General features: G+C 37.6%; 4 protein-coding genes and 3 long non-coding RNA genes across 13 annotated transcripts; 2 read left to right on the forward strand and 5 right to left on the reverse strand.

Annotated features, from left to right (window-relative positions):
- Positions 1-172,683: 172,683 nt before the first annotated feature.
- Positions 172,684-486,918, reverse strand: LOC129758373 (protein rhomboid). Of its 2 annotated transcripts, XM_055755871.1 has the most exons (10): positions 486,443-486,918; positions 463,869-464,379; positions 463,762-463,785; positions 463,500-463,673; positions 176,862-176,974; positions 176,546-176,663; positions 176,131-176,273; positions 175,911-176,032; positions 175,668-175,814; positions 172,684-175,271 (listed from the first exon to the last, which is right to left on the reverse strand). In XM_055755871.1, the coding sequence occupies exons 2-10, from the start codon at positions 464,094-464,096 to the stop codon at positions 174,961-174,963; spliced, it is 1,380 nt and encodes a 459-aa protein (XP_055611846.1). In that variant the 5' UTR covers positions 464,097-464,379; positions 486,443-486,918; the 3' UTR covers positions 172,684-174,960. The 2 variants fall into 2 exon arrangements, with proteins under 2 accessions (XP_055611846.1, XP_055611847.1); XM_055755872.1 differs by lacking the exons at positions 463,500-463,673; positions 463,762-463,785; positions 463,869-464,379; positions 486,443-486,918 and adding an exon at positions 211,842-212,657.
- On the reverse strand, positions 304,017-304,858 carry LOC129758374 (uncharacterized). Its single transcript, XR_008739967.1, has 3 exons — positions 304,721-304,858; positions 304,387-304,652; positions 304,017-304,314 (listed from the first exon to the last, which is right to left on the reverse strand). It is a non-coding gene; the product is annotated as an uncharacterized LOC129758374 (long non-coding RNA).
- A 46,222-nt stretch (positions 486,919-533,140) lies between the features above and the next one.
- On the reverse strand, positions 533,141-535,601 carry LOC129754018 (transmembrane 7 superfamily member 3-like). Of its 2 annotated transcripts, none has more exons than XM_055749873.1 (3): positions 535,336-535,595; positions 533,829-534,920; positions 533,141-533,730 (listed from the first exon to the last, which is right to left on the reverse strand). In XM_055749873.1, exons 1-3 carry the CDS (start codon positions 535,493-535,495, stop codon positions 533,225-533,227), a joined length of 1,758 nt encoding a protein of 585 aa, XP_055605848.1. In that variant the 5' UTR covers positions 535,496-535,595; the 3' UTR covers positions 533,141-533,224. The 2 variants fall into 2 exon arrangements, with proteins under 2 accessions (XP_055605848.1, XP_055605849.1); XM_055749874.1 differs by having other exon boundaries at positions 533,533-533,730; positions 534,229-534,920; positions 535,336-535,601.
- Positions 535,602-536,123: 522 nt separating this feature from the next.
- LOC129758166 (uncharacterized) lies at positions 536,124-536,857 on the forward strand. Its single transcript, XR_008739913.1, has 2 exons — positions 536,124-536,371; positions 536,460-536,857. It is a non-coding gene; the product is annotated as an uncharacterized LOC129758166 (long non-coding RNA).
- A 3,616-nt stretch (positions 536,858-540,473) lies between these two features.
- On the reverse strand, positions 540,474-543,866 carry LOC129755254 (uncharacterized). Of its 2 annotated transcripts, none has more exons than XR_008739219.1 (6): positions 543,519-543,866; positions 543,150-543,441; positions 542,138-543,089; positions 541,669-542,068; positions 541,233-541,580; positions 540,474-541,093 (listed from the first exon to the last, which is right to left on the reverse strand). It is a non-coding gene; the product is annotated as an uncharacterized LOC129755254 (long non-coding RNA). The 2 variants fall into 2 exon arrangements; XR_008739220.1 differs by having other exon boundaries at positions 541,665-542,068.
- An 18,569-nt stretch (positions 543,867-562,435) lies between these two features.
- On the reverse strand, positions 562,436-565,699 carry LOC129751636 (40S ribosomal protein S9). Of its 3 annotated transcripts, XM_055747251.1 has the most exons (4): positions 565,570-565,699; positions 565,161-565,403; positions 564,783-564,969; positions 562,436-562,757 (listed from the first exon to the last, which is right to left on the reverse strand). In XM_055747251.1, the coding sequence occupies exons 2-4, from the start codon at positions 565,381-565,383 to the stop codon at positions 562,580-562,582; spliced, it is 588 nt and encodes a 195-aa protein (XP_055603226.1). In that variant the 5' UTR covers positions 565,384-565,403; positions 565,570-565,699; the 3' UTR covers positions 562,436-562,579. The 3 variants fall into 3 exon arrangements, with proteins under 3 accessions (XP_055603226.1, XP_055603227.1, XP_055603228.1); XM_055747252.1 differs by lacking the exon at positions 565,570-565,699 and having other exon boundaries at positions 565,161-565,419; XM_055747253.1 differs by lacking the exon at positions 562,436-562,757 and having other exon boundaries at positions 564,779-564,969; positions 565,161-565,414; positions 565,570-565,659.
- Positions 565,700-571,368: 5,669 nt separating this feature from the next.
- On the forward strand, positions 571,369-573,287 carry LOC129754914 (cleavage and polyadenylation specificity factor subunit 6). 2 transcript variants are annotated; one of them, XM_055751179.1, is made up of 4 exons: positions 571,369-571,679; positions 571,736-572,461; positions 572,530-572,727; positions 572,841-573,287. In XM_055751179.1, the coding sequence occupies exons 1-4, from the start codon at positions 571,614-571,616 to the stop codon at positions 573,285-573,287; spliced, it is 1,437 nt and encodes a 478-aa protein (XP_055607154.1). In that variant the 5' UTR covers positions 571,369-571,613. The 2 variants fall into 2 exon arrangements, with proteins under 2 accessions (XP_055607154.1, XP_055607155.1); XM_055751180.1 differs by having other exon boundaries at positions 572,530-572,679.
- The last annotated feature ends 859 nt before the right edge of the window (positions 573,288-574,146 follow it).

Here is a 574,146-nt window from a genome sequence, read left to right on the forward strand (position 1 = left end):
ACATAATAGGCCTGAGAGATAGAAGCCCCATCTAAGCATTATTTGATGTTTAATTCTCACTGAATACAGTGATTACCACATCTTACCGATCTCTCTAACTCCTAGCAGCTTTTTTGAATAAGCCCGTCATTACGCCGAATGTCGAAGCGAGCAAATACTCCATATAGGCTGTGGGTTGATTAGAAGCAGTGTGTAAGCAAGTGTACAGGTTTCTAACTTTCACTACCAACGTGATTCAATTCGAACCGCTTGCTTATAGCCCGTCGTGCACTTTATTCTCTATGTAACTTTTAACAAACTTTTAGATATAAATTTATTTCAGCTGAAAGTAAGACAGCTTAGGTTCGGGTAGCTAATAGTCTCCTTAATGTTGAACCTTCAACTGGTGATGCTTTGCATGATGACCATTGGTTTTGTTAAGTTAGTCATCTTCAACGTTGGATGCTGTGTTAGTGAGATTAGATCAGCTATCGTGAGTGCCTAGACCAGGGATGGATTTTTTCGGTGTCATAGGTGCTTGTTTATCCCTTCTGTAGAACAGATTGTATCGTGCTTCAGTGATGGAAGTAGGATGGATGGTTTGCATGGGTCTGAATTACTGAGCTTGGACCGCAAGCTCCTGTCCAATTGACTCTTGACTACAATTGGTGTCGTTGTTCATGTTCTGTTGTATCTGTTGTTTAGTATTGTGTAGTACAATAAACCTAGCTTATCTTACTTTAACATTTTATCCAGTTTTGGGAAATAATACCATTTCTAAGGCTGCGTGACAAAACTTTTGCAGGTGACAAACTTTTGGGTTCGAATCCCATAAGCGGCCGCTGGTAAGATGTGTTTCATTCTTCAACTCGCTATATAAGAGGAATGTTCAATCAGTTGCCAGCTGGTCATGTATATACACGGATTTGTTTATTTGTGTAAAAACATCAACGGATCACCTGTTGATCCAAATGATAAATTAATAAAATAATGAGTTACAAACAAGTTAAAAACTACCTTAGTCTACACAGTCCTCGATACCATTAAAATTTTTCTTCGAAAAGTGGCTCTTGAAACGTCGAAATCGAAGTACTCGGCGAAGCGGTTAAAAGTTCTGAAAATTCCTACAAGAGCGCTGTTGGCTCCGTAGTTGTTCAGCCGGATTGGAACATAAAGCTGCAGATTTTGGTTCCTTAGTCCTCGGGGACGCACACTGAGGGGAATAGCTTCCAGAAACACGGGAGAGTCAATTCTCGACGCAAGGAGATCCGCTACGACTAAAACACGTGCAGCGTTTCGGCGGACATGAAGTGTGTCCAAATCAATTAGGCGGCAACGGCTTTCGTAACTGGGTAAACGAAACGGATCTAGCCAGTTCAAGTGTCTCAGGGCATACCGCATGAAGCGCCGCTGGATAGCCTCAATTCGTTCGGCTCCATTCTGGTAAAATGGGCAACAAACTGTTGATGCATATTCGAGAGTTGAGCGAACGATGCTGCAAAACAAGCTTTTTAGGCAGTACACATCTTTGAACTCCTTGGTTACGCGAAATAAGAAGCCAAGACTTCTAGATGCTTTATCAACGACATAATTCGTATGAGTTTTGAACTCCAGCCGATGGTCTAGGATCACGCCCAGATCGTTGATGTGGTTCACTTGGGCGATTGTTTCGTTACCAAGTGTGTACTCCGCGTGTATAGAGTTCCGCTTGCGAGAAAATGAAATGACAGCACATTTACTCCGGTTCAGAGGCAGGCAGTTGGTGTCACAACAGTGAGCGAAGGTATTGAACTGCCTTTGCAAGAAATCGATGTCCTCATGGCTGTTGATGGTGTGGAAAAGTTTGAGGTCATCAGCATACGCAAGTTTAGGTTTATCAAGGACAGTGAGTACATCGTTAAAATAGATGACAAAAATTATCGGTCCTAAGTGACTTCCCTGAGGCACGCCTGAACAAACGAAGAATTGTCTGGAGAAAAAATTTCCTGTTTGAACTGATAATTTTCGTCCCGTTAAGTAGCTTCGAAACCAGTCCAGTAAAGATCCACAGAATCCTAAGCGTTCGAGTTTAACGATTGCAATATCGTGATTTACTTTATCGAAAGCAACAGACAAATCAGTATTGATGGCGTCAGTTTGAGACTTCATGGCAAAGCTATCTTGCACGAACGATGTGAATGTCAGCAAATTTGTAGTCGTGGATCGTTTTGGCAAAAATCCGTGTTGATCGTAAGAAAAGTATTGCTTCGTGACGAAAAAATTGGATCCAGAACAACCAATTCAAACAGTTTTGCTATCAAACAGAGAGCTGAAATTCCGCGGTAGTTGTTTATATCTTTCTTATCTCCTTTTTTGTGAACAGGGAACATGTAAGCTTCTTTCCAAAGCGAGGGAAAGATTGCGAAGTCCAGCGAAGCTCGAAAAATATGCCTAATGGGAGTCAGCAGGTGTGGCATGAAACTTTTCAAAAAGATAGCTGGTATCCCGTCCGGACCCGTAGATGATGAATTTTTAAGCTTGGCTGTCGCCTTCAAAATGGCTGCGTCATCGAATGTAATACCGTTTAAGGAAGAATCTAGAGGTGAAATATTTCTTACAGCCATATCCAGTTGCTCTGAGGAAATGGACCCCGTTGTGAAAACGCTTGAAAACTTCTCAGCAAAAAGATTACATATTTCAGGATCGGTGTTTGCTGAATTGCCGTTCAAGAACATTTGAGACGGAAGTCCGGATTCTTTCCGCTGATTTTTGACGTACTTCCAGAAAGATTTCGGATTGGTTTTAAAATTGCGTTGTAGCCGGTGAAGATAGTTCTGGTAGCAACGCCTGCTGCTTTTTTGTACGCTGTGTTTAGTTTGCGGTATTCTTCTTTTGTGCCGAGGGACTTGTGCTTGCTGTAGTTTCAAAGAGCACGGTTTTTAGCCGTCTTCAATTGTCGCAGCTGGTTAGTGACCCAGGGAGCTCGAGGGTCGGAAGGTAAGCTACGTTTCGGAACATGACGATCGATTATGTAGTTCAGTATGTTTGAAAAAGTCGCAGCGGCAGCATTGGGGTTAGAGAGATCGAGCTCGAAGATGTTGATCTGGCGAAGAGTCGCGGTGCTCAAAGAGTCCAGGAAGATGTTGGAAGGAGCCGAAAAATAGGAGGGCATAGGATCTGGGAACAAAAAGGCACCGTGGGATGGGCACCATTTCAAGCCAGGCATGTTGAAATCACCGATATCAAGAATATCATCTACGGGAGAGCATATTGAGCTCACTTTGGAGAGGCAGCGCGAGAAAGACTCAGCTACAACCAGATCACTTGAGCGACCAGGAGGCACATACATTACGCATAAGTACAGTTTCCGGTCACCGAGATCAATGCGGGCCCAAAGAAGTTCCAAATCGTTCCAGGAACTGTCTTCGATCAGCTGAGCCGTGGCCTGGACTTTACGGCAAGCAAAACTCCGCCATCAGTTGATTTTTTGCTGTTCAAGGGGCTTCGATCGCAGCGGAATACTACATAGTCTGGACCGATAATTTGACTGAATAAGGTGCGGTCGTGTAAACGTTGATATGCTCAGATGTGTCGGGTACAGAATAAGAACGAAGATCCCTAGAAATGCAAATGCGGATGCCGGAATACCTGTAAGTAAACTAGCCCACCTGATTGATTCGTCCTTCCAAAATATACCTACATCAACACACCCAACAGTAGAAATTTTTACATTTTGAAAATTTTACCATGCTAAAATATTTTCAAGATCTTGGGGCGTTGTATTTTCTTACAACACAGTTTCTATTTCAGCCGTATGTGATAGAAATATTGCTATTTTTGTATCACAGCATGCGAAAATACAACACGTGTTGTAAAAAAACTAGAAGGCTACAGATCTTGAAAATGTTTTTACATGGCAAAATTTTCAAAATGTGCCGTAAGTGTCAAAATATTTACAACTTTTTCCCAACACCAGTGAATTTGCTCTAACAGTTCATATTGAAGCCATGGGGTCCGGGTATGGTGGCGCGCTGCCTCAGAGATTTGTCGAACTTAATAACCTAAAAGAATGCATGTGAGCAAACACTTAGGCAGAAACTGCGGTGAATCCGTGCACCCATGGTGGATAACCAACATACAACAGTACATACATTATATTCTTTTATGAACTGACGCCATATGAAAATCTTTGAAATTCATAGGCTTATCTTATGAAGCGAATTAATTTTATAGATGGACACTTTCATATGAGGATCTTATGGAAACAGAAAAAGTCACGTTTGATGAGAATAATTCAAGACAATCGATGTAAAAACATTATATCTCTGAATAATTTGTTTAAAATAAAATCATGATCACCATCAGCAGTACATCAACACCAAAGTCTCAAATAATTTGAACGTTCACAAAACATAAAATCATTATTAAAAATAACAAAAAAAAATAGTCATTTAATTTTTTTGAAAACTAATGGCTCAATAATTGGTAAGTGCTTCGTATGACGATGAAACGAATGGCTAATGGAATGAATGTCACCATTATTTTTTCACATTGCCTTTTTCTTTTTTATTTTTCATAAAAAACTTTTTATGGAAATTGAAAATAATTCATAAGAAGACTCGGTAGGCTGTGCTCGAAAGTGATGAGAGTGTTTGTTTTCGCGCATGAAAATTTCATTTTTCACAAATCAAATTGGATCTTAAAATTTGATTTAAATACGGGTCTCGAAAATTTTTCACAAGGAGTGGTCTCGAGGAAAAGCTCCAAATCTACTTTTCGGATAATCCTGAGTGCAGCTCGTAGCAATATCTAAGGGTTGAAAAGGAATTTCGCCTTAGAAGCCATCAATCTTATTTGAGAAATTGGTTTTCCTTTTTATTTTATCGCGGGTATTGAAAGTATTGTAATGTTTATTTTTTATTTTTGTTAAAACATTGAAACCAGGTTCACAACGTTAATTTTTATTTGAAAGCAATAGCTGGATCTGGTTTAAATCTTTTACAGCGTTAAGTTAAAAAAATATATCAGCACCAACATGTGAAAAGGGTATAAAAGACAAAGTAAACAAAACCGGTTTTCAGTGGATTCAAATAGCCCAATACAAGCTCTACTTAACACAAAAACCGTTTTTAGTTTTTCAGTTTTCGTAAGATTTATAATGCAGTTTGAATAAAGGATCTAAAAAATTTAGAGCCATAAAATGACATTATCCTCACACAGATTGCTTTATACACCCTTTACTCCACAACAAAGCAAACGGTCTAGTCTAGATGCAAAACATTAAAAGGGGAAGAATGCGGAAAGCTTTTCACTCACTCCTATAGCGAGAACCATAAGCCTTTGTCAAAAAATTGGGGAAATTTCATCTCCATCTCACTCACACATATGAGACATACAGTACAAAGCGAAGGGTGTATAAAACATTTAGACGAATTTCATACTCCAGCTAGGGTCTATAAACAATTGGGAGCTATTTTTACATGATAAAACCGTCGTATCGATAAAAACATATTTAGAATGATCCTACGCACCGTTTTGACCATAAAGACTTGGGAGATTCCTCGTGAATTTTAATTAGCGATTTAAAAAAGATTGCAAAATTTTCAAACGCGTTTTTCTCGAAACGTCATAAATGAACATAGACCCTTTTCACGTGTTGGTGCTGATATAACTTATTTTCAGTCGGTCATCATTGAACTCATTTGAAAGGATCAGTTTTGAAATTTTTAAAGCAATTACATTGGATCTATGATTATGTCATAACGCGTTTATTCAGGCATGCTTTTTTTCTTAGTTAATTTTTTTCTAATTTTTTACGCTCTATAGTCGCGTTTAAACTTTTCATTTATCATTTATTCATTACCCGTGCGCTTACAAAAGGTTTATCGTTTGTTTTAGAGAATATAGCCCATTTTCTTAAGCTTAATCAAATGTTTACATTTTTAAATAACAAAAAAAATCAAAATCTATCAGATAATGGCACTTGCGGACTCTTGGACACCGGGAGGCAACTGACTTGCCAACTGAGCTATCTACAAGCCACGGCATGGTACAAGATGATAAATGGTACAGATGGTAAATTAATGTGTATCAAGCTGCTTCTGGAAAGAAGAACCATTTGAAAACACTTCGCTCCAGAAAAGATGTGCATTACTTGATGTAAAAGAAAACCGCATGAGTCATGGGGTCCAATCTGACGGAATTATCGCCGAAATCCAAACAGCAGCGTCTGCTTCCTGTGCTTCCTCCGCAGGATTCAGCGTTCGTTCTAGATCAACCAGCAGGTCCTCGCCAAGAACAGCAGCCAATATGAATGCAACCTTATTGATTAACGAGGGGGTGGTTTTTAACGGGATCCGTATCGAGATGCAACAAACGAGCTGTCGAAATTGGAACTTCTGGAACCCAGGAAGCTCGAAATGCCACATGTTCCAATTAGGTTGAACTTTTTGGCACACGTCATGCTCTGCTCGTGTTGTGCGCCGGCTGTGTTTTGTACGAAGAAAGCGAGCGAAGGTTAAAAAAAATCGGCTGTGCTACCTTCCTGGCTAAATAGTCCTGGCAGCGAGCGAACGAAGGAAGAAAAAAACTAGAGCAGAAAAGTCATCCGAAAGATGTACGAATAAGGAGATAATCAAAATATGAATGCCATAAGGCGGCTGACTGGGGCCATGGAATTTGCCGACCGCCGAAAGAACCTAAATCAGACCATAAGGCCTCCTGACTTCTAAGGCCGCACGAAAGACCCTATTGATCAATCATGCTGTGCTAGATTGTAGTGGCTGCTTGCTGGTTCCTCCTGGGCCCAGAACCTTTTCCGGCAGCAAAACGACGCTTTGGGTAAACATGTTTAGCTAATAAATCATGCATCATGTGCTTCCGACTGCCACATTTCTACTGCTCTGTGTTTGGTCATGGTCGAAAATTTGACTCGCAATAAATCCTACCGCACTTAGTCAATTGCAATTGTCAGCTCTTGAAGGCCATTTATTAAGAGCCGTTATTAAGAGCTCACATGGATGGGCGGCTCGGGCTCGAGGGTCTAACCTAACCTAACCAGAAGGCGAAAAATTTGTTTTCCCTCTAGTGTTAATGGCTTTGACACAGAGCTCCATTAGGTATTCGTCGGCTCTTCCGGGAGCAGGAGAAAAAAAAAGAGTGCGACTCATTTTACTATTCATTCAGGTCCATAGAAGAGTAGTAAGAGACACAATTACGGGACATGTTTTGTCACGCGTTTCTTTTTCCGGCTGCGGAAAAGTCGTTTCGGAATTTTCACTGCTCAGTTAGAGGAACGAAAAATGATTTATTTTCTTTTCAAAGTGGTTTATGTTGTGGATTGTCTTAGAAGAGTTTCTTTTCACAACATTTCGGTTGTGAGTTTGAAAGTTTTTTTTTCAATCCAAATAAACTGAAATATCAAAGAAAAACTCAAGTGTTAAGCAAACAAACAAACCATTTAGTTTCAAAACATTTTTTCCGTGAGTTAATTTAGACAATAACTGAACAAAATGATCCACTGGTTTACAGTTTACACCAGTTCGTCATCGGATTTATTTCATTAATTAGTGATCTAAAAATTCATTTAATTTTTTTTTCTTTAGTACCTATATATTCAAATTTATCAAAAGAAGTGAACTAAATATTAAGTTCGACACGTTTCTTACCCAAATAGTCACACATTTTAACAAAACGTCCTTCGATACACTTATCATTGAGTCAACAGGAAAAATTTCTTAAAAGTGTCCCGGATGTTCTGTTAGTAACAGGCTGTTACCAAAGTTTATTATGTTGAATAAAGAAAATTGTACCTTTAAACTTGACTCATAATAATCAAATTCAGGGCCGAATAAAACAAAACTTAAACAGATGTTTTGGTCAAATTCGACAGCACAATTGAATTCCTTAAAGAATATCACGTAAAATAAATATTACTTCAGGCACTTACACGGCATCGATTTTTTTAAAGAGATTTTCGGGCACATATACGCTAATCTGCTAATCACTTACTTACTTACTTACTTACTTACTTACTTACTTACTTACTTACTTACTTACTTACTTACTTACTTACTTACTTACTTACTTACTTACTTACTTACTTACTTACTTACTTACTTACTTACTTACTTACTTACTTACTTACTTACTTACTTACTTACTTACTTACTTACTTACTTACTTACTTACTTACTTACTTACTTACTTACTTACTTACTTACTTACTTACTTACTTACTTACTTACTTACTTACTTACTTACTTACTTACTTACTTACTTACTTACTTACTTACTTACTTACTTACTTACTTACTTACTTACTTACTTACTTACTTACTTACTTACTTACTTACTTACTTACTTACTTACTTACTTACTTACTTACTTACTTACTTACTTACTTACTTACTTACTTACTTACTTACTTACTTACTTACTTACTTACTTACTTACTTACTTACTTACTTACTTACTTACTTACTTACTTACTTACTTACTTACTTACTTACTTACTTACTTACTTACTTACTTACTTACTTACTTACTTACTTACTTACTTACTTACTTACTTACTTACTTACTTACTTACTTACTTACTTACTTACTTACTTACTTACTTACTTACTTACTTACTTACTTACTTACTTACTTACTTACTTACTTACTTACTTACTTACTTACTTACTTACTTACTTACTTACTTACTTACTTACTTACTTACTTACTTACTTACTTACTTACTTACTTACTTACTTACTTACTTACTTACTTACTTACTTACTTACTTACTTACTTACTTACTTACTTACTTACTTACTTACTTACTTACTTACTTACTTACTTACTTACTTACTTACTTACTTACTTACTTACTTACTTACTTACTTACTTACTTACTTACTTACTTACTTACTTACTTACTTACTTACTTACTTACTTACTTACTTACTTACTTACTTACTTACTTACTTACTTACTTACTTACTTACTTACTTACTTACTTACTTACTTACTTACTTACTTACTTACTTACTTACTTAAATACTTACTTACTTACTTACTTACTTACTTACTTACTTAATTACTTACTTACCTACTTACTTACTTAATGATCCCGCGCCGATCCTTCGGTGCATAGGGCCGTGGTAAAAGACCTCCACTGTTGACGATCCGGAGCCAGCGTCTTCATTTGGTCCCAGTCAAGATTCTCGTCGACAGTTCGAATTTCAGCGGCTAGGCTTCGCCGCCACAAGTTTCTGGGCCCGCCTCTTCTTCGATGACCTTCTGGATTCCAATCTAGCGCCTCTCTGCAAATCTCGTTTTCATCTCTTCGCAGCGTGTGCCCAATCCATCTCCACTTACGTTCCCGAATCTCGATTTCTAGCGCCCTTTGATGACACCGGCGATGTAATACCTCATTCGAGATCCATTTGCCAAGCCACCAAGCGCGGATGATATTCCGCAGGCAGCGGTTTACAAATACTTGCAGTCGCGTCGTCACCGCATATGTGCACAAAGTTTCGCACCCGTACAGCAATACGGATTTGACGTTTGAGTTGAAGATTCGGATTTTTGTTCGTAGAGAGATCTGGCGTGACCGCCAGATGTTTCGGAGACTCGCAAACGCAAATCGGGCCTTTCTGATCCGGGTTTCGATGTCTATTCTGGTACCACCATCAGGCGTTATCTGGCTACCAAGATACTGGAAGCACTCCACTTTCTCAACATGTTGCCCAGCTACCATGAAACTGGAGGGATTTCCTGTGTTGATCTCCATCGACTTGGTCTTTCCGACATTGACTTTGAGACCTGCTGCCTTGGAACTTTCGGTGAGGTCGTCGAGTTTGCTCTGCATATCCGGTTGCGTTTGGGCGAGCAAAACAATATCGTCAGCCAAGTCAAGGTCGTTCAGATGCTCCATTGTTGAAGGATTCCACGGCAATCCTCGGTTCGGTGCACAGTCGATCGATCCAGTCAGAATCTCATCCATTACGATAAGAAAAAGTAGCGGTGATAGAATACATCCTTGTCTCACTCCAGCAGTTACCGGGATTGGTTCGGACAAGACACCGTCGTGCAAGACGGTGCAACACCGGCAGAAGAGAGTCCTGGAATTCGTTGATTTGTTCCAGTATGATTCGTAGCGTTGTGATGTGGTCCACACATGTTCGTCCGGATCGGAATCCAGCTTGTTGCCGTCGGAGTGTAGCGTCGATTTTCTCCTGGATCCTGTTCAGGATCACTTTACAGAGTACTTGATGGTTGTACAGATCAACGTTATGCCTTATTAGTCGAATAAATGTTTTAAAGATTGATTCCTGAAAATATAGGAACTCAAGTTTAATTGGAATCAATAAAGATGTTGGTTATTACAAGTTTAAAGAGAGTCTGTCATAAAGAGAGGGAATATCTGAAGAAAAACTAACTTTAAGATGAAAAATAATGGTTTGTAGCTTGTTTTGATACAAATCTCTGATGAAATAAAGAATGTACAAAAAAAAAAAAAAAACAAAAAGTTATAAAAATATGTTCTGAGTTCTGATACTTAATCCCGAATTCTATTAACTATATCCCGAATAATTTTATGTTAAAGCGATATGATAGCTATTTATACTGAAATCAAGTTTTATTACGAAATGTTGGTTTAAATTTACAACGCTCGATAATTTTTTCGATTTTGAATATTTTTCAAATGATAAAAAAACCTCAAAATCTCATGTTTCCTTAAAATTAAAATTTTTATTATTTTCATTATCATGTAACGAATGAATCTGTTCAACACTCCGCAACTTAAGCGCCACCCTCAGTATAGAAGGGCTGCGGGTGCGTGTTTTCAGGGTGCCCGGCTTAAGCCTCCCTCTCAGGGCGGTTGAAATTTGTTCTAACACACTCAATACACGTTCAGCTCTTACAACAAAACTTCAAAGGGTCCTAAAACTTCACCCGGGAATAAATCAAGATGCAATCTCCACAGCGGTGCAATTTTTGAAATAATCAAAGCAAAAACCCTCCTTGAAAGATTCGTCAACCGTCTTTCTAGTAGACCAAACAGGCAGATAGTTTTACAAAAGTTATATTGGTCTGACCAAATAGCATCCTGCCTAATCGTGACGTCACGTAATGTCTCATGTACATAGGTTCAACTTACATGCTAGCACACCTTATCCGTCTGCTTCCTTTTGAGAAATCTGGTAACCACGTGGTTTAATTCTCGGTGAGGTCGAGAACGGTTAAGTTTGATGGCGATGTTTTTCCACAGCTGCGACGCGAACCGGCCGTTCGAGCAAAATTCGGCGAGAAGCTCGAGTGACTTGACGATGCCAATAATTCCGACACCGCCCATGCGGTAGCGGTAGTAGCAATGGCCGATCGAGCTCACGAGGAGCGCCTGCTGAGACCGGAAATAACGCGGAAAATTCGTTCACTTTAGGCTGAGTCTCACGTTAATTCGTCTGCGAGAACCAATGAGTTCCGAGGATTTCCCTTTGAACGGGTAGGGTAACCAGTTGCAGAACGTCGAAGGCAATTGTGTAGTTTTCATCCAACAAAAGAGGGTGTATTGTGCCTCCACGTGCACACTCACGTTGAACAGTGGGAACTTCCTGTTCAACACCAGAATTAATAATTAAATTCTTGAATTTCGCCAAATCATCGCCAAATAATCTTACCAGTGACTTGTATTCCACAATATTGCTAGCTTAAAATGGTGCGTCTAGCTATCCTTTTCTGAGCTGTATCTAGTTATTTAAGCGAAACATTAATTTACATTTTATTAGATGTACAACTTTTAACTCACAATACTCTATTTAGCTGACTTCCAGAGTTTTATACACTTGTGGTTAACTGACTAATTTCGGAAACCTAGAAAATTGCTTTAAGGTTTTAAGTTTCGCTTTATAAAAAAGTCACGTGTATGACTTACAAAGGATAAACTAGTTCACTCTCACAGCACCACTAATTTGGAACTACCAGTTGTCTGGTTGACGGTCTTCCAAAAATTGAAAAAGGAAACCCAATTGCGTCGAACAATACCAGTATCGCCTGCTATGGAAAATACATCTCTCTTTACTCATGATCCCTACTCTAAATAGGGGCTATTCTCTTCTCCCTTACAAAATTTGGGAGGCTTCATGACCTTGAAAAACCATTTCCCACTAACATGCCCATCTTTTGCTTTCTTAGTTAACGTCAGAAAAACTGAATGAGACCTTGAGCAGAACTCAGAAATAACTTTCAACGACCAGTAGTACTTCTAGGGACCAATAGGTGGCGCATTAAAAAGCAGATAATAAGACGGCCAATTGGGGTCAAATGGCCAACCTAGTTGAAGACAAACCATCAAGCAGACGGATAAGAACAGGTGTGCTAGCATGTAAGTTGAACCTATGTACATGAGACATTACGTGACGTCACGATTAGGCAGGATGCTATTTGGTCAGACCAATATAACTTTTGTAAAACTATGTGCCTGTTTGGTCTACTAGAAAGACGGTTGACGAATCTTTCAAGGGGGGTTCTTGCTTTGATTAAAAATTGCACCGCTGTGGAGATTGCATCTTGATTTATTCCCGGGTGAAGTTTTAGGACCCTTTGAAGTTTTGTTGGAAGAGCTGAACGTGTATTGAGTGTGTTAGAACAAATTTCAACCGCCCTGAGAGGGAGGCTTAAGCCGGGCACCCTGAAAACACGCACCCGCAGCCCTTCTATACTGAGGGTGGCGCTTAAGTTGCGGAGTGTTGAACAGATTCATTCGTTACAATCATTAGATAAAATTAAATTTCAATCCAACTTTACATTTGTTGTAAAAAACGGTTGTCAAATTTATGATGAAGTCTCCTTAAAAAAATAGTTGTCTTCATTTTTTCTGGTAAATTAGTCTAAAAAAAGGGTCTCATGCTGTAATTTTAGAAACGTCTTCAGAATTTGTATTTTGCTTATCTAAAGCATTGAATTGTAGGTAGCATATTTCTAAACACAATATTCAGCAGTTTCGAAGTTTGAACAAATTAAGGAGCGATTTCGAACACTGGTACAAATTCCGCTCTATTTTTACACGAATCAATTTCTGAAAATTTAAAATTGGGACATCTGCATGTCAAAGATTGACGAAAAATGACGATAATGATAATAAAATTGTATATTTTCAGGAAAAAGTTGAGGAAAAACCTGTTCGGTTTAAGCACGTTAGATTCTGCCAACAGGATGCTTAAATGTCTCGCGCACGAAAGGTGTTGAAATTTTAGGATAGAGGGCATGTTGATGAAAAGCTCCCATGAATTGCTCCCGCCTTTGCTCTACACTAGCTAACTATACATGAGAAACTCAGAAAGAGAATTCCCATGTATAGCGATCCCAGTGGTTTGAGAGCGTGTTTTTACGCACACTTCAACGAGCTCGTTTGAAGTGTGCGTAAAAACACGCTCTCAAACTACCCTAACTACAGGCATCTTCCAAGTATCGGTACCGGACAACAGCCACAACAGCAAGGGCTGTCGACTGCTAAAGTGTTTGTTGAATTGATATACAGACCCCGTTCGTTTTTGGCAATTGTCCTATTGCCAAGTAAGTTTCTTCTCGCCGGATAGATTTATAAATTACTAAATTTATTATTGTAAACAGGCGCTAGGCATTTTGCTACCGTAACCTGGCACTCGAGTAGAGCGGAAGTTAGTAGGGGAACTATTTGTAAGTGACAAATTTATTATTGTATTTCCTTAAATTTAATTAAAATGCCTTTGCAGTTGAGTCCTGTCGAGGACAGTTTCCCGCCATTAAACGGCATTAAGTCTATCCGAGACAGACTACAAAAAACCCAAACAGCTTTCAGAGCACATTTTCATATAAAATTTAACGACAAATCAAATTTTGTGACGTGAATTCACTCATTCGCGCTGTTGTAACTCAGCTAGATTCCAACCGATTTCTATAAATTTTAGTGTTTCAGAATCGTCTTATCATTTTTAAAGAAAATCTCATTTTTATATTTAAAAAAAAGTCAAAGTTTTCTCGTAAAATTAAAAACTTCCCTTTTTTTGTGACGTGAATTCACTCATTTGCGACTGTTTTTGTTCGCTTTTCAAACCAACTATATTGGATATAAACAAATTCTTTTTTCTACAAAATGAAGCCGTGTTTTTTGGCTTCTGAACATACTAAAAATATTTCCGAAAAAAAATCATCCATATATTGAAATTGATGATTTTGTAAAAGTTGTCAAAAACACCACTTTTTTCAACAAAAAAACTTATTTTCAAAATCATCTAACACATGTGTAAAAAAACTTTTTTCTCTTTTTTCCGTTGGTTTTGTGTGATTTGAATTATCAAAATTATAGACAATTTTGAGGTTTTTTGATACGCGAACGGATAAAAATCATTTTTGAGCGGTACAAGCGCGTGGAATGTGTCACTAGAAATTTCAAACTATTTGTTCAGGCTGTTTTCTAGACTTTCTCATTGTTTCTATTATCTCAAGCTGTCTCCTCAATCAACTTGATTATCAATTTAATGAGATACCGAAACCGTCCTCTCAACATACTTTTCGTTTCCAGGAGCAGTTATTAAAGCTTAGTTCTTTTAGAAATGGGACAATTTCTTTTGCTAATAGCTCGTTTACTAGTAATCGGACATTCAAAATTTTGTGACACCAATTCTGGGATAAAATTGGCTCAAAATTCTCAAAAATTATTGGATAACAAAATACAAATTTGGAAAAACAAGTTGACAAGTGGTTCTTTAAAAAGTAAAAATGGTATCCATATTTACTTTTTAAAGAGCACATGTACTCTTTCTCGATAGAGAAATGAACGCCTTCTTTTTGTGAAATTTTACGAAAAGTACTCTTTTTTGGTGATAGGAATTTCATAAAATTTCTCATATAAACTAACTTATTTCTTCCGATACATGAAGATTGTATTCTTATGAATACAAGAGATACAACTTTTTATGCATTCGTTGCACAACACTTCAGTTTTGCTTCTTTGGTGGAATGTTGCAAAGGATGGCTACCAAAAGAAGGAATCACGAATACATTCACGATTTCAAACGGGATTTTTCGTTCAAAATAAACGCTTTTGAGTACGCAATGAACTCCCGGACAGTAGACAATATGCATAACTACAATTTGCTTAAAAGTACGTCTCGGTGGTCGAGTGATTAGCGTGGTAAGACGGTAATCGCTGGTCCACTAATGGCATGGGTTCGATTCCCGGTACTGGGTGTTAAATGTTAATCTTAAGTTGTCCACGTCATTTATTCAGTCTGTAAAGCCTAAATCGGCTAAGACGGTGTATGTCTTTTCTTAAAAGCATAGTGCACAAATCAAAAGCGCACGAATCAGCAATACTGTTTTAAAGAATAAAATTAAAAACTCTTTTAAAAATGCAGTTTTTTTTTTTATCAAACATTGAGTAATCCATCTTAAAATACTGTCATGTAAATCACATATATTGCAACAAATTGCCGATATTTGAATAACCTAAAACATCATGGTTTTTGGATAAATGGTGTTAGTCTTTATAATTTTGATTTTTTTTCCAATGTACTCTTTTTGGCGTTGCAGGACATGGTAACCCTATTTTATACCACAACGACACGGTCAGGGTAGAGATCCAGGTAGCGCTTCCTCACAAATTCTACATCGTCAAAGTATATTTGGAAAGGCCGTTTTGGTTAAAAAAAAAATGAAATTAGACAATGTAGAGGCAATAACACAAAACCAACAAGAACTTCGACGTGAGAAATCGAGAATTTAAAAAATCAATCAGATTTATTTGATTTTTTAGTTTTTCAAAAGTATACTTTTAGGCGCTTTTAATTAACTTTTTCTTAAAACACCTCAAATTAATTAAATAAAGTTACTTAAACCGTTTGCAGTGTTTACGTTTACATTAAGTTCAAAACCTCTTATCGACAAGATTCACGAGATTTCCCCTTATGGCAATAGTCGTAATTACGACCAGCGTGAAAATCACTGTTAAAAACAGTGTTTCGGAGAAAATCTTATTGAACATAAGCACGTGCTTTCAAACAATTATACGGCTGTAAGTAGTTGCGGCCATTAATAGGTTAAGTGCATTATGATCAAATTAGTAATTGCCTTGTATTCATTCCCCCTTAACGCTTTTCGGATGTTGACTATTAAATTACGATCAAGATTTCACTGATCAACAATATTTGATAATCTTAGTAAAAAAAAATCTGAGGATATGGTCTGGCACATTAGGACGGACGAAAAAAGTCCTAAAATTCCTACCTACCTACCACAACTATGCGTTCAACTGTAGCTGCCGATTTTTATTTTTATTCGGCTCTCTCAAAACCCTGCAGCACGAGGCACGATTTGGAACGCCACCACGCCGCAACCGACGAAAACGGAAGACATCCAACAAAATGTACTCTCGCTTTCGGAAATCCATATCCTTCGGAAAACAATATGAATATTAAATTTCCTTACCTACCAGGTTGTTTCCTTCCTTTTTATTAAACTCTCCTCGTTCATTCTCTCTCTCTGTGGCTCACTCGCCAGTCTATCTACAAAGTATGGGGCGCATTCGGAAGCGGCAAACGTAGGTATAGGACATGTGTGGGGTGTACTTACTCACTTTGTAGTAGGAAGGTACGTTCGGATTCAAACAATAGATGCATTTTTAGCATATGTGCAAGAGCTCCGAGTGGAAGGAACAACGCGAAAGGTGTACAAACAGGAAAAATAACACAATAAAAACTGTATACGGCGTGGCACGTTCCATTAGAGGCAGGATTTACCTTGAAATTCTAGATCATCCTCGGCTTGAATTGGCTCAGAGAAGAAAAAAAAAATGAAGGGGAAAGAAATATGCGGTACCGGGTAAGGAACAGTTGACTGAAACCATACCCGCTGTATTTCGGTTCCTTGCTGGGTTCTGGCAGCAGGTGCAGCAATGGAACATCTATAAAACGGTAACGTGATCTGTGGCCATAACGTAAATATTCCTTATTCTTAGACGCTTTATTAGCATGACTTAGACCATATATGTATGGACTTTCTTCTCTTTCGGGGCTAGGATGGATTAACGTCCGATGGAATGATGAAACATGACACTTGCCCTCTACCGTGTCAGCAGTTAATCTGCTCATAATGAGGAATAATGCAACATAAAATTCAACCCCCGATTGATACTCTATATGAGTACAAGAGGACTGGGGATAATTCTGTCATTATTGAAAAGCGTGTTAAAGCTGACATGCTTAAAACGCTTGGCTCATATCTGTGAGGCGTTATGTTGTATTTCGATGGTTCATTTTGGAAAGAACTTTGTGGTAATTCATTCGAATGAAAATCTAAGACTCCTTCATTGATATTTTTTAAATAATGTTTTTGATTTAATATTTTATCTCTCAATTGTTTGTAAACCGTTTGTATTTGAAAAGGATGTGAGAAACAGAATGGGAGTATGGAAAAGTGGGAAACCGTGGGTGAGAATTGAGTAGAGAAAAGTGACAAGTTGAAGTGAAAATCAAGAACGAAGATATGAGGAAAGGATAGTGGGGATTGAGACGTGAGGAATGAAAAAATATAAAAGTAAACAGCAATGAGAACAGAAGAATTATAAGCTATGAATGATTCACGAAAATTCATCTTCACAATATTAAATAATCTTGTACTTTTAAATGTTTAAACCTGTTTCAAGTTGTTTCAATATATACATATTAATATAACCACAAGCTAACCCGGTGTGCTTTGCTACGCCTCCCAAAAATAAATATATATATATATATATATATATATATATATATATATATATATATATATATATATATATATATATATATATATATATATATATATATATATATATATATATATATATATATATATATATATATATATATATATATATATATATATATATATATATATATATATATATATATATATATATATATTTTTTTTTTTTTTTTTTTTTAATTTATTTAATTATGATTACATTTTGAAACAAACATTATTTTAAATCAAACCTCAACATAATTCAGAAGCAACAACTTTAAAATAAGAGCTGCAGCTTGAGTTTCGAATAGCAATAAAAAGATAATTTCATATTATTTACTGAAACGTGATCTCTTAATTGGTTTTTCAAGATCTGAAAGTTCAACTCTGTCGAACTGCCAAAATATTTATGTTCTACCCGTATGGATTCTCCATTTTTTCCAACCCTTTTTACCATAAACACTATTTTCACATTTATTTCATAAGTTTTCGAGTTATGCCAAATATTCGTAAGCAAAAAAAATCTCTTATAAAATAGGATATTCCCTATGTTTGATAAGTTCTATATTTATTCAAAAAAAACTTACATGGGAGCATCCCCCATCTTTTCCCATTCCGCCCCCCATTGCTTGAAGGAGGTAGACTAAGTTTGCCAGTTTGCCCGGATATTTGGTACAGAGACAGTTCGACTCGGCCCTGTTGCCCGAATTTCAGTCAAAAATGTTCTGAATTTTTTAACTGTTTTTTTTTGGCAAATAAACCAATTAAAAAGTTATTTTACACATTCATGCCTCCAAAACGAAATTTTGAGCTAGTTTTATAAAAATATTCATGAAAAGTTCCTAAAATAAGGAAACCTAAAATAAGATTTTAAATCTGTCGATGAATTTTGATTACAAACAAGTTGTTTTCAGTTTTCAATTCAAAAACATACATGAAAGAAAGAAAAGTGAAGTAAGCAGCAATCGTATCTAAAGATTAAACAAACATTTATGTTCATTTTAAATTTTTTCCTAAATCTTAAAATTTTCAAAAAAAAAATTAGTTTTTTAGTCGATTTAGCAAATAATTTGAAGTAACCCGGGCAAAGTCTAGGAAGTTTTGAATAATATTTGGGCATCCCTGCCAGATTTGACTGATATCGAATTCTTTATTGGAATTATAAGCAAGCACGGATATATCAAGAAAATCTGGAATAAACGATAATCAAAGTAAAACGATATTTACAGCGAAAGATACATGGTTACACCTAAAATGTTTTACTGAAACCTTAAGTATTTGATGATTTTGTAGTTTTTTCAACATTACTGTTGGATATTTTTTTTATAAATTATCCAAAATCATTCAAAAAAAAATTGATATATATAAAAATATATAAATATTTATAAAAATGTGTGTCTGTCTGTCTGTTCCCTATAGACACGGAAACTACTGAACCGATCATCGTGAAACATGGCATGTGAGGGTTTTGGGGCCGGAGATGGTTTCTATAATAGTTAAAACCCCATCCGACTTAAGGAACGGGGGGTCCCATACAAAATTTGTAGTTTTTTCGAAACAAATTAAAGTCATGACATCCATTTTCTCTAGATATTTTTTTCCTTTGGGCGGTTTGTTTTTCGTCTCCATGGTCGAGGCGTCGCGAACATACGTCGCGAGAGGATAGTAACCATGACAAAGCATCTGATCAGTGGGAATATTTTGGCGCGTTTTTTTTCAACCAAGCATATTTTCAATGCAAGGGGTGGCGATATGAAGCCTTGATGTGATTTTTTTTCTACTTGATTCCCAGCTCATTTGTACAGCACATGGTTATGAATGACGCCTAGATGTGATCCAGATTGACATTTTGCCGATCGAATAAAACATATACATTATTTATGCCAAAATCTGAAATTGAAAAGTCATGGCATCCATTGTTAAAGATTTTCATTTCTTTGAGGGGTTTGTTTTTCGTCTCTATGGTCAAGCAAACATCGTCGCAAGTGGACAGTAACCAAAACATACTGTTCATTGATCGCTGGAAAATTTAACAATTGACGCCTGTTTCTCAACCAACTACCTATATTTCTTATGCACGTGGGGCGATATGCAACCTAGATATGTTTTTTCTTGCTTAATTGTACACAGCACGTGGAAATAAACAACGACGCCTAGATGTGGCACGGATTGGTATTTTATCAATTGAATCAAAAGCAATTGAAAGATTTGCAAAAATACTTCCATATTTTTTGTCCAAAAATATAAATTTAGTTCTGATGCTAATTTTGTTGTCTAAAAATATAAATTTAGTTCTGATGCTAATGAAATAACGATATGACACTTTGCAGACAATTGAAAAAAAAATACTGAAAGTAAAGAACTTATATACAATTTTTCAACCTATTTTGTCTACAAGGTTATTTTTGAATCATATTAATAACAGAAATATGAATAAGATGTTAGCTACAGAGGTAGATCGGAAACATTTGGTTGAATATGTAAAAATGTACTGTACTGAAAAAGAAGATAAAAAATCTGACCCGACACATGAACTGATCAAGAGCCTTTTCTTTAAATAAGATAAGATAGGACTAACGTGTTCATAAGTGAAAGGTATCAGTTAAATGAACCGACTTTTATTGACCAAAAGTGAGGGAATTCATTTTCCGAAAGAATTTTCATTCAAGGAACACTAGAGCATGTTCAAACGTTCCCAAATAGACAACTGAAACAAGTTTAGAAATGAAAATGGGACCCTTTTATTTTAAATAATTCTGAAAAAAAACATCGTACTTTTTGCGTACATACCAATTTAAGTACGTACTTAACATGAAAAGTGTTTTTGTGTTACATGGCTGCATAAAAGAGACTTTTGATCCGCTTCTTTTTTGAAAAGTGAGACTTTAGAAGTGATATTCAACTGGAAGCAAAACTTTTATGGGAAATTTTTAGTATATTTTTAAATTGTTCAAAACAATATTCCCTCCTATCAACTTACACGGTGGGGCAAGGGCAAACGTCGAACTTTTAAGAAATTCAAAACAAAATTTATTAGGTTTTTTTGCGTACGGATGCGTACGGCATAACTCAAAAATAGATGTAGTAACTTCCCACTTTGGGAAAAAAGGTGGAAAATCCATAAATATTGACATTATTTGAGTCATTATGAAGCTATGAAATAGAGTGCAAATTTCAGATCTTGAAAAACAACTATTTCTCTCAACACAACCGGCTGTATTTAGTATTAAATTTGTAATTCAATTCAAAATTAAATGTTGAATAATGGCTGTTCATATAATAAGCAATCAAAACCATTATTTTTAGTATTTTTCAATAAGGGATATATTTATTTCCAGAAACATTTTTTTTTTTCAATATTCTATAACACCGGCTCTAGGGTGGCAGGTTTGAGCCAAAGTGATGATCATCCGCCGCCTGTAAAAATAGATCAGTGTTTTATGAAATATCTACCTATCCAATAAAAACTCACCCTTGACTTGATATCTGGTTGCTAGAATATAGAGGAAAATAAAAATAATAATATTAATCTAACCAAAATTCGTAAAATACAGTTAACCTTGCATTAGCGTACGAAAACAAACAGACTCTAATTTGACAACACGATTGCTGATTTTCCAAAAAATGCAAATAAAATTACACGGAAAATAATAAGAAGGTTAAATTTACCGGGTAGCGAGGTAGTTTTTTGCTACCCCTCTTTCGAGGTGAATTTTGTGGCTTCATAAATTCATAAAAAAACTATAAATTTTCGTTCGTTTTCTTTCGATTTTTCATTGCGAACGAAGTTTGTTGCAAAATTACTCTTTTTCTGAGTAGGGTGAAAATGCATGTTTTTAGAAAACTTTTCTGACTTCGTCAATGTGATGTCCCATCAACCTTAGCACTTTTAATGCATCAGCAGTATGACTATCTGTGGATATAATTGCTCTACAAGCCATTGAAGTTGAAAGTAATATTACCCCAGTTGAAAGTACTTGACAATTACCTACTAATCACTAATTCACTAATCATACTTCCATAGCCAGAACTTATGTCTGAGTCCCAAAGAATAATAAAATGTGTTATTATTCTTCTTTTCTTAGTTCATGTTTTTGATCATTTTAACATAAAAATATTAAAATAATTAAAAACACAAAGTGGTTGGGCCTACCATGGAGCAGAGAACGCAGAGACATCCGGAACACAGGAACAGGAAGAAACGTGGACCACCAGTACCATACGTTTCAAATGGGCAGTATCGTTGGAAGCATGCTAAGAAAAATGCTCCTTGATGAAGAAACCAAGCTTAATGTACCTATAGTGATTTCGCCAATCGCAGGGACTATTCTTCAGTGGTTGGAAATGATTTATTTTGTACACAGAAATCGCAAAACTTTAGAATAGAAGATTTTGAAGAATTGGTGTAGTAAATAAAAGGATTGGAAATTGCTAAGCTATAATTTCTGTTTTGGATTTCTGTGTTCAATCATTTCTGGTCATCGACCAAGGATAAAGCGCCTTTGCTCGCTCTTGAAAAGAAAAAAGAACAAAGAGAAAATAAGTACAAAATAAACCTTTCGAGATCTGTTTAGAACTCGAAAGGTTTTCTAAGCAATCAATATAGCAATCTTTCTTTAAGAAAATAAAGTGAGCTTTCATATAGAAGATAAATATTGATCAACGGGTCACCATTTATGTTCTATAATCAAAATAATAACTTTTCATTTAGAAAGAATTTGTTGTATCTAATTGTACATTTCCTTCAGTCCCCAGATTTAGCTCAGTCTTTTATCAGTTCCACGTTGATGTACACTTTTAGCTCATATGCAATAGAACAAAATTGAAATAAAACTTGAGTTAACTTAAAACAAAACTAATCTTTAAAGTTTTTATAGATACCTTAAATACTACTAAATATTAAACTAATATAAAAATATTTAAATCACTCAAATTTGAACTATTATGAAAAGATACTTATCATTTAGCCATTAATTGGCTTCAGCAATTTTCAGCGGCCCACCAGCAGAAACGACAAATTGTTTTTGTCATAGCACGCCTTGAACTATTAGTTAAGGACTTCCCGGAAAACTAACCTTCCCACAACATTTCCAAACATAACCACTGCCCCAAGCTTTTTAACCGAATCATCACGACTACCTTTCTTCACTTAATAAAAGCATTTCATTTGTTGGACGTACAAAACACAATCACTAAAAGTGCAAATCCTAAAATTAATAGGAAACCAATTCTAGGCTCAACTGGCTTTAAGATCCACTCTTCAATTTTTCTTGCCCAGCAGCATAAACAGGCTTCAACACATTCGGTCCAAGCAAATTTAATGCAGCATAAAAAAACAACACCACAAGCTTTCAGGAGCAACTTTCGATTTTTAATCATTGTACACACATCCGTCTGCGCGTTAAAAACATTTTGAAATAGATTTTCACAAAATTTCTTTTTAAATAAAGAAATAATTAATAATTTTCACTGGAACGAAAAACAAACACCTGAAAGTACTTGACAATTACCTACTCTCTCAATCTACTATGTACATTAGGATGGCAATGAATGAATGGGAAAAGTTTCAGGATCAAATTTTGAAAACTGACAAAATATTCTACAGAGCTCATAGTTTTGGTTTTTGATCCTCAAAAATCACTTAAAGGGGAACCAAAGGAAACCCGGAAAATCGAAATTGTAATTTTGATTTAAAATGATTTAGAAATATATGAAACGTCGAGATCTGGCGTTATATCATTAAAAATTATTGACCAAAAATCAACTTTTTGGGACTTAGTCGGTTTTCCGAAAAACGTAAGTCAATAATTCCCAAAAAGGCGGTTTTTGGACCAATTTTTTTTTCGAGATAACACTAGATCTCGACGTTTCATGCATTTCTAAGTCATTACGTATCAAAATTACAATTTCTATTCTTCGGTTTTCCTTTGGTCCCCCTTGAGGCGCTTTTTGAGGGTCAAAAACCGAAACTTTATTAAAACTTCGATTTTTGGGCCAATCTACAAAATGTATATGGTCGGTTTGCAAAATTCTATATGACTCATTTGGCTGCTCCCCCTATTGCAAATATAATAAATCCATCCCATAGATAAATGTTGTGAACGTTTCAACTCAGTGTACCATCTTTTTAATTTCGATATGTGTAAACGTAGATTTAAATTAGGATTAAGTAGTATTTCTTAGTTGTAAGTTAGCCTGTATGGTATTCCAACCAAAGATGAACTAAATAAAAAAAAATCCACCTCCTGCTGTAATTATTAAAAATTCTACTCTGTAAGCTGACAGGCTTATAGTGTAAGAAAGAGCCGTCCTTAATTCGCAATTCATCATCTTTAAGGAATAGGTAACAATTTTCCTGAATTCGAAATACCTCATCCATGGGATTCACTCCATCTGCTTCTAATAATCTTATTTCTCGAGAACTGTGTTTTTTTGTCAATTTGTTTCCATTACGCACACGGTTAGTTGAGTTCAGATCATATTACGTGTCAGCCAGCGTCAACACTTTTCAACCTTCTGGGCTGGTCCTGGGTTAAAGGCTCCGGAACAAACGCAGAGGCCATGGAGGAAACCAATGAAAGAAAAGGCCAAGGAAATTCGACCCCATGTCAGACGGCGTGCGCTCACAAAATCCTTCAGACGTTCAGGGGCCATCTACGGAAAGAAACCGATGGTCATCGACGGCCGAAAGCAACACCAAACGCCCAGCCGGGCGCTCTGCGATGACAATTGGCCAGCTCATCATCGAATCGGCTTTTGGGTGCTTCCAGTTGCCATCCGATTGTCCTGCGATTACATCGAAAACAGCTGCGAAATTGGCAATGATTCGTTTGGTTTTAAATTCGATACTTTTGCTTTGATCGGGATTAGCACTATAGTTGTCGCAAAGGATCATCGGATCAGAAAAAAAGGAAGCTTTTTGAAAGCAGATATTATCACTTCAGAAAACTTTTGTCACCTTCGTCGTTACTGTTCGGACCGATTTTGAAAACCACTTTCTGTAGCAGATTTTTATAACGCTTCTCAAAACTTAAAATTTTATTATTTATTATAAGGTACATTAGTTTTGACAAATTAAACTTACATTAGTAGTTCAGGTGGAACATGATCCTGAACAATTCACTTTATCTGCTCTTCGCATAAAATTTTGATCGCACTTAAATTCTCTGTGTGTGAACAAATATTTCAACCGCTTCAATATACAATATACAAAATTAACTCCTTACGTCTCCCAATAAGGCTGGAACAAATATCAATTTCTTCTTTTGTCACCCCCCCCCCTTCGAAATTTCCAAAAACCCGAAGGGGGAAATAAATAAAGTTTGAAGTATCTAATGTAAATTTCGAAGAAAAAAAATTCAAGAATCCAAAAGATTACAAGGCGAAAAAACAAATTTTGGAAGATGGAAGTTAGTTCACCTTTGTATTCTTGATTTTATTGAATTTTTCGATGAAAAATTACTTGTTTTTTAGGTTTTGTGTAATGATATTGTATACAACTTTGTTTGCATACAAGCTTTCGTGAAATTTATTCCAATTTATTTGTTTTTCACATTACTTTTTATTGTCCCCCCCCTCGCGATGTTCCAACTCCAAGTGACAAAAGAAGGATTTGAAATTTGTTCCGGCCTAAGGGTGATTTGCCAATCGTTGTCCCCTAACCCATCGTTGCCCAGACTGACTTAAATTGTCAATATTTGAGTTGTTTTCCAACTTATCCTCAAAAATAATACTAAATCATGTAATTCGGAATGTTTTCTGATGAAATGAGGCTTTTGAGATGTTTCCTGCTGTTTAATGGGTATCTTAAGACTGTTTTAATTTTTCTTGTTTTTTGTGCTAATTGTTATCAAAAACCTTAACATTCCTTCTACGGCAAATAAGGTTTTGCGTCAGAACAAAATATTTTTCGTATCAGTTCTCTTTACGAAACGTTTGTTGGACAATTTTAACACTATGATTTTGAAAAAAAAAAAATTATGATCCATACTTAACCAGAAAAACTGTCGGATCGTGCAACAATTGGTCCGCTCAATCTCCTCCTGCCCCAACTATTGTACATATGCCAACTGCAAAATTTGTTTGGAAAATTTCAAATTTCAAAATTCGTATACATCCAATAACAGCTTACAGCCAAAAAAGCAATATAAATTTTGGAAGCGATTGATTAAGTCCTGAATTATATACTTTGCTTCTTCTCATGTTGAAAAAAAAATGAAGCTTAAGAATAGGCAAAATCAATAATTAAAGGCTCATTTCAAACTTATTTGAATTTCTTGGATATGCAAAAAATTCTTCTCCCATACAAATTGTCATACAAAAATGAACACGTTCATTGACTAGATGCAACTTAAAAAACTTGGATTGTCTATTGATATGACATTTTTTTTCTGAATTTTAGTAATTTCTGTGCTCTAGTTAATTATTTTCCACTCAGAGTTTTCATATTTTCATATGTTGATTTTCAATAATTAATTCAATTATTCAAAGACACTTCATATTTCCATAATTTTATTTTTTCTACCGTCAAATCTTAAAATTGAAGTTTTGAAATTATTAATCTCTTTGAAAAAACATATGAATGTATGAAACTCGGGCAACTGCTTAGGCTTTGAGAGACTACTTTTTTATCAGATTTATTTTGAAATCCATCATCTTGAGCATTTACTCAACATTTTATGCAAAGAATCTAAAATTTTTTCTGAAAAAATCTGTTTCTCAAATTTCGAGACAACAAATCTTAAAGAATTGTATTCAATGTCTACAGCGATTCCCTTGATTTTGTTAATAATGTTGTCAAAATACTGTACAGTAGGAAAACAACGACCCTTAATTCCAAAAAAATCAAAGTCAAAGGTTGGAAGATCCGAAATGTTACTTATCAAACTTTTTGGAAACATTTCTATGTGATGTGATTGTTTCCTGAAGATTGATGAAATGCTACAGAGGTTACATTCATTACAATTAAACCTACTTACATGAAAAAAAATATTTAAATCAATTAACTTTTTGAAAAGATAAATTCTTATACAAAATTGTATATCATGAGCATAAATCAGCCAAACGATTTGAAACTTTGGGTGTGGTTGTGTCAATTTTCAAGTTTTAAATTGATATTAATTATGTAAAAATTGATCGACTTCCAAGTGAGTCCTAAAGCAATTTTTTTATAAAAGCACATCTTCTTCATAGGAGTAAAGTGGGGCAAAATAGGTCACGTTCTTTAATCTTTTCACTTGTAAATAAGCACTTTAAAATTAAGCATTAAATACCCTTTAGTTCATTCTATTGGATTTCAAAGATATAAAATTTCATGTTGGTAGGACATATAAAGAAAAAAGCTGAACACTGAGCAAATAAGGTCAAATATCACTTTACTCAGATGACTTCGGATAAATTCAGAGGTAGATTTGAGTTTCTGAGAAAACTTCACGTGTGATAAATGCTATTCTAGACACTCAAACCGGCGGCTTTGTTTTTTTTAGATTTTGGGTCCGAACTTTGCAATTGTGCATTGGACGGTTAATATGGAAGACTCCCCCCCCCCCCCCCCCCTCCTCAAAAGGAGCTGTCACCAAATTAGATTACATTTGAACTAGAAGTTTTCTTAAAAAGCTTCCGTAACAAATAAGTATAACCCTCCTCAACCACATGGTGGCTAAGCCTTAAGAAGATTTTTAAAATGTGCACGACATTATGCACGACATAAAATTTGCCTGGGCAACTATTGGGCACAGATAAGCTGTTTTAAATGATTATTTAAATTTTTATGTCACTTTTTTCAAACACTTGAACTTTTGGATCATGTTAACCAATCCTGTATGAGAGCAATCAACAAAAAATATCGAGTGAATTTGGTTGAAATGACAAAAATACAGCATAAAAATCAAAATCATGTGCTTAGCTATGCAACAATTGGCAAATCACCCAAGTAGTTTTGAATTTTAACTTCAAATTTTATCGTTGGACTCTTAATTTACTAATTTAGGTGTAGTTTTATAAACCGGTAATCACGTTATTTTTGTTCCCGTTTTTTGTTGATCTTGAGTATTAACAGCCAAAAAAATGAAATAGAAAGATGATCGTATGTGTGGTGCGAGCGGAGTGCAAAAATGTCATTCAATATTGACATTGCTGCCTGACCGACATTGTAGCTTGGTCATTCAGCTCGTAGATGACCTTGATATTCTTTCGATAACATTACTACTAGACGTAGGTCGAGTCAAACGAAATTGACTGAATTTTTTCAGCCTTACCCAAGGGTCTTAAAGTTTCGGCAAATAAAGTTTTCAATTGTTCTCAGCTTTAAGCAGTGGCGTCCCCAATTACATTTCAGTTTTTCAAATGATTTTGAATTTTGTACATTCTGTAAGCTCGTTACTGTTTTATTCTGGAAATATAAATGAAAACGAAGGGTTTTTCACTAGACAGCTTTCATTAATCTTTAATTTTTTTTAATTATTTCAAGACCTATTTAGATGTGAATCAAGCAGACAAAACAGGTACCTATCTATTTATTTCTTATCCAATTGATGTTTTTTTGGATTACGAGTTTTTGGAAAAAATAGGTCGGATAGTACTTTTTATAGGCAAAAAATGCTGTCAAAGTATTGAGTGCCCGAGCTATTAGCAAAAGAAAGTGTCCCACTTCTAAAAGAACTAAGCTTTAGATGCGTTTCTGGGTTAAAGCGAGCTTATTTGAGCAATCAGCTAGGGGAACTGGGTACAAAATGCGCAGAGCAAGAAAGATGCGCCACCATCAGTATTTCACGAAACATTTCTGAAAATGCCAGTCTGTTCAATTTACACTTTTATTCTTTTAACGAATAGTCACCGTTGATTATAATTTTTATGCTAGTTTTAATGGCATTGCGGTGAATGTTACGACGAAAATTCTTTTATAGAAGAATTACAGACTGAAAATTAAATGACGGATAGATAAAGCAGATGCTTAGTAGGAGAAAATTTACAGATGTTGAAAATGAGCCAAGAGCATATTTTATGGAAAGCTTCAAAGGTGCGTTCTAGACCCTTTGTCCCACATCAGTTGAATGGCTGAGAGAAGTAATAGCGAGAGGCGCAATTACGTTCACCCATACATCCAACCCGATAGATTGGTAAAGCACGTGCTTCCCAATTGGACAAAAAAGTCTAGACCAGTCTGTAATTCTTCTATAAAAGAATTTTCGTCGTAACGTTCACCGCAATGCCATTAAAACTAGCATAAAAATTATAATCAACGGTGACTATTCGTTAAAAGAATAAAAATCATTTGGCTTTGGGGGGTTTAAATAAGGGGTAAATATTTCAAAAAATACAGTTCATAAAACAAAAAAGTTGTCAAAAGTAGGGACGCTTACGGTACTTGCGTGAAAACTATAAGTAACGCTGCCGATAAAAACGGAATCCGAAAAACAACACATCGCTTGAACTGGTTCAGCAATAGGAAAGCTTCACCAGAGCCATGCGGTCTAGACTTTTTTGTCCGATTGGGAAGCACGTGCTTTACCAATCCATCGGGTTGGATGTATGGGTGAACGTAATTGCGCCTCTCGCTATTACTTCTCTCAGCCATTCAACTGATGTGGGACAAAGGGTCTAGAACGCACCTTTGAAGCTTTCCATAAAATATGCTCTTGGCTCATTTTAAACATCTGTAAATTTTCTCCTACTAAGCATCTGCTTTACCTATCCGTCATTTAATTTTCAGTCTGTAATTCTTCTATAAAAGAATTTTCGTCGTAACGTTCACCGCAATGCCATCAAAACTAGCATAAAAATTTACATTTTTATGCGTTTATAAACATTTTTTTTAGTAGCTTTTCTTGCATTTTTTTACTTTTTTCGTAATGAATTACGGCATCTATCCGCAAAAAAAAAACCTGGCATCTATTCTAATGATCGAAATTGGTCTCGGCAATCATCACACAACGAAAAATTTCCATATTAATTTTTTTTTCTGTTATTTAGAACGGTTTTTAATGTGATGAAGTTTTCATCACAACAATTTCAAGAATATTCATATGTTGGATTGGAAAAAATAACATCAATATAAACGAATGTTTTTAAAATTTCTAAATTTAATATAGATTTAATTAATTATTTACAAGAATGTCAGTATATCTGGGAGCACTGCACGTAGCAATCAATTTTTTCATCTGTGGAGTTTAATAAAAGTGTTTTTACCTATCAATCACTTTTGGAGGCTCTTCAATTATTTAGTAAATGGAAATCATAATTTAGAAAGCCTTTCAAAATTCAACGATTTAGACGTATATAATTGGTATAAGTGTTTCTGTTAATATATTTCTGGTTAAGAACAGTCCTCTTTTCAAAACTTCTGTCGAATAATTAAAGATTCTTCTTAACGTGGTTAAGAATTTCGTGGTAGCTGGACAACAGGTTGAGACAGTGGAGTGCTTCCAGTATCTTGGTAGCCAGATTACGCCCGGATCAGAAAAGTCCGATTTGCGTTTGCGAGTCTCCGAAACATCTGGCGGTCACGCCAGATCTCTCTACGTACTAAGATCCGAATCTTCAACTCAAACGTCAAATCCTTATTGCTGTACGGGTGTGAAACTAGGTGCAAATATGCGGTGACGACGCGAAAACTGCAAGTTTTTGTGAATCGCTGCCTGCGGAACATCATCCACGCTTGGTGGCCTGGCAACTGGATCTCAAACGTTGAACTTCATCGCCGGTGTCATCAAAAGGCGCTAGAAATCGAGATTCGGGAACGTAAGTGGAGATGGATTGGGCACACGCTGCGAAGAGATGAAAACGAGATTTGCAGAGAGGCGCTTGACTGGAATCCAGATGGGCATCGAAGAAGAGGCAGGCCCAAAAGCTCGTGGCGGCGAAGTCTAGCCGCTGAAATCCGCACAGTTGACGAGAACCTTGGCTGGCAGCAAGTGAAGACGCTGGCTCCGGATCGCCAGCAGTGGAGATCTTTTATCTCAGCCCTATGCGCCGGTCAATCGGCGCTGGACCCTTAGGTTAGGTAGGTTAACGTGGGCGTCTTACCCCCAGTTCCCCTATCATCTTCTTGTCCGTTCGCACTGCAAGTTTTCCACTTATGGGGCAAACTACGCTTGGTCTACTAATGTGGGTGCAATTCTATCTATTATCTCTTTCATTGAAAATTGGATTTCGTGCAATGTTTTGCAGTCGCAGTTATCCGTACAAAGGTTGACTGAAAAGAGGTTAGCGTGTAGAACTCCGACAGATTTTACACTGATCTGACAGGTCGCACGAATGTACAAGTTCGCACAAATCTCGCAGTCATGAGTGCGCAGTCTAATTTAGTGCGCTGCGATTAATATATCTACCACTTCATAGTACTTGGCCCGTGCTAAACCAAAATTTGATTTGTGATGGTTAGAATGTCCTACCCGGGATTTCCCGACCAGGACTTCCCGGGAATATAAAAAAATCAGGAATTTCCGAATCCCGGGAAACGCTTACAAATCTCGGGAATTTCCGAAGCCAATTAAAAATGCTAAATTACTAAAAAATTACACGATCTAAATTGTAAAAATCAAACAGATTGAGCAAAGAAAACGCTTAGGGGAGATGAGGGCATAACGAGCACCCGAGGCATAATGAGAACTACGCTTTTCTACGAAAGTGCGTATTTTCTTAAATAAATTTTCATGAGGATTTGTTTCGTACTTCCTATAGTATTAATTTTTCGCAAAAAAAGGAATCTCCTTATCATCTTCACAGAGATATTTAAAAAAAACTAGCTTGGATCTCAAGTTACGAAAATATTATAATTTTTGAGCACCACGAAATAAGCTCTTATGATCTTAAAATAACCTTGATCTATAATGTACGCACTGCAACATGATGTGCACATTGTTTCTCAATTTTTACCATCAAAAAATTTTTGATTTTTCACTTTTATCAATTTTAAAACACGTTTTTACTTAAATTTGTTGACTAGGGGCATATAGAGCACCATATTATCGAGGCATAATGAGCATTTTCTGCCGTAGAATCTAGCAGCGAATTAAAATTGATTTATAGCGCCACACCTTGACTAGTTTTCATCCGACAATTTAGCCTATTGGTAAGGTGTCGGAGAGGTAATCAAAAGACTAGAGTTAGATTTCTGTTCGAGGTGATTTTTTTCCATTCACAATTCATGATCGATTTTTTTATTGTTACATTATACGGCTAGTAGCATCATCCTCCGAACAAAGCACTTAATGTATGAGCGTGCGTGAATTGTTTGTATTCTACAAACAGACCTAGATTATTTTGTTATTGCTTTGTTTGATGAATCTACGACTCACCTGACTTCATCGAATTGAATTCGCTGCTAGATTCCCCGGCAAAAACGCACATCTTGCTCTGATTAATGGTGCTCATACTGCCTCAGGGGGGGTTCTCATTATGCCTCCACAGTGGCTGGTTTTCAGCTTTTGGCAAAATTTTTTAAAATGCATTTTTTAACGTTTTCATCTAGTTTTTCACGTTTCAGCCCGTTAGGGAATAGGCTTTTCAAGTGTCTGAACACGAAACAATAATGTAACCTCCATATTATAGCTATTTTCTATGGTTAAATAACCGTTTTCCTTAAGGTGGCCATTATGCCCCCATCTCCCCTACTTCGATATATGACAACATTTTTATTTTTTTCTAAAAGTTGTTTAATAGTTTGAATTTGATAAAAAATGTATTTCATTCGAAAACTTAGTATAATGGTGAAAAACGACAAAGAACCTAAAAAACAATCCTATTTCAATAAAGAAGCGATACGAAAAGAATCTGAGTATTCTATTAAGCAACACTTATCATTTGGAACTTCCGTTTCGCAAACTTTTGACAGTAGCAAAATTATCGGCAAAGAAATGACATATTTTGAAACTAAAGGATAGTTAGCAGAAGTCTAGCTTACCCACTTCTATCGGAAGTGATAAATCTTTCTTAATTATTTGAAATTTTTGCAGCAAGAATCAGTCAAGTTTGTCGGTTAAAGTACTTAGTTTTTGGGTGTTGGGTTTTATAATTTTTTTTTTTTTGTTTCGATTATAGTCGTTTTACCATCTTTATGGCATTCGCGACTTTATCAACGTTGCAGTTGGCGGAACGTTATTGAAAAACTTATCCGGTACAACTGTGTTCGATATTTGCTCTTGGCTCGAACTCGCGGACATCGGCTCAGGAGGGTTTTATAATTGCTTATTGCATTTTTTAAGACATTGAAAAAGTATGAAATGTTTTGCAATATTACGACCAACAAATTTAAAAAAATACCATATAAGTAAAGGTTTTGTATACAGTAGAGTGGTGAAATTTCCATTTTAAATATTCCCGGGATCCCGAAAATTCCCGGAAAATGGATCATCAGATTTGCCGATTCCCGGGAACGCTATAATGGCCGGGAAATAGATTCTCTAGTGATGATAATGCTTCTAAATAAATTCTACCCGCTCATTTTCACCATCTTTCATTTCTTCTATCCATCTATAAAATTTTATAATCTTAAGATGTCCCTACTAAAAAAGACATCACTTTTCACCGATAAGGCCGATAAATAAGTAACAAAAATACATTGCGGTGATTTCTCTTCATTGGATTTTACAATACAGTGAGCGAAATAAGAATAGCACACTATGTGTTTTGCTTGTTAAAATATGAATGATTGAAAATTATGAAAATTTTCTTCCACAGTTTATTCCGAATTGCTTAACAGATAAATCAAGCATAAGTTTACTTTTTTGGACGTAGCAATTGGCGTTGAAGACCAAAAATATGAAAAAAGGGGTGAGCAAGGGGTCTGCAAACATGGCGGACTTTTTATCATATCCGATTTAAACCATTCAATCCGACTTCGAGTAACGATTGTTACGACTTTTTACTTGCGTTAGTTGGAATTACGATTCGCAGTAACGTTTATAATGACTTGAGTTATCACTTCAATGCGATTTTTTGTTTGCTGGGACTTTGCAATGGAGCTTGATAGACCAGACGGTTAGCAGTATTATTGGTATGACTTGCAAGTTGAGATGAGCAGGAATTTTGGCGGTTATACATTTTTGTGCTGGTGATTCTTTTGCAAATCCGGAAAAGCTTTCTGCAGCGTGAATTTCCACAAAACTGTGATGGGAAAAATACCTTAAAATGATGAATATGGGCCTAAATAAACCTGGAAAATCAATATTGAGACTAAATTTGGTTTTAACTGCAAGATAGTGCTGCCATCTACGACTTGAAACTGGAAAAAGTGTGGTTTACTGAACAAAATCAAAGTTTTTGATTTCCAACCTATTTTTTCTGATTCAAAATTAATCCTGAATGTTTGTTTCATCATTTCACGTCATTTTAAGGAAGAAAGTAAGAAGTTTGAAAAAGAATTACAGCTCAAATATCAAATTTCTTAACGCAAGAGGAGCATCTCTTAAAACCCCTCTTTTAAAACCTTTGGAATTCTGGGAAACTCCTTAAAATGCAGTTATCTATTCAAATAATTCGTAGAAGCATTATTATTGACTTTTACACAGTAAATTTTTAGAAATAATCTTGTTTTTGTTGAAAAACTCAAGTGGTGCTATTCTTATTTCGCACCCTTTTTTTCACATTTTTTTATCCTCAACGCCAATTGCTACGTCCAAACTTATGCTTGATTTATCCGTGAAGCAATTCAGAACAAACTGTGGAAGAAAATTTTCGTGATTTTCAATCATTCATATTTTAACAAGCAAAACACATAGTGGTGCTATTCTTATTTCGCTCACTGTATTTGCTTTTTACCCTGGGTTGAATAAAATGTGAAATAGTAATCTAATATGAAGAATTTTAATTAAAAAAAAACATGAAATAAAAATATCGTGAAAATACAAAAATGACGTAAAAATACTTAACAATGAATCATTCTAAAGCTCCAGAAATTTCTTAGCAAACCACAAATGGAACTGAAACCATCTAATCAGACCGTAGCATGCAAAGACTCCTACTATTGAAACCTCCTGAACACAGCAAAATTTTGCATTCTCACAAGTTATGGGCCATATCCACAAGCTCGTTCACAAACAGGTTTTAAAGACTTCCACCGATTAGGTAGCATTTCTACGAAATTCCGAACACTTATTTTATATATGTTCGAACATCTAATCACAAAAATTATACGACAAAAAAACAATCAGTCAAGACAACGCCTACTCCTTCCTATGCTCTTGTAACTGTTTGAATGGTCGATTAACTTATTTTAATTAAAAATTGAGAAAGTTGAACGCTCTCACTGCTCTCAGGATACTGTAAGTAATATTGGAATATCATTGAAATCGAAAACTTTTTGCCAAATCGATCGACCTGGCCGAGTTCTAAAATGTGATCAAAAGATATTCCTTACCGTTAGGATACCTTTGCGGCGTATCTGCATTGTTTTATTGGTTCAATTTTTTTTTCTGCTCGTTGCTCCCATCATTGAAGATGCATATTTTGAGCAGAGATTTGCCTTTTTAGGGAATGTGTAGATTGCACGAATTTTCCCTTCCCCGTGAGTGAAGCCGAAGGTGAACTCAAAGTTGCGTATTGTATTGTTTCCCGTTGGAATTCGAACAGAAGGATTGCAGCGCGCTATATTGAAGCTTAAGCTGCCGGCAAGATCCAACAGAATTTTAAATTTCACGATCGGATTTTGTCTTTCACTTTTACTGGTGGCTGTAAGCTTTGACGTTCTGAGGGAAATATGGTTGCAAAAAATTGGTCATTTTATAACAAATCACAATTTGAAAATTAAATAAATAATATATAATTTAAAGCAAGTTCACTTGCCTAAAAAAATGGAACACTTGACACTTGACTTGACACTTGCAAATAGCTTGTAGCACATTTTGAAAATTTTACAATGCAAATTTAATTCTAGGATCTTTGGCCGTAATCATTTTTATAACACTGTATTTATTTTCTTATGCTGTTTTGCTAAAATAGTTGGATTTATGTCACGTAAGGCTGAAATAGAAACAGTGTTGTAAAAAAAATTGACGGCCGCCGAAGTTGAAATAAAATTTGAATTGATTTTTTTTTCAAAAATGTGCTTCAGTTGTCAAAATTTCTATCACTTTTTTCCAACACGCGTGAATGTGCTTTAATACGACGGAATAAAGTCTCAAACTATAACCTCAGACATAGCAGCATTTGATTCAGATGCAGCTTCAAATTTCGATCCTGAATTACTGCAAAATTATTCGATATCTTTCTATACAAAGTCCTTAGATTAATAGAAGATAAATGCATCCTGTAAATTGTACGATCTCACTTCTAGTCATAAGTGTTTTTATTGGCTGCACAAAAAGGCGTCATGTTGTAAGCTTGATTCTTGGGTTATTGTTATAGATAGAAAAACAACCATTAAAATCGGTTGTCCCATCCTGGGTGGAATCATTAGAAGTCGTCGTGACACTTGAAGAACTTTTCCTTTCGTCCTGGTTGAGCTGATTGCAATCATATGGCTCGTGTCGTGTCGTTTTTTTTTTTGTTGGAAATAGGTAGCTTAAGTTCTAACACTGACTTGTCATAAACAATAATTTTTATTGCATACAGCTTCAATCGCATAGAGGTAGATACACAAACAAAACACGACGACAGCAGTTGAGCCACAAGTCAGGCGTACGTCGATTTTCGATTTTTACCACTATTTTATCACCGGACATGAAGATAATTTCGATTGCGGGCGGATGGTCGACTCGAGAGCCTTCGCAGGAAGAACCTCATTCGTCCAAAATCGTTATTAGGAAGGTATGGGTTTTTCGATTCGAGACAGAAGGATGGCAAACAGCACGACGAAAATGTTGATGACAAGTCTTGTTGTAGGATCGACGACATATGGTAGATAGTTTTACTTTCATCCTTTTGTTGATTGATACTTTGTAGCCATTTTTTTTTTCAACAGCTTATAAAAAACCGCCAAAATGTTGTGCGGGCACGTGCTTAAATACGTTCTACTTCAGCAAGAGTCTTGAGAACTTTAAGTTAAGCGAAAGGAACATTCTGGGCTTGCTCAGGTAATACTCAGTCAATCAATCCGTTGCTTCAAATTTGTTGCTATTTCTCACTCGGTGAATTTATTTGAAAAAAATTTTCATACAAACTATTCCAATTTATCAACTAATGTTCATCCTATTTTGAATATTGTGCATGCTCTAGAAAGAGATAAACATCCTCTCCCACAACTCCTGTGGGCCAGAATAGGCTTTGTGCTAAAAAAAAACTTCGTCACTTTTAAAACGAACACACACATATAGGATCTCAGTGAAACTTCATGTTTCTTTGAAGAGATCTAAACTCTACTTAAGACTAAGCGTACATCATTCAAGGATATAATGGCTAGCATTTTATTAATGCTAATACCACCAACCCACAGAAAGAGTACTATGTTTGCCGTGACCAAGACTTGATCTCATGACCTTTGGCTTAGAAGAATTGAACGCTATCCTTTAGGCCACGGTCGGCGGCATAGGCCACGGTCGGCGGCAACACTTCTTTCAATCTGCTCGTCTTCGGATGAAATGTTCGCTATAATTAAGCACAAATAATTCAAGTTAAAAAAATCTCATAATTTTGATATCTATTTCATTGCATTTTAATTGCCTTAAGTAGCAATTTACAGCAGGCCCATTATTTATTTAGAATTTTCTCACAAATATTTGTGGTAAACTTGAAAGCGCATGTTGATTAATGGTTGGAATCGTAAATTCTGATTGATAAAATCATGTTGAATTCCCTAACAGAATGATGACAAAAAATTTCAGCTTTGTGCTTTCGATTTTATATTTTATTTGAGTGAGATTAATTTGTTTTAAAAATTATTATTGAGAACCAAATGCCGGAACTTTCAATCTCAAGTAACTTCCTTTTTTTTTCTTGGATGTTTTAGAATAATGCCTAGTTTTTTTTAAAGATTTGGGCTTTGTTTTTACAATTTTTCCAAAAATCGTCCTAAATTGTCCGACCATGTGAATACGTGTGGTAGAAAGTATGGTATGCTATTAAGAATCATCGTTCTTTTCAACAACGATTTTGAAGATATCTTGCTCAAATTCGACCTTCATCTTATTCAATATCAAATAAGCAATTTCAAATCTCTTTGGTGATAAACGCCCTAGAAGCCACAAGTCATGTCTTTCCAGTTATTGGTGTCATTTTGAAAATCAGAGATACTTTCACTTGCAAACGACCTTTGAATACATCATCTGGTTGAAAAAAATCGACTCAAAAACATTATGGGAATTAAAATGGAAGAAATAGAAGGAGAATGAAATAATCGCATTTGGTTTTATCATCAAAAACTCAATAGAATATTCGAACGAACATTCGGCCGAATATTCGTTTGACCGAATAGTTGAAAAGGTCAGTATTCGGTATTCGGCCGTTGGCCACTATTCGGTACATCTCTAATTTTTACGAAGCTTTTTGGGTGATCATTTTTTCTGTCGCCTGCAACAAAATTTAATCAAAAATCAATTATCCGTCATTAAAAACCCCCCACTTAAAAATACTGAAATTTCTCCTCGATTTAATGCATAACTAAGCAATCAATGCAAAAATGTTAAACAAATAACATGAACGAGCCCTATTATGTCGCTTAATATAAATTTTGAAATTATGAATTATGGTTAATAAGGATGACCTCTTTGGCTGACCTATTATATAAAATTTTATAACTGGAAATGATTAATGAATTTTAACGTCAATAAAGAGTGATACGGTCAAAATTTGGTCAATATCAACTTGACGTATTTCTTTCAATTTTGCATTTAAAAACCTGAACACCCCTCATTTTGAAGGTGTGTGTAAAATGTTGCTCCTATTTTGATTTTGGAATTCACTCTTCAGGGCTGTCCCAACGGTAGATGCAAAACACGGTTTTCGACCACGCTAAAACATTTCGGCTGGCACCGGTGTTGTAAATTGCTGTTTTAGCACAGTTATCGATTTCAAAATTCCCAACAGTTATACGCCTTTGTTCCAAATTCATGCAAATTTGGAACAGGATTTCAAAATATACGACAGACCGATTTAGTTCACGGTGAGAAAATTTTGGCCAACAATGATTTCTTTCACACATGTTTGGGTAACATTGGGTGTGATAATAATTTCTTTTTGAGATATTATTTGAATTTTTTTTCGCTTCAACCACCCTATACGTAACATAAATTGAGAATAGATGTTAATAAAAACCATATCAAGTAGAAATAATAGATGGCACATTATTCTCGATTTAATATCATTAAATAAAAAGCTTTTCATTTGGGCTCAACGAATTAGTGAATCCAGTCAGCGTTCTAAAATTTGAAAAAAATAAACGAAAAGAAAATTTTAATACTTTTTCGATGAGGTAAAATAAATGTTTATTGTTTGTTCTATAATTTTTGTTTTATTTGAGATATTGAGAGATTTTTAGTTTCATATGGATTGCTCGGAGTATTCGTCAATATTTTTATTTATTTATTTTTCTGTATCCATACATAAATTTACAAATAGTGAAGCAAGTTTTTGTCAAACAAAAATGTCGACAAATCAAAGGGAAATTTCCTTTGACTTTGGGATAAACATTTCTCGTTTCCTTTATCAATGTCAGCAATAACTTGAAAAAAAAATTGCTTTTTCATTTCATTTTAACAAAACTTTATTCCATTGATTCAAAGCAATTTGATTGAATTAATTGAAGAATTGTTTCAATTGACCTTTTTTCCTCGTTGTGTAGTCATTTTAAATTAGTGAAATCCTGATAGAATAGTTGAAATAATTATTCTGTCGAAAAGAATATTCGTAGAATTAATTTTAAGACAATCAACGTGAAACTCAAAACTTATGCAATTTTTCCAATAAAATGGGTTTTTTCTTCTCAATTATTGAGTGTCTGCAATGGAAGTGTTTCCGTTTTAAATTTGCTCCTACACCGGTGGGGAGTGGGTGTTTTAGCCGATTCTAAAATTTTAAATTGTGCTAAAACTGGTATACTTAAAACCAATATTTACACCTGAACCGTTGCAGGTGCTCTCAGTTGTCAAAATGCCGTCTAAGGAAGAAGAGCAGCGTACCAAAATTTTGCCCGCGCATCGCGAAAATCCGAGCTATTCGCATGCAAAGCTGGTAAAATCGCTAAAAGTTGCCAAATCAACCATTACAAATGTAATTAAAGTGTTTGGGAACGTTTGTCGACAGCCAGGAAGTCTGGATCGGGGGGAAATCGAAAACCGGAAGCCGCTGAGACGACAAAGAGAGTTGCCGGTAGTTTCAAGCGAAACCCTAACCTCTCTCTCCGAGATGCCGCAAATAAGCTGGGTGTATCGTCTACAACCATGCATCGAGCCAAAAAACGAGCCGGACTATCGACTTACAGGAAGGTAGTGACTCCAAATCGCGATGACAAACCAAATACGACGGCCAAAGCGCGATCCCGGAGGCTGTACACGACGATGCTGACGAAGTTTGACTGCGTGGTAATGGACGACGAAACCTACGTCAAAGCCGACTACAAGCAGCTTCCGGGACAGGAGTTTTATACTGCAAAAGGAAGGGGAAAGGTAGCAGATATTTTCAAGCACATGAAATTGTCAAAGTTCGCGAAGAAATATCTGGTTTGGCAAGCCATCTGTACCTGTGGCTTGAAAAGCAGCATTTTCATAGCTTCCGGGACTGTCAACCAAGAAATTTACGTGAAAGAGTGTTTGAATAAACGTCTGCTGCCTTTCCTGAAGAAACACGGTTGTTCCGTACTGTTTTGCCCGGATTTGGCATCTTGCCATTACGGTAAAATGGCCATGGAGTGGTACGCCCCGCCAACAACGTGCAGGTGGTTCCCAAGGACAAGAACCCTCCCAACACGCCAGAGCTCCACCCAATTGAGAAATACTGGGCTATTATCAAGCGAAACCTAAAGAAGACCAAAAAACTGTTAGGACGAGCAGCAGTTCAAGGCAAACTGGCTTTCTGCGGCGAAAAAGGTGGACTGTACAAAATCTGATGGCAGGGGTTAATCGTAAGGAAGCGGAAGCCTAACTGAATATTTTTCTTGAATTTTATACTAATTAAACTTGAAAAAGAAATTTAATTAGATTTTTTAAATTAACGGTTCCACTGATTTACACCCTTGACCAAATTTTGACCGTATCACCCTTTATAGTGAACAGTTCATATGGACGACCCGTTTTGCCGACCTCTGACCCAAAATTCAATACCTGAAATCAATTGCCCATCATAGAAAACCCTCATGTGCAAGTTTTCATCACAATCCGAAGAAAAATAACAAAAATAACGTCGATATCTCTAAAACAATATTTGTCTTGTAAGAACTACCTCCTTCAGAAGGTGCCATCCGAAAATCTGGAACCATTTTTTTTCATTCCTGGTCCTAAGAGCAAGTTCACTCGTGTTCGGGGGAAGTGGTAGAAATTTTGGCACTTGTAGCGCATTTTGAAAATATCACAATGCATAAATGTTTTCAAGATCTTTGGGCGTTGTGTTTTTTTTACAGCACTGTTTCTATTCCAGCCGTTTGTGATGGAAATATTGCTATTTTTGCATCACAGCATGCGAGAATACAACACGTGTTGTAAAAAGTGGTACACGTGTTAGTAAAGTTTTCAAAATATGCTAAAAGTGTCAACATTTCTACCACTTTTTCCCAACACCAGCAAACTTGCTCTAATGAGCACCAAATTTTAGCCCTCTAGCTCTTAAGACAGCTGAGTCTATAGAGGACAAATAAACAAACCCACTGAAATTGCTTTTTACGTAAGAAACAGAAGATAGATTTATTAGGAAAAAAAAATACTTACTATTTTTCCCGCAAAGTTTCAATGCAGAGCGCAATTTTGGTTTCCATCTTGTCCATATGTTTAAATTTTCTGAAAAACCATACAAATTAGCTTTATTATTTTGACGACAATATATACCACACTTTTTTTCCTTGTAGTTCGTTCCCCAGACTTGCAACAAAACGGTTGAAATTATGACAATTTTTTATTCTATCCGCCTTGGACCGTACTCATGATATTTTTTAAAATGGGCGTCATATTAACCCGACCAACTGACCAATTACGGCCCAATTTTACAAATTTTCAGGGGTTCCGTAAAAAGAGTGACCCCAGGGTTTGAGAAATTCAAAAATTACCCCAAATCGACTCAGTCTAAATTATCCTTTGTCACTGTAGCAGTTGTATTGACAGAAAAGGTGTAAAACTTACGGACAAAAGATACTCCAAGTTTCCCCAAAAGATGGCAATTAGTAATTGTCTTGATTCGCCAACTTGCTCCCCATCAAATTTGTTTCATTCTTGCGAATTCTTGTTTAAGATTTCGAATAACGTTTTTTTTCTGTTTGGAAGCTCTGCTGTTTTGCTTTGTTTAGATTGGATTGTTGCCAAAAACCAAAATCGTTCCCAGACTAAAACGGAACTCAACATGCTTTATTGCCGCTGGACAGCAATAACTCAAGTACTTCCAAAATACTCAACGAAATACGATTGTTGCTGGAAATTGGATACCCAAAAGCGCCATCCCATAATTGATGATCAAACTTTGTGTGCCTGGGTTTGAATTTAACATGTTTCACATCATTAGTTTATTATAATCAGATTTATACGGTTCCGATGTCTTTCTTCACTCAATAACAGTTCTCGATGAGGAATACATTTCCATCTCAGGCAGGACCTCCGCCGAGCGAGGATACCTCCGGGAGAACCTGTACCGATACCTGTCTGCCTCGTATCACAACAACACCGGCTAGCAGTAAAAAAGAGTTTGAAGCAAAAAACATCCAAAGCGAACAAACGAAATAAAGTCACAATCCCTCTTAATTGTGGGAGCAACGTCGCGTCCGTCGTCAGTTAGGAAACCCCCAAACAGACAGGCAGAGCCATGCCAATCGATTGGGGAATCTTTTTATGCCAACCGCCCAAACCGGCCGTCCATTATCCATCATTGCACTTCGGTGGCTGGAAGAAGTTGTTCTGGGTTCGGGCTTCTAGACTCTGCTGTGCTGTGTGTTGTTGACCACATGTTTCCCACACAAACCGTGACGATTCCCGCGACGCTTATCAAATGTACAAGATTTATTCGAAAAAAATTGTGACGGCATATAAAGGAGACATCATTGCATATTATACTTATTGGATTACTCCAGTTTTTTTTTCTTCCCCGTAGGTAGCGTTCGTTAAAGGTGGAACCATTCAAGTTTTTTTTTGTTTGTGGGTGCTGTTAAGGGTTAGTAAATTTGTTTTTGTTTTGAAAAACATCTAAATAATGCGGTAAAAATCAGTATACCTATCAGTATCAGTATAAATTAGTGCAATTTTTTTAAAGCATAAGCAATATTGATTTTAAAGCATTTTTTAAGAAAATCGTATAAAAAATTTACGTTTCATTGTGAACAAAACAATCGTTAAGTTTTTATTATAAAACTGGTTTGAATAAATATGATCTCCACTTCGATATTCTGTTCCGTATGTTGCATTTCTTAAAGTCCAAAACAGGGAGTAGGTGGTCGCCCTGAATGGGTCTTTCTTTATAGATTTAATCGTCCAAAGCTGTTCGCACATTCACGCACATACAGATCATCCTAATCTTCATTCCAACATACTGAAAATTCTTAGAGACCAAGTATGTTCTATGAAAATGATAATAAAATTAACGAGCGTGTATCCCAAAAATCATTCCTTTAATCAAAATACTTTTTATGAAAGAATGAAATTAATTTATGATAATTCATAAAAAATTTGAGAAAATATATTTATCGTTTATTGTAAGAAAAATGTCTACTTTATTCTTGGTACCTCCCATCGGTCTGCGCACACTTTTTTCAGTTATGAAATTGATAAATTTTACAAACTCTAATTTGTTGCTAGATGGCTATATCCTTCTCCTTCAATTTCTGCTACTTTTCGGTCCAATACTTTTCTTTTAAAAGAAACTGAGGCCTGAGACTGAGTTGATACAGTTGTTTCGAAATTGACAAAACTTGATTATTTTTGAGCCACTTTAAGACGTTTTTGATGGAATTTCTGCTAGCAAAATCTAACAATAACGAAGTAAAACCATCATGAGATTTAACATAATCTATAATTGGTTGGTATAGATCGTAGGTTGCGAAGGGTACACACAAGGTTGCTCTTTTTAGGCTTTCAAAACCAACGAAAACCAAAATTTTACTTTTGAAAATTGTTTTTTTTTTCACAGGAGTAGAATTTTGGCGAATCATTTTATTTTATTCAAAACAACCAGCAAATACATACTTTCATAAGCTCGAGACCTTTCCACGAGCAGACATGGTATAGAATTCAAACGCTGGAATTTGTTAGAAATAGGGTATTCCATCAGTTTTGTCGTTCATTAGAAATCATCTGTCCCATTGCCTCGGTATCAGCTTGTCGTGATTTTAAGAATCTCAATTCAGAGATTCACTTAAACACGTCTGTCGCTCACAAGCAGTGATGCCAACTGTTTTCCAGAAATGTCTGGAGGATTTTGCAAATATGTCTGGATAAGTCTGGTTGGGCTAACTTTATAGGGGACGACCTTTTTTTTTGGTCGCCAGGTCGCAATATTGTAGTCTAGGAATTAATACTCATTACTTGAAAATAATAATAATCAATGTCTGAGTCTATGTGAACGAAAGCTTGAACAACCGAAAGCTTATGACCTTTTCAGCTGTCAAAATAACTTCTGTATTCTGCTTAACAGTTAATTCAGTGTTGCCGTTCTGAGCAATTGGATTTCAATAGTTTTTTTTTATTAAAACGTTGAGCTTATAGAAATTTCTGGACAAATCTGGATAATTTATGAAAAGTTTGGACCAGACAACATGAGGTCTGTATTTCTGGATGATACATAAAAATCTGATGATTCCAGAAAAATCTGGAAGGTTGGCAACGCTGCTCACAAGAATAGATCAATGAGTGAATTTGTTTTGTTTGTTTGCCTAGTGTTGCCAGAATAGCAAACGTTGTCATAGAAATTTATATTGTTTTATTTATCTTCACTGCTGTTGGACGCATAATTGTCACATGTGACATTTAGATGTTTTTGAGTTTTTGATGCCAATCGTCATAATTTGATACGTTTTAATGAAATTAATTGTCCAAACAAAAAGTTTATTCTACACGGAAAATAATAAAAAGGTAAAATTTACCGAGTTAGCAAAGGTGAACGCTCGTGAAAGCCAAAAAGGTAACTTCTACCTCTTCGAGGTGAAACTCACCTCACAGTGAGGTAAAATTTACCTGAATCGAGGTTGGAAAAAAGGTACAATTCACCGAGAAAAAAGGTGAATCCCAAAAAGGTAAATCTTACCTCGTAGCGAGGTGAAGTTCACCTGAATTGAGCTCGATAAAAAAGTATAATTCACCTAGAAAAAAAGGTAAATCCATTTAAGGTAAAACTTACCTCGTAGCGAGGTGTAATTGACCTGGATTGAGCTAAACAAAACGGTACAATTCTTCTAAAAAAAGTAACTATTCGCCGAACCCGTTCATTGAGGTTAAGCTGTTTTGTCATTCTAGGAACAAGTTTTGCTTTGTGCCTAATATGTGAAAATCGGAATAGAATGGTAAGTGTTCTTAAATATCATTTAGTTGTGCTGGTTCTCGTCATAATACTATTGATTTTGTTTCAGATCGGCTCATAGAGCTTTGAGGTGTATTCTACGTCATCCTCCAGCCGGAAAAGCCGAACCTGACCGGATTAGTCGAACGGAGGAGGCCATGAATGTACGCAACGCATGTAGATTCAACGGCCATAGCGGTTCAGAAGAACGCGAAGCCGAATTATCAGTCCCTATTTATCTCCAATAAATATCATTTTTGAAAGAATTTTGTATTTTTTTAATTCTTATTAAAGAAAACAATCAAACCAACCAGCATTTACCTTTTAAATCAGTAAATGGAAAAACGGTATTATTTACTATTTTGCTAGGTGAATGCGAAAAAGGTAAAATTTACCTTTTTGCTAGGTAAATTGAAAAAAGGTAAAATTTTCCTTTTTGCTAGGTGAATGAAAAAAAGGTAAAATTTACCTCGAAAGAGGGGTGGAAAAAATTCACCTCGCAAAAAGGTAAATTTTACCTTTTTTTTATTTTCCGTGTAGAAATTTCAAGAAAAATTCAAAGTCCAATTGTCACACTGGGACAAATGGACGCATAACTGTCGAACTGAGACGATTGGACGCATATTTGTCACACTCAAGAAATGAACGTATTATAATTTTGGAACGTCTAAATAGATTTTCACCAAACTTGGCGTGTCCTAGGTAGTCGGGAGGGGATCACGGAGATATAAAAAGGGAGAGGGGTCACTGTTTTCGCGAAAACCATATGCAATGTGCAAGAAAAACTCTGCAAACTGCTTCCGGTTCGTTGCTGGCACTTAGAAGAGTATGTCGTGTCGCTTTTGTAAACTTAACCCGCTTCACAACATTAGTCAAATTGTTACTCTTCCGGCGTCGTGTGACAGGTGGAACTGTAACTGTCCAGGATGGCCATATGTGATTGACCGTAGTCACACCTGGTAAAATACCGGAGATATCTGTTTCCTAATGTTTACGAACTATTCCGCTAGAGTTACTTCATCCGGAACTTGTCCCAGGACCGTATTCACTGCAAACGGATTGAATATCCTCTTCTGGTAACGTTTCTCTCGCGGTTGCGACTTTTTCAGCACGGCAGCTGACAATTAGTTGAAGAAATGTTGCTTCCTGTAAATTGATTTAGCTGCCGCAAATTGCTCCCCCGTGCCGTTTTATTGATCAAACCCGTTAAAGACTTCATGTTTGACACCAGATAGTGTAAACATTCAAATAATCCGATTCAGACCAGATTTTTTTCAATTTAAGCTTTTATTTAGGAATAAAACACAAGAGCCACACACGAAATGCCAAACCAAACAACTACTGGGAAAATGTTCGTGACAAATATGCGTCCATTTTTAGGCTTTTCATAGAAATTCGCGGCATAAATGTCACAAAACGATTTTCATTGAAAAAACAGTTCGTTTTCGAAAAAAAATGATCAAGGAGTATACTTTTTAGAGATCCACGGCATTGAAGTCAACAAAAATTGCGAAACTGTGCGATAACAGCGAAGTGTTTTTGTGATACTTCGATCGCGTTTTTATCGCTTTGCCTTATTGTAACATGTGACAATTATGCTTCCACGGGCACTTCAGTGTTGCTTTATTTTATTTTTAATTAAATTTGATTTATTTTCTGCATATCCTTCATCTCATCCCTACACGGCTTTACAGCTAACGAGCTCTTAAACTAGCAAATATTTGGTTATAATGGCTCATACCTAGGCAACACTTTCAGCTTATCGGAGAAAAAATTGTTGGAAATTTCAGCGATCTTCACTTAGTTTTTCGCTCATTAAGAATTAAAAATTCTGGTATGAGCCTACACTTTACTGATGACTCTTAACCGTAGTTGCTGATCATGTGCTGCACTCCAATGCTTGATTCGAAAGTTGTGAACATTTTTGACATTGTTTGCACACTTTTCACCCCTCACACACAGTAATTCTTTGAATAATCAACGATTTTGTAAGCTATCAATTTGATAATGATGGATTTTGAAGAAAACTGTGCCAATTTTTTTTTCTTTTTCTCTTGCATCCCAAATATCTCAAAAACGCTCAAATTTTAAATCTATATATATAAAAATGAATGTTTGTCTGTCTGTCTGTTCCCTATAGACTCGAAAACTACTGAACCGATCATCGTCAAAACTGGCATCTGAGGGTTTTTGAGGCCGGGGATGGTTTCTGTAATAGTGAAAACTCCATCCGACTTAAGGGAGGGGGGGCTTCCATACAAAATTTGTAGTTTTTCGAAACAAATTAAAGTCATGACATCCATTTTCTTGAGATTTTTTTTTCCTTTGGGCGGTTTGTTTTTCGTCTCTATGGATGAGGCGTCGCGAGCCGACGACGCAAAAGGAAAGTAACCCAGGCATAGCATACTGATCAGTAGGAATATTTTGGCGCGTATTTCTCAACTAAGCATATTTTCTTTGAGGGGTTTGTTTTTCGTCTCCATGGGCGACCAAAAGTCGTCGCAAGAGGATAGTAACCAAAGCACACTGTTCATTGATTGCTAGAAAATTTAACAATAAGGCGCCTGTTTCTCAAACACGTGGGGGCGATATGCAACCTAGATGTGTTTTTTTTTCTTGCTTATTTGATTTGTACACAGCACGTGGTAATAGATGACGCCTAGATGTTACACGGATTGGTATTTTATCAATCGAATCAAAACCAATTGAAAGATTTGCAAAAATACTTCCATATTTTGTTCGTGTTAATGAAGGTACCATTCGACTTTTCATTCAAGGAACATTAGAACATGTTCAAACGTTCAACTTTTTCTGTTAAAAAAAATTAAAAATAATGTTTTCTTCTAGAATTGTTACTTCGGCCCAAATACACAACTGAAACGAATTTAGATATGAAAATGGGAGCTTTTTATTTTAAATAATTCTGAAAAAACCATCGTACTTTTTGCTTACATACCAATTTAAGTACGTACTTAACATGAAAAGTGTTTTTGTGTTACATGGCTGCATAAAAGAGACTTTTGATCAGCTTCGATTTTGAAAAGCGAGACTTTAGAACTGATATTCAACTGGACGCAAAAATTTTAAGAGAAATTTTTAGTATACCCTTAAAGTGTTAAAAAGAATATTCCCTTCTGTCAACTTACACGGTGGGGCAAGGGCAAACGTCGAACTTTTAAGAAATTCATCTTCAAAATGATTCAATATGTTGGAAAGACCAGAAGGGGTATTCCGAATGTTGAAACTGAAGCGGATATTGAAAATTCTTAAATGTCTTTGTAAATGAAGGTCATTCCCTTTGAACAGCATTCGTTAAAAGTGGAGTAACTAATATAAATTTATGTTGCAGGAATACTGCAAATATATCAGTGAAACTTGATAGAACAAAAAGCAGGAATTCGTATTAAATTCATTTTAAAGCCATTACTCTGACGCATCTGAAAATAAGCTTTGTATTGACACTTGCCCCAATATACGGGACAAATGTAAACTTAGAAATTTGTTTTTGCCAAAATTTTTGAATATTTGACTTTCAAAGAGAAAATAAAAAAGAACGCTAAGAACTTATTTAGTGGTGCAACTATTATTATTTTTTTTTTTTACCGTAGTAAATTTATTAAAAAAAAAGAAATTTGCACTAACTTATTTAATATTTTTTTCATTACCATGATAAGTGCTGTTTGGGTATCGAGCCGGTTTAATTTGCCTACCTTCTTCAAGCAGTGGGGGACAAAATTGAAAAAGATGGGAGAGCTCTCATGTAAATTTAAGATAAAGAGCTTTTCAAAGAAGGGACATATTTAAAAAGGTTTTTTTGGGTACAGAGTACAAATTTCAGATCTTGAAAAACGAGTTTAGAGATCAAGTTTTAGTAAATAATATATACCATCTTTGAATTGCAATTCAGAACTGCAGCTGCTCTCATTTCAAAGTTGTTGGTTCTGAAGTATGATGAGGTTTGATTTAAAAAAATGCTCTCTAAAATTTAAATTTGAATAAATTTTTACAAATTACATTTATTTCCGGAAGGTGTAGCAAAGCACAACGGGTCAGCTAGTTTCAAATAAAAAAATTGGGCGGATAGTATTTTTCACAGGCAGGTGTCAAAGTTTTTAATATATTTATAGAACTAAGCTTTAATTGGTATTTCAATTTATTTGCACGTTCAAATCAAATCTTTGACCTGAATCTAGAAGGAAAAAAAATACAAACAACCATTCCCACTTAGAAGGGCGCGTCGTCGTCACACTCCAGAGCATCCCGACGACGATGACGGCAACGCACGGCAGATGTTATTCGTTTCCGCACTTCTTCCTGTGCTGTGTTTGACGACTTCCTGTGTGTGCATTGTTGATGATGCTGCACGAGATCAGGTCGCAGTTTCAGCAGCAGCAGCAGCAGCAGTAGTTTTTTTCTGCTCTACCATACCTATTCCTTTGTAGGGCGCAGACTAATTCGGTTCAGGATAAAACTAAACAAACAAAGCCACACACCTTTCGTGAAGGAATTTTAATCGAAGAGATCGGAACAACCAAGTGTCTAGAAATTCCGGCTGCAAGAACCGGGGGACGGCCTTTGAGGATGCCGTCTGTTTTAACACATCCTTTTGATATAGGTACTCAGTGCTGACAAATCCTTCTGACGTTCCTACCTTGTTGATTTGCCAAATCAGTACCAAAAAACGTCAGATTTCTAAGCAAGTCCACTTAACGAGCGCTTGACTCAAACTCAAAGAAAAATTTAAGTTAAATTAATCAAAACTGTGTCACGTGAATGTGATTTCCTACGTAATAATTATATAGAAGAATCCATAATCTACAGGTCTTGTGTGTAATACCAACCACTGGTAATACTACTACAAAGTATCGGATTTTGTTTTTTCTAAAAATAAACATGTTAAACTTCTTTTTTCTCGGGAATTTAACACCTAGGGTCATTCTTCCTTACATACATTTGAAAATCTGGTGACGGACAATCTGCGGAAAAGGCTTTAACCTAACATTACTATCTAAACGGTTTGTAGAACTACAGTTTCATAAACAGCGATAGTTTATTCTCTAAATGAAGACTGAAAAGAGATAACACCTTCAACAAACACCAAGTACTGGATAAATTTGTCGATGTATGTATGTAAACCAAATCTTATTATGTGACTATGGTGAAAATGACTTCTGATTAACATATTTATATAAGCAACAAGTTGCAAAAAGAGGATTGGACGCATTTGGATGATCTAAAAATGGCTGATCAAGTAGGTCGTGGACAGTACTTTCGCAAGGATTGTAAAGAAGAACTTTTCGATGCTGTTTTCATGTGTAGAAAAGTCCACTTTTCAGCACTAAAACACATTTAAAAAAAAATGTTGCATAAAACGTAGTGATAAGTAAACTGGAATACGCACTGTAGCGAAAGAAAAGCACAACTAAAACATGAATATTGGAAGCATGCAGAAAACAATGCATCATTTGATCAACGATTGCCATCTGTTAACAAGACAAGCGAAATTCTCGAGAAAACGCATTACAACCAATACGAATCCGCACACTTCTTCCAATTCAGCCCACCGGAATTCCAAACAAACGGTTCCAAACCATCACCAAGAATACATAATTCATCATCGCAAGAAGTGGACCGGTATCGAAATGACGCAAAAAATCGCACTCTTTTGATAAACGGTGGTGCACCAATTATTTATGCAATCTACAAAGCGGTAGAATAATTTCTAGCGATGAAATCTACCGCGCACGAGAATTGTTGATCCTTTTGATCTGGTTTTCTGAATCTTGTTCGGTCCACTCAACGCACAGAACAGAACACACATCTCAGGACAGGACGACCAGTACTGGGAGTGAGCAAAACTAAGCAGAATCCCATATCATGTGCAAGAAGCACGTGTCCGGCAGATCATTACAATTGTGCTTAATGTCGCTCGCTGCAATTGCCCAGGTATCGCTACCGGTAGATCTACCTACTTGACTTTGTCGATCGGTTACTGAATTATGCATCATCATCATCATCGCCGTTGTCAAGGAGCGTTCACAGGGGGGAAAAGATGCGGGGAGGAAACGGTACGGAAACATCGGAACCATCCCCCGTTCTCCCGAAGATCGATTTTGAAAGATGTCATCTTCAATGTTCGATAATGGCAGTTGCATTTCGCAGCACGGTGGAACCGTAGCAGATTTTTACTTACGGATTTATCTTTACAAACACACTGACCTTTTTTTTTAAAAAAAAAATAGATATATCATATTGACATCCAATTTATGTATGTCCCCGCAAAAATTAACCGATACAGTACTCTAATACTTGTTGTGAGCCTACTTGGTTGAATAATTCTGAACTTTTTATACACCGTGGTTGAATTAAAGGGAATCTCTCGATTGCTTTGATTCAGCCAATACAGTAGTTTTACATTGCAAAACTGTTCATTCTAAATATCTTATTAGACATTTATGGGTACATACAGATAAAAACCAAAATATGAGCACTAATAACCATGGCAGCTTTACCTACAGGCGACACGTCGCATTAATACGTCAAGACGTTGAAAATCAGAACGACACATTGCGAGTTTCGTAGGAGTCCTGATGCATGCGATTGATGACCTAAGAAAAATGAACAGTAAATAACGTAAACAAAGTTTTTGTACTACATCAAAATCGCTTACTGGACTGGAAAAAATAACCATTCGCATGTTGGTTATTTTTTCCACACAGGAAGCTCGCTAGTTAACCCTTCGTTTCATGAAGTAACAAATTTGCAATAATTAATGTATAGAAAAATGAAAAAATCGTATTTTAAATTATTTTTTTTTCGTGATGTACACATAATTTTAAACTGTTTAAAATGATTTTTGAGGAAATAATAAAAAATCATGAAACGAAGGGTTAAAAGTGTCGCCATTTGGGAATTTTTTTTTAATTTAGGGAATTTAGGGTTTGCGCCGGGAATCTTAAGATTTTCCACAAAATAGAAAATTTGTTTCATTTTTACGACTTAAAAACACATCGATTTTTTCAGATTTCTAACATTTTTATTTTTCGAGTTAGATATGTTTAAAGAAAAAAAAAATATACCGTCAATTGGGGCAACATGCAACACTTTTCAAAATCAATAGCTTCTAAAATCTTAATGCTTACAGATAATCATACCTCTTGCACATCAAAAGTTTTAAGGTTGATGGGACACCAAATTGACGTAGTCAGAGAAATTATTGATTTTACCAGTTATTTTTAAATTTACAAAAACATGCGATTTTCACCCTACTAAGAAAAAGGGGTAAGATGCAACAAACTCTGTAAATAATGAAAAATCGAATGAAAACGATTGAAAATTTAAAATTTTTGATAGATTTGTGATGTCATAACGCATAAAGCACGAATTACAGTAATTTTTGGTTTTGTTCGAATTAAATTTTAAATTTTTTCTGTCATAAATGTTTTTAAGAAAAAAGTGTTAATATGCTGCAAACATTTAGGGGTAAAAAAAACTTCAAAATATTCTATTATCTTAAATCATGTAAAAAAATCTTAGGATGGATGAAATTTTAATGTTAGAAGGCGAGAGTAGGCGTCGGTTGAAAATGCAACACGCGTTTTTCCGTAGCTGCGAAATTTCGACTTAAAAAATCTATCAATTTGAGTGAAAATAGAACTGTTTTCTTTGGTGATTTATGGTGCTATAGGGGAAAGGTTTCCTAAATGGGCCTATCGGGTTAAATGACCCTACGGCTGTTTGATGAAATGGCTGACTAGACAGCTTATCTGACCAATGCATTTTGAGGGTGATACTCTTAGAACATTAGGCATGAAAGAATTTTATGAATTTACAAACTCAAAAAAATTTAAAAAATCATACAAGGTTTTGATACATTTTGATGTAATATTTCGACTTTTAAAAATTATACGTAAAGAAGCTTAAAACAAAAACTAGGATGGTTTTTGTTTCTTACTCAAATGAACTTAAGAAATTAAACATATTTCAGCTTTTGTAGAGGTTTAATAATGATTATATAGTGGAATAATAGTGTGTTTTTGTATGCCCCCATCATGTATGTAAAATGCCTCCATCCTAAAATAACAGGTTAAATAGAATAAATAAATGATTTTTATCATTGAACCTTCAAATCTATGCTCTGAATAACATCTTTAGAGAGAATTGAAGATCTTAAATCAGATTTGATAAAGTTTTAACATGGATGAACTGCCTCCATAGTATGGCAACCCTAACTTATGTTTTATTCCACAAAATTTTAATACACATAGATTTTTATAAATCTTCAGCTTTGTCGTACGGAAATTATTACTTTCTAGCACTTTCAATGAAATTATACGGAAATATTGCCCAAAAACAGAAATTTTGTTCATAATATAAATAGGCGCATTTAGCCCGCACGGTTTGAGGTTCGGCATTTTAGACAACACTTATAATAAAATCGTTTTCTTGGAAACAGAAGAAAATTTTAACATAAAAATTACTCCAATATATAGAAAACAGATGCCTTCACACGTGTATATAGTTTTTGTACACATATTCGATGTGATATTTGATTAAATCAATGTTCTGCTTAATAGGCGCATATAGCCCGCTCCTCCCCTCCTCCCCTTTCAAGTGTAACAGGAAGAATCTAACTTTCTCCTCGGCAGATGTTTAAACGGAGAAAACTGCGAAGAAATGGGTTTCCTAATAAAGACCCGTCGTTTGGGAAAGTTAATTTTTTTGTTTATTGGGGACTCTTCAGTTTAACCAAATTTGTGATTGAAAAATGTGGCTCTTCAAATGCATGTTCATTCATACCCGTAAACAAAAGAAAAAATGCGGTGAGGCAACTAGCGGACCTCAGTAGAGTGCGAGGAAGGAACTTTAACCTCATGAAAAATCTTAATTTTTGGGCCGTTGTTGGATTATCTTGTGAGGGTTTTCTTATGGCGATATTGAAGTGTGATTGTTTCGGGCAACGGAAGAATTGTTGTTAATTGCTAGTGAAGTTTTTCTTAAGGCAACGATGTTGTTTTGTTTATGTTTTCGTGGCGCTCGGCTACTTTGATAAAAAAAAAGTAACAAAAATTAAAGCATCGAAATCGTATTGATATGTTTGAAATAATAATACTTGGAACAGAGAAATAAAGAGCAAAGCCTGAATAGAAAGAAAACAGAATAAGTACCGATTCGTAACGTGATGCATGTGAACGGCCGAATTAAGAGCGTGTAAAGGCGCTTTATCCTTGGTCGACGACCCGAAATGAAAGAACACAGAAATCTAAAATACTATGAAATAAAATGACTTAAATATGAAATTACTCAGTTCTGGCTGTGGAAGTATGATTAGTGATTAATGATAAGTGTATGTCTGTTCCCTGTGGATTTGAAGACTGTTGGATCGGATTTTGTGGGGCTATGCGGGTGGAGATCTGGTAGAAGTTTAAGCACCCGTCCTAGGTGGAGGGGGGGACGGGCTCCACCGAACGGAAGAGGCATTAGTGTTTCTCGGGAGTTGATCGGATAAATGAAGTCAGGGTTGGCGAGGGTGGATGTTCGGGTGCAGGTAGTACGTAGATGGTGGATGGGGTTCTCCCCCCCTTCCAGCACAGCGGGATGACAGGGAAAAGGGTATATTGAGCTCCGGTTGAGAACGGGTATGGCAGGGGGGTTAATTTGAATACGGTTTGTGTTTTAGTGATGGTTTGGGACCCGTGCCTGCTTCCAATGAAAAGTTGACAGGAGTCGGTGTTTGTGCTGGACAAACGGGTGGAGCTTGGTTCGATAATATGAGTTGGTATGGACGCATGCAGTTCTGGGATTGATTGGGATATCTTCCAGTCTCTAGTTTTGTTTAACGAAGTCCCAGGTTGTACCAAGCTACACAACTCAAAAGAGTGCATTGCAGGATACAAAGCCAATGGAAATTTATAATAAATTGCTTTGTGTTTCAATCGTTTACCAATTTTTTTCTGATCATTAACCCCTCATACTATCCACAGAGTGAACGGAAAGATACGAAGGCAAAATAGCTGATCTACAGAAACCCAAAGGTAATATTTTACATTCTAATTATTATTGCGGTGAGTATAATGTTGGTAAGTTTCGTAATTTTCTAATTCCTTAACAGCATTTTATTGATCAATCTTCCATAAACACTTTGCCAAATGACATTAATTCATATTTAGGTATTTCCATATTCAAAATATTATATGAAGCGTTTGGTAGGGATCTCCACGCTTCATTCCTCCCCTGTATCCTGTATCTTTCGCGGTTTTCATCACATGGTTGGCCTGGCCGTAGTAATATCTGCAATGCATAGGAATATGTAACAGATAATACGCTGAAAAGAAAAATGAAAGACGCAAGTCTTCCATTTTCCAGGATGCCTACATGTTTTGGCCATGTTGATGTAAGAAGAAGAAGAAGAAGAAGAAGAAGAAGGATGGATGAAATTTTAATGTTAACAAAAGAATAATGCAAAACAATCATATCCCAGCATATGGAAACACGATTTATGAGATTTGGTTCTTATATGCATGTTGTTGCATTTTGCCCCAGTCAGCTAACTGAATTATAAAAATATTTATTTAAAAAATAAATTGGTGATTGTCCGAAAAATATTTATACACCAACAGTGTTGATGTTGGATAATGAAAGCAATATAAAGTTTATAGGTGATACTATTAAGCAAATCGAGGTTAAGTTTTTTGTACATCTAGGGGAACATGCCCTATTATGCGCTACCTAAGCGAATCGCTGATTTTCTACATATTCCACGTACAAATTGTATTGAAAATGGGTGCAATCGTTGAAGAAAAGTGTTTTCTACAAATGCCTATGATATTTTATTACTCAAATAGCTATAGTTGCTTCAAAAACTTGATTTTTAAAAACCATATTCAAAGCCACAGATCAAAACTGTGTTGCAAATACGCACCGCTGTGTATTCAATACGCGCCTAGCAGCCGAACACACCCGAAAGCAGCCGAAGACCAAAAACACACCAATACTTACAGAAACTTTGACTGAAAAGAAAATCAAAATGGACTAATCAAAATTTTGAAAAAAATGAAAAGTAGATTTTTTGGGCTGAATTAACGCTCAAAATATGATTTTAGACTTTTTGTTCATTTTCAATGAAAATTGGCCTTTTTGAAAAATTAATGCTATTTTCAGCCTACTACGATTGGCGCGTTATAACGAGCGCATGGGCCGTGATAGAACATACCCATAATAAAAGCATACCTTTGCGAGTTCAGTATGATTTTTTAGCATTAAATCATATTTTAGATACAGTAAGGTTTTTTTTTACACTGATATACGTACCGCGTAAAAAAAACCGTGTAAAAAAAAACCGTGTTAATTCCCGAAAACTGTGTAAAAAAAAACCGTGCTAATTCCCGAAAACCGTGTAAAAAAACCGTGTTAATTCCCGAAAACCGTGTAAAAAAAGACCATTCGAATTCTGCAGCTTTGAAGTTCTGACACTTAAGACCTGAGACCTGAGACCTGAGACTTGAGACATGAGACCAGGACTTGAAAATGTAGACTAGAGACATGAAACCTGTGACTTTAGACATGACACCTGAGACCTAAGTCCACGGACCTGAGATCAGAGACATGAGACTTGAAGAATGAGACCAAAGACATGGGACATTAGACCTGAGACCTGAGACTAGAAACCTAAGACATAAAACACGAGACCTGAGACCTGAGACATTAGACCTGAGACATGAGACTTGAGACTTAAGACATGACACCTGAGACCTGAGACCTGAGACATGAGACAATGGGCATGAGACATGAGATATGAGACTTGAAGTATGAGACAAGAGCCATGAAAGCTTAGACCTGAGACATGAGACTTTAGACCTGAGGCAAGCTACTAGTGTTATTACCGCGAAAAATTATATAAGCTTCGATTACAACTTGCGACCCCTCTAGTGAAAGGGTTTGACTTGTAGGTGACGAAAAACAGTGTCGCGAAATCGCTAGTACAAGCTACTAGTGTTAGTACCGCGAGAAATTAGTTAAGCTCCGATTTAGACTTGCGACCCCTCTAGTGAAAGTGTTTGACTTGTAGATGATGAAAAATAGTGTTGCGATTTCGCTAGTACAAGCTACTAGTGTTAGTACAGCGAGAAATTAGTTAAGCTCCAATTTCAACTTTCGACCAGTCAAGTGAAAGGGTTTGACTTGTAGATGACGAAAAATAGTGTCGCGATTTCGCTAGTACAAGCTACTAGGATTAGTACCGCGAGAAATGAGTTAAGCTCCGATTTCAACTTGCGACCCCTCCAGTGACAGGGTTTGACTTGTAGGTGGCGAAAAACAGTGTCGCGGAATCGCTAGTCCAAGCTACTAGTGTTAGTACCGCGAAAAATTAGTTTAGCTTCGATTTCAACTTTCGACCGGTCAAGTGAAAGCGTTTGACTTGTAGATGATGAAAAATAGTGTCGCGACTTCGCTAGTACAAGCTACTAGTGTTAGTACCGCGAGAAATTAGTTAAGCTCCGATTTAGACTTGCGACCCCTCTAGTGAAAGTGTTTGACTTGTAGATGATGAAAAATAGTGTTGCGATTTCGCTAGTACAAGCTATTAGTGTTAGTACCGCGAGAAATTAGTTATGCTCCGATTTCAACTTTCGACCCGTCAAGTGAAAGGGATTGACTTCTTGGTGATATTGGTTACAGGGGGTAATCTTGAGAATCCGGGGAATTGAATAGTATTTAAAGTGTATTTTTTATATTTTGTATCACGTTTTGCTTTAATAACTGGCAAAATAAATCAAAACGCACAAGCAGAAACTGCAGCACCCAGCTGAAAATTGAGTAAAATCATCATTCTAAATAGCTCTGAGAGCTGTGAGCCCGTGCGTTTTTTGATTGTTTGAAAACTTGAACAAGATGCTACAAATTTTCGAAAATTTTTATCAAACATCGCATTCTTTGGAATTTGTAGGTAATGAAAATATAACTTTTTATCCATACAATCATGAATTTTTTTGATTTCAGCTAGTAGAATTTGTTACAGTATTTTTCACCCCTAAATGTTTGTTGAACCCTCATGCTTTTTCTATAAAAACATTTATGGTTTAAAAAATATAAAGTTTAATTCGAACAAAGCCAAAAACTACTGCAATTGGTGCTTCATGCATTACGACATCACAAATACATCACAACCAATAATTTTTCTGACTACCTCAATTTTATGTGCAATCAACTTTAAAACTTTTTTGTACAAACGGTATGGTTATCTACGGAAATAATGTTTTTAAAATCCATTGAAGTTGAAAACTGTTGCATGATGCACCAGATGCAGTAGTTTTTGGCTTTGTTCGAATTAAACTTTATATTTAATCTTTGTTTAAAAGACATACGTAGTCTATGCCGATTTAGGCTTTGTAGACTGAATTAATAGCGTTGAAAATTTAAGGTTAACATTTAACTCCAGTACCGAGATGGGAATCGAACCCATGCCATCAGTGGACCAGCGATTACCGTCTTACCACGCTAACCACTCGACCAGCGAGACGTATCTCACAACTAACATTGAGTTCTGTTTGCTTCAAACACTTTAACTTGATTGGTGATTGGTTTCTACCGGTAATAACACTAGTAGCTTGTACTAGCGAACTCGCGACACTATTTTTCATCACCTTAAAGTCAAACCCTTTCATTTGACCGGTCGAAAGTTGAAATCGGAGTTAAACTAATTTCTCGCTGTACTAACACTAGTAGCTTGTACTAGTGAAGTCGCGACACTATTTTTCATCACCTACAAGTCAAACCCTTTCACTAGAGGGGTCGCAAGTTGAAATCAGAGCTTAACTAATTTCTCGCTGTACTAACACTAGTAGCTTGTACTAGAGAAGTCGCGACACTATTTTTCGTCATCTACAAGTCAAACCCTTTCACTAGAGGGGTCGCAAGTTGAAATCGAAGCTTAACTAATTTCTCGCGGTACTAATCCTAGTAGCTTGTACTAGCGAAGTCGCGACACTATTTTTCATCACCTACAAGTCAAACTCTTTCACTAGAGGGGTCGCAAGTTGAAATCGGAGCTAAACTAATTTCTCGCGGTACTAATCCTAGTAGCTTGTACTAGCGAAGTCGCGACACTATTTTTCGTCACCTACAAGTCAAACCCTTTCATTTGACCGGTCGAAAGTTGAAATCGGAGCTAAACTAATTTCTCGCGGTACTAACACTAGTAGCTTGTACTAGCGAAGTCGCGACACTATTTTTCGTCATCTACAAGTCAAACCCTTTCACTAGAGGGGTCGCAAGTTGAAATCGGAGCTTAGCTAATTTCTCGCGGTATTTATACTAGTAGCTTATCTCCGGTCTCAGGTCCAAAGTCTCATGTCTCAGGTCTCAGGTCTCATGTTTCATGGCTCTTGTCTCATGCCTCAGGTCTCATGTCCCATGTCTCATGCCTCAGGTCTCATGTCCCATGTCTCAGGTCTAAAGTCTCATGTTTCATGGCTCTTGTCTCATGCCTCAGGTCTCAGGTCTCATGTCTCATGCTGAGGTCTCAAGTCTAATATCCCTTGTCTCAGCTTCCAGGTCTCAGGTCTCATGTCTAATTTCTATTGTTTCATGTCTCAGGTCTCATGTCTCATGTCTCAGGTCTCATGTCTCATGTCTCATGTCTCATGTCTCAGGTCTCAGGTCTCAGGTCTCAGGTCTCAGGTCTCAGGTCTCAGGTCTCAGGTCTCAAGTCTCAGGTCTCAGGTCTCAGGTCCCAGGTCTTAGGTCTCATGTATCATGTTCTTAGTCTAAGAGATAAGATTTTCCCAACTTCAAAAAGATTCAAAGTGTTTTCCTTTGAACCGTGTTAATTCGCGAAAACCGTGTATAAAAAAACCGTGTTAATTCCCGAAAACCGTGTAAAAAAAAACCGCGTAAAAAAAAACCGTGTAAAAAAAAACCTAGGTGTACTCTTCTATCGATGTGTCAGAAAATATTGTCTTATTCGTTTTTCTCTGCTTGGTGACACCTTATTGAAAGTGATTTAAAATTTAGATCAAAATTATGAAAAACCTAAATTGTGAAATTATCACGACACAGGGGCATTTTAAGGAAAAATTCATACTTGCCATGACCAATCACAGCATTCAAAACAAATTGGTAATGTTTTGCAGGCTTAAAATGTATCAGATTCTCCAAAACAAAGGTGGCGCGTATTAGCCACATGGGGCGTTATATGAACTTTTCCCCTATAGCTGGATTTTTTAAATTTTTTAATGAGAATCACAAAATTTTAAAAAATTCTTTCACGATGTTAAAAACTATGTCATCATCAATTTGTTATGATTCAGTGTTAACTTTATAACAATATGATGCCCGTTTGACAGCATTACCCTCAATCTACTATATGTTTAAATGATTTTTAAATAGACATATTACAATTAAGACGTTGAAATGAAAATGTGGCTGTTTATACTGCCAATTCCTCTACGTTTTTTAATCACTGCAAAAAAGGCATGTAAGGATGTATACAAACTTAACAAAATAATTACAATCTGATGTGATCTTCACTAAACAAAATAAAGGCTACACACTTAGAAAAATCAACGTAGATTTACATGAAACTACATGGGTAGAAAGGAATCGGCCATTTGCATGCGATAATACTAGTTGTTTCATGTAAATTTTCGTCAGCATTCAATGCTGTTATTGAATGTAGATTTACATGATCTATCTCATCCCATTAATCTTATTAGACAGGGGATGGTTACTGAATCAAAACAAAAAACACTTTTTGTGCAGAGAATAAATTTTATTCCACTTGAAATACACTTACACTTGGAATTGAAAAATAAACAACACTTGGTCCGAACACTGTTTAGTTTTGGCTGATTCCCCCGACGAAAACGACGGCTGGTGCGAAATGACAGCAGAAAATATGCTGTTGCACAATTGGAGCTCCAATGGTTCAATTTCTAGGCATCTAATTTTTCAGCTATGGTTTCCTGCAAATGACATAAACCAGTGTTAATATGTTATGAGTCACACTTATTTTCAAAATTGTTTACCTCTAGTTAGCAAACACAATTCTATTGAATAAAAATCTGCAAACTGTTGCCGACGCAGAACGGGACGAGAATCTACACTCAGAAATTTAAAAAATATTAAAAATATTATGTTTTAATTACTCTGACATTTGACTGACATTAATATCCAGAAATATTAAAAAATAACAATTCCAGTTATTTAAATTTATGCACCCGAATAATTTCTTGGCGTGTAATGATCCAATGCATAAAATTTAATAACCGAAATATTATTTTGTTCAAACAAACGCTTTGTGATTTGTGCGTTTGAGTCCCAACTAAACGGGTATGAGCACGTGCTAGATTCTTCAGTTGCAAAAAGCCACTCAACTTGACTGCATGCAGATTCCATTCTTTTCGAATTTCTGAATCATCTTTGAAAAGGATGGAATCTATAGCAGAAAAGAATTATTAAAGGGAAAGTGCATTTGTTTTGTATGCTATGGTCAATAATGCACATTGACCATAGAACTTATACGAAAATCAAACGATTTTCGTTTGCTTTTTCTGACTATTTCTGCTTTAAGCGTTTGCCTTTACGTTCCGGCTCAAACTTTTTTTCTGACCACCAGATGTCGCTTCCATAACAATCATCCCATTTCTCAATGCATAAATTTTAATCGCAGAAATATTTCTCAGTGAGAAATATCCCAGTAATTACACCATGAGAAATATCCGTGTGCGTAAAGAGGGAGAAACGTGAAAATACCTAAATATTAATTGTTTGATATTTTATTTATTTCTGAGTGTAACAGGAGTAAATACAAAACAGAACTGCCAAACTGACGCTGGCGCTGGATTTGGCGTGCATTTACATGTAATTTCCCTTGAAAAGGTCAAAATGCTATACTCTTTTTCAGTATTCTTCCGGCGCTGGTGTTAAAATGTAAAATCACTTGTAGAGTAAAGTGGGGCAAGAGTACGCAGGCGGAAAGAGTACGCACTAGGCTTTTACAGTAAACGACAACACTGAAACTAGCAACACTGTACCGGTTTGACAGGTCATCGAGTCAGCTGATCATATGTGTTTTTGTTTGTGGTTTGGTTCGCGCACGTCGAAGAAATGAGATAAGTTTTAGTTTTTCCAATTTTTATGTAATTTTATGCGTATTTGGAAACATTATTATGCTTCGTGGAAATCCGCTAATCAAATCTGCATACGTGACAAAGGACACATAATTTATCTTGATTAAATCTGTGGAACACTCATGCCAGGATATGACCGGAATATTTAGCACTTTTAGTTTTTTTCACAAATGGTCCTAGGGGGCAAGAGTACGCACGTTTGGTGGGGCAAGAGTAGTAGTTGGTTTCCTTCGTCTTTTTGATAGCATTTGGAAAGCTAACCCAAAGAATATTCATGTTTTCAATAGTCAGGACGTACAAAGGGAAAACCAGCCGGAAGATTTGCTCTCCAGAGATGCTGGAAAACGCCAGGCAGTGGTTGAAGGACGGAGAATCGAAGCGCCGGATTGCTGAAAGCCTCGGGACTTCGGAATCAACCTTGCGTAAACGCCTTAAGAAGGTAAACAACAGATGATATTTTTGTATTGAATTGTGAATAACAATCATTTTTCTCGACCAGGGATTCGGTGCTGAAAGCCATGGACAATTCACTTCAGTTTTTACCCCTCAGCAGTCAGAGGATCTCGTAAATCACTGCAGAGCGCTGCACAGTGCTTTTTACGGTCTGACTTTCAGTGATTTGCGTCACTTCGCCTTTGCCTTCGCTGAAGCGAACAGCGTTACCCATAAAATCTCTGTTTTATTTTAACTATTGTTTATGAAATAAAGGTTTTGGTTTGTTTAAAAAACGATTATAATGATTCAAAACCTCAATTACACCGGACCAGAATGGAATACAATGAGCTTATTATATGCGTACTCTTGCCCCACCTCATGCGTACTCTTGCCCCACTGGTGGGGTAAGTGTACGCTTTGGTAATTTTTGAAAAATATGATTTCTTATCAGTGTTTACAAACATTATCAAAACTTTTTGCGTCATACAATCAAGGTCAAGAGCCTTACTTTCATTTGGTTTAATTACTATAATCGATACTTTGTTCTTTGAAGAGATACAATAAGTACACAACTAAGTGCGTACTCTTGCCCCACTTTACTCTAATGTAAGGTTACTTTTTTTTATCTGTGTAGAGATATAGTTGTTTTACTATATATTCGCTGCTTTTTTTCAAATAGCTTCAAAATAAGCATTTTGTAAAATTTATTTGTGCTTGTTTGTTTTTTTTTTTTTTTTGTTTCGATTATAGTCGTTTTACCATCTTTATGGCATTCGCGACTCTATCAACGTTGCAGTTGGCGGATCGTTATTGAAAAACTCATCCGGTACAACTGTGTTCGATGTTTACTCTTGGGCTCGAACTCACGGACATCGGCTCTGGAAGCAACAGACTTGCCAACTGAGCTATATCACAAGCCCCGAGTGTGCTTGTTTGTGAATAACTTAGTTAGTAGAAGAATGGAATATGAGGTAAAATAGTTATATCTCTCAATCAATTTCCAATGCGAGTGGTGAAGCCTATCATATCTTCATTTTCAAATGCGTGAGGTGATTCCAAATTTCAACAACTTCCATTCGATTCCTCGAAATAAAATAAACACTCGCTTATTTAACCTTATAGAAAATTTGCGCCACGAAATATGCTTCTAAGTAATCCATCTTGTATGCTTGTATGAACTATATATGCCGTGACCAAGACTCGATCTCATGACCTCTGGCTTAGAAAACTTAAACACTATCCTCTATCCACTATCCTCACGTTTGAAAATTTTACCGATGAACTTTGAATCAATAAATTGTACGACTTCATACTGCATTGTATGCAGATCAACATATTTATATATAACTAGCTGACCCGGTAAACTTCGTTTTACCTTTAAATAAATAAATCGTTTAGAGGATTGACTTTTATCTAAACGTTCTTAAGAAAATCGAAAAAGTGAGATTCTCGAAACTTTTATACAAACCATCTCTGACCCGAAAAACCCTCGGATACCAAATTTCACTTTATTCCGACCGTCCGTTTATACGTGATGGTGTTAAAAAGAAAACGCCTCCATTTTTATATATAAGATTTTATTTTGCCTTTAAATAGTTCAACAATAACCCACCGCGTTCGGCCAGGCACGATCCAGTTCGGTTCTAAAACCTCCGAACGATAAGGACAAGATAATGACTGAGGCAACTTGTCGCAAGGTGCATCTTTCGGTCAGCCGCGGCCGAACTGATAAGAAAAGCGCAATGCGCGGGCCACTTTTTTTTAGCAAGGCTCCTACATGCGTATTCCGCGAGGCGGATGATGGGCTCTTGAGCAAAGTAAAAAAAAAGTTGGTGCGCGCGACGATTGCTTGACGAATGGGCTTTCCACACTCGGTGGACACACGCATGTCACATCATCGATTTGCTGCCTCAGCTCAGCACCGACGAAAAACTCGCATCGCACTTTGGACGGCAGGTGCATGGCCTGGCCAAGATGCTGCTGGACGCAACGTGTTTCTGTTATTTTTGCTCAGCGCATAATTATGGCTCCGCACCGCGCCGGTCGAACTTTAAATTGGAACAAAAGTGAATCTTGTACGCGCAACCTAGTGGGTTGTGTTTTAGTTTCGATAATTCAAGGGCAGCGAAGTCACATCAAGTGCTTATCATGTTTGATACCTGCTGTCGCATGGCTCCGGAAATTACAGGTTAAAATATCGTGTTAAAGGTGCATTACTCTATAACAACCTGCAAATAGCTGGATCCGTTACAAATACTAATAAGCAACTGAAGCTTAAACATATCAATCCGGTTTTGAAAGATTAGATCCTCCCAAATGCAGGGCACCTAAATTTGAATAGTTTTTAAAATAAACCTGGATATGATAATCAGATGTGGTTCAGCGCCTCTCCTTAACGCACCTCAGCAGACAATAAGTAAATATTGATTCAATCATTCAACAGTGGATCCTCGGCTGAGTGCGGTCATTCAATGTTGAGATCTTATTTAATAACTTAAGCCATGCAATCATCCTAATCCAGACCGTGGGAATTCCTCCTCCTCTGTTATGATTAACACCGAAAATCTATGCGCCACTGGAAAAGCGTGTTTCACCAATTTATGCTAAGAACTATCTGGAGGATTTTCTCCCGATTCAGCTTTCCATTGGATAAGGTAGGTGCGCTTCAAGCTGGGAAAGAATTCTCCTACCTGCCCAATTCCAATGGACCACCCGCAACCGTAGATGACTCAATATTTTTTTAATAGATCACAAGCGCTTAAGTCATGATATAAGTAAAATGCGAACCGGATCAGTAGATGACTCGCTTCGAATAAGGCTTACAACAGGGTAAAAGTAATTCTTAATTCTAGGTTCAGTTTTTAAAGATTAAAGACGAAATAAATTTAGCAATGGAAGTAAGTCAATGAAAATATATACCGTAAAACAGGGTAAATCAGGACTTCAAGTGAGAAAATTGTTATGAATCCAGTTTCAAGCATCTGCAGAAAAAATCTCCTTCTATAAGTTACTAGCTGATCCCATACGAACTCCGTTTCGCTTGCAACTTTTAATACGTGAAGATGAGTTTCCGTTTGAATAGTGAATGTATACCTAGCTAACATGAAATCGTAGTAGAAATGATAACATCAGTCGTTTATATTGAGATTTTTCGAGCAAAGACAACTTTGTTCGTAAATATGTAGTCACAAGCCACCAAGATGTTGATTAATTTCAGGATGTATAAAGGTTCTGATTTACGAGGAATGGGCGGTACCTCAATTGACACTCGATCAGGTCTCTTCCTCTGTTTCTGGATCGATATAAAAATGTGCGTGATGGGGCTTACATCTTGATGCTTCTTGCTGATAGCAGTATGGAGTGTAGCGGAGTAGCTTATCAGATTTAAAACCGTGCGTTAATTAGTTTAGCGGCGTTGTAAAGTCTCTCGTAGATTATTTACTCAAAAACCTTAGACAAGCAACAGACAGAGGATCGAGATACGTCAGTAGTTCTCCACGCTATGACTGTTCCTCCGAAACTCCAAAGCTGTTCGCAAAATATCCTTTTCGGGAAAATTTGACCTGTAACTTGTTGCCGTTCAACTCGTTGCCGTTCCCCTGGCTGCAAATATTTACCTATTTTGATTCATTGTGTAGGTAACCCAGAAAACCATTTGGTGGATAATTCGTGGATATAGGTACATTAGCACACATATTCTTGATTTGGATTGTATATTGTCGTAATAAAATCATGCTTTGAATTTAATTACGATAAAGAATCATGCTTTGTATTTAATTACGATAAAGAATATGCATGGGCCGCACATTGTAGGTGCAGATATACAAAAATGAGTTTAAATAACATTCTATACGATATCATCTGTAAAATAAAATACTACTTCTAGTTGTCTGGGTAATTTACTCTAGTTTTTTAATTGTTCAAAATTAAGTAGATATATTCTACCAAGTTATCTGTAGCTGGTTCCGAATGAAAAAAGTTTCGAAAAACAATTTTATTTTTAAATTATTTCTAAGACCTTTATTTATAAAGACATTTAATAATTTTGAATATCCACTTCAGATTCAACATACGGGATACCCTTTCTGACATTTTTCATGGCTAAAAGGCGCGTTTGAACTTTTTCCACCGGGCGAAATGACAGGAGTTAATATTATTTTCAACATTTTCAGGTCATTGAAAAATTAATCAAAAAAAAATCTGCTCCGCTGGAATATCAATCACAAATAAAACTTTTTAACAAAAAATCGGATCAAATGTCTCTTCTATGTTACCAAAATATGTTAAACAAAACCACACTTCTCATGTAAAATAAGTACTTGAATTGTGTGTAAACAAACAGTACAGTGCCAGTTGACTTTATTATTTTGTTTTAAAAGTGGTTTATTTTATTGATAACTTTCACCATTGGCTGGCGAATGGTGGATAATGTGCAACACGATACCCCATGGTGGTCACATCACCTCTTATTCACAACTCCTATGTCTACCTCCCTGTGGTATCGACTGGGATGCGAGTAACCTAAGCAGAGATCGGGTACCCAACCCCGGTGGATGCTTTGGTCGCATGCAGACTGAGAAGGTGGCCGCACGCGTCTGTTCCCCAGGTCAGGGGCAGCGTGCAACAACAACCGAGCGTCTGTTCTCCAGGTCAGGGGCGGCTCAAACAGCGTCTGTCTCGCAGCAATCGGCTGAATTTATGAAATGCGGCTCCCGCCAGCTAAGTCCAAGATGGCAGCCCCATCGCGGGATAGGGACTTTAGGCTAACAACCTACTGCTCCCGACCTATTAAATTGTTACAGATACTGAGAGAAGAAATAACCGAATTGGAACTTTGGCAACGACTTTAAGCATGAAAACACGGACTAGAATTGGAATTTAGAATGTTTTGACCCTTGCCCAGCCAGGCAAGCTGGCTCAACTTGCTATGTAGAGAAGCTTGCCGCCTCAAGCTAGAGATAATGGGACTGAGCGAAGTCCGTTGGCCTAACACTGAAGAACACAAGACACAGTCTGGGTAAGTACTGCTTTACTCTGGCATACGAGGAGAACATGCTACTCGGGAACGAGGAGTTGGTTTCCTGTTAAGCCCGCAGGCCCATGCGGCCCTCATAAGATGGGAACCGATAAACGAAAGAATAATCGTAGCCAGATTTAGAACACGGGTTAGAAACCTTACAATGGTCCAGTGAAATGCGCCAACTGACGTTGCCGATTTGCAGGAGAAAGAACAGTTTTACAGTCAATTGAACAGCGTGGTTGAGAAAATTCCGAAGGTTGACTTTCAAATCCACTTAGGCGACTTCGACGCAAAGATTGGCTCCGATAATCAGGACCTTGAGCACATCATGGGTCGCCATGGTCTTGGACAGATGAGCGAAAACGGAGAGCTGCTTGTAGAGTTTTGTGGCAACAACAACATGGTGATCGCTGGATTGCTCTTCCCACAACGACCAGCACATAAGGTCACTTGGGTATCCCGAGATGGCCGAACAGAAAATCAAATTGACCACATCCGCATCAGCCGAAAGTGGAGAAGGAGCCTTCTTGATGTCAACAAACGAAGCGCAGACATTGCATCTGACCATCACCTCGTCCTTTGTGAGATACGACTGAGAGTCGCGCGTGTCCAGCGGCGAGAGGAGAAAGTCGGATGTCGATACGACATCCGCCGGTTGGAGAATCCAGAGGTGAAAAGGGCATACGTTGAACAGCTTGAATCCCGAGCTTCGGAACTGCCGACAGACGGTTCAGTCGGAGAACAGTGGTGTAGAATCAAGAATGCCTTTATCACGACGAGCCATGGTACTCTCGGTAAAGTTTGTGGAAGTGAATGGATGTCGGATGAAACCTGGAGGATGATCGATGATCGGAGAAAGGCGAAAGTCGGAATTGAGCAGGCATGTACCGGGTCAGCCAAAGCAGCCGCCCGCTTACGATATGCGGAGCTAGAAAAGGTAGTTAAACGAGCTTGTAGACGAGACAAGAGAGCCTGGACAAACTCCCTAGCCGAAGAGGGAGAAAGAGCCGCTGTCATTGGAGATATCCGATTATTATATGATTTTTCTCGCCGCCTCAGTGGTGCAAGGATTAATGCAAGAATGTCGCTGAAGGACCGAGCAGGTCAGCTGCTGACAGATCGAACAAATCAGCTCAAGCGTTGGACTGAGCATTTTGAACAACTTTTCCGAGTCACGAATAGCGATGGCAAACAGAAACCGCAGCTCGAGGCGCCAACAGTTAGTCGCATTAATGGCGTCAACTTGGAAGCGCCCTCGCTGGCTCAAAAAGAAGCGGCAATCAAGGACATGAAATCCAACAAAGCGCCAGAGATGTTAAAATCGCGAGTCTACATACTCGCACTTTGCCCTTCTTTGCAGAACGATTTTATTTCGTAAAACTTAAACTGCAATGATGCTATCGAAAGTTCAACTCGGAAAGCATCAGGAAGTAAGCTTCGGGTAAACTCGGCAGGAGTAAACAGCAATCGGGGGAAACATCAGTGAAACGAACGTACAGTCCTGCGAATTCAAAATTCAAATCGTTTTCGTTCGGCAGCCGAACACATCAATCGGACAACGAATGGGGGCATGGCCAGGGTTGCCAACTATTTTTCAGAAAAGTCTGGAAGATATGTCTGGAAATTTCTGCAAATGTCTGGACACCTAAGTTTTGAAGGTTGCGACCTTTTTTTTTTTGGTCCCCAGATCTCAATGTTACAATAGTATTTTTCTGTCACTATATCAGTCACGTGCTCTGTCTGAGTCTCAATTTAACATACATCCTCAAAGCATTTGCCAAGGGAACCCTTATTGAATTCATAGTTCATAGGTTCTACTTATCATTTCCTCAGGGTGGCCACTCGAAATCCATTTTGGATTTCCCGCATTTTTCCCGCATGTTAACATGAAATTCCCGATTTTGTAAAACAGGAAACAAAACCAAAATCCGAATACATATTTATTTTTGAAACCACCTACCTAGACCTAGCTTTCTAAGATTTGCCTTTGTATTTATATTTTTTTCAAAAATCGTCCAGAATTGCCCGACCATGTAGAAACGTGTGATGGAAAGTATGGTATTTTTAAGTTAAAATCATCGTTCTTTGAAACTACTATTTTGCAGATATTTTGCTCAAATTCGACCTTCATGCTTAGCACCTGCTTTGACATTTTTTGTTCCAGATTTCACAGGATCCAAATATCTTTGGTAACCAACGCCCTAGCAGCGAGAAGTCATCTGATGTCCTTTCAATTCTTTGAGACATTTTGAATATCAGAGAAACCCCTACCTGAAAAAGACCTCGTAATACATCATATGGTAATATCATCTGATCGGAAATGATCGATTCAAAACATGAGGGGTATCACAATGGAACAAATATAAGGAAAATGAAATAATCGCTCTTGATTTTATAATTAAAAACTCTCTGGAGTATTCCACCGAATATTCGTTTAGCCGAATAGTTTAAAAGGTCAATATTTGGTATTTGGACGTTGGCCGAGTACAAATTTTTTCGTCCATCATGCTTCCTCTCTATGAGCGTCGGATAGAAGCTTCAATTGTTTCGCCTCTCGCTTCCGGCCGCCTCTCGCTTCCGATTTGCAATAGTTTCTATAACAGATTGTTTTCCTTTTTTTGTTTTAATAGGACTCGACATCTCTCGAGTGAGTATAACGAGCATACTGGATTAACGATTCCGTTACGGTTATTCCCGTTGTTCAATGAAGCAAGTTAAAACTAGTCAAAACCGATCCAACACGGTAGGAGGATCCATTTCGACCTGGTAGAAATCGGTCGAAGCCAATCGGAAAGAGATTGATGATCAACTGTGAATCAATTTTTACTTGTTTCGCCTTTTTCGTTCAAACTTCATTGAACAGACTTTCACCGAGCCAAAAATTCCTGACTTTTCGGGAGAAATTCCCGGCTTTTTCCTGCATTTTTCCTGGTGGATTCCAAATCCCGTCTTTTTCCCGCATTTCCCGAATGGGTGGCCACCCTGTTTCCTACCATATTACACCATGACAAAATTGAATTTTCATAGAAGCTTAGAACAATTTATGTCCAAATACAAAAGTCTGGAATTGTCTGGAAGAAATGCCAAAAGTCTGGAAGTCTGGAAACCTAAAAAAATGTCTGGCAAAAGTCCAAAAAGTCTGGAAGATCCAGACAAAATCTGGAAGGTTGACATCACGCATGGCTAAAAGTGATAGATACAAGGGAACGAGAAACGAGCGAGAGAAGGGTGCGAGGCAATGTTCATTCGGTCCGTCGGGCAAAGATCGCTCGTGTGCATTCGTGTGCGGTAAGCTTCGTTCTGTTGTTTCGTTGGTGTGATTTTATTCCTGCGAGGCATGGAAAACATCAATGCAGAACTGTTCTCTTCGTTTTGTGTTCAATCATGTAATGATTGGAACGAAGATAAAATCAATCTGCACACAACAAGTTAAACTCGGAAGAAATCAGCCGAATGATTCTTTCCGAAGTGAGTTCACGCACCCCTGCAAAGCGCCTGGAATTGATTGCATTCCTTCTGAAATGCTCAAAGCCGACCCTGCCTTGTCAGCACAAATGCTGCACCGTCTTTTCACTGACATTTGGGATACTGCAACATTCCCGGCCGACTGGATGCAGGGTATCCTCGTAAAGGTCCCGAAGAAAGGAGACCTGACCGAGTGTGGTAACTGGCGTGACATAACTTTGATCTGTACAACTCTCAAAGAACTCTGCAAAGTGATCCTAAACAGGATCCAGGAGAAAATCGACGTTACACTCCGACGGCAACAAGCTGGATTCCGATCCGGACGATCATGTGTGGACCACATCACAACGCTACGAATCATACTGGAACAAATCAACGAATTCCAGGACTCTCTTCTGCTGGTGTTCGTTGATTTCGAAAAAACATTTACCAACTGAACCACGAAAACATCTGGGCTGCTCTAAGACAACGAGGGGTTCCAGAGAAACTAGTCCATCTCATCGAAGCACAGTACGAGGCATTTTCCTGCAAGAGTCTCTGAAACATCTGGCGCTCACGCCAGATCTCTCTACGGACTAAGATCCAAATCTTCAATCCAAACGTCAAATCCGTATTGTTGAACGCATGTGAAACTTTGTGCACATATGCGATGACGACGCGAAAACTGCAAATATTTGTGAATCGCTGCCTGCGGAACATCATCCGCACTTGGTGGCCTGCCAATTGGATCTCAATTGAGGAACTACTTCGCCGGTGTCATTAAAGGGCGCTAGAAATCGAGATTCGGGAGCGTAAGTGGAGATGGATTGGGCAGACGCTGCGAAAAGATGAAAACGAGATTTGCAGAGAGGCACTTGAATGGAATCCAGAGGGACATCGAAGGAGAGGCAGGCCCAGAAACTCGTGGCGGCGAAGCCTAGCCGCCGAAGTACGAACTGTCGACGAGAGTCTTGACTGGGACCAAGTGAAAACGCTGGCTCCGGATCGTCAACAGTGTAGGTCTTTTACCACGGCCCTATGCACCGGAGGATCGGCGCGGGAACATTAAGTACGTAAGTTAAAATACCAACATCTTGTTGAATTTAATCATCTGGAAACATAATTTATTATTCCTGAACTCATTTCCAGAATTTTTGTACTGAATGTTGAAATTAAACATACATTTCACTGCAATTTTTTGATTTTTTTTTTATTTTTCCCAAAATAAGTCAAGTATATCATTTCTACTTGCTGGTGGCTTAAAGCGTAAATACATACTTTTAGGTTGTTGCGCTTCAAGTCACTAGTGGATTCCTGCACTAAATTGGCGATTGACATAAAAAATATTCAAAAGTGGGTAGTTTTTGGTGTCTGTGAAAACTCGTTTTCATTAAGAAAAACTTTAACAAGTCTGTGTTTAGATCTTCAATTTTCTCTTAAGATGTTGAATAGAGCTTAAGTTCAAAGTTATAATGATTAAAATCATAAATATATTCAATTTTAGCTGCTTTTTAGGATATGGGGAATTAAACAAACATATGGGGGGCATTGAGGCATACAAAAACATTCTACTAATCCTCTTTATTCATTATCAAACCTTCATGAAAGCGAGTTTGTAAATTCATAAAATTCTTACATGCCTTATATATTACCTTTAACAATGCATCTATTAGATGTGTTGTTTTGTCAGCCATTTCGTCAAACGTAAAGCGAATTTACCCCCTAGGCGTATATAGAAACACTTTCCCCTAAATATGCCAAAAAGAAGGTTTCATTTCCTTCCGGAATATTTTACACATTGGACGGTTTGCTTCTGGCAATCTTGTAGTGTTGCTACATTCTTGTTATAAAAAAAAGACTGCTCCATTGGCAACTTTATTACTTTTTATCTCTATTCCATTCAATGCCAATACATATACAAAGTTGTAAATAATCTTATTAAACATCAACTAGATTTAACCCTAACATCTGACTCTCATAGCCACAATACTCGAGGCTCAGCTCACATTAATCTTTTAACTAGAAGATTACGCACTTCTTTTGCTCAAAAAAGTGTTGTGAACAAAGCAATTCGTATATTCAACTCACTACCAAGTGAACTAAAAAGTATTAACAGATTCTCCATATTTAAAAAACAATTAAAACTATTCCTAGACTTCAATAAAACCAACTACACCTTAAACGAAACTCAGCACAGTAGGGTCCTCTCACTCTTACGACACCATACTGTACATAGATAGTATGGCTAGTGGAGGAGTGTGATCTTACTGTGCTTCTTGAATCTAAACACAAAATTAAATTGCACGGACCTCCTAAGAAACAGTTCGCCACCAAAGTAACGCGTGGCAAGCGCGGTAAACCTTGTCAACACTATGGACTCTTGGGAGGAGAAGACAGGAAATGGTCTTCATAACCGTGTGCAACCTGGCGTGGGAAATTAAAGCATTACCCTTAAATCCATCCTTTACCCTTCCTTCTACATACTCAATCCCGAATCCTTCCTTTTCCTTTAACCTTAAGGCAGCAAACAGTGAATAGTTTTAAGTAGTAGATAAGCAAAAAGCAAACACACACTACACTTAAAATGTATCACCGTCGGGGGTCCGTCAACAGTTTTTTCAAACTTCTTCGGTCTCAATAAATTGAATTGAAGTAAAAAAAATTTGTAATTTCATTTGTATTTTTGTTCACATAAACTTATGCTTACTGTTCCTCAACACGTGATAAAATAATCCGTACGGACGGCTACATTTACAAATGAGAGCATATTTCATTTCCCCAAATGGAAAGTTGAAATCCTTGGAGACTGCTCGGCGCTACTCGCACTCGTCCGCCGTCAGCAGTGTTGACTTCGCAGAGGGTCTCATGTAGGACAAGTTCCCGACTGGACCTCACACAATCTGCGCCTTTTGAGCGGCGGCATCGGCACCGGCAATGTTTAATTCTTCAACCACCACCGACTGTCTGGTAGAGGGCGTATGCGATCGTTTCCAAATAAAAATATAAACGTGTGAGTCCTGTCTCGCGATCGGAGTGAAGTGGAGTGATCTTGTTGTGTTTACCCGTGCGTCCGTCAGTCGGCCAACACCGGGAGATGCAAAGAAATTCTTTCCAATCAAGAAAATAAAGCTACCAAACTCCTTCATCAATCATTGTACACACTCAGCTCAACTCGGAGGTCCGATGGCTACCGATGATCAACGACGAAAAAAAAACAAGTCAACAATCTTGTACAGTAAAATTAACTCATTAACGAACTTGCATCACACTGGCGAACAGTGGTTGAAATTCGACAGAAAATTTTGAAGCCCAGCGTAATAAAAACCACGGCATAATTTTTTAGACTTCCATCGGATTTCCTTCACAAGTTTATATCTTCAAATTTACAAAAAAAAATTAAATATCTAAACCATTGCCCATTGTTGTAATATTGCTTCATAATCATCTACACTTTACCATACCGGGCGCAGGCCGAGGCAATGTTTGGTATTCAAAAAACCGCCTACGGTAAATCAGAACCCAGGAGAGATCAGCTGGACCTCAGGCGATGCTCCCAAGGCAGACGTATGTATACCTCTATCCATACGGGAAGATAGTTTGGTGGAAAAGAATTCTCGGTAGACCTCATCCCAAATCATCAACAGTCGTCAACATTCCTGGTGACGAAAACGACAGCGATCGGAATCCTTTCGCTCCCGAAAAGTGCCACACAGACTCTTGCAACAATCTCTTGGACGCGATCTCGGTAGTAAAAGTAATCGAAACTGTGTTTAATTTCATTAATCTTCGGGGAATACATTCCGGTGATCGATTAATCATTATTCTGTCTCCGATTGTTTTCGAGCCGACCGCTATCAAAGAGGTGGCCAGTGGGGTTTTGTTGGCTTCATTGTGCTCGATTGAGTGATTTCAGGGTTCCAATTTAAGATTTAAAACGAGTTTATAGGTACGTCCTTTGAGGGTTCAATCGCTTTCTTCAAAATTATCTGTGGAAATGTTGAAATTGGAAGCATTTTAATTGACGACAATCTTATTCCATCGATTTGCGTGCATTTGAATCATGGTGACATCACATTTATATTTGTCACAATATTGGGTTTTGCGGATTTGATTCCGCAACCAGTTAGCGCTCAACTTTCGAGCTGGGCGGCTGATATTTTTCGATTGTTCTCTCTTGAAAGACTGTGCACGGTCTAGTTATTTGAAGACAACTTAACTCTGTGTCGGAAACCCAGATTCGCGGAAAGATTCGCTCCGCGTTTCAAGTTTTCGAGATGGGTCGACGCGAAAAAACGTTTCGAATCGACTTCGCACACTTACCGCCGAAATTGTTGAATTTTGAAGAAATTCACAATTTCATCGACCAAAAACTTGGTTTGACGCTAGAAAACGTTTGCCAAATCCAACCAAATAGACTACGTCGTTGTGTTTACGTGCAGGTTAATGACCCTGCACTAGCGCAGCAGGTTGTTGAAGATCACGACAACAAACATAACTTTACCGTCGACGGTAAACCGTACAAGCTACGGATTCAAATCGAGGATGGGGCAGTTGATGTCAAAGTATTTGACCTCACTAACAACGTAACCAACGAACAAGTTGCTAAATATCTAAGTGCCTACGGAGAAGTTCTAAGTATCCGTGACCTGCTGTGGGATGAAAAATCTAAGTTCGGAGGTATCTCAACTGGTATTCGTGCGGCCAGGGTGATAGTGAAGAAGAATATTCCGTCGGTTGTTATAATCAATGGAGAAGAAACCACTCTGAGCTACAAAGGTCAGAAACAAACATGTATGCATTGCCATGAGTTTGTACATATTGGCATTCCATGCATCCAAAACAAGAAGCTTCTTGTCCAAAAACTGCATGCTGATGAAATGAAAGTGTCGTATGCAAGCGTAGTAAGCAACAATCCAAAACCAAAAAACGCAGGGCTAACCCTCAGCGTAACCAAACAAACCTTGTTCTGAATCCTCTGGATGGCTTTCTTCCTCGTCGCGCAGCAGCTAGACCAAATCGGAACTGCATACATTATCGCTGGTCGGAAAACTTGCTTATAAATAAGCATCTTATTCTTCAGGCACAGCCGGGATTTCCTGTTGATGAGAGAATAAAGAGATTTAGTATGTTTATTACACTTAGATTGAATATCTTCAATGTGATTTTTAAAAGTAAGATTCCGATCAAGTTTAAGTCCCAAGTACTTCACGTGATCAGACCATTCAAATGAAACCCCATGAAAAGTTATGGAATGATTTTCATTAGGTTTTAAAAATTGAGCTCTTGGCTTATGGGGAAGTAAAATAAGTTGAGTTTTGGAAGCGTTAGGAGAAATTTTCCACATTTTCAAGTAATTCAAAAAGGAATTTAAATTTTGTTGCAATCTACTGCGTACCACCCGTAAATTTCGACCTTTGGCTGAAAGCAAAGTATCATCAGCAAATAATCTTCTACCTTTTCCTTCTGGTACATCAGGAAGATCAGAAGTAAAAATATTGTATAAGATTGGCCCAAGTATACTACCCTGTGGGACCCCAGCTCTAATGGGTGTCCTTTCAGAGCATGAATTTTGATAGCTTACTTGTAAGGTTCGGCTAGTCAAATAATTTTGTATAATTTTGGTGAGATATACAGGAAAATTAAATCGAGCTAATTTAGCTACTAAACCTTTGTGCCAAACACTGTCAAAAGCTTTTTCAATATCAAGAAGAGCAACACCAGTTGAATAACCTTCAGATTTGCTAGCGTTAATCATATTAGTTACACTCAAAAGTTGATGTGTAGTAGAATGTCCATGACGAAAACCAAATTGTTCATCAGGGAAAATAGAATTCTGATTAATGTGAATCATCATTCTATTCAATTACTCTTGCCGGATATAATGTGTTATGCAATGTTGATCACGCTAGAAGGGGCACTGCTATAGCACTTAAACCCCACATCAACTATTCGCACTTGGAAAAAAGCCTGGACGACCTGGATTATTTACGACATCGTACCGAACACGTCATACTTGGTGGCGATTTCAATTCCGTGATACGACAATGCGACGCAATAGGAACAAATCCCAGCGCCGGTCTTCTGGCCGCAGTGCAACAAATGCAGCTTCTCGATGTCTGGATCCAGCTAGAACCAAACAATCCAGCCCATACCTACATCACACAACAATCTTCAGTACGTCTTGATCGTATATACGTTAGCAAAGGACTACGTGAACAGCTGAGAGCAACAGCTACGCATGTATGCTGTTTTAGTGACCATAAAGCAGTTACCCTTCGGATATGCCTCCCTCGACTTGGATATTCTCCTGGTCGTGGATACTGGATGCTCCGACCTCACCTTCTCACTGCAGAGGTGATAGAGGAGTTTCAATCACAGCGGACATACTGGACTCGTCAACGTCGTTTTTTCCATCATGGATAGCCTGGTGGCTATCGTATGCGAAAAAAAAAATCTCCTCGTTCTTTCGTTGGAAATCGAAAATAAAATTCGAAGATTTCCGCCTACAGCAACAAAGACTCTATGTCCAACTTAGTCAAGCGTACGATAACTACTTTCAGAATCCCACTGCATTGACCGAGATCAACCGCATCAAGGCAGAAATGCTCGTGCATCAGCGAAAATTCTCAGATATTTTCATGCGAAAAAATGAGACACAAGTTGCTGGGGAGCCTATTTCGCTCTTCCAACTGGGTGAAAGAAAACGCAAGCAAACAACAATAACACAGCTATCACTTGGGCCTGACCAGTCTTCCGAAAATCACTCGGAAGAAACGCTCATGATAGGTTTCTAGTTGGAAACATTCAAAGCCGATTGCTGCTGCCTGTTGTTCCCTAGAGAATCGGCAGAGCGACAATGCGAAGTCAATGTAAACAAGATTCAAAAGCGAGAGCAGACTCGCATCTAAGTCGATCTCTCAAGCTCACTACCTGGTGTATCAGAAGTGATTGAGACACTGACTGATACAAGATCCAATTCGAAAATCCACTCACTCACTCACTCAAACTCAATCAATGCGGCCTTGCATCGGTTCATACTGCCTGCGTACTTTCTGGCAAAGCGGCAGAAACATATGTTCATACGTACTGCCTGCGTGTTTGAATGACTATTTTAATCCTCCCCAACAACAGCAACAACAAAGCAAGATGTATCAGGCAGACAGCATTCGATCATCGATCAGTAAACGAGTGAGTGAGTGAGTGATTGAGCAAGAAAAGTTATTGACTGAAAGAAGAAACTGAAATCAGGTAGCTCCTCACTCAGTTGAGAATTCCAACTGGAGAAGACACGTCTCTCTTTCAAATTTTATTTCTTTGATTCTCGGAGCAGCGCTGTCGAACACAATCTTTGCCCCACTGGGAGATAAACCAACCGACAATTTAGGTTTTGCTTTCGCTGTTGAAAACGTTTCAGTGTCTCTCATGAGAATTGAGTGATATTCGGAACACTGGGCCTGACGAAATAGTGGATCATCCAGAGGAAATCCAGGAGCATCTTTATCAACACTATCGTGACCTGTATACAGCCGGCACAAACGAACAAGCGAGAGATTCTTTCATCAGTGAGAGAGTCATTCCCGAACACGACGAAACCAATGCAGCATGTATGGAAACTATTACTACCCAGGAGATCTATATGGCAATACGTAAAAGTGCGGCCAGAAAATCCCCCGGTCCAGATGGGATACCTCGTGAGTTCTATCTCCACATCTTCGACATTATACACAGAGAACTAAATCTCTGTTTGAACGAGGCTCTCTCCGGGAATATCCCTCCCGAGTTCGTGAACGGTGTAATAGTATTGATCAAAAAGAAGGGCAGTGATAACACAATACGAAGCTACAGGCCAATCTCTCTCTTAAATGTCGAAAACAAAATCTTGTCACGTATACTAAAGGCTCGTTTGGATCGAGTTATGCGAGCACATGGAGTTTTGACGGGCAGTCAAAAGTGCTCCAATGGTGAAAGAACAATCTTCGAAGCAATACTCTCTCTGAAAGACCGCGTGGCTCAGCTCATCGATCGTAAACAGAGAGGCAAACTTATTTCGTTCGATCTGGAGAATGCCTTTGATCGGGTGACACGACCGTACCTACTTGAAACCATGTGCTCACTCGGGATCAATTCGGATTTGGTCTATCTTCTTCAGCAAATTATGGATGCTTCAACCTCACGATTACACTAGTTTACAGCATTTTTGAACTCAGTAAACTGAAGGTCATTTCCAATGTGAAATCGGGCGCTGAATCCGAAAACGAAATTCAAAAAAATCTCAGTAGAACCGTTTTTGAGTTATGCTCCAAATATGAAATTTTGAAAAAATTAAAAAAGTTCTTGTACTTAGATTAAAATATCTCGGACGGCATAATAGTAATTTGAAATCCCTCTTTTGCAAATTGAAGATGAATAAGTTTTCTATCGATCATCTGAACTCTGTTTTTGCGTTTGACCAACAGTATTGTTGATATTAGTGACTTTATGAGAAAAAAAATTATAAAAAACGCATTTTTTTAGAGAAAATTTTGTTTCAACGGAAGTTTTAGACTCAATGGTAGCATTTAAAAAATCTGATTTTCTTTTGCGCTTGAGTTTCAGTTTAAAACAAAGATTTCAAGTGGTTATTTACCAAAATCGGTTGAAAATTTAAGAAGTTATGGCTACTTTACCATAACTGAAATTTTTGGAGTTTTTAATAATTTAACGAACCGCAGTACACTTATCATAGTATAGGAAGGATGAAACATGATAAATCTCACTCGCTCCAAGTCAAAATTATTTATTAGGCTTCCAGAAGGTCACATGCCAAGTTTCAGGAAGATCTGACCATAGGGAGGGGTTGCTTAAGTCTCAAACGTAAATTAACTTTTGAGGTATTTTGCCCGGAAGGAACGAAAAATACTGGTTTTTCATCAATAACTTTTTTCATCACTAGCTGATTGTTTTTTATGGTTGATTTTATTAAAGTCTAAGTTAAGACAAATATTTCACCTGAAGACTGTAACTCGATTGGATTTGAATTAGAAAAGTTATTGCGGTTCAAAGATTGTATTTTGGTCGAAAATTGTCGTATAAAACGCAATGCATAAAAAGTACTCATTGCGTGTTGGACTAAATTTGCGGCCTTTGAACCGCAATAACTTTTCTAATTCAAATCCCATCGAGCTACAGTCTTGGGGTGAAATATTTGTCTCAACTTAGGCTTTAAGAAAATCAACCATAAAAAACAATCAGCTAGTGATGAAAAAAGTTATTGATGAAAAACCAGTATTTTTCGTTCCTTCCGGGCAAAATACCTCAAAATTTTATTCACGTTTGAGACTTAAGCAACTCTTCCCTATGGTCAGATCTTCCTGAAACTTGGCATGTGACCTTCTGGCGAGCTAATAAATAATTTTGACTTGGAGCGAGTGAGATTTATCATGTTTCATTCTTCCTATACTATGATAAGTGTACTGCGGTTCGTTAAATTATTAAAAACTCCAAAAATTTCAGTTATAGTAAAGTAGCCATAACTTCTTCAATTTTCGACCGATTTTGATAAATAACCACTTGAAATCTTTGTTTTAAACTGAAACTAAAGCGCAAAAGAAAATAAGATATTTTAAATGCTACTATTGAGTCTAAAACTTTCGTTGAAACAATTTTTTTTCTAAAAAAATGCGTTTTTTATAATTTTTTTTCTCATAAAGTCACTAATATCAACAATACTTTTGGTCAAGCGCAAAAACAGTGTTCAGATGATCGAAAGAAAACTTATTCACCTTCAATATGCAAAAGAGGGATTTCAAATTACTGTTATGCCGTCCGAGATATTTTAATCTAAGTACAAGAACTTTTTTAATTTTTTCGAAATTTCATATTTGGAGCATAACTAAAAAACGGTTCTACTGAGATTTTTTTGAATTTCATTTTCGGATTCAGCGCCCGATTTTACATTAAAAATGTTGGTCAGTTAATCAAGTTCACGATTTTTTCAAAATTTTGTAAACTAGTGTTATTAGTAAACGGAAATTTGTCGCGAGCTTTCCCAATCGACAGAAGTGTTAGACAGGGAGACCCTCTGTCGATGCATTTGTTTGTATTGTACCTTCACCCTCTCCTAAAACGATTAGAACAGCTGTGCGGCAACGATCTTGTGGTTGCTTATGCTGATGACATCACAATAGTGGTTACGTGCGAAAACAAAATTGATCAGATATACCAGCTTTTCCTGCGTTTCGGTGATGTATCTGGAGCCAAACTCAATCAAAACAAAACCACAGCGATAGATGTAGGCCTCAGTCCCAATCCCTGGCAAGTACCCTGGCTTGAAACTAATTTTACAGTAAAAGTTCTAGGCATTACTTTTATCAATTCAATCCGTGCAATGGGAAGACTGAACTGGAATGCGTTGGTAGCAAAATTCTCACAAAACATATGGTTGCACTCGCTTAGAATACTGCATCTACACCAAAAAGTTGCCCTTCTTAATACGATCCTGACCAGCAAACTGTGGTACGTTGCATCAATATTGACTCCTGATACACGTCATATTGCGAAAATAACTTCTACCATGGGAGGTTTTCTATTCAGAGGGGTCGTAGCTCGTCCACCGATACAACAACTAGCCAGACCAGTAAAGTCTGGCGGTCTCCAATTACATCTGCCTGTATTCAAATGCAAATAGCTGTTGGTGAATCGACATGTAGCTGAAAGCGAATCCATGCCCTTCTATCGAAGTATTCTCCAATCAAACATCATGCCACCCACATCGCTACCAGATATAAAGGTAATAAAAGACACCTTCCCGCATCTCCCCATGGATATCCAGCAAAATGGCAGTGCTTCTGCAATTCATCATCACATCGTTGATCAAACCGTACCCCCAAAGGTTGAAACTGAAAATCCTAAGACAGATTGGCCCAAAGTATGGAAGAACATAGCCTCTCGGAGTCTGAATGCTCAACAGCGTTCAATTCTTTTCCTTTTCGTGAATATGAAAGCCGTTTGCCGGAAGCTCCTTTATACTATCCACCGAAGTGACGGCGTGGACTGCATCCATTGCGGAGCTGTGACTGAAACATTGACACACAAGTATAGTGAATGTAACTCTCTTAACGGCGCTTTTGGTGTGTTGCAAAATAGAATAGCACAGATCATCAATGGTAGAACGCTCGATTTCAATGAAATGTTAGGACCATCACTTTGTAGTATAACAAGTTCCAACCGCACAAAAATTTTAAAATTACTAAGTTCATATTTAATTTATGTCGATGGGAATTGTGGAACAATTGACAGCAATGAATTAGATTTTGAATTATCGCTCGAAATATGATTTGTATATAGTACTTATAAGCTAATTGACAAATAAACACTCAATACAAAACAAAAATTCCTGTTTATTTTGTCTGGCATTTGTGATTAATACATGAGTGAAGCATACTGGATATTGATTCTGATGGATAACTTAACGTTAATTTTAAAGAATTGCGAATTCATGTTCTTAACACTTACCATCAAAAACAAAAAAAAACACATAGGGGAGATAAGGGCATAAAGAGCACTCGAGGGGCATAATAAGCACTCATCTTTTCTACAAAAGTAAGGGAGAGTGGGGTATCGTGGGCCATGGGGAAACGTGGGCCACTTTTAATATCTCAGATGTGTGTTGAGATAAAAATCTCAAACCAACTTTCATCGTCGTCGCTTTGCGTGAGCATATATTCCTATATGTTGTTGACTGAAATACGCATCATATGCTTCTTTTATTTATCAAGCTAAAAAAAGTTAGAAAAATTTACTTAAATAATTAAAAAAACACCCGCTAATTTCATCGATGTGGAACCTAAAGTGCATTACAAAAATATGCTCATACGCTTATGATCTTAGTTTTGTCATGATCTTTCACATGGAAAAGGAATTTTTGATGAAACATCAATAAGTCACACAAACGCAACCAATTTGCAAATCATAGCTTGTGGGGAATCGTGGGTCACACATCTTAAACCACCTATATTTTTATGTTTTCATACACATTCAGAGCTTAAATTACGTTTTCATTATCTGTAAAGTTTTCTTATTTATGAAAAATATTTTGTCCATCCTATATAAGGAATTTTGCCAAAACTTTCCCGAGCCAGGTTTTGGAATCTATTCGATCATACACAGCTCTCTTTTTTATTTCATCATCTGAAATTGCTTTAAAACAACGAAATGAATTATGAAATCACAGTTTTGGGTCAACTCATGAACTTTGCATGTTATTTGGTCAATTTGGATTTTGTGGCCCACGATTCCCCACCATTTTTCAAAATCCAAAAAATATTGCTTTTTTTAAATCAGTCAGAATTTGGGGTAAATAACTTATTAAAAATTTAAAGAAAATACCTTATGATACCTTGAAAATGTAGAAAACCGTTATCTTTTATAATAAAGAAGTTATGGAACAACGAAAAAAAGTGGCCCATAATTCTCAACTCTCCCATACGTATTTTCTTGAATAAATTTTTATGAGGATTTGTTCCGTACTTTCTAAAGTATTAATTTATCAGAAAAAAAAGAAATCTCCTTATCATTTCAACAGAAATATTTTAGAAAAACCAATTCGGTTCTCAAGTGACTCAAAAATTAAAATTTTTGAGCACTGGAAAATAAGCTTTTATGATCGTTAAATCATCTAAATCTATAATGTACGTAATGCAACATGATGAACACATTGTTCCTCAATTTTCACCATCATTAAATTTTTGGTTTTTCACAATAATCAATTTTAAAACACGTTTTTACTTTAACTAGTTGACTCGGGGCGAACAGAGCACAATTATTCGGGGCACGATGAGCGTTTTCTGCCGTAGCATCTATCAGCGAATTCAACTCGATGTAGTCAACTGAATGATAGAGCTACAGCTTCACCAGTTTACATCTGACGATTTAGCCTATTGGTTAGATGTCGGAGAGGTAATCATTAGGCTCGAGTTCAATTCCTGTTCGAGGAGATTATTTTTTCATTTAGTACTCATGATCGATTATTTTGATTGTTGCATTTCATGACTAGTAGCATCTTGGCGGGTGAGCACCAACGCACCAAAAATATAATGTATGAGTGTGTGTGAATTGCTTGTATTCTACAAAAATGTTTGATGGATCTACGCCTCACCGTTTAGTGTAAAATGCATCGATCATGAATGGTAAATAAAAATAAAACCACCTCTAAAAGGTATCGAACTTGAGCCTACTTATTACCTCTCCGACATCTCACCAATAAGCCAAACCGTCATACGAAAAAAGTCAAGCTATAGCTCTATTATTCAGTTAACTTCATCGAGTGAAATTCGCTCTGTTGTGTTGTGAGCCTAATTGGTTGAATGATTCAACTGAATCAAGGCAATCGTAAGATTCTTTTTAATTCAACCACGGTAAATGAAAAGTTCATATACCGGTATTTCGATAGCAACTTACTACCTAAGGTAGTAACTTTACCTTAGGTAGTAAGTTGCTATCGAAATACCGGTATATGAAGTTTTCATTTACCGTGGTTGAATTAAAAGGAATCTTTCGATTGCTTTGATTCAGTGAAATTCGCTGCTAGATTCCACGGCAGAAAACGCTCATCGTGCCCCGATTAATGTCGCTTAAACTGCCCCAGTGGGGGTTCTCATTATGCCTCTACAGTGACTGATTTTCAGCTTTTGGAAAAAAAATTAAAATGCATTTTTTAACGTTTTTATCTACTTTTTCAAGTATAATCCAGTTAGGAAATAGACTTTTTTAGTGTCTGAACACGAAATATTGATGTAAGTCACATATTATTGCTGTTTTCTACGGTTGAATAAGCGTGGCCATTATGCCCTAATCTCCCCTATAAGATTTTTTTTCCAAGTTTTTACAAACTGGAAATAGCTATTGCCTCTTTCAAGACTTACATAGGACAAAGATTTTTAAAATAATTTTTGCTCTTTACATATTAGAAATTTTTGAGGATTGTTTGATAATTCATTTATGTATCTGATTATACATTTTGATATTTAATCAGAGCCATAGAAGTTTACAACTTAATCTATTGTTTAAGTGGGATAAGCTTGGTGTATAAAACAAATTGAATCTATTACCCACCACAAGCTACTACAAAAAACTAAAAACTACAAATGCCCACATACACCTAATACTTTTGTACAGGATTTTTCGGCATCCACTCAGTATCCTACGTTTTGGGCAAAATTTCAGCCATCTTCAAGGATATTTATGTTATTATTCCTACAACTTTCGTGAATATATGACCTAAATATATCCATGAATTTCTAAGGTACCTAGAAGTTATTTTAAAACAACGCTACGCATTGAATGGTTAAGACCAGGGGTGAGCAACCTTGGAGCCAACGGGCAAAACTGGCCGGCACAAGCTTCTCGACAAGCCGCACTTTTCAGAAAAACTACAAATTTTTAGCGATTTATTTTAAAGATCATTGATATTTATTTCACATCTTTAAAAAGAAATTCAACATCGTTTTACATGATGCCGGACCAAATCAGCCGAAAATTATTAGGTACATCAATAAATGAAAGTCAGGGTTGGTTATCGTTTTGAAAAACATTGATTTTTTTCTATCAACTTGAACTTCTTTGCAAACATTCGTTCTCCCAAACATAGATCATTTGAATCATATTTTTTCCCTAAAACGGAAATTTTTCAAGATTTTTCTGCGTTGCATAAAAACAGCTAACTCGTTTCCATAACAAATATTTTTTATTAAAACCGGCGGTGCCTACTTATGACTTCCATTCAAAAGTCTTCTGGGGAAAACCAAAGCAACCAATAGTCGCGTTTTTACTTCAAGATGGAACTCCGAAATTCACATTTTGCTTAGAAAATGTTTTACGGGAGCTTCAAGTGACTCTTGTCACGTAAAAGTTACTCAGGAACTTCCATCGCCTTTGGAAAGATTAAATTACCGATAACGGAACTTCTAAGCGCTTTTCATGCAACTTCTTGCAAGAAGGTCGATAACGTTCGCTTAACACTTTCTAACGCACCGTTAAGATACTTCTAGGTGTTTTAAAGAACCTAAATTCTAAGCGACATGTCAAAAATGTCTGTCAATTGCTTGTCATGATAGGCGTCGTTCACAAATTACGTAACGCAAAAAATCTAGAATTTAGACCCCCTTCCCCCCCCCCCCTTTGTAACAATAAGTAACGATTGATAGGACCCCCCTTCTATAGTTACGTAACGCTAAATACCCCCCCCCCCTCCATATTCAATTTTGAAATAAAAAGTAAAAGTACACAAAGTAACGGGGGTTCTTATCAGAGCCCCTGTCAACGGTAATAAAAAAAATGGGCTTGATCTCTCCTTGAAAACGCATGATCTCATCGAACTCTGATAGTTCACACACCCTGTTGGAATCCAGTCCAAGGGAAAAAATTTTTGATGAACAGTGTTTCCCTGAACGCACCTACTTAACCACCATTGACGCTTTCGAACAAGGGGTGCGTAGATTTGCTCGCCAAAAAAAGAAAATTACTATTCTTTTCTTAATGTTCTTTCCATTAATTTGTTACGTAACTGAACCAAGTACCCCCCCTCCCCCCTATGTAACAGCAAGTAACGCAGATTCGACCCCCCCTCCCCCCCTACATGCGTTAGGGGCCGTTCACTAATTACGTAAGCACAATTTTGGAAATTTTCAACCCTCCCTCCCCCCCTGGTAAGAAAAAGTAAGATTTTTCTAAACCCTCCCTCCCCCCCTAGTAAGATCTTACGTTTTTAATTTTATAAGAATATGGCACGTTTTTTTTTAAACCAGCTTGAAAATATTAAAAATGTGTCATCCATGCTTCAAAGCAGAGCAATTTTTAAGTAAAACTTAATAACTGCATTTGAAAAGCATAATTTAAACAAAACAACAGATGAAATGTCTTAAACGATTATAGAAAAAATTAAGTTTTAAGGACATAGCATGTTCGAGGTTACAATAATCTTCAAAAAATTTCCACAATCGAATAAACAATATAAAATCTAAATTCCGATTTAAAAAAAAAGTGAGAGATCAGGATAGCACAAGGAACCACAAAAAATGTTTTGTTTTTTTAACTAAAAATCCTAAAAATTAAAAAAAAAAAATTTCTATGCTACTAGAATTTGTGCGAAAATGTTTAACGACAATTTCGTTGTTAATTAACCTAAAAGCTGAGATTCACTTCGGCGATAGGCGATATAGTTTAACGGTTTTTTTTGGTAAATAGTTTGTAAAATTTAGAGTTGGTAGTGGCTTGGTTGAAATCACTGAAAAAACTATCTAGAAATTTTTTATCTTAAAGCCCTCATATCGATTTTTAAAGACTTCTACTTGAAGAATTCATTTTCGAAATAAAATGTTTTCAAATCGTGGTGTCAGAACGCAACATTTCCCTTTTGTTTCTATTAAATTTATTTATTAATTAAAACAGATTAAAAGATTAATAACATAACATCAAAAACTACCAACAAATAGGTAGTGGGAAATAAAAATAAAACCTGAGTAATATGGTTTCGTATGGCTGTGACGAATTATCAATGTAACATTTCTTACGTAAGATTTTTGGAAACACCTCCTACCCCCCTAGTAAGAGATCGTAAGCAAATGTGAAACCCCCCCCCCCCCCCCCTATGTGCTTACGTAATTAGTGAACGGCCCCTTACGTAATTTGTGTACGACGCCATATTTGTTTTGTTAATATAAATACTGATATTCACAAATGGAATTCACAATTTTTTCGAATTTTTCTTATCAATGTTTAGATATTCGAAAAAAATTTGGATGATGAGAATTTTTGTTATTATTTATTAGATGTACTGAAAGTCCTTTAAACGAAATAAGGTATCAACCCATTCAATCATCTCAAATGACATTAAGATTAAATACTAATTATTACAGTGGCAAATTGATGGATTGGTCGAGAGGCTGGTGAGTTTCATTACAACCTAGAGCAGCGGTTCAATTCTCAAATTTTGGGCTGATAAGCATTCTCTTCAGACAGAAACGAGAGCTGATTAAGCCTCTATGATATCTTTTTAAAAGAATTCCGGTTGCTTGGGAGGTATAAGCAATAACTTAAAAACGAGAGATATATTTTTTTTTATTTTGTGTTTCACATTCACTGATCAAAAGTTCGCTTTTTGTACGTATTTCCATAAAGTCTTTCCACAGAAAAAATTTACCCTTGAATCTCTGATGTTTTCCTGCAATTGTCGAGAAGTAATTTTAATATAACATGTTGATCAAATTTGCTAATATCCTGGGAATAATAATAAATTCACAGATTCCTAAGCAAATTTTATCTAAGAACTACATTCTTTATTGTAAGTTTTTTTTTAACATTTTAAAAAGATTTTATAAATTAAATTTTAGAGCTACTTGGATAGGATTTCTTACGCTTGTGTAAGAAAATTTTCTGACGTTTGTTAAAATGAATTGTTATTTACCAAGTGAAATAACTAAATTTGTCAATGATGTTTAATCAAACATCAGAAAAAAATTTCACAGATTTTTGGATCAAAAAGAAAATACCAATATGGGTTCTGTCAAGAACATAGATTTTTTCAGGCAATTGTAATTCCTAGTTTTAATTCGAAATTAGCGTTTTTGTCCAATTTGATAAACTAATTATACTTCTAAAGAAATCTGCTGGATAAATTTATCATACAACTTTATCTTTGACAGAAATATTCATGTGCTCAGCAATAGTCTTCCAATTATTGTATTTGCCTTTGCCGACTTGCTATTGGCAATTGATTCTGAATTTCAAAGCCTTCTAGAAAAATGAAGAAAATTGTATCTCAAATTAGTAAAAAAAACTCCAATATTACGTTTCAGATAATGATATGTATTGCATTTAGCCTATTAACACTAGAAAGACCGCACCAGTCAAAATGGCTGGTTGGACACTTTGTGTGTTGAATATCTTTTCAATACTTCGCTTTAAAAATTCGCAAAAATACGACTTGTCATGAATTTTGAATCTCGGGAAAACTGTGTATTTTTTACTAGCTCATTTAATAAGCGAGAAAAATTTCGCCATGGACATTTGGACCGTGACCAGTCAAAATCACTTGTAAAATTCACAACCCTATAACTCAAATAAGATTTTATTTTTTCGATTTATTCTAGTTTTATTCGTAATCTTTATTCAGAACAATGATCTCTAGTTGATTTATGGTAAGCAGAAGTGTGTCATTCTTTATAAAATTATTGATTTTCGAAGCGAAGTCATGAAGATTTGTGGAAAAAGTTCTCAGATTGACCGCTGTGTGGCACTTCAAGCACTTGGCTCCCAGTTTTATTGGTCGGTTTTGGTGCTCAACTGTTGCTGTTGCGAAATTTCTTCGAGTTTTGTGAAAGTTATGTAAGATATAAAATTTAATACACGCCCTTCGAGTAATTTGAGTACTTTTAGATTATAAATTTCTTTTATACCAAACTATAGTATGAGTAAAATAGTTATGAATTTTATATTCATTTAATCATATTTGAAGACTTAAGTTATGAAACTGAATAATTTAAATGAAATTTTAACATGGGTGCACGGAATGGCTGCAAATTCGCCGTAGTAAATAATATTGAGTGAAATAGTTCTCAACTTGCTTCAGAATACAGAATATTTTTGAGTGAGATATTGGGAAACGAGAATATTTAAATCAGTTTAAATGTCATTTGATATACGTGGGAATAAACAGTACCAAAAAAATACTAAAAAATTGTTATGTCCAGAAATGAATAAAACGGAACTGTGAATAATAATTTTTGATTCAAAATTCATGTTGAGACATGTTTTAGAGTTAAGTATAGCTGTTATTTTATTTTCATAGTAATCCGTCTCACGATATAACTTGACAAACATAATTGCTAAAATTCAACCGCTCTCCAATTTATCTCTTTTTTCAATAAGTAGAGCTATTTACCATGGGTGCACGGTTTCAGTGCCATTCATCCAAAATCAATTTGTTGCATGCTAAGAGCAAGTTCACTGGTGTTGGGAAAAAGTGGTAGAAATTTTGACATTTTGAAAATTTTACCATGCAAAAATGATTTCAAGATCTTGGGGCGTTGTATTTTTTTACAACACTGTTTCTATTTCAGCCGTATGTGATAGAAATATTGCTATTTTTGCATCACAGCATGCGAAAATACAACACGTGTTGTAAAAAAAACTAGAAGGCCACAGGTCTTGAAAATGTTTTTGCATGGCAAAATTTTCAAAATGTGCCGTAAGTGTCGAAATTTCTACCACTTTTTCCCAACACCAGTGAACTTGCTCTAAAGGTAAAGAATAACGGCATTTACAGATAAGAAAGAAAATTTGTTTTATATCAAGGAGTAGGCGTTGACTTGATGACAGCGCACGCGTTTTTTCCGTCCGTGGAAATTTTATAATTTGTTAATTTTTATAGTGAAAATTATCGAAGAATCTTGACAAAACACTTTTATCAGAGAGCCCGAATATGTGTTGTATTAGGAATAGTTTTTTCTCATATCCTGGGTCGTGTAACTGTGCTGTTTTCCGAAACCAGTCTACGGAGCACGGGAGCTTTAAAACGGAACTCTTTCAGTTCCATGGGTAGTTTTTCAGTCTTTTCACGGAAGAAAGAATGGTGATTTGGCGTTTAGAAATGCAAAAATTTTCAATCATTTTGAAGAACATAAAGTTTGTTCTGATCTGTCCAATTAAAGTTTTTGATGAGGGCAGATTTGGAATTCCGCATCGAACTTTCAGGAATCGAAAAACTTAAAAGGTCTTACAACTGAAGTGTAGCTGGCTGGCGTTCTTTTTCAGTGTAATAGCTTAAAAAAGCAGTTCCTAAATAGAACATGAGTGCACGTTTTAACATAAAATTGAAAATAAATTAGTGCAACTTTGATCACTTTTTCATTCATTATTGAATATTTTGGAAGGGGTTGCTTTTTCGTAATACCTAAGAGTTTTAAAACACTTACTGAGGTGAGGAGTATAAAACATGATCGTTGATTGCAGTAAATTCAAATGACGTTGGAGGTTATAATAAAATGTTTGTTACAAAATCAGATTTCGAGTTTTGGGGTAACTTTGATCACTATGGTATTTTACGTACCTCAACATCTTCAAAATTATTGTTATGGTGCCATTTAGCACAGAAGGCATAAACATTAATAACAGTAATTTTTTTAGGACTAAACTAATTTTTTCAAAGTTTTTTTTCCAAAAAGATTTTTTAACAAAAAATGTCGGGGTAATGGTATCTAGGGGGTATATCTAGGGGTAAAAACTATAAACATTTCTCAATTTTTTTTTGGCCTCAAAAACAAATGAAATTTTGCCTTTAAGCAATTCCCTAGGTCCTTGCACTGTTCCTATGTTCATTTTTTTTCTTCAAATTTAACCATTTGATAGGGTTTTAGCCATTTTTACTATGAGGGCTTTCTCATGGAAAAAAAACGGATTTTTTTCAATATCCAAAAATTTTCCCATAAAAAAACCCTATGTGGATAGGCTTTATGCAATAATTTGTTAAGAACCCCCATGTGGATAGGCCACATGCCATTTTTGATACATTGAATTTATTTTCTTATCCTTTTTATAGGTTTTCAGGTTCTCAGGAATATGATGAAATCTGCAAAAAAGGCTAGCCACAATTTTCCCGTTTGTTTGGATAACATGCCGCTTTTAAGCCTACCCCTTTTCTGATACCTGTGTTAGTTACTAATTCCCTTAATTCCAGACAAACACGAGTATTCGTTGATTTAAATTACTTTAAAAATCATATCGAGTTCTTTGTTTGGAAAAAATTTAACCAACTTTTTCCTCCATGGTGTAATTCTGGATTGAAATAAATGATGGAATTTCCATGATTACTGATGAAAGTATATTCCGTAAAATAAAGAAAGGAGTCTAAACAACTAAATCAGCCTTAAAGTAGACCTTAGAATAATAACGCACCCCATACGTCACCGACAGTACAAGCGAACTTATTAACGTCCCCGATTGTTATTAACTGTAAACATCATTGTGAGCGATTTGTCAAACGTCGGCCAGACTTCCTTTCAATGCCAATCATACATCATGTTGTATTTCCCAAACTCGATCCAATTATCTGAAAATTGGAGAAATTTACCAATGTTCCTGTCACTACAATCGATTATTCACCGCCAAAAAGAGGCTGTTCGTCGGCGCCACTCCTTATCTATGCTGTGGCACTTGAGAGCTCTAACTAGTAAGTAGGGTGAACCTTGAAAATCCAGCCCAAAAGCACGCACATTTATTTTTCCTATAATTAGGAAACTGTTTTTCCGTTTTGACACTGGCAGAGAGGGCCTGTGCCACTCTCTTAGGGCCGAAACCTATCCGGAGCAAGGGGCAGGTCGCGACTTGACAGAACATGACTTTTCCTACTCAATTGCAAACCCAACTGGCAAAGGAAGGTAATCGGAAACCGCACAACAGACAGATACATACACACAGACATACATTCCTTCGTCATAAAGTTTAGCCTGTGCTTGTGGCCTGATCCCGGGGCAGATGAACCGTGGAGAAGAGCGCACAAGCCAAAAGCCGCTTGCCATAGGTTTGATGCTTCCGTGCACATGGCGTCTTCGTCGTCGTCGTGGCCACACTGACTGACTGAATGCCAATACCGAAGTAGGCCTAGGAACGGCATGAATGAAGAAAGGTACAAATGTGGACAGGAAGCGACCATTATTGTCGATCGGCACGGCGCGTACGCATATTGCACCGTTCATCCGGTTTTGCGGACAGCAGTAAATACACCTTCCTTCCTTACTAAGAAGTGGCAGATGATGGAAAATTAAGCACAATGCAACTTGGGTTCCGAAGCTGCACGTGTTAATGATTCGCAGTTCTTTTTCTCTCTCATTGTCCGTGTCGAATAAGAAAGGAACAAGGTCACCATATTTTTTGGTTCTTTGATTTACTGACGAAGAATTTGTCTAAGACCTGATTATTCGTCGCGTGAGTCAAAACTTTAGTTCCGACAATATTTTTATTCAAATTTATTGGCAAATCTATTTCAATTCGTGCATTTTCCAGACACGAATGCCACAAGGATGGTAAAGTGTCGTAAATAAAATAAATAATCGTGATTTGTAGAGAAGATGCTTATTTAGATCTATGGAGGAATTCTGTTCTATTTGAATTAAAGATTCAAAAAAAGTTGTTTTGATTGAATAATGAAAAGGGGAGAATTTAGTGATTTTCATTAAGTTCATTACCTTTTCGAAAAAAATTAGAGTTACAGCGTATAAGGTTTTTTTCCGCCGACTGCTTGGATTTTTTCAAGACGAAGGTCGTGGAAGAAGAGGTTTTGTCCAATAAAGAAAACAAATCAGCTAAGTACAACTTATTAGAACATTGACCAATTTAAATCTCATTCTATAAAATTGCTTAACTCTATTATTGGGGATTGGGGAAAACTGATATACAATGGATTGTGGGTTCAAGCCAGCCGGAGTAACTAGGCAAATTTGGAATCTTGATTTGGTTACTCAAGTACCTTTCCAGCATTCTTAATTTGTTTCGAACAGTTGGAAGGGAGAGAGATGAGTCATACCTGTCCCATGCCAGCGGACCCCTTGGTTGTGCTTCAATTAATGTTGATGAGTTGAGCATGAACAATATTTTAATATGCGATCGAGACTTCCCGTACCGACTCGGGTCGAAAGCCCTATCAGCCAATCATACATACATGCATACATACAATTTTTTGAATTAAATTAAACAGTAGGAATATCCTTTGGTAGAATTTTGTAGATTGCAGTAGCTAAACTTTATTTTCTTCAATCATATCTTTGAAATCCTGGATCATTATGTTCTAGCAAGTGCTTCTGTAAAGATTGCGTGTGAAATGAGTGTGCACTTGTTGGATTAACTTGAAGACTGTTGCTGGGGGCGAGTTGAAAACAGTCGTCACTGAATTTGAAAGCTTTTTATTGTATGCTTCAACTACAATATTTAGAAAAAATTAACATTGGTTTATGAGGTGTTAATAAAAGTCTTACAGATTCAGTGTTTCAACCAATCCTGAAAGAAATGCCTAGTTGACGGCTAGCAGATAATCTTGTCGGGCCTGGACAAAGATAGTTAGGTCAATAGGCCAATAAAATCGCTTTTGTATGGAATAATCTACAGTTTGTTTGGTTTTCCGACACGAAACTGTTCTTAGGTTCGTTAAGAACCGATTATTTGAATGATGAATTACGCTCTCGTGGCTTTTCCTGCTATTTAATTAAAAAAAAATACTGTCGGGACTAAAGTTTTGACACACGCGGAAAATAATTCCGTGAAAGCTTATTTCACTTTCTCAAAGAGAGCTATTTTAACTCAATTTTCAACTAGGTATAAACTTTTCTACATATTGATTGCAAATTGCAATTTTGCAGATTTTTGAGAGCCATGTCCGTGCCCTGCGTATGCAAAAAATTCATTGCAGTAGATAAAAAAATGTAAAAATTATCAGCATTTGGGGGAAACTTTGGGGGGTTAGGCAGTAATGAATGATACAGAAGCTGAAAATATTTCATATTACGGTTCAAACACTACAAATTACAAGCACAATTTAGGTTTGTAAACAAATTGAATACGGACTTGTGGAATGAAGTCACTACTGAATATGTACACATTTAACGTTAAATTTATTACTTGGACTGGGGTATGAAAAGGACTTTTCAAAACATTGATAAATTACTTTAACTTGTGAATTTTCTTATGATTTTCAGATGAGATTAAAAAATTCTTCCTTGTTTAGAGGTTAGGACTGAGGCCTTTAAGTAAAGTAATGTTCGTGAAGAACTGTCAATATATCCTAATACATGGGAGCTCTGTTTCTTAGTTTCTCATGAATAGTTAGCTAGTGTACACAGCAAAAATTATTTCCTGTAAAATTACGCGAATGTCCTGTAACAAAAAGGATCAGGACATTTACCGTAGTTTTACAGGTGGAAAACATGATTACGTGACATTTAATTTTCAGTGTACAACTTTTTTACAGGACATTAGCTGTAATAATAAATGAGTCTTCGTTAACTTTCAAGGAAAACAATTTAAAATTACAGGTTTAGTTAATTACAGGTGATTTATTTTAAAGGTTGCAGTTTTCAGTGATACGTAATAGTCAAAACTTTTTTTTTTTGTGTGCAGCAAAGGCGTTACAATTCATGGAAGATTTTCCGTGAAACATGCCCTCTAGCCTAGCCTTGCCTTCTATTAAGCTTCCTCCTATTGGCGCACTAATGCCTGCCTATCCTAGGCTTACCAGATACTTTCAGAAAAAAAACATTTCACTTAAAAAAAAGCAGGACACAGTGAAAAAAACGGGTTTTCTAAGAAACTCTTAGAAAAATCTTAGTTATATTGCCAATTTATACGTATTCCATCAGCCAAAGTTATTCATAGAAAGTACACTAAGGTTTTTTTAACGCGGAATGATTTTACTCAGTTATTCTTACATGACTTCTATTTACACGCTTTTTGCCATAACTACGGCTATTTTCCAGGGTTCTCTCAAATAAACACTTTTTAGAGAAATTTTTTTTCAAGTCCTACATACGGCGGATTTAATATCGCTTAAAAAACCTTTGTGCAATAACAAATATCTTTGTATATTTTAAATTTGTTTTAAAAATTTATAAACTCAAAAAAACTTCCATCCTTGTATACTTTGGACAATTGAGAAGAAAAAGGTTGTGTATAAATGGCAAATGAACTAAGATCCTGTCGAAAAATTAAGATCCATAATAATTTGGAAGCAACTTAAACAATATTTTCATCATACTAAAGTTTTTTACATTGCATTGGTTGAACGTACTCCTAGAACGTCTTAGCTGAATCAGAATCTTATTGTAACTTAAGGGTGAACTCTGAAAAATTGATGCCTGTTTTCAGAAAAAACACGTATTCGAAAGATTTTTTGTGTTGATCCGATGAAATGAAATTAAGGATAAAGTTTGATTTTTTCCAGTATTTGTTTATTTGTTTATTAGAATAAAATCAACGGATCATATGTAGATCCTAATGATAACTTAATAGTAGATAATAACAATACAAGATAAAAAAAATTAATACAGGTCTATACAGTTCTTGAAACAGTTAAAATTTTTGTCCGGAACACGTTCCTCGAAACATCGAAGTCGAAATGCTCAGAAAAGCGATTGAACGTTTTCAATATGCCTATAAATGCGCTGTTCGCTCCGTAGTTGTTGAGACGAATAGGTACATAGAGCTGCAAAAGCTGGTTTCTCAATCCTCGGGGACGCACGCTGAGAGGAATGGCCTCCAGCAAAACGGGACAGTCGACTCTGGACGTTAAGAGATCAGCAACAACTAGAGCGCGCGTAGCGTTTCTGCGAGCTTGAAGCGTATCTAGGTTTATGAGGCGGCAGCGATTCTCGTAACTTGGTAAACGGAACGGGTCTTGCCAGTTCAGATGACGTAGGGCATACCGCATGAAGCGACGCTGGATGGCCTTCGATTCGTTCTGGTAGAAAGGGCACCAAACAGCTGAAGCATACTCGAGGATGGAACGAACTATACAGCAGTAAAGACTCTTCAGAATGTGTCTTCATCATTAGAAGTGTATTCTCCATTTGAGGTTTTGAGGTTTGATATCTGATAAAACTTTGATTTAGCCAAGACTTTGTTGAGTCTACAGGCCTCATTTAAACTTGATATGTTTGTGCAATAGATCTGCCAGCTCGAACGCTCAGCTGCTCTCGTAGCCTTCCTGTAGGCTCTTCGAGCAGCCTTAAAAGCTTCAATACCTTCCGTACGCCGTCTGTTCCACGCACGTCTGCAACTTTTCCTCAGTTTTGCAAGATTTGAATTCCACCATGGTGTAGTTTTCCTATTAATTTTTAGAATGCGTAGTGGGCATGCCTCTTCATAGGAACTTACTATCATTTCTGTCATGCTGTTCACAACATCATCTAGATCAGCAGGAGTGTTTATTTCAGGGAAGAACCCATGAAATCGGGTAGCTAGATTATCCAAATATTGACCCCAATTAGTTGTTCTTGGGTTTCTAAACGAGACTGTATTTAAAAACTTTCCTGAGTGATCAAAGAATATAAATCTGTGGTCTGATAACGATTCTTCGTTTGGAAGATGCCAATTAGTCAATTCCAGTGAAACGGACCTAGAACAGAGAGTGATGTCAATCACTTCCTGCCTGTCGGTACGAACAAAAGTAGGATTGTTTCCTAAGTTGAGTATGTCTAAGTCAGTGCTACTCAAGTACTCCATGAGATTGGCACCTCTAGGATTAGTATTTGAGCTTCCCCAAATAACATGGTGAGCATTTGCATCACAAGCTATAATAAGCGGTTTATTGTGAAAGTCGCAGTACATAACAACGTTCTTCAAACCTTCCGTGGGAGATGGTTGCTCATAAGGCAAGTAAGCTGAACAGTAAATGTATTTTTTCGTAGTACTGTCGCTCATCAAAGTAACTTCTATAGCACAGATATCCCTAGTTTAAGCTTGCCAGATTGCCCGGTTTTATCCGGGTTTGCCCGGATATTTGATGCAAAATTTTGAGAAAGTCCGGTCCGGCCCGGTTGCCCGGATATCGTGAAAAAAGCCCGGATATTGCCCGGATTTTTTAACAATTTTTACAAAGAAACCAAAAAAAAATCAAAGTTTTTGAGTACGTATGGAAATTTTTCAACGGTAGTTTCAAATTATTTCGCTGATTTACTTTTATAAACCTTTAAATATTTAAGTGTGCCAAAAAGTTGTTGGAAGTCTGCAATTATATTAATAAAATATTACTTTCGATTTTTTTGCATTTTTTCTTTGCTTTTAAACAGAATAACACCTAAATTTTGCCCGGTTTTTGCCCGGTTTTTGGATTTGAAAAATTGAAATCCATGCCCGGATTTTGCCAGGTTTTTTTGAAAAAATGCCCGGAATTGCTAGGCCCGGATGGTAGTGAAAAAAATTCTGGCAACCTTACCCTAGTTGTTAATTCCGTTACTAGAATCGCATTAATAGCGTTATTAACAAGGATGCATGCTCGTGGCATTTCTCGAGCGCTTGTCATTCCTTCTTTACTGAAGACAGTAAAGCTAGGCTTGACCATGTTCCCGATGTAAAAATTCCCCTTTCTAAAATAAGGTTCTTGAACCAATGCAATTGATCCAATCCCATTTTGGATGAGCCGACATAAATTTATTGCTGCTGTTCGTTTATGTTGAAGGTTAATCTGTACAACTTTAATCGAAGCCATGGCTGTGACGAATGATGAACAAACCGACATTAAACACGCAACAAACAACAACAACACATTTTCTACAAATTAAATTAAATCGAGCCAAATTGATTATCAGTATCGGTAACAGAACGCAACCGAAAGTTGCCATGCTGAGCGCATAATCCATATAAGTAGTACGGAGGAATGTTGAACTGTAAGAACAGAAATAATTTTCCACATGGGAGTTAATGTTTTTGTTGATTAGAGAGTTTTCCATATGTATTCAAAGATAATTTTAAATTTCTATAAGATCGAAAATATTTCTTGCTAACGGTAGAGAATATTTAACGTCCCCCCTACCCTCGCCTTAACGAGCTTCCTCGGCGCAAGTCCTTGAATCTTGGGAACACTATAGGAGGAAACAGCTTGTGTTGTTGCAATTGATGGCAGTAATCACTATTGGTGTGCCCTCCTTGTGAGTGACTGTTAAAATAAGATTTTTTTGTTTTATTAAATCTTCTATAAGAAGGGGATAAATATATAGAATAATATTCTTTCGTTTCGAATTCAATGTAGAATGAAATAAATAACTCAGAAATAAAGTAAATTGTTTTATTATTTATTTTTATTATAATTTATGTTTTTCAATTTCATTATTGCATTTTTTTTTAATACTTAAAAACTAAGAATCAAAATTCGATTGTTCAACCTTCGATATTACTTTTTATCAAAAATGTTCAGATGCACTCTGGAGAGTGCATAGAAAACTCTACGTTTGTTTTCTTCCAAAATGGCGACCGAGTTTTCGTCGATTCCCATCAACACTGAGAATCTTCCTCCTGGAATCCGCTTGATTTTAATAATTCTCCAAAACCGCACGTTTAGCGATTGGTTCTGCTTCTGTATAATATTCAGCAACGTTTTGGCACCATTTCTATCCAGCGAAGGAATTGCTGGAAATACTGCTGACACCCGCCTCAATGGTGGAACGGGTTCGTAAGGCAGAATTTCAAACTCCGGAAGGTTTCCTTTGTTCTGAATTGCGCCGAGTGCCTTTTTCAACCATTCCAGGCTAACAGGGTTCACAGCATGGAACCATGCAACTCCAGAGATGTAGCCACATCCCAGGAAAATTGGCTGTATGTCATCAGCAGGAATCTTCTGCTGCAAACGCACAATTTCGGTCGTCAAACTGCTGTAAAACGCCTCATCCACCTCAGCGTTAACGAGCTTCACCATTAGACGGTTGGCGTCGTCATCGTCCTTTTTGGTTCGCTTATCTTCATTTTCCGCCGGTGAGATTGCAGGGCGTTTTGACCTACCGGAGCTCTGTATCGGACTGGCCAACAAGTCACCTTCGTCGATTCCGTCCATGATGCGAATATCAAAGTTTTCCATCGTAGCGAGAAATCACTTGAAAATCACTTTTGAACGCAGTTGTTTGTTTTACTTAACGGAGTGAAATGAAAACAACCAAAAAAGCGCGCCCGGTTAAGTACTCGAAAACAAAAACCCATACATTTTTATCGTGGTTCCGGAGATGTGAAACAATTGAAAATAAAACAATTCCAGCGTCAGTATGAGTACAGCATTGATAACAGAACTAATACTTACGCCTAGGGTAATGTGTAGATTAACGATATTGTTTGTAAACAAAAGATAAAATTTCTATGCTCAAAAGCACGAACACAGGCCGAAGCTGATGAGTGTCGTTGTAGATATACTAAGTGTATAGAAGATTCGATGCGGTACATCAACACTATAAAAGCTACTTTAATGGAGCCGTTTACACAGAGGGAGAGAATGCACTGTATTACTCACCTGACAAGCAGCTCACTTGGAGCGTGTATAAAAACACACATATATGAAGTTAATTGATAATTGCCTTGATGCTCAGATTGCCAATTTGCAAATGGCGGTTGTCTACTTGTGATCGTCAAATATTTCCACCTAACGATGTGGAACCAAAAGCAAAGATTCACATGTATTACATTATTCCGTGAACGAATGATAAACTGTATGTAATTCACACAAACATTTAACTTTTTTCCGCAAGATATCGCAACAATAATTTGTTTGCTTGAAGACATACCGAAAAAGCGCGCACAGTAAAGTGCTTGAGAACCGAAACCCATACAGTTTACTGTGGTTCCTTTTACGTGAAACAGTTGAATAATAGATCGAGCGTCAGTATGAGTCCTGCTTTTGGGAGCAGATCCTACACTAACACCTAGAGTAGTGTGTAATGACCAATAAACGATGTATTATGTAAAGAAATAAAACTTCTATGCTCAGATGCACGAACACAGGCCGAGGCTGATTGGTGTCGTTCAATGTAGATGTTTCCAATAGGTTAAAGATTCATCGCGGTACGCCGCGAGAGAGAAGAGAATGCACTGTACACTCACCTGACAAGCAACTCACTTGGAGCTTGTATAAAGAAAAAACACACACACACATATGAAGATATTAATTTTTGCCTTGTTGCTGAGATTACCAATTTGCAATGGCGGTTATCTATTTGTGACCATAAAATATTTCCACCTATCGATACGGGACCAAAAGAAAAGATTCACGTGTATTTCACTATTCCGTGAAACGAATCGTTCACTGCATGCGCAAAATATCGCCACTATAATTTGTTTGCTTGAGGACATACCATATGAAGGAATAAAATGTCGACGCTTAAATGCACGAACACAAGTCAAAACTCATGAGTGTCGAACAATGTAGATTTGCCAAATAGAAAAGATTCATCGCAGTAAACCAACACGATTATAGTTACTCATGTGGGAGCGTTTAGAAAGAGAGTGAAAGTAACTGCTCACCCTGGAAAGCAGCTCACTTGGAGCTGGTAGGGGAAAAGTTCATATAACGCCCCATGTGGCTAATACGCGCCACCTTTGTTTTGAAGAATCTGAAACATATAATGCCTGCAAAATATTACCAATTTGTTTTAAATGCTGTGATTAGTCATGGCAAGTATGAATTTTTCCTTAAAATGCCCCTGTGTCGTGATAATTTCACAATTTAGGTTTTTCTTCATTTCGATCTAAATTTTAAAACACTTTCAATAAGGTGTCACCAAGCAGAGAAAAACGAATAAGAAAATATTTTCTGACACATCGATAGAGGAGAATCTAAACTACGATTTTATGCTAAAAAATCATACAGAACTCGCTAAGGTATAGGGGAGAATGAGGATACTTGATCCCTGGGGATACTTGATTCCTTAGCTATATCTCAAAACTGTAATGTCTTACAAAGATCAAATGTTCTAGAAAAATGTGCCAAAATGAGCAAAATTACAAAGCCTGTAGTATAAATAATTTTAACAAAATAATTGTTTGAGTAATTGAACTTTGTTTGAAAAATTTCACAAAATGTAACTTGAAGATCTTTTTTCATCACTTTAAAATGTTCGTTACATGGGAAAATTATGAAAAAAATATTTGTTCCAATGTATCAATCGTTCGAGCGTAGAATGAACTTCATTATTCCATATTTTCAAAGCAATGGAAAACTCTCAACTTTTTCCAGAAAAAGTTTTCTAAAATGTTGATTATGAGTATAATTGATCCCCTAGAGTTGGGTACAATTGATCCCCCTTCCAAACGGCATATTCTTTTTCTGAATTGATCGTTATGATTGCTGATCACGAAACTACTAATATTTATCCAAAAACTAATATTTATCAAACAATTGTCTGAAGAAAAGAGCAAAAATAATTAATTTTCTCATAATTATAAATAATAGCGCCTTCAAGTATGCAATGTTTCTAGCGTTGAGACAAAGTTATCGAATTTTCTTCTTATGTCTGCTATAAATTGTGAAATGAGAACAAACATGACCAAAATAGTAAATTAACATTCTATCTTGGGGTTTTGTTTGATTTTTATACAAGGATTAGGGCTTCCTGAATAAAAGATCAAGTCTCCTTCAATAGGGGATCAAGTCTCCCCTAACTCCAGAATATTCGCAATTTTTTTACTCCCACGAAAATGCTTCTAGTTCATCAACGGGTTTAAGTATCGTTCTATTTTTTGGAGCATAGAAACTTGAAGTTACAAGCTGTCAGAAAATGTCAAAGACGGCGAGTTGCTAAATTTTTCCGAAAAGATATGGTGAAAATAAGAAAAGGGGATCAAGTATCCCCACTCTCCCCTACTTTTTATGGGTATGTTCTATCACGGCCCATGCGCTCGTTATAACGCGCCAATCGAAGTAGGCTGAAAATAGCATTAATTTTTCAAAAAGGCCAATTTTCATTGAAAATGAACTAAAAGTCTAAAACCATATTTTGAGCGTAAATTCAGCCCAAAAAATCTACTTTTCATTTTTTGTTAAATTTCTATTAGTCCATTTTGATATTCTTTTCAGTCAAAGTGTCTGTAAGTATTGGTGTGTTTTTGGTCTTCGGCTGCTTTCGGGTGTGTTCGGCTGCTAGGCGCGTATTGAATACACAGCGGCGCGTATTTGCAACACAGTTTTGTTCTGTGGGTTTGAATATGGTTTTAAAAAATCTAGGTTTTGAAGCAACTTTAGCAATTTGAGTAATAAAAAATCATAGGCATTTGTAGAAAACACTTTTCTTCAACGATTACACCCATTTTTAACACAATTTGTACGTAGAATACATAGAAAATCAGCAATTCGCTTAGGTGGCGCATAATAGGGCATGTTCCCCTATAAAAACACACATGGATGAAGATGACAATTGTTTGCCGTGTTGGAGAGACTAGTTGATACTAATACTTTCCCACTCAGAGCCTATTGCACCATATTACCGATTTTAATGGCGGTTATCAATTTATAACCCTTGAATAAGATATTTTCACCTATTGATCTTGGACCAAAATAACACTAGTATTTCACTATTTTGTGGAAGACCGATTCATTACACGCAATTATCAAACGTTTAACGTATTTTTTTCCGCAAAGTACAGCCATTATAGTTGGTTTTGTACTAGCACAATTTTATGCACTACTGGGAGCTGCACAGTCACTCACTTCTAAAAATCTTCAATAAATGTTTTCACTTGGCTTATTTTCCCAATAAATGGAAAAATGCCAAAGTAACTCCAATTTTGAAACCTGGAAAAAGTGCTTCAGAGCCTTCAAGTTATCGACCAATTAGTTTGCTTCCTTCTTTAAGTAAACTATTTGAGAGAGTTATTTTGAATAGAATGATGATTCACATTAATCAGAATTCTATTTTCCCTGATAAACAATTTGGTTTTCGTCATGGACATTCTACTACACATCAACTTTTGAGTGTAACTAATATGATTAACGCTAGCAAATCTGAGGGTTATTCAACTGGTGTTGCTCTTCTTGATATTGAAAAAGCTTTTGACAGTGTTTGGCACAAAGGTTTAGTAGCTAAATTAGCTCGATTTGATTTTCCTGTATATCTCACCACATCTCAAACATCTGGCGGTCACGCCAGATCTCTCTACGAACAAAAATCCGAATCTTCAACTCAAACGTCAAATCCGTATTGCTGTACGGGTGCGAAACTTGGTGCACATATGCGGTAACGACGCGAAAACTGCAAGTATTTGTAAACCGCTGCCTGCGGAATATCATCCGCGCTTGGTGGCCTGGCAACTGGATCTCGAATGAGGAACTACATCGCCGGTGTCATCAAAAGGCGCTAGAAATCGAGATTCGGGAACGTAAGTGGAGATGGATTGGGCACACGCTGCGAAGAGATGAAAACGAGATTTGCAGAGAGGCGCTAGATTGGAATCCAGAAGGTCATCGAAGAAGAGGCAGACCCAGAAATTCGTGGCGGCGAAGCCTAGCCGCTGAAATCCGAACTGTCGATGAGAATCTTGACTGGGACCAGGTGAAGACGCTGGCTCCGGATCGTCAACAGTGGAGGTCTTTTACCACGGCCCTATGCACCGGAGGATCGGCGCGGGATCATTAAGTAAGTAAGTAAGTATATCTCACCAAAATTATTCAAAATTATTTGACTAGCCGAACTTTGCAAGTAAGCTATCAAAATTCATGCTCTGAAAGGATACCCATTAGAGCTGGTGTCCTTCAGGGTAGTATACTTGGGCCTATTTTATACAATATTTTTACTTCTGATCTTCCTGATGTCCCAGAAGGAAAAGGTAGAAGATTATTTGCTGACGATACTTTGCTTTCAGCCAAAGGTCGAAATTTACGGGTGGTACGCAGTAGATTGCAACAAAATTTAAATTCCTTTTTGAATTACTTGAAAATGTGGAAAATTTCTCCTAACGCTTCCAAAACTCAACTTATTTTATTTCCCCATAAGCCAAGAGCAAATTTTTTAAAACCTAATGAAAATCATTCCATAACTTTTAATGGGGTTTCTTTAGAATGGTCTGATCACGTGAAGTACTTGGGACTCACACTTGATCGGAATCTTTCTTTTAAGAATCACATTGAAGATATTCAATCTAAATGTAATAAATACACTAAATCTCTTTATTCTCTCATCAACAGGAAATCCCGACTTTGCCTGAAGAATAAGATGCTTATTTACAAGCAAGTCTTCCGACCAGCGATAATGTATGCAGTTCCGATTTGGTCTAGCTGCTGTGTGACGAGGAAGAAAGCCATCCAGAGGATTCAGAACAAGGTTCTGAAAATGATTTTGCGGCTTCCACCTTGGCACAGCACCGAAGATCTTCATCGGATTGCAGGCATTAAATCTATCGAAGAGATGGCCAACAAAATCATCTCCAACTTCAGAGGCAAATCGATGCAGTCTTCCATCGCAGAGATTCGCTCTCTCTACAATTAGTTTAATTTTCGGATAGCTTTAGTTTTTAGTTTAAAATATTTCTTTTTTCACTACAGGATGTTCTCCTTTATAAAAATGCTTGATTGTGCTCAGCAAATTTAAGTCGAATAAATAAATTTTAGTGATTATTAAACTATAGGGCTCTGAAAGTTCATTATTGAACTGAACACCTAATTTAATGTATTAATCTAATAAAAATGTAATGATGAATTGGTACTAATAAAGATATATTAAAAAAAAAAAAAAAATAAGTCGATTTGGGGTCATTTTTGAATTTCTCAAACCCTGGGGTCTTAAAAGCTTCGTATTGGTCCAAAACTCATCCATGATTTTTTGCAGAAATTTTAAGCAACGTTTACATGAATAAATTTGAACTTTTAGGTTTGTATGGGAAAATTGAATATTTTGTACTGAAAAATCAACATCATTTTTGTTTCTTCTGTGGAACCGAGCCTGTTGATGGTTTTTGTGCCAATTTATAAAATTCTTACAAGAAATTTTCCGCTGAACAACTTTGTCGAATATCATAACTTCGTATCTTTTTAGACAAAAAAAGTTTGGTTCCTGATTTTTAAAAAACTCTCGAGTTGTCCTGTTTTAAAAATTGGTCTTTAAAATGTCATGAATTGTTCCGGTTTAAAAAAAATACTTACATATATATTTTAATTTCAATTGAACTTGTAGTTAAATGATGAGAACAATAAATGAATCTGCGGGCTTGTAATATAGCTCAGTTAGCAAGTCAGTTAATTCCTGAGCCGGTGTCCGTGAGTTCGAGCCCAAGAGTAAACATCGATCACAGTTGTAGCGGATAACTATTTCAAAAACTACCTCCAACTTCATCGCTGATATAAGTCACGAATGACATAAAGATGTTAAAACGACTAGAATCAAAACAAAAAATATTAAAGAAAACTGTAATAAAATAGTTTAACCTCTTAAACCGATAGTAATCTTCGGTTCAGAAGATAGCTTCGTTCAACGGTTGGTAAAAATCGGTTTCAACCGGTATCTGTCAACTGGTAGATGTTCAACGAGCCAATGTTTTGGTCGAAACTAGTCAGGTCGTTGTTCAATGGAGCAAGTAGAAACTAGTCGAAACCAATCCAGCTCGGCAGCAGGATTGGTTTCGACCTGGTAGAAATCGGTCGAAGTCAATTGCAAAGAGACAGGTGATCAATTGTCAATCCTTTTCTACTTGTTTCGAACCGTTTCGACTAGACTTCATTGAACAGACATGATATTTAACGGAGTATTTCGATATAAACTGCAAGCTAGCCAAGAAGATTATCTCTTCTTTTGCGTAAATTGAGGTGTCTACAGCGTTGTTATTTCGCCTTCATTTCTCGCATGAGCTTTCATTACGTCGTACGAAACATCTTAAGAATTCACAGAAAACTGCTGCAAAAGTTATCAAAACAACTTTGAAAATTGGTTTTTCACAAATAGAATAAGTTGTCCAGGCTACAAATATAATACAAATGGAAAGAAGTTGCGACTAGTTTATATCAGTTTTTGAATTTTTTCGTTACAGATTCAGGAATCAGATGTGAAGTGTATAAGTGATTCTAATTTTAAGTGGCATGCTTGGCGGAATTAAAACTATAGAGAATTTTATTTTTAGAGAAATATGAAAGAAAGGTTGATAAGCTAGGGTTGCCATCCATCCCGCAAATGTGGGACATGTCCCGCATTTTGTTGAACGTCCCGCTTTTTTCATGGAAAACTTCTACTAAATTCACAGACTTATACTTCAATGGTGTGACCTGAACTGCCTGCCCCTGAATCGCAGTAAATGCTCGGTCGTATCAGTTTCTCGTAAGCGACACCCTCTTTATGCGGAGTACGCTCTCGGAGACGGAATCATTTCTCGGGTGGACCACATCAACGATCTGGGCGTTATTCTCGATCAACGGCTGGAGTTTAAGACTCACACAAACTACATCGTCGACAAAGCATCCAGAAACCTCGGATTCTTATTTCGCATGGCCAAAGACTTCAAAGACGTGTAGGGGAAAAGTTCATATAACGCCCCATATGGCTAATACGCGCCACTCTTGTTTTGAAGAATCTGGAACATTTTAAGCCTGTAAAATATTACCATTTTATTTTAAATGCTTTGATTGGTCATGGCAAGTATGAATTTTTCCTTAAAATGCCCCTGTGTCGTGATAATTTCACAATTTAGGTTTTTCTTCATTTCGATCTAAATTTTGAAACACATTTAATAAGGTGTCACCAAGCATAGAAAAACGAATAAGACAATATTTTCTGACACATCGATAAAGAAGAATCTAAATTATGATTTTATGCTAAAAAATCATACTGAACTCGCTAAGGTATGCTTTTCATGGGTATGTTCTATCACGGCCCATGCGCTCTTTATAACGCGCCAATCGTAGTGTGTGTGTGTGTGTGTGTTCCAACCAACGACCCCCTGAGCTGGCAGGTATGTTATGCAAAAGAGTCAACATTAATCCATTGGACTAATATTGCTCAGTTGCGGGTGCTGGTGGTGTTAGCTCTATTGAAATTCCAGAAACCCATTTCAGAATGACAGAGACCTAGCTGCACATTCCGAGGTAACTTTCCTTGTCAATAAGCCCCGCCTAATCATAACCGCATCACCAAATGGGTCATGTAATTATGATTCGACTTTCCATCTCTTATTGTTGACATATCAGGGTAAAAATTGAACATAATTGCTTGATTATATAAAATTAGTATCCTAATATGTCCAACAAAAGATGGACGCGTATTTAGTTTAAAGATTGATTTGTTTATGTTTTTAAATATATTTTATTAATACAAATGAATATTATAGGTGGAAAATGAAAATATGAATAAATACTAAAAATATTTGATTGATGATGAGAGGAGCTGAAATACAATGATCGTTAGAAAATAAACTAATAATATTTTTGTGTAAAACGATTATTTATAAAAAATTTAGTTCGCTTGTGATTCTATTTTAAAATCTGTAAAATTCTAAAATAGTTTGATGTTTTTGACGCCATCCAGCTATACCTACAAACGTTTGATAATACTATGTAAACTGTGACTATTTTTATAATATAATTTTACATATAGTTGCAATAGTACATAGATTGAAACGAAATAAAAACTAGTTCAACTGTTTTCATGAATTATTAAGAATAAATGACAGAATGAGACTTTCAATGCAAAAACAAAAAACCAATAACAAAATAGTGTTACAATGAACTAGTTAACATGTTTGATTATGAAAAAACCATTAATTGTATTTTTGGCAATTTGAAATGTATGAAAACGACGACATACCGAAGGAAAATATATCAATAATATATCGGCACACGATTTGAGGACTGTTATTTTTCTGCTGAAAGCTGAAATGCAATGTTAAATTACAAAAAAAAAAATGAAAACCTTTTTAGTCTCATGAGTCATGCTTGCAAGTAAGTTGCATCACTCAACATGTTAGCTTCACTAAAAGTTGGCACCCTGTAAGTGAAAAACAACTTTCATACGATTTTTGAAATGATGATTCTTAATAAACTCGTTCGTTGAAATTCCGTTGTTTTTCTTCTTATATTACTGCAAAAGAATATGAGTAAATAAGATGAATAGTTGAGAAAAAAAAATTAAAAATATGATCACAGTGAGCGGTGTCATTTTTAATTGTTTAGATATTCGCTAAGTCAACTCCACTGATCCAACGTCAAGCTGAAAAATGAAAAATACCCAAATTCTTGAACATAATTATCAATTATACAGTCTACTATATGTATGTATGTGAGGCTCCCCCACCGGTTGCAAGGACCCGCCCATTTCTGTGTGGCTAGCTTCCACGGCCGATAGTTCGTCGAGGGAAGGCACCCAACCCTCAGAAACCTACAATGGTTGGCCACCATTCCACCTGCAATGGTTTCTTCAGGTTATCTCCAGATGCATTTCCTGTTAATTTTAAATCAAAAACAAGAAATATCCCTAGCCCTAAAGAAACTATAGTAAACAAAGAAGCGCAATCTGATCCATTTCGAAATAATAAGCTTGCAACCCTGCTGTAGGGCTGCCTTTAAGACTGCTTGGTTTTGCTCGATTGGAATGACACTGACAGAAAATCAAAAATTCCAATCGTGACATTTCGTCTCTTTGTTTACTATAGGCTCGTTACCTAGCCCCAAAGCTTCAGCCGTAACGAAAATTACTCAGTATATTACAAAATGATACATTTATATGTACACACAGAATATAAAAAGTGGTTATTGAATTTTGGGTAACCATATTATTAATAATATTTAATAAAATTATACGAATCTGAAAAGATTAGAAAATATTAGCATATATTTCCCTCCAGCTAATAATACATTGTAGTTACATAAACACAATCATTGCCTGCGCTGCAAGCTATCCCATGTGAATCAACCTAAAGTAGGAAAAATAACATACCAAGGTAGGTATGTGTTCCTCATTTCCCGCATCAGCGCTGACAGATAACTTCAACCACCACAACCATGGTTGTGTTGCTACTTCTTGCTACTTAATGAAAGAGAAACTCTCCAAACGAACTGTGTAAACAACGGCAGTAAAACTCTCTTTCCGCCACTCTCAATAACGAATGATCTTTTTGGTAACTACAGGTCAATTTTGTGAGAGGAACAAATGCTCTTCAAACCACCACCTGTAAAAAGGCCTTCGCCCAACGGAACGTTACCGCTTAACAAACCAGCGATACACGTCTTCCGAATGAACTCCGTACAAGAATGAACTCATGTTCTCCCTCTTACTCCACTCACTATCACCACCATGCATTTACCGTAGACTTTAAACGAACCAAGCACGCATACTCATGTATGAGTCATAGAGCTCTGAATAAACGTAAAAAACCAACGAGACTTTGGTCAGTTCCGTAACTCACACACTCGAGCATTTACCATACATATCACTTGAAAATTTCATCTAGCAAGATTTTCGAGAAGGACTAAATTTGAAAAACATTCAAAACGATTAAAATATTGTCGCCGTATGTAATCTAGAGGAAAACTAAAATTCTACAGTATAACAACCGATATGAAAAAAAAGTGCTTATGAAAATTCATCATCATCATCTCTTTTGAAAAGTTAAGCTGCTTTGAACTCTCGCATGAGGCAAATGGTTGCTAATACCAAATACTTGATACTCCCAGCATCAGCAAGCCCTTTTAAGCTTGTATGGGTTAGAGCTGCGAGATCGATTCAAAATGTTTCCTATCGCAAAGTCAAAATTTCATATCACATTTTGGGGTGCAAAAGTTTTAACACGAACATATAAGATAAAATGGCTTGATCTCACCGAGTTTCCAAAGGCTTTCCATGGCTGTCCTATGGGAGGGCTTCCAATTTCCCAAGCAGCATGAATATCTTCCACCTTCACCAATACACAGGATTGAAATACACTATGCATGAATGCATAGCGAAACCACCATCTAGCACCGGCTCCACGTTTGGATTGCTGCTACAGACACACCAATACAACCATCACTTTTTCTTTTACAATTCAGGAAGCCATTGAAAAAAATACACTTTATGTGAAAAAATTAACACCAAATATTCTTCCAAGCACCTTTCACTATTCCAATTTAATCACTTCCAAGTTTCTACATGATCAAACTTCAAAAAAATCTACACTCTAACCCTTCCCTGTAACCACTTAACATGGAAAAACCCAAAACACTCGCGAGACCGAACTAAAGACGTGCGCTTTCCCTGCGTTACGTAATATTTTTCCTTATAACGCGCCAATCGTAGTAGGCTGAAAATAGCATTAATTTTTCAAAAAGGCCAATTTCCATTGAAAATGAACAAAAAGTCTAAAACCATATTTTGAGCGTTAATTCAGCACAAAAAATCTATTTTTCATTTTTTGTTAAATTTCTATTAGTCCATTTTGATTTTCTTTTCAGTCAAAGTGTCTGTAAGTATTGGTGTGTTTTCGGTCTTCGGCTGCTCTCGGGTGTGTTCGGCTGCTAGGCGCGTATTGAATACACAGCGGCGCGTATTCGCAACACAGTTTTGTTCTGTGGCTTTGAATATGGTTTTTAAAAATCATGTTTTTGAAGAAACTATGGCAATTTGAGTAATGAAAAATCATAGGAATTTGTAGAAAACACTTTTCTTCAACGATTACACCCATTTTTATCACAATTTGTACGTGGAATACATAGAAAGTCAGCGATTAGCTTAGGTGGCGCATAATAGGGCATGTTCCCCTACTGCCTGACATTAGCATTTCTTTTTAATATTCATTTTCCGGGTTGTGTTCAGTCTACCTCTTTTGTTGAACAAGATTGTTTCACAAATAGTTTAGAAACCTGGCATTTTGCTCGCAAAGTGATTACATATGAATCTCTACAATGGGCAACAAATGGGTTTGCTCAGTATAAATCTCCCGGTAGAGATGGAATATTTCCCATTCTTCTTCAAAAAGGTTACGATCATCTAAAATTTGTAATGAAAAAAGTAATGATAACCAGTCTTGCAACTGGGTATATTCCTAAAATGTGGAGAAAAATAACTGTTAAATTTATTCCCAAAGGTGGAAGAGATTCATACGATGAAGCAAAGAGTTTTCGTCCTATAAGTCTCAGCTCATTCTTTTTAAAAACTCTAGAAAGAATAATCGATCATTACATTCGAGAGGAATGTCTTATATATCACCCACTTCATAATACGCAGCATGCGTATCAAACTGGTAAATCATCAATAACTCTTTTGCACAATATCGTGTACAATATTGAAAAAGCATTTTCCTACAAACAATCTTGTCTAGGAGTCTTTCTAGACATAGAAGGAGCATTTGACAATGTTTCATTCATTTCAATTGTAGAAGCAGCGCATCGACACGGTATTCCTGAAATCATCATAAATTGGATATACTCTATGTTATGCAACAGGTATCTTAACTCTCAGTTAAGACTGGCTGAAATAGAAAAAATAAGCACCCGGGGATGTCCTCAGGGAGGTGTTTTATCACCACTCCTATGGAATTTAGTGGCGGACAGTTTGTTAGAAAATCTAAACGATCAAGGAATACCTACTTATGGATTTGCCGACGATTATCTACTTTTGATCAAGGGTATGTGTACAAACACACTTTTTGACATCATGCAACAAGCTTTGCGTTCAGTAGAAAATTGGTGCTCGCGGGTTAATCTTTCAGTTAATCCCTTGAAAACCAATTTAGTTCTATTTACAAAAAAACGAAATATTCGTGGTGTTCGCCCCCTATACCTTTATGGTTCTGAAATAAATGTATCTGATCAAGTGAAATATTTGGGCGTTATACTTGACTCCAAGTTAAGTTGGTCTGCGCACATTCAATTCAGAATAAAAAAAGCATGCATGGCCTTTGGGCAATGTCGACGCGCAATTGGAATTAATTGGGGTCTCAAACCTAAACATATTTATTGGATATACTCGACAATAGTACGGCCTATTTTGGCTTATGGGTGTTTAGTATGGTGGCAAAAAGGTGAAGTTGCAACAGTTCGGACTAAACTAAACCACATTCAAAGAATGTGTCTATTAGGGATGTCCGGAGCGTTCACAACATCCCCTATTGCTGCACTAGAAGCCCTGTTCTCAATAAAACCTCTACATGTGTTTCTTAAACAGGAAGCCTTTTCATGTGCTTTTCGTCTACAGGCAGTTGGTTTTTGGCAACCAGAGAATACTGTGCGAATTCCGGGACATACAAGTGTGTGGCCGGAACTTGTCCAAACACATTTGTTCCATCTAGCACCTAGCGATTTAACACTTGCGAATAGTTTTCCCTACAAGAATTTTAGTGTAAATTTCCCGTTGATTCAAGAATGGATAACAGGTTCCGTGGAGGAACAAATGGCTCATCATATAGTATTTTACACAGACGGCTCATTATCAAACGGCCGTGCTGGTGCAGGAATTTACTGTCATCAGTTGAACATTGAACACGCTCAACCTTTAGGAAGATACTGTACAGTCTTCCAAGCTGAGCTATATGCTATCATGTATGGTGTGCAAATTGCACTCCAGAGGAAAATAATGTTCAAAACAATCTATTTCTGTTCCGACAGCCAAGCGGCTATAAAAGCGCTTAACACCTCAAGTTCCAGATCAAAACTGGTTATCGAATGTCGAAAAGCAGTCGTAGAACTTGCTGAAAGGAACGGTTTAAACCTTCTATGGGTACCCGGACACAAGGGAATTTTTGGAAACGAGTGCGCCGACGAACTAGCCAGAGTTGGATCGGAAAAGGAGTTTTGCGGACCAGAACCGGCTGTCCCAATCTCGCCATGCTGGGTCAGGAACCAAATTAGTTCTTGGGCTTCTGCTCAGCATGAACGATACTGGGAAGAGTTGGACACTTGTCGCCAAACTAAACTATTTTTAGAAAAACCATCTCAAGTGGCCTCAAAATATTTGTTAACTTTGTGTAAATCTCACTGTAGCATCTTGATCAGAGCTCTTTCTGGTCATTGTAAACTTAATTATCACATGTACAATATTCAGCGTGCTGAATCCCCTTTATGTGGAAGCTGTGAATCAGACGTGGAAGATTCATTTCATCTGATATGTAACTGTCCCTCATTTGCCCAACTACGCTTTCGTGCTCTAGGGCAACACGTTATAAGTGAATCCGATTTTAGGAAATTAAAACTTACAAAGATACTATCTTTCCTTACCCTTTGTGGAAAAGAGCTTTAAAGTCTCAAATTGAAACCTTCTAATTGATTCTAGGTTTTATCAGGTAAATGATGAAATCTACAAAATAAATGGCCAGGCACAATTTTCCCGCTTGTTTGGATAACGTGCCGCTATTGAGCCAACCCTTCTCTGATACCTGATACCTGAATGTGAATCATCATTCTATTCAAAATAACTCTCTCAAATAGTTTACTTAAAGAAGGAAGCAAACTAATTGGTCGATAACTTGAAGGCTCTGAAGCACTTTTTCCAGGTTTCAAAATTGGAGTTACTTTGGCATTTTTCCATTTATTGGGAAAATAAGCCAAGTCAAAACATTTACTGAAGATTTTAACTAAAAAAATTTAAAGGCAACTTTTTAATAAGAATATAGAAAATCCCATCTTCCCCCGGGGCTTTCATGTTTTTAAATTTTTTGAAAATCAATTTAAGTTCATCAATATTTGTCTCACAAGAACTTTCAAAAACAATTTACTTAGAAAGAATATCATCAAATTCAAGGGAAATTTGAGCATCAATTGGACTTACAACGTTTAAATTAAAATCATGAGCAGACTCAAATTGTTGGGCTAATTTTTGAGCTTTTTCTGAATTAGTTAAAAGAAGTTTATCCCCATCTTTCAAAGTGGAATTGGCTTCTGGGGCTTTTTCAGAATTTTAGTTAATTTCCAAAATGGCTTTGAGTAGGGTTTTATGTCCTCTACTGCTTTAGCAAAATTTTCATTACGAATGAAATTCAAACGACGTTTGATCTCTTTTTGAAGGTCGCAATAAATTAATTTCAAATAAGGATCCCTAGTTCGTTGAAATTGGCGTCGACGAATGTTTTTCAGTCGTATCAAAAACTGAAGATCATCATCAATTAAAGGTTGATTAAATTTATGTTTAACTTTAGGTATTGAAGCGGCTCTAGCATTGACTATTGAAGTTGTCAAATTTTCTACAGCCAAATCAATATCTTCTATTGAATTCAATGGAACGTTTACATTCAAATTACGTTCAATAAAATTCATATATCGCTCCCAGTTAGCCTTTTGAAAATTAAAAGGTGATTTTAAAGGGTTTTCAATGGGACTTTGGGATAAAGAAAATGTTACTGGAAGGTGGTCTGAATCGAGGTCCGCATGAGTAACTAATTGACTACAATGCTCGCCTAAATCCGTTAGAACCAAATCAATTGTGGAGGGATTTCTAATTGAAGAATAACAAGTATGCCCATTAGGATATTCAACAGTATAATAACCTGCAGAGCAGTCATTAAACAAAATATTCCCATTTGAATTTGATGAAATATTATTCCAAGATCGGTGTTTTGCATTAAAGTCACCAATAATAAAAAATTTAGATTTATTTCTGGTGAGTTTTTGCAAATCTCCCTTCAAAAAATTTTTCTGTTCGCCGCTGCATTGAAAAGGTAAATATGCGGCAACAATTATAATTTTCCCCATAGAAGTTTCTAATTCAATTCCAATTGTTTCTAAGACTTTTGTATTGAAAGAAGGAAGAAGTCTAAATTTGAGACGACTATTGATGACAATAGCTACACCCCCACCTTGTCGATCAAGTCGATCATTTCGTAAAATTTTAAAGAAAGCATTGCTTTTCAAGTTATTGTCTGGCTTTAAAAAAGTTTCAGTGATGGCAGCAATATGTATGTTTTGAGTTTTCAAAAATAAAAAGAACTCGTCTTGGTTAGCCAGCAAAGATCTAGCGTTCCAATTCATAATATTTAGACATCTATTTGGATCCATGAGGGAATCGTAAAGTCATAATAATTTTGTTAGCATAATTAAAAGAAGTTTGGAAAGCTTCAAACATTGAATTTGCTTTCAACATAAGTTGCATCATTTCCATTAAATTTTGATGCAAAAATTTTAATTTTTCCTCAGTAATCTCACCCAAATCAACAAAATTGTTAGAATCAGAAGAGGAAGAAGAAGAAAAAGTATTTGAATTTCGGGGATTTTCCCAAGCCTTCGCATGAACGTTGAGACTTGGTTTTTTCCCATTTTTATTAGTTAAACCTGAAGAAGGCAACCCATTTTCAACCACCTCTGAGAACGATAAACAACGAGTCTGTGGCGCAGAATCAGCCCAGGTAACATTAAAATCACTTCGGGTATTACCCAGCCGTGATTCCAATGTAGGCCGAGGCTGAATGCGAACAGGCAGGTTGTTTGCCGGTCTGACGTGTGAAGACGAAAAAGAGGAAGGAGGAGAAGAAACTTTTCTGGAAACTTTGGGGTTTTTCCTAGAAGCAACAATTTTTGCCCTAACGGGACAATCTAGAGAATTCGAGGAATGATTACCTGCGCAATTCGCACACTTAAAAAATTCTGTTTTTGGCTTATCACCACCAAAAAGGCATTTAGATTTTTCATGATCGAATGAGCCGCAAAACATGCATCTGGCATTCATTCTACAATTTTTAGTGCCATGACAAAAAGCTTGACAACGACGACATTGCGTAATATTTTGTAAAAAATTGGTATGGGATTTACGAAAAGGTTCAAATTTTACTCGACAATGAAACATAAGACGAGCCTTTTCCAAAATTTTCAAATTATTAACCTGATCCTTTTTAAAATGGATCAAATAAAGTTCAGGAGCAAAACCAACACTACTGGTATTATTCGTGTTGGTTCTTTTCCTCATTTGAATTACTTGAATTGGAGAAAAACCTAACAAAGAATTTAATTCATTTGTGATCTCATCCGGTGTCTGATCGCCGGTGAGACCACGAAGTACAACTTTAAAAGGACGATCACATCTAGTGTCGTACGTAAAAAATTGGTGTTTTTTATTATTCAAATAATTTAAAATTTTTTGAAAATCATTAAAAGATTCCGCCAATATACGAGCAGTTCCCCTTCGACCGATCTGAAAAGAAATCTTTACATCCTTGACGGAAGTGACGATTTCTTTTCGAAAGGCATTGAAGTCAGGAATCGTGACCGTTATTGGTGGAATCTTTTCGTTTTTAAGAGTATAAGAAGAAGAAGGTTTCTTAGTACTCTTATCAGAATTAAATATGAATATTTCCTCATCACCGATGTTATGAAGGACATCGAATGAGTTGGAAATTTCAACTTTTTTGGCAGATGGCCCTGGATTAGGTTCAGCAATCCGTTTTCTTCCGGCCCTTGAGCCGGCCGAAGACTTCCCCATGCTGGAAAGAAAAGAGAAAATATGAATAAAAGAAAATGAAAATAATTTTAGCACTGAAAAGTTCTGATTGAAATACAGGTAAGGAAAAAATAAATAATGTAAAATGTTCCTGCAGGTACACAGCAACGATACGATGCTCCGGCGTACGTGTTGACGGCTCAACGGTACAGATGGAAGTGGGAATCGACTCAGTCTATTCTATCATTCATTATGATAATATGTGCCTTATTTGGATGGTGAAATTCATATCTTCTATCTTCTATATATATATAAATAGCAATTTCCGTGGGTTTGTTTGTTTGTTTGTTTGTTTGTTTGTTTGTTGTCCTCTATAGACTCAGCCGTCTTTAGAGCTAAAGAGCTGAAAATTGGCATGGATGCTCATTAGGACCAGGAATGATGAAAAATGTTTTTAGATTTTCGGATGACCCCTTCTGAAGGGGGTCGTCCATACAAGACAAATATTGTTTTCGTGATATTGACGTTATTTTTCATCGGATTGAGATGAAAATTTGCACATGAGGGTTTTGAAAGATGACCCATTGGTTTCAGGTATTCCATTTACGTTCAGGGGTCGGCAAAAGGGGTCGTCCATATCAACTATTTAATATTTTTGCAGTATTGGCGTTGTTATAAATTGGATTGAGATGAAAATTTGCACATAGGAATTTTGAGTGACGAGCAATCGATTCCAAGTAAAAAATGCGGAGTCAGGGGTCAGCCAAAGGGGTCGTCCATATAAACCATTCACTGTTTTTGCAATATTGACGTAATTATGCATCGGATTCAGATGAAAATTTGTACACGAGAGTTTTGAGGGACGGGTAATCGATTTTTGGTAACGAATTTAGTAAAAGGGGACGGCAAAAGGGGTCGTCCATATTACTTTTCAATATTTTTGTGATATTTTCGTTATTATACATCGGATTGTGATGGAAATTTGCACATAAGAGTTATTAAGGACAAACAAATGATTCCAATTATCCAAATCTTGGTCAGGGGCCGGCCAAAGGGGTCGTCCATATTAACTGTTTTCGCGATATTGACTTTATTATGCATCGAATTGAGATGAAAATTGGGACACGGGAGTTTTAAGGGATGAGCAAATGATTCCAATTTTCCTATTTCGGGGCAGGGGTCGACAATACTGATTTAAAGAGTCTGCAAAAGGGGTCGTCCATAATAACTTGTGGTTTAAAGATACGCGCGATTATATAGATGTAAAAATTAATACATGGGGGTTTTTCAGGTGAGACAAATTGATCAGTATTGTGGAATTTTCAGATAAAAAATCATGCATAGGATCAATGAGTTTGTGCAAAGTTATTTATTGAGAATTTTGGGTATTCAATTTCTGATAAATTTGCAACGGAAAAGTGTCATTCCCATAAACCAGTAACAGTTTTCGCGACATTTATGGATATTATACGGGTAACGAACGGGTTTTGGAAAAAAAAACATATACGTTGTTAATGGGGGTGGTTTTTTCAGCTTTTCAATTAAAATACTGTTAATGAAAAGGTACTTTTTGTTCAGTGTAGAGAATATTTTACTTTGTTTGAAAAACATCATCTTATTGTATCACATTTTTATTATTGCTTGCGAAACGAAGTTCGTACGGGATCAGCTAGTTCAATATAATAATAAGTACAGGTTTCTAATTTCCCAACTCCATTAAAAAAATCATTGAACTACCAACGTTAAGGTGAAGGCTTAAAAGTCTAAAGAAACAGTAGATTTTAATTAAACAAGAAGAAGAATACAGTTGACTTAGTCTTTCCATTTTTGCAGTATAAAACGGCATAGCCAATAGTATGTTCATTAAGTATGGGCGTGTTAAGCAGATCAACAAATCGGCTTACAATCAAAAGCTATAATTTGTATGCTAGACATTAGACCGTAATTATATCCCCATACGGAAGTATCGATTAATTTTTTATGCCACTTCTAACCAGGTAGTTCAGCTTAGCGCATTTGGACACAATATTTTTAATTCTTATTAAATAAATGTCACAGACCAGACGACGATGACACTTTTGCAGGCGGCTCATACGTAGCTGAAATTATTGTTTATTACATGCTTTCCTTACCGTTTTTCAATAGAACAGCCTGTTTAATATTCCGTCAACATGTTTCCTCAGCCGGTTCATTTTGACCGTTCGGCCCAATGTTAGCATAGTGCATTCCTCAAACTTCTTGATGGTCCCGCTAACGTTCAACATTTCCGTCCCTCTAGCTAGGTGTATCCATCCACCTACAATCGGTTCTACAGAGTTGTGTCTGAGCGTTTTCTTTTATTTTTGTCTTTCTAAACTCGATACGGAGAGCCACCGACTGGCTGATCAAGTGTGAGGTATTGCTGATCCACTCTTTTTTTCTATTTCTGCGATAGTTGATTTGGGCTCCCGTAGGGTACCACTGTAAAAAAAATTACAGTATTCAAGAAAAAAATGAGCATTGTTCTACATAAGGATTATTTATCGACTGAAATTAAATCGGATGAACAAGCGGAAAACATTTAAAGATGATTTAATAAAAAGTTGTCTAACAAACATGTATACCAAATATTATTATCGGATTATCTATTGTTTATAAAATAAAAAATTGTGTTTGCCTTGAGCTTGGTCAATCAGCGGTCGAAATCACGGAAAATGAATAATAAAAAAAAACTGTTTGCGATGGGGTCAATCAGCGGACAAATTCACGAAAAAAAAAAAGAAAACGCTGTAGTTGTTATTTAAACAAGTAGAGTTCGACGACACGGTAGCGATCATTCATTGAATGTTGGATTTCGTGCTATGTTTTGCAGTCGGAGTTATCCGTATAAAGTTTAACTGAAAAGCGGTTAGCGTGTAGAAAACCGACAGATTTTATACTGATTTGACAGATCGCACAAGTTTCGCAGTTATGAGTGCGCAGTCCAATTTTTTGCGATGCGAATGGTATTATTTCCTATAATAGATCATTATCCGTACACAACTCCTTTTTTTAACTTCTCATATACGATTTGTTACATATTAACGACTGTTTTGGAACGTCATAATTTTGTTGCTATAAAGCAAGAGCCACCCTAGCGACTGAGCATAGAAGTGAGTTCTCTCCTGAGAACTCACTCTCCGCGACCGATCGTGTGATCGTGTTCGTGGTACAAGTACGATTTGTTTACCCAGCATAGGAGAATAAAAAGTCAGTTCGCAGCAACCTTCATACCATACACATCGCCTCCAATTAATTACCGTCGGTCCGCAATAAGTCATTGGGAATAAAAATCAAAGTGATCCCATCTCGGTCGTTTCTTGATTCCTACGGAAGAAATTCTACCTGTGATAATTATCACCCACCTCAGTGCTTGAAAGAGGTCAGTTAGACCAAATTGGGTAGCCTTGATTGCACCCACAGTGTCGAATAAGTGCCAAACTAACTGTGTTGAAGTGTTCCTCCGATCGCCCAACTGTTAAAGTTATACAGTCCACTGGAAGAAGTTGTTTGTTGGGACGATCCGGAACATTTTTTGGTCCTTCGAACCGGATGTGTGGCCAGTAAAGACTACGGACAGTGCGGACGGAATTGGATTCGAAATCCACCAAGCGGCTACAGTGCACGGCCATCGCACTTTCGTTAGCATCAAGCCACCGCAGCCATCGCTGCTACGCCATCGCGCTGTTCAGCGCTATTCACGGTTTCATCACTGCGCCATTGCTACAACACGGAGCATTCACGGAGAGCGAACAATAAGTCGGAACATCGGTCGGAACATTCCCTGAGGCCTACGGAATCGATTCACGGAAACCAGGAAAGTTGGTAAAAGTGTGCATGATTGGTGGTGTTTGCTTCTCTGTCTGAAACTTGTGGGTAATAAAAAATTCATTGAAGGTGCTTCATTCCCTCAAATTTGGTCATTTTTTATTTCGATATTGTGTGCTTTCCTTGATTAAACATTGATCACAATTCGCTATTTCGTGTGGGTTCACTTGGCAGCATATTATTGAACATTTCATTTGTCAATCGGGCGCTTTGGTACATTTTTTGATGAGAAAGAACGTTGAGTTGAGTCGAGACTTACACAAATCGGATTTTTTTTATACATTCAAAGCCAAGGTGAGCGTGCGGCAATCATTTTATTTTTTTTCAATCAGTGAGAGTTGATTCAAGTCAGTGGTTTTTACCTGTGTCAGCATAATTATTTAATGATCAGCGGAGATCATTAGGTCGTGTCGGTGTTACAAATATTATCCAAAATAATTATTTTGATAATTTTGGAAAATTCATGTGTGATTGGCAATTTATTAGTGCAGTTGAAACAAGCGGACGTGTCGACGTGAGAAAATCAAAGTTTTTTATACTTTTTCGGAATTCCAATTTTCCTTTGAAATTTTGGACTGAGTCAGTTTGTGTCGGAATCTAAGTCAGTTTTTTGTGAAATCCAAGTCAGTTTTGAAAGATCAATATGGAGGACGTCGATTTTAACGAGCTCAAAGAGCAAGACAGGCAGTTAAAGCGGACCATCAATGGAGTGGCAAGGTTCGTCGAAACTTTTTCGATGGAACGGCATGAGAATCAAATCGACGTTCGATTAGAGTTGTTGGAAGATGCAATGAGGAGGTTCCACGTCGTTCAGCGGAAAATCAAGGTGATTTTGGACGAAGAAGACCTCGAATTAAAGCCCGAATCGAAGGAAACTGACGGACAGCGTGATAAACGAGTGAAATCCAAAATTGCCAAGCGTGAGGCAGATTTTGACGAGGCTGCGTCCCAGGTCGAAGAGGTTTACTGCGCTGCGAAATCTTCCCTGCTAGCTTTCAAACGTACGAAACCAGTGTCAGTTGAATCGTCAGAAACATCTTCAAGTTCGGTTATGTCTCGCGTAAAACTTCCTGAAATCCAGCTGCCCCATTTCAGTGGAAGAATTCGAGACTGGGTAACATTCCGCGACATGTTCCAGAGCCTGATCCATAACAACGACCAGCTTTCCCCAATTGACAAATTCACATACTTGAGGTCATCGGTGACGGACGAAGCACTCCAAGAGATCAGCTCAATTGAACTCACGGCAGCAAACTACCAGGTGGCATGGAACGTTTTGGAAAAGCGCTATGAAAACAAAAAGCTCGTCGTCAAAGCACATCTGGACGCGCTTTTTGCGATCGAGCCAATACGTCGAGAGCACAGTGAGTCGCTGAATCGCCTCATCAGTGACTTCGACAAAAACCTACAGATGCTGGACAAGATTGGGGAAAACACGGAAAGCTGGTCGACATTGTTAGCTCACATGGTCAGCATGAGATTGGATCCAGTAACTCTTCGGCAGTGGGAAACGCATCACAACTCAAAGGAAGTGCCCACCTACGCCAACTTGATGAACTTCCTTCGAGACCAGTGCTTGGTTCTCCAGTCCCTCGTTGCCAACAATCCTTCTGAGCCACACTATCACCGGTTAAGAGGCTCGCCTGAGACAGAGTATCGACGCTTCAGGAACACAACAACACATCTCACCTCGCAGCCTCCTGAACGTTGCGTCTTTTGTGGACAACGCCATAACAACATCTTCCAGTGTTCGAATATGAAGGATTGGTCAGTTCCACAAAGAATTTCCGAAGTACAAAAACGTCGCTTGTGTTTGAATTGTTTAAGACCCGATCATTTTGCCATAAATTGCACCAGAGGAAAATGCAAAATATGTTCTTTTAATCATCACACACTTCTTCATGTCGAATCCTCTCGTAATTTCGCTCGGCCGACCTCACCAAATTACTCCTCCTCCGTTTCACCATCGCGCAATAGACCCGATTCTGCCAATCAGCGTGAATCAAACCATTGGAGGCAAAGCCCACGCCCACAGCGTACACACAATCAAACAAGTCGACCATCTACCAATTCGTACCCAGTCATTCAAGCACCCAACCCACAAGTCAACCCACAACACACCACAGACAATCTTTCGCACACTTTTGAAATCAGTCAGAAATCCAATGGAAGTTTGAGTCAGCAAGTTTTGTTGTCGACAGCAGTTGTTCGCGTCGAAGATCGGTATGGGAATCACACGTTTGCAAGGACTTTACTTGATTCGTGTTCAGAGTTCTGCTACGTCACGAGTAGCTTTGCACAGAAACTCAATCTCCACGAGTCCTCAGAGACTCTGAAAGTACAGGGAATAGGCAATGTCTCGGTCACTTCAAGAAGAGCTGTAGAAGCAAAAATTCAGCCACGTTTGTCCACCATCTCAAGCTTCTGCGAAATCATTCGGTTCCATGTTCTGCCCAATATAACTCAAACGTTGCCGATCAAACCAGTGCCAATCCAACGTCAAAAATCATTGCCGAATGTTGTGTTAGCCGATCCAGATTTCTGGAAGCCGGGATCTATAGACATGATTATTGGAGCAGAGTACTTTTTTGAGCTGCTTAAGCAAGGATGTCAGAAGTTTATTGACAACGGTCCAATTTTGCAGAATTCGGTATTCGGATGGATTGTGTCTGGAAAAATGTCGGTACACCAGTCGGAAAATGAGTCAGAAAATCTGTCAGTAAACCATTTAGCAAACCATTCAGAAACGAAGTCAGAAAATCGGTCAGTGAATCATTCAGATAATGAGTCAGCAAATCATTCAGTAAACCAGTCAGAAAACCCTTCAGTAACCCATTTAGAAAATCATTCAGTAACCCAGTCGGAAAACAATTCAGAACATCTGTCAGAAAATCAGTCAGATATGCAGTCAGTTAATTATACCTTAAACAATTCCCACAGAACAGCCATCTTTGTAAGTTCTTCAGCCCACCTCGAAGACTTAATCTCAAAGTTCTGGGAATTAGAATCTTGTCACAACAAAACCACGTATTCTATTGAGGAATCAGCATGTGAAGAGCACTTTAAAAGTACCACACGTCGTGATTCAGACGGAAAGTTTTTAGTCACTCTGCCTAAGAAGCCTGGTTTAATCCAACAACTCGGTGACTCACGAAATTCAGCGATGAGACGTTTCATTGGTCTCGAAAAGCGCTTTAATGCAAATCCCGAGTTGAAAGCCATGTATGTCGAGTTCATTCATGAGTACATGTTAATGGGTCATATGCGAGAAGTTACAGAACAAAAAGGTCAGAACGAATCAAGTCAGAATTTTAATTGTCAGATTAGTCAGAAGTCAGAAAGCGTTGTTTATTATCTGCCGCATCATGCCGTGCTCAAACCGGACAGCACAACCACAAAACTACGTGTAGTTTTCGATGCATCGTGTCGCACCTCAACCGGCGTTTCGTTAAACGACGGATTGATGGTGGGCCCAGTTGTTCAGAACGATTTAATGTCCATCATCCTACGCTTCCGTCTGCATCGATATGCTATCAGCGCAGACGTTGAGAAAATGTACAGGATGGTTCGCGTGCAGATTCCAGATCAGCATTTACAACGTATTTTATGGAGAGATTCACCCAATGACCCCATCAAAACATACGAGCTAACCACAGTCACTTACGGTACTGCAAGTGCTCCCTACTTGGCAACCAGATGCTTAAAAATGCTTGGAGAAGAGAATGTTGTAACACATCCCATCGGATCGAGAGTGATACTCGAAGATTTTTACGTCGATGACTGCCTCACAGGCGCCGACACTCTTGAGGAGGCAAAAACAATCATCAAGGAGACAACTTTTCTCACCGATTCGGCAGGATTCAACTTAAGAAAGTTCAATTCAAATTCCTCCAAGATTTTATCGAAGCTTCCTAATCACATGCTTGACAAGCGGCGAACATTTGAACTCGACAGCTCCAGCAGTACGGTTAAAACACTCGGCATGAAGTGGGATACGTCAGAAGATGAGTTTTGTTTCAGTTTTCCTCAGATGAGGAGTTCAGAATCAGCGATAACGAAGCGAATAGTGCACTCAGACGCAGCTTGCTTGTTCGATCCACTCGGTTTAGTTGGCCCCGTTGTTGTTCAGGCCAAAATCTTCATTCAACAACTATGGCGCCTGAAGAAAGATTGGGATGAGCCTCTGGATGAGAGCTTTCAAAAGTTTTGGATCGAGTACAAGCAGAATTTGTTGGTTTTGGCGTATATCTCAGTTCCTCGTTGGGTCGGATTTAGTCCAACTCTTGAGTCAGTTCAGTTGCACGGTTTTTGCGACGCATCAGAACAAGCCTATGGTGCATGCCTATACTTGCGCTGCGTCAAAACAGATGGTTCGATCACGGTACGGTTAATCACCTCGAAGTCTAGAGTGGCGCCTCTAGAAAACTTGAAGCAGTCGAAAAGAAAAACCTCTATACCACGTCTGGAACTATCATCTGCATTGGTCCTCAGTCATTTATACGAAAGGTTCACTCAAGTCCACCCAAACATCGTCGACACCTACTTTTGGACAGATTCAATGATTGTCAGGCACTGGCTTGCTTCTCCACCATCACGATGGCAGATGTTCGTCGCAAACCGAGTGTCAGAAATTCAGCACATCACTAAGAACGGAAAATGGAATCATGTAGCCGGAATCGAAAATCCCGCAGACCTGATTTCACGCGGTGCATGTCCTGAGCAGTTGATTAAACAGAGTTTATGGTTTGACGGTCCCACCTGGTTATCACAAGAGCAGCAGTTATGGCCCACAGAAAACGACGAAAGCTCCACAGAAATCGATGCATCCTTGTTAGAAGAGAAACCTAGTACTGCTCTTGTGACTCACGAAGCTCCAACAAACGAAATTTTCGAACTACATGATTCCTTCATCAGTCTCACCAGAATTGTTGCCCTGTTCAAACGATTTCGGCACAACGCTCAGAAGGTGAACAGGACTAACCATATAGTCGGAAACCTCAGTCAGGCCGAATTATCAGAAGCATCACTTACACTGGTCCGCTTATCTCAGGCTGAAAGCTTTGCAGCTGAGTTAAGTGATCTAAAAAAACATGGAGAGGTCAAACCATCGTCGCGGATTGCAGGCTTGGGTCCCTATTTACACGAAGGAGCAATACGAGCAAGAGGACGATTGAGGCATGCGCATATTTCAGCCTCTCGCAAGCATCCATGGATTCTTGACCATCGCCACCCTTTAACAGTCTCCATCGTCAGAGATTTCCACCTGAGACAGTTTCACGCTGGACAACAGCTTTTGATTTCAAGCGTTAGAGAGCAATTTTGGCCTACAAACATGGCAAGTTTAGCTCGTTCCGTTATCCACTCCTGCGTTCCATGTTTTAAAGCCAAACCTAAGGTCGTGGAACAGATCATGGGTGACCTTCCGGCAGTCAGAGTTACAGAAGCTTTTCCATTCAGTCGAGTTGGAGTCGATTATTGTGGTCCGTTTTGTGTCAGTTACCCGAATCGCCGAGCAAGCCCTGTAAAATGCTACGTTGCCGTATTTGTCTGCCTAGTCACCAAGGCAGTTCATCTAGAACTTGTCATGGACCTCACATCGCAAGCTTTCATAGGCGCTTTTCGAAGATTTGTTGGCAGAAGGTCGAAACCAGAGCTTGTCATGTGTGACAATGCCACAACGTTCGTTGGAGCTAGTCGAGAGCTCAAAGAATTGGCCAAAATGTTCCACTCCAAACAATTCCAAGAGTCAATAGTCAGAGATGCGTCAGATCAAGGAATCGAATTCAAGTTTATTCCGCCACGTACGCCCAACTTTGGAGGCCTGTGGGAGGCTCAAGTTAAATCGTTCAAAACCCACTTCAAAAAATCGGTTGGCTTGCGTACGTTGAGCGTTGATGAAATGATCACAGCATTAGCTCAAATTGAAGCAGTACTGAATTCGAGACCTTTAACCCAGTTGAGTAGCGATCCGTCAGACTTCAGAGCACTTACACCAGGGCACTTTCTGGTACAACGTCCGATGACAGCACTTCCGGATCGTGATCTTACTAATGTCAACACAAATCGGCTTACCATGTGGCAAAGAGCTCAACAGCTAACACAACAATTCTGGAAAAAATGGAACACGCAATACTTATCAGATCTTCAAAACCGCACAAAGTGGTCAAAGGAACAGCAGAATCTAAACGTCGGTATGATGGTCTTACTCAAAGAAGAGAATTGTCCACCTCAGAGATGGCCATTGGGTCGTATTGAAAACGTAGTCAGAGGGCAAGATGGTAAAGTCAGAGTAGTTTCAGTTCGAACGCAGAATGGCACGTATGACCGAGGCATTAGTAAAATTTGCCTACTTCCCATCCGCGACAACAATAATGTCGACAACGCGAGTCAGTAATTTGTCAGAAAGTTTATCGTCAGAATTCGCATTTGGCGGAATATGTCAGTTTTTTTCGTCAGAAACGATTTGTCAGAGAATATTATGTCAGAAAGAACTATCGTCAGAATCCGCATTTATCGGAAATGTGTCAGCATATGTATGTCAGTTTATGTCAGAATATGTTTGTTGAACTTTTAAAATTGGTACAAGGATGCATGTTGCAATTTTCAAAAAAAACCGCTAAAGCCCTTCGAAAATTTTTCTTTTTCATGACCCCGACCACTTGAACAACCGATGCCTCCAACAACCCACAACCGAGAACATCCGGTCTGACCCAACAAAACTTCCGGTCCGGCCTAGCACCACAAGTCCAGTCCAAGTTAGCACACGCCCTGCGGAGTTGTCTCATCACGGCATTGCAGTTCGGGTACTTTACGGCATCATCAGTTTGAAAGTCGGCTCACAAGTGTACACCAGTTACGCAAGAAGATTCAACGGTTCCCTAATCAAATCCCAAGGTCAACGGAGGTCATATTTTATCGAAAGGCAGTCATCAGTTATTGTCATCCTACATCGGTTCCGGAAACATCCATCAACAACTATTTTTCATCAGTTGATCATCCATTTATTGGTCAATCAGATATCAACCTCTGGTCGAAGGTCGACAGGTTGATAGTTTGGTACACAGTGAAGATAACCCCTGGTCGAAGGTCGACGGGTTAGCGTTGGTCATCATTACGAGCATTTTGGTCCATGCATATTTTATCAAGCACACGTATCAACCTCTGGTCGAATTTCGACAGGTTGGTGTGGTTCACATCGGTGTAACACAAGGCCTGTGTCAACCTCCGGTCGATAGTCGACAGGTTGGCACACCGCACATCATCGCTAAAAGTCAGCCTCTGGTCGGATATCGACAGGCTGTAAAAATCGTTAAAAAGCACCCACTGTATGCTCCAACCAACGCTTAAAAAATCATCCAGCTTCATTGGTTTCCGGTAATAGCCATGCATCATACTCACCAATCGATCAGCGTTCATTATCGCCTACAAAATGAAAAAAATGAATGAATTTTTAAAACCTTTCGAACATTTTGAAACATACCCAAAACGAGAAATCGACACGGCCTATGGTTTTCGTTGCTGTTCGCCAGCCTGCGACGGATCCAACCAACAGCAGCGAGAAACAAAAATACACCACCCGTCGAATGGTACTCATCTGCAGGCAGCAGCATCATCTGAGCAAACGAAATGTAAGAAATCCATCAGCTGCAGCTCGTATGCTAATCGTATTGTACACTTACCTGCGAAATTGTGATGGTTTTCACGGCAAAAACTACCAATTTGGTCATTCGGTTGATTTTCTTCGAACTTCACCCAGCCAACAGCCAATCAAAACATCGAGCGAATGTGTTTGTGTCAGCTAGTAGCAGTCGTCCAATTTTGTTCACCACTCATCACGCAGCATGGAGAGGAGAGAGCGAATGCGACCCGGTCGCGCCAGTGTTTTTTAAGATGCACGTACACGAGCAAAATTTTTGTCAACCAAATATTTTCGAAAATTTTAAACAGTGAAGTATGTATTTTGTATTGTATAACGTTAGTTAATAAGCATTGCAAATAATTGTTAGCACTTAAGTTTTGATGTTTATAATGTTTTGTTTCGAAACCCGTATGGTTTCAAGGGGGCCGGCGTGTTTTGGAACGTCATAATTTTGTTGCTATAAAGCAAGAGCCACCCTAGCGACTGAGCATAGAAGTGAGTTCTCTCCTGAGAACTCACTCTCCGCGACCGATCGTGTGATCGTGTTCGTGGTACAAGTACGATTTGTTTACCCAGCATAGGAGAATAAAAAGTCAGTTCGCAGCAACCTTCATACCATACACATCGCCTCCAATTAATTACCGTCGGTCCGCAATAAGTCATTGGGAATAAAAATCAAAGTGATCCCATCTCGGTCGTTTCTTGATTCCTACGGAAGAAATTCTACCTGTGATAATTATCACCCACCTCAGTGCTTGAAAGAGGTCAGTTAGACCAAATTGGGTAGCCTTGATTGCACCCACAGTGTCGAATAAGTGCCAAACTAACTGTGTTGAAGTGTTCCTCCGATCGCCCAACTGTTAAAGTTATACAGTCCACTGGAAGAAGTTGTTTGTTGGGACGATCCGGAACAACGACAACATAATTGAATTCGACCAGCATATAAAGTATCAAAGACGCATTTATCGCATCAAAAATCTTCGTCATGCCAAATTCGTTAATTCTCAGGCTATGGAAAAATGTGTTTTCAATAGTGTTCAATATTTTTTGTTTTGTCTGGGATTTTAACGCTCGTAATTAATTCAATCTCAATGAATACTAAGAATAATAATATTTTATTCCGATGACTTCATGTTTTGTCCTCTCTTGCAAAAAAATGATTTGAAGATTGATTCAAGAATTTACTTCTTAACTTTTCAATGAAATTAGTGAGTAAGAGTGAATTTTTTAACTGTGTTTACTGCTCCGGCTAGCCTACCGCACGGAAGGCTACCGTCGCCCGATTAGAAATTTTCCCAGTAACCGCAATACCTAATGCAAACCTTCCATCATCACTCACACACCAGAAAGGAAACGGAAGTGATTTTGTCGCAGCACAAAATTTATTGTTCGAACTTGAAAAGAATGTCTTCCAAGAACTTCGGTTGGTTTGCCAGAAGTAGGAAACCGCACACATTCGATCGTTCGGGTTGGCTAACATTTCGGTGGACCAACGAACCGCAGGCGTTTATGAGTCACTGGTCAAATAAAAACCTTCTCCTTGGTCAGTGGAAGCAAAAAAAAAACGATCCGCGATCGAACCATGCATCGAGGTGGTGCAAGGTGCAAAAGATCAATTACGCGTACGATCTTTAAAACGTTTTAAGTTTCATCAGGCAGGAGGCTGAAAGTTTCGATCATACTTCAGGGAATTGAATTGTTCGGAGCTGATTTCCGGTAAATTTAATTATTTAGGTCATCGATAAGTGATCCGGCGATTTAATTTCAGCCATCAAGATCGAGGTGAGAAAAATGATTTCATTAATTTGGAATGGATTTTTTTTAAATATTTAAACAATATGACATGACAAGACATGACAAGACATGACAAGACATGACAAGACATGACAAGACATGACAAGACATGACAAGACATGACAAGACATGACAAGACATGACAAGACATGACAAGACATGACAAGACATGACAAGACATGACAAGACATGACAAGACATGACAAGACATGACAAGACATGACAAGACATGACAAGACATGACAAGACATGACAAGACATGACAAGACATGACAAGACATGACAAGACATGAAAAGACTTTTTTTGTCAATGAAAATAACTTCAATGGCCTCTTACTGCAAAACAATTTCAATAGTTTTGATTGTTCCAATATTGTTAAAAATGAAATAAAAAAATTCATTTTTTTAGGTTTTATACGGCTGGAACAAATATCCATTTCCAAAAATCCCGAAGGGAGAAATAAAAGTATTTTATGGAAATTTCGAAAAAAAAAATCAAATATCCGGAAGATTACAAGAGCAAAAACGAAATTGTGGAAGATGGGAGTTTTATCACCACTTGTATTCTTGATTTTATTGAATTTTTCAATAAAAAATTACTTGCTTTATAAGTTTTTTGAAAGGATATTGTATGCGATTTTGTTGCGTACAAGATTTTATGCAATTTATTCCAATTTATCTGTTTTTTGCATTATTTTGTATTGTCCCCTCCCCCTTGCAATGTTCCAACTCCAAGTGACAAAAGAAGGATTTAAAATTTGTTCCTGCCTTATTGCTAATTGAATTTTTGATCCAATTAAATTGTTTGAAATTTTTAACAGTTTTGAAATATGCTGAAAAATTTGAAAAAAAAACTTGAAGGACATATGTGAGCTCGTATGCAGTAGAGGGTTAAGAACTTTTTAACAATATTTAATTTGTTGATATTTTATTGTTGTTTTATTAATAAAGTCTGTTATGGACAAACATTGAATTTACTATTCAGATGTATTAAAAATTGGTTGAATTAGATTCAAAATTGTTATCTTCAATTGAGTTTAAATGCCTCGGGTCGATTTCAATTAATTATCAATATGGTATATTTTATAGTATAGCAGAGCTTATGCTTATGTAGATGAAGAAGAAAAAAAAGTTATTATGAAAAGCCATATTTGAATATTCTGCAATGAATTTCAGGTTTTCGTGAGATTCTAAGAAAAATTAATCTCAATTGAGACTGAGAAGGAAAAATACTGATGAGACCCTCAGAATCAATCTATTAATTTTAAGTTAATAATACCATCCGACTTTACAGAACTCGTTTTTCAATTCGGGCAGTTCCTGATTTTCATGTCTATGATATATCGCATTTCTTAAAAAAAAGTCGTTCTCAGCAGGCTTTGCTCAGGAGCAGTTGTGTTTTATTTCGCCACCCCCGTCGCGTTCGTGCTACGGTTTTTATTTTCGTTTCGAGTACCATGCCTAATTCAAAGTGAACCTAGTAAATTTATGTTTGAAAAAGTACAACACAAATCAGTAATAAGAAAAGTCTGAGAAAATTAATTTAAAGATTTGTTATTTAATCTGGTGGTGGAGCGAAGAGTTCTATTTTTAGTTCCTAAAGGGTGATACGGTCAAAATTTAGTCAATATCAACTTGACGTATTTCTTTCAATTTTGCATTTAAAAAACCTGAACACCCCTCATGTTGAAGGTGTGTGTAGAATGTTGCTCCTATTTTGATTTTGGAATTCACTCTTCAGTTGTCAAAATGCCGTCCAAGGAAGAAGAGCAGCGTATCAAAACTTTGCTCGCTCATCGCGAAAATCCGAGCTACTCGCATGCAAAGCTGGCAAAATCGCTAAAAGCTCCCAAATCAACCATTACAAATGTAATTAAAGTGTTTGGAGAACGTTTGTCGACCGCCAGAAAGTCTGGATCGGGGGGAAATCGAAAACCGGATGCCGCTGAGACGACAAAGAGAGTTGCCGGTAGTTTCAAGCGAAACCCTAACCTCTCTCTCCGAGATGCCGCAAATAAGCTGGGTGTATCGTCTACAACCGACTATCGACTTACAAGAAGGTAGTGACTCTAAATCGCGATGATAAACAAAATACGACGGCCAAAGCGCGATCCCGGAAGCTGTACACGACGATGCTGACAAAGTTTGACTGCGTGGTAATGGACGACGAAACCTACGTTAAAGCCGACTACAAGCAGCTTCTGGGACAGGAGTTATATACGGCAAAAGGAAGGGCAAAGGTAGCAGATATTTTCAAGCACATGAAACTGTCAAAGTTTTCGAAGAAATATCTGGTTTGGCAAGCCATCTGTACCTGTGGCTTGATAAGCAGCATTTTCATAACTTCCGGGACTGTCAACCAAGAAATTTACGTGAAAGAGTGTTTGAATAAACGTCTGCTGCCTTTCCTGAAGAAAAACGGTTGATCCGTACTGTTTTGGCCGGATTTGGCATCTTGCCATTACGGTAAAAAGGCCATGGAGTGGTACGCCGCCAACAACGTGCAGGTGGTTCCCAAGGACAAGAACCCTCCCAACACGCCAGAGCTCCGTCCAATTGAGAAATACTGGGCTATTGTCTAGCGAAACCTAAAGAAGACCAAAAAACTGCTAAGGACGAGCAGCAGTTCAAGGCGAACTGGCTTTCTGCGGCGAAGAAGGTGGACAAGGTGGCTGTACAAAATCTGATGGCATTGGTTAAGCGTAAGGGCCCGGAAATTCGGATTTGGGAAAGCGGAAGCCTAACTGAATATTTTTCCTGAATTTTATACTAATTAAACTTGAATAAGAAATTTAATTTGATTTTTTAAATAAACGATTTCACCGATTTACATGCGTTTTCCCTAGGGTTACCATACGTACTCTTTTAAGAGTACATGTACTCTTTTTCGATCGAGGAATGGGCGTACTCTTCTTTTTGTGAAATTTCACCAAATGTATTCTTTTTTTGTTGAAAGACATTTGATCAAAAAACCTATGTATATCTTCCATTTTATGAGGTTGTATCACATTTTATGCAAAAACTGCGAAAGGAATTACAGCTTACAACAAATTACTTTCACATTCTGTTTTCATTAACATGCATATTTAGTCGTAATATAAGCGCTTTTGAGTGTGCAAACAGTAAACAATTAAGGTAATATGCTTAAATGCGCACAAATCTCAAATAATGATTGTAAAGGAAAAAAATGGATATGGATAGTTTTATAACGTTTTTTGTGGTTTCTCAGCATCAGCAACATCTGAATACTGCTATTTTTTCGATTAACCAACTTTTGCATAACCTCAACAAATTGACAAATTTAGATTGCATTAAAATATCTCGGTTTCTAATTACAGTAGAACCCCGCTTATTCAAGGTAGTCGGCGCCCTCTAAGATAAAACGTAAAATGTACATCATTTACCTTCTATTTTGCAAACCTTCCGGGCGCAAACCTTGTTGATTAAATGGATCTTGTTATTTTGTATCAACCTGATGGCTGGGAGCTCAAAAAACCGGAGTTATATCGTTTCTTCGGACTTTTTGGGTAAATGATATCAATGTACTCTTTTTGGTGTTGTGGGATCTGGTAACCCTATTTCCCTTGACCAAATTTTGACCGTATCACCTTTTAATCCTATCTTTTCATAATGCCCCGGCGGGTGTGATTTGGTTTAAATTTTCAAACAAACCGTCCACAATAAACTAACGAGTAGAATTTAGGAAAATGGACTGGCAATAGAAAAATAATTTGTGTGTAGACTGGAAACTTGGCAAAATAAAGTTTGGTGGTTTGGAATATTTGAAGAACTTTGACGTAGTATACTAGTGGTGCTAGTGGTTTTGAATTAGTGTATTATTCGAAAAAAAAGTAGGTGCAGGGGCATTGAAAACTTTGAAAAGATAAGATTAGTTGATTGAATTTTGATTTGATTCAGTTCGTACAAAATAGAACAACCAATCTCTTGCCAATTGGGCAGGTATTGAAACGTGTGCGTAATATCGGTCATAAGTTAATAATATTCAAAATGCTATTAATTTTATAACGGTCACGTAAGTGATTGACTTGTTCATCCAAATAACACATACATTCACACATACTGCATTCATTTCACAACAGTTCACACGAAGCCATGGTGTCGGGTATGTGGTGATTTGCAATGAAGATTTGCCGAACTAGTTATCTAAAGAATGCAATTCAGGGCATACGTTAGCGAAACTGCGGTGAATCCGCGCACCCATGGTGGATTATCTACATACATACATATACCGCATTTCTTTAAAAACTTAATAAAAATTCTTCTATCAAATATAGATTAAATTACTCATAATTCATAATTCATAAAAAAAGAAAAAAAAACATCCTTCAAGTGCTAAACAATTGAAACTGACAATGAACGATCACCATTTCCGTCGAAAGCTAGTAGGTAATTAAAATTACAGGTGACTGACAGTCTAGATGCTCATTTTTAAACTGTTAATATTGTTTCTTCTTTCCTCAGAGAATGGGTGGCATTAACACATTATTGTTTCAAATTGTTGGATACTCTGATCGATTGTCTCTCAAAACGCATAACAGGTACATAATATAGCCACCTTGGAAGATCGATAGCAAGCTGCATTAAAGAAAAATCCTGTAGCTATCTTTTAGGTTCATAAAATGTTGCATCGATGGCACGAGACCAGCTCCTGAAAAGATGCGCACACGATAATTACCAGGTTCAATGTAACTTATAATCGAAAATTGGACATAATTGCAGGGGTCTCTTTGACGGTCCATGTCCTTTACTTCTTTTCTCGCAGGTGTGTTACGGAGACAATATTTAGGTAGATGGCATCTGGTTTTGACAAAAAAAAATTGAATAATAGACATATTAATTTAGCTTCAGCACAAGGTTCAGATTTGATTAAAAAAACTATTGTTCAAAACGCAATGACGCAAGCGCAAGACATATAAAAAGGTTTTTTTTTCTCAACAGGCTAATTTTTGTTTAAAAAGCTTCTTCGTTCTTAATTTACAATTTAAATAAACATTTTTTTCCTTGGGTATTCAAAAAATTCAAAATTACTTAAGTACTTGTCATGTTGAAGTCATCTGATTTGTTTACAGATAACGACTGTGTCAAGATGCTGATATTTCAAAAACCAAAAAAAATATTATTACAACTTTTCTAACGAATAATGTTAATTTATAAGAGTTGACCCATGTTGACTTGCATTCTTCAGATAGAAAGCAATAACTTTGTACATTGTGGAATAGACTGAGTCGATTTGGGATCATTTTGGAACTTCTCAAACCCTGGGGTCTAAAAGGCTTTGTTTTGGTTAAAAACTCATCCATGATTTTTTGCAAAAATTTCAAGCAACGTTTACATGAGTAAATTTAGACTTTTAGGTTTGTATGGGAAAATTGAATATTCTGTACTGACATCATTTTTGTTTCTTCTGTGCAACCGAGCCTGCTAATGGTTTTTGTGCCAATTTATAAATTTTTAAATCGAAATTTTCCGCTGAACAACTTTGTCCAAGACCGTAAATTCGTATCTTATTAGACAAAAAAGTTATTAGCTGTTCAACAAGGGTATGTCTTTTGGCATTAATAAACAATAAATTCAATAGACACCACTGTTGAGTGCCTTGCTGGGTATTGCATGACTATTTTTCATGCAATACTTCGCGGGGAAAAAGCAGTGGTGTCAATTGAATTGATCGTTTATCAATGCCAAAAGACATACCCCTGTTAAACAGCTAATAACTTTTATGTCTAGTAAGATACGAATTTACGGTCTTACCGGAGGGGGTAACCGGAGGGGGTAACATAACATTTTTTGAACTTCAAATGACTAACACTCCTATTATAATTGTTTTTCGCTAATTTTCCTTCATGAAATATTTTTATTTTCAGAATGCACGTATTTTTCATCAAAATATTATTTTTAAGTTTGTAGATTTCGGAAAACGTATGCTGTATACCTATCTATAACGCCGAGGGTCATATGACCTCTAACACTTTTCCGATAAAGCTCTCTTGTTTCTCAATCGAATTTTACTAAATTTATAGTTTTGGAAAGCTAGTAAAGTGACTCTAATATGATTTTTTGACATTATTCAGTTACAATCATTTATTTCAAAGTTTTTCAAAGTCGAAGACTTTTTTTTTAAACATTCTTCGGGAAAAAGACTGAAGAAGTCAGTTATTAAGTGCTCGAAAAAATTCACTTAGTGCCTGAGAAAGCTGAAGTTAGAACTTTTTAAATCATTCGCAAGTCTATGTAATGTTGCCAGAATTTTTTCAGTACGTTTCCGGGCCAGACAAATCCGGGCAATTTAATATAAAAACCTGGCGAAATCCAGGCATTTGATTTCAAATTGATGGCCTTAAATCCGGGCAATATCCGGGCAAATTTAGTCAAAACCCAGAAATAACTCAACAAAATGCAAGGAAAAAAATCAAATTACATTACAATTTGATTTTTTTTGTTTGCTTTGCCAAAAAAGTTAATAAATAAATGGCAATCTTACAATTAAATCCAGGCAACCGGGCCGGGTCGGATTTTGTATGAAATATCTTGGCTAACCCGGATAAAACCGGGCATTCTGGCAACTTTACATAAGCTGCTAGTTTTGCCCTTATTCTCCCTTGCCCTAAATGCTCAACTCCACATTCAAAAGGGCTTTGAAAAATAACACAAGGCCATACAATTTATATTTTTTCGAGGCGCAATAATTGATAAAAAAAAATGTTGAAACTCATATCTGCTATTTAAAAAAAAAAATTAAAAAAAAACATTACAAAACAAGTAAAACATTATAAAAAATAGTTTTTGTCACGAAAACTTTGGATTTCTCATCACAGAAGCAGATTCTCGCCAATCATGGTACATTTTACGAAACGACCGCAAATAAAAAAATTAACATTATTCTTGACAGTATTTAAAAGAAATTTAAACATTTCCGCCATAGATTTTTTTTATAACAACAGTTTTGTTACATTCTTAAATAATTGCTTGAGAAATGGTTTTGAAGAAAAGTAAGCACATTTGTTTCATCATTATTTCGAAAACGTACAAGTTTTAAATTCGGAAAAATAGGCAGGATATCACTTTTTATAATCAACACAACGCTGTCTAAAAATTTCATGTTTGATCACATTATGGTGCTATAGATATAGACATAGCCAAAAGACAGTGTCCCATTTCTAAATGAAGTTTGCTTCAATCATGGCCGTAGGAACGGAGGTGGGGGGGGGGGGGGGGTTGGGGGTTAAACCAAAGGACTGAAGCAACTGTCAAATCGGACATACCGACTTTTTGGAACCACAACGTCAGTTCCCCTTTGATTTCAATGGCATTTTGGAACCAAAACGTCAGTGCGGTACTGAAATGTCAGTTCGGAAATTTCCTTCTCTTTCAGCCCCTTGGGTTAAACTCCCCTCCCCCCCCATAAGGGTTCATCGAAAGCAAGCGAGGTATTCTAATCTACATTCAAAATTTGTTATTCTTAATCGAATTTGGATGATGGAGGAAGGTTATTCGATAGTAACAATCTTTACTTATCTGTGTCTTTACTCAGAACTGATATCAAAACCTCGAAAACTAATCTTAGATTCAGAATTCAACAAAACTTGTTCAAAAGTTTTCTCACTTATTGATAGTTATTCATTTCTGCATACTTAATTTTAAAGCGGTTCAACTGATTTCAGAGATTCTGGTTCCTTATAATCAAATTCGAAATTGTATTTGTGTTTTCATGTTTCGCATTATCGATTCAGTTAAAGATTCTTGATTTTAAATTTTCTTTCAAAATTAGATTCATGATTTTCGAAACTCATACCTACGCATTTTTTTACATTTAGTTAATAATTTTTCCGAATTTGCAGATAAAACGTAGAAATCATGTACATAATTCAAACATAACAAAGCATCTAATTGGTAATATAGATTCATTATTCGTAATTTTTATTTTAATTAAGATTTAGAAATACATAATTGGAATTAAAAATAGTCATTGAAACCCAAAGCATCTGAATTACAATTATGTATTCATGATTGAAGGCTCTGAAACTGATATCAATTTTTGGCTCATTTTCCTAAATTCAGAAACGGTCCTATGAACATTTCAGAAAACGGACTGAAATTCCGAAAAGAATGAAAATTCAAATTTTGAATTCAGGTTTAAAATTTAGATTGAGATTCAGCTCGTAAATGAGTTCCACAATCAAAATAAAATTATCAAGATAACTATTTCCGTAAGTAATTTCAAATGCAGGCTTCTAATTCTGATTGTAAGTTCGATTTGAAAATTCAACCAAAGTCAGTTCCTTTTCAACTGAAAATGACAAAAATTAGGTAGAGTACAGTTCATGCTGCATGTTTGGTCTTAAGAAAAACTTACTGATAAAAAAAAAACCATCCACAGGAATTGATTTTGAAAAGTCATTGATAATGATGAAGAAAAATGTATCTTCTCTCAAAGAAATTGCATTTAATTCCATATGTTATGGCGTTTTGTTCAACATTATTAAGGGGGGAGTAGGGTCTAACGGGTAAAAAAACACCATTCTCACGAATTTTTTTAGAGCTATCGTTCAAACAAATGTATTCAAATTGTTTGCATTATACAAAGCATTGTTAAAAGAACATTTAGTAATTCGTTTTTCGTAGAAAAAAAAATGAAAAATGAGTCGGTGACGTAGAACTTTCGAGGATGCCTTTTAAAAAACCGGATTTGCGGTGGACACTGTATCTCAGCACAGAATCATCAGAAGTCAAAAAATCAGAGCAAATATTTTTAATAGATGTTTTTCTGGACCCCAACGATTTTATTTAATTTAAAAAAAATAATTATGAAATTTTTGTGGTTGTTAGAAGTAAAAACTACGATTTTTCACGAAAAAAATCCGCCATTTTTTATCTTTAAAATCTCCCCAAAGTAAAAAAAAATCTTTTGGGTTTGGTATTTTATATATAGAAAATATGTTCCAAAATTGAAAAGAAGAGAAGAAACGCGTTTGAAGTTTCTGCTCTCTCTCTCTCTCTCTCTCTCTTGCAGTATTAGATAAGAGGAGATAAAGGCCTTTGAATTTCTACAATTTTGCTTCGATTGACTTGAAAATAAGACACAACATTCTTGAAATGTTTTACAAAAAGAAAATAAAAAAAATAAAAAAATCGATTTTTTGAAAGTGTTAGACCCTACTCCCCCCTTAATATTGCAGATTTTTGAAGAACCTAATTTAAACTGGGATCGAGTTTGCATACATCCGATTTCAACCTCAAATATGTAATCTTTTATATTTACTCTGAAAAAATTGGATTTTAAAATTTTATTTTAATTTTTTTCAATTGAAGGCTTTCTTTAAAAAAAATACTGATTGTAAGTTTAAATCAAATAAGCAAAATTCTGCTCGCCAGATTATCCAGTTTAGCCCGGATATTTATGAAAAAATTGGAAAGGCCATGAGAATATAATGATTCAAAGGTTTTTTTATTTTTGTTGAATATTATCTGGATTTTTGTCAAATTTGCTCTGATATTTTCCGGATTTTGGTTTAAAAATATGTAATTAGATTTTGCGGATTTTAAAAAGCACCAGATTTTGATGCAAAATTTAAGATTTCAACCATCGATGAAAGTAAGTTTCCTATATTGTTACTAAAAAATTCTCTATACAAATCCTAATTAATATTTTGAAATATTTTAAGGTGTATTTTCAAATAATACGTCCAAGACGAAGTACATGCTGGCCTGCGGATCCGAGACCGACCAAACCCGCTTGTCCAGTAATAACAAGGTCACGATCGACGGCAACGAGCTGGAGATAGTCGAAGACTTTGTCTATCTCGGCTCACTGGTGACCGCAGACAATGACACCAGCCGTGAGATCCGGAGGCGAATTATCAGCGGAAGTCGTGCCTACTATGGACTCCACAAGCAACTGCGGTTGAGAAGACTTAGCCCTCGCACGAAGTGTATATGACGCTCATTAGACCGGTTGTTCTCTACGGGCACGAGACATGGATATAGCTCGAGGAGGACCTGCGTACACTCGGAGTATTCGAGCGACAAGCGTTAAAAACTATCTTTGGCGGCGTACAGGAGAACGGAGTGTGGAGGCAAAGGATGAACCACGAGATTTGAGATAAACCTGATCAAACTATTGATTGAAATGCTCCTTATTGTAGCCCCCGCGCCGAATTTTGGCCCTTTATGAGTTCCTTAAATTGGCCGTCTCTAGGAAAAACTTGCCTCACTAATACAACAACAGCCCCCACGAATTCATTGCAAATATCCCGGAAGGAAGTACATCAATGTTCTGTACTGCCGTTGGAAGCATAATTGTCACATGTTACAAAACGGCAAAGTGAGAAAAACGCAATCAAAGTTTCACAAAAACACTTCGTTGTTATCGCACAGTTTCGCAATTTTTGTTGACTCCAATGCCGTAGATCTCTAAAGTATACTCCTATCATATGAGCCTCGATCAAATTTTTCGAAAATGAACTGTTTTTTCAATGAAAATCCTTGTGTGACATTTATGCCGCGAAATTCTGTGAATAGTCGAAAAATGGACGCATATTTGTCACACCACGAATATTTTCCCAGTAGTTGTTTGGTTTGGTATTTCGTGTGTGGCTCTTGTGTTTTATTCGTGAATGGAAGCCTAAATTGAAAAAATCATGTCTGAATCGGATTATTTAAAAGCGAACATTATCTGGTGACAAACATGAAGTCCTTAACGGGTTCGATCAATAAAACGGGTCGGAGGAGCAATTTGCGGCAGCTCACTTACTTAACAGGAAGCAACATTTCTTCAACTAATTGTAAACTGTCGTGTTGAAAATGTCGCAACCACGAGAGAAGCGATACCAGAAGAGGACAATCAATCCGTTTGAAGTGAATACGGTCCTGGGACAAGTTCCGGATGAAGTAACTCTGGCGGAATAATTCGTAAACATTAAAAACAGACATCTCCGGTATTTTGCGAAGTGCGCCAAAATCTAAAACTCAAAGCAAAACAAAAAAAAATGGTCTGCTAAAACCACCGACAACCACATATGGCCATCCTGGATAATTGTGGATTACAGTTACACGGCGCCGGAAGAGTAATAATTTGACTAATGCAATGAAGCGGGTATGTTTACATGCACTATTCCAAGCGCCAGCAACGAACCCGAAGCAGTTTGCAGAGTTTTTCTTGCACGTGCTGGGATGTCGCGATAACAGTGACTCTCCCCCTCTTAATATCTCCGCGATCCCTTCCCGACTATCAAGGACTCGTATGCCAAGTTTGGTGAAATTCGATTTAGACGTTCCGAAGTTATAACACGTTCATTTCTTGAGTGTGACAAATATGCGTCCTATTGTCTCAGTGTGACAGTTATGCGTCCATTTGTCCCAGTGTGACAAATTGACTTTGAATTTTTCTTGAAATTTCTAGAATAAACTTTATGTTTCGACAAAGAATTTCAATAATACGTATCAAATTATGACGATTGGCATCAAAAAGTGAAAAACGTCGAAATGTCACATGTGACAATTATGCGTCCAACGGCAGTGTATTGTTTTCAAAAAGTCGGAAGTACGAAATGTCAATCAATTTTCATAATTGATGTTTGCATGTAGAATTATAATCTTACGTAAAAAACCTTTACTTGTTTAATTCAGTTTTTGTGTGCTTATAATTTCTATTATAAGTTCCAAACTATTGCATTGGTTAACATGAATATGTTCATTAATCAAGGAAACAAATCGTTTGCTAAATCTTTAAGATGCAATCATGATAGATCTGTTTCCATTGAAGTTAACAGGTTAACATAAGATGGTAAATGTTCTTTTTTTATTCCACTCCCATGAAAGGAGGACCGACATTTTAAAAACCATTATGATCGAGGCAAGAAGCAAGCTAAATAAAGCCAAAACTTATGTCAGCGAACGATTTTTTGAATCATACATATTTAAAATGACGCCCTTAGGAATTTTCTAGCAATCGTTTGCGTACACCGGGATAGCAAAACAAGACAAACTTTCGCTCACTCCAGCCAGCCTGAAAGAAATAGATTGCATCTCACTCATTCGTTTGGAAACTATGGGCAATAGAAGCGAAAAGCAAATTCAAAAGCTGGGTGAAATTCAAGCTGCATCTCCCTCGCACTCATGCAAAATCATCACCCAACCTCGGCAGCGCTTCTTTCGCATATTCCTTTCGTACAGAGAACAAACGTCATCACCTCATGCTGATGCACAGTGATCTATAATGAAAAACAAACTTGGTCAAAATATTATTTTTGGTTTAACATGAAATTGCAAACAATAAATATTCAAGTTCGTTACAACATAGTATTTCAACATTGCAGTGCAATTATTTTTTTAAGTAAACATAATATATAGAGTGTCATAATTTGAGCTTTATAACAATTTCTTTCAAAGCGACACATATGCAGCAAATGTTCATCTTCAATACAAATCAAATTAAATCAAAATACGTTAAACTTCATTTCCAAATGTGGAATTTTTTTGGTATGGATATAGTTACTTCAACATTGAGATCCAAGATATCAATTCGGATTCGGATCCGGTAAATTAATTTATTGAGAGGTAAATTCTATTGAGAAGAAAAGTTCTCGAAATTTACCATAAAAGAGCAGCTCAAATTGTAGCATTATAGTTCCAACTAAGATGCCAAATACGCTTGAGTCGGCTTGAAAGATAAATAAATTGATTAAAGTCCAAAATACATTCATGATACACATTTAACACACGACGTATTACAGGACACGACACTTAACGTTCGTACAAAACGGAAAAAGGATTCAAAAATTACCTTTTTTTTGTCGACCGGTTTCGGGCTCGATGTTGCCCATCTACAGGACGATGTCCGACTGATCACACAAAGAAATTAAAAACACTTGCAGCATCCTACTATGTCGTAGTATTTGTCGGGAGGATGGTGAAATTTACAAAAATTTCCTTTTAGTAAGGGAGAAAAGTGGCGACGTAATCGGCGCCTCGTCTTCGTTCATTAGCGGTTTTTCGGCCGTGCTAATGAACATTGACTCCCATGCGTTTAAGTGTGAGGTTTTTCTAACGCATTTCTTGTACCTCACTTTTTCCCAATCTATGGCGTGATCAAGTTCTGTTGCGTGGGAAGCTACACTAGATTCGTTGATTCTTAGGTTTTCTACTGCGTTCCTATGTTCTTTTAATCGAACTTTGAACTTGCGCCGTGTTTGGCCAATGTAAATGGCCGGGCAATTTTTGCATGGTATTTCATAAATACCTGATCTTTCTTCGTCTGGAATCTTATCTTTTAGCGAAACCAACCGATCCTTTAGTGTGTTCCCACTTTTGTATGCTGTTTTTAAGCCATGTTGAGAAAGTATCTTGGTAATCCCGTTGGTTAGTCTGGGGTAGAACGGCAAACTAACCCTTTGGGATTCTTCTTTCTCTGGTCTTAAAGTAGTTGCATCTCTTCGAATTTTCTTTCGAGCGTGTTTTTGTAGGATTTTTTGTACAAAATCGTTGTCGTATCCGTTAAGGGCACCTGCTTCGAATATTTTTAATTTTTCTTCTTCAAACTCAGCTTTTTCCATGGGTATATTGTATAGCCGATGAGCCATGGAATGAAAAGCGGCTTGTTTTTGTGACCCAAAATGGTTAGAATCAACTGTGATATATCGGTCTGTTGAGGTTGGTTTTCGATAAATTGCAAATTTAATGCTGTTGTCCTCTTTTCTTGAAATCAGAAGATCGAGAAAGGGAAGTTTTCCGTCTGATTCTTTTTCTACCGTAAATTTAATGGAATTGTGCTGAGTGTTAAGAAGCTCTAGGGTCTGTGGGAGATAACGTTCTTTAACCACGGCAAGGATGTCATCTACGTAGCGCCACCAGACGCGTGGGAACAGCTTTTCTCTTTTTTCGAGGTCGTTCTCCAAATCACTCATGAAAACTTCCGCCAGAAGGGGGGAAAGTTTGCTGCCCATACTTAAACCGAAGGTCTGTTTGAAAAACTTACCCCTGAACATGAAGAAGTTTTGCTTCATACATACTTCAGCAATCGCAAGGTAAGCCTCAATTTGGTTGGGTGGAGCTCGGCGGCGTTCCAAATGGCTCCGTAAACAACGAAGGGCATCCAAGGTGGGCACACTTGGGAAAAGTGCGGAGACGTCGAACGAAACCAGGATTTCGCCTCGACGCACTTTGAATCCTTTGAGGTGCTCTACCAATTCTACGGAGTTTTTAACGCTCTTCCCGTGGTTCACTGGATACTTTTTTATTTCTTCTACCAACCATGCTGCCATTTTTTCCGTTGGCGTGCATATATTAGAAGAAATGGGACGCATTGCTATCCAGTGAACCACGGGAAGAGCGTTAAAAACTCCGTAGAATTGGTAGAGCACCTCAAAGGATTCAAAGTGCGTCGAGGCGAAATCCTGGTTTCGTTCGACGTCTCCGCACTTTTCCCAAGTGTGCCCACCTTGGACGCCCTTCGTTGTTTACGGAGCCATTTGGAACGCCGCCGAGCTCCACCCAACCAAATTGAGGCTTACCTTGCGATTGCTGAAGTATGTATGAAGCAAAACTTCTTCATGTTCAGGGGTAAGTTTTTCAAACAGACCTTCGGTTTAAGTATGGGCAGCAAACTTTCCCCCCTTCTGGCGGAAGTTTTCATGAGTGATTTGGAGAACGACCTCGAAAAAAGAGAAAAGCTGTTCCCACGCGTCTGGTGGCGCTACGTAGATGACATCCTTGCCGTGGTTAAAGAACGTTATCTCCCACAGACCCTAGAGCTTCTTAACACTCAGCACAATTCCATTAAATTTACGGTAGAAAAAGAATCAGACGGAAAACTTCCCTTTCTCGATCTTCTGATTTCAAGAAAAGAGGACAACAGCATTAAATTTGCAATTTATCGAAAACCAACCTCAACAGACCGATATATCACAGTTGATTCTAACCATTTTGGGTCACAAAAACAAGCCGCTTTTCATTCCATGGCTCATCGGCTATACAATATACCCATGGAAAAAGCTGAGTTTGAAGAAGAAAAATTAAAAATATTCGAAGCAGGTGCCCTTAACGGATACGACAACGATTTTGTACAAAAAATCCTACAAAAACACGCTCGAAAGAAAATTCGAAGAGATGCAACTACTTTAAGACCAGAGAAAGAAGAATCCCAAAGGGTTAGTTTGCCGTTCTACCCCAGACTAACCAACGGGATTACCAAGATACTTTCTCAACATGGCTTAAAAACAGCATACAAAAGTGGGAACACACTAAAGGATCGGTTGGTTTCGCTAAAAGATAAGATTCCAGACGAAGAAAGATCAGGTATTTATGAAATACCATGCAAAAATTGCCCGGCCATTTACATTGGCCAAACACGGCGCAAGTTCAAAGTTCGATTAAAAGAACATAGGAACGCAGTAGAAAACCTAAGAATCAACGAATCTAGTGTAGCTTCCCACGCAACAGAACTTGATCACGCCATAGATTGGGAAAAAGTGAGGTACAAGAAATGCGTTAGAAAAACCTCACACTTAAACGCATGGGAGTCAATGTTCATTAGCACGGCCGAAAAACCGCTAATGAACGAAGACGAGGCGCCGATTACGTCGCCACTTTTCTCCCTTACTAAAAGGAAATTTTTGTAAATTTCACCATCCTCCCGACAAATACTACGACATAGTAGGATGCTGCAAGTGTTTTTAATTTCTTTGTGTGATCAGTCGGACATCGTCCTGTAGATGGGCAACATCGAGCCCGAAACCGGTCGACAAAAAAAAGGTAATTTTTGTGTCCTGTCGTTAAGTGTCGTGTCCTGTAATACGTCGTGTGTTAAATGTGTAATTAAGTTCTTACGTTGGCACAATCCCGTTTAATATGAGTACATTCATGATATTTTCAATTTATTTCAATCATTAATTTTACTTTCGACCGGCTTTTCAATTTCCAGACCACTGTGCACCGTCGGCCGACGAACTGCCGCCGGCTGCCGACTGCCTGCTGATGTCGTTTTCACACATACATGCATACTTCTATTTGTGGAATTGCATGCCAAGATTAGGCAAAAATATATTTATATTTTCTTGAATTCTAGATAGAAAATGTACATTGTTTGGAGTAAGTTATAATTTTTTTTTGCCATGTTTTGATGCAACCAACGGTAATTTTCAGTGATTTTTCCATAAAGAAGTGTGTTTTTAAACTCAATCCGAAGATGGCAGATGCACTAGCAAGGTAGGTTCATTTTAGATTTTTTCCGAAGATCATAATTTTATTTGCAGTTTGTCATGCGAAAAAAAAATTATTACGCAGTCATTTGGATTCAATCGTGGACAAATGCTATGCAGAATGTTGGCATATGCGATTTCCTTTTATGTTTAATTTTTGTTTCATTTTTAGGCGTATGTTTGACATGAAAATCACCAAAATGCATTTTGGCATGCCAAGATTAGGAGCATGCCAAGTTAAGGCTCACTTACCCTACCAAACTTTAAAAAAAAAATGATGATCCCAATTTCAGTAGCAATATTGATAGAAGTAATGCAAGTGTCTGCCAAAGAACCAAAAAAACAGTAAGCTTGTTTACATCCCTTAACTCGTAAAAATGATTTAAACATCAAACTACAACAATAAAACAGGATAACCGGTAAAGGCAATCGGTTCAATAATACGTAAAGAGATCCCATTCATACCTCTTTCTCTGTTTCAATAGTAGGACCTACTCATAAGACATGCATAAAGTGGCTTATATTGCATCAAATTGCTTATTTGCTCTGGAGCCAGCCCATCTCTGCACTGACTGGCTTAAGCCTCCTAATTGAAGGTAGTTAAAGTTAGACGAAAGAAGTGTAGTAAGTACAAGACGCAAAACGAACCACGTGCTGTATGAGAATAAAAAACTTTTCCGAAGACTTCTGGCATCAGATGGAAAGTTTCGAGAGACGGAAACCCCAGAGTCGCCATCCGGCGGAACCAGGCTGTGAAGTTTTGCGGCAATAACGGCGGCAACGATGACGACGTCGGCGTCAACAATACCAGAGTTTGGCTAAGCAAAAAGGCGCTTCGCACGATCTCGCACAAATGATTATTGGTAAGGCACGATTCCCCATTTATCCCACCACCATCAGCATTCGACTGGACTGGCCGCTTGCCGTCTCGGGTCGGGAGCCGATTGAAGGAAGTTAACGAACAAAAAAATCCAAAACACCAAAGGGCGGCAGCGATTCTGGAGCTGTCTTCAAGAACACGAGATACCTGCCTACCTGCTTTATTCGGATTCGAAAATTTGCGATTAAGCTGCCTGCATTCATCAAACGTGATCTACTGGTGCGGAAAATGATTGGTGGTTGGTTTGTGGTTTTTTGTTGGTTTAATATTCGTTTGCACCTGCATTTGCAGCACGTGCTGCGCTCGTGATCTTCCTTTGCAATTGTTTGCAGGATGGTCCTGTACATTGTTTCCGAAAAGTATGAATTGGATGTTACCTTATAGGTAATCGATAATATTACAGTGCTTTCACACATTCACAACTTTGAAATCTACAAACGACCTCGATTTCCATTTCCACCTTCACACGCCACTGACTCACTAAAGTAGATATAAATAAAATATCAATCACCGTGGCGTAGGAGTTCCTGTTTTCGTGTAATAGCCATAAATTCTCACTGTGCTCAGCTCATTGACTAAGTATGGTGCAATGCGCTCGAGAAAGGTAGGTAAGTAAGTAAGTGTAGTTTAAGCCATGATTACTTGCTAACGGAAAAATCATTTGCGGATACAGCCTTCACTCACTTCCCAATCAGATGATTTGGTTTACATTTCACCACGCAAATATTTACTCGCAATTTCAACTGAGCGCCCTGTTCTGGGATAAACATTCTGCTTAACTTTGTGAAGTACGTGCAAACATATGTATCTATATCCGACGTATTGGGTAATTCCGAAGTCACTTGTTTCTAACGGATACAGAGCTAATTTAAACTAAATATACCTAGTGACTTGGCCTAGTGCTAGGTGGAAGGTGTTAACTGGGCGTTTTGTATACTCGCAAAATCAGGCAAGATGGACTATTTACATAGATTACCAGTCTCGGTAGATAGAAAATATACAGTCATACAAATCAACTTCCGCACAAACTGGGTCATCGGAACCGAAATACACTCAGTGTATAGATCTCATTAAACAGTATGTAATGATTCAGTGTTAATTTGTCATTATAACATTATATCTGTTCTTAACATGCGTACCTATCTATTTTTGTTCACTTTTTGAAAAATATTCAATATACACTGCCGGCCAAAAGTTTAGGATCACCCGCTAAAAAACATGCAAATTTTGATCGTTCATATCTCAGCCGTCTTAGGACATATTGCAAATCATCTGATCTCATTTGAAGGATAATGAGCAATAGCTATTTCGGAGGTATTTTGCCCAGAAATAATGTTTTAGTTTTGCACCTAAAACTTAACCTAAAGTTAGAACATTTTCAAAAAATCGCACTCAATATTCAAAGCCAATCATCTCGCGATAGAGTGAACCAAATTTCAAAATTTGAGTTGCATTAGAATCCTTATTCTATACTTCTCAAAACACAATCAAAAAAATTTGTGCAAAATTTAAGAATGTACTATTGATTAATAAAATAGACTCGTAAGTTATCGTCCAAAAGTTTGGGATCATCCCTAGTATGGTGTATTGACCAAAAGTTTGGGATCATTCTTTTAAAAACATGCAAATTTATTTCATTCATATCTTTCTCATCTAACATCGTATTGCAGATCTGGAGGGTGCATTTGAAAGCTTAGGAATTGTTGTTTTTTCATAAATTCATTAAAAAATTATATTTTAAATTCATAACCATAAAAAATTCACAATCATAAGTCTGATTTTTCAAAAAACAATTAATTTCAGGTTATTTTTTTATGGTTATCACTTTAAAATATAATTTTTTAATGAATTGAAGAAAAAACAACAATTTCTAAGCTTTCAAATGCACCCTTCAGATCTGCAGTACGATGTTAGATGAGAAAGATATGAATGAGAAAAATTTACATGTTTTTGGCCGATACACCATACTGAGGGGTGATCCCAAACTTTTGGACGATAACTTAAGTGTCTACTTTATAAATTAAAAGTACATTCTTGAATTTTTGCACAAAATTTTTTGATTGTGTTTTGAGAAGTATAGAATAAGGATTCTAATGCAACTCAAATTTTGAAATTTGGTTCACTCTATCGCGAGATGATTGGCTTTGAATATTGTGTGCGATTTTTTGAAAATGTTCTAACTTTGAGTTAAGTTTTAGGTGCAAAACTAAAACATTATTTATGGGCAAAATACCTCCGAAATAGCTATTGCTCATTATCTTTCAAATGTGATCAGAAGATTCGCAATATGCCCTAAGACGGCTGAGATATGAACGATCAAAATTTGCATGTTTTTTAGCGGGTGATCCCAAACTTTTGGCCGGCAGTGTAAATTGCTTTTTTTCACCCGTGTTAGGATTCATGTCATTTTGTTAGTTGAGAGATGAATGACTTGAAGAAGTTATAATTCATTCAAATACATTAAAAACTTGATTTAATACACTTGACAGTGAATGACCAAGCTAAATGTCAGTCAGTCAGCAATGTCAATATTGAATGACATTTTTGCACTCCACTCGCATCACACATACGGACGTCTTTCTATTTCTTTTTCTAGCTGTGTTGGGAGGGATTTTACGTTATAAGTTGCGGAACAATTGAAAAAAAATGTAGTTGTTGGCTGTAAGTAGAAAAAAGTTATGGAAAACATGATGTCGTTCATTCAACTTGGTCATGACATTGTAAGCATATGTATGTCGCTGACCAAAAATCATTATCGCAAGACATAGACATGCAAAGCAGTGCCAAAGTCGGCTGATATTGTTGAAGTATGAATATTCCAATTTGAAAACAAAATTATGAAAACAAGCTTCTTTGAAACCCAATTGTAAAATTTAAAATTCAGTTTTGGAACTGATCTACTTAGGACCTTCTACAAAGTTTCAAAATATATTGGGGAGATGAGGGCATAACGAGCACCCGAGGCATAATGAGAAGTCCATTTATCTACATAAGTACGTATTTTCTTAAACAAATTTTCATGAGGACTTGTTTCGTACTACCTATAGTATTAATTTTTCACCAAAAAAGAAATATCCTTTTCATATTTACAGAAATATTAAATAATAACCAGCTAGGTTCTCAAGTGACGAAAATATTATAATTTTTGAGCACCACCAAATAAGCTTTTATGACCTTTAAATCATCTTGATCTGAAATGTATGCACTGCAACATGACCTACACATTGTTTCTAAATTTTCAGCATTATAAAATTTTTGATTTTTCACTTAAATCAATTGTAAAACGCTTTTTACTTTAATTTGTTCACTACAGGCGAACAGAGCACTTTCAATGAAGGCATATTGAGCATTTTCTGCCGGAGAATCTAGCAGCGAATTCAACTCGATGAAGTCAACTGAATAATAGATCTACAGCTTAACTTGTATCGTCTGACGATTTGGCCTATTGGTTAGATGTCGGAGAGGTAATCAGTAGACTCGAGTTCGATTCCTGTCCGAGGGGATTTTTTTTGCACATATCATTCATGATTGATTTTTTTTATTGTTACATTATACGGCTAATAGCATCAAAGCATCATCCGTCAAACAAAACATCAGAAACATAATGTATGAACATGTGTTAATTCTTTGAATTCTACAAACAGACCTAGGTTATTTTGTTTTTGCTTTGTTTGATGAATCTACGCCTCAACGTTTAGTGCAATCATGAACATAAATGATGAATGAAGAAAAAAAAAATCACCTTCACCAGGAATCGAACTCGAGCCTACTGATTATCTCTCCGACATCTAACCAATAGGCCAAATCGTCAGACGATACAAGTTAAGCTGTTAAGCTCTATTACTCAATTGACTTCATCGAGTCGAATTCGCTGCTAGATTCCCCGGCAGAAAATGCTCATTATGCCTTCATTAATGGTGCTCATACTGCCTCGGGGGGTTTCTCATTATGCCTCTACAGTGACTGGTTTTCAGCTTTCGGCAAAATTTTTTAAAATGCATTTTTAAACGTTTTTATCTTCTTTTTCAAGTTTCATCCCATTAGACAATAGACTATTTGAGTGTCGGAACACGAAACAATGATGTAATTCACATATTACAGCTGTTCTCTATGGTTAAATAATCATTTTCCTTAAGGTGCCCATTATGCCCTCATCTCCCCTTCATGGCAATTCTCAAGTATACTTAGCTTTGATACTCTATTTTTATTGGAAAAAAATAGTAACAATTTTGCAACGAATGATTTATGATAATAGTGAAAAATCGCATTTTTGCCTAATCAATTGCAATTGAAATAACCAAATTTTCAGACTCAGAGTGGTTTTAATTATTAAACTGAATTTCTATTTACTTGAATTTTAATTATTTTTGTGTGGATGAGCTAAAAGCAGTATCGGGGTAGGCTGTGGGCAAAGAAACAGTCAAGTTTTTTTTTGACAGGATTTTTTTTTTTTAACCCTCATCCGCATTAGGGTGTCATTTTGACACCATTGCAAGTTTGAAGGCTTGTAACTTTTTTCAGAAGCTTCAAAATACAAAAATTTCTTCGGGGACCCTAAATGAATTCAAAAGTTTTTCAATATTGCATCTTTACTTTTTTATGGACGAACCCTGGAAGCCTGGACAAAAAAACTCCCTTTTCCGACTTTGGGTGTCATTTTGACACCACAAAAGTAAAATCTATTTAAGTCGTTTGAATTATTATGAACTTCATATAAAACTTATATCAATAGAAACCTTCTAATGTCAGTAAAATATGTTTAGAACATTATATATAACTAAAGTTACAAGTTTTCTCGTTATTCAGCATGAAAGAAAAAAAATCCGAAAAAACATGCCTCACGAAAACTGTTGTAGTTCATATATTACACGTCCAAAAAAATATTTGCCTTATGCATATGAAAGCTGAAGTTAATGCCTACATCATGAAGACAAGAAATATTTTTTTAAATTTTTTTTTAATGAAATGGTCACAAAAAGTTCAAAAAAGTGGTCCAAAAAACCTACTTTTCATTCGATTGCTAGTAAATATTGTTTGAGCGATGGTAGAGTTTTGAAAAAAATATGACTACAAAATGTATTAAAATTCCAACATTTTGTTGTCTTTAGATTTTTGATGCAACAAAAATTGAATTTACTGGAATTTTTCAAAGTTCACTACTTTGCGCGATTTTTTAACAAATTGAAATTTCATCTGTTTTTGTGGTCCACCGCCAGGTTGTACCCGGATTATCAGTGTTTTAACTTTGTTTGGACCAATCAAGAGTATATGCATTGGAAAGCAAATTTAATCTACATTCTAGTGAGGTGCTACAATTCACGCTGTGAGATTTCACAAAAATATGAAAATTATAAACGTAAAATCATTCCTGAATTTCTAGAACTACAAGCAGCGGTCCAGCAAAACGTGTTTGTTTGCTCTCCGAGTAGGTACGGTGGGTGGTGATTCGGGCAGAGAGCGAAGCCGACAGATAAAATAATGATGCGTGTCGTACTCGTGACAAGCAAACGTGAACTACTATCAATAGAAAATTTCCAACCAAGAAACGTACGACACGCATCGTTATTTCGTCTGTCGGCTTCGCTCTCTGCCCGAATCACCACCCACCGTACCTACTCGGAGAGTAAACAAACACGTTTTGCTGGACCGCTGCTTGTAGTTCTAGAAATTCAGGAATGATTTTCATAATTTTCATATTTTTGTGAAATCTCACAAAAAAGACCACTTTTTTGAATTTTTTGTGACCATTTCATTAAAAAAAAATTTAAAAAAATATTTCTTGTCTTCATGATGTAGGCATTAACTTCAGCTTTCATATGCATAAGGCAAATATTTTTTTGGACGTGTAATATATGAACTACAGCAGTTTTCGTGAGGCATGTTTTTTGGATTTTTTTTCTTTCATGCTGAATAACGAGAAAACTTGTAACTTTAGCTATATATAATGTTCTAAACATATTTTACTGACATTACAAGGTTTCTATTGATATAAGTTATGTTTAAATCAGTTTAACACTACAAAAGTTATAACGATTTGAGCTTGTGGTGTCAAATTGACACTCCTAGTGCTGATTAGGGTAATGAAATCTAATGCGGATGAGGGTTAATTTGTGAAATATTTGAAGATGGAAGCTTATGGTGGTTAATGTTCGAGAAATGGATCCAACCAGTGGCCAACCCAAAAGAGACCCTACTAAATATTTAGCATCGGCTCCTCCGAAGAATCCAGTCAAGTCACGTTCCTAGAAACTTTTACCGCAGTTGAAGCTATGACTGCGTCCTGAATCACCCGTAATCATCGTTTCCCTTTGACTTGGTGAGCCCGTTCTGTATTGTTTATTGTTTATTAGAATAAAATCAACGGATCCTAATGATAACTTAATAGTAATTACAATACAAGATAAATATTAACACAGGTTTATACATTTTTTGAAACAGTTAAAATTTTTCTCCGAAACACATTCCTCGAAACATCGAAGTCGATATGCTCAGAAAAGCGATTGAACGTTTCCAATTTGCCGATAAATCCGTTGTTCGCTCCATAATTGTTGTGACGAATAGGAACATAAAGCTGACAGGAATGGCCTCCAGCAAAACGGGACAGTCAACTCTGGACGTTAAGAGATCAGCAACAACTAGAGCGCGCGTAGCGTTTCTGCGGGCTTGAAGGGTATCTTGCCAGTTCAGATGACGTAGGGCATACAGCATGAAGCGACGCTGGATAGCCTCGATTCGTTCAGCTCCATTCTGATAGAAAGGGCACCAAACAGCTGAAGCATACTCGAGGATGGAACCAACTATACAGCAGTAAAGACTTTTCAGGCAATACACGTCTTTGAAGTCTTTGGCCATACGAAAAAAAAAGGTTTCTGGATGCTTGGTCGACGATGTAGTTTGTGTGAGTCTTAAAGTCCAGCCGTTGATAAGAGGATGTCACTTACGTGAAAATGATACGATCGAGCATTTACTGCGATTCAGGGGCAGGCAATTTAGGCACACCACTGAGCAAACACATTGAACTGCTGCTGCAGGAAATTGGTGTCCTCTTGGCTGTTTATGGTGTGAAAGAGTTTCAGGTCGTCGGCATATGCAAGTTTTTTGCAGTCAAGGAGCGAGAGTATTTACGTCATTAAAATATATCACGAAAAGTAGTGATCCTAAATGACTTCCTTGAGGCACACCGGAGCAGGCAATAAAATAATTTGAAAAGGAGTCACCAATACGAACGGATAACTATCGACCTGTTAAGTAACTGTGGAACCAGTGCAGAAGGGATCCACAGAAACCCAGACGTTCTAACTTTGCGATAGCGATATCGTGGTTCACCTTGCCGAATGCAGCAGGAAGGTAGTATATATTACGTCAGTTTGGGTTTTCATAGCAAAGCTGTCTTGCACAAAAGATGGGAAGGTGGGTAAGTTAGTATTCGTGGATCGTTTAGGCATGAACCCGTGTTGATCATTGGAAAGTTGGTGCTTGAAGATCGAATAAGAAGCGCATAGAGCTTAAATTCCGCGGTAGTTGTTAACATCTCTCTTGTCACCCTTCTTGTGAACAGGAAACATGTAGGCTTCCTTCCCCAGTGAGGGAAGGATTCCAACATCCAGCGATGATTGGACAATATGCCGGACAGGAAACATCAGAAGTGGCATAAAACGCTTCAAAAAGTAGCAGTTATATCATCCGGGCTCATCGATGTAGAGTTTTTCAGCATAGCTGTCGCTTCCGATATGGATGCATCGTCGATTATGATACCGTTAAACGAAGAACCTATATATTTCTCACAGCTCTAGCCAGTTGCTAAGGAGAAACGGATCCAGTTGTAAAAATACTAGAGAACTTCTCGGCAAATAGATCACAAATTTCGGGATCAGAGTTCACCGTGTCGCTGTTCAGGAACATGTGAGACGGAAGCCCTGATTCTATCCGCTGATTTTTCACGTGCTTCCAAAAAGATTTCGGACTGCTGTTGAAATTCTGTTGTAACCGATGAATATAACTCTGGTAGCAACGCTTTCTTATAGACAGAATTCAATTTGCAATATTTGTCCTTAGTGTAGAGGGACTTGTGCTTGTTGTAGTTGCGTAGTGCGCGCTGCTTAGCCGTCTTAAGTCTCCGAAGAATTCCAGTAACCCAGGGGGTCCGTAAATTGGTAGCCGTGCTGCGTTTCGGCACATGACGATCGATGATATAATTCAGGATGTTCGCAAACGTCTCGGCAGCTGCATTGGGATTACAGAAATCGAGCTCAGCCTCCCAATCCACGGATTGCAGGACGAGGGGTATAGCTTCGAAGTCAACGTTCTTAAAATCGTAATAGAAAGATGCGGTTTTCTCTTCTGAGCCATGTATTTTAGTGATATCTAGTGAAATCACTAAGGCTAGATGATGCGGGACAGTTTTAACAAGAGGAGCAGGAGCAGATTCAATCGCCGGATTCTTAATCCCTTCGTTCACGAAGCAGAGATCAAGCATACGGCCGTTTTCATTTTCAATTTTGTTGATCTGTCGAAGAGTCGCGGTACTCAAGGAGTCTAGGAAAATGTTAGAGGATGCCAAAAAATGAAGAACGAGCAGGATCCGGATATAAAAAGCCGCTTGGGTAGGAGCACCATTTCAAACCAGGTAGATTGAAGTCACCGATGATGAGTCTGCCGGAGAGCAAATCGATCTTACTCTAGAGAGACAGAGCGACAAAGATTCAGCTAAAGCCAAGTCTCCAGAACGGTCTGGGGACACGTACATTACGCACAAGTAGAGTTTCCTATCTCCGAAATCAATGCGAATCCAAACAAGTTCTAAATTGTCCCAGGAATCGTCTTGAATTGGCTGAGCTGGAAACGTAGATTTCACGGCAAGTAACACTCCACCACCAGTAGACTTTTTGCTGTTACGAGGACTACGGTTGCAACATCATACTTGCCAGAAAGCGATGGCTGGAGAACCCCTTCGCCACAGACGAACTCAGGGCCTGGACGACTGATGACGCTGGCAGGAAACAGCGCGACTAAGTCGAAGGGCTCAGGGGTCTCCATAGTTCCTAGTTCGTTGCGTCCCGGTGCTGGAGGCCCGGAAGAAGTCGTAGGATTATTAAAGCATGGATCACGATGAATCTGGACGCATTAAAACGGGTCTATCTCGGAGCTATGTAAACGAAATAAAAATGTTTTGTACTTAAAATTTTATTTCACTTCAAAGTAAAAATAATAAAAAAATATTCCGATGTTGTTTTGAGGAATTTTCGAATTTTTCGTCGAGAACCACTCATCAAAGTTTGGACACCATATTCGCTGACCTTAGCGGCCATTTTGTTCCACAATCTCTTCATCTTTGTTGCATCCCGAATCGTCCTACCATTCTTCTTCATCTTCTGCTTGACAATTGCCCAAAATTGAGGGCAGTTGGTCTGGCGAAAACTTTACTGGTCCTTTGTGAGATCTAACGTACGAAAAACAAAACACGTTTTTCATGCACTCCTCCTTGGGAGTCCATGGACTTGTTTTTCACAAAAACCGGGGTGTTTCGTCCGCTGCTGCAAATACCTTGCCAGATCAAACACTTTCTTACAAACTTTTCGGCAAAAATGAATTCGAACTTGCCGGGGACACCACTCCGACCAGTGCAGTGCACCACTGCAGTGGCTTTATAAAATTTTTGGCCCAGAATCTGCCCAAAATCCATCTTCACGTACGTTTCGTCATCCATGAGGATGCATCCGTCGTACTTCGTTAGAACCTTGTTGTTTAACTTCCAGGCACGTCCTTTGGCTACAAAATTCTGCTTCAATGTTCGTATTGGTCGATTGGATTGATAAGATCGTATTCCTTCGTACAGACGAATCCTCCTGACGGTGCACCGGTCGGCATTTAATTTCCTGGCGATGTCATAGTCCGACTGCCCTGGGTTTATCTTGATCGTTTTCAACACCTTCAAATGCAATTTCCGATCCTTAGTCCCATTATGACGCTTGGTATGAACCTGCCGATCGATAGTATGCATCTCACGGAAACGTTTGAGAACGCTGCACACGGTTGATTTGACAATTTTTAACGATTTCGCGATTTTTGAACCCGACCATGTCGGATTTTTGACGTGGGTGTCCAAAATAAATTTTCGTTTCGCGTAACTTTTTTGAAACAAAAAGAATCGTAATGAAATTTTCAGCAGTGATAGAGGAAACATTCCAAAACAAAGTTCTGTTAAAACGTTCCAGATCCGACAACTAGGAGCGCTATGGTATAATAAATAATGCGTCCAGATTTTAGATGATCCAGGGTTTATTTATTTTTTTGCTTTTTTATATTCTATAAAGTAAATAGGCTGTAAAGTAAGTTAGGCTGGTAAATGGTGGACAATGTGCAACACGAGACCCCATAGTGGTCATATCACCTCTTATTCACAACTCCTATCTCTACCTCCCCGCGGTGCCGGCTGGGGTGCGAGTAACCTAAGCGGAGATCGGGTACCCAACCCCGGTGGATGCTTTGGTCGCATGCAGACTGAGAAGGTGGTCGCACGCGTCTGTTCCCCAGGTCAGGGGCGGCTCAAGCAGCGTCTGTCTCGCAGCGAGCGGCTGAATCTATGAAATGCGGCTCCCGCCAGCTAAGGCCAAGATGGCAGCCCCATCGCGGGATAGGGACTTTAGGCTAAGAACCTACTGTTCCCGACTTGAAATTGTTACGGAATCCGAAAGAAATGACCGACCTGGAACTTTGGCAACGACTTTTAGCATGAAAACACGGACACGAATTGGAACTTGGAACGTTTTAACCCTTGCCCAACAAGGCAAACTGGAACAACTTGCTAGAGAGGCTAGCCGCCTCAAGCTTGAAATTCTGGGACTGAGCGAAGTCCGTTGGCCTAATACTGGAGAACACAAGACACAATCCGGGCAAGTCCTGCTTTACTCTGGCATACGAGGAGAACACGCTACTCGGGAACGAGGAGTTGGTTTCCTGTTAAGCCCGCAGGCCTACGCGGCCCTCATTAGATGGGAACCTATAAACGAAAGAATAATCGTAGCCAGATTCAGAACACGGGTTAGAAACCTTACAATGGTCCAGTGTTATGCGCCAACTGACGTTGCCGACTTGCAGGAGAAAGAGTAGTTTTACAGTCAACTGAACAGCGTGGTAGAAAGAATTCCGAAGGGTGACATTCAAATCCGTTTGGGCGACTTCAACGCAAAGATTGGCTCCGACAATCAAGACCTTGAGTGCATCATGGGGCGCCATGGCCTAGCACAGATGAGCGAAAACGGAGAGCTGTTTGTAGAATTTTTGTGGCAACAACATCTTGGTGATCGGTGGATCGCTCTTCCCCCATCGACCAGCACATAAGGTCACTTGGGTATCCCGAGATGGCCGAACAGAAAATCAAATTGACACCTTTGCATCAGCCGAAAATGGAGAAGGAGCCTTCTTGATGTCCGCAACAAACGAAGCGCAGACATTGCATCTGACCATCACCTCGTCCTTGGCGAAATAAGACTGAGAGTTGCGCGTGTCCAACGGCGCGAGGAGACAGTCGGGTGTCGATACGACGTCCGCCGGTTGGAGAATCCAGAGGTGAAAAGGGCATACGTTGAACAGCTAGAATCCCGAGCCTCGAAATTGCCAACAGACGGAACAGTCGAAGAACAGTGGTGTGGAATCAAGAATGCTTTTATCACGACGAGCCATGGTACTCTTGGTAAAGTGTGTGGAAGAAGAAGTGAATGGATGTCGGATGAAACTTGGAGGATGGTCGATGATCGGAGAAAGGCGAAAGTCGGAATTGAGCAGGCATGTACCGGGTCAGCCAAAGCAGCCGCCCGCTTACGATATGCGGAGCTGGAAAAGGCAGTTAAACGAGCTTGTAGACGACTCCCTAGCCGAAGAGGGAGAAAGAGCCGCCGCCAATGGAGATATCCGATTACTTTATGACATTTCTCGCCGCCTCAGTGGTGCAAGGACAAATGCAAGAATGCCGCTGAAAGACCAAGCAGGTCAGTTATTGACCGATCGAACAGATCAGCTCAAACGATGGACTGAGCACTTCGAACAACTCTTCCGAGTCACGAATAGCGATGGCCAACAGAATCCGCAGCTCGAAGCGCCAACAGTAAGTCGCATAAATGGCGTCAACTCGGAAGCGCCTTCGCTGGCTGAAATAGAAGCGGCAATCAAAAACATGAAATCCAACAAAGCACCTGGGATCGATTGCATCCCTGCTGAAATGCTGAAAGCCGACCCTGCCCTGTCAGCACAAATGTTGCACCGTCTCTTCGCCGACATCTGGGATACTGCAACATTCCCGGCCGACTAGATGTAGGGTATCCTCGTAAAGGTCCCGAAGAAAGGAGACCTGACAGAGTGCGGTAACTGGCGAGGCATAACGTTGATCTGTACAACCCTCAAAGTACTCTGAAAGTGATCCTGAACAGGATCCAGGAGAAAATAGACGCTACACTCCGACGGCAACAAGCTGGATTCCGATCCGGACGATCATGTGTGGACCACATCACAACACTACGAATCATACTGGAACAAATCAACGAATTCCAGGACTCTCTTCTGCTGGTTTTCGTTGATTTTGAAAAAGCATTTGACTGACTTAACCATGAAAACATCTGGGCGGCTCTAAGGCGACGAGGGGTCCCAGAGAAACTAGTCCATCTCATCGAAGCACAATACGAGACATTTTCATGCAAGGTCTTGCACGATGGTGTCTTGTCCGAACCAATCCCGGTAACTGCTGGAGTGAGACAAGGATGTATTTTATCACCGCTACTTTTTCTCATCGTAATGGATGAGATTCTGACTGGATCGATCGACTGAGCACCGAACCGAGGATTGCCGTGGAATCCTACAACCAGGCGCGGTCCTATGGGGGGGGGGGTGATCGGGGTGATCACCCCCCCCCCAAGCGGCAAAAAACCGTTACGAAATACTCGCAAATGCTGGATTAGACATAAAAACTAAGAACTTTTCATAGTAGGTGTACTTTCGAATTCTAAAACTTTTCCACTCCGTGGGGGTGTTTTTTCAATAAATGAATTTAATAATCAATTAATAGCTTAAAATTGAAAAGAAAAGTCGGTCCTCCAAATTAAAACATCTGTAACTTGCAATTCTCTGGAACGAATTACATCGAATAACTGTTGTTGAGGTACTTACAGCGTTGAATTAGAATTTGCTGACCATAAACGCTACCGGCCATAAATTTGGGATCACCCCCTCAAAAACAAGAAAATTTGTTTGGTCATATCTCAGTCATCTTATGACATATTGCATATCTTTTGATCTCATTCTAAAGTCGATGATCAAAACCTTTTTCGTATGTTTTGGCAAAATGTACAAAATGTAAGTTTACATTTAAAATGACTTGAACTTGGCTTAAAGTTGGAAAATTTCCAAAAAATCGCACTTTATTTTTCAACCCGATCAGTTGAGGGTAGGGTGGACTGAATTTAAAAATTCGAAATGTACATATTTGTTTCTTTTTTCATAAATGTCAAAATACATGTTTTCAAATTTTGTGCTCAAAATTAACATAGTGCTTCAAACAAATAAAATAGCTACTTGAGTTATCGATCAAAATTTTGGGCTTACCCCTCAATATGGTGTATCGGCAAAAAGTTTGGGATCATGCGAAGTATTCAATTTAATTTCGTGCTGGTCTCTGTCATCAAACAACGTATCGCTAATCTTATAAGTTATATTTAATGCTCATGAGTTGTTTTCGCTTTTTGGATATTTAGTGAAAATGTTTTTTCAGACTAACTTCGTTAAAATTTTAGCCATAATTTAATCATTTTCTGATTATGTTCACCAAATAGCCGGTTTATTCAATAAATGCCTGCAAACTTGTTTCGACCATAACTTTATTATCTCACGAGTTATTGCAGATCGGTTTGCTCCATGTTTTATGGATCAACATATCTTGATCCTTTTTAGAAGTAAAACAGACTTGAGCCTTTAAGTGTTAAATTACCTTTGTGGCCGTCCAGATATCACGTGGACAGAAAAATGAGATTTTTACCCTCTTCTCTCTCTCTCTCCGTGCAAAAGTGTGGACATTTTCTCATCCCTACCCTCCTCCCCCAGATGTACACCTGGACAGATTCGATTTTTGTTGCCTACACCTAATACTACATTTCCATTTCTTGGTTTAATTTTCATTGCTATCTTCTTTTTACAGAATGCATCTCAATTTGAGATTCTCATAAGCTCATATTGTTTTCCGGATTGAAGATACCGAAACTGTCTAGACAATTTAAATTTAAAAGAAACATTTAATTTTCAGAATATTATTTTAAAAAATTAATTCTTATTTTGAAACTTTTTTGAAAAAAATTAGCTTTGATTGTATTCGCCTCTACGTAGCAAAAATGTTCGATTTTGATTTATTGATATTAAACAATTCTTCATAATTCAAACTATTTTCTGATATTTAGAATTTCAATCTACATACTTTCAAGTTTGAAAAAGAAATAAAAATTTAAGATAAATATATGGAAAATGACCAAACACATCAAATTCAAACTTTAATTTTCTCGAAATAAGTTTCTTTTTTTTAAGTAAATCATTCATTTTTCTTTCCAAGGCTTATTTACTGTGATATTTTACGTCTTTCATTAGCTTTTATGCTTTTATACCCATTTGGCTTGAAGGGCCTCATTTAATTTGAGCCGTTATCACAATTAAACAATTTGAATAAAAATCAATAGTTTTTATAAAAAAATGAATTATTTAGTTTAAAACTTTCAAAATTAAATTAATTAAGTAAGAAATGGTTTTGATAAAGTTGTTCTGAGACCAAATTGTGATTAAAATTATAAAAATAAATTTCAATTGTGGGGATTTTATGGTTATTAAAAATTACATTAAAAATGTGAAACTTAGATTATTAGTTGAAACTTGATATCAGTTATGCTTCAGATTATATACAACGCACAAAAAAATTGTGTTTTTCACCTGCTTTGATTAGTACTTTTGCTCTGAAATTCTATCATCACTTTTAAAATATTACACACAATATTTTTTGCAGAATATTCGGTGATGCAGACGGTACTTATGAACACAGCTTATTGACGATTTTTCATTTTCAGAATATTTGTTTCACCGAATACTTGAAAAGGGCCAATAGTTGGTATTCGGCCGTTCGCACTATTCGGTACATCTCTTATGATATCTATTCAATTTTCGAAAAATACTAAAAATACTACTTCTGAAACTAAAGGTGAGGAATGAAATCTGAAATCGAGTTCAGAAATTTATTTCCAAAATCAATTTTTAAAACATAGGCTCCAAAAACTTGCCTATGTTTTAATTTTTACCAGGTGAGATAAAACTAATCCGTAATCCCCGACTATTTTCTCGGAAACAAGACAATCGCTCAAGTTGAACATTTGAAAGACATTTTTCTAATTTTTGACCAACAAGGCTGGATTTCAGGATTCACACCAATTATATCGCAGATACTATTTTAGCTCATCTACACAATAATATCTAAAATTTGAGGTAGAAATCCAGCTTAATTTTTTAGGTTGTAAAATCCACTCTGAATCTGAAAGTTTGGTTATTTCAATTGCAATTGATTTTGCATTTTCACTGAAATTTTGAAATAGTTTAAACTTTCAGAAATTGACTCTTTATTCAATATTGTTTATTGTTTATTGTTTATAAAAAAGACCATCTGACGTAAGCGTCTTAATGGTTTACTTAAATCTAGGTCTATCTAAACTTACATTTTGAGATTTCTAGCTTCTTAACTGGTCACTTATGTTAGATTCGATCAAGCGTCTAAATGTTGCAGTTGAGACATTAAAGTCAAAGAGAGCATAATGGCGTAAGAAGCTAATTTTTGCGGAACGTAAGGGGTCGTTGCTGCCATAGCGTGTATTTCTCGATTCCAGTGAAAGCCAGTCACGGTTTCGCAGAGCTCTTTCTGGAGTTTTTATTTATTTTATGTTTTTATTTAATTCAAACATCATAAAAAAAAGTTTGAAAATATTGAGAGCATGAAGAAAAAAAATCTACTTTTCACTTTTTTCATGAATAATTCGTTGCAAGTTAGTTACTTTTTCTTTGGATTCAGTTCCAACTAAACCCATAACATATCTCCCACACTAGTATGAGAGCTTGAAACTTAAAAGAAAAACAAATGAAAATGAAGTTTCAAAAGCTTCATACCTAAGAATATGATTTTTATGATCTTATTTTAGAATTTATTTATTTATATAAAATAAAACCATCTGACATGGGTGTCTTAATGATCATCTTAATGTTAGTTGTACAAAGCACGATAGTTTTACTCAACTTCGTAGTTGAACACTTAATTCAGATTCAATGCGGCGTCGAAAGGCTAAAGTGGATACATGAAAGTCAAAGATAGTATAATAACTAAGGAAGCATATTTTTGCTGAACGAAGAGGGTCGTTGTTTCCATAACGCGTACTTCTCGATTCCAGAGATAACCAGTTTCTATTTCGTAGAGTTAGTTCTGGCGCATAAATATTACAGCGAGAAAGTAGCCAGGAGCAATCAATTTCGATCCGAAGAATTTTTGCCACGAAGAGCGATTGACCGATGGAACGACGATCCGACAGCGTATGAAGTCCAAGCAGGGCACAACGTTGTGCGTATGGCGGTAAATTCAAAGGATTCTCCCAAGGTAGCTCTCGAAGAGCGTAACGTACGAACCGACGTTGAAATGCTTCAAAACGTGCTGTCCATGCGGCTTCAAAAGGCCACCATACAAGATTCGCGGATTCCAGTATTGATCGCACCAGACAGCAATACAGAGCTCGCAAGCAGACCGGATCTGTGAATTCTTTGCTCAGACGTATGATAAATCCCAGCATACGGTTAGCCTTCTCGAGTACCTTAGAGTAATGCCGCTTAAAAGTCATTTGACTGTCCAACAAAACACCAAGATCCTTAATCTCCTCAACACGATGCAACTGCTCGCCCATAACATTGTAATCATACACAATGGGATTTTTCCTGCGCCCAAATGTGATAATACAGCATTTCGCAACACTCAAAACAAGTAAATTGTTAGTGCACCAGTTCACAACTGTGTCTAAGAAGCGTTGCAACTCGAGGCAGTCAGATTGACTGTTTATGACTAGGAATATTTTTAAGTCATCCGCATACAGCAAAACTCCACACCCAGTGAGCAACAAATTGATGTCATTACAGAACAGCGTAAACAGTAAAGGACCCAAATTCCTGCCTTGGGGTACCCCGGACTTTGGAATAAAGTCAGAGGATTCAGCAGAACCAATTTTAACAGCCAATCGACGATCCGTTAGGTAGCTTCTAATCCACGCGCACATTCGTTCGGAAAACCCTAATCGATGTAGTTTTTTCAGTAGAATATCGTGGTTTACAGAATCAAATGCCGCCGAAATATCGGTATATATCGCATCGATTTGTTTGCCGTCATCCATATTTGATATGCAGAAGGATGTGAAAACCAATTAAATTAATAATTAAAAATTAAAGAATTTGGACAAGAATTGATAATAATTCGATACTTCCGAACAACGATTCAACAAAATACTTCAGAAAAATAATTTAATATTCAGTTTTTAATTAATACCAATTATTAACAAACACTTTTCTCGAATAATTGTTTTGGAATGATTGCAAAATGAGAATCATTGAAATTTTTGGTGAGTGTCTTACCCTGATATGAAGATTCGCAGTAAAAATATTGTGAATTACTTGAAGATTTTCTTCTAAGACTATGTGTATTTAATTTTCATTTGTGAAATAACATTTATATCGGAAAATTCTTTAAATAATTCTTAAAGTTATAATTTTTCAACTTCCAAATGTAAAATTACGAAAACTATCTATTTATGAACACTTTTTTTGCCGTGAACATCTATGATTAGCAGATTGTTTAATAAAAAGATTTCAAAATAAGTATAATGAGGCAATTTGTTAAAAGTTTTCCCTATTTTTCTTTAATTTCAAATTTTTCAAATAACAAACCTACAAGTATACAAACCTACTAAATGCAAGACTTATTTGAAACTGCAAACCCCCCCCCCCCCCCCCTCCCTCCTTCATCCACCACTATGTTTCTCAAAAAACACGTTTTTCCGCCAGATATATACGATTCTTCTTAATGACTGATTTTTGAAAATTTGGAAAATCACCCCCCCCAAGAGCCAACTCTAGGACCGCCCCTGCCTACAACAATGGAGCAACTGAACAACCTTGACCTGGCTGACGATATTGTTTTGCTCGCCCAAACACAACCGGATATGCAGAGCAAACTCGACGACCTCACCGAAAGTTCCAAGGCAGCAGGTCTCAAAGTCAATGTCGGAAAGACCAAGTCGATGGAGATCAACACAGCAAATCCCTCCAGTTTCATGGTAGCTGGGCAACAAGTGGAGAAAGTGGAGTGCTTCCAGTATCTTGGTAGCCAGATAACGCCTGATGGTGGTACCAGGAAAGACATCGAAACCCGGATCAGAAAGGCCCGATTTGCGTTTGCGAGTCTCCGAAACATCTGGCGGTCACGCCAGATCTCTCTACTAACAAAAATCCGAATCTAAAACTCAAACGTCAAATCCGTATAGCTGTACGGGTGCGAAACTTGGTGCACATATGCGGTAACGACGCGAAAACTGCAAGTTTTTGTAAATCGCTGCCTGCGAAATATCATCCGCGCTTGGTGGCCTGGCAACTGGATCTCAAATGAGGAACTACATCGCCGGTGTCATCAAAGGGCGCTAGAAATCGAGATTCGGGAACGTAAGTGGAGATGGATTGGGCACAAACTGCGAAAAGATGAAAACGAGATTTGCAGAGAAGCGCTAGATTGGAATCCAGAAGGTCATCGAAGAAGAGGCAGACCCAGAAACTCGTGACGGCGAAGCCTAGTCGCTGAAATCCGAACTGTCGACGAGAATCTTGACTGGGACCAGGTGAAGACGCTGGCTCCGGATCGTCAACAGTGGAGGTCTTTTACAGCGGCCCTATGCACCGGTGGATCGGCGCGGGATCATTAAGTAAGTAAGTAAATCACAAACACCATAACCCTATAATTTCATATGATATATCATATGAAATCATATGAAGCGTTTGGCAGGGAGCTCCACGCTTCATTCCTGCCTTGTTCTCGTATTTTTAGCGTTTTTCATCACATGGTTGGCCTGGCCGTAGTAGCATCTGCAACGCATGTTCTAAGTATCAGATACTTTGTTGAAGAGAAAAATGAGGAACGCAAATTTTTCATTTTCCCGGATGCATACAAGTTTTGGCCATGTTGATGTGAGAAGAAGAAGAGGAAGAAGGATGAGCTAAAAGCATTATCGGCGATATAATTGGTGTGAATCTTGAAATTCAGCCGTGTTGATAAGAAATAATACTAATATTTTCCAAATGTTCCGAGAAAATAGTCGAGTGATGGCAGGTTAGTTTTATCACTGGGTTTATCTTTTTTGGGAAAAATTAAAACATATTTTAATTTTTGAAGAATGGAGAATGGTTTTTTTTATAAAAACTGTTAATCATTATTAAAATTTTTTTATTGTGGTAACGGCTCAAAATACTTATATGAAGTTCTTGGACCCAAGGGGGTATAAGTGCATAAAAGCTTATGATAGACTAGATAGATAAATATATGATTTATTAAAAAAAGAAGATAATTTCGAGAATACACATTTTTAATTTGATGTGTTCGGCCATTTTGCGTATATTTACCTAAAATTTACAATTATCTACCAAACGTAAATGAAGAAAATAAAATTCTTAAACTCTGAAAAAATCACAGATTGTAGTTTTAATTTTGAACAATTGAATAATTCATTTTTTTTATCATTTATAAATTCGTCATATAAAGAAGTTTTGAACTGAGAACATGTTTGATTTGAATGAAAAAAAAAATCTATTAAATATTTTAAGACTGCAATAAATTTTTTTCTACAATTTGTCAGTTCAGGCTTAATTTTTTGCATAAGAACATTTTAACCACTAAAGAAACATCAATATGAAATATTAAATCTCTATTCTTATTTCTGAATTTTCGTATCCCTTAGAATTTGATAATATACACATCAACATTTTCCCAAATGAACCTTGCATCAGCAACTCAGTGGCGCTAGTGGTAAAAAAGCAGAACCACATTTTTTTATAATAGCTGTAATACCCGAGTAACTTTTTTCTATAAACTTACATCGTTCAATTTTAATCTATTGCTCGACGAGGGTGGTTAGTTTTTTTGCCCCATTTCTAGATAAGGCAACACACCGACCGCATCGAAACCTAAAACACAGGGGAAAAAACTGAAGCTAAGCTCTAAAAAACTCTCACTCTCCCAACCTTGATACTTAGCCCTGGTCCTTGGGAAGTTGGGTTGGTTTTTGGTCGGTGTGATTTTTTGTTCGCCTGCGCCAGCCAGGGATAATAAATTTGACAGCACTTAATTTTTTGTATATTTCGCTCTTCGTTTACCACTTTTTTCTTCGGTTGCATTTCTGCCCTTTTTTGAAAGTCCATCTCTCGAAACATACATGTTAAACATTAGATAGCAGTAAATCATTTAACGTTTGGTTTCTTGCCTTTGTAGTTTATTTTTTCTTCATTCATTTTTTTATCCATACTTTTGGATGTTTGTTTCAAGGATAAGCTTGTTAAGAATGTTGACTGTTGAGATGACATGTCTGTCGGCAGGATTTTTTTTCGCTCCCTGATGCCTTCCGTAAATGAATCATTTAAAAACTATTTAAGGCATTCGAGCTGCGCGTGGGTGTCAACGAGGAGAATTCGATAGGCCATCAAGCAGGACAGGAGGAGAAAAGTTTTCCCCCTGCATATCTAGCGTTTTACAGTTCCGGAGAAATTGGCCAAAAATAGCGCAACTTATCGGAAACAGCTATAGATGAGGTGGCCAAACACAAGATAGGTGGTACTGACTTCGGTGCTGGAATAGTGCGATCAATCGACAGCTCATCTCATAATGCCAACAACAACAAGGGGCCAAGACGTAGCGGCGTGGGTGGGAACAAGTGGATCTAGAGCATATGCTCCAGTTATCATCTTTCCACAAAAATGGAGCCATTTTTAGAGCCTGTAGATAGATTCCGTTCCCACGATTCCGTGCTGCTGTTTGATGATGTCTGACCACTTATTTTGCGCCCACCACCAATCTCTTTGCTTTTGTATTGTTGTTGCTGTTGCTGCTGCTGCTGTTGATGATGTTCAAGTTCAAATAATCCACAAATGCCGCAAGCCAGAAGCAATCAACAGCACTGACTTTTTCCCCCATTTTGCCGTAATAATGGCGCCAGAATGATAAAATAATTACCTTTTGCCGAAAAAATAACATTAACTGCGTAAGCAAACCGGCTCGTTTCTTTATAGTCTTGCGCTTGGATTGAGTCTTGCGCCTCGATCTTCCTACACACTCTCGTTGTTGAATTGATTTATTGATAGTGATTTATTGCTTCTGAATGTGAACTACCGGTTCGTTTCAGTGGTTTGTTTCGGTCGGAAAATTGTCCGTAATTAACGCCCGGATTTCGGGTCTCACTCAGATCGTACCTAATAGGCTGCTGAAACAATGTATGCAGGTGCAGTAATTTTATCCGTGTTACGATTAAGATTTACATAAAGAATTAGAAATAAGAACTAACAAAATGTTTTTTTTTTCAAGCAATAGATACATACATGCTACAAGATAAAATCTGTAAAATCACATCACATGCGAACAGTGCTATCCGTACACCCATAGAAGAGGCTACAAAAATCCAATGCCTATTTAGCAAATCTCTGTTCCAAAGATGATATGTTTGAAAAATCACTACTAGCATAAGGACCACTACATTCAAGTGAAACAAGTAAAACATTTTATGGGATTTTCTTCCTTTTGGATAATTCATCATAAGATCAAGAAAAAAAAACAGTGCCTTATGGAAGGGAGAATCGAACTCACAACAATATTTTTATATCGTAATACCTATCCGTCATCTTGACCAGTGGGCTATCTCAGCAGATGGAGGGCGAGAGATATTTGTCCTAGGCCACCGATCAATCACAACAAACGCACAACGGTAGCTTCCTGGCGTTTGGCCTCCTTTTAAGGTAGTCCTTTGTATTGTGAAGTGTGAAGCAAACGGGAAAGGAAACAGAAAACCCATTGAATAAGAACCGCACAGTGAATTTTTGCCTCGAATTCCAGCAAAAAAAAATTGCTGGAAACGTTCAGCAATCCAAATTTATACTGGAAACATCGAGCCAAAAAACGAGCCGGACTATCGACTTACAAGAAGGTAGTGACTCCAAATCGCGTTGATAAACAAAATACGACGGCCAAAGCGCGATCCCGAAGGCTGTACACGACGATTCTGACGAAGTTTGACTGCGTCACGGTGTCTCTGATGGAACGATTTTATTTATCGAAAATTAGCATCGCTAATTTTTGCACCATTCGAAAGATGGGACTTTCCCCTTTCGTTTGAGCCCAAATTTGAAATGATCCACCGGGGGGTCTAGAACATTTTATTTTTTTGAAGATTTTTTAACTTTTTTAACGGTTTTTTCAAAGACAAAATCATACTAATCACTGTGAAAACGCTCGTCTTACCTTTAGCGTAAATCCAAAATCACATGTCAATAACATGATTTAATAGGAAATTTCCCTGGCTACAATTTTGTAGAAGATATCAAAGTGATACAAATTTATAGAAAAGAGTTGGAATGCCACGAACAGTGTGATTATTATTTCATTTGAAAAATCTAATAAAGCTTCTAACCACTGATTGAACTGAGACGAGAAAAAGTATCCAACGAGCTTAGTTATTGATTGTAGAGTGTATAAATGTTCAAAACGGTTTATTTGCATTACAAATTCAATCTTTTCCATAAAATTGATCAGGATTAGCTGAAGTTATGAGCATTTTTGGGTTTTTTTTATTGCGGAACAAATATCAAATCCATTTTTTTTGTCACTCCGATTTTTCAAAAATTCCGAAGTCGGGAATAAACAAAGTTTAAGGTATTTTAATCACAAATTTTATACATTCTTCGAAAATTCAAGCTGTTTAAAGAGCGAAAGCCAAACTGTAGAAGATTGGAGTAATATCACCTGTTGTTTAGGATTTTTTTTCAAATGTTTGATCTTAATTTTCTCGGTTGTTGGATTTTGTACAATGTACATTGTATACAAGTTTGTTGCAAGACAGCTTTGGTTCAATTTTTTTCCAATGTATTGAAAATTTGAATTTATTTTTATTTTAAATCCCCTAACCACCCTCCCCCCTCCCCACTGATGTTTCAACTCCAACTGACAAAAGATAGCTTTAATATTTGTTCCGGCCTTAAAAAAGGATGGCACCTGCTTGAATTGAAAATTTTGTTACTCATTTTTTTGTAACATTTTTTTTGCGCTCCTAGTGGACGGATTTGGAAACTTTTTTCACCCACGTGTCGGGAAATTCATTACCTTTCACCATGTATTTATGTCATAACACCAAACGATAGCATTTTGTAAACAACCGCCATGGAAGCCGAACGGAGAGATCAAATTGTGCACAGTTTTCTTGAAAATCCATTGTTGTCGGCATCGAAGCTAGCTAAACAGCTTAAAATGCCCAGAAATACCGTATGGCTTGTTATCAAGCAGTACAAGGAAACATTGACGACGGCTCGGAAGCCGCATTCGAAGCGTCGGAGTGGAACTGTCGACCGGAAACTGCGTGGGAAAGTCATCAAGGCCGTCAAGAGGAATCCCAATCTTTCAGACCGCGATTTGGCCAATAAGTTCCAGGCCGCTCACAGTACGGTGCGACGAATTCGTCTCCGGGAAGGAATAAGGTCATTCAAGCTGTACGACCAAGTGCTGACCAAGTTCGACGGATGTATTCTGATGGACGATGAGGCCTACGTGAAGGCGGACTTTGGGCAAATCCCAGGTCAAAAATTTTATTTGGCGACGGCTCGGGGGGATGTACCTGCAAAATTTAAGTTCGTGTTTGCGGATAAATTCACCCGCGAGTACATGATTTGGCAAGGGATATGCAGTTGTGGACAGAAAACCAAAGTCTTTCTCACTGACAAGACAATGACATCAGAAGTCTACAAAAAAGAGTGCCTACAGAAACGGATTCTGCCGTTTATTCGTACCCACGACCGTCCAGTAATGTTTTGGCCGGACCTCGCAAGCTGCCATTACAGCAAAACGGTTATGGAATGGTACGCAACGAACGGGGTCAGCGTAATACCGAAGGACCTCAACCCCCCAAACTGCCCCCAGTTCCGGCCGATAGAGAAATACTGGGCAATCACGAAGCGGAGGCTTAAGGCAAAGGGAAAACTTGTTAGGAACATGACTCAAATGAAGAACTGGTGGAATCAAATCGCCAAAACGGTGGACGAAAAGGGTGTGCGCCGCCTAATGTGTCGTATTACGGGAAAAGTACGAGAATTTCTTCGAAACAGCAATGAATAATTTTTTATTTTTTTTTTAAAAGAGTAAAAAGAAAATGCTACATTTGTATGAAAAACAAATTATGAATTCGTTAATAAATGACTGAACTACACGCAATTGTTTGTGTTCCAATATTAAATGAAGCAGACTTTATACCTATTGGAAACTGCAAATCAATTAATTACACTTGATGTGGAAAACTCCAATAATCCCTCGAGAGAGAATAATCCTAACGGGCTAAGTTCCTGCATATCAAAAATGAGGGGGTACTCAAGAGGTTCAGTATGAAGATCTGCTAGCCCGTTTAAATCCCCAGATCTCGGTTCGTTGGGTTGATGGCCTGAAAATGGAGTCGTCCTTATAAATTGTTTTTGTCATATTGTCATCATGAGGTATCGGATTGAGATAAAAATTTGCACACGTTGGCTTTGTGTGACGAACAATCGACGAGATAGAGGTAATTTCATTCTTCAGTTCGGAGATGATGATTATAACATCCAATTTCAGGTACTAGATAGATCCAAATTAAACCAGAAGGAAAATTAGCTAATGGTAAAACCAATGAAATTTTGTGTTTATCGTGCTTATTAATCGCAATGCTCTACAATCGAGGAATTGTGTCAAAGATCAAAGATAAAGTTCTTTTCCAATCCAATGAAAACGAACAACATACTTACCATATTTGAATTCGTTTGAGATTTACTCCAAGCATAATTCAGTAGGAAACTTTCGACCGAAGATCATATAAGGAAATTGTCATCAAATTGATTAGGTCATAAAACAAAAAATTTCAATAGTAAATTCTTTCGTTTTTATTCATTTTTTAGGTTTTTGATTTTTTCTCCGTTTTTGTTTTCAGAATATATGGTTTTTGCATACAATAATTTATTATAAATACTTTCCTATAAGATTTACTCACTTTTTCCCTTCTCGTTTTTAATTCCGTGTCTCGCGCTTGAGATTAGGACACCCACTGCTGCGAATATACACATACAGTGTTTTTTTCTGTGGTTGTAATTTTCTAATTTCACTTGTTTCTTGCTTCCAAATCGCCACTTGAGAAAACGAATGCTTTTGTAAAGTTTTTTTTTGTTATGAATTGCTTACAGTATCTCCGTATGTTGTTCACGTTCGTAATTCTATTCAGGATGGACTATTATTATTATTGCTCTTGTATGTGAGTTTGTATAACTTTGATTAAAAATGGTATCTTTGATACTGGCAGTGGATGTGTCTGTCTGTGAGTTGTTTTCCTTTTCCCGTTAGCCCGATCCGGAAACCGAATGTTTTTTTCTCTCATTTCTTGTCTTCTATACAGCAATTTGTACTGTTACAGTGTGAACACCTGGCAAGGCAAGGCGATTTAGGATTGCTACCCTCGAGGGAAGGATGGCGGCTAACGGTAAAGTTCTTTTATTTTTGGTTTACTTCTATTTGGTAAGGCGCATACGGAATTTGTTGCATTTTGTTGTTGTTTTCGTACTGGAAAATTAGGGTTTTTTTTTCTTAAAGGCGACAAAAAAAGCAAACGCATTTCCCAAGCAAACGGATCAATTGAGTTGTCTAGAGCCGAGTGAGGCGTGAGACGAGATGGTGGGCGTAATAATTTAAGCAATAAAAATAAATAAATCTTCTTTGGCTTTCCTAGTTTTTAAGAAATAAACAAAATAATAATAAGACACAAAAACAATCAGAATGTTGTTCAACAGATTTGATTCGTTATAACAGGGCTTTCATCCTTTAATGATTCGCTTCGAAATCGATCGCATCGAGGGCGACGTTGAAGGAGAAATTCGGGGACGTAATTCACTGTTTCCAGGCTTGATAATTGAATCGATTATGGTTTATTAGACAAAATAATAATAAATAAACGCTTAGTTCTTTGTGATTAATGACTTGAATATGTTGAGTGTTTTTTTTTCTTTCTCTCTTTCTTTCTTAACTCTTTTCCTAGAGCACCTTCGGAACCTCACGGTTCTATCCGCAAAAGGTATCTCGAATTAGATAATAATAATTATTATTGATACAGTTTCATCGAAATTTGACTAGAATTATTTCTCCTTTTCTTTAGCAATAGTGATGTTTGAATTCTCGTAAAATTAATAGTGAACATACAAGCTGCGGAAATAATGCTTTCGTTAATGTTGTTTTCATTAGCAACGCATGGTAGGATTTACGCACTTTTTTCTAAGATTTTTACTTCGATAAATCAGTAAGTTTGAATTAGAATAATTTGGATCGGTTAGGTTGCGGTAGGAAAACAAAAACAACATCGCAAATATTTACACGTTATTGTTCGTGGTTTTCCGGGTTGGAATTGAACGTTTTTTTTTCTTGCTATCTATTGGATCATTGTTTTCCTATTATCATGCGACTCGAGATTAAATGTCATTTACAGTCTTTGGTATCTAGGGGATTGAAATGAAACACCGAAACATTTGGCATCGACAGCATTGAGTTTAGTTTATGTGCAAGTTTTTTCTCTCTTTCTTAAAATGGATCGGATTCATGTATTAGTTCAGTCCAGTTTGAAGCACATTAACGATTGACGGTAGTGATTTTTACGTATCGGCTAGTACTATATTTCTTAGCATGAACGTCACATAACTAAATCAATTGCTGACTTTCCAAACTTTCTCATTCTCATTCCGGTTTGGGAAATTCTACACTTAACTAGTCCGATCACTGTTCGCCAACAAAACGAGGGGCCGCGTTAGTTGGATCGGACTGTCGAGGTCACTGAGCTCTTCTATCTACATTCGATAATTCTCTGGTTTTTTTCTTTTGTTTCAAAGAATTCAACTTATTTCTTTCTCTAATCGTTAACTATACATATAAGTCTATACACAAATCACAACTTTGCCGAGGCTCTCTCTTACTTTCAATTCCGGGTGCGACAGCCTCGATGGTTTCGGCTTGAACCGTACCGAATTCTGCAGGTTTTCGTCAAACTTTCGAATTTTATACTCTGAGGCGGTGTCCCTGAACGACGGTGTCACAGACAGGGACGCGTTTAGAACGCATTCTGCCGAGTTTCGCGCGCCACGAGGATTGCTCCTGGCGGTTTAAAATCCAAAATTGTTGAAAAGATGCTGCTTCAATACTTCCTCGCCTTCCTCCTCTAGCCTCTGGACAGTGACGGTGTTGAGCAGGTTGAACACTACCGCAAAAATGGTACAGGCCGCGTACACCCCGAGCGCCACCCACCACAGCAGCTGCTCGTGCAGTTTTTGCTCGAAGTTTTTCAGCACCAGCAGGCCGATCGTTAGGCCGGCCAGTGCCCCCGTCAGATGGGCCACGTACGACACCGAGGGGGCGCCACTGTCCGGCTCGACCGCGTACCGGGAGTAGATCGCGAATCCGACGTCGCAGGATGCTGTTGAATTAGATAGGGAGAGACGGGAGAAAGTTTCGTTAGAGTTTGATTTTTAACATGATTGATGTTTAATTGTTTAAACAGGAAACAAAAATTTAAAGTTGTTTGATGGTTTTTTTTTAATTTTAAATAAAGCTTTCAATGTGACCATTTCTTTTAGTGTTGAATATATCAAACGATCACATCCTTTTAGCCGTAATATGGACAATGGAAATCAAAGTAGCTTATGGTTGTCTATGTTGACAGTTTTTTCTTTAAATCGCATCAATGTCGTACATAAAATGTGTAAATTTCAAGTTTTTTCTATAATTCAGTAAGGTATGTGATCGTTTTTTATGTAACACCACAACTTTTTTTAGCTGATAGTAAAAATTCAAGGAGGAAAAGGACACTCACCGAACAGGAATATCGCGAACAACCGGATGATACCGTACTGCATGTTCCGGTAGTTGAGCATGACATTGGCTAGATGGGCGGCCAGGAGAGCGTACACTCCGCCACTTGCACCGACTAGGTATACTTCCGGATCGAACACACTGGTACCTGGAGGATGGAAAAAACATCAAGCATTGGTTAGTCGCGAATTCACTCGTCTCTGGATCAGCGCAGCGCAGATATCGTTGACTTTTCAAAACTTACCCAGTGAACCGGCAAGCACTCCGGCCAGATAGACGCAACCTATCCTAGTTGATCCGTGTACCATTTCCAATGGTAACCCAACTAGCAGTTGCACGACTAGGTTGAAGCCAAGATGAAACCACCTACAGGAGAGAAAAAGGAAACAAACAAAAGCACCGGGATCAGTTTTGATTCATCCATCAAGAACGGCGGAAGAGGGCGTTGTTGTTGGTGAACTTACCCCGCGTGTAGAACCATGTAGAACAGGAACCTCCAAACTTCGTGCCGCTTGTCCGGCCGATAGATGAACATGGAATCGATGGGAACCGGTCCGGCCGGGTCCGCAATGCCAGAGGTAAGCGTGTGATAGGTGAAGAAACCCAGCTGCAAAATTTCCAAAAAGAACAAGAAGAACGGAGGGTTAGTGACGTGTGTGCGTTTGGTGGGCGGCCTGCAGCGGGATAAAAACAGGGCGATAGTTTTGACGACATGGCCATGACAGCCAACGCAAATTCCCCGGCTTCCATCCCGGATGGATTTTCCTCCTCTTCAACGGATGTACCCATGTTTAGATAATGGTACATCCGAATGATATAACCGAGGCCTTTTTTCTGTTGTTATTATTAAATGCAAACGGCTAGGAAAGCTATACATACCTCGACTAATGTAACTAATATCACAAATAATGGAGGCGGACAGCATGAATAATTGTCTGCATAATATTTTCGATCCCGCTCTTCGGGGAGCACTTCCATTGCAATTACGTGCACCATTCTGGAATGAGATGGAACAATAATAAAACACATGAGAGACCGATTAAGACAGTTAGGAAGAAGTCAGTTGCATATGCTTAAAAAAGCATCGAGGTATTTGTACGAAAGATGCAAAAATTAGCATTCGAACAAGTATAGAAAAATTGCAAGAGGCAAAGGCGCGCGCGCGCGCCTGAAACGAACTTTCGTAAGAACTTACCTCTTGAATAATGGTGGATCGTCAAATATCAGATGAAAATCGTTCTCCGAACAAACTTCACGATCGCGATGATGTACTGCACACTTGAAGCTACGCGACCGTTTGCCGCTCATCTGTTTTCCGGAAAGAGAAAGAGAAGAAAAAACGGGAATGACATTAGCGATTATGATTTTAAACATTGGCCGATGGAGAGCTGCTGTTGCTTCCTTTAAATCTTAACTAAATTCCTAAGTGAAGGGAACAAACTGACTTGCCGCCACCAAAACACAGAGAGAGCATCAAGAGGCGGAAGAAGAAATCGTTTAACATAAAATTGCAATCACGCTGTGTAATATTTTTATTATTGCCATTATGGGAAGAGAAACACTTAGAGGAGAAAGTATAAATTAAAATAATTAAAATATTAGCTATTGTTTTCCGAAAAAATCAAGCTCACCGGTCGACAAAAATGAAAGGGGACGCGACAAGTATACAGTTTGAGCTTACTTTTTCCTTTTGAGGGGGGAAACAATTGCGAGAAAAGCGTTGTGGCCTGCCTGTTGTAACAATCGAAATTTCCTAGAAAACAGGCGCATTTAGCAACAACGATGAGCTTACCCCCCAGCACCAGTTTTTTTTTTTCATCTCTGCTGAAAAAGTAAAGTTTAAGCCTCATATTAGACAATTATGATGAGTGTATACTGCCGGTGGCAGCTTCGTTACTCCACAATTTTACTTAACAGCAGCAGCACCCTCGCAAGGGACCCCAACCTGAGGCTAGGAGGAGGAAAAATTCGAAGCAAAAGGCTTAACTGCAGCAACGCTGCAGTAACTTTTAAAGTTTTTTTTTTCAGCTCGCTAAAGTGAAATTGTGCGCTCGATTATTGTTTTGGGGCTGTTTTCCCACCGTCAAAAATATCTAGAAAAAAAACTACCAAAAATAACAATCGCGGATCATTAGCTCACCCCAGCTCAGCTCAATGACTTTGGCGGTGGTCGTCGGAAAAATTAGTGCACCCAAAACGAGCTCTCGTCTATTTGTGAGCATCAAACAGCGGTTAAAAATCTTTAAAATTCACGTAAGCTGCATTACGTCTCGTGTTGTATCATTCAGTTTGGGCTTGGATGGTTTGGAAAAAAACGAGGTATCAAGTTGACGGACTGACTGGCGATCAATGCTTTCCATAAATAGTGGGGCAAATTTTCGGACATCGCTTGGAAGGCGTTCGACTTAGACGAGCTTTAAAAATAAAATTCCAACGAAACTAAATACCTAGAAAATGAAGACAATCAAAGAAGCAATTTTTTTCCATCCTAATTGTCGTGTTCCCAGACGAATGAAAAGGCAAGTTGACTAAACTAAAGTATATGTTTATTCGAGAAAGTGTGACAACTGAATGACAGATCTTTCACACAAGGGGTGGTATTTATACCAGCAAGTACCCCTAGCGTGATGATAGCATGCTGCGACATTCTAGTAGCTTCTGATTGGTCGTGTGGTCGTGGCCTACCACATCTCCCTTTTTTAAGAAAGATCTCAATCGCTTGGGCAGACAGCGATTTCGGGTTGGTCTTGTCCGTGGTGTTGGAACCGGTGCTGCTGTTTCGATGAACCAGGCCTTCAGTGGTGTGGGATCTGATGAGTCGACCGTTGTCCAGGAGTACGGTGTACTTCACGTTACCTTTGGGTTTGATGATCCGACCCGGAATCCACTGGGCGGAATTCCCTTGATGAACCTTGGCCAGAACCGGATTTCCAGCGACGAATTTCCTTTGCACAGCGCCATGACGTTTATTGAACTGAGCGTTTTGAGCATCGTTGATTCGTGTTGGGCTTGGTAGCGTTGGCTTCAGAAGGTCCAGTTGGGTGGAGATGTGCCTACCGAGGAAACGATGAGCAGGGGTCTTGCCGTCAGGAGCGCTTCGAGCTGGCGTGGAACGGTACACTGACAAAAATGTTTGTAAGTGCTGTGTTGTAGCCATGCTTTCCCCATTTGCGAGCTTCTTGAGTCCTCGTTTCAAGCTGTCCACAAACCTTTCCGCTTGGCCGTTCGATTGCGGATGGTATGGAGCAGTCGTCAGATGGCCGCCGTGTTTGGATGCATCACCAGCTACGATGATTTCCTTCCGAGGGTCGAAGTGTGTCAAAAGAAGGTCAGACTGCAGAATGGATTTAAAGCGGTCGAACGAGCTTTGGCATTCTGGAGTCCATTCCCAGCGGGCGTCCTTCTTCAGTAACCGGTCGAGCGGCGCACGGAGCTCTTTGATTTGGCCTACAAACCGTCCATAATAGTTTATAGCGCCAAGATAGGATCGAAGCTGTGACACATTCGTGGGGGCCGGCATCTCAGAGATCGCACGAGTCTTGGCTGGATCTGGGCGGAGACCTTCCTTGTCGATGATGTGACCAAGAAATTTAATCTGAGGAAGAGAAAAATGGCATTTTTCGATGCGTAGATGAAACCCGTAATCACGAATCCTTCCAAGGGTCGCGTCCAGATTGCGATCGTGTTCCTCTTGAGTTCGTCCGGATACCAGAATATCGTCGAGATAGGTTTTTACACCTGGGATGCCAGCTACCATGCAGTCGATTATGCGTTGAAAGGCTCCAGGTGCCGATTTAATACCTGGAGCAAGACGGTTGTACTGGAACAGGCCTCGGTGGGTGTTAACCGTCAACAGTTTGCGTGATTCTTCCTCCACTTCGACCTGGAGGTATGCGTCCGACAGATCGATTTGGGAGAAAATGCGTGCCCCAGCCAGGGCAGTAAAGATGTCGTCGGGATGAGGCAGAGGATGCCGGTCGGATTCTAGAGCTGCGTTGAGTCCAGTTGAGTAATCGCCGCAAATTCGAACAGAGACGTTGTCCGATTTGCGAACCACGACGATGGGGGCAGCCCAATTGGAGAACTGCACTGGAGAAATGATGCCGCATTCTTGTAGCCTTTGGAGTTCAGCATCCACCTTCGGGAGAGCGGCATAGGCTACCGGGCGCTTGGGGCAGTATACTGGTCGGGAATCCGGCTTGAGGTAGAGTGTAACCTGTGCTTTGGTACACAGCCCAAGGGAACTCTGGAACACTTCGGGAAACTTAACCTTCAGTCGTTGTGCCACGTCTTCGGATTTCTGGATGGAGTTCACCAACGAGTCGAAGGGGACCGACCAAAGGTTGAACAACTCGATGAGGTCGATACCCAGTACGTCGAGATCGGAGTGGTTGGCAACGTAGATGCACCCTTGTTTGGAGACGTTCCGGATGGTTACTTCGGTGATAAACTCTCCTTTCAAGTCGAGCTTGTCACCGGAAGCGCTGACAGCAACGATGTTCGTAGGGTTGATTTTTGGTTTCCCGATGCAAGCCCAGGTTTCCGTCGAAATTATGGTGATGTCAGCCGCACAGTCGAGTTGGAGCTTCACATTGACACCGTTCAAATTTACCTCAGCAAATTTGCGCTTTTTGGAGATGTCAACATGTTTCACCAAACTGATGCTCTTCATCTTTTTCGTCTTTTTCCCGGGAGGCTTGGGATGGAGGGACACAGGGTTGATTGAGGGATCCTTCTTCTCAGCCTGGGGAGCTGCGTTGTTCTGCAGGAGAACTGCCATCTGCTGCTGCTGGTTGGCTAGGATATCGTTGAGCCGGAGGAGAGCGTTTTTAATATCCATGTCGGTCATCTTCTGATCGGGATCCTTCAAGGTTCTCGTCGCCAATTTGTCGTGTTCCCAGACGAATGAAAAGGCAAGTTGACTAAACTAAAGTATATGTTTATTCGAGAAAGTGTGACAACTGAATGACAGATCTTTCACACAAGGGGTGGTATTTATACCAGCAAGTACCCCTAGCGTGATGATAGCATGCTGCGACATTCTAGTAGCTTCTGATTGGTCGTGTGGTCGTGGCCTACCACACTAATTTACAACTTGGTGCTACGTTACATTTAAAATTTCAAATTTTATGTTAAGCCATATCTTTGAAAAAAAAAACATGAAATGATACAAAACTACGATTTTTTGAAACTTTCAATGTGTATCAATTTGAAAGAGAGCATGCTTTTCGTGTAATATCTACATCAAAGAAGCCCGTGTTTATTTTTGTTGACAGTTGAAAATTTCTACGAATCTAAAAATTCAAGATGATTTTAGAAGCTTAAAACGTTTTGTTCTGCTAGTAAGTACTGATAAATTTAACATAAAATTGTGACAAAACTGCTTATATTAATTTCTGTCAAGTTTCTAGGAAAATTTTCTAAAAATAAATTTGATGCTTTTTCATTGCCAACCATCTCCAATTCAAAAGTTTTTGGTTAAACAATGGACCCGAAATATCGTTTGGCGATGCGTTCGCTCAGTCGCCCAAAGCGCACCGGGCCGGAGCGGAACTGAAAATCCTAATTTTTTAATTTGACGCTTGGTCGATTTCCAATATTGTTGTCCGTCCATCCATCCGCGCCGCACCGGTCGACTGGCAGGCAGGTGTCAATTTTTGGCCCTGATGAGCTCGATCGCGACGATGTCTCTCGGTCTCTTGCTCGGGTTGCACAAAACCGTTTCCGACATGGTGCCAACAACAACGCTTATTTGAGGTTAAGTTTTTTTTCCCTGCGCCAGTCAGACCAACAACAGCCCAAGCAAATCGAGGAGGTTGCGCCAGAGTTGGACATTTCGAGTACGCCCTCCGCGACGTCGCAGCCGCAGCAGCAAACACGGATCCGGACGATTCGAAGGGATAGAATCCCAAACGAGGTTGAACGTAACAAAAAAACAAAATCTGCAGGTGTAAAATCGTCAGGCGTGTGCGGGCTATCATGAGGCTCCTCCTGTGGTTTCTGGTTTTTTTGCTTCCTGTTTCGGCCGATGATTTTTTTCGGGTATCTCTCCGAGCGCAGGCTCTAGTCATTCGGTCCGATGGACTAGCTTCCCTTCGTCAGATTACTTGTGTTGGGAGATCTCCGATGATCCAATTGTTTCAATGAAAGAAACGACGACGGCGATGATGATGATGATTTCGTTGTTTTAAAAGCCATCGCTGACCGGTCAATCAGTCAGTCAGTCCCTTGGAAACAATGGTCCCTTTGGAGGAAGATCTCTCACGAATCACGGAATCAGACGAAGCGATAATCCAGGGGGAGTTAGCCGAAAAATAATATAATTAATTGATGAGAACGTTATTATTTTAGGTTTTTTTTTAAATCATTTTTCATGGGTAGTAACCTTCGTTGCTGAGGGATCATCTTCTGGTTAGTTCCTTTTATGAATCGGAATCCACACCGGGCGGGATGCACCTTGTTTGATTCTCGGGTTTTTACTTCTCGCTTTCCTGTGGGTGTTTCTTACGCGTGGCCTTCTTCCCGTTTTTTTTTCGCTTCAATATCTTAACAATTCGGGAGCCGTCGTAGATGGATAAGGTCTATCGGAGGTAGATCGTCCGTCTTCGACTGCGCTTCCTGGCCATAGACACACAAACACACACCATAAAAAAGCGAACAACTCTTAGAATTGGCCCTTTGCTTCCCTCTACCTCGGTCTTAATCTCTACCGCCGCTGACCTGCAGCCGATTAGTTTGTACCGGAAACACATATAAAATTCATTGAAATTATAAGAACAACATGAATTTGAATTATATTTTCCTTCCACCGTCGACTTTTATTGCCAGGGTTTCTCCTCAGCTCTTTCCCTTTGGTATTTTTTTTTTTCAATTTCAAAGTTCAAGTCCAAGGCAATATTGTCAGGTTTCTGTTTATGTGTACCACCTATCTATAGGTTTTTCTCCATTTGTTTTCATTCTATACTCCGGGATGGGTATACCAAACGCAAGCTTAAAGCTTGGTGCGCCGCGCGGTACGATGAATTATTTAACAGAGAAAAGTCAGATTTTATCACCCTCCTGATTTCTCCTATCGGCTTTTCGTGGGAGATTTACGTGTGACGTCACGCCCGTCGTCTTCGTCTCTTCGTCGTAGCAAGCGCAGTTGTCGTTCCGGAATTTTTCAGAGGAACATCTCAAGGTAGTAGGCTGGTTGGTAGTAAGTAAGATGTGGCATGGCGGCGGTATCCAAGCAGTCCATTGTGTTGTGGGCTGAGGGTTGGGAGATTCGCCAAACAATAGGCCTACTATATCTAGATACACTCTCCGGGCGCTGCGGATCTTTTTGCGCCCCGTTACTGTACCACACTCTTTTATGGGATTCCTTCGCGTCAAGCTTTGCTCTGGAATGTGACCAACGAAGTAGAACGTTTTGTTGCTGTTTATTATAATAAATATTTTGCAATTTGTATACAATCCAGTGCGCTTTTCCTACAGATTCTCGGGAATGTAGGAGTGTGTGTGTTCATTTTTAGGTGTGTGAGTACTCTTGGACGCAGTAACTTCTTTTTTCATTTTTCTCATTAGACAACGAACCTCAAAGTATGTATAAAATAATATAAGAGAAGATGTTACTATCTTCCGTGTTGGCGTTGCTAAAGTGAAACATTTCGACATCTGGAGACTGCCGTGCCGCCATTTAAGCAGGGCGGAGAGAGAGCAGAAACAAGATCACGAAGGTAAAGGCAGCGGCGTAAACTTGGCCGAGGGTCTTTGCAAAAACCATGCAAACTTAAGGGTACCAGCTGAAGCGATTAAAAATTGACTGACAAAAGCAGGAATAAAAAAAGTGGTAGGGTGCTCGGTGCCTCAGACAGGTTCAAGGAACCCTCCGGTCGTGAACGGTGGTGCTTCTTCGGAACGAGTATTAAATAACGTGCACACAGGGGCACGTGGTGCCGAAAATTGGCAACCGAAACAAACAAAAAATAACACCTGTTCGACCGATCGAAACCTGTTTGATGCCTAACGCAGGTCCGAGGTGTCACTTTAATGATGCTACTCAACAATGAATTGCTGATTGATTCTAATCACCTAGAATTTCCGAAATTTCTTCTGCTTTATTGTTGTGACGGAATTTCATCCCAAAAAAGACACTCATTCAAAGCAAAATGACAATATATTCCCACACATCTCAGAAAGAGAGAGCGAGGGTCATTACGAGCCTCAAATAATTAGCATTAAATGAGGTTTTCCTCGCTGTCAACCGCCAAATTGGATGATCACACGTTTCCCGCCCTCCGATTGTCCCCCCCTTTAGGCGACATGCTTCCGGGGACCACAATCAAAAATATTGTTTTCAATTTTTTGTCCCCATAATCAACCGCTTTCCAGAACTCCACGCCTCCCATTCGGAAGGCGCCTAAAATTCCTAATCATGGTGAAAACAATAGCCACCCCGAGAATGGGAAAAGTAATTTCATGGCTTGCTGAATTTTGGTTACAACAATTGCTCCAAAACAACAATCTCGCGCCGCAGCGCCTTCTGTGCTTAGTAGTAGCAACAATCTGGCCCCTAGAAGCCTCTCTTTTTTTAGTCGGTTATTTTTGAAGGGGAAACACACCAATTGTTTACTAGCTGTCATCCGGCAAAACTGAAGTGTCATTCCGGTACACATTGTTTGACACTTTAATCGGGCACCATCAACGACCACGGTACGGTTGACGAGCGAAGTGTCTTGACGTTTGTCAGAGGTTAACCTTTTTTGTCCGTAGCAGTCCAACTTCCACTCCAGCACGCATTAGCGATCGGCTGGCTGAACTGACCGTGGTTTGCGTTCGCGGCTTAGATCGGAATCGGGTGCGCAGGACGCCACGTTTGATGTCATAATTGCCCGGTTATTAGACGGAATGTTTGATGCGAACTCACTCATCGGGGCAGACAAGGCTCTATTGGTTGGTGTAGAACGCTTCACTGCCGGGGAAAAAAAGCGTTATCTTGATTTTAAAACGCATCAAACGTCAATTTTTTGTTTTCTTCTACCAGCCGAAACGGGCTACTGCTTCCCAGCCTACTGTTGTACCATAGTAGCTTGCGACGACGTCCCCTTTTCGACGTCATTTCCCAAACGTTCGGATTCATAGTTGTTTATTGTATACTGTAATCAATTATGAAGATTACGGAGCAAAATAAATGTTCCTAGTTATTCTCTCTTCGCATGTATCGTCTAATAAACCTCTTTTCGTCCGTAATTAAAGTTTTTCCAGGGTTTTGCTGTGCGAAGGAGGAATGATTTTAATTAACCATACTTTTGCCAGCTGTTTGTGGTCAACCTGGTGGAACGCGGTCGCGCCCGGTCTAGTTTCATTGTACATACTTGAACAAACCGTGTGGCTTTTCCGGAACGTCGTCGTCTCTGTGTGACGGAATGGGTGCAATACTTCCTTCAATGACGGACGACTGATTGGGGACGCCGCAAGCTAAGCCAGGCTAAGTGCGTGTATGGATGAGTCCACGTGAGGGCTGGCTGACGCGTATCAGCTTAATTACTCCCGCAACACAAGTTTCTAACCGTAGCTTAATTATAGGTTTAGTGAAGCAAAATCTCGGATTTTGTTTAATTTTCTAGAACACTTGTGTCATGTGGTCATTTGATGGAACGATGAGGACCGTTGCGTCCACCAAACTGAAGACCCTAGTTACTTTCCCAAGTTTCGAAACCAACACAAATATTTATACCTTAAGAGCATCTCTAAAACATTTTTTCAAATGAATACAAACACATGCAGGACATCAATAAAACTTAATGTTTCCTCAAAGAGATTCCTTTTAAATAACTCTAAGCGTACATCTTTCGAGGATATGATGGCTAGCAACTTACAAATGCAATAACCACCAACCCACAGAGAGTGTTCTAAAATGTACCGAGGATCGATTTCATGACCGGTGGCTTAGAAGGTTTTTGAAAAAAAAAACAAAGTAAACATTTCTTCAAACACAACTTCACATGTTTCGTTCGTTTTGAATCAAAGTAGCTCAGCAGTGTATATGTTTACTATTTTTGTCTCCTGCAAATGTGTCACACAGGAATCTTACGGAAAACCAGGAGAAAAAAGTGAGTGGATATTTTTTTCGAAAAATGTAGTTTAAATTAATTGTTTAATTTTAGGAAGTGGTATAAAAGTTCGAAACTTACAGTGAGGAAATTTCGTCAATCCCAGAAAATTCAATCATCAACATAAATCTGTAGAAATTCCAAATTTTCGGGTAAATTTATTTACGGCATCACCGGGAACTGGGTCGACAGGCGCCCGTGATCTGGATAATTTTAATTAGCCCATTTCGGATCTACTCAATTACGGTCAGGTATGCTCGAAAACTCGGTAACGAGTTCAGAGGCGATAGGTGCATTTATGAGGAAATTCTCCGGGAGCCGCCCAACATTACATAAACACCGATATCCTCCCGTGCTACTTTTGGCGGGCTAATGAATAGTTTCCGAAGCGCCCCCAAATGTTTTGCCTAAACATTACAAGGTGAGAGGGAAAGCGCACCCGCCACCCGAATTATCGCTTTCGACGGGTCGATGAATCGGATGGATGCAGTTTGCCTTTCCGAAAAGTGATTTTCGGAACCCAGAGAGAGGTGGCCCACTGAAACAGAAAACTAGAAATTGACTCCCGTCAAAAGCAACACCGCGATAATGAGTAACCCCCGCGCACGGCCGCAATCTCGACTCGACTCGACCGCGAAAGAGAGAGTTGCCAAATAAATATGCTAAACAGCTCGGTGCGGTAAGTAGCATGTAGTCGAGTAGTACTTCCATCCGGCGGCGGGCGTAGGTCGAATTACCTCTGGACGAGATTTCCAATCCGATTTGCTGGTTAACGGAAGTTTTCGGAAACGGCTAGCCAGTCATAAAGCACCGCAGAGCGCGTTTCCACTGGATTTCTAATGAAAATCGATTTAATTTCATTACCACCGAAAATTTCAAACACGGTGCCCGGCCAATTCCGAAAAGGTCCATGAAAAAAGGTGCGTGTGCCAGCCAGACCCAACCTTGTTATAAACATCTAAATAAAAGTGGCCAAAAACAAGCGCGCGCGTTCCAGCGAGCATAGGGTTGGCTTGTTGGGTGCCTGTCTGCCTGCCTGCTTACACGATCCAATTCGAGCTAAAACACGCATTAATGAATTTCGAGAAACCGAAAGTTGTACAATCTGTACCTACTCCTACTACCTACTAGCGAACACAACAATAAAACCAACAACGGTTATTCGTCGGGGGAGCCCAACGCGAGAGCCGCCGCAGTTGTTTAGTCGATAGCGCCCTTATGCTTTCATCCATCCGATGGACGCCGCCAACATGTCTAATATGTTTGATCCAAATGAAAAAAAAACAAACGGAGAAAAAATCGCAAGCCATTCTATTTGATCTGCAGACGACCGCAAGCTTCTTGTTTTGAGATAATTAAAAAAATATTCAAAAATCATCAACAGAAAAAAAAACAGCTACTCTCACAACGCTCATTAATTATGTATCGATTGAACAGCAGCGGACTTAACCACGCGCCGACAGGCAAAACGATTTGCGGTGAGTAGATCACGTTTCAACGAGGGTTACTCGAGCTCGATTGGCTACGGATGTTTCGCGGTCGTCTCAAATCGTTTAGTTAGACAAACAGGGTTGAATCCTATTTAGGTCTAATCTAAAACATCTGTTTTCAGTTTTTTTTTGCAAAAGTCAATGGTGCCATTCATGTGGTATTCTGTATTGATTCGGCAACTGTTGTTGTTGGTCACAACAAGTGATAACAAGTTCAACCCTGGCGACCGGAATAGTTTATGCGAGCATAGAGCGTGGTCGCGTTTGGTTTGTTTACATCTAAGAAACTGTGAATCGTCTTTTTTTTGTTTAGCTGCTGCTGCTCACACATTTCTAGGAATGAACAAAAAAAATCGATACTACAGCAACCGTCATGTAACTGAACAGTTAGTATACACTCTGAACGAGCGAGAGTTGTTTCATTCACAGAGAGTTCCAGGCAGCTCGATCGGGATCCAGTCCCAATCCCAGTCCACCAAACCATAATACACACACTGGGGGAAAGAGTTATTAAGTGAGAAAATACTGGACCGATTACTTATGAGTCAATTAACACCGGGTGAAGACCCAGGCACACAATCTGTTTACTTATTTCTTCCCGGATGAAATCGGATAAAGCTGGATTTTGAAGGGTGCTTTACTTGAAGGTAAATAAACTGATTGAGCCGATTAGTACAGATAAAGATTTGCTTTAAAGAAGTGAATTATTGTGGTTTTAATGCTTAGGTTATGAAAGCTTCGATTACATAAAGAATATAGTTAAATTTTCTATAATTCTAGTTGAAGTATCATTTTGAAACATACTAGTGAAAAGTTTTTTTTTTAATTTAGTCATAAATATAAATGAATTCACCATTTATTTATATCTCACGATCAACCATAAATTTAGTTGAATTAAAAAAACCTTATAATTGATATGTTTTTTTCGTTTTTTTATTTAACCTTAAATTGTTTTTTTTTTTGTCCAGGATTCTTACAGTAAATTAATAGACAACAACTTCAAATTCCGTAGTAATTCATATCAGAAAAAACACACTCGTGGCCACAGCCTTGCAATCCAACTCACACGGGAAACGGCCCGATATTACGGTAGTGAAAAACGACCCGAACCTGTCGAAAAATCCCGCCGAGGAATGTGGTTGATTGGTACCTTGAGTCAGCAAACAATTCTTACATCTAATTATACACGGATAAAAAGAGCGGAGAGAACCGTCATCGTCGTCGTCTCGCCTTCCAGTAGCATCCTGAGCTTCCCGTGTCGTTCCTTGTCGTGTGCCGGCCAATCGCTGGACTGTTCCAGGTTAGGTTCCCCGAAAGTTATAAGCGTGGGAATGCAACCAGCAAGCAACCAAATTCACTTAATTGTGACGTCAGCAAACGCGCTCTACCCAATCTCATTCCTAAAGTGAAGTCCTGCTTGTCGGTTGACTGGACACAGTACAGCGCACGGCAGAGAATGATTATTAGAAATATATCAAACGACCCCGGGTCCGGGGATAACAATAGTCTGTGTCCGGTCGTCCGGTCGGTTCACACAGGATCATGCGGGAGCGCAAAGATTAATAGGTACAAGGAATGTGGCAAAATGACCAACTGCAGCAGCAGCAGCGGCAGTTGCGCGACGCGACTCGCTGCTGCTGAAGAAGGAGCTCGGTAATAACAAAATGATATGGACAGCAGCTTCTTCCCGAAAAAAAAAACAAAAACACGAAGGATGAATACACTATAGGAGTTATCGCTCGTCGGGCTGAGCCCAAAACGCAATATGCGAAAAGAAAGCTCAAAACGGAATGGAACGTGAAGAAACAGATTATTTATTTTTCTTGTAATTACATTCATCGTTATACTATATATCTTTAGTAATAATATCGGACAAACAGTAGACCCCGAGATTGGACCAGGTGAAATTATTGTGGCCAGGCCGGTCGGTCGTCGTCGGCGCTTTAGGCCAAATGCGTTTTAACGCTGTTTAAAATCTAATCGGTTCCCGGGCTGGCTGAGAAGAAGCTCCAGGATGGCCAAGGCATATGGTCCCCTCCAGCCAGGTCCAACCAGAGCCGAAGTGATGAGTCGTCGTTGGTCGTCGAGGTCGTTGATGGTGATTGCCTGATCCCGTAGGACCCTTAAGGTGGGTACCTTAAACTGTATCGCCGTTGCTGTTGTTATGTAGATCTCGCAAGAATGCGTATTTTGCCCCATAAAGATAATGACTTCTCACATAAAACACCGCGCGCACCAAATAGAATGGGCAGGCACAGGCCATGTTGAACGAACCTAATGATATGTATATGAGGAGCAAGTTATGGAATTTTGCAAATTAAAATATTTCCATAAATATTTAATTAAAAGTCGAAACACAAATGAACGGTCGCTCTGGAAGAATTCGCACAAATGCACGGACCTCAGAGGAGATCAACCAAGAGCAGCAACAACGTGAGTCTCTGCTCGGCCAGATATAATCGTTGACCATAACGCAGCCTCCCGAATGGCATCGTTATCATAATCGTTTATGCCACAGAGTGCGCGCTCTATATATCTCATCTCGCCCTTAAATGCCGAGGTCCTGGGCTCTGTGGGTCGTTGCAGCAGCAATCCCACCACCAATCCTGCTGTTATTGCTTATGGTGTCTGCCAATATGTGTGTACGTCGCTCTCTCGGCGACGTCGCTGAGATGCCCTGGGGGCCATAAAAGTTTATTACACCGACCACGGCCCTTCATCATCGACGGCTGGTCGATGTCGACATGGTCCCGGGGTTGGCCGATCGGTAGGTAGTTTGCCACTCCTGTTGATGTTCCCTTATTTTTTTTCCCTGTGACTCGCTCCGATGAACCCGCTCGTTTGGGAGATAATGATTGATAGTAGTGCACCCAGCAGTGGAGGTACCTTTAATTTTCCATTCAAAGTCAATCGGCGAAAAAGGATGATTGTAAGGACAACGATAGCCTTGAGCCTTATTTTTCTAACTAGCCAACTCCCTGTGAATTCACTTTGATCCTTCAAAAGGTGATGGCGCCGGTCACACGTCAAAGCCGGCAGCAGAGGTCGTCGTCGTTGTCAGACTGACAGGTCAATTTCCAGCCGACCCCGTCGCGCACCACCACCTAATTAGGAGGAGAAGTCTATTTAATAATGCACTGATCACGTGACAGAAACGAGCCGGTATGGGGTACACATATGGCACCGGACTCCGCTAAAATGATTGTGTTCATAACCTGGGTACAAACTGTTCTCACATATCGCCGACCCGGTGAGGCCCGATAGGAATTTAAGTCTCCACACCACCCACCGTTCTATTCTCTTCTATACTAGTTACTAGAAGCACAGCGGAAGGCGGAGGAGCTTCAACCAAACATGCAAAACGGTCATTACGGGATGGTGCTGGATTGCTATTCGTTTTGTGGGGCGACCGGTCGTTCCATACTTACACCATGCCAGCCAGCAACGGTTTCGTTTGGTGAGGCCTCGGCGGCCGGCTGTCAGGTTATTTAGTTCCAGGTGGTCACATGAAAGGCAAGTGGAGAAAGAGACTGCAGCAAAACTGCAACCCATGTAATGCGCTGGGAGGGACGGCTGGCGGAAGACGAATAGTTCGCTGCAGTATAGTTTGACGGGGCGCGTTCGTTGCACCTGTGCACGCGAATTTTTTTTCCATCTCCGCTTCCTGAAACCGGAGGCGATAACGATAATACTTATAACAACAAAACTTTGCCGCGCACACATACCAGCCTCATACCTATTTATTTATAGGCTTCTACTTTTTTTTAAGTTCGGTCTTCAACCTCTTCTAACTTCAAACAAACACCCATTTCATGGGAGCCGTCAACGTTTTCTTGGTTACCTAAGAACGACGACGACGACTGGCCAACGAGGTTTTATTTTTAGTGTCCTTAAGGCTATTGGCGCCTGCCACCAAATTCGGCGCAGTTCGGGAACCCTTTTCTCGCAATTATCACGCGCCGTTTTGGAGGCGCATTCTTCTTTTATGTTCCTGCATACATAAATTTTGTAATATTAAATTTAAATATTTTCTTCTCAGCACTGGTCGGACGCTTCCTCGCGCCTGTTTCGAAGATTTTTCGTCGTTGTTGTTGTTTTGCAGGAGGAGGATGGATGATCATTCACTCTGAAAGCTTGCGTCGTCGTCGTCGCCAACTGCGATACGTTACCTTTGTAGGGCGCGGCGCGGCGGCGGTGACACAAGCGAGAAGGTAAAGAAAACCTCGCAAAGAATTCATCTTCACACGCGTGCACTTACACCGCAATTTATTTGCATGTTTTCCCTCCGCAGCGAAAGAAAAAAAACGGGTCGCCGCCTCTAAAATCAACCTCCTCTACCCGGGGTAATGGGGGATAGGAATTCCCAAAATGGAATTCCCAAAATTAATTGCAAATTGGTTTATTTGCCGCGCTTTGTTTCGTCGCATCGTCGTGGTCTGGACCTGCTTGTTGGATGTGTGGCGTATTCGATACCCCTGGTTTAACATTTTTGTAGTTCTGGAGCAATATCCGAATAAATCAGGAAACGTAACAACGAACGAAGAGAGACATAGGCCTCGTTCGGCATCAGACGGCGCGATAGGTTAATTTTAATATCGTACATAAAACTCTGCGTCGTCGTGTTCCGTTCTCAAACTTTCGAGCTTTACTCCCAAAAACAGAAAAAAAAACAGCGTCCGAGTGCGGCGATTTACCCGCAATTCTGCGGCGGCTTGGTATCCAAAAATGGGTACAGATTCGCGCTACCCAAACTGAGTAGTAGGTAGGGAGAATGCGCCTCTCGCTAACTCGCGGAGGATGCAGCCCATTCTAAAAACGCGCGAGGGGTCAACGGAGAAATCCGAAGGGAAGCGTCAGAAAATAAACCTGATGAATATAAATTAAGTCAATTATAAATTGGAATGGTTCTGTTTTGTTTCGGAACATTTTTTTCTGGTTGGCGGGGGAAATCGCGATGATGTTGGGAATAATTATTCACGTTGCATACGGCCTTTTCGCACAGGCTTTCAAGATTTCTCTCCGGCCAAAGACGGAACCAAAACAGCATCCACCGGTCGTCGTTTTCGGAAGGTCCGGTGATGCATCCTCTGCAACTGACTGACCGTGTTGCGCTCCACGGATTCAATAACAATAATAAAGTGGGTGTTGCTCGAGCGATATCGCTTTTCGGACTTCGTTTTGCGGGATAAATTAAGAGCATATGGAATAATGGAACGTCTGAAACGAGAGACGAAAAATTGCCGAAATATTCTGGATGTCAAAACGCGAAATAGTTTATGTTCACTTGCTGACAGTGAATCATTGCTGCGGCGCGTTGCATCCCGACACCAAACCGAAAAAGTAGGTGTTTTGGAATTTTGATGAGAGCGGAACCAGGAAAATACATTCTATAGACAGAAACATTGAGCCAAACCAGGAACAGAAAAAAAACTTTTCCAACCTGTTCAATGTCAAGGTTACACAACGACGACGACGACACCGCTAATAATTGGCACAGTGCGTATGCATATGCAAATTGGAGGGAATCCCCCCGGTCCAAAAACTAGCTGACCGAGACCGAGACCTTGCGCCACGTGTTTCCCTCTTTCCTATGACGGAAGGCCGACACGCAGCAAAAATAACGCCGCAGACGCCGTTCCGGCTCGTTTATTCAAATGACAAATCACGTCTAGCGCGCTTCCCAGCAGCAGCAGCAGCAGCAGAGAGATGGCTAGGCCAACCGAATGTGGCGCTTGACTCATTCCAAAACAACGAGCTCTGGGCGAGTGAGTATGTTTTGAAACGTTTGGAACGAGAGGAAATAAATTTCTTCCTGACGTCATCGATGATGGAATGGGCCAGACGCCAAAAAACGAAACGAACGACGAAAGTAAAAGTTTTTTCCCGTCGTTGTCGTCGCCGGAAAACTGCAACTTCAAATGGGGAGTTTGTTGTTCCAGCACTAGCAGCAGGGACTTTGAGAATTCCGTCTGGGCAAGAGCGTGTGACAAGTCGGAATCGAAAAAGGAAGTGTCTTGTCATGAGACATTTAACTTTTCGCCAAGAGTCCCCCCTTCGGATGAAGGAAAATTTGTATTTCGCGAGTTCGATAGGAGCGTGAGGAAAATCCAGAACAAGATTAACGGCAGCCGATGGCAGATTCCCAAAATGAAAGCGAAAAGATTAAAGGGAAAAAGTGTCTAGACATCTGTACACATTGTTGCAGTCACACGCGGCTTGCGGATTCTTTATGTTCTATCCCAGCACACGTTTTATTTCAGAAGATCTGATGAAGCGATGCAGCCACAAAAGTTGAATTTGTGTAACACGAATCAAATTGTTCACATACCAGCCAGCGTAAGTCGCTGTTTCCGGCCACTTAAACGAGAGCTGAGCACAATTTAGCGCCATCAGTCATTGTTGCTTTTCGAAGAAGAACAACGCTACACTTTCCCGTTAAAAGCCATTCAAAACCGCTGTAAGTAATGAATGAATGAAATTGGCCCGCGAACTCTCGACGACGGCAATGACGGCTACATAAGTCGCTGCTTGTTGTTGATTGTTTGAGAAGAGTCGTCGTCGCGCATTGCAAAATCTTGTTGCCCGTGTGTACTTATCCACTGTACGCCTCCACATCAGGCGCAGCGGGCGCGCGCGCTTCGTTAATTTGTCATCATGACTTAATTTCTCTGACGCGCGCGCCAGGCAGTAGCAAGGCGTTTGGCTACCCAATTTTGTGATTTTTGTCCATTACAAAAAGGAAGCGAAGGCGAGGAAAAAGCGAACAAATTTTCGAAAGAAGTCTGTCGCTCGCCATTTAAATTTATCTCTCATAACTTGAGTTGATAATTGGGAAATTACGCAATTATCACCGCGCAAGAACGACACGGAAAAAAGAACTGGGGCATTAAAATGACCCGGTAAATTTAGCAAGCGATGCAATCTCGCCTCCGCGCGAGTCCATTTCCGTTACGACTTGGGATAATCGCTTAAATGGCTACGGAATCTGTTTCAGGGGATGTCTCCAGCTCGCTCTTCATCACAGCAACGATCTTAAAATTAACCCCACCTTTTCCTTACATAGTTTTGCTTGGATACTTCATTTTTCTTTTCAACGTTATATCTGTTACATGTTACTTACTACTCGAAACCATGTTGAAGTTTCATTTATCGAAATAGTATGCATTTCGATAGTTTATCGTACACAATTCACACTTACGGAGGTCAAATTTTCAGCTCTTTCTCTTCACTAATATGTCACTTGCTCAGGTACAAGTCCACACTATTTTTGTTTTTAAAATGATCGCTGGCTACTTCGATCGCGAAAATTTCTGGAAAACAGTGAGCTCTTTGATATTTTTAATGTGGGAAAAGTATTGAAAGAATTCGAAAAAAAACGAGGAATACAATCACCTGCGCACACACGCGCCCCAGAGCGATAACATAACCCAGGCCCTAAGCTGGTTGTCAAGATGTCAACGGGGACCTCCACGGTAGCTAGCCGACTCGAGAAAATATTCCCCAGCAGGGTGGCCCCACTCATGATGAGATCCCAATCCCAAAGGAGCACCAGCACCAGCATCCACGGGAATGTCGAGCGAGAGACCAAGACGAAGAATCCGGCAACAGCAGCAGCAGTAGCGAGAAATAGCTGATGCCCTCTGGTGTGAAAACAGAAATTTGTCTACTAATTACCACCTTCAATTTCTCTCCCCGTCTTTTTACACCAGTTTCGTAAATATTATTACTGTTGATGTTTGTCTTTTTTCTCCCTTTTTTCTCAAACAGGCTGACTGGCTGCTGCTACTCTTTATACGGTTGGTGTGGTTCTTTTTTTTGCTATCCATATGTTTATTTTCCAAACAAATGAGATACTCCGATGATCATCATCATGCTCTGCGGCAGCGGCGGTCATCTTGTTTATCTTTTAAACTCCTTTCTCCTCCTCTCTGCTTGTTGCTTGAGCTTCTGTGGGTGCTGGAACTGTCTGTTGTTATTGTTGTTGATGCCCGGTATACACTTTAGAGGTTGTGGTTTTCGATTTTGACTATTAGCAGAAGCCAGGGAGCCAGTAGCTCATACGGTGGTCGACCGGGCAGCTGGTTGGATTCCACTGACCCATTGTAGTGCCACTGCTACTGCTATTCCTAGGTGTAACTTGCACTCTACCGAAACAACAACAACAGTAAGACACACTAGCAAGCAGCGCTGACCAACAGCAGGGTGTGAAGAAAGGTGCGATGAAGTACACCCAGTAGATGAATGCGTTGCGCTAGACATCTCTATTATCTGCGCTACCCGTATAAAGGTTTAGACCTCCACGCGTACCATAATTTACGATACGCCGTTACTGTCACATGCTTTCTGCATTTTATTTATTTATTTGTCTTCGCGGGATCGCACCGACCGGCCCTCTTCTTCCGAATAAGAGAAAGATGCTGGCTTCTCACTGCTATTTCGAAAACCAAACGATCGTCGCGTTTGTACATCGGACGGAGCTAGCTAGCTGCTGCAGATCATCCGGTGATTGACGGTGGCGTTAAAGTTGTTTATTAGATTAAACGTGTCCGCGTCGTCTCCACCCGCGCCTAAACGCCACAGAGCTAGAGAGCGAGGTGCAAAGTTTACCCGGTGCAAATAGTGCCACCTAGTAGTAATCTTCAACCGATCGAGGATGATGACGATGCCAGGGAATTCCGTCCGTCCGTCAGCTCGAGACTGAGGCGGAGGAAAGGTACATAATTATATTGTTGTTGGTTTGTCGTTTTTTTCGCATTCTTACGAAACGCAGCGCGGGAGAGACACAGACGGACGTAAAAAAAAGGACCCCGGCCAGGAATCTCCCCGCATGGCAAGGCGGTCCCCAGTTGGCTGCTGTGCGCTCTTCTGGTGGCATTAGCGCAGAACGTGTACAACACCCATAAAAATTCCTTGAAGACAACGGCGGCAAGCGTTTAACACGGCGGTCGTTTTTATAGCTCGCCAATCACCGGCAGCAGCAGCAGCACTCAGGAGACAAACCACGATGATGAGACACAGAATGCGCTGAGGAAGGAAGGCTCCATTTGTTCGCGCACATACACACAAACGGGAGAAACGCGAACCACCAAAAGCAAACCGAACTGAAGCATCAACGAGCGCCCAATAAAGAGATACCAGCCATACTTTTGTAATGTATTATAAAATATAGCAATAACTATAAAAATGTTTGTATTAATTTATTTCAAAGAATTTGGTTCCGAGGTTAGAGTGGCAAGGAAGCTATCGGAGGTGGTCGGAAGAATTTCTTTGGAGGCGGTCGTCGACCAGATTTTGTATTAAGAGAGTTTTTGGTGGATAATCCAATTACAACTCGTGATGTTAGCTGATCGCCTATAAATTTTAGTTGACTTTAAATAAAACTTATTCCAATTTTTAAGATGTTTACCTTTGATCGCAATCACAGCAGGCTGTTTCTTTAGCGTTTGTGAATGTCAAATTTTTAATCACATTGACAAAATATTCACACAGCCACGGTGTACAATATAATAAGGTGATATCTTCCCGATAATGTCGTCATTACTATCCATCTAGTGATCTACGCGCGCAAAACTTTTTGCTTGGCACGCTATAGGCAGATAGTAATGACGTCACTAGTTTGCTTTCAAACGAGTTGTTTACTCGCGTTAGTAGCCTACCCTGTATAATTATACCGTGCACACAGCAGTCGATCACTCATAGAGTAGAAGAAACCGACCAAATTTTTAATTGTGGTTTGTGTTACATTGAAACATATCGAGTTCAGTGTTGATAAAGATTCTTTTAGGAGTGTTAACATTCTAACGATTGAACCAACCGATTCAGAGAAAGACAAAAGCAGAGGAACTGCAACCATGAGAACGTTTGACTAGAAATGTCAAAAAGTTTCAAAGAAATGCAGATACAAACAAGGTCAGTTGAGTTTAAATTTTGTTAACCCCAAAAAAAAAACAAATTTTAATTTATTGATTTTAAAATGTGTCGTACTGCCCAAAAAACGACGATTTTCCTATGTCATTCGAAATATTTTGATAGCGGCTTACACGCGGCTCATGAAAAACTGTAATAGCTTTCAAACATTTTAATAGGACAGATAGCAACATTCTACGCTCTCTCTCTCTAAGAAAGGTTTCCCATCAAATTATCCTATCTTTCGGGGACGACAAATTAGAACGATAAATTTCCTAGAAGCAAGCATTCCCCGACCGAACAAATGTCACTTAATTGTGGCCTGCCGGGGTTCCAGACGGCCTCGCCGCGTGTAGGCGTCAGCTATGACCGGTAATAAATTCAGAGCGCCCGTGTGACGAAGTCATCATCGTCACCCTGAGACGATGACGACGACGACCAGAGATGAAAGTTGGGATGGCCGCGCGCATAGTTGTAATGTTCACCCTTTTGACCGATAAAGAAGTCGACCGCCGCTAAGGTTCGTCGTTCCGAGTGCAAGGGTGGTCTCGGTCGGCTAAAACGCCATAAAATCACGCGAGTCCCTCAGAGGCTGCGCGGTCATCCAGTAAGTAACACACAAACAAGCTGAGACGACGAGAGAATTGGGCCTGGCCAGCAAGTCAGCAGCAGCCGACTACACGGTGGGATCATTTGAATAAAACTGGGAAATGCCTTTAAAAATCGATTAATGACCGATTAAGACGTTCCCGGGTAATCCGGTGAGACCATCGGAGTCACCGCTCTTGCTCGTTGTTGTCGTTGTCGTCGTCTTCGTCTTAGTCGTCGACGTCGTCCGGTAAATGTTCATTAAAACCCGGGAGGTATCGTTGTCCCTAATGTGGGAACAAACCAGAGCCACAAACGAACCCAGACAGGTCAGTCAAAGTCAGGAAAAGGCAAACAAAAAGGAAATAATGTTCTGCCCATGTTCTCTCGGGCAGTCGATATTTCTGGGTAACGAAAAAAGCAATGTTCTGTCGTCTACTTCGGATTCTCGAGACACACATCGTTACCCTCTCTTTTTTCTTTCGTCATCGGATGCTTCCAACCCATATCCAAACAACTTAATTAAAGGCGACTGCCATCAGGAATTCAAATCCGACCAAGGACATGAACGATCGCCCTGGCAATAATGACACCGTTCCAACCACTTTGGCTGACAAACTGTGAATGATCAATTAAGGCGAATATGGATCCGGTCGTCCGTCCGCGTGCACTGATAAGCAGATAGGTATGAATCATTGGCAGCGAGACTTTAATGTCGGGCGCGGTGCTGTCTCGTGCGCCTATATGAGTCAATCGTGCTAAGGAATGACACCCCTCTGAAAGCAGAAGGCAGGGAAAAAAACCTGCTGATTCCAGTTTACCTCCCAGCACGCTCGAGAAGCCGCGCGATATATTCTGCCACTTGGACCCCAATCGACCGCTTACAGGGCGCGCTTCGGTTGAGAAAAACGACCAGTCAATAAACAGGGGAACAGATCTCTAAGCCTATAATAAACAAATAAATAAATTTATACAAAAGAGATGATACGTCCAATAATAATATTGGAATAATAAAGAATAATATCACACAAATCGGATCCCAGGCCCCAATAAGCGAAGACCACACGGCTTTATGGCTTTTTGAACGAGAATACCCAAAACCTAAAGAGTGTCCGTGTGTGTGTGGGTAAGTGTGAGAGACCGAGAGGAGGCGCGAACGAATTGCCTCAAAAGGGAAGCCCGAATAACTTCACATCCATCTACCACACCACAGCCAGTGCCCCAGCATCAGGAGGTCGCGAGAGCAATCCGAGGACCTGGACCAGCAAGCCAGCCAGCCAGCCAGTAGGACCACCAGGTGATACTCATTAATTCGTTAACACAAAAGTACAATATTTCAAGTGAGAATAAACTGTACGCAAAGATTTGCACCGCGCGCACTTGGCTTGGCGCAAGGACTTTGTATGTCTGCCACCCCAACTGCGACGAAACAAAAAGTATACAAAACTGGACCACGAAAGGTGGTAGGTATAGGCTCCTGTAGCCCGGACGGGACCATAACACGCCGGTCGGGGTCAAGGAGTAAGAGCGCAAGGTAGAAAAAAGGCGATACAAACGAGATTCCACCCGCTGCTGCTGCACTGATCCAGTCGCGGTGGACCAGGGAAAAGAGAACACTCGAAAGAGAGCGAGCCCCAATCGGAAATCTTGGCTCCTCTACTGCACGATACGAGCGAGCAGCGATGATGGGATGGGAAGCCACGAAGCCCGTTACCTCGATGAGCCATCCACGGCAACGGCGACGACGAGAGCTAATAGAGATCGGGAGGAAAGATTCTGTTAATTAAGAAATATACAAACAATCTCGCGCGTGCAGAGTGACCGAGTAATTACTCGCTGCTGCTGTTGTTTTCTGATGTTTGTTTTTTTTTTTAGATGAGACCCCACCAACTGAAATGTCACCAACGAAGACGATGACCTTTGCCACGGTTCTCCCCTTTCCGCCGATGGGGTGTCGATGCATCATCTTCTCGGTTGGTAACTGTCCGATCGAGTGTGAGGAAGCTTTGAGACGAGAGAGAGTGAGAGACAGAAAGCGAGGGGATCGCGTTGCCGTAAGCTGGGATGGTACGAGGCGCAACAGCGCACGCGAGATCATTTAATTACCAAAGCAAATTACCTACACCCCGGAAAAGAAAGTGTGGGAAAAGGTGTGCGCGCGATTTGGGCTTTTTTTGCGGGTGCGCAGACTCACTTCACAGCTTATTTGTGGAGCAGCAGCCTCAGACCAGAAGGCACCAAAAGCCACCGATTGAACTGGGAGTTAAGCCCTCGGATGATGGGCGCAGATCTTACGTAATCGACGCGGGTACAATTAGCGCTCACACCGGGTTATGCTGTACGTAAATTGAAATTTATTGCTCCGGTGAGTGTAGGAAGCGCGAGCCCATCCACGTCCATGATTCGTATTATTTATTTAAATTCGCGCCGCTGCTGAGTGATTGAGTTCAACGCGCCCAATTTATTTGGTAGTTTTCATCATTCAACATATCCAGTCAAGAGGCACGGCGATTTGATTAATTAGTTACCATCTATATTAAACTCGTTTACAGCCTTGCCGTAGAAATTAAGCAGATGCTAGATGTATTAGAGTCGCTAGTGAACACAGGACACTAGGCCGCAGATTAACAATTATTTGTCGGATGATTCATGTCCGTCCGACGACAGCGAGATCACACAACAACCAGATCTTACCTGAAAGAAGAGAAAAGAAAGAGAAAGGTAGTGTTAAATACTGATCAAATTGGATGAATCGGGGTTGGATAATTTATAAAATCTTTTTCTTTATAATTTTGTGTGTCACCGCGAAAGGTAATCCTATCAAGAATTTCTCTATGCCCTTACGTTTGTGCGTACAAAACGCATGCGTACGCTTTTTCTCCTTTTTTCTTCCAGGAAATCTCGATCCGATCCCACAGGAATCAACGCAAAACGAGTCGTTAATGACAAACCGACAACAGCAAACGCACACGGGTGTGGAAAGCTAACAAATTAGATCTAACTTTTCAGTCAGTCTTTATTAAATTCAACACAATTCACCAGATGAGCTAAATGGTTCAAAGCTAAGCCTCGAGGCCTATAAACCTACAACAAAGACGCTGCTGATGCCGAGGCGGCTAGAGCTCAAAGCGCCTTTACAACTTCAGTGGCTCGTTCGATGATTGAACAGTGTCAGTGATTCGTCACCCTTAATATCGATAGTTTAATAACAGCTGTCAGAAGGAAGAAGGGAAGAGCTCGGTAATGTGCTAACATGCAAGAACACCGCCAATTACGGTCCCGGGAGAATGGTTGATATTCATGGCGGTATACCATTCGAGAAACAAACATAAGTAACTACACAAACTGGGGTATGCTGGCCGCTTCACCGCATCCCAAATCGATAATTTCACGCTGAAATTACTGTAGGCAACACGGGAGAAAGAGTTTTATGGGAATCTTGCCAGCCGGCCGACGATGGTTCGTCCAAGATCAAGCGGCAAGCGCGCTCTCTCCATGTGATACCATCTCGCTCTGTGGCGAATAAGATTATGTGCTTGTTTACTGTTCCTATTAGTGCCGGTAGCGGTTATTCTAGGATTGATGCTGACCTCATGAGGACTTCTCCCTTTCTTTACCTCCTCAACTCTGTCCTGATCGATTCTGGACACACAACCTGTGCTAAGGAGCAGCCTCCAGCCATACGACCCCACTGATGAGCGGAGAAAATGCAGCCGAAAAAGACAACAATGGAGTGAAAACCAATAATAATAAAAAAATATTTTAAAATAAATATAAATTATTCCTCATCTACACGAAGCGACCGGCGGCGGCGGCGGCCCGATGCCATAGAGGCTCCGATGTTGGAGGTGTCCCACCACACTAAAACTGACCAGCCAGCGCGCGATCAACAAAAGATCGGCGCGATTCATATACTCCATCCATACACAAAAAGAGCGCAGCACAACAACGACGAACACACGCACGCATCACACGTCGCAGATCCGTCGTCTTGGTGGTTCTCTTTCACGGTTGTGTATTTTTGTTATAATTTTACAAATATGCCACCAAAGGCGCTGGCTAGCTGGCGGCTGGCTTCGATGATATCATTGTTCTCATTGGCACCTCACCTCACGTCCCGCCGCACACCTTCTGGCTGTCTTCAGTTGAGGCCAAAGACGGGGTGAGAGCAGCGATCTTTCGTTCCGGATTGGAGCAGCAAGAATTCCCACGCCTTTGGGACTGCACCGGGCATCGCTGGAGCAGCAAAAAAGCCATTGGCCATATTTATTGTTACAAATCCAAAGCAGTTCAGTTTGCAGTTTTTGTGTGTGTTTAACTTTAGCGGGACAAAAGCCGGGGGACCACCTCCAGTATGCCCCTGCTTGAAGGTTAATATGAGAATGACAACTAATTCTCTAAAAAAAATGCCTCGGAATTTAGTAATTAATTTTATTTTTTCAGTGTTTAACAGTAAAGGTCTAAGAAGAGATCCTTAGGGTACCTGCAACGGAAATTTAATTTTCAACCAGATTCAATTAGCTACAGGCTAGAAATTTTGACAAACATGTCAACACAGTGATAGAGTTATGCACATCTCCATCATCCTTCATGGACACACATAAAATGGTGTCATTCCTGAGTGGAGCTCGCTAGAAATAAACCAACAATCCCAACCGTTTTGATATTGCATTCTTTTTCAGTTTAACGAGCTGTATGAGCCGTCAATATTTACCTTAGATTAAAACAGTTTGCTCAATAATTATGCCATACATTGTCACCGGCCTGATTAGTTATTTGTCCCCATCTCGATGGGAACTTTATGCCTGGCGAGGGTGTTCCCATGCTAACAACAATCGATAACGAACTGTTTTCGTGCGTATGTTTGTTTCGGGTACAGACAAATGGGTCAATAGACAGCACTGGAGTCAATGTTCCGTACAACAATAAACAGAGAAAAAAACTTCCTTTATACTTTAGGTAGTGCTAAAGATCTCGAGTTGTTGCATGAATGCTTTAATCATCTGCCTCGTCGCTCGGAGTCGCGGCGTTTGAAAGTCGTCAGATTCCTATCCAAAAATCGAAAAGGAAAGGACACAAAAAAACACATCCAAACGTGTTTATCCAGAAGCCTACGCATATCCCATTCCCAACACAATTTTCGCGACACTACCCAGACTCTGGAGCGATCCCGTGCGAATTTGTCCCCAAGACGTTCACTCCTTGGCCTCAAGCCGTCATTCGCGGTCGCCACAACTCGAAGAATAGCGATCGTCCGTCTGTCCATCCGCGCGAGGGTTTATTATTTATTTTTGTATACAGTTGCAGCCCAATTCTTTATTTATCTTTTGGTCCCACAGAAGCTGCCTGGTGTTGGCTGGCATTTCTCAATCTCCGAGTGCTGTGAGGTGGTTGGTGGAAATAACGTGGGATAACGCATTTCGGAACATTTGTCACTTGAGGCGCGACCGAAAACGGAACGCGACCAGCCAGCCAGGGCCAAAGTGCAACGGGATGATCGCTTTTGAGGGGATCAGCGACGCGCCGACCCAAAGGACAGCGATCTTTGCGCGGATCTTCGGGGACGAAAAAGTTACATTGCTTTAACCTGTTTTACGTGGATGGCGAGATGATGGCGCGGAGATCAACACGCTGAGCTGCTGCTGCTGCGTGATCTCGTGATGGTGTTTGGCTTAGCGCCTACGATAATATTTATTCGTTCTTTGTTTCATCGTTTGAGGTCGTTTCTTGTTTTTTTTTTTGGTTTGAACAAAAAAGTAATACAGAGAGAAAAGTCGATTGGAATAATTTTGCGGAAATTTTTGGAAGCTTGTAACGTAATAAGGGTTCGCAGCCGCTGACTTTGGTGCACGAACAACAACTTTACAAAAAAATATGTTTTAGAATCTTTATTAACTAATTGAAAAGTAACCTTTGAAAAAGGAAGCAGTATGCTATGATCTATCTTTTGTGACCATCGCAATACTGTTTGCTACCTATGCAATCAAAGTGTCCTTCGACTTTTGTTCTGAGTTTTTATTGTTTTGATCAGGAAATTACGTTACGGAAACAAAATATAATTTGTTCAAAGTTTATTTTTGTTTTTTTCTAGATAAATCGAATTTTGAGCTTGATGGATACTCTGACCCACTGTGTCCACCACCGAGGAGATGTTCGGGTACGGATTGTTGTTCTTCCGCCCAGTACCTCTACCTCAAACTGTCACGAACACCCTGCGCTGCGTCGCGGAACAGATCCAGAACGATGACAGTATTCTATTGTGTGTCACCAGGAGTAAACTGTCAACTTAGCACCAAGCAGGAGAGAAAAATCATTTCCTCAGGCCCTAGGTAGGTAGCGTTCGCTCTTTTTGATGTGATTATTGTAATTTCATGGATTATAAAAGCGTCAAGAAAATGGAACCGGCGAAGACGACCAAGGCGACGTCGGCCAGAAGCCAATGCTATGTGGTTCAAGTTCATCCCGGCCAGGGTTCGGAACCGAAGGGAATCGATAATAAAAGAAATCAACATATCAATAAATGATGGTCTCCGTGCCGCCTGTGCTTACGGGTCCTGTTAGCTTCGAACAATGGCCAAATGGCGAAGGACCAAACAGAGAGATGAAAGGAAGACGACAGTGAGATGCTGCAGAGGCAACGGAACGTCGCTCCTAGGGAAAACAAACAAGTACCGATTGAAAAGTAATTTTGGCCAAGCTTCTGCATTAATTTCAGATTTTATTCTTTTCGTTTTGTCTGTTTGTTATGACAGTAGAAAAGCCGAACCCTATTTTTATGACGGAGGTTTCAACCTCAATTTTCAAAGTTGCTGACATTGGAACATCTGGATTTTCTAACAGTACCTCCTTTAGGGACATGGAAGAAGAACTAATTATTGCACCCACCCAGCAGTATCCTAAACAACAGGAAGGATTTGAAACCGCATGCTCGTCGCTCGAAGGTGATTCCTCAGCTTTACCGTTCTTCGTTGGCGTTTTAGCGAGCCAAGCATTGCATCCATTGCCTGGGTAATAATGTGGGGGTAATTATCATTCTTCTGAAGTCTGGTGCATGGATTGTTTTTTTGGTTTGGCACAAATTTCTGTGTAGACTCTGCAGCAGCAGCAGTTTCAGCCAAACGATCTGATTTTTTGCTGCTGCTGCCTTTACTGTTTCGCTCTGATTCAGGCGGCTTGCACGCGCTTGCGCTCGCAATTTTGTGTTGAACTCACCTGAGCGCAACGGGCTTTAGCCTCATTAGAAATGCGCGCGCAGGTGAAACCGAAGCCAGCGAATCCGTTTGGCATTGCAGCAGCAGCACCAGCTCAAGCAACCAACTCTCAGCTCAGCTCCGAGCTCAGGCAGTCAGTCAGCAGTGTGGCCAACGTTGCTATTAATCGCGGTTGCAGTTGGCTGAGCTTGCGCGGCCACTTTCTGGCTGAGTGCTGATTTTTACGCTCATTAACCGAAAGGTTGCACACTACCTATATACGCTTTCAACGAATGTACTTCACTGGCAAATTTATAAGGCATGCTTAATCGTGCTGGTGGGCGTTTAATCGAGGCTTTTCTTTTTTTCTGACAAATGAAAACCTTTGCTTTCGAGCTAACCTTCCGAAGGGGCCTTTTTTTTGAAAAATATTTTCACGAACAAAACAAACCTGTCGGAAACTGGATTTTTTGTCGATTTATCATCATGAATGAATCATTCATAAAGCGTAAGGTCATATATTCCCATGTAGGCCCAAAAACGTGCATGTATTTGAAAATTCAAATCTATACCAGTTAAACGCGGTGACAATTTCTTCGTTCATGGTGCCCTCGGCTTTAGAATGTGACTCCGCGCAAGCACCCATCTGGGTTTATGGACAGGTGAGAGACGCTACAAAACGCGCTTTATCGTGGTGTCAAGATCTGATGACAATGTTGCACTCGTAAAAACGGATCCGCCCGATTGTTCTACAAAAAGCGCCGATCAAGTTTATGATTTTGGAACGACCTACGTGCGAATAGCGACTCCGTTGGGTTGGTCACTTAACAACGTAAAAGCCGCATTATTTTCGTTTTTGCTGGATTGTTGAATCAGGCCGAGAATTACTCGGGCGGAGTTCCCAGGCTAGAAGATCAATGAATAGCGTTCAACTGCAGGAAGTCCCATAATATTTCCTCTTGTCTCTCACATTTAGCCTCAACGAACGGTGGTTTTCCGAGAGCACACTGTCGTCTTCCCCCCTCAGAGTAAATGATTGACACTAAATTTAGGAAACATTTCCCATCGTGTCCCAGGGTCTGCCAGCCTACTTACTCCAAGAGGATTGAGTTATTAAAACCAATTCCGTTCCCATAACGTTTGTTTGGAACAAATTAAGCTCTTTATACACAGTTCTCATCGCACAGCTGAGCGCGACGCGGCGGCAAGCTCGCGGGGAGTTGAATTGTATTGTTTTCGGAACAATTCAAAATCATTGCTTTTGGACAGTTTTGGCCAACTCAAAACGATTTCTTGGCCGATGTTCAAACTCCCTCTCGAGTCATTCCATCCATCGCCAGCAGTAAAGTTGCGCGATTGCTTGCGCATTCTTGTTTGCTGCTGTTGCTACTCCTTTCCCGGGCGTCGTCGTCTCCGAAAGCAGCGGCAGCTGGCCATCGATTATTATATTATTATGCAAAGAAGATCGAAAGAGCCCGGAATTGGAAGTACATGAATTCTTGCGCGACACATTCCAGAAAACACGCACGGCATCTCCTCGTTGTCGTCGTCGCGCAATCGCGTCATCGCTTCTTCACTCCGGTGTGAGAACTTTGCACCGCAGCGGTCGGTGATATTTGGGTTCCCTGCCTTGTCTTGTCCACCACGCAAAGTCAAAAGCTCCGCTGGCGACTGATGACGACGGGGGGACGGAACCAACCTGCGCTGGATTCCACCACCTTAAACTGTGGCCGCCGTCGCCGTCGCCGGGATGGGATTCTTCCCGATGGAACGAGTTCTGCTGCTCCTGCTCGTTTGCTCCCGAGGGCCAGGAGCCAGGAGCTAGGAAGAGGTAGAGCGTGTCATGAGAGGTTAAAGCAAATAAAACCTCCGGCACTCTCCCGTGTGCTTTGTACGCGGGACGCGGGGCTCTTCCTATAGTCTGATTATTTGTATGTAAATATCGAGTGGGAATGGAGCTTGTTTACGATCTCGCGGAGTAGCAGCCGCAGCAACAGCGGAGGACTCAAACGCGGGATGGCACGCGGGACGCCGCGAGAGCAGAGCAAAGTTGGTGTTGTCGCGCCCACACAGATTGTTTTGCCTTTTGCCCGGGTTTTGTTTGGTGGTGATTTTGAAGATCTATACGTACGTTCGTACGTACGTCCGTACGTAGAAAGCCTTGGGAGAGTTTTGGTTTGTTGACTCCACTGCGCGCAAAGTAGCTCGATTGCCCGTGTCGCCGGGCTTTCTGTATTGGAATTCGGTCGGGCTCACCTGACGTCCCGTGCCCTCGAATCCACTGCCTACCACGATGATGACACTGCATCACATTTGGATCTATTTCTATGTTCCTATTTAATTGTGCGAAATAAACTTGTTCTAGATTTCTCAACGTGTCCAAAATTTTAACTGTTGAAGACAGCAACTTGCTGCTTCCAAAACGTAACCCAAATCTGCCACTGGATGGGAACCGCGAGCTTGTTTGCTTAGCAAAACCATGGAGACATCAAATCGGATCCAAGCAAACATGGAAAACCGATGACCTTAGGGAGAGACACCCGGAGCTAGCACACAAATTTGGGTTACCAAACAGCATAAATTTGCCAGCTCGTGCTGTCACGCGATGTCAGTCAAAAGTTCTAGTGCTAGTACCTAGTGGCGGTGCACAATAAACGAAGAGAAGAAGCGGAAAAAAAACTAACAATGATGTGACCTGGCTGCTTTTGGTGGGTCAACCGGAGAACAACTGCCTCCTACCTACTTTAGTTGTACAATTTGCGAGTTGTTGGGGGTCTCGACACATGCTGTCTGCCGCCGGCGCTGAGGAAGAGTCCTGTCCTGCCTGTGTGCAACGGCCAACGGCTAGGTAACGAGAAGACGCGGTCTGGGTCTGCAAAATGCAACGTCGTCGACACGCGTCACTTCGAGGGAAAGGTACGCTGAACTGCATCGCTGGGTCGCGGGGTAAATGTGTGTGTGCGGTGTGTGTGTCTCATCGAGGGCACCTACCTAACTCAAAGAGAAGCGGAAATTCCTCCCACGTTATTTCACACTCGTTCTGCTTCGATGCACAGAGCGAGACAATTATCTTTATTCGATATTTATTTCCGCTCCGATCCCGACGACCTGGAGTTTTTCCGTGTGTCGTTTATGCACTCTGTATTTTTTACTCTATGCAGCAGGAAAAGTACAAGTACATACACGTACGATTCCCACGTGAAATAGTTGGCACCTATGGTTCGGGTCTCTTGCTTTTGTATTTTTTTTTTTTTTTTGTGCGAACCAGCCACCGAAGACAACAAGCTAGCTGGCTGGCCTGGCGTGTGAGTTAGAAAAATTAGCTGCATGTTACAATTGAATGAGCAGCGGCGATTGTTGTAAAACGCATTGAAGATCCCACCGAAGGCCAACACAGTCGGTGGCGGCGGCTTCGATTTGGCCATTTCGCCATAATTAATAAGCGACTACATGAATCCCGCCGCAGCCACCATGTATTGGGTCAATCAGTTTCAACGACCAATGCCAAAAAAGCGAAAAAATAACAGCGGCAAACAAGTTACCACAAATCAATTTCCGCCGACGATTGCGATGGTGCTGCTGCTGCTGCCGGCTGACTTAAACCGTGTCTGATTGGGCAAACCTACTCAGCAAGCAGCGGCGCTCGTCAAAAAGCTGCGTGCCGTGCCGGACACTAATAAATTGGTGTAATCTTCGATTTGCTGTTTAAATTGGTTTAATATGATTGCCAACTTTTATGACCAATTTCTCACATCAAAAATAAGTTACGCAAGGCTTAAAGACGAAGAACCATCGTCGAGCTCAACAATACTTATGCCGATAGCGATAAATGTATTAATTAGTCAGAGGCCCGAAAATACCTCAAACAATGTTGCCTTAATAAGCTAGCCACACTACATCGAATTACATCACATTGCGCATGAGCTAATACAGCTCTTAAACAAATGACGCACCCCCACCGATCGAGACGAGGAGAGTGACGTCGATGACGGAATTTCTCAATATCACCAAGCAAACGCCATATATCCGCCTTAGGTAGGCAACATGAATCAGCGCCGCGGACACACGACGACGACATCGAATTCCAATCATGTCTATTCCAGTTCATCGACAAAAAATTCCGCTGGGCTGATCGAGCCATGCGGCGAAGCGATTCTCTAGCGATAACATGCACGCGTGCCGGCTCCTACCAATAACAAGGTTATAATTTCACTTCTCTGCCTTTTTTTTCGTTACTAATTTTATCATGTTTGCGCTTTCTATTCATATATACGGCTTCGGTTCTGCCAGACTGCGCGTGGTCAGAACTTTGCGTCCTCGTCTAGTACTACTTTACGGTATCGATTCCAAACCGTCCGCCGAGTAGCGAGCGAAGATCGAAGAAATGACCTTCAAACCTGAGGGAACCCCGTCGAGCTCTACTAGCCTATGGACCTCCTACAACTTCCCTGGCCGTCGTCGCCGTATTCCGATTCCGGGCCCCGTACGTTAACATTTTAATGAATGAAAGCTGTAATCGGATGCCTTCTGCACGGTCATTCAACACGCTAAAGCCGCGAGCGAGCAGACAGGCAAGCAAGTAAGTGGTGCGGGATTGTTAGTGATCGGGCGCAGGCGGCGGCTGCTTCAATTGACCGATCATGGCCATACCTTTTTTCCCCTGTTGGGCGGCTCTGGCTGAAGTTCGTGAATGAGTGTGTAGATTCTTTTTACTACACCTCACCTCACCTATGAATCTCTATCGAGCGAGCGAGAGTTGTATGAATGCACGCACGTGCCTCGTTCGTCGTTGTCAATCAGACAGCACCGCAGCCCCCGAGGGTTTTATCCGGCGGAGATCGTGAAAAGGAGTAACCAAACGGTTTGGTTTGCGCGCTGCTAAACGCACGTCCAGACGTGTTCGATCGTGAACGTATTTGGCCACGAGTGCTACCGCAATGCAACAAATAAACACGGAACGAGCTAGACGATGGAATGAGATCACAGAGGGATTTTTTGTAGATGCGAAAAAGAAGCTATGAATGAATGAGGAATAATACGCTGTCTAATTTCGCAATATGTTGTCTAATTTCATAAATATGTAGCTCAAAAGTCCTGATTTTTTTTTTAATTTGTTGGTGTAGTATGAATCATTCCTTGCTTTTACAAGGAAACCCCGGTAACATTCATGTTTTTTTTTTTTTTTCATATTCCACAGAAAGACAAACAACAACCGAAAGAGATTGAGTGTCCCCAATCTGCGCGCGCACACCCAGGCACTTTAATGTTATCGATCATCGAGATCGCAAGGAATAAACGAACGAACTGGTGAGGTATTGGTTGTTTGGTTGGTCCGTACAAGAGGCAGCGAACATTTCTTTAACGAAAAAAAAACCCGAAGAGAGGCAAACAGGCGAGTGAATAACCATTGACAAGTGCGTGGGAAATGAACAAAATTGATTCAATTATTTATCCGTGTGCCTCCGTCGTCGTCGTTGGAATCCATCGCGCCAGATTCCGGTCCAGGTCATCGCTGGCGTCTAAGCATTTGTTTGTCAGCATTGGTAAGTATTGTACTACTTTAGAATAAAGAGATGGAAGAAAAAATCTGCCTAACAGGAGAGGCCTAGCCTAGACAAAGTTTTTTGAATGACGGCGTCGTCGCCCAGCTCTTGTAGTTATTGCGGCAGTAGGTACGGTAACTGACACTTAAGACACCTTTTTATGAGCTCTCGCCAGGAGCACCTACGCGCGCAAGCTCGTGTGTGCGAAACTGCCACCCCGCAGCAGCAGCATCAGCTTTGGAGTAGATCCGGGGGCCACTATGAACCGACCGAATCTGGGAATGGGAACAACGTCGCCCCCCCATCAATCCATCCATCTAGTAACTGTTGGGGTGGCCAAAAAATCCTAGTGTGGTGATTTGACAGTTTGTACAAGCTGCGTGATTTCGTCGTCAATAACATGATGGAGTCAGTTTTAGAAACGATGTGGATGACCTTTTTTCGGTTAAGGGGAGAATACTTTCTAATTTAAGCTCTCAACGACTTTTTGACGTAAAACGATTTTTAAAAATCGAATATAGGATTTTCTTGAGGGCCTTCAATGGATTCAGGTACAACATAAGAAATATGCATTGTCAGTACATCGTAGACGTTCTTAGACAGAATAGTAGACCATTATTTTCCAATAAAAACAGTCTTTATTTGTATAATATTTCCAGCTTGATGAGTTCTGAATGTTTGTACTTAAGTGAATGAAACGTTGCAAGAAATAATCAATAAAAATGTTCTTATGAAAGGAAGACTTTCAACTTTCCTCGATACCAAGAGGATTTAAATGGTTCACTGATTCGGATGGATAATCAAGCGATAAATATGAGAGTTTATACGAGGGACTACAAGGAATTCAAGGTACTATAAAAATATGCATTGTTTGTAGAGATAGAATTAATAATTTAATTAATTTGCAAGGCAACAGTCTTTATTTGTACAGAAATCATGATTGATGAAAAAAAACTAGAATGTTTATTTTCCTGAAATGTTATAAGATATAATCGGTGAAGATTTTTATCGTGAAAGGGAGAAATTCAACTTTCCTCGATACCAAGAGGCTTTATGGCTTTTTCATCTCTGAATGCTAGCAAATCCTCAAGCTATACGAACTTAATCGATTTCCCACTGCTATGGGATCTCCCTTGTTACTCTATAATCTGATAGTAAATTACAAATGAATAAAACAGGATTAAGTCACAGGATCAGGGATTTCGAGCCCTCCGCTTCCATAGATCCAGAGAGGAAAGTCAATATGAGCTCCCCTTGGTCGAGCCTTTCTGCGATACGTTTTGAAACGACAAAAGCAATAAACAAACAGAAAAACGAAACAAGAACGGCGTATGGTTCTGTAGCGCCACAAATTCTTCACTTACCCATTGCAATCGGTTCCAGAAAGTGGCAGCGAGCAAAATTTTCGGTTTCCTCTAGTTTTCCTTCCGGAACGGCCAGCAGCAGATTTAATAACTCCTTAAATTCACAAGGCTGGTTCGTGACCGTTTAACGAAATAAAAATCCGTTCGTTCCCTCTTCACTAGGCAAAAGTTATTCGGGGTCACAATTTATTCGTAAACAGCCGGGTCAAATTTATTCCTCCACTAATCGAACCATTTGCTTATGCTTGTGGCTCTTATGACGATTTTTTTCGTTACCAAACACACCAGAAAAACCACACTTTCAAGCACTTGGCTTTTTACCACCCACGTAAAAAACGGTATGACAAAACTGTTAAGAATACCGTTCCGAAATTGCTTCGAATAACACACTTTTAAGCTGTTGCGGGCATTAGAAAAACTTTGGGGCGCTCTTATTTAACCTGTTTTGGATTCATAACAATAAATCGCTAGCTATTGCCTTCAATCATTACACAATAGAGAAGAGGCAGACAACTTTTACATCGCACTCGCGTACCAATATCGGTTGTTGGTTTATCGAAAATTCTTCAAAAACTCCCTACTCGTGAGGGTTCCAACAAAACACTAGCTTTTCATTCAAAATCAGCTCGGGATTTGTTATATCGCACGCACCGGAAACAGATCAGCCGACAGAACGTAGACCTGTGAATAATACACTCTTGATGCATCAACAAAACACCGGGATAAGAACACAACTCTAGACTCGAGGCTCGATGCTTTACGATCAAAATTTAATCTTCTCTCGACGATGGCTTGCGTAGGACTGATTCGATTGAACGCGCTGCACCGAACTATAATGTTCGAACTAAACGAACCGGCACAGAAGAGCACAACACAGTCATCAATTTTTGTCTGCTCTTTCCGCCAGAGATGCCAATGTGCCTGATTTTTCAGGCGATGCCTGATTTTTCGAGGCTCTGCCTGACAACCTGATAAGCCATTGATTTTCCCTGATTTTTGAAAATATGCATGATTTTGCCTGATTTTTGCGAATGTCATGAAAAATGGGTAGTAAGGAACTGGAGTAGGTACCATAGCTGAAGTGAAAAAGTGAAAATGTGGCTGAATCAAAGCAATCGAAAGATTCCCGTTAATTCTTATTGAAAAAGAGAATTGAAGGGATTGCTTTGATGCAGCAGAATTATTCAACTAAGTAGGCTCACAACACATGGGGCCGTTCATATACCACGTGGACAACTTAGGGGGAGGGGGGGGGGTGTATGGAAATGTCCACGCTTGTCCACGGAGAGGGGTTTGGGTCATGTCCACGTGGACATACTTCCAAAATATTTTCTAAAGCTGAAAAAATATTAAGATGTTTAAACAATTAGTAGTCACTTGAAAGCAAGTGATGGAGATGATAATTTAGAAATTTAAATTTTTTAAATTATTCTAAATCAGGAAATGCATATTCGTTTTATTTCAAAATCAACCATTTCATTAAAAAAAGCAAAAAGTAGTGTTTTCCAACTGTCACATTAGATGTAGAAAAAAAAACAATTTCAAATCTGTCCACGTGGACATCCGGGGAGGGGGGTAGGGGTGTTCTCCAAATGTCCACGCTTGTACACGGAGGGGGAGGAGGGGGTCAAAAATCTCATTTTTCTGTCCACGTGGTATCTGAACGGCCCCCATATTGAAGTGAAAACGTGGAGCGATGACCAAAAAAAAAAAAAGGTCATCACTTTGAGCGAAATTTCCGTTACTTTTACGTAGCCTGATTTTGCCTGATTTTTATTTCGCAAGTTCCCTGATTTTTGAAAATAAATGTTGGCAACCCTGCTTTCCGCTGGAGTTTTGTGCAGGAGTTTTCTGGATTCGGTTCGATCGACCAAAAAACAAGTCAAGAGAAAACAAGCAGGCCTGAGCGGAGCGGAGAGCCAAACAAGAAAGAAAAGAGAGGGAGGACCGGCAGAGCGACCAGAGCATTTCATTTCGTTATTCAAGGAAAGGAAGTAAAAAATTCTGATGGCGCAAGGTGTGTATATGCCGCTGCTGAGTTGAGCTCACGGAACGGAAGAGTCTTCAGCAGAAGCAAAGGACGGAGGCGGCAGACGGAAGCAGAAGCAGAAAGGTAGCGAGCGAGCGAGAGTCTTCCTTTTAGTTCGAAACTCGCTGGTCTGTTCTGTTCGTCGTCACAAAAGTAAAACACACAACTTTTGCCGGCATGTGCGGTCTCTTCCATCACACCACACTAGACTCTATTTCTTGAGCATGGTGTGTTGTTTTGATGTGTGTAGGGAAACGCGTTTTTTCGTCATCTTTTGGCGACCGTCGTAATGGATTCGTTGGCAAGAGGAATCTCCCAAGAAGGTGGACAATTACTTTATAGGATTCGCCGCTCAGCTGCTCATTAGGGATCGCCTTAGCTTGGCACAATGCGCCAAATGTGATTATCCGTTCGTAGCCGGCAAATAAAGGCGTAAATGTTTTCCCAAATCTTAGAAGGCCGTCCGGTGGCATTCAGTCTTTAGATCAGACAAGTCAAACTGGCCTTTAGCGGACCACATGTGGCGACCCCAAAAATACATGGGGGTGGTCGTTTAGCCTAATGGCGAACGTGTCTGGCTTATAAGCCAGAGGTCCAGGGATCGAATCCCGCCACCCTAAAAATCTGGGTTTCTGGAGAATTTTATAAGTCTTCGAACGTAAAGAACGATCAAAGTAATCATTGCCAAGAAATGGCGCACAGTTTTCAAGCTCCTCAATTTTTTCGAGAATTTGTTGTTTTGTTTCAGTGGTATTGAAGAATATTGATGAATGGATATTTCGATCCTTTCGGGCTTAGCAATTGTGGACGGATCTTCAAGAGACGGACAGATCCAAGGTCTCCGACAAGGATATGAATTCGTGGTTTTACATAGAAATGGAATCTGTAATCCTTGGTCTTTGCGAAGCAGATCTGAACTTTACAGTCATATCAAAAGCTAAGTATTATTATTTCATTATTTGTTTTAACTTCCATCAAAATCATTCGTTAGCTGTTTTTTTATTTAAATTATCATGTTTTTTCTAGGGCGTCATTATTTTTTCCATCGTAAACAGATATATTTTTCATGAACACTTTTTAAATATTTTTTAATATATTATATTGCAGTACTCAAAGCAGGAAATTTAGCAAGTTTTTAATTTTAGCTATGTGTATCATTTGATCAAAATGTTTTATCTGAATCAACTGAAGTGTCTTTCAAGAGACATCAAATGAAAAAAGAAGCAGAAAATTACAAAAACTATGGCAGCAATTGGTAAGACCCAACCATTTTTAAACATAATATTTATTTGTTCAATAATCATAAACTATTCTAAAGGTTATAAATTTCATACAAGAACCAATTTGAAGTTTTTCTTTTATAGTGTTGACTTCTATTTCATCTATGATGTTATTTGCCTTTTTATCGTAAATAATTTATTGTGGATACTTCAAAATGTATTATAGTCGAGAATTTCAAAAGGTAACTTGGGTCGAATTCAACTAAATACTAGTTTCTTTATTGAACTGGTCCAAAAATGCTTTTTGGGCTACAAACATCATTTTCATATTTTGATTTGAATAGCAAACAACATAATGACATATGATATTATTTTATAATCTTTTGGTATTATTTTGTGTCAGCTATTCAAAGTGTAGGAATAATATATAGTCGTTATTAAGTTATCGATTTTAAGCCGTACGCCCTTAATGCTGACTTTGTAAAGAAGCATGTACAAAAATGCTTCAAACGTATTTTTTACATAAAATCTCTTAGATTTATCATCCAGTTATGTGATCCGTTAAGTTTATATTTTATTTAGTGTACAATTTCAGACTTGAAAAGAATTAAATCGAAAAATTTATAAAACTATGCTATACTATACAAATACAAAAAATTTAAATCATTTAAAGTATTCATTAAAAACATGATAATTTTCAAAAAACTAGGCACGACTGATCTATCATATTTTGAGGTTAGGCTGAGGACTTCAAACCTGTAAAATTCACAATGTATCATAATTGAAAGAAATCATTTGAAAATTCTGCCAAGCTTACTCTCTCATCATTATTATTCAATAAAGGTGTTTTTAAGATTGTTCAGAAGTTTGATTAGGAAACCTACGAAGTTCAGAAGCTTAGGAGTTTTTGGAGCTTAGGAGTGGTCAATCGCTTACCAAGTAGCTTACAAATATCAGCTGAAGAAAAACTTTAAATTAAATAATTTTTATTTTGATTTTATCTACACTGTTTTTATGGAGAGATTGTTACGCTAGTGGGCCGATATATGTTTTTCACAATAAGTTTTATCATTTTTCCGTTATGTGATGTACATGTCTCTTGATTTTTTGTTTTGTTGTGTAGAGTTGAAAAAACATTTTGTTAGGAACAATGAATGCACCGGAGAATAGGTTTACTAAGATCTATACACTTGTCAAAGGTGTCTCCTGATCATATCCCGTTTCCCCCATCCCTACAAAAATTGTTTTGCTAGGATGCAGAGGTGACCTCGGTCCTAAAGCATAATTTTACATTCTATCATCCCTTTCTCTTATTTTCCTCTCTATCTATTGACTACTAGGACGTGGCCGGCGCCGTTATTGATGTATAAAGAGAGAGCATCAGTTTTGTTCATTGTGAATGTGTTGTCAATCCCAGACACCATTCTTTTGACCTCTGGGCAAAATTGGTGGCCTCGGTCAATCACGGAGTAGCAACCATTGGTGATGTAGAATTCATTCTACGGAGCCACACCAGCGGTTATGGAATTCGAAATGCTTTAGTACTATTATGATGGAAAGAACTATGGAAAACAAGAACTTTATATCATTTTAAAAGTATAATTCCTAATTTTAAACGGCATTTCGGTTTCAATGACTTAAGGTGGATGTGAGTAGTCAATCAAGCTAAGCTAAGCTAATTTTATAAGTCTTCGGACGTAAAACGAACACAAATACAACGAAATGAAACAATGTTACAAAGAAAACAGGAATTGTAAACTCTACGGAGTATAAACAGTATATCTCTATGGAGTGTACAAGATTGTAAACTCTACGGAGTATAATCGGATACCGCTGGTCATAAAGTCTCTGTAACTGAGCCATAATAGGAGCTAGTCGATGGCAGTTCCGAGTCGTGCTAAAATTAGCATCGGCAAGTTGAAGAAGAAGAAGAAAAATACATAACCAAAGACGTGAAGGATTAAACAATTTTTACTTATATTTGAGTATAAAAGCCAATAAAAGGACTTTTATTGATGTTTATGGTTGAATTGTTTCTAAATTTTTAGCTTATATCTTTCTATTGAGTTTAGGCTGCAGCCCTCCAGATCACAAAAATATTGTTTGCGGCCCGCGAACCTTAAAACACCCTCATGAGTTTGGATCACTTATAGAGGAATCAACAGGATTTGGAGTGTTCAACGAACATCTAGCGCCTCTCACAGTCTCCAGTCACCATGCTCTGTATATGTAGCGGAGTTAGCAGCTATTCACTGGGCTTTAGACAGTGTCACTTCACGGCCAGTTGGACACTACTATGTTGTAACGGATAGTCTGAGCTCTGTTGAAGCAATCCATTCAATAAAACCGGGAAAGCATTCGCCGTACTTCCTCGAGAAGATACGGAATAGTTTGAGTGCTTTATCAAAACGTCGTTTTACCATCACCTTTGTCTGTGTTCCCTCTCATTGCTCAATAGTGGGCAATGAGAAGGCAGACTCTCTGGCAAAGGTGGGGGCGATGGAAGGCGACACGTATCCACGTGAAATCGTCTTCAACGAATTTTACTATCTGGTTCGAAGAAACTCTCTTGTCAACTGGCAGCGCAAATGGGACGAGGGTGAGAAGGGTCGGTGGCTCCACTCGATTATCCCAAAGGTAAGCCTTAAACCCTGGTTTAATAGATTGAACCTGAGTCGGGATTTTATTCGTATATTTTCCCGTCTCATGTCCAATCATTATTCCTTAGACGCGGTACTCTATCGTTTTGATATTGCTGGCAGCAATTTGTGTAGTTGCGGCAAAGGTTACCATGACATCGAGCATATTGTTTGGTCGTGTGAGGTCCACCTTGTCGCCAGAACGAACTTCATAGACTCCCTTCGGGCCCGAGGAAAACCACTCTATGTTCCAGTGAGAGATGTGCTGGCCGTGATAGACTTGGACAACATGTTCGAAATATACCTTTTCCTAAAAGCTATTGATCTTCGTCTGTGATTCTTTTCATTTTCATATTTCCCTATCTGTATTCTTTTCTATTCTAATAAAAAGTGATGAACTAGATTTAAGCACACAATTGTAAACAAACAAAACGAGTTTGGCTCCTTGAAGCCTAAAGGTATGAGCCGTTTCAAATAAAGATGTTACAAAAAAAAATACCCTCATGAGTTTGACAAGCTTTCATCAAATAAATCATGATTTGCTAAGATTTTCATCAAAAAAGACTTATTAAGCAGAAAATTTCAAATAAAACCACAGTTTTAAAACTTTTCAGGAACATTTCAAATAACCAGCTGTGGTCTGTAAAACCAACTGTTTGAATATAAGCTCTTAATTTATCTGAATCCATATCAATCATAAGTTTTTCAAAACGACTACAACAAAATGAGTTATGTTTGTTTCAGGGAATTTTTTTCTTTAAGGTCAATTTCTGAAGACCACAATTTTGATCCGCGTTTATATGACCCTAGCCGGCTGATTGTCCATTTTTTGCTGGGTGACTCGGGTGACCCTATTCAAAAATCTAAAAAATGAGCAATGGTAGGGCTCTGTAGTGAATATAGTGAATATAGGCTCCTCATTTTAGGAAAAGTTTGAAAATTTCATGTCTCTAGTTTCACCCGTTTCTGAGATATCGCATCTAAAAGGTACAGTCAGGGTCATATGGTCAGGACTCGACCAGACCGAACTGAATGCCAAATTGAAAAAAAATTAGTTATCTATTGCAGCGGATGCAAAATATTTTAAACTACCTACTCTATAAAAATCAGAACATTTTTCCATTTTTTAAAGATGAAAAAAAATCTATGTTGCAGACAGTGGAATTAGTAAAAGTGCGCTGCGCCAAAATGAACTGAGAGCCCTCTTGAAGGGGAAAATAAAAAGCACGTTTTGACGAAGAAAGTTAGTTTTTTACGGAATAATCTGCAGTTTGTTCAGTTTTCCGATTCGAAACTGTTATTCGGCTCTGTAAGAACTGAAAACTGATTATTTTAATGGTAAATTAGCATTTGATCAGCATTTGTATAAATTTTCGTTCAGCCAGACCGAACTGAGTTCTTTGAATTTTGTTTTCCATTTCTACTAAGAGATTGGTAGGATTTTTAACTAGAACCTTATTTTTTATGCTCACCATCGTTTAGAGCACAACCGGTTAGTTAAAATCTAAAATATTTCTTATTTAGGAAGAGGAAAATTTGTATGGCTCGGTTCACTCTGGCTCAACGAAAAATGCAATTTTTCGAGCATCAGTCATACTCGTTAGGTGCTGCCTATAGAATGCCTATTAGTAGGCTCCTAAATTTCGGCGTAGGCGTTTATTTCGGTCTGGTCGAACCCCGACCATATATATCCTAAGCACAAAGGAAGGTTGAGTTGCCATCAAGCAGCTCCCAGCGAGCAGCAAAATCGAGCTTCACCGATTGGCGCTTAATGCGTTCAGATTTAACGTAATCCATGTTTAAGCACAAGACTTTATCAATTTAATTGACTGTTTTTCAATTCATTGACAAAAAATCATAACTGCACAATAACACACTATTTTGCAGCTTGAGAGCTGGCATGAAAGCTACTGGAATTCATTAAACCGTCAGCTCTTTGTACTTAGTTGGCTGCTTATGCGATGACCATTGTCAGGCCCGCTTAATTTTCAGCGACAACGGATCCTTTTATTCGCACTTCTCCAGAAAGATGAGGAACTAAATCTATTACAGCTTCTGTTGCGAGCTTCTATTTTCTTGCCCCAACCTCCGATTTTTTTGCCGGTAGGTATAAGCTCTTGATTCAGAAGGGTATTCTCCGGCATTGCAAAAATTGTGTATGTAACTTTGTTGCAAATCTTGATTTTTTCATCACTTTAAAAAAACACAAAAACATACAGGATCTCAATAAAACTTTATGTTTCCTCGAAGAAATTCATTTGTTCTTAACTCTAAACGTACATTTTTCGAGAATATCCAGTCGGCGGCCTCGTTTGAAAAATTTATGACTCGTGCTGCAAAAAAAAACCTTTTTTTTAACTTATTCGGTTGATCTGTGTTCGATGTATACTGCTGGCATGGCCGTAGGACCGGGGGAGGGGGGGTTTGGCTGAAACCTCCCCCCATGAGTGAGGATCAAAAATGCCAAGCGAAATATTTTTCGCTAAACTTAAAATTTTGAATAATTTATCAAATTTTGATGAACAACTGAAATTAGTCACGAGTAACAATCGGATTTCCATCCCAGGTCCCGAATTTTACAACAGTTTTTTTAGAAAATTTCTCGCTTGTTGATAGTTATTTTTATTTAGTTTTGAAAATTGAATTTCAAAAGTTAGACTCCAAGAAGTCTAACAGACTCCAAGAAGGTAGACTAAGCTTGTCAGATTGCACAGATTTTGCGCAGATTTTTTTACTTTACTTGCCAAATAAAACAAAATTTTTAATTGAGTCCTTAAAATTATGTTTCTTGCGTTCAAAAGTTTTTTTTAAACAAATTTCGTCAAAATTTTTGGAAACCTTCAAATTGATTCTAAATCGTTTGATTTGATTCGATAAGAAAATCAATTTTTACAAATGTTTTTTCCATTCTTTCAATACTGTAATTCCAAAAATTGCCAAGTATTGACCGGATTCCAGCGAAAATTTTGGAACAATATGCCTGGTTTATGCAAGGTACTCAAAGGTATACCAAACTTAAATAAAATGGATTTTCCATGTTCAAAACTCATCATTTCGGAATATGAAAAGTAAATAAATACCATTTAAGATTTAGACTTGAAATTTTCATCCTCAATTCATATGCAGAATTGAAACATAAGAAAGTTTAAAAGTCCAGAATTGAAAAATCTGAAACAATTTCTTCATTCGAAATTTTCGTTCAAATTTATCGAGTTCAATTATGATTAAATAATTGAAAAAAAAACTGATATTGTAACCCAGTGGTTTTCAAAGTGGTCCCTACCGCCCCCTTGGGGGCGCTGAGAGCTTCCAGTGGGGGGCGGTGAGCTCAACTTTGAAATTTGATGGGCGTTGGTAGGGCTCAAGGGAGCGTTGAGATGGTAATTTACATGTTCACAAAAAACGAAACAACGTACATTTGAATTAACAACGAGTAAATTCTATGCAAAACAGTAAAATTACGTTACAAAACTCATCATCAGGTTCAAGTCTAAATTATCAATAATTTCACAGACCTCCAAGCTAACTTTTGTTCTAGTATATTAATTTTTTTCTCTTGAAATGTATCTGAAAGATTTTTTTCAAATTGTCACAGATTTTGTATACGCTCAACATGATGATTTTATGTAGTAAGATTATTTTGGGTTAGAGGATTGGTTCGTTGGCAACACTGCCAAATGGTTGAAAAGTTTGTGTAGTGTCTGATTTTTTTGTAAATTAGCGAACAAATAAGTTACATTAATAAATTTTAATGTGTTCAGTTCATGGAGAAAAAAAATTCGGTGTTCCAGAAATGTGTTGGCATCGAAAGGAAAGGATTTGGTTGGTAAGGATTTTCAATTTTAATAATGACGAGCTAATGGAAGCTCAGGAAAAGAAAAAAATACCCATATGGCAAATTTTCTGAGCAAGGGTCGTTGCCACACCGAGATGAAACCTTTGGTAAGATAATTTTCAATTCAACGTAGTTTTAAATAACCGTACGATGAGAAACATAAGTATGGATTTATCCAGTGTTTTATTGATGGAAATTTGATTTTATTGTCTTTATTTTTGCTCACTTTTCAATAGTATAGGTATTTGATTATATCAGTTAATTTTATGCAATGCGCAGACTTTTCCATTCACAACCTTATTTTTCTATCCATAAATTCAAACTCTAGTTTTTTTCAGTGCAGAAATGATAAAAATTTGCCACAGAGGTACGTTCATAGAATTGTCATCCATTTGAAGACTGTAGATTTGGTAGAGATCAGCGGACGGAAAAATATTTATTTTTATGCTTTAACTGAACAATAATCTTTTTAAAAATTTTAATATGAAATGTTTTTAGTATCTGATCAATCATTAGAAATTGTTTTGCTTTTGGATAAATCAGCAATTTATCAGTGTTCATGTGTACCCATTCTCTTAAAATACGTGAGACTTCGTGAGACTTCTTCTAGGTCGAAAATGTTCCATTCAAAACAACGGAGGATTTGGAGTGTTAAGCAATGAATCTAGCACAGTTTTTTTCCTGGAAATGGTCACTCCGAGGTTGTCCTGCCTTACGAGCCGTGCAGATTGGATGTAAATATTCGGCCAGGTACAGCAAAACAGGTAGCGAAATGCATTTGAAAGGTAAGTGTCGTCACTCTATTGTAACTGTGGGACACCCCTTGAGATAATACGATCGATATAAATAAGCGATTACAAATGTATTCAATATATCCATCGAGACACCCCTCGGCTGACAGCTGACAAAGGCATTTATCTCTGTTGCACACATCTTCTCTCCCCGTCGTCCAGTCAGTCGCGCTCCAATCAAGCGCTCGCGATGACGTGCGTCAGTGTAGTGAGGTGTCTACCAAAAAGGGCTTTCTTCCGCAGCATCCGAACTTACGCAAGGTAAGCGATGGGATTTTCCCTTGTTTATCCCTTAGCTCTGGCCAGGTCTCACAATTGGCGATCCTGCCAGGAGCGTGGTATTCCTAAAAATACTACGCGATACTTAGAAATAAATATATGAGAACTAACTGGTCGAGAGCATCATTTTGGTTATTTGCAGCAGCCATTTTGTTTTATTTCTTTTTAGTCGGAGACGAAAGACGTATCGTGGCGTTGCTATTTGAGCTTAGAAGCTAAGTCACAAAAAAAATAAGCTTTTATTTTTTGCGAAATTACTAGCGTTGGACAAATAACTCAGTCAATATCCGTTTTCAAAACAACAGATTTATACCAACAAGCAATAGAGTCACAATCTCCCCAATAATTGATCCACAACAATGTACGCATACTTTTAAATGCCGTTTTCGTTTTTCTTCACTGGCGCGGGGCAAAACTGTCTCAGAATAAACAAACAGAATCGTCACCCGGGACGATGCAAATATATGGTTGCTATAGTCAACCTTATGCTGACCCCCAACACTGACAACTTTTACGGGTTGCAACCGCCTGCTTGAGGTTCAAACCTCGGGCAAAACTAGTGGACTTCTGAATTAATAAACGAACACAATAACAGCAGTTAGGGCAAAACTCGTGGATAACTAGGTTGCCACTGGCAATAAACGAAAACACTAAAAGATTCATTCCATAAATCCTTGCATTTCGTTATTTAAAAAAAAAACAACCCTTTATTTTGATGTCACCGTTTTGGTTAAGAAACTATATGGTTTTAACCATTATCTGACGCGATGAAGACTTCCGTCAGCAGTTTGGCGCGATGCAGACTTCCGCCTAGATTTGTTAACGATTTGATGATAAATATCTGACGCGATGAGGACTTCCGTCAGCAGTTTGGCGCGATGCAGACTTCCGCCTAGACTTGTTAAAGATTTGATGTTAAATATCTGACGCGATGAAGACTTCCGTCAGCAGTTTGGCGCGATGCAGACTTCCGCCTAGACTTGCTAAAGATTTGATGGTAAATATCTGACGCGATGAAGACTTCCGTCAGCAGTTTGGCGCGATGCAGACTTCCGCCTAGATTTGTTAACGATTTGATGGTAAATATCTGACGCGATGAGGACTTCCGTCAGCAGTTTGGCGCGATGCAGACTTCCGCCTAGATTTGTTAAAGATTTGATGATAAATATCTGACGCGATGAAGACTTCCGTCACAGTTTGGCGCGATGCAGACTTCCGCCTGGTTTTGTTGAAGATTTGATTGTAGATATCTTCTGCAATGTAGACTTCCGTCAACAGTTTGGCGCGAGGCGGGCTTCCGCCTAGATTTGTCAGAGGTTGATAGCAGGTTGCTATAGTGCGATGTGGATCTCGGTCCGCGTTTTGGCGCGATTCTGGCTTTTGTCTAAGAATATTGATGATTTGAAGGTGGAAAGTCAGACTAAGTGACCATAAGTCAGACTAAATAGTAACACAATGACACCTTTTCTCAGTTAAGAAGATACTATACAAAGACTTGGTTAAGTCTTTATGTTGAAATCTATAAGATCTGTGTAGAATCAGGAAGCCACTCATGTTATTGCTTAAGTAAAAGAAATATAGGTGTCCAACGTTTAGAGACCCCTGATCAAAAGGGTTGAGCCTTTCATGAAATGTCTGACGTGATCAAGACTTCTGTTTGCTATTGAGAAAAATGAGGAAACGATGGAATCAATCTGGCAAGGATGCAGATTGCATAAATTGATTGACAATGTTCCTGCTAGCAGGAAATAAAACTTCGAACTAGCACTGCGCAGGTGCGCAGTTTGTATAATATTATTTTGAGGATGACGATATATGATATAAGATTCTTATTATAAAACGGATATAATCACCCTAAAGTACAACTTGATTCGTACCAACTTGCCTCTTATTTTGGCAGAATCTGAAATGTTTAATGGGAAAGCTTCAGCAACATTAATACTGGTGGATGACGCGATTGCTTTATGTTCTAAGAAGTTTAAGAGGTTTTACGAAGATCTGAGTATCGAACTTGTGAGATAATCGAGTTTGCAGTTATGAAGCTACAGAGAGGTTGTACACCAATGTCTTCCAAAGACTCGGATGAACTTCTGTAAATATGAGGAAATTATTGAGGTAGCTCTTAGCATTAGTGTACAGTTTGATCAGTTCAATCAGGTTGAGTGTTATGCTTCTCTGGAAGAATGTAGAATGTAGGTTAGCAGATTGTAATTTCATTTGTTTCACTACCAGGGCAAAAACTGGACTCTCCTGAAACAAGCTCTTAGTGTTCAGGATTTTCTTAACTGATTTTGCTTATTACACGATAGCGTTTTCTAAAACGAACTTAGGAAGTAAATGGTGAAGCGTTAATGTTTGTAAGTGACGCCAAACATTGAGAACACTTCGAATATTGTAGATTCGGATACTTTTTAGACTGAGCAGCTTTGAATGTCATCAACGTGTAATAACGTTTTGATTGGATTTGAAAGAGGAACTTGATTTGGAATTGTATTACTTTGAAGTTCACCACATGTCACATATGTTAGCACTAAACATACATTTTTGATGTACGGAGCGGTTCTTGTATATTTCCATTGGTAAGTCTAAGCTGTGAATGGTTGGATGACAACGCATAATCCAAGAGCGGGCTGGTGACTTCATGGTTGTAGGCAACAGCTCGATTGGTTTACGAATCATGATAGTGTTGATTTCCGAATCATTTCTGATGCTGTTAATTGCGATGTTTGCCCAAGTTTTCACACTTTGAGAAGGGTTTCTTTTTACGATAGCAACATGGGAGGAGGATACGAGATCTGCTCCAGAGACGAGACAGTGAACAGCAGCAAAACATGCGACATCATCTACAACTTTCTACAGACGAAATTCACAGAACATTCCTTTCGGCGAGTGGAGTTCCATGGGATTGGAATGACATCCGCTCTTTTTAGAAGAACGAGCCAGGGCTCACAGAGCAGATTTAACACCGGGTCCGGGAGTCTTGGTGCGGTTACCATCAGCAGCACACAGTTTGATGTTCAGGGCAGTAGTGTGCAGGGTTTTGCACTATTCAGTAACATTCGTTCTGAGCAGCCAACATAGCGGCGTATACCGATGCTTCATCATGATCAGCCTTAACCTACATTCCACCGGTGACAGGGAAAAATGGTTTCTTCGCTCGACAGTTAAGTTAAGTTAAGTTAAGTGGACAGTTAAGTGGACAGAGTTGTAGTAGATGCTGGTGTAGATGTGAGCAAAACCTTCGCAAACCTGGGGGCCCAGCGAGATCGTTGACTGTTTTGTCCTTAGTGGTGGCATCTTGGGCTTGGAATTTAACTGTTTTGCTCTGGATAAACGGAAGTGTAAAAAAACATTCAAATCCGATGCAGTATTCTGGAAGTGATTAAAATTTAACATCAATCGTTGGCTTATCTTACATTAGAAATAATCCACATCAGAACGGATCAGAACTAGCTTCAAGAAGATCAGATCTGTAAGAACATAGAAACATACCTGCTCCCTTTCAGCAGTTGACCGCCGTTTCCCGAAAGCAGGGAGGAACTTGGCTTGAGCGGGTTGAATTACCATGTCTTTTTTCGCGATTGACCAAAAATGTTCTGTGGTGGGAAAATTTACTTTTGTTTACATTTTGTAAACACGCTCAACCCAAATTATTTAAAAAGCAGCTGGATTTAGCTTCGAGTGTAAACAGGGCAAATGCAGAGGTGCCAGGTGTCTTGATTTATCAGAATTAGTCCTAATTTTCGAAAGACGTCCTGATTTTTCAAAAACTCAAAGATTTTTGAAAATTTGTCTTTAAATGTCCTGATTTAAAATAAAAACATCTCAAATCTAATCGAACTTGTAATAAATTATGAGAACTTCAAGCAAATCTGAAAAAAATAGTTATACTCGTTTAACCAATGGTAATCGTAGGTTCAAATGAAATGACGTATTTTTAGAACCATGTTATTTATATACACTCTGTTTATTTATTTTTAAAGGCGATGCTCAAAAACCATATGAAGAACTCAGTATCATTAACGAATTTTCCGAATTATCTTTATTGTGTTAGTTGAAAATGTTACATTATGTCACTTATAAAAATATACGTATTTAAAAGGCAACATGCGAAATAATTCGTAAAAATACAGCATGTTATTGATATCTGAAGTACTAGAGGATACCGGATAATACGGAGATAGATTAAAATTGTCAGATAGTGATTTTTTTTTTCGTTTTTCGTGAGAAAACGGGAGATGTGGGACACCCCTTGAGATAATACGATCGATATAAATAAGCGATTACAAATGTATTCAATATATCCATCGAGACACCCCTCGGCTGACAGCTGACAAAGGCATTTATCTCTGTTGCACACATCTTCTCTCCCCGTCGTCCAGTCAGTCGCGCTCCAATCAAGCGCTCGCGATGACGTGCGTCAGTGTAGTGAGGTGTCTACCAAAAAGGGCTTTCTTCCGCAGCATCCGAACTTACGCAAGGTAAGCGATGGGATTTTCCCTTGTTTATCCCTTAGCTCTGGCCAGGTCTCACAGTAACTATTTGGAGTATTGTGAACGAGTTATAGTAGATTCAAAAGAAGTCTTTTAGTCTAGAGACCATAAAGCGAAAATGTTTTGGTTGCGGTGGTGGGTCGAAAACCTCCCGAGTTCTAGGGATTCGCAACATAGCTCGGTTCTCTTGAGAAACTAGCGGACTCTGTGGATCATTTTATGAATTTCTGAATACTGCGTTTAAAATTAGTCCAGCTAGATTGCTTCCCTCGAAAAAAAATCGAATTAATCATTTGTCAACATGACTAACGTAGTTGCTAGACTCTCAATACACAGTGTCGTGCTTCCATTTTGATGAATGAATAAGCTAGTAGAATAAACTCAGTAAAAATTGTTGAAAAGAAACACAAAAACACAAAATGTTTAAGTGATTACTATTTGCAGCTTTTGGAGCATTCCATGTTATATCTTGTTCATACGCGGTTGAAATACGATATCTTTATGATATTTTTTTGTAATTGGTTTAATGCATTTTTTGTTTCACAAAGCTTTATAACTTTCACGTGAAATTTGAATCAAAATTAATCTTGATGGTATATTTTTAAATGCCATAAAAAGAGGCGAAAGGAAACGCTTTTGGTCCAACACGTAAAAACTAATCACGAGAATTAAAAAATTGCTTCGATTTCGTTGAAACAATTTTATCGAAATAATAGATGGAAATTTTTTTTTTATCTAGTTACTTTGCTAATTTGCTTTTTCCTTAACTATTCTAAAGTTTGGAAGTGATTAAAAAACGAATAGTATTATTTTACCTGTTTTGTGTCTAACTTTTCAAGAATAAAACAGAACATTGAGCGGGAATAAAATACCTTTCTACTACGCTGAAACACTTTTACTAGGATTAATTCTAATATTTTTACTTACCACAACTGGTGGATAATTGTTGCTTTGTTTTTTTTTATTTGAACGTTTTTGGAGATTAATGATTTGGCATTTCAAGAGCACTGATTATAAGGATATTTCGTAAAGCATTTGACTTGAAGATAAATGAAGTAGATTTTTGAAATTTAAATCTTTAATAATAAAAAATTTGAACTGTTTAAAAAATAAAATTGAAAAAAAGGAAAAGTAGGATATTTAACCATTTGGGTTTGAGAAAAATAAAAATTTGCCACGTCTTAGCAAGCTTCCCTTGTTTGAACATAAACATTCAGTGTGGTTGAAAATAAAATAAAATTGTTTAAAATTTAAAACAAACAAAAAATTTTCAAATCGTTGAATATTTTTTATTTCAGATTGATTTTTTATTTATTATTTCTCTAATCTTTGGATTTTTTATGTATTAAATCGGTGACACACGACTAGTTTTGAAAACGATTCTTTTACACTTTTTTGTTTAAAAAATATAAACAGTTCTCAAAGATGTCGGGCGAGACTTTTGCTATTACAAATTATAAAAAGTGAAAAAATGAAAAAAACATTGTTAATGAAGATAAAGATTCAAGTTTAACGACTTAAATTGATCACAACAAGAAGGCTACCGTATTTTATTCCAGATTTTTCTTCGTTACCGGATGACGTTTTTTTTATTGATATTTTTTTGAATGAGTTTAGTTAGTTTTTAAATAAAAGAACCGACAACCCTTTTTAGTGATAGAAAATAAAAAATAAAAAAAAACATTCAACTTAAAATTTTTCGTACATTTTTTTTTGCCATGTATGTTGAATAGAAACGTTTTGCGATCCAATTTTGGGTAGGCATTCTTGTCATACGAAGATAAATTAAATATAGCAAATTTATCAACAAGGGAATCATTTAACAGAAACAACAGTATCGACCTTAGTTAAGGAACTGAAATAATCGTTTACATTAGGATGAGGCAAAGAGTTGATTTATGTTGATGGGTTTCCAAAAACGATTTTATTCAATCATCACATTTCACATTACAAATTTATAAAGTAAAATAAACAAAAATAGAGGATCACTTCATTCATTAACAAACCTTTAATTTTCTATATATTTCCTTATAAATATTCTTTGAAGTTTGATAGAAGTGTTTTTACCCTGAAAAGTCGTTTTTGAAAATACATTAATGTAGCAAGAATAACAGCCAGGAAAACAAGTTAGCTAAGAACATTTTAGAATATTTTTTTTACTTTACTATTAAATTTCTTATCACTGCCTCAAAGATAGAAATAGGAGATTCCTTAGGAAATAACTAGGAGCATAGGAGGTGTAGGAAAACTCGATCGCACCATTCACCAAAATGGATCCTGATCTCTACCTTTCATCAACTAACACAACCCCTTCCTTTGATACTTGAATATGGATTCGCAGACGTATAGACGGTTTCCATAATTTGTGATACTAACTTATCTCTGGTTCTGACTATTTCAAAACTATTTTTGGAGTATGCAGGAGCAAGAGGTTGCTAGTTGAACCTAAAGAGTATCATACTAACATTCCTTCCTTTTTCCCCATTGACTACTAGGACGTGGCCGGCGCCGTTATTAATCATTTATAGAATAGGAGAGCATGAGTTTTGTACATTGAGAATGTACTGCTAATCCCAAGCACCATTCTTTTGGGCTTTGTGCAAAATTGATGGCCTCGATTAATCACGGAGTAGCAACCATTGGCGAGGTAGAACTTGTTCTGCTTAGCCACGCCAGCGATCATAGAATTTGAAATGCGTAAGTTGAGTAAAGAACAAGATAAATATGTTATCAGAAGTTTCAGTTTTTTTTTTGTATATTTTTGATGAATGATCATAGCTATACAGCATTTCAAGTTCAATGATTTAAGGTGGATATGAGTAGTCAACCAAGCTAAGCTAAGCTAAGTAAGATTATTTTGGGTTAGACTAAAAAGATTTATTTCAGATGGCAATGCTTGATCATCTTTAAAATGTTTTTTTCGAAAATAATCTGCTAAACAGAAAAAAATTCGGAAAAATCTGTGTAAAATCGCGTAATCTGTGATTTAGTTTTTGAGACATGAGAATTTTTATTTTAAGTTCTTGTTTGCTCATCTTCATTTCAATCGATTCAAAAAAAATAATTGTGCCATTTGCCATGGATAAAATTTAAATCTGTTCGGGTTTCACTAACATTGCCGGAATTCAGTAATTAGTATCCAATTTAAACTTTAGACCCGTAAATGCTGCATAACTTTGAACAGGACTCAAATTCAGATATGTATCAAGAAGCAATACTATTTTATACTTCATTTCAGCGGCTTGAAATTAATTATTTTGTATTCAATGAAGCAAATTAACAAATTTTGTTTACTAAAATTTAAGATATATAAATGATTTCATATCATAACAAACTAATCAATCAGTTGTCCAGAAAACTTAACATAGAATTGAGTGTTTACTGGAGGTTTTAAGCAATATGAGGGCCTTGGAGCCAAAAGGGTATAAGTACATAGAAGCTAATTTCGAGAAAACACGCTTTTAAGTTGTTATGTTTGTTCATTTTTCATATATTCTTCAAAAATTTGTATCTTTCTAACGAAATAGTATGAAAATAAAATTGTAAAAATCTGAAAATTCACAAAAAAGCTTGAAATATGAAGAATTGTTTGACCTTATTAAATCAAAATCGACCATATTTACACTTATAATATCCCTAACCCCTTTGGCTCTGAGGGCCTTTTTTAAATAGATTCAAGTAAGAGATTTCTTGTTGAGGGTTCTGTTCAAATTTCGGTTTTTGGTTTTAAATTCATAGGAATTCTTATCTGGAATTTGGATCCAGATTTTGAATTCAGACTCAAAATCTCTGCATTTGCTTTGCTCTTGGGTTCGAACTTACGGACATCAGCTCAGGAGGCAACTGACTTGCAACTGAGCAATACCGCAATTCCCATATTTGTGGAAAATTGAGCATCTCCTAGGATTTTATATCGAAAGTTATGAATAACTTTTAATGTAAAATATCTTTATCCTGAATAATTAGATAGTACCTACACTTTTTCACTATTTTTGTGTGTGCATTGTTCAAGCAAAAAAGTGATAGGAAAAAATAAGAAAGTCATTTACAAAAGCATTGCCCAATAGGTCCGTTACATACCTAGGGGAGAGGCGGGTTATATGCGCATATTAAGGAAAACACTCATTTTCTCCCATATTCCGATAGATAGGAGCCTGAAAACTATATGCACATGAGCGGACATCTGTTTTATATACGTAAGAGCAATTTTTCCGTTAAAATCTCTTGCAGTTTTTGTGAAAATAATTTTATAATAAAAGAAGTCAAAATAGCCGATTTCCGAAACCGGCGGGCTAAATGCGCATATTTATGTTTTAAGCTATATTTCATTTACACTCGCAATATTTTGAAATTATTTAATTGAAAATGGTAGAAACGGATGTTAGGCATACGTCAAGGCTGAAATTTTGGTGAAATTTTTTACTTCACTAGTTCTTTTGCATGAAACATAGTTAAGTATGCCATATGGCCATATTTCATGGTAATATTTTGTTCATATTGTATTTTTATCGGATCAGTATGAAGTTCTTCTTTTTTCGCTGTAAGATCGTGATTTGAGCGTAGATTTAATGTTTAAATGATAGGAAGTATAAAATGTATAAAAATAATCTATTTTTCTTGATATAGGCATTTAACCTGCCTTGGTATGGGCATTCAGAACCTGTCTCGTATTCCAATATCTTATCATCTACAACTTTGCCAAAAGCTTCAATTTGTTGAATTTCCGATTTCCGGATGAATAAGAAAGAAAAACCATTAAAGTTTTTGTTCACAGAATCTGTACGCACGATAATTAAAATTCAATATATTATATCAAAACTGACAAAAATCTTGTTTGAATTTTTAAATTTTTTCGACTTTATATAACAATTAAATTTTTTCATGCCATGTGATAAAAGCGTACTACCCTCAAACTGCACTGATCAGAAATGATGAATCTCTAGCCATATCGTCAATCGGCTGTATGCGCATATTACCTAACATGCGCATTTAGGAACACTTCCCCCTACATATTTTTTCATTTATCATATCTAAATTAACTTAGATAAAAGTTCTTCAGTGAAACATATTAAAAGGAAAAAAATTAACGAAAAAACAATCTCAAATGAGTAGAATGCAATTTCAATTTTTTTTAAAATTATTCCAATTACTCGATAAACTTTGCTGGTTTTTAAAAAAAACTTCAAATGTCCAAAGCTATTCCATCGCTGTGCATAATTGATGGCGATGGTAGGCTGCCTCCAGAGCAACCGTAATTCTGAAAAACGGAATCAAATTCTCTGTTTATGCTCCGTAACTACGTAAAGATCGTCGTCCGTCGAACTTGATTTTCGGTTTTGAGTTTCGTTCGAAATAGAGCAGAGCAGAGCATTGCTTAGGATCTTATTCTCTTGCGAGCGAGAGAGGAGAGAACAAAAATGTTCGTTCTCAATGTTTCTTTTAAAGAAAGTTTAATTGAGAGGCTCCGAAAGGTTCGCCATTCGTCATAGGCATATAGCACACTGGGATGGAATGTTTTTTTGAGGTCAAACATTCTTAACAGTATAAGTCAACAGAATTTGGATAAACATTGCTTGGGGGAAAAAGTTGTTCTTAGCAATCAATATCTTTTTATTGAAGTTAAGAAAACAGAAGCAGTTTTTTGCCTTTTTTCTGGAAATAATAAAAAAATGTATTTTTCAAAACTTTTACAACTTTTCCATGTCTAACATGAAAAATAAAGATGTATGTTCGAACGTCATCACAACATTTCGTTGAAAATTGATGGCATATTTTTAGAAAAATTGTTGTTTAAAAAATGATGACTTCGTTGAGAAAATGTGTAGAAGAAAACTCTAAATATATTTTTTCAGATTATGCTCAGCATCTGGCCTGAAATGATCTTATGTTATGGCAACATATCCTGGATAGGTGAGAATTTATGAATATTTCGTTTACCGGACTCCCTCTCTGGATTCGCCTAGCCGGCTTAACCAAGCAGCAAGCAATAATATTTCGAAGAGCTTCAGAATCAAAGCTGAACACGCGGATCGGAACAAGATCGTCTGAATTCTGAACAACCATAAATCCGAAATCCGAAGGGAGGACAGGAGAGAGAGAGTGCGCGCGCGAGCAATATCAAGAAAAGCAAAACGAGCATGCGCGTAAACTCCGCCTTCACCGGCACCATCGGCTCTAAGCAGAAGACGAAGATCGTTTGGATTCGGCTGGTTGCTTTGCTGCTGCTGAAGCTGCAGGGCTACAGCGAGCCTATGTTGATCTCGTTCTATCCCGTGTCAGGGCCCCTTTGGTATTCCAGTTCCAGGTGACAACCTTTCCTTTTCCTTCTGAAGAGAATGGCTCGAGATTCTAGCCCAACATTCAACGTTTCATAGATTGAGCGATTAGGAACAGGTGTCCCATGTTGGTATTATTTTCAAGTTACCACGCTGAACATTCTCAAACAACAGATCGAAATTCAATTAAATTTCCATCAATTTCATTTGAATGAATCAACGAAAAGTTCTCAATCTTCGAACCTTATAACTTTAGTCAAATTATGCATACATATATATATGTATATGGAATTTAAGTACGGCGTAAGTCTATGACTTCTAGTTCAATAAAAATTCAAAAATAATTTTTTCGAATACAGACCCCGATCGATTTTGGCAACACGCCCGTATATTTTGTGTTGCCAAAATCGAATGTTGCCAAAATCAAACGGTTTTTTTTCTCATCGTGTTTTTAATTTTTTTTGTACAAAATAACAATTATTATTATCAAAAACGTTGGTTTTAGTCAGTTTCCGACCATTTGTATTCATTTTTAAATTTTGTTCATCATGTTTTTGATGCATTTTGCACTTTCCTTGTTTTGTTTAAAATGTTTGTTTTCTTTTGTCATATTTGCTGTTTTTGTCAATCTTCATCATTTTTTAGTTGTTTTTTTGTCATTTTTGGTCTTGTTTTTTTATTTGTTTTTTAACTTTTTCAATTTTTCATCTTTTTGTCAATTTTGAGTACTTTATCAAAATTTTAAAAATCTTTGGTTTTTATTGTTGCATTTTATCATCACTTTAGAACATAAGAACGTATTTTTGATGTTTGTCTAAATTAAATTGGTCCTGTTATAACGAAAACTAAAAGGTAATGTTGTTTCTAAAAACCGTTCGATTTTGGCACATGTGCCAAAATCGGATGTTGCCAAAATCGAATGTTGCCAAAATCGAATGTTGCCAAAAACGAACGGGCTCTGTACAAACATGATGGGGGCATACAAAAACACTCTCTTATTCCATTTTCCAATCATTATGGAACCTTCAAAAAAGCTTAATTTTGTTTTACTTTTTAAGTTCAATTGAATAAGCAACAAAAATCACCCAAGGTTTTTTTTGAGCTTCTTTACGTGTTATTTTTAAAAGCAAAATATTACATCAAAAGGAATCGAACCTTGTATGAATTTTTAATTTTTTTTTTGTGTTGGTGAATTTATCAAATTTTGTCTTGCATTATGTTCAAAGCGTATCATTCGCAAAATGCATTCATAAGATAGGTTGTTTCGTCGAATGATCGTAGGCGCATTTAACCCACTAGGCGCATTTAGGAACACTTTCCCCTAATGATTTGTCCTTTTACGTAAAGCGAAAAGTTAACAGTCATCTAGTTGCCTTCGCTAAAGCTCTACAGTAAAAGTGCGGCAGACGGTCACCGCGGAGTTCCAATCGAACTGCCAAAAGTGATTCCAATCGAGCATAACCATTTTCTGCCGCACTTTTACTAAAGCCCTACAGTCTAATTTGAAATAAAGCCCTATACTAAAAGTTTTTTGTCGTGCAATGTTCCGCTTTTTTCTGAAATTTATAGCCTTTCGATTCTTTTGAAAAGGGCTTCAGATTAAATATTGATTCTGCCGGCTTATCGGAAATTATTTTTTGGATTTGATTTTCGGATCTGGACCATAAATAATGAGCATTTGAAAAAATCATCGCCGTCTCTCTTTGTTGAAGCAAGCAATGTAATATTTTCTTCTGTCTATGTTTAAAATTTGTTAAATGATCAAACATACTCCATATTTTTGTGATGAAATGTCAATTTGTTTGAACTCCATTCAAATCGCCAAGAAAAAGGATACACAAGGCAAAAATAAAGGGTGTTCGAATCAAAAAGTAGTCAACTTAAATTCGCCGCACGCTCATTTCTATTTAGTCATTTATGGTTACAGAATAACCGTTTTCTGGTTTTTGCTCCAAAACTATCAATATGGTTATTTTTTAAGATTTTTTCTTCGCGAAATTTCAACCATTTTGATAGTTCTCGCGTATTAACCACAAAATGGTTGAAAAACTTTTCTTCGCCATTTTGGAGTTAACGCGAATAGAGCAAACCGAACGCGTTTAGTAAAAATTTCATTTTTTCCTCACGAGTAGAATGTTTGATAGTAATGTCTGTGGTAAATCTGTTTCTGTTATTTGGATGGTGCTGGAGCTGGTCGGTCACCCCGCCTCTGCTGGAATTGCGGTCAATATAGCTGTCTCAGGAAACTCCCGGTACATTCAGTTCTAGAAGCAGAAAAATTGGACTGGTAACTTTTCTTTTATTCGTTATTTTTTTCAATATTTCATTTACATAGCTATTGATTTTTTCAGTCTGTAAAAAATTTATGAAAATGTGGAAATAAAACACTTCGAAAAGCTCTCGTTGGAAGGAATCAGCATCATGGCAGAGCTAAAGGTCCACATCAAGCGGGAAACGAACAAGACCGCCTGGAAACCGCTGCCCGAGAATCGGAAAACAAAGTTCTGGTCCATCAGGGTCGGCTGGTTCTAGGTTCCGGCACCGGGGCAAGTATATCGCAAAGAACGAGACGATGCTTATCATCTGGGACTTGCCTTGGTACCGACTGTTCAAGGCAGAAAATGAAGCCACTTGAGCCTTGCTAGTGCTTCCGGTGGTCTGCCCCCAGCTATGGCAACGATTCTTCAAGAGTCGCTTCCTGACAATGTTGAGCCAGCAGGCCCAGTGGCCATTTGGGAGATGCGCGATTATTCGCACAGCGAACATGGCACCAAGCAGCATCTGATCTTCCTGCTTTTCTGTGCCCAGCGTAACTTCTAAATCTAACATCCAAAAAATAATAAATAAATGAAACGATGTGAAAAACACAAAGTTGTTTAAAATTGATTTATTTTTTCGAAAACATTCCAGTTTGCACTATTTCTAAATTAACATTCTCCCTCATTTTGCATTACATCCATTTTCAACTTTAAAAACATCCATTTTCAACTTCTCCTCCAGAATCCCGTTCGGTTGAAAAATAACCATATTCGAACTTCTCCCCTAGAAGTCATTTTATGACTTCTCAAGGAAAACTCATAAAATGACATTTCCCGGGAAAAGGTCAAAAATGGTTATTTTTGCATCATAAATGGTTTAATAGTTTCTAGCGTGCGTATTTTTTTCTAATCATTCATATAAAAAAAAAACCTGAACACCTTGTTCGTGCCTTTCCTGAAGAAACATGACTTGTCTGTGCTGTTTTGGCCGGATTTGGCATCCTGCCATTATGAAAAAAAGGCCATGGAGTGGTATGCCGCTAACAACATACAGGTTGGGCCCCAGGATAAGTACCCTCCCAACACACCAGAACTTCTCCCAATCGAAAAATATTGGACGACAACCGTAAGAAGACCCTAAAAACTGTAAGCAGCGAGAAGCAGTTCAGAGCAATAAGGATAAGGATAAGGTGGCTGTACAAAATCTAATGGCAGGAGTCAAACGAAAGTCTTGCCAATTTGGACTAGGTCGACCGGAATCTTAACTGAGTATTTTTTCCGTCTGTTATAAAGATTGAACTTAAAAATAAATATACTTTAATTTTTTAATAAACAAATAATCGATTTACAAGCAATTTGGTTTGACCACTTTTTGATCCGAACACTCGTTATCACCAAGTTTTGATTAATCGACAAAAAGCCCATTTCATAATCCATTCAACTGTGTTTAAAAGCCAAATATTGTTTTTCTCATAATTTTAATGCTAGTCAAATTCTTGATAAATGTTATTTCTTGATAAATTCCATACATTTTCCAGGGTTTTCCATAACTATTTTTCGGTGCCTTTTAAAAAGAGTGGATTAGCCTACCTTGTTTATTTCAAAGTACTATGGGTTGTTAGTAGATATTATTTGGTTGGAGAAGGAAAAATTGACTGCTACGCCTCTGAGAATAGTCAGTGGAAATGATTGATTTTTGGAACATGGGCAATGGAATCGAAATTTTATTCTTTCTCTCCTTAAGAAAACCCCGTAAGATCTGTCAAAAGTTGGGAGAAATTTTAGCTGCATCCCACGTGAACTAATGCAAAACCATCACCAAAATTCAGCAGCGCTTCCATCACCTATTGATCTAAATTGTGAATCTGGATTCTGAAACCTGAGCGCTTTTCCAAACTGTTATGTGACTTCAAGACTTATTTTTTATATCTTGCCCATTTTTTATATTCTAGAGCAAATTTTTAAACTTTTAAACAATTTGAGCCTCAAAAATGTCCAGAATACTGAAAACAGATTCTGTTTTAATATTTTCTTAACCAAAAACTTCCTTAACCAAAAACGTCACCTACCCGCAAATCTTCCATAATCGCTTCAAGGTTTTCTGTTTTGCCAAAAATATTGTGTATCGATCAATTGAAAATAATCCGGCTTGTTCTGCAAGAAAAATTTCCGATCACGTTCAGCCCTGTACGGTTGATTTACCTTCAATGTGCCCATTATGCCCATAATGCCAGTCAATGGTTTTTTGGTCAACCCCCGGAGGCTGACATTGTGTATTTATTGTACGTGATCAAACAAAAGCAACTGTAATTACCTTAAACAAACACGTTTGAAACTAATTGATTTACCTGACCGGTGGGAGGATTTGTGAAAATGCATCTTTTTTTTTGTTATTGCTTATTGAGCCCTTTCTGAGTCCTTCGGTTTTTTGGCAATCAGCATTGTTTATTTTTCCACTTAGTTACAAATGTTTGGCTAAAGTTTTCGGTAGATTTACGGGTGCCCGTGTTATTTTTCCTTCTCCGTTTGTGGCCATCTTTCGGTTTGATCTCTTGATCCGGCCAGGAACCGAACCAAATCTATCGCTAAAATGACAGAAGAAAAAAAAAACCGACCGAAACAAGCGAAAACAAACCCCCGAAGAAGTGCACTTTGAGAAGATCATCTCTCATACCCGAGAAACGATCTATCCATATAGCCATCAGTCAAAAATCCGGCAGGATCAAGCAGGGTAATTTCAGAACGTGATGACAACAAAAAAGATTATCGAATCCTTTACTCCTACGCACCAATCCAAGGTTTTTTGTTTTGGGCTGCTGGGAACTAGAAGGTAAAACTATCATTTCTCACCGATTTCAATCAGGCGGAGCAAAGGAGCGGTAACTTTAAATACCTTCTTCAGTGCGAAGGAATTGGATGGATGGAAGCATCGGTTTTCCCAACAAACGAGAACGCTCTAGGATGGCAAATCCTTCATCCAGTGCCTGCCGTACGTGATTGGATTTAACATCGGTATTGGTCGGTCTCTTCATTTAGTTCCAAGTTTCCCACTCGTCGCGGTGGGATATTTAACATTACAATAAAATCCTTCGGTAGGTACGTTGTTTTGCATAAATAAACCCTCGCTTATGGCCCTCCAACAACGACAGACAGGACTTGGTAGTTTTGATTTATGACAAAAGTACGGGATGAAATTGTAAACATCTATTTTGGAAATTCCGAAACAAAACAGGACAAACTTGCTGAACTAGGTGGAATGGCGTGCGGGTGGCATAGCCAATTTTTCTTACCGATTCCGAAACATGCTGCTTGTGAAGATTTTTCCCACGGGCCATTTAAGTTTCCTGTTTACTTCTGAGAATATTAACTCCAAATGGCTAACGAAGCCAAACACAATTTTTCCAGCCATACTCACACCAAATTACTTTTGATTATTTCCAAAATTTACGAGCACTTCTTACAGGATTTAGAATCCTGAAAATTCATTTTTGAAGCACTACAAAAACATTTGGAATAAGTCAAGCCTAGCCAGGATGCCCAGATATTATTAAAAACTTCCCGTGTTTATTCAAATTATTTGCTGAATCTAGAAATGATTTAAAAAATGAACATCAATTTATAATCCTTAGATACGTTTTGAACGCTGCTGATGTGTTTCGATGAAAAATTTATATTCGAAATTGTTTTCTCTTACTTTCTCTTGTTTGTTTGGGAATTTTTTTTCCAATATCATCAAAAAAATCGCTAAGAATGGCCCGTCTGTGGATGAAAGTATGGTATACCATCGTTCTTTTAAACATCTCGGTACATCTCTATTTTAAATATTTAAAGATTTGTACTGTGGTCTGAGTGGTTTCAAATAAACTAATTGTAAAAAGAAGGTTTACCTATGTTATAAGATAAACAAAATCGATGGTGGCAAACAATTGAGAAAAGTGCACGCAAAATAATTTAGAAATTTTTTCTACGGGATTTTTCACGTAAATTTACATTTTGTTGCGTCATATCGTTTTTGCGTGTTTCTTCTAGTAATCACATTGTATCAATGGCGCCCTAGTTTCCAGGCAGGTCAACCGTGATCTGAACTGGAAACAAACCAAAAATGAAAAAGAAGGCCGGTTTTGTATACTACATCCCGAAATGTCATGATAATTGCAGTGATAGTGGTTGTTTGTTGTACCAAATAATTGTGAGGATAAATTTAATTCTTTGTTATTTCCTAAAAAAAGCAACGAGAAAAACGACCCAAATTTCATGTCAAAACCAAAATTATTTCAAATTCGCGTAAATTGTAGCTGAAGTTCATAGCGTGCGAATTCTTATTGAGGCGCGTTCACATGGTTTACTCTAAAGATATGCTTCGAACCATCCAAGTATCATTGTATAGGTCAATGCAAAGTCAGCCTATCGACTTTGCTTCTTCTAGACAATAATACGGGGCGGGACAAATGGTCTTATGCGGCAAGAATCTTAAATCACGCTCTTGGCTCATTTTCAACACCTTTCATGCTTCCTAATCTAATCTATCCGTCTATAATTTTCATTACTTTCATTTGATTTTCTTCCTATTAGAATGTATAGTTCACCGAAATGCCATTAATCATTCAATTAAATCTAAAGATTTACGTGAAAATCAATCGAATGGAAATTATGTAGTTCCCGGGATCCAGATCTTTTTTATTTAATTTATTGATATATGGAAAAGTAAATGATGAACTGAAATCCCTGTACCTTACGTCAAACCACTTTGATTTTTTTTACAAAGTTGTTATTCAACAAAACCTTAACAGCAGTTTGATTAAACATACGGTGTTGCCAAAATTAATTATGTTTTTTTTTAATTAACACTTTTAGCACAGACTAATTCAGACAGGACACTCTTTTTCAGTTTTTCGCAAGTTTATGGGCAATGTCGGCACTAGAGCGCGCGTCGATCGAAAAAAAAAATTGCTGACATCTGTGCTTTTAGTTTAACTTGCTTGACATCCACCTTGAATAATTGATTTCGAAATGCTTTATAAATTTTTGAATAAATGAAATATTTTTTTGAAATTTGTTCCTGAAAAGTTATAGCAGCGATCAATACATTTCGAGTTCCATGATCACTGGCGTGGCTCAGTAGAACTAGTTCCGCATCCCCAATGCTTGCTACTCCGTGAATGACCGAGGCCATCAGTTTTGATCGAAGGCCAAAAGAATGGTTTCTGGGACTGACATCATACTCACAATGTCCAAAATTAATGCTCTCTCTTCTAACCGTCAATAACGGCGCCGGCCACGTCCTAGTGTCAACAGATAGTTTGGAAAAGATATAATAGCGCCAGAACTAAATTATACTTCGGAAGTCCAGACTTACGACTTCCAAAATACTTCCGACAAAGAAAAGTGAAGAACTAGATTGTCGGAAGTCTGTATTTTGTTGCCAGTTCACCAGCGAAAATAGAAAAGGATGAAAGATCAATATCGCGCTTTAGGACCGAGGTTACCTCTGCATTCTAGCAAAGAATGTTTTTGAGGAATGGGTGAATTTGATAAGGAGAAACTTTTGCCTAGTGTGAAGGCTTTACAAATTCAACCTTGAACGTCAAACAGTCTGAAGGAGAAAATAGTGCATATAAACCAATAACATCATAAGGGTCGAAAAACGGCATTAAAAATTTCTGTATACAATGTATGTCGAAAATAATTACAGAGAGCATTTCTTATTTGGACAACCAAAAAGTCTTATTGTTTGTTGGAGCTACCATATTCAAACAAATAAAAAATAACTTCTATAGCTCTTAAAAAACTTTTGTATCACAAAATAAAGATTTAATCTTTATTTACCATGTCCTACACTTGACTCTTATTTTAAATTTAAAAGTTAAACCCTTCTGCTCAACTTTTTTGTTAAATATCAAGAATATCAACCTAACTCGTTTCGAGTAAGAATAACTCTAATCCAGGGATGAGAAACCATTATTTTTTGTTTCACGCAAATATAAAATTGTATGATGAAGTGAACATTTTTTGGCTTTTTGGTAAATGCGGAAAATGACGTAAATTTTCAAATAAAGACTGAGTGAACGATTATAGATTTTTTATCGACATGACTCAGAGAAATTCTGATTTCTCGACAAAAACAATATCTTTAATTCTGTAATTCAGCCTAAAAAGTTTGTAACGATTACACAGGGGAATAGCATTTTTTATGCCTATATTTCAATAACTGATTTTATAAGATTTTGATGTCCTGAATTCAAAACATTTCACAGATTTCGTCTGTCACTTTTAGTTTCGGTGATATGGCATGTGGACATTTTAAATTGATCAGTTTTGGGTAAAATCAATCTTTCATAACTAAACCTACATAAATAAACCTACATAACAACCAAAAGCTGATTTTCCAAGATATTCTTATATCAGAGATTCAACGATTGAATTCTACAATTTATAGATATTGTAAATAATAAGATTTATTTAACTTCAACTTCTTCTGACATCATCAAAGAAAGTTATTGAATATTTGATACTGAAGATTTTAATTTAATTAGCAACTTTGTCAAAGACTGTGAAAAGATTTGACTTACGGTTTCAAAAATATCTAAGGTTCAATTAAGTTCAATTTTGCTGTAAAATATCGTATAAATTCCCAGTTTTGGCAGATTTAAAAAAAAATAATAATAAGAAAGCTTTCATAGCTTTTTTTTTTCAAAATTCAAAATAACTCGTGTTTTTTTAAGTACACAAATTGAATATCTAATTTATAACCTATTTTTGAAAGTTATCTAGAAAACAAGAGGTGACAAAAAAACCAATTGAATATTTGCATCCAGCGCTCCTGAATAAGTCAAAATCAGTTCTAAGATTCCTAGCACCTCGGAAAAATGTGATTTTTGTTGTCTTGTGTTATGTGTGATGCTATTTTCGGAAATTTCTTAGGTAAATCATGCAAAACAATGATTGAATGGAGTCATTTACTTCAATCTACATTACCAAAGTCAAAAGATTTTCATGATTCAGCCTTGGAAAACCTATCTCAGAGGTATTTAAGAATCAAAAATGTAAACCAAACATAGACAAATCTGGTTAAAAATCTGTGAAATCATGATATTTGAAACCTTGCTCAACATCTCAATGCAATGATTTCAAACAGAACTTCAAATTTAAAAAAAAAATCATCGTGTATAAAAAAAAATGAGGCTTCACGAAAAAATTTTAATGAATTGTGAAAAAAACTTTTCGAAATGGCCACAGAAAAAAATCGTTAAGGTTAAGCTCCATGAAAGTTTTAAAATTGAAGTGATCACGAAAAATACCATCGCATCGGTTCTAACAAAAAGGGTTTTTTTTTTCTCAGAAAATGGTTCAAATCTTCTAAGAAACCATAGAAAGACTTACGAAATTTTTCGATTTAAAAAAATAAAAAGAGAACAAATGATGTTTCCGTTTTGTAAAAAAATAAATATTCGCTACACATTTCAAATCACTCAAAACATTCAAATTATTGAAAAATGATCAAGATTTATTGATAAACTTATTTATTTTTGGCTGGTAAAGCTCTGTCAACTATTATTTTTTTTATGCGACCCGCTGAAAGAATTTCAAATTGAAAGTGGCCCGTTGCTTCAAAAGATTGCTCACTCCTGCTCTAATCGGTTAAATTATTATAAAAAAGAGAAGAAAAAAAACCCTAAATCGTCTTTCGCAAGGCTACACCCTCATTTAATCGACAAAAAAAATATTTTACGTAACCGGCTCGGAAGCAACGAATTTAAAAATATTAAACAGAAATAGTAATGGATTTCGATCCATTTTTTTGTTTCTTAGCCCTAATACAATATTTCTAATTTATATTTTTCCATAGAAACCTAAAATATAAGCTTCCCTCTTGTAAATCTTGCTTCAAGGTTCTGTAAAAGACATGGATGAGTTTCTAATCAAAACAACATTTTAGGAGGCCCCCGAGACCCTTAAGAAATTTAAAAATGGCTCCAAGTTGATCCCAACTATTATCTAACGGAAATAAGCGATATTACTTTATTAGATCTAAGCTCTCATTGCGTATCATTCACTAGTTTTTTCAGCATGACTTGCCTACAACCAACATCATTATTTATCACTGCATTAATAGGTGATAATCTTATGCACGATCATCAATGAATAAATTGCGAGTAATAACTAGCATTACCTATAATGAAGGTAATGACGATCTAATTTGACGAAAAAAAATGTGCACAAGCCTATTTCCACATTCATCGCATATCAGCATGGACAGTTTCTTTCCCCTGGAGATCGTCATTTGCGAATTAAATGTGAAGCACAGTTGATAACTAGAATGTTTCATGAGTTTTTTTTTATCCAAAATTGTGTTCCATTTTGAGTTAATAACCATTCAATTATTAGATATTTGATTTTTAGTTTTTAAAATGAGTCTTGCAATATCCAAACAAAAAATCCAAAACGTCATGAATCACTCTAGGTAAGCCTGAACTAGTTGTAAGTAAGGAGCAAGTAAGAAAAACCTGCGCACGTGTCGCATTTGTTAAAGTTGTTCTTACTGTCGATGGTTAGGTACCCGAGCAAAAAGCAGAATTTATTATCGAGAAAGCAGGTTGAACTCGTGTGCACTTGTTTTTGCTGCCCTTCCTCTAGTTGCCAGTCTTATCGAATCGATGAAATAACAACAAAAAAATCGAACCCCTCGAGATGAATCTTTAAGCGGAACCACAGGTGGAATTTCCTCTTAGTAGGTACCAAGGTAGCCAGTTACTCGAACAGGTTCTTCAGAACATTCGGTCTTCACCGAGCGCCGCAGCAGCATGAAGATGGCCCAAGTGCAGAATGAGAGGGCGCCACCCTTTATCGACAATTCCGTATGTGATTTTTGCCATTACAAAAAGGGGTGTTGCCATAATTTATTGTTTCCATTTCCATATGATCACTTACAAAAAAAATGCTAAGAAAACATGTGGAAGCCAAGAAAGCATGTATAAAAATGCGAATGAAAATTTTTGGAAATTTTGAGTAATGCTCAATTTGAAATCGATGCATGAGTAGTTTCATTACGAGAATCCAGAAGACAGCGACATAATATCTAAAAGTCAACGAAACTCCAAGCATTACTATCCCAAATGGCCTCAAACAAACAATTATCCACATTAAACAAACTTATCTAACAATCAGACAAATTCAACTTTAAAAGTATTCGAAAATTCCATAGAGTTGCCAAGACTGTTTTGAATTTTTATCTTTATCACAGAATACAGATTGTGCTTGAATTGTCATGATGTTGAAAATGGTTTCGACATGATGTTTTTCTTTAAATATATTTCGGTGTTTCTGAAGAGGAGATAACATTTTAGTTAAGAAATAGATATTCTATAAACTAAAATTGTGTTTCGAGAAAAAAAAAATTTGGAAACGCGTACTTTCCTTTATAGAAGGAGTTCTCTTTTTGCTTTGAGTGCTCGATAAGTCCTTATCACCCCTACCTTCTAAAATGCGATGAGGTTTTAACTGAAGATATTCGAAAATAGAAAACTAAATTGTATTTTTTTAAAGTTCATATGTTTCGATACATAAACAACAAATTTGTGGAAACTGACGGCATAAATAAAGGGTTTCCACGATGTAATTGCCACACTATAAATTAGCTCTTTTAACCCTTTGGGTAGAATTTTATGAAAATTTGGCAGGATTTAGATCACAGTGCATTGTTTACATCCTGCAAGTTTTCAAGTCCTGTGATCAAAACTCGCGGAAATGGATTCGAAAGAACAGCTCGTGCGTGATAAAATTTGGCGCATTCATCACGAGAACAAATATCTCGCGCATCGTACCATTGCTAAAACGTTGGGAATCGCGAATTCCACGGTGTCGCGATTGATTAAGCTGTTTGAGAAACGATTGACCACCGATCAAAAGCCCAGAAGTGAAGGAAAAAGTATTCCGTACAACACCAAATATTACAACCGCGTAGTTGGGGCCTTCAACCGAAACCAGAAAGCCTCCTTTCGGGATGTGACTAAGAAGCTGTACCTAGGCCGAAGTTTTGTCCAGAATGGCAAAACTTAGGCTGGGCTTCGAACGTTCAAGGTACAAAAGGCCCCTAAACGCGACGAGAAGCGGAACAAATCCGCCAAATCTCGTGCCAGGAAGTTGTACCTCAACATGCTGACGATAGCTGCATCATGGACGACAAAACATATGTGAAGGCCGACTTAAAACAGATCCCCGGCAACCTGTTTTTCACGGCCAAGGATAAGTTCAGCCTTCCGGAGCATGTCCGCACTCAGGAGATGTCCAAATTTGCGAATTATTTCCTGGTTTGGAAAGCCATCTGCACGTGCGGGAAGCGGAGTGTGCCTATCGTGACCCAGGACACGATGAACGGGCAAGTGTTGAATGAAAGAGTGCTTCCAGAAGTGGCTGCTTCCTCTCCTGAAGGCCCACAACGTCCCAACAATCTTCTGGTCGGATTTGGCCTCATGCCACTACTCCAAGGACGTGCTGAAGTGGTATGCGGACAATCAGGTCAATTACGTGACGAAAATGTACAACCCTCCCAACACTCTGGAGCTCCGCCCCATCGAGAAGTACTGGGCGATTATGAAGCAGCACCTTCTTAAACGACCTAAGGTAGTGAAGACAGCCGAGGAACTGAAGAAAATATGGGTTTACATGCAAAAAACGATTGATTCATAGGTTGTGCAGAATCTTATGGCCGGGGTTAAGGCCAAGGTGCGGGCCAAGGCCAAGGTGCGTGCATTTGTGTAAATGAAATACAAATAAAATGGTAAAATGAAGTTTAATAGTTATTTTTCAATCCCTGAAAATTTAATGGCAATCGGCTGAAAACTCGAATTTTGCGAATCAATTTTGTGTGTGGCAATTTCATCGTGGACACTCTTTAGTCAAAGGTGCTACAATGGGTGCTGCATACATTTAGGGGTAAAAAACAACAAAAAATTGTTATAGCTGAAAAAATGAAAATAATGGTTTGGATGAATGAAATTTTAATGTTAACAAACGCGTGATGCAAAATAATCATTCTCCAGTACTGTAAAACGGGGTAAGATTGATCACTTTTTTCAATATTTCTCGAATATTTTTTCTGTTAAGGGAAATGTGGCATGTTTCATATTTTTGAAACCAGTACTGGACTCCTATGAACGTAAAGCATGGTTGAAGAAATTTATTAGACTACTTTAAATTTGATTTTAAAATCGTCTTTGTTTAGAATTTGATGTTTTGGGGTAACGTTGATCAGTCTCTATTTTGACGGTTTTAACGAGTTTTCTTGATCGTAAAGGATACTTAACACCTTCATAATACAGACCCCGTTCGTTTTTGGCAACATTCGATTTTGGCAACATTCGATTTTGGCAACATCCGATTTTGGCACATGTGCCAAAATCGAACGGTTTTTATAATCAACATTACCTTTTAGTTTTCGTTATAACTTTACCAATTTAATTTAGACAAACACCATAAATACGTTTTTATGTTCTGAAATGGTGATAAAATGCAACAATAAAAACAAAAGTGTTTTTAAAAAATTATAAAGTACTCAAAAATGACAAAAAGATGAAAAATCCAAAAATTTAAAAAACAAATTCAAACAAAATACTGAAAATGACAAAAAACAACTAAAAAATGATGAAGAACGACAAAAACAACAAATATGACAAATGAAAACTAACATTATAAACAAAACAAGAAATGTGGAAAATGCTTCGAAAACACGATGAAAAAAATTAAAAAATGACTGCAAATGGTCGAAAATTTACCAAAAATAACGTGTTTGATCATAATAACAGTTATTCTGTAAAAATATTTGAAAAAAAAAAGTTGAGAAAAAAAACCGTTCGATTTTGGCAACATTCGATTTTGGCAACACAAAATGTACGGGCGTGTTGCCAAAATCGAACGGGGTCTGTATTTACAAATGCAAGTAATTGATAAACTAAGCCAGTTCGTATGTTAAGGCCGATCGACAATTTAAATCGAAAGATTGACCATGATGCTGCATAAATTAAGGGGCTACCTGCTGCTTCCAACGCTTTGATTTCATAAAAAAGGGTGTTGGTTTGCGAGCCTTCGAAAAAGTAGATATTTTTCGATTTTGAAATAACGGTTTTACTTACATTTGAAATTTTCAAAAACAAACAAGTATTACCCAATTTGAAACTCAACATGTAGGTTTTTAAACGTAGAAAAAAGTTTTAAGATATTTTAACTTTATACTTAATTAATGATGATTATGTGGCAAAATGTCATGTTGATCAAAGCTACCCCGGTGATCAACGTTACCCCGTTTTACGGTACATGAAAACAAGATTTACAAGGTATTGTTTTGATTTGCATTTTGCGTCTACCCCAGACTAATAAAAACATTATGAAGTTCAACCGTCATACTGGGTAAATGTGAAAATGTGTACATCTGTTGCTAGATTTTTTTTAATTTTTTATGAGAACCAATAACTTTAAAAAACGAATAGTTTAAGATGTGAGAAAATCTGTCTTCCATTCTTGTCCATTTTGTAACCATCAAATGATAACTCGATTATTGATTGTAATGAAAATTTAATAAGTGCTGTGGTATATAAATGTTACATCTAACCTCGCGGTTGCACGATATCCCGTTTGACGATACTGATCTTATAAATTTTTAAATTTCTTTCGAATCCGGAAATGAATTTGTTGTCAATTCTCAATGTGGATAGCAAAATGACCAACTCGGTATCGATTTTTGAAAAGGGCCAATACGCCAAGACCTCTGTTTTGAGAAAAACACATTTGAAGTTTCTGAAATTTGATCAATCGCCTTTTTCGCTGCATCTTATCATGTTCCTGACTAAGTACCTAAACTCCTTAAAAATAAGCTTCTATTCGCAAAAATGCGAGCGCCTTTTTGAAATATAGAATGACTGTTCGCCTTTTGGATCACTCACCACTCACAAGTAACCTCACCGAAAATAATTGCACATGTGAACAAATAACCTTTAAAAAATCACTTTTTTGCGTTTTTTTTTTGCCTTGCAAAATTGATTTTTGCTTTTTTCGATCCCGGAATTACTATTGGCCTCGCCGGATAAAAATAAACAAAAAATACTTTTTGCCCCCGGGATGAAGATGCCGCAAGGAGCATCGTGAATGCACACTCATAAAAACACTAAAATTTTTTTTTTTAAAGAGTCATATTTTTAGATGTAAAATAGAAAGTTTAATAAATCGATACCGAACAAATTTTTGAAAGCAAATGATCACTATCTATTACATTTTCTTACTTTGAAAACCACCTTTTACAAAAGTAGAAGGGTGTTTTTTTTTCAATAAAAAAATTCAGTCGTTTCATAAAAACTTGTCTGTCAATAGAATAAATCATAGCATTATATAATGAAAACTAGTGTTTTTGCTAATTTTGCAAACTCATTCTTCTACCAATTTTGATAAGTTTGTACAAAAAATGACTTTTACGTTCAATCTAGAGAATGCCAAATTCTGGTGTTTTTGGGCTTAGATTTCTTCGCTTTTCTTACTGTGTTAAGATATTTTTAAAAAAAGTTAAGAGTATCTCACAAACCCTCTACTGCATACGAGCCCATATATGAGTCTTAAGTCAACTGTTCAGAACCGTAGTTCACTTTTGCGTAATTATCTCATATCTGCGTAATGTTCGAGGGAATTAAGATACCCTTATTTTGATTCAATTAAATTTCCTTTCTTGAAATCAATCTACACGCATAAATACCCTCAGAATTTTACTAATCACTCAACGGTCAATTTTTGCTGTTGATTTGTGTTTGAAATTTCAAATCACAAATTTCAAAACGGTAATTTATAATCATTTGAAGAGTAGGACTTTTGGCTTTGGCATTTTGCTGTCGGGAGAAGAGAAGAAATTTTTCCCATGCGTGAAATGTGAAGTCCAGTATGATGGTTGTTTATGGAGATGTTTTCCGCAACCATCTATATCAATTTACGCTCCTAAGCAGACCCATCAGATTTAAACCATGGGGTGCCATTTGCCTAGATCAAGTTATTTCGACGTATGTGGCAAGCAATATTGGATAATATGTCATCCATATCGGTATAAATCAACCATTAATGCTCTCAGACCATTGATTCTGAAATCGTTTGAATTTAGTCATAGTACATGTAGGAATGTTTTTGTTGTAATAGTTGTTGTTAACGGTTAGAAGTGAGAGGAAAAACTGCTTGTTTGTTACTTTTCTATTTGCTTTTAAGTGTATTTTGACTGCTTCGTTAAGTTCATAGTGTAACTTTCTAATGATTTTTTAAATATATTTCATTAAAAGTAATAGCTGAATGTGTCAAGACATAATTTACTTGAAAAAATGATGTGCAGAAAAAATTAAATATAGGTTTTTTTTTATCAAATAGCATTTCAAAGAGTTGAGTGTTAATTGATTACCTTCTTACCTAGAAAAAATTGGTGCCACTCCTACAATTAATGCTGTCGGAATCAGACAGCTTCCTCCATTTTCAGGGCAAAGCGCGCCCATTCAGAGATCAATTGACCATTCAGAATCCGTCGGCTACAGTGGGTAATCATACATTGTATCGCGGTACACCCGAGTAATACAGAGAACACAAAACCCACTCACAGTTTGAAATCAATCAATCGAAAAAGTAAATAACTCCATTAAACCGGTATCAGTGGAGAGAACGCGTGGGAAAAACTTCCTCCTTCCAGGCAAACATGAAATAAAACCAGCACAACTCATCTCATCTCGCCGAAACTAAAAACCTCCTCTCAAAACCAACGCAGAAAAAAAGCATACCGAACTCTAAAATGAAGAGTACCCCGAAGAATTCGATCAATGAAATCAAATGGTGCCGGTTCAATTAAATGTTATTACATACTTTGGCTCGCATTATACATTTCATACACCTGATCGACGAGCGTGAGAGCAGGCAGCGGGATATTCGCATTCGATCAAACGGCAAACAGAAAAAAAAAATCTTCAATTCCGGGTGTTTTCGGGTGCCCCCAATCCGATGCGATCAACCGATCCGTGAAGAGAGACGGGAAGCTGACTGCTTTGTCGGTGGCCATTTACGCTAAGCTTGCTTGCATCAACAGCAGCACCCATTCCAGCACTTCCATTCTCGCAGCCAGAACAACACAACAAAACACCGGTAGAACGCGTCGGCGGCAATGGTGGTACGAAATACGGTGAGTTGAGTCAATTGAGACAGTCGCTCGCAAGTAAAGTGGCCACTACCTGTTGCCTAAATCCATTTGCTTCCTTATTCCGTTCGTTCCGGATGATGCTGTGCAGTGGGTGAACAGTGGGTGAAAACAAATGGTCGGTTTCGAAGGTTTGAACCACATGATCAAACCGGGAACAGTTTATGCTTGGTTTGTATTGATTCATAAAGTAATTGAATTTGGTAACCAACATTGCATAGGAATCTACGGAATCTACCAATAGGACACTCATACATATGTATGTATGAATCAAATCTACCGTTCTATGAGATGGGACAAACACAATTATGATGAGTTTAACTTTTTTATAGAGTTTTCAAAACTAAAAAGAACATTACCGAAGGATAGAGGAACAACTTGCACAATATTGGGCATAGTAATGAATGAAACTGTACACATTTTTTCTTAAATTTATCTATGAATATTTAGATTTTGATTCAAATAAAATGTATTTTGTTTAGCTGGCATTTTTTATGGATATTTGACAAGATGTTTGCACACAATCACATGTGAATTACAATTTTACTTACTTAATGATCCCGCGCCGATCCTCCGGTGCATAGGGCCGTGGTAAAAGACCTCCATTGTTGACGATCCAGAGCCAGCGTCTTCACCTGGTCCCAGTCAAGATTCTCGTCGACAGTTCGGATTTCAGCGGCTAGGCTTCGCCGCCACGAATTTCTGGGTCTGCCTCTTCTTCGATGACCTTCTGGATTCCAATCTAGCGCCTCTCTGCAAATCTCGTTTTCATCTCTTCGCAGCGTGTGCCCAATCCATCTCCACTTACGTTCCCGAATCTCGATTTCTAGCGCCTTTTGATGACACCGGCGATGTAGTTCCTCATTCGAGATCCAGTTGCCAGGCCACCAAGCGCGGATGATATTCCGCAGGCAGCGGTTTACAAATACTTGCAGTTTTCGCGTCGTTACCGCATATGTGCACCAAGTTTCGCACCCGTACAGCAATACGGATTTGACGTTTGAGTTGAAGATTCGGATTTTTGTTCGGAGAGAGATCTGGCGTGACCGCCAGATGTTTCGGAGACTCGCAAACGCAAATCGGGCCTTTCTGATCCGTGTTTCGATGTCTTTTCTGGTACCACCATCAGGCGTAATCTGACTACCAAGATACTGGAAGCACTCCACTTTCTCAACTTGTTGCCCAGCTACCATGAAACTGGAGGGATTTTCTGTGTTGATCTCCATCGACTTGGTCTTTCCGACATTGACTTTGAGACCTGCTGCCTTGGAACTTTCGGTGAGGTCGTCGAGTTTGCTCTACATGTCCGGTTGTGTTTGGGCGAGCAAAACAATATCGTCAGCCAGGTCAAGGTCGTTCAGTTGCTCCATTGTTGAAGGAATCCTCGGTTCGGTGCACAGTCAATCGATCCAATCAGAATCTCATCCATTACGATTAGAAAAAGTAGCGGTGATAGAATACATCCTTGTCTCACTCCAGCAGTTACCGGGATTGGTTCGGACAAGGCACCGTCGTGCAAGACCTTGCACGAAAATGCCGCATACTGTGCTTCGATGAGATGGACTAGTTTCTCTGGGACCCCTCGTCGCCTTAAAGCCGCCCAGATGTTTTCATGGTTAAGTCGGTCGAATGCTTTTTCGAAATCAACGAACACCAGCAGAAGAGAGTCCTGGAATTCGTTGATTTGTTCCAGTATGATTCGTAGCGTTGTGATGTGGTCCACACATGATCGTCGAGATCGGAATCCAGTTTGTTGCCGTCGGACTGTAGCGTCTATTTTCTCCTGGATCCTGTTCAGAATCACTTTGCAGAGTACTTTGAGGGTTGTACAGATCAACGTTATGCCTCGCCAGTTACCGCACTCTGTCAGGTCTCCTTTCTTCGGGACCTTTACGAGGATACCCTGCATCCAGTCGGCCGGGAATGTTGCAGTATCCCAGATGTCAGCGAAAAGACGGTGCAACATTTGTGCTGATAGGGCAGGGTCGGCTTTCAGCATTTCAGCAGGGATGCAATCGATCCCAGGTGCTTTGTTGGATTTCATGTTTTTGATTGCCGCTTCTATTTCAGCCAGCGAGGGCGCTTCCGAGTTGACGCCATTTATGCGACTTACTGTTGGCGCTTCGAGCTGCGGGTTTTGTTGGCCATCGCTATTCGTGACTCGGAAGAGTTGTTCGAAGTGCTCAGTCCATCGTTTGAGCTGATCTGTTCGATCGGTCAATAACTGACCTGTTCGGTCTTTTAGCGGCATTCTTGCATTAGTCCTTGCACCGCTGAGGCGGCGAGAAATGTCATACAGTAATCGGATATCTCCATTGGCGGCGGCTCTTTCTCCCTCTTCGGCTAGGGAGTTTGTCCAGGCTCTCTTGTCTCGTCTACAAGCTCGTTTAACTGCCTTTTCCAGCTCCGCATATCGTAAGCGGGCGGCTGCTTTGGCTGACCCGGTACATGCCTGCTCAATTCCGACTTTCGCCTTTCTCCGATCATCGACCATCCTCCAAGTTTCATCCGACATCCATTCACTCCTTCTTCCACAAACATTACCTAGAGTACCATGGCTCGTCGTGATAAAGGCATTCTTGATTCCACACCACTGTTCTTCGACTGTTCCGTCTGTCGGCAGCTCCGAGGCTCGGGATTCTAGCTGTTCAACGTATGCCCTTTTCACCTCTGGATTCTCCAACCGGCGGACGTCGTATCGACACCCGACTTTCTCCTCGCGCCGTTGGACACGTGCAACTCTCAGTCGTATCTCGCCAAGGACGAGGTGATGGTCAGATGCAATGTCTGCGCTTCGCTTGTTGCGGACATCAAGAAGGCTCCTTCTCCATTTTCGGCTGATGCAGATGTGGTCAATTTGATTTTCTGTTCGGCCATCTCGGGATACCCAAGCGACCTTATGTGCTGGTCGATGGGGGAAGAGCGATCCACCGATCACCATGTTGTTGTTGCCACAAAATTCTACAAACAGCTCTCCGTTTTCGCTCATCTGTCCTAGGCCATGGCGCCCCATGATGCGCTCAAGGTCCTGATTGTCGGAGCCAATCTTTGCGTTGAAGTCGCCCAAATGGATTTGAATGTCACCCTTCGGAATTCTCTCAACCACGCTGTTCAGTTGACTGTAAAACTGCTCTTTCTCCTGCAAGTCGGCAACGTCAGTTGGCGCATAACACTGGACCATTGTAAGGTTTCTAACCCGTGTTCTAAATCTGGCTACGATTATTCTTTCGTTTATCGGTTCCCATCTAATGAGGGCCGCGTAGGCCTGCGGGCTTAACAGGAAACCAACTCCTCGTTCCCGAGTAGCATGTTCTCCTCGTATGCCAGAGTAAAGCAGGACTTGCCCGGATTGTGTCTTGTGTTCTCCAGTATTAGGCCAACGGACTTCGCTCAGTCCCAGAATTTCAAGCTTGAGGCGGCTAGCCTCTCTAGTAAGTTGTTCCAGTTTGCCTTGTTGGGCAAGGGTTAAAACATTCCAAGTTCCAATTCGTGTCCGTGTTTTCATGCTAAAAGTCGTCGCCAAAGTTCCAGGTCGGTCATTTCTTTCGGATTCCGTAACAATTTCAAATCGGGAGCAGTAGGTTGTTAGCCTAAAGTCCCTATCCCGCGATGGGGCTGCCATCTTGGACTTAGCTGGCGGGAGCCGCATTTCTTAAATTCAGCCGCTTGCTGCAAGACAGACGCTGTTTGAGCCGCCCCTGACCTGGAGAACAGACGCTCGGTTGTTGTTGCACGCCGCCCCTGACCTGGGGAACAGACGCGTGCGGCCACCTTCTCAGTCTGCATGCGACCAAAGCATCCACCGGGGTTGGGTACCCGATCTCCGCTTAGGTTACTCGCACCCCAGCCGGCACCGCGGGGAGGTAGAGATAGGAGTTGTGAATAAGAGGTGATATGACCACTATGGGGTCTCGTGTTGCACATTATCCACCGTTTACCAGCCAATTATTACAATGGAAATGAATGAATTACAATGGAAAGAAAAAAAATGAATTCTGCTTATGGCACATTCTACGCACTTGGGTCCTGAGAGTCAGAATTTCTTTAAATACCTACCTACATCTCCTACAGCCAAACTTTTGATTTTTCTTGAAGAACCAAAGCGTTCGAAAACGTATAGTTTTTATATTTAATGATTCATGTATCGTTCAAAGGATTCACTGAGTAGGCTTTGCATGAATAGGAAGTAGCAGGTTTTTCGTTCCTGTCAAGTTTGATAACGAAAAAGTGTAAAATTGGTAAAATAGTGTATAGTGAAAAGTTCGAATCAAGCATTGTTCCGTCAGCTGTTTCAACCTGATGTCCAAAGTCCACACAAAGCCAATTTTCAATCTTCCCGGAGTTCTGTCGGCTGTTCCATTAGGCAGAGGAGACCTCCGGTGTACCGAAGTAAACCATTACCGGGTTAAAATTAAAGTTAAAATATTCTCTCCATGTTTTTAGTTTAAAGGGTGATACGGTCAAAATTTGGTCAAGGGAAAACGCGTGTAAATCGGTGAAATCGTTTTTTTTTTTAATCAAATCAAATTTCTTTTTCAAGTTCAATTAGTATGTATAAAATTCAGGAAAAATATTCAGTTAGGCTTCCGCTTTTCCAAATCCGAATTACCGGGCCATACGCTTAACCCCTGTCATCAGATTTTGTACAGCTACCTTGTTCACCTTCTTCGCCGCAGAAAGCCAGTTTGCCTTGAACTGCTGCTCGTCCTTAGCAGTTTTTTTGGTCTTCTTTAGGTTCCGCTTGACAATAGCCCAGTATTTCTCAATTGGGCGGAGCTCTGGCGTGTTGGGAGGGTTCTTGTCCTTGGGAACCACCTGCACGTTGTTGGCGGCGTACCACGCCATGGCCTTTTAACCGTTATAGCAAGATGCCAAATCCGGCCAAAACAGTACGGAAGAACCGTGTTTTTCAGAAAAGGCAGCAGACGTTTATTCAAACACTCTTTCACGTAAATTTTTTGTTTGACAGTCCCGGAAGCTATGAAAATGCTGCTTTTCAAGCCACAGGTACAGATGGCTTGCCAAACCAGATATTTCTTCGCGAACTTTGACAGTTTCATGTGCTTGAAAATATCTGCTACCTTTCCCCTTCCTTTTGCCGTATAAAACTCCTGTCCCGGAAGCTGCTTGTAGTCGGCTTTGGTGTAGGTTTCGTCGTCCATTACCTCGCAGTCAAACTTCGTCAGCATCGTCGTGTACAGCCTCCGGGATCGCGCTTTGGCCGTCGTATTTTGTTTATCATCGCGATTTGGAGTCTCTACCTTCTTGTAAGTCGATAGTCCGGCTCGTTTTTTCGCACGATGCACGGTTGTAGACGATATTTGTAGCTTATTTGCGGCAGCTCGGAGAGAGAGGTTAGGGTTTCGCTCGAATCTACCGGCAACTCTCTTTGTCGTCTCAGCGGCTTCCGGTTCTCGATTTCCCCCCGATCCAGACTTCCTGGCTATCGACAAACGTTCCCCAAACACTTTAATTAAATTTGTAACGGTTGATTTGGTACGCTGCTCTTCTTCCTTGGACGGCATTTTAACAACTGAAGAGTGAATTCCAAAATCAAAATAGGAGCAACATTCTACACACACACACACACACACACACACACACACACACACACACACACACACACACACACACACACACACACACACACACACACACACCTTCAAAATGAGGGGTGTTCAGGTTTTTTAAATGCAAAATTGAAAGAAATACGTCAAGTTTATATTGACCAAATTTTGACCGTATCACCCTTTAATATCATCCTGCGATGCATCTATTAAACATTTTATAAGATTTTTCGTATTTTAAATTGCTATCATAGTAAGTCCCAATTTGTGATAGTCAGTGTACGTATCGAGTGTAAATTCAAGACGTTAAATTTAATTAAATATAGAAGGTGTTGAGGCATGGTAATCGAACAGCGAGTATGCAGCGTGCGAGGCATCGAGATTCAACACGGCGCAGTACGCGAAGGCGCGCGTTGCGCGTGAATTATTTCAACCCATTGGAATCATTGGTCTGCAAGCAGCGAATTGTTTAGCGAATTGTTTGGAAAAAGAAAGGACGCTTTCTTTGCCAACAAAAAAGAAAGCTTGGCATGGCTTTTGGAATCGCCATTCCATCAGTTCGATTTGTTCCAGCGTGACGACTAGACGGCCAGGCCGAAAAGTGCCCCAATCTAATTGTTTAAAGTTTCTAATTGTTAAGTGTTTAGAATAAAATTAAATATAAGTCGTTAAAGTCTTTCGTTGAAGTTAAAAAAAAGTGTTTTTATTGTGCAATAAATTGTTTGAAATATAGTGTACAAAAGTGTATCATCATTGGACCATTAAACAGAAAAGTGAATCCAGAAAAACTCACCCGAAAATTTGGGAGCTAGTGTCCGCATCAAATTAATGTCTGGGAATCACCCACTGTAACCCCGAGCCCTCGACATAAGGATTTGCAACGGTAACTTTCATGATTTCTGATAAAGTTCCTAAAAGTAATTTCAAAAAATTTAACCTCAAGATATAATTCCAAATTTCCGATTGATAACCAAAGTTTTCAATAACATTTTATTTTTTCAATAACGCTTGCTTCAACAACAATGCGAATTGATACAAACAAAATTGTCAGTATTTTAGTTATTTATTTTTGAATTCAAGATCTTTTTTTAAACAAATGTATCGTTTTCTTCGTGTTTTTAAGAAACAATACGGATAAACATATTCGTTACGGTTTCGAAGGCGTTTTCGAATTTTTCGTGTTACACGGCTTATTAGGCGGCACACACGTTCTTCGTCCATTGTTTCAGCTATTTTATTTCACCAGGTTCATCTGATTGATGTCTTTGACAACCATTTCCTTCGCCTAGAGTGTCCTCTTCATGATTGTCCAGTGTTTCTCAATAGGGCGGAACTGGGGACAGTTGAGTGGGTTAAGGTAGGGTTGCCATCCGTCCCGCAAAAGCGGGACATGTCCCGCTCTTTTGTTGAATGTCCCGCCGTCCCGCTTTTTCCTCGAAATGTCCCGCTTCTTTTTCTTGGAAAACTTTTACAAAGTTAGTTGACTTACACTAGAAAAAATCAAATTTCATTCATTGATTCCACACAAAAAACCTTTCTAATACGTCATCTTTCTCAAAATAAGCAACATTTTCCATAGTTTATCTATATAAGACAATACTAAATAACTCTAAAGTAAGATTCTGAATCAGCTAGGCGTTCTTGGAGCACCTTGGAGCACGTTCAGCCAAATGCAATGTAAATAACTTTGGCATGAAGAAAATATTTTCTAAGTTGCTTCCAAATGATTGTGGATCTTAATTTTTCGATGGAATCTTAGTTAAATTGCCTTTTATTACCACCTTTTTTGACTCAAATGTCCAGAATACACTATGATAAAAGTTTTCTCAAGTTTTTAAGTTTCAAAAATAAATTTGAAATATATTTGTTATTATACGAAAGTTTTTTGCACGGTATGAAATCCCGCGAAATTTAGGAATTGAAATAACTTAAAATGACTTGAAAAAACTAAGCTAAATCAATCCGCGTTAAAAAAAAAACCTTGTTGTTCTTTCTATGAATAACTTTGGCTGATGGTATACGTATAAATTTGGAAATACAATTCAGCTTTTTTAAAAGAGTTTTTTAAATTTCCCGCTTTTTTCAGCTGTGTCCCGCTTTTTTCCGTGAAATGTCCCGCTTTTTTTTTTTAAAGTATCTGGCAAGCCTAGGTTAAGGTTTTTCGGGACAAACTTGACCCCTTTTCTACATACCATTCTTGAACGACTTTACTGTAATGACAGCTTGCCAAATCTGACCAAAACATTACGGGATGGTTGTGGGGTCTAATGAACGGTAAAATTCGTTTTTGGAGACACTTTTTTGGTATAGTTCCGACGCCATTGTCTTATTTGTAACGAAAACTTTCGTTTGTTGCCACAGCTGCAAATACCCTGCCAATAATAATTTTCGTGCAAATTTGTTGGCAAAATCAAATTAAATTTGGCTGGAACATCACTCCGAGCCGTTGCCAAGTGAAATTTTTAACCTGGGATTTGCCCGGAGTCAGTCTTGACATAGGTTTCATTGTCCATCAGAAGACACCCGTAGAACTTGATCAGCACCTGTCGTATAGCTTCCGAACATGGATTTTAGCCATACTATGCTGTTTTATGGTTCGATTTGGCTGTTTGCTCGATACGACTTAATTCCTTTCCGGAGTCGAATTCTACTCACGGTACTATGGGCAGCACCGAATTTTCTGGCCAAATTACGGTCCGGAAATCTTCTTAATTATCTTCGAAATCTTCCCTCGCAATTTTCGGTCGACAGCTCTATTCTGACGATTGGCTCGAGGCTTCCGAATTTCTGGACATCTTCAGCTGTTTAGCTAGCCTAGATGCAAACCAAAAAGGAGTTTTCCGGATAACTGTGCACAATTTTTTCCCTTCTTTCGTTGAATGTTTACAAAATACAGTCGATTTACGGAATGTCATAAATACATACGTGAAGCTGACAAAATTCCCGTCACGTGGACGCCAAGAACTTCCAAATCGCGCTACAATATAAGCAAAATCTTGTTCCAATTTTAAATGAAGCCAACTTTATTCGAACATTTATTTGAACAAAACCAAGATATCTTTTCAAAATTTAATTTGATTAAAGACGCTTTTATAATGCGTTTAATGAAAAAAAAAGATGAAGCCAATCGAGAAACGCTATACAATAATGTTGTGAGTTTTTGTGATGCAAACTTGTTACACCCAGATCGCATAAAACAAGACAAAAGGGTTTCCCGATCATATGCTTTTCCCCCATCCACAAAAAATTGTTGTGCTAGAATGCTGCGATAACCGCGGTCCTAAAGCATAAATATATTTATTTTCTATCATTCTTTCTCTTATTTTCCTCTCTATCTTTTGACTACTAGGACGTGGCCGATTCCGATATTGATGTTTAAAAAATGAGCATCGGTTTTGACCATAGTAGATGTGCTGTCAATCCCAGACACCCCTCTTCAGACCTCTGGTCAAACTTGATGGCCTCGGTCAATCACGGAGCAATTTGGAATTCGTTCTACTGAATCACAACCACAAAAAAATTACCTAAAAAATAATGAATTTTTGGTTTTGAACCATTCTCAATGTTGCATTATAGCATAGCATAGCATAGCATAGCATAGGGTGACTACACACATCTTGCATTGGCTGATACACGAGGTACAACTAAAGATCAATCCCGACACGAGATGCCAAAACAAGTATCTGGACTCAATACTTGTTTCACGTGCTGATATTGAGTATTAGTGTGGTACCAAAATGCACACCGCGGCAAGTCAATGTAATCATAGAAGGGATGGTCTGAAACAGCTAAATAAACTTTTCAGGTGCAGAGAACTCATACGACCCTACATACAGATGCTGTTTTCAGACAGGAGAGGGGAGGGTTTTTTTTATGTTTACGGGAAATCCTATTTGGCAAATAGGATTGATGAAAAATAATGTCATGATTTACAAATAAATACAAAACTTAACAAATAAATACAAAAACAATGGAACGAGCTCACCGATTTTGTAATGTACTCAGGCTTCATTGGCGCCTATCTGAGATGTGGAACCTACTGACCACCTTTCGAAAAGCTAAGGCCAATCCACGCACATCGAATAACACTTTTTTCTACAAATTTTCACTATTTTCAAATAAGTTAGCTCGGGTACTTTTCACACCTTTAACTTTTGTTTGATATCAACGATCCACCTACCGCGGCCCTTCCTAGCCAATGGCATTACGGTTGCACTCCGTGATTAGTTCCTAAAATCAGGAGAGCCCTTTTTTCTCCCTTTTCGATGTTTCCATTTGTGTGCTGTCTTCAACTGGGGTATTTTGTCCCGAAAAAAAAAACGATTTACACTTGATTTTCAATGATTTTCGAATCTTTTTCACAAGCTTGAAATGAAGAGCTCGAAAAAAACACGTCAGTTTCTTGTCACAGACTACTTAGATCTTCCACCATTCTCAATGTTGCATTATAAACTCTTAAATGTTATTTACCTACAAATTTTTCGCTGACAGCAAATTAATACATCGGCTTCTTTTGGTCATAGCCTACTAAGCCTTTTACACAAAATTCTAGTTTCCAAAAAATCGATAGGATCCTATTTACAAGTTTTTACCTAATTTTATTATAAAACTATTTTAGTATTTGTTAATTTTTTTTCCTATCCAATTCCACTGTGATCAATTTATCAAACAATATCAATAACGTGATGAAACTGAGTCATTTTTCTCGTTTGATAGGCTGATGATGTCGTTCTCGTTGATGTGATTTCAAATCGATCGATCGGCCGGTGGGTCAATTAAATCGCATGAATTCAATTAATCTCGCACTGAGTGATTGATCGGACCTTTTTATTTTGGAATTTTTTCTTCCGTTTTTTGGGAATGTTGATTTCATTCCCTACCCCTATAATTTACACTTGCTGCTGTTGTTGCTGCTACTCTGTCATTATGGAATGATGGAAAATTATAAGCCTAAAATATCAAAGCTGACGTTCAATGGAACATTCGTCGTTGGTATTAGAAACCCAATATTTTGTGAAACTTTTGTCTTTCTAAGCCCAGAAAGTATGTGTACTAGAATCGTCAAACAATGTTATAATTTTCATGTTAGTTTTTGCCCCATTAAAAAATCATCACCATCTTTTGTCTAGATCATGTTTCAATCTTTCCGTATGCGAAGAAAGAATGAAAGAAAGTAGGAAGGAAAAAGAAAGTTTGACTTCCCGAGAAATGGATTAACGCCTGGCCGATCATGATCACTTCCGACTAAGCGAATTTACATAAACTATCATTTTTCCAGCAAGCAACAAAAGCTTTTGTTTGCCTACTACCAAACGTCTCTTTCACGATACAATAATTAATCTTTCGTGCTGACCGGAAAGTTTCTTGGTAACCGCATGCGCGCGGCTCCAGGTGTCTAATTCCAACTAACCGCAACCTATCTAATATTCTTGATCCCCCAACCCTTCTTGATGCCAGCTAAGGTGGAAACACATAAAGTGCCGAATGTATGCAAGCATTATTAAATATGAATATAAGAATGGCGCATAAACAAATAAGTCCGTCTCATTAAAATGACTTTCGTGACGAACGTGTGTGTTCCTTTTCCCGTATCTACATATCTATGTTGCTTAGCGTGCAATCGGAAGGAAAAACCTCGTAGCCGATTTTCTGATGACGGGAGGTCATAAACCTATGGCCAAGTCATTATTGGACCAGGCACAAACAAACAAACTTAAAATAATGACGGCCAGGGTCGAAGAATTTCGAATAATTTTTCGGCGGAATTGAATTAGCGGTCGCAAACATCAAAAGGCTTTCCCGTCGTGATCGGTTCCGTGGTCTGGCCTGGCCTGGCTTGCGTATGGCGGTGGTAATTTTCAAGCTTGGAGTGTTTCGGCTTTTATCAAACCATGCGTCGTCGTTGATGTTGTTCCGCCGATGCCGAGTGAACGACATAGTCGATGAAATAGTTGCCGCCTGTTATTGTGGCGTATTATTGCATATTACAGCAGTTGACCTTAGCGCGTTGCCAAATATTATCCTTGTTCCTTATTCCTTCCAAACCCACGTCTGATGACCTCGCAACCCACCGAACGTCGAACGCCGACACGACAGGTGTTCAGTACCTGGTAGCCTTTTGCGTATACGCAGGACCAAGGACAAAAAAAAACAAAACGCTACCACTTTTCCACTACCGACTATTTTTTGCCATCGCTAATAAAATTTTGACCGATGTCAGCCAAGCTGAACCGCAGGGCAAGAAGCGAGCCTCGCTTAAATTAACGGGTTCCAATTTCCAAAATTTCCGAAAACGCGAGTCGATCGATCGGATCACTCGGAATGGAACAGTTAGCAAGAGAACGCCGAGGGATGAGGAATTTTTCGCTGAAGTCGATGTAGACAGCAAGCTTCAACAGATCAGGGGTGTCACTTGCTGTTTACTTATTTTTTTTTATTTATGTCGTTAACCACCTCACGCAAATTTGAAGGTGAGTTCAATCTATATATATAAAAATGAATTTCTGTCTGTCTGTCTGTCTGTCTGTCTGTCTGTCTGTCTGTCTGTTCCCTATAGACTCGAAAACTACTGAACCGATTTACGTGAAACTTGGCAAGTAGAGGTATTAGAGGCTGGGGAAGGTTCCTATTATGGTTTGAGACCCCTCCCTCTTATAGGAAGGGGGGAGGGGGTCATTCATATAAAAATAATAAGTCTTCATAACTCGAGAACTGATCAAGCAAATCAAACCAAACATGGCATGGGAGGATATTTGGGTACGAGGAATGTTTCTAAGAATATTTGGTACCCCTCCCTCCTTCCAGTTAGGAGATATGAAGGAGGGAGGGGGCCAACCTTACAATTTTTAACATAACTGGTGAACTAATCAAGCTAATGGAACCAAATTATGCATGGGAGGGTAGGGGTATACGAGGAAAGGTTCTATGATTATTTCAGACCCCTTCCTCCTTCCAGTGAAGATACAGGAAGGAAGAAGGGGGCTTTCATACCTTTTAAATCGCATATCTTGAAAACTATTAGATCAAATGAAACCAAATTTGGCTTGGAAGTTTATTTGGGTAAGATAAATAGTTCTTTGAATATTTGCTACCCTTCCCTCCTTCCAGTGAGGAGTTAAAAAGTGGGGGGGGGGGAGGCTCCTTTACAATTTTCAGCATAATTGGATAGCTAATCAAGCAAATGGAACCAAATTTGGTGTGGGAAGGTATTTGATTACGAGAAATGTTTCTATGATATTTTGAGAACCCTCCGTTCTTCAAGTTTTAAAATCTTAAGGGAGGAGGGTGCTTCCATACAATTTTTACATCACTCGGGAAGTTACCCAGCAAATCAAAACAAAATTTTATTTGTTAGGGTATTTGAGCACATGGAAAGCTTCTGTGAATATTTGGTACTACTGCCTCCTTCCAGTTGCGTGATAGGGAGGAGAGAGGGGGCTCCATTACAATTTTTCGCATAACTTGACCAAATGGAAACAACTTTGTTATGGGAAAGCATTTGGATACGTAAAAAGGTTATTAGCTTATTTGAGACTTCTTTCTCCTTCAATTGGGGATACAGTTAGAGAAGACGGGAGCTCATATACGATTATGTTGCATAAATCAAGCACTTATCTAACAAATGGAACCAAATGTGACATGGGAACAATCTAACAATCGAGCAAATGGATCAGAATTATGCATGGGAATGTATTTGAATACACGGGATGTTTGATCTTGATCCCCTCCTCCCAGGTAGGGGATGGTAGGGGATTATGGTACAACTCAACAACTAATAAAGCAAACGAAACAAAATTTTGCATCGGAGGGTAGTCGAGTACAAAAAATGTTTTTTCGGTGGCTTAGCACCCCTCTCTCCATTCAGTGGAACGATATAATGGGAAGAGGGTCACTCATGCATTTTTTTAAAATATGTTGATAACTAATCGAGAAAATGGAACCAAATTCGCATGGAAGCATATTTGTGTACGGGTAATGTTGTTTCGATGGTATGAGACTCCCTTCTCATGCCAGAGAGGAGATGTAAAGTGGGAGAAGGTCACCCATTTTTTGAATATCTAGAGAGCTTATCGAGAATGACGCCATATACGACATGGAATCGCATTTGTATGCAAGAAGTGTTTTTCTGATGTTATGAGACCCCATTCCTTCCATTAGGGTTAAAGGAATGATGAAGGGGGTCACTTTCACAATTTGTATAATAATTTGAGAAAGAATAGGTAAAATGAATGTCCCGTGATGTGTCTCTACAAATAAAGAGACAGCGAAGATTCCATATATAAAAAAATTGGTATAATCTATAAACTTATGAGGCAAAGAAATCCAGAGTCATAAAAAGGATTGAAACACGGATTCATAAATAAATGAATTAAGCCTTAAAAAAAAAACGTTGAAATTGTATTTTGAAAAAAGATTTTTATGATATTGAAATTGAATTTAGAATTTTGTGCAAATAAATAAGAGTTAAATAACTAAGGACCAACAGTTTTGGAAGGTGTAGCAAAGCACACCGGGTCAGCTAGTATTCTATAAAACTTCTTGACCGTGTTGTTCTTAAACAATCTAATATTGTCGCTGAATCCCCAATCCGGAGTTTTCGTCAACATCAGCGACGGCGACATCACTGACGACATTCCATGTTGATCAGACATCTGTCAAACATCTTCCGAGTGTCGGAACCAAACAAAAGAACGGGTTGCCAATCGCCGAGATGTTTGAAGAATTGCTCATCGTCGCTGTTTGGCAAGGTTGCCAATCACCAGCGCGAAAACTTCGGATTTCAACTTCATTGACAATATATAAAGATGAGTTGGACGTCATCCACACCGTTTAACCGATCAACCAGAAATTTGGAATAATGATGAGAATGGTGGCAGTAATAAATTTTCTTTTTTTTCCCACGAACCAAAAGTCGTGGTATCCATTTTTAACCGATTTTTTCCACTACCGGGTTGGTTTTCTAAACCATGGGCCTATTACTAGAACCAACCATCCAGAGTTCATGTGTTCTGCCTAGCAGTCAAAGATCATTGAAAATTTGAAAGTATAAATTTTTGGCAGATTTTTTTGTTCCTTCTACTGTTTGAAGCACGGGGCACCTGAGGAGTGTTGAGAGTCTACAAGGGGCGGCAAAAAGGGTTCAGAACTACCAATTTACGATGTTTTACGAAATATTTATTTTTTGAGAATTTGTAGAATGTAAAGTAAGGATTCAATGACTTCTTCAGCAACTATTTGGATTGAGGGCTGAGGCAAACTGTAACAACTTGCTAGAGAGGCTAGCCGCCTCAAGCTTGAAATTCCGGGACTGAGCGAAGTCCGTTGGCCTAATACTGTAGAACACAAGACTCAATCCGGGCAAGTCCTGCTTTACTCTGGCATACGAGGAGTACATGCTACTCGAGAACGAGGAGTTGATTTTCTGTTAAGCCCGCAGGCCTACGCGGCCCTCATTAGATGGGAACCTATAAACGAAAGAATAATCGTAGCCAGATTCAAAACACGGGTTAGAAACCTTACAATGGTCCAGTGTTATGCGCCAACTGACGTTGCCGACTTGCAGGAGAAAGAGCAGTTTTACAGTCAACTGAACAGCGCAGCGTGGTAGAAAGAATTCCGAAGGGTGACATTCAAATCCATTTGGGCGACTTCAACGCAAAGATTGGCTCCGACAGTCAAGACCTTGACCGCATCATGGGGCGCCATGGCCTAGGACAGATGAGCGAAAACGGAGAGCTGTTTGTAGAATTTTTGTGGCAACAACATCATGGTGATCGGTGGATCGCTCTTCCCTCATCGACCAGCACATAAGGTCACTTGGGTATCTCGAGATGGCCGAACAGAAAATCAAATTGACCACATCTGCATCAGTCGAAAATGGAGAAGGAGCCTTCTTGATGTCCGCAACAAACGAAGCGCAGACATTGCATTTGACCCTCACCTCGTCCTTGGCGAACTACGACTAAGAGTTGCGCGTGTCCAACGGCGCGAGGAGAAAGTCGGGTGTCGATACGACATCCGCCGGTTGGAGAATCCAGAGGTGAAAAGGGCTGTCGACAGACGGAACAGTCGAAGAACAGTGGTGTGGAATCAAGAATGCCTTTATCACGACGAGCCATGGTACTCTCGGTAAAGTGTGTGGAAGAAGAAGTGAATGGATGTAGGATGAAACTTGGAGGATGGTTCATGATCGGAGAAAGGCGAAAGTCGGAATTGAGCAGGCATGTACCGGGTCAGCCAAAGCAGCCGCCCGCTCTCGATATGCGGAGCTGGAAAAGGCAGTTAAACGAGCTTGTAGACGAGACAAGAGAGCCTGGACAAACTCCCTAGCCGAAGAGGGAGAAAGAGCCGCCGCCAATGGAGATATCCGATTACTTTATGACATTTCTCGCCGCCTCAGTGGTGCAAGGACTTATGCAAGAATGCCGCTGAAAGACCGAGCAGGTCAGTTATTGACCGATCGAACAGATCAGCTCAAACGATGGACTGAGCACTTCAAACAACTCTTCCGAGTCACGAATAGCTCGAAGCGCCAACAGTAAGTCGCATAAATGGCGTCAACTCGGAAGCGCCTTCGTTGGCTGAAATAGAGGCGGCAATAAAAAACATTAAATCCAACAAAGCACCTGGGATCGATTGCATCCCTGCTGAAATGCTGAAAGCCGACCCTGCCCTGTCAGCACAAATGTTGCACCGTCTTTTCCCTGACATCTGGTATACTGCAACATTACCGGCCGACTGGATGCAGGGTATCCTCGTAAAGGTCCCGAAGAAAGGAGACCTGACAGAGTGCGGTAACTGGCGAGGCATAACGTTGATCTGTACAACCCTCAAAGTACTCTGCAAAGTGATCCTGAACAGGATCCAGGAGAAAATTGACGCTACACTCCGACGGCAACAAGCTGGATTCCGATCCGGACGATCATGTGAAGACCACATCACAACGCTACGGATTATACTGGAACAAATCAACGAATTCCAGGACTCTCTTCTGCTGGTGTTCGTTGATTTCGAAAAAGCATTCGACCGACTTAACCATGAAAACATCTAGTCGCCTCTAAGGCGACGAGGGGTCCCAGAGAAACTAGTCCATCTCATCGAAGCACAGTACGAGGCATTTTCGTGCAAGGTCTTGCACGATGGTGTCTTGTCCGAACCAATCCCGGTAACTGCTAGAGTGAGACAAGGATGTATCTTATCAGCGCTACTTTTTCTCATCGTAATGGATGAGATTCTGACTGGATCGATCGACTGTGCACCGAACCGAGGATTGCCGTGGAATCCTTCAACAATGGAGCAGCTGAACGACCTTGACCTGGCTGACGATATTGTTTTGCTCGCCCAAACACAACCGGACATGCAGAGCAAACTCGACGACCTCACCGAAAGTTTCAAGGCAGCAGGTCTCAAAGTCAATGTCGGAAAGACCAAGTCGATGGAGATCAACACAGCAAATCCCTCCAGTTTCATGGTAGCTGGGCAACAAGTTGAGAAAGTGGAGTGCTTGGTAGCCAGATAACGCCTGATGGTGGTACCAGGAAAGACATCGAAACCCGGATCAGAAAGGCCCGTTTTGCATTTGCGAGTCTCCGAAACATCTGGCGGTCACGCCAGATCTCTTTACGAACGAAAATCCGAATCTTCAACTCAAACGTCAAATCCGTATTGCTGTACGGGTGCGAAACTTGGTGCACATATGCGGTAACGACGCGAAGGCTGCAAGTATTTGTAAACCGCTGCCTACGGAATATCATCCGCACTTGGTGGCCTGGCAACTGGATCTCGAATGAGGAACTACATCGCCGGTGTCATCAAAGGGCGTTAGAAATCGAGATTCGGGAACGTAAGTGGAGATGGGTTGGGCACACGCTATGAAAAGATGAAAACGAGATTTGCAGAGAGGCGCTTGATTGGAATCCAGAAGGTCATCGAAGAAGAGGCAGACCCAGAAACTCGTGGCGGCGAAGCCTAGCCGCTGAAATCCGAACTGTCGACGAGAATCTAGACTGGGACCAGGTGAAGACGCTGGCCCCGGATCGTCAACAGTGGAGGTCTTTTACCACGGCCCTATGCACCGGAGGATCGGCGCGGGATCATTAAGTAAGTAAGTAAGTTACAACTTTTGATGCTGGTCCGTCTTTTGATTATCTTTGGACATAAGGTTTTTAGAAGTCATTGAAGTTAAAAAGTGTTACATGATGTCCCAGTTGACTGTACATTAGACTGAGTCAATTTGGGGTCATTTTTGAATTTCTCAAACCATGGGGTCTTAAAAATGTTTTGTTTTGGTCCAAAACTCATCCAGTATATTTTGCAGAATTTTTGAGTAACGTTTACATGAGTTAATTTGAACTTTTAGGTTTGTATAGGAAAATTGAATATTTTGTACTGAAAAATCAACATTATTTTTGTTTCTTCTGTGAAGCCGAGCCTGCTAATGGGTTTTGTGCCAATTTATAAATTCTCTAAAGGAAATTTTCCGCTGAACAACTTTGTGGAATATTATAACTTCGTATCTTTTCAGACAAAAAAGTTAATAGCTGTTTAACAGGTGTGTGTCTTTTGGCATTGATAAACAAGAAATTAAATTAACACCACTGCTTGTGCCCTACGAACTGCCGTTGGACGCATAGTTGTCACATGTGACATTTCGACGTTTTTGAGTTTTTGATACCAATCGTCACAATTTGATACGTATTATTGATATTCTTTGTCGAAACATAAACTTTATTCTAAAAATTTCAAGAAAAATGCAAAGCCAAATTGTCACACTGGGACAAATGGACGCATAACTGCACCCAAAATTCAGCCTCTGTGCCAATGGCGTGTAGTCAATTACATAGCATCATTGGTACAAGAAGATAACGCGATCGGTGCTGATTCGATTTGCTCCCACCGGCATTAATCTCCCAAGTTAACCGAATTGCGTATGTCTGAAAGAAACAAAATAAAAACGCTTTCACGTCCCTCCCTATCGCATCACAAGACGAAGAAGGATGGAAATAAATACCGGCCAACACCAGGCAGCCAGCGAACCGAGCACTGTGCGTGTGAATGTAGCAAAAGCAACATTCAATCCCTTCAATCCACCGGCAAACAACCACGGCCGAGCTGTGCGTGTGTATGCAGTAAAAGCAACAACAAAAAAAACATTCCTTCAATTCAATTTGCCGGCAAACAACCACGGCTAAGCTGTGCGTGTGTATGTAGCCAAAGCAACAAGAATATATTCCTTCAATTCACCGGCAAACAAGCACCGGCCAAGCTGCCCGGCTTTAGCAGCTGTGTATATGTAGCGTGTGTATGTAATAGCAGGCAGTAAGCAAAGCACAGTTCTCATTCAATGGGTTTCCCGTTTCCTCCACTCCCGTTCCCTTTCCCGTTTCCATCGCAAGCAAATGAATACCTTGAAAGGAGGCCAAACGCCGGGAAGCCACTGTCGTGCGTTTCTTTTGTGATTGATCGGTGGCAGAATGCCTATGACAAATATCCCTCTTCCTGCATGAAGCTCAAATAGTACATTGGTTAAGATGTCGGTCTGGCAAGACCATTTGGTTAGTGATATGAGTTCGATTCTCCCTACGGGCGCTGTGGTTTATATTTTTATTTTCTTGTTTCTGGGATGAATTATCCAATAGGAACGAAATCCCATAAAATGTTTTTCTTGTTTTGCTTGAATGTAGTGGTCATGCATCATTTTAGTTGGGAGCCGAGTCCTTATGCCAGTTACGGTTTTTCAAACATATCATCTTCGGCACAGTGCACATTTCAGCGCATTATCGGCACAGAGATGTGCTAAATAGGCATTGGATTTTTGCAACCTCTTCTATGGGTGTGTCACACTGAGACGATTGGACGCATATTTGTCACACTAAAGAAATGAACGTATTATAACTTCGGAACGTCTAAATAGATTTTCACCAAACTGGGCACACGTGTCGGGAGCAACCCAGCATGTGCTAGAAAAACTCTGCAAACTGCTTCAGGTTCGTTGCTGGCACTTGGAAGAGTGCATGTAAACGTAAACCGCTTCACAACATTAGTCAAATTGTTATTCTTCCAGCGCCGTGTGACAGTCCCACTGTATTCATCAATTGTCCCGGATGGCCACATGTGATTGACGGTAGTTTTAGCAGACCATTTCTTTTTGGGTTTGCTTTGAGTTTTTGATTTCGACACACTTATAAAAATACCGGAGATGTCTGTTTCTTCTTGTTTACAAACTATTCCGCCAGAGTTACTTCATCCGGAACTTGTCCCAAGACCGTATTCACTGCAAACGGATTGATTGTCCTCTTCTGGTAACGCTTCTCTTACGGTTGCGACGTTTTCAGCACGGCAGCTGACATTAGTTGAAGAAATGTTGCTTCCTGTAAAGTGATTGAGCTGCCGCAAATTTCTCCCCGTGCCGTTTTATTGATCGAACCCGTTGAAGACTTCATGTTTGACACCAGATAGTGTAAATTTTCAAATAATCTGATTCAGACCTGATTTTTTTTAAATTTAAGCTTCCATTCACAAATAAAACACAAGAGCCACACACGAAATGCCAAACCAAACAACTACTGGGCAAATGTTCGTGGTGTGACAAATATGCATCCATTTTTCGACTTTTCATAGAATTTCGCGGCATAAATGTCACACAACGATTTTCATTGAAAAAACAGTTCATTTTCAAAAAATTTGATCGAGGCTCATTTTTTTTTTGTTTCGATTATAGTCGTTTTACCATCTTTATGGCATTCGCGACTTTATCAACAAACAACAACAAAAATGATGTTGATTTTTCAGTACAAAATATTCAATTTTCCCATACAAACATAAAAGTTTAAATTTACTCATGTAAAGGTTACTTAAAAATTCTACAAAAAATCATGGATGAGTTTTGGACCAAAACGAAGCTTTTAGGACCCCAGGGTTTGAGAAATTCCAAAATGACCCCAAATCGACTCAGTCTACTGTACAGTGCATGTTTTACTGTTTTCGGCCCCTTTTCAATTTTTTCAGAAGTAATCAAAATTAGCAGACTTTTTTTTTAAATACATCTTCATGCAAGCAAAAGAAATGTTACGTTTTACGGATGGGTATTGAAGGCGTGCAGTTTCTTTAATAGTTGATATTAAACCCCCAACAATAATCAAAAGATATCTCCTAACTGATGCCACTGATGTCAAACTATTGACATAAGTAAATGCCCGTCGTATTTCATAGGTGACATTCCTGCGTTGGTTCCCCCCAAAAAGTGATGCTCCATAGCAGGTCATTAAATATTTCAAACACAAACTGTGTAAGAAAACCAGCAAGGGCAAATGAACTCTTACTTACTGTAAGTTTAGGCACTCAGCTCTCTCTCCCTCTTCTTGAAAATCCCCCAACAATTGCTAAAACTCTGCACACGCTCGCTGTTTGATCAAATTAATTTTTAATTTCTCGTGTAATTTCGCTTCAATCAAGTTACGTAAATTATTCATGACAACAACGGGACGCTCATTTCTTTGCGTCGTTTTTTTGTTGTTGTTCTGCACTTGCTCCTGCACTTGACTGGATGATGAACGGCTGCAGGAATTGTTGGGCTCATGCCATGCCACCGCAACACCGCCCTCTGTTTCTGTTCCGAACTGACGAAAGTCATCAGAAATTGCAGCTGGCGAAAGGTTTGTCCAGAACTTTCAGAACACAGAAGGGACGCACAGGGAGAGAGAATCGATGGAACAGGTTCCGTCGGGCGGCCGGCAGTCACGCGTCCGGCACTACAAGGAGCACGAGTCCGGCACAAGCTGGTCGGCTACGAATCGATCATTTCGATGGAATGAGGTTAATTTTGAATTCTGGTAATGTTCTTCGGGTAAGCTTGAAGAACAACATCACCGGCCAAGTACCGGTTTGCGGAATACTAGCAACACCAACAACAACAAAAACCCCATATCTTTAAGAAATGAAAACCTGGCCAGGAATCCTCACGAGCTGCCGAGCGTCCCGAGAACCTACCTTCCTCGGGAATCTCTGCATTATTCAGTTCGGTGAACTAAGTAATGACAGTTTTTCAACATTCCTGATTATGACTCTCCTCAACCATCACTTAGGTAGGTCCTCTACAAGAAAGTCGCAAAAGCAAGGGAAAATGTGATGTGGGCCCATCTACTCATCGATAAGAGCAAACACCGATTGTTGGTTAACTTTAACTAAAACTTGAATTTCAAAACTTATTGGAAATTCAAGACGACTAGAAAGCAAAAAAATATGAATAACTTACTACGTGTTAAATCAACTAAAAGTGTTGTTTCTAAACTCTTATAAATCGAAAATCGTCTTCGGGAGGTTTTCTAGGCGAGAATGAATCCACCTTATAAAAACATTCCACCGTGACGTGAAATCGCTTTTCCGGACTTTTCTGAACTGTCGCAAATTGAATTTCCTTCAAAATTAATGTAATTTGGTCATTGAAAAATTTAAGGTGATTTGTGTTGTGATCGATTACTTTTGTGACAAGAATTCACGCTAGAGTTTACCATTTTTGACTTCATTACATACCACTTTGATTTTATGTTTTCTCTCTCTGTGAAAATAGGATATCGGTGTTTGCAAATAAGTTGTGGAGAAAACATGTACCCAAAATTTGATGAGCGTAGCTTCTCGATTGAACAACAACAAACAAAGTTATGCCTCTTTAAAGTTCTAACGTGAATTCACTCAGTTTAAACAGGACAGCGTAGTGGACTGAATTCACGTCACGAAATGTCAAGTTATTTAGAGCCTTCAGATTTTATGTACACATGTAAAAATGATATTGAAGTTCTTAGTAGGCCTTGGTTGGGTGTGGACGTGTTTTTCTGTCATCTCATTACTCGGGAGTAGGCGGGTGCTGAACGGACAACACGCGTTTTTTTCGGTCGTGGACATTTTATAATAATTTTTAGAAAAATTTACGAGTTTTCGAAATTCTAGCTTTCAGATAGAGTTGAAGTGATTGAGTGTTTGTATCAAATCTACCGATGCGTAGAGCTCAAGTTGTCTAGTGAACATTTTTTCAGTAAGAACATTTCGATCAGGTTAGAGGCGTTGACTTTGATGCAGCGCACGCGTTTTTTCGAAGTCCATATTGTCAGAAGTGATTTTACTGTGCGTTTAAGGGTGTTTTTACGACCACAAGACGAGACTTGGAAGAAAAATGAAATTTGTAAGATTTCCGTGTTCATTTGAGTGCACGTTTTTTGTATTTTGGAAGGCATCTATGAAACAAATTTTGAAATGGATGTTGAAGCGGACATTATTTGTTATTTTGCTACGATTGAGCGAACGTCGTTAAGTTGCATACCGAGGCTTACTGCGATCACTTCAATTGGTTCAATGTTTAAGACGTTGAAAAATTGCAAAAACATGTGTCCTGAATGAGTTTATGCCCAATAATACTCTGAATTTCGAAGGTTATGCGAAAATGTCAACTGTTTCTGGATATATGGAAAAGTTTCAATATTTTCCATGGGTTATCAGTGTATGTGTGGGTGAAACGAGGAAGGGGGTAATTTTGTGGTGTTAGGAAGGCAAATTGAATCGTTGTGTGCTTGATGATGTCCCTGCGTAGGCGAATCACATTTGGCACATATCCGAATATATGTGATGACTACGAACGAATGCAGCAAACTCCAGCCAATTCCAATTTTTCGCCTTTCTGATTCTTGTTTTTTCGTACTAGTGATAGGTTTTTACGTGTTTTTCTTAATCTTCAGTTAATTAAATACTTCCAATAAATTTAGATGGATAAAATAGATTTTCAACAAGTTTATTATAACAAGTAAGTTTCAATTGAAAAATTCACTTAAAAGTTAATCCACTGAATGTTATCCACAGGATTCCCTCAAATATTATATTGGTGACGCTGTAAAATGCGCAATATGGTTTTATCATTGAATTATTTTGAAACAAGTTTTCCTTTGGGGAAGGGGATTTGGGAACACTAATTATGTTTTTTTTTGTTCTTCTAATATTTCTTTTCAAGAGCGAGCAAAGGCGCTACATATATCCAAGGTCGAGGACCAGAAATGATAGTGTGTCGAAATCCGAAACTCTAAATTACTATTACTAACTACGTTAATACAATACTTAAATCGTAATTTAAAAATAATGAAAGATAAAGGAGAAAATTAAGTAAATTTGGAAGGAAATATTGGAGGCTTGGATTTCTGTGCAGAAAAACATTATTTCCATCCACAGAAGGACGAATGCATACGAGCCATTAGCAAGGAGCACAGAAAATTTAGCATATGTGCTTCCAAAGTTAAAATCTTAGTTATAAGTAGCCATGGAAACGTATGGTACTGTTGTCCACGTTTCTTCCTCCCTGTGTTCCAGTTGTCTCTGCGTTCAATACTGCACAGTGGGCCCGGCCATGTTAAGATGAGTAGTAAATGGACTTTTACTACTCACCGGGATGCTGATAAGATCTGCCTGTGTATTGTTTGTCATTTTTCTAATGGCAATGGCTCGGGATACAAGTGCTAATCCGTTGGAACAGATGGAACCTTTCGTTCTTTGGTGGGTCTGTTCGAATAAGATGTTCAACGGAATATCATTTACGGAACAATAGCCAAGGTAATTTTTTTTTTCAAATAATACTTTTTTTATTAACACTAAACATACCGACACTTTGTATATACCTATTCATACCGCGAGCGGTCAAATGACGGTTTACACTGTTTTCGCTAAAGCTTTCTTGTTTCTCAGCCGATTTCTTTAAAATTTATAGTTTTGAAAAGCCTATAATGTGACTCAAATATGTTTCTCAGACAATTTTCAGCTACAATCAATTATTTTAAAGTTATGTTAAGTCCAAGAAATTTTTTATGAAAAAACATGCTTCAGGAAAATTGCTAAAAATCTGTTCATCAGAGCTCGAAAAAAATTTCACTTAGTGCATGAGAAAGCTGAAGTTAGAAGCTATATGTTGCACATACGGAAATTTTTATCAAATTTTTTTTAAGATCATGGCCACAAAAAATGTAAAAAAGTTGTGTAAAACCCGTACTTTTTAATCAATCAACCGCCAAAGCTGTTCCTGTTACAGTAGAAAAATTTCAAAAAAAGAATTAGAAAGTTGACGTAATTTGTCACATTTTGGCATCTTTAGATTTTTTAAAATACGAAATACATAATTTATGACGAATTTTCAAAGGTAGCTGTTTTTCAAACATTTCATCAATTCGGATTTTTGATACAATTCCTACACCTAAATTCAGCTTTGCACTGGATTTTGAGTATGTTATCATAAGGTTTAGGCAAAAAAATTATATGCAAAAGAAAGAAAATTTCATACCGGTTCTAGTGACGTAACTACATTGGCGGTGCGATGCTTGACAAAAATATAATAAATATATTTCTGAAAGTAAAACCAGAAAATTTGAGCGAATGCTCGTTTATTTTTTCGTTTCCTTTCACCCGTCTTCGTGTGCAAAATAGCTTTGAGATATTACCACCCACTGCGCCCGTCTGCCAAGCAAGAATTTGTGCTGACTTTTCAAAATTCAGAAACTAGTTTACTGTTTTATTTATCATATTTTTGCCAAGCATTGCACCGCCAATGCAGTTACACCACTAGAACCGGTATGAAATTAGCTTTCTTTTGCATATAGTTTTATTGCCTAAACCTTACGTTAACATACTCAAAATCCAGTGCAAAGCTGAGCTTAGGTGTAGGAATTGTCTCAGAAAATCCAAATTGATAAAAAGTTCGAAAAACAGCTACCTTTGAAAATTCGTCATAAACTATGTATTTCGTATTTTACAAAATCTAAAGATGCCAAAATGTGACAAATTACGTCAACTTTCTAATTCTTTTTTTGAAATTTTTCTACTGTAACAGGAACAGCTTTGGCGGTTGATTGATTGAAAAGTACGGGTTTTACACAACTTTTTTACATTTTTTGTGGCCATGATCTTAAAAAAAATTTGATAAAAATTTCCGTATGTGCAACATATAGCTTCTAACTTCAGCTTTCTCATGCACTAAGTGAAATTTTTTTCGAGCTCTGATGAACAGATTTATAGCAATTTTCCTGAAGCATGTTTTTTCATAAAAAATTTCTTGGACTTAAAATAACTTTAAAATAATTGATTGTAGCTGAAAATTGACTGAGAAACATATTTGAGTCACATTATAGGCTTTTCAAAACTATAAATTTTAAAGAAATCGGCTGAGAAACAAGAAAGTTTTAGCGAAAACAGTGTAAACCGTCATTTGACCGCTCGCGGTATGAATAGGTATACCACAACACTTAGAAAAATTTAAAAAACGCAAAAATACTTGCATTTTGAAAATAAAAATAGTCCTGTCGTTAAATTTGCGAAACATAAATTATATAAGGCGTAATCATCATTCAAAGTTCAAAAACCGTCATTTGACCGCCTCCGGTACGTTTAGTGTTAATGTATACTTTTCAATTTTTACAGGATTTCAAAAAGAAAGCTGCGTTGTAGAATGCCCAAAAATAAGTTTTTTTTATGCTTAAAAAGTGTAGTGTTAAGATGTGCAAAGATAGTAAAATAAAGTTTATTCACAACAAAATTTAGCTTTCTAATCATTATGAAAAATAACAAAAACAGGAAGAAAAAAAAACATCCTTACTTTCATTCAGATATTTAAAACATTCCTCGTGGCTTTCGTAAACAAACCGCGTTGAACTGACAAAAAATTATAATACCGGAGATTTATTTAATCATGTTTCTGATTTTTCATGGAATTTCTTTTATAGCATCAATAATCCCGATATGTTGGTAGAAATTTTCAATGACCTACATGAAACTTATTTTCCCCTAAAATTCAGAAAATTTAGAGAGAATTCCTGGTTCCAGGGCCGTAGGAAGAACCGGTTCATGGGGGGGGTTTTGATGGCAATTTTTTTCCTGTAACATTTTTACTTGAACAATGCATACACAAATGGAAAAATGTATATGTTCTAAGTACAAATAATTCAGGTTAAAGTTATTTTGCATTAAAAGATATTTATTTTTGAAAATAAGTTCCATCAGTGCCTATTTTTTTTTAATGAAGCTTCAAAAAATATGGGAACTTGTGATATAGCTCACTTGGTGAACCAGTTGATTTCTGAGCTGATTTCCGTAAGTTCGAGCTCAAAAGTGAACATCGAATACAGAAACAAAAAAAAATGAGATTTTGAACGCTTCATTCAGAAAAAAATATGTTTTACTCACTTACATTAGTAAGCCAATTCATTTGAACCACAAGCATGGGTGAAAATGTATCAAATATACAAATATTCAGAAATAATAACAAAAAAATAGGTTTACGGTTCAAAAAACGTTTATTTTCTAATCTTGTAAAGTCAATTGAAATTTAAGATTTAGGTTAGAATCTTTGAATTTGAAGAATCTTTAACATATGTAAATAAAGTTTGATAAAATTTCCAGCTGAATGTTTACCTGAGGAGAAAAAAACAAGTTCAACAAATTACATTTCATAATTTAAATCCTGTAATTAAAGTTTTCACAACCTAAATCTATATTTTCAAAAGAACAATTTTTTTTAAATTAATCCAGATATAATTTTTTATATCTATGTGATTTTCACCAAGTTTGTGTTTCTAATGTGACTTTGCTTGAATTTAAAATTTTAATTTTTAATCAAGAATCAAAATTATGAAACCGGGATCTCCTTCAATTTCAATCCTTAATTGAATTTTAAAATTTATATTTAAATATTGATTTTAAAACTAAAATTTGAGCATAATCAGAATACAAACCTTGGATTTTAGTTCCAAGTCTGAATTTTGCATTTTGAACCCAAATTCAAAACCTGAATCTTAATTCCAGATAAGAAACTCTATGAACTTGAAACCAAAAAGCGAAATTTGTATCAGAACCCTTTACCAGAAATCTTTAACTTGATTTTGAATTTATGGTTTTCAATATGAATATTTTTCACTTATTGAACTTATAAATTAAAATAAAATTGTGCATGATGAAATTTTTTCACATTTTTAAATTCTGAACTCACGAAACTTTCTTATGTTTCAACTCTGAATATAAATTTAGGATAAAGAATTCAGATCCAAATTTTCAAAATGGTTCGAATTTTAAATATTTTCTTTTCATATTCCGAAATTATGAGTTTCGAATATGAAAAATTTATAACATTTAAGATTGAAATACAACACCGAGGTTCGAAGCAGGATTCTATACCAATGATGATCCCAACTGGAAATCAAGAACAATAAACTGGATACTTACTTGATATTTTTCTGGAAGTATCCGGGCTAGGCAAATCCAGAAAATTTTATCCTAAAATTTTTCCAAAAATCTGGCAAATATGCTGGAAAATTTCATTAAAATCAAGAAGAAATACACATAGGGAACTGTTTTTAATTTTTCGAAAAACATCAACCGATTTGGACTTATCAGAAGAATCAGGCTTCCAAAAAATCTTTTATTTTTATTTTGACAAAATTTGTTTTAAAAAAGTATTTGGACGCAAGATACATAGTTCTGAGTTCTGAAATTTTCGTTTGATTTGGAATAAAAAGGGAGAAATTCTGGTCAAAATCTGGACTATCTGATAATCTTAGTCTAACTTTATTGAAATTCAATATTTGGGACTCAATTACTGTCAACAAGTGAGAAATTTTTTGAAACACTATTGTAGAATTGTGGTCCTGGAATGAGATTTCTAGAGTTTGGAGTAGAGATTGTTACACTATTGTCACTCTTGAATAATTTTAGTAGCAAATCAAAATTTGATAAGAAATTTCAAATTTTATGTTTAGTAGAAAAAATTTACTTGGCAATTTTGGACCTTCATGGGGGGGGTTTAACCCCCAAAACCCCCCCCCCGTTCCTACGGCCATGCCTGGTTCAATAATGAAATCCAATAAGCCATTATCAATAGAAATTTAGCTTATCGCTCCTGGAAGAGATCAAAAACCGTTGAAAATAGAATTGTTTATAAAACATTACGAAATTAAGTTACAAGCTTGATTCATAAAGCTAAACTCAACCGCGATAAAAAAACTGTTTGATATAAATCAGTCATCGAAAAAATTTTAGAACAATATTAAAAGACTTGGACTTAGCAAACGGCAGGTTGACACCCACACTATAAAATACTCTGCTTCAGAGATCAATGAGTACTTCTCCTCGAATTTTTCGCAAAGAAAAAATGCCAAAATTATAATTCCTAGAAGCACAGAAGGTTACCAGTTCAGAAACATTGAAATCTATGAAATCATGAATGCTGTTTCTTCTATAAAATCAGATGCTATTGGTCTTGACAACATTCCTCTAAAGCTGATTCGTTTAATTTTTCCTCAAATATTACCCGTTCTTTCCCACATATTCAATACGATAATCTCAACATCCATATTTCCATATCAGTGGTAAAAGGTCAAAGTTATTCCTATAGCTAAGTAACCTAATAATAACGAAATAACAAACTTTCGACCAATTAGCATTTTATCTTCAGTTTCAAAAATATTTGAAAAACTTATTAAACTTTAAATTACTGAATATGTTAATACTAATAATTTGCTCACTATTTTTCAATCAGGATTTAGATCATTACGCAGCACTGAAACAGCGCTGCTGAAAGTTCATAATGACATTTCACTAGCCCTTGACAAAAAGGAGTATCTGTTCTAATTCTAATCGATTTTGCCAAAGCATTCGACAGTGTTTCCCATGTAAAACTAATACACATACTCGTCACTCAGTTTAATTTCAGCAAACCAGCAGTACAAATGATTCTTTCATATTTACAAGACCGCACTCAAGCCGTATGTATTGATGAAATAGTATCGAATTTTATTCCTATCCTCTCTGGTGTTCCTCAGGGATCAATATTAGGCCCACTACTCTTCTCTCTTTTTATCAATGATTTGCCCAATGTTATTCAACATTGTAAGGTTCAGATGTTTGCTGACGATGATCAAATATACATGTGTGATGATACCTTATACTTTATACCTGGCATGAGCCGTAGAATTAATGTCGATCTAAAGAATATTTACGAATGGTCAGTTCATAACTTTCTTCCCATAAATCCAGCTAAATCTAAAGCAATGCTTTTTAGCACACGTAAATCTCCTATCGAGCCACCTCTTTTGCATATTAGTAATGAAGCAATAACTTCCGGATTAGGATTAGGGTGAATGTACCCAATCTTGGCCCCTAAGGCATGGCTGACTAGATTTCCCATGATTGCAGTCTACCTGTAATGTGTACCTTCAAAAGTCCTTCGACAAATATGATTGCTTACTAGCCTGAAATGCAGTAAAAATATGTCCTTGCTTGAAAATGGTTGATAATTTAAGATAAACCTGATCAAACTTTTTATCGAAATGCTCCTTATTGTAGCCCCCGCGCCGAATTTTGGCCCTTTATGAGTTCCTTAAATTGGCCGTCTCTAGGAAAAACTTTCCTCACTAATACAACAACAGCCCCCACGAATTCATTGAAAATATCCCGGAAGGAAGCACATCAATGTTCTGTATTGTTTTCAAAAAGTCGGAAGTACGAAATGTCAATCAATTTTTATGATTGATATTTGCATGTAAAATTATAATCTTACGTCTAAAAGCATTACTAGTTTATTTCAGTTTTTGTGTATTCATAATTTCTATTATAAGTTCCAAACTATGGCATAAACATAACATAAATGTGTTCATTAATCAAGCAAACAAATCGTTTGCTAAATCTGTAACATGCAATCATGATAGATATGTTTCCAGTGAAGTTAACAGGGTAACATAAGATAGTAAATGTTCATATTTTTTTATTCCGCTCCCATAAAAGGAGGACCGACATTTTAAAAACTATTATGATCGAGGCAAGAAGCAAGCTAAAGCTAAAACTTAAGTCATCGAAAGATTCTTTTAATCATACATATTCAAAATGTCGCCCTTAGGAATTTTCTAGCAATCGTTTGCGTACACCGGGAAAGCAAAACAAGACAAACTTTCGCTCACTCCAGCCAGTCTGATAGAAATAGATTGCATCTCACTCATCCGTTTGGAAACTATAGGCAATGGAAGCGAACAGCAAATTCAAAAGCTGGCTGAAATTCGTGCTGCATCCCACTCGCACTCATGCAAAATCATCACCCAAACTCGGCAGCGCTTCTTTCGCATATTCCTTTCCAACAGAGACCAAACGTCATCACCTCCTGCTGATGCACAGTGATCTATAATTAAAAACAAACTTGGTCAAAATATTATTTTTGATTTCACATGAAACTGCAAACAATAAAAATTCAAGTTCGTTACAATATAGTATTCCAACATTGCAGTGCAATAATTTTTTTTAAATAAACATAATATTTAGATATCATAATTTGAGCTTTATAACAATTTCTTTCAAAGCGACACATATGCAGCGAATCAAATTAAATCAAAATACGTTAAACCTCATTTCCAAATGTGGATTTTTTTGGGTATGGATATAGTAACTTTAACATTGAGATCCAAGATATCAATTCGGATTCGGATCCGGTAAATTAATTTATTGAGAGGTAAATTTTATTGAGAAGAAAAGTTCTCGAAATTTACCATAAAAGAGCAGCTCAAATTGCAACTAAGCACTATAATTCCAACTAAGATGCCAAATAAGCTTGAGTTGACTTGAGAGATAAATGAATTAATTTTAGTCCAAAATACATTCAAGATATTTTAAATTCATTTCAATCATTCATTTTACTTTTGACCGGCTTTTCAATTTCCAGACCACTGTGCACCGTCGGCCGACGAACGGCCGCCGGCTGCCGACTGCCTGCTGATGTCGTTTTCACACATACATACATACTTCTATTTGTTGAATTGCATGCCAAGATTAGGCAAAAAAAATGTTTATATTTCCTTAAATTCTAGATAAAAATGTACGTAGTTTGCAGTAAATAATAATTTTAAATTTTTTGCCATGTTTCGCTGTAACCAACGGTGATTTTTAGTGATTTTTCCGTGAAGAGGTGTGTTTTTAAAATCAATCCGAAGTTGGCAGATGCATTAGCAAGGTAGGTTCATTTAAGATTTTTTCCGAAGATCATAATTTTATTTGCAGTTTGTCATGTAAAAAAAATTTATTTCGTAGTCATTTTAATTCGATTGTGAACAAATGCTATGCAGAATGTTGCATTATGCGATTTTCTGTTATGTTTGATTTTTTTTCATTTTTTGGCGTATGTTTGACATCAAAACCACCAAAATGCATTTTGGCAGGCCAAGATAAGGAGCATGCCAAATTAAGGCTCACTTACCTAGTTAGTCTGCATAAATAGTATTAAACCAAGCTCGAAAATCGAAGAAACGATTACAATCTAATTGAATTTCAAAGTGTAACAATTTAAAAGATTTGTATCTTCAGTTACATGAATTATTAATAAACAAATGAAATGAAATGAAAAATTTACGTAAAATGTAGGTGCGTTCCATGAAGCACAAATTCTTATAGGGACGCGTTCACATATCGATTTCGTAGCATCTACGTGAAAATCAATTGGTTAAAAATTATGTTGTTTTTCACGTAGCCCCTGCGTGCTGATTATTTTGGGTGAAGGCCACGGGCTGCGGCTTTAAGTTGTGCTGATCATAATAAAACCAAAATTGTGACTAGGGATGAGAGCCAAATTAGTATTTTTTTAAATCAATTCTAAAGAAAAAATATCATACAAAATAAGGCATCCCCTTAAAGTTTACTGAATGAGCCTTTCAATTGTGTGGGCTTTCTGGAAGGCCAAAGATTACACCGATTTTTTGGGCCACCTTAACGTAATAATACAATAAAACCAATGAAACTACATTACCGTTATTCGACAGTGGCTTTTCCGAGGCGTGTAGCTTACCTATAAAGAAGAAAAACATAATATTATTCAGAATGAATTTGTCTTAATAGGGTGGTATCTATAATTAAAGATATACATTGAACCTCTGCAAGCATCTTATTAAATTATTTTATATCTCAATATATTTTTTTTTAATTTTAAACGAACACAAACATAAAGGATCTCAGTGAAACTTCATGTTTCTTTGAAGAGATCTAATTCAAACCTAACACCAAGGCGTACATCTTTCAGTGATCGAGATTCGATCTCATGACCTCTGGCTTGGAAGACTTGATCGCTATTCTCTACACGCTCCTTTATTTAAACTCAAAATTAAGTAGTTTTGGCTCAAAATAGCAGTTCAATGGCAGCCCTCAACTTTGAGTTTGACTGGGCAATCGCAAAACTAAGTTCGGCAGCCGAACTTAAATTTATCCTTTTTATTCGAGGGTTGTTTATTTTCAGGGAACTAAAGGATGGTTAAATTTTTTGTACCCGGATGTTGCTGTTCCGGTACATTGCATTGCATTTACAGAGCAATGGAAAGTTTTGACACTCCTCGTCAAAGAAAACTTCCGGATGTTACTTCCCACGGGAAGTAAATAACATCTGGAAGTTTCCGGACATTCCAAGCTGCTCACCATATGGTGACAATGACGGACAGAATTTTACGCTGACACGGTGGACATTTTATTATGAAGTTTTTCCATAGTCTTCCGGTAATTGTTCCGGAACGACAACGTTTTGCGACGTATTCGTTGATTGTTGTTCCGGTTCGAACTAAACTCGCTAAGTGTTTTCAGTCCAACAAAGAGAGTTTAATTTTTAGTTCATACGGTCGTACTCAGCTTTGCTCCCTTGCCGAAGGAGAAAAAGGAATCAATTTTGAGTTCGCAGTTCGAACTCCGTTTTGAACCGTCGCAAGGAGGAAAAGGGGTACACAGAAAAAAAATCTGAATCCTTAACAACACTGAAATTGAAAAACCTTTAATATTACATGACGTCGAACGTGATTTGTTGATGTAAATTTACAGATTGAAAAAAGATGAATCCATAATAGCACTGAATTCGAAGGACATGAATATTACATGACACGGAATGCGATTAGTTGATGTAAATTTCCATCACATATGATGTAAATAAAAAGAAGCATGCAAAAGGCGGAATTTTCAGTGCGAATTAAATATTACACGTCTTAAATATTTACATGTCTTCCAAATTTTACACGTCTGTTGAAATTCATAGACGTGTAATATTCAACTCGCTCTGAAAATTCCATCATATTGTAGCCGTAAACTGTCCGATCCGGTGCAAGCGTGTCGCTTATGCGCCACCCTTAAAAGGGACGACACACCAAGATCAATTTGCCCGGCTGAGACTCTCCACAAGGCGAGTCCTTATAGCTCTTCCAAAAGGTAAGAAGGATCGAGACAGTTTGACTTGCCAAAATCAGCGGCCGATGAACTCAAGTTTAACTCGGCCAACTCACAAAAATATTCAAATTCTAGAAAGTTTTCCAAAAATCCCCCAGTAGAAATCCCTCATACCTGAAAATTAATCATCATAGGTCCACGAAACTACTCGGCACCAGATGTGATTGTGCATGGAAGTGGCTTTTTATTTAACCGCGACCGAGTTAAACCTTTGCTGTTAAAAAGGTACTAAATAGTGGTACGCATATTCACGATTTTCTTTCATATCGTCCTGGAAAAGCCTACGCAACAACCGACATTTTTCATCCAGGTCACTCTCCATCGCTTTCACCTCGCCACGAATCAATAACTCGTAATTTACTTCATCGTTATTCAAATGGTCAACACGCGGGAAATTTTCCATTTTGAATACAAATTTTGGAAAAATTTGACCGTTTTACACTTTCCAGATATATAATAAAAAAAATTATAACAATGAATAAAAATGAATAACGAAATGAAAATAAATAAGTAAATAAGAAAAAAAAAATTAAATGGAAATAATAAAGTAAAAATGAAATAATTAAACTAGAAAAAAAATAAAAATTAAATTGAATAAGAAAACACAAGAAATTCAACAAATTTCTTTTCCTTTTATTTGAGAAAATACTCTGACAAACTTCAGCAGTTTTTTTTTTTAAATACAACAGAAACTACTTCGTTTCTTGCTCGAAAATGGTGCACTTCAGCACACGAGGTTGTAAAGTTTTCCACTCTACGTAGACTTTAATGTCTTATCCGAAGATTACGGGTCTTAATCACGAAATACTGTATAGTTTTGACTATACGCAGAATTAAACGATAGGCTTTAATTAAGCAGTGAGCATTTGCACACGCAACTGTATAGTAATTTACTATACGCAGAATCCTAAAAAAATCTCAACGGTGAACCAAATAATGTATCCATATAACCTAATAGGAAGTTCAAAATTGAAAATGAAACCTAAGCGTACATAGTATATTTCGAAAATCTTTCTACACCAAAAACAAGTCCATTCAAACTACTGTAATTCTCCAAAATACCCGTAAATGCAGCCTTAGAAACCTGCAGTTGGGCGCCAAATCTGTAGCCGTAAACTGTCCGATCCGGTGCAAGCGTGTCGCTTATGCGCCACCCTTAAAAGGGACGACACACCAAGATCAATTTGCCCGGCTGAGACTCTCCACAAGGCGAGTCCTTATAGCTCTTCCAAAAGGTAAGAAGGATCGAGACAGTTCGACTTGCCAAAATCAGCGGCCGATGAACTCAAGTTTAACTCGGCCAACTCACAAAAATATTCAAATTCTAGAAAGTTTTCCAAAAATCCCCCAGTAGAAATCCCTCATACCTGAAAATTAATCATCATAGGTCCACGAAACTACTCGGCACCAGATGGCGACTGTGAGTGGAAGTTGCTAGAGCTAAAATTCTCAACATCAAAATTTAAATTCTAATTCGTGTCGCGTAGTGATGGAATTTCAAAATCTCCAATTAAAACTCTCAGATAGGCTTACTAAGTAACTGTATTCAAAACGTCATAAATCGGAATTTCATAATAATATATTGCTTATTTCATTAATCAGTAACGGGTATTTCATTTTGCTGGCATTTAATCGCAAGTATGTACAGTATCATAATTTCTTGGATCCTATTTCAGTTACTCCTTCTTATTCATTCTCTCTTTCTAGCCTACCTAACAGTGCGTGCGATTTCTAACTTCTCTTCTACTCCGTGCCGTGCATGCATTCGGCTGTTCGGGCTCCGCGCCGATCAGCTACTCTCGTTCCAAATTCAGGGTCGTCCAATAGTTGTGGTAACGAATGCATTCGATTTACAAAATAAAATTTTAGATCATGATCAAAATGAGGGTTTCATTTAAGGTCGCGGCCGTTGCAAATTTGCATTTCCATATAGATGGTAATTTAGCAGTGGAATATATTCATAGTTCAGTCAGCAAAACAATTTCGGATGATGCTTTCAAATCAGCATTTGCGACGAATGTCGCAGTAATATGGGCGTCGGATGTGGACGCGTACTAAATGAGGGGAAGGCAAAGACGAAGTTATTCAATAGTTTCGACTCACCATGTGCGCTGCAAGGGATCATACCTCTCTCGGTGAACTTCTCCCGCTCGGCTCAACCTGCTGTAGGGAGGCAATGACGTCAATGCTGTTGGTTCGGATGCTGCTGATTGTCGGGTGGTTGTACTGCTGACGAGGCTTCGCTCCTGGTGGAGCAAACCGAAGTCGTCGTGGTGACGGGGTTTCCCGGGTGGTTACTTCCGGGCCTTTTCCTACCAAATGGGGTGGAGGGGGGCTTCCTGGCGTAGTGGTTCCGTGTGATGGGTTCGTACTGGAAATCACGCCGTCAGCCCTCGAGGGAAACTTCCGATGGTTAGCGGTTGGAGTTTCAAGCAATTGAGCACGTGATGACGGTGTGCTCGATTCCGGCGGTTGCCGGGCAATCTGGTCGTGCTTAGTAAAGTAGTATTAAAGTAAAGAAGTATTTAAAAAAAACAGGAATGCAAAAAGTTATATTATGAACGTTTACTGAACAACACACCACATTCGAAGCTTTGGAGAAATATAAACACCCTCATGGGTAAAAACAAACCAACCACATCAATCAACCTGTCTGATGAAGAAGGCAGCACTACCAACAATTTAGAAGTTTGTGAAAAATTAAACAGGCACTTTTCCACAATTGGCAAAAGGTTAGCTGAGGAAATTCCAATTGACCCTGGCTCTGACCATTTATCCCGTATTGAACATGTACAAAATACAATATTTCTACATCCAGCTACTGTGAATGAGGTAAGGGTAGTCATTCTATCCCTTAAAAATAAGAAGGGCTGTGGACCTGATAATTTCCCAGTAAGTGTCTTAAAAAATTACCATGACAAATTCTCTATCATACTTAAGGAATATTTTAATTACATTTTAGAGACTGGAATTTATCCTGAATGCCTCAAAATCGCAAAAGTTATTCCTGTTTTTAAGGCTGGCGATTCCCATGATATAAACAACTACCGTCCAATATCTACCTTAAGTGTTTTTAGTAAAGTGTTTGAAAAACTTCTTGTGACCAGAATTGTAAATTTCCTGAACCAGCATGACATACTTTATAAGCTGCAATATGGTTTCAGATCCGGCTCGAGCACACTAATTGCCATCTCAGAACTAGTCGACTCCATTATTTCTAAAATTGATTCCAAAAATATTGTGGGAGCATTGTTTTTGGACCTTAAAAAAGCTTTCGATACATTGAATCACGAAATATTACTATCCAAACTAGACAAATATGGAATAAGAGGAACAGCTAATAATATCCTTCGCAGTTACTTAGAGGGGCGGAAGCAATTTGTAGTGATTGAAAATACCAAAAGCGTGGTAAGAAATATTGATATAGGTGTACCACAAGGTAGCAATATAGGTCCGTTACTTTTTTTGTTGTATGTTAATGATCTCTGTAACTTACCATTAAAAGGCACAGCACGCCTATTCGCTGATGATACAGCAATTTTCTACTCAGCAGCATCTACTGATATTATCATTCAACAAATTGAAAATGACTTGAAATTGTTATCTAAATATTTTAATACCAACTTGCTCTCACTCAACTATACGAAAACCAAATACATGTTATTTCATTCTTCACATAAAAGATTACCTCCGAATATTGACCCAACGATAAATGGAAATGTTATTGAGAGGGTAAAATGCTTTAAATATTTAGGAATCTACCTAGATGAAACTCTTTGTTGGAGTCGTCACACAGAATATCTAGAGAAAAAAGTTTCTCCTCTTTGTGGTATCCTATGGAAATTGAGAAATTTTGTGCCTCAACATGTTTTATTGAAATTTTACTTTGCGTTTATTCACTCTCATATTAACTATCTTATTATGATATGGGGAAGAGCTTCCTTGTCAAATTTACAAAAACTTCAAACTCTCCAGAATAGATGCTTAAAAAATATTTATAGACTACCGTTGCTCTTTCCTACCCAACAGCTCTACACCTTAAGAGCCCATAACATTCTTCCATTAAAAGATCTTTGCGATTTACAAACTGTAATATATGTCTACGACAATTTACACACAAGTTTCAGTAATCAAAACATCCATTTTACAACGGGATTGCGTACTCATAACACTCGCCAGTCAGATTTTTTACAACGAAGCCGATCCGTGACATCCTTAGGTCAAAAAAGAATATCATTTATTGGTCCAACTAAGTACAATGCCTTGCCTAATGAAATAAAAACCATCAACAACCGTTCTACGTTCAAAATCAAAGTAATACAGCTATTAAAAGAAAAATTGAGTCGTTAAAAACCGATCGATCAGTGACCAGTTTTCTTCTTTTATAATTAATTTTTGTAGCAATTTAGTTTCTTTGTGTGTTCTTTTTTTTTTTATTAATTATTTAAATTATAATGTCTTATTTGATTAAATGTTTGCTTAGTAGTATTAATATCAAATAGTGGATCTCTTTAAAGGAAATCTGTTTTCCATTGAGATCCATGTAGTATTTAATTTAGTATTATCATTACATTTCCTCAAAAAAAAAAAAAGCTTAGCGGGTGCTGGAAACTGCTGTTGATGAAATAATGTGCCTTACGGCAACTGCATTAGCACTGACACGGGCACGCTTTTTCACGCACGACTTTACCTGCTCTTTTGTAAATCTTGCACGCACTTCGACCCTACTCTGAACTGTTACTGTGTAGCTTAATTGGATAGCTACACAAAAAGGAAAGAATTAATTTTTGATTTTGAAATCATACCACTATTTAGTACCTTTTTAACAGCAAAGGTTTAACTCGGTCGCGGTTAAATAAAAAGCCACTTCCATGCACAATCACAACCCAGATTGAAGTGATTTGTGGAGTGCAGCCTCAGATCAGGGCAAGAGATCTCGGTCGTTGACCTAAGCAGGAAATACGTTTTTCCCGAGCGACCTTTAGAAAACCTTCGGGATTCTGAATAATTAAGATCGTCGCTCGCTCATCAGCTGGACTTTGGATCTTGCCCTCTCAATCCAGACCTTATGAAACATTGTAAGGAAACGGCTTAAGGTGAATAAGCCACGGAAATCAATCTTCGAACATACGTTCGATAAAGACATCGAATCGAGCAGTTCCAATAGACTACTGTAAGGCGCCAAACCGATACCTTGAATCGGTTTGTGGAGATCGAAATTTTCAAATGGTGCAACTGCTACAATATGTGTTGCTTCTTTTTCGTTACATCATATGTGATATAATTTTACAAATGTTTTTGGTCGCACACAATTCTTAACAACACTGAATAAGAAATTTCTTAAAATTACACGTCATGGAATGTGATGACGACATTGAATTTGTGTTTAATCAATATTGCAAACACTGAACATGATAATGTCATGTAAAATTATGAACTGTCAAGAACAGGATCATAGACAAATGTAAAAGTGTCAAGTCAAGTCGTGCACCAAAGTTTAAGCAGTTTTCCCGCGAGTGAGATTCCCGGAGATCTTCGTGAAGCAGGGATGCGGTTCCGGAAGCGGCTCCACGTTAATCAACTTAGGATCCGGGGAAGAAAGTAAAAGGGTGAAGTGAATCCTAATAAAAAAAATGTGTGCTAAAAAATGTTTGTCGCTAAGTAAAATAAATTAAATTAGTTACAAAAAAGTTTAATTTTTATGAAGAGATGAGAAAATTCCATTGTTGAATCATATTAACAAAAAATAAAACAAAATAAATTCCAATTGGAAAGTTTCTCTTCCAATATTCAGTGAGATTATAATTTACATCATTTTTATTTTACACGTTGCAAAATTTTACATCATTTTTATTTTACACGTTGCCAAATTTCACTGGCGTGTAATTTCCAACTAGCACTGAAAATTCCGTCATATATGATGCTTCTTTTTATTTACATCACATGTGATGTGATTTTACAGATTTTTTTCGTTGTGTGTACTTAACTTTAAGTTCATAGAATCGAACTATGTTTTGAACGTCGGTCATACTTAATTTTGAGTTTAAATAAAGGAGCGTGTACACACAACGAAAAAAATCTGTAAAATTACATCAAATATGATGTAAATAAAAAGAAGCATCATATATGACGGAATTTTCAGTGTGTGTTGAATTTTACACGCCTGTAAAATTTTCAAGACGTGTAATATAAAAGTCATGTAAATTTTAAAACCACTGAATTTAGGAGAAATTTTCCTATTGGATTTTTTTGGTTTACTTTTCAGTTACTTTTAGGAACGCCAAAGCGAACCAATTTAATAGCGGATTTTCATCTCTAAAATAAAATCAATTTGGTTTTAATAAAAATCATTTATTTGTTAAGAAATCTGATTCTACACACTACAATTGTCTTTTATTGTCTAAAGAACAAAGATTTTCCCATGTTTATAAAACATGGGAACACTAAATAATTTTTATCCGAAAATGTATGCATATTTCGTCGTTTCCGGATTACCAGCTTCGAAGGACAATTATGTACAGGATTCCGCTCCCAGAGTTGCATCCTGTGGGTCCGCTGCCGTAGCACCGCAAAGAATTTGATGAATCAACAGTATCCACTAACTAACAGACGTGAAAACTTCTTCAAAGCAACTTTCGACTGATTGTTTTGGTGCACGACTTGACGCAACACTTTGTTTACTTTTGTGTGTACCAGTTTTGACAGGCTGTATTTTTACATGATATATTGCGTTCAGTTACATTAAATTTCCATTTAATTAAAATTCAATGTCCATATAACATTCCACGTCGTGTAATTTTAAGCAAATTGTCATTCAGTGCTGTTAAGAATTTTGTGTAGCTAAATAAATTTGTAAAATTACATCACATATGATGTAACGAAAAGGAGGCATCATATATGATGGAATTTCCAGTGCGAGTTGAATATTACACGATTGTAAACTTCAACAGACGTGTAAAATTTGAAAGACATGTAGCATATTTAAAACGTGTAATATTCAATTTGTACTGAAGATTCCGTCATATGTGATGCTTCTTTTTATTTATATCATATGTGATGTAAATTTACATCAAATAATCGCATTCCGTGTCAAGTAATATTCGTGTCATTAGAATTCAGTGCTGTTAAGGATTGAACTTTATTTTAATCTGTGAATTTACATCAATAAATCGCGTTCTACGTCATGTAATATTAAAGGTTTTCAATTTCAGTGTTGTTAAGGATTCAGATTTTTTTGCTGTGTAGGCCACGGTCGGTGGCTAAGTTATTTTAACTGCTAATTTTCCATTAAAAATCTTCCAAAATATCTGAAGGTTACGAAAAATATCACTTTGGAATATCAATACTCCTTATTTTTTACAGTACATTTAATGTGAACAATCCACAAACCTAAATTGTACCCCAGAAAAAAATATTATTAAAATCAACTTTTTAAATATATTTTTCAAATTTTAGTGGCTTTGAGGTAAATTTGGAAGATGTTCAACTGTAGAAAGGAATAAGAAAATCACAAAGAACCGTGAATAGCCAATGAATTTGTTAATTTACAAAACGTTGGCAAAATCATTCCAAATATTGAAATCGCTAACAAGCAAATTCTGTCATTTTTTAATAATTTTCATTGGAGTCAGAGTATTTATTTGAAATGGTTATAACTTGTTTCATGACATACCGTCAACTGGGGCAACATGCAACAATTTTCAACTTCAATGGCTTCTAAAAAACTTATGTTCACAGTTAATCGTATCCTTTATGCCTCAAAAGTTTTAAGGATGCTGGGGCATCAAATTGGCGTAGTTGAAAAAATTATTGGTTTCCTCAGTTATTTTTAATTTTCTAAAACATGCGATTTTCACACTCCTTAGAAAATGGGGTAACTTGCAACTAACTTTGTTTTTAATGAAAAATCTTATGAACACGTACGAAAATTCATAGTTTTTAATATATTTGCGATGCCTTAAAGACCATTACGCATGACAACACCAATTGCAGTAGTTTTTAGGTCTGTAAAAACATATTTTCACATTTTTTCTGAAAATAAGGATGCTGCATACATTTAGGGGTTAAATAATACTACGAAAAATTCTACAAGCTGAAATCATAAAAATAAATGTTTGGATGAATGGAATTTAAATGTTTACAAACGCGTGATGCAAAACATTCATATTCCAGCACATGGAAACAAGATTTACAAGGTATTTCTTTGATTTTCATTTTGTTGCATTTAACCCCAGACACCTTACTAAATTTTAAAAATATTCATTTAATAAAATTGGGTGATTGTCCGAAAAATATTTTTACACCAACAATGTTGGTATAACATGAGGAAACCTGTAAAAAGTTTGTAGGTAATTTTATGAAGCCGATCCGTCATACTGGGTAAAGTTTTTTTCGGCTTCAAAAATGTTAAAATTTGTACATTTATTGCTCGATTTTTCAAATTTTACATAAAAATAAAAAACTTAAGACAACTAGCTTAAGATGCGAGAAATTATGTCATCTTCATTTTGTTATCATTAAAAGATAACTTTATTACAATACATTAAATTAAAAATTGATTCAATGTAGTGTTATATAAATGTTGCATCGAACCCCGCTGTTGCATGATGCCCCGTTTGACGGTACTAAGCTATTTTTCATGTTCACCGAAAACCGATGCTTAGGAAAAAGAAAATTTTTATTTCATGATTATTTGAATTTTCCGGAATAATTTATAGGCAAATTTTTTTGTTCCATAAAAAAATCCACAAACAATCGAAACATCCAAATCATCTTATAATCAACACTGAAGCTTGGAGACCCCAAAAGTATCGTAAAACATATAGGAGCCAAAAGTCATTTAAACAGTGAAATTTTAATGATCTGAAATCCGTCTATCTATGTGGTGCATTTAAAATAGTGTCATAAGTGTGAATTTGTGGACACTTAGTCGATAAATATTTTTTTTATTATTCGCCAAATTAATTTCACTTTATTAATTTTTGTTATTTTAAAAACTGTTCAATCTGCACTCAATCCATTAAAGACAATAGCACATTCATTTGATACCAATATACCAAATAAAATAGGTTTAAACGGATAAATGAGGTTTATACGAGGTAATCCTCCTGTCTCGTTATTGTATGCTGAATAATTGGTTATTTGTTGGATATGACATTTCGCTGAAAAGTTTTCCATCAAAGTGCCGAACAACAAGTCAAAGACTTTGCAACCACGTGATCATCACAATTACCGAAGGAAAAGTTTCTTGCCGTCCAAAGTGTTGGAATTTTCAACAGTGTTGCAAAACCACTTGACTCGAAATTAAAATTTTTACAAAGAATCATCCCCGAGACACCTTACTTACAACAAAGCCCACGTACATTCGTATATTTTGGTGGGTACAGGTAGCATGGCATAGCCGAGAAGATGGGGCAATTTTCTTGAAAAATTCCTTGCCATACCGCTGCTGAAGACTGAAGACCGCTTCCAATCAGGCGCACATTTCCCTACTAATCAAATGCCGCAACGCAACTCGGGCTGCAATGATCAAAATTCCCGAAAAAAATCCAAATGGTGGAAAAGTCCAAAAAGCCCATCACTCAGGCACAATCTAACGAAAACCTCTACCCACCTCAGCAGAGATGCGTAGTCAATATGTGGATATGTAGAGGGAAGGATCAGATGAGGTTCGCATGCCACTGACACCCCACAGAATCTGCCTGGTACATTTTGGTACTGTAAGCGGGTATTGTGGGGTAACAAGCCGACATGAATAAAGGAAGTTATATTTAGTCTAATCAAAAGTTCCTAAGGTTTTATTATTTATGGATTCATATACGAAAACGCTTTTCGAAAACTGGGGATTTAAAAAGTTGAATTGTAACTTTTGAACGGCGCTATAAGGACCGTATCGTAATTTATGAATACAACTTCAAGCCTCTCTGTGAAAAACACTATGAAGAGTTTTGACAGCTGTTCAGTGATCGCGTGTTATAAACATAGTAAACAAACAGAATATCTCGAAAAAAGTTGAGTTTTGAATCCAGACGCAGCAATGAAGGGACTTCCGGAAGAAAAACGGAAAACGATTGTGACCAAATACTGTTCGGAGCCCAGCTTGACGATAAGAAAATAGGCGAAACAGGAAGGAGTCAACATCTGTGCAGTTCAAAATGGTATTGCCCGATATAGTATGCACAACACTTTGAGGGATCTACCTGGACGTGGCCGAAAAGTTGATGCATCCAAGCCGGCTTTGGACAAAAAGATATGCCAGCAGTTTGAAAGAAAACGGAAGATGGCAGTTCGGGATTGCGCAAGAAAGTGTGGGACATCAATCGGAATGGTGCAACGTGTCAAGGCACGTAACTCGTTGAAGACCTACAAGAAGCAGAAATGTCCAAAACGCAGCAAAGTTCAGGCGGAATCCGTGAAAACTCGAGCTCGAAAGCTGTACGATGAGGTTTTGAGCAAGAAGAATTTGTGCATTTTTATGGATGATGAAACATATGTGAAAATGGACTACAAAACTCTGCACAATTCTACACTGTGCCTCAAGGAACGCTGTCCTAAACTCGGAGAAGTCAATTTTTTGTGAAAAATTTGGCAAGCAGGTGCTGGTTTGGCAAGAAATTTGTCAATGTGGTATGAAGTCATCACCTTTTTTCACTTTCGGGAACATGAATGCCGAAATATATCGGACTGAATGTCTTCAAAAGCGTATTTTGCCACTCATTCAGAAGCATAAAGGCCAGACACTATTTTGGCCAGATCTTGCATGATGCCACTACGCGCGTTCAGTCTTGGAGTGGTATCGAGAGATGGAAGTCAATTTCATGGCAAAAGCGATGAATCCTCCAAATTGCCCAGAGATCCGGTCTATCGAAAGGTATTGGGCCCTGATGAAAGGGAAACTGCGGAAGAAGGACCATGGAGCTGTTGACATCAATCAGTTCAAGAAGGACTGGATAAATGTAAGCAAAACCATCGATGCAACCGTTGTGCAAAACTTAATGCGAGTAATCAACAGAAAAGTGCGTGAACTGAGCAGATCCAAGGATCATTAGATGATCCTTGCTGTTATCCCATTCTTTGAAGTCTAATAAACATGTACAATGTACAAACAACCAGAATTGAAAAATAAAAGAGCAATAAATAAATAGAAGACTTATTTATAACGTGTATTCATTATTTACGATACGGTTCTTAGTTAGCAGTGTTTCAAGTAGTCAATCTTCAACCCATTTTCCTAATGAAAGCTTTTAAAATTTACCACACTTTTTTGGACATTTTTTGTTGAAGCTTATACGTCAGTTCTCTGTGATTGGACCTTTAAGTGTTTTTTTTTTTTAACTTTGTTTATTTGAAACGGCTCATACCGAAGGTTTTAAAGAGCCAAACCCTTGTTTTTGTATTTACAATTCATACATTGTGTAGTTGAAGAAAGAAGAATAAAGAAAAGGGAAAAAGAATTTAAACACGAAGATCTATAGATTTAAAGAAAAGGTATAATTCGAACATGTAATCTAGGTCCACCGCAGCCAACACATCCCTCACTGGAACATTAGGTGGTTTCCCTCGGGCCCGAAGGGAGTCTATTAAGTTCGCTCTGGCGATAAGGTGGTCCTCACAAGACCAAACAAGATGCTCGACATCATGGTAACCCTGGCCACAACCACACAAATTGCTGCTAGCGAGATTTACACGAAAGAGTAACGCGTCTAAGGAACAATGATTGGACATGAGACGGGAAAATGTTTTAATAAAATCCCGACTCAGGTCCAATCTATTGAACCAGGGTTTAAGGCTTACCTTTGGGATAATCGAGTGGAGCCACCGACCCAACTCATCTTCGTTCCATTTGCGCTGCCAGTTGACAATAGCGTTTCTCCGGACTAAAAAGTAGAATTCGTTGTAGGCGATTTGACGCTGATAAGTGTCGCCTTCAACCGCACCCACCTTTGCAAGAGAGTCTGCCCTCTCATTGCCCGGTATCGAGCAATGTGAGGGGACCCAAACAAATGTGATTGCAGAACAGCGTCTAGATAAAGCACTCAACGTTACCCGTATCTTCTCAAGAAAGTACGGTGAGTTCTTTCCGGGCCTTATTGAACGAATAGCCTCAATAGAGCTAAGACTATCCGTTACAATATAGTAGTGTTCAACGGGACGTGTCACTATACAATCAAGTGCACAATGAATAGCTGCCAATTCCGCGATGTATACTGAGCATGGAGATTGAAGACTGTAAGAGGCACTAAAATTTTGGTTGAACACTCCAAACCCGGTACATTCGTCTATCAGGGATCCATCAGTAAAGTACATTTTATCAGCATCGACGTGTCCATACTTGGCATCAAAAAGCCTAGGAACAATAAGACAACGATGTTGTTCCGGTATTCCACGGATTTCCTGCTGCATGGACAAATCAAACTGGACAGAGGAAGAGTCGTAGTCAGAGTGAAAAACACGAACGGGAGAGAAAGACGAAGGATTAACCTGCATAGACATGAATTCATGATATATAGTCATATACCTGGTTTGAAGATTGTGCTCCAGTAGCTTTTCAAAATTTGCAATCACCAATGGGTTCATGATCTCACACCTGATGAGGAACCGGAGAGATAATGAATAAAATCGATCTCTCAGTGGGAGTACGCCTGCCAAAACTTCAAGACTCATTGTGTGCGTTGAGGGCATACAACCCAGGGCTATTCGTAAACAACGATATTGAATACGCTCGAGTTTAATGAGGTGTGTTTTGGCAGCTGATTGGAAACAGAAACTGCCGTACTCCATTACTGAGAGAATAGTTGTTCTATAGAGTTTTATTAGATCTTCTGGATGGGCTCCCCACCAGGTGCCGGTAATTGTTCGGAGAAAATTAATTCTTTGCTGACATTTTCCTTTCAGATACTCAATATGAGCTCGCCAGGTGCACTTGGAATCAAACCAAACCCCAAGATACTTAAAACACCTCGATTGAGTGATCGTTCTGCCTAGGAGTTGAAGCTTAGGTTGAGCAGGTCTACGTTTCTTAGTGAAAACTACCATCTCCGTTTTCTGTGGAGAGAACTCAATCCCAAGCCCCAATGCCCAGGATGACAATCTGTCTAAAGTATCTTGTAAAGGCCTGTGCAGATTAAACTCTGTAGATCCTGTTACAGATACTACACTGTCATCTGCAAGTTGTCTCAGTGTGCAGCCTTCAGAGATACAACTGTCGATGTCACTTACGTAAAAGTTATACAAAAGAGGACTCAAACATGAACCTTGAGGTAGGCCCATGTATGAAGTCCTTCTTATTGCAATATCTCCTTGCGCAAAGTTAAGGTGTTTCTCACAAAGCAAACTGTATAAGATGTTGTTCAATAGAGGAGGCAGACCCCGGGAGTGTAATTTTTCTGACAAAACCTCTATTGAGACTGCATCAAAAGCTCCCTTTATGTCTAGGAATACCGAAGCCATTTGCTCACGTTTTGCATACGCTATTTGTATCTCTGAAGACAGCAGAGCAAGACAATCGTTTGTCCCTTTACCCCTACGAAACCCAAATTGAGTATCTGATAGGAGGCCATTTGTTTCCACCCATTTATCCAATCGGAACAAAATCATTTTCTCCATCAATTTCCGTATACAAGACAACATCGCTATTGGGCGATACGAATTAAAATCGGACGCAGGTTTACCAGGCTTTTGGATTGCAATAACTCTCACTTGTCTCCAATCTTCAGGAACAATGTTATGTTCCAAAAATTGATTAAATAAATTTAACAAGCGAAATTTTGCAATGTCCGGGAGATTTTTCAACAAGTTAAACTTAATTTGATCAATTCCCGGAGCCGAATTGTTACAGGAGAGAAGAGCAAGTGAGAATTCTACCATGGAAAAGCGAGAGTCCAGTTCACTCCTTCCTGGAGGCACATTCCGAATTATTTTTTGCACAGGTGTGGAATCTGGACAGATTTTTCGTGCAAAGTTAAAGATCCAACTATGGCTATATTCTTCGCTCTCATTAGTTGAAGTACGGTTACGCATGCGTCGTGCCACTTTCCACAATGTACTTAAGGACGTTTCTCGTGACAAACCTCCCACAAAATTACGCCAATACGCCAGTTTTTTTCCTTTGATCAACTTTTTGAATTGATTTTCAAGGGAAGAGTACAGTTGGAAGTTGTCAAGTGTACCATGCTTTCGGAAGGCTTTAAATGCATTCGATTTTTCGGCATGCAATTGGGAACACTGGTTGTCCCACCATGCATTGGGAGGTGTTCGACGAATCGATGAGTTTAGGATGGGTTTCGTTTGAGATTGAACCGCACTTTCATAAATCAAGCGAGCAAGGAAGTTATATTCCTCCATGGGCGGTAAGCCAATTACACGATCTAGGTTTGTCGTAATCGTATCTGCATATTTCTTCCAGTCGATGTGTCTTGTAAGGTCATATGTCATATTTATTGTGTTTGAAGAGTTAACCCCATTGGTGATTGTAATTTCGATAGGCAAGTGATCACTACCATTGGGATCATGGACCACCTTCCACTGGCAATCCAATGATAGTGAATTTGAGCAGAGTGAGAGGTCAATAGCACTTTGTCTTGCAGGAGGTTTAGGCACTCGTGTTTTTTCACCCGTGTTCAATACAGTTAAATTGAATCTGTCGCAAATGTCATAGATAAGAGTGCAACGACTATCGTCAACTTGCTCTCCCCAGACAGTTCCATGTGAATTGAAATCACCAAGGATCAACCTTGGCTCAGGGAGCACTGAGCATAGGTCCTCTAGGTGACTCGGATCCACTGCAACTCTCTGCGGCCAGTACAAACTGACAACATATAAGTCCTTACCTCTTATAGTTGTATGGCAAGCAACCGCTTCAATTCCGCCTGATAAAGGAAGGTTGATTCTGTAAAAGGAGTGGCGCTTATTGATCCCCAAAAGCACCCCTCCATAAGAATCGTCACGATCCAGACGGACAACATTGAAATCGTGGAATAAGATGTTAGATTGAGAAGAAAGCCAAGTTTCGGACAAAGCAAAAATATCGCAATTAGTTCTATGAATCAAAAAGTTGAACGCATCCATTTTTGGAATAAGACTACGACAATTCCACTGTAAAACAGTGATATCTCTGACCTCTCGGACTTGATTAGTCATCGAGAGAGATAAACACTGAAAGAAGGGGCCAAGTTTGCATCAATTGCTGAAAAAATGTCTTTACCATGGGGAGCATTGAAGTAACAATACATCTAACGGAATCAGAAACATTAAAGGACGAGAATATTCCGTTAATAATGTCAGATAGTTTAAAAATCCCGGATAGATTAGGTGTTGCCGACGAAACCACGTTCGATGTTGGAGTTTTTGATGTTCCGGCGACAGCTGGGTTATTTGGTGTCGAAATTGTCGCACGGAATCCAGGTGGAATTTCTTCTGGTTCATTTTTTTCAGTTGGTTTATTGGCAAAGCTGAAGGCTGGGGAAACCGCGGGTGTTCGTCTTGGAATTTTAGCAGAAGACGCTTTAGTACGCTTCCTGGAGTACCCTGATAGAACGAATGGGCGCCCTTCATCAGCCGAATCTGAATCCACTACATCAACTGGCAGAGCAGCAAAAACATTGTTAGATTGAGTGGGGGTCGGAGGAGAGGCGTTCTTTAAAATGGCTGCATAAGAACGATTGGATCGTTCTTTTAAAGAACGCCTCTGTTTATCCCAGCGGCTTTTGAATGCCTCGCACAAGGAGATATCATGAGGTGAGTCTCCGCAATATACACATTTCTGCTCTATTGCTGAGCAAGCTCCAACTTCATGACTCTCCCCACACTTGGGACAACGCGTCTTGTGACAGCAATGGGACGCTGTGTGCCCCAATTTAATGCAATTTTTGCATTCCATTGGACGAGGCACAAAAAGCCGCACAGGAAGCCTTAAAATCCCGTCTATCAAGACATAGTGAGGGAGGGCGGTACCCTCGAAGGTTACACGAAATGAGGCTGACGGTGAATATTTTTTGACTCCATTTTCGGTGGTAGCAATCGAGAGTTGACGGCAGTCCAGGATTTTAACCGAGGTCGAATCGAGGCTCTTGAATTTGCCCATCCCTTTAGCCAAAATATATTCACACGTCAGGCTCATTTCAGTGATCACGCCCTCAATCTCTACATTTCGAGACGGGATGAAAACGTGATACTCTAGCCTGAAAAAGTCGCTAGCAACAATTTCATTTGCGGCCTTTAAGCTAGCCACAATGACACGCAATTTATTTGGTCTTATCCGAGACACTTCGGTTACGGAGGACCACCTTGCCAGATCTTTTGTGATCTGAATAAAATTTAAAGGTTTCGATTTGGGCCGGAAATAAACCACCCATGGACCAGAAAAAGACGAGCCCTCTGGGTAGACCCTGAGTCGGGAAGACTTCCGAGCAGTTTCAACAGAATTCACATCCATCAAAACTGCCTGGCGTGACCCCCCGCCTTCGGTCATAATTTATAACGAAGACTAAAAAGTTCACCGTAATAAAAAATGTACGAAGCTACACAATTCGAATAAAAGATAAAAGAAAGTAATAAAGGAAAAGGGAAATGAAATACCTGTAGATACAATTATGAATTGAACCAATTTGTTGTGGTTTGGGTTCCAGCTATGCCTCTGGTGATGTGACTTCAACCAATGCAATGGCAGCTACCTCGTTGCTCGTTGGCAGTGTCGATAGTGCTTCCGATCAGCAAAACACGATTTCCAATCGGATCTAGGCGTCCTCCGTCTTCGCAACCCGCTTGCGGCAACCAATTCCGAATCCTTCAGGTGTCCCGACGGTTTACACTCCCGGACGAGTGGGGCGAACAACCAGCACGTTTTGGGGGATGATGGCTTTGGAGAAGTTGTTGATGGCAACAAATAAATTTCTGCTCCGAGTGCCGTTGCTGTTCGGCAATTGACGACCGAACCAGAAGATAATTAACCACACTTTGTGGAAATTGCAGCGTTTATTGAAAACAAACTTCAACCTTTAAGTGTTGAGCAATGTCTAAAAAAATTGTTTTCTCGGGGTATTTTTATATTTTTAAATTTGGTATGATTTCAGATTTCATAATCGTTTCGAAATAAAAAAAAAATCAAGAAAAAGTAGGGCCCGAAAGTTTTTCTGCCTTCAAGGGGGCCTCTTGAGCTGCCCTATCCTGTCTCTGAAATAACCAAAAACCCAAAATGAGAAACAAAAAGCAGAAATTGGCCCAAAATTATCCGTCCATAAAATGTTACTATTCATTAAAAATAACGAAAGTACAAGCGCGTTAAGCATGCAAAGCTTGGTGATCTGCGGAGTGTGCTTTTTATGATCTTGTCCTGCTGCATTCATATGCGTCGAGGTTCTAAGCCCAGAAACGTTTGCTCCAAATTCTCTTCGCTTTAATCGATGCTCCAAGAAAGGGGCATATATAGGTAGGCAAAAAAGGGACCATCCAATCGCTGATGTGGTTGGCACTGACTGAAGAAAGATGGAAAAAAGCCTAAGACCAAATGGCATGCAAGCTCGCTTATCCTCCTCATCATTTGAGACAACCAGCCAATTTCGAGTATCATCAGACTGAGAAATTGGCTGTTAAACTTCTCGAGCGTCGAAGCCTGGCTTTTTTTTTGTTTTTTTAGTTTGCTCCACTAGACGGGGGAAGTTGGGAGACTTACCCTTATAAATGTATGCACTTGTGCATCCCAAACCAAACCATACCAGATGACGATGATGTTTGGTGATTATGAGATGCTGCACCGGGTGCATTCTAACTGACTAAGAGACGACGACGTTCGTGCATGCATGCCAATCCGGCTGGAACCGATTGAGGAGGGCTTCGAGGTGTTTTTTGATCCGGTGCTGACTGAACGATGGCACAGGTGTTGTCCTTGGCCGGCGGGAGCTCACCGTCAACCGACTGCGTGCTATGGCCTATGGAAAGCTTCTTTACTTATTTGAATGCCAGCGGCTGATAGGTTTTTTTTGTTTTTAATTATCTTCGATGTGCTGTGATGCACGAGATGAACCGTATGAAATAATGGGTGCTGATCAGAGTTTGAAAGCTTAAACACAGGAAGCGTTTGAAATTGAGTGGTCCTGAGATCATAATATTAATACTAAACTCTGATGATCGATTCTGTTATACATCAGAAAAAAGTCATTCCATAAATATTTTGATGGATTTTGGTTTTCTTTATTCTACTCGTTGGACTCAATGCCGAGATAAAAAAAAAGAAAACTCAATGAATTTAGCAGAAAATCATCATTTTCAAATATTTTAATTACAATAGGAAAACAGGATATAGAAATGTGTGATAAAAGGCAGTTCAAATACATTGGAAACCCCGATTTTATCATCCTCATGATACATTTAAGGCTGACGAATTTTTTTTAATATGCTGATGAAATAATGAAGCAAGCCAGTAATATAAGTCCTTCAAAAATAACAATAATTCCATTAACAACAAAATGATAGCTCAACATAAAAAAATTAACCTTGAGTAACTAAACCTTATCACGAGAAACTGAAGGTAAGTTTCTTTGTACAATACTTGACATAAAACCTTGACTGAAACGTATATTAAGAACATGCTATCTTTAAATCCCTTTCGTTGTTTTGGCTATGCAAAAACTTTGACTAAGACATGTCTTGTTGTCATGATACTAAAGCCAAAAATGATCTCATGATTTTCCTGTGTAGCTCTTCTTTGGTGGCCCAAAATTTTACAAGGAACAACACGGTAGGATTTTCTTAAACTACAGAGAGTAGCATGTCTTTCAATAACAGAAACGTCAAGATCGAGGCCTTCATCTACACTGGATGCATTGCTGCACCCTTTTCCTATATCTGTACTTTGAACCCTTTTGCGATTTTGTTGTAGGTAACATCCTTTTCAGTGCACTATTTAAGTGTGCATTATTTTCATTCTGGTTTCAAGATCAATACGAACCATAACGAAGATGAAAAAACTATTCCGAACAAACTGCACGCTCGTCCATATTGAACCATTAATGTTTGAAAAATAACCATAATGCAAGTTCTGTGGGTTAAGTCGTTTTATGAGTTTTCAGCGAAAACTCATAAAATGAGATTTCAAGGAGAACTTGCATTATGGTTATTTTTTAACCGATTTCCAAAAGTAGAATAACGGTTGAAAAATAACCGTTTTCAGGGCAAATTAAAAGAGGTTCATGGGGTTCAATTCTTTAGGAACAAAAAGCTAGTTTCCAGAGGAATTTCAATTTGATTGTTTAAACATGCTGCAACCAACATTATTTATTAAACAAACACGTAAAAAATAGAACATTTTATTGCTTTTATTATCAATAAAATTCAAATCCAGCCGGAAGTGGAAAAGTATCTGCATACACTGACCGTTTTGCCTTTGTCATCTACCTGGACTGGAGCTAGCTCGGATTTGTACTTCGATCAGTAAGAAAACCCGAACATTTCCGAAAAATTTAGTACGTCTCGCACCATCCGAATAATTCCGTGATGACTCTCCGAGTACCGTAGCAGTTTGGGAGTCAATAACTAGCTCGTTTTGGATCCACCGTCTTCGAAAGTTTTGCGGAAAACTCTCCGATCATCCGTGCTATGAGAAACTGCCAGGTCGTCTCCTGGAATCTGGGCCCAGTATCATCTTCCTGAAATTAGAGCAAAAAAGATTCTACTTTGAATCCGACAATAATCTTTCCATTGCCGGCCAACCGACCTACCTTGTACGCTCCGGAAACATCCTCAAATCATCCAGGTCGTCTCTATCCGTATCTGGGTCTTACTTTTAAGGTAACTGAACTTTCGTGTTACCTTCTTCCGATACTTTCTGTGCCGCGGAGAAGGAAAGAACGCGATATTTTTCTTCCGGAGCTCCATAGGAATCAGTTGCTCAGAATCGCTGTGCAGCTTTCGCCTGAATGTCCGATTGCAAATAATTTTCCATCCAGTGATCGGAAGGTTCCTCTTGAATTTGTCCGGAACAACACTGAAAATACGGATCATATAAATATTGCAAAACAGTTGAAGACAAAAATGTAAAAAGTTTCAATTTACCTGTTCTTGGCTACTGCTTTAGAGATTCCTTTTTAGTCCTCAGTATCCCGGAGCATATCTTTACACTTTTTTCATACGAAAAATGCTCGTTTCTGAACTGCAACAACTGAATACCTAGCACCGAAAAATGTATCAAATTTCGAGTCGGATTGAGAAAAAACAATGGCGGTACATCACCAAATAATTTTGGAACGCTTGAATTTTTAACCATTATTTTGGTTTTCCACCAGAAATTTGAGAATGGTTGAAATTTAACAATTCATTCTGGTTGAAAAACAACAATAATCGAACTTATCGCAAGAAAACCATAAAACGGTTGAAAAAAACTCGAAAATGGTTATAAAAAAATGAGCGTGTGATAGCACAACACTTTATAAACATGTAAACAAACTTTTGCTTGCATGCACACAGAAAAAAAGTTCACTCATTTTTGAGTAAACTAGTTTTAAAAGTTGCTTGCTAATGACTTTTCGAAACAGTTTTTATGTATTCGGAAGATGTAAATACGCCTATTGTTAACTCAATGGAATTTCTTCGAGTAAACATCAAGCTTCCTCTAACAACTTCAATAGGAACTACAGAGGGATGAAATGATGCTCAAATGATTTGCAACAAAGATAAATCTGGTTATTTTTCAAAATATTTGCATCGGAAACTACAATGGTTCAAGCAGAAACATGTTGCAGGGTGGCAATGAATGTATGGGAAAAATTTCATGATCGAATTTTGAAATCCGACCACATACATTCTGTAGATCGGCCCAAATAACTGCCCAATAACCTAATCGGACTTCATTTAGGGGTGCCTTAAAGTGCTCGAAATTTAGAACCCTCAAAAATCACCAAAGGGGGGAGTAAAAGCCGAATTTTATCGAATAGAAATTTTAAATTTGATGCCAAATGACTTAAAATGCATAAAAATCTGGTGTTATTTAAAAAATGCTTTGTCAAGCTTTCCTAGTTATCGGACGTACAAAATTTAGTTGGAAAGTTTAGTGGATAAGTTTGGAAAACACTTTTGACAAGTGCTGTTATTGCTTTTGATTATCCTACTGTGCTTCATCAAATTCATATTATTTATGTTAAGAGGAGTTGAGGAATATTTATTGTTATTTTAATAATAAGTAAAAATATACAAGTGATGTAACGTCTTTCAAATTTTAAATTTCAGTCTTGTATAAATGATGCTTTGTGTTCTGAAAGTTTGATTTTTTTTATTCAATCTCAAGTGAAACAAACTGTCCCTTAAAAAGCGAAATTCAATTCAGAAAAGATTTGAATGAATTCAGGTATAAGAGGAAAAAATCTGTCTTATTTAGAAAAGAGATCTGTAGAAAATACTTAAAATTATTATTTTGAAAATTAAAATTTAAGCTGAAACTTTAATAGAACGGGGATTTGTGCATAAACTTCCCTGTTCACACGGCCATAGTTTAGTTGAAACGAATTGAAAATATGAGAAAAGTAACATAAAGGAACGGGCTCACCCACCAGTAATGCTAAAAAACTGCCTATTCTAGATGTAGGAGGAGTCCACCAGGATGAATGCTTGAATCTTGAGGGGAACTTTTTTGTTCGAATGTTGCAAAAAGTTCCTAAATTTGCTAGATTACTTCCATCTAAAAATTTTACACATTTTCCGGATTTTAAAATTTGTTTCAAGTTTTGATGACAGGAAAAACACGTCCTCTCCACTCGGCCACAGCCTACCAAGTCTTTCAAATCGACCCCTATTCCAAGGTGTGTGTATTAATAGGAGATGAATCATTCGACTGATTTTTTCCGAGTTTAACTTGTTGTGTGCAGATTGATTTTATCTTCGTTCCAATCATTACGTGATTGCACACAAAACAAAGAAAACAGTTCTGCATTGATGTTTTCCATGCCTCGCAGGCATGGTTGCCACATGTACAGATTTATCTAGACAGGTACAGATTTTTGAGCTCATTTTTGGTACAGAATCTGTACGTACAGATGACAGATTTTCAAAATTTGGTACAGATTTGTACAGATTTTTGACTTTTAGAAACTTTATAGAAAATAAGTCAAAAAGTAAGCTTTTATTATTCTGACGATAGAAGTTCCTTACTGGGAAGTGATGGAACAATTAGATTTCCAAATTTGCTCCAAATAATTAAATATCTGATTATAATCCCCCACTCGTCTGCAGTGGTTTAGTGCATTTTCTCGCAAGTAAATGCCGTTAAACTAGGGCCCGCTTTTTTAGGAAATGTCCCGCCGTCCCGCTTTTCCTCAAAATGTCCCGCTTTTTCTTGAAAAAATTATTGTGGAAGACTCAACCTTCTCCGATTCTACCACTTCAAAATAGTTGGTCCGTGCTTGATGAAAACGCTTTTTATAGAATCTCTTCTCAACTTCTATAATTTTTTTCTAATCTTCTATTATCCTTTTATGATTTTCAAAACTAGAAATGTCCCTACTTAAAAAACCTGACCGATAGGACTGTCAAAATTTTAAAGATAACATGTTTATGAAGTTTCACTGACTAACACTGGAAAAACCAAAATTTATCCTCAATGTAAATTCATTGGTGTAACACAGAAAATCATTGAAATATAAGCAGCATATATAGCAAATATAGCATTTAAAGTTGCCATAATACCGGGTGGATCCGTACAATATTATCTTGAAAAAACGTCAAAACAACGGAATTATTCATTAAAAATTAAAAAAAAAAAATACATTAAAACACATCAGCATATTTTGAATCGTATTTAAGGCTTCCGAAAAACTGTTCATGATTATTCAGATTAAACTTTCTAAAGAAAAATCGTTTTTAGACGCAAATATGAATAAATAAATTAACTCAATTTATGATTTTTGGTTCAATTTTGGAAATAAAGTGAATAAATCTGTGCAAAAATCCAGTCTTTTTTTTACAAAAAGCGGACAATCTGGTTGGACCGATCTCTTCCTAAATTTTGTGTCAAATATCCGGTCAAGTCCGTGTATTACCGGGCAATCTGGCAAGCTTATCTTAGCATCACCGTAACACTTGGGTTGCATTTGTTTTGAGCACGTTCCAGCGATGTTTATATTCTTCTATTGAAGGAAATATTCTTTAAGTTGCTTCCAAATGATGATGACTCAGGATTTTTCTCCGGAATCCTAGCAGAATGCCCTGAATGTACAGCTTAAGGAAAAAGTCTAATTCCAATAAAATAGAACAGAACTGACGAGAAAAAAAGCCATTTTGAATCAAGCAATGAATGAATCAACGAGCTAAATTAAATAAACTTGGTAAATGATCAAAAAGATTTGTTTAAAAAATAAAAACTTTCTTCAAATTTGGGATTTTAAATTACTCTGAACTACAACATTTTCGACCGAAATGTTTGCAGTTTCAAAAATGAAAATTTTCTTAACAATGCAATTTTTCGAAAAAAAAATTATTTATCCATATTTTATTACTTACTATGCTCTATTTTAGCTGAAGGAACATATACATATGTTTGGGAATGACCATAAATATTATGTTTTTAAGAGTTTCCAGTATGTCCCGCTTTTTTCGGCGATGTCCCGTTTTTTTTCGAAAAATGTCCCGCTTTTTTCAAAAAGTATCTGGTAAGCCTACGTTAAACCCAAATTTCGTAATCGTCTGAGTGTTGACACACTGGACGCTATCCTTATCGAAAAATGTCGTATTAAATATGATGCTCAAAAATCATTTTAATAAAACAATGAATAAAAATCATAAACATTAGGAAGTGTTCGTTATGAAAAATATTTTTTTATGTCAGTTTTTTGAATCGAGAAAATAAAAATGAATAAATGAGTTTCACATAAAGTGTTGTACTTAAAAACTGTACTATGTGCAATAAAGTATCTTTTTTTATGAGATTAAAAATATTTAAGGAAACAAAATCTTCACATATCAACGGATTGAATGCAGAACTTTGTTTTCTTCGGTACAGATTTTGGTACAGATTTTTGAGTTTTCGGTACAGATAAAAAAGATTTTTTCGATGAGCGGTACAGATTTTGATGTGGTAACACTGCTCGCAGGGATAAAATCACACCAACGAAACAACAGAACTAAGCTTACCGTACACGAATGAACACGAGCGATCGTTGCCCGACGGACCGAGGTAACATTCCTCGCACCCTTCTATCGCTCGTTTCCCGTTCCCGTTCCCATGTATCTATCACTTTTAGCCACGCCCCCATGCGTTGTCCGATTGATGTGTTCGACTGCCGAACGAAAACGATTTGAATTTTGAATTCGCAGAACTGTACACGGAAAATAATAAAAAGGTAAAATTTACCGAGACAGCAAAGGTGAATGCTCGCAAAAGCCAAAAAGGTAACTTCTACCTATTCGAGGTGAAACTCACCTCACAGCGAGGTAAAATATACCTGAAACGAAGAATGAAAAAAGGTACAATTCACCGAGAAAAAATGTGAATCCAAAAAAGGTTAATTTCACCTCGTAGCGAGGTGAAGTTCACCTGAATTGAGCTGAATCAAAAAGTATAATCCACCTAGAAAGAAAGGTAAATCCAAATAAGGTAAAACTTACCTCGTAGCGAGGTGAAGTTGACCTGGATTGAGCTAAACAAAACGGTACAAATCATCTCGAAAAAAAGTAACTATTTGACGAATCCGTTTATTGAGGTTAAGCGGTTTTGCCGTTTAGGAACAAGTCCTGCTTCGTGCACAATATGTGAAAATCGGAACAAAATGGTAAGTGTTTTCTTAGATTTCATTTAGTTGTGCTGGTTCTCTTCATAATACTTTGCTTTTGTTTCAGATCGGCCCACAGAACTTCGTGTTGTATTCCCGTCAGCCTTCAGATATTATTCCGGACAAGCCGGACCTGACAAGCTTGGCGAACAAAGGACTTGCCTCAACAATTTTTAAAGAACACGGTGATATATTTCAAAAATAAATATTAGGTAACCGTCCCTATTTATTTCAAATAAATACCAATTTTTTCATGAATTGTGTTTTATTTAAATTAATTATTATTGAAGAAACCAATCAAACAAACAAGCATTTACCTTTTAAATCAGTGAATGGGAAAACGGTATTATTTAAAATTTTGCTAGATGAATGAGAAAATGGTAAAATCTACCTTTTTGCTAGGTGAATTGAAAAAAGGTAAAATTTACCTTTTTGTTAGGTGAATGAAAAAAAAGTAAAATTTACCTCGAAAGAGGGGTGGAAAAAAATCACCTCGCAAAAAGGTAAATTTTACCTTTTTTTATTTTCCGTGTACGTTCGCTCATGGTTGCCACATGTACAGATTTATCTAGACAGGTACAGATTTTTGAGCTCATTTTTGGTACAGATTCTGTACGTACAGATGACAGATTTTCAAAATTTGGTACAGATTTGTACAGATTTTCGAATTTTTTGACTTTTATCCAGTTTATTGAAAACTTTATAGAAAAAAAGTCAAAAGTTAGTCATTATTATATTCTGACGATAGGAGTTCCTTACTGGGAAGTTCACGATGGAACAATAAGATTTCAAAATTTGCTACAAATAATTAAATATCTGATTATAATCCCAGTGGTTGAGCGCAATTTCTCGTAAGTAAATGCCAATAAAACCAGAGTTCGTAATCGTCTGAGTGTTGACACATTGGACGCTATCTTCAAAACGAGAAGTTATTTAAGATTAAAATGCGTATCGAAAAATGTCGTACTAAATATGACGCTCTAAAATCTTTTTGAATGTCAGTTTTTTCAAGAGAGAAAATAAAAATGATTAAATGAGTTTCACAAAAAGTGTTCAACTAAAAAAACAGTACTTAGTAAAATAAAGTATTTATTTTTTTAAAGATTAAAAATAAGGAAACAAAATCTTCACATATCAACATATTTAATGCAGAACTTTTTTTTCTTTGGTACAGATTTTGGTACAGATTTTTGAGTTTTCGGTACAGATGAAAAAGATTATTTCGATGAACGGTACAGATTTGGATGTGGTAACACTGCGTTCGCTTCGCTGATGTTTCCCCCGATTGCTGTTAACTCCTGCCGAGTTTACACGAAGCTTACTTCCCGATGCTTTCCGAGTTGAACTATACACAGCAAAAATAATTCGTATAATTTTAGAGCGGAAACGATGCACGAGAACGGAACATTGTTTATGATCTAAAACTCTATCACGGCGTGTAAATTTAGATCGAAAGCGATGTACGAAAATGGAACGGCTTATTGTCGTGTAAAAATACATTGTGATGTAAAATTTTGGAATAAATTATGGATATTTGCTTTATTTAATAAATATATACAGCTTTCAAGTATAAAAAGCCTTATGAGAAATTGAAAAATACAATGATTATTTTTATTGGACAATTTACTGTCATACAAATCATTAGAAGGAAAATAAAAACGTTCACCACATAATGAGCAGCGCCGGAAGCTGCATCAAACATTGACGAAGATGGTTAGCGTTACCAGTCAGATTGTTGAGAGAATTTCCTTTTCGGACACGGGACAATCCGGATCCACGTCCCTGTAAAAAAAAAGAAAGAAAAACTGTTTAGTTTCGACAACTTTTTTTTTGTATTTCACTTCATTTACCTTCAACTGTCCGGAACTCCGTGGCATTCTCGGTCTTTTATGATTATCGATTCCAACAGTCCACTGATCACCACCACCAGCCTCATCGCTATCAGCAAACAGCAGTTCCGGCAAGTATTGCTCGTGCGGTGATCCTCGAAGTTAGCTTTGCGGTCTTACGACTGGGACTTGGGTTCCTATTTTCGACAGACTTTTCATTTAAATTTTAGGATGATGCTACAAATCATCATCTCGACTGAAAACAGCCGCAAAAGAAAGGAAAACAATGGATCTGTCATGTTTTACATAGTTTTTGATGTAAAATTATATCCCATCGTTGCTTTCTAGATCATGCAGTGTAAAATTATTGCAAAGAATTTAGTTTTACACTTTTTTATTTTAAATCGATGAAAAATAGACCAAAAATTGTTAGAAATTACATCGTTTTTGAATTACACTAGGGAAAAAATAGACGCCTCACGTTTTAGATTGCGTATACTTCTAGAATTTTTTTGCTGTGTAATAGCATCATTGCAGTTTGAGTTTAACGAAATGAAATCGTTCTGCAATGAAGGGCAAAGTGCGAGTATGTAGACTCGCGATTTTAACATCTCTGGTTGAAGCTCGAATAAATAGAAAATTATCCCAACTCAAATTTGTATAACTTTAAAATTAGTTCAAATGAAAATGTTCAATTCAGTGCATTTTAAGCTCCTTATTACTATAGAGTAATCAAGACACAATTTTTTATGCAAAACCACAATCTTTTTTTTTGGAATGTTAGTAAACCGAGTTAACAATCTTTACATGAGAAATGTATATGGTGGATCGGTTGGATAAAATCATGATAGTCAGTTGAACACTTATTAATTATCTGGATATTTTTAAAGCTGATTTTTTCTTCATTTTTGCATGTTTAAGTTTCAAGATGACATTGCATTCATAAATAAAAAAACATAAAAACATAATAAAATCTTCAAAGGACTAAAAACCTTAATTTTCGTTCTAAAACGTGCTTTTCTTTGAAATTTCTGCCATTCTCATATAAATTTTCGATACAATTGTTTTGGTGACGTCACAAAGAATCCAATATGGTAGTAGGTAGGGCCGAGACCTTTTTTAGATATTCCTTGTATCCGGTCATTTTTATTACCTATATTTTTAACTCGTTTTCAAGATATTTACGATGCAAAAAAAAAGCAAAAAAAAAAGATAATTTACACAGTTTTTTTTCAAATTCCATCATTATCGATTCGATAGTTGGTAAAACCGTCTCGTACTCAAAAAATTCTGTGCGTGGGTGTTGGAATACACATACATTGTCCTCAATGTCCTCAAAGTTCGAATCATGCGTTGGAGTGAAGCACATGATCGGCAACTACGGTTAAGGGTTATCAGGGAAGTCAAGGCTCATGCCAGAATTTTTAATTTATAATAAGCAAAAAACTAAGTGTAGATCGCTGAAATGTCCCGGAATTATTTCTCCGATTAAAAAAAAGTGTTGCCTAGCTATGAGTCATTTAAACCTAACCTCCAACAACAAATTTTGACTAGTTCCAGAGAAGCTGGTACCGAGGCAATGAGACAGATGATTTCTGATGGAATACAAAACTTATGAAAATCACGATTTCAAACAATTTCCAGCTGTTGAATGTATGTATGTATGTAGATAATTCACCATGGGTGCACGGATTCACCGCAGTTTCGCCAACGTATGCGCTAAATTGCATTCTTTAGATTATAAGGTCGGCCAATCTTCAATGCAAATTAGCACATACCCGACACCATGGCTTCGTGTGAACTGTCATGTAATGAATGAATTTCGTGTATGTGTATGTCTTATTTGTAGAACGAGCAAACAGTTTCGCAACCGTATAAAATTCATAACATTCTCAGCGCTATGAATCTTCGACAGGTATTCCGCATACGTGTAGATACCTGCCCAGCTGGCAACTGATTGAACGTTCTTATATCATACTAGCTGACCCGGTGTGCTTTGCTACACCCTTCAAAACCAAAGGATATTTTCGGAAATTATTCAAATTTTTATTGTTTTATTGGCATTATTTTGAATCAAATTATAACATAATTCAAAAGCAACCGGTACAAAATGAGAGCTGCAGCTGGAGTTTGGAATTGAAATACAAAGATGACTTAAACTAATTTTCTGAATCTTGATCTATAAGTTCTGATAATTTTAATCTGTTTCTTTAAGCTTCGCCCTGAAAAAGGAGGGTCTCATATTATTCTTACGCAAACAATCTAACTTTGAAAATATGGTTGTCTTGCTTGATATGTTCTGGATTTATGCTAAAAATTTATAAGAGAGCCCCCTCCTGTGCTTCCCATCATCCCCTGCTGAATGGAAGTCGTGGTCTTTAATAATCATACCCATTTTATTCGAGCCCAAAAATCCTCTTATATCAAATATAGTTCCATTGGTTGATAAGTTTTTAAGCTTTACAACAAAATTTGTATGGAGCCCCCTCCTTTCTTCCCTGCTCTACACTGTAAAGCGTAAGGGTCTAACATATCTCGCAACCAAGTACCTTACATGCCATATTTGTTTCCATTTATTGGCTTCGTTCGCATAAATTGAGAACTTATGCTAACAAAAGTATATTGGGCTCACCTCCCTCCTCCTATGTATTTACTCACTGAAAGGAGGATGGTGTGTCAAATAATCATAGAATCATATGAAAATGATTTTCCATGTTAAGTTTAACCTCTCGGATTTTGTTAAAAAAAAATTAAATATAAGCTTTCCTTTTCCCTTCCTATATTCTATTCTTCTACTGCAAGCAAGGAATTGTTTCACATAGAAAAATTTCGCGTATTGAAATACTATCCCATGCCAAATTTGGTTTTATTTGCGTACTAAATTCTTGAGTTATGCATAAACTTGAAAGGAAGTACCATCCCCCCTTCCGTCCTCCCCATGAATGGAGGGAGGAGAACTTAATATTCATAAAAGTATTTTTCGTACTCAAATACTTGATTAAACCAAATTTGGTTTCATTAGCTCGATCAATTCTCGAGTTATGCAAAAAATTTGTATGGAAGCCTCCCTTTCCTCCTTTATATCTTTCCGCTGAAAAAAAGGTGGATCCATTTATAATAGAAACATTTCTCGTATCTAAATACCCTCACATGCCCAATATATTTCCATTTGCTCAATCAGCTCTCCAATTATACTAAAAATTGTGAGGGAGACCTTCTCCTCCCCCTTTTCATCCTCATCTTTGAAGGAGTGAGGGATACCAAATATTCATAGAAGCATTTCTCATACCCAAATATCGTTCCATGCCAAATTTGGTTCCATTTGCTGTTGTAGTTCTAGAGTTATGCAGTTAAAATTGTATGAAACACCCCTTCCTCTTTCCTTTCTCCCCGCTGGATGAAGGGAGGGGTCTCAAATAATCATTAGAGCAGGTCACGTTCCCAAATACCCGCCCACGCCAAATTTGGTTCCATTTGCTTTATTAGTTTTTGAGTTATGTAAAAAATTTTAAAAGAGGCCCCTCCCCCCTTAATATCTCCCTACTGGAAAGAGGGAGGGGTCTCAAATAAGCATAGAAATATTTTTCGTATCCAAATACCCTTCCATGCTAAATTTGGTTCCATTTGCTTTATTAGTTTTTGAGTTATGTAAAAAATTATGAAAGAGGCCCCTCCCCCTTTCTACTGTAAAAAGGGAGGGGTCTCGAATAACCATTGAATTATTTTTCGTATCCAAATACCTTCCCATGCCAAATTTGGTTCCAATATCTTGAATAGTTTTCGAGTTGTATGATAAATTGTAAGGTAACCCCCCTCCCCCCTTCCTATCACCCCATTGAGAGGAAGGAGGGGTACTTTATATTCATAGAAATATTCCTTGTTCCCAAATACCACCCCATGCCAAATTTGATACCATTTACTTGATGCGTTTTCGAGTTATGCGAAAAAATGACTTTTGCTTGGGAGGCCCCTCCCCCCCTCCATGAGAAAGGGAGGGGTCTCAAACCATAATAGGAACCTTCCCCTGCCTCCAATAGCCCCACCTACCAAGTTTCACGCAAATCGGTTCAGTAGTTTCCGAGTCTATAGGGAACAGACAGACAGACAGACAGACAGACAGACAGAAATTCATTTTTATATATATAGATTGCCGGGATTTGCCTGGACCGGCTACGTGCTGAAAAAGTTCTGGCAGCCTTAGTATAGGGCCAAAATGTATCGGAAATTGAAGGAGAAGGATGCAGCCACCCAAAATATAGATTTGACGAAGTACAAGTGAGAAAAACTGATCAATAACATGGCTGAAAAAAGTGTGCGACGGCCGATTTGAGATACCAAGAATAATGTAGAAATATTTCTTACAAGAAATTAATTAACATAAGGTTACCTTCATAGAAAGTATTTCGATCAAACGAATGGTTTGCCCCATTTCTAAATGAACTAAGCTTAGATGAATGAGTGGTTTCCCCTCTAATAAATTCAAATTTTGCTTAAAAATCACTTGAAAATTTCTTTGTCGTTTTTAATATTGGATTTCAATTAAATTTTGGTTTTGATAAATTTTATTTTTTACATACATACAGCATTGACCAGATAGTAAAACCGTGAATCATTCTTCATCACGGTTCACTGGACACCACCTGGCGGCGTTCTTTCTGTATTGTCATAGCAAGTTGCGCGCGCTCGGCGGAAGTTGATAGACTCATGACAAACAACAACACCGCCCGTGACGAAACCCGATGAGGTGACTTGTTCTTCCTAGATTCTGTACCTCTGTACATAAGCAGATATCCATAGATACTTCACCGTATAATTTAAGAGCGTATCTAAACGACTGGCAGATGTCGACGTTGTTGTGGTAGAAGGCTTTTACTGAATACAGCCGGCTCGGTAGTGGTGGTTGATCTGTGAATAATTACTTTTTTGCCTACTGAACCATGTAGTAAATTAACCCAATCAAATTGTTATTTTTCTCTATTTTTTTTTTCAAAGATAAATTGTTTAACTGGAAGCAACGATCACAGCGCGATCGGTACCGTAAAGTTCCAGCACGAAACCAAAAATGATGAAGTCCTCTGAATATCTGAGGTTAAAAAAAAAGAAAAATGATCGGACCAACCCAAACACATCGAGAGCGGCGGCGTGTCGAAGGCCATCCCAAACGAGCTGGTGGGTTTCGATCCTTCCTGGCAATCATCGGGGCTGACGAATCCGTTGGTTTTTGATGTCGAAGGTCTGCGATTCTACAGACATGATTAGGTTGATTGGTATGCATTTGAGCCCTTAATAAAAATTTTGGATAATGATACAATTCAAAGACACTTGAAGTTTGGCAAACAATAAGATGTAAAGATCTCTATGCTTATTTTATTTGTCTCCAAATTTTGCAATAGTTTTATTACTTATGTCTGAAGAATAGTAAACGATCGAAAATTTTATAAAATCACTATACGATTAACCAAGAAAAGTTTCAACTGCTTAAATGATCGTTTAGTATTTTTCCGATTAGGTTAGTGCATTCCTCAGACAGATTTTGACTTCTGCGGCAGAAGTCAAGCACTGCCAATTAAGATGGCGCTACCTACCTTCTCGTGTGTCTACTCTACTCCACTCTCAACTGTGTGTTGTACGCGATATCGATCAAACGATCTTGTGGGGGGCTCTCTGGCAATCATCCGTCGAAAACGGTAGACCCTCAACAGACAGGACAAAATGCCAGCCTGTCCGAAGTCCCGGACGTGATTGTATGTATCCATCCGTGTATCTTGTGCTTCTGCTGCTGCTGCTGCTTCTGGGCAGATGTCGAAACAGAGACCAGTCAATATATGCATTAAAATGATCGAAAATCACAGTTTCGTGCGAGATTTATGGATCGCATGGCCCCGCCCGCCACTTTATGCATCCAACCCGCGCGCCCTCATGCAAAAAGGAAGATAACAACTGCATACAAAAGGACAGAATTGGGTCCCAAAAAACACCGAAAACACCGACTGATCGCCTCAGGTTAAACATTTTTGTGCGCCTCCAACTTTGATCGAACCCGGCCGGCTGTCTGCCGTGACTGGGCAAAAATATTCCTACGACCTGACTGATGGGGCCCCGTTTTTCGGTAGATGACCAAAATCGGTGCTTTGCCGAAATTATAGGTAGGAAATATTGGAAAATGCTTCCTTCTCGGTCAATTATATAATGCACTGTGCCACTTAGGAAGAAATTTTTCGAACATGGGTTTTGTCTTGCTGCAAGGTCAAGTTGGTGGAGATGATTAGATCCTTCGTCAGAGTTTCAGCTCGATGACAAATTTTTGGGGGCCCATCGATTTTCCATATTCTAGAATTCTAGGAAACGTTTTGGTTGGTCAGATGATATATGAACTGTGAGATAGAAATGAATAATTCAAGTTATGAAAAGGGCTTCAAGGCATTAAAACAACATGTTAAAAACAATGTTTAGGCAAACGTGTACTCTTTTGTGAAATCAAACAAATTTAACTATCCCAAAATGACAAGGTATTCAGCATAAAGTGCCTAGTTTGAGTAACTCTTGTTCCTTACTCTGTATCGGAAGAGTAGGCTGCGGCTGAATGAACAACACGCGTTTTTTCGTCTGTGGACATTCTGTAATAATTTATGAAAACAAACTATTGAGTTTTTGAAATTTCAATAATAAGATAGAGTTGAAGTTATTGAGTTTTTGTAACGAATGTTCCGAAACGTGATATTCGGCCTTCTCGTTGCTCTGCAATTTTTAAGTTTTAACGGTTAGAGAAATAAGTGAAAGTGATATTTGCAAAAATTGTATTATCGTGCCCATAGGAATACGAACAAGGATATTCTAATGATTTGTGGCAGACTAGCTGAACATACAGCAATTATGGATGCCATAATTACGAGGACCACGGCAGACTGACTCTGGACAGGAAATCCCGGTGAGAACATTCCGATTTTTTTTTTCTATATTTTCACTCTATTATGACTTTTGCTGCATTGGTTTTTTACATTTTTGACACCTAAATATGTGTATTGTGTTCATATCCTGTGGGGCAGGATTTCCACGGGTCGGTATTGTTAGTATTTCTCATTTTTTCTTATAAATACCAATGTATGGTATTGGTATTTATAAGGAAGAATATACAGTATCGGTGGAAAATTCGGATTGCCAAAAGGCAGGATAGACGACCAATTTTTTTTAACGCAACGCAAATAGCGATAATCCGAAGTCCGATTTACACGACGGAGGGATTTTGATGTTTTTTTTTAAGTTTTGCGTAACAGCCATCGATTGCTTTGATCGTTAAAATTACTTCATACAGAAATCCAAAATTCAAAGTTATGCATATGAGAGTTTTTCCGTTATAATTTTTTCACATTACGATTTGAGGCAAAGAGAAGAATTGCACAGATGAGTTTCCAAAAACGATCTTATTCAGTTATCACGAACTACATAACAAGTTAAGAATGATAAAGAACAAAAAGGAGATTTACTTCATCCACCAAAAAATTTATATTTTAAATATCACCTTATAAATATTCTTCAAAGTATGATAAAGAATATCTTTACTCTAAAGCATGGGTGGCCAACATTTTCATCAGGTGGACCAAATTTTGGAGATTAGATGGGCTGGCGGGCCACACCAACATTGCAATTTTTTGAAAATTTGGAGCAATTATATAAATAACTGTTTTTAAAGGATGATATAATAAAGCAATTTTTGTTTTCATTTGTTTTCTTTCTAAAATATATAGGTATGTATGAAAGACAGATTATTGAGATTCGGTTCAGGTTTGTATTCACATGGATTGATCATCTAGACCAAATTGTACATAGATATATGTTATATGGAGCAATAGTTATGTCAAACGTCAAAAAAATCAAGGATTGAAAATGAAACTGAAATTAGAGTCTGAACTTTCTTACAATTCTATGATTCTAGGAGTCCCGTTTGTCAAAAATGAAAATACGAATTATGGCTTAATAAAGGTTTTCATTGGTTTCGAACTTTTGCGAATGTATCATCAATATGAGGACAATTTTATAATCTGACGGGTTTGTGACAAGTTGCCTTAAATTTTCCATAAGATTCAAAAATATGTTTATTTTTGTTACTTTTAAACATGCACTTGATATTTTGTAGATTTCAAAATATATATTTTCTGGGGTACATATTTGATATGAGTTTTTTCTTTCAAAAAAAACTATATTTGAAATCCACAGAACTTTGTAATTTTCAACAGATATAATAAAATGGATTATCAAACGCATTGAATGTAGACACCTTTTCAAACAAAATTTTTTTAAAAAGTTAGTAGTGTAATTCTTTATGAAAAATCATAAATAAGCTGCAAAAATTATTAAATGCTACTGTCTGCAAAAATTAGCAAGTTTTAAATCAAAATCTGAAGACATCTTGCGCAAATGGTCATATAATGTATCTATTTTCCCCTTATATTTACAGTAGAAATTTCGTTGGTTTCAATAGAAGCTGAAAATTGAAGTAAATTCATCGCTCTAAAATGCTTAAAAGTGTAGTACTTTGACAAACAAATTGTTTTATTCGTGTTTTTATATTTGGTATAACTTCGTACTGAATTTTCAGAAGCTTTTTTTGAAAAAATCATATTATTCTCTCCATAAAGCCAGTCAAATTTCAAACTAGTGTCATGCACCTATTTAAGATAAGATTTCCAGAATTTTTTCGGCACGTGCTGGACAAATCCGGGCTATTTTTTTAAAAAAAAAAGACCTGTCAAAACCAGAACATTGTTTAAAAAATAGACAACCAAAAATTTGGACAATATCATGGAAATTTTGATCAAAACCTAGGAATTACTAATAAAAAAATAAACAGTCAACAGCAGATTTTGAATCGTTTTGTAAGCTTCCAAAAACATTTCATGTTAATTTCTACAAAATATCATTTTTATAAAAATCCGCGTTTTTTTTCAATGAAATCCGGGTAACCAGACTGGACTTTTCCCAAATTTTGTAATAAATATCCGGACAAACCCGGATAAAACCAGCCAATCTGACAACCTTAATTTAGGATCTCTTATCGCAATATACATCTGTTATTTGAAAGCCCTGTTCATGTCTCAAATATTGGAAAAAAAAAGTATACAGGTTTTGCCCTAACTCTTGTTTCGAATTATTTAATGATTGACACAGATTTTGATAAACCCATAAAAAACCTCTTGGCAATATAGCAACACTGCTGTGCCATTCCCCGATATTGTCAAAATTGACGTGATACACTGATAAATCATTTCACACATTTTGTAATATTGTTTCACACATTATCAGTAAATATATGGAGCTGTCAAACTCGAGTGTGGTTTTCACTCACCATGCAAGTTCGAAATTCACACATTATCCGAATTCGCGGATTAAGGGAAAAGTGTGTGAAATCACAAACAGTTATGGGCAAGTTGGAATCATTCCTAACGTCGCTTCAAGTCACGAGAGAATAATGCAAGTAATCACACAGCATTTCAATTTTAAAATTAAATCAACTAATGAATGAATTTCTCTTTCAGATCCAGACTGGTATCGCCTGCCTGTTCTGGTGGGGAGAAAAAGCTAATGGAATTGCTCCCCCCGCAGCACATCCATTGAATCAATAAACCAATCATGTCCGAGCATAAAAAACATTCAAATTACAAATGATGCTGTTTTTATATCAAAATTATTGTAAAAAAACGTTTTAATTTTGTTTCTATCAGACATACGCAATTCGGTTGCACTGGGAGGTTAATGCCGGTGGACACAAATCGAATCAGCACCGGTCGCGTTATCTTCTTGTACCAATGATGCTGTGTAATTGATTACACGCGATTGGCACAGAGGCTGAATTTTGGGTGTATGAAGTATCCTACTAACAATCCTTCCTTCATTCAGCATTGATTACTAGGACGTGGCCGGCGCCGTCACTGATCATTTTCATTTAGATCATGAGTTTGGTGCATTGTGAATGAACTGTACAACGTGTAAACGGATGTATTTTGAGAGATTACTAAATGATACTACCCACTCTAAACTCTGGAAAAACATCAACCAACTCTTGGGTAAATCTAAATCATCGACACCAATTACACTCACAGAAGGTGAAGAACTCATTACAGATAAAAAACTTGTTGGCAATAAATTTAACAGATATTTTTCTTCGATTGGATCAGATCTTGCTAAGAAAATACCCGCTGAAACTGAATTTGATGTCTTGTCCAACATCAACAAGGTTCAGAACACAATTTTCTTGCAACCAACGGATGAAAATGAAGTAAACTCAGTCATTATTACCCTTAAAAACAAAAAAAGCTGTGGGCCTGATAGTTTTCCCGCAAGTGTGTTAAAAAATAACAGCATTTTATTCACTCCCATCCTCAAACAGTTTTTTAACTCAATAATTGAATCTGGACGCTACCCAGATTTCCTAAAAACAGCAAAAGTGACTCCTATTTTTAAATCAGGTGATCCAGAAGATGTTAGCAACTATCGACCAATATCAAGTCTCAGCGTATTTAGCAAAGTTTTCGAGAAGTCACTAGTAAATAGAATTACCAATTTCCTCAATTGTAACAATGTTCTATATAGTATGCAATATGGGTTTAGAGCAGGCTCAAATACTCTTATTGCAATTTCTGAACTTGTGGATTCCATAAAATCAGCTGATTTAGAATTTTGGGTCGGTTCATTGCCGGCTATCAGTGGTGTATTTGTTATTTGTTATTTGTTTATTTTCATCAACAGATCACATATTGATCCAAATGATAGGTTAAAAATTAAAGACAAACTACAATTACACGGAATTTACCCTATACTATACTTAAAGCACTAAGGATTCTTCTTCGGAATAATTCCCTCGAAACGTCAAAATCAAAATGGTCGGAGAAGCGGTTAAACGTCCTTATTGCACCAATTAGCGCTGTATTAGCTCCGTAGTTATTCTGTCGGAGAGGAGCAAAGAGCTGAAGATTACGATTCCTCAAGCCACGGGATCGCACGCTGAGTTGGAGTGCTTCTAGCAGTGCAGGGCAGTCGATTCTAGACGAAAGCAGATCGGCAACAATAGAGGCCCGTGTTGCGGTCCGGCGGGCCTGCAGCGTGTCGATGTCGATAAGGCGGCAGCGGCTTTCGTAGCTGGGGAGTCGGAACGGGTCTTGCCAGTTCAGGTTCCGGAGAGCGAAGCGCAAAAAACGCCTCTGGATGGCCTCGATACGCTCCGAGCCATTTTGGTAGTAGGGGCACCATACAGCCGAGGCATATTCGAGGGACGATCGAACCAAGCTGCAGTAAAGACTCTTGAGGCAATAAATATCCTTAAAGTCTTTTGTCATGCGGAATAAAAGACCCAGGCATCTGGAAGCTTTGTCGACGATGTAGTTTGTGTGGATCTTGAAATCCAGCCGTTCGTCCAGGATCACACCAAGGTCTTTCATATGCTCAACTCGTGCAATTGCCTCATGTCCAAGAAAATAATCAGCCGATAGCGGTAGCCGCTTGCGTGAAAACGAAATTACCGTACATTTGTTGCGATTCAAGGGAAGGCAATTGACATCACACCAGGCGGCGAAGATGTTAAACTGGCTCTGTAATACGTTGACATCTTCGGGGCTGTTGATGGATTGAAACAATTTCAAGTCGTCGGCATACGCCAGTTTTGGTCCATCGAGAAGCAACAGCACGTCGTTGAAGTAGATCAGGAATATGATGGGTCCTAGGTGGCTCCCTTGAGGTACTCCAGAAGAGGCACGGAATTGATCGGAAAATGATTCACCTGATCGTACAATAAGTTTCCGTCCTACCAGGTAGCTATGGAACCAGTAAAGAGCCGCAGATACCGATACGATCTAGTTTGGCTATGGCTATTTTGTGGTTTACCTTGTCGAAAGCTGCGGTCAGGTCGGTGTAGATAACGTCGGTTTGAGATCCCATGGCAAAACTGTCTTGCACGGAAGATGTGAACGTCAACAGGTTTGTTGTCGTAGAGCGTTTGGGCATGAATCCATGTTGTTCGTTAGAGAAATAAAAATTGCAATACGAGAAAAATGGATCTAGTACAACCAGCTCAAACAGTTTGGCGATCGCACATAGGGCAGAAATACCGCGATAATTGTTAATGTTCCTCCTGTCACCTTTTTTGTAGACCGGAAACATGTAAGCCTCTTTCCAAATGGAAGGGAACGTGGATTCCGTGAGCGATGATTGGAAGATTCGTTTTATAGGAGTCAGCATATGTGATATATAGCGTTTTAGAAAAGTCGCTGGAATGCCATCCGGACCTGCAGAAACACTGGATTTCAGCTTAGCAGTCGCCTTCAGGATGGTATCGTCATCGATTACGATGTGATGAAAGGAAGTGCTCTGACGTGGGACGTTACTAGCCGCCATAGTCAACTGCTCCGTGGATATTGCACCAGAATCAAAAGTACTACGGAATTTGTCAGCGAAGAGGTTACAAATATCAAGGTCTGAGGTCGCCGACTTGTCTTCCAAAAACATGTAGGATGGTAAGCCCGATTCTTTCCGTTGGTCCTTAATGTACTGCCAAAACGATTTGGGTCTAGTTTTAAAACCACGCTGAATCCGGATAAGATAGCCCTGGTGCTTACTTTTTTATAAGCTGCGTTAAGTTTGCGATACTGGTTTTTGGCGTGGAGAGACTTGTGCCTCAAGTAGTAGCGGAGGGCTTTGTTCTTGAGTGCTTTCATTTGTCGCAACTCTTTCGTGACCCAGGGAGCACGTAGGTCAGAGGCTGCTGAGCGTTTTGGTACGTGACGATCGATGATGTAGTTGATGATATGGGAAAACTTCATAGCAGCGGCGTTTGGATCGAAAGATTCGAGCTCAGAATTCCAGTCGATGGCGTCAAGCGTTTGTGAAATAGCGACAAAATCGGCGTTCTTGAAATCGAGAAAAAAGGATGCCGGCTTCTTGATAGGAGTCACAACTTCAGAGATTTCAAGCGAAAGCAGCAGTGCCGGGTGGTGAGGAACAAGCTTAACCAGAGGCGCAGGAGCCAGTTCAATCGTAGCCAATTGGGATCCGTCGTTAACAAAACAGAGATCGAGCAAGCGACCATTCTCATTCTCGACGCTGTTAATTTGTCGGAGAGTTGCTGTGCTGAGTGAGTGGAGGATCAAACTAGAGGGCGTAGTAAATGAAGATCTCGCTGGATCAGCAAACAGAAAACCGCACTGGGAGAAACACCATTTAATTCCGGGCAAGTTGAAGTCGTCCTCGGGAACAGTAAGGGAACACAACCGGGAATGTCAATCCGAACAACGGCCGGTAGCTCATGGAAACTGACTTGGGGACACAGAAAATCAAATTTAATGAATCACCCGACTGAAGAAATTTTTTCTCATGTTTATAAACAAAGATAACAAGCACCACTAACCCCGCGCTCTCTACGCCTACTTACTGCAAAAGTCAGCAAACCTTCTAATTAAATAACCTTGGGCTGGATTTCAAGATTCACAACAATGGGGTAAGTTTTTTTTATCACTAGTTCGATTTCCCATTAAGAGATGGCACTTATCAAAATGGTTCCTTTGGACAAAAATTTATATGGAAAAATTGAGAGTTAGCTTTTTTAAATTTTTTTGGCGTAACTGGCACACTTTTTTGAAACTTCCAAAGGTTCCCACACATTTTCCGGATCCTTTGCACCCGGTGCTGATTTCGAACGAGGTGGTGAAAGTTGTTAAAATCGCGAAAAACTGTCGGTGAGAGAGTATTTTTTTTATTTTGGTTGTCTATTCAAGGGCCAGCCGGGCTGCCTGTTGGGATATATTTTTATGTTTCGTAAAATTTTCTGACTTGACAAAGAATAAAAATGTAAATATAAGATTTGTTTTTTTTTTTTGTTAAAACTGTTATGGTGAATCTTAAATCCATGGTAGTACTGTGACAAAGAGTTCCTAAATTGATTATTTTCGATCAAAGGGATTTGGAAGTGATTGAATTATAAGCAAGAGACTTAAATGGCAGACGGAATGATTTTGAATAGCTTCGTTCAATCGTTAGTAAAAATCGGTTTCAACTGGTTTCTGTTAACTGATAGATGTTCAACGAGCCAATGTTTTGGTCGAAACTAGTCAGGTCGTTGTTCAATGGAGCAAGTTGAAACTAGTCGAAACCAATCCAGCTCGGCAGCAGGATTAGTTTCGACTTGGTAGAAGTCGGTCGAAGTCAATTGGAAAGAGACAGGTGATCAACTATCAATCCATTTCTACTTGTTTCGACCCGTTTCTACTAGAGTTGATTGAACAGACATAATATTAACTACGCTTAACGAGAAGGTTCAATTAAAGCGTTTACCCCCAACCCCCCTCCCCCCGTTTTACCTCCTTCAACAGAGAGTTATCAAATAAGTATGTGAAACTGTAGCAAGATTAAATTAATAGCGTTTCTTTTAACTAGAAACCTGAAACTTTTTCTTTGTTGACCATACATTTTTCATTTGTAATTAATTCTCAAAAAAAAAACTTTACAATATCGAGGAAAATGTTTGTAATGGGCGATGGAATCGAAAAGTTATTCTTTCTCTCCTTAAGAAAAACGCCTTTAGAACTGTCAAAAGTTGGGTGAAATTATAGCTGCGTCCCACTTGCACTAATGCAAAACCATCACCCAAATTCGTCAGCGCTTCCATCGCCTATTCCGTTTGGCATCTCAGATCAACAGTTAGATAAAGCAATTTTGATTCTGCAGAAAACTTTTGAACGTGCAGTTTTCCGATGGCTACTATGTGTAAAATCAAAACGGAAACCCAAAATCAAAACAAAACGGGGAAAATTTTCTCTCTTTAAACAGATTCCCTCTCCCCACTGAGAGGGAACTTCAAACTCACTTCAAGCGTTCGATATCTGCAGGCGCTTGCCGACAAGCCCCATTACCTACATCGCCGATAAAGCTCCTAGAAGCCTATGCCTACTATTCCGCATGGCGAAAGACTTCAAGGATATTTATTGATTAAAAAGTCTCCATTGTAGTTTTGTTCGTTCGACCCTTGAATATGCCTCTGCTATCTGGTGCTTTTATTACCAAAATGGACTCCAAGTGTATTGAGGCTATCCAACCTCGCTTTATGAGATTCGCCCTTCGACACCTGATCTGGTAAGACCCCTTCCGACTTCCCAGCTACGACAGCAGCTGTCGTCATACACTGTCACACTGTTGGAAGGTCTTCAATTCAACGTACAACCACGTGGTTTGAGAAATCGTGATTTCCAGCTCTACGTCCCTCTTCGATTGAATAATCATAGGGCTAACACAGCCCTAATTGGTGTTATCAGGACATTCAACCGCTACTCCGAACATTTTGATTTTGACGTTTCGAGGGATGCTTTCCGAAGAAAAATCCTTAAAGCTTTAAGTTTAGTGTAGGTAGACCATTGTATCTGTGGTGTCTTTAATCTAGGATTGTTTTTATTAGGATGAATTTGTTATCTGTTGATGTACAATAAATAATTAAAATAATAACTGAAATTCAAGCTACAGGGTTGACCTAACAGAAGTTTTTCCAACTCAAATTATTTGCTTCGATTCAAAATAATCAGGAGCTGTTACGAGATTGTTAAGAAGTAGTTGTTCAGCGAAAAATTTCCTTTATAGCATTTATAAATTGGCACAAAACTCATTCCAGGTTCGGTTCTACTAAAGAAACAAAAATGATGTTGATTTTTAAAAAGAAAATATCCTTTTATCCCATACAAACATAAAAGTTCAAATTTACTCATGCAAACGTTACTTAACATTTTTGCAAAAACTCATCCATGAGGGTTTTCAACCAAACCAAAGCTTTTAAGATCCCAAAATTTGAGAAATTCGAAAATTACCCCTAATCGATTCAGTCAACTTGCATATGCGTTTTAACTTTTTCAATGGAGGTCTCTTGAATCATCGTTGAAAAGTTTTCCGTACTCAACACTTTCTCATCCTAAATGAGATTCCATTTGTTTGATTAGCTCTCGAGTAATTTTGAACAAGTTAGGTGTATTGAATTCAAAAGATAAAACATCAACCGAACAACCAACAAAACCAACTAAGAAATGCACTCCATCGTTCGCACGACAACGCAATAATAATAATACAATTGCTTCTAAGCAATGCATTGAAGTAATTCCTCCTTCAACTCCCCTCCACCGGGCGAGATCGTCCTGGATAGGACACCGACAAACGGCCAGCCTGTCTGTCGGACAAACATGGCCCCAATCGCCGACTCGGTTGCGTCTCCTGCTGATTGCATATCGCTCGCTATCCCCGCAAAACCCAAAATGCAGCAGCGGGCAGAATGCAAAAGGGCATTGAAATTCTAGGGACCCTCCAAAACGTCCAGCCGAAAAAGTACCGTTAGATTCGCCGTCTGCATTGTTTTAAAAGTTTAGCATTCTTCGGAATATCTTGACTCGATCAAGTCGCGCACTACTGACTGAAGGAGCCTTCTGGACTCTGGAGGGGGGAGCACAAACAGAAAAATACAAACCTACCTACCTACAAATGCAACGGCTGCGCGTTTCTCCGGCTGACGGACGAATGGCCTTAGCGCGGCGGAATCGCTTTCGTTTGGTTGCCGGCCACAATTCTTTCCGAGCCCTTCTGCTCCAGGCCTTCCTTTGCTGGGGAATTGCGATGGGGCGAGCGAGGGCGCGGAAGAAACTGTTTTGATGAGACATATGGTGCAGGACAAGTTCCCCAAAAAATAAGCGTCGAGAAGAATGGCTTTTGTGTGCAGTTTATATTTATTTTTTGGCACCATTATCATGCTTAAAGATATATTTGTTTTTAAATTAATTTCTTAACATCACTAATTCTTTAAACGAATTTGTTTAATCTAAGAATGTGTTTAAAATATTTAATACTCGATTGTTTGAAAACTGTTCTTAACCAAAGTGAAACATGTGCCACTGACAATTTAAGTATTTGGCAGACTGCTAGTATCGGTCATAAGGAATATGTGACAAAAATTTACAATTCTGCTCACAAAATCAGGATGAGAAGAGGAAGAAAACAGGTTGAAGTAGTACAACAAATACCGTGCGCCCGCCAAGATGCATCATTGCCGAATGTCCTTATCGGCAAACGGCAACTGGCAACGAATGATCGAACGAGGAGACTCGAGACTGCAACGCAACGCCATGCCAGTTGAGTCGAACGCGGGCTTAAAGGTAGCATTAAAATTTCACTTTTACTTTATCGCGTTTGATGATAGAGCTACTTGTGCGTCCTCTAACGACAATCCCCGATCAAGGTAACCAGATTGTAGTTTTGGTTTTTATTTTAGATAGCAATCCACAATGCAAAAAAAATGTCTGAAAACTAATATTTCCGTATATTGGAGAAAAAAGATTCCAGATTTTTTTTTATATATTTTATAACGTTTTGATCCAATTGTAGTAGGCCTCGAGTAAGTGGAGGTCCTGTAGTGTATCAATCTGTGCAACGTTCGTAATGATTTGGTGAAAAGGCAAAATTAGGAAGTAAGTTTTTGCCATTATTATTTTTTTTTAAGTTCGGTATTTGAAAAACAAGTTATGAAACCAGTATTTTTTTCTAAAACATTTCAGATTCGTGAAAATGCTTTGAATGATTGATGTGATGGTAGCGCAGTAGAGACATTTCCAGCTGAAAAAGATTCTAATGTGCCTTTTAAGCTTTTTGTTCGAAGCTAATTCACCTAGACTAGGGCTAGGCACAACTTTCCGTATATTTGGATAACGTGCCGCTATTAAGCCTACCCTCGTTCTGATACCTGAAGTTGCCGAAATCGTAAAAAAAATCTGTAATTTAACATAAAGCTTGCTTCAGATAGAAATGGAACAAAAACGGTTGCCTGAATTTCAGTTATTAATTATTGATTTCAAGTTCTCTTTTTATGCAAATGTATCGTTTTCTTCATACTTTCGTGGTTGAGAGAATTCCGAAGGGTGACATTCAAATCCACTTAGGCGACTTCAACGCAAAGATTGGCTCCGATAATCAGGACTTTGAGCGCATCATGGGGCGCCATGGTCTAGGACAGATGAGCGAAAACGGAGAGCTGTTTGTAGAATTTTGTGGCAACAACAACATGGTGATCGGTGGATCGCTCTTCCCCCATCGACCAGCACATAAGGTCACTTGGGTATCCCGAGATGGCCGAACAGAAAATCAAATTGACCACATCTGCATCAGTCGAAAATGGAGAAGGAGCCTTCTTGATGTCCGCAACAAACGAAGCGCAGACATTGCATCTGACCATCACCTCGTCCTTGGCGAGATACGACTGAGAGTTGCGCGTGTCCAACGGCGCGAGGAGAAAGTCGGGTGTCGATACGACGTCCGCCGGTTGGAGAATCCAGAGGTGAAAAGGGCATACGTTGAACAGCTAGAATCCCGAGCCTCGGAGCTGCCGACAGACGGAACAGTCGAAGAACAGTGGTGTGGAATCAAGTATGCCTTTATCACGACGAGCCATGGTACTCTCGGTAAAGTTTGTGGAAGACGAAGTGAATGGATGTCGGATGAAACCTGGAGGATGATCGATGATCGGAGAAAGGCGAAAGTCGGAATTGAGCAGGCATGTACCGGGTCAGCCAAAGCAGCCGCCCGCTCTCGATATGCGGAACTGAAAAGGCAGTTAAACGAGCTTGTAGACGAGACAAGAGAGCCTGGACAAACTCCCTAGCCGAAGAGGGAGAAAGAGCCGCCGCCATTGGAGATATCCGATTATTATATGATATTTCTCGCCGCCTTAGAGGTGCAAGGACTAATGCAAGAATGCCGCTGAAAAACCGAGCAGGTCAGCTGCTGACAGATCGAACAGATCAGCTCAAGCGTTGGACTGAGCATTTTGATCAACTTTACCGAGTTACAAATAGCAATGGCCAACCGAACCCGCAGCTCGAGGCGCCCACAGTAAGTCGCATTAATGGCGTCAACTCGGAAGCGCCCTCGCTGGCTGAAAAAGAAGCGGCAATCAAGGACATGAAATCCAACAAAGCGCCTGGAATCGATTGCATTCCTGCTGAAATGCTCAAAGCCGACCCTGCCTTGTCAGCACAAATGTTGCACCGTCTTTTCGCTGACATTTGGGATACTGCAACATTCCCTGCCGACTGGATGCAGGGTATCCTCGTAAAGGTCCCAAAGAAAGGAGACCTAACAGAGTGCGACCCTCAAAGTACTCTGCAAAGTGATCCTGAACAGGATCCAGGAGAAAATCGACGCTACACTCCGACGGCAACAAGCTGGATTCCGATCCGGACGATCATGTGTGGACCACATCATAACGCTACGAATAATACTAGAACAAATCAACGAATTCCAGGACTCTCTTCTGCCGGTGTTCGTTGATTTCGAAAAAGCATTTGACAGACTGAACCACGAAAACATCTGGGCTGCTCTTAGACGACGAGGGGTCCCAGAGAAACTAGTCCATCTCATCGAAGCACAGTACGAGGCATTTTCGTGCAAGGTCTTGCACGACGGTGTCTTGTCCGAACCAATCCCGGTAACTGCTGGAGTAAGACAAGGATGTATTTTGTCACCGCTGCTTTTTCTCATCGTAATGGATGAGATCTTGACTGGATCGATTGACTGCAGACCAAACCGAGGATTGCCGTGGAATCCTTCAACAATGGAGCAACTGAACGACCTTGACCTGGCAGACGATATTGTTTTGCTCGCCCAAACACAACAAGACATGCAGAGCAAACTCGACGACCTCACCGAAAGCTCCAAGGCAGCAGGTCTCAAAATCAATGTCGGAAAGACCAAGTCGATGGAAATCAATACAGAAAATCGTTCCAATTTCGTGGTAGCTGGACAACAGGTTGAGACAGTGGAGTGCTTCCAGTATCTTGGTAGCCAGATTACGCCTGATGGTGGTACCAAGAAGGACATCGAAACCCGGATCAGAAAAGCCCGATTTGCGTTTGCGAGTCTCCGAAACATCTGGCGGTCACGCCAGAACTAAGATCCGAATCTTCAATTCAAACGTCAAATCCGTATTGCTGTACGGGTGTGAAACTTGGTGCACATATGCGGTGACGACGCGAAAACTGCAAGTTTTTGTGAATCGCTGCCTGCGGAACATCATCCGCGCTAGGTGGCCTGGCAACTGGATCTCAAACGTTGAACTTCATCGCCGGTGTCATCAAAAGGCGCTAGAAATCGAGATTCGGGAACGTAAGTGGAGATGGATTGGGCACACGCTGCGAAGAGATGAAAACGAGATTTGCAGAGAGGCGCTTGACTGGAATTCAGATGGGCATCGAAGAAGAGGCAGGCCCAAAAGCTCGTGGCGGCGAAGTCTAGCCGCTGAAATCCGCACAGTTGACGAGAACCTTGGCTGGCAGCAAGTGAAGACGCTGGCTCCGGTTCGCCAGCAGTGGAGATCTTTTATCTCAGCCCTATGCGCCGGTCAATCGGCGCTGGACCCTTAGGTAGGTAGGTTCGCGAAAAAATACGGATAAAATTATCCTTCACGGTTTCGAAGGAATTCTCGAATGTTTCCTGTTGTAACACGGCTCATTGGGCGGCGCACACTTTCTTCGTCCATCGTTTCAGCTATCTTATTCCGCCACTTCATCTGATTGATGCCTTTGACAATCTATCCCTTTGCCTTGAGTCTCCTCTTCTTGATAGCCCAGTATTTCTCAATAGGATGGAGGCAGTCGGGTGGATTGAGGTTTTTCGGAACAAACTGAGCCCTTTTCTCTGGATACTACAGGGTCCGGCAATTGAACTGCTACAAAACTTTAAGAGTGATTATTTCGAAGTATACAAAACCGAGTTAGATGACACCTTGTCACCTTGTTAACATTATGTCTAAGATATCAGAGGATATTTTTGTTAACTTTGTAATCATGTGATTTTTTTTTTTTGTAAAACTAGTCCTCGAACCTTTGCGTAGTGCTTTGATTGCCTAGTTCTAGGCTGTGAAACGGTAGAAAGACATATTTCGTGAGTTATCCAATGAGTGTATGTATTTTTTTTTATTTTAGCTCGCACTTGGAAGATACCTGGAGATCAGAAGTACCCAAGTATAGTATGGTGGGGATCGTCAAGCTACAGTGGCGACATCTACCATGGCGAAGATCATCAAGATGCACCCTGAGAGAATTTCTTGGCGTAATAACACTAAATTGGCGATAGATTTTAACACACCGGATCAAAATCACCGTCGGATCTTGGAAGATGGTCTTTGGGCCCAGCCTTACAAGATCCAAATATTTCAAGACCTCTCGAAGACCCATGTAACTTATCGAAAATTCTTTCTATACGCTCAGTGCTGCTCCCTTCTGAGAAGGGAGGCGACTAAAATAGCTTGTACACCCTCCATAGGGGTCAATGGTTTGAGTATTCAACAACTTCAACGTCAAATAACATACAAAATTATCAAAGCAACCGTTGTTCGTATTCGCACTGTTGGTATCAATTTCAACATACAACATACATTTTATGAACAAAAAGATTCCCAATTAAGCATTCAATAGATGATTTTCTTCTCGAACAGAGTAAAATTAGAAAAGCAGAGTTTCGGTTTAATTCAAATTCAAATCAATTTTTTTCCGGGTGGCAATATATGGGTAATAATTCGTCCAAACGGTCAACCAAAATATATTTTTACCATTCAAAGCATTGTAGATGGCTCTGAAGTACTCACTTCCAACAGATATACTTTTAAAGCAGATTTGTTTTTCCAAGACACACATTGGTTACCATGGCTAGATGCATGAATCTTGTTGCCCGAACTCTTTAGGTGGCGTTGCGAACAACGAAAGTCCGTATAGAAGAATTAATGTTCGCGGCAAAGCCCACTTCTTTATCTTGAAGTGACGGTATCTTTGCCTCTCGTTTGAACAGAAGCAAGAGCGGGTAGAAAGGGCGAAGGCGCAGCTGACGCGGTCCACGCATACAAAATTTGGAGAATATCGTGTTTTCTGCGGATGAATTCGTCGCCGTACAGCGGTTCGTGAAAAAACAGAACTACAGATTTTGGTTGCCAGAAAGATCACGAACCTATACAAACGTATTAAAGGCCACAAAACGACAGAAATCTGTCCTATTTGGTTTTATTTGGTGGTTTTTTAGCAGAACTTCGCATTGGCTTACGAAGGAAAGAGGTCCACATTTTAGTGTGCGAATTTTTTCGAGGGTTAATTTCGAGTACGGAGTGGTCGGGAAGTTCGCTGGACCTGAACCCTATGGACTTGGCTGTCTAGGGTATACAGAAGCCCGAAGTCTACTCAACAAAACATGACGGGTTGGGAGTTCTGAAGCGCCATTTAGTTGAATCCTGGGATAAAATACCACAAAAACCACCTGCGGGCTTTTTAGAATATGTGCCTTGAGCTTCTGCAGCGAGTGGTTAAGCTCAAGGACAAAATATCAAAAGGCGCCAATGGATTTTAAAAATATAATCTATTTTGATGTAAATCGTATTAAATTTGAAAGAAAAAGTTTTTGTTTTGTTCAAATTATTTGTTAGTTCCAATGTAGCACTTCAGTTGCCGGACCCTGTATTCTTGAACGACTTTGCTGTAATGACAGCTTGCCAAATCTGACCAAAACATTACGTCGTGGGATCGAATGATCGGCAGAATTCGTTTTTGGACACTCTTTTTGGTGTAGTTCCGACATCATTGTCTTATTTGTAACGAAAACTTTCGTTTTTTTTTGTCACAGTTGCAAATGTCCTGCCATTGTCGGCAAAAAAAAATAAAATTTGGTTGGAACATCCCCACGAGCCGTTGCCAAGTAAAATTTTTTACTCGGGATTTTCCCGAAGTCAGCCTTGACAAAGTTTTCATCGTCCATCAGAAGACACCCGTCGAACATGGTCATCACCTGGTCGTATTGCTTCCGATCACGGATTTTGGCCTCACTATTTTGATTTATGGTCAGATATGGCTGTTTGCTAGCTTGATACGACTTGATTTCTTCCCGGAGTCGAATTCTCCTCACGGTCCTATGGGCAGCACCGAATTTTCTGACCAAATCAGGGTCCGACAGATTGGAGTTCCTCTTAATCGTCTTCAAAATTCTACCACGCAGTTTCCGGTCGACAGTTCTACTCCGATGAATTGCTTGAGACTTTTGAATCGTCGTCAATATTTCCTTATACCTACCGTTTGATAACGAGCCATACGTTTTTTTCTGGGCAATTTCAGCTGTTTAGCTAGCCTAGATGCAAACCACAATAGATTTACCTTCTTTCGGCTTCCATATTGATTGTTAGCTCATATAGTCAATTTGAGGAATGTCAAAAACACATAAGGGCATATACGGTCAGCCATAACCTCGAAACATGATTTGGATTTGGCCCCATCAGAGTTGCCAGCGTAAGCGTCTTGCGTATGCAAAATCTTCGTTTCAGTAGATAAAGAAAATGTAAATCTAAGCATGGTTTCATTGTAATTTTGAGTGTTTACTGTTTAGGCAGTTGTGAGTGATGAAGAAGCTGAAAATTTTTCATATTACGGTTCAATCACTACGAATTATAAGAAGAGTGTGCATATTTCAAATTAATTCCTGCAGCTTGTTTTCAAACAAGTAACAATTACAAACCTAAATAAATTAAAAACGGACTTGAGGAATTAAGCCACTACTGAAAATGTAAACAATTCACGTTAAATTTATAACTTGAGTTGAATAACGAAGAGGATTTTTTTTCGAAAACGGCAATTTTGTCTTAGGAAAATCGCGTTTCAGATAGGTCCTTTTGATAAAATTAATCGTTTCATTCTTGTTTAGAGGTTAGGGCTGTGGCCTTTTGGTAAGGTTGTGTTCGTAAAGAACTATTAATATATCCTAAAACGTGAAACTAAAAAAAACTCCCGACACGTGGGCGAATTCCCAAGTCCGTCAACCAGGAGCGCCACAATATGAGCAAGTTTGTTCCAATTCTAAATGAAGCATGCCTTAGTCTTTAGTTGAATTTTGTTCTATTAAATTGGAACACAGATCCACATATGGATGTGGAATCCTGATCGCTGATGCAGAAAGGATTGCCTTTCATAAATGGCTCTCATGATGAGAGAGCAAAGATGCTGGGATGCCACCAGGCTCGTGCGAAGGACCCGTCCATGGGGGGGAGGGGGGTGGGGGGGTTTATAAGAAATTCAAAATCAACTAAAAATAATAACAATACCAAAAATACACAATAAATAAGAAACTGGATTTCTAACATTATTTTCTTACTCAAAATTATCACACAAACTCAAAAAATAATATATTTTACAGATAAAATAAATCAAAACTCCAAAACAAATTAAGTTTCTAATCAATGATATTTTCAATAAGTCATTGATAAAATTTTCAAGAAGATTTTTCTTATTCTGAACTAGAAATTTGCTTCAAAATATTTTCCTAGCAGTCTTGTTTCAAAATTTGAAATAAATATTCTCAAACCACAGATATAGAAAAAAAAAAGAATTCTAAAATAAATTTCAGATCAGGTAAAAAAAATAACCATGATTAATAATAAAGAAAATAATAATAATTGTTATTAATCTTTATTCATCTTAATTTATATATTTCTCTTCTTCATATTCAACGGAACAAAAAATTCCGCTGTCGTATTTTGAATATGAAAAAAATAATCGCGGTTTGAAATATGAATTTTTGATTAGGAATAAAATTAATGGTTTATATGTTTAGGACATCAAAAATTGAGAGTTGAAAAATCTAGTCAAATTTATCAAAAAAATTTCTAAAAATTTTTTTAGTTTGACTTTAAAATTCGATAAATTCATTCAAAAAAAGAAAAGAAACTGCACTATAAAGTTCGGTACATTAATTTGAAAATTAAAATAAAATTTGAAGATTAAAATGATAAGTTTTTTACAATTTAAGACGGAATTTTTAAATAAACATCGTCTTATTTACAGAATTTAATTGATAAGTCAAGAGAAAAGAATTATGGGGCTTATGCTCAATGATTGATTTGGTAGATTTAAGCGTCAACTCGAATCTTTTGTCAAATTTAAACTAAATGTGTCAGTTTTAAGTAAAATAAATAATTGATAACTGATGAACTATAAAACCTACCTACATTTAAGAAAAAATTGGATTCTGATTTTGTTCATTAAACTTCATTCAATTGAGGAATAATATTTTGATGATGCATAATCTAAAAAAGTAAAAATCAACAGCTTTAAAAAATTTGAGAGATATGCTTAGGTCAAATTATTTTTGACATTACTGCAGTAAGTTTTTTAAAAACATCACATCATTTAACAAATTTGTTGAAATTTGTCAAACGATTAGATTTATGCTTAAAAAATAATCTAAAATTCTATTTGGTTCAAAACTTCATTAAAAATTCGTTAAATGAGGAAAAGTAAACAAAAAGAAAACTTCTATAACTTTTTTCGCAGAACTCAGAATTACTTGAAGTCTTGACGATAGGTATCACATTCGTTCAAAACTTGTATTTTAAAATAATATGTTTTTGTTTCAAAGTTTTATCAAATACCAGTAGAACTTTCTTAAATAATTTTAACCTATTTTCAAAAGCTATTACATATTTAGATTCAGGGCACCCAAATAAGTCAAAAAAACGTTTTAAATTCCTTACCCTTATTCCTTGGGTAATTTATCAAAACCTTTTTAAAAGTGATGCTGAGCATTGTGAAGAACGAGGTAAAAATTTTAATTGAAGCTGAAATGGGTTTATGGAAGAATATTTCATATCAGCATAATTTTTGTCAGGATATAGACGATTTATTTTTCATATCAAAATTTTTATTAATAAGTAGTGGAGTAGAGGATATTAGATTTTAGATTTGTTTTGCTAATTCTGTGGACCATCGTGAGAAGTAAATACCTGTTACAGTATTCGATGAACTAATATTGAAGTTAAAATTGTTCTTTTCAAACTTTATTCTTGTTTAGTTACAATTCTTAATCAAAACCCATTCTAAAGACGAGGTAGGGTTTTTGTATGTCAAGTTTAGAGTTTAATACAAAGGTTAATTGAATTTCAAATCGAAATTTTCAATTAGAAATTTGTTTCAATTCGTGGTCGTCATATAGTGTCGTAAAATGAAATGCCTCAAGTCTAAGATAATTTAAGACTAAATTCCGCCGGAGGCAAGCAAAATTTCTGTCTTGCTTGCTAACACTTGTTTTTAAAGACTTTTTAGAATCAAGTAATTTCCCGATACTACGGTGGAAATTTTACTTGGAAAAAATCGCCATGGGGGGGGGGGGTTAAACCCCTAAAGCCCCCCCCCCCCCCATTCGCACGGCTTTGGATGCCACATTCTCTCCTTTTTCAATGTTTGATTTTAATATTATCTATCTTATTATTAGCATTGCCATGGGCTGAACCCGGCTTCTGTTTGTTTCTGATGGCCATGGGCTAAATCCGGCTTACTATCAGATGCCATGGGCTGAAACTCAGCTATTTATTTATTTTTCTAATTTTTATTTGTTATTCTTATGGCTTACGACGGCCATACCCAGCTAACATGAAATCGTAATAGAAATGATAATCCAAATCGAATTTTAAGACATTTTCAATAACCATCGTAAACAAGTTGGTATTGAGTGATTTTCTATCATTCATTTACGACAAGCTTTGCCAAAAAAGTTGAATCGTATAGCAGTTTAGTCAATTCGGAAATATGTAAATAAAGTTGAGTATATGCTAATTCGACATTTGCGATTTGAGTGAACTGATTTACGATAAATGGGAAGTCCTTGACACTCTATCCGGTCTCTTCCTTCCTTTGACTGGTTCGTAAAAAAAATCTCATATACAGAGCTATAACGTGATATATATCTATTGGTGAGTTGGCATCGTGGAAAGATACCGGAGAGCGAAGTCAGAGTACTGTAGTTTTTTTCGTTTTATTCAAATTACTTTTAATTTTGCTTTTTGTGGGGAAATCGAATCGTTGGAATCTTGTCATTGTAGATACATATATCGCCTCCGCTTTTGTAGCTATATGCTATTTTGGTAATTTTATTACAATCTTTTCATCTGGTATACTTGTTTGAATAATTCGATTGTTCCTGCGATATACCTTCTTAAATGTTTGCTGGGTGGGCTGGAACCCGGCTAACAATCGTTTAATTATTATTTAAATTTTTGCTTTATTATCAGTTTATTATACGACGGCCATAGGCCAGAACCCGAATTACGATCGTTTTATTTATGTTTAGAATATTTTTTTTCTCTAAAATTATTAAACACACTAAGCCTGTTAGGCTTGCCCATGTTAGGGTGTTTTATTCTCAAATATTACATTCAAATAAACCTCGACCCTACTGGGCAGTCAGATTTTCTCTTGCCTTATTGGGCGATCAAATTCCCTCTTACCCTATTGGGTGGTCGATTTCCCTCTTAGCTATTATATAGCTTTTCCGAATACCTCGTGCCCAAATCGGGCTGTCGAATTCCTCTGTCTACAAGGACTTTAATTTATTTAGTTGGGCACCACTCCAACCCAGGTCCCGTCCCTCCCCCTTGCCGGAGGAGAAACGCTGAAACATTTCCTGGCAGGATCTGTTAATGGAATCCTGGACGGCCCATTTCAGGAGCAAAGATACTGGAATGCCACAATGAGTACTATTCCTATTTCGCTAATTGTATACGATAACCATTTTTCTTAAACAGTAGGCGAATCTATCCCGCCTCTCCCCTATTATGATTGATGTTGCATAAATATTTTTGCCAGTGCTCCTGAATCCACGAAAAATCGCAAATTTTTGTCCATTTTTTTCAATGCAAACATTATGACAGACATATTTTTATTACAAATAATTATCTTGGTACGGGAGGAGTTCGAGTAGATTTTCGCTCTGTTAAATAGTCGTTTAAATTGAGGAAGAAAAAAGTTTGAATAAGGAAGATCCAGTAGCGTATCAAGTTTAAAATCATCGCAAAGGTGTACAAAATTGTGGAGTGCTCTGGGGCAAGAAAAGCTACAGAATGTGGGAAAATAAATCAACTTTAGAAACAGCGGTTGCAGTAGGCTCCGACATCAAAACAGCATCAGCTTGGATCCTGCCCACTTCAGATGCATGTACGATTCCGAATCAGCGAAGTTTGTCTCCTGCCGACTAAAACCTATTTGGTGAGATCCAACTTTCGATTTCAGACTTTTGCATTGTATGATTTTTATATGAAGTTATTGTACATAAAGCATATGAATTTAGCGTATATTAGGGAACTCTACGCTTAATTCCTCCCCATGTTCCAGTATCGTTTTGCGGTATTTACCACATGGTTGGCCTGGCCGAAGTAATCTCTGCAATGCATATTTAAAGGTAACAGAAAAGAAAAATGAAGGACTCAAGTCTTTCATTTTTCAGGATGCTTAAAAGTTTTGGCTATGTGTGTAACTTGAATTTACGTTGTTAGAGCAAGTTCACTGGTGTTGGGAAAAAGTGGTAGAAATTGTCTTGAAAATTTTGCCATGTAAAAACATTTTGACGATCTGTGGCCTTCAAGTTTTTTAACAACACGTGTTGTATTTTCGCATGCTGTGATGCAAAAATAGCAATATTTCTATCACATATGGCTGAAATAGAAACAGTGCTGTAAAAAAATACAATGCCCAAAGATCTTGAAAACATTTTTGCATGGTAAAATTTTCAAAATATCAAAATTTGTACCCCTTTTTCCAACACCAGTGAACTTGCTCTTATGAGTATTTAATTTAAGATTGAAATAGCTGTTCTACCATCATAACTCCTTGATCTGGTAACCCTTGGGTCCTCCCCCAACGATCGATTAGGAAGCAATGTAATATTTGGGGGTTGGGGTAAGCCTCCCCTCTGCCTCTCCCTCTCTGTCACGTTCTGGGGGAAATGATGAGTGCGGGCGGAGGCGTTCCAAACGGCCAAACAGACAACGAACCTTTAGCGCGTCCGTCCGTCGTTCGTATCTCGAGATCTTGTTCTCGCATCGAAGATCGCGCACCCCTTTTTTGCAAAACAAAAAACTGTGCGGAGCTGCGGTTGCGATCATCGCGCAGTTACGTTTTCGCAGGGATCTGTCCGGCCTAGGGATTCCCTGGCTTGCTTCCCCTCGCGAGGCGCATTTTTGCGGAGGATCCAGCCAGGCGTGGCACCGTGGCCCTAAGTAAGGATAGGTACTCTATAGGTAGTGTCCACTTCCCTGGAAATGAAATGCAGTTTTAGCCCCGCGCGCGCTTACATTTTTGCGAGTAGTCGTCGTCGTCGTCGTCGTCGTCGTCAGTCAATTGTTAAAGGGTCTCTCGCTCCTCGTTTGCACCGTTCCGATATTTTGGGGCTGATATGAAATTAAATTCAGCAAAATGCGATTGTCCGCTTCGCACCGTTTCTGTGAACACTTGGAAGGCTCTTTTTATGCCATTTGTTAACTTATTCAGGGTAGAGATGGGCGAGAACATTTGTATATTTATTCATGGTGTACACCCGTAACCTTATCTTCTAAGGTCTATCTTGTCATTCTTGTCAAATGTCAATTTAATTTAGAAAATATGCATTTTCGATTATCCCAATTTCATCTACGATAGAGCTAGGAGTCATTTGCCCTTTCCTACCCCTCTGCTATGTTTTGTAATGAGTGTGAAACGGACATCTATTAATGATGAATCGTTTACGCCAACGTTCGCAACAGATGATGTTTCGCAGCTCATGTTAACGAACTGTGTAAATATCAGATGTAATGTTTAAAAAAAATGCTGATTTTCAGCACATTTTTTTGGACAAATAGAAGGGATAACCTTTTTAAATGCATTCATGTACTAGAAAAACACAGTGAAAAGCGCCTTTTTCATCCTACATCAAGATATGAAGGCAACAGAATAAAATCGATATAACACTTCAGGAAAAAAGAAACGCAGATAGAAGATAGAAGAATAAATATTACCCAGAAAGAATTTCCAGAATTTCATATTCACAACTAAAAACATACTCAAACATTACTGTATGAAGTTTTATTTTTTTTAATTGTTCTTCAAGAAAGTGTGTGGAATATGTTGATGTTTAGGTTCCTGACAAGAAATTTAGCCAAAGAAAAACTCATACTTAAAGCCAAAAGGATTCGGTGATTCATGCAAACGATTTTGCCCTCCAAAACCGAATCCAATAAATTTCGAATAAAAACACAGGCACTTGATGTGATTTCTTCGATGCTCAATGTCGGCTGCTGCTGTTGCTGCCTGGATTATCCTCTTCGTCGTTGATCCGTGCCAGACTCGTGCTAGCTGTTAGTGATTATGGTCCCATACAAAAACCGTCATTATCCATCGGCAGCCGACTTAACTGATCGAAGACCCGAATCGAGACTGAAAGACAGCAAAAAGAAGAAATTACCAACTGTTGAGGAGAAAAATCCTAAATTTTACGTACCCCCCAAATTATGGCACACACAAAACGCGATCTTTGGAGATCTTTGAAGGTGAACGTGAAAGGAATTTAAATTGCTATTTTGACTGCAGCCTCAGCAGCTGAAATTTGCGACTGAAACCATCAGCTCGATTGCTCTGCTGCTGCTGCTGTTGCACACGCGGATCACCACACCGGGTCTTTTTTTTCTCGGATGAAGGCTTGATAATGGCCTCGGACAACGGCAACGGCAGATCCGAAAGGTCCCGTGATTTAGTGTTTAGAGCTGCTTTTTAGGATATCGGTAGATCCCTCCATACACTCACTGACTAACCCGCGCAAAACGCCAGCCAGATTCTTCCATGGTATTCCGACAGACTTAGACTCGGAGATGATTTGGCAAAAGGATTTGTTTTTGTGCACTTTTTAATTGGATTCGACGGATCGTGTATAGGCTTTATACGTTATAGCTTTCGTAGCTCAAGCCTTTCCAAATACCTACTCTCTTCAAAGCAAGCCAAAATAACATGCGTGATAAAGTTTGGTACAAAAAAAAATGAGCAAACAGATGCGCTAAAATTTGGGAATATCTACACACACAACCGATGATAAGGTCTAAAGTGGGAATAAAAACTGAATCAAAGTATAGCTTTCGATGAATCCTTCTAACTAATCAGTAGGTAGGTCATCGTAACGTTGCTGACGAAAGTATCCAGGTGGCGCTGATGTGTTCCAAAAAAAAAACCCTTTCGGTTGAACTGCGCTCAGGTTCGTTCGTATGCAAATTAGAAACAAGCAAGCATTAGTGCAGAAAGTGCCTCGGGGCTTTTCAGAGACCAAATGGTTGAAATATGCTTTGTGCATTTAGAATGTAGCGATCTCGAATTATGGTTAAAAGAAATCATGATCGTATGCAAGAAATTCAATTGTTTTTAAAAGTTTACCATCATTTCACAATAACTCTGTTGGAATTAAAGCCAGTGACAAAAGATGGTAGGTAACCAAGAACAATTGCCATCATAATTTTTTGTCCTAAAAAATAAAAGATCCATGAGAAAATTTATACTGAGTGATAGTATGTACATATGTTCTTTAAGAGTACTCTGCAGTTATTTTTCTGAAAAATTAAGTTAAAACATGTGCTTAGACCATTTTATATCTCATCATCAAAATATTAAGAGACATAAGTAAGTAACTGTATGAGGAAAATGAAACATATTTAAACCTTTTAAATGGAAAAACAAGTAAAAAAACATATTTTAAATATTGAAAATAGCATTAACATTCAAATCAAGGATCTTGGATGACCACTTTTGGTATTTGTTATTAATTTCTGATCAACGGATCACATATTGGTCCAAATGATTTCTCAAATTAAAAACAAAACAATTAACTCTAACTAAGGCCCTTATAACATTTCGTCGGAAAACATCCCTGGAAACGTCGAAGTCAAAATGCTCTGAAAATCGGTTGATCGATTTCATTGCACCGAGGGCGCTGTTGGATCCTTTATTGTACATTCGAATGGAAATATATAATTGAAATCCTGATTCCTAAGACCACGGGGTCGTACACTAAGCAGAATAGCTTCCAGTAGCGTGAGACAGTCGATTCGCGATGTCAGGAGATGGGAGAAGGCTCCAATTTCCTTGCAATACCTATGAGGCGGCATCGATTTCCGTAGCTTGGCAAGCGAAAAGGATCTTTCCAGTTCAGGTATATAATGGCGTATCGCAAGAATCGCCGCTGGATAGCCTCGAGCCGATCGACACTGTTCTGGTAGTAGGGGCACCAAACAGCTGATGCGTATTCAAGAATGGAACGAAGTATAGGCTTTTCAGGCACAATACACGTCCTTGAAGTCCTTCGCCACTCTGAAATTGAAACCGAGATTACCGGAAACTTTGTCAATCACGTAGTTTGGATGTGCTTTGAATTCCAGGCGCTGATCTAGGATTACGCCAAGATTGTTCACGTGGTTCACACGTGCGATGGGCTTGTCTCCAAGGAAGTACTAGCATCAGTTTGAGATTTGGCAGCAAAACTTTCATGCACAAAAGAAGTGAACGTTAGCAAGTTACTTGTCATAGAGCTTTTGATCTAAGACCACCAACTCAAATAGTTTGGCTAACGCACAGATCTCACGGTAAATAGTTGTAGACATCTCTCCTATTTTCTTTTTTATGAACCGGGAACATGTAAGCTTCCTTCAAAAGTAAAGGGAAGGTGGTTCTATCAAGCAAAGCTTGAAATATGTGCCGAATAGGAGTCAGAAAAACAGACAAGAAACTTTTCAAAAAAGCAGCTGGTATTCCGCCCGGGCTTGTAGAAAAGAAATTTTTGAGCATCGCTGCTGCTTTAGAGATAACTGCCTCCTCGACTCCAATACCTACCAACTACCATTTAAAATGAAGAGCCCAATAGCGAAACGTTCCTGACAGCGCTATCTAAATGTTCTGGGGAAGGGATCGCAGATTCCACGATCAGAGTTCGCCGTAATGCCATCCAGAAACATGTTGAAGGTGTACCAGATTCTTCAGTCGTCGCAGAGCGTTTGGAACGTGGTGATCGATGACATAATTCAGAATATATGAGAAGGTTTCAGCAGCAGCGTTGGGATTCGATAGATCAAGCTCAGTTACCCAGTCGATAGTAGCCAGGATAAGAGAGATGTTGTCGACGTTAGCGATCTTCAAGTTTAAGTCGAAGCGGTGCAGGAGAGAATCTGATGATCGGTAAACGAGATCCATCATTGACAAAGCAGAGGTCCAGCGTACGACCGTATTTGCAAAAGTACGAGGGCGCCGAAAAAGTAGAGCATGCTGGGTCCGGATATAGAAAGCTGCCATGGTTGAAGCTCCACTTCAAACAGGGCATATTGAAGTCGCCAATGACAGTGTGTCATCTTCTGGAGCACAGAAGGAGCTTATTTTGAAGATGCAGCGTGAAAACGACTCAAACTCTTTTGAGCTATCGGGTGGCAGGTACAGTACGCATATGTACAGTTTCCGGTCTATAAGATCAATGCGAATCCATACAAGTTCCAGATCGCACTGGGAATTATCGTCGATAAGCTGCGCTGGGTGATTTGACTTTACAGTAAGTAACACTTCGTCTCCGCTGGACTTTTTGCTGTTGCGGACACTACGGTCACAGCGGAACACTGCGTAAACAGGGCCCATAATCTGACTCGATAGTGTGCGGTCATTCAGCAAAAAAAATGGCTGGAGAACCGCTTCACCGCAGACGAACTCAGGGCCGGAACGACTGATGACGCTAGCTGGAATCAGCACGACTGAGTCGAAGGGCTTAGAAGTGCCTGTGAGGCAATCGGACTTTCGGATCACTGATATCTTACTTGGTTTGAAGTTGGTTTCAGATTGATTTTATTTCTCAAACGTACTTAGGTGGTAACTTAAAGTTAAGCCGAAACGAGTAAAGCGGAATTCAGGAAGACGACGCGCTATCTGATTGGTAAACATGTTTGTAAACATGTGGTAGCAGTTATTTGTTTATGACCGAGTTCTTCTCTGGGTCATGTTTGGTTTTTACGGAATGGCTTAAAAAGTTCTTCTCTGGGTCATGTTTGGGTTTTACGGAATGGCTTGAAGGAATGCTGGCAATGCATAATTTATTGTTCGGTTCAGAAAGGGTAACATTTAAAGTGATTGTTATGTTTATGATTACTGTAAAGGAAAGCAAAAAGGTTTACTTGCTAAGACTGTGAGGTCTTGCAGTTGAATAGGTTTTTACTGCTGCGTGTGGGGTCTTGCAGTTTATGATGATTTTGGGAATTTGAGGATTCCGAGATGTTTGTATAAAGATGATGGTTTGAAATGATAGGATGAATGAAGGATGCCACACCTGGCTTGTTGCGTTCTGGTGCAGAAAACTCGGTAGAATTAGATATGTTCACGTTTGCCGGGTGGTTGTCGATGCGATACTGACTGGAGTCAGCACTATTGGTAAGACTGGAAATCAAAATAGCGTCACGCGGTGGGAAAGTTCCAAAGGACTTATACTTGCCTGTCGATGCAGGCTGGAGAACCTCGTCACCGCAATCGAACTCAGGGCCGGGACGACTGATGCCGCTGGCTGTGAACTGCGCGACTAAGTCGATGGGGTCTGAGGTCTCCGACGCCTTTTAAGTTAGGTTCCTGGACTATATAGATGGAGTACACTCTCAGGTCTCGTGGATTGCTTTTTACTAGCTTCCTTTTGCACCTGAGGATTTTTGGTTCTTTGGAGGATTTTTGAGCTACCTCTTAAAATGCACTATGGAATTGAAGTTTTACGATATTGAGGTATTTTAAGACGCCTAGGTATATTTTAAAGTATGTAAAAAAAAAATAAAAAATCAAAATTAAAGCTTTTTACTATACTTTGGAAAAAATTACAAAAAAATCATTCCGGTTTATTCTTCAAGAAATCACGCCATCAATATATTTAACACTCGAAGACCTAAACGTTACACAAGCCCATGCCCAGAAAAAAGTAAAAACGCCAGATGTTGCACCTAATATATCAAAATGTTACTGTCATACAAAACTTTTTTTAGGTTTCAATGCTTTCAACTAGATCTGTACTTCTATATCTACTTTTTCTTTATGAAAGCAGCCAATAAATTATGGTTTACAGATGCGAGAAGATTCTGATCGTGATTATTTTGGAAAATAAAACGTGAAAATATTGTGATGAAGATTCAATAAATATTTGTCTGATACCAACCGGAGTGTGCAGTAAAGCTTAGTTCAATTAAAAATGGGACAGTTATATAGGCGTGTATCTTGAAAACCAATCATTTGATCGAAAAAATCTCTAAGAAGAAAATGTATGTAATCTTATGATAAATCATGGAAAAATGTAATAAAACATATTTATCGTTTTTTTTGCAAGATAAATTCATATTTTATTATTGGTATCTCCCATCGGTGGTCGCACACTTTTTTCAGTTATGTTATTGATCCGTTTTTATCACTTATTCTTCATCTAATCTGCATTTAGGTGACTACATCCTTCCAATTTCTACTATATTTTTGGTCAATCCATCTTATTTGACAGAAAGACGGAACAATTTGGTGGGTTCAACAGTTTCGATTTTACAAAGACTTGATTATTTTTGTGCCACTAAAACACTTTTTTACTGGAATATCAGCATTTAAAACCTGACAAAAACATAGTAGAATCATCATACGATTCAGTTATAAGAAAAATCTATAAGTTGAGATCGTAGCTTACGGAATTATCAAACAAGAGTACTCTTTAATAGCTTTTCAGAACTCGAAAACCCAAGTTTTCGTCACGACCATTTTTTTATCCACAGGACAAGAATTGTGCTAAATCATGATATCTTTCGCAAAACAATCAACAAATATAAACTTGATTCTGCTCGGGACCTTGCCACGAGCAGAGATTTAGCAGGATTCTATCGCCGTGATTGGTAAAAATTTGTTTTTCTCGCATGTTTTGACGTCCAACGAATCCGAGGCTCGCATTGGCTCGGCACTGGCTTTTCAACATACGAGCTCCAAAATTAGCAAAAAATTGTTGCTTGAGGCTATTTTACATGACTGATTGCTGAGCAACACTTTTAGCCTCTCAGCACCCAGTTGGCAAGTCAGTTGCTTCCTGAGCTGATATCCGTGAGTTCGAGCCCAAGAGTAAACATCGATCACAGTTGTACCGGGTAATTTTTTTAATTACTGTCCGCCAACTGCCTCGTTGATATAAGACGCGAATGACATAAAGATGTTAAAACGACTATAATCGAAACAAAAAAAAATCTCAGATATAGATCAGCAGGATATTTCAGCGATCTACACTTAGTTTTTTGCTCATTTTTCAAAATTTATCTACTGTGATTTAAACAATTTTGACAGTTCATTGATTGAAAAGTACGTTTTTACACCACTTTTTTACATTTTTTGTGGTTATGAGCTTATAAAATCACAAAAATATATACTTGAGTGCAACGTATAGCTTCTAACTTTAACTTTCTTGAACACTTAGTAAAAAAATTATCATTTCGTAGCTGATCTACAGTCTTTTTCCGAAGCATGTATTTTCCGATTTTTTTCTTAGACTTTTAAAACGGAAAATTAAAGTATTCTAGGTGAATATTGTTCAAAAAATATATTTGAGTTGCATTACAAGGTTTCCAAAACTATAAAAATCGGTTGAGAAACAAGAGAGATATAGCAGTTTTAAGCGAGGAGTGTCAAATTGACACTCGAGGTCTGATCAGGGAGTTTTTTACCGGACATGATGTAAAATTAAAGTTTTCAAGAATTCATTGAGGGTCTCTGAAGAAATTTGTTTATTTGGATGCACCGGAATAAAGTTACACGTCGCCAAACTTCCAATAGTGTCATATTGTCACTCAAGAGCCTATATTTTAAGGGTTAAATTAATTTCAAGAATGACATTGGATTGGAATCGTAAGTTTAATTAAGATGTTTTCATAACAAAAACAGATTTGATTATTTTATAAAGAAAAAAATCTGGCGGAACTCTCAAAGATTTTTCTGGAAAAATCTTGAGTATGACTGCCAGAAGGGTTATGCAGCTTAGTGAGTTTTTTTTTCATGCGACAGCTTCATGAGAAATCACATGGCCCTTCTTTGGTCAAAATTGCTCAACGCGAAGGAAAGCTAGGTAAATGAAATGGGTAGGATTGGAAAAAGACAGTAATAAAGCATGCATGGATCATTCAAAATCTATACGCAATGTTTATTATATCATAGCGCTCCTAGTTGTCGGTTTCCTCTATCAGTGCTGAAAATTTCATAACGATTCGTTTTGTTCCAATAAAATTACACGTAATAGAAGCCGCGAGGCGAAAATTAATTTTGGACACCCACGTCGAAAACCCGATCGTGAAAATCGTGAAACCTGATTTTGGGCGGCTTACTGGCCAAAAATTTTACAAAGCCACTGGTCGGGGTGATGTCCCCGCCAAGTTCAAATTCGTTTTTGCCGATAAGTTGCCAAGAAAGTTTTTGATCTGGCAAGATATTTGCAGCTGCGGACGAAAAACCCCGGTTTTTGTGAAAAACAAGACCATGGACTCCGAACTGTACAAGGGGGAGTGCCTTAAAAAACGTTTTTTTTGCACATTAGATCTCACAACGGACCAGTAAAGTTTTCGCCAGATTTGGCAAGCTGCCACTACAGCAAAGAGGTACTACAGTGGTATCGGGCCAACGGGTGGATTTTGTCGAAAAGGACATCAACCCACCCAACTGCCCTCAATTCCGCCCTTTCGAAAAATTTTGGGCAATTGTCAAGCAGAAAATGAAGAAGAATGGTAGGACGACTCGAGATGCAACAGAGATGAATAGATTGTGGAACAAAATGGCCGCTGAGGTCAGTGAATAGGGTGTCCAAACTATGATGAGTGGTTCTCGACGAAAAGTTCGAAAATTCATCAAAACAACATCGGAATATTTTTTTTCTTATTATTCCTTTGAAGTGCAATAAAAACCCTACATTTTGATTACAAAACATTTTAATTTCGTTTACATAGCTCCGAGATAGACCCTTTTTAATGCGTCCAGATTTTGCGTGATCCATGCTTTACACTTGACGAATTGAGAATGTGTTTCATATAAATTCCGGTTGCTCTCTGACAAGTCAAACCCTGGTGAACCAGGACTCGGCTTGCCAATGAGCCGTATTACGAACGAGGGTATTTTATCACTGATAAGATTTTATATCGGTTGTATAATGTGTAAATGTTGAACATTGTGTCATGTAAAGTGAGCAACAAATAATAGCCTTTGTAGGGTTGAGGTTTGTTGTTACAGTGAGTAGTATTGTGTCCTTTGAAGAGTTGAGGTTTGTTGTCACAGTGAAAAGTCGTCAAGGAGCTCTTCCATTCGCTTTGAAGAATTCCTTGAATATTCTTGGACAAAAAGCCCAAGATTGTCATGAATCATAAAGTAATAAACGTAAAAATGCTTACATACACATATAATATACGGCGTATTACAGGACACGACACTTGACGTTCTTACTAACATTGAAGAAGAACGTCAAGTGTCGTGTCCTGTAATACGCCGTATATTATATGTGTAGTATGAGTTCTTACGTTGGCACAAAACCACTAAAATGAGTGAATGCTTACATATTTGCAATGAAATCTCGTGGATGCTACGTGAAGGTTTCAAACAATCAACAAACTTGCATCTATGATCCATGACAACCTGAGTTTCAATGTTTGTTGAATTTGACAAAAACTAAATCGCCAGCTTTGATGATGTTAGAAAATTTTATGCCTCTGGTGCCGAGATAGGGCTTTTGCACAGTGCAATAGCATTAGGAAGCCGTTGGGCAAGCAAATGTGACAGCCTCATGTCAAATTAATACAAATCGACGAAAGAAAGATATTTTTTGAAGAATTTATGAAAACTATTGAAAAGTTTCTTATGTACGACACATTTTTCAAAAGCTAGAAATTTTTTTGACTTGTTTGTGATTTTTTTTCTAATTCTGGAAGGTTCTTTAACGAAAATGAAGACTTTATACAGAGTACGCGCGTTTTTGGTGGAAGCAGGACAAATATTGTTCAAGTTTCTCAATCAGTTTCGTGACGAAAGCTCTTAATTTCATCTTCCTGGTTCGAAATTTTATATGATAGACCCCAATACGTGAGCAAAGGATCTGGGGGAACCGTATAATGTGCTTTACAATGATGGTTGGCTTGTTTTTCATTTTTGTTTTGCTTGGGTCCGCACTGATATTCAAAAAATACTCACAGAATCGTTTACACTTGTTAGCAAATGATTCGAAATATATTTTATGAATGTTTTTCAGATAAATTGAGCATTCATTTAAGGGAAAACCAACATTTGAATGGAATTTTGCTTTTTTCGCATATAAAAACCTCTAATGTTTGCCCAACAGACCTCTTATATGTGTGTGTAGCAAAAGCCCGATCGCCCATAAATTTAGCGAAAAATGTAAAAAATGTTAAAATGTCCTTTTTTATAAGTGGTATGGGCAGTATGAGTATACACAGTGTTACACCACACAAGAAAGAATTGTTTCAACTAGCAAAGTCAGAGTCGGAAGGTTTCGACAAATAAAAGTTATTAAAGGTTTCAAGTCAGGATGATCAATCTGGTATCTTCTGCCACAAATCTACTCATCGTGGGCAGTTGCAATAAAACATAATCTCCAAACTAAACAAAGCTTTAAATGATAATCATTAGCGGCTCATAAAAAGTGCCCAGAGATCTGTATCCTTGTCATTTTTGCGGCATGCAACATGTTTCCGATTGGCTGATCGCCGTCTTCGTCCAGAAAACCGCTCCATAATTATGTTTGTTTAACGCGCCGAAAACCTATCGTCACAATTACGATTATCGTCGAGGAGTTGTTCCTCTAAACCTCGAAAAACCGACACAGCTTTCCACAACAAACAACAACCGCTTCACGGGACATCAGAACAGAACGGCCGCAAAAGGGCCCCGGGGACGATCAACCGCAGCACTTCCTTGAACCACCAGCCGCACCGTGGCAAACGGCTGACCACCTGATGATTTTCGTCATTATTAGCACTTCTACTAGAGAAAGGCCACACAGTCCCTTGGATTATACCATAATCATCATCCTCTCTGTTGATATTCCCGACCCATTAGAATAAAAAGGTACCGGCCAATAAAGGCCGCCACACCATCGACGGCATCGGGCTGTTGCCGCTCAGGGTCAAAACGCGCAAAGAACTTCGAAATTGGCCACCTCCCGGGTGTCCTCAGAAATGCGCCGCCGGCCAGCCAGCCGCGGCCAATTCGACAAACCCCTCAGAGCGCCTCAATGCGGCAATTCCAGGCCAAGTCGGTGATTTTTTTTTGCTGTTGTTTCTCTCCTTTTCCATCCTTCGATCCAGTCAGTCCAGCTGAGCTTGATCCACCGACATCAGCAGAGCGCAGAGACAAAACAGCAAATGATTAATTACAGCTTCTCCCACCCTTAAGAAGCCAAATTATCGAATTGACAACGGTTCCCAATCTATGTAAGTTAATGGATGATGGTTTTCGATGTTGGAGAAATTGGAGGATTTTGGTACGGTTGATCTTAGCCTAGCCCGCTCAAGATAGGTAGAGCAATAGGTATAACATTGCGCTTAACCTCAATCGACAAAACTGTGTAAACGCAGGGTCAAAAATAGTTATGAAATTTCGAACGATATGTATGGGATTTTAAAAAAAATACAATTTATGGAAAATTTAGGGGTCTTATTGTTCAAATAAGTTATCGGTCGCATTCTTTGAGATAACTTGTGTAATTCTAATAGTAATTAGTAAAATTTATGTTCAAAAGCTTTCAAAATTCTGACTACGAGTCAGTTTTTCTTTGGCAATTCAGCAGTATATCAGCAAAATATTTCGAATATTCGAATTTTTGAAAGTATTCGTTTTCAAATGTAGTTGTAAGAATATGCTAAAAAAGACTTGTTACTAATTGTAATGAATGCTTGTTTTTTTTAGATAGAATAAAATTTAACTCATTTAACTCATTAAAAAATCTTCGTGCATTGTAAATACGTTGATGGACATTTTTATATTTTTTACGGGATTTTAAAATAAGCTGTTTTTTTAGAAAACTAATATTTCAAAAAAATTTCACACATTTCTGAGGAATTTCTATAACTACTTTTGGTTGGGCTACTAATATATGGTCGGGATTCGACCAGACCGAACTGAACGCCATCAGCATTTTTTCGAGTCACTTGTGTTTAATGTACAAAAATTTTGATCAATGGACGGATTATGTAAAACTTAACGAACAAAATCAATAGTTTATAATCCAAGAAACACATCCCAGTGAACTACTTTAGTTTTTTCGGTCTCGCATATGAATAACATGAGTTTCGAAATTCGCAGTTTAACATTTTTTTCATGGCGTTCAGTTCGGTCTGGTCGAATCCAGGCCATATATGCAAGCAACGGAGTAGTATATCTATGAATCTAGCTATCCTGTAGCCCGCCAACATAGTAGGGAAGAGAGTGTTCAGGATCGCCCCTGATGGCATGGATCGATAGCATCTGATATTTCTTTGATAGAATAAAAAAAAACACACTCATTCACAAAACATTACTTTAAAGTTGACAGTATTTTTCTCCGATAGACTTAGACTTTTACAATGATGGACATCTCACAAACTATGTTCACTTTGGACCTCTAACACTGGCCATTTCGGCCTCTGACTCTAGCCACCTAGGCCTCTGATTTTGTTACCGTCTCCGCTGGTGGTTGGCTGGGAAAAGAGACCGAAAGGACCCTTCGGAAAACCCGAGGTCCGAGAGAAACCGATGATATTTTGGCGCGCAACGCCAACCGTTAATGCTAGCAGCATGGCGATGCTGCTACTGAGCCTTTTCTGCGGCCTTATTAGGGTGGTTCAATGGAGCTCGTTCGTTCCAGAACAGAGAGTTTGGAAGTCTTTTCTAAACAAATATTACATATGATATTCAGCCCATTTCAAGGTTTACTAAGTTTTATATCTTTAACCTGGTTTTCCAAAAAATAAAACAAAAATATTAGAGACGGGAAAAAATATGACAATGGGTCCGTGCGAAGGACTAGCCAATAGAGGGTGGAGGAGGAGGCGTTCGAAAGTGGACCTGGACTTCATGGAATAATGGGGCTATTCTGCGACTCGAGTGACGTGATTCACGAAACTTCACGTCTTCGTCCTGACTCCAGAAAATGCTTCAGAAAAGAAATGTATGTATCGATGAGCTCCGAAGACCAATTACAACTCATCCGAACGAAAATTCCGAGGCTAGAGAGGCTTTTGAAGCCAGCAAAACGATAGGAAATTTCGTGAATCACGTCACTTAAGTCGCAGAATAAACCATATATTTTTACCACCAACATAATACAAAAATAAACTTACATCTTACAACTTACATCTTACATTCATCTGACTTCTTTCATGCATACACTCTTTCATTATCATATGAAATCTATTAAAAAAAATTTGAGAAAAAAAAAGAGAACCAATACTAATCCATTTGATTTAAATAGTTCAATAGTTGATGCTGGTGGTGTCTGTTGACATTCCATTCACCCATTTCAGAATGACAAAGAGCTACACATTCCGAGGTTATTTTTCGCATCGATCCCGACACATGACAGCCTAATGTCTAAATACATGATAAATATTTAATCTTGCATATCCTAAATTCAATCGAACTATTATAGTTGATATATGTATTATGTTTGTAGTTGAATTAGTCAGCTATTTTTCCAAATAGGTGTTTAAATATTGTGAATTAGAACGCTAGATCTTGTAAGTGATGCTGCCTCCCCACCGGCGAATTAGGGACTCCCTTCTATGGGCCTCAGGGCGGCACGCTTATCCAAAGCAAGTCGCAGGGAATGTAACTCAAATGATCGGAAAAACCCCCAGTATTTGCACTTCTCGCAAATTTATTGGTAAAGTTATTTGCACAACTGCCTTGTACCTTCCACTTCCTTATAACTAGGCTAACCTGTAGGGCCTAGCCCTTGATGACACGGCGAAATGACCAGGAACTTTCGCAGGAACAATCGGAGCCGGGCACGATGCCACGATCTGGTAAGCGGTCGGGTTTTGGAAACCTCTTGCGTTCGACCTTCCGTGTGCGCAGGTTCGGAGCACGGACACACCAAGATTGTAAGTGAAGTCGGTGGCTTCTAAGAGTCGGGTTCGTCCTGTTGGAGGACGGCAAATATCCACAACCGTTGCCAATCCGGAGCCGTATCGATGGTTGTCGTAGTTCTGGCCTAAACCAAAGGGGTCCTAGTTGCGCGAGAACTTGCATTAGGAATCCGGTCCTTGGGGTGAATACAAAATGGCGGTTCTTCGGTTCACTGGCTTACCTGGTGTCTGGCTGTGAATTCTTCAACACTACCAACTTTGAATTCGCGGTTTAACTGTTCGCGTTGAATGCTGTTGGAAAAGTGAACCAGCACCAGGCAGCCGCATTTTGACCGGCCTTGAATCAGCAGTTCAGGTCGTTGCCTTCGCCTCGCTCGGAACCCGATCGCATTTCGAAGTTCTCCCTTCAGGCGTCGCTGTCGATCGTTGTTGGCTACCAAGCGGTTTCGGTAACGTAGGTGTCAGCCATCTGGTTGTGGTTTGAGGAGGCATGGTAGTTGGTGCTAATGACGTGTGGCGCTGTCGTCGTTTTGGAGGTTGCATTTCTGGGGAAAAAACCTCACACCCAGGTGACACTGCGATTCTACATCAACCAAATCTACGTTACATGCGAACAAACCCCAAAACCTCGATGGGAGCGTTATCTGGCGCTTACAATCTTTACTAGCTAACCAAGATGAGTTCTTTTTATTTTCGAAAACCCAAAACATACATATTGCTGCCATCACTGAAACTTTTTTAAAGCCAGACAATAACTTGAAAAGCAATGCTTTCTTTAAATTTTTTCAAAATGATCGACTTGATCGACAAGGTGGGGGTGTAGCTATTGTCATCAATAGTCGTCTCAAATTTAAACTTCTTCCTTCTTTCAATACAAGAGTCTTAGAAACAATTGGGATTGAATTAGAAACGTCCATGGGGAAAATTATATTTATTGTAGCATATTTGCCTTTTCAATGTAGTGGTGAACAGAAAAATTTTTTGAAGGGAGATTCACAAAAACTCACCAGAACTAAATCTAATTTTTATTATTATTGGTGGCTTTAATGCTAAACACCGATCTTGGAATAATACTTCATCGAATTCTAATGGGAGTATTTTATTTAATGATTGCTCTGCAGATTATTATACTGTTGAATATCCTAATGGGCATACTTGTTTCTCTTCAATTAGAAATCCCTCCACAATTGATTTGGTTCTAACGGATTTAGGCGAGCATTGTAGTCAATTAGTTACTCATGCGAACCTCGATTCAGACCACCTTCCAGTAACATTTTCTTTATCCCATTGAAAACCCTTTAAAATCAACTTTTAACTTTCAAAAGGTTAACTGGGAGCGATATAGGAATTTTATTGAACGTAATTAAGACGTAAGTTTTTCATATATCAGTTTTTCATACGACTGAAAAACATTCGTCGACGCCAATATCAACGAACTAGGGATTCTTATTTGAAATTTATTTATTGCGACCTTAAACAAATCAAACGTCGTTTAAATTTCATTTGTAATGAAAAATTTTGCAAAGGGAGTAGAAGACATAAAACCCTACTCAAAGCAATTTTAGAAATTAACTAAAATTCTGGAAAAGCCCCAGATGCTAATTCCTACTTTGTAAGATGGAGATAAACTTCTTTTAACTAACGCAGAAAAAGCTTAAAAATTAGCCCAGCAGTTTGAGTCTGCTCATGATTTTAATTTAAACGTTGTTAGTCCAATTGATGCCCAATTCTCCTTGAATTCGATGATATTCTTTCTAAACAAAATGTGTATGAAACTTCATATGAGACAAATATTGATGAACTTAAACTGATTTTCAAAAAAATTAAAAAATATGAAAGCTTCGGGGGCTTTAGTAGCTAAATTAATTCGATTTGATTTTCCTGTATATCTCACCAAAATAATTCGAAATTATTTGACTAGCCGAACCTTACAAGTAAGCTATCAAATTTCATGCTCTGAAAGGACACCCATTAGAGCTGGTGTCCCTCAGGGCAGTATACTTGGGCCAATTTTATACAATATTTTTACTTCTGATATTTCTGATGTACCAAAAGGAAAAGGTAGAAGATTATTTGCTGATGATACTTTGCTTTCAACTAATGGTCGGAATTTACGGGTAGATTACGCAGTAGATTTCAACAAAATTTAAATTCCTTTTTGAATTACTTGAAAATGTGGAAAATTTCTCCTAACGCTTCCAAAACTCAACTTATTTTATTTTCCCATAAGCCAAGAGCAAATTTTTTAAAACCTAATAAAAATCATTCCATTACTTTTAATGGGATTTCATTAGAATGGTCTGATCAAGTGAAGTACTTGGGACTTACACTTCATCGGAATCTTACTTTCAAAAATCCCATTGAAGATATTCAATCTAAATGTAATAAATACACAAAAACTCTTTATTCTCTCATCAACAGGAAATCCAAGTTGTATTTGCGATATAAGATGCTTATCTACAAACAGCTGTTCCGACCAGCGATAATGTATGCAGTTCTGATTTGGTCTAGCTGCTGCGCGACGAGGAAGAAAGGCCAGCCAGAGGATTCAGAACAAGGTTCTGAAAATGATTTTGCGGCTTCCACCTTGGCACAGCACCGAAGATCTTCATCGAATTGCGGGCATTGAATCTATCGAAGAGATGGCCAACAACACCATCTCCAACTTCAGGGGGAAATCGATGCAGTCTTCCATCGCAGAGATTCGCTCTCTCTACAATCAAGTGAGTTTTTAGGATCTAGGATTAAGTTTTTAGATTTTTTTTTTGCTCTACAGGTATTCTCCTATGTATAAATTCTTTATTGCTATAGCAAATTTAAATCAATTGAACAATGTTTAGAATTTACTGAATCAAAGAGTTGAACTGATCATAATTGATCTGAATACTTAATTTACTTTAATAATGTAACTTAAATGTAATGATTAAAAGACTAATGAAGACATATTAAAAAAAAATATAAAAAAACAATACGGGCTCATCCAATCAAAGGGAAACTGCGGTAAAATGTTTTGGAAATTGGCTTGACTGGATATTGAGATCATGTTGGGGAAACTGCCAGCTTCGTTATTTTGCAGGAACAAAGGCTAACTAATTAGTAGGTCAGTTTTGGGTGGGCCACTTTTTCAGAGTCCGGTCGGTTTACTTTTCCGAACGTAAACCACCCTTTTAAAGCTTCCATCTTAAAATATTCCACAAATATCACAAATAGCAGCCAATTTTCCTGTCAAAAAAATTTCGTCCGCTTTCTTCGCCCACAGCCTACCTCGAATCTGAAACTCGTCTATTTAAAAAAAATACATGTAAACATTTTAAATGAATTCTATGTCACTCACATACTTGGCTGATGATTCAAACTTCATAGAATTATTCAAAATTTTGTTTATTACATTGCTATCGTCATGTGAATTCACATTGGCTCATATTTTCCTCTAAGAAGTTTAAATTACACCATGTAAACCCCTAAAACATGTTAAATTGATTTAAATAGAAACAAGAATCGATGTTTATTTACCAATTTTCTATAACCGGATGTAAAAAAGTTTAAAATTTGGGATCCACTTCCTCCTTGTGACGCCTGTAGTTTCGTGAGAATGCCAGCAGCCGATCAGTAACAAATCATAAAAAAAAAACCTTATAATACCCTCCCGGGGAACTGATCGCGTCGAACAAACTTAAATCTTATTACTGGAACAAGTTCATGACGGATGATAATCAGCTGCCGAGAGGTGGGCTCAGCCTGCCTAATTCCTTCCTAAGGCGTATTTTGGCCGTTTTTATAAGGCGTACTTTTCAGAGTCGGGCCAATGATTTTTCGATTGCCGTGTTTTCGGCTTTTTTTTGATAGTTAGGTCCGTCATGGGGAAAACCGAGGCCGCGGCCAATTCCCATCCACGGCGAAGGGGCAGATGCGAGGACCACCCAAAACCCATCGCTTCGCCTATTAATTTTCGCGCCATTCACTGATTTGTTGTGTCCGATTAGAACATTCGATGAGTTTTTTTTTCTTATTCTCTTCTCACACCGAAATTAAATCGACCACCTTCTTCTTGACTCTAAGCTGTTGCTTGATGATGATGTTGATGGTTTGCATGTCGGATATCTCTTTCCCTCACGGCGGCAACTGTGTTACGGAAATGGGGCGTAGGTATAGGAAAACAACCTCTGGAGTAGGGAGTTGCCTCTGAATCGTTCCACTTTGGTGGGGTTCCAGCGTTTTGAGCGGACTTGGGAAACTCGCTCTCACCCACCGCGCTTAGTACGAGGCACATAGTCGCTTCAAGATCACACAACAAGAAGAAAGTGAAAAAATAATTGTTGTAAACGATCAAACAGACCACCGATACATTATTGGTTGATTAGTCATAGATAAAGAGTTCCCGCGCCCCGGATCATGGTCATGGGAAGCTACCGGGAACAGCGATTGGTACTGTTCTTAAATGAATCCTCCAACTATTGTATAAAAATTTCAGAAAGCTCGATTACAAAGAATATCACAGCCCAGTTCAGGGATGAAGTGATAGATATAATTGATGTTTTAAATTACATCGTTTGAGTCCAAGGGGCCATCAACAGTTTTTTCCAAAAAGATGGAATTGAGAATATTGGGAATGTAAGAATAGCTGTTGTGAGTGAATTGTCCGGTTGAATCATACACGAAAACTTTTTGGCGAGGGGCATGATAATTACAAGTTTCATTACATAAACGCGACTATGCAAAGCGCTTCTTACAGAATCAAACCAACCAAATCCCTATCCCAAGCATGCCATGCGTTGCTGTTAACATCAAATGCCACTATTACGCCACTTAAATGATCTACCATGCAATCAAGACAATAAATGGGCCTTCTAGTGGGATAGATAGCTTCCACCTGTTCCCGCGGTATTGAGCTATCCAGAGCAATGTTTTATTTCATTATGGGTATTCATTGATCGTATTGCCAGCGGGAAATTCGGCATTTCATCATCATCCCATCACACGCGGTTCGCTCAATAAGGTTCCTGGCGGCCGACTCGGCGGATCGTTTTGGAGCCGCGATCGGTCCGTCATTCGGAAGCAAATTGTTCCCATCAGCGGGAGGTCCACCCGGTAAATCCCATCATCTCAATTCCGGAGGCTGTTTAACCCCTCCGTCCCAATCAATGATGGTGAAGATGCCGATCGGCCGGCCGTAGACAGGTAGGTACTTGGCAGCTCAGACTAAGCTTGATCTCATACCAAGACGCCGACGACGACGATGATCAGCGATCAACAAAGCCGCTTTTGTGGGATGTTTCATGTTTTCTACCGAAAAAACTGAAATAATGTACCAATTAGAAACGGTCATTGTTGTAGCGCGAGAGCTGAGAACGAGTTCATTACAAAGTTGCGCGTAACAAAATTAATCAAAAGCCCAAAAAGAGCGTTCGGCCTGCCTGGTGGCAGCTTATTTATCATAAATTAATGCTATTGCTATACAACACAATAACCGTGAGCTCGATTTCGTTTCGAATTGTTTGAAACCTTACTTGGGAAATGCTCGATTTTGTTGTGGCATTTCCCATCGGAATGGGGAGTAATTATCAGTAAGTATAACAAACCAATTTCAATACCACTATAACAATGGCTATAAAATGAAATTCAATTTATGTTATGATTTAAATGACAAAACTTTCAGTCTAAATATTTTAAATGTTAAGGCGTACTCTTATACGAGATACCACGTTTTTCATTTTCTGCAGATTGTTTAACTCAATCAAATAACTTAAAATATGTATATACAATTATACAATCAAGAATTTTGCTTCTAAATTAAAAACGACACTTTTGGGAACCCAAAATTTTAGGATCTATAATCTTTCCTTCAATGGGGCTTATCGGCAAGCGCCTGCAAATATCGACCGCTTGAAGTGAATTTGAAGTTCCCTCTCAGTGGGGAGAGTGAATCTGTTTAAAGAGAAAAAATTTCCCCGTTTTATTTTTATTTTGGTTTTCCGTTTTGATTTTCACATAGTAGCCATCGGAAAACTGCACGTTCAAAAGTTTTCTGTAGAATCAATATTGATTTATCTAACTGCGGATCTGATATGCCAAACGGTATTAAAAACAGTCAGCACACATTTTATTTAAACATTTTCTTTGATATTGCAAAGTTTTTATGAGAATCAATTACAAATGTAAAATTTCTGGTCAACAAAGAAAAAGTTTCAGCTGTCACAGTACTACCATGGATTTTCCGAAAAATAGCTTGACATCTGCCGTTAAGATTTACCATAACAGTTTTAACAAAAAACAGCAAATCTTATATTTAGATTTTTATTCTGTGTCAAGTCAAAAAATTTTACGAAACATAAAAATATATCTCAACAGGCAGCCCGGCTGGCCCTAGAATATAACATCAAAACAAGCAAAAAATACTCTCTCAACGACAGTTTTTCGCGATTTTAACAACTTTCCCCACCTCGTTCGATACCGGCACCGGGTGCAAATTATCCGGAATATGTGTGGGAACCTTTGGAAGTTTTAAAAAAGTGTGCCAGTTATGTTAAAAAAAATTTCTCATACAAATTTTTGTCCAAAGGAACCATTTTGATTAGTGCCATCTTGTAATGGGAAATTTAACTAGTGATCATAAAAACCTACCACACTTACTGAAGAATAGCATGTCGAATTTATGAGCTTAAATAGGTTTCTCACTAAGGATTGGTCGATCTTGGATCGATCTTTCGCACTGAAATTTCCGATTTTTTGGATCGCCTTCGAAAAATCGATCCGATCTTACGATTTTTTAAATTTTTATTTAATACTAGCTGATCCCGTACGAACTTCGTTTCGCTTTAAATCATTGGTACGTCAAAATGAGTTTAGAAAATGAATTCGATACATTCTTTCGACAATTTTGGGGAAAAAATTCAACAGTGTTTAAAGTCGCTACTGTTACTATTACTTGAAGTTCAAATTAAACGGTTGATTGGCTTTTTATTGAAATTTATGTGAGAGTGTTTTCTTCTCGATCGGTTGCAAAATCTAGACATTATGGCAGAAACATGTACTATTTCTAGAGTTTGTTTTGATTAGGTCGTATGAACCAATATAAACAAAATTGAGTTATTGGCTGCACACGATTGATAAACATGTATTCCATGTTTGCTGAAAACTTGGTTTCATTTTATCAATTAATAACTTTTACAAAATGGTTTGAATTTAGGACGTATAATAGCTTTCTTATTTTCGAGTGCAAACTGGTTTTTTCGTCTTTTTGCATCGCCGGTTTTTGCCGTGCATGCAAAAGGACCCAAAATAAAATTCGTCGAGTTGGTTTTTGCGTCGTTGTGCATCGTCGCGAGAATTGCTCAGACAAGTGATGGAAATCGACGGAAAAGTACCAAGAAAACTTTCTGAAGGAATGTTTTCAGTCCTATCTAACGAAAATGGATAGCTGAATTTGTTGTCGGGTGAGTTTATTCAACTTATTTACTTGACGCTGTTCAAATAGCCATATTCTGTTTGAATTTCAGAGGCAACCTGAGTATTTTAGGATGTATACCTTTCGAATTCCTTGATCGGTCATCGTAATCACAGATAGTGGTTTGAAAATTTCTATAGTGGATCTCTAAACAGGCAATCTATTCAAGCAATAATTCAGGATGCCCTTGGGCGATAACTTTCAAGACCATATTGAATGGATTATGGTTACTTATGTTCCTTTAAGTGATTTCGAAATACCTAGAAAAGTTTCCGGCAATCGTAATCTGTTTTGAGTATCAAATTTACCGAATGGTAAAATGACGTTTGCGCCAAATAATAAATGCAATAAGACGTAAGTACAATTTTACAAATAAACACTAAACTATAACCGATTTCGAGTACACCAGTTTGTTCTTCTACCGTATTAGCTTTGACTTTCAAATTTCCAGATGAATTTAAGCAATATTTACAAACCGAGAATTTAAAATGTGATTCGAAACTTAAACCGCGATTTTCTCAAAACTCGTTTTTAATGTTTCTTCTAATCACATGTTAGTAATTGTACAGATCTCCATAACAATATTGATCATGGTACTTTGTAGTACTTGAAGATTTTTAGCAGGAATTAGTGAAGTTTTAGACAAATGAAATCGAATTTTAAGAGAAAATTCATCATCCTGCAAAACGACGTTTCAACCAAATATGCAACGCAAAAGGTTGTATGTGCATGTTTACAGAAACAACCAAATCTATGCCTGTATTTAATACACGAGCGTATATCTCATCTTTTTCTGCATCGCATATGAAATTTTGAAACAATTCTGAGCGATATTTTTAATATAAGAATTAAATATGTTTAGCAAATCTTCAACAGCGATTTTCGCGAAACACGTCAAGTGGCTCATACGACCTAATCAAGACAAACTCTAGATTTGTTTATGTGCACGACTCTTTTGCTTGACCTTCACACTTAAATTGGTATCAATTAACTGCCTCTAACAAAATTATTGCACAAAACACTGAACTTTCAATAAAACCCTCTTTTTCTGTCCCATGGCCCGAACTTCGATAATTGAAACCAATTTTACGTTCCTCAAAACTCCCTTTTGACATATTTTCTTTTCAATTTATATGTAAAATAACGTCAGGAACTTGAAAACAGTGAACAGTGAATAGAGACGCCCCTTTCGCCGACCCTTGACACGGAACATGCTACCTGGAGTCAATTGCTCATAGTTTATAACCCTCATCTGAACATTTTCATCTCAATCCGATGCATGATCACGACAATATCACGAAAACAGTGAGCAACTTACATGGACGGCCTTTTTTTGACCACGATTCAAAACTTAGCCGCCGCCTGTGGCGTAGAGGATAGCCTTCAAGTCTTCTAAGCCAGGGGGTATGAGATCGAATCCCGGTCACGGCATACATAGTACACTTTCGGTGGGTTGGAGGTTTTAGCATTTGTAAGATGCTAGCCATCATATCCTCGAAAGATGTACGCTTAGGTTAAGAAAAAAGGAATCTCTTCGAGGAAACATCATGTTTCATTGAGACCCTGTATGTGTTTGTGTTCGTTTTAAAAAACTTGACACCTGAAATCAATTATCTTTTCTGTTAACCTCCCATGTGTCAATTTTCATTACAATTCTATGCTCAATCAAGAGAATATCGTAAAATCAGTGAACAGATTATAACCCGTTTTGCCGACCCCTGAGTCAAGATTTCAAACCTGAAAGCAAAAGAACGTCCCTCAAACCTCCTATGCGGAAATTTTCATCTCAATCCAATGTAGAATAACGTCAAAATCGCAAAAACATTAAAGTTGGGTATGGACGACTCCTTCAGCCAACTTCTGATCCGCAATTCGAAACTTGAAATCGATTGCTAGTCCCTTAAAACACTCATGTGCTAATTTTCATCACAATACGATCTACAATAACGCCAATTACGCAAAAACATTAATCAGTGGATATTGACGACCCCTTTGGCCGACCCCTGACCCTAAATTTGATAACTGTAACTGGTTGTTCGTCTCTCAAAACACTCATGTGCAAATTTTCATCACAATCCGGCGTATAATAACGCCAAAACATTAATCAGTAAATATGGACGACCCCTTTGGCCGACCCCTGACCCTAAATTTGATAACTGTAATCGATTGCTCGTTTCTCAAAACACTCATGTGCAAATGTTCATCAGAATCCAATGTAAAATAAAGCCAATATCGCAAAAACATTAATCAGTGGATATGGACGACCCCTTTTGCCGACCCCTGACCCTAAATTTGATAACTGTAATCGATTGCTCGTCTCTCAAAACACTCATGTGCAAATTTTCATCACAATCCGATGTATAATAACGCCAATATCGCAAAAACATTAATCAATGGATATGGACGACCCCTTTGGCCGACCCCTGACCCTAAATTTGATAACTGTAATCGATTGCTCGTTTCTCAAAACACTCATGTGCAAATGTTCATCAGAATCCAATGTAAAATATAGCCAATATCGCAAAAACATTAATCAGTGGATATGGACGACCCCTTTTGCCGATCCTTGACCCTAAATTTGATAACTGTAGTCGATTGCTCGTCTCTCAAAACACTCATGTGCAAATTTTCATCACAATCCGATGTATAATAACGCCAATATCGCAAAAACATTAATCAATGGATATGGACGACCCCTTTGGCCGACCCCTGACCCTAAATTTGATAACTGTAATCGATTGCTCGTTTCTCAAAACACTCATGTGCAAATTTTCATCGCAATCCGATGTGTAATAACGCCAATATCGCAAAAACATTAATCAATGGATATGGACGACCCCTTTGGCCGACCCCTGACCCTAAATTTGATAACTGTAATCGATTGTTCGTCTCTCAAAACACTCATGTGCAAATTTTCATCACAATTCGACGAAAAATAACGTCAATAACGTGAAAACAATATTTGGCTTGTATGGACGACCCCCTTCAGAAGGGGTCGTCCAAAAATCTAAAAACATTTTTCATCATTCCTGGTCCTAATGAGCATCCATGCCAAATTTCAGATCTCTAGCTCTTAAGACGGCTGAGTCTATAGAGGACAAACAAACAAACAAACAAACAAACAAACATACAGATAATTGCTTTTTATATACATATATATAGGGGAGAATGAGGATACTTGATCCCTGGGGATACTTGATTCCTTAGCTATATCTCGGAACAGGAATGTCTTACAATGATCAAATGTTCTAGAAAAATGTGCCAAAATGAGCAAAATAACAATGCTTGTAGTTTGAAATTTTTTAACAAAATAATTGTTTGAGTAATTTAACTTTGTTTGAAAAATTTCACAAAATGTAACTTGAAGATCTTTTTTCATCACTTTAAAATGTTCCTTACATGGGAAAATTATGAAAAAAATATTCGTTCCAATGTATCAATCGTTCGAGCGTAAAATGAACTTCAAAATGCCATATTTTCAAAGCAATGGAAAACTCTCAACTTTTTTCAGAAAAAGTTTTCTAAAATGTTGATTATGGGTACAATTGATCCCCTAGAGTTGGGTACAATTGATCCCCCTTCCAAACAGCATATTCTTCTTCGTTATCGATCGTTATGACTGCTGATTACGAATTTACTAATATTTATCCAGAAACTAATATTTATCAAACAATTGTCTGAAGAAAAGAGCAAAAATAATTAATTTTCTCTTAATTATAAAAAATAGCGCCTTTAAGTATGCAATGTTATTAGCGTTGAGACAAAGTTATAGAATTTTCTTCTTATGTCTGTTATAAATTGTGAAATGAGAACAAACATTACCAAAATAGTCAATTAACATTCTATCTTGGGGTTTTGTTTGATTTTTATACAAGGATTAGGGCTTCCTGAATAAAAGATCAAGTCTCCTTCAATAGGGGATCAAGTCTCCCCTAACTTCAGAAAAATCGCAATTTTTTTACTCCCACGAAAATGCTTCTAGTTCTTCAACGGGTTCAAGTATCGTTCTAATTTTTGGAGCATAGAAACTTGAAGTTACAAGCTGTCAGAGAATGTCAAAGACGGCGAGTTGCTAAATTTTTCCAAAAAGATATGGTGAAAATAAGAAAAGGGGATCAAGTATCCCCACTCTCCCCTATAGATATTTTTCCGAAGATTTTGAGATAAGAGGAAGTAGCTAGGCGGCGACTGGATGATATCGCACGTTTTTCTGTCTCCAATATATATAAAAAAAATCAACGATTTATCCGCGAAAGTTTAGAAAATGTATTACTAGGTGATATCAAAATGAAGCTGGGTCGGTACAGCTCAAGTGTTCGCTGGAATTTTTGGTGGAAGTGTGATAGGAACCGAAAATTTTTAGAAAAAGGAAATTACTCATGTGAGCAGAAAGCGTTTCTTGCCGGTTGAGAAAACGAGTTTGGTAAAAGAATAAAAATCCATTGAATTTAGATTGAAAAGTCGTACGTAATTGTAAGTCTTGACATACATCATTAAGAACATATAAATAAACCAATGCGTGTAATTTTGATATTACGAGGAAAACAGAGAAGAAATGTTGTGCAAATTAAGTAACTATTTCACAAAATGAAAGTTGTATTCCGGGAATGATATTGTGAGGAAAATGTCTAATGATTCGCTTCGCTTCGCTAAAGTTCGCAAATGATTGTCAAAAAAGGTGTTTTTAATGTGAAAAACCAAAAGCACAGAGCAGTGGTATTTCTAACGATAAATCTACGAAAATAAAAAGTGCTAGGTACTATGACATTGGATTTTTTTTTGCGTTGCGTTTTAACATAGCCATAGCTATGATGTTTTTGAATAGATTATTTGAAATAATAATGTCTGTGGAATGAAGCTTTCATTCCGAACGTTTAATTCGGAAAACCTCTAAAAAAATCTTAATGTGAATTCTGAATAAAAATTCTGAAATCATTTTGAGTTCTAAATACTGAAAAATTCACAACAAGGAATTCAAAATAAAATATATTGCTATCAAATTTAAATTTATTTCACATTTCTTTCTTATATTTCCTTGTTTCAAAATATTGTAAAAAAAAGATTTTTCACTTATTTATACGATAATAACAATAAATCTTTGAGCAATGGTAAGAGTAGGGGAAAACTGTACAAGACGCACCAGTTAAGCAGAATTGCTATTTATAGCGATACCAATTATTTAAGAATCAAATTGAAAGTTGACGACGATTCAGGGATCAGATTTACGTATTATCGAAAAGAAAAAATATGATAAAAACACGATTTTGACTATATTTTTGTAAAAAACTAAAACAGCCAGAAAACAAAACGCGGGGTAGAATGCCAAAACTAGTGGACAAAACGCACCAAACAGGAAGGGTGGTAAGAAATGAAACAATGATTATACGGAAAGTATTGATTAAAAAATATAAAATGTTTAATTACATGTTCATCGTATTTTTGTAAACTAACCATACTTTGGCATAAAATCATTTACTAATGCAAAACTAACGCAAATTTCGCTTTTCAAAATAAACTTTTTTATAACCTAATACGTAAAACGCCTTCAGGTAGGCAATGAACCTCTATTTCTTGACTGATAAACATGGCGGCAGATGATTTTTTCGAGTCTAATATTGGTGCACCTTTTTAACTCAAACAAGGACGAAATTTGGTAGAATTTTGTATTGATATCGTAATTTGGGAGACAGCAAATAAAAAGAATGGCATTTTGTTTTGATATTTGGGTATTTTCAAAAGTTAACAGCATTCAAAATTTGAGCGTAAAACACGTGGTCTTGTGAGCATTCTGCCCCAATTTTCATATTATTGATTTTTGATAAAATTTGCAGAAAGTCAATAAAATACAACAAAATATTTATAGTCTTCCGAAAGTGCATACGAGTGGAAAAACGATAAGCTTATATGTTACTTATTACAAATAACAAGTTTCACGCTGATTCTATTAATTCTTCTGTTTCTAAGAACTAAAGTAGTTTTTGTGAACTTTTCATCTATTGAATGATGAAAAGGCTTGTTTGCTACAATAAAAATGAAGAAAAACATCATTCGAAGCCGTAGGTTAGCGTATATTTGAGAAATAATGGCATGGGCCATCTTACCCCGCTGGTGCGTCTTGTATAGTTTTACCCTACCCCTTGTTTTTTTTTTGTTCCGTGAAGGGTAAATTCAATTACATCTTAAAGCTATCATAAAGCGTTTGCTAACCCTTGTTTGACATCAAAATCAAATGGTTTTAAAAACTTTTGCGTATTTGATGTTTACCTGACTTCGATTTACTTCAGCACCCCTTGAGCGTTCAAAACGATGACAAACTCGTATTTCATGTGAGGTTTTCTAAGATTTTCAACTTCGTCCTTACTACGGTGGCAAAACGGTTAGACGGAGAAAAAAATTGGTTTCAATGAAATTTGTATTCAAATCATAACCACACACCATAAGAGAATGGCAGAGACTTCTCGAGTGTATGGCAGCGATCCTCCTCCTTCTGCTGCTGCCAGAAGTCCTTTCATTTGTATTCATACTCGTTCTTATTGTAGGTACCTTCAATTATCGTTAGCATTAACAAAAAAAAGGATTTATAGAATGCCCCACAACAAAACAGCGGAAGTTAAGTGGCAGATTGAGCCCATAAAAAATAGAAATCTAAGCCACATGCCTTCTGTGGCCCGATTTTTTTTTATTCCTCCTTTGAATTTTCGGGTGGAATTGAAAGCGTAAACACATGGGGTAAGTAAGTACCTACCTCTATGTAGGTATGTGGAAATGAAATGAGAGCTCTCTGTTTGATTGCTTTCGGTGGTCTTAAAGCTGGTTTCTTTGACAAACAAACGAGACGTGGCTCGTGTCTAAATATTCTCATTATAATTCACCTTTTATTATTATTTCCGTGCACTTCCTGGCCACCTTACCAGCCGGCGATCAGCGACATAGGAAGAACTTACACCGAGCAGGGACACCGGAAGAGCCCTCGGCATATGGTTCGGTTCGCCGTTTTGCCACTCTCTGTTTTTCTATTCATGATTTTGATTGTATGTCTCCCAAACAGCAGCCCAGTAAGATGCAGACGGCGAGTATAAACAGCTTTCGAGATTGATGTTTGCAAAGCATTGTGAGGAATATCATCTACCTATGCGGAAAGCATGCATAGAAAGTTTATGCAAAAATAAACACAGACGGTCTAACGGCTGACATATCAGGGGGAAATTAGTTTAGAAATAATTGAAATCGGTTATTTGATTTTTCAAGATCAAATGTAATTACGGTTTACCAAATAAACGAATTTTCAATCACTAATTCTGTATTTTTTCGTTGTTTAAGAATTTATTTTGGCTGGAACAAATAAAAAATCCTTCTTTTGTCACTCGGAGTTGGAACATCACGAAGGTGGGGGGGGGGATAATAATAATTTAAAAAACCCATAAATTGGTATAAATTTTATAAAACCGTACATCAGAACAATAATTTAAAAGAACCACAAAAACAAAAGATGAAATAACCCTATTTTTCAGTGTTTGTTTTTTTTTGCTCTTTGAATGGTTTGTGTAATCTTCCAGTTTATTGAATTTTTCATAAAATTCTTTGAACTTTGTTTCCTTCTTCGAGAATTTTTGGATAAATATCGAAAGGGGGGGTGACAAAAGAAAAATTTGATATTATTCGGGGCCTTGAGTCATGGCTACAATTTTTGAGATTCAACCAAAAAAAAAATACAAGTATGAAAATTATGTGCGACCTAAATACTAACTTGAAATGCTTGAATTTCGTAAAAATGATCGATGCCAACCTTTTTTTTACGGTAGATTTCAAATAAAAATTGGATTGGTAGGCCATGATTGGTTGGCAACGGACATGATTTATTTTCTCTCCGTCGTTCAAAATTATGTTTTTTTAGTATTCAAGTGGTAAAATAGATCTAAAATGTTATGGCCCGAATGATCAAAATGTATAGGGAGCCACTCTAGGATGCCAACGAAGTTCAAACCAAGCATCGGAGTGGAACCCTTGATCTCAAATATGGTGAAAAGTCTACGGTTATTGGGAATAATTTAATGCAGACCCATCTACTATTTCAGTGAATCAGTTTCTGACAGGCAAAAAGTGTTGCATGACTAGTAGACACAAAGAGCAAGTTCACTGGTGTTGGAAAAAAGTGGTAGAAATTTTGACATTTTGAAAATTTTACCATGCAAAAATGTTTTCAAAATCTTTAGGCGTTGTATTTTTTACAGCACTATTTCTATTTCAGCCGTATGTGATAGAAATATTGCTGTTTTTGCATCGCAGCATGCGGAATTACAACACGTGTTGTAAAAAAACTTGAAGGTGACAGATCTTGAAAACTTTTTTGCATGGCAAAATTTTCAAAATGTGCAAAAAGGGACGAAATTTCTACCACTTTTTCCCAACACCAGTGAACTTGCTCTAAGTAAATAACTTATAGTGACCAGTTCTATAGATCGCAATCTGTGCAAAAGGCTTTACGTATGTGACAGGTGCAAAGAAATTTATGTTAAACTCGAATTTGAGAGGTGAAATTTTTCGAGATGCCTTCTCATGAAAAGATTCGAACCAGATTCCAATTGGTTTTTCCAAGTGAGTTTGTGTCAAGGCCGTGCGAACGGGGGGGAGGGGGGGGGTTTAGGAGTTAAACCCCCCCTCATGGAGATTTTTTCCAAGTAAAATTGTCACCGTAGTATCGAAAAAATACACATTAAAAGGTATTTAAAAAATAAGTGTTAACACGCAAGTCAGAAACTTGGCTCGCCTCCGGTGGAATTTACTCTTGAATCTCAAGACTAGACATTTAATTTTACGACACTATATGACGTTCATGAACTGATACTAATTTTTAATTGTAAATTTCGATTAATCTTTTGTATTGAAACTATTAATTTGAATCACAAGAACCCTACCTTGTCTTTAGTGTAGAAGTGTAACTAAACAAGAACAGAGTTTGAAACGAACCATTTGAACTTCAAAATTAATTAATCGAACACTAATCTTATACATCGACAAGTTGAAAACCATGTAACAAGCGTTTTAGTCTCACAGAATCAGCAAAAAAATCTAAAATCTAATACCCTTTACCTTATTACTTAAAATTTGATTGAAATAGAATCATTTATGTCTTTAAAAATGTTGTGCTGATATGAAATTTTGTTCAAGAAACCAATTTCAGTCTCAATTATATGTTTTTGATTTTCTCAGCATCACATTTGAGCAGCCTTTGACAAATTACACAGGCCAAAAATTTAAAACGTAATTTTGACTAATTTGGGTGCCCGGAATCAATATATGCAATTTTTCTATCAGCTTTTGTTATTGAAATAACTTTTCAAAACAGGTCAAAATTATTTAAGACAGCAAAACTTGAAAACAAAAGCTTAACATTTTGAAATAAAAGATTTGAATCAATCATCGACTTTCATCAGACTTCAAGTCACTGAGTTCTGCTATAAAAGTTATAGAAGTTTTCTATTTGATTACTTTTTCTCATTTAACTAATTTGTAAAGAAGTTTTAAACCAAATGGAATTTGGTTCTAACAATGATGTCAAAATTACTTGTAATGATATTTTTCCCAAGTTTTAAAAACTGTTGAATATTACTTTTTTAGAACATATCTTCATCGTCAAAATATTATTTCTTATTTGAATGAAATATAATAAACGAAATCAGAATCAGATTTCTTCTTAAATGTAGGTTTGATAGTTAAACAGTTATCAATGATTGATTTCACTCAAAACTGACACATTTTAAAAGTTTAAATAATCAAAAATAAATGTGCTAGTTCAAATTTAACAAAAGAATCGAGTTAAGGATGCTCAAATCTACCAAATCAATCTATAAAACATAAGCACTAAAATTCTATTTCCTTAAGTTGTAAATTAAATTCTACTAATAAGTTTCTATGATGGCAAGTCGTGTTTATTAAAAAAAAATTCTTCTTTAAGCTTAGCTTAGCCTAGCTTGATTGACTACTCACATCCACCTTTAAACATTGAACCCGAAATGCTTCATTACATTTTTTAGTAACAAATTAATATTGAACAATTCCGTTTGATTTCCTCAGTATACTTCATAAAAACTGTATATTGGTAGTACGATTATATTGAATCAAATACATTTCGAATCCCATGATCGCAGGCGTGGCTCAGTAAAACGAATTCCACATCGCCAATGGTTGCTACTCCGTGATTGACCGAGGCCACCAATTTTGTTCAAGGGTCAAAAGAATGGTGTCTGGGACTGACAGCACACTGATGCTCTCTCTTCAATCAACGATAACGGCGCCGGCCACGTCCTAGTAGTCAATAATAGTCAATAATAATAAATCATGCTTTAGGACCGAGGTCACCTCTGCATCCTAGCAAAAAAAATTTTGTTGGGAATAGGGGTTATAAGAAAATATGATCATGGAGACACTTTTGACTGTGTTGTGATCTTATGTTTTTTCTACTGCTAGCCTCAAAATTAATTAAAATTAATCTGAGCTATGTTATTGAAGTGAAACTTTTCCATTTTTTCCTCAAAGCATTGATCTTTTTTTAAACTTTAATCAAGATAGTAAACTGACTTTCGTTGTTGATTTTTAAGCTCCATTTAAAATTGAAATGAAAATCAATTTAACTATTTTTAATTTTTTTTTCTCCATTTGGCAATCACAAGACTTGTTTGGCATTGCTAAACTAAGACCAATAGATAATTAGAAATGAAGTAATTTAATCAATTTTTGTTCTGTCCTTTCTCAAGTCTAAAGAATCTTTATCTCATTTTAAAAAAAAATCTCAATCCAAAATTTTAATAGTGTAAATAAAAACTGATTTTTTAAAAGGGTGAAAAAACCCGAAAATATGACAAAACGCTAGCAATAGATATGCTAGTGAAAGATACGGCCTTGATCAGGATTATTAAAGTATTTTTATCGTGGGGATAATAACTGATAATAATAGTAGACAAAAAATCATGGATTTCGATGTTTTGTAATTTGACATCCTCGTATCCTAAAACGAAAAAAACTGCCTAAAAAATATCGACGAGCTTATCGATGTTTTACGACGAAGTGTTGATGAGCTTTCGCAAATTACACATACGCCAGCACCACTTGTTTTTCAAAATTGGAATTGGCTTTGATTTTCAAAAGCTCGCCTCTTCGCGGTAACAGTCTGAACTGGTAGCTTTTGATTAATGTTTTGTATAAACAAAAAAAAAATGTACTTAGCTGTCTGATTTACTCCGTCCATCCTCGTATCAAATACGACTTCGTTGCAGTTCTAAGTTGAAGGTCGGTTAAAGGGCGTCCCAAGATCAACTTTTTGAAAAAGATTCAAAATCTTCACAAATAATTAATACACAATGTTTAGCTCCAAAAAATAAAAAAAAAAAACAAGCGGAAAAATCGCGACGTCAGAGCAAGCCGAGCACGGCTTGCTGCGACTCCATTGAAAAAAAAATCCTTCTTTAATGTTAAAAACTCCATCATTTTTTTTTTTAATTTTGAAATAAATTTATCGAATTTTAATGACAAGCTATTTAAATTTTAAGAAATCATTTCGATAAGTGGTCTATGTTTTTCAATTTTGAATATTTTTATTCTAAACCATAAACTTGATTCACATTTCAAATCGTGATTTTTTTTTCAAATTCAAAACACTACAGCGGAATTTTTTAATCAACCCTTCAATTGAAAATGAAGAATAGAAATGTCAATTAAGATGAATAGTAAATAACAATTATTGTCATTTTCCTAACAAGTTATCATGGTTAATGTTTTACCGGATCTGAAATTTATGTAAGGATTCAGATTTTTTTTAAGTCTTTGTTATGGAAATATTTATTCCAAATTTAAAAACTAAACTGCTTAAAAAATATTTTGAAGCAAATTTCTAGTTCAGTCTAAAGAACTTCATTTTGAAAGTTTATCATTGACTTCCCGAAAATATCATTGATTTGATTTTGGAAATTTAGATTTTTTTTATAAGTAAAATTTATTGTTTTTTGAGTTTGTGTGATAATTATGAGTAAGAAAATAGTTATGAATTCATTTTCTTGTTAGATATGTATTTTTGGTATTATTATTATTTTTAGTTAAATTTGAATTTCGTAACCCCAGAAACATCAGCGAAGCGAACGTACAGTTCTGCGAATTCAAAGTGACTTTTTGATGAGATCAAACCTTTTTACAGATTTAGACTTTAACAGCGCATTTATTTTTATAAAAACTCCCATGGCAAAACATTTGGCTTTTTCAGTTGCTTTTGCGGTATTTACCACATTGTTGGCCTGGCCGTAGTAATCTCTGCAATACATGTTCAAATGTAACAGAGAATACGTTGGAAAGAAAAATGAAGGATGCAAGAACAATTTAATTAATAAGTTTGAGAACTTTAGAGTTCCAGTTCTGATAGAAAAAAACGACCTAGAATCGGAATCGAAGTAACAAACTTTTTAACATCAAATCTTGTATTCTATTCTTGAGTTTGATTACTAACATTTTAAGCCTGACAAATCATATTTTGTTTTGGCTAATGATTTCATAAATAATTTTTTTTATTCATGTTTTTTCATTTTTTTTAATTCATGTTGTTTGTACCAAATTAAATTTAGATTTATAATCCATATCTTCGATAATGTTTTTTTTTATATCGCCACAAAGCATGTGATTTGATACCTTAAAATGGCTGTCACAAAAAAGTATAACATTTTCATGTTTCGGTGGCTGAATCTTATCTTCATGTGTTTTATATGGCATGCGGTTTGTAAACGATTTTTCTGTTCGGGTTAAAAAAAAATATAAAGACGAAGACCGATAAGACTAATATTAATAAAAAACATAAAATTTCCATAGATGTTGGCACTTTGTAAATAACTTGGGTAAAAAACCACGTCGCGAAGTCACATACGCGAAACAAGCCAACAAAATCTCGACCGTCCACTCACTGACCGATGCAATGTTAGGTAACCCAAAACTGCTAATGCGGGAAGCCGATTGTAAATAGCAAAATGGGAACAAAACAGCGTGGTCCTGGGGGTCAGAAAAGCGCGCCTCCACAGGGCCATTTTCCGGTGGGTGGCCTTTGCAGGGATCAACCTGAGGAAACTTCAAACGATGACGCTTGCTCGCGGTACCACCTTACTTAACTTACATGCATACATTGCTACATAGGTACAAGGTAGGAACAGACAAAACGTAAGGCACTGACTCTTGCCTGGTGCGCCGGATGGGTTGTTGGTGGACAAAACACAACAGACCTGGTGCCCGGGAACTATGACGCATGACTGTTAACGATAATTTCATGACGTTAATGGCTTCTTCAGAACGATTTCGCTTTGAACTCGGTCGAGCAACGATTTTCGAGAAACACGATACCCGTGCATACGTAAATTGAGGTGAGGGTGTTGAAACGAACTAATTGATCTTTATCGCTTGATCGGTTTGCCTGGCATTTATCGATTCATCCGTTTATGTTTCATGGGTGACGAGTGAGTGGGGTTTCCTGCGTAATTGTTTTCCCGGAAGTAGTCGCGAGTATGGATGTAATGTAAACTGGTTGAATGAAACCGATTTCACTTTGATATGAGAAGTTAGGGACTATTCAATTATTACGTAACGCATTTATGGGAGCGAGGGTAGAGGATAATAAGTTGTTGCGGTTTACGGATTTTGGATAGAAAATCTGATTTGAATGTGTTACGTAGGAAGGAGGGGATCCAAAATGATAAAAAATGTGTTACGTTATATTTTAACGGCCTTTTAACAGTTAAAGGTTAACGGTTTCAATAATTCAAAGCAGCTAACAGATTTCTAGAAGTGTCTAGCACAAAACGTCAATCAGTTATTCACTCATTAGTCCGCTTACTATTGGTTACTGATTAATTTTCTCGTTAAGTTTTTCGTGTGCTAGCGAATAAGAAAGTTCCGCCAATTTTTTCTACCGGTAACTGAAAAACGCTAAATCTATTGAGCGTTGATTTGGCTATAGACAGCCATAGGTCATATTATCGTCATCATTCTTTTTTCATTATGTTTTATCTGATTTTGTCTTAGCATATTGCACTTTGTTTGCGAGGGCATTCGGTAGTGAAGTACCAGTGATGATGTTCTACGATTAATAAAAAAAGGCGTGTTAAAAGAAAACAAAAATAAATTCGGTATCGGTAGTTTACTGCTGGGAACAGTGGGCGATGAAAGTAAATAAGCACTGCACAGTGGACCAGATCAAACATTTAGCGAGACAAAATTAATAACGTAAAATCGGTGCGTTTTAGAAAAATCATTTCTTCTACAAAGTTACTTCATATAACAAGCGCTTTCTTCTTAAAAGGTAAATTATTAGGACGGGTCAATACCGTGGAAATTCGTGATACTAATTTCTTTCGGTAAATAGATAGAGTATCAAAATGTTCTAGACATCTATAGATTGTATCTTTTGGAGATACTTTGTTGAACATGTCAAAGTCGTGTAATGAAACAGTATCGTTCTATGATTTTTTCAAGATTAAATAAGTAGGACGTGTCTAAAAAAACGGTTTTTCGCATATAACTTTTTTTATACAAGCTCTACAAGTTTGATGTGTTCTAAACACTTAATTGCCACAACAAAACGCATCTTTTTCTCCAAGACTGTGCATGGCTATCTTATTGTCTTGTTAAGCTAGGAGCATTTTTGTGTAAAAATTTATCAATTTTTGAGATGCTATATCTCGAATCGGGGCAAACGAAAAAACCTGCTTTCTGCTGCTTTAACTAGGTTGTACAACAAATATCAAATACTGAAAAAATTGGAGATGCGTTTTTTGTTTAACTCGAGATTTTTTATTTTCAACATTTTTTATTTTTATGTTTTTTCGAACAAAATAAACACGTGTTAAAGTTTCGTGCTTAAATTTCATTCAAATCATCTTCGGTCGATCGAATGAGAATACTTTTGCTTAATTTTTCACAATTTTTTTAAAATACTGTAGTTAAAAATACTTTTTTTAAATGCATTTTAATTAAACAATAATGTTAAAAATGTTAAATTCAATTCTTTTTCAACATATTGTGCGCAGCTTCAGGCAGTTGAATTTCTTTGACCCTCGGAACGCGGTTAGTCAAAGATATCAATGGATCAGAAGTTAGTAACAATCTTTTGAATACATCTTCGATGTTGGCAATGCGGCTGAATTTACGAGCATGATGCTCCCGGAAGCGCCTAATCGACTTGTTCCTTGTCTCTTGCGCTTCTTCACTACACATCCCTATTGGCAATATTGCATACCTAATCATAGCTGCACCATGCGTTAACAGTTTGTGCACTGTTGGTGAAAGAGGAAACCAACCGTAGTGCTCGACATATTGTTTTCGTGTTCTTCAGCGTATTCTTGGAAAACTTTAAAATCAACTTCTTGTTTACAGTTCACCACAAGCAGAAGAATGTGCATTCGTTGCAACAGGTTTTCGTTTATCCCAGTTATCCGCGAAACAGTTTTAAAGTTTTCGAAAAACTTTCGGGCAGTATTCCCGTCATTGCTGTTCCCTCCTTCCGGTCGTGGTTCGCTAATTCTTAGACCCAGGTTGCTCCGAAGCTCTTTTTTAATAAAAGCTTCTCTCTCCGCTACAACAGGGTTTCTTCTGACTAAAAAAAAGATTATATTAAGAACTTACCGTCAACCGGGGCAACATGCAACAATTTTCAAATTCAATGGCTTCTAAAAAAACTTATGTTCACAGTTAATCCTACCTTTTATGCATCGAATCTTTACAGGGTGATGGGACATCAAATTGGCGTAGTCAGAAATATGATTGGTTTCTTTAGTTATTTTTAATTTTCAAAAACATGCGATTTTCACCCTCCTTAGAAAATGGGGTAACTTGCAACAAACTTTGTTTTTAATGAAAAATCTTATGAACACGTATGAGAATTTATTGTTTTCAATATATTTGCGCTGCCCTAAAGACCATTACCCATGAACACACCAATTGCAGTAATTTTTTGTTCTGTAAAAACGAATTTTTACATTTTTCTGAAAATAATGATGCCGCATACATTTAGGGTCTAAATGATGCTACGAAAAATTCTACAAGCAGAAATCATAAAAATAAATGTTTGGATAAATGAAATTTCAATGTTTACAATCGCGTTATGCAAAACATTCATATTCCAGCACATGGAAACGATATTAACAGGGTGTTTCTTTGATTTGCATTTTGTTGCATTTTACCCCAGACACCTAACTGAATTATAAAAATATTTATTTTAAAAAATTGAGTGATTGTTCGAAAAATATTCTTACATCAACAGTGTTGGTATAGCATGAGGAAACCAGTAAAAAGTTTGTAGGTAATATAATCAAACCAATCCGTCATACTGGGTAAAGTTTTTTACGGCAACGAAAAATGTTAAAATCTGTACATTTATTGCCCGAGTTTTCAAGTTTCATATAAAAATAAAAAACATTAAAAAACTAGATAAAGATGCGAGAAATTATGTCATCTTCATTTTGTAATCATTAGAAGATAACTTTATTACAATACATAAAATGAAAAATTGATTCAATGTGGTGTTATCTAAATGTTGCATCTAAACACGCTATTTAATGATGCCCCGTTTGACGGTATACTCTTAAAAAAAAAAAAAAAAAAAAAAAAGGTTGGCCATGGAAAGTTATCACTGTCCGTCGTGTTTATTTCGGTTCGGAGAAAATGTTGTAATCCAAAAGTTTCGAGAAGGGACACTCTGTTAGAATTCGGTAGTGAAGTGCCAGTGATGATATTCTACGATTAATAAAAAATCGTGATAAAGGAAAACAAAAATAAATTCGGTATCAGTATTGGCGATTTGCAGTTCAAAACGACTCTCAGAGGGCCCTGCGATCAAAATGATGATGTTAGGGACTCTAGTGTCAAAACAAGTAGTAGTTTTCCAAAACATATGAAATTTTTTGAGAATTTCGCAGTTCAATAAAATATTAAGTCAATTGGGATTGGAGAATATGATAAGAAAAAGTGAATTCTTGAATCGCTTATACTTTTTGTAACATTTTTATTATTAAAACTTCATTAAATTTTAGTTTTTCGGAAAAATTATAAAAGTCTACTTGCAGCAACTTGGAAGACCTACCCGGAGAAAGAATGTTTGAAGTGCCGCTAATCAACAGAAAAAGTTCTATAAAAGGAACGATTTGTAAATAAACGACATGGAAAGAAGTTTTTTGAAGCAACTCTGAGATGAAGATTTCTTTGCTCGTAATATTCTATGCATTTTTTGCACGTTCGTTTTCATAAAACAATTTTTTTATAATTTTTAGATACGTGTCGAGTTTCAGGATAAAACATTTAGCTTCTTAAATCTCATTCGGAAAACAATTACTAAAGAATCTGATGGAACAGACGTACCGTAAACTGGGGGAACTTTGATCAGCGGGGTAACTTTGATCAACATGATATGTTTGCAGATAATCATCATTAACTAAGTATAGAGTTAAAATATCTGAAAACTGTTTACTACGTTTGAAAGCCTGTAAAATGAGTTACAATTAAGCTAAATTTGGTTTTTATTAGAAGATTTTTATACTTCTTAAAATATAATTTAAAAATCTTAAAATATCTGTTTTTTTGAAGGCTCACAAACAATCATCTCTCCTGATAAAATTTAAGCATTTAGGAGCAAATGCGCTGTTTAATGTGAAAGTTCAACTTTTATCTTGGTTTTGGTTAAGTTTAAGTGTTATTTTTATGGTCATTTGATGATAATTTTTGGATATTAAAAAAACGGCAATTTTCCACGAAAAAGCCCGTATAGAAAAAATGTCTAAAAACCCAATCAAATGGTTAAGTTTGAAGAAAAAAAGAACTGGGAACTGTATGAAGACTTAGGGAATTGCATGAAGGTAAAAGTTTATTTGTTTTTGAGGTCAAAAAATATTGAGAAATGTTTATAATTTTTGCCCCTAAATGTATGCAGCAACATTGTTCATCTGTCGAGTATATTTGTTTTTGAAAGAAAACGTTGAAAAATTCAATTGAGTGAAAATAAAAAACTACTGTTATCGATGTTTTGAGCCTACTGTGCTGAATGGCATCAAAACAATAAATTTGAAGATGTTGAGATAAGTAAAAAAAAACATAGTGATCAAAGTTACCCCGAAACTGGAAACCTGGTTTTGTAACAAACATTTAATTATAACCACCAATGTCGTTTGAATTTACTGCAGCAATCAATGATCATGTTTAATACTCCTCACCTCAGTAAGGGTTTTAAAGCTTTTAGTTATAAAGAAAAAGCAACCCCTTCCAAAATATTAAAAAATAAATGAAAAAAGTGATCAAAGTTCCCCCAGTTTACGGTACCCAAAAAGGAACTGCATTCGCAAAGGATGTTTTGTTTTTCTACGGAATTTAACAAAAAAATCTTTGCTAACAGAATCAGCAACACAGTCAAAAACAGACATGTCAAACTGGCCTTTTGCGAGCCGCATGTGACCCAGAGCTTTACAGATATTATAAATATTTTGGAAATATAGGTAATAAACGTACAAATATACCATATATTGTTTGTTATTGTTACATTGTTCCATTTTTCATGAAAATTGTAGATATTTTCTACTGTTTTGTTTAGACGATCGTAAGTAATTGTGCAGCCCGGAAGACTTCGACACCTCATTAAGCGACCCATTCACCCCTCTGAGATTGGCATGTTTCCACCAAATCGATCTCTTCCAAAATAGCTCGCTTTGGTTTAATTTGAAAATATCGAAAATTAAATTTATCTGGATTTATCTTGATTTTCTAACAAGATTTAGTAGTTTTTTTTGTCCGAAATTTGGTAGTTTCCATAAAAAACTTAGTTTTTGAATAAATTTGTTTTGTTGTGCCATGTTGAAAATTTGCTATCATCACCCTTTTGTTAGTTCCATTAGTGACAACCAGTTGGCGTTGCATGCGAAATAGCTTTGCTGCAAATCGCCAATTGAAAATTAACTGCCGGGAACAGCGGGCGATGAAAGTACCTAAATAAGCACTGATTGCTGTGACCGCAAAGAAAAAATAAAACTACCTAAGTTCCCACGAGCTTGGGTAAAAATTAAAGTTATGCAAGGTAAAGGAGTTATTCAAGCAAAGTTCTTCGAAATAACAGGTTACATCATCCGCCATATTGGTTGGAAGATTTCCAGAATGATGAGTTGTTATGAATAATAGCGAGCATTGTATTGAATTCTACAGTTTTTCCATAAAAAATATTTTTGATGCCAGTAATTTGTACGCCACTGTCATCAAATGCATAAATTCGACTTCCCAGATTTATGAGCTTCTTCAAAAAATACGATTTGGTTTGTGGCTCTGCATAAAATGCGCATTAACCCTGGAAATATCTAAGTTTTGGTGGAAATTGTAATTACTGCAAACTATTTCCAAGCATATTGTAAGCTTAAAAATGGAAAATATTGCAAGAAGACACATTTGATAGTCCTAATAAATCATTAAACACGCAAATTTCGAGTTGATTAAAAGTAAAATATTTAATTGATAAATCATCTTTTCTCGTAACTATTTTCTTGTTCGAGTTTTGGAATGATTCCAAGCTGCTTATTCAATATATTTCACACTGAAATCAATTGTTTCATCACTAACTTTAGTTCCTTAAAACTAATTACTGGACTTTTTTAATGCAAATGACGGAAAACGTACATTTATTTTTTTTTCCTATGGAATGTATGAAGAATCTCATAACAACTACATCATCATGCCCGGCGTGGGGGTACGTTCACGCATGATTACGGTACCATATAATTCAAAAACTCTGTTATTCTAAAACGTGGTGGAATTTTTTTCGAAACATTCCATATTTGTGGATGAACAAGGAATTCATACCGGGATGAATCCGTGAAAATCGGAAGCGGTAGGGGAGAGTTGGGATGCTTGATCCCTTTTTCTTATTTTCACCATATCTTTTTGGAACAATTTAGCAACTCGCACTCTTTTACATTTTCTGACAGCGTGTAACTTTAAGTTTCTATGCTCCTAAAATTAGAGCGATACTTGAACCCGTAGATGAACTAGAAGCATTTTCGTGGGAGTAAAAAAATTGCGATATTTTTGAAGTAAGGGAAGACTTGATCCTTTATTCAGGAAGCCCTAATCCATGGAAACAATCAAACAAAACCCCAAGATAGAATGTTATTTGACTATTTTGGTCATGTTTGTTCTCATTTCACAATCTATAATTGTCAGAAAAAAAATTCTATAGCTTATTCTCAATCCTTGACATTGCATACTTACGGGCGAAATTTTCTATAAACAAGAGAAAATCATTTATTTTAGCCCTTTTCTTCAGATAATTGATGGATGAATATTAGCTATTGGATAAATATTAGTAATCTCGTAATCAGCAATGACAACGATCCATTGAGAAGTAGAATATACCGGGATCAATTGTACCCAAAATCATCATTTTAGTAAACTTTTTCTGAAAAAAGTTGGGAGTTTTCCATCGCTTTGAAAATATTGAGTTTTGAAGTTTATTTTACACTCGAAAGATTGATGTATTGGAATAAATATTTTTGTTATAATATTTTCATGTTAGGAACATTTTAAAATGATGAAAAAAGATCTTCAAGTCACATTTTGTGAAATTTTTCAAACAAAGTTCAACAACTCAAAAACTTATTTTGTTAAAATTTTTTGAGCTTCAACCATTGCTGTTTTGTTCCATTTGGTGCATTTTTCTAGATCATTTGATCTTTGTACGACATTCCAGTTTGGAGATATAGCTAAGGAATCAAGTATCCCCAGGGATCAAGTATCCTCATTCTCCCCTAATTGTAAATAGGGAACTAGACTATCGATACCACTGAAGATGGTTCCAACATTGCAGCACCTCTTATACAAAGCACGATGTCGACCATGATCACAGATGTCTAATGCCGTTTTCGTTTATCTCCACTGGCGCGAGGCAAAACTTTCTCTGAATAAACAAACAGAATCGTCACCCGGGACGATGCAAATATATGGTTGCTATAGTCAACCTTATGCTTACCCCCAACACTGACAATTTCTACGGGTTGCAACCGCCTGCTTGAGGTTCAAACCTCGGGCAAAACTAGTGGACTTCTGAATTAATAAACGAACACAAAAACAGCAGTTAGGGCAAAACTCGTGGACAACTAGGTTATCACTGCTAATAAACGAAAACACTATAAAATTGGTGAGCTCGTTTCTTGTTTTTCAACTATACTAATGCTTTTTTAGAGCAATTAATCTAACATTTAATTTATTATTTGTTCATTTTATCTTCATCAGTCTTTTTTGCCAAGTAGGATTCCCAATAAATAATCCCTTCCTACCTTTCTGATAAAAAAAATCAACTTTTCTGACTGGTTCGTCTAGCTGACTAATAAACAGGGCTGACTTAACTACGACTTAGTAAAAAAGCTCACCACCAGTAAAACAAACAAAATACGGTGGTCAAATCGTGCGCAAAATATTTGGACCGTTATCGGGGAGAAATTCTGAAAAAATAATCCGTAATGGACAGAAAAACGAACTATTCAAATAGCGGGCATCTGACAAGTTTCCATCCAAAAACTTAAAGTTGACAATTCTCGCCTGGATGTTCCGGAGATGAACAAGGAGAAAAAATGTCTAGTACGTGTGGAGGCTGATATGCTGTTCAAGCTGCAATTCAGTCGGTGTTTTATAACGATAGACACAATGAATGGCCAATATACAAAGAAGTCTGTCTCCAAATGGGATAGTTTTTCCTGCATAGCACTTAAATAGGTCCCACAATGTTTTTTCTTTGATTCATCTGGATTTAGAATCGTGCCATTTCGAAAAGCTGTGGTGTAGTGATAAAAAGGCATATATGTGGTATTTGTGCCGAAATCTAAAAATATTTTTAATAGTTTTCAAGGTCAAGCTTCAGAAAACAGAAAACGTTATCAGAAATAGCCTTGTTGTGGGAAAAGAGGTGGTTTACAGTAAACATTAGATGGCGCACTAAGTGCCCAAAAATGAGTCAATAAACTTCTTCGTCGGACGCTTTTTCGGAAACCGCTTGAAAAAACGTCACATAACCATATCGGACTCTGCCATACCAAAAGGCTCCATTGAGCCCCCTGGTAATGGACGCTTCTGTTCTCAGCTCGTCTGGCAGCAGAAACAACAACAACAACAACAACTAATAAGCAATGCGAGCAAAATATTACTCGACCTAAGAACTCAAAGTTTAAAATTTATGTTGAGGAAATGTGGCGATACAAGTTAAACTAATTAATACTAAGAATGCCAATGGAAAGAGATTTCCTTGTAAGAGATTCAGTTTTAAGAATATATTAAATCTATATTATCTATTATATAAAATTCTCTTGTAACGGTGTTTGTAGTACTACTCCTCCGAAACTACCCAAACGATTCAAATGAAATTATTTTTAGAATATTCTGTAGGCATGCGAATCGGTTTATATCGAATAAAAATAACAAAAAGTCGCATTAATTATCCGTAATAATTAAATTTGTAAAAATTTGAATGAAATTAAAGTCATGGCATCCATTTTTTCGAGATTTTTTTTTCCTTTGGGCGGTTTGTTTTTCGTCTCCAAGATCGAGGCGTCGCGAATCAACGTCGCGAGAGGATAGTATCCATGGCACAGCATACTGATCAGTGAGAATATTTTGGCGCGTATTTCTCAACCAAGCATATTTCCAATGCATGTGGTGGCGATATGATACCTTGATGTGATTTTTTCTTCTTCTTCATTCCTGGCTCATTTCTACAGCACATGGTCATGAATGACGCCTCGATGTGACTCAGATTGACATTTTGCCGATCGAATAAAACAAATAAATTTTGTTTTGCCGAAATCTGAAATTGAAAAGCCAGGCACCCATTTCTAGAAAATTTTTTTCTTTGAGGGGTTTGTTTTTCGTCTCCATGGGCGAGGCGTCGCTAGCAAACGTCGTTGCAAGATAATAGTAACCAAAGCATACTGTTCATTGATCGCTGGAAAAATTCAAAAAAGTAAGGCGCCTGTTTCTTATGCACGTGGGGGCGATATGTAACCTAGATGTGTTTTTTTTCCTTGCTTATTTGTACACAGCACATGGTGTTAACTGACGCCTAGATGTGACACGGAGTGATATATTGTCGATCGAATCAAAACCATATAAACGATTTCAAATATTAAAACCATTTTAAATTCGTGTTAATTTAAGTAGTCAATTGTTGTCCAAAAAATATGAATTTGGTAAGGATAAATATTAAATAATGACACTTTGCGGACGTTTGAAAATAAGAAATTGGGAAGCTTTACATTCAATTTCGTATAATCCAATACGCCTAGAACGCTAGAAACATTAACTGAACAAGAGTATGTTCTTTGCAAAAGATTAGATAGGATTGCAGTTTTTAAAGGCCGAATGAACTTTTTGATTTTTTGCAAACGTAAGTTGAAGTTATCAATAAAATAATCTACTTTTTAATAACAAAAAGTGAGGATATGCATTTTCCGGAAGAATTTTCAATTAAAAAAGTAGACTAGAGCAAGTGCAAACTTTCAGCTTTTATAAAAAATGTATACATTATTTCTTCATCTAAAAATTGTTGGGCCCAAAAAAACAATCTGATTTAATCTGATTAAACAAAATGATCAAATCATTTTTTTTAATCATTCATAAAAAAAACTGTTTACACGATTACTGTTTGTTTACACACGATTTAAGAACGAATTTAACATGAAAAGTATGTTTTTGTTTTACATATTTTGGCTACATAGAAGAGACTTTTGATTCACTTTTTTGTTGAAAAGTTTTTTTGTGATTGATATTCCAGGGGCAGCAGATTTTTATGATGAACTTTTAATATGACCTGAAAGTGTTAAAAGTAATATTAATTCCTGTAATTTCTTTTTTTTAAAACGAACACACACATATAGGATCTCAGTGAAACTTCTTGTTTCTTTGAAGAGCTCTAATTTACTTAACTCTAAGGCGTACATCTTTCAAGGATATTTTGGCTAGCATCTTACAAATGCTAAAACCACCAGACCACAGAAAGAGTACTCTGTGTGCCGTGATCGGGATCCGATCTCATGGACTCTGGCTTAGAAGACTGGAATGCTATCCTCTAGGCCACGGCCGGCGGCAAAATTTCTTAGGTGGAATAAGTGAAAATGGGCCATTTACCAATGAAACATCTACAATTCAAGAATTTTATCTTCAAAATGGCCAGAAAGGATATCCTGAGTGTTGAATCTGAAGCGGATATTCAAAATTATTATAAAGGTCTTTGTAAATCAAGGTCTTTTGGTTGAACAGCATCCAGTGAAATTGAAGTACCAGGCATTAATTTATTCCGGAGAAAAACTTAGGATATATCAATGGAAGTTGATAAAACAGACAAACAAGAACAAGTATTAAATTCATTTTTAAGTCTTTTCACTGACGCATCTGAAAAGACCTATGTGTTTTCACTTGCCCCAATAAATGGGACAAATTTATACTTCGATATTTCTTTTTGTCAACATAACTAATATTTTTTTTTTAAATATTATTTCTTTCAGAAAATATAAAAGTTGAACTGTGGTGATATTCGTTTGCATTTGCCCCGGTGTTTCATTTTTGAAACGAACTCACGAAACCATCGAAGCCTGAACAGATTATTTCATTTAGATCTATTAAATTTAAAAAAAAAATGGGTTAAAGTTCAAAGAAATTAATTTGCTTAAATAAAAAAAGGAATTTGCAGTATACAAAATCGTCAGATTTAATGCCATGACAAGTGCTGTTTGGGAACATTTTAAGTTGAAATGTGTAAAGTCTATAACTTAAGTATCAGGCGAAACTTTTTGAAAATGATTTTGGTAAAAATATGGATTTTAATTCAAGCTGCTCCGAAGCATGAGAATGGTGAATAAAAAGCTGTTTGAAAATGGTTGGTAAAAAATCTTTTCTTATGTGTTTCATTTCTACAGCTCTGAAAAATACACTTTCCAAAGCTAATTGGGAGCTGAAAGCGCTGCGTTGGGCAAAATATTTGACAAATACTCCAAAAATTGTCCCGAAAATTCCGATAAATTCTATTTTTAAAAAGATTCATAAGCAATATATTCCAATAAATGAGAAACTTTTTATTTCGGTTTAATCCTTAATGTGAACTTGAAAAAAACGGAATAAATCTACTACATAGAATAAAAAAAGCAATTTCTGTATGTTTGTTTGTTTGTTTGTCCTCTATAGGCTCAGCCGTCTTATGAGCTAGAGGTCTGAAATTTGGCATGGATGCTCATTAGGACCAGGAATGATGAAAAATGTTTTCAGATTTTCGGATGACCCCTTTCTTAAGGGGGTCGTCCATACAAGACAAATATTGGTTTCGCGATATTGACGTTACTTTTCGTCGGATTGTTTTGAAAATTTGCACATGAATGTTTTGAAAGACGAGTAATTGATTTCAGGTGTCAAATTTTGTGTAAAGGGTCAGCCAAAGGGGTCGTTCATATTAACTGTTCACTGTTTTAGCCATATTGACGTTATTATAAATCGTATTCAAATGAAAATTGGTACACGATAGTTTTGAGTGACGTACAATCGATTAAAGGTATCAAATTCAGTGAAATTCAGTTCAGAACGGGCAATCGATTCCAGATGTCAAATGTTTTTCCAGGGGTCGACGAAAGTGGTCGTCCATATTAATTAATTTTTCACTGTTTTTGGCAATATTGACGTTATTATGCAATGGATTGCTTTGAAAATTTACACACGGGAGTTTTGAGGGAAGGGCAATCGATTTCAGATATCAAAGATTGTATAAGAGAACCGAGCCACCGAAAGGGGTTTAACTTTTTTGGTAATACTGATTTCAAATTTAGTAGCAAACGATAGATCGTCCAATATTTTTGCAAATTATTATGTACTTAACAGTGAATTCGGAAATGCATCCGGAAAATGCTTGGCAATTGGCTTCCATACAAACTGTTCATGACATATTCCAAGTTGACTAGCTTCGTTCAGCTTGTTTTACGCACTTAATTAAGCTTTATATATTTGAAGCAATTGGACTTTAAAAATGGATCAAGAATTGATTTCTTTTAATTCATTGGGTAAGGAATTATATGTTGGTCCAATAAATGATATCCTTCTCTATCCTAAGGAGGTTGAGGATCGGAATTACTGATCTTCAATGGCAACGCATGAAATGAGTATTGAATCCAGGTTCTCATTTTGGCATCTTGCGTTGTTCTTGATTATCAGTTGTATTTTATGTATCAGCCAATTCAAGATGCGTGCAGTCACGTCACGTCATGCTATGCTATACTGTGAATAAAGAAATGTTCACACAGCACTATATAGTAATAGACTGAGTCGATTTGGGGTCATTTTCGAATTTCTCAAACCCTGGGGTCTCAAAAGCTTCGTTTTGATCCAAAACTCATCCATGATTTTTTGCAGAATTTTTAAGTAACGTTTACATGAGTAAATTTTTACTTTTAGGTTTGTATGGGAAAATTGAATATTTTGTACTGAAAAATCAACATCATTTTTGTTTCTTCTAAGCAACCGAGTCTGCTAATGGTTTTTGTGCCAATTTATAAATTCTTCAAAGGAAATTTTCCGCTGAACAACTTTGTCGAAGACCGTTAATTCGTATCTTATTAGACAAAAAAGTTATTAGCTGTTCAACAGAGGTATGCCTTTTGGCATTGATAAACAATAAATTCAATAGACACCACTGTTGTGTGCCTTGCGAGGTATTGCATGACTACTTTTCATGCAATACTTCGCGAGGCACAAACAGTGGTGTCAATTGAATTTATTGATTATCAATGCCAAAAGGCATACCTCTGTTGAACAGCTAATAACTTTTTTGTCTAATAAGATACGAATTAACGGTCTTCGACAAAGTTGTTCAGCGGAAAATTTCCCTAAAGATTTTTATAAATTGGCACAAAAACTGTCAACTGACTCGGTTCCACAGAAGAAACAAAAATGATGTTGATTTTTCAGTACAAAATATTCAATTTTCCCATACAAACATAAAAGTCCAAATTTACTCATGTAAACGTTACTTAAAAATTCTGCAAAAAATCATGGATGAGTTTTGGACCAAAACGAAGCTATTGAGACCCCAGGGTTTGAGAAATTCGAAAATGACCCCAAATCGACTCAGTCTAATATAGTAAAGTTGCCAGAATTTTTTCAGCACGTATCCGGGCCAGACAAACTGGGCAATTTTTATATAAAAACCTGGCAAACGGGCAATGCTCAAAAAATTTCGTTTTGGAGGTGTTTGTTGATTTAATTTGTTTAATTTGCCAAATAAAGTAAATAAATCCGGGCAAAATCCGGGCATTTTTCAATGAAACCCGGGCACCCGGGTCGGGCCGGACTGTTCTTAAATTTAGTATCAAATATCCGGGCAAACCCGGATAAACCGGGCAATCTGGCAACCTTACTATATAGTTTTAACAGCAAAACGTTCATAACAGATGCTTATAAGGCGGCATCCATAAATTACGTAACGCAAAAATGCACTTTTTTGACCCCCTCCCCCCGTATGTCACAAATCGTAACGCTTCGAAGTACCCCCCTTCGAAAATTACGTAACGCTTATTATTTCCCCCCCCCCCCCCCCCCCATCTTCTCATGTTTTTAAATACTGATTTTCGAAGATAAAAAAAGATTTTAACGTAATTTTTTTTAACGTTTTACAAAACGGAATTTATATATATCCAAATCGCTTCTTAGTACTCATTGATGATAACTGTTTGATAAAATAAATTGATTGTCTTAATCCGAGTTGCTCTGTGAAAATTGTGTCATTTTAAGTTACTTTCCGTCTTCAACCATTAAAGCCCATTCGTAAACTCTTTGGTTCAACAGGGATCATGTTTAGGAAAAAGAGCTAGTTTATCAAGGAAGAAATTTGGATGGTATTGATTTACCTTCAATATTTTACTCGATCCATTTTATTTGGACGTTTATAAAATGCCTCAGAGAAATAGAAGTTTCCTTAGGAAATGTCTAGGAGCATAGGAGGTGTAGGAAACTCAAGATCGCACCATTTACCAAAATGGATCCTGATCTTCACCTTTCACCAACTAACACAACCCCTTCCTTGGATACTTGAACATGGATTCGCAGACGTATAGACGGTTTCCATAGTTTGTGATACTAGCTTAAATCTGGTTCTGACTATTCCAATTTTTTTGGAGTGCAGTACTGAGAGGTTGCTGGTTGAACTTAAAAGTATCTTACTAACAATCCTTCCTTTTTCCCCATTGACTACTAGGACGTGGCCGGCGCCGTTATTAATCATATAAAAAGGGAGAGCATCAGTTTTGTACAATGAGAATGACTGCTAATCCCAAGCACCATTCTTTTGGACTTTGTGCAAAATTGATGGCCTCGATTAATCACGGAGTAGCAACCATTGGCGATGTGGAACTTGTTCTGCTTAGCCACGCCAGCGATCATGGAATTCGAAATGTATAGTTTGAAAACAAATGTAAAAAATACGAAGTTCCTCTAGAATCGTTTAAAAAAACCTGTAAATGAAGCATTTCGAGTTCAATGATTTAAGGTGGATATGAGTAGTCAACCAAGCTAAGCTAAGCTAAGCTTAATCCGAGTTACTCTGTGCTTGTTCACTGATGATCTAGGGTAGGTGTACCCTCCTCCGTCGTATCCCTCTTATTCGTCTTAATTCATGAATGCATGTTTTAGAGCCGAAAAATCACTTCCCACTTTAATAGGCTACTTCACATGATAAACTTACGCCTGTGAATTTATTTTCTATCACAAATTTATCACTTTTAAAACATTTTTTTGAGATATTTGATTTTGAAATCTCGAAGTGAAATTAATTATTTGCACACTCCGCCATATTGAAAGACGAACTTAGTGATCCCCCCAACGTGTTTCTTTGTTTTAACGCTTCCTGTCAATGCATAGAACAATCAAAACCATCAAATTCAACAGAAAAGTGTTGAAATAAAATTAGAAAAATGATTTCAACTAATCTGAACTATATAAATTTGTCAATATTCGATTGAAATCGAATCGCTCGGCCCCCATAATTCGTCGTAATTTTGCGACAGGAATAGGAAACCGTTTTGCAAGAATTGGAATTAGACCGGTTCATTTTATAATTTTTTGATTTCTAAGTAATCACAACACAATAAAGTAATTTTGAAGCTAGGAACTAAATGCGTTGGGAGATAAGTGCAAAAAGTCTTTTTATATTAATAAAAAACTTGAATGTATTCAGCATTGCTTATAATACATGGTTTCGAATGAACATAGAATTGATGGCTTTTTTTAAGCTAAGTGGTTGGTGTTTTACAAATTATTTACTACCAGTACCGTGCATAATTTAATAGACGTTTGAGTGCACGCAAGAATATCTCCAACTTTACACATTTCTAACGTTCAACTTCAATGACATTGTTTCTTCATAATTTTATATTTTAAGATTTGATTATTTTTTGGTTCGATTATCTGATGTCACTAAACCTCTCTCAAGTATTTGAAACATTAGATACATCAATTATATGAAAATTAGACTTTTTCAACTTCTTTCATTCAAACTGCAATATCTTACATACGACCAAACGCTTTGCTCTACAGAATGTTCACTGAGAGATCCTTGAAAACTAAAACTTAAACTTCTCCAGTTTTCAGAAATTCTCTAAATGGGAATCAATAACTACTCGAGGAAAAATATCAATTCCTGGACCGATAACCTCGATTTCTATTGCATTTTGACGATGCATGGAAAATCGATGCAAAAAACTCCCGTTGAAGTTCAAAATGATAAGAGAATTTAGATGAATGAATAATTTAAACTTTGAAATAACAGTTCACGAGTCTCTGGTTTGGATCTCAATACAAGTTTGGATAAAAAAAATCAGAAGATATGATCTTTTGTACATAAAGTCGTTCAAAATAAAACAAAATCGAACCCCTTTTTTATGCTGATTCCTGCCATATAAGTTTTAAAACTTGACTCATGTTTGCTTCATATTTTATAAATTCTCAGTGAATTTTCAACAAAAGATGTTATGTCATTTTTGACATATTACAGTTTGAATGAAAAAGTCGAAAAGTTTTATCGCTCGTAAAAAAACTCAAATAGATGAGCTGAACCAGTCTAATGCGCATTACACGCATCAACGTGGCGTTGCTTTGTTTCGATATCCTTCGCCAGGGTTCCCACATGTATAAGAATACACATGTTGACAAAACGCAAATGTGATCCTGCCTCTTCTCAAATGTCTTACTATTCAGTCTCATTACGTAGAAAAACATATAGTTCTATTAAAAATGTTGATGTTCTTAAAATATGAGTAGTTTCTGTGTAAACTTGTGCTTTGTAATTTGTGTTAAATGTCTGTATGAATGTTATGAAATTTTATTTTACAGACAAATCCTGGATCATGGCAGCCCTGTCCGTTGGAGAGTGTGTTGGTAGAAAATACATTTGCAGGGTGGATTCAATTTGTAAGGTCTAATATTGTGCTGCCTGCAATTGCCTTAGCCAAGCAATGGTACCTAGCTACAATAACGCTACTATGAGATTTCTTGGCAAGACCATTTTATTGCGACTTAGAGCTCATTCGAACTTTGCCGTTATTCTGCGCGGTTGATCCGTGCAAAGTAAATAATAGCATTTGCATGAACCGCAACCGCAAAATTTCAAATCTATACCTCATGAGGGAGGAATAGTTTGAGACAATTTCGGTATAATTGAATAGAAGGTATAATATTTTGCTGCCTGCAGATGCATTAGCCAAGCAATGGTAGACCTGTTTACAATAAAGCTATCCTAGTTTCATGGCTTATTGCGACTGGTTACTTGAAAGAACTTCTGCTGTTATCCTGTGCGGTTGATCCGTTCGATGTGAGCTAATGCCAATTGCATGAACCGCAACCGCAAAATTTTAAATGTATTTCTGAAGAGGGTGGAATAAATTGAGACAATTTCGGTCTCCTTGTACGACGGAATTAGGAACCTGGTACGACAATGAAGGAACTTGAATGAGGAAAATAAATCATAAATTGACTAAAAAGTACGTAATGGATTGATCTATTTCCTTCATAGTTTCATAAAACAGTATTAGAAATATAGTTCAATTACTAAACATTAGTTTTAAAACAACGTGGAAGGCAATTCTATTGAAATAATGAAAAAAGCTTCCTTAAGCCGTTGTCTTAGGGTCCTCTACCCTACCTGCTAAAAAAGCTGACTGAAAGAAGCAAATTCGCCTTCAATGATGAGTTCGTTCCTTTTCTTGGATGCAGTTGGATGGAATTGTTGGTGGAAATCGAAGGAAAAAACAAGGTTTCTGCATCAATAACTGTTTTCTGAATTAAAAATGTTTTCAAATGAAATTTAAGTATACCATCGTATGGCCCAAGTGATGCGCAGCAGATGAATTTGAAAAAAAAAACAGAAAGGGCGAATACTTGCGTGAAAGTTGTTTCTCAAATAGGCCAATGGAAAACGAAATTAAAAAAAATTGAGAGTTAGTTTTTTGGGGGTGTTTTTTGATGCTGGTCCGATACTAAAAGATTGATTTAGTGAAAATGAAGTTAAAATAAAAATTGGAGCTTTGACGTGCAGCGTAGGAATGTTTTTTGAGCAAACGTGTTGTTGTTATTACTCGTTCATGCACGTACATGGGCCGATATGAAATACTAAACTGCTGCGGTTAGTTTTAAAGTTTTTCTTAACAGAAGAATATAAGTTTTCTGTGTGGATCGCCGAAAACTGCTAAAGCCGTTTGATAGCTTGAAGATAAGTATTATTTCATTTCATTACTTTTTTATGGAAATGTATTTATACAATAGCTCACTCTATTATTGAGGATTAGTGGAGGGTAGGACAGGACATCGAACGAGCGGAAAACTTATATAAAATGGATTGTGGGTTCAAACCAGGCGGAGTATCTCGGCAAATTTGGAATCATGAGTAGGTGACTTAGGTACCTTTCCAGGATTCTTCATTTGTTTCGAACAGTTTGAAGGGAGTGAGATGAGTCAAACCTGTCCCAAACCAGTGGTAACGGACCCCTTGGTTGTGCTGCAATTATTGTTGATGAGTTAAGCATGAAGAATATTTGAATGTGCGATGGAGACTTCCCGTACCGACTCGAGTCGAAAGACCTATCAGTCACTGGTTAATTCTCATACATACATACATAACATTCCAAACAGAGCATTCGTTTTTTTTTTTTCATAAAAAGAAACCAGCAACACTGACAGATTTTTTTTTGTAAATTCTTTATTTGAAACGGCTCATAACTTTAGGCTTTAAGGAGCCAACCTCGTTTTGTTTTTTTTTACAATAATTTGCTTACTTCTAGTTGACTTTTTCAAGAGAAAAGAGAATAGATAGGGAAATATGAAAATAAAGAGAATTATAGATAAAGATCAATAGCTTTTAGGAAAAGGTATATTTCGAACATGTAGTCCAAGTCTATCAGACCCAGCATATCTCTCACTGGAACATAGGGTGGTTTTCCTCGGGCCCTAAGGGAGTCTATAAAATTCGTTCTAGCGACAAGATGGACCTCGCACGACCAAACAATATGCTCGATGTCGTGGTAACCTTGGCCTCAACTACACAAATTGCTGCTAGCAGTATTCAAACGATAGAGTACCGCGTTTAAGGAATAATGATTGGACATGAGACAGGAAAATATACGAATAAAATCCCGACTCAAGTTCAATCTATTAAACCATGGTTTAAGGCTTACCCTTGGGATAATCGAGTGCAGCCACCGACCCAACTCATCCTCGTCCCATTTACGCTGCCAGTTGACAAGAGAGTTTCTTCGAACCAAAAAGTGAAATTCGTTGAAGGCGATTTCATGCTGATACGTGTCGCCTTCCATCGCCCCCACCTTTGCCAACTGACAGATTTTCCGTCCAATTTTCAGAAGAAAAAAATTCTGTCGCTCGTTTTGACCAAAAAGGAAAAATTTTGGACTACAGGGTTTTTTTCATTCGAAAAAAGTTGTAAAACGAATCACCCTAATGCAAAATATGTTGATATTTTTGTGACATTTTAACTTGAAAAGTGTCTGTTATGAACGTTTTGGTGTTTAAACTATTTAATGCTGGGCGGACATTTTCTTATTCACAGTTTATTAATACCGTATTTGTTTTCTCCCCTCGATCAGTGTTCCACTGTTCCCGATAAAAACAAACACAAATCGTCGCCAGTGTATTGCTACCTCACTCAATCACACGCTCTCTCGCAACACTGACAAAATTTTCGGGACAACACCGCAGTGCAACACCAGGTCAAAACTAGTGCAACACCGTCCGAATAAACAAACAGTTCGACAGCATCTAGTGGTGCACTGCCGCTCATAGCAAGTCCGTCCCATTTGCGTTTTTGTTGAAATGAGAAAAATGGCATTGAAAAATCGTAAAAAGTCCAACGGTTATTCGCGACTTGTATGCGTTTTTAATCGAAGTAATCAACAGAATCTGTCACTGCAACGACTAATGAAAGATTTTCACTTTATAAGAATTATAATTTTGTTTTGATTCGTTGGAAAATCATTTGCTGGGCTCTTATGGCAATGGGACCGACATGCGATGATTTATGCCATATGGGACCGACTTGCGATCATTCGTTCAATGGGACAAAATAACTTGAGGTTGTTTTCAATGTTCATCAGAACAAAGTGCTGAAAACAAAGTTTTCTCTTGAAACTATAAACAAATTTGAAGTGATTCCAGCAATAAACTGAAAAATGATGAAAATGCAAATGGGACGGACTTGCTATGAGTGGCAGTGCACTAGTGCAACACTCGGCATAAACAAATACGGTATAAGAAATGTGTTCCGCGCAATTCAATTTTATTTTTTCAGATTAAAATAAATATTTAAATGAAATTTCGTCATTGGTTTGACGAAGCGCGCTTGTTTTAAGGTACTATTTCATACACATTTCATACATGTTTGTGAAAACTTTGTAGACCAATATTTTTACTTTACATAATAATTTTAGCTTAGAAAATTGGTTGTTCACGTTTCTTTATATATAGCATTTTATGAAGATTAATTCCTTAGTCCTAACGCATTTGCGTTGATCGTAATCAGTCTTCCGAAAATCACTCGGAAGAAACGCTCATGATAGGTTTCTAGTTGGAAACATTCAAAGCCGATTGCTGCTGCCTGTTGTTCCCTAGAGAATCGGCAGAGCGACAATGCGAAGTCAATGTAAACAAGATTCAAAAGCGAGAGCGGATTCGCATCTAAGTCGATCTCTAAAGCTCACTACCTGGTGTATCAGAAGTGATTGAGACACTGACTGATACAAGATCCTATTCGAAAATCCACTCACTCACTCACTCAAACTCAATCAATGCGGCCTTGCATCGGTTCATACTGCCTGCGTACTTTCTGGCAAAGCGGCAGAAACATATGTTCATACGTACTGCCTGCGTGTTTGAATGACTATTTTAATCCTCCCTAACAACAGCAACAACAAAGCAAGATGTATCAGGCAGACAGCATTCGATCATCGATCAGTAAACGAGTGAGTGAGTGAGTGATTGAGCAAGAAAAGTTATTGACTGAAAAAAGAAACTGAAAATCAGGTAGCTCCTCACTCAGTTGAGAATTCCAACTGGAGAAGAAACGTCTCTCTTTCAAATTTTATTTCTTTGATTCTCGGAGCGGCGCTGTCGAACACAATCTTTGCCCCACTGGGAGATAAACCAACCGACAATTTAGGTTTTGCTTTCGCTGTTGAAAACGTTTCAGTGTCTCTCATGAGAATTGAGTGATATTCGGAACACTGATCGTAATAAAGCTAAAACAGTTGGCAAGTCAGTTGCCTCCTGAGCCGATGTCCGTGAGTTCGAGCCTAAGAGTAAAAATCGAACACAGTTGTACAGGATAAGTTTTTCAATAACTGCCCGCCAACTGCAACGTTGATATAAACTCGCGAATGGCATAAAGATGTTGAAACGACTAGCCGTGGTCTATTCTTGGGTCTAATTTATACGAAAATTTAACCAAAGAAATAAGATCTAATCCAGTGAAAAATCTGGAACCCCACTCGTGTTCCATTAACTGTCAAACGGTTTAGAATTGCGTCAAATTGGATCCAAATCTCATCAATTTTGGAGCAATCCTTATGCCAGTTTTAAAAAGTTTTGAGATGAAACTGGTATAATGGAACACGGATGCTTGGGTCGGAATTTGGGTCTAAATCGGCTGTTTGGATACAGGTGCTTTAATCGAGCCAAAAAAAAAATATTTAAAAAAAACCAAACGAAGAGAACTGATCACATCTTTCCTTAGAATTCGGATGGAATTCAAAAGATGCTGAGTCTAGCTTCTGTATGAATCCAAAAGCTCTTGCACTTTAAGGAACTTCGATGACTATAGTCATTTTTTTCAGTAAGTGTTGCATTTTTTACTCTTACTGGATGTTTTCGGTAAAAATCATCAAATTTATTATTTATGATTGATTTCTGGTGTCGATACCGTGTACCCTACGAACAATAATTTAAGCTGTTCAAAAATTGAACAAACAAAACATGACTTCCTACCTTCTTCTCTCCAGGTGTGATGCTTCTTTCCCTAAAAAGCCATCTCCATATTCATAGCTTGCATATTTCGAATGCAACCATGCAGCTCGTAACATCGATATAAATACTTTATAGTTTACACCATCCAGGTAGGTACCCAGCCGATTCTGCGAACGAATTTGTCTACATAAATAATCCCTTTCTAATTACGGCGCAGTCCCGGGTCATCATGCAGCAACAGTCAGTCAGTCAGTCAGTCAGTTGAATAGTCAGCCAGTCATTTGTCTGATTTAAGCTCTTTAGTTCACCTTCTTTGCACACCTTCACTGCACCAACTTTATGTACATATTTATGCCAACATATTTCGATGTGCATTCTGGTTTCGTTAGTTAGGTAGTGTATTTATTAGCAATCCAATTTGTTCTGCACAGTTTCACTTATGATGATCGAATGGTAATTCCTGGAAGTCATTAGTATTCAGTTTTGTTCCACTCAGTCGGTGTCGGTGGCGCAAAAGTATAACGAGACTTCAATTGTTTTTCATACATATTAACACGTTGTAGTACCATTTTGTTTCTTACATCTTTCGGGCAAATGGGATAAGAACAGAAATTATTAACTGAACTAGAATAATCTTTCTTCAGAAATGCGTGTATTCAACAATTTCATTTTATTCAAAAAAAATTTTAATCCTTCAATCGATACTGTTGGCACATCATAACTCACATACAAAATGCCACACAGGAGAAAATTTCCATCCATCATGTTTTCTTACGACGACGGCGGCGCGGCGCTAAGATACTCTTACCTCTTCCCACGTATTCCATCAAAAGCTTTGTTGTTTGTTTGATTTGTGGTGGCACCGAAACAAATTTTGGTAGGCTTTATCCTTTTTGTGTGGGTTTTTTTTCCTTTTTCGAAGATCTCCTAAGAAATTTCTAAAATAGCTTAAAAGTCAAATCCCGGCCTATAATTTGGGCGCGTACCGATGCTGTTCCGCATTTTCCAACAAACTGGACTCAAACAGCCCGAAACTAGACGAGTAAAGAAGTCCTTTTCAAACAAAATCCAGACGGTCAAGCATTAGAAGCCCGTTTGCGTATTAATTACCCAATTATCCACGGCTGAAATAAGCCAACACACAGAACGAGGCAAGGCAGCGATTTTTTGTGTCTAGTTTGGCATCGGGCTCGAAATGGACTTGGGTTGCAGACAATCGTCCCCGGGTCAGACCACTTCAACAGGTCCTTTTTGGGCCGACCTGAAGCGGTATTTATTGTATAAAACACAAGAAACTCATAAGTCATCCAGAGATCGGCTGCATTTCTGTTGATCTGGTCCAGCTAATCAACTACTTATACGTACGTATGATAGAAACCCACAGAAGAGGAGAAAAATTGCCTTAAAGTCTAAACGAAAGAAGAAAAAAAAACGGGACGAGTGGGCGTTTTGGACACACGAATTAGTGTGCCGATTGAAATAAAGATAATGTTTTAATGATCTGTTGAAATTGGCAGGTTGGTTGAGATTTCGCCTTTCTGGCCTTTGTAGTTTGGTGCGCTTGTTGTCTTTTGGTGTTCGGTCTGTTTGATTTGCGAAATAACCGATGATGACATTGAGCTAGGGTGTTGATTTTAGATGTTAGTTTCGTTTCGATCGGTTGGAAGCCCAAACGACCACACATGGTAAAAAAAACATGTTCTTGAGTTGTATCAAATACACCATTAATATCCAGGAACATTAGTAAAGCTCTTTTTTGTGTTTATTGCATGAAACATTTTGAACGAATACGGCATTTTTCTAAGTGAAGAAGCTCAAACGCTTAAATAAGCAAAAAAAAATAGAAAAAATGAAAAAAAGGCGCAGGATTTTTAAAGTAAATTTACTGCCTTAAGCTTGAGCTTGAGTTTGTAATCGGTTCACCTACAGCCCTTCCCGGCCGATTGCATTATGGTTGCACTCTGTTATTGGTTCGAGATAATCAACATTGCACAATGAACCAAATGAAAGTTTGTTGGAAACAAGAAACACAATCTCACTGTGTAGTTTTGAAAATTTCATACTTTTGAATGAACCAAGAAAAGAGGAAGAGACCCGATCGAGTGTCAATTTAAGTCCCGCCCATTTGTCATAAATCTGAACAAATTTATGCTTTTTAACCACATATATACGAACAAATTTATTATTTTCTCGATTTGCAATGTTTTGCGGAAGGAGTCGTAAATGAATCATGAAAAATTACTCAGAGCAAACATTTATACGATAGCCATGAACAATCTCAATTTAAACGACTTATGTTATCATTTCTATTACTATTTCATGTTAGTTGGGTTACTATGAAAGATTAACATATAAGCTTTTTTTCTGTTGGGGAGAGGGTCCACTGCGACCATTAAGTTGATCTATTGTGGTATTACCCCGCGTTATTATTTTTACTTTGCTATGCTACTTGACACCCCTGCACTATTGGTTGAAGTTTTCCGGTAGCCAGGCTTCGGATTCATTTTAGAGCAAACACCCACGGAGCTCAAACCCAGTAAACATGAATCGACAGAGAGGTAACTCAAATCGACAGAGGGATCGTATCGATCTCTCTAACGATTTTGCATCATCTAATCGGCAGAGAGAAACACACCCTACGCGTGCCTTGGGTGAGTGCCACGAAATAATCTAAGACACGTCCTCCAGAGAAACACACAAACACAATCCGAATCGTGTTTGTATGTTTCCCTTCGGGACGCGCCTGCCTGAGAAGTCGACTGCTACAATTGAAAGCACGCATATAAAAAGACGGGAATAAAGTGCGAGCACACCGTACGAGTGTACGATTCAAACTGATTTCGTATGTACGCATTCGTATTCGTTGCCTCTAGGTATCTCGGCAGGACAAATCGAATGAGAATATTTGCGTTCCCGGAGTGTCGCCGAAATTAACCGTTTTATTCTAAGTTCGGTGACTCAACTCTCAATTTATTGCATGCTCTGTCGATTTCTGAGAGGACGTGCTTACTGGGAATCTGCTCCCACTCTTTAAGCGGCAAGAAGGAATGAGAAGGAGTTGCTATTTGCCTCAAAGATGCAATGCTCTTAGGGAGTTCTTTTTGCATCTCACTCTGCTCTGAAAAAAAAATGAGCGCTCTGCGGGAGTGCTCCCTAGGAGAACGCTTATAAAGCAAACGTTATGTGCTAGGAATCTGGCTGGCCCTTGTTCGTTTGTTATGGTTTGCGCCGGCGGTGTCATTTTGGAATGATTTAATACGAATAGCAATAGATAGAACGTGTCCCCGCTGATTAGTTTGTTGAGTAGAGTGGCCCAAATAAGCAGATTGCTGTGTGAAATTTACATGCAAAATTTAAGTCCGATAGCACAAGAAGGGATCGCGGAACAAGCCTCAAGTTTGTAAAGAAATTTGAGATATTTTGTTCGGGTACTACTACTTTTGTATTCCACAACACTTATTCAATTTTTATTTGTAATAAATAATGTAATAAATTACTCCTTTATTGATAACAGAATGATGATAACTCAGTTTCTAGCATCGTGAGATAGATTTTTAAAATTTTTGATTTTCATAGAAAATTTTGAAAAAAATTGAGCAATAGATGTACATTTTTTGTACATTTTTCGATGCCGTTTAAAAACTTTACCCAGTAAGACGGATTGGCTTAACGATATCACATACAAACTTCATACTGCTTTTAAATATGTTTTAAAATAAATAAAAAAAATATATAATTCAGTTACCGGTCTGGGCTAAAATTCTTAAAAATGCAAATCGAAGATTCACCTTTTAAATCTCGATTCCATATGCTGGAATATGATTGTTTTGCATCACACGTTTGTTAATTTCAAAATTTCATCTATCATAACATGACTTTTCAGCATGAGATTTCAGCTAGTTGATTTCATTGTAGTATTTTTTACCCCTAAATGTATGCAGCACTCTTGTACTTTTTCTTTAAGATCATTTTTGACAGAAGAAATATAAAATTTTATTCGAACGAAATCAAAACTTACAAAAATTAGTGCTTTATGTGTTATGACATCACACATATTTCTTGAGTTATAAATATTTATACGTTTCCATTTGTTTTTTCATTTAAAACAAAATATATTGCAACATACCCCTTTTTAGTAGGGTGAAAATCGCATGTTTTTGTAAATTTCAAAATAACTGGGGAAACCAATATTTTTTTAGACTACGGTAATTTGATGTCCTATTAACAATGATTATCTGCGTACGTTAAGTTTTTAGAAGCCATTTAAGTTGAAAAGTGTGCATGATGACCCAGTTGACGGTACTAATTTCAACTCCGGCCGATTTCTTTTTAATACATATTATCTGAAAGTCTAAATTACGACAAACGTTTTACACATGAACATTGAATGTAAATTAGAGTAATAATGTAAAACGTTCTTGAGGTTAAAAAATAGTCTAAAATTCGTTTTGCTTACATCGCCGCACAGCTACCCCATCAGCCAGCCAGCAGCTGTGAGCTACTTGAAGCAATCAAATATGTACCTAATTCGAACGCAATTCTGAATCGTCACACGCAAAGTGATTTCTCCCAGGGAGGCCTCTTTGGGAGGAGCTCAGAGCCTCTGAGCAGTGTTACCACATCAAAATCTGTACCGCTCATCGAAAAAATCTTTTTTATCTGTACCAAAAACTCAAAAATCTGTACCAAAATCTGTACCGAAGAAAAACAAAGTTCTGCATTCAATGTGTTGATGTGTGAAGATAATGTTTCCTTATTTTTAATCTTAAAAAAGATAGATACTTTATTGCACATAGTACACTTTTTTAGTTGAACACTTTTTGTGAAACTTATTTAATCATTTTTATTTTCCCTCTTTAAAAAACTGTCAAAAAAAAAATATTTTTCATAACAAACACTCCCTAATGTTCATGATGTTTATACAAATTTGTAACTTAAGTTTTATTAGATCGATTTTCGAGGGTCATATTTAAAACGACATTTTTCGCTCCGCCGTTTAATCTTAAAAAACTTTACGTTCTAAGGATAGAGTCCAATGTGTCAACACTCAGCCGATTACGAACTTTGGTTTTATTGGTATTTACTTACGAGAAAATGCTCTCAAGTACTGCTAATGAGTGGGGGATTATAATCAGATATTTAATTATTTGTAGCAAATTTGGAAATCTAATTGTTCCATCGTGTACTTCCCAGTAAGGAATTCCTATCGTCAGAATAATAAAGGCTAACTTTTGACTTATTTTCTATTAAGTTTTCAATTAACTGGATAAAAGCTAAATATAGAAATTTTTTTTTCAGATTTTTAAAGTCAAAAATCTGTACAAATCTGTACCAAATTTTGAAAATCTTTCATCTGTACGTACAGATTCTGTACCAAAAATGAGCTCAAAAATCTGTACCTGTCTAGATAAATCTGTACATGTGGCAACCTTGCCTCTGAGGGAGCAAAGAGTGACTGGCGCTCTTAGCAATTCTGGCGTTAGGAGAAGCGAGAACCCAGTAAGCGCGTCCTCTCAAAAATCGACAGAGCATGCAAAAAATTGAGAGTTGAGTCACCGAACTTAGAATAAAACGGTTAATTTCGGCGACGCAAGAATTCTCATTCGGTTTGTCCTGCCGAGATACCTAGAGGCAACGAACACGAATGCGTACATGCGAAATCAGTTTGAATCGTACTCTCGTACGGTGTGGTCGCATTTATCTCCGAGCTTTTTATATGCGTGCTTTCAATCGTAGCAGTCGACTTCGCTCGCAGGCAGGCAGACACGCGTCTCGAAGAGAAACATACAAACACGATTCGCGTTGTTTTCGTGTGTTTCTCTGGAGGGCGTGTCTTAGATTATTTTGTGGCACTCACTCAAGGCACGCGTATGGTGTGTTCCTCTCTACCGATACGATGATGCAAAATCGCAAGAGAGATCGTTACGATCCCTCTGTCGATTTGAGTTACCTCTCTGCCGATTCATGTTTACTGGGAAAGAGTTATTTTCGAATGCCAGGAGTTTGGGAGTTCCTCCTCTATGAGTGGTTCTGCTCTACCTCTTTTGAGTCGCGCCTCAGGATCCGTCCAAAGCCTGTCGGTAGCACTACGAACACACACATAACTAGGTACACTCAGAAAAATACTATTATATATACCATAAGATTCTCTTATGAAGTGGCGCCATAAGAAAAATCTATGAAATTCATAAGATTGTCTTATGAAGCGAATGAATTCTTCAGATGAACACCTGCTTCAATGAGAGGTTGTTGTTTTTCATAAGAGGGTCTTGTGGAAATAGAAAATTTTACGTTTGAAGAGAAAATATCAAGATAATTGATGTTACAAACGATCAGTTTATTTTCTGGGTAATTTGTTGTTTGTTTACAATAACATCATGATCCATTGAACTTATCCTTTTCGGCGGTCAACATGCTGAAAAGTAAACATAAAAATATGTGTTTACGTTAACAAATAATTTGAACGTTCACTAAAAAATAAACTTACCATGTGGAATGACAAAATCACTTTCAACTTTGAAAAAAAACTGATGGCTCCACAACTGGTTAGTGCTTGGTACAACGACGATAAAATGACTGATGGAATGAATGTGTTCATTATTTTTTCACAATGCCGCTTCTTCTATTTTTCATAAGAACTTCGTATGAATATTGAAAGAATTTCATAAGACTCTTATGAAAAATTAGTTTGGACACAAAAAAGCGGTTCATAAGATGTATCTTATGAAATTTATAATAAGATTTCCTCTGAGTGTAGGATCTCCAGGTGCAATCTAAGTTCCCTTGAAAAGATTCATCAAAATGCATGTGCTGCATCATTGAGGCGTACAATTCCAAGGTATACCCGGCTAGCATTTCACTAATGCTAAAACCGCCAACCTTCATCATACTATGTGTGCCAGGTTATGTCACGACCAGGATTCGATCTCATGAACGTTGGCTTAGAAGACAAGTATGCTATCCTCTAGGCCACGATCTGCTGGCTATGAGCTTACTTGCAAAAAAAGAATTTTGACTCTGTGAGTGACCTTCCGGTAGTTAACCGTATCATTCGAAATGGCGGTCAAAACATGCGTGAAAAAGCACAATGGAGTTTGACATGTCTTTTTTAACTACCTAGATCGGAGAAAATGATGAAAATCGACTCAATTTTCAGATATTAGAGAACATATTTCCATTTTTATCAGATAAAATTAAGTCATTCCCTTTGTGTTTTGAATAATCTCTCTTAAGTTTATATAGATTTTTTTCCTTATCGAAAATTCACATCTTAATTAAATATTATTTTAATCATGGTTCACTTCTGACCTGATCTGAAATTTATTCTAGAATTCGGATTTGAATTGTTTAAAAAAAAAAAAGCCAAATTGATAATTCGCTCAGATGGGGCATAATAGAGCATTTTCCCCTACTTATTTTTAATCGTATCATTCAAATTTTTAATTTTTTTAGTTTGTGTGATGGTCATGAGTAAAAAAAGGGTTTTAGAAATCAACTTCCTTATACTAACAAAATTTGAATTTCGAAAGTAAATTTTTTAATGCATACGTTACCAGATGAGTACCTATTTGGCATTGATCATTGCCCGCACGCATTTCTGTCAGTGTCAACACATGATTCGAGAGTTTTAATTTAGCAAACGACGCGTTATAATGGGTGAACTATTTAGCATTTTATTTTGAGATATTTGTTTATCTATATTTATCAAATTTAAATGTTGTAGGCCAATGTACTTACTTCACGAGAATAGAGACGAACTAGCGAAAGGCTGTCTCTCTAATAAACGGGCTTTTTAAGAACATAATTTTCTAACGAAAATCTTACGTTCAGGCTCTGACAATTTCACTTCAATAACTTCCATTCATTCGAAAATGAGTAAAAAATGCTTCACTCTAAAAGGAGCATCTTGCAGCTTCACTTCAGTTCAGCTTCGTTTCTTCACTTTCGGCATAGGCTTACTCCACTTCGCTTTCATCTAGTATTTTTTTTCGATAAATGAATGATTGTAGCTGAATATGAGGAGTAAGCCATGACTTGTTGGCAATTGACGTGTTTTTTTTGGATCCGTCGGTAAAATTTTTATTTTTTATATTTCGCTGGTGCTGTTATTTTGAAATTTGTTTGATTATACTTAAAATCCAATGGCCGGATAAGCCAGTGTTCCAGTGATAGTCAGAAATGTTGTCACCATCGATGGAATAAATGTGTTCAAGTATACCAAACCAACGAAGGGCCCAAGTGATCCGCAGCAGACGAATTTGAAAATAAAAAAAAAACCAGACATGGCGAAGACTTGCGTGAAAATTGTGTCTCAATAAGGCCTTTTGAAAACTAAATCGAAAAAATTTTAAGAGTTAGTTTTTTGGGGGTGTTTTTTGAAGCTGGTCCGAGACTAAAAGATAAGTTGAGTGAAAATGAGTTTAAAATAAAAATTAGAGCTTTGACGTGCAGCATACTTTGGATTTTTTTTTTTTTTTTCAAGTAAACGTGTTGTTGTTATTACCCTTTCGTGTACCTTCATGGGTCGGTATAAAATACTAGGCTGCTGCGGTTAGTTTTAATTTTTTTTGTAACAGAAGAATATGCAACTTTCTGTGTGGATCGCCGAAAAACTGCTGAAGTCGTTTGGAAGCTTAAAGATAAGTATCCTTTCATTTGAGTACTTCTTCATGAAAATCTGTTTATACAATAGCTTAACTTAGGCTTGCCAGATACTTTCAGAAAAAAAAGCAGGACATTTCACGAAAAAAGCGGAACACAGCGAAAAAAAGCGGGACATTTAAGAAAATTTAAAAAAAAACCTTTATTGTAAGCCAAACTTTTACGTTTACCATCAGTTTCAAGTCGCCAAACTTCCAATAGTGTCTATTTCACACAACAAAAATCTAATATTAACATTCTAAAGCGGATTGTGTTAAAATAATAATTGATTAAGTTTATCTCATTGTAGAGACATAACTTATGGAGGTCATCTCGGTAATCTGGTTTTACCGACTGAGAACTGCGATATAATTGGCCTTAGTGTTAAGTAACCAAGGCATAAGTCACAAATGATTATGCAGCATGTAGCCAAGGTGAATGTTCGCCCATCCTCCTTCCCATCAATATTGTATCATGCACAGAAACATCAACAACGTCTCATTAGATGCACCATGCGATGAGGTTACACTTTTTTCTATAAACTTTGCAGGCTGTGTACTGAGTCTTGTACCATTTTTTATATCCTTCCCGGACATGTATGTATGTTACAAATTACCATAAACAACACTCGACCGTCTTTCCTATAAAAGATATGCCCGCATGGCCCTTGACACCTCCGAGGGTTACGAAGAAAGTGTCAGAAATGGTCTGAGAAGCAAGCAAAAGAACAAGCCTGATAGACTGAACGAATCTCGCAGGTAGGTTGGCTCTTTTCCTCTGATTCTCCACTGGCGATGCGGCGGGACACATTAAGTTATGAATATGTATGTTATTAGTAGATTGTAATTCTATTGTAATGAGCAAAGGAGGGGAGGCACAAAAAAAACTGTAAACCAAAAAATATGTTACACGGAACGTTCTTCTCAGAGTGACTGCGAAATGAGACGCGTGTTACAATCGTGCCCTTGACTTGATGGACGGATCGAAACAGAACCGGGTGGGGCGTTAAACTAGGTAACTGTTTTGTGTGTTAGCCCAAGAGGTGACGATGATTAATGCTGTTGACCTGTAACCTACCATCTATATTAATCGGCAACTCATACTCAGAATAATAAATTTTATAGGAGAACGGGGTTCAATTGAACAAATTAGAAAAGCCTTTAGGAAGCGACTCAAAAAGGTTTCTCACTTGATCCGTTTACCGTGTATGCCAGATATCATAATTTAAATTCAGGATATAGGTGCATAAGAAAAAATCATTAGTAATTATAACAATTTGAAATTATTTTCAATGTCAAACGTCAATATAATTTTTTGACAATTTTTTGAGTATCAAAAAATTAAAGTATTGTTGTTAATTTTCAACTGAAAATCAACGAAACATCTGTACCAAAACAAAAAAAATACCGTCTAGACAGACACATTGACCTTTCGACTAGATTTGTCCATCGTCAAGCACCGACGACACGGTTTATTGAAATTTAATCTACTTCAAACACGTGTCACTTGCTCCAGTGATTCTGGCATAGATTTTTTTTTTCTTACTTTCGTCTGCAAACAACACTGTTTCAATATTTTTTCTTCTCTGCCGCCGACCAATTTCGGAAAACATTCTGCCATCGGGACACAAAAGTAAGCAGCTGTTCAAACGGCCCACAAACGGACAGCTTCTTCGATCTTCTGTGGGTGCCGAAATTCCAGCAGCAGCATCAAATCTGCCCTAGAAAGCGTAGGTACCGAGGAAAAAGTTTGACGGCAAAGATGTTTTTTCTTCTTCTATTGACTGGCAAATGTGTTACATGCTTATATCATTTAACAGCAAATTTGTCTGCAACTTTGTCCATCTGTTGGCGTCCCGAGGATCGTTGAAGGGTGCGTGCCGTCGACTGATCGATGTCCGATCGAGTTAGGAACCTCTGGAGCGGCTGCTGACTGAATGAGTGAGTCCTTCCTTACCGTTCATATGTTCGGTTGGGATGAACCATTTTTGGATCAAATTACAGATAAAAAAAACGGTGAATCTCGGTCATGGTCACACATAGATAGAGACGATACTTTGTTTAAACTTTCCTTTAAAAAAAATCTGAATCTAATTTTTCACTACCTCGAAAGGTTTTTTAACTTATAAAAAAGTATCTCGAATCAACAGCTCATTTAAAGAATAAGAAATCTAAGCATATAGGTACATATATGGATTAGTAAGATGATCACTAGCGATCATCAGAAAAGCTGGCTGGAAGCGTTTCCTTTGCAACTACCATTGCGTATAAACGGGTTGACAGAGTGGCGTAAAATTTGGTACCCAATGGTTTTTTGGGCCAAGGATGGTTTTAATAACAATTGAAAGATCCTTTCAATTTAGGGAAAGAGGGGCTTCCATACAAAACTAACTTCAAAAATATGACAAAACTGTATCAATTTTCTGATGGTTTTTATAGAAATTGGTTAACAAGCATTTTTTAGCACAACAAGATGATTCATTATACAGAATGACACGTGATATTCGAGAAATTTGATATAATTTCTGACATACCATGCTAATTTATTTTACTGTTTGGTCTGTGCCAATGTCTTTGCAATAATAAATCATTATGAATACAATTTGATTTTTTCCACACAAATTTAAAATGTTCACACAAAATGTTTATCATAATTTTCAGCTTTAAACCAACATTCTAAAGAAATCGAAATTTCCGAACTGAAAGTCTCGAAATAACATAAACACTTCAGGCTCGTTGCGCGATTCTTTCAATTTAAGCCCGCAGCGTTTATAATTTCCAAAAGTAGGCTTATTTAGGCCACTCTAGTTCACAGCTGATATGTTCATACCAATCCATAATTTTTAGATAATGTTTTTCCTAAAAATTGGGCATAATAAAATTTAAAGTAGCCGCCGCCCTCCGGTCAAGAGACCTGTGTAAAGTCTGTTTTACATAGAATCTGGTCGCATCTTTTCATTTACTGCAGTGGCCCTAGTTGTCACATCGCGAATCTATTGACAGTGTTTTGATCCGGATGGTTTGTTTACTTAGTGCTGAAAATTTCATCAAGATTTAAGCAGTCAGTCAAAAGTTATCGACAATGGAACGCGAAAGGCGAGAGAAAATTCTGCACACGCACGTAGAGAAACCTACGTGGTCATCGCGAAATTCCTGGAATATCCACTATCGACTGTAAATTCGGTGCTGCAACGTTACCGGGGGACCCTTACGCAGGGCTGGTAGCGGTTTGACAATGAAATAGTAGGGACTTTAGTGACCAAAATTTGAAAAAAAGTGACCAAATAGTGACTTTGAGGACCGAAAAAAGTGACCAAATAGTGACTATGTAGAACGAAAAAATAACTTTGAAGTACAAAAAATGTGACCAGTCAGGCCCGTGTGATGGACCCTTCCGGGGGGGTTTTCAAAATTCAAATTTAGATAAAATTAATAACAATACCAACAATAAACAATTGAAAAGGAAAGGGTTTTCTTACACCATTTGTCACTCATGTTCAACACAAAAACTAAAAAAAATGACTTATAAACAAAATTTTGGAAACATATTACAATGAATGTTTCAAATTTTCGATAAGTCAAGAAAGTAAGAAATAAATTAGTTTCAAAGGAATTTCTTAGCAAATTTAAAATTAAAAAATATCTAAGTTCTAAAATAAATGTCAAATCTTGTACAAAACTTAGCATGAATAGATTTTAGGAAAATGATAATAATTGTTAATTTTTGTTCATCTAAATTTGGAATTCTTTTCCTCATTTTTAACTGGAAGTTTAGTGAGAAATTCCGCTGTAATTTTTTAATTTGAACAAAAAATATTTAATCACGATTTAAAATGTAAATTACTGATTACTGAATAAGAAATGAATTTTGAACAGAATTTATTCAATGTTTGATGTTTTAATTTAATTTTATAAAAAGAAGAATATATTTATAATTATTTTAAAAGTGCCAGTTATAGAATCCAGACATAAACCCTTTAATAAAGTAAAATCCTCCATGTTCAATTACACTGACAAAGAAATGTTAGAAAATGAGTAATTATGTGAATGATAAAAACTGATAAACAATTAAAATAATGAGTTCAAAACTTTTGTTATTAACACTGCGTATTAAAATTTATTTTGAAAGTTGCTACTTAGAACAATTTTTCAAACTTTTTAGATTAATTTAAAAATCATGATCGATCCAAAAATATGATTTCATATAAAAAATATTAATAAAAAGTTTTTAAAGTTTCAATCGCAGGTTTTTAAGCTTTGAATTACAAGCTCTGAGTATTTTGTCTCTTTTGATTAAAATATTGGGTCCTGAAAGAACAGAAGGTTGAAATTATGTTTTTTTTAATTTAAAATTTGGAGTTCAAGACTTATGGTTGAAGAACACGAAAATATAGAATTTAAAAACAAGGAAACAATTGTTAAAAATATGTCTTAAAAATTTAAAAAGTTTGATTTAAAAAAAATCCGGCAAGTTGATAATAAAATTGAAAAAAAACTGTACAATAAAATTCGGTAGATTTATTTAAAAAATTGAAAAAACAAAATGGAAATAAAAAAGATTAGTTTTTAAAAACATTTCAGGAAGAGTTTTTTCAATAAACATGTTTCATCATAACCATTTTGGTGCTTATTTTTTCAATTATTGATTTGGTAAATAGTGTCCTCAACTAGAAATTTTGTCAAATTCGGCCATTTAGTTTTGGTAATAAAGAGTTTATTACTAGTAAAATTGATAGATAACTGATTATGGAAAAATGTCATTACAAGTATTTTTGACATCACAGCAGAAAGTGGGGCTTATTCTGCGACGCGAGTGACGTGACTCACGAAATTTCACCTCTTCGTCCTGACTCCAGAAAATGCTCCAGAAAAGAAAATTGTGTATCGATGAGCTGTGAAGACCAAAAAAAACTCATCCGCACGGAAATTTCGAGGCTAGAAAGGCTATTTAAGCCAGCAAAACGATATAAAATTTCGTGAGTCACGTCACTCGCGTCGCAGAATAAGCCCCAGTGTAAAAAAAAACTTGATTCTATTTAAAGCTCATTAATTCATATAAAACTTTTATTTCAAAATAATATGTTTTTGATTTGAGTTTTTGTAAAAAGAAAGTGCAGAAACTTCCCTAAAGATTTTAAATTATTTTCATTTCAATAACAAACCTACCGTACGAGGACAGGTGTGCTCTGATATGTCTAACCTCACTCGAAAAGCGGCGCGTCGAACTGCAGCAAGGTTTTATATTCGACACATTGACCAACCGTATTGACTGTGCTTACATTTATGTACCAACGAGAACACTTCGACAATGTCAGTTTCTTTCAATTTCTCACCACCGTACTGCCTATGGCCAAAACCACCCTATTGACAAGTGTTGTGAACTTTTTAATTTAGTGTATAATTTGTTTAATTTTAATATGTGCAAACGTCGTTTTAAAATAGACTTAAGAAGAATTTCTTAGTTTTTAAGTCATCAGTCTGTACGTACGGTAATTAAACCAAAGACGAAATAAATAATAATAAATATAAAAGCTGATAGAAATATTGCATACATATTTAGATTCGGGGAACCCAAATTAGTTGAAATTACCGTTTAAATTCATTGCACCTAAAAAAAATGTAATTTTTGTGGCCTTGTGTAAATTTTTACAACCCTTTTTTTTAAGTATTGATATAAAATTGAGTCTGAAATTGTTTTTTAAAGAATATTTCATATCATCATAACATTTGTTATGACATAAAAGATTTTTTTCATAAAAAAAATGGTTCGTTTCAATCTCAATCTTAGTTACACTTCTTAATAAAAACCCATTCTAACTAAAGACGAGATAGATTTTGGATATCAAGTTTTGAGTTCCAATACAAAAGGTTGATTGAACTAAAAACTAGAATCTACAATCAAAGTTAGTTTCAATTCACGAACGTCAAATAATGTCGTAGATCGAAATGTCTCAAGCCAAGGGTGATTCATGCCGAAATTCCGCCGGAGGCGAAAAAAATTTCTGACTGACTGATTAAGTAATTTACCGTTACTACCATCAATATTAACACGCGCAATTCAAATTACTTTTTCATTGGTTTATTATCGGTGAAAAAAGTGACTTTTGGTGATAAAAGTGACCATTTTTCGGAAAATAGTGACTTTAGTGACCAAATGATGAAAAAAGTGACTTTTTAGTGACTGACCCAAAAAAAGTGACCAAGTCACTAAAAAGTGACTCGCTACCAGCCCTGCTTACGGTGGATCGAGCAAAACAAACCAGGCGTAAAAGTGGAACATATGACCGGAAGCTGCGAGCAAAGGTAATTCGATCAGTTCACAATAATCCTGGAATCTCCTTGCGTGATTAGGCGAAAAAGTTCAAGACGAACCACAGTACAGCTCGACGAATTTGTTTGCGAGAAAGCTTGCGGTCGTATCTACAAGCAAACACCCCAACAGCACAGAGAACCAACAGGACGCTGAAACAAAACCTGGTTGAAAAACCAGGGCAAGGAAGTTGTACGAGGAAGTGTTGTTGACCAAGTACAACGGATGCATTTTGATGGACGACGAAACTTACGTCAAAATGGATTTTGGACAAATAGGGTGAGTGCTCCTACTTTGGTCCTAGAGCCTACTTTAGTCCTAAAATGCCGAAAATTGTAAATAATTCATTTTGCTTGCAAAGGATAAAGATGCTGCTATGTGCACAATGAACTTTTATTCTTCCTGAATCCTTCCATGCCGGCTTTTTGCCATAAAAAGTCTTTCTCATAAAATTTTCAACGTTTTAAAAAATGTGCCTCCTATTCAGTGGTAAATTAGACAGCTCAATTAGTGGGGTGCGTTTTGAGAATTGAGAGGAAATAAGGAAAAATCACGTTTTTTCAGTTTCCAAGCCAATATTTGAAGGGTTATTACTTTCACTATGGAGAATATGAACCAGACTACCTATTTTTCCTAAAATAAATGAAAATCAATGGAAAACCCGGACAATTTGTAAAGGGTCCAAATATAGGAGACTTTGACTTTGATGTTCCATTTTTAGACCTAACATCACAAAACTTTGTGTGAATACCAAACAAATCAACAAAAGTGCGAATTTTTAATTGGGGCATAATTCAGAACCAATTTTGAACATTTCTTACATTTTTTGTTAGCTTTACGGAAATTAACTATAAGTTAGTAGTCATATAAAAGTTTGAGTTATTTTTCTGCTGATAGAGCTGACGGGGAGTAAAAGTGTTTAAAATATTCATGACAGAAATGTAAGTTTTTTTTAGTCGTTAAAAAGCTGTAATATTTTGTATGGCAATATTTAATTAAAGATTACACTTTTAATGAATTTGTTTATTTATTTTCGAAAAATCATAAATTTTATAAGAATTTTAGATATATATCCAATTGAAGGTACCAGAACAGTACCAAAATAGGAACAGAAGGTTCAAAGATGGAAATTTTGATCATCAATATCTATGCAAATCTTTCAATAAAGGCGAAACCTATGTTGAAAATTCTCATTGAAACTTGTAGATAAGATAATGAACTATAAATAAATTTATTTAAAGATAGAAAGCTCCCGTTTGTTTATGAGAAAAGCGTGATTATTTAAAAACCACCGCTTAAAGGGTCCAAAGTAGGGCAACTAACCCTACCTGGTAACAAATTTTACCTTGCGAAGAGTAAAGGGAATGTTGCGGGTAGATTCAAGTTTGTTTTCGCAGATAAATTTGCTCGTAAGTTGATGATTTGGCAAGGGATCTGTAGTTGTGGGAAGAAGACTAAGATTTTCATCACTGGGGACACAATAAATGGAAATGTTTACAAAGAAGAATGTATCCAGAAGAGGGTTTCATTCGGTCCCACAAAGGCCCGGTGAAGTTCTGGCCGGACCTGGCAAGCTTCCACTACCGCCGGGATGTCGTTAAGTGGTATAAGGAGAACAAGATCGATTTTGTTGAAAAAAGTATCAATCCACCAAACTGTCCGGATTTTCGTCCCATCGAAAATATTGGGCAATAGTTAAGGGCAAACTCAAGAAATGTGGCAGAACCATGAAAAAAAACCCCGCTCAAATGGAAAAGTGGTGGAACAAGATGGCGAATGAGGTTACCAGCAGTACTGTGCAGAAAATGATGGGTGGTATCACAAAAAAAGTTAGAAAATTCATCCGAAAAGCTGACGAATGATTTTTATGTATTTTTTTCTTTAAAGTGCAATAAAAATCCTACAAAATGACATTTTTACTTTTGTTGTACGTTATTTCTTTGCGGAGAAATGATCAATTTTATCCGACCAGATTCTATGTGAAACAAACTTTAAATACCGTAAACTGGGGGAACTTTGATCATCGGAGTAACTTAGATCAATATGATTTTTTGCAGATAAACATCATTATCAGGTATCAGAAAAGGGGTAGGCTAAAAAGCGGCACGTTATCCAAACAAACGGGAAATTCAATTATTACATGATAGACAGAGTACAGAAAAGTTGTAAAGCGGACGAGAGACAGTTATATTATGGTCGGGATTCGACCAGACCGAACTGAACGCCATAAAAATGATTTCGAGAAAATCGAGTTCAAAGTTCACAGCCCTACTAATTTATACCATTGCATTAGATGTCTCATTTGGTCAGATAACTCGATATCTTTCAAATTGGCGTTCAGTTCGATCTGGTCGAATCCCGACCAAATATAAGTTGGAAAGAATATTTCATAAATTACTTGAGAAGATTTGATTTTACAATGATCAGTGAATGCTCTAACCAGATGCTACAAATTTCGGTAAGATTTAAACTTAATCAACATTAGCAGATTGCCAAAGAACAAAAAACAAGTAAAAATCCCATTGTACAGTGGTTTAAAACTCGAAAAACCTGATCATGGGTTTTTTGAAGGCTTTAATGTCAAAAAAGCTTCATGGTATGTTCTACAATGTTTCATCTTTTAAAAATGCGCATATTTTGTTGTAATTTTTTTCTTGATCAATTCACCTATAAGTGAGATAATGTTTCTATTTTTTGTATTTATCATTTTATCACTATAGTGCCTTCAAAAAAGTTGTAGATCATCAAATTAAAAAAAAAACTTTGTTGAAGACGTCAAAACTCTATCTTTTGAAACAACATGTTTTGAAGACATTTTTTCAAAAACTAACCTGAAAAAACGAAAAATTCGTTTAACTTGGTGTCGCTATTTTGAAGTTTAATGGTACTTTTTGAGTGATTTCTTTAAAAAATTGCATGTTTTTATTGTTCAATATCTCTGAAAGTTGCAAACATACCAAATCAAAAATATATACATTAGAAAGGACAATCTTTCTACTTTCATGGACATATAGATTCATTTGTATGAATGAGGTTTTGCTACTAAAATTACTTAAATTTTTTATTAATACACTTAAATAATTTCCCGCTTCAACACGAATGTGGCATAGTTGGCTGATCGAGGAATTGTTGAATCGGCTAATACTAAAACTTAAAAACTAGCATCTTTCAGTTAAGTTATTTTAGTAGAAAAACCTCATTCATACAAATAAAACTATATGTTCATGAAAGTTGATAGATTGTCCTTTCTAATGTATATATTTTTGTTTTGGTATGTTTGCAACTTTCAGAGATATTGACAATAAAAACGTGCAATTTTTTAAAGAATCACCCAAAAAGTACCATTAAACTTCAAAATAGTGACTTGAGACCTTCAATTGTAACGTTGTTACAAAATGATTAAGAGGTTTAATAGATTGTTGTAAATTTTTGCAGCAATCGATTAGATCTTTTTATACGATTGATTGGCGAACTTTCTTCCTGGAGGAGTAGGCCATGATCGGATGGCAACGGACGCGTTTTATTTTCTCTCCGTCGTTCAAAATTATGTTTTTAATATTCAAGTGGTAAAATCGATTTGAAATGTGATAACTATTCAAATATCGAATATTCGGGAGTGCCTTTATTCTTTAAGTGTGATCGTGTGTTAAATATTGAGAGTTGCGCCCCTCCAGCGACAAAAACAGTTTGGACAACGTTTCTTCTATGTGCTGCACCGAGCGGAAACCGGCCAAGAGCTGACGGGAAACAGATTCACCAACTACCATGTCCAAAAATTATTTGGTGAGTCCGTTCCATGATACTTATTTTACGTTAAAGGAATGATTTGTGGAAGATTTCTCATGGAAATCTTCCGGTTTTAATAGGTACATTGATTCACGAGAGTCGATAACGGAAAAACGATTGCAGATGTTTGTTGGCTCAGCTATTTTATCCGAAACGTGGTCCATTAATTCATTTTAGGTTGTTAAAAATCATTACATAAGTAACAATATGTTTGACATTCAATCGTTTATAGATCTATATTATAATTTCTAGTTGCTGGTAAGTTTTTTTTTTCAAATTTTATTATACACAGTCACTTTTGTGTGTGCGTGAGTTTGAAACTATTCGGAGTGCTGTGATTGGAAGTAACTTTTCGATAACAGGGCAAATGCAGGTTAATGCTTATATTGAAAGCAGATGATTAATTGTGCGTTTTTAAGGTAATATAATGGATACATCTCTTTTATTTATTTATTTATTTGAAAAAAAAAAACCTTTCGAGCTGTTAACCAACCTCGAAAGGTTTTATGTTCGATTAATGTTTTCCGTTTCTCTTTTTATTTTCAAGAGCGAGTAAAGGCGCTTTATCCTTGGTCGATGACCAGAAATGATTGTACACTGAAATCCTAAACAACCAAGAAAAATAATTCTTAGAATTACAAAAACCATTCATTGATCACTTAATATTTTTCAAAATGAATTTATTCGTAAGTTTTGTGATTTCAGTGTACAAAATAAATCATTTCCAGCCGCAGGAGAAAGGTCCTAGTTATTGATGAAATTGCTTCACATTACGCATGGATATTTCATCAAGGAGCATTTTTCTTAGCATGCTTCCAACGATACTGCCCATTTGAAACGTATGGTACTGGTGGTCCACGTTTCTTCTGTTCCTGTGTTCCAGATGTCTCTGCGTTCTCTGCTCCATGGTAGGCCCAACCATTTTATGTTTTTGCTCATTTTAATGTTTTTATGTTAAAATGAAGAAAGGCATAAACAAAGACAAGAAGAATAATAACGTACTCTTATTATTCTTTGGGACTCAGACATAAGTTCTGGCTGTGGAAGTACGATTAGTGATTAGTGATTAGTGATTGATTGGCGAACTTTCTTCCTTACGTTAATCGAGTCGAGGCATTGTTGCTCAATTTAAAAGTAGTTGTTTTATCCAGGCCTTTGCGGATTAGAAATGAAAGACTTCTTTTCTGTGGGACGTCCGAAACTAAAAGAGAAATTTTATTTCGTATTCATAATCCATTTCAACTTTTCCCGCGAATTAGAACAATATAAAACAAAGACAATAAAACAAAAAAGTTGGCATCGTTCAAGCGGTTGTTGAAGGGTTCAGCTGGACACTATACCTTTAGGCGTTTAAGTGGCATCAGGGTGACCAATAGTGATGAGATCGATCAGTAGTAATTCCAGTTCCGTTTAAAGTTAGAGTTGCGCCCCTAGTGGTGGGAGGTAGAACCACAATTTGGTAACCGATCGCCGTCCAATCATCCATCTCTCCGGGTTAACGGAATTTCTGACCAATTCCGAGAGATTACGATCGGATGATACATTTATTGTATTAGTGGGATTTGATTTCGTATTTACAATTGCCGGGGGTCAATATCCTCGTTTGCCAATAATCATTCTTTTCTCGATTTGTGCGGCAATCAGTTGATACGTTTGCCGAGTTCAAAAGGTTAAGTGATTTGTGATCTGAGCTATTGGATTAAGTTGGTTGAAATTGGTTGGAAATCACAGAGTAAGCTCACCACTAAAACCCGCAAGATTCTGTAAAATTAATTGCGTGAATTTAGTTACAGTTTCGAGAAAGAAAAATACCGTGATACGAATAGATCGTCACTTTTGTCCGGTTCGAGTGATCTGCCTTTAAGCTCCACGTGAGTAATCTAATGCCGTTTTCGTTTTTCTCCACTGGCGCGGGGCAAAACTTGATCTGAATAAAAAAACAGAATCGTCACCCGGGACGATGCAAATATATGGTTGCTATAGTCAACCTTACGCTTACCCCCAACACTGACAACTTCTACGCGTTGCAACCGCCTACTTGAGGTTCAAACCTCGGGCAAAACTAGTGGACTTCTGAATTGATAAACGAACACAATAACAGCAGTTCGGGCAAAACTCGTGGATAACTAGGTTACCACTGCTAATAAACAAAAACACTATAACATCTGATGGTTTGAAAGAGATTTCTAGAACAAAAATCCTTTTAGTGGCAGGAACCGAATTGGTTTGTTCCGATTGACATCAGGTTAGAGTAGGAGTGGTTCGAAAGCCGTAAGTTTAAAAAAAAAATTTTTTTGGAACAAATTTTCATTCGAAAAAAAATGTAAATGTAATTAACTAGGACCTAGAAAACTGTAAAGATCACCATTTAAGACCAAATTTGTAGTTTGTGCGTTTCACGTCTCGCTTGAAGGATTTTCCTTCAAGCGAAGGTGTTACTTGTGGGTGCAGGAAGTGCCGATCAGCCAGATCGACGCTCTCCAGGGATTGGTCCCGTTACCCTAGGGTCAGCGTCCAACCTCCCGCGCATTCACGGACCCAGGTGGAAACCTCTGTCCACCTGAGATCACTGGGGGTCGTCAATTGCCCCTTGGTCTCCCGGAGTCCGAATCCAGTGGTACGACACGCAGGCAAACTACATCATCGCTCGGTTAGCACGGACACACATCGTCAGAGGAAACTGACAGCATCGACCCAATTAGCCGCCCGGAGGAAAAGTAGCCGCTCAAATAAGGTCAGATCCAATTTGATTGTTCTGTGCTGTTCTAAAAATAACTCCGAAGTATCGATGGTATCTATTTAACAAACTTGGCTGAATTGTTAAAAATAGCACATGGTGTGCCGATAAAGAAGAATAGGTTCGATAGGTGGGATTCCAAAATATCTGTTCAGATTTGAGAGGTGGTAAACAACATAAATACAAATTGTAAATCTGAATTTTCAGCTGGCTGTTTTCAGCTGTTGTATCCCTGTTTGGACAGATTTTCGGGTTAACTCGGGTGTAAATGGGTCTCGGATAGCGATTGGTTCGGGTTGATTTTTTTTTGAAGGACTCGCCTTGAGGAGTCTAGCCGGGCAAGAACGGAAATTGCTGCTTCACATACGAGCACGATTGTCGCGTGCTCGTTTGGCGCTAAGTGGAGGCAGTTAATCTATCTTTTGATCACCAAACTTCGAGAACCGTTACACAATGAAGTTGTGTAGTTTTACAATTGTCACAACTTTTTCATACAAAGTGTAAGACTGGCTGTTGGCCAATCGGTAGAAAGTGCTGTGAACCCCTATCAATCCCTAGGGTCGGCACGCTTACCACAAAAATACTACGTTGCAGGGAAGTTCGGGAAATCTAAGGGAAAACTCCTCGGCTTGGCAAATTGGTACCTTTTATTATTTTCGGATTCCACCCACCACTTTCTTACTTCTATCTGACCTTTAGCTGTGTTGCGGGAAAAGTAGCGGGAATGTGCTTCTTCCTTCTTCCTCCTTCGGCGTCGAGCTCAGGTTCGTTGAGGTCGGCTTTGAGGTCCGCTGGTTCTCGCAGAGTATACCCGGTCCCACCTTGGGTGCTGAACCGAGCACTGTTGGGTCTTCGACGGTGAGCGAAGCGGCGCGTGGCAATGGCGTACCTGGTCCCACCTTGGGTGCTGAACCAGGTACCGGTGTAGATCAAACCAACGTGGTAGCGGTTGTTGGTCGACGTTATAGGGCGTCGCGCAAGACGCTCTGGGATTGAGTCAGTTTAGAGTTTAACTCAAAACAGCGGGGTCCTATTAATGTTCAGGAACCAATTAGGGGACGGTTATGGGCAACGGTAAAATGGCGTAGGATTACCTGGAGTTCTAATATTCTCTGTCACCAATAGCTTTCTTCTGGGACTCTTCTGCGGGTGGTAGTTCCTGTTCCACAATTTTATAATTTTTTTTTTTTTAATTCAAAAAATTCTTTATTAGGCATTTTTACTTTTACAAGTTTAATTTTGCCGGGGGTCAATTATACAAACTAAATATTCATGGATTAGGAGACGGGAGGTCAGGATTTGGGAAGGGAAGTGGAGTGAGGATAGGTTTTCAAACGGCTTGCGCTCCGTGCACGGGTCGTTATTGTACAGTTGTCGCCAACTGCGTGTAGATTTGCATCTACTACTTTTTCTACCGGCACGGGAGGGGGAGGCTGCGAGGTAATTCTCTTCCTTGGGGGGGAATCAGAATCCTGCACGGGAACTGGCATTTTAGTGACTGCAGTGAGGTGATCTCGTTTTGAAATTTGCTTCGTTGTTTGTTGCTGCTGTTGGTGGCTTTCGTGTTGGTCTGAATCTTTCTGTTGCGGCGGCGCTTTCTGGACTAGATGATCTGTACGGTGGGTATTGTGTGCATGAATTTGTCGTTTTACGACATCGGCATAGCTGGTGTTGGGATTGTTTTCTTGTACTTTTTGACGTGCTGCTGTTAGAGTAATTCTCTGATCGGTCTTCAATTTTAGAGCTGCTGATTCGAAAACCCATATCGGGCAGGATCTATCAGTGGGGGAATGATTTTGTTTGCAGTTCTTGCAGTGTTTGATTTTGGTGGTACAATTTGTGCTGTCATGATTAGATGAGCATATATTACATGCTATCTCATAATGGCATCTAACTTTTGGATGGCCGTAAGTGAAGCACTTCCGACACAACATCGGTTGAGGATAATACGGTCTTGTTCTTACTCTTAGTAACCCAAAATTAATAAACTCTGGTATGATAGTGCAGTTAATCGTTAACACCAGAGTTGGGGTGTTAACGACACCGGCAGCAGTTTTTTTTGTGATGCGACGAACGTTGGTTATTTTCTGGGGAGCAAGTTCTTCTTCTAGTTCTTTATCACTCATATCGTCAACTTCATTGCACAGAACAACAAACTTCCGCGAATTTAGTTCGGGATGGCGACCGATTTCAACTGGTGTACCATCTTTTAAAGCACTTAGAGTGAAAAGCTTTCTTCCTTGGTCCTTACTATGAATTTTGATCACGTACCACGATTTCCGCTTTTCAAAATACCCTCCTTCCACCTTTCCTGCATATTCTTCGACCGATCTTCCAATAACAAAAGGGTTTTTTGGAAGTGTGTGGCCTGGTCTAGCACGCAAAAACATGTAGTAAAGTCTACCTTGCAGGTTTTCAGTGTCCATCCATTCGGGAATGGTCCGACCAGGATGGTCTCCTGGTGAAGGACTCATCACGGCTTTACTGAGTCACACATCCAATTAAAAAAAAAATATGTTGCCTTTTGGATCCGAAAAAAGAACGCTGTATAAAACGCGACTGATCGGCTCGAAGGCAGAGAGCAAACCCCGTTCCACAATTTTAACGGAAAGAACAAAACACCACACGTTTCTGTATTTGAACTAATTAAAGGATCTCTGAATTTTTGCGTGAGATCTCTGAATGCGTTCGCGAACTAATGGCAAAGTCTATGACCATTTCCGTCTTGACCTGCTTTAACCCCATTACCGTTCATTGCCCTCGTCTGCGTCTGTTTTCGCTTTGCCCGATCATTTCGCCCCTTCGCCAATTCGCTCCATATGCGGCTCACATCTTCCAGCAGTCCTCTGGTGGCGAGTTGTAGAACGAACATTTTCGCTTTGTCGTTCACTGGGTTAGGGTGGCTTTGTGAACTGCCTCACCAAAGAGAAACCCTTAAACCCCACGAACACCACGGCAACGTTATTTAAATAAATTTACCACAAGATCACTGCAACATCCTCCGACAGACTAGCAACGCTTACAAAAGTTAGTCCCAAAACTCGCTTCGAAAAAAGTTGTTTAAAAAATAGAGTTTTGATGTCTTCAACAAAGTTTTTTTTTAAATTTCATGATCTACAACTTTTTCGAAGACACTATAATGATAAAATGATAAATACAAAAAAAATATCTCACTTATAGGTGAATTGATCAAGAAAAAAATAACTGCATTGGGCTGTAAGAGATGTGTACATAAAAGAGATTCACATTTAAGAATAACATGTGTAGAGATTTTTTTTGAAAGAGTTAACAGGGAAGCAAAGAGATTTGTTAGATTATAGATCATTTTCTAAATTGGCAAAACAAGAAAATAAATATGGAAGAATACAGCTTGTGCAAATACATGTATGGCAATACGCACTATTGGCATATCCTCCTTTTGAGAAAATAGGTCCAAAAGTTCAAAAATACCATCAAGAATTCAAAACCAATTCAGATTCAAAATCTTGGCTTACACAATTTCGAACTGAAAACAATTCTGAACTCGGCATGTTATAATTGACCTTTGTCTGTTTTCTCCCCCTTTCAGATTAAACCTCATATATTTCCAATAGACAGAAATATGAGATAAACAGATAAACGTATCTGAGAAGTACTGGATAAGTCGCTTTGTACGACATGGACCAGGTGGCAGTATTCTCTAGGCCACTGCCACACAGCCAGATCAAAATGAAATTTTTACAGATAATCATCATTAACTGAGTCTGAAGTTACAATATCTGAAAACTGTTTTTTACCTTTGAAATTGTTTAAATTAAATTTCAAATAGGCTTAATTTGGTTTGTAGTTGGAAAATTTTTATATTACTAAAATGTAATTTTAAAGTTTTAAAATATCTGTTTTTCGAAGACTCACAAACAAACACCTATCCTGATAAAAAGTTTTATGTGAAAGTTTTACTTTTTTACTTTGTACAGGTCTAGTTTAAGTGTTATTTTATGGTCATTCTATGATAATTATTGGATATTAAAAAAGCGGTCCTTTTCTTAGTGAATGCCTGTATAGAAAAAATGGATAACAACCCTATAAAATGATTGAGTTTTAAGAAAAAAAAACATAGGAATAGTGAGAAAACTCAGGGAATTGCATGAAGGTAAAATTTCATTTGGCCAAAAAATCTTAAGAAATGTTTATACTTTTTGCCCCTAAATGTATACAGCTACATTGTTCATCTTTTGAGTAGATATATTTGTTTTTGAAAGAAAACGTTGAAATATTCAATTGAGCCCAAACAAAAAATTACTGTTACTGATGTTTTAAGCCTTCTGTGCTGAATGGCATCAAAACAATAAGTTTGAAGATGTTGAGATACGTAAAACCATAGTGATCAAAGTTATCCCGAAACATGAAATCTGGTATTTCAACAAACATTTAGTAGCCACTAATGTCGTTTGAATATTCTGCTATCAATGATTATGCATTATACTACATACTTACCTCAAATTTTAAAACTTTTAGGTGTTACAAAGAAAGCAACCGCTTCCAAAATATTCAAAAATGAATTAAAAAAGTGATCAATGTTCCCCCAGTTTACGGTACGCACTCGTAACAATGATATCAGGTCACTATTTCTAAGTTAAAAAAAAAATTTAATAATGACCTTGTCAAGAATATTTATTGTTTATTTGTTGATATGTCCTATATTACAAAAGAAACAAGAAATTCACGATTTAAAAAGCTGGTGAGTACTTTATTTTGTCCAGTATTGGCCTGTGTAGAGATTTGTAATTTGCGTTTTTGAAAATTAAATTTGGTCTTCAATTTATATAAACTCCTCAGGATTCAGATAGCGGATATGATCAGTTAAAAACAACACATTATCCGAAGAAGTTATTTTCGTAACCGAACATTTGAATAATGGATTTCATCTTTCAGCTGTTGTTCCCTTACAGTTTTCCTTGAAGGAAAATTTTCGAACCGCTCATACTTTTCCAATCCACCCTATCGGTTTCGTTTTCCTCCAACCGGTTGTTTCGGCCTACGATTGAAGTAGGTAATTCTTCTTCAATTGACGACATGGCTCATCCAAATAGGAAATCCCTTGAAACTCATAACTTTAACCAACTGGAACAGATTACATATCGGTGTGGCACTCTTTGTAGGCATGAAAGTATCCACCGCACCACAACGACCGCCTGGTTCATGTAAGGGCATGTGCACGTACGCTAGGTAGTATATATTTTCGAAAAACGTTCCTAAACATCATCAGCTGTGTTTTCGGAATGCATGCAACCAAACCCAACAGAGGCAAAGGAATCCACACGCCACATCGTAAAACGGGAGAGTATCCGATTACACCCACCGCACGCTTCCAGTAGGAGAGACTACATGCATAGGAAGAGGAATCCGGACATCGCTGCAGGGCGACGAGGATGGTGTGGTGACGACCGACGACGGGGAGGAAATTCCGGTCCAGATTGTGCTTAGAACCCGGTGAGTGCGCGCACCCTGCAGCAAGATGCAACGAGATCAATCACCAATCCTTGTGGCCGACCAACACGCTCGTGCCTAGGCGCGAATGAACGTGGCCATTCCGGGGCCAGGCCATCCTTACTCGGATGCTTGCTTTAAGGCATCTTCTGCAAAGGTCCGTTGTTGTTTGTTGCCACATTGCATTGCAGTGGAAAATAAATCCTTCGACATTGCCGTTAGAATCGTGGAGTGAAACGAGGAACAGTATCAGAAACAGTTGAAAAAGGACCTAAGCCAGAACCTTGCTGCAAGGCGCAAATAACTGTGTAATAATCCGTGTTACATGCAGCAGCACTAAGCATAGTAAAAAGGTAGGACGTATTTAGCTCATCGTGGCCCCGGAACGAACACAAACAGCATAATTCTAGGTACCGGAGCCAGTAATCCGCAGCCGGTCTTCGTCGGTCGTTGGATGAAATATGATCGGCAGTTTCGGGAGTAATTTCGTCTTCCTCATTTTTCAACAGATTTTTTACATCATCTGCCGCTGCCGCCCAAGTTGGATGGACGGATTCCCTTCTACGCTATAGGTAGGTACCTAATGGATGGATGGCTGGATTCGATATGCCACCATCCGACGACCGACGTGCTGAGGGCGACGAGTTTGTTCGGAGGCAGAAAGTTCAACCGGAGGGCAAACGGATTAGAGACAAGAAAACAAACTGTTTTTTTTTCGCCTTCGATTCCAAAGTGTTGTTTTTCTTGGTAATTGACAGTGGATAAAATAATTTAAGATTGTGAAACGAGGGCACGAGTCACTTTTTTCTGCTCAAATGTTTTTTTTAACACATAACTCAATTCACATTTTGTGTGCTCAGCAATAAATTTTGAAACTGAACGATTGAGGTCTCATCGGTTTGATTGTTTATTTGACAAAATGAATAAAATTGTACGTTAAATCTGTCTGAGAAGTTAATGAATTTCTAAGAAATTTTATGTATAGGGATTCCTCAGTACATACAGCTAACCGCAAAATTGATCATAGACCCATGTTGTTTTCTTTATTTTTGAATATTGAGGCGGCTATTTCCCGGGCCTCACGACTCAGGGGAGCCCCGAGTAAAGTTAAGATTAAAACATTACTTATGATTAAAGTTCTTTAAGTTCTAGAAAACTAAGAAAACAAATGAAAATCGAAAATAAAATGTTTTAAAAAAATAGGTAACGGGACCCCTTAAAATAATATCTAGAATAGTTTCACTCTAATATAAGTCTTATAGTTGTATGACATGCAACAGCTTCAATTCCTCCTGATAAAGGGAGGTGGATTCTGTAAAAGGAGTGGCGCTTATTGATCCCCAAAAGCACCCCTCCATAAGAATCGTTGCGATCGAGACGGATAATGTTAAAATCGTGGAATGAGATGTTTGATTGAGAAGAAAGCCATGTTTCAGAAAGGGCAAAAATATCGCAACTAGTTTCATGAAGAAGAAATTTGAACGGATCCAGTTTAGGGATTAAACTACGACAATTCCACTGTAGAACAGTGATATCTCCGACCTCTCGGCGTAAATTAGCCATCGAGAGAGATAAACACTGAAAGAAGGGGCCAAGTTTGCATCAATTGCTTCAAAAGTGTCTTTACAACAGGAAGGATTGCACTAACAATGCTTTTTATGGATTCAGTTACGTTGAAAAACGAGAAAATTCCATTAAGGATGTCGGCAAACTTGAAAAGTCCCGGGTGAGGAGCTGATTCTGGCAAAACCGCATCAGTAATGGGGGCGTTTGTAGTCCCCGCTGCTGTTGAATTACTCTGTGGTGAAAAGGTCGCGCGGAATCCAGGAGGAATTTGTTTCTTCTTTTCTGCAGCAATCGCTTTCTTGGTAATGTTGTTTGGAGGGCTGATTGTCGGAATTTTATTCGGGATCTTGGGAGTCTTGATATTTATTTTAGCACGCTTTCGTGAGTTCGCTACAAAAATAAACGGATTCTCCTCATCTGTTGTATCCCGCGCTCTTTAGTAAAGCGGCATAGGAACGTTTTGAACGTTCCTTCAAAGAGCGCTTTTGACTATCCCAGCGGCTCTTAAATGCCTCGCACAAGGAGATATCATGGGGTGAGCCCCCGCAATAGATACATTTCTGTTCTATTGCTGAGCACGCTTCCCCATGAACCTCCCCGCATTTGGGGCAACGTTTCTTGCTGCAACAATGAGAAGCTGTATGCCCCAATTTAACGCAATTTTTGCATTCCATCGGGCGAGGCACGAAGAGCCGCACAGGAAGCCTCAAAACTCCGCCAATCAAGACGTAGTGAGGGAGGGCGGTACCCGCAAAGGTCACTCGAAATGAGGCTGAAGGCGAGTACTTTTTAACTCCTTCTACGACGGTGGTAGTGTTGAGTTGGCGGCAATCCAAGATTTCGACCGAAGTCGAATCAAGGCTCTTAAACTTACCAACGCCGTGGGATTTAATGTAGTTCGCATCCAGACTCATTTCAGAGATCACGCCCTCTATCTCTACGTTTCGAGACGGAATGTAGACGTGGTACTCTAAGTTAATGAATTTGCTGGCAACAATTTCATTAGCGGATTTTCGATTGTCCACGACAACGCGCAACTTGTTGGGTCGCACCTTAGTAACGCTGGTTACAGAGGGCCACCTCGCCAGATCTTTAGTGATCTGCACTACATTGAGCTGTTTGCCGTTAGCTTTGGGCCGGATGAAAACCACCCATGGCCCAGAAAAAGACAAACCATCTGTGTAGGTTCGGAGTCGAGGAGCTACACTGTCATCTGTGGGTGATGAAGAATTATTGGACGTACGAGAATGATTAGCACTTGAGGGACCAGCATCGTCTGAATCCTCCAAATGCTCTTCATTCTCGTACATGGCTTCCTTTTCGTCCACCGATGATGAATTTAACCCCCCGCCTTCGTTCATATTTTTGCACGGGAACACGAATGTCGCCCGTGTTTAAAATATGACCGAAGCAACCAAAATTCAAAATATGTACAGGGAAATAAATAGACGAGAGAATAGTGAAAAAATGAAAAAAGAGACTTACAATGGTTCTTGCACTTTTCAATTGCATGTATCTTCTTTTGTTCAGCAACCACGTGGTCCTCTTTGAAAGAAGATGGCGACCAAGTTGAGTCTTTGCTGCTGATGACGCTCTTGAACGCAAACGACCGATCCACCGAGACGTCCTGTATCCTGCTACCCGCGGCAAACAGCACCGGAACCAACGGTAACAACTCCCACGTTATCCACACTCGGGTTTGTCGAAGGAACAATTAACACTTCCCCGATGGCGACAGCACTCGCACCGATGATGATGGCCAGATAAAACTCACGCCAATTTCGATTTCTGGAATTCGGCAAACGATTTGGTCGGTAGAAAAACAAACCACACCGTTCGGACTAACTGCACTGTCCGATTTCACAAAAGCAGCGAGTTATAATAAAACACACTCCGATCGAAACGTTGGGAGAACACAACCGTTCTGCTTGAGCGATTGAGTTGGAATATTTTTGTAATTTTCGTAATTTTTGTAATTTTTGTAATTTTTGTAATTTTTGTAATTTTAGTAATTTTTGTAACTTTTGTAATTTTTGTAATTTTTGTAATTTTTGTAATTTTTGTAATTTGTATAATTATTGTAATTTTTGTCATTTTTGTCATTTTTGTAATTTTTGTAATTTTTGTAATTTTTGTAATTCTTGTAATTTTTATAATTTTTGTAATTTTTGTAATTTTTGTCATTTTTGTAATTTTTGTAATTTTTGTAATTTTTGTAATTTTTGTAATTTTTGTAATTTTTGTAATTTTTGTAATTTTTGTAATTTTTGTAATTTTTGTAGTTTTTGTAATTTTTGTAATTTTTGTAATTTTTGTAATTTTTGTAATTTTTGTAATTTTTGTAATTTTTGTAATTTTTGTAATTTTTGTAATTTTTGTAATTTTTGTAATTTTTGTAATTTTTGTAATTTTTGTAATTTTTGTAATTTTTGTAATTTTTGTAATTTTTGTAATTTTTGTAATTTTTGTAATTTTTGTAATTTTTGTAATTTTTGTAATTTTTGTAATTTTTGTAATTTTTGTAATTTTTGTAATTTTTGTAATTTTTGTAATTTTTGTAATTTTTGTAATTTTTGTAATTTTTGTAATTTTTGTAATTTTTGTAATTTTTGTAATTTTTGTAATTTTTGTAATTTTTGTAATTTTTGTAATTTTTGTAATTTTTGTAATTTTTGTAATTTTTGTAATTTTTGTAATTTTTGTAATTTTGGTAATTTTTGTAATTTTAGTAATTTTTGTAGTTTTTGTAATTTTTGTAATTTTTGTTAGTTTTTTAATTTTTGTAATTTTTGTAATTTTTGTAATTTTTGTAATTTTTGTAATTTTTGTAATTTTTGTAATTTTTGTAATTTTTGTAATTTTTGTAATTTTTGTAATTTTTGTAATTTTTGTAATTTTTGTAATTTTTGTAATTTTTGTAATTTTTGTAATTTTTGTAATTTTTGTAATTTTTGTAATTTTTGTAATTTTTGTAATTTTTGTAATTTTTGTAATTTTTGTAATTTGTGTAATTTTTGTAATTTTTGTAATTTTTGCAATTTTTGTAATTTTTGTAATTTTTGTAATTTTTGTAATTTTTGTAATTTTTGTAATTTTTGTAATTTTTGTAATTTTTGTAATTTTTGTAATTTTTGTAATTTTTGTAATTTTTGTAATTTTTGTAATTTTTGTAATTTTTGTAATTTTTGAAATTTTTGAAATTTTTGTAATTTTTGTAATTTTTGTAATTTTTGTAATTTTTGTAATTTTTGTAATTTTTGTAATTTTTGTAATTTTTGTAATTTTTGTAATTTTTGTAATTTTTGTAATTTTTGTAATTTTTGTAATTTTTGTAATTTTTGTAATTTTTGTAATTTTTGTAATTTTTGTAATTTTTGTAATTTTTGTAATTTTTGAAATTTTTGAAATTTTTGTAATTTTTGTAATTTTTGTAATTTTTGTAATTTTTGTAATTTTTGTAATTTTTGTAATTTTTGTAATTTTTGTAATTTTTGTAATTTTTGTAATTTTTGTAATTTTTGTAATTTTTGTAATTTTTGTAATTTTTGTAATTTTTGTAATTTTTGTAATTTTTGTAATTTTTGTAATTTTTGTAATTTTTGTAATTTTTGTAATTTTTGTAATTTTTGTAATTTTTGTAATTTTTGTAATTTTTGTAATTTTTGTAATTTTTGTAATTTTTGTAATTTTTGTAATTTTTGTAATTTTTGTAATTTTTGTAATTTTTGTAATTTTTGTAATTTTTGTAATTTTTGTAATTTTTGTAATTTTTGTAATTTTTGTAATTTTTGTAATTTTTGTAATTTTTGTAATTTTTGTAATTTTTGTAATTTTTGTAATTTTTGTAATTTTTGTAATTTTTGTAATTTTTGTAATTTTTGTAATTTTTGTAATTTTTGTAATTTTTGTAATTTTTGTAATTTTTGTAATTTTTGTAATTTTTGTAATTTTTGTAATTTTTGTAATTTTTGTAATTTTTGTAATTTTTGTAATTTTTGTAATTTTTGTAATTTTTGTAATTTTTGTAATTTTTGTCATTTTTGTAATTTTTGTAATTTTTGTAATTTTTGTAATTTTTGTAATTTTTGTAATTTTTGTAATTTTTGTAATTTTTGTAATTTTTGTAATTTTTGTAATTTTTGTAATTTTTGTATTTTTTGTAATTTTTGTAATTTTTGTAATTTTTGTAAATTTTGTAATTTTTGTAATTTTTGTAATTTTTGTAATTTTTGTAATTTTTGTAATTTTTGTAATTTTTGTAATTTTTGTAATTTTTGTAATTTTTGTAATTTTTGTAAATTTTGTAATTTTTGTAATTTTTGTAATTTTTGTAATTTTTGTAATTTTTGTAATTTTTGTAATTTTTGTCTTTTTTCATATTTGTCATTTTTATCATTTTTGTCATTTTTGTCATTTTTGTCATTTTTGTCATTTTTGTCATTTTTGTCATTTTTGTCATTTTTGTCATTTTTGTCATTTTTGTCATTTTTGTCATTTTTGTCATTTTTGTCATTTTTGTCATTTTTGTCATTTTTGTCATTTTTGTCATTTTTGTCATTTTTGTCATTTTTGTCATTTTTGTCATTTTTGTCATTTTTGTCATTTTTGTCATTTTTGTCATTTTTGTCATTTTTGTCATTTTTGTCATTTTTGTCATTTTTGTCATTTTTGTCATTTTTGTCATTTTTGTCATTTTTGTCATTTTTGTCATTTTTGTCATTTTTGTCATTTTTGTCATTTTTCTCATTTTTGTCATTTTTGTCATTTTTGTCATTTTTGCCATTTTTGTCCTTTTTGTCATTTTTGTCATTTTTGTCATTTTTGTCATTTTTGGTCATTTTTGTCATTTTTGTCATTTTTGTCATTTTTGTCATTTTTGTCATTTTTGTCATTTTTGTCATTTTTGTCATTTTTGTCATTTTTGTCATTTTTGTCATTTTTGTCATTTTTGTCATTTTTGTCATTTTTGTCATTTTTGTCATTTTTGTCATTTTTGTCATTTTTGTCATTTTTGTCATTTTTGTCATTTTTGTCATTTTTGTCATTTTTGTCATTTTTGTCATTTTTGTCATTTTTGTCATTTTTGTCATTTTTGTCATTTTTGTCATTTTTGTCATTTTTGTCATTTTTGTCATTTTTGTCATTTTTGTCATTTTTGTCATTTTTGTCATTTTTGTCATTTTTGTCATTTTTGTCATTTTTGTCATTTTTGTCATTTTTGTCATTTTTGTCATTTTTGTCATTTTTGTCATTTTTGTCATTTTTGTCATTTTTGTCATTTTTGTCATTTTTGTCATTTTTGTCATTTTTGTCATTTTTGTCATTTTTGTCATTTTTGTCATTTTTGTCATTTTTGTCATTTTTGTCATTTTTGTCATTTTTGTCATTTTTGTCATTTTTGTCATTTTTGTCATTTTTGTCATTTTTGTCATTTTCGTCATTTTTGTCATTTTTGTCATTTTTGTCATTTTTGTCATTTTTGTCATTTTTGTCATTTTTGTCATTTTTGTCATTTTTGTCATTTTTGTCATTTTTGTCATTTTTGTCATTTTTGTCATTTTTGTCATTTTTGTCATTTTTGTCATTTTTGTCATTTTTGTCATTTTTGTCATTTTTGTCATTTTTGTAATTTTTGTCATTTTTGTCATTTTTGTCATTTTTGTCATTTTTGTCATTTTTGTCATTTTTGTCATTTTTGTCATTTTTGTCATTTTTGTCATTTTTGTCATTTTTGTCATTTTTGTCATTTTTGTCATTTTTGTCATTTTTGTCATTTTTGTCATTTTTATCATTTTTGTCATTTTTGTCATTTTTGTCATTTTTGTCATTTTTGTCATTTTTGTCATTTTTGTCATTTTTGTAATTTTTGTAATTTTTGTCATTTTTGTCATTTTTGTCATTTTTGTCATTTTTGTCATTTTTGTCATTTTTGTCATTTTTGTCATTTTTGTCATTTTTGTCATTTTTGTCATTTTTGTCATTTTTGTCATTTTTGTCATTTTTGTTATTTTTGTCATTTTTGTCATTATTGTCATTTTTGTCATTTTTGTCATTTTTGGTCATTTTTGTCATTTTTGTCATTTTTGTCATTTTTGTCATTTTTGTCATTTTCGTCATTTTCGTCATTTTCGACTTTTTTTTCATTTTTTGTCATTTTTGTCATTTTTGTCATTTTTATTTTTCTGAATATAATTCAATTTAAGGATCTGAATTTCACTGTTGAACTCTCTGCATCTCCATTGAATTTGAATTCCGTCCTGTTGTATTTTTTTAATTCAGGATGTTTGTATAAAGTCTTAATATTACTTACCAATAGTCACAATAGTCATGAGGGAAATGTCGATGGAGCTCATACCAAGTGATTGATAATTAAATGAACAGAGTCCTGTCCTTAAATTTTTCTAATTCAGAGATTTTTGGGTGGTGATAGGGTTTTAAAATAAATTGTGAATTTAATTTTGTATTTAACAGCTTTAATTAGCATTTTCATTTTCGATTAGTTAGTTCATTCTTCTGCAGTGTTTGCACGTAATAGATTACCGATTATTGTTTTGAAGATATCAGAAATAATGGTTTTTTTAAAGGCAATGCAAAGAACTCTTTACAGTTTCTTCGTATGTTTAAAAAACTATGTATTCTCTGAGACAGCATATAAAAAAAATCATTCATAGGGTCTACCCGTGAAAAATGGGCCCAGGCTCCCGGATGGCTTAATCCGACCCTGCTAATCGCCACAAAATCACGATCAATTATGCGTCCATCTTTTATGATCTTTTATTTATGCAAATTTTATTCAAATTGATTCTTTTTATTTTTTTAAACTTTGCATCATTAAAAAGATGAAGAATTTTTCTATAACATAACTGAATTTTGATTTTATTCCATCAATGCTACAAGCCTCACTATTTGAAAACAAAGAAAACAACATGGGTGTACGAAAAATTTTGTGGTTCACTGTATCTATTCAATTTTTTTCGTTAGCTTTGGACTTATTCGTAATAATTTTATTTAGTTAAAATAAACGTAACATTGATTATCTCTAGGTTCACACCTCCTGTCAGTTTGAGGATAAGAGTTGATATCAACGACACGGTTCTAAACTGGTTGAAGAATGATTTGGAAAGCAATCGGCATTAAATTTCTGTTGCCCTATCTGTCAGGCAAAAATACTTTCTCCCAGCTGTTTCCCGTTGATTATTTCGATCATAATGTACCGTATAGTTTGGTACGTGACTAACAGCTTGCAAAACTAGCAAGCGTCGATAATATGTATCATTATAATCGAATGTGAAATGTCCCTCTACACATCTTTGCAAAAAAAAACGGTGAACAATTTGTGTGCATTTTGTGGCTTGCAGCGAAACCGGATGCAGCCGACTGATCCGCATGCATGTAGGACCTACATATCTCTATACGCATATGGACGATCAGAACGTGTGTGTTCCTATCCCTATATTCCAATTCCGTTCTCTTTACCGGGTTCCAGGGAGTGACAACAATGTTACCCTTGAATGCAAAACTACAATAGGATCCCTACCGAGCTCGATAATTAAGCAAATTAAAGCATGTTACCGAAATCGCTTTTCAGCATAGGATCTACACCTCCTTGGTCGAAGTGAATGGAAATCTGATCCGTAGTTTTTTTTTTCTTCATTCTTTTCATTTCATCGGAGAATACTCGGAAGAACTCTCGTTGGGCACGATTAGGTGCGAGAGTAGCACGTGCTCGAGCTTGGGGAGTTTAACTCGTCCGATTCATCTCGATCACGGCCGGCGGAGGTTGAACGAGGAAAAAAAACAACGATATCTTAACATAAGGAGTCTATTCGGGAGATCATGAAACTCGATTACCTACACCGAAGGCAACACGCCAGATGACACCGTTTGTCGCCAGCCGATGCGCGATGGCCGGATTGCCGTCTGCCGGTTTTGTGCCTAATGGGTTTAAATAAACAAATATTGAAACCACTTAGTCTATATAAAGCGTGTAAAGAGGAGTACACCCTAGGGACGGCAGAGATGCACTCTCGCACACAATTAGTCTAAATTGAACCACCAAAGTGAAGTGAGAAGCGATGGGAAGCAGATTCGGCCATATCTCATGCGTCGGCGAGTCCCTTGTTAGTTCGAAACGAGATCTAGTTTTTTTTTCTCTGCTTCCCATATCCATCTCGGGATGCTCCTGGATATACAACACACCGTCATCGGTGTTGATTGATCCGCTTTCAAACAACTTTCAACCCTTCTCTTAATCATCTCGTTCCCTTCGATCGCACTCGTTGAACCTTCTACTTTTCCAGGTTCCCCGGAATGCTGACGGTCGCTTAATGCAATCTGTGTGGTGCTAGCCAGTTTTAGATACATGTATTTCTATGACAAAAAGGTCTGGAAGAATACCTAATTGACACAAATTGTTTCTACAGTTGAATTTAGTTCCAACTTATAACATGCTATTGGTAATGAAGCCATAGTACAGCTAACATTTGTTCCGGTATGAGCACATTTCGATTGCGTTAAACATTTGCCGATGCCTTTCAGACAGAGCGTATAATCATCACGGTCTTCGGTCAGGAAACCACGACTATGAATAATTTTTCCCAGTAAAGCTCAATTGAAGGGCCCTCCAAATAGCTCCTTAGTAACATCCTTTCTATATTCCTTCAGTCAAATTAAGCAAAAAAATTATCATAGTCACTTAATACAAATCATCTTGAAAGCAATAGGGCTCTTGCTACACACACATAAATACAAGAGGGCTGTTGGGCACACATAAGGTTTTTGTATGCCGCGAAAGCAAAATTCAATTAAAACTTTGTTTGGAATATAAGCGCCTTTTCTAAAAAAAACGTGGAGAACAAAGTTTACAAAAATTCACACTAATACACACAGATACACAGACATCATCAGAACTCGTCGAGCTGATTCGATATGTACCTATAAAGGTATATCTAAGATCCATAATTAATGTTCTCCCAAATCGACGGATAACTATACCTTTCTGTAAGAAAGGCAAAAAGAATGATATAGTACATTTCAAATCATCTGCTGTTAAATGAAATCCATTATTGTGATTTTAGACAGAATATCAGTACGAAATCAAGCAGAGCAAAATTAAAAAAAAGGAAATTATCTTTGCCTAGCACTACTTAAAAACGTTTCCATCAGATCCTTTGACGACGGGCTCTGATCTATTTTATAGGATTTTGAACCAAGAGGATGAAGTTAAGAGCTTCGGTCATGAAATTTAGTGAAAATTGTCAGCAATATTTGGTCAGCTTCTACTGAAAACTTAACAGAATTTTCATTTTCTTAGCATATGTTATTTGAAACCAGAACAAGTTAACAAATGTGTTGGCTTTTAAAAAATGTGCTATTCATTAAAAAGAAGAAAAACCCTTTAGATCTGTCAAAAGTTGAAAAACCATCACCAGTGCTCAAAACTGTTGGCATGCTTGGATGAAAGCAAATATATTAAAACCAATATACCCCACTGTCAGCCTTCTCTATACATCTCATCAAGGACACGTATGTCAGCACCACCTACTGACGAAAGTTCCTACACGGAAAATAATAAAAAGGTAAAATTTACCGAGACAGCAAAGGTGAATGCTCGCAAAAGCCAAAAAGGTAACTTCTACCTATTCACAGCGAGGTAAAATATACCTGAAACGAAGAATGAAAAAGGTACAATTCACCGAGAAAAAATGTGAATCCAAAAAAGGTAAATTTCACCTCGTAGCGAGGTGAAGTTCACCTGAATTGAGCTGAATGAAAAAGTATAATTCACCTAGAAAGAAAGGTAAATCCAAATAAGGTAAAACTTACCTCGTAGCGAGGTGAAGTTGACCTGGATTGAGCTCAACAAAACGGTACAAATCATCTCGAAAAAAAGTAACTATTTGACGAATCCGTTTATTGAGGTTAAGCTGTTTTGCCGTTGAGGAACAAGTTCTGCTTCGTGCACAATATGTGAAAATCGGAACAAAATGGTAAGTGTTTTCTTAGATTTCATTTAGTTGTGCTGGTTCTCTTCATAATACTTTGCTTTTGTTTCAGATCGGCCCACAGAGCTTCGTGTTGTTTTCCCGTCAGCCTTCAGATATTATTCCGGACAAGCCGGACCTGACAAGCTTGGCGAACAAAGGACTTGCCTCAACAATTTTTAAAGAACACGGTGATTTATTTCAAAAATAAATATTAGGTAACTCCCTATTTATTTCAAATAAATACCAATTTTTTCATGAATTGTGTTTTTTTTAAATTAATTATTATTGAAGAAACCAATCAAACAAACAAGCATTTACCTTTTAAATCAGTGAATGGGAAAACGGTATTATTTACTATTTTGCTAGGTGAATGAGAAAATGGTAAAATCTACCTTTTTGCTAGGTGAAAAAAGGTAAAATTTACCTTTTTGCTAGGTGAATGAAAAAAAGGTAAAATTTACCTCGAAAGAGGGGTGGAAAAAATTCACCTCGCAAAAAGGTAAATTTTACCTTTTTTTTATTTTCCGTGTACTAAAGTCATTGATAGTACCACCATCACCGCCCTAAGCGACAACAGCACCACCTACAAGTCAGATATCCGCCAGAAGTAGTTCAGATCGTCGAAGTTTATACGTGATAGTTGGAACTTTCTCCACATGATGGCGTGCTTGAAGTGTCGCCTTGTTTTTTAAAGAGTGAGGTATATTAGTTTTATACTATATTTGATGAAAGTGAAATAATTTTCCTTCCAATATCTACGTTTCACGTTTCCATCATTGCGCCCAATCAGTCAAAATAGTAATCTGTGACTGACTGTCGAAAAAAGTCACTTCAATTTATTCCTCGTGAATGTGTACTTCTGAAAAACTCAGTCATCTAAATTAGGAGATCATGACAGGATTGAAATTACAAACAACGCATGATCACTTCCATCTGTACCGTTGAGCCGTCAACACGTACGCCGGAGCATCGTATCGTTGCTGTGTACCTGCAGGAACATTTTTACATTATTTATTTTTTCCTTACCTGTTTTTCAATCAGCACTTTTCAGTGCTAAAATTATTTCTATTTTCTTTTATTCATATTTTTCTCTTTTCTTTCCAGCATGGGGAAGTCTTCGGCCGGCTCAAGGGCCGGAAGAAAACGGATTGCTGAACCTAATCCAGGGCCATCTGCCAAAAAAGTTGAAATTTCCAATTCATTCGATGTCCTTCATAACATCGGTGATGAGGAAATATTCATATTTAATTCTGATAAGAGTACTAAGAAACCTTCTTCTTCTTATACTCTTAAAAACGAAAAGATTCCACCAATAACGGTCACGATTCCTGACTTCAATGCCTTTCGAAAAGAAATCGTCACTTCCGTCAAGGATGTGAAGATTTCTTTTCAGATCGGTCGAAGGGGAACTGCTCGTATATTGGCGGAATCTTTTAATGATTTTCAAAAGGTTTTAAATTATTTGAATAATAAAAAACACCAATTTTTTACGTACGACACTAGAAGTGATCGTCCATTTAAAGTTGTACTTCGTGGTCTCACTGGCGATCAGACACCGGATGAGATCACAGCTGAATTAAATTCTTTGTTAGGTTTTTCTCCAATTCAAGTAATTCAAATGAGGAAAAGAACCAACACGAATAATACCAGTAGTGTTGGTTTTGCTCCTGAACTTTATTTGATCCATTTTAAAAAGGATCAGGTTAATAATTTGCAAATTCTTGAAAAGGCTCGTCTTATGTTTCATTGTCGAGTCAAATTCGAACCTTATCGTAAATCTTCTACCAATTTTCTTCAAAATATAACGCAATGTCGTCGTTGTCAAGCTTTTTGTCATGGCACTAAAAATTGTAGAATGAATGCCAGATGCATGTTTTGCGGCTCATTCGATCATGAAAAATCTAAATGCCTTTTTGGTGGTGATAAGCCAAAAACAGAATTTTTTAAGTGTGCGAATTGCGCAGGTAATCATTCCTCGAATTCTCTAGACTGTCCCATCAGGGCAAAAATTCTTGCTTCTAGGAAAAATCCCAAAGTTTCCAGAAAAGTTTCTTCTCCTCCTTCCTCTTTTTCGTCTTCACACGTCAGACCGGCAAACAACCTGCCTGTTCGCGGTCAGCCTCGGCCTACATTGGAATCACGGCTGGGTAATACCCGAAGTGATTTTAATGTTACCTGGGCTGATTCTGCGCCACAGACTCGTTGTTTATCGTTCTCAGAGGTGGTTGAAAATGGGTTGCCTTCTTCAGGTTTAACTAATAAAAATGGGAAAAAACCAAGTCTCAACGTTCATGCGAAGGCTTGGGAAAATCCCCGAAATTCAAATATTTTTTCTTCTCCTTCCTTTTCTGATCCTAACAATTTTGTTGATTTGGGTGAGATTACTGAGGAAAAATTAAAGTTTTTGCATCAAAATTTAATGGAAATGATGCAACTTATGTTGAAAGCAAATTCAATGTTTGAAGCTTTCCAAACTTCTTTTAATTATGCTAACAAAATTATTATGACTTTGCGATTCCCTCATGGATCCAAATAGATGTTTAAATATTATGAATTGGAACGCTAGATCTTTGCTGGCTAACCAAGATGAATTCTTTTTATTTTTGAAAACTCAAAACATACATATTGCTGCCATCACTGAAACTTTTTTAAAGCCAGACAATAACTTGAAAAGCAATGCTTTCTTTAAAATTTTGCGAAATGATCGACTTGATCGACAAGGTGGGGGTGTAGCTATTGTCATCAATAGTCGTCTCAAATTTAGACTTCTTCCTTCTTTCAATACAAAAGTCTTAGAAACAATTGGAATTGAATTAGAAACTTCTATGGGGAAAATTATAATTATTGCCGCATATTTGCCTTTTCAATGTAGCGGTGAACAGAAAAATTTTTTGAAGGGAGATTTACAAAAACTCACCAGAAAGAAATCTAAATTTTTTATTATTGGTGACTTTAATGCAAAACACCGATCCTGGAATAATATTTCATCAAATTCAAATGGGAATATTTTATTTAATGACTGCTCTGCAGGTTATTACACTGTTGAATATCCTAATGGGCATACTTGTTTCTCTTCGATTAGAAATCCTTCCACAATTGATTTGGTTCTAACGGATTTAGGCGAGCATTGTAGTCAATTAGTTACTCATGCGGACCTCGATTCAGACCACCTTCCAGTAACATTTTCTTTATCCCAAAGTCCCATTGAAAACCCTTTAAAATCAACTTTTAACTTTCAAAAAGCTGACTGGGAGCGATATAGGAATTTTATTGAACGTAATTTGAATGTAAACGTTCCACTGAATTCAATTGAAGATATTGATTTGGCTGTAGAAAATTTGACAACTTCAATAGTCAATGCTAAAGCCGCTTCAATACCCAAAGTTAAACATAAATTTAATCAACCTTTAATTGATGATGATCTTCAGTTTTTGATACGACTGAAAAACATTCGTCGACGCCAATATCAACGTACTAGGGATCCTTATTTGAAATTTATTTATTGCGACCTTCAAAAAGAGATCAAACGTCGTTTAAATTTCATTCGTAATGAAAATTTTGCCAAAGCAGTAGAGGACATAAAACCCTACTCAAAGCCATTTTGGAAATTAACTAAAATTCTGAAAAAGCCCCAGAAGCCAATTCCTACTTTGAAAGACGGGGATAAACTTCTTTTAACGAATGCAGAAAAAGCTCAAAAATTGGCCCAACAATTTGAGTCTGCTCATGATTTTAATTTAAACGTTGTAAGTCCAATTGATGCTCAAATTTCCCTTGAATTTGATGATATTCTTTCTAAACAAAATGTATTTGAAATTTCTTGTGAGACAAATATTGATGAACTTAAATTGATTTGCAAAAAATTTAAAAATATGAAAGCCCCAGGGGAAGATGGGATTTTCTATATTCTTATTAAAAAGTTGCCTGAAAGCACTTTAAATTTTTTAGTTAAAATCTTCAATAAATGTTTTCACTTGGCTTATTTTCCCAATAAATGGAAAAATGCCAAAGTAACTCCAATTTTAAAACCTGGAAAAAATGCTTCAGAGCCTTCAAGTTATCGACCAATTAGTTTGCTTCCATCTTTAAGTAAACTATTTGAGAGAGTTATTTTGAATAGAATGATGATTCACATTAATCAGAATTCTATTTTCCCTGATGAACAATTTGGTTTTCGTCATGGACATTCTACTACACATCAACTTTTGAGTGTAACTAATATGATTAACGCTAGCAAATCTGAAGGTTATTCAACTGGTGTTGCTCTTCTTGATATTGAAAAAGCTTTTGACAGTGTTTGGCACAAAGGTTTAGTAGCTAAATTAGCTCGATTTGATTTTCCTGTATATCTCAACAAAATTATACAAAATTATTTGACTAGCCGAACCTTACAAGTAAGCTATCAAAATTCATGCTCTGAAAGGACACCCATTAGAGCTGGGGTCCCTCAGGGTAGTATACTTGGGCCAATCTTATACAATATTTTTACTTCTGATCTTCCTGATGTACCAGAAGGAAAAGGTAGAAGATTATTTGCTGACGATACTTTGCTTTCAGCCAAAGGTCGAAATTTACGGGTGGTACGCAGTAGACTGCAACAAAATTTAAATTCCTTTTTGAATTACTTGAAAATGTGGAAAATTTCTCCTAACGCTTCCAAAACTCAACTTATTTTATTTCCCCATAAGCCAAGAGCTCAATTTTTAAAACCTAATGAAAATCATTCCATAACTTTTAATGGGGTTTCATTAGAATGGTCTGATCACGTGAAGTACTTGGGACTTACACTTGATCGGAATCTTACTTTTAAAAATCACATTGAAGATATTCAATCTAAGTGTAATAAATATACTAAATCTCTTTATTCTCTCATCAACAGGAAATCCCGGCTGTGCCTGAAGAATAAGATGCTTATTTATAAGCAAGTTTTCCGACCAGCGATAATGTATGCAGTTCCGATTTGGTCTAGCTGCTGCGCGACGAGGAAGAAAGCCATCCAGAGGATTCAGAACAAGGTTCTGAAAATGATTTTGCGGCTTCCACCTTGGCACAGCACCGAAGATCTTCATCGGATTGCGGGCATTGAATCGATCGAAGAGATGGCCAACAAAATCATCTCCAACTTCAGAGGCAAATCGATGCAGTCTTCCATCGCAGAGATTCGTTCTCTTTATAACTAGTTTAATTTTAGGATAGTGTTTAGTTTTAAGTTTAAAATATTTTTGCCATTACAGGATGTTCTCCTACATTAAATTCTTAATTGCGCTAAGCAAATTTAATTCTTACAAATAAATTTTTAATATCTAGTTAACTATAGGGCTCTGAACAGTTCATTATTGAGCTGAACACCTAATTTAATGAAAAAATGTAATATAAATGTAATGATGAATTGATACAAATAAAGACATATTAAAAAAAAAAAACAACGCATGATTTTTTTTTGGGATTTTAACGCCTGGGCGTTTTTATCCTCTACAAACATTGCATGACGGGGATCTCCATTATTTTTCTTCCAGGTCATATTTTATTGAGAAAGTTTTAAGCCGTCCAATAAAAATCATCGTTTTAAGAGGCATTTCATCATTCGGGCACGCCTAACCGTGCAGGGGAAGGGTAGTCACGTTAAGTTGATTCCGCAGGACTTCCAGCCGGCATTGCTCTTAGCCGAACTCTTAGTTCGGAAGAATTTTTTTTTTAGTTGTCTGGTAGTATAGAAAGTACATTCAATCATGAAAAATCCAATTTACCTGATAGAATGTATGTTTAATGTCACGAATTTGTGGATTGAATGACTGTGGAGTGAATGACGAAAGAAAAAAATGTATTCACTGTCATTATGAAGTTCGTCTTTGCTACTATGATTTAATTTCATCGTCTTTCGAAACACGTGGAGATGAAATTTATTTTCTCTCATTCATGCCCTACTGCGGTCAACGAAAATGATTTCTTCGAGCTCTGACCATCACCCAAATTCGTCAGCCCAAATAAGTCAAATTAAGAGGAAGGTCAATAAACAATTAGAACAATTTGACAAAATAAATACTTTTTTTTTTTCAAACAAAAATGCAAATAAATATATTGGAAATAAGTTAAAAGGTGAATTCTAAGGTTAGTATGACAAACAAATGTGTGAATAACCATTTAAAGAAACAACATTTTCCATTTAGTACTAGACAATTCTTCTTTAGGGTAGCAATAAGGTCTGAGCCCGTGATGCATTATTGGGGATGTATTAATCAATCGAATCTGGGACATATCCGAACTAAATGGACTCAGCTATCTAACCTAAGAGCAAGTTCACTGGTGTTGGAAGAAAGTGGTAGAAATGTTGACGTTTTTAGCACATTTTGAAAACTTTACCATGCGAAAACATTTCAAGATCTGTGGCCTTCAAGAGTTTTTACAACACGTGTTGTATTCTCGCATGCTGTAATGCAAAATAAGCAATATTTCTATCACATACGGCTGGAATAGAAACAGTGCTGTGAAAAAGTACAACGCCCAAAGATCTTGAAAATATTTTTGCATGGTAAAATGTGCTACAAGTGTCAAAATTTTTACCACATTCCCCCAACACCAGTGAACTTGCTCTAAGAGAGTTTTCCTTCAAACGGACTGGATTTGCCCAGAGATGTTTGGAATTTAATCTGAAGGACAACAATTTCGAATAACAAGGACTCAAAGTCATCTTAAGATTAACCTGATCGTATTTAGAATCTGCCCACCAGGATCAGTAAGGAAGTCAAGTCATTCCTACAAGAAATAAAAATACAAAGGATACAATCTGAGATGAAGGAAAAAATATTTATAGTTGGATGTCAAAGAAATGAAAATAAATACAATCCCGAATTTTAATACTATAGGGTAAGAACAATATAGGTTGAACACCATCTTTGGTATTCAGCGAATTTGTTACCCACAGAAAATAACGAAAGTTTTTTTGAATGAAATTTTGATAGTTTAGCTTAAGCTTGCTCCACAGATTCGAATCGATACAATATTTTTAAGCGGAAATATGTTTTAGAACCAGTGCTGTAAATTTTCCGAAAGCACTAATGATATTGACTTTGATTTTCTATCAGTGTAAAAAGTTTAAACTGAAAAGAATGGAATAAAAAAGTCAACAAATATAAAAGCTTCTGATCGGCTCGGTCATCCTCGTGCCTTCGGCAAGCTGCGAGAGTATGTCTATCAGTCAGTAGAAAGTCACTCGTAAACATGAACTAACTTGTTTCACTCGACTGCTACGAAAGCGTCTTCCGCTTAGGCGTTTCTGTCACTCACTTCATTCGATCAGTGAATGCAGCTTTAGCATTCAATCAGCTGTCAGTTAAAATTGCTGATAATTTCAGTAGGCATTTGTTTATGCCATTTTCAAAAATTGTGAATTGGGATTCGAGAAGAAAACACGATTTGAAATTCGCTAAGAATATATATGATTATTCAGAGCGGACGGGAACAATGTGGTACAAAGAAGGTGATGAACAAACACGCACACTATTACAGAACTCATTATTCAAAAAGTATAAACGTAAACAAAGCCTGCGTCACTTGCCAGGATGTTTATGTATCCTAGGCGAGAATCGTAAACAACAGTTGGCAATGATTTATTTCTCTAGTTTTCGCTGGTACAGCGATGATGGTTGTTTATTTGGAAATGCAACTGACGTCACGAACTGGCATAGTTACAATGTTGAAAAAAAAACATTTACTAACACTTAGCACGGGATTTCCATCGCCACCTGAGATATTTACACAGTTTGGGACGGGAAGAGAGCTGAATCTAAATTTCTTGATGACGACATGACGAATATCTGCCAAATATGACAAAAATTTGACAATTGTGGTCAAAAAATGACAAAATTATGACAAAATGTAATAAATATGATGAAAACATGACAAAATTATGACCAAAATCTGACAGATATGAAAAAAATTTGACAATAAAATGACAGCAATCTAACAAATATGACAAAATTATGGCCTAAATATGAAAAAATGACTTTAAAATGACAAAACACAATAAAAACATGACAAAAATCTGACAGATGAGCCAAAAATTTGACAAATGTGATACAAATATGACAAAAATATGAAAAATATTACAAAAATATACAAAATTTTTACTATACAATAACAAAACATGACAAAAACAAAACAGAATTATGTAAAAAATCTGACAAATATGACAAAAATATGTCAAAATTAAAACAGAAATATGACATTGATTTAACAATAAAATGACAAAAATTCGATAAACCTTGGTCAAGAATATGACAAATGTGTTTACAATAAGACAAAATTATGACATAAATCTGATAAATATGACAAAATTAACAAAAAATTAAAGATAAAATGAACAAAACATTACAAACTTATGACAAATTTGGTAAAAAATGACAAGAATCTGAAAGATAATACATTATTATTTTATGTCATGATATTGTCATTTTGTTGTTAATATTCGTCATATTTTTACCATGCTTGTTAAATTTTGCCAATATTTTATCATATTTATGTTGTATTTGTCACATTTTTGTCAATTGTCTACTACAGTTGTTATATTTTTGCAAAATTTTGTAATCTTTGTCAACATTTTGTCATATTTTTTAAACATTTGTCATATTTTCGACAGAGTTGTGTTGATATTTTTTCATTATATTGTAAAATTTAAGTCATATTTGTCAGATTTTCGTATTTGTTTTTGTCATAATTTTGTCTCACTTTTACCACATTTGTCATTTTATTGCCAAAGTTGTGTCATATTTGTGTCATAATTGTATTAAATTTTTGTCGTAATTTCCAAGTTTCCATATGATTCTGGATTTCTGTGTAAAATAGCCTCATTTTTATCCTAATAAGGAAGTAAAATCCAGAATCGGCATCTAGGAGTTCACTAGTATTTGGCATATGAGCTCCCAAGGTAAGAAATGTCCTTCAAAGGAACGTATGGCACTGTTATTTTTTCTTCCCGTGATTTTCATCCATTAGGATGATTCATCCTTCATATAACGAACATCACAATAATTTTACGGAGGCAACATCTTAGACACTAAGCCAACAAAAGAAATATGATAAGCAAGTGTATACCTTTTACCCCCTTTTGTCAGCCCAAAATTTGATACCTGAATTAAATTACCCGTACAGTTAAAGCTCCCGTGTGCAAATTTTAATCAAAATCCAATGCATAATAACCATTACGAAAACAGTGAACAATTAATATGGGCTACTCCTTTTGCCAACCTCTGACCTAAATGAAATTTGACTCATTTGCCCGTTTTCTCAAAAAAAGTTAAAGTTTATTCAAAGAAGAGTGTTACAAGTTTTAAGAGATGATTGTATAGATTTTTTTCATAGCGTGTAGAAATAATTTTAGTTTTATCACAACTTGTAAAGCTTCGTTTAAAGTTTTGCATAAGCTTCTTCGAAAGCCAACGGCATTTTATCATTTAGCAAAGCCCTTTAAACCCACCAAAAGCAAGCTTACCTATAAGTTTTTTTTTAAACAATGCTAATGTGAGCTTATAGATAACCCATAGAGCTACGCGGTTTAAATATTTTGCATACTTTAAATGAAACTGAATCCCTAATTCTTCTCACCAACAGCTGTCGACCATATGTTCGCAGTAAGGAAAGCCTTCATGCTACTTTGTCACCTTTACTGCCTCAATGAAACCACTTTCTAGTGAACTTGAAATAACGGTAAGCTGAGGAACAAACTGACGGCAAAGGAAAATTGGCTTCGGCATCCTTCCTTCGAGTTTATCCTCGTTTGTTGACTGAAATTGCCGTCTTTACCTTTATTTGCAATACAGTGACATTCATTTTTAACTGTATCTAGCCGAAAGTTCTTGCTCCCAAAATTGGAAACTACTGAGCACAAAGATGACAATCTTGAGATGACCGAACGGGAAGCCCAAGCAAGCAACATTCGAAAGGACTGCTCCGTCCGACCAGAATGATCCTTTCTACTTTGCCTCTATTTCTCATTCAGAAAATAAAAATCGGCCACCTCAAGACCTCCCGAGCGTTCTCCCTGGCCTTTGTGTCTCAATCTATTTTTATTTAGTTGCCTTCTATTTGCTAACATTAGTTTGGTTTATCCGAGGGTGAAGTCTGCAGCTTTTATTTTGTTTGAAATTTTCCGCACTATTTTTCTTTTCATAATTGAATGGGCGACAACTAATCGGCTCCGGCAATTGATGGACCAAACCAGCATTGTCATTGTGTTCGGTTCGGTTCGGTTACGGTCTACCTCGGATGATTCCCTGCGGACATTCTGGTTTGCTGGCAGCTTCCTTGAGAACGACACGGACGATCAAAGATTTCATTCAAATGAGCCAAAACTATTCGGGTCTTGCGTGATTGAGAAATAAAAATAGAAAAAATAAACTGAAAGCGAACTCATCATCCGATCGATCTGAGGATGCTGTACTAAAAAATCTTAAACCAACAGGAACCAAAAACTTCGTAAGGGTTCATCCTTACCTGATATTTTTGACCAATCGAATGTTGGGACATTCTGGGATCCGTGGGAAAGTTGGAAGCCACAGGGTGATCGTAAAATTTCTAGAAAAGCCATAAAATTTATCTGATTTGAGGAAATTCCCAGGACCCCTATTAAAACAGTGTGAATTATCGAAGGTCACAAACACTACCGGTCATTAGAATACTCAGTTCTTTGCCAATTGCTTCATTAAAAATTTATAAGAAGGAACACAACATAGTAGCAATTTCAGCACATAAAACAATCAAGCATAATTGCTGGAAAAGCTGAGACAATATTATTCCATTTGACTTATGAACATGTTGTAGGAACCACAGAGAACAAAATTTCAAAATTCAGAATATTTAGATTTAATATATTCAGACTCAGATTCAGAATTAAGATTCAGGATTCAGTTTTAGAATTCAAAATTCTGCATCTAGAATTAAAAATTCAGAACCAGATTGCAGAATTCAGATATAGAATTTTAATACAGAGATCAGAATTAAATATCACAATTTGAAAAAAAAAAAAAAAAAAGATAAATTATAATCATGCCCGATCAGCAGAGCGTATCAAAGTTACTACTCAAACCCTTCTCCATGAGATATCATTATTTAATTCAGATACAGCTTTGATATAAAAATTTTCTTTATTGTTGTTTCGTACAAAAATCATATCTCATTTTATACAAACAGTTCTTTTTCCTGCCTTGATTTCCTGCTTTGAAAGCTTTTATTGTAATTCTGAAGCTCTCATTTCAACTCTAAACTAAATTATATCAAGATGAGATATTTTGATATCCAATTTTTTCCTATCTGGATTAGTTATAATTTAGTGCTCGTAGGATATTAACATATCTCAAATTAGATCAAAAAGTTTATGCAACCAAACCAAATCATATCGCCGTTGTTACAATTTAAAACAAAATTATAACTCAGGCAGATAGCATATATCAACCAAAAATCTTATTGGAATTGTATGGAAAAAAAAATGTCGATAAATGATGAGAGATTTGAACTCATCACTTTTCCAGTTCCTTCCCATGCCTTCATTTAGAATTGGAACAAACTTTAGCTCATATTGTGGCGCTCCATTGTGGTCTGCATCTAGGCTAGCTGAACAGCTGAAATTGCCCAGAAAAACCGTAGGGGAGATGAGGGCATAACGAGCACCCAGGGCATAATAAGCACTCCTTTTTTCTACATAAGTACAGACCCCGTTCGTTTTTGGCAACATTCGATTTTGGCAACATTCGATTTTGGCAACATCCGATTTTGGCACATGTGCCAAAATCGAACGGTTTTTAGAATCAACATTACCTTTTAGTTTTCGTTATTACAGGACTAATTTTATTTAGACAAACACCATACATACGTTTTTATGTTCTGAAATAGTGATAAAATGCAACAATAAAAACAAAAGTTTTTCAAAAAATTTATAACGTATGGGAGAGTGGGGTATCGTGGGCCATGGGGAAACGTGGGTCACTTTTAATATCTCAGATGTGTGTTGAGATAAAAATCTCAAACCAACTGTCATCGCCGTCGCTTTGCGTGAACATATATTCCTATATGTTGTTGACTGAAATACGCATCATATGCTTCTTTTAATTATCAAGCTAAAAAAAAGTTAGAAAAATTTACTTACATAATTAAAATAAACACCCGCTAATTTCAACGATGGGGAACCTAAAGTGCATAACAAAAATATGCTCATACGCTTATGATCTTAGTTTTGTTATGATCTTCCACGAAGAAAAGGAATTTTTGATGAAACATCAATAAGTCACACAAACGCAACCAATTTGCAAATCATAGCTTGTGAGGAATCGTGGGCCACTCATCTTGAATCAACTATATTTTTAAGTTTGTATACACATTCAGAACTTAAAATACGATTTTTCCTACCTGTAAAGTTTTCTTATGCCAAATGAAGAGTTATGAAAAATATTTTGTCCATCCTATATAAGAAATTTTGCCAAAACGTTCGCGAGCCAGGTTTTGGAATCTATGCGATCATACACAGCTCTCTTTTTTATTTCATCATCTGAAATTGCTTTAAAATATCGAAATGAATTAGGAAATCTAGGAAATTAGGAATTTTGGGTCAACTCATAAACTTTGCATGTTATTTGGTCAATTTGGATTCGGTGGCCCACAATTCCCCACCATTTTTCAAAATCCCAAAAATACTGTTTTTTTTCAAACAGTTAGAATTTGGGGAAAATAACTTATTAAAAATTTTAAAAAAATACCTTATGATACCTTGAAAATGTAGAAAACCATACCATTTTTTATTTTCATTTTATCTTTTATAATAAGGAAGTTATGGAACAACGAAAAAAAGTGGCCCATGATTCCCCAAGATGAAAAAATCAAAAAGTCAAAAAACAAATTCTAGCAAAAGACTGAAAATGACAAAAAATAACTAAAAAATAATGGAGAACGACAAAAACAGCAAATATGACAAATGAAAACAAACATTATGAACAAAACAAGAAATGTGGAAAATGCTTCAAAAACATGATGGAAAAAAATGAAAATGACTACAAATGGTCGAAAATTGACCAAAAATATCGTTTTTGATAATAATAACAGTTATTCTGTAAAAATAACTGAAAAAAAGTTGAGAAAAAAAACCGTTCGATTTTGGCAACATTCGATTTAGGCAACACAAAATGTACAGGCATGATGCCAAAATCGAACGGGGTCTGTACGTATTTTCTTAAAAAAAATTTTATAAGGACTTGTTTCGTACTACCTATAGTATTAATTTTTCACCAAAAAAGAAATATCCTTTTCATATTTACAGAAATATTAAATAATCACCAGCTAGGTTTTCAAGTGACGAAAATATTATAATTTTTGAGCACCACCAAATAAGCTTTTATGACCTTTAACACTAGAAGGACCGGCAAATTGAATATACCTATTCGGACCGTGACCAGTCAAAATGACTGGTAAAGGGGAAATTTTTTCTATCATGATATTTTAAACTTTTTTCTTTTGAAATTGTTTTGTTATTTATTCGATATCAGTTTTGTTATAAAATGGAAATAATTTTTCACCATGGGTGCACGGAATCACCTCATTTTGGCACAGTTGACAATGCGTGTATGTCATAAAATGAATATTACAAATAATATCCAAAATATTAAAACACATTATCAATCTAATTATAAAATCATGTTAGACGGCGATGGATATTGACCATGGGTGCACGGTTTCACTTCAATTTTGTTTTAGTAGATATTTTCTAGCATCCATCGCTCTGAAATTTTTCAACACATTGCCTATAAATTATACCTGATATTGTAGGTTTTGAAGCATATTTTTTCTATAAATAGAGAAATTTACCATGGGTGCACGGATTCACCGCTATTCATCCAAAATCAATTTTTTAGCATGCTAAAGGTAAAGAATAAAGACTTTTGTAGATTCAAATAAAAATTTGTGTTATATACATGGTTTTTCACTATGGGTGCACGGATTCACCGCGTTTTAACCATTATTGACTTCCTCTGGAATATGTATGCCAGGCGTACTGTGTTCGATTCCTTGTATCGGCAAGAAAATTCTTGGGTCAAACCCCATAATTTGCCTACAGGTAAGATGTGTTTCCTCTTATAATAAGAATGCACGCAGAGAAAACTTGAACTTCGAAACAAATCAAAACTGACTTTGATTCAAAAAATTCATTTTCTTTGAATCAATGAATTATGGTTTTGTTTCAAATAAATAATTTTTGAAAGAAAGAATTAATTTTTTGAATCGAATAATTTTGGACTTTGATTTTAAACAAATTCTTTGATTCAAAAGACATTTGTTCAATTGCAGATTTATTTGGAAACAAAGTAAATTTTCTTTAAACCGAAGAAAAATGTACTCAATGCAAAGAAACAATTTCTTAAAATAAAAACTTCAAACTTAGAAGGTTTTTTGCATTGAGTAAGAAGAATTTGTGTGTGAAAATGTGGATCAGAGTTAGCTTAGTTAGGAGGATTCAGGATAAAGTATGGTAAGTTTATGTTAATTAAAGAATGAATATTGAAGATTTTCAATAAGTGCTTGAAATTTTACAGGACCTCGGCCGATAGATGGTTTTTCAAGTCCCTGGATGCCTCATCCGAGGTGACACCGCTCCAATCCAGCGATTAGGTCCACGAAAATTTGAACCGGATGATTCGATTAAAGTGAACCAGTGCGTGACCCAGTGTTTCATTTATTTATGAATAAAAATAAATTTTGAATTTGAAATCCTTTCTTTTTATTATTTGGAATTTCAAAACCACAGAAAATAATGCATCCAATTGGAACAAATAGAAAATGGTTCAATGAATAAATGCTTTTAAATCTAAATTAAATTACCTTGTGGCAAAAAAAAGCAACTTTGAATCAAAAGAAACTATTTTTTGTTTTAAAGTATCAATATTTTGAATCGAAGATTTTTCAAAAGAAAAATTCTTTGAAACAAACGAAAATGCATTCGAAACAAAAAAAATTTTATTCATCCCAAAATCAAAGAAAATTTTCCTTTGTTCTCGCTGCACTTTTCTTTGAAATAAAAAATCTTTTCGCTGCGTGTGTTCAATCAGTTGCCAGCTGGCCAGGTATATACACGGGTGCCGGAATACCTGTAAGTTAACTTGCATTGGAATTTGTCGAGCCTAATAATCTAAGAATGTAAGTGAATACATACTTGGGCAGAAACTGCGGCGAATCCGTGCACCCATGGTGAATATATCGTGCAACCATGTTGAAATATCATTTAAATTATTCAGTTTCATAGCTGACGTCTTCAAATTTGAATAAATAAGTACTCAATTCATAATAATTTTACTCATTCTAGTTTAGTGTAAAACATATTACACCTAAATTTACTCGATTACTCGAATGGACATGTATTAAATCTAACATAACTTTTACAAATCTTGATGAAATTTGGCCAAATTTTGACAGAAAGTTCAATTATAGTTGAGCAAAAAAAAACAGACCAAAAAAATTAAGAGTCAAGTGCTTGAAGCGCCACACAGCGGCCAATCCGATAACTTTTTCTTCAAATCTTCACGACTTCGCATCGAAAATCAATAATTTCATAACGAATGACACACTTCTGCCCACCTTAAATCAACTAGGGCTCATTGTCTTGAATGTAGCTTGCAAATGAAACCAAAAGCAAGCGAAAATTTTTTATCTTGTTTGAGTTATAGGGTTGTGAATTTTACCAGTCATTTTGACTGGTTACGGTCCGAGTGTCCATGGCGAAATTTTTCTCGCTTACTAAAAGAGCTAGTGAAATAAAAAATACACAGTTTTGTAGAGATTCAAAATTCATGAAAAGTCGTATTTTTTGCGAATTTTCAAAGCGAAGTATGCAAAAGATATTCAACAAACAAAGTGTCCGACCAGTCATTTTGACTGGTGCGGTCTTTCTAGTGTTAAATCATCTTGATCTGAAATGTACGCACTGCAACATTGTTTCTCAATTTTCAACATCATAAATTTTTTTATTTTTCCCTTTAATCAATTTAAAAACGCGTTTTTACTTTAATTTGTTCACTGGAGGCGAACAGAGCACTAGTAATGAAGGCAAGATGAGCATTTTCTGCCGTATAATCTAGCAGCGAATTCAACTCGATGAAGTTAACTGAATAAGAGAGCTACAGCTTGACTCGTTTCGTCTGTCGATTTGAACTATTGGTAAGGTGTCGGAAAGGTAATCAGTTCAGACTCGAGTTCGATTCCTGTTCGAAGGAATTTTTTGCACATACCATTCATGATTGATTTTTTTTGATTGTTACATTATACGGCTAATAGCATCAAAGCATCCTCCGTCACACAAAACACCAGAAACATAATGTATGAGCATGTGTTAATTCTTTGAACTCTACAAACGGACCTAGATTATTTTGTTATTGCTTTGTTTGATGAATCAACGCCTCACCGTTTAGTGCAATCATGATCATGAATGATAAATGAAATAAAAATCACCTCGACCAGGAATCGAACCCGAATCTACTGATTACCTCTCCGACATCCAACCAATAGGCCAAATCGTCAGACGGTACAAGTTAAGCTGTAGCTCTATTATTAGGTGACTTCATCGAGTCGAATTCGCTGCTAGATTCCCCGGCAGAAATCGCTCATCTTGCCTTCATTAATGGTGCCCATACTGCCTCGAAGGGTTTCTCATTATGCCTCTGGTTTTCAGCTTTCGGCAAAAATTTTTAAAATGCATTTTTAAACGTTTGCTTAAGGTGGCCATTGTGCGTTTATCTCCCCTATGGCGTGTTATCAAACCGTATAAGGAAACATTCGACGAATCGGAAGCCTCAAGCCAATCGTCGGAGTAGAACTGTCGACCGGGAACTGCGTGGTAAAGTCTTGAAGACGATTAAGAGGAATTCCAATCTGTCGGACCGTGATTTGGCCAGAAAACCCGGTGCTGCCCATAGTACCGTGAGAATAACTCGACTCCAGGAAGGAATCAAGTCGTATCGGGCTAGCAAACAGCCAAATCGGACCATAACAAAAAAGAATAGTGTGGCTAAAATCCGTGCACGGAAGCTATACGATCAGGTGCTGACCAGGTTCGATGGGTGTCTTCTAATGGACGATGAAACCTATGTCAAGGTTGACTTTGGGCAAATCCCAGGTCAAAAATTTTACTTGACGACAAGTATCGCTTTATACTTTGATCATCGTTCATTCCAGATTTTCTTGGGTATATCCGGACTTTTCCAGAAATTCAATAAAGAATTCGAGATAAGTCAAATCTGGCCAGGATGCCCAGATATTGTTACCTAAACTTTCTGGTTTTTTCCCGGGTTTACTTTCATGATTTGCTTAGCCAAATTACAAAAAAATTAATTCGTCTTTGAAAAGTTTTAGTTTTTGTGCGCAATTTTTGAGTTAATTTTGAAAAAAAAACCAAATTGTTTTGTTATCCTGTTTATGTAATTTGATGAGTTTTTAAAGTTTTTACAGAGTTTCCAATTCATTGTTTTACGTCCGACAATACCAAACGAATTATCTACTATCATTGAATCATTGAAAACTAATAAAAGTTTTGGACCAGATAATATTTCCACATTTTATTTAAAGAAAAAAGTTGAATTTTTTGGCCCAATTCTCCCTCAATGTTCCAATAAACGGGAATTTATCCTGATTGCCTGAAAACGGCAAATGTATTACCAATTTTTAAATCTGGTGATCCTACAAATGTAAATAATTATCGTCCCCTTTTAACGTTGAGTGTTTTTAGTAAAGTGTTTGAAAAACTGTTCAATTCAATAGATTCAATAATTGATAACATTGACAAGAAAAATATAGTTCGTGGCCGGTTTTTTAGATCTTATAAAAGTTTTTGATACTTCAGACCATGAGATACTTCTAAAAAAAAACTCGAATGTTATGGCCTTAGAGGTATCACAAACAACTTGATTCGCATTTACATATCAGAAAGAAAACAAATTGTCCGTATTGATGAGGTATCAAGTTCTTTAGGGAGAATTTAAGTTGGCGTTCCGTAAGGTAGCAATATTGGACCAATCCTATTTCTTTTGTATATCAATGATATTAGTAACCTGCCATTGCATGGAACACCAAGACTTTTTGCGGACGACACGGCACTTTTTTACCCAGCAAAATGTTCTAATGTAATTATTAAAAACAGAGAAGATGATCTCAACATTTTGCATAAATATTTTAACTCCAATCTTCTCACATTGAACTTTGCAAAAACAAAATACATGTTATTCCGGTCCTCTAGAAAAACGATCCAATTCCACAACAGTCCAAAAATAGTGAATAATGTTTGAGAAAAAGTATATAATTTCAAGTATTTGGGAATAACACTAGATGACACTTTATCGTGGAAATTATACATGTATAACTTACACAAAAAGATATCGTCGTTTAGTGGCGTTTTATGGAGAGTGAAATATTTTGTACCACGTCATGTTATGTTGCTTCTTTATTTTGCGTTTATTCATTCACACTTGAATTATTTGATTGCGGCGTGGGGTAGAGCTTCTTTATCTTTTCTATCTCGTCTACAAACTTTACAAAATCGTTGTCTGAAAACTATATTTAACATTCCCTTTCGTCATCCATCCAATCTGTAGTACTCTAACCGCTCTCACAATGTTCTACCATTGGCTGAACTTTGTAATTTCCGAACTTACACTTAAGTCTTTGATAATTTGCATTCCTCTCATATATCTCGAAATCTCCGGTTTATTTCAGGAATTCGTATTAATAACACAAGGCAGTCTCATCACCTTTTAAGAAGTAATTCTTCAACAAGCCTAGTTCAACATAGTATTTCCTTTGTCGGACCTACGAAGTACAATTATCTACCCGAAGACTTAAAGACAATTAATAACAGATATGTATATTTTCAAGATCAAACTGTTCCGAAAATCGCTCAAGAAAAGCAATCAGGATTCGTTTCTAGCTAGAAAATGTCTTCTTTGATTACTGCGGTACGCACGTGGTTAAGGTTAAGGTTGTACATTTTTTAAAAATCAACACTAACTAGATACAAAAAAATCAACCGAGCGGCATCGTGTGCTTCCTTTGCTAGTCCAAACGTGCACCCAAAATTCAGCCTCTGTGCCAATGGCGTGTAGTCAATTACATAGCATCATTGGTACAAGAAGATAACGCGACCGGTGCTGATTCGATTTGCTCCCGTTGGCATTAATCTCCCAAGTTAACCGAATTGCGTATGTCTGAAAGAAACAAAATAAAAACGTTTGCACGTCCCTCCCTATCGCATCACAAGACGAAGAAGGATGGAAATAAATACCGGCCAACACCAGGTAGCCAGCGAACCGAGCACTGTGCGTGTGAATGTAGCAAAAGCAACAACAAAAATATCCTCCTAATTCAATCCACCGGCACCGGCAAACCACGGCCAAGCTATGCGTGTGTATGCAGTAAAAGCAACAAAAAAAACATTGCTTCAATTCACCGGCAAACAACCACGGCTAAGCTGTGCGTGTGTATGTAGCAAAAGCAACAACAAAAACATTCCTTCAATTCACCGGCAAACAAGCACCGGCCAAGCTGCCCGGCTTTAGCAGCTGTGTATATGTAGCGTGTGTATGTAATAGCAGGCAGTAAGCAAACACAGTTCTCATTCAATGGGTTTCCCGTTTCCTTCACTCCCGTTCCCTTTCCCGTTTCCATCAAAAGACAAAGGAATGCATTGAAAGGAGGCCAAACGCCGGGAAGCCGCCGTTGTGCGTTTTTTTGTGATTGATCGGTGGCAGAAAGCCTATGACAAACAGCCCTCGTCCTGCATGAAGCTCAAATAGTACACTGTTTAAGATGTCGGACTTGTAAGACGATTTGAATGGTGATTTGAGTTCGAATCTCCCCACGGCGCCTGTGGTTGTTATTTTTATTTTCTTGTTTCTGGGATGGATTATCCAATAGGAACGAAATCCCATAAAATGTTTTTCATGTTACGCTTGAATGTAGTGGTCATGCATAATTTTGGTTGGAAGCCGAGTCCTTATGCCAGTTACGGTTTTTCAAACATACCGTCTTCGGCACAGTGCACATTTCAGAGCATTATCGGCACAGAGATTTGCTAAAAAGGCATTGGATTTCTGTTACCTCTTCTATGGGTGTGGTCAATAGGGCTTTTGCTACACACACATACAAGAGGTCTGTTGGGCACACATTAGAGTTTATTATATGCGGCGAAAGCAAAGTTCAACTAAAATGTTGTTTTTTTCCTGGAATATTAGCCCCTTTTCTAAGAAAAAAGGGATATAGTTAATTTCAAATAATTTGTTAAAAAATGAAAACCATCATGTGAATTTTAGATAGAATCTCAGTACGAAACCAAGCAGGGCAAAATTGAAAAAAAGGAAATTATCTTTGAAAGGCACTAGAAACATTTCCATCAGATCCTTTGAAGACGGACTTTGATCTATTTTATAGGATTTTGAACCAAGAGGATAGTTAAGAACTTCCGTCGCGAAATTCAGAGAGAATTATCAGTAATTTTTGCTCTGCTTCCACTGAAAACTCAACAGAATCTTCATTTTCTCAGCACATGTAATTCGAAGCCAGAAATAAAATTTTCAAACTATTTATGAAATTGTGTTGGCTTTTCAAAAACGTGCTATTCATTAAATATATTTTGCTATTTTTCATAATTTTTATCAAAAAACAACTTTTTTTTCGTTGACTTATATTCAATTTACATGAAGCTGTCACTTTTGTTTGCCCAACGGCTTACTAATACTAATGCACTGAGCAAAAGCCCTATCAGCGGTGATCGACATACTTGTTGATACATTCTGAGCGTCGCTCACTGACTGATTCATAAACATTTAAGCCTAGTCCACACTAGGCAACATGAACTGCGATTTTTGTTATGACACGAACTTTATTGTCTGTTGTGGTTGTTGGAAACCTGAGACGGTCTCAGTGTCTCCCGAAGAAAATGGGAGACACTAAGACCGTCTCGAGACGAACCGTCTCCTAGTGTGGACTAGACTTTAGCCTATCATCATTGTCGATCATGTTTGTTATTGATTGACAATCATGACTGTTTCAAAAGGGAAATTTGAAGAAATGCCAGGACCGCATGTTGATAAAATCTGTTGCATGGACTCGGCACTTCATCGCGGATAGCTTGTAGTGATTGGTACCTTCTACGCAAAGCGAAAAGTAAACAATCATCTGATAGCCTCCATAGATCGCTCAAAACTGATACATATCAGTTGTGATTCTAGGAGGTTGAAAATCATCAAGGAAGGTAATCACCATCGAGACACCCGAAAATTGATAGTCTGCGTCCTTCCCTGCCACAGCTTGTTTTTTCAGGAATGTAACAATCTTTTAAAAAGAAAAAAATTTCCAATGATATTCACTGTATTTGTTTACTTGTTATTACATTCTTCCGCGCCTTAAAGTAAGTATGCAGGGTCCGGCAATTGAGCGACTCCCGCATAATCAATTACAATATATAGAGAATATTCTATATTGTCTCTAAACGTTATCGTTTATTGTAAAGTGAACAGTATATGTACAATAACACAGACCATATTAACAATCTGTATTATGATTATCTGTTAAAGTACCATATGGGGAAAGGGCTGTTAAGCATGTTTACCATTCAAAAAGAGCGATTTTTTCGAACAAATATTTCATGCTACATTATTGGATACGGTTAAAATATCATCCACTTTTGGCGAGCAAAACAATCTACCTGAATGTTCTAGCTACGTTGGAATACAAAATCATAGATTTCATCAACTTCAATGGATATAGTTTGCTTATAGTAGTTTGTAGTAAAAATAACGCTCAATCATACGTTCCGCATATTGTAAAATATTTTTAAAAAGAGCTTCCCTGTACCATAACCAATATAGTTCCAATTCTTTCCCACAAAAAATAAAATAAAATTAAAAAATTTAAATGTTGAGATTTTTATTTTTTATTTCTGATATTATACATGGATTATACAATCTTACCTATTTGTGCAGATCTGCATTGTTCAGCCTTTCAGTAGATTTTTTTTCCGCTCTCCGCTCAGCAGAGATCTTTGTTTCTGTAATTTCATTAGTTTTATTTAATCTCACTAGTTTTTATCGATAATATAATATAGTTTTACTTACTTTTCGCGTTCTGTGTGTTTTTCTCAGCGTGATTCTTTTTTTTCGGAGCCATTTTGAACACAGTTTTCAGTTCCGAACCTGGCGTGGGGTTGCCGACACAAATTTTAACGAAGTGAAGTGAAAATTAGCAGATGCTGAACCCAAGAGCGAAAAAATGCATAAGCTCACAACTACATCTTAAAATAACAATATTAGTTATTATCCGCAAGAGGTGAAATGATAACGACTTGTCTAACTCATACAATGTTGTCAATGTTGTTTTTTTTTAATTTAATGTCTAATGCTAAGAAAATATAAGGAAACTTTGTCGTACACTGTTAGAGTCCTGGATAAGGTCCAGAGACAATATTCAAAGGTTGCAAATTTTTATTCTCTTATTATACTATACTTACTAAATCATATATCATATTGTCACTGTCACTGATACGATCCTGTCATAATTTATTGAGGTAATAAAATTTTGAACATGTATAATGAAATGATACTTGGAAGATATTTCATACTGGTACTGCTACCAATATATTAAGTTAATAGTTAGTACTATATCCCCAACTGTTTTTAATTATGCGGGCTGTTACATTACTTCAACAGTAATTATTTCGTTGCACACGAAACAGTATTGAACAACCCCTCGTCGCTTTGTTTACATTAAGTCTTAGCTATCAATGGTATAAGTGAAGCAGAAACAAGAACGGGTAAATAGAGCGAAGGCGCTGCTGAAGAGGGCCGCGGAAGGAAGATTGAAGAATATCGTGTTTACCAACGAGAAACTCTTCACCGTACAGCAGTTCGTGAATAAGCAGAACGACAGAGTTTGGTTGCCAGACAGACCACGAAGCCATGCCTACTTGCTGACGGCCACCCGACGACAGAAACCAGCATCGGTGATGGTTTGGGCCGGAATCACCCGTGATGGCCGGATTCCTCTGGTTTTTGTCCCTGAAGGAGTGAAGATCAACCAAAATACATATCGGGAACTAGTTCTACAGAATGTCGTCGAACCATGGGAACTTCGACATTTTGGTTCCAGGGATTGGGTTTTCCAACAAGACATGGCGCCGGCTCACAAAGCGAAGAAAACTCAACTTTGTATTGCGTAACATTTTCCAGGGTTAATTTCGAGCTCCGAGTGGCCGGCGAATTCGCCAGACCTGAACCCTATGGACTTCGCTATTTGTAGTATGTTGGAGGCCGAAGTCTGCTGTAAGAAACATGAAGGTGTGGAGGTCCTGAAGCGACATCTCGTGGCCTGGGATAAAATACCAAAAAAACACCTGCGGGCTTCATACACTGCGTTCCTCGACCGTCTGCGGCGAGTGGTTAAACTCAAGAGACACATTCCACGCGCTTGTACCGCTCAAAAGTGATTTTTATCCGTTCGCGTATCAAAAAATCTCAAAATTGTCTATAATTTTGATAATTCAAATCACATAAAACCAACGGAAAAAAAAAGAAAAAAGTTTTTTTACACATGTGTTAGATGATTTTGAAAATCAGTTTTTTTGCTGAAAAAAGTGGTGTTTTTGACAACTTTTACAAAATCATTAATTTTAATATATGGATGATTTTTTTTCGGAAATATTTTAAGTATGTTCAGAAGCCAATAAACACGGCTTCATTTTGTAGAAAAAAGAATTTGTTTATATCCAATATAGTTGGTTTGAAAAGCGAACAAAAACAGTCGCAAATGAGTAAATTCACGTCACAAAAAAGGAAAGTTTTTAATTTTCCGAGAAAACTCTGACTTTTTTTTAATAACAAAAATGAGATTTTCTTTAAAAATGATAAGACGATTCTGAAACACTAAAATTTATAGAAATCGGTTGGAATAAAGCTGAGTTACAACAGCGCGAATGGGTGAATTCACGTCACAAAATTTGATTTTTCGTTAAATTTTATATGAAAATGTGCTCTGAAAGCTGTTTTGACCCTCCATATGGTCGGATTTTGACAAATCGAGCATAATTTAGTTGATTTTTTAATAAGTTCATTATTTTCAAATAAAAATACAAAAAGATTGAAAAAAAATAAATTTTTTTTTTGTGAATCTTTAAATAAAGACAGTAGTTATTTTAATATATGATCCCTCAATATGTTACTATTCAAGTGCCAATCAAAATAAGAAAAAAAGTTAGGTGCAGATACTAAAAATTTATGATTGTAAAAGTCGGAACAACAAAATAAAAAATAAGTGTAGGTACATAAAATTTGAAGACTCCAAAGAATGGTTCAGTATAACCACAGTATAAACTTTATATTTCGTGACGTGAATTCAGTCAACTACCCTGTTCTGTTTGAACTGAGTGAATTCACGTCACAACTTCAAATCAGCATAACTTCGTTCGTTGTAGTTCAATCGAGAAGCTCCGTACATCAAATTGTGGGTAATTGTTTTCTTTACAACTCATTCGAAGACACCGATATTCTATTTCCACAGAGAGAACAGGAATTCAAAGATGTATGTACTAAAGTCCGAAATGGTTAATTCTAGCGTGAATTCACGTCACAAAAGTAATTAGTCACAACAAAAACAACTTAAATTTTAAAATGACCAAATCATATTCATTTTGAAGGAAATTCAATTTGCGACCGTTTGCTACAATTTTTTTCATTTTCAAGTAAATTGGTTGACTTCTAGAACGATAATAGTGCAGAAAAGTCCGGAAAAGCGATTTCACGTCACGGTGGAATGTGTCAAGAGCGAACAAGTCGAACTTTACCAGGGAATTAAAAAAAAAAGTAATTTGTTTTCAGGAGAAATTGAATGAATTTTAAATGAAATGTTGTTGTTTTGATAAATTTATATGTTTATTTCAATGTAGCACTTCAATTGCCGGACCCTGTATATTGTGTTCTCAGTGTTAGAGATCAAGCAATCCAAGATGAGGTTGTAGAAATCTACGCAATCCATGGTTTTCACTTTCTACAATGTCATGTGAAATAAATTCATTCCTATTTAACCCTTCATTTCATGATTTTTTATTTTTCCTTAAAAATCATTTTAAACAGTTGGAAATGATGAGTACATCAAGAAAAAAAAATTAAAATAAAATACGATTTTTCACTTTTCTCATACATTAATTGTTGTGTCCAATACCAGGGGGCTCTTTCGAGCTTCTTGTTGTGAAGGAGTGAGGCGGGCCAAAAAGCAGCTTGGGCGCCGGATTCACAAAATTCGGAGGTCCTTTTTCAGAGGAATATGCGCAAAATCTTGTCAAAGTATGTCACGAAGGCCAAAGATGTCAAGCTATTATTAATGCTGAGGTTCATTCGACCTGCTATTTAAGTATTTGCATTGAAGTTTTTGATCAATAGTAAAAAGAATTTCCGTAATGGGTATTTTAACTTTTTCGCAACAGTGACTACGCTCTTATGTAACAGAATACCTAAATTTTACCAGTTTTGCCTTATTTTTCAGTATATAATTTCAACATCCACGTCAATTTTTAAAAAGAAACCCTAGAAAAACGTCGTTGTAAACCCATTTAGAAAATTGAAAAAAAGCGTCCCGATTCGTGAAATCGTTTAGCTATGTGTCGCCTGCCTTTTGATGTAGGTCAGTTTCTTCTTTCATCTCAAACACATGGGAGGTTTGTTTTGTTGCATTGCTGGCTTTTTATTAGCGTCAACAGACTTAGGAACGAGGAAAAAGACGTGCGTATTTGAAAAAGACGATAAAATGCAATAACTCATGACTAAATTGAATGGACTTTTGGCTTCTTCGTACCTGTGGACACACACAACATGTAGGTAGGTGTTCCGCAAGCTGAACCAAATTGAGAGGGAGAGAGGAGAACAAAAAATGGTACAGGATAACCACCTTCGAAGCCGAAAAGTTATAAAATTAAGATAACAAAACGTCACGTTCGTACGTGGAGTAGGATAAAGGATACCAAAAAAATCGACAGGACACATTCTTTGGCTTACCGAATTTAGTTCCTTCTCACACGTAGATATATGTATGTAAGCAAGGAGGGATCTGTTCGGTTCTTCATTCTGGAAGAATGTGTTTACCTTCCTAGTTTTCCCATTTTCTCGTATAAATAGAGCTGAATTAATTTATATTGGATTTCTGACACTAGCATTTAGAGCCTGCGTCATCATGGTCGCCGTCGTTTCTGTCGGCGGTGATCTACAAAGACAGAATCCTCACTTTTCTCTGGACCAGCCGCCGTCCGATCGACCCAACGAGAAGGCATTCAGTCGGAGAATGAGGTGACCGGACTGATGTTACACATTCATACTCACATAGAACCTATTTAGTTGGGCAGTGGCCTTAGGGTTTACCTGGAGGTCTCCGGTGTTCCGTTTTGTGTATTTCCTCACCCTCCCGCAAGCATTGGGTGCGTGTGATAATTTATTTTACAAAATTAAAAAGCAAGATGAAAACAAAATATCCGAACTGCCGAGTCTGCCGTTTGGGAGACCCAAAAGGGAGATCTATTTGGACACAATTAGTCTTTCGAAATGCAGAAGGACAGTTTTATGAATCTGTCAGCAAGAGATGACAAACATGTAGGCATGCATCCACACACTGTATAATGATTGACTAAAGAGCCATTCCGAGCTGCCGATGTGATGGTCGGCTGGCGTGGCTCTTTGGCGGTAAATCGTGGAGGTCCCTATTGTTGCCTTGTTCCGGTGTCTTCCGAGTATTTTTTTTTTTGTTCGTTATGCCTATCCCGACTCGTTATATTGTTTCGATATATTCGCTATTTGATCGCTAGAGCGCCCACCTCCAAACCAAGAATAGAACAAAAAGGAGAAGTCCTATTTTCTCCAATATTCCAATAGATAGGTGTCTAAAACATGCACATGAGCAGACATCTATTTTCCATAGATTGGAGCAATTTTCATATTGAAATCTTTTACAGTTTTGGAGAAAACAATTTTAAAATAAAAGTAGTAAAAATAACCGATTTCCGAAACCAGACGGGTTAAATACGCATATTTAAGGTTTGGGTAATATTTCTGTTCCACTTGCAATATCTTTGTATAATTGAATTGAAAGTGTTAGAAAATGATGACGGGCATACGTCAAAGCTGAAGTTTTGGAAAAATTATAGATATTACACGTTCTTTTGTATAAAACATATTTAGGGATGCCATTTGATGGAAACATTTAGTTCATATGATCTACTTTTCAAATCAATAAAATAATGCCATTTCAGAATCACAGTTTGAAGCCTGTGCCAAAAGTATCACTAGAATATTTCTGAAGGCTTCGTACGACGGTGTTACGTTTTTGCAAAGCAAGTTTTCCTTAAACCTATAAATAATGATGAGAGTGAAATATTTAAGTTTTTTTTTTGGAAATTCCTTTTCATGTTATCAACACCGACTTCTTTCTAACTTATGGTTCTCTCAATTACGCACAGGCAAAGCATAATTCGACTTTAAGGCCGATTCCTGCTCCGGTGTCTATCAGTAATAGATACTGGTCAAGAGTTTGAAGACAAAAAAGTCATGAAACGTGGCGTGAGAATCCGTCCTGTACAATAAATATCACTCAATTATTTTGGTTGATGATCCTTGAAATCATTAGTCATCGTGTCATTTTTTTTCGTAGGAAAAAAGTGTTTTTCGGCTTCTTAACACTGCGTTGAGGGCATTTTTTTATGGCAGAGCACATAAAGATAAGTTGAAAATGTGGAGCTATTTTAGTAAGAAAACACACCGACACTTACCACATTTACAAAATCCTGGAACGAAATGGACTCGGCCTTTGAAGATTTAGCCTTCAGGGCACGGTCATGCAGAATGTCCCGCTTGTTGGGTGGTACGTTGGCGAGAAATTCCGAAGATTTGAGCGCCTCAATGAAATCGTCCACAGGAATTTCCCCAAAACCTTCCGGATCGAACTGAGCAGAGGAAGACACAGAAAGATTGAAATGTTTCATTATCGATACATGTCGTGCCCTCTAAGTGGGCAATTTTGGCAAAACCTACCGCATCAAACAGTTGCCTCCATTTCTGAAAAAAATAATGATAAATACAGATATTATGAAGGGGTAAAATGTAAAAAAAAAACTATTAGACTTTCGCTCAACACTTACATCCTTCATTAGCTCCTTGCGCATTTCGGCCTCGTCATATTCGGAGTTGAGATCAGTGTGATCCGTCTCGTAAACCGGTTCCCCATCTTCGCACTGGGAAATCGTTCCTATACTTCCGAGCGAACCTGCGATGGTCGAAATGTGCTCAACATCGGCCAGCGTTTCCTGTTGACTGTGGCTGGCGGTGTCAACCTTTGTACCACTTCCTCTCTCAAAACCCGGCCACATTTCTTCGGCTAAACACGCACATAATTCCCCAAAATGAAACGAAACGAGCGGACCCTAACCTAACACTTATTTTTATTTACTTGAAATGAACCGGCACAAATTTTTTACACACTTTGATACATTGATCAGGCCTTCTTTGATTACACCACTTCACGCAACGCAAAATGCAATAATCGCCACCAACTGAAACAAATCTTATCCCGTTTTAAAACATTCAGTAAAAATAACCCAAATTCAAACACTCCAACTGTTGATACTTTTCATTAAGAATCCCTTAGAATATCTGAAAGAAAGATGAAAAAACAAATATTCATTATTGCTAGTCATATCATTTAAAGTTTGCATATTGGAGTTTGCATCACATGGAAACACTTTGGAACTTTTGATTGAGATAAATTCAGATAGAACGAGAGCTCATAATGAAATAACAAAAGTGCTTGGTTTTACAGACCAAGCACTTTTGATATTTGAAAAATTCAATAGTTTTATAACAAAATTTTTATGAGGATCAAGAAATTTTCATGAAAAAAATTGCCATTCTGTTCAATAACATTAATCTCCAACCGATAGTGATGAATTAATAATGAAGAGATTGATAGGGTGACCGATTCTAGTCAGGCGCGGTCCTATGGGGGGGGGTGATCGGGGTGATCTACCCCCCCAGCGGAAAAAATTAGCAATAGCTCGAATTTCTATAAAAAGTTGGAACTTTTCTTAGTAGATGTGCTTTCCAATTTTAAAAATTTTCCACTCCGTGGGGGTGTTTATTCAACAAAAAAGTTAATTTATCACTTAAATGGCTCAATATTGAGAAAAAAAGTCGGTCCACTTAACTCAAGCAGCTGTAACTTAGGATTCCCTGGACTGAATTATACCAAATAACTTTTGTTGATAAGTTACTCAACAAAAGTGTGTTGTTTAGTTTTGATTTGGAATTTGCTATTAATAAAATGTAGGGACAACTTTTTTTTTAATTGTCACTAATTTCCCTCATATGCCTCAATTAACACGAGCAAATCGCAACAAATTTTAGTATTTGCTTCAAATTCAGAGCTTCTGAGTTCTTGATTTTGTTTTGAATTTTAATTAAATGAAAAATTTGGAAAAGTCATATAGGGGGGTGAAAATTGTTATAACACTGAAATACTTGAAATATTTGTTCTGCTTTCATCATACATTTATAGCCTTCAATTGCAAAATAAAAAATCAGGTTCTAAATCACAGTAAAGATTCTCTTTCGCGAGAATTTTAATTAATTAAATATAACCTTATAAATATAAATAAACTAAATATAACCTTTATTGAATTATAACCTACATTATGAAATTCATAAACAAAAATTTAAATTTGAGATCTGATTTTATTTAATTCTGTTTTAAATGTATCACACCAAACATTCATATTATGGATGACTATGAAAAAAATACAATTACTGCCAAACAGAAATCGAATATAAAATATTTATAGTAAGAGTTTAAATTTTAAAAAAAAATCTCTCAAGAGATTTCATCAACAATAAATCGAAGAAAGAGATTGCGTTTTATGACTTTTGCGTTTCCTATGAGTTTTTAGTGCCAAAAAGGAACAAAAAAGTATTTGTATCAGCTGTTTCAGGAATTGGTGTTGGAGATAGAGATTCAAATTCATCTCTAGAACCCAAAATCTGCATTCAAAACTATAACACAAGTAAACAAAATTCACATATTCCGAAGAGCAAAGAATTTGAAAACTGATTTCAACTTATTTAGGAGCTCTTAATGCAAATTTGTATTATTTTTTCAGCTCTTTTTTCCGGTATAAATTTTAAAAATTCAAGGCTCATTGGAGAAATTTGTGCACCTTTTAGCAAAAGTGTAAAATATCAAATAAAATTAGAAAAAAGGTATTAACCTAATGATTAATTTTTATGAAGACTGTGAGTAATTTACCATAAGAAAAAAAATATTGAAGTAAGTTTCCCCATTTTGTATAATACGAAGATTATCTAGACGAAATCTGTATTTTTTTTTACGGGAAATTTTCACTTTTTGACATTCTTCCCTCTAATCTGTATTATTAAATGAATAAATGATAATGAAAAGATTTAACATATTTGTTGTTGTTCATGTAGTTTTGTTACTTAATCAATTATCATTTTTCGATTTCACTCTTAACTGCTTAGTTTTAAAATTACTAAATGCCAGAAAATAAGAAGGATGAAAAAAAATCTGACGAAAAATTAGGTTTTGTGCGCAAAAATCTTCCAAAATCAGTTTGCCTCGGTTTTAATTTTTCCCTTGTGAATTAAAACTATCCCCTTATCATTCCACTATTTTTTTCGGCAACAAGGCATTCTATCATGTAAAACAGTCAGAAGATCTTTTAGTGATTTTTAACCAACACTCCTGGATTTCTAGATCTACAGCAATTATGTCACCGATACTGCTTTCAGCTCATCTACACAATAATATTGAAATTGTGATTTAGCTTCAGGTTTGATATTCTTAATCTGAAAGCTTGGCTATTTCAATTGCAAATGATTGAGACAGTTCACTAAGAGTATTAACATTCAGAATTAACCCTTCATTTCATAATTTTCTTTATAATTCAAAATTATTTAAAAAAAATGGTAATTATGTAAAGGTGGACAAAGTTTAATCACTTTTCTTTGTAATTTATTTGTTTTAATACAATTAAAATTGAAATTTTTCTAATGAAAACTTTAAATTCAAGAGCAAATCAAATAAAATTCGGTTCCAGAATTTAGAAACTGATTTTGATAATAGGTTTTCTCTACTTAATTTATATTTAAAGTGTTTATTCTATATATTGTGTTTCCAAATTTGAAAATTATAATACTAAATTTCCAAATCACGATTCAGTAAAAAACCCCAATGAAGAATGCAATGCCCGTTAGTTATGTTTGTTAATTTTTTTATCGGGCTTATCGGTGAAAAGTAAAATACTTCCGATAAATTATAAAATACCAGAGCGCTAATATTTAGAAGCTCAGCAAAAAAATGAAGATAACTTGAATTTTTTTTTCTACGTGTTCATCATTCAACAACGTGTGTATTATTTTCATTGAAAAAATTACATTTATAACGAGACATTTTTTAAAGAGCCCTTAAACTGACAATTCTAAAATACCAGATATACCTACAAATAAAAAAAAATCAACATTTTTTCGCAGTGGTAATTATAGATTCGCTGGTTGTTTTATAAAGAGATTTTAGCTTCAAGATGACATTGTGCTCATTATTAAAATGAGAAAAAAACATAATACAATCTTCAAAGGACCAGAAAATTTCATAACATAGTGAAATAGAGGTCTTACAACACAATCAAAATGAAATTGGAATTCATTTTCGTTCTAAAACATGTTTTTCTTTGAAATTTCTGCCATTCGCATATAAATTTTCGATATATTCGTTTTTGTGACGTCACAAAAAAAATCCAATATGGCTCTCGACACTACCTTATTTAAATATTCCTTGACCCTGAGTACAATTACTCTACAATGTTCAATTTAATTTTTAAATATTATAATCAGAAATCAAATACGACACTTTAATTAGCTCAAGAATTTGAAATCTGCTCATTTAAGCCATTTTCCGTAATTCAAAGTCTAAGAAAAAAAAATCCGAAAAACCATGGTTCGGCAAAAAGACATTAGATCAGTTGCGTAATGCTCAAAAAACTTTCATTTAATGTCAAAGAAAGCTGAAGTAAGAAGCTGCACGTTGCACATAGGTATAGATTTTTTTGAAATTTTCCAAGATCTTGACCACAGAAACTGAAAAAAGGTGGTGAAAAACCCGTACTTTTCAATCAATGAACAGTCAAAATTGTTTAAGTAACACCAGAAAAATTTTGAAAAGTTGACGTAGTTTGGGCACATTTTTGCATATTTAGAATGTCAAAATAAGAATATTTGACGAATTTTCAACGTGCAGCTTCTAACTTCAGCTTTCTTGGACACTTAGGCCGATGACAAAGTGAGTGCGATGCGGCGAATGCAATTCAATGCGGTGAACCAGATTTGATGAAAATGTAGGGTAAATGATCTTGAGCGGAACCAATTGGCTCAATTCGACGCAACACGGAACAGTTGATCAAGCGGTATGGCTTTGGGTTATATCCGAACAAATTTTTTTTCAGTTCAGCGGATAGATCTTAATTTCTGCTTTCTAATGATGATTTTTAAAATATTTTAGAGTAAATCCTGATAACTCTAGAGCTGTTTTACTGAAGTAAGAATTCTGATCTTGAGCGGAACCACGCTGATCTTGAGCGGAACTAATATATGATCTTGAGCGGAACCAATTTCTTCTGTCAACATCTTTAATAGTTCTTATTCCTAAAACTTATGTAACTGTGAAAACTTCAATTAAATTTCATCTTTGAAGATTTTAAAGTTCAAAAATTATTGTTTTTACGTGAAAAAAAGAAACTTAGCGTTCCAAAGCTGTTCTCAAAATATCCGTTCAAATTTATTTCTTGCTTAAAAAAAGTCCAATTTTCCCTTTGATGCGCTGTATCCTATTTTGAAAGAATCGATTCTCTAAACTCAAATTTTAGTTTTTTTTTATCTCAAAAATCAAATTCGTTAGTATATTTCACTGATTTTTTGAATGTGCGTGTTTAGAATCATACTGCCCCGAACAACTATTGAAGGTAACGATAAAGTAAGTAATACAAAAGAAGATGCCTTAAACTACAGATTTGGCAAAAAAAACTGTACATTGCTCTAAATCAATGTTTTTGAGAAAAAACTCTTTTTTTTAAATCCTTATTCCTTTAATTCCTTTTATTTTATTGGAAATTCATGATAAATTGCGTCATTTTTATATTTTAGTTGGGAAAAATCAGTTTGCGTTGAAAACCTTTTCAGACTTTTTCTTTTATAGTTGGGAAAAATCAGTTTATTTTGAAAATCTTTTCATACTTTTCTAATTCAAAGTAAGAAAACTTAATTTTATATTGACCAAAAAAAATTATAATTATGGAAATCCATTCTAAATTAAAAAATTCTGTGAAATCTGTAAATATTTCAAAATATCGTGTTCTTTGACACAGATTCTGTGATAAAAGTTTCCTCAAAATTTTGTGAAATAACAGATTTTACTGTGATTTCGGCAACCTTGCTGTAAGCAACTTATTCATAGAATAAAGTTCATAATAAATCCCAGTTTCTTATGAATCACGTTAACATTTATTTATATTAAAATTTTATTGAAACATTATTTATTTAGCTCAATTGATAAAACAATTATTTCTCAATCCAATTTCCAGTTCGAGCTCAAGTGTAAAGTCAAACACAAGGAAATCGGGTAGGTTTTCAATACCAGGCCACCAATTGAATCGTGAAGAATTATAAAATAGCTAACCCGGTGTGCTTTGCTACACTTTGTCAAACTAAAAGGATGTGTGTAAAAAACAATTTGAATTTTTGTTTATTAGATAGTATATCGTTTTCAATTGGAATGTTAACATCTAAAACAATCTCTTTAAAAGAAAGCTACTTCATAAAATACGAATAGCAATGGCAATGAAGATTGATTCTTATTCTGAAATAATGACTTAACTTTATTGGCTTTATTAGTTCTCGAATAATGCCAAAAAATATGTATGAAAGTCTTTCTCCTCCTTCTCGTCGTTCCTCTGAAAGAAAAATTCAAAAACACATTTCTTGAGCCCCAAAAAATTAAACTTTTTGTGTGCCTAGTTTGGTACTCTGTGACACCAATTAATTAGTTTTTGTTCTATTCGAACTTAATTTTACATTTTTTCTTTCCATAAAGCTGATAGAATAAGAAATATACAAATCTGCTGCATACATTCAGGGGTAAAAACAGCGTGTGAGACATTAGCCATAAGGCAGCGCACCTAGCGGTTTATTTCGGAAGCTAGTAGTTCCGCTCAAGATCAAAGATGGTTCCACTCAAGATCATATTTTACTTTTAAAAACTACGCTATTAATTGATATTCTGAAGGAAAACTTGTTACAAAAACCCGAATAATGCTTTTTTATGAGTTTTTCTACTATTTTAATCATTGAGAATTAGTTTACAACTGTCAAGGGTGACATAAATTGACGTTCAAAGTCAGCGTAGATTGATGAAAATTGCAGCAGAAATGCATATGTTTTTAAATCTTCTAATAACATTATTTCAGTAAATAAATTTTTGCAAAAATGTCAATGCTTGTATGAAAAGATCTTGAAAAAGTGTTTTTTCAACAAAAGTAAATGGTTCCGCTCAAGATCAGATTTTGACTAGTTCCGCTCAAGATCATTTACCCTATGTAAATCGCTTAAACCTGACATACTCAACGCGGCGAAGCAGATGTCAATTTGTTCCGCCGCTCGAGTTCGCATTGGCTGCGTCCGTAAATTCGATAATTCACTGTGTTTATTGTTTTGATATACATAATCAAAAAACTTATAGTTATGAGATTTATTAAAATTTTTAAATAATTCCCTTGTATGGCCTTGTCATTCTATCATGAAAAACATTTTTTACCCACCATTTTTAGAAAGCTTGAGTAGATTTGGCATTACATTTTTTATCTTCAAATAAGAAAACTGTTTTTTTATCTTTCCCATCCCCCATCTAATGAAAATCTCTTTTAGAGATTATCCCACTTTTCAACATGGATGATCTCCCCGTAAAATGGTATATTCAAGTTTTATTTTCTTAGACATTTCTAAAAACAAACTTTTTTTTTTTTTTTTTTTTGTAGCGGCCCACCACACTCCCCCACACCAAAAGGCTCAATTGAGCCCCCTGGTAATGGACGCTACTGTTCTCAGCATGTCTGGCAGCAATGAATAATAAAAGTTAACGCGAGCAAATTTTAATCATGCTGAGAACACAAAATTGTTTAATGTCGTGCGAGGAAATGTATTATTTAACTAAATTGACAACAATATGAATCTCAATGGAAAATAATTTCCTTTGAAGAGATTCATTATACTATATTTACTATTACACTAATTATATTTACTAATTTTATCAAGTTATGTTCAATAATTTAATAAGATAAAAATACAAACTACAATTTTTTAAAGAATAATAATATTAGAAATTAACGCTACAAATATGCAAAAGGTAAGCAAAACAAAGACTGGTTGATGATCGACTGTTTTAATGGTTCAATTTTTCTTTCAAAAGCTGTATCACTTTGGTTTTGAACATGGAACGATTGGTTATGTTTTTAATATCAGTTGGTAAGGTGTTGTATTTAGTAGGTCCAATAAACGAAATTCTTTTTTGCCCTAATGATGTTGTGGATCGGCTTCGTTGCAAGAAATCTGACTGGCGAGTGTTATGAGTTCGCAACCCCGTAGTAAAATGGAGGTTTTGAATATTTTCAGTTGAGTGTAGATTATCATAGATATATATAACAGTTTGCAAATCACAGAGTTCAGATATTGGAAGAACGTTATGCGTTCTTAAAGAGTATAGCTGAAAGGTAGGGAATAACAAAGGGAGTTTTAAGATGTTTTTCAAGCATCTATTCTGGAGCGTTTGAAGTTTCTGTAAGTGAGACAAAGAAGCTCTTCCCCATATCATAACAAGGTAGTTCAAATGAGAGTGAATAAACGCAAAATAAAATTTAAAGAGAACATGTTGGGGAACAAAATTTCTCAGTTTCCAAAGAACACCGCAAAGAGGAGTAATTTTTTTTTCCAGGTGTTCAATTTGACGATTCCATGAAAGAGTTTCATCTAAGTAAATTCCTAAGTATTTGAAACAACTAACTCTCTCAATCGTATTACCATTCATAGCTGGGTCATTAGTACGAGGCAGTTTTTTATGTGAAGAACGAAACAACATGTATTTGGTTTTTGTATAATTAAGTGAAAGTAGGTTTGAATTGAAATATTTTGAAAGCAGTTTTAGGTCGTCTTCAATGTGCTGAATTATAATATCAGGTGAAGTTTCTGAATAAAAAATTGCTGTATCATCGGCAAATAAACGTGCTGTGCCTTTAAGTTGAAGGTTACATAAATCATTTACATATAAGAGGAAAAGTAATGGCCCGATATTACTCCCTTGTGGTACACCGATATCAATATTTCTTAATTCGCTTCTTGTATTTTCAATAGCCACAAACTGCTTGCGATCTTCTAGGTAGCTACGAAGGATATTATTTGCTGTTCCTCTTATCCCGTATTTATGCAATTTGGACAATAATATGTCATGATTTAGAGTGTCGAAAGCTTTTTTGAGATCCAAAAACAATGCCCCAACAACATTTTTTGACTCTATTTTACATATGATAGATTCCACTAATTCTGAGATGGCAATTTGAGTGCTCGAGCCTGATCTAAATCCATATCCATATCCATAACTTCCGAACCTTATTAAATCTTGTTGAAGACTCACTTTGCATGCTTCTATTTGTATGTGTGCTTTTTTAGCTGTTTTATTTCACACTGTTTTATGATTCGTTTTCTTAAATGTTGAAATTTCTACTAAAAGTTTTTGAAGTTATCGAAAACAAATCATATCGGAACCGAAATCGGCCATTAAAAAATGTTATAATAAGAGTTTTATTTGAGTTCTTTTTCAATTTCGGAAACAATTATTGCGTTAATTATTGTGAACAGTGATCAATGTATAATCTAGAATTGGATGGTAAAATTCAATTCAATTGGTGACCAAAAATAAATCAAAAGTTATAAATTGACCAATGACATTGAGTTGTATGAAACTAAAAACCTCAGATCAAATTATCTAATCAATTTTCTAATCCCCCGTTTGATTTCCTCGACGGCTATCAAAGCGTTGAAATCACAGCCTTATTACTCTGAATCTAAATAGGTAGTTTTTCTTTCTCTATGGAAATTCCAAAAATATGAAAATGATTGGTTCTAAAAAACTGGAGTTCATGGAAATCGGTTCATAAGTTTTCAGAACGCAGTCCAAATAGTTATTCAGCTTAAAAAGTCAATTCACTGTTCAGTTCACTGTATATTGTTGAAGACTCTAAAAGCCGCCCCCAACGGCAATAGGGAGCACTTTGAAAGGTACTACAATTCTACACAGAAAAAAAAATGTAATCCTACTTTACAAGTGAATTTACGTTTCCACATCATTTCTGACAAAAATATGGAAAAGACTATAGCATCTTTGCAGTTGCAAAGAAATTTACATGAAAATGCGAGCAAAACACGCAGAAACTCAATGGGAATGCATGTTCTAAAGGACATTTACATGAAACTGCATGTGCTCCAAGCTGTCAACACACTTGTTGTTGTCCCGTAGGAATTGAATTCCGTTTGCTGCTCGCAGAATATTCTAGCGAGGTAAGTTCTGATCTAAAATCTATCCAAATGTTTGTGAAACGACGTTGTTGAATAATTGTAACCAATCGTCACTCATCTTTTCACATCGATTGATCTTTTTTTTTCAGAAACCATAAGAGCCAGAAGCAGCGGGCTAATGCAGCTAAGGTCTTAGTAAGGAGTAATTTGTTGTATTCTACAGTCTGCAGTCCGATTCCCGGGGGAACTTCAAACACTTATGAACAGGTGTAAATATCAATCATAAAATCTGCTAATAAAGTATGAAAACTTCGTCAAAGTTGTGTTTCCGATCTTATTTCGAACATTGCAATCCAATAGGAATTTTGAATTGGGGTAAAAAAATGTAAACTTACAATAAACAAAGCACATGAATGCTATTGGGATTTTACATGAAGTATGCAGTATCGTCACATGCAAAAGGCCGATTCCCTTCTACCCATGTACTTACATGTAATGCTACATGGATTTTTCTAACTGTGTAGTCAAAATCTTCCTTACAGGCTTCTTGATGTCCGCAACAAACGAAGCGCAGACATTGCATCTCACCATCACCTCGTCCTTGACGAGATACGACTGAGAGTTGGGCGTGTCCAACGGCGCGAGGAGAAAGCTGGGTGTCGATACGACGTCCGCCGGTTGGAGAATCCAGAGGTGAAAAGGGCATACGTTGAACAGCTAGAATCCCGAGCCTCGGAATTGCCGACAAACGGAACAGTCGAAGAACAGTGATGTGGAATCAAGAAAGCCTTTGTCACGACGAGTCATGGTACTCTCGGTAAAGTTCGTGGAAGAAGAAGTGAATGGATGTCGGATGAAATTTGGAGGATGGTCGATGATTGGAGAAAGGCGAAAGTCGGAATTGAGCAGGCATGTACCGGTTCAGGCAAAGCAGCCGCCCGCTTACAATATGCGGAGCTGAAAAAGGCAGTTAAACGAGCTTGTAGACAAGACAAGAGAGCCTGGACAAACTCCCTAGCCGAAGAGGGAAAAAGAGCTGCCGCCAATGGAGATTTCCGATTACTTGATAACACTTCTCGCCGCCTCAGTGGTGCAAGGACTAATGCAAGACTGCCGCTGAAAGACCGAGCAGGTCAGTTATTGACCGATCGAACAGATCAGCTAAAACGATGGATTGAGCACTTCGAACAACTCTTCCGAGTCACGAATAGCGATGGCCAACAGAATCCGCAGCTCGAAGCGCCAACAGTAAGTCGCATAAATGGTGTCAACTCGAAAGCGCCTTCGCTGGCTGAAATAGAAGCGGCAATCAAAAACATGAAATCCAACAAAGCACCTGGGATCGATTGCATGTCTGCTGAAATGCTGAAAGCCGACCCTGCCCTGTCAGCACAAATGTTGCACCGTCTTTTCGCTGACATCTGGGATACTGCAACACTCCCGGCCGATTGGATGCAGGGTATCCTCGTAAAGGTCCCGAAGAAAGGAGACCTGACAGAGTGCGGTAACTGGCGAGGCATGACGTTGATCTGTACAACCCTCAAAGTACTCTGCGAAGTGATCCTGAACAGGATCCAGGAGAAAATCGCTACACTCCAACGGCAACAAACTGGATTCCGATCCGGACGAATCATACTGGAACAAATCAATGAATTCCAGAACTCTCTTCTGCTGGTGTTCGAAAAAGCATTTGACCGACTTAACCACGAAAACATCTGGGCTGCTCTAAGACGACGAGGGGTCCCAGAGAAACTAGTTCATCTCATCGAAGCACAATACGAGGCATTTTCGTGCAAGGTCTTGCACGATGGTGTCTTGTCCGAACCAATCCCGGTAACTGCTGGAGTGAGACAGGGATGTATCTTGTCACCGCTACTTTTTCTCATCGTAATGGGTGAGATTCTGACTGGATCGATCGACCGTGCACCGAACCGAGGATTGACGTGGAATCCTTCAACAATGGAGCAACTGAACGACCTTGACCTGGCTGACGATATTGTTTTACTCGCTCAAACACAACCGGATATGCAGAGCAAACTCGACGACCTCACCGAAAGTTCCAAGGCATCAGGTCTCAAAGTCAATGTCGGAAAGACCAATTCGATGGAGATCAACACAGGAAATCCCTCCAGTTTCATGGTAGCTGGGCAACAAGTTGAGAAAGTGGAGTGCTTCCAGTATCTTGGTAGCCAGATAACGCATGATAGTGGTACCAGGAAAGACATCGAAACCCGGATCAGAAAGGCCCGTTTAGCATTTGCGAGTCTCCGAAACATCTGGCGGTCACGCCAGATCTCTCTACGAACGAAAATCCGAATCTTCAACTCAAACGTCAAATCCGTATTGCTGTACGGGAGCGAAACTTGGTGCACATATGCGGTGGCGACGCGAAAACTGCAAGTACCGTAAACTGGGGGAACTTGGATCAGCGGGGTAACTTTGATAAACTTGAAATTTTGTCAGATAATCATCATTAACTAAGTGTAAAGTTATAATAACTGGAAACTGTTTACTACGTTTGAAAGCCTATAAATTGAACTACAAATAAGCTAAATTTCGTTATTATTGGGAGATTTTTAATGTTACTTAAAATGTAATTTTAAAATCCATAAAAATCTGGTTTTTTGAAGGCTCACAAACAAACATCTTTCCTGATCAAATTTTAGCATTTAGGAGAAAATGGGTTGTTTAATGAGAAATTTCAACTTTTTGCTTGGTTAAGGTTTAGTTTAAGTGTTATTTTTATGGTCATTTGATGATAATTTTTGGATGTTGAAAAAAAGCGGTCATTTTTCATGAAAAAGCTCGTATACAAAAATGGCTAAAAACCCTATCAAATGGTTCAATTTGAAGAAAACAAAAACATGGGAATATTGCGAGGACTTAGGGAATTGCATGAAGGTAAAATTTCATTTGTTTTTGAGGCCAAAAAATATTGAAAAATGTTTATACTTTTTGCCCCTAAATGTATGCAACAACATTGTCCATCGTTTTAGTATACTTGTTTTTAAAAGAAAACGTTGAAAAATTCGATTAAGTCCAAACAAAAAATTACAGTTATCGATGTTTTGATCCTTCTTTGCTAAATGGCATCAAAACAATAAATTTGAAGATGTTGAGATACGTAAAAACCTAAAGATCAAAGTTACCCCGAATCTCGAAGTCTGGTTTTGTAACAAACATTTAATTATTTCCACCAATGTCGTTTGAATTAACTGCAATCAATGATCATGTTTAATACTCCTCACCTCAGTAAGTGTTTTAAAGCTCTTAGGTGTTACGAAAAAGCAACCCCTTCCAAAATATTTAAAAATGAATGAAAAAAGTGATCAAAGTTACCTCAGTTTAAGGTATTTGTAAACAGCTGCCTGCGGAATATCATCCGCGCTTGGTGACCTGGCAACTGGATCTCGAATGAGGAACTACATCGCCGGTGTCATCAAAGGGCGCTAGAAATCGAGATTCGGGAACGTAAGTGAAGATGGATTGGGCACACGCTGCGAAAAGATGAAAACTAGATTTGCAGAGAGGCGCTAGATTGGAATCCAGAAGGACATCGAAGAAGAGGCAGACCCAGAAACTCGTGGCGGCGAAGCCTAGCCGCTGAAATCCGAACTGTCGACGAGAATCTTGACTGGGACCAGGTGAAGACTCTGGCTCCGGATCGTCAACAGTGGAGGTCTATTACCACGCCCCCATGCACCGGAGGATCGGCGCAGGATCATTAAATAAATAAAAATCTACTTGTATTTTTCAATCCAAAATGTTGGCTTATTTATTGCATCCAAATATCACGTTCCGGTACCACGTGCTTTGAACAGTAGAAGGAAAAAAAACACTCGCCAAAATTTCCCCTTTCAAATTTTTATTACTCAGCAAGCTTTGATTTGCTATTCTATACACGTCGTGAACTCTGGATGGTCGTTTCTAATGCCCGGCCCATATGGTGATGTCGAAAACAACCCCGCCAAAGGAAACGAAAATTGGTTGAGAAAATGAGTGCCATGACTTTTGGTCGTGGGAATAAAATTGAAAGTTGTATGGGAGGGTCCCTTTTCTTAGGTGGGAGTGGCTCAGAACTGTAACTAAAACCTTACCCTGGTCCAACTACATCTCTGTTCCAAATTTCAGGCTGATCGGTTAAGCGGTGTGGATTTGTATACGGTGTATACAAACAAACAAACAAACAAATTTATAGTCTAACTCATCTTTATATATTAGATTTATCTCATAGATGTGAAAAAATATAAGCTTTTCAGCAATAATCTATTCGTTTTCCTTAGGTTAACAGATAAGTTATTGTGAAGAATATTTGATGAAAAAAAACTGAAGAGCTCTTTTCGAAAGGTTTTTAATGAATGCCTTTTTAATGAATGGTTTGGAGGCCAATGTACCAGAGAAAACTTGCCAGATTACGAACACATCTGCTAACTTGTGGATCTGATTTTCTTAGAGAACCAACATTGAATAAATTACCTGATGATGATAATGATATTTATTTAAGACCTTTGGTAAACTAGTAGTTCGAAACCGTAATCAATTTTTCCTGTATTTTCTCCATTAAATTTCATTAAATTTCCCACACCAACAAATCTGTCATTTGTCATACACTTTTTCGACCAAGATACAGCTTAAATCAAGCAGTTCATGACTCAACCTAACGTAAAAAAAACCCTGGCTTCATTCGATGACCATATTGTTGGACACAATGCAAACGTTCTAATCTACCAACTCATCCGATTCATCGCCGAAACTAGATGCTGGTAATCAGGGACGGATTTTGAAAATGTACATACGTACATGGATACCATTAATCCTGGCGCTTATCGGGAACATTAATCAGAACCATCATCGTCACTTCGAATTTCCCTTGGTGCGATACGATATTTGCTATGGTCGATCCAAGGAAAAATCCCAGCTTATTTGAGTTTCTGTATGGTGTGTATGGTTTTCTGCTTTCTCCAGGATTTCATGCCCGACAGCATGATTTAGGACTTTTTTCTCTCCTTTTTGAGTCGGGCATTCCGCTATTCTTGATTTGATGGAGCCCTTCTAGCCAAGATAGAGTGAAATTTTCATCCCTATATGAAGAGAACAGGACTTCTACAGAAGCAGTCGTGAATAGGCTATGCCTCTTAATCGATTCCCGGCCGACCGTAAAATAACGGAACTCCCGGAGAGGAAAAAACCCTCCTCGATCGTATAGGGTCGAAGCCGATGTTTCGACTAGGAGATGTGACCTAACCAGCCATATCGTTGGAACACTCTGGATGGCGCTTATCGTGCGGGGATGATCTCGATAAAAGTCAGAAATAATTTATGTTTGTTTTCGCCTCTCGCAGTTCTGTTTCGTGACAATGACTAACATGACTTAATCAAAGGCGAGCAATAACCCAGTCTACAGCGAACTCATGCCTTGGTACCTAATCAATAATAAAGCTTTTCGGTTTGAACCTGCTGGTTTATGTTGGCCACAATCGTTGGCCATTTCGTGCTTTTTGGAAATTTTTCATTTTTAGGGTTTCCATTATCAAAGACTTGGAAGGAAATCCTCAAACTGTACAGATCGAACGAATAAAATTTACGTATGTTTCTTATGCAACTGTGTTCACCACCTTGATCTTAAAATCTCTCTGAAACCTGATCGGTTTTAATAATAAATTTTAAATTTGATTCTAAAATCTGGATTTTGATTTGTGATTCCTGTATCCTAAATTAAAGTAAACCATTCGAGGCGTTGACTTCAACTTTGATACAACCACTGATAACCCTATCACATGAACCAACATTTTCCAGCGAAAGAAACAGCCAACTCACACAAGAAAGTACTCAATCAATGGGTAATGAGCTGGCGCCTGCCTACGGGCAGAATAATTTCCACTGAAATTCGTGCCTTTCGGGTTTCGAGGGTGGTGGTCAGGTCACCGCATGCATATTATGATGATAATTTATGGGCTGTGAAAACTATAAAAATTTAACGGCTTTCTGTGCTTTCTAACTTAAGAACATACATGTTGGAGAAATGTGTTGATTTTTTGGTAAAGGACCTTTCGCTTATAGAAAACAGTGTGTGGGATTTTTAGACTCGAAAAAACAAAGAATAAGATTTTCATTTTAGATTATAACCACCAGATTTGAAAAAGATAATTCTAAAATATTCTTTTTCAGAAATGTCAAACTAAACCCTGAATCGGAACTCTAAACTCTCAACCTGAAAAATGTCAGAACCGCAGAATAAAAATACAGACCCCGTTCGATTTTGGCAACATGCTAAACCATCTTGTGTTGTCAAAATCGTCATTTTTTGTCATATCATTTTTTCATTATTTTTTGTCATTTTTAGTCTTTTGGTTATTGATTTTATGACATTTTCATCATTTTTGAATAGGTACTTTATATATTTTTTTTCAATTATTGTTTTTGTTGTTGTATTCTATCACCATTTACGAACATAAAAACGTATTTATAGTGTTTGGTTCTGTTATAGCGAAAACTAAGGTAATGTCGTTCCAAAAAAACCGTTCGATTTTTGCACATGTGCGAAAATCGGATGTTGCCAAATCGAATGTTGCTAAAATCGAATGTTGCTAAAATCGAATGTTGCAAAAAACGAGAGAGGTCTGTAAACAGATTTGAAGCAAATCTATCACATTATTTTCTTATAAAATAAGAAATGTCTGTTATTTATGTGAGTAAAGAAATAGTAGGTATTATACTTTTTGAATTATAAGTAATTGATGAAATGTTAACACATCCGTTTAGAAAAAAAAGTTGTTTAATATGCTTGGATAATATTTTGAACTAACTTCTTCAAAGTTTGAGTTCAGGGGTTCTAAAATGAGAGGATATAGAGATAAATAAAGGTCATTTTCGTTTAGCCAAAACAATATAGGCTGTCCCGTTATGCCAAAGCACGATTTTGATACAACCCTGCTTATTCCGAATGACGTTGAAACAGCTGATTTCTGCTGGGTGTTGTTGTTTACAGTTTAACTTAAAAATCTGTGTATCGTACCACTATGTGTTTTGCTTGTTAAACTATGAATGATTGAAAATCACCCAAATTTTCTTCTACAAATTGTTTTGAATTGTTCAACGGATAAATCATGCGTAAGTTTACTTTTTTTTGACGTAGCAATTGGCGTTGAGGACCAAAAATATGAAAAAGGGTACGAATAAGAATAGTATCACTTGTGTTTTTCAACAAAAAAAAAATTATTTCTAAAAAATTTCTGTGTAAAGTGAATAACAATGCTTCTACGAATTATTTAAATAGATAACTGTATTATAAGAAGTTTTCTAGAATTCCAAAGGTTTTCAAAATTCTTAAAGAAAATTTTAAAAATCTTCTAGAACCAAGGAATTTGATATTCGAGCTCTGTAATTCTTTACCAAACTACTCACTTTCTTCATTAATATGACGTGAAATAATGAAACAAACATTCTGTGTTTATTTTGGATCAGATGAAACAGGTTGAAATTAAAAAACTTAGATTTTTTTCAATAAATCACACTTTTTCCAGTTCCCTTTTGCTTCAAATGCCTGTCATTAGCAGCATGAGACTTGCGTTTGGCTGGCGAAAGTAATGTTCCATAGAAAACCAGAATTCTACGTTTCGTTCGTACGAAACGTTCGGAAAACCGAACAGTACTCATTCGAACGAAAACAAAATTCGAAGTTGTCTAACTTGCGAACGAATGTCATTCGATCGGAAACGAGAAAAAGGGTGATAACCTAACGCGGTTTAATAGGAAATGGGAAAAATGATGGAAACTAAAGAAATGACAAAAATGCAAAAAAGGCCACAATTAGAAACATTAAACAAACAACAAAAATGATAAAATGATTAAAATGAATAACATACCAAAATCATAGCATAAATTATATAAATGGCAAACATGGCATAAAATAAATAAAAATAACAAATATTACACAAATGGAGATCAAAGTAATCCAGGCTTCTGACTTGACGTAAAATCATTTACGCCATGGGTGGCCAAACCAAGGCCCGCGGGCCACATGTGGCCTGCGTCTGTCTTTTTGTGGCCCGCGAAGCTTTTTCAGGATTTAATGTTTTCCTACTACAACTACATCATTGAAAGAAACCGACTATATCATACAAAAGGGAAACACTCATATATTCTTAATTTTTGACAACATTTTACATTTTTTTTGTACCTAGAAATAACGAATTATGCAATAAATTAGCAATTAAGTTACTTCATATTGAAAGTGGCCTACATTATTTTGGGAGCGTTGAGAGTCTTCAAGCGGAAACCAGTATAACTTTGAAAAAATTGGAAGGCGTCAGAGAGATAAACTCATAGAACTCGAATAACTCAGTACTCTTAAATGATAAAGAGAAAGTAAAAAATTATTTATGTTTAGTCCGAAATATCATTTGTCAACTTCGATTGAAACAAATCAAACAGAAGCTCAAAATAATTGAAATCTAGCTTGTAAAATTATCACATTTCATTGTTATTACACCATTATCAGAGTTATATTTTGATAAAAACTTCTGGTATTTGCAATTCGAGTTCTAATTTCGAAACTTTGTTTGCCAACAAAAATTATTCAGCTTGTTGAAATTGATTTAAAAATTTAAAAACTCTGTACTTTATTTGTACTTAACTTCAACAGAAAAAGGTAACAATTTTTTAATTGAATCGAAATTGTATATCTTAGTATTAGTTACGTTTTTTTAATTTAGTTGCAATGGTATATAAACTAATAGCGGTGTTGGGCATTATAACGCTGATCGCTAATTAATGTGCTTTGTTTTTGATAGAAAAATAATTTCTTTCCAAATTGATGGTATTTAAACAAGCTCCACCAAAGACAATTTGACAAGCGAGAACTGATATCATGTATTTTTCAAATTGTGAAGCTATATTATCTGTCAGTTCATCAAAAATTAAGAGAGAAAATAATTTAGAAAATTTATGATTAGCGGCCATATCTTTAAAGCCAGACTCTGCAATTAAAATATTCAGTTAGGAAAAATGGCCGGCCTTCGACCAGACCGAACTGAGCGCCATTAGAAAATTTAAAAACAACCGAATCTAAATCTCGAGTTATTCATATCCTAGATCGCAAAACCGTATACAAATGATTAAAATGAATTCCTTGAATTATAAACTATTGATTCTAGCTCATAGACTTCATAGATTTTATTTATAGATGAAAATATTTGCACATGAAGTTCAAGTGTCTCGAGAAAATGCTGATGGCGTTCAGTTCGGTCTGGTCGAATCCCGACCAAATTTATCTGATTTGGTACTTACATATCACGGGGAACTTTTATAAACATTTATTTTTTCATAGTAATTGGCTTTCTTTAGTTTTTTTTTTATTTCAAAAAGGTATGACACTGATAATTTAAAAATAAACATTTTTTTATCCTTTTGATGAACAGCTTTCCCACATATTGAATATAAATTTGATCAAATGAGAAATTTTAAAAGAACGATCATTAAATTTTTAAACTTTTAGGTTAGATATAAGAATATTTTGAAAGTTTACCAAAGAACAACACAAGAACAAAACATGGTAGAACTCTTTTTATATCTTTTTTTATTTTTATAATGAAAGAGCGTAAGAAAATTTCGTCTGAAATGCGAAAAGCTTAGGAAGGATATTTTATTTTGAACATTCCTGCTCTGAAGAGTTATCCTTATGGGATGAATGAGCCCAGAAAGCTTAAAATCTCTAAAATCGCTGTGTGTGTGAAGTTTCGTCGAGAAAATTAAATTAAATTCATAACTCATGCATTGAGTCTGAATTGGAAGGTATTATCTTGTCTGTTGACTCGTTAAAAGTATATTGAACACTTTTAAATTTTTGTTTTGATCAAATAAATAAGAACTGATAAAAATCTGTACTGAATCTCGGAAATATTTATTTTTAAAACATGTATTAAAATATTTGGCTAAATTTGTACTTTAGGTAATCCACTGAAATTCGTTTGCATTTTATACTTAAGAAAAATTTGTTGTGTGGCCCGCAAGCAAGTCTCAGTACTAAAATTTGGCCCGCCTGTTGAAAATCCTGGCCACCCCTGATTTACGCTCTGAGTTTTCGGAAATTTTTGCCTATCTGGAACAAATAAAAATGGCGACGATTGGCCGTGAGAATACTATGAGAATGTATTTAGGAAGAGTGATGAGATTTGTCTGATCGAAGCAATCGATGGGCCAAATAACAACATTCACATACTTAATAAACAATAAGATATGTAACCATAGGGATGGTTTTCCTATTAAAAGGATGTTAGGGGCCGTCCATTAATGATGTCACGCAAAATTTGGAAAAAATAGACCCCCTCTCCCCCCCTTGTCACATATTGTCACAACTTCCGTCACCCCCCTTTTTGTATTACGTTACGTTTTCATAACACCTTCATAAAATTTTGAACTCTTTAAAAATTTTATTAAAAAAGTATCTTTACTTTAATTCATCAGTTTTATTCAAAGAATTGAAAAAAGGTTACCAACTTTTAACCAGCCTTCAATCATTGCTTGAAACACATTTCAATCATTAGTCCAAAAATTATGTTGATGACCTTCCATATCAATGACCGGGAAAGTCGAGGCAGTAGCTGCAGCATCAGCGACGATGTCTGATAAACTATTCAAATCTAGTTCCTCTTCTTCAATCAATTCGCAATCCAAATCTTCTCCATAGGTTAGAATAGCCTTCCTGTTCACGTTATGCCACAATTTTAATGGGGCGGACTTTTGTTGCAGCCGCATGACCCTAACGGGTTGAACTCCTATCAAAAAAGAAAAAAAAAAGTGTTGCAGTGGAAGTGTTCTTATGAACTTTATGCTCATAAAGTTTACGTATTATAATTTAATTGAATTTAGGATACAATTATTTGTTATAGTTTTGCCTTTTTCGGTAACAATACGTGATGTCACGTACAAGCTGTCCCCCCCCTCCCTCCATGTCACAAATTGTCATAAAAATCGAAACCCCCTCTCCCCCCTAACGCGTGACATCATTTCTGGACGGCCCCTTAGGTGAGTTAAATAAAGTATTCCAAGTTCTACCACCGTAGAAGTAACAAGTCGCTCCTTTCCACTGCCCAGCACTAGTGGAAAGGAGGAGAAGCGGAATCAACAGTGGACAGTCATCCAGCCAGGAAGCCGATGAAAGGACAACGAGCCGAATCCAAGGAAAGTCGACGAGCCGATAACCGTGGAAGGTTGTAGGACCAGGAGCCAGGGAGGTCGTCAGACCGGGAAGCCAGGTGGAGGTCGACAAGCCAGGAAAAACGGTGGTCGTCGGACAGGTGCCAAGGGAAGTCGTTGGGTCGAATCCATTGCGAGCTGACCGGAATCCATATGAAGGTTGCGAGCCGGGAGCCAGTGGAAGATCGTCGTGCCATTGGTGAGGCTTCGGGCCAATTGAAGAGCGTTGAGCCGGAACCAAACAAGGTCGTCGGAATGGAGCCACTGGGAGGTCGTCAGACCGGTCCCATGGAAGGTCCTAGGGCTGGGACCACGAATGCAGTGGTCGGGCCAGAGCCAGTGGTAGGTCGTCAAACCGGAAGCCATGGAAGGTAGGCGGGCCGGTATCATGGAACGTTATCAAGTCAAGAAACAGGTGGTGGTCGTCGAACCAGGAGCCACTGGTGGACTTGCGAGCGGGGTACCACGGAAGGTCGCCAAACCGGTGCCATTGAAGGTCGTCGGGCCGGAAAGCCAATTGGCAGGTTTTCATACCTGGAGACCATCTGGAGGTCATCAAGCCAGGAATCATGGAAAATCGACGGGTTAGAGCCGGAGCCCAGAAATAAGGTCGTCGAGCTGCAAAAGGTGTGAGAGCGTCGTGCAATGAATGCGACAAATCAGATCCGGTGCATGCGTTGAAGAGTAGCATGAGCATCCCCATCTTCAAGAGGAGCCAACGGAGGCAGTTGAATGATTGCGAATGTTAATGTTGAGGAGGAGTGTTGAGATTTGTCTAATCGAAGCAATCGATGGGACAAATAACAACATACACATACTTAATAAACAATTAGATATGTAACCATAGGGATGGTTTTCCTATTAATAGGATGTTAGGTTAGTTAAATAAAGTATTCCAAGTTCTACCACCGTAGAAGTAACAAGTCTCTCCTTTCCAAATGTATCAAGACACCAAAGAATACTCATTGTTTGCTAAGTTCAAGAGTCAAAAAGAACTAGAGAGTGGTCTTGAAAAGTTGCCGCGTAGATTATTATTCGAATACAATGACGGCGTCAGAATCCAGGTAACAACATCGGAAGCAGACCAATTGTTCCGCTACGTACGAATTTTTGGACTTCATCCGGAAATAAAGGACAGCGATATTTCTAAGGAATTGTGGAAGTTTGGAACGATTCACCATTTGGTCCGAGAGAAATATAGCCATGATACCGATTTCCTCATTTGGTCGGGTGTGCGAGGTGTCCGTATGGAGATTCTTCGTGAAAGCCCCGCAAGTCTCTATATCACTCATCTCCAGGCAAAAGTGTACTACGACGGATGAATAAAAAAAAATATGACTTATTCAATTCTTTTCTTTGATTTTACAAATAAAGTAAACAAATCAGGGCTTTTTTCAACGAAATCTTCGGGCAAAACCGGGTAATCTGGTTAATTTATACTAACCAGAAAAGCAAAAAAATATTTATATACAATGAACATTGAATCCGATTTTTTAATCTGAATTTCGAGTTCCCAATCATTTTTAATTGGAGTTTTTCATCATTTATAGTTTTTTTAACACCTATACTTCTAATTCCAATCTTCTATCCGTCTATAATAATCTTCAAATTCTTTAAAATATGTCTTAATCCTAATTTTGAAGCTCAATTTTAAATCTCAACACTAAATCTGACTTGTGAATCTGAATTTTGAGTTCGAATTAATTTGATCGCGAATTTAAAAATTTGAAATTTAGAACTTAGAATCTAGAATCCTATAACACGATACACGTACATACATCGTTATTTTGGCTCTAGAGCTCATGAGACAAATAATCCAGCAATAGGAAACCCCACAGTTACATTTTTACCACTTTTCATACCCTACAAAAGTGGATTTCTATCCCTAGATACATACCATCATGACAAAACGCATGGTCGTATACTGCTTTCTGATACAACGACACAACCCTCGTGCAATTAAAATTGCATTACATTATTGATGACATTACATTGCACAAACCCATCACACACAAAAGCTGTAAGTTCTGTCTCTTATTATGTCAATCAATGAACTTTATTTGTATTACGACATTTACAAACTTAGTAAAGCATTTGGAATATTTTACTTCAAGATTTGGAAGCTACACAAAACAAAACCCATCAACAATTCACTGCTGTGCCTCGCGTTTTCATGCCACTTCATCACTTCCTACTTCCGAGTTGAATGAACTCCTTTGAACTGGTTTAGCGTAGAAATCATCACTTACATGAACACTTTTAAGCCAAATCAACATTGCACACCAAACCTTACATAAGTAGTTTATCGAGTTTTCATCAAAAAGTCACTAAAATTCCAACGAAACCTACGAAAATTCGTGAATAAAATTGCACAACCCGAAATGCGGCACCGATTCCCTACGTTGTTTACGCCATTTGTTTTCGTCCTTTCGGTGTTCTAGGCGAGCGGAGTGTTGGGGGGAGCGGAGCGAGGAGAAGTAGAAGGATCAATGCTGGAGAGACGGCGCGCCAAGGCATTTTCAACAAAAAGGGGTCGATTGGGTGCAACCTAGGGATGCGTTCAAATATGATAAAAAAAAACGAAAACGACACAGGAAGACGACAGCCAATAGAGTTGTTTTTGACATTTCTTACGCACACTTGCTGAGCGTGTACAGATGAGACGGGACAATTAACCTCAAAAACTCTAGGTACAAAAAAACGGGCAGCCGGTCGAAACACGTGGTCGTTTTTGAGGTTAATTGTCCCAAAACTGAAAAGTGTTGGTGAAACAACCAGCATAATATCACGAACACTACCAGCGGCAAATAGGACTATTGGCAACATTTTATATTTTATTTAGCTGTAAATTCGTAAAACTTTCGAAACGAATTTAAGGAAAAAATTTGAATTGCACAAAAATGGAAACAACATAGACTCAATTTTTTTTAAGTTTCTGAGAAATGTGATAAAAAATTAAAAAAAAAACGTTTAAAGATGTTAACATCAAAGCCAAAGCATCCGTATTTCAGAAGTACCAATTTTTCCACATCTCGTAGTTTTTTCATTTCGATTGAAAAAAAAGCGCATCCCTAAATCTGTGTCATCAACCAACCACCCCCTCTAGGCGGAAGAAAATTTGACCGGAGGGATGAAATTTTGACGGACTGAGTCGGTGGAAAACCTTCTCATACACACAAACGCAATCGCATGGCATGGCATGGCATAGCATAGTAGAGTAGTGCATGCTTTCGTTTTGGGCTTCAATAAGTTAGGTTATGCACACTTTTGCGTCTGCGCCTGAAAACAGTACGAAACCGTTCAAAATTGACACATTGTGTTTTTTTGGATGGGAACTTTTGAATTGCATTGGCAAAAGCGCGAAAAGTAATGTAAAATCCCTACGTTGAGGAATTCAAGCAAACTAGAGTTGGTAAATTTGTAAGCCAATCTCACTTCATATTCGAAATTCAGATCCAGAATATAGATTCAGAATTCGGATTCAGAATGAAGATTCAAAATTCAGATTCAGAATTCAGATTCAGATTTAGATTTCTGATTCACAATTCAGAATTCCGATTCAGAATTCAGATTCAGAATTCAGATTCTGAATTCAGATTCAGAATTCAGATTCAGAATTCAGATTCAGAATTCAGATTCAGAATTCAGATTCAGAATTCAGATTCAGAATTCAGATTCAGAATTCAGATTCAGAATTCAGATTCAGAATTCAGATTCAGAATTCAGATTCAGAATTCAGATTCAGAATTCAGATTCAGAATTCAGATTCAGAATTCAGATTCAGAATTCAGATTCAGAATTCAGATTCAGAATTCAGATTCAGAATTCAGATTCAGAATTCAGATTCAGAATTCAGATTCAGAATTCAGATTCAGAATTCAGATTCAGAATTCAGATTCAGAATTCAGATTCAGAATTCAGATTCAGAATTCAGATTCAGAATTCAGATTCAGAATTCAGATTCAGAATTCAGATTCAGAATTCAGATTCAGAATTCAGATTCAGAATTCAGATTCAGAATTCAGATTCAGAATTCAGATTCAGAATTCAGATTCAGAATTCAGATTCAGAATTCAGATTCAGAATTCAGATTCAGAATTCAGATTCAGAATTCAGATTCAGAATTCAGATTCAGAATTCAGATTCAGAATTCAGATTCAGAATTCAGATTCAGAATTCAGATTCAGAATTCAGATTCAGAATTCAGATTCAGAATTCAGATTCAGAATTCAGATTCTGAATTCAGATTCAGAATTCAGATTCAGAATTCAGATTCAGAATTCAGATTCAGAATTCAGATTCAGAATTCAGATTCAGAATTCAGATTCAGAATTCAGATTCAGAATTCAGATTCAGAATTCAGATTCAGAATTCAGATTCAGAATTCAGATTCAGAATTCAGATTCAGAATTCAGATTCAGAATTCAGATTCAGAATTCAGATTCAGAATTCAGATTCAGAATTCAGATTCAGAATTCAGATTCAGAATTCAGATTCAGAATTCAGATTCAGAATTCAGATTCAGAATTCAGATTCAGAATTCAGATTCAGAATTCAGAATTCAGATTCAGAATTCAGATTCAGAATTCAGATTCAGATTTCAGATTCGGAATTCAGATTCAGAATTCAGATTCAGAATCCAGAATTCAGATTCAGAATTCAGATTCAGAATTCAGAATTCAGAATTCAGATTCAGAATTCAGATTCAGAATTCAGATTCAAAATTCAGATTCAGAATTCAGATTCAGAATTCAGATTCAGAATTCAGATTCAGAATTCAGATTCAGAATTCAGATTCAGAATTCAGATTCAGAATTCAGATTCAGAATTCAGATTCAGAATTCAGATTCAGAATTCAGATTCAGAATTCAGATTCAGAATTCAGATTCAGAATTCAGATTCAGAATTCAGATTCAGAATTCAGATTCAGATTCAGAATTCAGAATTCAGATTCAGAATTCAGAATTCAGATTCAGAATTCAGATTCAGAATTCAGATTCAGAATTCAGATTCAGAATTCAGATTCAGAATTCAAGTTCAGAATTCAGATTCAGAATTCAGATTCAGATTCAGAATTCAGATTCAGAATTCAGATTCAGAATTCAGATTCAGATTCAGATTCAGAATTCAGATTCAGAATTCAGATTCAGATTCAGAATTCAGATTCAGAATTCAGAATTCAGATTCAGAATTCAGATTCAGAATTCAGATTCAGAATTCAGATTCAGAATTCAGATTCAGAATTCAGATTCAGAATTCAGATTCAGAATTCAGATTCAGAATTCAGATTCAGAATTCAGATTCAGAATTCAGATTCAGAATTCAGATTCAGAATTCAGATTCAGAATTCAGATTCAGAATTCAGATTCAGAATTCAGATTCAGAATTCAGAATTCAGATTCAGAATCAGATTCAGAATTCGAAATTAAGGTTCAGATTTCAAATTTAGATTTCAGATTTAGATTTCAGATTAAGATTTCAGATTTAGATTTCAGATACATAATTCGGATAAAAAATTCAAATTTAGAGTTCAGATTTAAAATTGACAGTTCAGAAAATTTACTTTAAAGTTTTAAGCAACTCTGTAGAGCATGAGGAATAAGAATTAAATTTTATTTGAGTTAATTTGCCCCTGGAGCTAGGCACCACGCATCGCCATCGACATTTCATCGAATATAAGCATGGGAGATAAAAAAGTGATAACTGGGCATTGGGATAACAGAAAAAATATCTACAAAGCGAAAACCTATGCACTGATCTGCGATTTTTAAGATGACGAATGATCAAGCTGGTGAAAATACTCTATAAATAAAAAAAATTAATAGAATAGATTTGCGTTTTAAATTATGAAAGCTGAAATGAGCGCATTTCTATTGCTGAACTTTTCCTAAGTACACGAGTTTCTCAATAAATAAGCAACCGTCTCTATTCGCACCAATTGGGGAGTGAACAAAACTTAATTTTTAAAAACTGATAGTAAAAAAATCCTTTCAAATTAATCAAAGCAATCGAAAGATTCCCTTCATTTCGAATCGAAAACGCTCACTGAAGAAGATAGTAAGTTTGTTGAGATCATAGTAGCGATCGCCTCATCACCAACCAAGCCATTGCTAAGAGCAACCTAACAAACCGTTGTTACCTAGCTGTTATTTTTCAGTCCAATCTTAATAGTCGTTCAAACCAGTTGAAATACACTTCAGTTCTTCAAATTGATAAACGCGTTTTCCTATTGATTCCGAATCAGTTTAAATTAACCCTCATCCGCATTAGATTTCATTACCCTAATCAGCACTAGGAGTGTCAATTTGACACCACCAGCTCAAATCGTTATAACTTTTGGCGTGTTCAACCGATTTAAACATAACTTATATCAATAGAAACCTTGTAACGTCAGTAAAATATGTTTAGAACATTATATACAGTTAAAGTTACTAGTTTTCTCGTTATTCAGCATGAAAGAAAAAAAATCCGAAAAAACATGCCTCACGAAAACTGCTGTAGTTCATATGTTACACGTCCCAAAAAATATTTGCCATATGCATATGAAAGCTGAAGTTAATGTCTACATAATGAACATAAGAAATATTTTTTTTAATTTTTTTTAATGAAATGGTCACAAAAAGTTCAGAAAAGTGGTCTAAAAAACCTACTTTTCATTCGATTGCTAGTAAATACTGTTTGAGCGATGGTAGAGTTTTGAAAAAAATATGACTACGAAATCTATTAAAATTCCAACATTTTGCTGTCTTTAAATTTTTTATGCAACAAAAATTGAATTAACTGGAATTTTTCAAAGTTCACTACTTTGCGCGATTTTTTTACAAATTGAAATTTCATCTGTTTTTGTGGTCCACTGTCAGGTTGTACCCAGATTATCAGTGCTTTTACTTTGTTTGGACCAATCAAGAGTATATTCATTGGAAAGCACATTTAATCTACATTCTAGTGAGGTGCTACAATTCACGCTGTGAGATTTCACAAAAATATGAAAATTATAAACGTAAAATCATTCCTGAATTTCTAGAACTACAAGCACCGCGCCCAGCAAAACGTGTTTGTTTGCTCTCCGAGTAGGTACGGTGGGTGGTGATTCGGGCAGAGAGCGAAGCCGACAGACCAAGAAATGCACGACACGCATCGTTATTTCGTCGTCAAAGTAAAAGCACTGATAATCTGGGTACAACCTGACAGTGGACCACAAAAACAGATGAAATTTCAATTTGTAAAAAAATCCGCGCAAAGTAGTGAACTTTGAAAAATTCCAGTTAATTCAATTTTTGTTGCATCAAAAATCTAAAGAGAGCAAAATGTTGGAATTTTAATAGATTTTGTAGTCATATTTTTTTTTTAAAACTCTACCATCGCTCAAACAGTATTTACTAGCAATCGAATGAAAAGTAGGTTTTTAGACCACTTTTTTAAACTTTTTGTGATCATTTCATTGAAAAAAATTTAAGAAAATATTTCTTGTCTCCATGATGTAGGCATTAACTTCAGCTTTCATATGCATAAGGCAAATATTTTTTTGAACGTGTAACATATGAACTACAGCAGTTTTCGTGAGGCATGTTTTTTCGGATTTTTTTTCTTTCATGCTGAATAACGAGAAAACTTGTAACTTTAGCTGTATATAATGTTCTAAACATATTTTACTGACGTTACAAGGTTTCTATTGATATAAGTTTTATATGAAGTTCATAATAATTCAAACGACTTAAATAGATTTTACTTTTGTGGTGTCAAAATGACACCAAAAGTCGGAAAAGGGAGTTTTTTTGTCCAGGCTTCCAGGGTTCGTCCATAAAAAAAGTAAAGATGCAATATTGAAGAACTTTTGAATTCATTCAGGGTCCCCGAAGAAATTTTTGTATTTTGAAGCTTCTGAAAAAAGTTACAAGCCTTCAAACTTGCAATGGTGTCAAAATGACACCCTAATGCGGATGAGGGTTAAGTACCAGTTGTAAATTTAAACTCAATAGGTTATGGGCCCAGCACTAGTGGAAAGGAGGAGAGAAGTGGAATCATCAGCGGCAGGAGGACGACCTGGTAGCCGTTTGGAAGTGCATCGAGCCTGGAAACTGATTGGAAGTGCATCGAGCCTGGGACCGTTCGGAGGCGTCGAGCCGGGACATTGGAAACGAGATTGCCAGAATGAACCGAAAGAAAATGAAAACGGATCGAACTTGGCGAGCAATCGATCTGTTAGTTTCATGGCCGGATGGGATTCATACTCCGGAAGGAATCAACGATGTGTGGTGTTCAAGCTGGACTCTGGTTGTAGTGACCATCTCATTAGCAACAGGTCGCTCCTTACATCAAGTCGTGATCTGAAGGATCGGATTAGCATCAACGTAGCAAAGAAGGGACAGGTTATGTTTGCAAGAACGAGCGGCGAAATCAGCGGGAGAAGTAACAAAAATTTCACCTTCCACATGAAAGACGTGCTGGTTGTCTCTGACCTAAGAGAAAATTTAATGTCCGTGAAGAAATTAGCCAAAGCGGGAGTCTGCGTTTGGCTAGTGAAGTAGACAATGTGCAACTCGAGACCCCATACACCCAACCCTCGGGTAGTGGTCATATCACCTCTTGTCTGCAACTCCGATTCTCTACCTCCCCGTGGTACTAGCTGGGGTGCGAGCAACCTTAGCGGAGATCGGGTACCCAACCCCGGTGGATGCTTTGGTCGCATGCAGAATGAGTTAGGGGGCTTCGTACGCGTCTGTTCTCCATGTTAGGGGCGGCGTGCGGAGTGCAACAACGTCCTGGTGGTGTTCGGGACCCAAAACAGCAACATCACGACGGTCCTCCTGCGAGATAGTGGGGTTAGCTGCGGGCCTTGCGAGCCTGTGACTACTAAAAAAACATAAGCAACGAATAACGAACAACAAATTTCGAATGGAAATCGGCAAAGACCCACGCGACGAAAAGGGACTAGCGATTGGAAACTTGGAACATGGAACTGCCGATCTCTAAATTTTGTGGGCAGTACCCACGTGCTCTCCAACGAATTGAAGAGCCGCAAATTCGACATCGTAGCGCTGCAGGAGGTATGCTGGAAGGGCTCCACGGTACGAACGTATCCAGATGGTCGTGTCATCTACCAGAGCTGCGGCAACACACACGAGCTTGGAACAGCTTTTATAGTGATGGGAAAGATGCAAAAGCGCGTGATCGGGTGGTGGCCGATCAACTCACGAATGTGCCGGTTGAGAATCAAGGGCCGGTTCTTCAACATCAGCACCATCAACGTGCACAGCCCTCACCTCGGAAGTACCGGTGACGACAAAGACGAATTCTACGCGCAGCTGGAGCGTGAATACGACCGTTGCCCAAAACATGATATCAAGATCGTCATCGGGGATTTCAATGCTCAGGTCGGCCAGGAGGAGGAATTTAAACCGACAATTGGAAGGTTCAGCGCGCACCAGCTGACCAACGAAAACGGCCTCAGACTTATTGATTTCGCCGCCTCCAAACGAATGGCCGTACGTAGTACCTTTTTTCAGCACCGCCTCCCACACAAGTACACCTGGAGATCACCGTACCAAACGCAATCACAGATCGACCACGTTTTGATCGACAGCCGGCACTTTTCGGACATCATCGACGTCAGATCCTGTCGGGGCGCCAACATCGAGTCGGACCATTGTCTGGTGATGGTGAAGATGCGCCCAAAACTCTCCGTAGTGAACAACAAGCGAAACCGGCGCCCGCCTCGGTTAAACATCGCGCGACTGAAGCAACCTGAGGTCGCGGCAGACTACGCGCAATCGGTCGAAGCAGCGCTGCCGGCAGAGGGTGAGCTTGACGAAGCCCCTCTCGAGGACTGTTGGGATACCATCAAAACAGCCATCAACAGTGCGGCGGAGAACGTCATCGGTTATGTGGAGCGATCTCGACGGAACGACTGGTTCGACGAGGAGTGTAGGAGGGTGATGGACGAAGAAAATGCCGCGCGGGCGGCAGTAGTGCAAAGAGGCACCCGTCGAAATGTGGAAAATCACCGACAGCGGAAGAGGCAGCGAGTCCGACTTTTCCAGGAGAAAAAGCGCCGCCTGGAGGAGGAGGAGCTCGAGGAGCTGGAGCAGCTGCATCGTTCCCAAGAAACACGAAAGTTCTATCAGAAACTCAACGCATCCCGCAAAGGCTTCGTGCCGCAAGCCGAAATGTGCCGGGATAAGGACGGAGGCATCCTGACGGACAATCGTGAGGTGATCAAAAGGTGGAAGCAGCACTTCGATGAACACCTGAACGGCGCACATGCAGGAGATCAAGACGGTGGGGGAAGGTACATCGCCGGCGTAGCCAACGACGAAGAGGAGCCACTCCCAACGATGAGTGAAGTAAAGGAAGCCATTCGCCAGCTGAATAGAAATAAGTCGGCTGGGAAAGATGGCATCGCAGCTGAACTCATCAAAATGGGCCCGGACAGGTTGGCCGATTGCCTACATCGGTTGATAATCCGGATCTGGGACATAGAACAGCTACCGGAGGAGTGGAAGGAGGGGGTAATATGCCCCATCTACAAGAAGGGCGACAAATTGGACTGTGAGAACTACCGAGCGATCACTGTCCTCAATGCCGCCTACAAAGTGTTGTCCCGAATCCTACTCCGCCGCCTAACGCCACAAGCAAACAGATTCGTGGGAAGTCATCAGGCCGGCTTCATGGAGGGACGGTCTACGACGGACCAGATATTCACATTGCGGCAAATCCTCCAAAAATGCCGTGAACACCAAGTCCCTACGCATCATCTATTCATCGACTTCAAAGCCGCATACGACACGATCGACCGTAACGAGCTATGGAAAATCATGGACGAGAACGGCTTTTCCGGGAAGCTGATCAGACTGATCAAGGCGACGATGGATGGAACGCAGTGCTGTGTGCGGATTTCGGGTGAATTGTCGAGTTCATTCGAATCGCTCAGGGGGCTTCGACAAGGTGATGGTCTATCCTGCATGATGTTCAACGTGGCGCTAGAAGGTGTTATTCGACGAGCGGTGGGCGAAATGCGGGGCACGATTTTCAACAGATCCAGTCAACTTATCTGCTTTGCCGATGACATTGATATAGTCGGCAGATCATCTGCGGCGGTGGAGGAGATCTACCGCAAACTGAAACGCGAAGCAGGAAGGATTGGGTTGACGATTAATACGTCCAAGACGAAGTACATGCTGGCCTGCGGATCCGAGACCGACCGAACCCGCTTGTCCAGTAATAACAAGGTCACGATCGACGGCGACGAGCTGGAGATAGTCGAAGACTTTGTCTATCTCGGATCACTGGTGACCGCAGACAATGACACCAGCCGTGAGATCCGGAGGCGAATTATCAGCGGAAGTCGTGCCTACTATGGACTCCACAAGCAACTGCGGTCGAGAAGACTTAGCCCTCGCACGAAGTGTAACCTGTATATGACGCTCATTAGACCGGTTGTTCTCTACGGGCACGAGACATGGATATTGCTCGAGGAGGACCTGCGTACACTCGGAGTATTCGAGCGACGAGTGTTAAGAACCATCTTTGGCGGCGTACAGGAGAACGGAGTGTGGAGGCGAAGGATGAACCACGAGCTCGCGCGACTCTACGGCGAACCCAGTATCCAGAAGGTGGTGAAGGCTGGCCGGATACGCTGGGCGGGACATGTTGCGAGAATGCCGGACGACTGTCCAGCAAAACCGGAGGTCGCAACGAGCGAGGTGGTTAGACCAAGTGGAGCGTGATCTGGCGAACGTGGGGTGCCCGAGAAATTGGAGAACGGTTGCTATGAACCGAGTGAATTTTAGGAATTATGTTCGTCAAGTTATGTCGTGAGACGGAATACTATAGCTACTACTGGGAGTCTGCGTCATCTTTTCTGGGCGCACAGTGATTCTGAAGAAGGGCTTCGATGTTTTGGCCACAGGAAGACTCCATGGAAATTTCTACGAAATTGAATTGTTCGTCGAGGAGAGACAGGCAAACTTGTGCGAGCTAAAGGGGGATCCGAATGTTGAAGCAGAATCAAGAGTCGACGAAAATGTATCTGGCGATTCAGTCGATGACGTTTACCATGAACACGCAATTCCGGAAGCGCTCCCTTCGCACTCAGAACGACGTGAAATTTCTGGATGTTCGACGTCGAGGTCCAGCGAATGGGAGCGTGGGCTCCCTGGTAAGTTCATTGACAACGTTATGAGGTACAGTGCAACTGCTGGAAATTTGTAGGTATATTGCAGAGGTAAATGATACAGAGGAGGATGAACTGCAATAAACACAGAAAAATCACGAAGAGTGGTTCGTGAAAGGCCCAAGCAGTTTGAAAACTCAAATGTACAACTGGACGTCCGACGTAAATAATGGCTGTAGAAATACTGGTCGATTGAAAATAAGGCGAAAGGCCAAGAGACTGCAGTCAGACAACGACAACACTTTCATTGCTGTGTGCAAGTTGTTAAAAATGTGTGATTCTAAGGGAACAAGACCACACACAAAACGATTCTTTGAAAGGATCGAAATATACGATCGAGAGGGGGTGTTGAGATCATAGTAGCGATCGCCTCATCACCAACCAAGCCATTGCTAAGAGCAACCTAACAAACCGTTGTTACCTAGCTGTTATTTTTCAGTCCAATCTTAATAGCCGTTCAAACCAGTTGAAATATTGTCGCTGAATCCCCAAACCGGAGTTATCGTCAATGAGCGCTGGCGACATTTACTGGCGACACTCTTTTTATTTCAAAGGAAAGTGCCGCAAAAACAATGGATTTTTTCCTTTGGTTTTGGTATAAATAAAAAATCCTTTGGTTCAAATGCATTTTCCTCTGTTTCAAAGATTTTTGCTTTTGAAAAATCTTAGATTCAAAATATTAATGCTTTGATACAAAAACCAGTTTCATTTGATTTAAAGTTATTATCTTTGCCCAAAGGTAATTTAGATATAGATTTAAAAGCATTTATTCATTGAACCATTTTCCATTTATTCCAATTGGAAGGTTTTTACCCTGTTGTTTCGAAGTTCCTATTAGGAGTTTGAATAATAAAAAGATACAATTTTAGTTCTTAAATTCTTTTTTATTCACAAACACATAAAACACTGGTTCACTATAACCGAGTAGGGTCCTTGATTTCGTTGACAAAGTTTCGCATTCTCCGTGGGCCGGTCAATAAACTTCCGAAAGCCACTCCAGCTGCTGGCTGGTCCGACTGGTGATTGCCGTTGAAGATTGGGCCGAAAAAATACGACCGCGGGATTTGGGGAGGTGTTACTTTGCGCAGCTTTCTCCATGTTCGAGAGACTTGGAAATCTATCCGTCGGCCGTGGTCCTGTAACTATACAAGCGTTTTAGAAAATCTTGAATTCACTTAAATATTCAGTATTTATTAACTTACACTTACCATTTTGCATCCTGAATCCTCCTTATTTATAGCTTACTCCGATTCACCGGTTTGATTTTTAAAACGAGCGGCCGAACTTTATTCGATTTTTCGGTTTTCTGTTCTTCTTGCAAGTGAATGCAAAATATCTTCTAAGTTTGAAGTTTTTGTTTCAAAAAATTATTCTTTTTAGTTTAAAACATTTTTCTTCGGTTGAAAGAAAATTTACTTTGTTTCTAAAGAAATATGCAATTGAACAAATTTCTTTCGAATCAAAGAATTTGTTTAAAATCAAAGTCCAAAGTTATTCAATTCAAAAAGTTTATTCTTTCTTTCAAAAATAATTCTTTTCAATCAAAACTATATCATTGATTCAAAGAAAACAGGAGCTGGATTCAAAGTCAGATTTAATTCGTTCCAAAATTCAAGTTTACTCTGCGTGAATACACGGAATCGTCCATCTTGTGACAGGCAATCGTAATCATAGGCATGGTAGGCGAACAATTCGCTGTCAAAAAGCGCTCCGTCTCTACCCCCCACCAATGAGAAACTTTTGGTACTCCTTGCCTACTGTTGCTCAATATGCAACCACCCGTAGCTGTATAGGCACGCTGGTTATTACTTTACAAAAGCGTTGCCAGTAATGATATTTCACAACGTCGCTAGTTGGCAAGGTTGCCGATCACCAGCGCGAAAACTTCGGATTTCAACTTCAATGACAATACACTTCAGTTCTTCAAATTGATAAACGCGTTTTCCTATTGATTCCGAATCAGTTTAAACACAGAGAAGTTTAAATTAAGTACCAGTTGTTAATTTCAACTCAATAAAGTTGCTATCGAAATACCGGTATCTGAACTTTTCTTTTACCATGGTTGAATTAAAGGGAATCTTTCGAGCGCTTTGATTCAGTATAATTATTCAACCAAGAAGGCTCACAACACATAAAGCTATGATCATTTAGTATCCGGACACTTTATTTCGGTGATAGCTACGTTACTAGAGCTCGGATATGCAAAAGTAGCGTTGTGTAGGTTATGAAAAGAACTATCCTGAATATTTTTTTTAGATTTTTAAGTTAACGTGTGCTTGAGATATTTACGATGCAAAAAGACATGTCGAAAATAATTTTGCACAATCGCCTCGAAAATTCTTCATTGTCGACTTGAAAACTCATGAACTGTTGATTTTTTCTTAATATTTTTTTGCACAAATGGTTAAGAAGTATAAGAAGCCACTCTATGATGCTCACGAAGCTCAAACCAAGCACTGGAGTGGGACCCTTGATCTCAAATATGAGTAAAAAGACTTATTGAGAATAACTTAAAGCACAACCCTTAACTATGCAGTAAATCCGTTTCCTGCAGGTAAAAAGTGTTGCCTAACTAATAGACGCCAAGTAAATAACTTATAATGAGCAGTTCCATACTAGGCTACTGGACTAGGAAATTTATGTAAAAACCGAATTTAAAAGGTCAAATTCTTCGAGATGCCTACTCATGAAAAGGTTCCAACCAGATTCAAATTGGTTTTTCCAGGTGAATTTGTGTAAAATATCATGATTTTGCAAAGGTTTTGCTTGTATGGTAAAAATAATAGATCAATACATGACAGAAAAAAGTGTGCAAAGATAAAAAGGAATTTTATAATAAAGTAAGAGTATTTCTTGTAATCAACGATAAATAATTTTTTTTTTAATATTTTTACATCAAATAATATATTAACGTCTTCATTTCCACCATAGTTTTTCGATCAAATTGATAGTTTTTGAAATACACACGTTTGTAACTGCCCGGATTCTAAATGATCATAGCTTTATTAGCCCTTTCAAATTTTATTTTTTTTATCTTTGATTAACTTTGGTTCATGTCAATAAACTGCACCAGCTAAAACATATCCGATGCAAAAAGAGCAGCATTTGACAAAATTGTCCCGATTCACCCCATTCTACGGTATCACCGTTTGTCAAGAACTCAAAACTGTATTCTGTCCTTGAATAGATTAATTCGAAATTTTCTGGATAAATTATGATTGTTAATTTAAATAAATCTTCAATGCATAACTTTACAAAAAAAAAGTTGTTCTGGACCGCCTTTTCGATTTTTTCTTTCAATCTTGAAAAAAAGACAGCGGGCCCTTTCCGTACATTTTCTTTGAAACTCCCGAGATGTTTGTTATATTTTGTTGTAAAGCTAAGGTGATTCGAGAGTCAAATCTTGACTCACAACACATCTCAGGTCAAGCTTCAAAACTTGATTGTTCACATTTTCTCATTTGTAAACTATAGAAAATCGTGAAAATCAGATTCAGTTATGGAAGTTTTAATAAGCATATTTCCAATTGTTCTAAATATCTGATTTTAAATGTTATTGAAATTCAATTGAAATTGGACTTCAGATTCCAAATTTAGCATCGAGTTGTGAATACGACGTTGTTACCATTTTGGAAAAACGGTAAAACAATTAATTGAGATTGAAAGAATTTCAAATCAAATCATATTTGATGAACATTCAAAGAAGAAATCAGTTAATAAATCAAGCATCAATCATTGATGCTGAATCAACTAAAAATTAACACAAATAAAATCAAATCAAAACAGATTGACATAAAATTCACCTCAGGTGCTGATCACTTCTTTTATTTTTAATTAATTGTTTTAACTTTTACGAGTCAATATAGAAATTTTATCATACATGAGAATTTTATAACAATTTCTCGAATGTTGACCTTATTTTGAAATTAAGTTATGTAGGAGTTTTGTTACTTAAACTATCGTTTATTCTACAAATGGTTGTTTTGAACATCAAACACTTCAATTAAATTTATCACGAGAAAAAAAAACAATTCACGCTTTACATTTTCTTAAATTAAACTTTTTTAATTTTGATTTTTTTTTTCCTTAATTCATATCTTTAAAATATTACTATTGAACTTGCATTTTATTTACATTTAATTTTCATGGGTTTTCATAAGTTTTTACCTCCATAAAGGGGTAGGATTTTGTCGTAAATCAAAAGAATATTTGAGAAACCATGGTTTTTCCATGTTTACGAGTTATTAAAAAAAAATTACTCAGAAACTCATATTCATTTGGCTTTAAAAATGTAAAAGGATTTTTTTTCTTAACCCTCATCCGTCCCAGCAATTTATACCTGTTACAGTAAAATTTCAAACTACAAATTAAAACCAATACATCTCTCTGTAACTCAAATATCTTTTTCAGACATTATTCACCTGCAACAATTCAGTTTTCTGTTATTCGAAATCTAAGAAAAAAAACCGAAAAAACATGGTTCAGAAAAAAGACTGTAGATCAGTTACGGAATGCTAAAAAAAATTCACTTGGTGTTCAGAAGTTGGAAGCTCTACGTTGCACACAAGGATAACTTTTTTTTGAAACTTTTAGGATCATAAACACAAAAAATGTCAAAAAGTGCTGTACAAAACGTACTTTTCAATCAATGAATCGTCAAGATTGTCAAAAATTGTGTTTGGTATTTAAGAAATCTAAAGATGCGAAAATGTGCCAAATTACGTCAACTTTCCAATCCATTTTTCAAAATTTATCTGGTGTGAATTAAACAATTTTGAAGGTTCTTTGATTAGAAAGTAGGGGAGAATGGAGATACTTGATCCCCTTTTCTTATTTTCATCCTATTTTTTTTTCGGAAATTTTTGCATCTCACTGTCTTTTACATTTTCTTACAGCGTGTAATTTCAAGTTTATATACTTCAAAATTTAGAACGATACATGTACTCGTAGATAAACTAGAAGCATTTTCGTGAGACTAAAAAAATTGTGATATTTTTTAAGTTACAGTAGACTTGATCCTTTACTAAAGGAGACTTGATCCTTAATGCAGGGTGCCATGACCCTAGGCCAAATCTAGAAAAATCCGAAGATAAAAGGTCCGTTAACACATATTTTTGCCATATTAGTTCTCATTTCACAGTTTGTAAGTATCAGACAAAGAGAATTCCAAAAGTACCCTAGGGTCATTGCATACTTAGAGGTGCAATTTTCTGGTTTTTAGATAAAAAAAAACAATATATTTTGTCGTTTTTAACAGATAATTTCTGAATAAATGTTAGTTATTGGACAAATATAAGTAATTTCATGATAACCAATGACAACGATCCATTCAGAAGAAAAATACATTTTTTTGTACTCTAGGGATCAATTATATCCATAACATACATTTTGGAAAACTTATTTAAAAAAAAAAATGAGAGTTTCCGACTGCTTTGAAAATATGGCATAATGAAGTTCAAATTATACTCTAACGATTGACATTTTGGAATAAATATTTTTATTGTAATTTTTTCACGTGAAAAACATTTTAAAGTGATAAAAAAAGATCTTCAAATCTCATTTTGTTAAATTTTTTAAACAAAGTTCAATAACACACGACGTATTACAGGACACGACACTTAACGTTTTTACTAACGGAAAAAGGAATTAAATTTACCTTTTTTTTTTTGTCGACCGGTTTGTCGACCCGGACATCGTCCTATAGATGGGCAACATCGAGCCCAAAACCGGTCGACAAAAAAAGGTAAATTTAATTCCTTTTTCCGTTAGTATGTAACCGATAGTTCCAAATTTACTTGTTGGCTTCGCCACAATAGTTTTATAATACCTATCTAGTCAATTTATTTATTTCCCAATTTCCTTGAACCACTTTAATCACAACCTTCGTTTACCACGAGGCCTTGTGAATGTATAACTGTTATACATTCATGAGTGCCGGTCGTACCTGGTTTGAGATGCGCGCGTTCCGCGGCGCTGAGTTCTTGGTAACCGGGTTTGAACATCCTCAGTAACTACCTCTGTCGGTCGCTGGCCGAAGCTGCTCATGGAGACGGAAACTGAGTGGGTTTAGCAGTAGTATTAGCTTTCGGGAATTTGTGTAAGCTCTCTCTTCTCACAACTTAAAATAACTTTCGATGACCTATTGTTAGCAATCTTTGTTCTTTCGGTTTGCAACCTTCGACGAAGGAACAAGTGCGCGTTTAACGTCCGTGAAAAGGTCAGAATTGTGACCATGTGCTTTGGTGAAGATTTTTAATGTTCTTTTGGTTATATTCTAGGCTCAAATACGGTTAATAACGTTACAAGTACCGTGTAAAAGTACGTTCACAGTTAAAAGAACGATTACAACAGAAATAGTACGGTGTATTTAGCTAAATCTAATGAAAGTTAAAACCACATGTATAAGATACGTTCACAGTTAAAAGAACAATTACAACAGAAATAGTACGGTGTGTCAAGCTAAATCTAATTAAAGTTAAAACCACAATAATAAAATTATTGTACCGTTATAGTGAACGAAAAATCAGCGTAGTCATGCAAAATTAAAATAAGCGTGCTTTATATACAACAGAAAAAGGTAAATTAAAAACTATATGTACAAGCGAAATGTAATGTAGAAAAATGTATTTACATATAACAAGCGTATAAAATGTGCTTTGGGCTTGCTATTAACCCTCCAAAGCTGTTCGGGTCAATATGACCCGAAGCGCACATTTCAAACATCTTTATCGTCACTTCAAAATACTGATGAACTGGTAATTTTGACTGACTAAGTATGTTCTATGAAAATAATGATCGAATTAACGACAATAAATAAAAATTTGAGTTTTGAAAATCGGTAAAGTGGGAAATGAAATACAGCTGAGCAAAGCCAAAACTGGATGTCGTTTTTTAAAGTAAGATTTTTTTTCTACCGGAAGATCTGTGATGGCGATCAAAACTTTCATTGGACCCCAACATATCTATACATCGTCGAATAGATGGATTCTTGACGATTTCAAACATCAATAAAACACTTGAATACAGAAAAGCTGTCAGAAGTTATGAGTATTTCAAAAATAAAATTGATTTTGTAGAGAAATGAATCCAACTTAGATGAAATTTCAGGGACTAGAAAGGGAAAATTGATGTTGAAAAACATGCGAAAAAAATTCGCCTTGTCTCCCGGTGAGACTTGAACCCACATCTTGCGCCTCTCCGGGGCCCATGTATTAACATTCTACTACAGGAGACCAACCTGGCGTATGAATATTATACTGGTTGAGTGTCGATGTCTATCGGAATGAAGGGAATAGTTCTCCCATGTGATCATAATCATTTTTCCTGGTCTATTTCTATTCCCATCTTTTCATCTTACGGTAGTTGGACTCAAATTTGGATATTTTAGGCACGGCAAGATTTGCATTGCCTTCTCATATACTGCACGGGTTGTCAGTTATGATGAGAAATGATGCGTTTGCCGTATTTGGATATCCAACCAAATTCGGTGTTTGGCACCGCCTTATTTTCTATTTTTAAACTGTGACCCAAAGATGGGTCTTGACTCAAACATTCAGTCAGCGAAACTTTTTTTGTAGAGAAATGAATCCAACTTAGATGAAATTTCAGGGACTAGAAATTGAAAAGATGTGGGTTCAAGTCTCACCGGGAGACAAGGCGAATTTTTTTCGCATGTTTTTCAACATCAATTTTCCCTTTCTAGTCCCTGAAATTTCATCTAAGTTGGATTCATTTCTCTACAAAAAAAGTTTCGCTGACTGAATGTTTGAGTCAAGACCCATCTTTGGGTCACAGTTTAAAAATAAAATTGATTTTTCGGACTTTTTACTTTCTGAACCAGTTTCTGATAACCTGGTAATACATATCGACTTTATTTTGAAATGTTGAGTTATAAGAATAAATAACCTACACAATGAATATAATAACATCAAAATCGGTTTACATTCACAGCCAGGAGAACGAAATCAAACTACAACTCAAATTTCTCCGAAACGGATATTTAGCGAACGGCTTTGGAAGGTTAATAATGTTTGTGGGGCAGGTCCAAACAGGGCCTTTTTTTGTTTATGTGCCAGTCAACGACTGGATCTATTTCCGCAGGAGCCATCGTTCCGACGAATCCTTCGCCGATTTCGGGGCAGTCGACCCTCGAAAAAAAAAAGGTTCGAAACCAACCACTGCGAACATAACCTCAAACTGGACTACATCAACCAACAAATCTAACCGCAAACCGAAGGTACAACATCGAAGCGAATTTCTATGCTGGTTCCGAATGCTGGTAGAAATTCGTTACAGCTGCGTCTGGGCCAGCAAACTTGTTGGATTGGCTCAGTTCCTGGAGTAGCCGAAGCCGAAGGTTTTTGGAAACCTGAAAAAGCCCCCACAACACCAACTAAAACAACCAATTATACGCAAGTACAAATAATGTGACGTCACGAACATATATATGTAAAAACCTTAAAAGTAACCGTTAAAATTGTTAAAATATAGGCCTAAATTATGTACACAAAGCTCAAAGTCGGTCTTATCAAATATAGCCTTGGGTTCTTAAAAGTTTTCACCATTGTCGGGTTTTAAAAGTTCGAATACTCGAAAGGAGTCATCCAAACCTTGCTCGTCGATTGTTTCTTCCCTAAGGTCAAAGATTGCTATATTTTGCTTTGGATAATTTAAATTTCCGGAGGTACGCCTCTGTCGATGCTTTTGGTAACTTTGTGAGATCCTACGAAGAATCCTATGGACCGATAGTGGAAACAGCTAGCGACAGATTTTGTTTTCCTATCCCTCGGTTCCCTGCGCATTGAGAATTCACGCTGTCGGTTCTGTGCGCATTTGAGATTAGCGACCCTGTGGTAACATCAACTCCCAACCAACATATTTCTCCCCTATCCCGAGTGCTAGCAGGTAACAAGTAAAAACGTTAAGTGTCGTGTCCTGTAATACTAGACTGAGTCGATTTGGGGTCATTTTTGAATTTTTCAAACCCTGGGGTCTTAAATGCTTTGTTTTGGTTAAAAACTCATCCATGATTCTTTGCAGAATTTTTAAGTAACGTTTATATAAGTAAATTTCTAGGTTTCTATGGGAAAATTTAATATTTTGTACTGAAAAATCATCATCAGTTTTGTTTCTACTGCGAAACCGAGCCTGCTGATGGTTTTTGTGCCAATTTATAAATTCTTCAAAGGAAATTTTCCACTGTACAACTTTGTCGAAGACCGTAACTTCGTATCTTATTAGACAAAAAAGTTATTAGCTGTTTAACAGGGGTATGTCTTTTGGCATTGATAAACAATTAATTCAATTGACACCACTGCTTGTGCCCCGCAAAGTATTGCATGAAAAGTAGTCATGCAATACCTCGCAAGGCAAGCGAAGGAATCAAATATCCCCAGGGATCAAGTATCCTCACTCTCCTATACGGTTTTGACACTCTTTTTTACATTTTTGTGGCCATGAACTTAAAAATTTCAAAAACGTATATCTTTAGGTGAACGTATAGCTTCTAACTTCAGATTTTTTGGACACTAAGTTATTTTTTTTAACATTCCATAGCTAATCTATGGTCTTTTTCCGGAGAATGTTTTTTAAGATTTTTTTTGTGGTCTTACAAAGATCAAATGTTCTAGAAAAATGTGCCAAAATGAGCAAAATAACAATGCTTGTAGTTTAAAAAATCTTAACAAAATAATTGTTTGAGTAATTGAACTTTGTTTGAAAAATTTCACAAAATGTAACTTGAAGATCTTTTTTCATCACTTTAAATGTTCCTTCAATGGGAAAATTATGAAAAAATATTTGTTCCAATGTATCAATCGTTCGAGCGTAAAATGAACTTCATAATGCCATAAAGTCTGCTTCATTTAATATTGGAACACAAACAATTGCGTGTAGTTCAGGGAGTCGCGTGCGTGTTGTCATCCGGTGCGTTTTGTTGATTTATCTGCACGGTGTATCGTTTTGTAGAAAATGAATAGTTCTGGTGTTGGTCCGAAAAAATGTGAATCAGATGTAGTGATTGAAGAAGAAAAGTGCCAATGTGCCGAGATGTTTCTCTATTAGTGAAATAAACCCGAGTGAACAGCATTGGAAATAAGCAGAAAAATGGCGACCGATTTCGGCAAACGCGACTAGCGAAAGAAAAATTTGGGGCCCGGGCGTCGCCCTAGTGAGACCCACGTGCGCGAGTTCGATTGTCAATCTGTTTATGATGTGCCGGGTGAGGGAAGTGTGGTCTAATTTTGTAGTCTGGTGATGGAATTATGCATTATTACAATTGCTACTGGGGTAGTGCCAATCAAGTGCGTGGGTGGGTGGGTGTGCCACCAAAGGAAGGTTTGAGAGCGAGCAGTAACCAGCTGTATATGCAGATTATTTGATTGCTCAGCCTGCTATGCTACTCGATTTTCGTTGCGCTGAAAATGTGTATTTTGATGGCGCACTTTTGGTTTCTGCTGATCAAATGAAACCATTTTGAACAAGAGCAGATAAAGCTAGGCATATGAGGTTGGAAGTGTACTTAGTCGTTAGCTGAAACATATTATCCTCGTCATGGGTATAGGAACGCCAACAGGAGCGTGTTCTGGGTGAGATAATTCCAATTATTCCTTATATTGTTTTTTTTTAGATCCATCTATATCCTTTTATCAAAAGCAAATATCAGCACCAACACGTGAAATAAGTCTATGTTCATTTATGATGTTTCGAGAAAAACGCGTTTGAAAATTTAGCATCTTTTTAAATAGCTAATTAAAATTCACGAGGAATCTCCGAATTCTTTATGGTCAAAACGGTAGGATCATTCTAAATATGTTTTATCGATACCACGGTTTAATCATGTAAAATTTCTGGCCTTTAGAATCGTTTTTTCGACATTCTGAGCTTAATTTGGGATCACAACTTTAAAATGCGTTTTCTGGCCTTTAGAGGCGTTTTTTTTCGACATTCTGAGCTTAATTTGGGATCACAACTTTAAAATGCGTTTTCTCGCCTTTAGAAGCGTTTTTCGGGCATTCTGAGCTTAATTTGGAATCACAACTTTAAAATGCGTTTTCTGGCCTTTAGAAACGTTTTTTCGACATTCTGAGCTTAATTTGGGATCACAACTTTAAAATGCGTTTTTCGGGCATTCTGAGCTTAATTTGGGATCACAACTTTAAAATGCGTTTTCTGGCCTTTATAAGCGTTTTTCGGGCATTCGGAGCTTAATTTGGGATCACAACTTTAAAATGCGTTTTCTCACGCTTTCAAATTATAAGTCAGTAGCTTACTAGCATTGTTTGTTTTTATTTTATAGAGGGATGATGATTTGTAGTAATTTAAAAATTGTTTGTTTTAGATCGGACGGAAAGGGAACAGGTTATGAAATCAAACAAGGTGGGTCCAAGCTACAGGTAAGCTGAGAGTGTCTAGAGGTAAGACAGGTAAAAAGGTAAGATTATTTTAACATACAAATATGTCATTGATTGAATATATTATATAAGAACGTGCAAAAAGTTGCCAGCTGGGCAGGTATCTACACGTATGCGGAATACCTGTCGTAGATTCTTAACTCCAAAAATGTTATGAATTTTATACGGCTGCGAAACAGTTTGCTCGTTCTACAAGTAAGACATACACCTACACGAAACATTTTCATTTCATGTCAGTTCACACGAAGCCATGGTGTCGGGTATGTGATGATTTGCATTGAAGATTGGCCGAACTAAAAATCTAAAGGATGCAAATAAACGCATACGTTGGCGAAACTGCGGTGAATCCGTGCACCCATGGTGGATTATCTACATACATACATACATACAAACAATTGCGTGTAGTTCAGTCATTTATTAACGAATTCATAATTTGTTTTTCATACAAATGTAGCATTTTCTTTACTCTTTCATAAAAAAAAATTAAAAAAATTGTTCATTGCTGTTTCTCGTACTTTTCCCGTAATACGGCACATTAGGCGGCGCACACCCTTTTCGTCCACCGTTTTGGCGATTTGATTCCACCAGTTCTTCATTTGAGTCATGTCCCTAACAAGTTTTCCCTTTGCCTTAAGCCTCCGCTTCTTGATTGCCCAGTATTTCTCTATCGGCCGGAACTGGGGGCAGTTTGGGGGGTTGAGGTCCTTCGGTATTACGCTGACCCCGTTCGTTGCTGTGCAGACCTGTCCGGAGGTCTGCAACCCGGAAGCTACACCGGTGAGCAACCCGATCTCGAACTACCGAGGAAACTATGCGCTACCCGGCTAGCACGCTTGCTGGCCGACTGACTGACTGGCTGACTCGCTGCACGCTTGTGACGAATGACGCGGTATCGGGTTAATCCATTCACACAAAATCTATATGGCATCTCTGACCGGCGTTTCGTTCATTTTTGACGTTTATGTTGACAGGAAATGAACGGTATGGGAAATGGTTCTTGATCATTTTTACGATTAAAGAAAATTTGAAGGAAAACGTTCATACCATTTTATCACCATTCCAGATACCATCACTCTTTCACATGAACGTCCATGTATCGTTCTTATCGTTGTCGAAGTAACGTTTAATAGAACAGCTGCGTTAACAGAGACAATCACTATTTCTGGCAAAAACCAACGATCCAGAAATCAAGATACGATCGATTCCTGAAGGGGCGAGAGTTGCTGCTCGTGACTATTTGGATCGAACCAAATGGAAGTACGGTCACGTTATTGAAAAACTGGGCAAACTTCATTACAACGTACAACTGGACGACAACAGAACCTGGAAACGACATATTGACCAACTGCGAGAAGTTGGAGCAAACTTAGGAAAGCCGGCTCAAACATCTCAAGAGTTTCCGGAGCATTTCGATCCGATTCCTACAAAAACAGCTTCGGAAAGAAATGACGCCGTAGAAGAGCCAAGGGTTGAGTTATCGACGGAAAACCTTTCGACTACCGCTTCGGGTGATATTCAGGAGCCATCCAATGCAGTACCATTCCATAACCGTTTTGCTGTAATGGCAGCTTGCGAGGTCCGGCCAAAACATTACTGGACGGTCGTGGGCACGAATAAACGGCAGAATCCGTTTCTGTAGGCACTCTTTTTTCTAGACTTCTGATGTCATTGTCTTGTCAGTGAGAAAGACTTTGGTTTTCTGTCCACAACTGCATATCCCCTGCCAAATCATGTACTTGCGGGCGAATTTATCCGCAAACACGAACTCAAATTTTGCAGGTACATCCCCCCGAGCCGTCGCCAAATAAAATGTTTGACCTGGGATTTGCCCAAAGTCCGCCTTCACGTAGGTCTCATCGTCCATCAGAATACATCCGTCGAACTTGGTCAGCACTTGGTCGTACAGCTTTCGAGCACGGATTCTGGCCACATTGTTCTGCTTCAGCGTCCGATTTGGCTGTTTGCTGGCTTTATCTAACTCTAAAAGAGAACTTACACAAAAACGTTAAAACATTTAGATGGAATAGGAAATGTAAAGATAGAATACAAATTTTCGGCAAATGTCTACACGTGATGGCAAAAAATAAAACGACAAAGCACATGTCGGAAACAGTTCCAAAACAGGAAGTGCAATTCATTAGCCCTAGCAGCAATTATAGTTCATAGATCGGTACCACCAAATGAATGTACTACATACACACTATTAAAAGACGTCGTTGAGGCTTGATAGCAAAAATAGCCTTCCTATTGAACCTTTCTCTAATGAATGCCATTGACATTGCACGCAATTCGGATCAATTCAATTCACGTGCTCTCAAGATCAAAATCAATCAAACGGGTTTCGGTTACCCGATGACGATCGATAGAAAACATAGCGGCGCATTGCGTTGATCTCGCGCAAAGTTCAGCTAACAGGTGCTAATAGTGGTTGGCCACCGCTATTCGGATTCCGGGAGCATTATGGGTTTAATTTCCAGAAAAATACTTAAATCTACGAAGCGTGACGTGACTGTCTGTTTTTCCTATTTTCGCCACCACCTTCATACCATCATCATCATCAGTTCAGGTGTACAACAAGTAGAATAAATGATTTTTTGATCTAGGCCGATGTGAATCGAACCGGTCACGCTTATCACCGGAACAGAAACGGCGGAATTTTGTTTTTCTTCCTCTGAAAGCCGCCTCAGACTCAGGTCGCCTATAGTCTCAACAATAATGGCGGTATAGTATTATAAACAAAAGTAGAACACGGGAAAGAAACCGAAAATAATTGGATTTAAAATAGTGAAACGATTTCATCTTTCCCTAATTTCATTATCCAAAGGTAATTTCGACGAGGTAAGGTGAAATATTTTTCTCACGCGCCCGCTGGTCCCGATATCGGCATCCGATCGAATCCCGGGAGCTAGCTAGCTACGTAACTGATGGGCGGCTTCTTCAGAAACTTCAGAATCAACTACCTCGGTAGCTTACAGTCAGCATTATAAAACTATGCTGCAGTTCTAATTTTCACAAATTACTTCCCATGCAATGGCTGGTTGGCGGCATTCCCTGAACTGGACCCAAAACAAAGCTAAAACAATGGAAAAATTATCCAAAATTAGCCACTTCAGCCAGCAGTGGCTAGCTACCCATGTAGCTGGTTTTCTTTATCCGTTCTTGAATTGGAGAGTAGCCTCTTGAAACTTTTCCCATTTTTTTGGGTTTATTGCTATCGCCGATCAGAAGAGCGGTTCCGCTTATTTCGGGTCTTTTGTTCCGGTGCTCCCACATTTTTCGAGCTATTTCATATTTCGTGTATAGCTGGGTATGATTGCTCAATTAAACTGCGTTCTGTAGGTACTGGAATAAAACTGTTTAAGGAATTTTAAGTACCTTTTTAAAGGTATAGAAAATTTAAAAAAAATATTTTCAAACTTTGTCTTGAGAGTTTTCCATATTTAAAGCCGGACCCCTGTTTTTGTTACACTCAACCAACGTTCGAAAAATCGCTCAAAAAAAGCAATCAGGCAGGATTAGTTTCAAGCTTGAATACTTATAGACCTCCGAGTGCTGTGATACGCACGAGGTAAAACGTAAAAGGATAAAAGCACTGATCACACTGACAAGTACAAGATACTTAGAAAAAAATGTCGTTCAATTTTTGGCTATGTGGTATTTCAGAGTTTCTATTAACAGTAAAACACGTCTTTGAAATATGATGTATAATCCAAGAATGTATTTTTACTCAAAAGCCTACTATAAAATATTACAAATGATGACCATGCTGACTTAAGGCTGAAACACAATACAGCGTCGATCGTCGCGTCGCGTCAGCTGTCAACGCCGACGTTTAGTTCTAAAACGCTGACGCGACGCACACGACGATTTTGGGATCACAATACAGCGTCAAGAATCATAGCAACCAAAATGTTTGTTTTGATTTGTTGCTTTCGATCAGCAATGTAAAGTATTTTTTAAGGCAGAGATGGACTTCGTTTAATCATCTCTCAGCGGATTAGAAGCCAATTCATCAACTTCACAACTGCGGAATTGGCACCTCCCAGCCTAGGATCCTGCCAGTAGTGCCAGTAAGTCAATCCTCCAACCGGAAGTGGATCGACAAAATTTCAAAATGCATATGATAGAGGAGGAATGCGTTTGATTGCCTCCCAGCGGAGAAGGATTCAATTCATTGCAACAAGTGTCGTTGGTCCGTTGGCGGTACTAGCAACGCCTTCCAGCGCTGGAGCCTTAAATGTAGCCAGAAATGCTTCTCTGGTCAGCCACCAACCAATTCTCCCGCCGGTAGAGGATCCAATGTATGGCAATTAAAATGATTGTGACCCAATACTTTCGAGTTTTTAATTTTTGCATAAATAAAACAAACATAAAGTGAATAAGAAAGTGTGATAATTTATTTTGAAATTTGTGTATCGATTTTATTAGGATAATATTGATTTGTTTTAATTGTAAAAAAATGGAATGTAGAAATATGAACAAAATAAAATTCGTGCTGTTTTTTTTTGCTCCTCGTAAAGCACGATTTAATTTATTTTAAACGCACTAATTTTATTTGTATCGAGTTTTGATTTAACGAAGAACTTTTTAGAATATTGATGAAAACACTTCCTAAAAATTACACTAGTTTACAGCATTTTTGAACTCAGTAAACTGAAGGTCATTTCAAATGTAAAATCGGGCGCTGAATCCGAAAATGAAATTCAAAAAAATCTCAGTAGAACCGTTTTTGAGTTATGCTCCAAATATGAAATTTCGAAAAAATTAAAAAAGTTTTTGTACTAAGATTAAAATATCTCTGACGGCATAATAGTAATTTGAAATCCCTCTTTTGCATATTGAAGGTGAATAAGTTTTCTATCGATCATCTGAACACTGTTTTTGCGTTTGACCAACAGTATTGCTGATATTAGTGACTTTATGAGAAAAAAAAATTATAAAAACGCATTTTTTTAGAGAAAATTTTGTTTTAACGAATGTTTTAGACTCGATGGTAGCATTTAAAAAATCTGATTTTCATTTGCGCTTGAATGTCAATTTAAAACAAAGATTTCAAGTGGTTATTTATCAAAATTGGTTGAACATTGAAGAAGTTATGGCTACTTTACCATAACTGAATTTTTTGGAGTTTTTAATAATTTAACGAACCGCAGTACACTTATCATTGTATAGGAAGAATGAATCATGATAAATCTCACTCGCTCCAAGTCAAAATTATTTATTAGCTTACCAGAAGGTCACATGCCAAGTTTCAGGAAGATCTGACCATAGGGAGGGGTTGCTTAAATCTCAAACTTGAATAAAATTTTGAGGTATTTTGCCCGGAAGGAACGAAAAATACTGGTTTTTCATCAATAACTTTTTTCATAACTAGCTGATTGTTTTTTATGGTTGATTTTCTTAAAGCCTAAGTTGAGACAAATATTTCACCCGAAGTCTGTAACTCGATTGGATTTGAAACAGGAAAGTAATCGCGGTTCAAAGACCGCAAATTTTGTCCAACACGCAATGAGTACTTTTTACCCATTGCGATTTATTTGACAATTTTCGACCAAAATACAATCTTTAAACCGCAATAACTTTTCTGTTTCAAATCCAATCGAGTTACAGTCTTCGGGTGAAATATTTGTCTCAACTTAGGATTTAAGAAAATCAACCGTAAAAAACAATCAGCTAGTGATGAAAAAAGTTATTGATGAAAAACCAGTATTTTTCGTTCCTTCCTGGCAAAATACCTCAAAATTTTATTCAAGTTTGAGATTTAAGCAACCCCTCCCTATGGTCAGATCTTCCTGAAACTTGGCATGTGACCTTCTGGTAAGCTAATAAATAATTTTGACTTAGAGCGAGTGAGATTTATCATGTTTCATTCTTCCTATACAATGATAAGTGTACTGCGGTTCGTTAAATTATTAAAAACTCCAAAAATTTCAGTTATGGTAAAGTAGCCATAACTTCTTCAATTTTCAACCGATTTTGATAAATAACCACTTGAAATCTTTGTTTTAAATTGACATTCAAGCGCAAATGAAAATCAGATTTTTTAAATGCTACCATCGAGTCTAAAACATTCGTTGAAACAAAATATTCTCTAAAAAAATGCGTTTTTATAATTTTTTTTTCTCATAAAGTCACTAATATCAGAAATACTGTTGGTCGAACGCAAAAACAGTGTTCAGATGATCGATAGAAAACTTATTCACCTTCAATATGCAAAAGAGGGATTTCAAATTACTATTATGCCGTCAGAGATATTTTAATCTTAGTACAAAAACTTTTTTAATTTTTTCGAAATTTCATATTTGGAGCATAACTCAAAAACGGTTCTACTGAGATTTTTTTGAATTTCATTTTCGGATTCAGCGCCCGATTTTACATTAAAAATGTTGGTCAGTTAATCAAGTTCACGATTTTTTTAAAATTTTGTAAACTAGTGTTATCATTGACGCGCTACAATTTTGAATTTTTTCAAAAACAGAGCGTCGACGTTGGAGAACGCTGCTGTTTAGAACAAGTTTTGCGTTTTAGTACTATGCCTACGCTGACGCGACGCATAATTGTGGGGGTTCATATGAAAAAATATATCCCCAAAATGAAATGTCAACGCGACGCTGACACGACGCGACGCACGACGGGCTATTGTGCGGTCGCCTTTAGTGATCACAAGTACCCGGATCGGAAGGAATATCGCAACCGGACCGATTACTGTCAAACCATTAGTTGTCAGTTTGAATCTATCCGGTTTCCCTTCGAAATCTGTTGGATTTTCCTGACAATTTCTCCGCTGCCATACAATGACAGATATCGAAATCGATCAGTTTGATTCGGTTCGGATTTGCGTCGAGTTCAGTCAGTTTTGCTTGAAGGGCCTGTCATTCGAAAACGATCGATTTTGTTTTTGCATCGCAGCAACGGTTTTCGCAATATTTTTTCTGTCGTCGGTTCGATTGCGAGTACCTACGCCATATAGAAAGATTCTACCGCGAAACAACGAACGCAAAGGGCAGCCCGGTAAATCCAGTCGGGAACAGCAGACCGGGTGTGTTCAACAGATACCAGCGGTTCCAGGGACTTAACCCTGGAACGCTTCGTAAGATTAGTATTGTCAGTGACGATGGTAATAATCCGGTGGTTTGATCACCAAGGCCCGCCAATCACCATTCCTGCAACATTTGTTACATTAGAATTCTAATCAAATCTAATTGCTACCGTTTGACGAAGTTCCGACAACAACAGTACCTGGGCGTCTATCTCAATGTCAGCAAAGCCGGGGAATCCCTGCTGCATTATTCGAAGCGGGAACGGGAAACCTAACAGACCTAACAGAATGCCGTTGCGTTGGACCCCCATAGGTGACTGATTATTGATTGTCGGTGTTGTTTAGATTTAGTACTAAAAAATCTTTTCAAATTTTAGAAAATTCGTACCCGAAAAGAAAGAAGCTCCTTAGAAACTTCAGCGATTCCAAACGAAGAGGCATCATCGAGCTCCGAATCCAGTTCGGAGAATGAAGATGAAGCTTCTGCCCCGGTGAGGAAACCGTCGATAGATCCGAACAGACGTCAACAGTTGGTTCGCAAATTGAACCAGGAAACCTACATCGATCATGGGAAACTTAGAATCGTTCCTATCAGGTGGCAGTGATCAACGATCAGAGTAAAATCCACCGAAAGGTTCCTACCAGCCGTCATCCGAGCTCCGAAGGGCAGTCAGCGGAAGCAAGGTTTGAGCAAGAAAACGGATTCTTACGAACAGCAGAGGTTGACAAGCTGTTGACAAAGCTGCACTAACCCTAAATATGACCGGGAAATGAAATACGATTGTTTTCGATGATGGTGAAGAAGGGATGGTCAAAAACCTAAACGAATCAAATCGAAAGACGAAGTCGATGCAACTTATTAACGCTGAGCAACTGAAGGGCATGGAAGCTGCACTGAAAGGTGAGTGATTGATCATAAAATTCTATTCATTTTTTAAAGTAATTTTCTTTCCTTTAAGGAGTTAGTTTTGCATCTCAATGATTCCGAACAAACAAAAGACGATCGGCCGAGGAACACATCAGTACCGAAGTTTTTTGTACCCTAGACGACGCAAAGCGCATCACTGGAGCTACGGAACAGCTACGAAACAATGGCTACGGAATCGGGTGGCGAGGGAGACGATTACACGACGGCCACAATTTCAGAAGAGGATAGTAATCAACATCAGCAGCAGCACAGCAACTACCAGGATTGCGAAGACGAGGAGGAATACTACGTTGAAGAGGATTACGACGAGGAGCGGGATGCCTATGAGAACAACGACAGGTAACCAAGGCTTTTAAAATCTCTTCTTTAGTTTATCTCATTAGTTTGATACCTATACAGTAGACTAGTTCACTTTTCGGCTTTTTTCGCTGATCACAACGCCACTTACAGGGTTTGTTCCTCATTCATTTTCAAGTACTCTGGCCAAATTTTAGCTCGTTTGAGTAAGTTTCCAGCGTGCGCTAGGAGTTTTATTGAAAAAAGTCCATTTTTCTAGAAAATTTTCGTAGATGCGTTCTAGCAAGCTGTTGTTAATATACAATGATAGTTCTATAGTGCACGGTGATTGGTATGATAAGCATCTGTGAGGACCTGTTTTAGATAATTGACTAAATCGAACCGAAAAAATTTAAAAATTCATAAACTACCAACTTTTACAGATAATTTACTTACAAGTTAAGAGCTTAAAATCAGTAGTAAATAGAAAAAAAATATTTTCGATATTAACTTTTCATTAAAAGATAGCTTTATTTATAACCTTTAATTTGATGTATAACACTTAATTATCGCAATATTACAAGCAAAGATATTCAAACATTCACATCACATTCTTTGAATCATAATGTTGTCTCCATTCAAGTTTTAGCATCATGCAACCTGCAAAACGTGGCATCAAGAGGACTTGCTTACAACTTGATCAAAGCGCGCGCTTTTTTTAACTCCTGGCCCCGTCATGGGGTACTTGATTGAATAAAATATCCTTTCTTGTGCACAAGTTGGTGTGAAGCAAACTTGAATGAAAAATATTTTATCAAATCAAATTTGTTGCATAGATATTTGAATAACTTTGCTAGCACTCTTGCGATCATTAAGTGTTATACATCAAATTAAAGGTTATAAATAAGGCTATCTTTTTATAAAAAGTTTATATCGAAAATATTTTTTTTCTATTTACTACTGATTTTAAGCTCTCAACTTGTAAGCAAATTTTCTGTAAAAGTTTGTAGTTTATGAATTTTTAAATTTTTTCGGTTTGATTTAGTCAATTATCTAAAACAGGTCCATACGAATGCTTGTCATACCAATCACCGAGCACTATAAAATTATCATTTTATATTTACAACAGCTTGCTAGGAACACATCTACGAAAATTTTCCAGAAAAATGGACTTTTTTCAATAAAACTCCTAGCGCACGCCGGAAACTTACTCAAATAAGCTCAAATTTGGCCAGAGTACTTGAAAATGAATGAGGATCAAACCCTGTAAGTGGCGTTGCGATCAGCGAAAAAAGCCGAAAAGTGAACTAGTCTACTATACAGTCATTCTTCTGTATATTCTTCTGAGCATATAAAACTAACAAAACATGTTCATAGTGCTGTTTTCGAAATTGAACTATCATAACATAACATACTGTTTACTATTACTCAACTACTAAGCAAATTTTATTGGTGATTCTTTGCAGCGTAAATCATCAGTTTTATCAAATAGTTTCTATTATCAGTGGAATCCTCATCAATCAAAATACAGAACAATTTACGATTAATCGGTGGAAAAGAAGGATCCTGAAAAATCTTCGCCAGAGCAGTAACATAACATGGTGGAGGATCTCAGCAGTCCAGTCAAATCGGAACTGAAGATCATCTCTCATGATAACAACATGGTCACTCTATTGCACACCGTAGTTTATATCGCCGTCAACAAACAACGCTCAAACAAGTCAGTCTTTGAACCTGTGCGCAACCACCATATATTTTTACGGATCAGTGAGTTTTTCTTTATTTTCTTCCATATTTTTTACCTTAAATTAATTTTTATTTTCAGCACACAGACGTCAAACGATCTTAGACGAAGTGAGCAGCTCGAGCTACCCGAACGCTTCGATGTGGTTATCGAACAGATTAAGGCAAATTCAGTCCGGATGAGGGTACAACATGTACAACAAAAATGATACCAATAATTTAGAGGATCTATTCCAATATGATGTCGATCGACGTGTGGATGATGTGCATTATTTGGACAAAGATTCCCAAAATATTAGTTTGAATAGGATGGTACTGATAGTTAACTCGACTTCCTGGTGATGTTTGTCCACATAAAAAAAGAAGGTTGAACTATACATGGATGATGTCAAAATAAACTTGCCAGAACTGCAATCCATTGTGGTACTCAATATCGATTCCTGGGGCGCTGGCGTAAAGCTGTGAGGTAAGTTTAGCATTTCTAAATTGAAATAAAAAAAAAATCTATTTCCAAATTTCCCGCAGAAATGAACAAAGACTCCCCCAGCCATGGAAGCGTGATGCGTGAGATACACAGCATACCAGATGGGGTCCTGGTGGTGTTTGGTGTCGTTTTGTTCAAACCAGATCGCCTGGGTCAAGCACGTAACGTTCGCTTCAAGATTTTCCCCACCCTGCCGGTTCAGGCCGACGGGAAACCCTGGATGCAGACACCTTGTGATATAAGTATCGGTCACTCAGGGCAGGCCACCGTACTTAGAAAAGTTACGGGTTGATGGCGCGTACGCTCGCATTTGTTTTCGCAGAACTTTCGACAAAAAGACTCCCAACAATGGCAACGATCCTGATTCGATCGATTTGTCCGATACTGATAACAATGTTAAATTGGTGGCGTCCCCGGATACATCGCTTTCTCCGGTTAAGCGTTCTCCAGTAGCAGGCAACTATGCGGAACCGTCCCACGTCCGATTGTGACAGCGGGGGCTCCCGGAGGAGCAGGTGTAAGAACTACACCGAACAATGCGATGAGTAAACCTGTAGCCGGTGCTGTTCAACGATCTGTATCGTCCCTTAGCACTGTGCCCGACAGCAGTCCAAAATCATAAACAAAATTCCAGCGCATTATAAATATTTTTTTTTCTTAATATTGTATATATTGCCAAAAACAAAATTATTAAAATTATCCATAGAAATAATGTTGTTTTATTTCCAAAAATTTGGAATCGGAACAAAAATTGACATCAGGGCAGAAAAACAACAAAAACAACAGGGCAAAGCGTTTGGATTTTTTGTCCGATTTCGATCGGAAAACCGTCAAATTTTGATGGGAAAACCATCTGATTTTGGTAGGAAATCTAACTGATTTCCGTCTTGAAACGACCCGGTTGTTTTGACAGCTCACTCGCAAAAACTTATCGTCGTCAGGAAAGTTGTTTCACCAGGGCACCAAATTCGTCGGAAATCGGTTGGATTTCTCGTCAGAATTCTAACCGATTCACGGGTTGAACGGTCCGAAATCTTACCGATTTTGGGCCGATTTTTCGATCCGGGTAATCACCATATCTCGTTTAGTTTAAGCAAAGTTTGAGGTTTGTTGAACTTTCATGACATAATCCTGGAATCTTGCGACGTTCGCGATTAGTGGACAACCTTCCCCCGACTTCAGCAACGGTTGGTGATATTAATGGATTAGTAATATCAAGTTCTGGTACATTTGCTGATACTTCGTCATTCGTTATCTGTGCATCTATTTGGGTGGCTTCATCGAGATCTTCAATTTCAAAACTAGAGTCCTGTTCTAACGGTATTCGCTTCAAATGGGCTACATTTCGTTCGAATGATCTCCCTGAATCATCCTCCACAACCGCTCTTGGACCCACATTTTCTGTAACGGTAAACTGCGTTTTCCCAAACTTAGTTGATAATTTATTTAATGGAACTAGATTTTCCATTAAAACTTTATCTCCCTGTTGAATTTTTGATGCCTCAGCTCCACGACGAATGTTTTTTGTTTCTTTACCCTTATGCTTCCTCATCCGGTCTTGATCACGATAGTCAGTTGATGTTGGTATAGTTTCCAAATCTTAGATAGTTGGCAATTTTGAACGAATTGTTCTTCCATAACACAACTCAGTAGGTGTTTTCCCTGTAGTCGAATGTGGAGTTGTATAGTACATCATAAGATAATCTTTAAGATCTTTCTTCCAATCTCTACCGAAGGCATGGCTAATTTGAAGTCTCTTCAATAAAGATCGATTTTGCCTTTCAACAAGACCATTTCTTGAGGCCAATATGGTGCTGTGTGATTAAGCGTTATTCCATGTACTTTACAAAATTCTTCAAATTCTTTCCCTACAAATTGTTTAGCATTATCAAGAGTTATCATTCTTGGATATCCGAGTCTTGTGAAAATTTGGTTCAACTTATCCACCGTGTCACGTGATGTAATGCGATTCATGGTTTCTACTTCCTTGTATCGACTGATATAATCTATCACAACCAGTAAATATTCTCCCGATGGAAGAGGTCCCATGAACTCAATTGCTATATCAATCCAAGGTTTCAAAGGTAACTCTCGTCGTGCCATCGGAATTGGCTTGCTGGGAAGTCCAGTTAGTCTACATCTTTCACAATCAAGAACATATTTCCTAATATCCTTATCCATCATAGGCCACCAAGCCCTCTCTCGCAATCGCTTCTTCATCACAGATTCGCCTGGATGACCTTCATGTCCCAGTTCTAACATTCGATGCCGTAAAATTTTAGGAACGACAGGGTTTGTTGCAACGCACAACAATATCGCTAAGAATTCCAAGTTCATTTGCAAATGGTTCGTAATGTTTAACTGAAGAATTGGACCATATTCCTGTACGCAAACAATCTTTAACAGTTTTTAACTACAGATCGGAAAGTGTTGCTTCTTCTAGTTCTTGAATATCAATAGCAACGGACTCTTTGACAGCGAGCACCAAAAATTTATTATCTTGTTCGAAATCTCCAGAAGATTCTTGCTCAACTAATCGTGAGAGAGAATCTGCTATGTTTCCTGAACCTTTCCGGTACTTCACAACGAAACGGAAAGACTGCAATCGTAGAAACCAACGTTCACTTCGTGCACATGGTGTCGATGTAGGAGCAAAAATAATTTCCAGAGGCTTGTGATCAGTTTCAAGTTCAAATTCACGACCAATCAAATAAATTGCAAATTGCTCAACCGCCCAGACTAAAGCCAATGCTTCTTTTTCCGTCTGACAATAACGACTTTTCGTTTTAGATAAACTTTTGCTTGCATAGCGAATGACTCGAGGTTCATTATCGGTGTGATCAATAAACTGAATTAAAACAGCTCCTAGAGCAACTGGAGACGCATCGGCGACTACTCTAGTTTGGAGATTGTTATCAAAAAATGGTGCTGTTACAGTTGCTAAATTCGGAATAAATTTGCCAATATACGTTACAAGTCCAAGAAAACTTCGAACTTCTTCTGAAGTTCTAGGTTTGCGAAATTTTTGCAAACAGCCTATTTTGTTCTCCATCGGTCGAACTCCTTCAGCTCAAATCTTATGTCCTAGAAATTCTATCTCGCGTACTTTGAAGATGCATTTTTGATTTTTGAGGAGAACGTTACGACTTTTTAAAACAGCTAATATTTGTGTCAAACTTCGGTCGTGTTCTTCTTGAGTTTCGCCATAAACGAAAATATCATCAATATAATTGATAACATTTTCACAACCAATCAATATTTGTTCGAGAGTCTTCTGAAACATTTCAGGTGCACATGATATTCCAAACATTAAACGCTTATAGCGAAATAATCCTTTATGGCTTATAAATGTTGTAATATCTCGGGAGGATTTTTCTAATTCAATCTGAGAATCAATCACTAACAAACAAAAATTATATTTCACACCATTTTAAATACATATCAGAAACACAAAGATCTTTCAATATTTCAGTAAACAAAATTACCTGGTGAAAAGCGTCTTTTATGTCTAGACGACTAAAAAAATTAGCAGACTTCAGTCGTGGCAAAAAATCTTCAAAAGTTGGCATCATGTAATGTTCTCTAAGAATAGCTTGATTGGCGCGTCTCATGTCAACACATAAACGTAAATCACCATTATCCTTGAGAATGGTAACTAACGGAGATACCCATGTAGCTCCACCTTCAACTGGTTCTATGATGTCGTTGGCCAACAATTGAGCAATCTTTTCTTCAATCCTAGACAGCAAAGCAAGGTGGTCTACGAATACGTTGTGCTACAGGGTTTACGTTTACGTTCGAATTTACAGGTATGCGTAATAGAACATTTTTCATTTTTGGAAATGGACGTTTTTCAAATGAAACAACAACTGATTGGGGTAATCCAATTGTCAACACACCAAGTAATTTGGCAGTCTCTTTGCCAAGAAGAGGCTGTGCTCCATCAACAACGACAAAGAACGTAGCGACTTGCTCCGATTGTGGGAAACCATCAACATATATGACTGCTTCAAACACTGTTGATATTTGTACACTCAAAAAATTCCACACTTAGTAGCTATATTTCCCCCACACATAACTCTTGAAAACCGCATGACACATTGATTTTATTTGATTGATATGATATTCATATGTCACACATAAGGTTTCTATGTTCAACATATAAAGTTGATATGTCGTTGCACATAAATTCAATAATTTTCGTCTTTGAAAGTTTTCACATATTCAAAATGGCTACCTCATTAAAAACACGTGATGTTGACGAAGGAAAAATTTGGATTTGTGTTGAACCAAACATTGTTATGTAAGTTATTGTAATAATATTATTTTATGGTTGGAATACAATTATTTATTTTTTGTTTACTCCATTGCAGCAAGTATTGCAGCGATCAGCAGCTTTTTACGTATCTGGATCTATAATTTAATGGTGAGTTTGTAATTCTTTTTTCGGTACGTGTACTAAAAGTTTTTTTTTTCATCATTTAGACACTCCACCCTCTTCCAGGAGACAGGTCGGATAATGCATGGTCAGACAATTCCACTTTTCATTACGATGAAGCCAAGCATTAATAGGAGGGGCTGGATGACATTAGCTCAGGACCACGGAACGAAAAAGTCGGACGATGATCTAACAATGACATAAATGAACAAAAGTTAAGTACATTTAGATTTAATAAATAACAATTTTAAGTGAACAATAAATTGTTTAAATAAATATATGAATCTAAATATTCCGAAACCACAGTTGATTTAAAAACACCTGCATATCCCACAAAAAAATCATTGCCTACTTTTAGGCGTTTACCAAGCGAGTAGTACACTTATAACAGCTATGTGTGGAATTTTGTAACTTTTATGTGTCACATATAATTATGAAATGCCGACATATACTTTTCAAATGGGAGTCAAATTGCAAAAATCTATATAGGTTGACACATACCGCTAATGTGTAGATTTTTTGCAGTGTAGAGGTTTTGATAATGTACCATAACCACGAAGAGTGGTGTTAGGTAGACGCTCAGGCTGACGAACTTTAACTCCTTGTTGCTTCATGTATTTCCAAGTGGTGAAACCGATGATATTTTTGGAACTACCAGAATCTACTAGCATTTGGATGAGCACACCACCAATTTTAAACCACATCATTTCGTCACCATCTCCAATTTGGTAAATGAAACTCTGTTGGTCTTGACTAACATTGTTCTCTGATGATTCTATCATTCGTACGTTGTGTGATTTAAATTTCTTATTCTGTTGTTGAAAAAAAATTATCCGAATGTTGACGCTTGCTAGTCAACTGTTTTCCAGTAGAATTACAACATTGAGGATAATGTCCCATTTTAGAACACTTTGGACACTTTATCCCTCTAGCTGGACATAATGGATCGTTGGCAAAATGATTTTTATCTCCACACCGGTAACATGCATTATTTAAAATATTTCTGCGATCTTGAATTCTATTCACATTGGAATTAACTTGAAAATAATTGGGTTCGGAAATCTCATTAATTGTAAGAGCTTGAAATTTAATCGATTCTGTCGATCTTACTATCCTTGTAAGTTGAACTAAGGGTAAATTTTCTTCTTGAAGTAATTTTTCTCGCATTTCCGGTGAAGAATGCTGAATAACTTTGTCAATTATCCTTAACTCACGACTTTCCACTTCCGATTTACCAAAATTACATTTATTCGCTTGTTCCAAACAACGAGTAAGAAATTTTGATAGTGGCTCTTTTTCACCATCTTGTCCCGTTTGAAGAAACAGTTTACAGAATTCGTTTCGTTCATAGGAATCATGATGTTTAGGTGAGAAAAATTCATTGAGTTTTGCGATAGCTACCTAAAATTTTACCATATAATGTAAATATATGGTATAAGGATTATTTTTTTTGAAATTTATCAACAGTTACCTTAAAAGGGTCAACATTATGCGCTTTATCCTCAACAACATTTGCACCATCAAGTGATTAAAACACATCCTGGAGTTCAACACCTCCTTTGGCTAGCAAAATGTTTCTCAATCTGGTTGCATTTTTCCCTCCTGCAGCTGCTACAATAGCTTCGAAATTACGTCGCCATTTATGCCATTCTGTCCGAATTTGTGTTGTATGTAGATGGTTGAATTTAAAAGGACATATATTCCACGCTTCCATTTGAAGGCTGAAATTATAATATTATTAGTAACAGGTGTTGTCATGGTAACGTATTTAAAATTATTTTTTAGTGAGAAAAAAAAATTGTGGAACGAAAATTTAAATAGTTTCAGTATTCAAGCTTGAAGCCAATCATTTTTCCGGCTCGAAGCCAACGGTATTCCAAGCTCGAAGCCAACCGTTTTTTTTTTCAAGCTCGAAGCCAATCATTTTGCCGGCTCGAAGTCAACGGTATTTCAAGCTCGAAGCCAACCGTTTTTTCAAGCTCGAAGCCAAAGTAAGTTTAAAATTTTTTTTAGTCACTGGACTAAAAAAAAATGGACGATTTTTATACAATCCCTAAAACAGTGCGATTGTTTTATAAGATTGATTAGAAGACTAATAAAGAACAAAAATGACTTACTTGTAGTGAAATGAAATCTTATAATCCTTGGAAACTATATCCTTCTTTTCACTCGTCGCCAGATGTGGTTTCTATTAACAGTAAAACACGTCTTTGAAATATGATGTATAATCCAAGAATGTATTTTCACTCAAAAGCCTACTATAAAATATTACAAATGATGACCATGCTGACTTAGTGATCACAAGTAATCACCATAGGCTAAAAGCCTCCTACCGTCAACATTGCGCGGCAGCAATTCGAGCATAAAAATTTGACTAAATAGCATGGTCAGTGATAAAAGTATCCGTTGAATATTTGTCGAACATCAACACTAACTCCTACCAGAAAATAAACCTACCATGCCCCATTCGGGAGCTACCGTTGCTATTAGTCACGTGGAAGTGATCGACATACTTGATGATACAGAAGGTCGAAAATCATCAAGGAAGGCAGTCCTAATCGAGACGTTCGATAGCTGATAGTCAGCGTCCTTCTTTGCCACATCATGTTTTGCAGGACTGCTTCAAAAACAGAAGCGTCGTTGTCATGCATTATTGTTTATATGATTTGTTTGAAGAAGGAAAAATTGACTGCTTCGATTTTATGGCTCCTGAAGTAAAGCATGGCTCAGTGATAATGATTGATTTTTGGAACGTTGCACTCAAACACTTGAATCTTCTGTACATTTTAGAAGGATTAGATTTTGTTTATTTATAGAGGATTTTAACCATCTTGGTCATTCTTCCTCTTTGAAAAATAAGTTTACATAGGCCCTTATTCTGCGCCGCGCGTGACGTGATGATTGTCACCTCACCTCGGAGTCACCGTGAGATTTGTCACCTTATTCCCGAAGTCGTTGCGGGTAAAGTGACAGAGGTTCATTCTAGGTGAGTGACCGAATGAACACTTCTGTCAAAATGGAAGAATTTAGCTGGTGCTGTTTTGATTTTGCTCTCGGTTCGGATTTTTCGAATTCATTTTTTGTGTAACGGGTTAGAATTTCGGTTCGAAAATGGCCATCATCGGATTGTACGGTCACAGTAAGCTGCCTGAGGATGATAAACGGACGATTTGTGTGGCGTAAGTGAAAATTTCGCTCATCAAAGCTGGGTTCGGATCTGGGTCATACTGCCGATAAAACAAAAGCCGTGCCGCTGCTCCAAAGAAACATTTCCAAAAGGTTTATCAGGTATGTAAAATAATTTGTTTTTTGTACCTGAAATTGTTCGAAACAGAATGGTAAATTTTCATCATCCAAGAGAAAAGTTTTTTTTCGTTTTCAGTCATGGCGAATGCTGCCGGTTTATATATTTTCCCCAAACGAGGCTACCCCCGTGGCATGCCGGAAATTGTTCGCTTACCAGATAGAACATTATGGAATGCCGAGAACTTATCGAAACCAACAAAGCGCAGCAGCAGCAGCATCAGATTCAAACTTCAGATTTCGGTTAAATAAATCTGAATCCGATTTTCAATTTACCTTAAAAATGGATTCCAGATTTGAATTCGAAAACTACACTTAAAATTGTGCTTCAGCTTTAGCGTCGAATCCATCATATTTCAATTTGATTTTCTAAAAGTTATTTAATAAAGCATTGAACTAACTGAAAAATGCGAAGTCAATTGATTTTTATAAACGGCTTATTTTTCTTTGGAACCTCCCAGGAAATTCATTTTTCTTTAAATGTTCTGGCTTGTCGCTTATTGATACCGCTAATCCTCACCTGTATCCTTCACTTGAATTTCACAATTTTTTTTATTTAAAAAAGTATTTTTTATCATGGAATATTAACATTAAAATGTGAAAATAAAATGAAAAGTACTAATATTTGATTTTAAAAGTTTTCGCCATTTCATGGTTTAAACGTTTCGCAAATCAAATTACATATTTTAGATAGCAATGAAAAAGTTTTAATATATTTAAAAATCATATTTGCAAATAAATTTGTTTCATTTTGTTTTCAAAACTATCATTCATAGTATAATTAACTATTGAGGGCCTAATATTCTGATTTACATAAATTTCCGATTAAATTTCTATCTCGTCGCCACCTGAAAAGGTACCGACAATTGTCACCTAAAATCGTCACCTGAATGCGACGATTCTCACCCACGGTGACTACGAGCATAGGGTAAGAACTCACAAAGTTCATCCGAAGTGACGTTCCTCACCTAAACCGACTGCTGGAATAGAGAGACTTGGGTGACTCTACTATCGTCACGTCACGCGAGGCGCAGAATAAGGGCCATAGTTATTTTTAAATTTAAATCTTATTTAGTATGTTTGCACTTTTTAAGGGATCGGTTTATCTTCATTTGCTGTGTTCAATGATATTTTAGAAGGACCAATTTCTGTTCTAAAACCAATTAACCATTTCTTGTTACGAAAAGGAATCCCCTCATGAATCTTTCCATCTTAAATCTAATTTCTATTCCTAAAACAGAATTTCGAGTTCAGAATTCTCCACTCTTTATTTTGATATCTGTATTTGGAATCTGAATTCTGAAATTTCAGTCAAATTATATCAACTGTGAAACATCGGTTTCAAAATTTTAGCAATCTTATTTTGAAACACATTGGCGCATCCATTGCGGAAATCCCATTCATCATTTTTCTTACGAATTGGACACTCGATGAATGAAACAACTCCTGTTCCAAAAGAATCCTCACCACATAATTATTACGATCACTTTACAATCCTAATGGTGCAGTTTATCCTTTTGTAGATGGGGATAATCTCAGAAACGAAACGTCATTGACGAAAAACCAACAGTGATGTGTCGTCGGTATGACGGTTAATAATACGTTTGCCATCGACGTTAAAAACCCGCCTGGATTCGACAAAACAAGCATATTACACGCAACCTTGACAATCAGCTTGGTATTGGTGTGAGACATTATTGTATGCGGAAATTGACGTTTTCTTCTTCTTTTCTCCCACTTAGCACCGAAAAATGGAGTATTATGCAACACAGAGTTGTCAGGTGTCCTGATAAATCAGAATTTGTCCTGGTTTTCGAAAAACCGTCCTAATTTTTTTTTAAATTGTCCTGATTTGTTTTGATTTCTGAATAAAACTCTTTAAATGTACTGAATTGTCCTGATTTTCAAAAAAATATCTAAACTGTAATTGAATTGATAGTTAAATCATCAGGATATCGAACAAATTTGTAATAAAATAATTGAACCAATAATAATGTTCGGTTTCAGATAATACCGTCATTACTAAACGTTACGCAAACAAAAACCATAACAAAAAAACGCCTTGTTTTATACATTACTTTCAACTCAGAAATATTTCATTTAACCCTATGTCTCTAAACGCCTGAATATAGACGTCGATATCTTGAGTAAAAAGAAACTTGATTCATTCAGTATGAGATGCTGATTCTTACTACAATCACAGAGAACTACAATTCATATTTTATCCATGAACAGCCGAACTCTACAATTATTTCCAATTTCCCAGTTTTTGCCCATGCAAAATCTTTCCAAACATTTAACAGTTGGTTAATAACGAGTAATTCAAAAAAAATATTTCAGTTGAACTAGTTATTTATGTAGCAAAATGTTAAAAACAAAAAAACACCAAGATTAATATAAAGTACGCCATTGAAAGGAAAAAATAATACAGAACGTGAATTTATAGTTTCTTGGTCAAGTTCAAAATGATTTTTCACGCAGCACGATTTAATTTGATAATCATATGTTTTTCTAGAGTTGGACAGATCATAGAATCTGTTTTTATGTTTTCAATTGAACGTAGAATGAATATAATCTGATACCTGAAAAGTTTAATGTGCGTAAATCAATGTACACATAAAGTTCAGGTCTGATGAACTGATCGAAAGACTTCAAGTATGCCTTAAGAACAAATGTAGGATCATGATTCATTACCAAGTTATTTACGTTTATTTTATCTTCAGCATTTGTTCCTATAATCCTTTTTGTGTAATTTTTTTTTACAATTACCAACTGCACCAGTATTTTTCTAAAAAGTTTGATTCTCAAAAACAATTCTCATCCAAAAAAAATCCATTATCTATATACAGGCGTATGAGGTCAACAGTGAAATATATGGAACATTTTTTAATCATTCGTATAATAGAGTGTGTAAATTCAGGCGTTTAATTGAACAGATTTTAGTATAGTGACACGATTTTGCTAATGAAAAGTATCGATTTGTTTTTAAAAGACAAATTAGAAAAAACCAAAACTAAAAGAGAAATTACAAATACTTTGTTTATAAACAATAATTATTTCCTAACATAAATTCAATGAACAATGAACTATAAATAATAGTGTGATTCTTTTTTTGCCAGGAATTTACCACTTCGTGGCATTCTTCCCTAAAATGATAGTGTAACGTTGTTGAAATAAATCTTGTTTAAAACAAGTATCACCTCTATCTTTTTGAACATGGAAGATGACATTTCCCAAAAGAATGCTTATAACAATAATTTGAACGCAATGTGATTTCTGCAACGATCTAAATTTATGTCAAAAAAGATTCTTTACTTCTGTGCGTCCAATTTCACATAAATTTACATTTCCGTTGAAACTAATTTTTATATCTTTTCTGAAAATAAAGATGCTGCATACATTTAGGGGTAAAAAACACTACAAAATATTCAGCGCCGATGTGGTCTAGTGGATAGGCTGGCGCGAGTCTGGTATTGGTACGCCAGGCGTACTGGGTTCGATTCCCGGTATCGGCAAGAAAAACTTTTGGGTTCGAATCCCATAAGCGGGGGCCGACAGGTAAGATGTGTTTCATTATATAACTGACTATATAATTGGAATGTTCAATCAGTTGCCAGCTGGCCAGGTATATACACGGATGCCGGAATACCTGTAAGTAAACTAGCCCACCTGATTGATTCGTTCTTCCAAAATATACCTACATCAACACACACGCAATACATTCACCACATAACAGTTCATACGAAGCCATGGGGTCCGGGTATGGTGGCGCGCTGCATTGGAGATTTGTCGAACCTAATAATCTAAGGAATGCATGTGAACCACAGCTGCAAATTATCAGTGTCAGACAGCCAATGTCAGCCGACTTTGATACTGCTTTGCATATCTATGTCATGCGATACTGATTTTTGGTCAGCGACATGTGCTCACAATGTCATGACCAAGTTGAATGAACGACATCATGCTTGCTACGACTTTTTTCTTCTTACGGCCAACAGCTACATTTTTTCAACTGTTGCGCAACTTATAGCGTAAAATCACTCCCATAACAGCCAGAAAATGAAATCGAAAGATGATCGTATGTGTGGTGCGAGTGGAGTGCAAAAATGTCATTGAATATTGACATTGCTGCCTGACCGACATTGTAGCTTGGTCATTCAACTCGTAGATGACTTTGATATTCTTTCGATTACATTGACTACTAGACGTTGGTCGGGTCAAACGAAATTGACTGAAATTTATCAGCCTTGATGTGAACCCATACTTTGGCAGAAACTGCGGTGAATCCGTGCACCCATGGTGAATTACCAACATACATACATACAAAAAACACTACAAAATATTCGACTAGCTGAAAATCATAAAAATATATGTTTGGATGATTGAAATTTTAATGTTGACAAATGCGTGATGCAAAATAATCTTATGCGAGCATATGGAGACGAGATTTAAAAGGTGTCTCTTTGATTTGCATTTTGTTGCATCTTACAAGATTCTGCTCGCCTCAGTGCATAAATTGAGGCGTTTACGGTACCTGTATTTCGTCATTATTAATGCAATTTAATTTTTTTTCCTTTTTTATAGGAATTTAACCCATAAAGGTCATTCTTCCTTGTTATGCAATTCAAGCAGAATTTGTGGTGTTCTGAAAAATGCTGATTTTTGCTTCATGTTGTCCTGATTTTTGACAAAACAGCATGGCATTTTTGCGCAACAAACATAAATGACTATACATCATGAAGATAAGATAAATTGTAAAAATTACCAATTGCGTGCATGTAATAGATAGAAACAGCGTTTAGCTTAGCTTAGCTTAGCTTGATTGACTACTCACATCCACCTTGAATCATTGGACCCGAAATGCACCTTAAGATGTATTGATAAAGAATTTAAAAGTATTCTAGTATACTCCGTGATCGATTTCTAAATTTGGTTTAAATACGAGTCAATACATTTCGGATTCCAAGATCGCAGGCGTGGCTCAGTAGAACGTGTTCCACATCACCAATGGTTTCTACTCCGTGATTGACCGAGGCCATCAATTTTGTTCAGAGGTCAAATGAACGGAACCTGGGATTGGCTACACATTCACAATGCACAAAACTGATGCTCTTTTTTTGAACATCAATAACGGCGCCGGCCACGTCCTAGTAGTCAATGGATAGGTAAGAAAAAATTAGAAAGGGATGAAAGAACAACTTTGTGCTTAAGGACCGAGGTCACCTCTGCATCCTTGCAAAAAAATTTGTTGGGAATGTGGGGGGAAAGGAAATAATTTGGAAACACTTTTGACTTGTGTTCAGCAGAGGCTATCAGCAATTTTTTTCTCCTGAAATATATTTTTTATTTATTAAAACATTTGAGCGAAAAAAGAAACAACAATTTTGAATGGAGATTATGACTAAAACACATTCGAAGTCAATCGTTTAAACTTGATTTCCATCTTTATATGTATCTATAATAGTTGCTGCTCACATATTTTAAAGTTCGAAATGATATTCGATCTGATGTTCTAAATCATATTTATGTAGGAATTTGAAAACGTATGGAAATTGTAAAAGTTCAAATATTTTGGAGAAAAATTCAGAAATTGAAGAGATTGAAAAAAAGTGAATTGAACCATTGGAGAAATCTATCCCAAATAGAACGTTCTACCTTTTTTTTAAAGAGAAATGGAGAGAATGGTATCACATGTAAAAACTATGTTAATTATTTTTAGCAATTTTAATTAAAAGATTCATGTATCGACTTCCCTCATTTGATTAGAAACATTAAGAATTAACTTGTGTCTTGTTTATGATTTAATCATGATATACATGAATAACGATCCCTTTAAAGTTTTGGACATTTGATTAAGAAAAAATTGATGGGAAATTAAGAAATTCTAAACAAGCTATTGAATAAGTTAATCCAAGTTTAGGTTTGAAACAAGAATAAGAAAAACATTTTTAAACCAAAAAAGGAACCAATTTAATAATAGAACTGATTAAATTTATATTTTGAATTTGTGAAATAACGATTGGTTTGAAAACATTTAAAATTATTCTATAAAAATTACGAAATGTTTTTTTGCGCCATTATTAATGTGACACGAATATTTGTGAATAATTTTTCACATTGACAACATTGTAGTATTTAGGTAAAATTTACAATTTTATTATTTTACTTATTATAAAACAAAATTAGAATACTTAGCTTTAACGTTTTCTGGATACCAAACATCAATGAATAGCTCCGAAGGTTTTATCCCCGATTTGACTTGAAATTAGCTTCAGCAAAAATTTAATAATGTTTGAACTTGAATTTGAACGGTCTCTAAAATTTTCTTTAAAAGTAAAACACGTCCGTCATCGACGGCCACAGCCTACCGAGTCCATGTAATAGATAGAAACAGCGTTTCTCAAAAAAGTTAAAACATATTCCTGATGACATTAGCACGGGATCAACAGTCAGGATCGAAATGTTAACCACAGTTCAAAATTAAATTGATGAAAAATCAGAGTATTCTTTATTCTAAGTTATTATTATTAACCTTGTCAACTTCCAAACATTTTTTTCTTCAAATCATAAATAGGTAGTTACATATATGAAATAGCCGACGGATACCCTCCAAGAACGCAGTTTGACCATCACTGGGTTAGACGCTTGATCGTCTGCTGTCATATTCATTCACATCTTAAGTCACTTGGAAGGACATTTCTTTCATTCATGATGGAAATCTGTACAAGCCTTTAAAAAAAAAATACACTGATGTTCAGGGTTTTCATTTTGGTATATCATCGTATTTGGTCTCGTACGCTACAAGTTTCAGAGACACGCAACCATACGAAACTTGTAATTATGTTTGAATATGTTTCAATTATTTACTGTCACGGAATATCTGCTTTATTTGACAGTTCTTGGATTGGAATCGGAAGGCTCGAACACTTCATCGTCACTGCTCGCCTGTCTATCGATTGTCGGTGCATTGGAAACGGCTTCGTACGCAAAGCTGTCATCAGTCAGAAATGCTACATTGCTTGCTGAGACCCTGCGGCAACAGGAAAGATCCATGTTGGATCTCACAACCTGGTTCTCGCAGAGCTTACAGCGAACACGCAAGTAGATGCAGATGGTTAACAATATACAGAAACTGGCAATGGCCATCAGTTCGTTGGTGTCCAGTGTCGGGTCTGATAGTGCGTGGTCGTTGCCGGGCGCAAATAAGCCTCGCACTTGATGCCAAACCGAATAGTGCATCCTAGCGCTGAACACAACGTTAACCCCGTAGAATAGGGCCGTTGCTCCGAACAAAATTGCATTAGCGTAAAGGAAGAATTGGAACGAGCTAAAAATCAACCCAAAAACGGCGGTGCAGACAACGAACGCAATGCTGATTGAAACATGTCCACCTGGAAGAGAAATATAACATATAATACTTTAGTTAGATTAGAAGGACTTAAAAGCTACTACAATGATAACATCGATTGAAATTAAAATTTAAACTCACTTATTGCAAAGAAAATTACAGAAACAAGAAGGTAACCGCTCATTATGTTGCAAACGATGATACAAACTATAGGACAGAAAACTGATAATAATATAAATACGATAGCTCCTGCTATCGCTCCAAGTACCAAACATCCAATAATCTCGGGATTATTCATTCCGACAACATTGCAATACTCTAACACTTTCACTGTTCCCAGGAGTCCGACAATTACTCCACAAACAAAAGCTTTGCATGGCAGAGGAAGAAACCCGATTACTATTTCTGCTAGGAAAATTATAGTAACAATTACTCCAACGATTCTGAGCGGAACATTAAACTCATAGCACTCTGCAACATTCGTAAATGGACTACATGAATAGGTGTGAATCGGCACGTAGGCCGAAAATCCGAGATTTACCGGATCAATCGCGAGTGTCACAAAAACCATTCCACGGCCAACTTGTAGGTTGTATACTCGCTTTATACTAGGATCAGTTGAGCTTAAGTTATTGATGCGACCGGAAGCTTTAGCACTTGCATAACTGATCAATTTGATAATGTAGGCAAAATAAGTACGTTGCGAAAAATCATATGATGGCATGGACAGGTAATAAGATTCATAAACTAGCTTCAGCTTGCCACATTGATCAGAATAGCGCCTCGCAAGACCGGCCGGTGGTGTTACAACTTCGATAGTGGTATCTCGCAGGGTCAAATTCATGATTGGGGAAATTTCAACCGGGAATTCAAGATTGCAGCCTCCGGGTATTGGAGCGGTTTTGTTGTAAAGCAACATAACTAGAGCCACCATCACATTTTCGTGTGGATTGAAATTGAAAGCATACAAATCGCCGTCTTCGTACAGAATCAATCCGACATTCGTTCCACTCAAATGCTGACCCTTGATAACGGTTTTCGTGTAGCTCAGCGTTACATCGTACTCGTAGGCGTGAAGCTGTATCAGAGAAAATCCAACGTCTTTCCCATTGCGCGACATATTGGTCAGCTGAATGTTTGTCCGGGAATACGCCGGGAGCACTATCTCCCTGTAGTCGTTTATATCATTCATTTTAATTTTTTTAGGCACAGTCAGTTGAACCACTCTGAAGCCTGAAACGAAATTGGTAATATTAATTTAATGTATAGGTGTATAAATATTAACGGAAATCCTTTTTTACAACAACAGTTAAAATGAAATGTAAAAAAAAGTATTGAAAGTGACAGAATATGATTGACCATGATGATGATTATTTAAAAGGAACGATTTGCATGAAAGCTTAAATTTGTCTATGCTTGTTGAAGCAATAAGTTATTTCTTCCAATATTACCTCCATTTTAAGTTTGCGGTAACTTTTATCTGAATTCACAGGACGCTCCTATTTGCTTTATATAATCAATTTTTGTTTCGAGATGACCCTGTTAAATTAGGTTTGTTTATTTTTTCTCGGGATTTGTATACTCTCATGTTACTCATCTCCTCAATTTTGTTTCAGACAGGAAAGGAATAAGGTGAAACCAAAAATACCTAGTTCCGGAAGGTCTTCGACGACCGCTAAGTTCACCGGGTAACCAGTTGTTGTATCATTTCCAGGCATATTCTTCGAAAAACTGTGTCCGGCAACCAGCATCCATAGGCAGCTAACTATCAGGCCGCCTACAAAACAAAGATTCTTGAACTCTTGCATTTTACTGCAAGTTTAACCACTTTTTTTTGAAAAAAAGGAAAACGGACGAACGAACTTAAAAAAAAATCACAAACAAAACATCCCGGATCGGACTGATTATTCTGAAGTGTTTACGAAAAACAAAGGACTGAAGCAACTGTCAAATCACATATACAAACGGACCGTACCGACTTTTTGGAACCAGAACGTCAGTTCCCCTTTGATTTCAATGGCATTTTGGAACCAAAACGTCAGTGCGGTACTGAAATGTCAGTTCGGCAATTTCCTTCTCTTTCAGCCCCTTGACGAAAAAGGGAGTCCAGGGATGCCAGATGTTTTAGATAAAAATTTTTTTATTTTTTTTTTCTCGAGGGATTTTAAAGCATCTTTGTGGCTTACCCGAATAGCAACCCGCATAAATCAGTACCATAAAATGACTATTACTGTAATCTTTCTCCTGAGACACCCAAAAGATTACCCTAATAGTTATCAGATTATTCAAGGATGATTATATGAATCGTTTTGGGTATCGTTTGGACACACTTTACACGCAGAAAAAGAAAGGGGGTTGGTTTCTACAAAACGTTTTGTTATTTAATTTTGTATTTAAAAAGCGGATAATTGAATGGCTTTCACAATAAATTCGATTACGGATAAAAGAGAAATTTTGTTATTTTTATACACTCATATTTTACTGTATGCAATTAAAATTTGGTTTATTTAGAAACTAATATTGGGTCTATTCGATAATCGTGTTGTTGAAAAACGATAAGTCGAAAAAAGAAAAAAAAAGTGATTAAAATTTTTAGCATCAGAACACAGAACTGTCTGTCGTTCTTCCTTTAGCAAGTATAGTACTCTCGTTTCGTGGCTCCGGCATTTTGCTTTTCCAAGAAGGTGTGTAAGTCCCAGAAAAATACATTTTCCAGCTGATAAACATCGTGTAATTTTTTTTAAACCGGTGTTATTTCTGCTCTCCTTTCAGTGCTTAGGTCTTATCAGAACAGGCGGAATCGATAACCATGGACATGGTACTGGGGCCACCCATCCGAAATAGAACCAAGAAAGACCATCCAGGTAGGACATCATTCCGGCAAAGTCGAAGCTTGCCATCGTGCCTACTCACGGTTATGGAAAACTGATATGTAGCAGTCGGAGATGGCGGTGTACTACCAGTATCCGGAAGCTGAGGGTAATTAAGGAATGCGAGACGGGCACTTTAACCTGCATTTGGGAAGCAAACCAGACATACGCATTTTTATCCTTATCAACGGAATGGTCGTCCCCAATGCCAACCGGAATGGTAGGTAATTTCAATTGACATTGGTGTTAGTAGAAGAAATATGTGAATAAAGAATATAATTTAATGTTTTCTTGATTAAACCGCAGAGAAATTAAACTATTAGATCCGAAAATTCAAATTATTCAAATCATGGTTATTAAATTTGAAAAAAAAAAATATTTTCAGCACAAAGTTTAATTATTTTGAGCCCATCAATGATTTATTTTTCCAATACAAAAAAATTTTGTAGTTCTCAACTCAATTTCGTTTTATTGTTTTGACAGAAATTTCGATTCATTTTTAAAAAAGGTGTATTTTAGTTTCAATGAAACGATAAGTTTAAATCGAATCGATATTTTTTGTCAGTGTTATCAAAAATATATTTGTGCTTTTTCCCAACCAAAACTTTTATTATTTTTGGCCGAAATCTTATTATTTTTAAAATATATTTTTCTGCGTGTACGATACAGTGAACGGGTTGTTAAGTAGAGTTATGATTCAACAACGATTCAAATGCAACGAACTGGTTGGATCTTACATGTTATCTTTTGTTAATGATCTACCCATAAAATGAGGATGATACGATGTATCTTCAATTATTAATAATAAGATTAGTAAAAAATAAATATAAGTTAGAGTTACTAAAGTTTGTTTATTCAACATTTAATTATAACACATTTAAAAAAAAATTCTTTAAAACATAAGATTAATGAACCTCTACACAATCACACTACACTAAAAACGTACACTTTATAAGCGGTTCCATTGAGGCAGTATGTTCCCGAGATGCTGAGATGGTGCCGAGGATGTAGATCGGGAGGGTTGGTGTTACCTGTAGTGGCCACAATATTGAAACCGTTTCCATCTCATTATCCTTCGGCGCTCCCGTCGGATTCGTTTGCGATTTTGCGCCCTCGTCTGAAGCCGCCTAAAATTGCCTTACAGCTCCTGGAAGGAAAAATATTTTTTAATAGGCATCCTTTTTCGATTAAGATTACTTCAAGTAAGGTACTCACCATTACCATCAGAGTAGGTGCAATCTCCGAACGTTCCGACTCCTTGAAAATTGTCCCGAACTAAGCCGCGGAAGATTTTTTTCACAACCCAGGCAAACTCAGCCACGTGTTTTGGAATGGCAGCAGCAAAATTGATGGCGTGTTGCAAAAATACTCAATTTGTTTTTTTCACCATTTATTGAATCTTTCAAAAATAATTCGTTATCGTTTTATCGCGTTGCAAAAATTATCTTTTTGATTTTAAGAATATCAATCGTATCTTTCGGAAATAATATTTTTCCGTTCTAGCAAAGACACATTGAGCCAAGATCAACCCCCTGGCAACTTGACAGTTCTGGCGAGCTTCGTGTGCCTGATTCAAAATCGCAGATGTCGCATGTGTACCGCTTGTTTACATACTTTTCGAGCCATGCGTGTGGAAAGGGCACATCATCAAATGTGGTGCGAATCAGGCAAATTCATAACTTTCGAATGAATGAAAAAGAGATTCAACCGAAGTTATTATACACATTCAATATTCTACCTATTTATTTATTGTATAGGAACAGTTTTTCCATAAAACAGGAAATGTTCTGCTATAATGTGAAAGTTTTGCCATTCTAAAATTTCCATATGTATCGCAGTTTATGAAAATCATTCGATGATTGTTGTGGTGATGTTTTGTTTTACATTTATTGTGTACGATTGTCCACAATTGTTTCGGTGGAAGGGATACTTGTTCCAAAAAACTGCCGTATATTTGTGGTTTATTTGGATTAGTCCAGTAGTTTTAGACCTAATAAATGATACACAGATTTACGTCTGTGAGTTGATTGCATCGACTAAACTTTTGAAAACAGATCGTTTTACATATAACTGAGCTTAAATTTTTAAATTCGAATCATTTTTTCATTTGTTGAATCAATTGAAAGAGAATATATTTCAATATGCGTCCTTCCGACATGTTAAGTCGCTTGATTTTCAATTTGACAGAACCAGAGAACCAGAAAAAACTGGCACACGCGATTTGTATCGGAAACGTCAAGTTGCCAGGGGGTTGGCCAAGATGCAATTTGACACGTTACTATTAATGTTATCAGAATGGAATAATACGGACGTTTAAGTGTATCATACTTTGCTATGCGGGAAGGACCATCCCGCATGAATCAGTATTATACAGTAACGATTTCCATTATCTTCTTCCTAAGACACACGAAAGATTAGCTTTATAGTTTTGGATTATTAATGTACGATAAGGGTAGTCTTTTTTCCATGAAATGGAATCGTTTGGACGCACTTTACGATACAGCGAACGGGTCGTTAAGTAGAGTAACCATTCATTTTTTTTGCTTTTTTCTACTCGTTCTGAAGCGAGTTGGATCATACGTGGAATCTTTAGTGAATGATCGTCTCATAAGAAAAAGAACGATACAACATATCTTGTTGTATTGATAAAAAGATAAAAATTAATATCCAAAATAAGCTTTATACACTTTTATTTTTCATATTATTTTACACTCACTAAACTTTTACTAAACAATTATCACCTTTTTTAAATAAAAATCCTTTAATATGCGATGATTGCGTGTGCTACTGCTCCTGATGTTTATATGGTGGCGGAGGTAGATAAACCGGATTGTTGGATTGTCCACATTGTAACTTTCGCCTATAAGTCCGCGAACGTCTTCCTCCTCTGAACTTTTGCCGGTTTTGTCTTGAGGTCACCTGCAGCCGTGGTTCCATCGTCTTCGCCTGAAATTGCAAGCATTCTCCAGATGTTCACCGTTTCGCCTTCTAAATGTTCCATAAGCTGTGCTTGGTCTGAATTCAGCTTGCCACACAGCTTCCGGTATTCCTTCTTTGCCGAATTCTATTGGTGGGAGAGAATGGATTCAACTAATATATTTCCCTCTAAATAAAAAGATTTTTATTTTACCTTCATCACTTGCACCTATCGTCATCCCCGGCGGCTTCCGCGTAGTCTTCGGAGGTTCCGTACGCTAGCTCCCACAATTCCGGAACAGGAAAAAAATTGGTGAAAATGTGGTCATGTTTGTTGACGTAACAGCAGAAAATACGATGCGCGTTGCAAAAAAAATCTTTTATTTCCAAAATGATTAATCTTATCTTTCCTGAATATTTTTTTATCATATCGACGTGTTGCAAAAATAATCAATTTCCTTAAAGTATTAACCGTATCTTTCCGAAATGATATTTTATCCATATTAGCGAAGGCACATTTAGCCAAAACACAATGTGAAACGTTACTATTCAGGTAATCAGAACGAAATAATACTTAAGATTCAGCGTATCATATTTGATCATGCGGGATCCCGCATGAATCGGTATTATACAATTACGATTTCCATTATCTTCTTCCCATGACACACGAAAGATTAGCTTTATAGTTTTGGATTATTCATGTACGATTAAGGTAGTCTTTTTTCCATGACATGGAATCGTTTGGACGCACTTTACGATTCAGCGAACGGGTCGTTAAGTAGAGTAACCATTCATTTTTTTTGCTTTTTTCTTCTCGCTCCGAGCGAGTTGTATCATACGTGGAATCTTCACCTAATGGTTTTATCATAAATAAAATAACGATACAATATATCGTGTCTTTTAGATACAATTATTAAAATGAAAACTATTGAAATGAAAATCAGAAGATTATTTATGATTTAATTTGTTTAAAATAATATACTTTATTCTCATATGGGTTTCGAATAATTACATTAGATTTTTGCTTAATCAACAAATTATATCAATCGTATCACCAAAAACATAACAATTTTACACTGGCAGTCCTCGGAATACATTACTGAGTACAATACTAGAATTATTACTGAATGTAGTGTCTAGATTTCTCTATCTGTAAAACTATGAAAATCGATGTTTTATCACAAATCAGTACTTTCACCGAGTAGGCACCTCAAACTTTAATCTGTGGAAATATCCGTTATTTTCAACCAAATATGCGCATGTGCGCGTTCTGCAAATCCTTCGGTCCTAGATACTAGCCAATGCATTCATGTAAATTTTGATAACCGACTCATTGTTATCGAACAGATAAACCTGTGGATAAACCATCTCCCACATCAAAGCCACCAACTTCGGCTGCCATTCCTTTAAGCACGACTTGTCCAACACACAATCTATGTGCTGCTACATCACACACCGAGTACTGAACCGCTTCTTTGCAACGGCTCATAGAAGTCTTTTGCGAATTTCATTAATTATTTTCTGGATCGAGCCCGTCTTCATTTTGTTAACGCTAATTATCAGCACACCAACAAATCCAGTAGTAAGGGTAGTAAGGGCAGTAAGGGCTTGGTAAACGATCTGTAGAATAAAATGAGTTTTATATGGAAACATGGCAGGATTTAATAAAGGCTGGATTTTCAGCATGGGGAGCACCCAATGAATATTCTAAACATTTTAATATAAAATTTTGACTTAAGGGAATATTTGTAATACTCACCACTCATCGCCTGATATAATTTCATTCTTTGCTTTCCATTTAGAGCAAACAGAACATCCTGGTTATCTTAATGTATCTTCTTTTACAGCATGATTTCATTGATCAGTTCTTCTTTTCAAGTAGTTTTTCAGTTTTGCTGAATACTCAGTCGTTTCTTTTCGGAGTCGTCAGGGCAGTCGTAATAATTTGTATTTTTTATGAGCTGTATTTGTATTAAACGCGAGACAGAATAACAACCACAGCCTGGTAACGGGTGCTGATTTTTCGTTCAGCAAATAATCCACATCTCGGTAAAGGATTAATTACACAGTTGACGACTATCGTCACAAACATCCGCAAAGTGACAAGCTGAAAGTAATCAGAAGACAACCAAAGATGAAGACAAATAGAATTGGAGTCATTTTTTTAAGCTTAGAAAATTCGAATACATACTTACATTTTCCAATTGATGCAGTATTTCAATATCGAGTAAACATTGGAAAAGCCTCCTGGGACATCGAAGTCGGACTCGTTTGCATCTTGCCCGGAAAGACCATTCTTCTGGTAAGAGTTTTCTTTCTTTTGCTCATGAAGAGTAACAAATCGCACATCCGGTTTATCAATACTTATTCCGAAAGCAATGGTCATAACTGGCATGTTTTTCTTCGCTGTAAGATACGAATGAACTTTGACGTCCTGTTGCATTAACTGGGTTGAATTTCCTCCGTATCCTAAATGGAAAACTTATAAATTGTACCGAGCATTCCTCGGCCGTTCTTTTTTTTCCAGCACATGGTAGTACAGATTGAAGTCCGTTAGATAATCTTGACCAGACTGTGAGCAACAGTAAACTTCGTCTAGAAAAAAAAACATGCTTTAATTATGGTCAGTGATTTTATCATACAATAAAAAAAATTAGTATTTACCAACATTTCTGCAAGGTGACCATTAACCGGCTTTTCTTAGAAATCCTCTCCGGCGTGATGTGAAGCATCCGTAAACATTCGAAATATGCATCCCTTGCCCTCGGAGTAGTCTTTCCGTTGGTAGTACTCGGTCATGTTATTCAAAAACTGTTCCTTTTCACGTCGTGTAACAAAAATTAGTTTTGCTCGCCTTCTCTGGGCCCAGATGTCTGTTTTCTGCAAAGGTTCCTGACATTTTTTGAGCAGCGGATTTAAAGGAAAAAAGGCAAGCAAGCCACCAAGTATGATTGGGCAAAAGGAAAGAATTATCCGTCTAAGACTCGGAATATACCTTGAATTGTCACGGCTTCCAAAGATGAAATTTCAACTCATCTTGAAACATTATTTTCATGCAAACCTGGCTATTGTCAATGATGTGTGGATTTTCCAGCCACTCGGCAGTCCTGATTCTGGTCAGCGTTCCAAAAGTCAGCCTAATAGGTACTTTTCGCATTCCGCCGGGAAAATTCGTTGATGTACTTCACGTGGTCCTTCTGAATGGTGATACGAATCAGATACGCCTGGGGATCGATCACTTGGGCGCTGGACAGCAGCCACTTGCAAGGAATAAGGGAATTCGCATATCACTAAAAAACAGCACCACCTCCAGATAAGCTGATGATTTTCTCGTTGGTTCATTCTGATTGCCCACGAACATTAATTTGAGGAATTGGGCTATTCGCTAGTAGGTACTGTTATCGTTCTCAAACGCGATTCGTAAATTTACCGGGAGTCAGAATTTCAACTTCCCCGGAAAAGGTTTCGACTGCCTTCCGCTGGGAGTACAAAATACGTTTGTTTACCTTTTCAGCCGTTTAGGTTGGTCGTTTGATTTTGACAGCGTTTTGCTCGGGAGCAGCACCGCCAGGTGCATACATAAAGGCATCTTTTTTTCCTTCGTCCAAAGTTGATTCTGGAAGTAATAAATTTTTGTTTAGCAAACTTTGAGAACTGAGATTTTAAAAAATCTTACCAAATTAGAGTTCGACGTTCTTGATGAATTTACAATTCCGGTTACGAACTCTGCGATCCTCGAAATTGTAGTTTCAAAACTGGTCTGAAACAGAACGGAACAAGGCTCCGCTTCGATGGAAGCTTGTCGAGTCGGCAACGGCAACTCGTCCAGCACGACTACATTGGACAGCGCATCGGCCAAGGTGGATGATGTTGTCATTCCTCCGAAATTGAGGTATAGAAGGCACGGTTTAATTTTCACTACCGCTTTTCTGTTGATTGAGCAGCCGCCTGAATGGTTTTTCCACCTCCTAAAAAAATATAATTTTTGTTTTGATTAGTTCTAGTTTATCTTAGAATGCATTACAAAATGAAATATGAAACTCACCGTCAGAACCAATTTCACTGTTTTTCCGGTGCAAATATTTGTTCTTTCAGTCCTAATTTCCGGCTAAATTGAAGTTTTCCAACCGAGAAATTATCGATGCAATCGCAAACACGCCATTTTTTTCTTTTGTTTGCGAATTATGCAAACACAGCTAGGACAAAAAATCGGATTCCACTAATTCGTTTTTAGATCACAAACTGTATCTTCCAGTAATAGTTTAATGATCATTTCTAGCGAAGGCGCATTATGAATAAAATAGTATTGAAAATTGGATTGTTTAAGGACGATACAACGGATAGTCACTATTAGGGTAATCGGAACTGAATGATATTGAAGATTCAGTGTACGGTATTTGATTATGCGGGATGGTATTAATATAACCAAACAATGATTTTCGATTTAACAATAAACTTCATCGTAATATTAAAATATTTTTTGACGGTTTTTTATTTTGAAACTACCATTAATTTCAAAGTTACCGTAAAGCATATCGTTAATTCAAAATATTCAGAGTTGTCGAAAATAAAAGAAGCACGGTTTTACAGTAATTTTCTTGTGAATATTATTGTTACTGTGTACTTCATGGTAAAATTAAAATCCAAACCAAAAACGAACGTTGGTAAATTTTTACTTTCTTTTACACATTCTTGATTTTTCGTGTAGATATTTATTTTCACCGCGCGCCATCTTCGCAAAAAAGAAATTATAAATCGGAATTTCTTAAAATTTACCGAAACCGAGTGTTTGCGCTCCCAGAAGGTACCAGTAGAAACTGGGAACTGACCTACTTTGGCGAGGTGGATCATCATAACAACCAACCCTTGATCATATCCGGAGATTTCGATATCGCCAACAGCGGAAAACTGGCACTGAACGGCCCTCCCGTGAGGGATCTTTCTGTCCCGACCATCCGGATAAGCAGCGGCACCAATCATTGCAGATTTCCCCCGGAAGTGCCGCTCAACCGCAGCAGTAACAAAAGCTGTAGGAACATGCCGCAATGGCGGTGTTTTCCCCAGTCCCCATCGACGATGACGTCCAGCGGAATTCCCATCAACAGGCCGATGAAGGGCAAAGATACCTACAGGTGATTGTTTGGATTTTTATTTAACCGTCAAACCCGTAAACAGGTGCCTAACTAAGTTTTTTTTTTATCTTACAAAATATTAGGCTGGTTAATTTGCCACCCGGACCCAGCCAGCATGCAAACAGATTCCGATTCCGCGAACTTCGGCATCACGCGTCACTTACAGCAAGTTGCCCGAATAGAATTGAACCATGAAAAAACAATGAATTTCATGTTCACAAACCATACATTGTATGGTTTACACAATGATTATTATCGTCCTACACACTTAGATTGCAAATTTCCCCCTCGGGATAATGACTCTCTGAACCACAGGGTAATGGCTGAATTTCTTCGAAGTTCGTATGGGAACCCTCCCGAATCTTGGGACACTTGATTTCTCCTGAAATGTGGGACATAATATTCACGAATGCACAGGCACTCTAACAATTGTCCTGTATCATGGGAAAACTTCAGCTATCAAAAGTTTTCTGTCGCGTTTTTTATATAGTTCATCCTCTTCTATCTTACGCATAAAGTTCTGTATAATTTTCCCTTTTGAAATAAACTAACAGTCGTTCGATTAGAAAGCGGGAGTGGCTGAAATTTTGGCGGGCGGTAGGAACCAACAGGTCGAGGAATTGACCGTTAGAGAATAATATACCGACACCGATGGAGCCGCTGCTGACTGTTGGATATGTTGATTTCCGATGAAGCCGCTATGCTGATTGCTGGAGATATGCTACACAAAACAAGGCTGAGAATCTGACGGATAAGTAAAATCCAGTGGAATCAGCAGCAAGGTATGGTGCTGGGGCAGGTTAGTATTTTCATCCAATTTATAATCGACGAAAAACTGATATTTGACTGTTCTTTGTTTGCAGGTAAATCCAACATAAATTACCAAACCACCAGGAAAGGCAGCTAGGATGTTTATGTGTTAATTAAGGAAAAGGAATGTTAAGTATTGTTGATTGTAAATAAATTTTAATAATGTTTAAAAAAAAGCTTTTGTTATTTTGGTGTAAACAAATATGAAATTCATGTAAATATCGAATGGAAACCATTCCGAACCTACAGGAATACTTCGGAACTCCCTGCAAATTACAGGAGAAAACTGTTTCGAACCTACAGGTGCATTTGACAGTTGTTTTCCTGAGCTGATTCTCTGTCCTGAAATCGTCCTGTAATTTCAGCTGTTGAAAATACAGGACGAAATCCTCCCGACCACAGGAGAAAAGATTAAGTGTGTAGATACCGTGAATGCACATTGGAATTTATAGTTTTTGACCATACATTTCATCGTTTTGACGAAAATAACCATGAAAAAGGGGTATTGTTATGCAGCGTGACCATGAAAAAAATGGCGATTTTCCATACATTGAGAAGCCCAAAAATATAAAGTTCATGGTTGTAACAGCTTCCAATTTTTCATAGTAAAACCATGAAAATCCGATGATTTACATTGTTAAACCGCTGTAAACAAAATATTTGCTCATGGTGGGGTTTTTGCATTTATTTTTGGTTTTGTCATCATTTTCAGTTTTATTTTATTGGAACGGATTGATTTATTCACATTTATTTAATAATCAAAAAATAACACTTCACTCACACTTATTGATTGCAGCTATTTCCTGGATCCGTCTCTCACTTTCCGGCTTCCCGTAGCCGCTCTATCGACATCCACACGCGCGCAATGCATGATGATGATTGTTTTATGCTAAAATTGATAAAAATAAACGATTAAACAATGTTGCTTCTTGTTAATTTCGCTTTTAACTTACCATTGGGTCCACCTCAGAACACTTAGAATTAATTTTTCTAAAAACTACCGACCGACGATTGTGGAGAGGAAAATAAACAGTACCGCGGCCGTCAAATTATCCGTACACGCAAAACTTGGAATGTTTAAAATTCTTAAATTATTCACGCTGGGATGTACTTTTAACCATGAAGTACGTGGTCACATTTGAATTCATTGGATATTGAATGTGATACCATGGTTCTGTTCTATTCGGGTGGTGTTATGCTGGCTATTACATCAGCAGGAAATCATTCATCCAACCAGCTGGATAGTGTTTCTTCCGGCATACCTATCTTCGTAATTGAAGGTGACGCAAAAAAGTTGGTAAGTCGATTTCCGTTGCCAAGACTGAATTTCAATGACAAATGTAATATTTTCATCAAATTTATGAATTTTAAAAACAAAATCATAATGTTATGTTTTTTAAAGAATGTTATTCCGAATTGAACAAGTAAAAATATTTTGAACTTGGAGAGATCATGATCCTGAATCTGAATTTAATATAAATCTGACTGAAATCTGAATCTGAAATTTGTTATTCAAATTTGAATTAGGAATCTTCATATAAATGCTTGACTAAAATCTAACTCTGAAATCATAAATCCAAATCTCATTTCTGAATCTGAATGTATCAAAAATTTCTCCTTTACTTGCAGCTCTAACATCTGAAACGGGGAAACAGGATTACCGTAGGGCCTCCAACGAGTACCAAGCGGATTCTTCCTCCACCAAGTGTATTAAAGGACGAATACAATTATGAGACGCTCATCGACAATCTTTTTTTCGGGTAAATTCCAAAAAAAACATCTGAGCCTGAATCTTCCAGCACAACCTGCCTGAAATAATCGGACTATGGATTGTTAATGTTCATCGTTGGAGGTGACGCTGAACAGGCGGCAGTCGAAACCGCCGTCAAGGTATTTCATGGGATGAATTTAAGCAACAATATTTTTTAACCAACTTTTTTCAAAGAATTTTAAAATAAAATAACATTATTTTATATTCATTTTTTCAATTACCTGGTTTGCTAAAGCTATTTATTATTTTTATAAGGAATAGTATTTCTGATGGGTCCTGCTTTTAAATAAAAGTTCATAATTAATATTTTAATTGATTGTAATTGTTAGCTTAGGTTATAACTCTTTTCAAAGAATTCTATTTATGATAAGTTGTGCTTTATTAACTTGATAAACTTTCAAATCCCCGAGAAAAGGAATAAAAGTTTATCAAGTTGATAAAGCACCTAATCATGAATTAAATTCTTTGAACAGAGTTATAACTTAAGCTAAAATGACAATCAATTAAAATATTAATTATTCATTGTAAACCATGAAATTTTACGGTTAAAACAATGATCATATACCATAGAGAAACTTTGATTTCCATCTTCGTTAAAACAATGGAAATAAACGGATTTTCATGGTTTTATTATGAACAGGTAGAAGGTGTTTTACCCATGAACTTCATATTTTTGAGCTTCCGAATGTATGGGAAATCGCCATTTTTTTCATGGTCACGCTGCATAACAATACCCCTTTTTCATGGTTATTTTTGTCAAAACGATGAAATGTATGGTCGAAAACTATGAATTCCAATGTGCATTCACGGTATCGAGGACGATAATAATCATTGTGTAAACCATGAAATTTATGGTTTGTGAATATGGAATTCATAGTTTTTTCACGGTGCATTTCTATTCGGGTATTCATCCCGAAGTTGGTCGTTTAACGTGTTTTTCTTTTTTGTATTGTTTTTTTTTTGTATTTTTTTATTTTTGGGGGTTGGGGAACAAGGGGTGTCTGGAGTTATAATTGATGGAAGAGATTTGTTTTTTTCAGGAAGTATATAAGTTTTTTCTCTTCTTCGGGGCAGCAGGAGAGGATCTGACGGAGGGATGTAGACAGGGAACAGGAGATTCTATGAGGGTGGTATTGGGAACAGGAAGTGAGGATGTGTTTAATTGTTATCGGTACTCTACATGAGGGACAATTTGGTGGGTTGTCCTTAGTTATAAGGTGAAGGTGTGTAAGCCGGGTATGCCCTATACGGACTCTTGTCAGGACTCTTCTTTCGGTGGTGCAGGGTCGGTCGGGCCATTTCTCAGTTGTGTTTTTCACTTCCCGAAGTTTGGCTTGTGAATTTGATGCCCACATGATATCCCAAGCATTTTTAATTGCGCCTTTGATGTAGAGTATGGTATCAGATTGGGGAATGGAGTTGGTAAAGGGTGGTAGACTAGTGCCTATAGAGGCCAGACGATCTGCAGCTTCATTACCTGGAATGCCCGAGTGACCAGGTATCCAACAAATGGTGATGTTCTTGCGGGGGGCTATTTGGGAGATGGAGTATATCCATGGATGTTTCAAGTTACCAGCGGCTAAGGCGGTCAAGACACTTGCCGAGTCCGAAAAGATGACAGAGTTTCGGTTCGAATTCTCAACGGCATTTAACAGAGCAAATGCTTCGGAACTAAAGACTGTACACTTTGAGGGGAGCCCCAAGCTCCTGTCGGATATTCCGTCGTAAACACCGCATCCGACCTTACCACAATTTATTTTTGAGCCGTCATTGTAGATATGAGGAAGGGCATAGTATTTAGTTTGGACTAGTTTAAGGAAATTTGGTAGGACGATGGCGGAAGAATCGCCAGCTTTTATATGTTTTTTAAGGGACATGTCAATTTTGGGTTTTGGGTCGTTCCAGTTTCTAATTTTAGGGCCAGATTTTGGGCAAACTGATGGGAGGGGGTCTATAAGTAGTTGGTTTAAGAGAGAGTTGGTTCTGCTAACCATAGGAATTTCGGGGGAGCTGCCATTTGAAAGAGCACGTATGGCTTTGATAGTGTTGCCGTAGGTCAGTAAAAACAGGGGATTGGGTCGAGTTCCGACAGTATATTTGTACCAATACAAAACTGGTGTATAGAAATAAAACTTCAAGACTAAAATACAAAATACAAAATCATCAGAATGAGGTTATGTAAATGGATAAGCTAAACTTACATTTAGTTGACCTCCCTAAGCCAAACGAAACCTAGCAACTTTATAATTTTCGCCGTTGGCCTAACCTGTTTTATGGTTTAGAATTAATTTATAATGCTTTACAGGGTTATTCCAATATTTAGTACTCACCGCAACGCTAAATGTTCACTACAACAATAATGGCTTTACACCTCGATCAAAGGCAAATCTAAATTTGTCCTGGCTACGAATCTGTGCGAACAATCAAAATGAATAAAGGAAATAGTTCTAATCTACATCTAGACAACTTACTTGTCCCTCCAGCTGGTACAATAAAGGTTCACAAATCTTCTAACTTTAAAACAACCGGAAACCTCTTAATGCCGCACTAAATCAACAAACTTTTCCTACTGTTGCGTCGCGTGGTACTTTTTCTCAAAACTAACATAACGGTACTTTCTCAACAAAGATAAATTTTCACTCTGCCCCCGCTCCAACGGTCAATGTTGCCAGATCGAAATGTCAATCTGATGACAGCTACAGGCAGCACTCGGTTTTCTCCACTCTTGCCGCAACATCCTCCCCCCGGTGGAATCCGGTAGACTCGGTTCCGCAACCATCTCCAACCTCCAGGACTGCTAGGCGAGACAACGGTCGACGAAATACTCCATCTCGAGTTTGTACTAACGCTTGGCGACATCTACCATCCGGGTTTGTTATCAGCTGCAAGACTCTACCTCGGGTCCAACCATTTCGCCTACTGCCCTCTACCAGTACTACTAGGGCTCCAGCTTCGATCGGTTTCGTCTCCCCGAACCACTTAGTGCGTTTCGTCAGAGTTGGCAGGTACTCAAGAGTCCACCTCTTCCAGAACGTATCCAACTGCTTCTGAAGCTGACTCCATGAGTAGCTAAGTAGTTTGCTGCTGCATTCCGTTTCAACGATCGGCTGACATACTCCATCGGAACTACCCAGCAGGAAGTGGTTTGGGGTAATCGCTTCACTCTCCGCGGAGTCTAACGGCAAATACGTCAACGGTCTACTATTGACGATGGATTCGGCCTCAACCAGTAGTGTTTGCAGTTTCTAGTCGTCCAGTTTATCGTGGTATGCTTCCAACAACGCCTGCTTGACGGACCGGACCATCCTTTCCCAAGCTCCACCCATATGGGGAGCAGCCGGGGGAATGAAATGCCACGTTGTGGTAGTATTCGTGAATGTGGCTTCAACACCGGAGTTGATTTGTTGACGAAGTATTTTCTCGGCACCCTGGAAGTTCGTCCCATTGTCACTGTGCACTTCGGCTGGGGCACCTCTTCGGCCGATGAATCGGCGTATAGCAGCAATGCAGGATTCGGTAGTCAAGCTGTGAACAGGTTCTAGATGGACGGCTCTCACCGTAAGGCACGTGAAGAGAGCTACCCACCTTTTCACGGTACTCCTTCCAACTCGCACCATTAACGGACCAAAGTAGTCCAGCCCTACGTTCGAAAAGGGACGGACTTGCGACGACAATCGGGCCACCGGTAGCGGTGCCATCCTGGGAATAGCTGGTCGAGCCTTGTAAACAGCGCACTGTTGACATTTCTTCGCTACTGTTCTCACCAAAGATCGTAGTGCTGGTACGTGAATACGTTGCCGTGCTTCATTAACCACGGTCTCGTTGTTGGCGTGATGAAATCTACGATGCAATTCATCGATGTACAAAAAGGTAATCCAGTGTTCCTTGGGAGGTATCACCGGGAACTTTGCGTCCTTCTTAACACCTTTTACTGCAGCGATTCTTCCGTCGAGACGAAGAACCCCGTACTCGTCGATACTCGGGGTCAGCTGATAGATTCGACTGGATTTTTCAATACGTATTTGATCCTTCTTCGGCAATTTTAGATTTCTTTTAAGGGTTACAACTTCATCGGGATATGCTTCGCGTTGGGCCAACATAAACAAAGAACGTTCAGCCTTCTGCAGTTCTGCTCTCGTAAGACAGCCTAAGTTGCGACGTTCAGGAGGCAATTGTCTGTTGGCAATGTAACGGTGGACGTATGCTGGTGTTCGTAGAATTCGGCACCATTTTGAGAAGCGACGATAGTCAATAACAGGTTGGAAAAAGGGCACATCATGATGTGAATAACACGCCCGTAGTTCCTCTTCAGTCGTCGATACCACTTTACTGACTGGCCATCGATCCTCGGACAGTCTCAGGAATTCCGGTCCACTATACCAGATGCTCGTCACTTTAAAGAAAGGTCCTGATCCCCACTTTGTTGCTTCGTCGGCAGGGTTCTGCTTCGACGGGACCCATCTCCATTCGTTCCGGTTGGTCAACTCCAGGATTTCTGCGACCCTGAATGCCACGAAGCGGTGATATTTCCGGGGGTCTCCCAGGATCCAGCTCAGAGCCGTGCTTGAATCGGTCCAGAAACAGCGTTTCGTAACTCGTAGTGAATGGTTTTGAACGACAAACTGTGTCAAACGAGCGCCTAGCACACATCCTTGGATCTCCAAGCGGGGTATAGTCCACGGTTTGAGCGGGGCAACCTTAGTCTTAGCGGCCACCAATGCGACCTCACTGCCACCTCGGGAGTTGATGTAACGGAAGTAGACTGCACATGAATATGCAACCTCGCTGGCGTCCAAATGATTCAAATGTTTAATTGTTTGCGATGACATCTTGATCGCACGTTTATCTCCGTCGCTGATAGTCGGTTGAAATACTTTGGTTCCTTCTTCTTCGACGGCAGAAAACCTTTTGACAGATTTATCGAAAGGGGTTTCGTCCTGGCACTCACACACATGGTAACTAATCGTTGGAGTCTGGTCATCTCGCGTTCCACCATATACGCACCACCCTAAGCGAGTGCGTACGGCGGTAGGATCTCCAACACCTCCTTCTCTCGCCTTGAGAGGGACAACAAGTTTTAGGTTATCGAGTCCAATAAGAAGCTGTGGACAAACGTTTTCGAAACCTTTAATAGGCAATCCTCTAAGATGAGGGAACTTTTGCTTCATCGTGCTGATCGGAAGAGTTTGTTTCGGAAGATCTAACGATTGAATGGTACCGACATTGACGAGTGGGTATCGCTTGGTTTGACCTACTCCCGAAATAGAGAAGCCAACACGCTTCGATTCGTTTTCCACTCTCGTAACATTGCTTGTCCACTTCAAGCATAACGGCTGCTTTCGCCCATTCAAGCCTCGTTTATCAGCCAACTCCGTTTCTATCATCGTCAATGATGAGCCTTCATCAATGAATGCAAAGGTATCAACCGATGAGTTACCGTTGTACAAAACGATCGGGATTATGCGGTACAGCAAAGATGAAGCAGTAGAATGATGGCTGACAGTTTCTGAGGGCGAGCTTGATGGTGTGTTGTTGGATGGCTTCGGCGGTACAGACTGGTGCAGGAGAGGATGGTGCCGTTTACTGCAACCGTGGACACCACAGCGATTCCTATTATTACACGGTCGTCGACCATGTGCATACAGGCACGTTCTGCATAGGGCCAGCTCTTGAATCCGCTTCCACCGTTCATCGGCAGATAGCTGTTGAAATGTACGACAGTCTCGTGCACGATGCCCCAACTTTTGGCATACCGCACACGCAATCGTTCGTTGTGAATTTCCGAGCGTACCCCGGGGGTTTACAGCAGAGCTCCCCCCGGTATCGGAGTGCACAAAACTCCGTTCTACTTTGTGCTTTTCTCGTCTAGTCGGATGTCGTTTTGATTCCGCATTGTAGGTGGTGACACTGTAGGCATCAGTCACGACCTCTTCCATAAACGCTCCAAACGTCTGGAGGTTTACCACTTCATATGCCCTTCGATAGCTGGCCCATCTCATCTGGTACTCGGTCGGAAGTTTTCCGATCAGATCCTTAAGCAGGCAAGGGTTGGCCAGATGATCCGTTAGTTCGGCTGCAATGATGTGATCGCAGAGAGCTTGCACTACGGTCCCGAATTCGATGAGTGTCTCGAGTCGGTCCGCTTTCGGAGATGGAGTGGCCTTAACACGCTCGATTAGTGAGTGCACCAAAAGATCCGGACGACCAAAGCGCATCCGCAATTCTTGAATGACACGAGGAACCGATGCTGGTAAGATCAATCGGCTTCGGACTGCTTCCCATGCCGCTCCTTTAAGGCATCGTTGCAGGCGGATCATATTTTCGCCTTCGCTGAAACCACACGCCTCCGTCGTGTAATTATATTGGCTTATGAATACCGGCCAGTCCACAGGATCTCCGGAAAATGGCGGCAAATCTCGTGGCAGAACTTGACGGGCTGCCGCTTGTGACTTGGATGGACCTGGCGCAAGAGTATTCGTTCGTCGCTCCACATTTGCGACAGGAAACTCAACTTGGGTAACCGGAACAGCAGGTTCAGGTAGTTGTTGATTAACTCGCTCCTCGCTGCTCTCGGATCGCTCCGAAATAGTCGGTAAAACTGGCTGCGGAAACAAAGGTGCTTTTGCTGACTGAGCCATTGCACCTGATGAACAAACTGTTGTTGTTGTTGGAACCAACTGCTGCTTGGGTGGAGATATCGGCTCATCTCGTTTCTCAGCTGGAGGGAATGAAGCTGTTTCCAACTGTTGCTGTGCAATTGCAGGGGGTGTCAATGCCAATCGACACAGATTGAATTGATTTTGCAGCTCTTGAAGCTGCATTACGGACGGTCGTTCATTCCCCTGCCAGGCGCATAGTTGCTGCTGCAGGGTAGGCACGGTTTTCGGTTTTTGATACTGCTCCTCTTTCCTGGTGACCACCTCTCCATAAGGAACATTCTGGATGTCGCGTGGAATCTGTCCACCGACTGCACCTTCCGTGTCAGAATGTGTTTGGCTAGCCACCCAGTTCGCAGTTCGCTGCGACTTTTCTTTCGGCAATTCTATTTCCTGTGACCGGCTGCTGTGTGAATCGTCTTCCTCCATCAAATCGCTCATCAATTTGTATCGTTTTGCAAGATACCGTTTGTCCAGCTCCTGTTCCTCCTCCACTCGCTTCAACTCCAGCTCGAGTTTTGCCCTGCGGACGGAAGGTGAGGACCGGTTGGAAGCGATTTTTGTCGGAAGGCATTTTGCACACACCCAAGCTTGCTGCTTAATATCGGCTCCTACTCCGGCACAAGAAAAGTGCCACCAATTGGAGCACCGATCGCAAGCGACAACATTGTCGGCTGAATCCGGCTTATCACATACCACACAGCTGAATGCATTTTCCAGATCGATGGTGTTGTAATAATCGCTGGAACTCATCTCAGTGGCCATCGTGTAAATTCTTGAAGAATTGTTGCCGTAGGTCAGTAAAAACAGGGGATTGGGTCGAGTTCCGACAGTATATTTGTACCAATACAAAACTGGTGTATAGAAATAAAACTTCAAGACTAAAATACAAAATACAAAATCATCAGAATGAGGTTATGTAAATGGATAAGCTAAACTTACATTTAGTCGACCTCCCTAAGCCAAACGAAACCTAACAACTTTATAATTTTCGCCGTTGGCCTAACCTGTTTTATGGTTTAGAATTAATTTATAATGCTTTACAGGGTTATTCCAATATTTAGTACTCACCGCAACGCTAAATGTTCACTACAACAATAATGGCTTTACACCTCGATCAAAGGCAAATCTAAATTTGTCCTGGCTACGAATCTGTGCGAACAATCAAAATGAATAAAGGAAATAGTTCTAATCTACATCTAGACAACTTACTTGTCCCTCCAGCTGGTACAATAAAGGTTCACAAATCTTCTAACTTTAAAACAACCGAAAACCTCTTAATGCCGCACTAAATCAACAAACTTTTCCTACTGTTGCGTCGCGTGGTACTTTTTCTCAAAACTAACATAACGGTACTTTCTCAACAAAGATAAATTTTCACTCTGCCCCCGCTCCAACGGTCAATGTTGCCAGATCGAAATGTCAATCTGATGACAGCTACAGGCAGCACTCGGTTTTCTCCACTCTTGCCGCAACAGATAGAGAGGTGTTTAGCAATGAGCACGCTAGAAACTATTAAACCATTTACGATTCAAAAATAACCATTTTTGACCTTTTCCCGGGAAATGTCATTTTATGAGTTCTTCATGAGAAGTCATAAAATGACTTCTTAGGGAGAAGTTCGAATATGGTTATTTTTCAACCGAATGGGATTCTGGAGGAGAAGTTGAAAAATGGTTATTTTTCAACCGAAATTCAAATGAGTTAGATTTTTAGATTCATGAGGATTTGTCATAAAATTTTCGATAAATATCGTCATTTTTCGTTCAATCGCAAAATCACAGAAACCGAAGAAAGAGTAGTGATAATATTTAGTATATTTTTGTTCTAAATATTTTTTTTGGCGACAGAAATCAAAGTCCTTCTGGGACGGTACATTGTTTTCGTGCCAGCTGTTGTAGAACATGCTGACTACAAACTATTCCCTGAAGCTTGCTGTTGGGCCTAGACAAGTGGAAGCCTTCAAACGGATTGGCTGACTGAAGGACGTTCTTTTTGGGTGCTTTCAAATTAATTGGGGCCGGATGATTGTTGGTAATGTTGGCACCGGTAGCTGGTACAGGAGGTGAAGCCATCATCGGTGAACGTGGCGCAGGAGGAAGTAGCTTGTAGAGTTGATGATTCGGCTCCTGGAAGTAGCGTATGGGGTACCAAAAAAAGATGAGGACTGTATCGCTGATCGGCAGCGAAGCCAAACAGGAAACGCTAACAACTGCGCTGGAAGTGGTGGTCTGTTATGCTTTTGATGACAATTGTGCTAACACTAGAATTTCGACGTCCTAAAATTAAATAAAATATTTTAAAAGAAAATCGTAAATATATATGTCAGAAAATATTTTACCAATTTTTGTTCTAAACGGGAGTACTTGTTTGATTGCCCTCGGAGTCTTCTTGGCAGGGACACATGATTTTGTTGCGGTCTTTAAAGCATGCAGTTAAAGGTGGTTAAAGCCCCAGGAGATATTTTACTTCCGATTCGATGGAATTGTCGGAATGAGATTTCATCTTTTTCCGCAAGGCATCGAAACCTTGAAAGTATCCGGAGTGGTAGACATTAAGTTGAATTTTAGAAGGGTGACGGCAAACAAATCTATCACGTCGAATTTTCGCATTTCGGTATCCAGCTGCTCGTCCGGAAGTTATCATGATTTGTCATCCTGAAATGGCATAAGCAATACCGGAACTGCTGACGATCCACATATTGAGAAGAATACAAACCTCATGGCTTCTCTGGCCTGCCAGCGGTAGCCCGCTGTAGGATGTAGGGCATTTTTATGATTCTAAACAGGATGGCCATAGTACCTGATACCTGACTATGAGAGGAAGAATGGTATTGAAGATTGGCCATAAGTTTCCTACAAATAAATTTTGTTACCTGTCGAACTCAAGGATAATATTAGCAATGAATTACCTTCCAGCAGCGGGTGTGCTATGTTATTTGATCCTAAAATTGAAATACTTTTAACCCTTCCGGTGAAATCCATCCGATATCGGATAAAAAACTTCCGAACAACGCGTACAACTTTGCCATTATACAATGTTTTTTTTCGATTGAGGTTAAATTTTCATTCTTTTTTTGGTTAATAACCGAAAAGTTGGAATATGGTTAAAATTGAAACATGAAATATTTAGGAAAAATAACCATATTGGCAGTTCTGCAGAAAAAACTAAGAAATGGTTACTTTTCATTCGAAAATGGTTAAATAAAAATGAGCGTGAGGAACTGGAACGGAAGTTGTCCGCTTTCTGCCATTAGAGATATTATAGGGCTGGTTCGGAATGCTGAGCTTATTATTCTTGTGCATTCGTTATAGAGTGGCTCCAGCTTCTTCAGCAGTTCTTCCAATGCTATACTCACAAATCCTAGTCCATAAAGTATGGAAGGGATAATCCAGCCATGAAGAAAACGAAAAAGGGAGTCGCGATGAGCAAAGCTGGTTTTGTTGGTGAGAATACGAAGCGTGTTAATTTTGTTGGTTGAGCTCTTCCGGATATGGTTGAGGTGACATTTAAAGTTAAGCTTGTCATCAATCCAAATGCCCAGCAGACGGATTGAGTGTACGAGAGGAATGGATAGGTTTTGCATGGTTAGTGGGGGAAGTTTTTTTAATTTTCTTCGGTTGGGGCCAAGGTGTAGGAGGTTTGATTTGGTTGGGGAGAAACGGAAGCCAACTGTGGGTGCCCAATTTTCGACTAGGGTAACGGCTTGTTGTAGCCTTCTTCGGGCTATTTTGGCAAAAGCAGAAGTAGATATTAAAAGAATATCATCTGCATAGATCAACATTTTAATGTTGTTGGGAATGTTTTGGGAAAGGGAATTAATTGCGATGAGGAAGAGTGTGGGTGCAATGACGGAGCCTTGTGGAACTCCACCGGAGGCGGTTTTGATTTGAGAGCTAACGCCATTAATGGTGACTTGGATATTTCGATTTGATAGGAAATCACAGATGTAATGCAACATCCTTCCTCCTATGTTCCATGAGGTCATTTGGTTTATGATAGCAGTTCGATCAACGTTGTCAAGCTTTGGATATGTCAAGTGAGAGGATTTCCAAGTGATGATGTTGTTGCAGAGTGTTATCAAGAATTAATTCAAGATCCTCAAAATAGTCGTCCGTTGAACGTCCGGCTCTGAAGGCATATTGCCTGAAGTCAAGGAGCTGATGTCTTTCGAGAAAAGTGTGGAGACGGCGGTTGACTAATCGTTCCATGATCTTACCGGAACAGTCAAGAAGCGTAATAGGACGATAGCTATCAATTTGGTGGGGATTGAGATTGGGTTTGGGGATTGGAACTACAAGTCCTAACTTCCAAGAGTCAGGTAGTTTTTCATTCATCCATATCTTGTTGACGATTTCAAGAAAGGTAAGTTTACCGTTCAGTGAGAGATTCTTTAGGCAAGGATAGCCAATGTCATCTGGACCGGCTGAGAGTCCTTTGACTCTGCGAAGAACGAATTCAAGTTCTTCTATGGTGAAAAGGCTGTTATATTCAAGACTATTGTGGTTGATGGAAGATAAGATGGTTGGGGGAGAAGAGTTTGAAGGGATAGAGATAGTTGAGAAATAGTTACAAAAGGAGTCGGCAACTGCTTTAGGATCGCTGATGTACATATTATTGAGGGAAAGTTGGTAAGTGCAATTGCGTTTTCCGCCATTGAGGGTTTTAATTTTGGACCAGAGGACTTTTGATGGGGTATTAGGGTAAATTTCCTTTGTGAATTCTTGCCAACATTTAGTTTTAGCGTCTCTGATAATTCGTCTGGACACCGATCTAGCAACCTTGAATTCATCAAGTGCAATTTGTTTACGGGGGTCATTAGAGGGAATTCGCTTAAGAGCTCGCAGCTTCTTACGGCGAAGTTTGATGGCATCTCTTACCTCAGGACACCACCAAGGAACAGCGCTTTTACCAGGTATACCACTGGTCCGTGGAATGAATTTAGAGGCAGCTTCGAAAAGTATTTTAGTAAAAGAGGAGATAGTAGTAGGTTTTTGGGTTGATATGAGATGGTCTATGTGAAGTTGATAGTTAAGCCAGTCGGCTTCATTATATTTCCACCTGGGTCTTGTTGCGGTTTTTGGGGTTGGGTGCTGCAATTTTATAGCTATTGGGAAGTGGTCACTGGCATGCGAATCATCTAATACATCCCATGTGAATTTGGGTCCCAATTCCCAAGAAACCATGGTTATTGGGCTGACATTTCGCCACTAGAGGGATCGATTCGAGTGCATTGTGTGTTATTCAGTATTGTGAGGTTGTATTTTACAGCGATGCTTTCTAAATAGTCACCTTTGTTGGTGGTGTGGGAGCAACCCCAGGTGGTGGAATGAGCGTTTGGATCAGACATAATTATCATAGGAGATGGTAGTTGAGTTAAGAGGTTTTCTAGTTTGTCCGTGAAATCGTGGTAGGAGGTTTGAGGAGAGATATATAAAGAAACAACGGTTATTTCAATAGGGAGATGTAATCTGACGGCGACTGCAAGGAGGTCTGTGTTGATATTAACTGGGTCGTAGGGAATATTGTTCATTATAGCGAGACCGGCGCCTTGTCGAGAGTTAGGATTTGAGACGGTGGTTAATTTGTAACCACGAATCAAATTGGTTGGCAAACTAGAGTTATGGAGAGTGTCTTGGATGGCTAAAACTATTGGTGAGAATTGGTTCAAAATTAATTGAATTTCAGGGAGTCTGCAGGTTAGGCCACGGGTGTTCCATTGGACAGCGAAATAGGTGGACTTTTTGGAGGTGGGAGTTTTCTTACCCGTGGATGTACTGTTTAGAGAGTTTATATGGTTCTGTGAAACCGGAAAGTGGGTGGAAAGAGCCATTTTTGAGTAGTGAGAGAGAGTTTAAAGGGTAAGAAAACTTGAAAGACTAACGTTGGATTGACTTACCACTAGTAGAAGGGGCCAGGGAGGGGTTAGGTTTTTTCTTGTGAGTCGTGTATGTTGATTCTGAGGGGCTGTCAATAGAACTGTTTTGTCGGGATCGTTTGGGGGTAGAGGTGATGTTGTTTTTTCTGGGGGTCATCATAGGACTTTCCAAGTCGGATCCAGAATCTTCGGATGCTTGAGTTGTAGAGTCGCCAATTAGAGTTGATTCGTTGTCGCTTGCACGATGTTTTGCCAGTTCGCTTTGTAGTTGGGAAACCAGGATTTCGAGTTCCCGGATTCGATTATCCTTTTCGATGGTGCTGGATTGGATCAGTTGCTTTGCTTCGTGATGTTGTTTCATCTGCTTCCGATATTCTTTGGTGGCCTCAGACTGAGAGAGTCCGAGGTCAACTTTCAGTCTGACGATGGCCTGCTCCTGTTTGTAGATGGGGCACAAACGGTTTATTGCTGAATGATTTCCACCGCAATTTATGCATTGAGGAGGATTGGGACATTCGTCTTGTTCGCAATTCGTGCCGCAATCTATGCATATGGGGTCGTTTTTGCATCTGTTTTTTGAGTGTCCGTATTGTCCACATTTGTAGCACATCAGTGGACGAGGGTAATACGGGCGGGTAGCCACACGAAGAAAGCCAAAGTAAATGAATGGAGGAGGGACGGATCCATTAACTGTAAGTACCATCGAGTTGGTGGGAGTTGTTTTTCCAGCAGACTTTCTCACGAACCGGTAAACTTTAACAACGCCTTGATCGTGTAGGTATTTTTGAAGATCTTGATCGCTTAGACCATCGACATCGCCACAAGAGACAACACACTGGCAAGTGTTTAAAGTTGGGTGTAGCTCGATTGTGATCGGTGTACCGTCGATGAGTCTATCGATTTTTGTAATCAGGTTGACCTGAGACGGATTTCGAACCTTGAGAAGGTAGTTTTCCCCACCATCAGTAGGATTTCCCCCTTCAATTTTTCCGGCAGCTTTCTCGATTGATAAAGATATGATGAAAGGATTTTTTGGCAATTTTGCGGGGCTGTTTGGTTTCAGACGAAGAAAAATAACATCACCGAACTCTCCTCGGGGATCCATCCAGTTTGGTAATGTTCTCAGGTTCCTGTTCGCTGGCGGGTTGGACCTCCCGCCCCACACGGGGGGATTATCCCCCATAATGGATGACAAAGTTCAAATTTCGGCAGAAAATTGGATTCACACTCGCGAAAACTTAAGCCGTAAGCGGTTTTAGATTACGAAGCACAAATGAAAGAGAGACCGAAAAAAATCACACGATTTGGATGTCCGTGATAGTGAACAACTCGTGAAACGACAGAATAGTGGAAAGACGGATCAAATCGGAAACACGTCTGAACACGGCAACGTTTCAGTGAGAACTGTTTTTTTAGATAAAAATAAATCAGAAATATGAAAAAAAAAAAAGTCTGTGTATGTCTGTGCACAAGCTTATCGTAGACCAAAGATCTAAATACTTAAAATCATATTGGGTTTAGTTTATTTTAGTTAATTTAAATTGGACTTAAAAGGAATGGAAATAAAGAAATGATGTGTTTTCATTCAAATATCTTTTTTCATATGATTTTACTATACACTCAACAATTTTCGAATGTTCCCAAATAGCCGTGATTAACCGTGATGATAGAAAGGGTCTTTTAAGGGTGGTCTAAACAAAAAAAAAAACCATAACCGAATGTTTCTTGACCCTTCAGTTGATCGATTGCATATATGTCAGACTCAGGATGTTCACCATCGAAGCGGCAGTCGAGGCTTCATCATGCGCTACGCCACTGCACGCCGCTGCCACCGTCAAAGCCCTGCAGCTCATCAGTTCCCTCGTACAACAGGGCCAAAAACTCCATCTGGTTCTTCGAAACGATACGGCTGCGTTTCACCATCTCCTCCTCTGCATCCAACCCTCGTCTACTTTTTGCCAATCAGAGACCACCATACTAGATTCATCATGGTTTCATCTTATTCATGAAACGGAACGGAACGGATAGAAAAAAAAACAACTACCCAATACTGAATACTAAAGCCCTAACTGAATACTCCCAACGGGTAACATTTTTCCTATCTCTTCGAAGCTTTGAAGATAGAAAAACTACATCGTACTGAAAAATTCCTGGTTAGACTACTACTTAAAGCTTCGTATTGATCAACCCCATTTTGAAATGGCATAACTCCCTTCTAGAAAAATGCATCAACAGAAAGTTTGAATTTAAAAAAGACTGATTGAATTTTAAGAATTTAAATTTTAAATCGATTTTAATATGAGAATAATTTTATAAAGTAAAATGCAACCGCGTATATACAGAATGGATGTTAACACATTGAAGACCGCGAAAAATGCAAGCCGGGAAACACCGCAATTTGACATTCTATGGATTTTCAGAAACCACTGGACTAAATTTAACGAAACTAGTACATTTGAGCTACCGAAAGTGTTGTGTTCAATTTAGTTTCATTTTTAAATTTATAACATTTGAATTAAGCTTCTAAATATAGCAACTAGTGACGAACGGAAAACGAAATATCTCGTATTTGGTCCGCAATGTGTTAACTTGATTTGTCAATATTTGGCAGTTTCGCCATTTTGAAATGTTATGCTAAAGTAGAAGAAACTAACTATTTTATTAACTTTCGATACGATACGGACCATGTTTCGGATAACTAACCACTAGTGTTCGTTTAAGATACTTCAAAAGTAACTTTTTATTATACCTTATCAGTAGACATTTAAGAGAAGTGTGCGAACCTTAAATTTTTGATGTTGAACTTCAGCACAGTTTGATTTTTACAATACATCTTCTCCTCATGTGGTTTCAAGTAGCTTAATCCTCCTCTTCTTCATCAGCTGCACCGCTGCCTCCCTGACCCTTCTTCATGTTCTTCCTCTTGACGCGTCCTGGACGGCCACCACCGAAGGGCGACTTGAGCGAGAAGTCGATGTGCTTCTGAGAGTCCAAACGCACAATGAAGGAAGGAATGTTCACAACCTGCTTGCGGACGCTGCAAATAAGAAATAACAAAAGGGTGTACTCATTAGACATTTGTAGGGAATTTTACACAAAATTTTAGCGACGGTTATTCAAATATAAACTGTCACTGTTCTTCATTTTTCGGCCCGTTTCCTGCTACTGTTGCTGCCTTTTTCGGCAGCAGACGAGCGAGGAAAGGTTCCTAATGAAGGTTTACTATTCCCCATCGATATGATTATTGAGCAGTTACCGTTGCTCTTCTGGCACCCGGAATCAGTATGCATAAAACCGATCCGAGCGTGGCCGAGGGGTTAACTTACGGGAATTCAAGTTCATACACTGAGCGAGAGGAAATCATTTTAAAGATAACACAAATTAAGGAATCCAACTAATTCATAGGAACAACAATTTATAATTTCTCGTTTCTGAAGTAAGGAGTAGTAAGGCTTCACTTACCGTTGTTTAACCAGACTCTGAATTTGCTAATGTAATCAAAACCGAGTATAGGCATGAATTTAGAATAAACACAAGAAAACTGTTCTCAAAGTTGGTGCACAAGTTTTGTTCTGTATCACATTTTTCGGCCCGTTTCTCTTCATAGGATTGCATTTTGAGCAAAGAAGCAGAAAGGTTCCTAATGTGAATGGATTTTACTGTTCCCCAACGTTTAAAAACGTGAGCAGTTACCGTTGCTCTTTTGGCACTCGCAATCGACCAGGTGTCAGTGTCGATCCAAGCGTGGCCGTGGGGTAATGGGCATTCTTAGGGAACAATTTCGATGATGATCATTGAGGAGTTTTTTGTAAAATAATTACTTTACAATAAATGTTAAATAGAATCCCTTGTACTAAACTACCTTACTAACAGTATTCGAGAAATTGAAACTATTCCATCCAAATGTAACATGTTTACCAAAAAGAGATCGACATATCGTTTGATAGTTTGCCTGTATCACATTTTTCGGCCCATTTCTTTTCATTCGTATAATATCGGAAGAAGAAAGGTCCCTAATGTGACTTATTGATTACTATTCCCAACTTGTGAAATAAAATGAGCAGTTACCGTTGCTCTTCTGGCACCTGAAATCAACAGAGAACATCGAAAACGGGCGTGGCCGTTGGGTTAAAAACAAAAGCCGATCTGATTTTGATTCACATTTTGACCTAGTTTCGTTCTAATTTCTGTTGCGTTCAAAATCGCATCGTATATAATTTTCTCATTCATGTTTTTTTTATTTTGAAATTTTCTTACTGAATCAGTCAATAGTAAGAAAAAACAGCAAGTTTGCAAGTAAATATATCTACTGAGAAAAAAGAAATCATTTTTTTTCCTGACATGACTATACCCCTAGGTAATTGTATCTGTTCCTATTACAACTCACATTCGTGTTATCTTGAAAACAATAACCCTCCTCTTAAGACGAATTTATAAAAATTGATTTTACCAAAAAGAGATTGACTACGGGTTTGTTTGAGTTTCTGTATCACATTTTTCGGCCCATTTCTTTTCATTCGCTGTATCGGAAGAAGAAAGGTTCCTAATGTGACTTATTGATTACTATTCCCAACTTGTAAAATAAAATGAGCAGTTACCGTTGCTCTTCTGGCACCCGAAATCAACTGAGTTTATCGAAAACAGGCGTGGCCGTTGGGTTAAGGAAAAAAGAAAAAGAAAATCTCTTTTTGATAAGAACAAAATTGTTATGCTTAATAAATTAACCAATGTTACCTTCTGAAGCGGGGCGCCGTTCAATCATCCGGCATGCCTGGAACCTGTCCACCATGGAACCGAAGTTCGCGACTCTCATTTCTACGAGTGTTACCGACAACTCAAGCCGTGATGGCTTTCTAGTTGTTAGTTCAGTGAGGCGTTAAATACCCAGAATTGCTTCTCGATATTCAAGTGGCACTCACGATCATTTGCGACATTTTATCGCAAAATCTCTCTAGAGAACTGATAGAAAATAACACTCGTTGAGTACTTCGGTGAACATGTCACAGGACAGGAAGCGTGAGAAAAAATTTGTATGCTTTTGGATCAATAGAAGAAATCTTACCGAATGTGACGCTGGCGGATCAGAACACGAGCGTGATGGTACGACTTAGCCAATCCCAGCTTGAACACCTGAGTCTGCAGACGACGTTCCAAGAAATCTTCAATCTTGAGACCCAACACGTAATCGAGCTTCATGCGAGACTCATCAAGCACACCGATACGGACCAGCCGACGAAGGAGGGCATTACCTGGCGAAGAAAAAACCGCATTATTAAACGACCGCACATTCGAATTTGAGCACGATGTTCCCGGAAGGATTCAGTTTTATTATAGTTACTATCAACAATAAATTGTTCTGCCAAGAGGTGTCAGAATCATTGGTAACTAGAAAATTTCATCATAGAAACAAGTCATATAAAAACTACCTTGATCAGCTTACCTTGGAACAGACGCTTCTCGTCCTTCTCCTCCAGGGTCAGCAACTCTCGGGCCGCCTTACGGATCTTGGCCAGCGTGTACTTGACGCGCCATACCTCGCGCTTGTTACGCAGACCGTACTGTCCGATGATTTTCAATTCCGCATCCAGGCGCGGCTTTTCAAATGGACGACGTGGCGTCACATAGGTCTTGGAGAAGACCGACGGAATACGGTGGTTAACCATGATGGACCGTCAATTCTAACCTGCAAATGCACTTTTCTGTATTTATTTAGCCGTATGCTACGTTTGAAGCCGTAAATCAAAAACATTAAATGACGCATCATAACTAGGATGAAATATTTTAAAGTACATCAAAATGCTTCATTTAAGACACATATTTTAAGAAAATAACTGAGAAATAATCCTTACCGTCCACACAGAAAGGTGTTGATTCGTCAAAATTCAACAGTGAAAGAGATCGATGGAGGAATACCGGAAACGACGTTGACTTTGAAAAGGCTTATTTCGAGTAGACGAATAACCAAACGAAGCGACGCGTCAGTTTTTGGAAAGCGCTGCGGCGAGACGTCTCGCAACGAGTATGCACCGAGAGAAAAAAAATTAATACGATACCCGTTTTTATTAAATATCTAATGAGAGAAACAACTTCTGAAGGTCGCGTTACAAATTAGGTTAAAATGGAAATGAAAAGTTTTGATAATGATCATTCTAATAAAACGAAATTTGATACTTGCATGGTCACTGGTCGTTGATTTAATCAGACCAATTTTACATTGGATCGCTTATTTTCTGTTTTGCAACGCTGGTTTAAAGGATGGATTTTGAACGTTTTGAACGAAACTTCTTAAAAACGATAAGAGATGAATTATCCTTCGAGATGAAAATCCCGACAAAAAGAAAAAAATCTTTAATCCGATTAATTTCGATTCCCCCCGCGATATTCACCGCGGAACCATCGAAGAAAAGTGTCGTTCTTAAGCGATCGAAATATTTACCAACCAAGGTCAATTTCATATGAAGAAATTGAAATCGAATTGCTTCGAGAATATAAAAGTGAATTTGTCGGCTGACTTAACATTTTTTTAACAGTTACATAACAGTTACATGGAGACAGCTCAAGGAAGAAAACAATACAGCCGCCTATTATTTTGCTCAACCGTCCGTGTCATAATTTCAGGGGTAATTCCCACAGTAAAACTAAAAAAGAAGTGGAACCGAATAGTACTGCTGGTGGTGACGAAGATTACGTTGGAAAACCGGAGTGTTTGGAACTTACCCGAAGGATTTCAACGATATAAAACACCGAGGATTCAGGTGAAAACGTTCATTTTTTATCCATTTTGTTTTCCTCTTATTCACTTTGCTCACTGTTATTGTTGATACACAGCTGTGTAGCGTCTCGCGTCAAGCTGTCACATCAAGTTGTTGCGCAACATTTCAACCGCGATCGGCAGTGAAATATTTCACTTCTACAGTTAACCACTGTTAAATCGGAATGGAGTCTGATGAAATTATCTGTGTGGTATGCGAACGGGTAGAAAACGACCCGAATAAAATAATCGAGTGTTCACAATGTCACCAGTGTGCGCATTTCCGTTGCAAAAACATTCGGGGAAATGCAGTTCGGAAACTACAGCAAACCGACTATTTTTGTAACAGTGATTGCCAAGCGATGTACTTCCGAGAGAGAGGAAATAAAGTAGCCGAGGATCGAATTTTAAACGAAATGAAGAAAATGCTGAACGAAGTGCGCGACCTGAAGGAGTCCAACATTGCAACCCAAAATGAACTAAAGGAACTGAAATTGGTAAATATAGCTACGCAGGAGAAACTGAAAGAGACGGTTCAGGAAATCGAGAAGAGTCAAGAGTTCTTAGCAGATAAATTCGACAGCTTCATGGACGAGTTTCGCCAGATGAAAATCGACCAGACCTTTCTTCAGCATGAAGTCAGAGACGTTCAGGATGAACAATCGCAAATGCGCGGAGATATTAGAAAACTTGAAAAGGAAGTGGATCGGCTTAATCGGCAGGCTCTCAGGAAAAATGCCATGATTCTAGGCGTTCCAATATTAGAAAATGAGGCCACAGGAAACGTCGTCGCGAACATAGCGACAGTATTAGGTTGTGACCTTGCGAAAGATGCGATTGTGGAAGCCAAGCGATTGCGTTCAGCAAAGCCTGATGGTAAACATCCGCCCATAAAGGTCGTCTTCAAAGAAGAAAATGCAAAGGAACAACTTTTTATGAAAAAGAAACTGCGAGGCCCATTGAATGCTGCTGAACTTGGCAATCCGTATACAAAATCCGTTGGTAGAGTGGTTATACGCGACGAATTGACCACAACAGGACTGGACCTGCTGCGGGAAGTACGTGGAGCCCAGGAACAACTTGGTCTGCAGTATGTTTGGCCCGGTAGAGATGGAGCAATCCTTACCAAGCGGCGTTCCGATTCAAAGGTCGAGATTGTTCGTGCTAAGGAGGATTTAGTGAAGCTTGAACCACCAAAATCTAAGCGGGCTCTCGAGATCTCCAACCTGGATATTTCCCTGCAATCATCGTCCATCGTCGAACCCCCCAACAAGCGTCGATAATAACAAAAATCTCTGTAGCAAATAGTCTTTTTCTTCAACAATGTCTACAAGTGCGAATAATAACTTTTTATATGAGTGTTTTGATGATTTTCTAAAAAATAAATATAAAGTAGTATATGATAAGGGTTTGAAATTACTCCAATGGAATATTCGTGGAATGAACAATATTGAGAAGTTCGACATACTCAGAGACCTCCTAGATAGGTACTCTAAAATTATTGACATAATTGTGGTGGGTGAAACATGGGTAAAATCAGGCGACACACAGTTATTCACAATAAATGGATTCGATGCAATATTCTCTTGTCGCGAGACATCGCATGGGGGATTGGCCGTATACACACGTAGCGATTTAAACGCTGACACCGAGGAAATAGAGGAGGATGAAGGTTTTCACTACATACGAATACGTATCCCCTTGGGTAATAGCTCGCTACTTCTACACGCTGTATATCGTCCACCTGTATTTCGGTTCGCCAATTTCGTAGAGAAGCTGGAAAGTAAGCTGGCCAGTAATATTAAATGTCTTGACTCGATTCTACTCGGAGATACCAATGTGCCAGTCAACATGTCTAATAACACCGTCAGAGAGTACACGAGGATCCTGGAGTCACACAACATGTTCGTTGTTAATAATGCTGTAACCCGTCCGGCCAGTGGGAATATACTCGACCACGTTGCTTGCTCTCAGAGTATCATCGGCTCGACAATAAACGAAACCATTTGCATGGATACAAGCGACCATAGTATGATCGTTACCACACTGTCAACCAGTTCCGATAAAAAGGCCCAATCCCTGAGCAAAAGCATCGTCAACCACCAGCAGCTGAACACTGAATTTGCAGAAGCCTTGATGAACATCCCAGAAAATCTATCCGCAAATGAAAAAATTGTTTTTATAGTTGACACATATAATAACACTCGAAATCGCGCCACAAAAACAATAACAGTGAAAGCAAAAGTGAAGAGGAATTGCCCGTGGATGACCTTCGACGCTTGGAACCTAATATCAACTAAAGACAAGATCTGGAAGCACTGTAAACGGAATCCTGCGGACGAACAGTCTAAAGCTGCCCTGAAACTTATCTCTAAAAGGTTGTCAAAACTTAAAAGCCACTGCAAACGGACCTACTACTTTCGACTTATGCAAACGGCAACCCCGAAGCAATCCTGGAAATTCCTAAATGAAGCCCTGGGTCGTAACACCAAAGAACACAACCCCATCACCCTCAAGTTTGGCGATGAAGTACAAACCGATCCAGCCCAAGTATCGAACAGTATCAACGAGTACTTTTGCAACGTGGGGCCTCAATTGGCTACAAATATCGTCAGCACCAGAGATATTCAACAGTTCAATGCTATTCGTTCGCATCCGCCCTCCCTGTTCTTGAGACCGGCATCTGTTGCAGAGGTTCTGTTAGAGATCAGTAACCTTGACACCAACAAATCATCTGGTCCAGATAATATTTCCGTAGCTACAGTGAAAGCCCATCACTTGGCTTTTTCCAACATCTTGACAGACATCTTCAACGAAACAATCGAAACTGGTGTCTATCCTGATGCATTGAAACTAGCCCGCGTAACTCCTGTCTTCAAGTCAGGTGACAGATCAAATGTATCAAACTACCGTCCAATTTCAACGCTCTCTGTCTTGAATAAAGTTATTGAAAAACTACTCGTCACTCGAATGAATGAATATTTAACTAGATATGACCTCATAAGCCCACGCCAGTATGGTTTCAGAAAGGGATGCAGCACTCTAACTGCAACAACCGAACTTTTGGAGGACGTGTACGATGATCTGGATAACCGTAGATATGCTGGTGCCCTATTTTTGGACCTGAGGAAAGCGTTTGACACCATTGATCATGCCTTGCTGTTACAGAAATTGGAATGGTATGGATTACGTGGACAACCCCTTCGGCTTATCGAAAGCTACTTAACATCTCGCCAACAATTTGTTTCCCTCAAAGGAGCTTCAAGTAGTAAAAGATTCATGTCAACGGGAGTACCGCAGGGAAGCAACTTGGGCCCGCTGTTGTTCTTGATATTCATCAACGATCTCCCTCTGTTGAATCTGCACGGCAAAGTTCGGCTCTTTGCCGACGACACATTGATATCGTACAGCAATTCCAATCCTCTCCAGATAGTGGAATGGATTGGAAACGATCTGGAAATCCTTCAGCATTACTTCGACTGTAATCTTCTCTCGTTAAACTTGTTGAAAACTTCGTACATGCTGTTCAATTCTGGTCGTCGCTCCATACCTCAGCTGCCAATAATCCGTATAGGCAACACTCTAATTGAACGAGTGAACGAGTTTAAATATCTAGGACTACATTTCGATGATACCTTAAGCTGGGCAGCCCATATAGAGCATCTTAAACGAACACTCGCTCCGGTCGTTGGTGCCATATGGAAAATTTCTGCGTTCATTCCAACCCACTGGCTGAAAAATGTATATTTTGCGCTGTTTCACTCGAGACTACAATATCTGGTGTCACTATGGGGTAAAGCCTGTAAAAGCCGCCTAAGGGAGTTACAGGCCATGCAGAATAGAGCGCTAAAGGCTGTCTTTAGATTGCCGTATTTGTACCCTTCCGAACTGTTATATAGTATGGACGATTCAGTACTTCCCATACGAGGTGCCCAGGAATTTCAAACTCTGGTATATACCCACAAACTCCTAACAAGCAGGGATTCCCATCACAACATGCACTTCGAAAGAATGACGTCTCACCGCTCGTCCAGAAATGCAAATCACCTTCGTCTGCTCAGGGTTAGAACAGAATTTGGAAAGAAGAAACCCAGTTACTTCGCAAGTAAACTATACAACAATCTACCAGACACATTAAAGCAATGCCCAACGTCCTCCCGTTTCAAATCACAACTGCTGTCGATCTGCAAGCAAAACATCCATCGTTTCCTCCGCTAGTATCTTCTTGCCACATAGCTAAAAAAATTGTTATTCTTTTTATTCTCGCCCCTCCACCCAGACCACCGCCGCCCACAAGCCACTCCATCCAGCCGCCACCGCCAATCATCAAAACACCTCATCACCCTCCACCGCCACCACCACAACGCTGCAAACTAATGAATATACCACAACTCTATATTAAAAAATTGTGAAATAGCCTACGAGTAGTCCCTACCATTCCTTCAAAGAGCGATAATTTGTTCACTGGAATGGTTTTACATTTTGTGAAAAAAAAAAAATTGTATTGAAATGAATTGTTAAACTGTTTTGATAGGGTTTTGTGCCTGTTGGAGAAGAGGCTTGGAATAAGCTTAACTCCACTGGGCTTTCCCTATCCGAGGAAAAAATAAATAAAATAAAATAAAAAAAAAAAAAAAAAATAAAATAACCTTACAACATTTTTAAATTACAGTCAATTTGGATTTCAGGATTCAAACAGGGTATTTTACCATTTCAATAATCGTTTGGTTCTGAATTATAAATATTTTTTTTGTGTGTCTCATAATTACTTTTTTCAGCCTTTTCGAACAATGTATATTATTATTTTTTCCGTGTAAGCGTTACGCGCGTTACAATCGGCAGTTGTCAAAATGCTTTTTTCTTTTCTCCTTTCCATTTTCGTTAAATTTGCGGCTTTCTCATCATTTTGTTGGCGTTGAAAATTTGTAGCCGAACGTTGATTTATGAAAACTGCTTTTAAATCGTACTGATTGTGACTTAGATACCGAAAATTGGTTTCGGACATTAATCCGTACCGGTCGAGTGTGTTTGTGTCCAGTTTTGTTACTTCTAGAGAGGATTACAAGTTGAGCGAAAAGTTTTGACAAATTTGCATTTGTGGGATTATAACTGAGTGGGTTTGTTGGCGAATGCCGAGCAAAGATGGCCGATGGCGTGGATATTGATTTGTATGCCGATGATTTAGAACCGGATTTTACTCAAACTAACGTAAGTCTTGTGACGATCAAATTTATATATTGTTACACCGTTCGCTTATTTTGCAGGACGATTTTGGTGCCGAAGGAGGTGATTTATATGATGATGTTATAACCCCATCTGGTGACCATGGGCGGAACAATTCCGGAAGTGGGGCTTCTTTGGACAGAGATGGCATCGACAGTAACGGTACTTATCAGCATCACGGTTCCAGCTCGATGGGCCACATGTCCCGTAGACATCAACTGTATATCGGAAACCTTACTTGGTGGACCACTGATCAGGACATTGCGGATTCCATTGGGGATGTTGGGGTTGGTGATTTCCAGGAAGTGAAGTTTTTCGAAAACCGTGCCAACGGTCAATCGAAAGGTTTTTGTGTTGTGTCATTGGGCTCTGAAAACAGCATGCGCTGTGTAATGGATCGGCTGCCGAAAAAGGAACTCCACGGTCAGAATCCAGTGGTTACATTGCCAACCAAACAGGCATTGAACCAATTTGAAAGCCAGCAGAAGACTAGGCCAACTCCACCGGCACAAGGTCAATCGAACGGTCCAAGACCGCCGGCTCCCAATATAGGCATGGGAATGGGAATGGGCCCTGGACACGGAGGCCCTCATGGTGGCCCTGGAGGCCCAGGAGGTCCTGGTCCAAATGGCCCCGGTGGACCTCCTAGAATGGGAATGGGTGGTCATAATATGCCCCCTGGAATGATGCCACCACATAACCATCCAATGCAAGGACCGATGCATATGCAAGGTCCTCCGGGACCCGGTGGACCCCCGAGACCTCAGGTAGTTCGATAAACCGAATGAAAGTTGTCAATAAGATAAAACATTATTTTGTTTCTGTTTTTTTAAAGGGCCCTCCAATGCATCAAGGAAACGGACCGCCACCTCAAGGTATTCCACGCTTTCAGAATCAAGGCCAATGGAATGGACCTCCAAGAATGGGGGGTCCCAGACCTGGAGGTCCAGGTGGTCCTGGTCCAATGTCCCATAGACCGCAAATGGTAAATAAACCGCTTTACCCATCACAGAGATCACAGAGATTCATGGATGTAAATATGTCTTATAAACTCATTGTTATCGAGCTCATCACTTTTCAACGAGTGTTGTTAATCCACGAATGAATTTTATTGACTTACTTCTTCTATTAACTTATTTTTTTCAGTATCAGGGACCACCATCCCGTGGACCAGGGGGACCTCGACCTGATTGGAACAACGGACCACCTATGCATGGACCAGGTTTCCCGCCTGGGCCTCCCGGACCACGCCAAGGTCCACCTCATGGACCCTCTCGCGGTCCTCCGATGGGTCCTGGTCCGCAAGGTCCGGCCCCTCATGTGAATCCAGCGTTCTTTAATCAGGGTGGAGGTCCTCCTAATCATCCTAACGGCGGGCCGGCTGGCCACATGCCACCATCAGGACAAGGTCCTCCACCGCACTTCAACCCTCAGGGTGGTGCTGCACCCCGCGGTCCTTGGCCTGGGCCCGGAGGAAAACCACCGGCAGGTCCATTTCCCGAACATCCCATCGCACCGCAGCTGAGTGAGGCGGAATTCGAAGAAATTATGACGAGAAACCGCACTGTTAGCAGTTCAGCCATAGCCAGGTAAAAAAATTATCTACAAGATATTGAAAATTCTGTGACGTTTCGAAAATGTTTTGCACTTCTCAGTGACCTTGGATCATTGAGAATAATGTTTAAGAAAATGTCATTCAATCGTTAAACGCATATTGTGTTCGTGTTTTAAGTATTGCTATGAACTTGTTTTCGTTGAAATATTGTTAAATTTATGTGTAGGTATATTTTAATTTGGATAACCAAAGCAGAAAAAATGCTTTCAATGAAAGGAAACATTAATGTTATTGAAATATCAAATATACTTTAGTTGACATTTTGAAAAAAAAAGTTTAAGGGGTTGTCTATCAGTCAAGACTGCAAATTTAACGTAGAACTACCAAACAATGTCTTTTGTCGCTGTATTTCTAGTAAAAAATCAGCGTGCGTGAGAGATGTTCAGTCAAAAGTATTTAAATTTGTTTCCGAATCAGCCAGTCTCACAACAGGCGAATTGCGTTGTCAAAAAAAAAATGAATGACTATTCGATAATAAATAATTTAGTTTATTCTCAGTTGTTTTCTCTCTTCTGTAAATGCAGAAAAAAGTCAAAAAGTAATTAAAGTCTAACCCGATTCAAATTGACATAACATACGTGCACTTCTACTCTGATAAAAAGTTGACGAACAACTAGCGAAAATCGTCTAATAGTAAATAAATCGAATGCCATAATGCTGGTAAAGTGTCAAAAATAAAACCTAAAAAAAAGTCTTATAGTAAAACAAGTAAATTATACAGGTTGATAGTAAAAGCGTTTTTGTTTTGCACTAGGTTACTGCCAGTTGCGCACTTTTTGCTGTTTTCCTGTTTGTTTATACGTTCAGTTTTGCCCTGGCGGTGCCTCAGAAAGTGGA

Source organism: Uranotaenia lowii, chromosome 3 (assembly GCF_029784155.1).
Source record: "Uranotaenia lowii strain MFRU-FL chromosome 3, ASM2978415v1, whole genome shotgun sequence".
Lineage (NCBI taxonomy): Eukaryota > Metazoa > Arthropoda > Insecta > Diptera > Culicidae > Uranotaenia > Uranotaenia lowii.

What these genes read in the sequence shown, in the direction of transcription:
- LOC129758373 (XM_055755871.1), bottom strand. Translation starts at nt 464,096, where the DNA reads ATGTGGCCGGGTTTTGAGAGAGGAAGTGGTACAAAGGTTGACACCGCC. An exon ending in GCAAGGAGCTAATGAAGGAT is followed by an intron (nt 463,786 to 463,868) that starts GTAAGTGTTGAG and finishes TATTTTTTTCAG; the next exon opens with AAATGGAGGCAACTGTTTGA. An exon ending in TCCAGGATTTTGTAAATGTG is followed by an intron (nt 176,975 to 463,499) that starts GTAAGTGTCGGT and finishes TCCGGAAAACAG; the next exon opens with ATGAGCGGCAAACGGTCGCG.
- LOC129754018 (XM_055749873.1), bottom strand. Translation starts at nt 535,495, where the DNA reads ATGCAAGAGTTCAAGAATCTTTGTTTTGTAGGCGGCCTGATAGTTAGC. An exon ending in CGAAGACCTTCCGGAACTAG is followed by an intron (nt 534,921 to 535,335) that starts GTATTTTTGGTT and finishes ATTTCGTTTCAG; the next exon opens with GCTTCAGAGTGGTTCAACTG. An exon ending in TGTAATTTTCTTTGCAATAA is followed by an intron (nt 533,731 to 533,828) that starts GTGAGTTTAAAT and finishes TTTCTCTTCCAG; the next exon opens with GTGGACATGTTTCAATCAGC.
- LOC129751636 (XM_055747251.1), bottom strand. Translation starts at nt 565,383, where the DNA reads ATGGTTAACCACCGTATTCCGTCGGTCTTCTCCAAGACCTATGTGACG. An exon ending in CGAGAAGCGTCTGTTCCAAG is followed by an intron (nt 564,970 to 565,160) that starts GTAAGCTGATCA and finishes TTTCTTCGCCAG; the next exon opens with GTAATGCCCTCCTTCGTCGG. An exon ending in ATCCGCCAGCGTCACATTCG is followed by an intron (nt 562,758 to 564,782) that starts GTAAGATTTCTT and finishes TCTTATTTGCAG; the next exon opens with CGTCCGCAAGCAGGTTGTGA.
- LOC129754914 (XM_055751179.1), top strand. Translation starts at nt 571,614, where the DNA reads ATGGCCGATGGCGTGGATATTGATTTGTATGCCGATGATTTAGAACCG. An exon ending in CGGATTTTACTCAAACTAAC is followed by an intron (nt 571,680 to 571,735) that starts GTAAGTCTTGTG and finishes CTTATTTTGCAG; the next exon opens with GACGATTTTGGTGCCGAAGG. An exon ending in GTGGACCCCCGAGACCTCAG is followed by an intron (nt 572,462 to 572,529) that starts GTAGTTCGATAA and finishes GTTTTTTTAAAG; the next exon opens with GGCCCTCCAATGCATCAAGG.